At 45.7% G+C, this 576,716-nt stretch overlaps 1 protein-coding gene across 4 annotated transcripts; it reads left to right on the plus strand.

Annotated features, from left to right (window-relative positions):
- The first annotated feature begins 14,440 nt into the window (after window positions 1–14,440).
- Window positions 14,441–463,613, plus strand: LOC138287725 (potassium voltage-gated channel subfamily A member 2-like). Of its 4 annotated transcripts, XM_069228434.1 has the most exons (5): window positions 14,441–16,939; window positions 17,590–18,223; window positions 292,420–292,541; window positions 328,624–328,764; window positions 461,514–463,573. In XM_069228434.1, the coding sequence occupies exon 1, from the start codon at window positions 14,798–14,800 to the stop codon at window positions 16,616–16,618; it is 1,821 nt and encodes a 606-aa protein (XP_069084535.1). In that variant the 5' UTR covers window positions 14,441–14,797; the 3' UTR covers window positions 16,619–16,939; window positions 17,590–18,223; window positions 292,420–292,541; window positions 328,624–328,764; window positions 461,514–463,573. The 4 variants fall into 4 exon arrangements, with proteins under 4 accessions (XP_069084535.1, XP_069084534.1, XP_069084533.1 ...); XM_069228433.1 differs by lacking the exon at window positions 328,624–328,764 and adding an exon at window positions 67,044–67,100 and having other exon boundaries at window positions 14,441–18,223; XM_069228432.1 differs by lacking the exon at window positions 328,624–328,764.
- The last annotated feature ends 113,103 nt before the right edge of the window (window positions 463,614–576,716 follow it).

Here is a 576,716-nt window from a genome sequence, read left to right on the forward strand (position 1 = left end):
TCAAAAACAATTTACAAAAGCAGTTGGTGAAAACTGCAAAAAAAATGTGAAAATAACACACAAAAAGCACAGAAAATAGTACCACTTTCTTACAAATGGGCTTGTGCCCGCTGGGCTGTAGTCAGGCATTGCTCCAACCTGCCTACCATGCACGGCGGAAGACTGGGCATGGCAGGGGGTTTGTCACTCGTGGGGGGTTGGGCGCAGGGCCTGGTTGGCAGCTCCTAATGCCTTAGTGAAACATTAGAGACGATAGAATGTTTGACTGAAGGCAAACATTTTGGTTTTGGGGTCTTGAATACAGTCGCTTAATATGCCATTCATGAAATGAATCACTATGGTGTAGCATTATGTGCTGCAGTAGTGATGAATATCTTAAAAATAAGTCGAAGCTCATTACATAGCTTTGATATTTCTCATTAGTAATGAAGTATATGAGGACCTGGGACGTGGAAATACTAGCTAATGACTTACCAATAATCGGCATTACTCCTAGTCCTAAGGGTCCTTGACTCATTCCCTTTGTCACACCCGCCCTCACTGGTCTGGCCTTCAGTTGGTGGCTTGGCAAAAACATAAGGAACTCTCGGTACTCAGTCCTTAGAACACCCAGTGGGTGGGGCGGGGGTAATAATGTAGCCTTATCTTGCTGGTTTTCCTGTATGAAGCAGTGAATAACCTCTGGATCTCCTCATTTGTAAAGAATGGGTCGTGGACCCTTAGAACTAGGAGTAATGCGATTGCTGTAATTGTCCGTTTATTACCATTATTAAAGGAGAGGGACAGGCATCACGACTCCTCCGCCCACTCTACAATGATGATAAATAGCACATTACACTCAGTGCATCTGCATATATGTTAAATGTAGTCAAAATAAATGTGGGCCGATAAAACATGTTATATGAAGCAACTACATTTCACACATTTATTACTGGAGTGAAAAGATCAATTTCTGGTTTATTAACACAGCACACCAACATTGGCATTACAAAGGCACTGTGTATTAACTCACAGATTGCACAAAGCCATCACTTAACACAACTATTCCCACTTCACTCAGGGGGCTCTTTAATGTGGTTTTACTTTAATGTGCACTTTTAACTCTTTGAATTCTGGTTTTGGCTAAAAAATGTGGTTTAAAAAGATACAGTTGAAAAAAGTCATATAATAAACTATGTATGTAGAGAGGAAGAGTACGATAGCTTTTTAAACTCTACATATAGCACGCAGAGTGTCTCGCTTCTGAAAAAATGTTTTGAGAATGTGTTTAAAGTTTTTAACTGTATTTATTAATTTATTTGCAGTTTTAATTGTGTGAACCAGAACCAACAGAATATCAGATTGCTTTGCATGAATGCGATGAAGGGCGATGGGCAGTTTAAATCGCAGCATGGCAGGAATCCACTCTTCTGATGACGTCTCCGAGGTGTGATATATTCTTCATGATTTTTTACTTCAGACATGTTGAGTGTTCGTATGTTGTCGGTTCGTGAGTGGAAGTATTGAGTGAAGAGAAAGTGTTTGGTGGGATGGACTTCCAGATCTTAGGCATGTTGCTTGAGAGGGTCCGGTTCTCGGGGCAGACGTTTTGAGCAGAGAGGTGTCAAGAGCTAGAGATTTCAAACTCCTGAGCGTTGAGGATCCTCCTGGGACTCTAGGTTTATGGGCTAGGCAGGTCCATGTTCCACTGTGTAGGCCGGGCCTTGTGGGTAATACTGGTTATTTGAATTGACTTCTGGCTTCACTCGGAAACTAATTGAGGCTATCAGCGTGGGTGTTATGTTATCTCGTTTAAAATCGCCTGATATCAAGTGGTGTGCTGTGGAGCTGAGTGCTGCTGTTAGAGCTACTAAGGGCCATATGTACGAACACTTTTTCCCATAGACACAGAATGGGTAAAAACCTTTGCTACATCTGGCCCTAAGTGTGTTTGTTTTGGAATGCTGGTTGGAATCCCATTCCTTATTCAAGTTTTGAGAAGACTGTTAATTGCACTATAGACTTCAATTCTTATGTAGGAATGAAGAGTTTGACTTTTTGATGGAGTCTGATTTGTTTTTATGTATTCCTTGTTATGGTATGGAAGTGGGTGTGAAGATTTAGGGCCAGATGTAGCAAAGGGTTTGCGAGTCGCAAATGGCGAAAAACGCCGTTTGCGAGGCGCAAAAGCCCCTCTGCTATGCAGAAATGCATTTTGCGAGTCGGATCCTACTTGCAAAATGCATTTCCGACTCGCAAATAGGAAGGGGTGTTCCCTACCTATTTGCGACTCACAATGCTATGCAATTTCGCGGTCGCAAACGAAATCGCAGTTACCATCCACTTGAAGTGGATGGTAACCCATTCGCAAACGGGAAGGGGTCCCCAGGGGACCCCTTCCCCTTTGTGAATGATCACAAAAACAATTTTTCAGAGCAGGTAGTGGACCACTGCCTGATCTGAAAAATACCGAAACAAAAGGTTTCGTTTTTTTTTCTAAGTGTAGCTCGTTTTCCTTTAAGGAAAACGGGCTGCAGATAGAAAAAAAAAACTGCTTTATTAAAAAGCAGTCACGGACATGGTGGTCTGCTGTCTCCAGCAAGCCACCATCCCTGTGAGTGCCCATGCTCGCAATGGGGTCGCAAACTGCAACCCACCTCATAAATATTTATGAGGTGGGTCTTTGCGACCCCATTGCGAGTTGCAGAAGGTGCCTGAGACACATTTCTGCATAGCAAATTGCGACTTGCAATTTGCGAGTCAGACAGACTCGCAAATTGCAAGTCGCAATTTGCTTTTTTCCTACATCTGGCCCTTAGATTCTTGACCAGGATGAAGCAAGGACATTTTGCTGTTTCAACAATCATGGGTTTACAGTCTAGATTGTTTGACGAGTCCACCCAAGTGTGTACAGGGGTGCTTCTGTGAATTTGGCAGGAATTACACTTTTGTGGGTTTAGTTTCAGGGGGTATTGGGTCATTCACCGGTGCTTGGATTCTGGAAATATAGAAGTGCAGGTACTCAATATTTAGAGCACCTGTTTGCTCCTGACAATTTGCTGTACTCATCCATTGTAATGTATTGCAGCAGTGCTGAGAAGAGCAGGTACTCTCCCTTTCTCATTAAAAAAAAGTGTTGGTATTCAGTGCCGGTCAGTACCTGCACATCTAAAGCACTGGTTCTATCGCCTGGGGAGGAGATCTTCAGGTGCAGTTGAGTGTTGTCAGCGTGAGGGTGGAATGGAATGTTGGATTTATTCAAGATAGAGGTAAGGGAGGTCCATGTATCAACTGAAAAGTGTGGGCGAGAAGATGAGCTTTGGAGGGCTCCTTGTTCATGGGGAGGGGGGGTGATTTGCCATTGGACACTTTACACGTTAAGAGCAGTTTCAGAAGTATGGTTCGATCCATGCTGGAACCACTCCCTCCGAATTAAACAGGCCCACAAAAGTCATTGGAGAGTAAAAGAAGTTCGTGCTACCTATAGCGCAATCAAGCGGTGCTTGAGATTTGGAAATACGGCTTAAACGACGCTATAGGTGACTGGTGTTTGAAGCATTGCCTCCCTCGCAGGGCCTGCGCGCTGAAAGTGAACGCAAATCGAGGACACGCTGCTCTAGTAATGAACTGCTTTATGGATTAGCGGTGCCCACGATAGGCTCCGATGCCGAACTGTGCTGTAATTTGTCAATGAGCGTGTATTTAATCCTTCCAAGCAGGAAATGCCAGTGTTCTGCAGGCAACCGGGGTCTCCCTCTGGGACTGACAGTTTAAGAATAAATCGCCGGGACTCATGGGGGATCAGGCTGCCTGAGATTAGAAAGTGATGGTGTACATTGGAAGTTAACCCTTGGTTTCTAGCGTCAGATCACTAACAACAACAACAAAAACACTCACACCGGTATTCGACCACCCAGGTTGTTGCGCTACATTCCACTTCTTAAATATGGGACTACGATTCGTTTTGGAATATGCACTTCGTGATAAAACACGTGCATACGAATAATCCATATTTTATCCAGTTCTAAATTGCAGACGCGTAAAGCACCACATATAGGGGCATATTTATACTCCGTTTGCGCCGAATTAGTGTCGTTTTTTTCGACGCAAATTCGGCGCAAAACTAACGCCTTATTTATACTTTGGCGCTAGACGCGTCTAGCGCCAAAGTATGAGTAAAGAGCGTAATTTTTTAGCGTGAACGCCTTCCTTGCGTTAATGAGATGCAAGGTAGGCGTTCCCGTCCAAAAAAATGACTGCGCCGCAAATGCGTCGTATTTATACTCCCAGGCAAAAATCACGCCCGGGAGTTGGCGGGGCAGAAAACCCCGAATTTGCGCCACTTTTTAACGCCTGGGTCAGGGAAGGCGTTAAGGGACCTGTGGGCTCAAAATGAGCCCACAGCTGCCCTCCCATGCCCCCAGGGACCCCCCCTGCCACCCTTGCCCACCCCAGGAGGACACCCAAGGATGGAGGGACCCACACCAGGGACATTAAGGTAAGTTCAGGTAAGTAAAAAAAAAAAAAATTTTTTTTTTTTTTGGGCATAGGGGGGCCTGATTTGTGCCCCCCTACATGCCACAATGCCCAATGACCATGCCCAGGGGACAGAAGTCCCCTGGGCATGGCCATTGGGACAGGGGGCATGACTCCTGTCTTTACTAAGACAGGAGTCATGTAAATGGCGTCTGGGCGTCGTTTAAAATGGCGCAAATTGGGTTAAGACGATTTTTTAGCGTCAACCTGACTTGCGCCATTTTTAAGATGCCCTAACGCCATTTTTCCCTACGCCGGCGCTGCCTGGTGTACGTGGTTTTTTTCCACGCACACCAGGCAGCGGCGGTCTGCTTGCGCCGGCTAACGCCATTCAATAAATACGGCGCCCGCATGGCGCTTCAGAATGGCGTTAGCCGGCGCAACATTTTTTTACTCTAAACTGCGTTAGCGCAGTTTAGCGTCAAAAAGTATAAATACGGGCCATAGTATCTACAACAATTTATATATCGCTTAATCTTACACTTCTGCAGTTTCTAGGCGTTGCAAATAACGTGTCTCGTTTGCACAATTTACACATCTTGGCAGGGTGGACCAGCAGTTAGAAAATCGCATATTTTAGCGGAGAGCAACCAACTCATCTAGTCGTCCTATCAGCTTTACTTGTGTACTTCTTTGGTTAAGTAAAATGCTGCAGCACAATTCATTTTTTTCTCTTAAAATCTGCTTCGATGGCTTAATTCTAAAATATGATTCTAGGTATCGCTGAGACCAAGATGTTCAATCCACGTGTGTATAACTATGGCACACGATACATTTCAAAGTGCATGTGCGATTGAATAAATGGGAAAACAAAAAGGTAAATATTTTGTGCAACCAATTGGCATACAAGAGGCTGGTGTATATAAAACCATGGTTGGCAGAAGGGCGCAAGAGAGGGAAGTTTAGGGACTGTGGACAAGACACTTAGTGGGGAAGTGAGCAGTGCAAAACGAAGTGAGGAAGTGCGGAGGAAGCCTGGGGTCCTTGTCAAGTGCTGGGCCAGTGAGATGGGTAAAACTGTAGAACACAGGAGGACATGTCCGGGACTCACTTGGTATCATATTGAATGGACGCCATGAGAAATCAAAGCCGAATTAGGTGAGAGGCACTGTAGCGCGCATGATCACTAAAATTATGGGCAGGTGCGGTAACTGAGTACAGCTCGGGATGGGTGGGGGGGGGGGCGGCGCCGGAGAAACACACCAGCAGCCTGTGCGCCAGAGCCTGGCGCTTCGTCTGTCACTGACACTGCACAAGAGCTGTCACTGCTGTCTGGCCTGCCAGGCTCCAGCCTGGTGCTTCTTGCACTCTTTCCAGTGTCTGAACACAACAGGTGACAGTGAACTCTGCCACCAGATCAATGCACTGCGGGCTGACTCTGCACCGAGACTATCCATAGAAGGACAACAGGCTGAGAGCTTGTAATGCAATTTAGCTTTATTTGCATTATTAGTAAAAAACAACAGAAAACATGCTGAGGATATACCCGAAGGTCTTATGGGAGAATATGTCCTCGTCCATTAATAAAGATGTGGGGCAACGACACAAATAATTTTGTGTATTCAGATGAGTAGTCCTGTAGTACTCGTACATACGCTTACATGCCTTTGTGAATTGTCTCCAAAACAGCTAAAATGGCAGTAAAGTGGGGATATTCAGGTAATAGTCATGTTTATTGAGTACAAACAGGGCTTTTCTGTCTTTGCACTTTCACTAATAGGGAATTGGATGGGTTTGGGTATATTCACAATGGCATATAAGAGCAGTCCTGCCAACTGAAAAAAAATATATATTGCAAAATATTCCAGGGGGTGTGGTTGTGTCGTCGCCAAGCTCTGAAAACCAGAGGGCCTTCCACCACAAGTACTCGTGCCAAATCGACCCTTGCAACCCTGAGGTTTAAAGCCCAGACACAGGGGCTCTTTTGACACTTGGGGGGTGCTGAAATGTGTAACCCCCCCGAGACCGCTGCATGACCTGCGCTGCTGCCATCTCCCCTCCTCTTAGGGTGGACCAAGACAATATGGCCACTAATGAAGCTCCGGTGGTTCCCACAGCCTGCAGTGAGGATCAATGGTGTGCCTTACCCTGCGTTGGCTCCTGGGGCCATTAGAGAGGTGTCCCCAGGGAGAGGTTTGAATCGTGACCACTCTTGCTCATCTGGGCTAGCCTTCAACCTGTAGTCCTGCGGCCCTGCAGCCCTTGAAGAGCTTCAGTGTACCCCACTCCACTCCTGCATAGGCCCTGTGATCAGCTCAAAAGAGAGGGGCATTTCGGCCTGCCTTGAGGCCTGGTGCTATGGAGTGGCTGGGGTTCAAACCCCATGAACTGCCCCAGCAGGGATCAAGCACTGTTGCATCTAGATCTCCATGCAGGCCTGTGGAAGGCTCCTGGAAATCGCTTGGCTGTAATTGCTGGGCCGGACATTCATTTTTATTAATGGTGATGCAGCTCAGCCGTGGATTGCCAGACCCACTTCATTGATGTAAGGTCTGAGGGTGAAGACCCATCCATTAAAGAGCTTTTGCATGCCCAAAAAATGCATCCAATGATGTCCATGACAGACACCAATGTCTACCAACTGGCTCCGGGCAGACCCCTCATGGTTGAAGGGATGATAAGAGAGCCCCAGTAATGAGAGAAAAATCTAATGATGGCTGCATTCAAGAAAGAGTTGGGCCGGGTACAACAAGATTTTATCAAGTAGCTAACTGCCCTGGATCATGTTGTTCAAAAACTTGACATGAGAATGGACCATTTAGAGGTGACAGTAGTTAAAGGGGCCCATGAAAGGGACAAACTGGGAGTGCATCTGGGAGAGCATGAAAGTGGTTTCAGTGGCTTATGTATGGACAAAGTTGGACACTGCGAAAAACGTTGCTGAAGGAAGAAAGTGTGCATCAGGGGCATCACGGACACAGTCACAGATTGGGATTTGCCCCATTGTATTCAAGACTTGTTCAAATCCCTTCTGCATGGTCCAGATGATATGAATATCGCACTAGACCGCACCAAAAGAGTACTCAGTCTGTATCAAAGTTAGATAAACTGAACATTGGTTGTACGAAATTGGGTAATTGGTTGAGGGGCTGGAAGCCCCATTCAGGCAACAACCACAATCCCTGTGACTAGGGGGGAATGTTTGACATTGTTCAGCATTCTATCCATCATCTATTCTTTTTGCATTTGTCGCCCTAAGTGGGAAGGGTATGTCCAGATGTGGGTCCTGTGCTTGCTATGCCATTGGATTCAAGCTAGCATGGCTGATGAGGGGTGATACCCGAAAACCGATCCCATGATACTTGCTTTCAGTCCAAGGAGGACCTAGGCTGGCAGTTCAGACTGGATTGTTACCATAGGGAGCAGGTTCAAGAATGATTTGTATATGGCTGGGTCTAAACTGGGGTGGCATGGTGGGCAAAAAAAACAATGGATTTAGGTCCAGATCTCTGACTGGGGGTGAATGTTTGACATTGTTCAGCATTCATCCATCATTTGTTCTTTTTACATTTGTTGCCCTAAGTGCACCAGATATGCTCATATGTGGGCCCTGGGCTCACTGTGCCACTGGAATTACGCTAGCCTGGCTGATGAGAGGTGATACTCTGAAATCAGTTCAGGATGCTTGTTTTCAGTCCAGGGAGGATCTGCCCTGGCAGTTTGGGCTGGACTGTTCCCATAGGGCGGAGGGTCAAGCCTGGTTAGCATATGGCTGGGTCCAAACTGTGGTGGCAGGACTAGCAAAAACATTGTATTTATGCCCTGATCTCTGACTGGGGGTGAATGTTTGACATTTTTAAGCATTCCATCCATCATCTGCTCTTTTTGCACTTGTCATTCTAAGTGTGCTGGGTATGCCCAGACATGGGTCCTGGGCTCACTGTGCCACCAGATTCAAGCTAGCCCAGCTGATGAAAGTTGATACCCTGAAATTGGTCCCAGGATCCTTGTTTTTGGTCCGGGGGGGTCTTAGCCTGGCAGATCAGACTGGTCTATTCCCATGGGGAGCAGGGTCAAGACTGATTTGCATATGGCTGGGTCCAAACTGGGGAGGCACGGTGGGCAAAAAAAAACAATGGATTTAAGCACAGATCTCTAATTGGGGTGAATTTTTGACATTGCTCAGTATTCCGTCCGTCAACTGTTCTTTTTCCATTTGTTGCCCTAAGCCCAGATGTGGGTCCTGGACTCACTTTGCTCCTGGATTCAAACTAGCCTGGCTGATGAAGGGTGATACTCTGAAACCGGTCCCAGGATGCTTGTTTTCAGTTCAGGGAGGACCTTGCCTTGCAGTTCGGGCTCACCTGTTCCCATTGGGGCAGGGGTATGACCGATTTGCATATGGCTGGTCCTAACTGGAGTAGCATTGTCAGAAAAAAAAAATGGATTTAGACCCATATCTCTGACTGGGGATGGATGTTTGACATTGTTCAGCAGTCTGTCCGTCATCTGTTCTTTTTGCATTAACGTAATTATGCAGCACACAAACAGTAACAAGTTAAAAACACAAGAAAACTCTAAAGCCAATTAAGCAAAATAGAGTAAAATGTAATACATAAAATTAGACCAGAATACAAATATTGAATCATTACAACTAGAGATAAATATGATTTTAATATGTTAGGTAGATATATCACCAAAAATCACAAAGTGCCACTTGCGGTCATCTGGTCATGCTTGACTGGGGAAGTCACAAGTTAAGGCTGACTGCGACGGAGCACAAGCCAGATAGTGAGACCAGGTTAACCCACCTGAAGAAGAACTCAGCCTCGAATTGATGGAGGCTGATTGGATCTTGAATTGGAGAAGTGAAGTAAAATCCTCCATATGTCCTCAACATAATCATGTTGTAATGGCAGTTGGCACCCGTATGCATGAATACAGTTAACAATAGTTCAGATGCCTGCTGGAGAGGGTGATGTTGAGAGTGACCTATATTCATACACAGACACACCAGTTTGGGCTCAAGTATTGGAGACTATCAAAAAGAGTTCACATGTAACTTTACCACTGCAACCCCTAATAACCCTACTGGGTCTAACAGAAGAGGAGGGGTTGTGCCCCATCTCCTCACCTATGACTAAATTATTGACTCACTTGTTGGTGGCTGCCTGACTAGTAGTGGCAAAGAAATGGCAGGGCCCCGTACCACTGACCCTTGGCATGTGGGGGATTAAAGTCTGGAACATTAACACATGGAGTGTCTCTCTGTTTTACTACGAGGCATCAAGCCCTGACATGACAAGATATGGACCCACTTTCATACTCATGTGATAAGAGAGATGAGGGTACCCAGAACCCCACAGTTGGTGCGACTAGCTAAGGATCAGATCTCAGACCCTGTGGAATTCTAGGCACTTATTATTGATTTGAGAAAAGTTATAACACTGCAATTTTCATATAGGGAGGTGCTTTGGGTCTTCCCAGCCCAGTCTTCTGATGTATACAACTGGAAATTATCTTACAATGGTTTCCCTGGTATGACCCGCACTTAGGACTGTAATTTTCGTTATCCTTTGACTAGCAGGAAAAAGTTTAAATAAAATGCATAAGTAAAATATGTATTGTACGTGTAAAGAAGGGGGGCCGTGCGGGGCAAGGCATTGTGCCAAGAACAACCTAAGAGGCACTTCTGCACCCTTTCCCCACCAAATCCCCTTCTGCTAAAAAAAAAAAAGCTCAAAAGTTTGCCGAGGCTGGTGCTGCAGTCCTATGGTGTTGCAGATGACTTTACATCCTCAACCCTGCCTGACAAATTTAGAGATGTCCTCCAGCCCTGCAGACATCTCTATACATTGGTATGACCAGTCGTTGTAGCAGATCCTGTCAATCTATCAAACGTTTGAAGGACGGCTCCATCAAACACAGCTGCTGGCCCTCAAGCTTTTCTAAAGTTTTATATTTTTGAAAAAACAACCACCCAAAGCTGGAGTTTGTTTTTGAAAAGTGAAAAAAGAAACGAATGGCCTCAATGCGATGGGAGTTTTGTCCCACTGTGTTGGGATCATTTTTATTTTTATTGGCTAGCTTGACAATCAACAGGCAAGAGGGGCTTTGCTCTGCCCACATGTTGGCAGCTAGTAGTACACGGTTTGATTGGGCATAAACTGAGTGCTTCACCTTAAAGAGTGCTTGTATTACACTCCGATTACCTGTTGGAGAGTTTCCCACACCTAACATGGTCACTAGAAAAGACTTGATAATGTGGAACAACAGAGCATTGCATGCTGGGGTTTGTAGTACTGACAGCAAGATTCAGCCTCTCATTTCAGCCCCAGCCAGGGAATAAGCAGACTACAATCTCCATTAAGTTTCTACATATTGAAGTCGTGAATCAGGTAATTCAACAAAGCGGGTGCGGTGAAGTGTTTTTTCAAAAACTATTAGGCTTTTTTGATGTTCGATGCTGGAATGTGACTACTCTTAAGATAAGGTCGTATGACAGGCAGCAGTAGTGCGTGGCTATCCTGCTACTTTCTCTTTTTGTGAAGTCCTCACTGCTGGCAGACTACAGGCTAAGGCCAGGAGGCATGTTGGGCACTGCTACCCAGGGTGATTGGGGGTATACACACCAAAGGCAGTAGCAAGCACTGGAGAGGAGGGTTCGGCAAATACACCAACCTCCTGCAGGGCTGGCAGAGCAGGTAAAAGAAGAACCCTCCCCTTGTGCAGCAAGCACCTAATCTATACCCCATTGGAGTAGGAACCTCAGACAACTGTCCATGTGATGCAAGAGCTACAAGCTCACCCCCAAGAACTGGGACAGTGCTGACATTTTTTTTTTACTGCCTCTCAAAAGACCAACAGTAAACAAAAGTCACCCGATCGTCCACTCTAAATAAATACGGTGGACCATTGGGTGGCTTACTTCTGAGGACACCTACTTCATTGGGCCATCGCTGTATGTTTTACACCAGTATAGTACATTTTACTCATTCAGCATAAAACTTGTGGTCGGACTGACTCAAAATCGGGCAGTGATCATGGTAGACAGGGAACTTTTTTGCCCTGTTAACATAGTACCTATCTGCCGAACTCTAAATCAGCCCCAGAAGCCCATCTAATGCAAATCCATACTGAGTCTTTTCTTCTTGGGAACAGTCCATCCAGCACTTTAGCTATCACACCCATTCACCCTGCGCACCGCCGCTTTTTAGGTGGGAAATTTGAGATTCACAACCTCAACACTGACTAAGCTATATTCCGTCCTCTGGGAGGCTATCTCTAATCACGTGGTCCTTGGACAGGGGGCCAGGAGGTACCGCCTGATCACTTGGCTCATCATCTCCACTGTAATTACTGTCTGCGCCACAAGGAGACACAGCTCACCTAGAAGCTCTGTGTTATCACTTGGTCTCTCGTCGCCCCCTGCAGTTCCCGTTCTTGCTAACAAGTATGTGCAGGTCCCAAGAAGGGATCCTGTCTGATCTCCTGAGACCAGGCTCTACTGTCACCAGCTCCCGTCCAAGGAGCTAGCGCCACCTGAACGTTCTATCTGATTCGGTTTCTCGCTGTGAAATGATATGGAGTTCAATGTACGTGGTTATAAGTAAGAGCACGCGCTGTAATCCCACGGGAATTGCTGACTTCGCGCAGAGAAATTGCCTTTCCCAGGGGTTACGACATCTGGTACAGCTTTATATTAAAAAAACGCCCCTCCCCAGACCAGCCTCTTCTGCCGCCGCGTTCTGCAGGACAATCCGTTTTTCTTCTTCTTTTTATACCATGGAAAACAGAACACGAGAGAAGGGTTTTTTCCACTCTGTTCGTGGATGGTCATAATGAGTGCTCTATTTTTAACCCCCACCCAGGTCGCACAATCTACATGACACGGGTTGTATTTCTAGTTAATGCTGTTTCCGCTGATTACGCAGCGCCATAAATAAAACACACACTTGTTCACACCTGTACTGCGTGTTGCATTACTTCAGGTAACAAGAGAATGCTGCGACGCGCTCCCTGTGCCCGTATTGTGGGAGCATGCTAATCGCACATGTGCACTCTGGTTGTGTGGAAAACAAGGGAGGCGCCGTCGCGGAGTCCTATGTGTATGGAAATTCGCGTAATCATGAAAATAGTACCTGGTGTGGAACCAAGCGCTCCGTTTATTAATAGACAGAGCCGCCTCTGTGTGCCATGGTAACCAGTACAACAAGTGGAGAACCAGACAAGCACAACTCGATGGATTGTGGGTGGTAATAATGTTCGTTTTGTTCACAATCCGAAGAGCTATGTGAGGGGCCAGTCAAAATATAACTCAAAGCGTTTCGTTTGTTCTTTGGTTCGTTTCATTTTAAGTTTACGTTTTTTTCGTTTAGTGCAATGTTTGCCCTTTGCTGAAGACATTGCGTAGATATCAACGGACGATAAACTCGTTCTGCTCAGCATGACTGGTTTTGTGAACACTGAGTAGATAAATAGGTCAGTGTCGAAAACACGTGAAATCCAATATCAGCAGATCGCAGCCTTGGTGTCCAGGCCGGGCTCGCTGCGTTCCTTCATCGCTACCCGGGGGTGAAGCCAAGAGGGGCACCTGTAGGCGTTCTCGCTGCTACGAATCGTCACCGCCCACGCACTGGCACAGCTGAGGCTTCGAAGTGCCAGGGGCGTAAAACAAACCCCTACTGCGCAAGGGGATTGAGAGGGGCAAAAGGCCCAAACCCTTCAGATGGCGCCCTATTCAGCAAAAGGACAATCAAAATCTGTAATGTTTAGGAGACTCGGGGACCCCTTAGCCCTTTCAGGGGGACGGGGTGTCATTGTGCGTTACATCACTGGGTGCAGTGCCTTCTCCCGGGGACCTACTCGTAAAGCTACCCCCCACCCACCCCCACCAGCTCCCCGAGGTTGCACAATCCAGCGCTGATATTTAGTGGTAAAAGTGTCCCTTCTAGAACCGCCTAAGCCTGGACGTAGAACTCGTCATATCACCTCGCCTGGCGAATGGTCTCCACGTCTGCATCCGACATGAAGGCGCATCACGCTCCTGTAGCTGCAGGTAAAACTGCGACCTCCTGGTGCAAGAGTATTGCACCCTGTACCTGCGCCCGCCCAGCTACTCATGCCAATATGTGGAGGTAGACTCCCCCTCCCCTTATATCCGGCTGTTACTCAAACGCTGCAACCTGTAGCACATGGCTAGAGGTACTTGAACTTATATAGCGCTTAATACTCCTGACGAGCCGTTGCAATTAAATAAAGGATTGCCCAGCCAGGGGTTGCGATTGGACGGAGGATTCCTTTCATCCTTCTGGTTGGCGTCTCTTCTCTATTATAGCTCGTGTACTCATGCACCAAGGTAGAGCTGACCCTCCTAGAAAGGATTCCTGTCTGGAGGTAGAGGTGTCCTGCCCGGGGACACGCTCATTCTTCCAAATTGGCACCTGTAGTTCAGGATTAGAGGTAGATTGATACGTCTTTAAAAGCCGGCCCCTGTATCCACAATAGTACATTCTGTTGGTGAATCGCTTTATTACTGCATCCTCTCATGTGGTGCCTGTCCTCAGTAGCCTGTCTGGCACTGCCCCTCCCAGGGCTAACTATATCTAAAAACAGAGCCGATCCCTTTCAAAGAGCCACGCTAGCCCACGGTGACACGCGATACCCTCGTCTGGGGGAAAGAGGTACCCCTCCAAGTGCATGCTCCTGGCACATGTGCCAGTGTCAGGAGAGAATCCCCCCCCCCCCCGAACCCCACCACACACCTGTTAGGACCACCCTCTGGTACAGGTGCCCCCTCCCAGAGACTGCTCCTGACACATGCCCGAGTCTGGAGGTAGGGACTGCCTCCCAAAACTACCTCTGGTACCTGTCGATCGAGCCTGGAAGAAAGGCTGTCGCCCGCCCCCTCGCCGTTCTCTGCCCGTGGAGGAGGGGGCGAGGCAGTGGGCGGAGGATGAGTCGCTGGGAGATAGAGATGAACAGATTGCTCTCGCTGGAGAGGGCTGCATCTGCTTCAGAGGGATGCTGGTAACTATGGATGGAGGGAAAGCGCCTCTTTGACGTCAGGGATGATGATTGCTTTTTCATCCGGGTTCCCTCTGCCCCCTCTCCTTGTGTGATTTATTCGCTGCTCATAAACATTAGGGGCTTGAACGAGCCGTAATTCCCACAAGAAGAGGTATTTTTGGTACCAGCCTGGCTTTGGCGGCGGTTCTCCAGGCCAGACTCGGCTCTTCCCCACCTGTGGCTGGTCCATGAAGTGCGAGTTTTGGGAGCCGGAGTAGGAGAGCCGCTGAGCCAGCAGCATGCCCAAGGCAGATGGCTCACTAGTGGCGCCGGGATGGAGATCGCCTTGGTGACTCTGGAGACCAGGGGCGCTGCCGGCCCGGCCCGGGGTGCAGGAGATCGCGATGATGCCATGGCAGGTAGGGCACCCGGTAGGATGGACCTGCTGCAGATTCCCACGGCACCATCTTGGTTGAACGTGTACAGCAAGGACGAGGAAGACGGTGGGATCTGCCAGCAGCAGCAGACCCAGGGGACTGGAGGAGGGTGCGAAGGGGGAGGTGCCGCCGCCGCTGCCTGTGGTGTGGGCGAGTGCCTGAGAGTTAGCGAGAGGACCATGAACCATCCTGGCAGCCAGAATGCCATCGAGACCGTCATCCGCCTGGAGGAGGAGGACTCTCATGTCCACCTGCACCACCACCCTGATGAGGAGGACCACCGCTTCGACATGGGCATCATGGAGCACGAGAGTAGCCAGAGAGTCATCATTAACATCGCGGGCCTGAGATTTGAGACACAGCTCTCCACCCTCAACCAATTCCCCGACACCCTGCTCGGCGACCCAGAGAAGAGGATGCGCTTCTTCGACCCCCTGCGAAACGAGTACTTCTTCGACCGGAACCGGCCCAGTTTCGACGGCATCCTTTACTTCTACCAGTCGGGGGGCAAGATCCGGCGGCCAGTCAACGTCTCCATCGACGTCTTCGCCGACGAGATCCGCTTCTATGAGCTAGGCGAGGAAGCCATGGAGCGCTTCCGGGAGGACGAGGGCTTCTTGAAAGAGGAGGAGAAGCCGTTGCCCCAGAACGAGTTCCAGCGGCAGGTCTGGCTGATCTTCGAGTACCCCGAGAGCTCCAGCTCGGCCCGGGGCATTGCCATCGTGTCAGTGCTGGTCATCCTTATTTCCATCATCACCTTCTGCCTCGAAACTCTACCCGAGTTCCGGGACGAGAGCGAACAGCCCCAGTCCCTCAAGGGCCAGAATGGCACGCAAGTGCCAGCCGGGCTGCCCAGCAGCCTGACAGACCCCTTCTTCATCATCGAGACCACGTGCGTCATCTGGTTCACCTTCGAGCTGCTGGTGCGCTTCTTTGCCTGTCCCAGCAAGTCCGAATTCTCAAAGAACATCATGAACATCATAGACATTGTGGCCATCTTCCCCTACTTTATCACCCTGGGCACCGAGCTGGCCGAGCAGCAGGGCAACAACGGGCAGCAGGCCATGTCCCTGGCCATCCTCAGGGTCATCCGGCTGGTGCGCGTCTTCCGGATCTTCAAGCTGTCCCGCCACTCCAAGGGGCTGCAGATCCTGGGGCAGACCCTGAAGGCCAGCATGCGGGAGCTGGGACTGCTCATCTTCTTCCTCTTCATCGGGGTCATCCTCTTTTCCAGCGCCGTCTACTTCGCAGAGGCCGACGACCCCCAGTCGCACTTCTCCAGCATCCCGGACGCCTTCTGGTGGGCGGTGGTGACAATGACCACAGTGGGCTACGGAGACATGCGGCCCGTGACCGTGGGGGGCAAGATCGTGGGCTCGCTGTGCGCTATCGCCGGTGTGCTGACCATCGCCCTGCCCGTGCCCGTCATCGTGTCCAACTTCAACTACTTCTACCATCGGGAAACCGACCACGAGGAGCAGGTGATCCTGAAGGAGGAGGGCAGCAGCGGACAGGGCAGCGGCGGAGGCGAGGAGCTGAAGAAGAGCCCGAGCAGGGCCTCTCTCAACAAGTCCGGCCTGCACATGGACCCCATGGAGGGCATCAACAACGGTACGGGCTCCCTGGAGAAGACCAACCTCAAGGCCAAGAGCAACGTAGACCTCCGGAAGTCCCTGTATGCCCTTTGCCTGGACACCAGCAGGGAGACCGACCTGTAGGAGCTTTAGAACAAACAGAACGTCAGGGAGGAACAAGGCCGACCAAACAAACTACAAACTATAGGGACAGGGCCCTCTATAGGTAGCAGCTGCACAGTATTTTATGTTGAAAACTTTTTTGTACCACTTCTGCCAGTATTGGGGTCATGCATATATTTTCTAAGCCCAGAAGTCCAGGAGTGATCCGATTTTATTCCATGACATAAAGATCATTTATTTATTTTTTAAAATAAACGGGTGAACAACTTTGCTTCAGGTCTAGATGAACTATTTTACGAAAGTACTGACCTGCATATAGAAGCATTTTGAGCTGGCGTGCAGGTAATCAGTTGTATTTGATCTCAGACAAGTTTAGTGTGAAGAGAATATTTTCGTGAAGGCTGAATGGATTTTTTGTACTGTAGCTCGAACGTATTTTTTTCAAACGTTACACACGCACGCACACACAGAGACACGTATGTATATGTATGCATACACGTGTAAATATGCAGATAGTATGTATATATGCACACTGTTGTCCACATACAAACACCCACAAACCGTACACGTGAATAACGAAAGGGACTTTTTTTGTAAAAAAACTTCTTCAGTAAAGCACTTAAAAGACTAGAAAACATTGAATAAATTATTTTCAGACTTTACACTTTATTGTGAACTTACATACATGGTCTATCTAGTACTTGTAGTGAATTTGGTGCTTTTGAATCTAGCAGGAAAGTTTTTTTTCTTCTGAAAAATACACGTTATTGTACGTTTATATATGTGAGCCTTAATTTATTAAATATTGTAGATATATTTCCTTACGAAGATATTTTATTAAAGCGCTGAATAGTCCACCTTTTCTAACAGTTCAACGCTCTTCTTTCTTTAAAAAACATACACTCCCTGAAACAATGGGGTCTTATTTTCTAGTGAAGGATTGCTTTTTTAAATGACCTTTTTACGTAGCCCACTCTTGGTTTCTGTTGCAGACTAGGACATTGCTACACAATCCAGTCTACATTTGTAAATTACATTGAAAGAAAAGAGCGGTTAGAGGCCATTAGATGGAATGAGCTTACTTAACATGCTGCAATGAGGACTGCGCTGCTCCTTGGTGCCCACGGTTACCCCACCGACCTTCTGTTTTGGGCCTGGATTGGTTTCTATTGTGTCAGAATGAAGGCACCGTTTCGGTTCAAACAGGGATCTGAGGGAACGGAGGAGGTCTTGGAATTCAGACCCAATGCACCCCATAAGAGTACTAACACCAAGTAAGAAGCAGTCTTGAAATGGACGCGCCCTGCCTCCCTTTTCTTTCTGGTTTCTGTCATCACTCCATGGCACTGAGGATGTAAACAACGCCTGCCCCACTAGAAAATGCAAAGTCGGATCTCTTCAAAGTTTGGAAATGCAGAAATGTCTCTCGAATGGTGGGTGGCACCAGAAGTGTTTGGTGGTCTACGCGGCTCACTGTTGGAATCAGATCTTCGGAACAACACCTGTTGAGATGCTGGAGGACATTCGAGCCTTTTCCACTTTGAGCTTCAGCACCGCCTGGCTGCCCTTCTTCCGGTGGAGGATACTTCACGTACACCCAGAGGAATCTTCCTGGCAGCATCTAAGGTTTGTGGTTTTCATGTTGTCACACTTTTAGACTGATAGTCACGCACACAAGCTTAAAGATAACGCTGCAACAGATGACTGTTTTAGAGCTTTGTACTGTTTTAGAAAACTGTTTTCTAGGCACGGTAAAAGTGAGTGGCTGTTTTCGAGTGTGAGTTTTTGAAGGTTGTGGGAAACTCTGTTGTGGATGACTGGAACACTGCACTGCAGAGCACTAGCGGACACTTGTCCACATTTTAAACACTGGTCTTTACACTTAACTGATAGGAAGGCCAAGGGTTATATGCACATTATGTTTTTATATAGCATCAATCACATCCGTCGAATTGTTTTTGTTGAAGCACTAGGACCTGTAACGGATTCTGAAGCTGGACAGAATCTGCTATTTCCTAGCCCACAGGGACTCCTGAGGCAAACTATCTCCAGTCCGTCAGCTCGGAGTGCATTACCGGATGTGCTGCCTATTGTCCTCTGGGTACTATTCCAGAGTAATGGGTCTTTGCTTGCATTATTATAATACTTATGCAATTTCAAAATTTAGTCTGAAGTTTCAGAAACGCACCACTGTTCTGAAATCAGGTGGAAGGGATGTCTCTATTTTTCAAGGATTGTGGTACATTGGCTTAATTGAGAGACCTTTCACTCTGAATACTTCCGGAGAGAAATGCCCCTAGCTCCATAGTTTGGTACATGCTTTTTAAAGATGCATCATTTTGGTGTGCTTAGGTAGAATACTAGTGTTTTCGAACAGGCATCACACTGTACCACCGAGTTAATCCAAATTTAACATGTGTAAACATGCAATCAAATAAAAGTCATGAACCCTCACATTTTTACTAAATGTCAATCAAAAGACCTAACAATGCTCATTAAATGGCATTAATGTGCTAACGTGTAAACAAAGCATTCACAAATGATGGTTATCCCATTAAAATCTGCCCTATTGGCTATGCCACAGCTGAGAAAAAAAGTAAAGAAAGTGTTAGTGATGCCAATAGGTCTGACTTAAAAATGAACATTCCTCTTGATTCATTTATGGTTTTTGGCATTCAGTCACCCATTACACATACTCTCTGTCACTCATTTTTGCACTCATGCATCTATTCATCTCTGCACTGACTTATTATTGCATTCACCAACTTGCAAAATCTCAGTAAAAAACGTCAGTTCAATGATTTATGCAAAATAAAAGAATAAGGAAAACATCCTGCTGCATAAATATGGCAGGTAAATGCTTACAATCTCCAGGACGGCTGCCACGTTTCTACAATGTTCTGGCAGTCTTGAAATGGTAAATAATGACACACTTTGGACAATACCAATTCACCATGGTAGCCGGTTTAGAGGCAGATACAGCCTGGGTTATGGGGCAATGCAGAAGGAAAAAAGTGGGAGCTGTAGTATACTCTAAACAATGAACACAGTGAAAGGAAAGGGCATATTCAAGGAGAAAATATGAAACTAATCAACAGTCTTACCTTCCCTGGCACTGAAATGCAGTCATTTTCAGACGCATGTGCAAACATGATCAGACAAATGCTGTCACTCACAGAGCAGAAAAGCCAATGGCTGAAGAGGCTGAACGCACTGCATCATGCAATATGCTCTCATGGATGGAAGCAGAGTGTACATTGCAGTCATACAGACCAATGGCAGGATGTGTTTGTGAGAGAGAGGGAGAGAGAGGAAATTATTTCATTGGTTTGAATTTTTTATCCAAGATTTGGCAGTGAACTAAGCCTTTCATAGAGATTTTAGCACGAATTATTATAGTGCAAATAGCAAATATTGTACCCCTAGAGTTTATCAAACAGGGCAATCAACATCAACATCCGTGCCTACAAATGTATCTGTGAGGTTTCATATAAACACATGCCTACCTGCAAGCTTTAACATGTAGCAGAAACTATCTACTCTTAACGAGCTAGTAGCTTTAACATATTTGTTTCATAATATATAATCCAGCCTACAGCCTTTTATGTGTTCCATAATAAATCAAGTCAACTACCTTATTGTAGATTTTCATAATAAACAGGCCAGACTTATGGAATCTGAAAAAATTAAAACAATGAACCAAATTAACCCAGTAAGCAAATACCCCATATCATTGACTTCTCACCACAACCAACTAAGACTTACAGAGTTGAGCATAAGCTTTCCCACAATGCAACCATCAGGTACAACATTGTAACATTAAAAACATAGACACAATCAATGCAACAGAACATCTCTCCTAAGTGGGGCTAACAGGGATTATCATAATGCTTCTTTTTTCCCCATGTTCTGTTCGAGTGTGCCACTAACAGAACCACCCTTACATACTGCGGAAATCTATGAGAGTCCATGTTAACAAAATACCTGCCTACAGGCTTTAGCGTAGTGGAATTGCAATATACACTTAAGACCCTATGAGTCTAACACATGTTTTTCACAATCATTTTTCATAAGCAGATCAAACCTAAACGTATGGATTCTGCTAAAACCTTTCTCAATGAGCCAGTAAGGCCTAGTGCCTTTAGCAGTGCTTACAAGTTGGCTACCATCATGTGTACAGTCATAAAATTAACAAACATATTTGGCAACACATATTAAATCCTCCTCGAAAGGTTAAAAAAAGAATCATCAGAATGAAAACCTTCTCCCTCTATCGCATTGGAGGACCATCACCATAGCCCTTGCCTACTACAGCAATCTGTGAGATTGCATGTAATATTATACCTGTATACAGCCTGCAACACAATGCGATATGGAGCCTCTGTTAAAGTTCAGTTTGCTTTAGAAAAGTTTATGACAATAAATAAACTAGGCATACTTCTTCTTGCATAAATTTTCATAGTCAGCAGCTCAGGCCAATGGTATCGGACATAGCTTTACTCAGGTTACCAATCAGGCCTGGAGATTTTATCATCGGTTTATCACCATACCAACTCAGAGCTAGTGTACTGAGCATAAGCTTTCCCATGAGTCAACCATTTTACAGTTATACAATTACCGATTTATGCAATATTACAGTTGGGAAACTAAAATACTATCTATTCTCAGAGGACCTAACAAAGATTTACACCGTGCAAATTTTTAACCCCATCGTTTTTCAGAGAGAGTAACGAACACCAAAACACTTGCATACAACAGTAATCTGTGAGGTTCCATGTAACAAAAACCTCTCTATGGGTTTTAATAAACAATAATAACCCTACAATTTTTATTAACATTAACAACTGCTTTTCACATGAAATATATCAGGAGCTCGCCTTTATCGTAACTCTTCAAATAAACAGATTAGGCCTACGGCCTTGATTATTAGCTACTCATCATAACCAACAGAGACTTGCTGCATTAAGCATAAGCTTTACAACAAGCCAAAACGTGCAATGCAAGAACTGTTTTTCAGTGGAAGCATAACATTTTGGCTTATTTGAATCCATACAATTTTGGCTTAGTTGAATGTTGTACCAAAGAGAATTAACATGTGGACAGATCGTAAGCCCTTTCTCAGTAGCACTTTTGAAAGACCATTTTCTGTTGATCACATAGTTCTGGTGGCGGCTCTGCTGTCAAGCTAGCCCTAAAAATCAGGATTGCTTTTTGTATAGCATGCATATAGGTCATATGTCATAAACACTGTGATAACTAAGTGCACCTTTCAGATGTAAATTAGTCCCTCGTGCATTCCAGGGAAGATAGAATGATACACCAACTAGCCAATTGCATGTGGTAAGAAAGCGATACAGTTCTGGTGAAGGCAAAGCCCACTTTTCATATATTTTAAATAAGTGAGCACAATATGTTTAAAAGAGGGCTGATTAGTGAAACGAGACATAACAAAACTTCGATTTAGTTGAGAGATTGAATCTAAATAAATTGTCCTCCGCTCACACTAGTTGTTGCCTTCTCTGTCATGGGAGGCCTGGCACTTCCTTACGTCACTCATGTGAAGAGGAGCGTTTAACAGTCAGCACAGAGGTCACATTCACAGGTTCACCAGTACCTAGTCTATCTTCTAGGCATTCATTGAGTCAGTTATAGTATTTTTACCGCAAATGTGCCTTCATATGCACCCCTCATATATATCCAGAGGTCACAACTTTAGTCCATGGAGCCCAGACAATGTGTGTACTTTAAGTCCAGGCATGATATCTTGTATAAACAGAGGCTTTAAGGGTGAAGATTTAAATAACTGTGTATGCACATGCAGACCCTCAAAGTACTTACTTCCATGAAGTAGGCACATGTTGTGCTGATCACTGTCAATGCATGCGCACAGTCTTCAAAACAGCAGAACCCTCCTTTCTGGATATTGTGTTTATTTTATTTATCTCTTTGGGAGCGTTGTAAAGTGCCACAAACTGCCTGACAGTGACCTCTGGGCGCGTATTTCGAAGTACGAGACGTGCCAGCAGGCACAGATAGAAGCAGCAATGCGCACCCACTTTACTCATCTGACACCTCGGGTGTACTCTCCGGCTGTAAAGTTTAGACATGTGAAATGGGATCTTCGTCTTCCGAACACAGGCTTTGTCGCACATAACTTTCATTTTGTTCTGACTGCCGCTCAATGAACGCCAAAGCCTTTGGCAGATCCCAGCTCAGCATCTCTGCAAACAAATCTCCTAATCCCCTCCCTCCGCATTACAGTCCTGTGGGAGGAATGCGAGGGATGGGAGGGCTTGGCTGCTGCCATCTCATCAGCATGCCTGCCAGAAAGATGGCGGGTGCAGAGAGGGGCGGTGGAATGCTGAGGAGGTTTCTGCCACCCACTCCCCCTCTCGCTCTGACTCTCCAAAGGAGACAGCACCTGCTGCGCATTCTCTTACATGATGCTGTGTATGGCTGGGTTTGCTTGAATGTGCCCCCCCTTGGCACAAGACTGCTAGCCTAACTTGAACATTGCATGCGTGTGGGACTGCGTCTGACTTATCCATGGAGACCGCTCATCATGTCTCTCCTCATTCACAAGAGCCTTCTGTATTTTTAAAGTCTGTCCATGTGCAATGTTGGTTAGCTTGATGCAAAATAAGGACCTGAAGTATCATAGCTTTTTACCCATTCTGTCTCTATCGGGAATGCGTTAATATACAAGGGCCTTTGTTCACAATGTGGATTGGCGAAGCACTCTTTTACCATTTGAAATACATTTAAGATTTGCAGTTTTGGTTTTAGGGTATATTAAGTCCAAAAAGTGTGACTTGCAAACCTAAACCGAAAGGAAATCAATCTCCAAGTGATTCCATTGTCTTGTGCACAGTAAAACGTCTCTCTGACCGTGGATCTTCGGAATGAGATGCATTTTTTTAAATCAGAAGAGCACTGTGGTTGGTCTGAAACATTACCAATGCATTGGCACTAAAAATGGAATGCCAAAGTTAGGACGCCAATATGCTTTTAGTATGACTATAGCCCACTGCATATAGGTGTAAATAAATGTATTTTCGATCCGACAGAGGCCCAGGTTCCAAATACATTATATTATATTGTTTTTAATGAAATATCAAGAGTAGCCATAGATAAAGTCTCAAGGGGAAATCACAGCTGGAAATCTCAAAACAACTGCCTTTCTTGAAGTGGGCTGGAGGGTGGCAGCACAACAAACTGTCCTGTATGCATCTGTGCTTCAATGCATCCTCAGAGGTGCACTGACCTTTAAGGAATCTGAGACATCACTGCAAAGTATGGCATTTTTTGAAGGCTGGCAGTGGCAGGTCTGGAGTCTGTTACACACAAGAGAGAGCTCTGCCTGACATGCCACTGACTGTCCCAAGCATCACATGTCTCTCAGAGGAGTCAGTCTTTCATGTAGTCACCAGCGCCTCCCAGGTGGACTGAATGCATCATTTCCTCATTTTCCATTCTCTGAGACTCCAGAAGAAATCATCTTACAGAGCCAAGAATTGGCGCAGTTGGGGAAGATTATTAATGTGATGTAGCTCATCGCAATCACGCAACAGAATCGTCAGTTTAGCAAATAATCAGTGAGTAGTGTTTAGAGTGAATCTATGTCATGCCTCACAATATCCCCATGCAGAAGAGGAATACAATAAAGGCTAAGATGAAAAATGTGTGTTGCACACATCTCTGCTAATTGTATGGAAAATAGAAGATCACTCTCTTTCAAATAAGTTTATTTGAAATAAAAAACAAACAGTCACACATTCTATTTATGATCCCAGCTAAAGTCCAGCAAATTGCAGATTGAAACTTAGTTATATCTTGTTCGTAATTACATTTATTAAACATTACATTCGAAAAAAAAGTTATCATCAACAAGGAATCTCGATGGGGTGCAGGTGTTTCATTGAGATCAGACGTGCTTCGTGTTTCTATCGTTTTACTACAAATCCCGCACTTTGCATCAGAGCTTTTCCAACACCACATACCCATGCATCATCGGGGGAAAACATGAGCAATACAGAATAGTGTATGACTGCTCAAAATGTCTATCAGTTACCCTAGAAGCTCTCTCTTATTTGCACTACCTGAACTTTCATTAATGGCACAACACCCATTACTCCCTAAACCATCCACACTGATCTGTGTGCAACTTAGCCTGTGTCATTCTTCTAAAAACAGACTTTGATCACAATTCCTAGCAGCAAACATTTTTTATCCTCAGCAACAATAAGACGTTACTACACAAAACACTGTAATTACACTATTTTAACTTACTCTCAGATGTGAGTTATTATTACAGGTTAAGAATATCTCACAACTGGAAGAACGTCCGAGGTCTGGCTCAACCCAGCATCCGCACCCGACATAACCTCAGAGACGCCAGACGGCTACATAATAGTACACTGAAACTGCATCAACAAAAACGGAGGTGGAATAATCCTAATCCACAAAGAAGCCATCCACTACACACTCTCAGAGGGTGAGCCCATCCCAGTCATGGAACGTACCAGCTTCCAACTCCACACTAATGGCAAAACCACTGTCAGAGGCACCCTTGCCCATAGACAACCAGGTCCTCACCCCAGCTTCTGTAACACCATTCCCAAATTAATCACCCACTCGCCATTGACTCCAAACACTACATTTCCCTCTGCAACCTCAATTTTCACCTCAACAACCCCGATGACACTAGCACCACCAGACACCTTGAAAGCATGTGCAACATCAGCCTCACCCAGCTACTTACCAACTCCATGCACACTAGAGAACACACGCTCAGCCCTATCTTCACGGCCAGTGACAAAGTCAAGTACACCCACATCACTGAGCTTACCTAGAAAGACCAGATTATTGCACACTTCACCGTCGCAGGACCCTCAGCACTGCCGCCAAGCCACCCCACTCCACCACAGGAACTGAAGCAAAGTATCTGAGAGCCAATGGTCCGACGCTCTCAACACTGCCCGCCCCAGCACCACAACCAACCTATAACAGGCAGTGAAGAACTTCTCTGCATAGATCACCAATTGTGCCGACAGAACTACCCCATTCAAATCACTAAACACAAGAGTTCTTCCAAACAGGCTAGTTGGTACACAACAGAGCTGAGAACCACTAAATAAAAAAGAAAGTGACTCAAGAGGAAATGGTGTATCAGCAAATAGCCCACAGACTGTGTCTCTTTCAAGGCCTCCCTCAACCTATACCACCAACTCCTGGAACAAACAAAAAGAAGAGCCCTTGCCAACTGCATCAAAGCCAGTTCCAGCCACAACAAAGAACTGGTGAGAGACTTCTCCAACCCTTGAGCCAGCAAAAACATCATCACTCCTTCTGAGGAACTGTGTAATACTTTGGAGGCCTTCTTTCACAATAAGATCCACACCCTCTACAAACACTCCACACCCCAACCCTCTACCGACGTCACCATCAGCCTCCTTGCGCCAACAGACACAAACTCCTACCACATGCTCACCACCTGGAATCAGCTCACCACTGAGAACACCACAGCCATCATGAACTCTGTCCACTGAGGAGTACCCACTGACCCCTGTCCTCACCACATATACAACCTTGTGAGGAAGATAATCAGCATCGAACTCCCCATGATCCTCAACATATCAATCACCACTGCCATCTATCCTGAGAGTGAAAGTTTGCAGAAGTCAAACCCCTTCTCAAGAAACCCTCCACCAACCCCAGAAAATTCAAGAAATTTCGTCCCATCTAAGTGCTCTCTTTTCCCACCTAAGTCTTTTAAAAGGCCATCAACTCATGAAGCACCTGGAGAGAATCAACCTGCTGGATGCCTCCCAATCCACATTATGCTCCAGCCACAGCACCAAAACAGCCCTCATTGTGGCCACAAATTACATCAGAACCATTCTTGACCACCAGGAAGACTCATTCACCCTGATCCTCCTTGACCCTTAAGCTGTGTTCAACACCGTATTCCATCACACCCTCATCAAGAGACTTCACCACATCGGAATCCAAGAAGATCTCCTTCCTCACCCAAAGATCCCAGAAATTCCACCTACCGCCCTTCACCTCGTAACCTAAGAACATCATCTGCAGTGTCCCTCAAGGCTCGTCCCTCAGCACCACTTTGTTCAAGACCTTTATGACCCCCTGGCCAGCATCATCAGAACCCATGGAGTAAACATCTTATCCTACACTGACAACACCCCGCTCATCCTCTCATTCTCAGAAGCCCTTCCACCACCATGACCAACTTCTGTGGTTGCATGCAGACATAGGCAACTAGATGAAGGAAACTGCCTCAAACTCAACACAGACAAGACTGAAGTACTGATCTTCTGGAACAATGCCTCCCGTGGCATCACTCCTGGTGACCTTATGGAGTAGGACCCTCACCCACACTGATAGACCATGCCCACAACCTTGGCATCACCCTGAACAGCAAATTAGCCATGAAAAACCAGATGACCATAGTCTCCTCTGCCTGCTTCTTCACCGTTCACGTGGTCTGCAAGATCTTTAGGTAACTCCCCATCAACACCAGACAAACAGTCATTTAGGCCCCCTGTCAACAGCTGGCTAGACTATGGCAGCATACTCTATGTAGGAATCACATCCCACCTCCTGGAAAGACCCCACAGCCCATACAGAAAGCAGCAGCCAGTCTCATCCTCGACCTCCCCAAGTTGACCCACATAACACCCCACCTCTGGAAGCTCCACTGCCTCCCCAGCTGCGAAAGATGTTAATTCAAGATGCTGATCCACACATGCGAGGCCCTCCACAACCAGTGACCAGCATACGGCAACTACCGCCTGAACTGCCACCAGCCTGCCAGCCACCTATGCTCCACTTCCCCCTCCCTCGCCAGCACCACTGCATCTGCTGAATAAACAGTGATGGGCGCTCCGTCTCCTACCTCATCTCGAAATCCTGGACCTAACTCCCCCTTCACCTGCGGACATCAGCCTTCCTGCTCAGATTCAGGAAAGGACTCAAGACCTAGCCATTCAACTGATCTCCCCACACAACAGAGTCTTCAGCACCTGGATAAACTCACAGGTGACAAGTTGCATTCTACAAATATGTTTGATTGATTTACTGATTTGCAGAAATCTAAACGGAGCAAGTAAACATTTCTAAGCATGATCTAAAAAGGGTCTATCTTAAGTGCAACTGGAACTAGACCCAAGCAAATTTACCTAATGGAAGTTATTCTCCTAAAGCATAATTTCTCCATAGGTCTCATGCAGCCTGGTCAAGTTGTCTGTTCATATTTGTAACCCAAGCTGGATTCCTAAGGCTATCCTAGGAACCATGTTAAAGCCCAGAGTTATTAAGCAGTTTCAGTTCCTCAATGGGGGTGAACAGGAGCATCATTCACAAAAAGTGCTTTAGCATTGAAAGTTGATGTAAGCACAGCACCAAACATGCTTAGCATTGTAGAGTGCCAATTCCTTGTTGTTTTTATGCAAAGGAGGTTTAAACTGGGAAGCAAAAATTTAAAACTACTAGGGTTTGACAGAAAGCAATATATAATAAGCTGGTGTGACCTGGCTCTACAGCAAATCCTACAGTCAAATGCTATCAGACACAAAGTACAAACAGAATGTTACATAATACACCCATATGTAATGTATAATTGCAGCGAAGTTACTTATTTAAGACTGTTACCCCTTAACAGTTCTTAACTGTATACTAGTAACTGCACTTTGAGTACAAATCTCGCTGCTGGCTCACTTAACTGTCTTTTTTGTGCACACATGACTAATGACATAATCAGAATGTGACTATTAGTACATCTGGAAATGTGCATTTTTTAAAATTTGCAAAATGCAGTACTGCAGAATTTCATGCAGCATTTCGATAGCATGATATTTGTTAAATCTGAGTCTTAGTTGGTAGCGTTATATGAAAGAAGCCAATGTCAGGACAAGACTCCTATCTATAAAGCTAACAAAGCTATTGACCTGGTGACTATTGTTCTAGTTTTAAATACTGGCAAAGGGGGGATGGACAAAAGTTTACCCATAAGAAACCCTGATTAGATGTATACATTAAATCCCATTCTGATTTTGCCATCTAATTTCCAACTGGCTCTAGTTTTTACTGTACCCTCTATTTTTGCATAACCAATCCCAATTCTGTTTTTACTAAATCAACTCATAAAAGGCTATGTGGATTTTAATAGGTTTACTATTCTTAACTCCACATCTACGCACCTTGAAAAAAATATATATATTTATTACACTGTGGCACTTATGACAAAATAGTTACCATAGAAAATTATTTTTTGTTGCTTTGGAAATATCTTTTGTGCCATTTGATGAATCTTCATGATGCTTTCTAAACAAGCAAGTTTATTCACCTCACTTCCTTCTAGGAAAGTTTCACGGTGATCCGTCAAGTGGGGGTCAGGACAAAAAGGTACTGTCCCACAATGCAGTTTTCACATGAAATTTCCATAGGGAAATTAAAACAGTGCCAGAGCCCAAACGTCTGAACAGATTCACAATGACTTTGGCAGTAATCCAGATCTCTACCTAGAAAATGTGGTTATTGTGATTTGGTGTAATTCGGTTGCATAGTTTGTGAGAGATTAAGGCTCAAAATCTATAGATGTCTGGACGGTTGGCTACGTGGGACAACTTTAAATGATAGGGTGATCTGATGTGCTGAGGGTTGTTTTTATCCCATCAGCTGCCTCAGTCCCAAGAGAGCAGGTGGGTTCCACAAGTTCTGCAGAATCTTGTGCTCTGATTGGCTGGCTGCAACATGAAGAGAAATGTTGGATTTGCCATTACAGGATTCAAGGATCCAGTCCTTCTGTCCTGAAAAACAAAACTTCTGATGACATAAGGGGGGCATGGAAGGGATACCCTGACAGCCTATCCTTGCCGGGGAATCCCAGAGGACTCCCCCAGGTCAAAGGTTAAAAAAATAAAAATTGTGGGGAGGTTGTTCAATCCTGCAGGACTCTCACAGGAGCCAAAGCAAGTCCCTTTACTCCCTTGTGAGGCAATGCATCTCCCCATGCACTCCCACAAGAGTCCAGCTGGATCGGGAGACCATTAAAAAAAATTATGAGTGTGTCTCCGTGAGCTTAGACATCCATGTTGGCGTTGGATGCCGGCCTGGCCTCGGGCCAGTCCCTGCAGCCAAACCCACGCCACACATGACCAAGGGCCTTGTGTGGTGGGAGGTCAGCCCAAAGGCCGTGCTTGGTGGGGGTTGGATGTAGGGCCTGATCTCAGGCCTGGCCCTGCTGCCACCCACACACCCCACATGAGATAAGGCCATGTGTGCTGTGGGGTTAGATGCTTGGGGTGGGGAGGTTCAGCCATGAGTGGCAGGTGCTGGCTGTCCACGGGGGGTTGGGAATTGTAGCAACATACTACTGTACGCTAAAAAAAATCCCCTAGAAATTCACTGAAGAAAACAAAGGTTAAAGTGACGTTACTGTTAGGTATGGTAATAATATTTTATTTTAGATTTAAAAAGTCAGAAAATCATTAAAAAGAACAAATGTTAAAGCGACATTATAGTTCGGTGAAAAGTTTAGTTACAATGTAGCTCTTAAGCAAAAAACAGAAAAATTCACCAGTTACAGTTAACTCAAGAAACATTAACTTGTCTCCTCATCAGGCACTACTTATGACCTCACGTATTACATCACTCATGACTTGTTCTATGACATGATTGATAACATACTCTGATGAAATGATATCATTGATGACAACACTGTTCATGGTCACATATTATAGTTTCTTAAGTTAACTATGACTGGTGATGTTTGTTTCACCTTCACTGCCCACCCCAGCTGCAATTGATAACTACTGTTTTGTTTTGCATTGCTTAGCATGGCTGGTTTGAATCAGTGTTTGCAAAATCACCCATGCCGTGGGCTATAAAGGAAGCACAGTGGCAAGTATGGCTTCTTGACAGATTCTTCCTGTGTTTCACCTTTTTGTGTTTCTTTGTTCACTGTTATTGCCTGACTCATTCTGTAGCGTAGCTGGTCTAATACACAGCTTAAAACATCGTCAAGCTACTTAAAGAACCTGTTTACATGAGATTCAAACACACTTGCCTTTTTGGACCTATTCCAGCTCTATTTTTGTATGGGGTGTGTTACTTCGTCAAACAACAATAGCATCTTTTGGATCCACTGTCTCATGACTGAAGTCATGTTCTAACTATTGCTGAAGCAAAAAAGCAGGGAGAACTGAGATGCCGATTATGACGATAAGTTGCTTACAACTAGTTATCAATAAATATGTAATTTTCCCAAATAATGAGTTGTTGATGAAGTCCGATTGAGGGGAAACAATATATATGTACCCCAGATTGGAATTGTGGCAACAGGTTCCATTGTTGGTACTTTTGACTTCCGGGAGGAGACGTATATCAGACTAGTGATAACTCAGACCAATTTGAGAGTGATAATTGCACATTGATGTCTTGGGACGACAAAGAGTCCAACATTATTTGCTCCTTTGGAGACTATTGAAATGGGAAGATGTTGTGCCAATGTGCTGAATTAATGGATAGCCTATTGGGATTTAATAGGTTACAGTGTACTAACAGAGAGGTACTATTCGTTGTCTCTGCTCTCAGGGGGGAAGACCTTAAATCCATTTAGTTGGAGCACACAATTATGCTGCAGAAGAAACTGGCTAGTCATGGCACTCTAATATATATATTGATACCATGCTAAAAGACAGTGTCTCAATCGTAATGCAAAATAAGGTGGAGTGCCCTATTAGCTAAGATGAGTGTTTGTGCCTGCATATTGCTTCTAGTAAATTACTCATCTCATGAGCCTACAAAGTAAAATATCTAAATAAACAGCAAAATTTATTAATTTATAATCTGTGCTCTGGGGTAAAGCAATTAACAGGTGGCCTCACTCATATTAAAAGTCATACACTGGAATTGAGCATTGATCTTTAAGATCCTGGTCCCTCTGAAAATCGCGATCCAACCCCTTGTATGGAGAGATAATGTTCTATTGGGGTAAGAGTGGCACAGCTATAGACACTATAACTGAAAAAATAAAATATGGATGTGAGACAATAAGACGTTGAACAAGTGAGACCATGAGGGTGTCCCCCTTCTTATAAAGTTTTCAATATGTTTTTTCGTTCCAGGCTCCAAAATGTATTTATTTGTACAGTTTGACCACTAATAGGATGTGTGAATAGTTACCCAGATCTTGGACCGTGGGAAAAAAGTGCCATATTTAAAGAGGTGTAGTCCAGAGTGAAAATTAGACAAGACAAAATTGCAACCAAGTGCTACAACCAAAAGATGGTCAAATTCAAAACCCCTGTAGGAAGGGGAACAGTGAGCCTTTTGGGAAATAACTATAAGGTATAGGATGTAATCTGTGTATTTTAATACTCTATCTCAGAAAGTAAGTAACCCATCCTGTTCAACATTAAAGATTCTTAGAGAAGTGAACATGTTTAGATCAGCAAACAGATTTTCTGCTCCCTCTGAGGCAGCTCTGCCAGAGTAAATCAGGACTTTTTTGTAAAAAGAGTCCCAGACATTCATAAATCAACAAGGGTCTTTAAGCAAAAAAGATGAGGCATAAGCTTTAGGACTTAGGTCCTCATTATGGTCATGGCGGTGTGGGCCGCCATGTCGGCGGTGGCGGGAAATCACGCCATTCCGGCATGGCGGCCCAGACCACCACATAATGATGACAGGGAGGGCCGCCATAGGCGCCCCTCCTCCACCGTCAGGCTGCCTCCGCCAGGCAGCCTGGCAGTGGACAACATCATTATCCGACAGGGCAGCGCTGCTGCCCCTCAGATAATGATCCCATTTCCACCAGCCTTTCCCTGGCGGGTTTCCCCGCCAGTGAAAGGCTGGCGGAAGGGGTGCTCTGGTTCCCCCCTGTGGGCCCCTGCACTGCCCATGCATGGGCAGTGCAGGGGCCCATGTGCAGTGACCCATCACGCAGGTCACTGCATGATTTACGGGCAGTGATCTGCGTGATGGGTGCAGCTGCACCCGTCGCACAAAGGCATTGAGGGTGGCTCCACATGGAGCCGCCGGCAATGTCCCGGCCAGGCATTCTGCTAGGCTGGCGGGCGGAAACAATGTTTCCGCCCACCGGCCCAGCAGAATGTTTATAATACGGCCGGCGGGGTTCCAGGGGGGATGGCGGTCACTAGAAAGACCGCCAGCATGAACACGGTGGTGAAAACCGCCGTGTTTATAATGAGGCCTTAGTCGCCAGAGTAAGAGTGGACCTGTGTACGTCCAACTGGAATGCCTTCAGTTTCCTCTCATTCAAACGTCACCTCATTAGAAATGGAGGAGATTTCTTAGAGCAAATATAACACCAGAACCTAGGACTGAACAATCAGCAAAGGGTCTTAGAAAAGTTGTAGAATCACTGAACATATGAACTGTGTCACTGTAGAATATCAGGTACACATTAGAATGAAACAAGCACAGTGCACGTCTCAACTGAAAAATAATAATCTTGAGCCCAGCAACGGACCTCCAAGTCTACCATTTAGAAAACTCCTGGTTCTTGATGACTGAGTTGCTGAAAGACTGGCCCTACTTAACTTGATCCCTTGCTAATGCAAAATAACTCCAGTGATTAGTTGTCTGTCTTCTGTGTGAGCTACAGGGACATAACACGCTCCCTGCAGCTACCCAGCTAACCTGCTTCAGTTGAACTTGCCTGGTCCCATAACTGGACCTGCCTGATGCCTCCTGCTGCCTCTTCCTGGAGTGAGTCTGGATCCCCAAGAGCTGACCCCCAGGTCCTGGACCCTTTGCTGGTGTCATTGTGTGCTCCTCCTTAACTAATGTGTGGTCCATCAAATCTGATGCAGTGTGACTCATCCTGACACTGGACCACAAATCACAGATCCTGATCGATGGCTTTATATGAACTGAAGCAGCGCCACACAACTCAATGCAAGACCTCATACCGGAGTCCTCACAGCTCCTGATGGGAACTGATGCATCACAATGCAACTCGACACATGACTCTGCATTGCAGCACTGCACAGTTCCTGATTGAAACTGACACAAAGCTGCACATCAAGGACATGACGTACAACTCTCAGTCAGACTAACCTTGTCCCTGTATCCGGCCCGTGCTGCATCGCAGTCAGAGTGAACTTGTGACTTTATCCCAGCCCGGCGCCACCAGAAAACCACAGTTGCCACTTTGTGATTCTTTATGTTATTTCTACTTAAAACTTTAAAACTGAATGTCTCCACTACCACTGTTTGGCTGTTTCTATTCTTCTAAATTGTTTGGGATATTTCTTGTGTTTTCACTTTATTATTGTGTATTACATAAATACTTTTCACATTGCCTCTAAGTTAAGCCTGACTGCTTTTGTGCCAAGCTACCAGAGGATTGAGCACAGGTTAATTTTATGACTTTTGTGGTTCACCCTGACAAGAACTGGGCTTGTTGCCTCAGTGGAGCTTCCAATTTCGTACAGGTTGCAGTCATGCGGTAGACCTGAAGCTAGACATCTATTGTTACTGACTGAGAATGAAGTGTGCTTGGGTAGAAATTGGTGGGTCACCCTAGTCAAAAGCTGTGAAGTTCCAAGACACTTCTTTTGGCTGATTGAGGTACAGAAGATGTGATCATTTGTTCTGGTCAACAGCTTTACAGTAGAATTTTAACAAATTTGAAAGGAGAAAATTTCATGGAGCCAAGGCTGGAAGTTGTAACTTGATGGAGCTCCACAAAGTTGTTTAGTTCCTTTTTGCCTTCCTGCAGTAGCCTTAAACTTCATATCTAAAAGTTCAGTCTTGGACAAGCCAGTACATTGTAATTGGAGAGATTGTGTATTTTTCAACTAGACTTTGCTGTTAACATTGGGCCTTCTAAGGTGAAGCAATTCTAAGTACAACCTTTTTAAAATTTATTTATTGGCATTTTTTATTACTGCAACTTCTTACAGTATCAGAATAGAAGAAGACATTGCAATTTGTCTTTTCCATTTGTACAGCCACATCAACCAGAGCTGACATGGTCATCCGTTATATATGCAACATCACCTTAGGTGCAAACATCTGCATCTTATAGCTAGTTTCAAACTGAAGCATACCACACACTAAACCATTCTGAAGTAAAAAGAAAACCCTCCTCTACCCCTTCCCCCTTCTTACTTATTCAATATGGTGCTTTTCACTGTGTAACATGAATTTTGTAATCTGAGCTTTTCAGTGCGAACTTTAAGAGCACAGAAATTGGCCCATTTACAGTATACACAGCATGCCTGTGATCACAGAGCCTCTAATCCCCTCGAGTTTTCACATCTTTATAACAAAGCTGTCAAACCCAGCACCCTATGGCGTTTATATTTCTATTAAGGATCATCCCTCCCAAAGCGCTGCCAGCTTCTGCGTCATCATGCCCCAAGAGGGAAGGTCTTTTGCTGCCTTTTCATTACTTCCTGTCCTTCTCATGTATGCCCCTTCTGGTCCTGCGAATTCAAATAAGTATGCACTCCAGGTTATTACCTCAGGGGGTAAAACACTTCGCCAGTGGATTATAATGCATTGTTTTGCTACTATAAGACCTTACCGTGCAAACCTCCTGATTAACTTCTTTTTGGTCACACCTTGCAGCAAGGCCAATAAGCATTGTTTTGTTGTATATGTAACCTCCCAGCCCATAACTGTTTTGATGTGAGCCAGAATTTCTGTCTAGTATATTTTAATTGCTAAACAATTCCATACTAAGTGAAGAAAGTCCATTCTGCAGTCTGGTAGGGTATATGTTGTGTAACTGTTTCGGAGAAAGATATGTCATGTGAACATAACTATATTTGGCCAATTTAAACCTTGTGTTGAGTGTGACTTTTTGTACTGTCTCATGTATTGTACCCCATCCCTTGTTGGTAGTGGACTCCTCACTGGCTTGCTGACATGACTCTCCCGATCAATGTAGCGGTAGTCTGTCCAGCGTAGGGCCCGATATATACCTGTGACTAATTTGCCACCTCCCACCATAGGTATCCGTGCTTTTGCCATCTGCAAGTGTTCAGGAGCATCTGGAAATGAAGGCTGCAGTTCTTTTGCGGTGGCAGCAATCTTTGCCTATTGCAAAAACTGTCCATTGCCCAGTCCGAAGGTGTCAATGGCGTCTTGGATAGTTATAAAACGTCCCCCAGGGTATAGTTTGGACAGCATTAAACATCTTCTCTCCTTCCATTTGTTGATAGTCATTGTTTGGGCAATCTGCGCAAATGGGCGTATGATCTAGATATCTAATTCTGGGGCTTATGGCGCTTGCTGAAGTATCCATCGTACAACTGGCTCCTATATTCTACATAATAGTCAGATGAGATAGGGGAGGGTATCAGGAACACATGCGCCCCGCATCAACAGTTCTCCTAATTGTTGTCCCTTATATGTGACAGTGAGCAGCACCCTCTCCCAACTGTTTTCAGTGTTGCACCAGTGGACTGCATGTTGGAGATGAGCAGGCAGTAATTTAGGTCGAGATCTGGGAGTTCCATACCTGGCTTGTACCCATGCTCTCTGCAGGGTTGCAAGCCTTATGTTACATCATTTACACACCCACAGTGATTGCACTAGGAGTGTATCTATATCCTTAAATTCCTGATGAGGTATTTCATACATAGAGCGTTGGAGGATATACAAATATCTGGGCAAGACGTCCATTTTTATTAAAGCAATCTTTCCCATGAGTTACAATTGCAAGGAGTTCTAAAATTCAATAGATGGTTGTAGATTGCGAATTACACAGCCAATATTCAACTCAAAGACCTGCAGTTTATTGCAAGTGACATGGATACCCAAATATTTAATGCTGTATGCTTTCCATTGCATACCTACCCAAGGCAGTTTTTTTATAGAAACAGTTTCCCTGTGGGGAACTAAGCCAATTTCGTATTGTTTACTCATAATCTGGAGTGCTCACCAAATTCTGCCATGACATTTAAGAGGATAATGTTGGAAAGTGGATTATTGGCAAGGGCAGGTAAGTACCTACATTTAGCAATGGACCACTAACCCCCACTAGGTCCAGTTAGGTCTCAATAAATTAATCCAAGCTCTCCCCTTGGTAGCTTGGCAATGAGCAGTTAGGCTTAATTTAGAAGACAGGAGTGTAAAGCATTTAAAAATCACAAAACAGTAAATAAGTAAAACACAAACTCCAATTTATAAAAAGAGATTATGGGGGTCATTACAACCTCAGCGGTCTTGCAAGAAGACCGCCGAGGCTGCGGGAGACAGTATACCGCCATTGCCGGCGGTATTCCTGGCTCCCTATTATGACATTTCCGCTGGGCCAGCAGACGGTAACAGTGTTACCGTCCGCTGGCCCAGCGGAAATGTCACATCGCAATTGCTGCCGGCTCGTTATAGAGCCGGTGGCAATGCTGATGTGCAGCGGGTGCAGTAGCACCCGTAGTGCATTTCACTGCCCAAAATTCGGGCAGTGAAATGAGCGAAGGGGCTATGCCTGGGGGCCCCTGCACTGCCCATGCCAAGGGCATGGGCAGTGCAGGGGCCCCCAGGGGCACCCCAAGTCCCTTACCGCCAGCCTTTCCATGGCGGTGTTTACCGCCACGGACAGGCGGGCGGTCGCGGATTATGACCACCAGGTGGAAACCTGGCGGTAAATTGGAGGGGCCGGCGGTATGGCCGTGGCTTTTGTGCCACGGTCATAATTGCTGGCGGAACACCGCCAGCCTGTTGGCGGTGTTACCGCCACCTTACCACCGGCCGCCAGGGTCGTAATGACCCCCTATATTTTTAACTACCCTACTACTGCAGTAATGGACAGGCGACCATCCTCCTCCTCCTGGAGGTTGGAAAGGACATCTTCAGCCTCCCTTCCTATCGCTGAAGCTTTCTCTTCCTCTATCTGCACTACATAGCTTTAAGGGACATGATCATCACAGCCTTCCTAAGATTGTTAGCAGCATGCAGTCCCATCTCTCTGCACAACACCCTAAGCTCAGCTGCACTGAGTGTGGGTAGACTAGCCAGATCAAACTCCATGGTCTCCCTTAGCTTTTGTGTCACTTAAAAAACTTTGGAAGCAATTGATCACAACAGTTTAGAAAAATCTAAAATAAAGTAATTAAAAAAATAGTCCAAATTTGAAAAATCAAAAATACTTTTGCTCTAGGTCAATTTAGAGGATTTGTAACTTATTTCACTTAAAACCCTAGAGTGATATTAAGCACAAGTACTGGACCTCACCACTGCGCACCAAAAATGTTGGAAAGAGGATTATTGGTAAGGGCAGGTAAGTACCTTCACTTAGCAATAGACCACTAGCATCCCACTAGGTCCAGTTAGGTCTCAATAAATCAACCCCAGCTCAACCCTTGGTAGCTTGGAAATGAGCGTCAAGGCTTAATTTAGGAGACACGCGTGTGAAGTGTTTAAAAATCATAAAACAGTAAATAAGTAAAACACAACAAATAATAAAAATCCATCACCAATTTATAGAAAAAGATCTTATTTGTTGCTTTACAATGACATTAAAACAACAAAAATCCAATAAAGGGAACCGGAGATGTGATTTTTAAAAGGTTAAAAGTAATTCTAGCGCTTAGAAGCAAATACCGCTCAAAGGGTTGAAAAAAGTCACACTGGACAGGGACAAAGTCCAGAGTTCAGGTCACCCATGATGTAACACTGTTACACTTACTTTCAGAAGAGTTTCTTGATACAGGAAAGTGGTACACAGCACCAGCCAAGGGTTCAGAGGCTCTGGTTTGCCTCTTGGGGTCCCACAATACACCTCTTCAACTTATGGAGTTGTTTACAACAGTTGCTCCAAATGTCTCCAAACATCTGAATCTTCTTCCAGAGGTCCTTTTTGGGTCCTTGAAGTGTCCACAACTTGATCAATGGTTCCAGAAGCTCGAGGGGGTCCTCAGAGCTTCCGGAATGCACCTGGTCAGAATCTTCAAATAGCCACTGGATGCTGGTCAGCTGGGCTCTTCTTGCAGAACTTGATGCAAGGGACTCTGGGCAGCTCATTTGTACCTGTAGTTGACAGGGAGTCCCTTCTTGAAGCAGTTGGAGGCAAGCAAAGTCCTTTTAGTTGAGAAGCCTAAATATGCAGCAGGTGCAGTCCTTCAGAGTGCAGTGTCCAGGTACAGGTCAGGGGTCCAGCAGGGCAGTCCTTCATCTTTGTCTTGTTCCTTGTAGGGATCAGAGCTGTGGGTGCAGCTCTGCCACATTTATCCTTGTTCCTGGGGTGGAAAGCAGGTGTGGGGGCTCCAATCACAGGCAGGCCCTTATTCTCTTGGATGACCACTTCCTGGGAAGTGTGGCAAAAATCAATCCCAAGGAGCAACATTCTTTAAAAATCCAAAATGGCAGAATCTGAATTTTGGAGGTTAGTTCTGGCTGAGTCTACACACTTGTGTGGCTAAGTTCCCTTAACACACCTCTCTCCAGCCCTCCCCTAATCTAATCAGGGGGCACCTGGTTGTCTGGGGTTGCAGGAAACAGGGGAGGTCCTGAGCTGCTCGAAATGTCCTTCCCTCCTTTGAATACCAGTTTGGCTGCCCTCCCCCATCCTGTTTCACCATCTGCTGAGGCAGATCTCCTCTCCCATGCACTTCCTTTGTGTTTAGTCCAGGCCACCTCACACCTCATCAATGCAGTCTGGCCAGGCTGCCAGAGGCTGGCCAATCAGAGAAGGGCATGACAGAGCTGAAGTTGGCAACCTTCAGGATTCTAAAACTCTTTCCCTGAACTAGTTATATTACATTCAACAATGGCAAGGTGTTGGATTTATTAGAACAATAAGTTTGATACCAAACTTTAAATGTAATAAAGTGTTCCTATTTTAGCCTATAGAGCTTATTCACTACAATGAGGGAAAAACAAATGTGGCTATTTTTCCTCACCAGGGCTTTTAAAACATATTTTATATGGTTACTTCTTATTGTTACACCAAACCCAACCCTGGGGGCACCTAGGGAACACCTTAGGGGTGACTTATAAGTACTTTTAATTCCAAAGTCGAATTTGCATATAACTTTAGTTTAAAAGCAGCCAGCAAGGCAGGCATGCCTTTAAAATGACACTGGGCACGTCAGCAGTGCACCTATGGGTGTGTTACCTATGCTGGGGTCCGTAAACCTAAATGCCCTACCATACACTAGGGATTTATAAGTAGGTTGATACTGTCAAATATAATTAGCATAATTTTCAGAATCATTTTAGTCAGAGCACAGGCCCTGGGACTGCTTAGCAGTGCCCAGGGCACCAACTGAGTCGGGAAACAGCAGCAAAAAGTGAAAAATGGGGCAAAAAGTTAGGAGGCTTCTGCATCAGCCCTTTTTTCTCACAGATAGGAACTGAGTATTCCAGCTGACAGAAATAGACCATAGTGTTGACTGCATAAATCAAGATGATGTGGTTGGTATGGCCCAAATGGAAGCCCCACCCTCGTATCACCCATCTTATATGTCAGGCCAAGGGCTCCATTACAAGAGCAAGTATCAAAAGTGATAGAGGGCATCCCTGATGCATTTCATGTTGTAAGAGTATGGCTGACAACACATACTATCCCGTCCTGAACTGCGTGACCGTATAATAATTCCACCCACTGGATAAATTCAGCACATAGCCCCATGACTTCTAGTAGCTTCCAGGTGTATTCCCATCCCACTGAATCAAACGCTTGCCCTATATCGAGAAAGGCCAGCGTGTAAAGATGGGTCACCACTTCCAGGGCATGAAGAACATGTGTCAAATGGCAAATATTGCATAAAGTGTTCCTATGGGGAATAAATCCCGAATGATTCGTGTGTATCAGTTGTGGCAAAATAGCAGTAGTCTTGCTGAAAATGCATGGCTGAGAGTTTTTTGAGCCACTTTCAACATAGACAGCAGTCGATAAGATCCCACCCCTTGTGGATCTTTCCCTGGTTTTGGTATCAGCACTATGAGCACCTGTCTCATAGAGTCAAGGAACACTTCATATACACTGTTACCAATTTATCAACCAATGGTCCTGCGAAAGTCTTAGAAAATTCTGCTGGTATACCATCTCCTTGGTGCCATGGCCATCCTCAGTGCTTTAATAGCACTCATCAGTTCCTGCTGAGACAATGGAGCTTCAAATTTGTGCCTCTCCTCGGACTCCAGCCAGGGGAGCTGGAACTCAGCCAAATAGTAGGAAAGGGCGGGAAAGTCTGTTTTGTATAGTGACTCATATATGCGTTGTAGGTGGACTGTAAGGACCTCATTAATGGCCTTTTGTCTGGTGACTATCCGGCCCATTACATCACACAGCAATAAAAGTGGGTTTGGGCTAGATTCCGATTGTATTAATCGTGCCAATAATCTCCCCACCCTATCTCCTTCCATGTATAAATGTCTACGACTAGTTTGTCGAACATGTTTACTCAATTGGTCCCATGTCTCACAAATACAATGGCCCTGTCTGTCCCATGTCGCCATTGCCTTCGGGAATCAATCCATGCCTGTTCAAGTATTGTCAGTGCTTTTTTACCCTGAGCTAATTACTTTTCTAACATTTGTCGTATGTCCACTGTCATAGCCAGGCAGCCCCCCTGAACCACTAGCTTGAAGGCATCCCACTCTATTGCCGGACCGTTCCCAGTTTCCCATTTATTAGCAAAAGAGTAGGTCACTACCTGAGACAGTGTGTTGTGGAAAACCGGGTCCGTCAAAGATTCTGTACTAAGTCGCCATAGGGGTACTAGTGGGGTGTACATGCCAGTGAATAGGTGAACAGGAGGGGTGCATGATCAGATATATACCGCCCCAGGTATCATGTGTTTAGCACTCTGTATAGTTCCGTATATTGAATAAGAATATAATCTAGCCTGCTATGAGTGGCAGTTGCCGGTGTATTGCATGAGCATGTCTGCAGATGAGGATGATGTATGTTCCAAGCGCCTACCAGACCTGTGCTTGCCTGCAGTTAATTGAGGGCTGAACTCATATTTGACTTGACGTCTTGTCGTGGGTGAGATCTATCTAACTCACCATCCATTATACAATTATAATCAACTGCCACTATCACTTCTTCATCCATGTGGTCATGTGCTGCCACCATCATCCTACCAAAGAATACCCCATTATCAACATTCAGGCTACAGACATTTATTAAGCAGAGTTCATGGCCATCCAGTGTACCCACCAGTATAACATATCTCCCATCTTCGTCTACATGGACTTTTGTTTTCAAGAATGGGACTCCCGGAGCTATCCATATTAGGGTACCTCAGGTATATCCTGAGTGGGACGCGGCGTGTATCTATCCACTCTATCTCCTCTTTAAGTATTTGAAACAGTCGTCCCAAACATGGGTCTCCTGGAGAAATGCTATAAACACCTCATATCTTTTAAGGTAGGCGTATACTAGGGCCTTCTTCCCAGGTTTGTTGAGTCCCCTCACATTCCATGTGAGGAATTTGTAGTGTGTTCCTCTACAATGCATAAAGACCTGGGTCCTGTAATGGAACTAATTTGAGAAAGGTTTGCAACTGTCCCATTTTCTGACATCACCAATAACTGTTGGGGGATAACTTAAACAACAACCTTCCAGTGCCCCGTATAGGCTGTCATATCTGACTCGACAAGGCTCTTCTCTGATGTCTCTTAGCATTTGTCAGTGGGTGTGTAAGCTGCTGTATAGTATCAACTCTGAGATTACCAGAAGACAGGGGTTTCTATTACACCTGTCACCAATTCAGTCACTGTCAATAATCTGCATGCTCATCTCACATTCAGTTCCTGATGCCACCTCAAACACAATCAGCAGTATTGTGGTATTTGGCATAAAAAATAGCTTTCTCTTTACAGCGCCTCTCCCATGCAGTGGGAGAGTTATATTGCTTTGTGGTTCTCGATACAACCCAGGCCTCCACATCACTCCCTCCTGCATTGCCTAGGCCTCACTCAGCAAGCATTGCGTACCCGAGGCAGCCATCAAAGCTGGACCCCGGCACAGCAGAAGTCCATGTCTCCCATGTCTATGGCAACACCACAATGGCTCTCAGCCTTGGCCGGAGGTTTAGAGGCAAGTCACTTTCACTTTCCTCCCCTCCCATTTAATTACCACCGCTGCTGGTTGCCATGTTGGGTGAAGTCGGCAATCGCTTCGTCTCCTCCATCAGCTCTCCCTGTTGTTATGTTCTTGTTGCTGGGATGAAGGGATTATTATCAGGGAGGGGGGAAGCAGTGGGCACCTCCAGTCAGTCTACCTGGGAACCCCACCGATGTAGGGTGGCCTGCATCCTCGGATGCACTCCAACAATTCTTAGAGGCGCAGCACTGTCAGTGTTTTCAGACCGGCCGGCCTCAGGCCCAGTACCATCAATAAGGCAGTTTATCACTTCCACGTTCTTTTTAGGGGTCCCAAAGTTGTGTAAGACCCGGGATGTGGCCGGATTTTGTGCTTCCGTGTGGGAACAGTATCAAGACACGTCTAGATTGCCATCTTGTCAGGCCAAACCCCTAAGTACCACCTTTACAGAAACGTTTTGTAATTTCATTCCTGGTGCTCCCAAAATCTCTAAAAATTCAGGAAACATTTCATGGATGCCAAGTGATAGATTTAAGATATAAGACGTTTCCCCACAAATCCAGATGAGGTCGACAGCAAAGTATCCAGTTACACTTTGGGGCATATTTAAGAGCCCCTAGCACCACCTTAGTGCCGCCCTCCCAGCGCCATATTTACAAAGTGGTGCGATGCATGCATTGGGCCACTTTGTAAACCCTTTCACCACATTATGCCTGCACCAGGCATTATATATGCAAGGGGGGCTGTTCTGGCACAAGGCGACCTGAAAAACTGGTGCAGTGAAATTTAACAGATTTCACTGCACCATTTTGGCATCATATTTAATGCCTGCTCAGAGAAGGCATTAAAATGATGCTCCCATAGAAACCTATGGGCCACCTTGCATTTTGCTACCCTATTGTCAACATATTTGACGCTAGTGTAGCAAAGCCCCACAATAGCTAAAAATATTTTGATGCTATTGTGCTAACGACCGCCATGGTACATCGTATTCTAAATACGGTGCAACCATCGTGTCGCTAGGTGAGACTATTTACATGGGTAGGCTGCAGAAATATTCATTTACTACTGGTTCAGTAGTTCATTTCAAGGTTTTTGCCGATTCCTTTTTCTGCAGCGCCTTCTACCCTCTCCAACTTTAGGAAAGAAGTTCCATTAGCAAAAATTCTCTCTAGTGCCTGCACTCTCATTGGGTCAGCAAAATGTTATTTAACGTATCCACTGGAGCAGCTTTTCAGTCTCAAAGATTGGACCTAGAGCTCAAGACGAAATGCTCTTCACAGTCTTCTGCATGAGAATTCTCCCAGCAGACTGAAAGCGGCAGGCTTTCCTCTTCTGTTACAGGCAGCTCTCTTTTTGAGAGTATAGGTGCAGAGTTGTTTAATGACAAACTCGATCAGTGGATGGTGACACTCTTTAGGCAAAGTTTTACTGCCTAATATGTGAACAGACTAACTCAGTTCTAGTTTCAGGAGTGTATTTTACTGCAACATCTACCCCAGAATCGTTTGCACTGCACTTAACCAAAATGGCAGCTGTCTTATTTCGTCTCTCTCCCCCTCGGTCACTGCACAAACTTCCCCCAGGAATAAAGGAAAATACCCACCTTCCAGGTCCCAGCAACAACGTGTTGTGACGCAACTTCTTTGGCTGATGATGCCCACCCGCACAAAGAGACCAAGCGATATGGCTTCCTTTGAGAGGGAGATGTCACTTGGGTTTTGGGAAAGCATGATTTCCCCTCTTCCAGCAGATCACTTGCCTGCATGTCCCTGCAGATATGCTTTTGGCAGTTATAACTAAGGAATAAGTATGAGTTAGTGAACTTGGAAATTTGCATGTCTTCAAATTACTTTTTCCAGTCCTCCTACCCCATCACCTGGGCACGTCATCATTAGTTGTCTGAAATCAGGCTGACTACCCAAGACGTGTGCAATGGATGTTACTGCCATTGTAGACTTAGGGACACAAATGAACAAGCGTATGCCACAAAATCAAAAAGACTCCTGTGATATGCTATTGCAGACATTAGGATGAAAATAGAAAAGCGTTTGTCTCACAATCACAAGACTCCTCACCAAGAACAGAGAGCTATTGAGAAAAACATAACTATTATCTTTAACTTTAAGTAGAAAGGGCAACGCATCTCTAATTGTAAATTAGTTTTTTGTTCACAAAAAAAACAGAAGAACATTTACAACTACAACTGTATTTTTCATCTTTAATTGTATTTTTCATCTTTAACATGTTGCATGCATAGTAATGAGACTGAAAGGAGAGATGTCGTCGGTTCATTGAACTACTACCACTTGTCTTCCTTTACAATCAGTCTAACAGATCTTTTCAGTTAATTTCCATGGTCCTAGTGCTTTCATTTAGAATAATTTTCAGTTAATGCAACATGAAGCTTTTTCTTCTAGGGCAAGAGTAACGTTAAGACGGGAAGCTCTTATGCCTAGCATTCAAAGCGCCATTGACTCAATACTGTCTTACTGCTCCTGGAATTACGGGACCTCTGGAAACTTGCCCATAATGGGGACATTAACATATTAACCCCGAGGGTGGCAGTGTTTACCCTTCTATTAATACATCTTGAATTTATTGGTTTTCAATCCTTATTCAAACCCTTCTGGACTGCACCAAACTACCCTTTTTTGGGGACGCCTACCAGACAGCCCAGCTGTCTGGCTGCTTAAGACATCATGGAGCCATTCTGAAAGCTTACAATTGCTTGCTTTCTACTTGCTAGCTTTATTTATTTTACGCTACATTCAAAAATAGAGGACAAATATCAGGCTCTGTCTTCCGAGTGAGCTTGGTGTTTATTTTTATTTTTCTGACTTCAAAGTGAGAGGATTTGTCTGACAATCTAGGGGTATGAAAGGAAAAGCTTTTTTCTAGCACACAGCAAAATCTAAACGTCTGTGTTTACCCTTCTATTAAGACATCTTGAATTTATTGGTTTTCAATCCTTATTCAAACCCTTCTGGACTGCACTAAACTCCCCTTTTTAGGGGAAGCCTACCAGACAGCCCAGCTGTATGGCTGCTTAAGACATCATGGAGCCATTCTGAAGGCTTACAATTGCTTGCTTTCTACTTGCTAGCTTTATTTATTTTACGCTACATTCAAAAATAGAGGACAAATATCAGGCTCTGTCTTCCGAGTGAGCTTGGTGTTTATTTTTATCTTTCTGACTTCAAATTGGGAGGATTTGTCTGACTATCTAGGGGTATGAAAGGAAAAGCTTTTTTCTAGCACACAGCAAAATCTAAATGTCTGTAAGGAGCTGTGCAAGTATTTCAGAAAATATCAGAAATAGGAGAGCACAAATGAAGCACCTTTTTTGTAATTCTGAAGTGTGGTGGAAAAAGTATTGTAATACTATCAAAACAACTCAATACACTATTTCATGCAATTTCCACACATTATTGTTTGTGCGCTTTATAGTTTTATCACTAAGACTGTATGTTTGTGAATTTCAATTTAAAATGATTTTTCTGTAATGGTAGTACACAACCATTCCATGCATATAGTCTGTTCCACTCTACTCTATGCAACTTTATGCTCCTCCACTCTACAACACTCTACATGCCATCACTCTAGGACACTCTGGGGGTCATTCCGACCTCGGCCACCCGCCTTGCGGGAACCGCCAGAAGACCGTACCGCGGTCAAATGACCGCGGCGGTCATTCTGACTTTCCCGCTGGGCCGGCGGGCGACCGCCATAAGGCCGCCCGCCGGCCCAGCGGGAAAGCCCCTTCAACAATGAAGCCGGCTCCGAATGGAGCCGGCGGAGTTGAAGGGGTGCGACGGGTGCAGTGGCACCCGTCGCGATTTTCAGTGTCTGCTAGGCAGACACTAAAAATCATTATGGGGCCCTGTTAGGGGGCCCCTGCACTGCCCACTCCACTCTATAATACTCCACTCCACTGTATGCCACTCGACTCTGTGACAATTCCAGTCCACTCTATGACATCAATGTCCCTCCACTCTACACCCCTCCATTCCATGACACTCTACTTCACTTAATGCAACTCCCTCTACACCACTCCACTTTACTCCACACCACTACACTCAAATCCATCCCACTCGACAACACTCTGGGCCTGATCTAGAACACAGCAGGCGGGTTACTCCGCCATACTGGTGACACTTATCACATCTGCCAAAATCTAAATCCCAGTATATTATATGGGATTAAGATTTCAGCAGATGGGATCTCCGTCACTGTTGTGATGGATAAACCTGTGCACCGAGTTCTAAATCAGGCCCTCTCGTCACTTGATTATACTCCGATCTATGCCCCTCCGCCTCTAAACCACTCCACACCACTATATACCATGCTTTCTACTCCACTGTATTCCATTACACTCCACAACACTCTAATCTACTCCATGACGCTCCACTCTACTCCACAACACTCCACTTTACTCCATGACAGTCCACTGTACTCCATGACATGACACTCCACTCCACTGTACTCCATGACACTCTACTCCACAGCACTCTACTCTAAAACACTCCATGACACTCCACTCCACTCTACAATACTCCAGTCCACACCACTCTCATCTATGCCATCACATTTTAGCCATGCTGAACAGCAGCCACACTGGTGTACTACATGGCTAAAACACATTGGCAAAGCCAACATATTTTTCATAGGTAAGATCTATTTGCTTTGCCAGTGTTGTTCCATCGGATATTTTCTCGATCAGCTGGTAACCCTTGGGTTGGTTTTTGAGGCAAAGTGCCACTGATGTCACCTCTTCTACTTTATCCCGCTCCCCAGGTAATTACAGCAGGCTGAGGGGGGGTGTTTTATAGAAGTGAAAGAGGAGAGAGCGAGAGAAAAGAAAGACAAAGTAAGAGCAAGTGATGAGAAAAGGAGGGAGGCTGATTTGAACATTTGAACATTTTTGCCAGTGTAGTCCTGCATGCAAAATCATCTAAAAAAGGTGCATTTGATTTAAAAACTGAAGTTGCCGTTGATGAAGAGCACATGTATGATTGATACTTGAAAACAAAACAAAGAGAAATATATTTCTACTGATTATGTCAGCCTCAGATAGGCACAACATTTTTGCAAACAAAACATGTTTAATGATGTTTGTAAATATGGGTTTGTATCAAAATACATGGGTGGATGCATGTGAACACCCATGCACCACCCATGTAATGCCTACCTGATGCAAGGTAACACAAAGTAGCTGTATGGTTTGCATTCTGGTATTTTATTTACAAAGCCACACAAATCGTGATCTTCGTGGCTTTGTAAATCCTAAAATAGATTTCGCATCCAGGCCACTCCATATAAATGACACATCCCTGATAATTTTTTTTTTTTAGTAGATCAGGGCCATGGATTCTGTTTGCCAGTGCACAGAGAAAATGTGCACAAGGAACCTGTAAAATGGAATGTTGTGCTACGTCAATTGTGCAGTATATTACTTAAAGTTGGTGAATAAAAACATGTCGGCACAGAGAGGTGTGTCCAACCTCCCCATGCCTTTGACATAGCGCATAGTAAAATCTAAGCCCACTTTTTTGTTTTTTGTTTCACCAGTAGGCTGCTGCATCTATCAGACTACCCCCAAGAGCCTGGGCTGGTCTTGCCACTTTATTTCATTTCAAAAGAGATGCGAAAGCATCCATCTGATGTGCACCATAAGGCATTGCCCTCTTGGTCTATTGTCCTAACGTTTCACTAGGCACTTCTTAAGCATCTACACATTCAATATTCTTACTGTAACCCATGTGCTGAGTAGTTCCCCATATTGAGGTTGCGTAACATAGACACCCTCAGCCTTGCGGTTCCGGGGGATGAGTGGGGTGGGGGGCTCTAGCTCCATGGGCCCCCTCAACACAGTACACTGGCCTGTTAGCTCCCGAGGGGGGTGCTCTCCGTGTACCTTGCACGGTGTCTCCCTGAAGTATCATTACACCACTGCGATATCTCTCGAATGGGCAACGTAGTTCACCAAGACTTTTGAAATCTAAAATCTGTTCAAGAAACAAAACCGAAAAAACTTGGGATCATGCCTGAACGTATCTGGTTTCTCTGTCACTCACTTAGAGCCACATTCAATATGTGCCAACTGCCTCTGGTCTGGGACATTGCCTACTTGCCTGTGTAATTTATTAGCTGGTTACTGCTAGCTTCTTGGCCTCTCGCTCCCACCTGTTGAGAATTCCTTCAGTGTAGTTCAGTTGCAGCTGTTGCTGACTAGAGCCTTAGGCGTGTTTTGCCCCATCAACATAATGAGGAAGACTACCTTCTTGTTTCAAACAGGGGACCCCTCTTCTCAAGGGTAGGACATTTCAGAAGGACAAATTACAGTGACGCGTCGGTCACGTTACCTTTCCATGCCTATTAAGCGCTGTCCTTTTTTCAGTTTAACAGGAACCAAATGCATCTAATTCGTTGACCAATATGCAGTTTTATACCATATGTTGAAGGCATATTTAAAATGATGTTGTTTTTAAAAGTGTTCAATAATTTAAAATATACATATTTCAAATTGTATTTTTTAAAATATTCTTTTTAGTATACATATACGAGTTACAAACATGAAGAAAAATCTCCTCCGGGTTTAATGTTATATATAATAATAATGCAGGTATTTGCTTCCGTTATCGTAAAAAAAGTGGCAAATAGATTAATTAAATAAAACGTTTATAAAGATTGATCCTCAGTCATTATACGCCCCGCGCATGGAAATTTCTAGTTGCCTTGTTGGCGAGTGAATAACCTAGCCTCATAGTTCTGAGCATATTTTTGAAGTTTTAATTTATTTGATTACTTGTAACTTTAGTTCCCTAGTTACCATACATAACCCCACTATTTATGGCCACAACTCGTCTCATTGTCTGTTTCTGTGTACCTTTCATGCATAAATCTCAACCACTAATATAGGTCTTTTCTTTCACCATACTTCATTTACAGTCCAGCTCCTAAATTTTGTGCAACTGCACTTTTTAGGCAGCCCTGAAGCAACTTGTGTCCAAGATCTCCTCTTCCCTATTTTCTCAAGAGGCATGTACTTGCCTCACGGACAAAATGTAGGCCTCTATCAATAGTTAGTGACCATAGAAACTATTATGTTTCTTCAGCTTGTGGAGAGGGTACCTTGTTGAGTACAGATAAAAGGGCATAAAAAGAAAACTGCCAATGTCAGTAGACCTTGTTTTTTCATATGTTGCACCCCGCACTCTCACAGGCACATGGCTCACCCTGCATTCACACAGGCAGAGATTTTAATCTCTGGTGCACTGGGAATAGGAGCAAGAAGGAGCGTCTGCCTGCTCTGGTGCAATGAAACATCACTCAACCAAGAGTACATGAGAAGAGGAGCAAAGAATGTGAGAGAGGACATAAGGCTAAAGCTGGGATACTCAGGGCAAGAGCCAACATGTGCCTTGTGCACCAAACAACATGTCTTAAACAAAATATGTTTATTTACTATTAAGCTGTAGAGGAAAGCCAACTGGGATTTAATGAATTGGTACTGGAGTAAATTAACTAAAAGGATGGCCGAATGGAATTTAACAGATTGTTGCAGACGTAAATTAGGCAAAAACATGGAAGCTGCATTTTGTGCCATTTGAAGTTGTCAGATAAGAAACATTTAGGTAAGCCAAGCAAGAGTACATTCCTGTAATCTCTTCAAGATGAGACAGCTGCCTGGATCACCAACTTTCTCCCTTTAACTAGGAGGCAAAGAAGAAGGTTTCTTCAACTTTTCAAAAGGGAGTAGTATGTACCAGTGATCTTCTTGACAAGTGGACAGAAGGTAAGATTGACACTGATAGTGGCATCAACATTTTTGGTAATAGTAGCAGGGTCAATGGTTGAGTGAAAAAACAGTCCCTAGAAAATGGAAATCCAGAACTAAGGATAGCACCTTATAACCAACAATCACATTTTATCTGCTTTCATCTCAGAAAGATTATTGGTCATTCAAATATGAATGAAGTAAGCCTTTATGGACGTTTAGGGGAAGGTCAGAGTTACTGCCACTTTGTTAAATCAGGAATTCAGCATTACAGAATAGTAAAAAATGTTAAGCCAAAAGAACGAATTAAAGCATCTAAAGAGTTTAAATAAATGCCAAAGAACTCCACAAAATGCACAACACTTTTTAATAAATCAATGAAATCAATGAACAGAATGTCGAGTAACTTTATTTTTAAAAATGAAAAATACTTTAATTTACACACAAATTAAGAGTAATTATAACATTACAAAGGTACACAGTTCAAACAAGATCTCTGTAACACCACCTTAATTGGAGATGTGTGTGAGAATGTATTTTAGTGTTAACAATGTATAGCCTCCCCTGTGGAGTATGTCATGGAAATCACAACACACAGTTCTTCCTGTTGCAGTTACCATGGAATTTCAAATGTAAATCCCTTTTCTCCTGCATTTGTCAGAGAGTACATAATCTAAATCCCCTTCCTTCTTTTTTTTAACACAAACTTTATTAGCATTTTGGTAAAAATTCCATTGTGATTATATAGACAAATATGTTGGTGTACATAATAGTAGGTAGATAATACAGTCTGAATGGTTTGTACAGTGAAAACATTCAGATAAACAACAGTACAATCCAATAATGCCAGGATGTGCAAACCCAACCCATTCCCCCCGCCCTCCCAAACTAATTTCTGTCAATCTGATTGGCAACTAAACCAAATGTGGGTTGCAAGTCCAGTTAAGCCCACAGGTATGTAGGCAAAGTTGGGGCCTTTGCATGTACTCGAGTCAAGGACTATAGAAGGCTATCTACATAGTAACAGCTTACTGGTGTTGAGGAGGGAGGGGTAAGGGTGGGAGGCTCCTGAATCCAGAAATATAAAGGGCTAGGGGTCTAGACCATCTCATAGGTACAGGGTGTATCATGAAAGGCATAGCTGAGTTCAGTGTTCTGACCCCTCAGACTCATTCTGCGCCCAAAATGACTTGAGCAAAGCATCCCATTCCAGTGACATCAGTGTCTGTCATAGCCTTCTGTATTCTTCGCGGTAGATTGCAAGGCTATCAGCCTGGCCCCAGCACAGCACCTCAGGAGATTATGAGTGGAACCCAGGGTGACTTCCCAAGCCTAGTTAACTGCTGCTTCGCTAAAAGCATAGTCAGATCCACAAAGCATGAAGTCACTTTTGAGCCTCGAGGTCTAGGGTATAAACCTAATAGAAAATGATCTGATGTTTGTTCTAGTGACTCCTGTGAGGTCTGTTAATGATGCCCCTATGTCAGACCAATACTGTGAGAGGGAAGGGCATGACCAAATCATATGGAGGAGGTTGGCATCGGGAGTATGACATTGAGGGCATTGTGCCAAAGCCGAGGGGTATACTGTATTAAGTCTATGTGTGTAAGATATGCATGATGAAAGAGGAAGAATTGTATCAACTTAAATCTAGAATTGCAGGATACCTTTTTGGAGCATTGCAGTAGAAAAGTCCATTCCTTAGGTGTGATGTCCCGCCCAATGTCAGCAGCCCATTTTGTTTTAAGCAAATCTAATGGTATGTTGAGATGCGCATGGAGTCCCCGTTACAGCCATTGGGTAAGGTGCCTACCGTGTCCCATTGTATGAAGGGCCTGAAGAAGTTCAAGTGTTACCGGTTCTGAGTCGTCCAGAGCTCAGTATCTGTGCACATAGGCTAGTAGTTTAGCATGGGTAAAAATGAGAGTCTCAGGCCGCCCATTAGCCTGCAGAAAGTCTGAATGTGGCATTAACATGTCATCTTTAAACAAGTCTTCCAAAGATTGGACTCCTTGCTGTTCCCACATACGGAGCATATCAGCTGTTATAGCACCTAGGGGGATGGGAAGCCCCAAAGTGACACATTCGGTGCATATGGGACCGATGAGGCCATATTTCTCATCGCTGGTTTCCAATATGCTAGGGCAGCGGTTCCCAATCTGTGCGCCGCGGCACCCTGGTGCGCCAACAAAGCTATCCAGGGGCGCCGTGAACAGATTACACCAAGCATACAGTTTCAGAACCACTTGGGCTGTAAAGTAGCTCGCTTAATGCCAGCAGAAAGGATTCTGTGCAAGACACATAGAACCCGAATGGGACGTGCTTGACACATGCATTTAGCGTTTAAATAAGGTTAATTCCTCTACGTTTACAGGAATCGGAATCATGTTGGCTTGACAAACAGATTATACCATTAGGTTTCTTTAACAACTTGGTGACATTAAATGCAGTGATTTATCCACCAGGTGGCACTGTGAACAAGATCACAAACAACAGATGCATCAGTGGGTGCCAGAAACACAAATTATATGGTTCAAAACAGAAACAACCTGGTTCCCTTCAGTGCAAGGTAAATAATTCAGTTTGTAAATGGAAATTATAAAGTTTCCACATCCCGGGGTGTGCCCGCCTCTGATGCCCTGTATCTGAGGAAGAGTTTGCAAGAGTTCTAATGACTGCTGATAGTTTTAATTGTTTCAGTGGAGCTTGGGTTGCACGTGAATAAGTACAGAGAATTGAGATCACTGGTCGACACATTACTCGTATTTGTGATGATCGTGAACTAACCATCCTTCCACTAATACTGTTTTTAGCTTTAGCCTCCGTCACTGGGCAGTAATTAAGATTAGCAGTTTAACCAAGAATTGATTTAATGGTGGGTATGAACGCTGTTCGGTCAGTGATGGTACTGTTTAGCAAATGTAATAAAAAACCCAGCACTTGGGCCCAAAGTGCCATGTCTGAAACCCTCAGCCAGTCAGCACATCTCATTTGACGGCAGCTTGTTGCCAGGGGTTTTCAGCGCACAACTGTAATGAAAAAAAAATACATGTCCCATAATACAACATTCTGCTGGGATACATTACCAGAACTGGCTGATGGTTAGAAGCACGACAGCCGAACACTTGGCAATCTGAGGATTACATTTACCCAAAATGTTGGCCAGTGAGAGCCTCTGGGTTGGAGAGCACACTTGAGTGTGCACAGCTTTGAGCGCAGGAGTTTGGGGAAATTACAACTCTAAGTTCTGTTTATCTGGTACCGTCAGGGCCTGTCTTATTTTTAAGTAATATCTCCAGTTTAAGTAACCAGATCTACTCGTTCCTATCTGGTGGAAGTTGTCATGCACAGGAGGTGCTCTCTTGAACCTGCAATTGCGCCACTAAGCTTATCCACACTTACTTAGGCTGTCGCCAGTCACTGCTAATAAGCGTCCACCTTCAGTTGCCTACTTCTCTCTGCTGTATGTGTAAACGTGTGCTGCTCTGTGAAACAACGATAGTGGCACCAGCGTGTTGCCAGTGTAGCATAATGGCCTGAGTCAGCAGGAAAGAGTCTTTGGTTTCAGGCAAGTTTTTATTTTATTAGCTGGGAAATGTGTAGGATGAAAGAGAGTTTAGTTTACATTTGGTGACGGTAAACTGCTTGCATGATGATTTGGAGTTGTCTGGGGTGTACATTAATTTTGAAACATTTTTAACCCAGTAACTGTGTCCACTGGAGAAGTTTAGCTTAAAAATCTGGTCTAATTTCAGTATTGTTTGGTCGAGAGGCCGATACAGATTTAAATAGTAAGCTTCACACATTACTTAATTGGATAAACACCTTTATTACCCCGTCTTTGCTCTTTCTAACAATAATAGGTAACAGTGTGGTTGAATGGCACCGCTTGACCAGCCTCTTGCCATCCACTTAATATACACACATTTTTAATACTCTTCATTTAACAATAGATGCAGCCTCTTTGAATTCATCCAGTGTTTTTGTGGTGTTCTGCTGGGTTAGGCCTTTGGTGATTCATCCACTATCTGGATATGTTTTACTTTCTTATGTTAGAAAATCACAGACCAGTCCTTTAAATGGCGCTATCCAGTACAGAGTACCTTCACTTCTTCAAATTGAAATATCTAGTACTTGGACTTCTCTGAAGTGGTCAATACTTTTAATGGGAGAGAAATTGCACTTTTCAGTACCAAACAGGTACTTTAGGTTACTGAGTGCATTCACATTTATATTTCCATTTCAAGTGGCCAGTATGTTTTTCTTGAAATATAAAAAGATAGTTTATTATAGTGATATCTGAGCCCTGTGTTCTGTATCTTGACATTCATTCGCAAGACACCAAATGTCAGGACACTGAAAACAACTGACTGCAGTGATATTATGTAAGGTACCAATGAGAATTATTTATGTCGTTCCCTACTCATCTCCCTGTCCACTTGGCTCCCAGGAGTGAGCCCCAAGCCTAGAGGCAATTGCTTTAAAGCAAAAAGTGGTTAAACAATTTTTTCATGTGGAAACCCCACTGTTGAAGAGTATTTTCTCTGACTTAACAAAATTATAACAGTTGTTTAATAAAACAACTTCAGATAGTTATGTTACATCTGCGATTATAATACCTTCAACAGCTTTATCCCAATCATTTTGGGAATAAAAATGGAAGTATTCCTGAGGCCAGGATTATATCCCCCCACCTGCCAAGAAAAAGTAGCATAATGGGGAGCCGTGGCCAACGGCCAATAGATAAAGGGAGCCGGGGGCCAAAAAAGTTTGGGAACCACTGTGCTAGGGTAATACCCAACTGCAATGAAGCACCTGTAGGTGTCTTAGGGGGTTCGGGCACAGCAATCGGTGTAGAAAGCCCCTCCTCAGAATTGCAGCTGTGCAGTTGATTTTTCCAATATCATGACTGGCCAGCCAGTAAGATAACCTTTACAATTGTCCCGCTATGCAATTGGCCTTAAAATCTAGAGCCCCTAGACCACCCTCATCGGGCTCCAACTGCATCTTTACCAGGCTGATTCAGAGGTGGCCTTTCCCCCATATAAGATCAATCAGCAAGGAATTTAACAGTTGGAATACCAGAAGTGACAGATTAACAATGTAATATAAAAAACGAGGTAATACCACCAATTTTGCTAATGCCGCCCTACCTGACACAGAAAGGGGTACAAATTTACTTGAGACCAGAGTGCTGTAATCCTCCACAGTAGGTTGCCCTCTAACAAGTCTGTGTGATCGTGGTATATAAGGATTTCGGGATACCAGAAAAACACGGGTCCTGTTGTAACGGTCATGGATAATGGTCATGGATCCAAACCGAATCAATAATTCTGGATAAGTGTTGCCAAAGGAACATACGCAGGATTTATCAGCATTAATTTGGAGCCCGGAAATATCTGAATTGAGATAATATTTGTGCCACTTGCCCCATAACTTCCCAAAAATCCCTATAATATAGGATCTTATCATCTGCATATAGTGAAATCGAGTAAGTAGTGCAACTGGTACAATCCCCCATTCCCTTGTTGCTGTGGTGAAGGTGGTGCATGAGTCGCTCCTCTGTTAATACCAATAAAAGAGGAGATGGGGGCAGTCCTGTCTAGTTCCATGGTATATTTGGTAGGAGGTGGAGATATGTGCGCCAGTCTTATCTCTAGCCATGAGATCCCAATAGAGGAGCTCCATCCCATTGGATATTTTGTGAGGGTGTTCCGTAGGCCTCCAGAGTTGCTAAAATAAAATCCCAGCTAAGGGTATCAAATGCTTGCCGCATGTCTAGGAACATGCAGCCGTCATGGGGATAGTGGTGTTTCATATCATCCATCAGCTGAAACAGCTGGTGAACGTTCAACAATGTACTATGATGTGGAACAAAGCCACTTTGATCCTTGTGCAGGAGCCGCAAAAGGAGTGGATGGAGGTGGCACACCAGTATCTTAATAAGGGGCTTATACTCAGTATTTAAAATAGACAGGGGTCTATAGGAGGACATCTCTGAAGGGGGCCTGTTAGGTTTAAGCAGCAAGGTCACTACTGCTTCCTGGGTGGAAGCAATCCTTCCTCCAGTGACCTGTTATACAGTCTCTCAAGATGGGAGAACAGACATGTCGCATGTGTGAAGTAAAACTCCACTGGCAGTCCATTGGATCCTGGGGTTTTGTTGCAATCCAACTCCCTAAGTGCCTCCAGAATCTTGGCTGACGCATTTGGGGCCCTCAGAGCCTCTCTCTCAGCAGCTGCCACTTTGGCGAGTGTTTAATGATGCAGAACCAAGCATACGGTGGCTAGTTCTATAGGTGGTAGTGTGGCATATAGGTCAGCATAATAGTGACGGAAGGCCTCATTAATGCCTTTTTGTGTATTCACCATGCCCAGATGCGGGAAGTGTATAGATATTATAGGTGTAGGTGATTGCTGCCGCTTATTTAATCTAGCAGGAGGGTGCCAGGCTTCTCTGCTTCCGTGTGTACCACTTGAGTTTAGGACCTATAGTCAATGACCCTGAGGCATTCAAGGAATTCCATGTGACGGATTTGGGCTGATTGTAATTGAGTGTCATCTGTGTCACTACATGCTGCCGCTTGCTCCATAGCACCGAGATTATGTTCTAGTTGTGTGAAATCTTTCAGTACTTCCCCCCCGTATGCCCGCTAGTGCGGAGAAAGAGGCCCCTCATAATACCACCTTGAAGGCCTCCCACTCAACCAGTGGGAAGGAAGCTATGTCAGTGTTCTTTGAGAAGAATGCATCAATAGTGGTTGCCAGAGTCTCCTGATATACTGTGTCTTCTAGTAACATGGGTTTGAGGTGCCGAGTTGGTATCGGCGTGGGCACACAACCTCATAAGAGCGTAGTTTCAAGTGGATTACGGTCTGACAGTTTTTTACCTAAGTATGTGGTATGAGTTATATGTGGTTGTAAGTGGCAAGTGCACAGAAACTGATCCAGGTGGGAGTGGAGCATGTGTGGGGCGGGAGTAAAATGAATATTCTTTGGAGTCAACTTTGCAGCTGTACCACACATCCAAAAGGTCCCAACCCTCAGTTCACTGTTGCAATGCCCTGGCCTCTTGAATCAAAGCAGTGTTTGGGAGGGGTGGACGTGAGCAGTCCATAAGGACATCAAGAACTGCATTGGAATCCCCACACAACCCTCTAGGGAGATGGGCCCATTCTTATAAAACTGTAGAGAGATGGGAAGGGAATATGTCTTGTTCTTGGTTCGGTGCATAAAAACATCCCAGGACTACCTGCTTACCATCAAGCAGCATATAACAACCTTGTGAATTTTAGTGTCTTGGGCCAAGAACGGGATTCCAGCCCATATTCATATGGCTGCTCCACCCTCCCCCATGCAGAGGCAGAGAAGGAGGTATGGAAGAGCTGCCTCCTCCATTTCCACTGTAACCTAAGGGCTTCTGGTGCAGTAAGATGTGTTTCCTGTAGGAAGGCCATGTGTGTATGACGCTGATGCAACTGTGCCAGAACCCTATGACGTTTATAGATTGAGCACAACCCCCTATCATTCCAGGTGACTTTACTGTAATATTTAGGGATTGTAGCCCAAGTGTTTAATAAGTCAGTGCCCCCAATAATGGACCTTGTGTGCTCCACCAGTAATTCATCAATGACAGAAGCATAGCAACAACTAATGTTTCCCAATCCGTGCTCCAGCATAAAAACGTCGCTCAACCAGTTAACCAAATATAACAGAATGTAACTGGCATGGAGATACCAATGCTTACGCTGATGGGTTGCGATGGTCCCTGCACTATGCTACGCCATGTCAAGGTGATAATGTTACTGCCTCACTACTGGAGGATTGGACCCGGACTCTGTCTATGACGAAATGGTCACATAGCAATCCCTAAAACCAAGGTGGAATACGTAAGGATATCACATGTAAATATTAGGTAACAGTTATTGAACTGATGGGAAATTCAGAACATTACACAGCATTCCTTGTAACAGTATAGGTTATGGTGTGCGGGGAGCTCCCCTCCCCATCTAAATCTGCAGGTATCAAATTTGTGTAGGGAGCATGTAGTTTGGCACCTCCGCGACTCAGGCCTTTACAAGTCATTGGCCGTCTGTGGCATTATAACTGGGAATAAGGTCGTGTTACCCACAGTGTCAGTGTCTGAGTCCTTATCCAGGGATGATTCAGTGCTGGGGCCTCGGCCGGGACCATGCAGGACTGCTGCTAGTTGAATAGCCTTGAATTGGCTCACACAGGCCTGTTGTGGGGATAGCACTGCCTTAGCGCCAGACTTATGGCACCTACCCCGGGCCCGTCGGCCAGACATCCGAGGTGCAGTCCCATGTGGGCGTCCATCTTGCGACCCCTGGAAATTCTGCTCCAGCCACTCTCTGGCTGCCTCTGGTGAAAAAAAAAGTAAGAGCGCTGCTCGTGAACGATTTTTAGTTTGCTGGGAATATCAGTGCATACGTAAGACCACAGGTTCTGAGCTGACGCTTCACTTCCTGAAAGGAAGCACTCTGTTGCTGCATTGCCACCGTCTAATCCGGGTATATAAACACTCCTGGTCCTCCAACAGTAAGCAGTGCATGTTTGCAGGCTGCACAGAGTAGCATGTCTCTGTCTCTAAAGTTCACAATTTTTGCCACTATTAGACTCAGAGGGGTACCCGGAATGGGTTTCCTGGCGGGCAGTCAATGTGCCTGTTCCACTGTGAAGATGCTACCTGTGACTACAGCCATGTTTCAATGATTTGATTGGGTGGGCTGAGTGCCTGCAATACCTTCTGGTAAACCCACTATGTGGGTATTATTTTTGCATGCTCTGCCTTCTGCATCTTCGGCACGATCCTGAAGTTGTTCCACTTGTTTATGCAACCGGGCAATCAATGATCCGTGTTCCTCATGTCCCTGCATTAAGGTGGATAATGTTTGTTTTGTTGATTTGACCCTGTCTGCAAGTTTATGGCGATTGTCTTTTAGCAGAGTGATATCCGTGGTAAGGGTGACAAGTTTCAGTTCCATTGCTACTCTGGAGTCATATACTTCCTGCAATTCAATGTCCAGTTTGTTCACTGGGGGTGCAACAACATGGGGGGAATACAGTTCACAGAAGTCGAGGTAACTGATTCCTCCGATGGCAGGGAATGTGCTTGCAGCCAGATGCTCACCATGAGGAGAACATCCCACTTCTATTGCCCCCGCTGTGTTATCCTTATGTAGGTCCTGGAGAGGTGTTACACTACGGCCGACCTCCAGGCGTCTGGCAGGAGCCACGCAAGTACACAGACCAGCACTGTAGGAGCATACCCCTATAGCGATCCCCAGTGGTCACTTTCCACAGGTCTCAATTACAGTGCAGCGGGGGGATCCTGTTGCTAGCGCACGACACATGCAAGGCTTGAACTGCTATGAACTAGTTCAAGTTAGGTAGCCCATTTTGGCACCACTACTCCTTCAGTCTGCCCATACCTCCAGGTAGTTTGTACCTTGTTGCAGAGATGCCCTACTCTAGCCCCCTGCCAGTCCTCACTAGTGTCCAGATGTGGCAGTCAACAGCCTCACACAAGGCAGCCCACTGGGGCCCCAAACTCCACATAGCCCACCAGTCCGCTGTGCATCGCTGGGCCAGACCTGTCCTCCCCTCCAGGGTGGCTCCGGCAACTCTTCAACCCCAGAGGTGCGTGCAGGTCAGGTGGCCTCCAGGGGTGCATGTCCGCCTCACACCGTGGCCTCCGAGGTGCGCAACCCGGTCCGTCATTGTTGCAGCCAGGCCACCACTATCCCCGCTACACTGGATCTTCGCCCACTCCTCACCGCACTGCATGATTGGCCGCTCCAGCAGTAGTCACTACGTTGCAGGGAACCAATCAGTTCAGGAAGAGGGATGGCAGGAGTAGATTGTGGGTCCAGCATGAGGCTGCAACCCATCGTGGCACGGCCCAACTTCATTGCGGCCCTGCCTCCATCACCAAAGCACGGTTACCCAGCCACAGCACAGACTTCAGTGTGGCACACGTTCTTCATAATGCGGACTACATTGGAGTGATGAATTGGGGCAGATTGTGGCCGGTTGTGAGTATAATTAATGGGCCCCGGTCCGGAGCAGCAGAGTTAGACGTCCGCCATCTTAGGCGCCTACCCACGCCCCATCAAAATCCCCTTCCTAATGTATTATTCAGCTCATCCTTCGTATAGTGTCTGTCATGGAGTTCATATTGTAAAACCCCTTCCCATTTTATGTACCAGAGTGTTCACCATAAAAAAACATGTTTGTTGCATTTGTCAGAGTTCACAATGCAATACAGGTTTCTAATATATTTGACAAAGAACTCACACTTTAACACCCATACATATGGTGTTTGTCATATACTTCAAAATGTACAAGCTCTTCCTGTTAAATTTGTCAGTGGATTCACAATGTAAAGCCATTTTTTATGATTGTTAGCTAACAGTTCAATATAAAATTCCTTCCCATAACATTTGTCAGAGAGTTCATAATGTGATGCCCCTTTCTGCCGTACTGTTTATGGAGATAAATCATGGAAAGTGCCTTCCTAGTGTATTTAACCTGGGGTCTGTGTTAATCATTTCTATATCAATCATGAGCAATGGAACTACTTAGGAAAGCTTAAGGCAACAGTTTTTCAACTAAATCTATGTAGTGAAGATAAACATGTTTGAGGAGCTACAGCCGCTCTCTTACTACTCCTTTTTATAGCTCTTTTTCTGGTGATCATATAGGCCCTGGCAGATTATTATGCTGTCAAGCCAGACCAAAACACCAATTCAATTACAAAACAATGTTTTTCACAGTAAGCAACTAAAACATGCATGTTACAGTGATCTATGAAAATTCTTATATAAAAAATAATACTTGTACACAGGCTTTAACAAAGTTTAACCACAATTCACTCCTAAAAGCGTTTTGGCTTTAGCAAATGCTTTTCACAATAAAATTTAGGCATGTTGCATTTGTCATAACTTGTCACAATGCTATGTGACCTAACGTTTCCAGGTAAACCAATCAGCATTCAGTTTTGTTCATTGATTTGTCACCATAGCCAACTCAAGCGTACCCTACTGAGAAAAAGTGTTCAAGCAAGCTGGTAAAAAAATAGGTTATTAGATGGGGAGGATGTGCGTACTTCACAAGTAATAGATCCACAATCCTGCCAGGTACAATATATGAGTTCATTAAATCAATCTGGGTTCAACCCCTGGTAGTTATGGGACAGAGCAGAAAGGCTTAACTTATGGAAAATGTGTATTAACAGTACTAAAACATTTAAAAAGTCCAATCATAACACAATTAAAATCCCACAGTCAATTCAAACAAATTAAAAAAATGATAAGAAAAATGACACCAAAATGACTAAAGTTCTATAAGAGGAACACAAAATATATATTTGTTTTAGGGCAAAAAGCACCAAGAAAATGTGAAGTGCAAATCAGAAGTAACTGTTTGCAGTTGAATGGAATCTTGGTTCAATTTCTGGCCCACTTGTTTAGTCTCTGAAATGGAATTCAGAATCCTCCAGTGAGGACGGCTGCAGGCTGTGTCTGGTGAAAAACTTTTGATGTCAGATAGCATTGGGACAAAGGCCCTGATGATGTCTTTGGTTTTGGATGGAAAAGCTCCATGAGGATAAATTCAAACTTTCTGGCACCTAAAGTCCTTTTGTTAGCTGGAGACTTTTAGCGCACTTGCCTGGTCAATATTTCTACTTTCAGACTTGGGCTTTTTTATGGAGCTTTTAATCATCGAGTGGTCCAAGTATGAAGCTGTATATGACAACATTGTCGTCATGAAGTCCTCCTGACAATCCAGCGGCCTCGTTAGTCCAAAAATGTTATAAGCCCTGAATTTTCAGGCTTTCTAGAGCAGCTTCTCTTAGTCTTTTCTAAAGCTCCTAGGATTCCAGGAACAGCACATTGGGGACATGACTGACTCCAACCAAGGCCACTAGCTGGGTCCAGTCCTGATCCAGAGCTACTGGCCATCTGGGTACTCCAGCAAAAATGTCTCTTGCAGCTTGTTCTGGAACTGTAGCTATATAGGAGGTGAGTAAACTGACCCTTTCAGTGCACTTCTCAGTGTCATGTACAAGTGGGAGCAGGTCCACCCCGTCAGGTCTCCACACAGGTCAGAAGCAGCAGATCAAGTCCTCTTTTGTGTTTTAATAAGCTGTAGGCAAGGATCCACTTTTGCATGATTCACTTGAGGCCATATCCTGGACACTTCCTAACCAATGAGTGTTAGAACTGAAAGTTTTAGCGTGGTTTTCCTCCAAACATTTTACCTACTCACCTCCTGTTTGCTGAACTTTGTTTTGTTGGCTTTATGACTGAGTGCACATTACCAGTGATAAAGTGCTTGTGCTCACTACTTAAAACATTGTAAAATTGGCCTACACCTGTTTGGTACATTAACTATAGTTAAAGGTCCCTAGTAAATCAGAGCAACATGTACACGGAGCCTGTAAATTAAATGCTACTCATGGGCCAACCGGACATATTGTGTCATCCACTGAAGTAGCCTTTTAAAACATATGTCAGGTCTGCCATTATAGCCTGCATGCAGTTGTAAATTGTGAATTTGACCTGGCAAAATAAGCATTTTGACAAAGCCTAATTCCCCCTTTTTAATATACATTTCTCCTCAAGGGAAGGCCCTAAACCCCAAAGGACAGGGTGTAGTGTATTAAAAAAAGTTAGGCATGTACTTTTAAGTTTTATGTGTCCTTATAGTGAAAAACTTCTAAATGTGTTTTTCACTTCTGTAAGGCTTACCTTTCCAACAGTAAACATTGGGTAACCTATTACATTTAATATGTGATAACATTTGATTAGGAGCGTGTAGTAATGTCATATTTACATAAAAAAATAATTGTCATTTGAAATCCCCTTTAATGGTAAAGTTGGATATTGTTCCAATTCTGAAAATTGCACTTTTATAAAGTTGACTTTTTTTATTGTAATAATTGGGGCTAGATGTATCAAACAATTTTGCATTCGCAAACAGCACGAATCGCAAAATTCGGCCGTTGCAAATGCAAAAATGCCTTTCAAGATGTATGAAAGGCATTCGCAATGCAATTTCAAGGAATCGCTAAAATAGCGATTCCCTGAAATTGCGACTCCATATAGAGAATCGGAAATTACGATTCTCTGAATAGTAAATCGCAAATAGGGAATTACTATTTGCGATTTCCATAGCACATGTATAAAGCATTTCCTAAATGTGAATTGGGCATTTAGGAAATGCAATTACTCCCAAATCCAAGTTTGTGGTAAGCATGTGCAATTTTTAAAAATGCATGTGTGCGCTTCACATTGTGGGGTGCATCAATGGTGACCTTAGGCCCCCAGCACCCTGGGGTTTACATTACCTAATTTGCGAATTCCGAACAGGAATTCGCAAATTAGGTATTGTAAAACCATTCGCATCTATGTGCCTACAGGACCATAGGGTTGAATGGAGTCCCATACCATAATTGAGATTCGGTAATAGCAATTGCGACTTTTGAGAAATCGCTATTACCTAATCACAATTTTCATACATCCCATTTTGCATTTCTTAAATAGCGATTTCTTAAAAATCGCTATTTAGGAAATGCAAACCGGGATGATGATACATCTGGTCCTTGGTGCCTGCAGCATATATGTCCTGAGTTGGGTAAGGGCCTGATTTAGAGTTTGATGCAGGGGTTTACTCCATCACAAATGCGATGGGTATCCTGTCCGCGGTATTACAATTCCATTATGACCTGTGGAAATTGTAATACAGCGGTAGGATTTCTGTCACATTTGTGACAACGTAACCCCACTGCCAAACTCTACCTCAGGCCGTAAGTGTTGCTGGCAGTCATCCTATGTGTATTGATCCCAGACAGTAAGACAAAGGGTATTGGCAGGATGAGAGGGGCACAGCTGTTTCCTGCCCCAATTATATTTTAAAGGGGCTCCCTCCAGCACACTAATAAAGAACTTGATGCCAACGTACTGTCAATCAAGACCCCTTGGAGCCTGGGAAGGGGAGGGAAGTAAACTCCAGGTCCAGATGTGAGGAGATGTCTAGACGTTTCTCCCACTTCAAACCGGGCACCAGGTTTAAATATTGGACCCTCAGAACAACTCTCATCACACTCCTTGACCTGTGGATACTACAGAAGATGGTCTGCCATGCTGCTAGAGAAATGCCCTGCTGCCTAAGGCCTGTCCTGCTCTCTGAGAAGGAAGACTGGACCTGCTGCCTTTATCGCAGGCAGAGTGACTTCAGGGGTCAGGTTGCTGACCTCTTGTTCTGAGCTACAGGACACAACATGCTCCAAAATCCTCCCTGCAACTGCCCAGCTGACCTGCTGCAATGGACCTGCCTTGACCTGCAACTAGACCTGCAAGAGACCTGCTGGCCTCTGTTGGAGTGAGTTTCTGATTCCCAAGAAGTGCCTTACCAGGTCTTGGATCCTTGGCTGGCATCAGCTGAGCTTGTCCCGTGAAGAAAAGGAGACATCTTGAAGTTTTGGGTTCTTCACAAGTGTGAACAGGCCCGTTCGCGATGTGAGCTTGACGCCTATGATGACTGCTAATGCAAAGCTCTGGTGGACCTGACCCTTCAAGCTACAACGACGACCGCCAACGCGAGAGCTGCACTTCGTGCTACCGCATCAACAACCTGTAGTGACAACCAATGTGAAGATCCAGCAATAACCATCCACGATTACCAACAGGATCTTCACTCTACAGTGATGACCATCTGCAACACTCAGCCCACTCTTAGTGCTACAGCAGCAACCATCTGCAATGCTCTTCTTGCTCCTCACAGGCTGTTCCACCTTGAACTTCATGCTGGACTTTGAGAAGTTAACTTTTTTTAGCAGGCTAGGGGTTGTTGCTTGAGAAGGATATTAACCCCCTTTAACCAAAACCCAATTTGCTGCAATAAGAAAATAGTTTCTATGGACAACACTTCCTATTTTTGCAGTACATTCAGTTTGCCTCACTGCAATTAGTCCCCACAGTGCACGTTTCTAAGTGAAATCCATCATGGCAGCAACCTTCTGCCCCTGGAGGTTTCTGATTCCCTGTCAGGAGTATGTTTAGAGAATGTGCAGTTCCCATCTCAGCCCCATCAAACTGGTTCTAGGACTAGCCCTGTCTTCCACCTGGCTGGTGCCACCCTGGCTTTAGTTGGCCCAGAGACCAAAGGCTTCTTTCTACAAGTTTTCCTTTACACAGTATTATGACTTGCCAGGCCTCACCCTGTTTTCTTTCAAGTTAATGACATTCTTAAATGCCCTGCAGCTGCCCTTGCTGAGCTTAAAGGAGATATATATCTCACACCTAGATCTTCCTGCCAAAAGGCCTACAAAATTGTTTCTGCTCCAGGAGCAGTTTTCACACCTCATTAAGGAGAAGCACTGACAGGAGCTAGCTGCTGGCAGGCTAATGCTAATTATCCTACTGATAGGCAGAGTCTAACTTTCTAAAAGTTAATTTTTCAAAATGTTTATTAAAGATATTTCTTCACCAATGAATTTGATTTTTAATAAATATTAAAAATTATGTTTGAATGATTTCTGTAGCTTATCTCAAGCCCGACTTAGAAGAAATAGTATTTTATTCTGAACTTTAGTTTCTCTCATATGATAGCTACAGTCACTTACAGTGAAAATAGCTTGTGGGGCAGAGTTACAGTAGGTACATGCCAAAGCCAAGTTTTTGTATGTACAATTTTTAAATTAAAGGCATTCTGGCTTGTGGCCTGCCTACAAGGCCTAGTTAGTAGTGAGGTATGTAACATTAAACAGTAGGGTTCTTTCCTGTCAAAACTGGTTATTTCAACAAGTTCACCTGGAGGTTTAAATGTTGCAGCGATCAGGCTATACAGGTATGCCTGAAGTCATGTTTTGTTTGTCAGCTCAGAGAATGGTGAAACATGTGCTGAACTCCACATGGGAAATGTAACTTCCAAAGTCATTGGTCTATCTTACTATAAGGTTAAATACATCAATTTGGAGCTGGCCAACTCTGTCATGTTTTAAGGGTCAGAACACATACACTAACTCCCAGACAGTATTACCACAGTGTGCAGAGCAGGGCTGTGCAAAATGTGCTAATTTGTTGTAACGTAATTATACAAAATTACTGCAAAATTTCACATAAATATGCGAAATGCATCTTGCACTCTAAATATTACTTGGGTAAATTTAAACTTGAAAATGTAGTTTCAAGTTGGTTTCTGGTCGCTCATGAGCAAAACACTGTAGCTCACATTAGGAATTGTAGTTTTGCACTAAAAAAATATCTGAACAGTCCCCTCAGGTAAAAAATCTTCCTGAAATGTTTGTTGTCTGTCTACATTAAAGGAACGGCTACTCATGTTCAAGACACTGCTGCTCAGGTACAAATTTGTACTCTCTCTCTGCTCTGAAATTATTTGAATGGCTTTTACCTGAAATGCTGCTCGCATTAAACAATTACCCGAGTGATACAGCACACTCCCCAAAATTGTGCATGCTGACATAATGGCATAATGTCTGTAATTTCACACACATTTTGTTATGCACAATTACCATGATTATGTCAATTAAACTGCCATGAATAACATTTTACCCTGGTCTATTTCAGAGTTCAAACACCAGCAGGATCAGTCCACAGAAAATAAGAGTGACAACACAAAAAGAGGTAGTTTCTCACATATCCCTATTTTACAGTGAAAGCACACAACGCGGGCTTAATCAAATCATGTAGAGTGGGAGATCAACATGTATGAGTTTTTATTAAAACTCCTTTTCTGATGATCACATAAGGTCCATTGATGGCTGGTCTGTCAAGTCAGACCTAATACAAGAAGTGAAGCTATTACTCTTCTTACGCTATTTTATGCTCAGACAGATATTTTTATTTCTGTCACTGTGATCTCACCAAATCGATGTGTTGTTTTAGTTGTAATGACTGCTTCAAAAACAATTTTTATATGTTGTCCAGGAAGCTTTGACAGCTTAGGTAAAATATATATTTTTTCATTTATACAAGGCATGATTGCATTTGCCTTAAGTTCCTCCTTCACTTTCTCTTTCCATTCTTTCATCACACTGTTAAAGTTCACTTTGTCTATCCCCTAGAAAAGAAAACAAACATTTTACCTATGCAACTGCCTCAAGCAACCAAATGTACATCCTTCATTACCTCACACTGGAACAATATTTTAATATATTTTTCTTTGAAGCCCACATCACATAATTCGAAAGATGGGTTAATCAAACTGGGGCATTGTACTTCCACTCGGAATTGATAACTCCGGACGAAATACCTCTAGTCACAATTATGAATCTCTGGGCCCTAATTTATGGTAAAACTCCAGATTCGAGTATTCCAGGTTTGAATCCATCAGGACAGCAATATTTGCTGCAGGGCCAAAGTCTGCGATCAGCAGTATTGCTCAGCCTCCACCCACCTCCTGCCCCCAGAAGGGGATGGCATACAATGCTCCCCAGACACAGACACAAGAATGCCCTACAACCCTCCATCCCCACAACACCCAAACCCTCAATGGCCCCAGCACTGACACTTTCCGTCTGCTTAGAGAAGGCAGAAAATGTCTGTATTAACTGCAAACAAATTGGAAGACTGCTCTTAACAGATCCCAGTAGCTCCTGGTCCTTACTTCGGTAAAAAAAAACACTTTGTAATGGCAAGAATTTTGTGTCAAAATACCAGCTGACAATGAAAACTCAGCCCTCGGTATCTGCGCAAAATTATAAGCAATTCATGATGAATTCCCTTGAATTTAAGGATCTATCATTAATGTTTATGCGAAAGAAAATCTAGGTTCTTAAAAGACATGGTGGGGTTAAAGATTATCGCCTGAAGTGTATTCTGTTTCATAGCCTGCATGTGTCTGTTACATACAGTACTCTGAGTTAGTTCCCGGAATTATTTGTATTCAATAAAACACATTATCAGGATACATGGTCTGGTCCTTCTCTTTTTAATTGGTACATTTAGTTCTTAGAGGATGAATACAATTCAAGTGCAGTTAGCAGTGGTAAAGTGCACAAAGCCCTAAGGCCAGCAAAAATGAAATCAGCAAAAATGGAGGAGGAAGGAAAAATGTTCGGGGGAAGACCAACGTAAGGATGACAGGTCTAACATGAGTCTAATTAACAACTAACAAAACTGCAACTTTAACTCAGCCAGTTATTTGTGTTTCTTTGGCCAGCAAGTTGTCTGCTATATTCAATTTGTTCTTTGATAATGCTTGGTTTTCCAAATTTCTTTGCTACCCCAGGAAAGATGGTGAAGTCCGATAAGCTGTGGATCTCAGATTCATTACTGATCATAGTATCCCTATAAAACGACAGCCTAAATAAGGAACTCATCTGTATTTATCTATAACCTCTTACTGGGTCTTGAAATACATTTCTTGATGGTTGGTATTGGTACTTATTTGTTGATCTGCTTTTGGGTCAATACACATCCCTTTGTGCCCAGGACAAAGCAATCATCACATCTGTAGATTGAAGGGAGACAAAAAAGATGGTCAATGCATTGAGGGCAATCTGTAAGAGTTGTGAGGCAACCGTTGTGAAGGATGCTTTTTAGAGGCTCTGAGCAAGGTGTTAACACTTCCAATGTGCAAGAGGATTTAAGCTTACACTATAGAAAAGAAAATAGGCATAGGAAGGTATATTAAGAGTGAGTGAGTGCCAAGGTGTTTAGGCTTTCTTTTTCACATGGCTTTACATGAAAAGCAGAGGTTGATGTTGAGATCCAGAAACTTCACATTTATTCAGGGGAAGATGGCAAAGAGAGATGACTGCATATTTTAATTTAATCTTCCACTTGACTCTAGGGAAGATTTTAGATAAATTGCTGATATCCTGGATTGAATACGGTACAGGTAGCATCTCAGGTGGTGTATGCCAATGTGGGGAAGAATGCTTCAAGCAGTGTTTGGCCATTAACCATATTGAAGGTCACTGATAAAAGAAGGAGTTTTCAATGCCTATAATTTTTATGGCATCAATGACAACCATGATTGAGGCTGTTGATGTGGTGAGGTGGAGAAGGAACACTGGCTAGTATGCTTGAAGGAGACTGTGGTCTGGAAGATTCATTTTAACGTGCTTTCCAATAACTTGCTTAGCAAAGGGAAGTTGATGGTGGGGAGTGCTTGGTGAGGTCATTAGCGTCCAGGTAAAGGGTTGTAGTAGGAGAAATATTTGAAATGTGTTAAGGAAAGTTATGAAGGGCTCAATGTGGACGGCTGTACTGATAGTGACTGGTACTAAAGATGCCAAATACAACCACATTTTCCAAGAAGGATTTAGTGATGAAGTACCACCATTCTCAACTTGCCTCTTTTACAGCAAGGTGTGGAAAACAATTAATTCATTTGTTTGTTAATGCTGGATAAATCATTTGATATCTGTATACTTATACATGCTTATTGACTTGTTCCCACTGTAGAAACAATTACCATGTTACCTCTGTGGTAAACTATTTGCAAAAATGTTGTCCTTTTACACCTCATGGTGCAAACTATAGGAGAAAATTTGCTGTACTCTGGGATCAGTAAAAGACTCTGAAGGACACACAGATGGAATCAACTGTGGTGATAAGTAATGCTCAACTCTTTGATAGCTGCAGCAGAGAACAGACAAGCTTACCTTAAGGCAAAGTGTAAAATATGTATGCAGTATCAATACAGTGATAAAGTCAAAACACCAAATAATAAAAATATCAAACCTAATTACAATACCTTGAAATCTAATTAACAAAATAATAATGACAAAAAGGTGAACTGGATCTTGATGTTGGATATACCAGCAGGATGGCACAGTCAATGATTTTACCTTCTGACTTCTGACTTGGTCTGCACAATGCAGGGCAAAACCTGTTCTAGGGGAAAGGTAGCAAGCTGTGTATGAAAGGTCTCATAGAAGTCACATAGGCATTGAGTGAGGTCCTGCTGAAGCTTTTGGTTTTGATGGAAAAAGCTCAGAGTGGGAAAAGTTCAAATTTTGTGCCCACAGAGGTCACCGGATTGGCAGATTTTTTGACACCTTCATCTGAAGCTGATTTCTAATAACATGACTTAGGGTATCCCATCTGCCAAAGTATAAATCCCAGTATTTCATTTGGGATTTATATTTCAGCGGACAGGATACCTGTCACCGTTGTGATGGAGCAACACATCTACCAAAATCTAAATCTCTTAGTCTAGTTTTTGTAGCTTGGATTCCTCCAGCAGGGCAAGGCAGCAGGGCTGTATCGGAGCAGGGATCCATGAGGCTGGGTATGTTCTTGCTGTGGTCCTGGTCAATCAATCAATCAATCAGGTATTTATGAAGCGTGGCGTACTCCCAGAGGATCTCAAGGCACTGTGGGGAAGGATGGAGATAAGTCGAAGAGCCAGGTCTTGAGGTCCTTCCTGAACAGGACAAGGGGGATTGCCTGAGTGTTAGAAATGGGGTTTCTGGTTGGCTAGGGTATGCACCTCAGCCAGGCAGAACTTACCCACTCTAGTCAGGGCAAGGGAGTTACACGTCCCAGATAACCCCTGCTCACCCCCTTGGTAGCTTGGCACGAGCAGTCAGGCTTAACCCAGAGGCAATGTGTAAAGCGTTTGCACAACACACACAACACACATGACGCAATATCCCCACCACAAAGGAAACACAACACCAGATTATATGAAAATATACTGTATTGTACACAAGGCAATTATCAGACCAAACATCACATTTCAGTACTATCCTGCTACCTTAGCAGTTGTCAGAACGTTACACATTAGTTACTCTGCAACCTAGCAGTAGTCACACATAACACACAGGTTACTCAGTATTCTGCAACATAAGCAGTAGTCAGGAAAACACGTTATTACATCACAGCACTTGTCATAAGAATATCATGAAATGCCCATAGTAGAAACATTAGAAAACATATGGCAAGTTAGAAAAACATATTAGCAAGCATGTCCATAAAAGGAACATTTGCATACACATATGTAAAAACATCAAACGCAGGTAGGTAATATATGAATCAAACAAAAGTCTGTAGAAAGAACTTTGGATTCCAACTATATTGGTCCTTTAAACAGTACCTGGTTGGATGAAGGCACCTCCAGTGCCTAGAAGGTGAACAATGGGGCCCCCAGTGCTTCTATGTGCAAAACGGGGGCCTCCATTATACTCTGGGGTCAGAGGAGGGCGACATGCACCTCCTCTTTTTTATAGACAGGCCCCTCCGGGAACCGTGATTACTGGGGGCCCCCCAGGGCCTCAACCGGCCCTCACGAGGGGGGCCAAAGCCAGCACAAACAACTTAGGGCAGGAGGGGGGCACCACGCACCCCCTCCGGTTTAACGACAGGCCCACCCCGGGACCTGCGATCTCTGGGGGCCTCCACTGGCCCTTCCACCAAGGGGGGGCCCCACAATAATGCCCATTTTACCTAACAGCAGAAAAGGAGCGTCCTGCTCCTTACGCAGTGGCCAGGGGGAAAGGGGCACTCCCCGCGCCTTCCCCTAGTCCTGCCGTGAAGCCACAAGAAGATCAGACCCCTCCTGGGGCCCGAGCAGACACTCGCCTGTACCCGATGCGGTGCACGAGTGTTCTTCCAGCTTCCCGGGCTGCTGCGGTGATCTTATTTAAAAGGGCACAATGCAGCCAGGAGCCTACAAGCTCCCAAGGCTCCATAAGCGCGCTGAAAACCACGGAGAAGCACCCCTCGTGAAGAAATGGATGCAGGGGTCAGGGGCCACAGCACCCTGCCCCTGGGGAGCAGAATCTTAAGACAAGGTCCTCAGGTGGAGGGCCCAGCTACAGGCCAGCACAAGGGGAAGGCAGCAAATGGCAAGTCCTTCACAGTGACCAGGCAGGTCACAGGTCAGCACAGCAGCAGCAGTAAATGGCGGTTCCTTGTGAGTCCTTTCAGCCTTTGGTGTCCAGTTCCAAGATGATTCCAAGAGTCTCCAAATTGTGGGGAAAATTCCCCTGTACTTATAGTCAGTTCTTACAGTGTTTTACAATGGTAGGGCGAGGAGGTTCCAGCCAGTTACAACTGGTTCTGGGAGTGCCCCCTCTCTCCTTTCAGCACAGGCTCCAAACATCAGTGGGGGGATAACAACCCTATTGTGTGAGGCCAGGGCACAGTCTTTACAAATGCAGGTGTGCCCCGCCTCTCCCTTCTCTCAGCCCAGGAAGACTATTCAGTATGCAGATGCACCTCTGTGACACCCCCACCCTCCCTGTGTACAGGCTGTCTGAAAAGTATGCACAAAGCCCCAACTGTCACTCTGCCCAGACGTGGATTGGAGTCAAGCTGCAAAACACCAGAGTCATAAGCACAGATAAATGCGCACTTTCTAGAAGTGCCATTTCTGTGATAGTAATAAAAAATACACCCACACCAGTAAGCAGAATTTATTATCACCATCACAACCATACCAAACACGCCTACGCTACCCCTCATAAATCAGACAATACCCCTTACACATAAGGCAGGGCATTTCTAATGCAATCCTATGAGAAGGCAGCACTCACAGCAGTGAGACACCAAGTTAGACTGTTTGTCACTACTAGGACAGGCCATGCAATATGGCACATGTCCTGCCTTTCTACATACATGGCACCCTGCCCATAGGGCTAGCTACGGTGTACCTTAGGGGTGACTTACATGTAGTAAAAGGGGAGTTCTGGGCCTGGCAAGTAAATTTAGATGCCAGGTCCCTGTGGCAGAAAACTGCGCACACAGGCCCTGCGCTAGCAGGCCTGAGACAGGTTTGAAAGTCTACTTCAGTGGGTGGCGCAAGCAGCGCTACAGGCCCACTAGTAGTATTTAATTTACAGGCCCTGGGTATAGAGATACCACTGTACAAGGGACTTATAGGTAAATTAAATATGCCAATTAGGTATAAGCCAATCATACCAACTTTAGATGGGAGAGCACCTGCACTTTAGCACTGGTCAGCAGTGATAAAGTGCTCAGAGTCCTAGAGCCAACAGCGAGAGGTCAGAAAAACCAGGAGGAAGGAGGCAAAAAGACTAGGGATGACCCTGCGTAAGGCAAAAAGTCTAACACTGAGGAAGTGAGACAGCATCTTCCAGGTCTGCACAGTGAGTTGGGGAAGGATCTTTCTCCAGCTGAGTTCTTACAGATCTTTGGGGTGCTGGCGAGGGCGGAGATGTCTGGTTGGAGTGTAGATGGAGAAGCGTGGTTGAAGTAGGCTGGTCCGATGTTATGTAGGGTCTTGTATGCGCGTGTGAGGAGCTTGAAGGTGATTCTTTTGTTGACTAGTAGCCAGTGGAGGTTTCTGAGTGATGCAGTGATGTAGTTGTGGTGTTCTGGATTCTCTGGAGTCTTGTTTGTAGTTTCTTGGTGAAGCCGGCATAGAGTGCATTGCCATTGTCAAGCTTGCTGCTGATGAGTGCCTGGGTGTCTGTCCTTCTTGCCTCAATGGGGATCCATTTGAATATCTTTCGGAGCATGTGAAGTGTGTGGAAGCACGATGATGAGACAGCATTGACTTGGCGGGCCATTGAGAGCGAGGAGTTGATGATGATGCCAAGGTTGTGTGCATGGTCGGTGTGTGAGGGGGGTGGGAGCCAAGAACTGCGGACCACCAAAAGCAGTCCTAGGTGGAGGGGGTAGGGCCCACGATGAGGACCTCAGTCTTGTCAGAGTTGAGCTTGAGGCAGTTGTCTTTCATCCAAGTGGCGACTGCCTCCAGTCTGTTGTGGAAGTTGTTGATGGTTGGTGATGGTTTGTCGGTGAGGGAGAGAATCAGCTGGGTGTCGTAGGAGACAATGTTGAGACCATGGTGTCTGACGATGTTAGCGAGCGGGGTCATGTAGATACTGAAGAGAGTGGGGCTCAGGGAGGAGCCCTGGGGGGCACCGCAGCTGGTCTCCATCGGTTTCAAGGTGAATGGTGGGAGACCAACTCTCTGGGTTTGGCCTGTGAAGGAGGAATGATTCACTCAAGGGCTTTGCCATGGATGCTGGTGTCATGTAGTCACATGCAGAGGGTGTTGTGGGAGACGGTGTCGAAGGTGGCAGAGAGGTCTAGGAGGATGAGGGCTGCTGTTTCACTATGGTCAAAGAGGGTGCAGGTGTCATCCGTGCTGCAAGGAGTTGCAGTTGCACCTGTTCCTGAATTAGGATATGGTTGCTGAATTTGGTGAGCTTGGCATTGATGGCCTTCTCAATGACTATGGCTGGGTAGGGAAGCAGTGAGATGGGTCTGTAGTTTTTCAGGTCCATCGTGTTGGCAGAGCACTTCTTCAATATTGGATTGATCTAGGAGGTGGGGTCTTTTGGTGTGGTGGCAGTGGGCAGGGTGGGTGGGTCTTGGGTGGTAAATCCATCAAAGATGTTCTGGATATTGCAGTGAAAGAAAGTGGTGAGGTTGTCACAGAGGTCTTGGGAGGGTGGGATATCTGTGGTTTCCATGCTGGGTTTGTTGAATTCTTTGACCACGGTGAAGAGTTCCTTGCTGTTGTGAGTGATGGCGTTGATGCATTCCCGAATGGCCGATTTTCTTGCTGTTCTGATGAGGAAGTAGTGCGTGGTGAAGGCTTTGTGGCCTGCCGTGCTCTTGCTGTTTCACCACTTTCCCTTGAGTCATCTGCAGGTGTGCTTGGATTCTTGGAGGTTGGGGGAGAATCAGCTGATTTTCTTGTGGTGTAGATTGTTGGAGGGTTTCCTGAGGGGGTCCAGAGTGTTGGAGCAGTCGGAGACCCATTGATGGAGGGTGTGGGCTGAGGCATTGCCGTCCGTGGTGTCCAGTGGTGGGGCAAGGCGGAGGGCTTCTGTGAGTTGGACTCTGGAGACCTTGATCCAGTTTATGCAGGGGTGGTAGTGGCATGGTGGAATTCTGTGTTCCTGGTGAAGGAGAAGTTGACACAGTGGTGGTCAGTCCAGTGTAGTTCGGAGGTGTATGAGACGGAGATGTTGTTGCCGGCGGAGAAGACGGGCTCAAGGGTGTGTCCTGCTGAGAGGGCTGGGGAGTTGACCAGTTGTTTAAGTCCAAGAGTAGCGAGGTTCTCTAGTAGGGATGAGGTGTTCTGGTCTCTGATGTTGTCTAGGTGGAAATTGAGGTCATGGAGGAGGATGTATTCCCTTGAGGTGAGGGTGTGGGAAGCGATTAAGTTGGCTACGAATTAGCTGAATGTGGGGTGTGGTCCGGGGGGGTCTGTAGATGAGGGTTCCATGGAGGGTGGTGTTTGGGTTGGTCTAATCTGGAAGTGGAGGTGCTCCATGCCAGGAGAGTGGTTGTTGGAGCTGGTTGTGAGGTGGAGGATGTTTCTGTGGACGATATCAAAGACTCCTGCTGGTAGGTTGATGCAGTCTTTGTGGATGATCTTGTAGCTGTTGGGGATGGTAGTGGCAATGGCCAGGGCTGAGGTGGGGGTTAGCCTTTGGTGCGGCAGCAGCACATCCGATGCCTGGTTGCAGAGGTCAGTTTAGTCTCCCTGACACAATGGAGGTGGGAGGAGCGGATCAGCTGGGAGGTGGGTTCAAGATGCTGAGAGGGGGTAGGGCCACAGGGACAAAGCAGCAGCAAGGGCGGGAGGGGAGAGGAGCGGCATAAGGGCTGATGAGAGGAACAAAGGCAAAGCAGAATAAAGAGCTTAAAGGAGGCAGAGACAGACAGAGGCTCACCACTGAGTCACCTGGGATAAGGTGCAGGTGGGAGCCTATGGGTGGAGGAGGGCCTTGAGCTCACAGCAGTAGAGCTCACAGAGCAGCACGAGGGGTGGCAGCACACTGGTGGAGCTGCGTGGTAGGGAGCGGCAGATGCTAGAATGGTTTTACTGCTGAAAAGAGGCTCCAAGTATGGCAAACCTGTTCCACAGAGGTTGCACCTTTAGTGGTTTGGCTTTGGTGGTTGGTCCTGGTTCCCCAGAGGTCTGGCAGATCAAACATTTTATAAGTACCAAGTTTGCAGGGTCAGTCTCTTTTTCCCCTTAACTCTTCACCTAAGACTTCCATACTTCAGGGGAATTTCTTAGGACTTTTAGGGTTTGATCCTGTCAAAGCTCTGCCGGGTCCAGGGTAGGTCCAGTTGGAACTGGCAACTGGTCTTCCAGGACAGAGTGATTTGTCAGCTGTCTCTGTCCTTCTACCACACAGAAAGTTAGCCCATCTTGGAGACCATATTATTAACTTAGGTACAAGAGAGAGCAGATCCAGTCCTTCGCAGCTCCTCTCAGATCACAGCAAGCAGAGTCCAGTTCTCTTCTATTCCTCTGAAGGTCCAGAAAGTGACCTGAGGAGAGTGCTTTATGATGCTGGTGAGTAGGGTTGACTTCTGCCTCCTCCATAAAAAATATTTCCATGGGAAATAATGCCCACTTTTTTACCAGTTCTTGTTTGCGCTATTAGAAACAATCCTACACTGTCCCTCATTCCTAAAATCACAGATGACAAAAATCAGTCGTCCCTAGAGCAGAACTCTTGTGTCCTCCCTGAAATGTGGCCAAGGAAATGTGCAGTCCCCTCCCTGTCCACTCCAAACCAGTTCTATGTGTAGCTTATTTTCCATTGAGTTTGGAGCTACATTGACTTGTGTGGGCTTTGAGGGACAAAGGATTTCACTTTCTCAGGTCTTTCCTTACACTAAAATATCAATGGGCAGGCATCATGTCTGTCCCTTTCAAATTAATGAAGTTCTTGAATCAACCTCAGCTGGACTGATAAATGCCTCACCCAGCTCATCCTGTCTCCAGACCCAAATCATTCTTCTGCTGTCGGAACAGTTTTTACATGTCATTAAGGTCAAACATTTTCTGGACAGCTGCTGGCAGGCTAATGCAAATTAGCCTCCTGGAGCTTCAGTCAGGGAAAAGGTAACTTTTTAAAAGTTAATTTTCCTAAATACTTCTTTTTAAAAAATCTAACTACACCAATGAATTAGACTTCTAATTAGTATATAAAATAGCCTTTGAGGGACTAATGTGGCCATTTTCTCTTGAAAGGTACAGATTGCCTTTTATAGTCAGTAGTTTGACATATTCCAGGATCCAGATACCACCCTAATAGTGTAAATAGCTTTTGGTGTCTAGTCACTGAAAGAACATGTCAATTCTACATGTTCCAATTTAAAAAATGAGGCAAGCTGCCCTGAGGGTGACAAGGTGACAAGGTGTACTAAAGGGTGACTTACTGATATTTAAAAGCAGTGGGTTCTCACCTGTTAAAAAGGGGTTATTTTTGCAGGTTTTCTGCTGCAGCATTCAGGCTACACATGGCAGGCCTGAAGCCATAATTTACTGGCCAAGATTGTGGATAACACCATGAGTGCTGCAGTCCACTGGTGGCATTTTACATCAAGGGCCTGGGTATATTCCCATTTAACCATCTTTAAAGGGGAAGCATATGCATGTTATTCCTATTTATGAGGAGTAAAGTGCCGAGAGTTAAAAAAACAGCAAAAACGAGGTTCAGAAAAATATGAAAAATCAAGGGTGATCATGCAGAAAAGGCAGATTTCCCACACTTGCAAAGGTTGGACAACCTTATGTATGTAGTGCATGTGCTATTTTAAATGGTGTTTGTCATTTATCTGCAGAGCCAGAGGGCTAAAGTGCACTACCCTTTTCAAATTTCTTAAATTAACAACAATATCTATGTTTCTAAACTGAAAAATTGTCCGTGGGAGGGACTACATCTTTTGCCTCCCCCCTTTATTTCTCTTTGTGCTGATTACATTATGGGGGTCATTGCAACCCCAGCGGTCGGCGATAATGTTGCGGTAAGTATCAGCAACAGGCTGGCAGTACTTACCGCCACATTATGACATTGTACAATGTACCACTCCAACCGCCCGGTGGCCGCCATTGTGCTGCCTGCGGAATTATGACCCCACCTACCACCGTGGTTTTCTTGGAGTTCGTAATGCCACAAAAACCATTGCAGTAGGCCTTGTCAGTGACAGGGAATTCCTTCCCTGTCACTTATAGGGGTCTCCCCCCACCTCTCCAGTTACCCCCACCTCTCCATACCCCCCAACATCCACGCCTCCCCTTCACACACACACACACATGCACACACACACACACATTCACACATACATATACGCATGCCTACATCCTGTCACAGACACATCCACACACACTTCCAAACGTACACACAGACACACATTCACATTTCACAACATACATGCTCTCACACGTCTGTACATGCACACACTCATTCAACACTTAACACATACCCGCATTCACTCACACACATACATTCACATACCCCCCCCACACACACAACACCACCTGCCCCCTCCCCTGTCGGAGACCCGACTTACCTGGATCCAGGGGTTCCTCTTGCAGGAAATGGGATGGCACGGGACATCTGCCAGCAGCGCCCACCAGCAGAACACCGCCAGGCTGTATTATTTGTCATAATGAGGTTGGCGGCGGTCTACTGGTGTGGCGCTGCTGGTGGTAGCAGCATCACCTTACCGCCATCTGCCAGTATGGCCACAGACGGATTTCTGTCATTCTTGTGGCGGAAATCCAGCTGTGGTCATAATATGGCGGATGGCTGGTAGCCGCATCGACGGTCTTTTGACGGCCATCGCCGCAGCGGTAGGCAATTTTTACCACCAATGTTGAAATGAGGGCCTATGTGTTTAACATCTGGGGAAGTCGAGCCTAGTGATCAAATTTCAGCTACGTATCCCAAGTCCTAACTATGAAAAGCATTATTTCTTTGATGTTACCGTGGTTGTCATTTTAATAAACAAGTGTAATAGCACGTAAAGTTTTCATGAAATTGTGGAAGACACAGGTATGAGCTGGAAGAGTGTATTGACTATACCCTCCACTTGCATCCAAAAGGCATAATATGGGCTCAATAGCCCAGGTCTCTGCAGCAAAAAACCCTTTGCTATAGGTGGCACATGGATAAAAAGGAATGCATATTCCTAACTTCTTTGCTACAAATGTCAGATTTCAGTACATGGTTAATTAAACAAAATCAATGGAACCAGTGGGTTTTCTACTATCTATGTTTCAAAGCTTGCAATATTGCCACCCTGAAGCATACCAGAAAAGTGTTTAGTAACAGTGTTTGCTTTTTTATCAGATCTTTCGTGCTTCTTACATCTTTGACACTTTTCATTCCTAATGTCACCTAGAGCAGAGGTGGCAAACTGTCTGGTATCAAAGGTTCACCACATAAAAGGAGCAGCAAGGGATGAAACTTTGCTCCTGATACCCAAAGTGACATTCACAGTGAAAGGAAAACTACAACACACGTTTCTGTTGAATAGGAAGTCATATAACAGAATACTGGAGCAGCTCACTGTAAGGAAGAGCAAATGTGGCCTGGGATGTGTAGCTTTGCATTGATTTTTGGTGGGAGTAACTGGGTCAGATTTTGAGGAAGCTTGGAGAAAGGGAATCAAGTTTCTGCCATATTTATTTTCTGTAGTGAAAAGAGCTGTGGAACAGCTTTTGTCAGAAGCATGTCCCAAAACACAAAATGGCTTGCTTTTTAAACAATGTTGGGTCAACAAAGTGTGAGATCTTTACTAGAATTCATACTGTGGTCTTCTCAAGTCACTATCTGGCGCTGCTCTTTAAGTTCTCTTGATTGATTTATCCTGGGGATATAGCTTACTCTTCCCTAAACGTAAAGAAGGTTTGAATGCATCCTGGATTAATTGTTTTATGCCTGGCAGAGGATTGGGAATAATGTCAGTGCCCACTCAGCCTTTGATCTTTAGTACTGCACCAAGGGCGAAGGAATATGGTTTCTTGTGGACTCCCTAAGGTTTAGTTGTCTAGTTCCTGACAGTGGAACCAGCTTGTAATGTTAAAAATTGATTAGAGAGAAAAGAAAGTTATAGGGAAACAAGAAGGCAAACCCATTTCAATGAGACTTAGTAGACCAGTCATAATTGGAAATGTATTCTTCTCCTCCCTATTGCTGCTTCAACCAAATGTTACTTAAAACATCAGATCATTGTAAGGCTATAGAATACATTATGTGTGTAATTATTTCTGACTTGTTCACATGATAAGACTTTGAAAGCAAGATTACAATGGCTATATTTTGGTCTGCTGGATAAATGACCTTAGAGGGAAGGAGTGAAATGAAAGCATTCAAGTAAAAACTTTAATTTTAGTACTGCAAAACTGTGTGCGATTGCAGGTAATACAATGGCAATGCTATTTTATTGAATGTATATGCATTTGGATGAAATTTGTTAAAATAAATACTTATATTCAAGTATTAATAAACAAGACACTAACAGCTTGCATCATGGTTTTGGTTAAACACCTTTTACTAGGGCAAGTACACATGAAAAAAGGCCATGGCATAAACTTTATATGCAAATGTGCAGGGTGCAATATTCTATTTATTACCGTTGGTGGGGCTGCATCATGACTTACTCGATGCTTAGCTCCTCATGAGTCACTGCACATTCACACGGAATGAGTGGCATATTAATGTTGCCTGAACTCCTAAATAACCATCTAGGACCATACTATAGATACTATTCTTTATGCATGTTTATTACATGATTTATTAATTAATTTTAGTACTGTTGAGCAATATCGGTTTAGTATTCATTGTTTGCCTGAGACTGCAGATATATATTTCTACTAAGAGCTATTTGTTTTCTTATTGGTGATAATGTACGAATATTTAAAGTACGTTTTATGCAGTAGTGCTTATTACAGGTCAAATTTTAAATGCAAAGCACATTTTAAGGAAATTAAAAATGTACATTCTAAAATATGCTTTGTATGTACTTTAGAGTAGGTATAACACAACCTACATAAACAAAGAAAATAAGTTTAGTGTAGGACAGTGTATCTTTTTGCTGTCCAGGTTCTGTGTTTATAATGTTTATTTTTACACGGGTAGATCTTGCATCAAGAACGGGCCTGCAAGGGTGAGCTTGTCAAGTGTGTTGATTAATGCTCACTGTCACTGCCATTGATTGATTGATTACGTCATTCATCGATAATAGGGTGCTGAAGATTCAGTCACAAGGGGGTCTAATGTAGGAAAACATTAATAATATCCCCAATGCCTTTGTTTTTTTCAACTGCGCATGTGACACTTTTGAACTTAATCTCTCATTAACAGAGGAAAGTTTTCTGTGCTTCAGTGCGTATATTTATAGTGAATGATCCAGGTCTCATTTTTCAGAGTTCCAGAAAGCGATGACATACCTCTCATATTCCATATACCTCTCAATTCCAGCTCTGGATTCATTTACACTGCAGTTGTGGGAACAAAAAATACCACTGCACAAAAAAACATGTCTGCAAGGTATTGATTGTGTATTTTAGCCCAATGTATACTTATGTGTGCTCTACGTGTTGCTGCATCATGGTATATCTTGACTAGTTGGCACATATAATTAATTAAATGTTTCATAAAACAATTTATTTGTGTGTCTCTTATTGCTTTAGCTTACTTCTACCACAAGTTATCAAATATCGGTAGCATAACATATCAAGAACATCAACAACAATAATAAAGATATCACGATAAAAACAACAGTAATAATAACAACAATAATAATAATAATAATTCTGCAATCTGTGTATAAAAAATGAATCTTTAATAGTTTTACTCCAGTCCTGTAGATGACATTTGTACTCCCTTGAAACCAGACAATAACGTATCCTCTCTACTATAAGGTTGTTGTAGTTAGTTTCCGAAATCACAATACCTTATACCAGAGCCAAAGCCTCTGCACTGAGCAGAATTATAAGTGTACACTAATACATTGCTTTTCACCTCTTACCTATTTTCCACTGACTAGTTAGCTGATACGGTGACATTCGCCACAATATATTCTTTATTGCACTGCATAATTTCATTACAGTAAATGATGAGCTGGTCTACAAGAAGTCGTACATTATAAAATGTAGCTGTTTAAACACATTAAAATGTTTGCAACCAAATACAAGATGCTTTTTCACGATACAGTTCTTAGATTTATTCCATGTAACTATAACTATTGTTTATCTTTTTTAAGAAGTAGCAATAGAACATACACTTAAAATAAGATTAGGGAAAGTTAAATAGAGTTACCACACATTATGTGCAATGAAATGCCGTTTAGCATACCTCATAACTATATGTTGTGACTTCCGATAGGCATTCACTGTGCATATGTAGGTATTCTCTGTACATCTGGAATTTTGCAGCTGTCTTTTGAATTGGTCCTCAGCACTCAATATTACATTCTTTAGCTTCAATAAAATGACATGGTTTCATCTCTTATTGCAGTGCCCAATATAATCAGATGGAAAATGTGACCTATCAAAGCAAAGTTAATATTCACCAGCGTTTGTGAATGCAACCGGGGCTATCAGGTTCCAAAGGGGATGGCGCAAGAGAAAAAAGTCGTTTGCAAAGTGCCTGGGGCCTAATTCACAAAGGCAAACACACTTTTGTGTAAGCTTACCATTGTTTGCTATTCACAAAGTGGTTTAACATCTTTTTTGGAGCGGAGACTCCTCGCTTATAAAGATGTTACACGTAAATTTCTTTGTGAATAGCAAACAATTGTAAAGTTACACAAAAGTGTAAGTTGTCCTCAGTGAATCAGGCCCTAAGTTTTTATATTATAAATCGTTTTTCTTTGAGCATTCCTAATATTTTAATTTACTGTATTTGAATCTCAGGGTTCAAATATTTCTCTTCAGCAGAGTAAGTTGTCTGGCTTGTCAGTGCGGCTGTAACCAGTCCTTAAGTGATCAAAAAAAACTAAGAGTACTAATGCGAGAGGAGCTCAAGCTACACCTATATGTTGGTTCCTATGAGAACAGGATTTCATTGGGCCGAGGTTGTGTGCATCCAATAAAAAGTCTGCTTGTATTGCATTTTTTGCCTGTGAAAACACTTATTCTCAACACAGTGAGACTTAGATAGTTATGGTGGCAAACCAGTGAGAATGACTGTACACCTGATTGGTTTATTCTGAAATGTTAGGATAAAATAATTATTACTATGTATGAAAGCCCGCAGAGAACTATTTTGTTAAATGGATTCTCACAGAGTACTGTAGGAGACAAGGGTCTTGGCCTTGGTTCTATCCATGGCAGACAATGTATTTGGAGGATTTGCTTTTGGAGAATCCTTTTTAGACCACCTCGGAGGGATAAGAGTTTGCTTAGCCAGCTGTAATTTTCTGTAGCTTTGTAATTTTATGTCTGTGTGCCTCATGGTTGATTTGTAGGAAAGCTTATGCACAAAACACTAGGTCTGAATTGGCTATGATGACAATAGAAAAGGCTAATTGGTGCACAGGGAACAATTCTGTCAAGTGCCACAGTCTGATCTAGTTATTGTGAAAAATTATGATAAAGGCAATAAGCCTAACTTTGTTATTGTGAAATGCATTTGTTAAAGCCAGTATGCCTTTAACAATGAGTTACCACGTTGTGTCACAGGCTATAGGCAGGTATTTTGTTATATGTCATCTCACAGGTTACTGTAGTAGGCAAGGTTTTTTCGTATTGTGCAGTCACTCTGAAAAATCGTGAGGGGTTGTATATTGCTTTGCAAATTGTATTTCTAAGCATATTTGTATCTGAAAACGGTATGAACGGTGGGTGCCAGTTTATATGACTGACATATGGATTGTGAATATTATATGATAAAGTCAATAGGAACTTATGAATAGATTGTTATTACTGCGTATTGAAGCCTACAAATCGGTATTTCGTACATGGAATCTGACATGTTACTGTGGTAGGTAAGGATTTTGATGTCGGTTACCACCTCTGAAAAACTGCAGGTATAGTACATTTGCACTGTACTATATGCAGATATAGTACAGTACACTGTACAGATTACTTGTTAGGCTTATCTTAGAAGAGACAGTATTTTACACTGCAGTGGATGGCATAATAAGTGCTGCAGTCGCTTGTGACATTTAACTTCCAAGCTCTGGGTATATTTTGTACCATAAACAAGGGGCTCATTGGAAAGTTAAATATACCATTTAGGAGTATGTCAATTCGACCATGATTAAAGAGGTGCACAGGCACTTTCCTACTGGTTAGCAGGGGTAAAGTGCACAGAGCTCTAAAGCAAGCAAAAATATAGGGTCTAGTAAAACATGAATGAAAAATACGATTGACTATGCAGAAAAGGTGGATTTCCTACACCTACATTTGCAAGCAGTCAAATATATATTCATAATGTTCATAATACTCAAGCAGTTAAGAAGTAAGATCACTGTTGTTTGTATACATATGTTTAAATATATATATATATATATATATAGATATATATATATATATATACATATGACTACAAAAATACTCGAAGTATGATCTCAATCAGCCCAAAGGGGTGGTGCGAGAACCGGCACGAGCAAGCCGGTAATTAGTTAAGCAAAGAAAAGATAAATATAACACTCGCACACTCGGATTTCAGGAACAAAAAAAGATCAGTTTAATCTACACAACGCGTTTCGACTGATACAGCAGCCTTGGTCACGTGATAAACATCACCACTAAAATACCATTTAAATACCCTGTTAGCATAGACATAGAAATAGGACATCTAAAATGTGCAACCAATAACAACACACACTACTTTGCAGATGTTATCATAATAATACTTTTAGTACTTAGATCAGTTCATGCCCCTATATAATACCAGATATAATTCAGATATAATTATTAAATTACAAATCATTTCCCCCATTATTATTAATAAAATTAATAAATTAGTATTATCAGTTTTTAATGAAAATTCATTGTTGAATTTAAAAGGGGAAATAACAAGTTAAATAACAGTGTTCTATCTATTAAAATTCATATTTCTTTGTTCTAGACTGTTAGAAATGGGGTTTCTGGTTGGCTAGGGTATGTACCTCAGCCAGGCAGAACTTACCCACTCTAGTCAGGGCAAGGGAGTTACACGTCCAAGATAACCCCTGCTCACCCCCTTGGTAGCTTGGCACGAGCAGTCAGGCTTAACCCGGAGGCAATGCGTAAAGCGTTTGCACAACACACACATACATGTGACGCAATATCCCCACCACAAAGGAAACACAACACCAGATTATATGAAAATACACTGTATTGTACACAACGTAATTATTAGACCAACATCACATAACAGTACTATCCTGCTACCTTAGCAGTTGTCAGAACGTTACACATTAGTTACTCTGCAAACTAGCAGTAGTCACACATAACACACAGGTTACTCAGTATTCTGCAACATAAGCAGTAGTCAGGAAACACGTAATTACATTAGAACACTTGTCATAAGGATATCATAAAACGCCCATAGTAGGAACATTAGAAAACCTATGGCAAGTGAGGGAAACATATTAGCAAGTCATGCCCATAAAAGGAACATGTGCACACATATGTAAAATCATCATAGTACAGGCAGGTAATATAACACAATGAATAAAGTCTGTAAAAAGAACTTTAGATTATCAGCATATTGGTCTATGTTAGACAGTACCTGTTTTGATGAAGCAGGCACCCTCCGTGCCTGCAGACAAAGAAGAAAGGGACCCCCAGCGCTCCTCTGTGCAAAATGGGGGCCCCTGACAATGTGGGGAGCGAGGAGGGTAGCACACACCTCCCCTTAACGAAAAACGGGCCCCTCGGGGGACCATAAACGCTGGGGGCCCCCCCAGGCCTCCACCGGCCCTCTCGAGGGGGGCGCCCGGTCAGGGAAACCTTTGAGGTGGGGAGGGGGGCGCCACGCACCCCCTCCGGTTGAGAAACGGGCCCCTCTGGGGACCTGCAAACTCCTGGGGTCTCCCGGGGCCTCCGTCGGCCCCTTCGCCAAGGGAGACCCCTTTATTGAAAAGCTGGCCCTCGCAGGGGCCCCGAGGGACCTGGGGGTGCAGCGAGCCTCCGATGAGGCTGCTGCCCGTTCCCCCTGGCCACCGAAGCCTTCCGAGGCTTCTCCCGGCGGGAGAGAGGCGTCCTCCTCTCCTCCCGCCGCCTCTATGGCTCTCCGGCCCAAGGCAGGGCCTTCCGGTGCCCCGGGGGGACTACACTGAGCGGTCCTCTCCCCGGGGGCCCCACCAGGAGCACGCTTGCTCCTTAAGACGAAAACAGGGTTTCCTTCGTGCCCTGGGGGCACAGTGCTGAGCGCGGACCTCGCGCTCAGGGATATTTTCCGAACCCGGCTGCGGCGGTGATTTCCAATCGCAGAGACGCGCTCCAGGAAGCGCGAGGGCACACTTTAAAGCCCGGGTTGCGGCGGTGATCCGGGGCTCAAAATACAGCGCTTTTCACAGCGCTAAAGTAAAATCTGCAGCCTGGGCTGCGGCGGTGATTCTTCCTTTGGCAAAAGAAAAGCGCTTTTCAAAGCGCTAGGACCTCAGCAGCTTCCACCATTCAAAGAATGCATTTATTTTCTCTTCAGGCATCCTGGGCAAAGATGTCAAAGATCGTTGCAGGGGTCAGGGGCCACAGCACCCTGCCCCTGGGAACAACTAAACAAGAAGGAGCACAGGGCTGGTGGGCCCAGCTACAGGCCAGCACAAGGGGTGCAGATGGTGGCAGTTCCTCCTAGTGACCAGACAGGTCACAGGTCAGCACAGCAGCAGCAGTCCATGGCGGTTTCCTGGTGAGTCCATTCATCAGCGTTCTGTGTCCAGTTTCAAGTTCCAAGAATGTTCAAATTGTGGGGAAAATTCCCCTGTACTTATAGTCAGTTCTTACAGTGTTTTACAGTGGTAGGGAGAGGAGGTTCCAGCCAGTTACAACTGGTTCTGGGAGTGCCCCCTCTCTCCTTTCAGCACAGGCTCCAAACATCAGTGGGGGGTTAACGACCCTATTGTGTGAGGCCAGGGCACAGCCTTTACAAATGTAGGTGTGCCCCGCCTCTCCCTTCTCTCAGCCCAGGAAGACTATTCAGTATGTAGATGCACCTCAGTGACACCTCCACCCTCCCTGTGTACAGGCTGTCTGAAAAGTATGCACAAAGCCCCAACTGTCACTCTGCCCAGACGTGGATTGGAGTCAAGCTGCAAAACACCAGAATCATAAGCACAGATAAATGCGCACTTTCTAGAAGTGGCATTTCTGTGATAGTAATAAAAAATACACCCACACCAGTAAGCAGTATTTATTATCACCATCACAACCATACCAAACACGCCTACGCTAGCCCTCATAAATCAGACAATACCCCTACACATAAGGCAGGGCATTTCTAATGCAATCCTATGAGAAGGCAGCACTCACAGCAGTGAGACACCAAGTTAGGCTGTTTGTCACTACCAGGACAGGCCATGCAATATGGCACATGTCCTGCCTTTCTACATACATGGCACCCTGCCCACAGGGCGTACTTTAGGGGTGACTTACATGTAGTAAAAGGGGAGTTCTGGGCCTGGCAAGTAAATTTAGATGCCAGGTCCCTGTGGCAGAAAACTGCGCACACAGGCCCTGCGCTAGCAGGCCTGAGACAGGTTTGAAAGTCTACTTCAGTGGGTGGCGCAAGCAGCGCTGCAGGCCCACTAGTAGTATTTAATTTACAGGCCCTGGGTATAGAGATACCACTGTACAAGGGACTTATAGGTAAATTAAATATGCCAATCAGGTATAAGCCAATCATACCAACTTTAGATGGGAGAGCACCTGCACTTTAACACTGGTCAGCAGTGATAAAGTGCTCAGAGTCCTAGAGCCAACAGCGAAAGGTCAGAAAAACCAGGAGGAAGGAGGCAAAAAGACTAGGGATGACCATGCGTATGGCCAAAAGTCCAACATAGACCATAATGTCTGTAAAAATATTTATCATTTTAAAAAAATAGAGAGATGGTAAAATATGTAGACTGCAAATATATCATCATAAGCTTATTAGAGGCTAAAAGTCATCAACAGTACTAATTTTAACAATCAAATCTGAAAATCTGCAAAGTTAACCACCCATTAATAACGTGAAAAACATTGGAGAATGAATATAAACAAGCGGGTAAAGTTTGATACTTCTTCCTCCGACCATATTATCTAAAAGAGATATCTGAAAATTAGAGTCAAAATTAGAACAGTAACTGAAAATTTAAACATCAAATTAATATTTGAATATAAACTTGACACTCATAATACATATCACATAGTTGACCAAGGTACTTGATCTAAAACCCATAAATGAATTCTATATATAATAAAATTAAATCTCTGTACAGTCAACTCATTATATATATTATGGTAAAAAGAATTTTCCAATCAGTAAAAAGTCTCATCAAGATAAATTAATAGTTATCATATAGGTGAGTATTTAATTCCTCCCCCATATTCAAACCAATCGGAGTCTTAGTCTCTAATTCTAAGATATATACTGACTATTTTTTCCTCCACGCTAATTCTCTGTTCCCTCCCCTATGATGTGGAGGAACATGTTCAATACCAAAATAGGATAATTTGGTACAATCAGAGTTGTGTTTTTCTTTGAAATGCCTTGCTACCGGATAATGTTCGACATTAGATGTAATTGCACGCATGTGTTCTAAAATCCTTTTCTTAACACCATGTTTGGTGCTGCCAATATACCATTGTAAGCAAGGACATTCCAATACATAGATTACAAAGGGGGTACTGCATGTTATAAATTGATTAATCTGTCTGACTTTTCCAGGTTTGCATGTGGCATATTGCTACCGCATAGTGCTGTAGCGACATGCTTTACAATGGCCACATGGGAAAAAGCCTTGCAAATTGTGTTGTCTCAGTTGTGGAGTAGAAGTGATATCATTAGACCTCAAAATGTCATGTAAACTACGTCCTCTTCTATAGGTAATCTGAGGTCTCTTTTGTATATTACTTCCAATAACGGGATCACTTTTCAAAATATTCCAATTCTTTGAAATGATGTTCTTGATCTGTCTTGTATCCTCATTATATGTCATGATGAGTCTAGTCCCATCATTATCATCTGCCTGTTGTTTGGTTATATTATCAAAAAGGGTATCCGATCTTTTTATCTCCTTAGTCTTATCGATTGCTCTCTTAATTACCCATTCTGGATATCCTCGCTGTTTAAATCTCATAGTTATCTCCCTTTGTTCAACCTGAAAAGCTTCGTCAGTACTACTTATTCTTTTAGCTCTTAGTAGTTCGCCAAAGGGGATACTCCATTTTAAACTATCCGGATGACCACTAGAGGCATGTAATAAGCTGTTGCCCGCCGAGTGTTTCCGGAACAGTTCAGTAGTAATATTCTGTTCCCTAATCTTTACCATAGTATCTAAAAATTAAATGGAGGAGCTGCTCACATTACAGGTCAAACCAATATTCAGATCATTCCTGTTCAACTTATCTACAAACTGTATAGCCTCTTTTCTGGTTCCTTTCCAAATAATGAAAATGTCATCGATATATCTTAACCAGAGAATTGCCTGATTCGCTTCTGGATATAGTTCATCATCTTTGAAAACAGTCTCTTCCCACCAACCAAGAAAAAGACAGGCAAAACTTGGAGCAAAACATGTGCCCATAGCAGTCCCGAGGGTCTGTTGGTAAAGTACCCCATTGAACAAGAAAAAGGTATTGGTTAAACAATACCTTATCATATCAATTACCATCTCAGTATGGGCCAAATACTTCAATGACCTTGTGTGTAGAAAATGTTTACATGCATTAATGCCCTTATCGTGATCTATAATGGTATAGAGGGAGTTAACATCCATAGTCAACAACAATAAATCATCTTCCCATATGATACCCTCCAATTTACCTAGAAAATCCTTTGTATCACAAACGTATGAGGGTAAATTCACAACAAATTCTCTCAGAAAATGATCCACATATTTGGAAACATTTTCAAGTACGCTACCACAAGACGATACAATAGGGCGTCCCGGGGGATTGATTTCATTTTTGTGGATTTTGGGTAAGATATACAAAACAGGCAATTTGGGAAAATCTCTCTTCAGAAAGCAATACTCCTCCCATACCAATAGACCTTTGTCTTTCCATTCCATCAATAACTGCCAAGTTCCGGTAACACTGTTGACATATGCCTCTTTGGTAGTAACCTTATAGAACTGTGTATTGTTGAGTTGACGCATAGCCTCCTCAATATACTTGTGTTTATCCATGAGTACTATATTACCACCTTTATCAGCGGGACAAACAACTGTGTCCTTATCATCAACCAATTTTGTAATAAACAATCTCTGTGTTGATGTAAGATTCTGATTATATCTAGGTTTAAACCATGTTTTGTGACAAAATTTGATTAGATCCTTCACCACCATATCATATAATGTATCAATGTTGTCATGATTCATGGTCGGACAGAATGTAGACTTAGGTTTAAAGCCGGTTGGAACCGATAAATCATAGGTAATATTCAGTTCATCAAGAATTTGATAAACATTACTGATTACATCAGGATTTACATCATTTCTTTCTAGTTCATAAAATGTTATTATGGAATCTACATCACTGATACTCAATATATCCTGATGTTCAGAAGTCTGGGAATTAATATCCCCTCCCTCAAATGGATTCTTAGATTTAAACCATTTTTTCAATTTCAGTTTTCTAATGAATTTGTAAAAATCAATCCTTGTCTCAGCATAGTTGAAGCGTTCAGTAGGGCAAAATGAAAGGCCTAAACATAATGTCAGTTTATCACTTTCGGACAAAGCAAAATTAGACAAATTCACAATTGTCTTATTTACCATATTGCTATCCATTATATCTGTACATTGGAACTTCTTGTTAGTTTTCCCACTTGTCCCATTGAATAGTCTGTTCTTGTTATGGTTTCTAAGTCTCTCTCTCCTCTTCTTGGTCCGCCCCGTCTTCCTCTTCGGCCCGGTGTCCTTCCTTTGTGGTTCAGGTTCTGTCCTTGTTGGTTCTTGGAAATTTGCCTGCCATGACGCAGCAGGCGATACTCGTCTAAAAAAGTAGCTGGTTTGTTTGTAATTTCCTCAATAGATTTCTCACTTTCCGTGGAACTAGGAGTATCAGATTCCCTTGTATTTTCCACATCACTCTCAGAAACAGACTGTCTTTCCTGTAATGGATAATTCATTGGGGATGACTTATATAAATGATCAAATTTCCTACTGAAAGTTAGGATTCTTCCACTCTCATAGTCACCTATATCTCTATGTAGCTTTTGTTGTTTCTTAGACTTGATATCATCCTCATATTTCTTTAATCTCAGATTCATAGCTTCCATAAACTTGGATATAAAATCCTTTTCAGGTCTCAACTCAAGTTCATCCCTCATTCTTCTGATATCCTCTAATACAACTCTCCGATCATGCCAGGCATATTTAATTAGAATTTCAAGCATGTGTCTGGAACTGAGGGCAGAGTTAGCTGCCCATTCCTTCAGCATTTCCGGATTGGGAGTCTCATAAGAGGGGGTAATGAAAATTCGTAAGCGCCTGGGAACCATTTGTTGATCCACATAGTTCTGTAATGATGTGGCTTCCCACCATTTGGCTAATTCAGCTTTACACATTTTCTCTAATTTATAGAGTAAAGATTTCAGATCATTGGTACTGTCCTAGCCAGGACAATAAGGAGTCTTCTTAATGACATCTGTAGAAAACAGTGCCTGCGCCGCCAGTCGTCTCTCGTTTTCAATCTCATCATTCATTCTCCAAAAAAATATATATAAATACTATGCAAAAAAATATATTATATAAAAAAACAAACGTAATTATTCACATGTAACCTGAAACCCCTAGGAAAAATTCCTAGTTCCCCTTGCCAAATATATAATACAATACCCGCTTGTTTATATTCATTCTCCAGTGTTTTTCACGTTATTAATGGGTGGTTAACTTTGCAGATTTTCAGATTTGATTGTTAAAATTAGTACTGTTGATGACTTTTAGCCTTTAATAAGCTTATGATGATATATTTGCAGTGTATATATTTTACCATCTCTCTATTTTTTTAAAATGATAAATATTTTTACAGACATTATGGTCTAGAACAAAGAAATATTAATTTTAATAGATAGAACACTGTTATTTAACTTGGTTATTTCCACTTTTAAATTCAACAATGAATTTTCATTAAAAACTGATAATACTCATTTATTAATTTTATTAATAATATTGGGGGAAATGATTTGTAATTTAATAATTATATCTGAATTATATCTGGTATTATATAGGGGCATGAACTGATCTAAGTACTAAAAGTATTATTATGATAACATCTGCAAAGTAGTGTGTGTTGTTATTGGTTGCACATTTTAGATGTCCTATTTCTATGTCTATGCTAACAGGGTATTTAAATGGTATTTTAGTGGTGATGTTTATCACGTGACCAAGGCTGCTGTGTCAGTCGAAACGCGTTGTGTAGATTAAACTGATTTTTTTTGTTCCTGAAATCCGAGTGTGCGAGTATTATATTTATCTTTTCTTTGCATATATATATATATATATATATATATATATATATATATATATATATATATTCTAACAAGCCGATAAACACGAACACCACAGATATACAGAACACTTTGACCTCTTATAAAAAGAAAATGGCTTCACACTTCATTGGTGCACAGAATCAACATAAAAAGGAAATAGCATGCAGTGACAGAACATATCACTATGGTGAGGTAGAATGCAAAATACAATACAAACAAATATACAATGTAAGTATCTTGTACAGAATATCAGTTTAAAGCTCCACAAAATGCTCTCCAGGCACCCCAGTTTTATCAAATTTGTGAGCTAGTCCCCACTCAAACAGATAATCCCTACTCAAACATATAAAACTCTTTGTCAGTATGCACAAAACCATAGTTTAGCACCTTGCCTCGAACATCGGTGGGAAATACACCCGAGCACTGAACAACATCTCGCCTAACAAGTGCAAAGCCACAGTCGATTCCTTTTATTGATTACACTAGATGACTATGTAACAAGAGAATGTTGTTTTGCTGAATATACCTCCATCATGACAACTTTGAAGATTTTCAATGGAAAACAAGCTAGGCATCAGTGACACACTGTTAAAATCAATGACACATTGATGGACCGTTTTTGCATGATTCACCTATAAAAATATATAAGGAATAACAAATAAAGAAATCTGGCACTGGAGAACTATGCAATATATGCTTTTAGTAGCAACTGAACATGGCATGCTCCTATAAATCGGTTCCTGTAGTTTAGCTTTGGAAATGCAAAAGATATTTGAAACACAAGAATAAAAGAGGGTGGAATTAAGGGATGAATGAACAATTTAAAAAATCATATCACATCGGTGGGATATAATGCATTTCAATTGGCAACATGAATGGCATAGTATGCAAAGTGTATGTGATCAGCAAGGGTTTGACGATAACATGAGTCTATTATGAGCATTAGTCACACCTCCGTTGGAAGGTACATTGCAAAGGTATTTACGACCCCTTGCTTACGCTGAAGATTCCAGATGTCAATCATAGAATGTATAGTAAGGGGCCAGGGCTGTGAGTCACTTGCAGAGCATTTACATAATCAGTGGGAAAAGCAACAAATACTCAAACAACCAAAGCCTCTGTTGACCCTTTATCGAAGTCTCTGAAATGTATATAACATTTGAGCATGACCCGTAAATCCCAGAGCATCCATATTACTTAAAACTTCTGCAAATATTGATCTCTGTGTCAAATAAATAAGATGTGGGTTTGAAATTAGAGGTTACTTTGTTCTGTTGCATAGCTAATATTCTGAAAATATAGTGAAAAATTAAAGCAAATTACCAATATAACATTCCCCGTAAGGAAACATGAATGCTCCATTCCTTATTATCCAGGGAGCAAAAAGTATGCAAAAGGCAGTCTTGTAAAATGTTGCAGTCTCATTTACATATCGAATCATGAAGGAAGTTATTTGTCAGTATCTATGAGTTGCTGTCCGCTTGGCATTGTTCCCTTCATACAATATTATATTTTGGGAGGTGCAGCTTGTTTTCAGGTTCTTACAAACATTTGGATTGTTTTTAATGATTCATACATTTGTGAGATGATTACTGATCATGAAGCCCACTCAAAAAGATATATTCACACATTTTATAGTTTATTAATTATTTATTTTGACAAGTTAAGTTAATCAAAGTGAGAACCATGCAATACCAATGTAATCAGAATTGATACAACATATACAAGGGATAAAAGAGCTCCATAAATAACACTGTTTGTAGATAATTTTTAAACTAAAAAATGCCAACGATATATGCAAGCAAATATAAAAGATGTCCAGCTGTTCTCACAGCGCACATGAAAAGACCTTTAAAGTCTTCAAGCTGGTGCAGATGATTCATAAAATTAATACGAGCTGTGATTAGAATGAGACCTATAGGCACAATAGCATATAGCACGATAGTACAGGTAAAAGACTAAAACGTGCGGCTATGATGACAATACAAATGAAACGTTATGCAGGGGCCAGGTGTGGTTGTACACACAGGGCCATACACACAAGTCTACTGGCCTAACACACGTCAAAGTACATAAAAGCTTATTGCTGTATTTCTCATGATGTAAATATTGCACACTCCAGCTCCTAGGTCACATTCCTTCTTCTGGCATTCTTAACACTGCGCCTTACAGTTCTAAAGTGATTAAAGGTGAATTTAGATTTCTTATCATTTTATGTCCTTTGTTCAAAACTTTTCTTTCTCCTGCAATTGCTTGAGGAGGTGCTTCATTCAGAAAAATGTTCACAGCTGTCTGAACTGTTCAAATCCCTTGTTTAGCAAAGAGATGGCAGAGGAGCCTTTTGCGGTAACCCACTTTTAAAATTATTATTTATTCATTGAACCTGAAAGTACTAATTGATTGCAGATTAAAATTCAGGTAAGGTGTAGAATAATTATATTGTCAATTTCATACCCATGCACTAGCATTCTATTTTCCCCTGAATAAAAATCGTAAAACTGCTTATGCCTTAGGGAGTAAAGTAGGAAAAACAGAAGAGCTGAGATCTAAGGAAAAGGATTTGGCTGAAGTCCTTGTTTGTTATCAGCTAGGGCTGTGCTAAGTTACAAAGTTTTTTTTTGCAACCCTCACATATTCCTTACAGAAATTGCAAAAAAATATTTAAATGTCTCAAATGTGTGGGCAATTTTTTGCAAGAAGCTTTTAGCATGCAGTTCTTCAATACCACATACTCCACATGTTCGCCATTTTCTATGTGAGTGAAATTTTACCAGTTAAGTATTGAGGCATCTGTGAGGAAGCCACGCAAGATATGCGCTCAGGTACACAACTCAGATATTCAAACTACCAATGTTAGAAATGGGCTCTTTGGTTGGCAGTCAGGTTACCCCATGTCCCAGTAAGGACCCTCACTCTAGTCAAGGTAAAGGAGAATCACACTCAGTTAACCTCTGCTCGCCCCACTGTCAGTAGCTTGGCCCGAGCAGGCAGCTTTGACTTCAGAGATAATGTGTTAAGTATTTGTACAAACACACACAGTAATATAGTGTACCACTACAAAATGACACAACATAGGTTTAGAAAGAAAATTATTATTTTATCTAAATAAACAAGGCCAAATACGATAAAAATCCACACTACTCAGTTAGAAATATGAATTTAGCACTTAAAAGCACAAAAATAGTGCACAAATGCTGCAAGTTGGTATAAGCGGCATCATGACGGAGTTGTTTCCTACATTGGCCTGCCACTGGCGCCGTTTACTGAGTCGTTCGACCCCCAGGGTCAATACCTTAGAAAACAAGTACAAAACATGCCGGTGCACGGAGTCGTGGAGGAGCAAGGCGTCACTGGATCCGATGTGGCATCGGTTCCGTTGCTATGAGACAGAAGAGCAGAGGCATCGAGCAGCGGTGTCTGGCCCTTACTGCAGAGCGGTGGAGGTAAAGTGGCATTGGTTGCAAAGTCGGTCCCTTGGGTCTGGCAGGCATGAAGTCAGGCCAAGTCATGATGCTGTGGGGCGACTTCACGAGGTTGCGATAACATCATCGCATTACAGGGTGCTGGTGGGGCGATGGCGTCAGATGTCATAGACTTCAGACTTACAACACTCTGAAGTCAGCGAAGTTGGGTAGGATCAGCAGCTGGAGGGACGCAAAGCCTACAGGGTAGTTGGGGTCAACAAACATATGTCAGGGCACTCATGAATAAAAGTTCAGTCCTCCAATTGTGTCAAGACTTGGTAAGTCATCGAATATGAGTCGGACCAGGATAGTAGGCAAAGTTCAATTTAATCTTGAAATGCAAGATCCATTAAAGTCACAATAACCATCCTTGGAAACCAATGTCCACAATGCAATAACAGCCAACACGTGTTTCGTCCTATGAGATAAATAATCTCAAAGACTTCATCAGGGCTGTAAAAAATATAAATGGTAACCATGATTATAGTAGAGCTCGTCCCACTGAGCAACTAATAACATTGCCCCCGTGACTTTTGTGAGAAAACCTATCAAAATTTGTGACTTTGTGTGACATAAACAATAATAAAAGCATTAGGTTGCACAGAAGGTCACCATAATACAAGCTAATAGTCCATAACAAAGCAAATTAACATGAAAGAATACCATGTAATGAGATTAGCAAGGATTAATATTTAGTAAAAAAAGAAGAAAGAAAAGAGACCAAGGGGAAAAAAACTAATTAGAGAACCAGTAGCATTAAGATCGTCATGACACCCGCGTGCACATCCTCACAAAATAAAGAGAGTGTGTCCCAAACAGTCAACAGGAGTCCAAAAAGAATTGAAGAGAAACCATATTGTTAACAGCTCCTCCTAATGCCAAAAGTAGTGTTATGAAAAATAATCCAGTATTCATAAGGCATACATTCTATAATAATTAAGGGGACTTCCGAGCCGGTAAGCTTAGAAAGCGATTCTGGAATCACCATCAAGCAAACTATACTCAGGTATCTACAATAAAGCGATATCTCAAAGTGAGCCCTACTTGATTACAAAACTGACATGCAAATACCTGCACAATTAATGATAAACTCTAATGACTGCATCAAGGTTTCTACGTACACCGTATGCTAACGTCCAAAATTTGTGCCATGCTGCTCAGTATGTTGACTAAAATGTCCACTGTAAATAAGCAATTGAAGTACTGAAGTTAATTTCGACCCAAGTTAAAAATTTCTGCTAAATAGTGCTCGAAAAGCCACCATAATCAGCCTGCTCGCTCACCTTTAATTTAAACAAGTGGAAGACCGCGTTATTGTCCTCCCGCGGCGTTCCTAAATATCGTGTCACGAAAAGCACCGGCACTCTGGGAGGACCCATGATTTATAGCGTACTCCCAGACATTCGTATACAAAGAGTAAAAGAGGACTAGCGTCCCCGCCGCGGGCACCATCTTGGAAATGGAAATAACTCCATACCGCAGTTAACGATTATTCATTACTGTGCCCAAGCATGGGCTACAGCAAACCCCAAACCCAACACAACGACTTGAGGAGATTATGAATAACACCTCTTGCAGATTTAAGAGACGAGGTGTATCTGTCTACATTATCCTATGTCTGACATAATCTCTAAGGAAATAAGTAAAACGTATATAAAATGCCATAATCGCATTATGTCAGTGCCTACCTAGAAAAACGAGTGCCATATTGAATGTAGAAACTACAGAAATATATGGTCAAAATAAATACCTAAACCATAACACAGGCATTGCCAAACTTAATATTTGGGTCACATTAAGAAAGGAGGACAGGGGAAAGAAAAGGATAATAAGCTATGATGTAACTAGATGAGGACATTTCACACGTGTGTCATGACCATCTCACATTTTACATAGCAAAAGAATTCCCATTTATGTGTACTAATCATAACTGAAATTAACAGTCGACAGACACACAAAACATACATATAGAATAAACGAAAAACTACACAGTCTATCTAATTATAATCAATAACTGCAAGCAGCTCCCATATATATATATTTGTTAACCCTATTCTTAAACTCTGATCTACCATTAAGTCAATGATCCTTTGATAGACATTATTAATCCATTCATAAATCTATCATTGATCATGTTAGCCGGATAGACTAAGAGTTACCTTAATCCCCTAGGTAGTATTCCATTTCGAAGTTTGTGTTAAGACCCTCTTCTACGGGTCTGAGTCGGGGTCATCACACTTCTACGAAATCTACAGCCTTGGGGCAGGCGGTGTCACTGTTCCGGGCAGTGGCATCCTTTACAAAGTCGCACGGTGGCACCCACAGTTGTTAGACAGTTTTTCTCCAGAAATTCACTTCCTGGGGCCCAGGAACTGGAATGGCACCCTCTGGCAAGCTAGAGTCCACAGCGGGCAGACTCAGAATTGGGTGGTGAAGCCTTTGCTGTCCCTGAGGCTTCAAATTAGGAGGCAGGCTCTACTCCAAGCCTTTGGAGATACATCTCAAGCAGGAATGCAAAACAAAGTCCAGTATCTGTACTGGCAGAAGCAACAACTGCAGGATAGCCCAACACAGCACAGTCACAGGCCAGAGCAGCACTTCTCCTCAGCTCTTCAGCTCTTCTCCAGGCAGAGGTTCCTCTTGAATCCTTGAAGTAATCTAATTTTTAGGGGTTTTGGGTCCAATACTTACACCCCTTTCTGCCTTTCTGCCTTTGAAGTAGGCCTACTTCAAAGGAAAGTTTGATGTTCACAAGATCCTGCCTTGTCCAGGCCAGGCCCCAGACACACACCAGGGTGTTGGAGACTGTATTGTGAGAGGGCAGGCACAGCCCATTCAGGTGTAAGTGACCACTCCTCCCTCCACTGTAGCACAGATGGCTCATCAGGATATGCAGGCTACACCCCAGCACCCTTTGTCTCACTGTCTAGAGGGGATTCACAAACAGCTCAACTGTCAGTCTGTCCCAGATATGGCATACACAAACAGGCAGAGGCACAGAATGGTTAAAGCATGAAAATACCCACTTTATTTTCAAACAATCCAAAAAACAACTTTACAAAAAGAGTATGTATTTTTAAATTGTGAGTTCAGAGATCAGAAACTCCAAATCTCTATCTGCTCTCAAAGGGAAACTGAACTTAAAAGATATTTATAGGCAGCCCCCATGTTAATCTATGAGACAGATGGGCCTTGTAACAATGAAAACCAAATTTGGTAGTATTTCACTGTTAGGACATGTAAAACACATCAGTACATGCCCTACCTTTAACATACACTTCACCCTTCCCATTGGGGTTCCTTATGGGTGTCTTACATGTATAAAAAGGGAAGGTTTGGTCCTGGAAAGTGGGTACACTTTCCAGGTCGAATTGGCAGTTTAACCCTGCACACACAGACACTGCAGTGGCAGGTCTGAGCCATGAGTACAGGGCTTCTTATGTGGGTGGCACAATCAGTGCTGCAGGTCCACTAGAAGCATTTGATTTACAGGCCCTGGCCACCTTTAGTGAACATTACTATGGACTTACTAGTAAATCAAATATGCCAATCATGGATATACCAATCACTAATACAATTTAGACAGAGAACATATGCACTTTAGCACTGGTTAGCAATGGTAAAGCGCCCAGAGTCCTAAAGCCAACAAAACAGATCAGAAAAAAATAGGAGAAAGGAGGCAAAAAGTTTGGGGATGACCCTGCAAAAAGGGCAAGTCCAACAGGCCTCAAAACATCTAAAATGGAAACAAAAGAGGGCTATACAGGAATTATTAATTTACTACTATTGCACCTGAAAGGACTATGTCATCTTTGCACTTTTTACAATAGGGCGTTTGATGTTTTGTAGCCGATCCAAAAAAACATGTAAGAGTAAGTAAAAGAGTGCTCCTGTAGTTCCTGTACTTTAACATTTTCTGGATACTGCTTTACATAGGATTGTTTTGCTTGATGCAGAACCAATTATATTGCCCTTTGCCAAACATTATAAGGATATTGCAAGTCACTGAGCAGTCTCGTAAGCACAAATAGGAACAAGGCTGAAGGTTTAGTTCCTTTATAAGGTTATGGCACCCTGAGGTGACTTACTTAAAATATAGGAAATGTCTAAAAATGCACAGCTTTACATAATAACGTTTGGCTGAGCCTTTCTGAATTTGTTTTTAAATTTCCCTTGGAAATAAGGGGTGTGTAAAAATCAGTGCTAATCTGTGTGCATTACCAAAAGGGGAAACTGGAGTCTACTATTGCATCCAAAACAAAAAGCAGTTGCCAGCATTGTTTTGCTTCAAAGAGGCCGGAAGGGCAGGGTCTGTTACCTTTCTGGCAGGTGTATTCACATTATTCATATATTCCCAGCACATATTTAGTAGGGCAGCTACAGATCAAAGGGGATACAGATGTCTCTGTCTCTGTGTTCTACTACAACCAAATGTCTCTTTTTCTCCACATGTTGAATAATGACCTCTTGGTCACAACTAAAACTCTGAGACAACCAGGAATCCTACTAGGGTACCAGACCACAGTCAGCTGTAGGAGGCAGGTTCATCCTCTTTCTCCAACAAGAAGTATCAGTCCAGGTATCAGTCTCAATCTGTCTGCTGTTTGTTCTTCCAAAATACGTTTCTTTTGCCTTTTATCTCCCTGTGGCTCCAGAAGGTCAGTTGGCTTGAAACTTGAAAAGCACTTTCAAAGCTTGTGTACATGGGACAGAAGGATCTTAGGCCTTGTTCCTTCTCTAGCTAGGTACAGGCACCAGATTCGCCCTTTTACATTCTCCAAAAGAAATTAAGGTGTAGATTTAAGAAAAGTGGCGCTGCACTGGGTGCGCCCTTAGCGCACCCTTACCGCCACCATGGCACAGTGTAGGGGGCAATAGGGTCATTATTTTTTAAGCTATTGAAGTACTGTTCAGGGTTAGTGCCAAAATGTTGGCGCTAACCCTGAACAGTACATAGGGGCCCATTGCAACCAATGGTGTGCCCCCTTTTAACGCCTGCTTTGAGCAGGCGTTACAAATGCCAGAAAAAATGTTGCAAAGAAATCTTTTAGATTTCGTTGCAACATTTTTTCGGCACCCCTAAAGGGGGAATGCCCCCTTGAAAACATTATGCCTGGCGGAGGCATAATGTGGAGCAAGGGGTTACAAAGTGGCATGCATTGCATCACCTTGTAAACCTGGTGCAGTGATTTTGGTCTCATTGAGCCACATTAGCATAAAAAAATGACGCTAATGTGGTGCAAGGAGGAGCTAGGACCTTTTAAATCTGGGCCTATGTTCTAAGTAGCAAGTGGTTGGGAGATTTTCTTTTTCTTTCTGCAATATGTATTTATTTTAATTTTCATGTAAAGTGGAGGATAAAGAGCAACAGATCATATACATTTTCAATGGTCAACGTGCATGCAGGATGATCATAAAGGATCCTGCAATGTATTATATACTAGAACAGTCAATTACACAGAAGACTACAGAAATGTAAGGGGATAAAGTACAGCCCAACATTGCAACTTTAAATGATTCAAAGATGATTTGATCCAATTGTAACAGTCTGGAATCAGGCCCAGATAAAATGAAATCCAACTTATCATTTAGATTCCCCATTTAATCCCATTATTTCAGGAACAGAAAAGGTAAATAGGTGGAAGTAGACAGTTGGAGAGCATGCTGCATTCTTGCCACTACAATACAGTAATAGAGTGTCCTAACCAGTCCATCCATACCCTTTACATCGTCCAGGTGTGAAGCATCCTAATTGTGGTAGTACACATTTCAGTGGAAATCGACCAGAAGAACATATGGCATATGCAAAGGTCTGAACAGGATGGGCGTTAGGCCAGTAGGCAATCACTCACTCAGTATATCAGACAATATCCTGGTCTAATGGTGCACCACCTACTGGGGCCAAAGAAACAGATCCTACACCTGCACAAAAATGTCTGTCTGATTATTAGGCTTATACACAATTTGTTCTCATGCAGAAATTCTCGTCATTTCGGCTAACCACTCTTTATGTGTCAGCACTGTAGACTTTCTCCAGAGCCCTAGGATTCAGGTCTTAGCTACATTCAGTAATGCTGCCATCAAAAGTCACCTATTCTTTTGGACGGGAATTGCATCCTACAACATATCATGCCCTGACACCAGATAGGTGCGAGGTAGGCACCAAAAGCAACAACACCATCAGCATCAAACTCACGGACATCCTCAAGATCTCCATCACAATAGTTACCCAAAGAGGGGAAACATGCTGTAGTCAAGCCCCTCCTCATCAAACCCTGTGTAAACCCAAACGAGCTCAAAAACAACCGCTGTATCTCACCAAAGTGCCCTGATCTCCACCACAGATACACCAGAATCCTGCTTGACCAAGGAGACTCAGCCGCACTCATCCTCCTCGATCTCTCAGTGGCATTCAATGAGGTCTCCCACCACACACTGATCAAAAGACTCCACCACATCGGCATAAGAGGAAACACCCTACTGTGGATTGCCTCTTTCCTCTCCGGCAGATTGCAAAGAGTCTTCTTCCCTCCCTTTACCTCTCAATCCAAGGACATCATTTGCAGAGTACCACAGCGCTCCTCCCTCAGCCCCACCCACTTCATCATCTACATGACCCAACTGGCAGCATCGTCAAGAACCACAGATTGAAAATGATCTCTTACACAGACAACACTCACCTTGTCCTCTTGCTTTCCAAAGACATCCCCACTACAAAAGCCAGCTTCCACCTCTACATGACATTCATTGCCACATGGATGAAGCACAACTGCACAAGCTTAACACAGACAAAATAGAAGTCCTCGTATTTGGAAACTCCACCTCACCCTGGGATGTCTCCAGTGGCCTGATAAGCCTGGACTGCCCCACTCCCCCTCCAATGCCACCAGGATCCTGAGGGTCATCCTAGAAAATAAGCTCAGCATGGAGAAACAGATCAACACAGTCTCTGCCACCTGCTTTCTCACCCTATGTATGCTACGGAAAATCTTCAAGTGGCTCGCAGTCACCATGAGAAGAACTGTCACCCAGGCATTCATCAGCAGCCACCTTGATTATGGTAATGCTCTCTACTCAGGAGTCTCAGCCCACCTCACAAAAAGACTCCATGTAATCTAAAACTCAGCTGCCAGCCTCATCCTGGACCTACCTAGAAGAACCTACATCTCCCTCCACCTAAGGTACCTCCACAATCTGCCTATGCACAAACACTGTCAATTCAAGATTCTGACCATACATGGCCCTCCACAACCTCGGACCCACCTGCCTCAAACACCAACTGGACTTCTACTAACCCTCTAGACACCTTCACTCAGCTTCCCTCTCTCTCCCAGTCACCCTCGCATCCATTGCAGCACCCGCAGAGGCTGCGCTTTTTCCTTCATCGCAGCCAAAGCATTGGCACAGCTTCCCATCCCACCTGAGAATGACCCCATCCCTCCAGAAGTTTAGTAAAGGCCTCTGAATCTTGCTTTTTGACTAGAGCTCTGCAGCTCACAGCGCCAGAATACCCTCATGGATGACAGGTGCATTATACAAATCCGTGGATAGATAGAGAGGTTGAGAGTGTCAGAGTGATGTTACCCACAGTAGCTAGAGTTGATCATAATGTTGTCAAATACGAAGTGAACCTCACACTGGACTGACTTGAGAATATGGACCTGATGAGAGATGCCAAATGTTGGAGGATCATGAAGGAGGTGACTTGTGCCTGGGAAGATCTGCTGGACAAATTTAAGCAAGATGAAGCTCTTTACCGTGAAGGTTTCACCATACCCTAGATGGACCTGGTGACTGTTCCTGTATGTACCATACACTTTCCCGGACATACTCGATGCTCAACCTGCCACATTCTCTGTAGCAACGCTAGGCATCTGCATAGATGCCCCAACATACCTACAGACTGTTTTATAACAGATTTTGGCAATGTGAGTACCTATCCATGCTCTTCCCCTTGGGTGACACATGGGCTGGTCAAGTGGACAGGGGTTATAGAATTGTGTTTTGTTTTTCATAAAAATGCTGTTGATGATGCTGTTGCAGTGCACTACTGGAGTACCTAGTATAGCACAGGAACTGAAGTGGGCCTGCAGTGCCTCAAACAAAATGTATGCAGTGTTATATACATGCTCTGACTTACTGAATACACTTACTGTAGCTGTCCATCTTGTTGTAGGACTCTTGTTGTTCAAATTAGACTGCTGGATTCGGGGTGGAAGCACCACTGCTTGTGGATGACTGAGTCATTCCCACACCAGTTGGCGGCTGCTGGCCCAACCTTACTGGCTTGCTAGCAGCACCTCACCCATTCCAAGAAGAAAAGGTGACTTGTGGAAGCCTATCGCAAGACACTCTAGTAACCTCTCTGGGATGTCTTGGTGAACAGATTTCACCCGTTTATCTTGTTGGCAAAAGGTCTCATACACACACACACACACACACAGGCAATAAAGAGATGCAGGGTGGTTTTCAATATATTTATTTAAAATACTGTAATCTACGATAAAATATGTGAGCTGCAATTATTAGGATAATGAGGCCTTCCAAAGTTAGGATTGAGAAGGTTACTGAAAAAAAGAGCACCAACCCCAACATATTGCAATTAACATGTATTGAGAATTCCTACCTACCGCCTAGCGTCTAGCTTCTAGCAAGAGCACAGCGGTGATAGCCCAATCTGTCTATACTCAGTCCATGAGAGGAGCACCCATCCCCATTACCTCAGGATGATGATCTTCCCTTTGTCTCCTTAGCTGGCTTGCAGAGACAAGGCTGAGTTCTGGCTGAAAAATGGCATGCTGCATAGATGTAAATCCTGGTCAGAAGGAACCCTCTGAACCCCCTTTTTGGCTTATATGGTGTTTTATAGAAAAGCATGTTTTCGTTCTGAGAAATAGGCCTGAATTGGGCATGTGCCAAGTGTTAGATCATGTGCGTGCTGCTGTGACGCCAATGCCAAACATAATCTTGTGCTGGTCTCGTACTGTTTCTTGTCAACCTTGGGTCAGTAACATGATGAGAAATGTTATGCCTAATAATAATAACAACTCTCTCTCAAATTAGCAGCTGATTAGGAAAAATAAAACATCCCCACTGAAAAGCAAGTTATTCTACAATGAATAGATGAGAATGGACCATATTTTCTAGGTAAAAGGGCACAGGCCACAGGCCTAAGCTAAGCTAAAAATATGTGCCCGACCATTTTACTAAAATTAGCCCACTACAATCCTATATGCGATGGCACTTGATATGTTCTCATCCTTGTTTCTCACTGTAAAATGCTAATAAACTGTGACAAAAAATATGGGGTGAGCCTGGGGCAATCCAAGAGTATATGTACAAGGAGAATCACATGTGCAAAAGGCAGAATGGTGCTGAAGCCCCACCTTTTGCAGTCAGGGCAGTGATCAGTACCAATTATGAAACCCTTTAAACTACAAGAGTTTCAAACCTGCATCTCTGAGAAGGCGGTCCTGTTACGAACAAGGCTGATCAGTCTTGTGGTGTGTAGTCATGATGAAGTGGAGCTTGACAGATGTCCCTAGCTGCCAACTGCAGATAACTACACACAATCTATAAGTAACCCACAAAACTCCAAACTCAACCCATTGAAACCTCCCATGTCCATATCAAAGAGGAGTGGATAAACATTGGGACCCCATATACATTGGCCACAGAGATAATGGGGGATCTGGAGAAAACTCCAGTGCTGTGTCGGACTGAGTCCAGATTCAGATCCCAGCTCCTGGAAGGGTTTTAAGACATCACCCAAAAAAGGTGTTCTATTCTGGCTGTTCTGTCTGAGTTCTATGCTTCCCACGTGAGGAGAAGCTAACAACTGTCAGGCCCTGGTTACACCACAAATGCAATGATGTAATTATCCATGGATTCACTACCAAGTGTCTATGCATAGGCCGACAGGTGAGGAGAATAGCCTCACTAATCAGACTATCAATCATTGAAGACAGAAATCTGTACATATACAACACTTGAAGCCCCTGAGAATGCATCTGGCCCATTTTCTAGTTTCTCTGGTACGGTATCAATGAATGTTTCTAGGAATTCTGAGAGGTAATGAGAAATAAACCAAGACATTCTCAATCAATTTACAAAGTATCCCGTTAGGTCACACATTAAATATCAGAGACAGAAGCTCAAATTCAAAGGTTATTTTTACAAATTTAAGTCCAAGCTTATGTAAATGAGTCTAAGAAACATACTATATAATTAATGAATCACCAAAGGAGAATTAAATCATCTAATCTGATTAACTCATACAAGCATAAAGCATACCAATATTTCAGTCTCAGCAACATAAGAAGCAACACTTGGTGTTCAGAGTCTAAATTGCGATCTCCCTGTCTAACAATCTGAAGCCTAATTAAATCTAATTATTCTAATTAAGCTAAGGGAAAACCTAAAGATTCTCTCAGCATTGTAAGAAATAGGAAAATAGTTAAAAGTGTCAGCAAAAAAGAACCTCAGTAGAAGCTCTGCAAGCCACTTTAGCCAAGATAAAGTAGAGAGATCTGTACCCCTCTACGTCTGTAGGGGTCCGCTCTAGTCAAAGGGTAAAAAGACACTACCCCTCCTAACGAACTGAAAGCCACATTAGATCTTGCAGAACCTTTGACAGTCCACATCATCTCCAACAACTTTCCATTATCTATGCAGCTAGGAATTTCTAAGTCCCATCAAGCTTTTATACCATGAACCAAACATCAGGCCTACCATGGGTACCACCCATATCCAGGAGCTTGGAGGGGATTTCTTCTCTCTCATCTTCAGTTAGCACTCCTCATCCTTGCCAACACACCCACCCATACCACTTTATCTCAAAAACTCACAACAGGCCTTTCATTAACTGTAGACTTGTGCAGACACACCTGCAAATAAAGAAAATGCAAAACGAGCAAAACTCTGCGTTGAAGGTTAAACACAAAAAACATTTCAGGCCTTTACTTGGGTCAACCTAACACAGATTACTACACACATTTGAATATGTGACTGTAAGTGCATTTCTTCTCACCAGTACTATAAATGATGAATAACTGTAATGATATGTTTGACAATAATGCATTAATCCCCAAAACATTGAATATGAATGAGTACATGTATTAATTTTTTGGTCAGTAAATGGCAGTACAGAAACATGCATACAGCTTTTCTATGTTTCTTCTCATGGGTGTACCTTCATTAATGTGATTTTCAATGCACTATGTTGACATTAATACATTAGAATACACGTTATATATGTCATTGATTACAATTTAATGTTGCATCCATAGTGTATAATGGCTTAGCCAAGTGATGCTCTCTCACCTCCAATCACAGGATTGTAAATTATGTTTAGTAGCAACCCATGGCATGGTTTAGGTATTGTTGTCACCATGTATAGCAGCTGCAAAAGCTGAGGAGCAAGACAATAGGATCCCATATGAGGAGAATAAAGAAGTGGGGTGTTGTCTGTCCTGTCGTCTGACGTTAGATATGCTATAGCTGGTTCTAGTCCGAGTAGTTCAGCAGAGGCCTTCTTCTTGGTTACAGTGTATTCTTGCATCAGAATACCCCTAGAGGCTTGCTTGCTGAGCCCACTGCCCATGTCATTTGAGTTGTGGAGACAGAATGTTCATTTTCCTCCATGCAGAGGTGAATGTGCAAGTTAGGAAGAGGTTTCTTTTTGGGCCACCGATATAGAGATACCTGCATTCTTAAGTATTGCTTAGGAGGGGAAATATGTTCTAAGTTGATGTTCACCTGAAATGGGGAGTGGTCTAACAGCAGGCCCTCTGGTAATATATTGGTACTCGGTGCCAGGTAGACAAGTGAACTCTGTATAAGAAAGTAATTGATTCGGGAAGAAGTACCATGTACTGGTGATGGAAAGGTATAAACCTTGTCATTTTGGTTTGTTGTGCACCATACATTCAAGCCCTGTATCCTACTTGCACTTAACTAGGGCCACTGTCCAGCCACAACCAACTACTTCTCGCATCTTCCTAACTTCAGTGGGTAGTGATGATAACTGTGAGAAAATCCTGGCCTTACCAGAGGTGGGACATAAAGGGAGCCTAGTACTTACGTCTGATTGGTTTCCTTGAATTTCACAAAGGTAAACCTATATTTCAGGGTCATTGTAAGGAAGATGTGTGCACTGTAATAGGGCCACAACAGTCTTTTTAATATTTAGGTAGTTAAGTTTTTCTTTCTCTTCACATACCAAGCTATGCCATTAATATTCATGGTGAAGGAAAGATGAAGGGCTCACCATGACCAAAAGTATCATTGACCAGAGAAACTAACTAATCAAGGTTAACACCAGCCAAAGCTAGGATGATACTATCTTGACTAAAGATCACTCTACTGTCTCAGTGAGAGGAACTGGAGAATTGGGGGAGGGGAGAGGTTCAAGCTTTCCCAGGTCTAACAGCAGCAATAAAGGAAAACAATATGTAATACAGGCTGATGTACTATGAGCTGAGCACCAACTGGTAACAGGAGTGAGGTATGGCTGTCAATGTGCAGTCCTCAGTGATGGTTGCCAACCCTGGGAACTTAATCAACTAACTATGATAACTTTAAATTGGTCTGTGAAATACAAGTAGATAGCTGACAGTGAATCCTGTCGGGTGTCTTGTTCAGTTCTCTTTGATGCACGCTCCTTCAAAGGGTACTGTGACTCTGTCTTGTGTTTGGGATTTCACCACCTTACTGTAGCTTCTCCAGTCTGAGCAACTGTGGTGTGGTCTATGATAGGAGTGCAATAAATGAAAATGACCAGGTGGTTGAAGTTCAGTACCTGTCTAACGTCTCAGTTCCACAGTCTTCTTAGGCGGTCACAGACTCAATAGGGACCACAACCTCAAAATCCAGAAAATCATCCAGGTACTCTGGTTCAATGAACTCTGATGTTTTACCATTGAAAGTAAGGATCAATTAAGCAGAGTGTGAGAGGCCAAATGTAATGTTCTACTAGCAGAGCCTAGGTCTCAGTGCCAGAAATATTTTCCTTTTGATTGCTGTGAATTGCAAATACTCTGCTGTAACATCGATAAGATCCCTGTAATACAATAATGAGACCTTGTGTCTCTTAGCTGCTCGTAGAATAGCGTAAACATATTGGTGGTGCAGGCTGTGATAGACATCAGGATATTAAGAGGCTCCAGAAATTTTAGGCCAACAAGAAAGAACCAAAGTCTCCACCAAAGTGCAGTAATAGCTTGTATCTCCCACTTCAGCCTCCTCGGGAAGCACAGAGTTGGGCATTATCTCTCCTGGAATGGGCTTGCAAGTTTGTGAACTTGTGCTCGATTTTGTTGTTCCTATCTTGTTCGGAGAACAGTGGCTTCTCCGGATCGTCCAACCATGTTTCCGTGGAATTCACTCGCTTGCGCAGGAACACAAAATCCCCCATCATGGACTTGATTTTGGAAAAGATTTCAGCCACAATGGAGTCAAAGTGCCCATCTTGGTAACAATAGCTGAGATCTCTTTCCTAATGGCTTTGTGGGAGACCCCAGACATTATGTCCGGATGTGACTGGGGGATTGATACCTGCTGCCAGATAATGTCTTTGAAAATTGTAGCTGCCTGGACAGCTTAGAAATCCGGGCAACAGGGGGCCACGGGAAGTTTAACATCTATTTGAGCTGCCATCTAGAATAATAGGGTGCCCAGGTACAATGCATAAATGACACCAACAATGTATTGAGCCAAAGACAGCAGAAGCAGTGGGCATCAGGGCACCTGCAAGTGCTCCCAATTAATCAAATCAAATAAGCAGCAAAGTGAGCCTTAGGGAAGGAGCTCATGGCAAGGCACTCACAACAGCATCATAGGGAGTGCCCATATAGAGCCAACTGGGGACGCTACACATTGACATCAGAGGGTGTCACCATTTGTTACTATGAAAAATTCAAAGATTTTCACCTCCACAACATCTGCCTAAATGAGAAGCAGATCAGGCCAATGAGAAACAGGAGTGAGAAGGAACTTAACCTTCAAGATAAGCATCGCTCCAGTGGCATTCCTTTTTCTGGCCACAGGATCAGTTCACTAAGCCAGCAGAATTTTGCTGTTGGACCGTTTGGCTCTTACAATCCTGTGGACCGCCATAGCCCACTTCAAAAGATTAGTGCCCTCACACAGCAGTGTCACAGAATCTCCAGACCACAGTGGAGGGCAGCCCTTCTCAGCACTGGCCACAGCATATTATTTTAGAATCCATACTACTCTTATGGAAATGTGGATGAGGATGGATGAGGATGGCGTAGTGAGCAGGACATAGTTGGCTGCTTCAAAGGCAGTCTCTGTTCATCCGAATTGCATCTGAGTCATACATAAGTTGCATTACCAAGATTTGGATCATTTCTCCTCTTTTGGGGGCCATTACACCACCCCTGAAATTCCCAGAGCTCTTTAGAAAGTCCCAAGAGCGATTTTGGAAGGTAGGAAGCTCACCTTGTTTTTGGCTCTAAATGAGGCCACTAGTTAGTGACTGATAATAGGTTCTAACTCTGAAGAAAAATCCCACAGCCCACCTAGCCGTCTTTTTCAGTAGTCACTGTCTACTTTCTGCTAACAATTCCAAGAAACACTGCACTGGGGTCTCTGAAAGGGACAGAATAACTTTGTTGCATGCGACTATCTCTATGTCTCCCCAATGTGTTGTCCAAAGGAAATAGGTAACATCTGAACTGGGATCGACTTCTGCAGTAAGCTGAAACGTTCTGGCTTGGAACAGAGTATCTTTGAAGACACAGTATGGCACTGGTTACCATTAACTGCCACTTCTTTGTATGGGCGATCGGCTGTTCCTGTCCATTTGCTTCTCCCTCATTCCAAGACACCAGCGAAAGAAATTAATTCGTTCTTGACTTACTACCAGCAGGGCATGCCTATTGTTCTCTCTCAGACAAGTATTTCATACCTCATCGAGAGTTACTGTCACTATAGAAGGGAAAGCCTGGTCAGAGCTCAATTAATTACAGTACAGGCTTCCAGACAGACCTCGTTGCATATGTAACAAAACTCTATGTAAATATGACCTATATTCCCAAGTAGGCTTTTACTTTTGGAAAGGGCTACCACAGCATAATGCAGTGTAAGAGAACATTTGTTGCCTGACACTGAAGAGGCATATCAGTCATAATATGTATTACATGTCCTACCTTTGCACGTTATTTTGTGCAATATGCATCCAGGAGTTGGGGATTTAAGATACTAATTATAGGTGACAACTAATGAAAGAAGTAGACTTTTAAAGCTTTTATGTTTCTAGTGCTGTGTGTATGCTGGAGTGTTTTGGCTGAAGCCATTGAGAGCTGGTTCAGCAGACCTGACTGTATGTTTTTAGAGTTACCCACTTGGGTGGTGTAAACCTGCACTACAGTCCACATGTAACATCTAACTTTTATGCCACTGATGCTATTTCTGCATGAAGTTACCTTAATTTTAGATAAGACATGTGGGGTTATCTAATGTCTCATCATGTTTAGTTTAGTGGTCACTACATTTGTGCCAGTGACAAGAGTGAAAACGGACATGTACATCCAGTCCTATAAAAAAAAATTTTTAAAAATCCAGGGAGAACACATGAAAGACTTGTTTTCTCTAAGGAGAGAAAATGTGCAAAAGTATATGCCATAAAACTGAACAGTTTGTTTCGATTCTGTCTCACCTCTGCTGTAAATGATCTAGAACAGCAAACTTTTATCTTCTCTGTGGAAGACGTCATGAGCTTTGTTGTTGCATAATTTTATTGTTATAATTAATGTGTGGTTTTGCAATGCTTATTATCAGTGAAATTATTGCCATTCAATGATAACCCCCCTTTTGTAACGAATAATAGTAAATCAAAGTGTCTTTTATGTTAAAAAATATTTTAATACTCTACCTTTGAAAAGCAGAGTGCAAATAAAGGTCTTTATGCTGACCTATTTAAATTACTGCTTGACTTTTCTTCAATTTTCTTCACTTTTTGTTGCGAGCAGACAAACATTGAGAATGTGTGGGCGTTTGTTCTTTACTCACACACATAAAGAACACAAGGGCGTCATTTACTGTTCTATTTTTGATTCTTCCATTAGGTTTGAAATGTTTGAAGTGAGACCAGAACAAAGTAAAAGATAATTATTATTAACACAGTGCTTCAAAACCCGCCCATTCCTGATAACATGGCTTCGTAGCATTTCATTTTTTCCTATGACAAGTATGATTTCCCAGTCTGGACTCTGTGCTTTTGCTTAGTGGTTTGAGTTCCAAGAAGGCTCACTGCTTGGCACCCTTAGCTTCCTTCATAAAGGTGCCAAGCCGCGAGGTGGAAGCGGTGAAAGTCACCATGATGCGTCTGTTTATGGACCGTGAGCTGGATTACGTAAACTGCAGAGGGTGTAATATTTTGGTTAATTCACACCGTGGTGCTGGTTACCACCATTATACTCATAGAGATATGCAGTTTTTCGCCATTTTAGTTTGTGATGTCTGTAGTGTCCTGCTGGACACGTTCTAGTGTTTGGCCAGCCTCTCTGCTGAGGGCTGGCCTCCCACATACACCCCACACCCACCCAACATAGGAGTCACCGGTCAGGTGACCCTGCCAAGAAAAAGGGCCGGGCGCACGTGCCCAGGGGAGTTCCACCCACACAGAAACGGTGTCCGTGTCGTCTTCTTTTAGTAGCATGGGGGCCTAAGGCCCCAACACTACAATGTCCAGTACCATTTTGTGACCTAGACAAAATATGGATATTGGACCAAATTAATGAAACTTTCCCTTAAATCTCTGCTTCTGTCTGGTGTAGATTCCAGACTTTTAGGAGCTTTATGAGATTTACAAATAATCTCAGGAGTACTGGCACAGTCATAGATTTCCGGCAAAACTCCATATTTGCAAAACACACTACATATATCTAAATTATATGAAAATGTGCATTTGCAAAAGTCTTTTTTATGATATTTTTGTTGCTGGGAACCCACTTCACCTACATTACCATGAAAAAGAGGTATTGCTTTCACTTCCTAGAAGTACAAAACTATTTGCAAAATCATTGTCAAAAATCACAAAACTCCGGGGTTGTTAGTGTTCAATGCATTTTGCATTGACAGTCTCCCCCATGGAAATGCTCTGTGTTATGCTTAGCCATATTGTGTTTTTTAAGTGCAGTACAGTTGTCTGCTGCGGAATTTCAGGTAAGTGCTTTGTAAAAAAAGAGAACACAGGCAAAAACAGTCTCTTGAAGATTACAAAAAAACTGCGAGGATTTACCCATAAATATGTGTAATTTAAGTTTGTCAAGTTTTGGTCACCGAGAACTGCAGTCCATGTATTGTAGATACCATCTTCTAACTAAAATCAGATCTGGAGAGGAGGGCCCATGTATAAAATCTGAAGACCTATCAGATACCTTCTTTTGGACCAGTACTCTTGTGCTGTGGTCAAGATGTTATTAATAGCAGTGGTGGCATCCCATACAGGTAAAATTGCTCGCTGTCAGAGAGAAATGCTTTCAAAAACTAGTTGGTCTATTTTAATTGCCAACCCTGAGGCACACATCTTTGCATTTGCAGTTAGCAGGAATTTTGAATCTTATGATCCACTTTCCAATGCAAACTAAACCTCACATCCCCGAAGAAAATCATCCAACGAGCATATCTCTATTTTGGCATCTTTTTGTTCCTTAATCAAACAGGTGTGGTCCAGTATCCTCTAATATATGCATAATATTCATCTCCTCCTTAAAGCTTCCCCTAAAACTAGAATGAGTGAGGAGAAATTAATAAAATGGATAACATTGTCCTTTTCAAATACTCTCTTCTAAGATCATTACAACAGTAACTGGAGCATGATCAGAGGTGACCAGGCTTTGAAATACCACACTAGCTCTCCCAATTACGTCAAATATGGAAAAACATATTTCTTCTGGCGTACTGCTTTGCACTAATAATTTCAAGGGGCCGATATGCAGGCTAGGGCCATCTGAGTCCTAAAGGAGAGGAGCCCTAATACAAATACAGAAATCCTTTGCAGGGCAATATTCAAGGAAACACCATAAACTTCATTCAAATTTAAGAATCAGTACAGAAGGCAAAAAATAGATTCAAATCAGCATCAATAATACATACATATAAACACTGTTGTGAGAGATCATAACATATACGAATGCTCTAAAATTAAAATATAGTTCAGTAATGAACTAGCAGAAATCTGCTCAATGCCTAAGTCAAGGGAGAATCTAATACAAATGAAAGTACACGCCGACACAAACAGATTTTGGTAAGGAAAACAGGGAAAATCTATTTAAAGTCAGATAATTGTTCAAGGAAAAGATCTGGCACAGATCCTAGAAAATGCACATTTTACAGTTTCAGAGAAGTGAAAAACAATGCACTCAAGAAAAAACACACGCAGGTTGGAAACTTGTTTGTGCAGCTTGAAAGCCACGTTTTCTTCAGTTACTTTGCAGCAGATGTCAGAGTGAACAAAGCAAAGGCCCAGTAAATTATATTTGTAGCCTTAATGCTAACCTAAACAAATGCAAATAAACATTATTTTCTAATTAATTAAACACGTTGTCACTGCCTTGGTGAGTCTGAAGATAACCTGTATCCAGGTGGTTTGCACATTTCGGCAGTTCTGAAGGCCTGATACTTGCAGCAGATGTAAAGCCATCGCTAAGGGTTTAGTCATCTGGACATGAGCCTTTCAACTTGATTTTTGTGTGGCATCACAGTGACAGAGAACAGATTGAACGTCCAGCAGATGATTGTTTGCATTCTATGCCTTCTATTGAAAAGTATCACAGGGTTACTGTTGATGAGCATCTCTTGATCAATTCTGGATGGTGTGTGTTGCATTTTTATAATGTTGCTGTGTGTGTGCCTCCTACAATCCTTCCCCCTGAACCTGTACGTATTTGATGGAGCTGCACACAGTGCTGTAGTGTCCCATTCAGCCTGATCCTGACTGCATATCACCTCACTTCCATACAGAACAAGAACAGCCACTGTAAAAATAGGTATCCTATTGTGTGGGTCTGGAAAATCAAGTCTGGAATATCGTCATACCTTAATGTTGTAGCCAATATATCGAGGACAACAATATTAACAGGTAAGTATGTATAGATTGTCTCTTTCTACCTCCACATACATACCTTGATGATAAATATATCTTCAAGTTATGCAGATGTAGAGTTAAGAAGAGTAGTTCTATGCTTTAATATATAAGCACTTACCTTTCAATATTTTGCCTCAATATTTTGGCTACGAAATTATGAAATCACAATATTTTCTAGTCGGTATTCCACTTACAGCCATTTCTATATTGCAAGGATATGGTTTAAACTTCATCATAATATGAAACATTTGCACATTGTAATTATTCATTAGGACTGTTTCTTTAAATATTAAAGCTACATAAAAAAGTAAAGAAATTTTTAATATAGAAGAGATCAAAAAACGAGCGAATGGTCACGCATTTGTTGAAAATCTATTAGCGACGTCACTTATTGACTAAAAAAATGGTTCAAGTACTTCTGTTTAAAATTTCAGAGAAAAACGAGATTTTTTATTGAGAATATGTATCCCATCTTAGAAGAACAATTGGCAAAAAAACTGAGAGACAAGTAATACGATACGTTTGTCACTATGGGAAAAATGAAGTAATAATCCCCAAAATGTCCACATTTCCAATATATGCACCTTTTCTTTTTGTCAACATAGTTGAGAGCGGTCCAAGGCAAATATTTGAAGATGTTGGCACCCATGTTTCCTGGGACACCACAGGAATCAGCAGAAGACAGCGCAAATAAATGAAAAGGTTTTTTTCAAAACACGGCCTATTTTGCGTGCAGACATTTGACCACAGAGCACACGCTATATTTGATGAGCTCAGGCTTGATGGACAAATGCATTACCCATCTCGTCATAACAGTGGACTGATACCTGCCTCTAGTTCAAATATTGCTGAGCCACTGTGCAACCAGTATGGCTCATATAATCTTGCTGCATGCCAGTACTCTCGGAGCACAAGAGGTTACATTTGTGCAGTTATAAAATATCTGAATGCACATGTGTGCATGTAATCAAATAAGATAGGCCCTGGACCCATGGTCCTTTCATTCCTATTACATTGGACAAAGCAGTACGAAGTTAATTAGCTATGGCGAGTACATGCTAAGTTTTGTAATGCTCCAGTTCTATGCACATTCGCACTTTGGATCATCTTTAGCAGTAGGGAAATTATGACTGTGCCTGGATAGGACATTCCAGAAGTATTTTCTATTACTTTACTTATAGGTCCCTGTCACTTTACAAAACCAGTCATGAGGAATGAACAATCAAGTAACACAATTTTGCAAAGCCAGTAGGTATGGTGCTCACCTCTAGCCTTTTGGCTTTATCAACGCTTGTTTTGTTGTGCCACGGTTTTTGCAAAACCTTGTTGTTGGGGAACCTGCCGACTCCGGGACAATGTAAAGAGCAACAAGGGCAAAAGAATAGCACTTTTGTCTACTGTAGTCCCACCTAAAGAAACTAATTTGCACGTGGATGGGTTCCATGCAGAAGGGCAGAATGCTTTCACCCACTGTGAAGGGCTGAAGCAGGCTCACCAGTTCCGCATGAGATATGCTGTAATGGGTGGACACAGTATGAAAGACACAACAGACACATTGATGGAAGCCTCTGTAACTTAGTATATTATAAATAAAATGTTAGTAAAATCAAAAGGTATTCACCAACATCAGTGATAAAAAAGAAAACCATGTTATTAACAGAGGTGTACATATAAAACAGCCTAAAGGAGACAATAGCAAGCATGTCTTTTAAATCAATAAAATCCAATGAACCAATGAAAGATGTATAAATCATATTAATAATTTGTTAGTTCCCTCGTGCTTTGGCATGTAGCAAAGGCATGTTGGCGCTATTGTATTCCATGTTTTGGCTAGCAGTGTTACAGACGTGTTTTTTGTTTTTTTTTGTTTATTGATTCATAATACAATGTCAATATTACACCTCATAAGTAATCTTTTTCTTGATAGAAGGGAACACCTCTATAAAAACCATGATGTACTATTTTGTTCTTTATTTAAATTCATACAGAATTAAACTTCCCACTTCATATTTAGTGTTATCACCCACGAAAGATGCCTAATGTAAAAGAAAACAACATATGAAACCAGTCCGTCCTGTTATGTCAGTCCCTGCTAGACAACTTAAGTAATCAGATCAGATGGTTGTTATTTTAAGAACTCATACGGATAACTTGGGGGACAACTTGACCTCCAAATCAAAAGCGATTAAAGAAAGATCCACTATCATAGAAAAGATCCGCTTTCTAGGGCTGGACCAGGTATAATAGGATTTAATCCATGTAGCACAGCTGGTGTATAACATGCTAAAAACTGCATGTTATTACCTGATGCACTTCGAAGCGCCAAAAACCTGATCCATGACCATCTTGAAGTGATTAATACAACACCCATTGAATTCTGCTGCTATTAGCCTATTTGACGAGTTAGTCTCTGGTCCCTTACTCCCCAGGCTGGCATGCAGTACACTCAATTTGTTTCCACTCATACTAGCTGAGAACACTGCCATAACCAGATTTATGGCCTATATATGTCAGTGTGTATCAGCAAATCAAAGATACTGGAATACGGCTAATAAGCAAACCGGAGCCTCCTTTGGTCTTCTCTGTCTTCTATGAAAAACGCAACCAATTTTTTTTAAGACCCCACCAAGTTGTATCACTTTACCCACCATATTCAGATAAACTAACATACATTTTGGAGTCGAAAGTAGTGGAAGAATGCAGTAACTTACTTAATAAGACTCTAATGCTTAATTTGTAAATAAATAAGTGCCAGTGCCCAACGTTTTGCTCAGAAGCCTGTAGTCGGCATTAAAAATATCAGGGGTACCAAATACCAATGCTGCATAGTCTTGATTCCACCTTGTGCCTCTTTAATCCACCTTCAGACACTCCCTGCCACTTTAACTCACTCTTCCAGGCTCGTTTTCAACACTGCTTTTTCCCTTTCTAACAGGTGTTCCTTCTTTCTCTGTCTTACGTGTGTGTTTTATTTTTGTATGTTACTCTGGGTTGTTGTCTGATAAGTAAAAATAACTGTCAGTCCCCCAAAACGAGTGCTGATGGCCCCCACCTGCCACCACCAGCTCAAATTAAACACTTTAAGGTTCACCAATATTCTATATATGACTGACTTTGAGGTTCGTGGTTCTGAAGAAAACAAGGAAGATCAGGGAACCTGAAGTACAAATATCAGAAAAGTGTTATCAGAATGAGTGCTGTCTTGGGGTGTGACCAAGCCGGACATCAATTTAGCAACGGTTGCATAGCTTTGTGAAGGGAAGTGAAGACCTCCTTTCCTTCAAATTAGAAACAATCAGTGCAGGCAGATATGGTAGGTTTTACCCACTCACATACCATTAGATAGCTAAACTTCCACTTTGGAAAAATCCGTAAGTAACTGTAGAGCTGTAAAAACAGAAGCTATCCAATCCTGGGGAACAGGAAACAGTGCAACGCGTCCTCAAATCATTTTAGAACTGATGTTTTCCTCACCGCTGAATGTTTACCACTGGAATGCCTTATATGTGTGGCTAATGACTCGACAAAGGAGGCATATTGCATAAGCAAGTGGTTCCTAACCTGGGGTCCCCAGAACCATGGGTGTCATCTAATCAGAGGGTCAATGACTGTTTAGAAAATTAAAACATTCTTTCCCATCCCTACTTGCTGTAGCCATTTGACCATGCATAAAGGAGAGACAGGATCAAATGCTGCCAATACGTCCAGTAGGACTAGAAAAGCAGCCCCGCCCTGGTCCACCTGTATTCTCATTGAGTTGATCTCAAGATGTAATTGAACTTTTTTTTCAAGAACTAAGCTACCGGATCAGGGACCAACTGTAGAATTTTTGGAGGGCACCTGTCAGGGGGAGACCCTGATTTAATACTCATCAGGATCTCTTTTACCTGGTGTGCTGATATTGGCAGGAAAGACAGCAGGCATGGGGCACCTTGAATAAAATTTTCCTCCTCACATGACTCAACAAAATAAAACTCAGTAAATTTTGAGAATTTTGTTTATGAAAAACATTGCCAAGTTATTGCAGAATGCTTGAAAGGTATTGGTTTGTTGCTTACCAGGGGAAATTAGATAAGTTCTTGACCATTTTAAAAAGCTCCTTGGTGGAGTTCTTGGCTAGTGTAATTTTTGATGTGTAGTAGGATGGATTTGGCCTTTAGGATTGTCACCTTATATGTGGCAAGTAGGGATTTGTACTTGTCTTTCTCATTAGTATCTAAGTTAACGTGCCACTTCTTCTCCTGTCTACAGCAACCACTGGAAGATTTGTGATGTCTAAATGACATTCACATTTTTTCAAGAGTATTAATCTCCCAGCCCTTTTTATGGCAAAAGGCTTGCAATCTACTCAGCAAATTCTGCAATCCCATTGGGGTTCTTGAGATAAGCAGAGTGCCATCTGTAAAAAGAAGACCTGGAATAATGTTACTGTTGGACCTGGCCGTTTTACAGGGTCATTCCCCAGACTTTTTGCTTTTTGCCTCCTTATTTTTCTGACCTTTGTTGGCTGACGTTTTGACTCTGAGCACTTTTTCACTGCTAACCAGTGCTAAAGTGCATGTGCTCTCTCTTACAAATTTGGTATTGTTAGACCTGACAGCCTTAGGGTAGTCACCCCTAACTTTTTGCCTGCCTCCCTCCTCGTTTTGGATACTGTTTTTGCTGGTTTTTAGACTCTGCGCACTTTACCACTGCTAACCAGTGATAAAGTGTATATGCTCTCTCTCTGTAAACATGGTAACTTTGGATCATACCTGATTGAACTATTTAATCTACTTATAAGTCCCCAGTCATGTGCACTCCAGGTGCCTAGGGCATATAGATTAAATGCTACTAGTGGACCTGCAGCACGGATTGTGCCACCCACTTAAGTAGCCCCTTTTCCTTGTCTCAGGCCTACCATTGTGAGGCCTGTGTGTGCAGTTTCACTGCCACCTCGACTTGGCATTTAAAAGTACTTGCCAAGCCTAGAACTCCCCTTTTTCTGCATATAAGTCACCCTTAATGTGTGCCCTGGGTATCCCCTAGAGCAGGGTGCTGTGTAGGTAAAAGACAGGACATGTACCTGTGTAGTTATATGTCCTGGTAGTGTAAAACTCCTAAATTCGTTTTTGCACTACTGGGAGACCTGCTCCCTTCATAGGCTAACATTGGGGCTGCCCTCATACACTGTTGAAGTGGCAGCTGCTGATCTGAAAGGAGCAGGGAGGTCACATTTAGTATGGCCAGAATGGTAATACAAAATCCTACTGACTGGTGAAGTCGGATTTAATATTACTATTCTAGAAATGCCACTTTTAGAAAGTGAGCATTTCTTTGCACTTAAATCCTTCTGTGCCTTACAATCCACGTCTGGCTAGGTTTAGTTGACAGCTCCTTGTGCATTCACTCAGACACACCCCAAACACAGGGTACTCAGCCTCACTTGCATACATCTGCATTTTGAATGGGTCTTCCTGGGCTGGGAGGGTGGAGGGCCTGCCCTCACACAAAGGACTGCCACACCCCCTACTGGGACCCTGGCAGACAGGATTGAACTGAAAGGGGACCTGGTGCACTTCTTAGCCACTCTTTGAAGTCTCCCCCACTTCAAAGGCACATTTGGGTATAAAACAGGGCCTCTGCTCTACCTCCTCAGACACTTGCTGGAGAAGAAACCGGAACCAGAAACTACATCCTGCCAAGAAGAACTGCCTGGCTGCTCAAAGGACTCACCTGTCTGCTTTCTACAAAGGACTGCTGTCTTGCTGTTGCCCTGCTGCCTTGCTGAACTCTTGTCTGGCTGTGAAAGTGCTCTCCAAGGGCTTGGATAGAGCTTGCCTCCTGTTCCTTGAAGTCTCAGGACCAAAAAGACTTCTTCCTTTCACTTGGACGCTCCGTGCGCCGAAAATTTCGACGCACAGCTTGTCTCGCGGCGAGAAAAACGCTGCACACCGACGCTGATCGACGCGACGCCCTCGGGGCGATCGAGACTTCGACGCACAACCTCGCAAGGACAAAGCCGCTCGACTTTCCAGGAGAAATCGACGCGACGCCCACCGTGAGTGCGAAACTTTGACGCACGGCCTCGCAAGGACAACGCCGCCCGACTTCCAAGGAGAAATCGACGCGACGCCTGCCGTGAGACCAAACTTTCGACGCACGGCCTCGCAAGGACAACGCCGCCCGACTTCCAAGGAGAAATCGACGCGACGCCTACCGTGAGATCGAAACTTCGACGCGCAGCCCCGCAGAACGACGCGCAGCCGGAAAACAAGCAGGAGAATCCACGCACAGACCCGGGACATCTGGTAATCCCCGCGATCCACAAAAAGAGACTGTCTGCGCGCCGGAAAACGACGCCCGACTTCCCCGCGTGGAAAAGACCGACGCAAGTCTGTGTGTGCTGAGGAGAAATCGACACACACACTCCTTTTTCCACGCATCTCTTCTCCTGTGGCCCTCTGAGGAGATTTTCCACCAGAAACCAGGTACTTTGTGCTTGAAAGACACTGTATTGCATTCTAAAGACTTAAGACACTTTATATCACTTCCCTGTGATATTTCTACAATTTTCCATTGCAACTTTATTCTTTTTGACCTACAATTATCCTGATAAATATTATATATTTTTCTAAACACTGTGTGGTGTATTTTTGTGGTGCTATATGGTGGTATTGTATGATTTATTGCACAAATACTTTACACATTGCCTTCTAAGTTAAGCCTGACTGCTCGTGCCAAGCTACCAGAGGGTGGGCACAGGATAATCTTGGATAGTGTGTGACTTACCCTGACTAGAGTGAGGGCTTTTGCTTGGACAGGAGGTAACCTGACTGCCAACCAAAAAACCCATTTCTAACATTGGTGGCAGCGGTGAGGATAGGACTTGTATTTGTGCAGTGACATACAGTAGCTAAGTATTTCACTACATACCCACAGTTGAAGGTCAACTTGGTTTTTATCTCTTTTTGAAAATCCGTTTTTTCCTGACAATTTTCAAAAACTAAATCCTCACTCAACATGTCTCTGACTGGGTCTCAGACAGGGGACTTTGACCTAGTCCAGTTGGATACATACACGGTCAAACAACTAAGAGGATTCTGCAGGGCATTAAGGGTACCCACCCAAGGGGCCTCCAGAAAGGAGGACTTTCAAGTGGCGCTGAGGGCCTGGGCAGAAGCCCATTTAGAGGATGATGAGGAAGAGGAGCCAGAAAATGGCCCCTCAGAAGGATTTTCACTATCTATGGATGGTGTTACCACTGCAATTGTGCACCCTTCCAGACCAGGGAGCAGTGTCTCCATGCAAAGCCTGACCGCAGAGGAAAGGAGAGAGGAAAGGGAGTTCCAATTGCAAATGGCAAAACTGAAAATTGAGGCACAACAGGAGGAGAGGAGGGCAGAAAGAGAAGCCAAACAAGCTGAGGCTGAAAGAGCAGCCAAACAGATTGAAGCTGAAAGAACAGCCAAACAAGCAGAAGCTGAAAGAGCAGCCAAACAAGTGGAAGCTGAAAGAGCGTTGGCTGAAAAGAAACTATTGTTGGCTCATGAACTGAGTCTCAAGGAGCTGGAGATCAAGGCAAGACAGTCTGAATCCAGCAATAATGGTGGCAGCATACAGACAGGACCTGCTGGAGAAAAGAAGGTTCGTATACCCAAAAATGTGGTGCCCAGTTTTGTGGTGGGAGATGACATAGATAAATGGTTAGCTGCTTATGAAGTTGCACTAAGGGCTCATGAGGTTCCTGAAGGGCAATGGGGGGTAGCTATGTGGGGTTATGTGCCGCCATTGGGGAGGGACACACTTCTCACATTGGATCCACCGGATCAAAACACATACCCACTCCAGAAAGCCACTTTACTTGCCAAGTTTGGGCTGACCCCTGAGGGATACCGTCAGAGGTTCAGGGACAGCACCAAACAAACCACACAAACATGGGTAGATTTCTTTGATTTCTCTAGTAAGGCACTGAATGGATGGGTGCGGGGCAACAAAGTAGCAGATTATAAAGGTTTATATGACTTGATCCTGAGAGAGCATATGCTTAATGTTACTTATACCGATTTGCGCCAGCACCTAGTGGATAGTAAGCTGACTGATCCCAGGAAGCTTGCTGAGGAGGCGGACCTCTGGGTTAGCACCAGAGTGTCCAAAAAGGTACCTGGGGGGGACTCCCACAAAGGTGGTCAGGGTTCCCAACAGAAGAAAGAGGGGGGAGATAAACTTACAGATAAGGAACTCTCTAAAGGCCCCCAAAAGAATTCCCAGGGAGGGGGTGGCAACCCTTCCTTTTCCAAATTTGGGAAGAAACCAGGGACATTTGACAGGTCAGGAAAATCTAGCCCCAAATGCATGGAGTGTTACCAATATGGTCACTACAAAGGCGATCCACAGTGCCCCAAGAGGGCACCGTCCACTACCGGACAGGCACCTGGGTTGACTAGTGTAGCACTCGGGGGGGAGATGGACCCCACTAGCTTTGGGGAGCAGGTAGAGATTTCCCTAGTGTCCCTGGGAGAAGGAGAAATGATGTCCAAGGTCCACATGCCTAAAAATACTTCCAAGTACCGGCAGTGGGTCCTCATTGATGGGCAGAAGGTGGAGGCTCTGCGTGACACAGGAGCCAGTATGACTACTATCAAGAGTCAGCTGGTGTCCACAGAGCAGATAATCACTAATACATTCCACCAGGTCATAGTCGCTGACAATCGCGAGAGTCACCTACCGGTGGCTCGGGTTCCCTTTGAGTGGGGGGGGGTCTCTGGTACTCTGAAAGTAGCTGTGAGTCCTGCCATGCCTGTAGATTGTCTGTTAGGCAATGATCTAGAGCATACTGCTTGGAAAGAAGTAGAGCTCAGATCTCACCTGGAGATGTTAGGGTTACCTGAGTGGGTCTGCATGACCACCCGGTCCATGGCTGACCGAGAGGGAAGTCAAGGGCATCTGGAGCCTGGAACGATGGCCCAGGGAGCTGCCAAGAGGAGGGACGAGGGGCGCGGGAAACCGGCCCCAGAAATTCCCACAGTGGCTGACGGGGCTCCTGAGGAGGAGACTCCCGAGCCAACTGGGGAAGACATTGCCACCCTGGGTGACTTACCGGAGCTTGCTGGCTGGCAAGTTGAGGGTGGACCCACCAGGGAGGAATTCTGCAAGGCGCAGAAAGAGTGTCCCACTCTAGAAGGGTTGAGGAAACAAGCCTTAAACCAGGCAGCAGGTGACGCCTCTGGCCATCACCACCTATATTGGGAGAATGATCTCCTCTACAGTGAGCCTAGGGTTCCGGTCTTTGGGGCAGCATGTGTGCTGGTGGTCCCCCAATGTTACCGAGCCTTCCTACTGGGTCTGGCTCACGACATTCCCCTGGCAGGACATTTGGGACAAGACAAGACCTTCAACAGGCTTGTCACCCACTTTCACTGGCCCAAAATGAGGACACACTCAGACAAATTCTGCAGGGCTTGTCCTACCTGCCAGGCTAGTGGTAAAGCAGGAAAGAGGGTTAAAACCCCCCTGATTCCACTTCCTGTCGTTGGCACCCCCTTTGAAAGGGTGGGCGTCGACATTGTTGGCCCCTTGGACCCCAAAACTGCCTTAGGCAACAGGTTTATCCTGGTTTTGGTGGACCATGCCACCCGGTACCCAGAGGCAATCCCTCTGAGGACCGTAACTGCATCGGTGGTAGCCAGAACCCTGATGGGGATATTTACCCGTGTGGGATTCCCCAAGGAGATAGTGTCTGACAGAGGCACTAACTTCATGTCCGCGTACATGAAGCATCTGTGGGATGCGTGTGGTGTAACCTACAAGTTCACCACACCCTATCACCCCCAGTCTAATGGGCTTGTGGAGAGATTCAACAAGACCCTGAAAGGCATGATTGGTGGCCTCCCTGAGGCCATGAGGCGTAAATGGGACGTCCTCTTACCATGCCTTCTCTTTGCTTACAGAGAGGTCCCCCAGAGGGGGGTAGGGTTCAGTCCCTTTGAGCTTCTCTATGGGTACCCCGTCAGGGGACCCTTAAGCATTGTCAAGGAGGGATTGGAGAACGCTCCAAAGACACCCCCTCAGGACGTGGTCAGCTACATGTTGGCCCTCCGCAATCAGATGACCCGCTTCTGGAAAGAGGCCCAAAGTAACCTGGAGGCCAGTCAAGAGGTGATGAAACAATGGTATGACCAGAAGGCCACTCTGGTAGAGTTTCAACCTGGAGACAAAGTGTGGGTAATGGAGCCAGTAGAGCCCAGAGCTCTCCAGGACCGCTGGTCTGGCCCATTTGAAATAAAGGAGCGGAAAGGGGAGGCCACTTACCTAGTGGACCTCCAAACCCCTAGGAACCCCCTAAGGGTGCTCCACGTGAACCGACTAAAAGCTCATTTTGAGAGGTCAGAGATCAACATGCTTCTGGTCACAGATGAAGGAATGGAAGAGGAGAGTGAACCTCTCCCGGACCTCCTCTCTGCCCAAGAAGGTGATGGGTCCGTAAGCGGGGTCATTCTGTCTGACTCCCTGACTCTAAACCAGAAAGGAGACTGCTATGAGCTGTTGGAGCAGTTCTCCCCCCTCTTCTCCCTTACTCCGGGACTGACCCACCTCTGTGTTCATGATATTGACACCGGTGACAGTCTCCCTGTGAAGAACAAAATTTACAGGTTGTCAGATAAGGTGAAGGCCAGCATCAAGGAGGAGGTCTCCAAGATGTTGACGCTAGGGGTTATTGAGAAGTCTAGTAGTCCCTGGGCCAGCCCAGTGGTGTTGGTCCCCAAGGCTACTGCCCCAGGCGCGAAGCCAGAACTCCGGTTCTGCGTGGACTACCGGGGTCTCAACTCAGTCACACGGACTGATGCTCACCCCATCCCCCGAGCTGATGAGCTCGTGGACAGGCTAGGCGCTGCCAAGTTCCTGAGTACGTTTGATCTTACTTCAGGGTACTGGCAGATCGCCCTGACTGAGGGGGCTAAGGAAAGGTCCGCCTTTTCCACCCCTGACGGCCATTACCAGTTCCGTGTGATGCCGTTTGGATTGAAAAATGCCCCCGCTACCTTCCAACGGTTGGTTAACGGGGTCCTGGCTGGCAAGGATGCCTTCTGTGCAGCCTACCTGGATGACATAGCTGTCTACAGTTCCAGCTGGGAGGAACACCTGCTCCACCTCAAGGAGGTGCTTCAGGCCCTGCAACAGGCAGGCCTGACCATCAAGGCTAGTAAGTGCCAGATTGGGCAGGGTTCCGTGGTGTACTTGGGACACCTAGTAGGTGGTGGCAAGGTGCAGCCACTCCAGGCCAAGATCGAAACTATCAAGGCCTGGCAACCACCTCGAACCCAGACTGAGGTGAGAGCCTTTTTAGGCCTCACCGGATACTACCGAAGGTTTGTCAAGGGCTATGGTACCATTGTGTCCCCCTTGACAGAACTCACGTCCAAGAAGCAACCTAGGTTGGTGAATTGGACAGAGGCTTGTCAGAAAGCCTTTGACGCCCTAAAGGAAGCCATGTGCACGGCCCCCGTGCTCAAGGCCCCTGACTACTCCCAGGAATTTATCGTGCAGACAGACGCTTCAGAGCATGGCATAGGGGCAGTCCTAGCACAGCTAAATGAGGAGGGCCAAGATCAACCGGTAGTCTTTATTAGCAGAAGGCTATTACCACGGGAACAGAGGTGGAGTGCTATTGAAAGAGAAGCTTTTGCTGTGGTCTGGGCACTGAAGAAGCTGAGGCCCTACCTGTTTGGGACTCACTTCCTAGTTCAGACAGACCACAGGCCCCTCAGATGGCTCATGCAGATGAGGGGTGAGAATCCAAAACTTCTGAGGTGGTCCATTTCCCTACAGGGGATGGACTTTACGGTGGAACATCGCCCAGGGGTTGACCACGCCAATGCTGATGGTCTCTCCAGGTACTTCCGCCTTAGCGATGAGAGCTCCCAGGAGGTCGGGTAGCTCTCCCCACTTTCAGCTGGGGGGGACACATGTTTTGCCTCCTTATTTTTCTGACCTTTGTTGGCTGACGTTTTGACTCTGAGCACTTTTTCACTGCTAACCAGTGCTAAAGTGCATGTGCTCTCTCTTACAAATTTGGTATTGTTAGACCTGACAGCCTTAGGGTAGTCACCCCTAACTTTTTGCCTGCCTCCCTCCTCGTTTTGGATACTGTTTTTGCTGGTTTTTAGACTCTGCGCACTTTACCACTGCTAACCAGTGATAAAGTGTATATGCTCTCTCTCTGTAAACATGGTAACTTTGGATCATACCTGATTGAACTATTTAATCTACTTATAAGTCCCCAGTCATGTGCACTCCAGGTGCCTAGGGCATATAGATTAAATGCTACTAGTGGACCTGCAGCACGGATTGTGCCACCCACTTAAGTAGCCCCTTTTCCTTGTCTCAGGCCTACCATTGCGAGGCCTGTGTGTGCAGTTTCACTGCCACCTCGACTTTGCATTTAAAAGTACTTGCCAAGCCTAGAACTCCCCTTTTTCTGCATATAAGTCACCCTTAATGTGTGCCCTGGGTATCCCCTAGAGCAGGGTGCTGTGTAGGTAAAAGACAGGACATGTACCTGTGTAGTTATATGTCCTGGTAGTGTAAAACTCCTAAATTCGTTTTTGCACTACTGGGAGACCTGCTCCCTTCATAGGCTAACATTGGGGCTGCCCTCATACACTGTTGAAGTGGCAGCTGCTGATCTGAAAGGAGCAGGGAGGTCACATTTAGTATGGCCAGAATGGTAATACAAAATCCTACTGACTGGTGAAGTCGGATTTAATATTACTATTCTAGAAATGCCACTTTTAGAAAGTGAGCATTTCTTTGCACTTAAATCCTTCTGTGCCTTACAATCCACGTCTGGCTAGGTTTAGTTGACAGCTCCTTGTGCATTCACTCAGACACACCCCAAACACAGGGTACTCAGCCTCACTTGCATACATCTGCATTTTGAATGGGTCTTCCTGGGCTGGGAGGGTGGAGGGCCTGCCCTCACACAAAGGACTGCCACACCCCCTACTGGGACCCTGGCAGACAGGATTGAACTGAAAGGGGACCTGGTGCACTTCTTAGCCACTCTTTGAAGTCTCCCCCACTTCAAAGGCACATTTGGGTATAAAACAGGGCCTCTGCCCTACCTCCTCAGACACTTGCTGGAGAAGAAACCGGCACCAGAAACTACATCCTGCCAAGAAGAACTGCCTGGCTGCTCAAAGGACTCACCTGTCTGCTTTCTACAAAGGACTGCTGTCTTGCTGTTGCCCTGCTGCCTTGCTGAACTCTTGTCTGGCTGTGAAAGTGCTCTCCAAGGGCTTGGATAGAGCTTGCCTCCTGTTCCTTGAAGTCTCAGGACCAAAAAGACTTCTTCCTTTCACTTGGACGCTCCGTGCGCCGAAAATTTCGACGCACAGCTTGTCTCGCGGCGAGAAAAACGCCGCACACCGACGCTGATCGACGCGACGCCCTCGGGGCGATCGAGACTTCGACGCACAACCTCGCAAGGACAAAGCCGCTCGACTTTCCAGGAGAAATCGACGCGACGCCCACCGTGAGTGCGAAACTTTGACGCACGGCCTCGCAAGGACAACGCCGCCCGACTTCCAAGGAGAAATCGACGCGACGCCTGCCGTGAGACCAAACTTTCGACGCACGGCCTCGCAAGGACAACGCCGCCCGACTTCCAAGGAGAAATCGACGCGACGCCTACCGTGAGATCGAAACTTCGACGCGCAGCCCCGCAGAACGACGCGCAGCCGGAAAACAAGCAGGAGAATCCACGCACAGACCCGGGACATCTGGTAATCCCCGCGATCCACAAAAAGAGACTGTCTGCGCGCCGGAAAACGACGCCCGACTTCCCCGCGTGGAAAAGACCGACGCAAGTCTGTGTGTGCTGAGGAGAAATCGACGCACACACCCCTTTTTCCACGCATCTCTTCTCCTGTGGCCCTCTGAGGAGATTTTCCACCAGAAACCAGGTACTTTGTGCTTGAAAGACACTGTATTGCATTCTAAAGACTTAAGACACTTTATATCACTTCCCTGTGATATTTCTACAATTTTCCATTGCAACTTTATTCTTTTTGACCTACAATTATCCTGATAAATATTATATATTTTTCTAAACACTGTGTGGTGTATTTTTGTGATGCTATATGGTGGTATTGTATGATTTATTGCACAAATACTTTACACATTGCCTTCTAAGTTAAGCCTGACTGCTCGTGCCAAGCTACCAGAGGGTGGGCACAGGATAATCTTGGATAGTGTGTGACTTACCCTGACTAGAGTGAGGGCTTTTGCTTGGACAGGAGGTAACCTGACTGCCAACCAAAAACCCCATTTCTAACAGGTATGATTAGATTATACCTGATTGGCATATTTAATTTACCTATAAGTCCCTTATAAAGTGGTATCCCTATACCCAGGGCCTGTAAATGAAATGCTACTAGTGGGCCTGCAGCGCTGCTTGCGCCACCCACTGAAGTAGCCTGTCAAACCTATCTAAGGCCTGCTAGCGCAGAGCCTATGTGTGCAGTTTTCTGCCACAGGGACCTGGCATCTAAATTTACTTGCCAGTCCCAGAACTCCCCTTGTACTACATGTAAGTCACCCCTAAGGTACACCCTAGCTAGCCCTTTGGGCAGGGTGCTATGTATGTAGAAGGAAGGACATGTACCATGTAGCGTGGCCTGTCCTGGTAGTGACAAACAGCCTAACTTGGTGTCTCACTGCTGTGAGTGCTGCCTCCTCATAGGATTGCATTGGAAATGCCCTGCCTTATGTGTAAGGGGTATTGTCTGATTTATGAGGGGTAGCGTAGGCATGTTTGGTATGGTTGGGACAGTGGTAAGAAATGCTGCTTACTGGTGTAGGTGTATTTTGCATTACTATCACAGAAATACCACTTCTAGAAAGTGCGCATTTATCTGTGCTTATAACTTGGGTGTTTTGCAGCTGTCTCCACTCAACGTCTAGGCAGACTGACAGTTGGGGCTTTGTGCATACTTCTCAGACAGCCTGAACACAGGGAGGGTGGAGGTGTCACAGAGGTGCATCTACATATTGTAAAGCCTTCCTGGGCTGCGAGAAGGGAGAGGTGGGGCACACCTGCATTTGTAAAGACTGTGCCCTGGCCTCACACAATAGGGTCGTTAACCCCCCACTGATGTTTGGAGCCTGTGCTGAAAGGAGAGAGGGGGCACTCCCAGAACCAGTTGTAACTGGCTGGAACCTCCTCTCCCTACCATTGTAAAACACTGTAAGAACTGACTATAAGTACAGGGGAGTTTTCCCCACAATTTGAACATTCTTGGAACTGAAACTGCACACAGAACGCTGATGAATGGACTCACCAGGAAACCACCTTGGACTGCAGCTGCTGTGCTGATCTGTGACCCACCTGATCACTAGAGGAAACTGCCACCATCTGCAACCCTTGTGCTGGCCTGTAGCTGGGCCCACCAGCCCTGTGCTCCTTTGTCTCCTGGTTGCTCCCAGGGGCAGAGTGCTGTGCCCCTGACCCCTGCACCGATCTCTGTAGGCTCTCACTAAGCGCTGCAAAGAGCGCTCTCTTGAAACTGCTGAAAAAGATCACAGCCACAGCCCAGGCTGCAGGCTTGGCTTTAGCGCTGTAAAAAGCACTTTGTTTTGCTTTCCGAAATCAGCGCCGCAACCCGGGCTTTTGATTTTCATTTAGCGCCGGGTCTGTGCTGTTTCTAGTGCCCCCGGGGCACGTAAAGAAGTAAACGGAGCAAGCGTGCTCCTCTCGGTGCCCCCGGGGCACTGTCCGTTCTCAGGAGCTCCCCCGGGGCACAAGCTGCCTTCGATCCTGCAGGAAGCCTCCCGGCGGGTCGGGAGCAGCTTCCCTGACTGGCGCACCACATCGGGTGCGGGCGAGTATTTCCCTCGGGCCCCCGGAGGGGAACGAGCTCCCTTTCACCGTGAGGCAGAACTCGGGGAAGGCGTGGGGAGCTCCCCCCTTCCCCGGTCGCTGCGCAAGGACGCTCCTGTTTTTGGTCAATTTGTTCTCTCGAGGCAATCGGGAAGGGAGACCTCGGCGAAGGTCCCTTCCCGCCTTTTTTGCCCACTTACTTGTCGCTGGGTCACGCCCAGCCCCCACCTCACGGACAGGGTGTGAGGTGGCCGAGGCAGGCCCCCCACCAGGATCACGGGTTCCCAGAGGGGCCCGTTCTAACCACAAGAGAGCAAGGGTGCTGAACGCCCCTCCCCCCCAAAGAGCACCGTGTGGCCCCCGTTTTTGCGCATAGGAGTGCCGGAGGCCCCCATGCTCAAGTCCTAGGCACTGGGAGTGCCTCTCTACCAGAAAACAGGTACTCTTTAGGAAATCTAGGCTCTAGGAGCTTAATACAGACTTGTGGGTGTTTTCTTTTTCCTACCTGTTTACTGTTCCTACGTATATGTGCTAATGTTCCTTTTTATGGGCATGTCTAGCTGATATGTATTTATATGACTTGGGAGATATTCTCTAATGTTGCTTTTATGGGTATTTAGGAATTGTTCATGACAAGTGCATATATCCTTTGCTATAATTCTTGACTACTGCTTATGTTGCAGAATCGTGAGTACTTACGTGTTCTAATGTGACAACTGCATATTCTTGCAGAGTATTAGTAACTTGTGTAACATTCTGACAACTGCTAAGGTAGCAGGGTATTACTTACGTGTAATGTTGGTCTAATTATGTTTTGTGCAATATAGATTATTTTTACAAAGCTCAGTGTTGTGTTTACTTTGTGGTGTACATTTTGCGTCACATGTGTTGTGTGTTGTGCAAACGCTTTACACATTGCCTCCACGTTAAGCCTGACTTCTCATGTCAAGCTGCCAAGGGGGTGAGCAGGGGTTATCTTGGACGTGTAACTCCCTAGCCCTGACTAGAGTGGGTAAGTTCTGCCTGGCTGAGGTGCATATCCTAGCCTACCAGAAACCCCATTTCCAACAGTTACCATCAAGCTTGAGGGTATCATGGGTGAAATCAGATAAACACCTGAATGCATTATTGATAAATAACGAAAAGAGTGTGGGTACCAGGGCACATCCTTGATGTACTCCTCTCTTTATGGGTATTCCACTAGTGAGTTTTCCCTGTTTCCCCATCTCACTTGAGCATATTGTTATAATTGTTTTGTCTCATCCACGAACATCCCATGAAGTAGCTATCACTAGAATGGAGTAAACAGACATATAAAGTATGCTTAGCATCATGGGTGTCTGAATCTGTTGAGTCTTGAATTCAAGTAATCAAATGACAGTCTGTTTTTGGCTACTGGACCATGAAAGGAACATGCTAAATGGTACCCCTCCTCATAGAAATTCTGATCCGATTGTTAACTCTTTTGCACTGGAAATAAGTCTGATAGAGTGTGCTTGGCAACTTCCCATTTTTTCTGTGACTTCTAACTTCTTTGAACCCAAACACTGTCTCTTCAATATACAAATCTGTTTAAAGCTTGAGAGTATTCTGGCACTCCAGTGTACACTTCTGAAATGAAACGTTTGTGAGCCATGGTTTTAAATATTTTCTAGTGTAGTTAAATCAGATGAGCCTGTGCTATCTTGAAAGAACATTACAATATTAGCTTGCACTTGATGTATTAAGTCCGCTGAGAACAATACTGATTTGGGGGTTATTAAGGGAATTCACCATTACCGCCAATATAACAGCATGTACCAAAAAAACAGACTGGGAAGTAAGGACCAGATGTATCAAACAATTTTGCATTCGCAAACGGTGCGAATTGTAAAATTCTACAGTTTGCGAATGCAATATAGCGTTTTAGGATTTATGAAAGGCATTCACAGTGCCATTTAAGGAATCACTAAAATAGTGATTCCCTAAATAGGTAATCACAAATAGGGTATACCTATTTGCGGTTACCTATACACATGCATCATGCATTTCCTAATTGCAAACTGGGCATTTAGGAAATGCAATTACCACAAATTCAAATTTGGTGGTAACCATGTGCAATGTTTAAAAATGCATTAATAATGCATTTTTAAAAGTGCCTGTAGTGCACACATGCCCCTATGGCATGTGTGCACTTTACATGTGCACAAATTCTTTGGGGGGTTAATCAAAGTGGCCCTGAGGCCCCCAGCACCCTTAGATTTGCATTAACTAAGTTGCAAATTCCTAACAGAAATTTGCAAATTTGGAAATGCAAAACCATACGCACCTATGGGCTTTCAAGCCCATGGGGAAAAATGGAGTTCCATTCCCTAATAGCGATTCCCTAATAGCGATTGCAAATTTTAAGAAATGGCTAGTAGGGATTCGCTATTTTCTTGCATCCCATTTTGCATTTCTCAATTAGCGATTTCTTAAAATTTGCTGTTTAAGAAATGCAAAACGGGTCTTTGATACATCTGTCCCCAAGTGACACAGGATTCTGTTAGTTTGAACATAGCTTCATAGTACTCTAATCTGGATGAGCATGAGTATTGTCCTAACAAGTGTGAGTAACATATGAGTCTATGATGATCTCTGCACCTATAACTGTAAGCCCCATCTCAACACACAAGCTATTATACTTTTCTGCATATGGTAGGTCTTGGATGCATGTCGGGATGCCAAAGGTATTAATGTCAAATATCATTGAATGTAATCTAATCTGCAAGTTCTGAAAGCTGCCATGCTAGCTCATATACTGGAGTGGGATCGTCCCTGATTGGGCCCTTGTGGCTCATTATGTTAAAATTATGCCATTTCATTTTTCATTTATTTTGTCCCTTAAGCCACTTTTGAGAAACAACCACAAACTCACCCAATATTTTAGCCTTGTCACCTCGCTACTTTTTGTAGAATGCTATTCTCACGTTCACCCACTCTTACACCACCCTCTACTACTCCAACGCTGCCATTTATAAGCAACTATGTCTTCATGTGATAGCCATCAAAGGACCGTCCTCACTGCCTGCTCCTTCAACCACCAAAATATTCAGAAGACAATTACATGACAGAGTCAAAATTCTCTCATAGGCAGTAAAAATACATTATTTGCATAAACTAAAGATTTGGTTTAAATTATATAAAGTAGAAATTGCAAATGTCTTCACCACTTGAGCTTCGACCACTGATCAGATTCACCTATTCATGAAGTCACCTCACCACCCAGAATTCAAGATTAATGGATTCATTGAATTGAGATTCTGGAATTTTCTAGAGCTTGTCGATTGCATTACAGTAATATAAGGTGTCCACACTGAACACAGTTTCATTGTACCTCATTCATTGATTTCAACTTTCCCGAGTTTCTCTGCAAATATAGGTCTTGACTATTGTGCACTTATCACAGACATTGAAAACATTGTGGACTGTATATTTGTCTTCAGGTCAATGATTGGAACATATGCTTTCTTTTATTAGTTATACTGATATATTTTACTATGCCTAACAGTGTAAATGCACCTTTCCTAAAAGACTTAAGTTATTGCTTTCCTTCTGGTCTGATGTGGTATTATAAGAACGTTCTTTGTAGGCTTGAAATAGTAATATTCTTTCAGCAGCTAATGCTTTATCATCTGCTGTCCCAGTAATATCATATACTTCAATGATAGAGAGTCCATTGTAACAAATACAAGAGTTATCACCTTAACTGACATGACCTAAATCATCTTCGGTCAACCTCTCCAACCACAAGGGTAGAACTGAATACCATACACATTCATATATCCCCACTGGCGCTTGCCCCGTGTGCAGCACTGTAGAAATATCAAAACATACAGACATGCATACAGACATATATAGTTCAAGCTGGGAGTATGCCAAGTTTTCTCTTGCGATCTTTTGTAATTCTTGAGAGTACTCAAATTATTCCACATAGGTCACAGATGGATTCAAGTGTGGAAGCCAGAACCTTTGAACTTCTTATGAGTAGTTGCAAGAAGACAGAAGATCACCAACATCCATTCAGATTCATTGTTGCAGAGAAAATTATTTTAAATTTAAGTTGCAACAAAATGGCACAACGATTTTCACAGCCATCTAGAGGTAACAAAGAGATATTGCCAATGTGTGTGGAACATTGACACCAGGCCCTAAATATCCGAAAAATGGGAAACTGCAACAGTTGGGCAGCCCAAAAATCATCTTACCATTGTGCTGATTTCTAATGCCTAGCAACACAGCATACCTGTGAATGCGACTCAAACGGCTCGTGCCTCTCTTTGCTGCAACTTTCTTGGATTTCATTATAGGCAGAACAAGACAGTAGGTTTTCTGCAACACACCCAAATAATGTGCTGGTGCATTGAAGCTAACCTAAATGTGCCGAAATAATGAAGTGACTTTATCCCTCAGTCTGGAGTCTCAACAGTGGCCTTCCGGAGCTGAGTTTCACTTAGTTTACTGAGTTTCTTCAGCAAGACCTGCGAGATGAAGTTTTGTTTTTCAGGAGGGCATTCCAAGTCCTTGGACATCCCACGCCAAGCGTAGCCATACTATTTTCATTGGACCAAGCTGAAGCATCTTCTTTCTTTGGTAAATTATTCCGAAGCCCAAATAGACAGTGCATTTTGCAATACAAAGACATGTTTTTTTGTTTTTTTATCTTCATCGCAAGCCATCCGTGGGCATAGTTTCTATTAAAAGAAGGATCGAATATTATGATTTAAGATTTACTACTTTACATTTATATGTTGCATTGCAATTAATTGCCAAATAAAAGTACACCCAAATATACACGTATACAAGCTTATGGCCCATCCTTAACCATTCAAAATCTGTGAATTTTGAATAAACTGAATTTTGGATAGGAACCATTCTGCAAGGTGCGCTCGTCCATACTTGAAAATTCCACAAAACATTCTCAGTCTTTCTCATTCGCCTTTTATTTACAAATAAACACTATGCCATTATTAAACTGTTTTAGTCCACCCTGCCGCTATACCCGATAGTACTTCATTGAACAACATATCTGCTTCCTGGAGTCAGATCCTTTATGTCGGATATCTAAGAAGTGCTCCTTTTTTACCCGGAACTCTTTATAGCTGGTATGTCGATATGTTTTACAGTCCGCGTTCTTCATTCTCGTTTCTGTAGTAGTTCCAACCCAACTGGCTCCGGAGAATGGAAGCAAGAGATCAATGTTTCTTCCAGTGCTACGACCTTGGGTGTATATATACTGTAACATGATGCTCGTGTACTGCACTTTAATGCTTTTGTGAAGTTCGGGCTGTAGAAAACTGAAAAAGCGTGTAAAATCGTTCTTAAATTACTTTCAAATGCCCTGTATGCATCTATTACGAGGTTTTGCATTAAGAGGTTTTGAACTGTGCATTGCGTGTTGGTTACTTCGGTCAGGTAGATCTGGCCAGTGCAGACCCCTGCGTGTGTGTTTATTGTTTTAAATACTTCTGATTTTATTTCAGAGTGCCATGCAGTTATTAGGGAACCTGGAGTCAGGGAACTATTTTACATTCTCTACCTCAGACTTTTTACATGCTACTGAAAGAAAGTCTGGGTTTGTGCCAAGATAAATGTGGCTTACAGTCTCTCATGTATAGGTCAGCGAACATAGTACACATCATTTCTTGGAAGCAGGGATCGGATTTAGAAGAGGATTTTTCTAAATGGCAAATGTCTTGGAGTAAATGCGAGGCCTTCCATTTAGTGGAATGTACGTGTATATTTACTTTCCTACAGAGAAGTGCCAACTTGCTACTGTTCTGCCGATAAGTGGTTAATTTAAAAATGGTATCATGTAGGGTTAAAGTGAGGTATTCAAATACTGAACTGCTAAAACCGCACTCATTAGGCATGGAAACGGGTTTCTCCTCATAAAATCAGGCATGCTGCCATTTTCTTTTGCTTTTCGAGGATTTATGCAACCATTTATTGTGCTGCTAAAGATCTAGAAAAATGGTTACCACAGAAACCATTTCAATATACCAAAAGGCTTTGGTGCGAAACAGACAATAAACACATGGTATTAACATCAGTGTTCGTGCAGTGTTGCTGGTATTTTTTTAATGAAGCAACGACTATTCCTTTTACTTTAAATAGGTTAGTGAGGTCGAGGGCTAGCTGCGGAATGGAAGGTGACATTGATTTATTTTTGAGGGCTTCCCGTGTTCCTCATGTGCTAGCCGCGTAGCTCTGTTTATTATTCACCCTTCACACGTATCACGTCTCCTTCAGTCTGCTGGTCCCTGTCTCAGAAAACACTATCCCTCAGTCTGCCGCATCTTACTGTGTCGATTGCACTTGTCAGTAGCCTGTAAACTGCTTCTGGCTTCAGTAATGGGCAATGCGCTATGACGCTACCCAGGGGCAACTCATTACACTCAGGCAGTAATTACCTTCTTCTGAAAGACAAGCAGGTCAGACGGAACCAGTCACAGAGAGCAATGGGCACAAAATACATTTCTTCATTCGGCACGAGGGAGTTTCATTGTTCTTGCTTACCGCCGACTCCCAACCCCTGCATTTGAAAATACATTTTCGTCACCCACACCAGGTCGAATCATGAAGCATTTTGCTTAAGTACACTGGGTTGGGCATCTTAATGGAAGGGTTTCCCTATTTAAAGATTTCACAGAACATAACCTCGCTGTCGTAAATCCTGTTACTATTGTGTATTATTACCTCCACATCAATGTATTGTTACAGAGGAGTAAATCCTACATAAGGAGTGGTGAGTGACTGTTTAAAGGCACGTCCAGACATAAAAGTTTGTGGTCTTACAAGTTTGTGAACGCCAATAGACATGTACATTGTAGCCTTTAACAAATTTACCCCTGGCCCTTTCCCACCCTTGGGAATAAATTAGTTTCCAGGTTAGTAGAGGAATGGAAAACTCCAGACTTTGGGCCTCATTACACAGGACTGCCACATTAAGAGTTTGGTGGCCGGACCCATCAACAGACTGCCATCCATGATTCTGATGGGGTGACTGTGATCCTGGGTGTAATCAGCCAGGGTGGTGTTGAACTATGCACAGCCCTGCTGATTGCAACCTTGTTCTCCACCAGCCTTTTCATGGCAGTTTCCCCACCATGAAAAGGCTGAACAAGTGCTGGGGTCCACAGAGAGGCCCCTACACTGCCCATGAACATGCCATGGGCAGTGCAGGGGGCCCCTGCCCAGCACCCTAGGAAGGCGCACTGTTTGCTTTACAGACAGTGCGCATTCTGAGGGTGCTGGTCTCCCCCCTCTGTGCTATGCGATAGCACTTGGCTCCTTTAAGGGAGCCAAGTACTATCTCGTAGCACTGTTCCCATCGGTCAGACTGGTGGGAATGCTCTATTTCAAGTTTTCTGTCGGTCAGCCAGGTCAGGCCAGCGGAAACCTTGTAATATGGCTAGGGTGCCACCGCCATGGCAGTGGCCCCCTCCCCGCAAGTTTGGCAGTCCCGCATTGGGACCGCCAAACTCGGAATAAGCCCCTTTGTGTGCTTAGTAAAAAAGAGCCTCTTCAGAAGGAAAACATTTTTTTCTCTGCAATAATAAAAGAGAAAAAATGTGCACTTGCACAAAGACATTGCCATTTGACATTTCATGTTTGTGCCCTGCATTTTTCAAATTTGAATACCTATGAAAAAAGTGAATTTACAAAACATTTTCCCGGTGTTGGAAATTGGGTTACTGGTTGAAGAGAGGGAAATCCTTCTCCAACAGCAACCACAGTCTCCATAAAAGTGAAACATAGCAAACTCATATTAACCTGTGCTGAACCCTCTGGTTGCTTGACCCTAAGCAGTCAGACTTAACTTAGAGGCAATGTGTAAAATATTTATGCAGCACTTCAAAGGGTAATAAAGTGAAATGACAATGCAAGAATAATCCCACACCAACTTAAAAATAAGTACAGTAAAAGTTGATAAATTATTTGAGACCAAAATGACACAAGTTCAATGAGTCGAACAAGAAATCTGCAGTTTTAAAGATAAAAGTGAAAATAGTGCCTAAAAGCACAAAATGCTAACTAATTATCTGGTGATGCTGGAGAGGGACAAAGTCACAAGTTCAGGCCGATTGCTATTTAATGTGGGCCGGATACAGGGACAAGGTTAGGGCTGCTAAAAAAAAAAACTAAATCCTAGTTGCAGTGCATTGTGAGGTCCTATGTCAAAGAAACATTGTGCTGCTTTGTCGATGAGGATGCTGTCAATGAGGGGTTTGCGATGCAAAGTCCTGAGTTGAAGATGCGCTGTACACTGGCAGTTCCGGAAAAGCTGCGAGGCTGCACTGTGTCATCATTGAGGATGCTGCCAACGAGTGGCTTACAATTCTTAGTCCTGCTTTGTGGATGCATCGCACAGCGATGGATCCGATGATACTGCAATGCGAAGTCCTGCATCTGGGATGCATAATGCTGAGACGGTGCAGATGAGGCTGCGAGGAGATGCCTCACGCTGTGTCGTTGCTGTTCACAGGACCAGAGCTACGCTGGCAGGGTACCTTCAGGCCCACTTCTGAGGTTCCAGGACTGAGATGGCACCAGAGGGAAAGACTCACAGCAAGTAAAATCCAGGTGCTGGGTTCAGCATGGTTGAACATTTCCTGTTCCTGAGACTCTGATCGGGAGGCCAACTACCTAGCCCATGGAGTCCCTCTGTTGGCCTTGGGTTCAAGATACAGGTCCAGTCCTTTCACTCAGGCATCAGGGCAGCAAGGTAGCAATGTAGCATTCCTTCTTGCAGAGCAGTGCAGCAATCCTTCAGAGTCTTCCATAGGTCAAGAGGTGTACTGAAGAGTTGGGTCTGAGGATCTATTATTTTTACCTGGTGCCAGCTTTGAAGTAGAAGACGTTTCTGGAGGTTTTTACCCTCAGAGGTGTTTGGAACTTCCTGCCTCTCTGTCTTAGCGCCAGCTTGTCTGTGGTCATAAATGACTAGTGCCAAATCCTTTGTGAGTGTTCCCATGCAGGACCTTTGTAAGTGACAGCTCCACCTCCTCCATCCAGTCAGAGATGGCCCATCTTTCCAACACCTATTGCCTTTTGTCTCACTGTCTGGGAGCAATACATAAAGAGCAACTGTCAGCTGCCCCTAGACATTACCCAGGTTAAGGCAGCAGGCACCAAATGGTTAGGACAAGAAAATGACAACTTTCTAAGTCATTTTCAGAATTGTGACCTAAAAACAGACTTTATCATTAAAAAGGGGTTTTAAATCACAGTTCCATGGACACCAAACTCGATATCCTCTTGCTCTCAATTGCAAGTTATAACTTGTTACATGTAATAAGTTAACCTAATATTATCCTATGGGAGAAACAGACCTTGCAGTAGTGAAAAATGAATTTAAGAGTGTTTCAGTACCAGGGCATGCAAAAGGTTAAAGTATATCCAACTTTTGAAATACACTGCCCCCTGCCCTAAGTGCTGTTTAGGGCCTACTGCTACTCAGATGAATTGAAAAGGAAGGTGTAGGCCTGGCAAAAAGCTTACTTTGCCAAGTTGAAATGTTTTTTTAGACTGTACACACAGTTTGCAGTGGCATGCCTGAGGCATGTTTAATGGGCTTCTTAAGTTGGTAGCACAATAAATGCTGCAGGCCCACTAGCAGAATTTAACTTACAGGCCCTAGGTACATCTAGTACCAACTTACTGGGGACTTATAGATAAATTAAATGTAAAATTGGGTGTAAGCCAATTTTACCATGTTTACCGGAGTGAGCACACACACTTTAACACTGATTAACAGTGGTAAAGTGCACAGAATCAGAATCCAACAAAAACGAGATCAGCAAAAGGTGGAGGAGAAAGGTAAAATGTTTGGGGGAAGACCACATGAGGCTAACAAAACTAACACCCAGTATTACACCATGACTGCTTCAAAGGAAAAAGCGGTGATAGTTTCATAAGTACTGAGAAGCAAGAAACTATGAATATGCTGAGGTGTAAGTCTACCAAGTAGTTTAAGCCTTTTTTGCAAATTGTTTTCTCATTAGAAACTCTTTCCCAACACAGTCCATCCTAAATGAGTGTAGTTCCTCTCTCCCCCAAGGTATATAATCCCTCTACATCTTCATAATGTATGAAACTAGACCTGTCTCCTGTGAAGATTGAATATTTGTGCTTGACGGGATCAGCTCTTCTTGCTAGCTAAGTCTGTTTGTTGTTTACTTCCAGCTTCTGGAATGGCCTTTTCACCAGTGGGAATGTAATACTCATTCTGGACAGAGAGGCTGTTGCAGTGGGGAGAGGTGCACAGTTGGGAACATAATGGGGGTATTTCTTATGGAGGTGGAGTGGAGGTAAATGTGCATTGTACTTAGTCTTCATGCATTCTTCCCAATGTGAGACAGACAGCTGCTTGATGCTTTGATAGAGGTCCTCTGGTCCTGGCAAGCAGGTCACCCAGGATTCCTATGAGGAAGCGGAAATATTTGTAATGAAACATGATCGGAGAAAGTAGGAAAAGGAGATCAGTTGTGTTGGGAGTCAGTTGGGTCCCTGCATGTCCCTGTCTTTAAAATAGACTGGCCAAGTTCATCCAGGCGCATACTTTTCAAATACATTTTCAGCAGCAGATTTAAACTGCATTATTATGGAAAATGATCTCTTGATCATAAAGAGATCTTTTGAGAAATGGAGGAATTATTTGTTAGAAACAAAATACACTGTAGAGCTATACAGAAAGCACAGGTATATATAGTTTTAAAATCAGGAGCTTTTAACTCATTTCAACACCTAACTATAATGTTATTTTAACCTTTGTTTCTTTTAGTAAATTTCTAGGTGTTTTTTTAAACATACACTAAAATCTTACAACCATACATAAATAAAATGTAATGTTTTGGTTGACAAAAACAATGGTTTAAAGTGATTCTATAGTTAGGTGTTAAACTGAGTTAAAAACTAACATTTATAAACCAAACAAACACTGAAATGTGCCAGTTTTCGTGTCAGTGAACTAACTATAATATGCTCCCCTGCTATACACTGCTTATGACCTTACATAATGCATCAGACATGACAGATGGCATGATTGATGACATCTCAAAACATTATTGATGACATCACTACTAAAAGCACTGATAAAATCATCCAGTGCCTGAGACATTTAGCTATATGCTATTCATACTGGAAGACAGTTAACAAGGTACATCTAGATCCAATCTTCTACAACCTCTGTAATGCTAAAGAGTGTGACCTTTTGTAACATGCAGAGCATGAAGCATTTCGTTGAAATCACCCACATTTTGTACATAGTTGTATTGATAGTCAGGTGTGTAAGAAACACAATCTCTCTCTGTAGACATTAACACAATCATGTAAGAGTAAACTCACATGTGTAAATTACTCATAAATGTAAATTGCCTTTGTGAATTGCCCTGGTAATGCTTCTGTAGACATGAATGTGACCAGCAATTTGTTAAACCTTGAATAGTGTTCAAAGTGTGTTTGATGATTATTTACCTTAGTTAGATGCACCTGTTAAATACCTTATCTGACATAGAAATTTAAGCTGCTTCGCATTGATGCATTAGCCATTGATAGGGCATGCACAACTAAGTCTTATGCACAACCCTCAGTATTTTTTTTTAAATTCCTCACACATATTCCAGAAATTGACAAGTAGGGACCCTCACTCTAGTCAGGGTAAGGGAGGGACACAGCTAGGATAACCCCTGCTAACCCCTTTGGTAGCTTGGCTCAAGCAGTCAGACGTATTTCAGAGGCAATGTGTAAAGTATTTGTACACATGCAAAGTAACACAGTGAAAACACTACAAAAGTATTCCACACAAGTTTAAAAAAATAGCCAATATTTATCTGAGTAAGACAAGCCAAAATGACAAATATCCAACATACACAAGCAAATATATCACTTTAAAAAGATTATATGCAATTGTAGTTCCTTGAAATCACTGAAGCACTTGACTGAGGCCAAGTACCTGAGATGCATCAAAAACTAAAATGATGCGGACCGCAGGGGATCGAAAGAGCCAGAGATCTGTTGGTTCCTTATTGTCACAGTGGAGGTGATGCGTCGGATCCTTACAGCTAGGCAGGGGAGGTGATGCTTCAGTTCCTTACTGCCACACGTGAGGTGATGCGTTGTTTGTGGTACCAAGCGTTGCTTCCTTACTGCAGTGCAGTGTCGATGAAGAAAATGGCCTAGGATGATGCGTCAGTGATCATCTGAAGTCAAGCCCCGATGCTTCGATCTAACAGCAATGAGGCACACATTGCGTCGGAGTCAGAGCCCTGCATCACAGTCTCCAGTGATGCGGTGCTTGAAGCTCAAACAGCGGTGGTTCTTCTAATGTGCTGTGATGCAAAGCTGGGGCCTGAGTGGAAAACCGTGGTCATCGCATTAAGCTGTGACCCACTCTAGTGCAGGCAGAGGTGATGGGTTGAATTCTTGCAGCGATCTGTCGGTTCAGAAAAATGCAGTGAGTCAATGTATGGAATTTCTTCTTGCAGCACCAAAACCTCCTTTAAGGTCCTACAGTGGATTTGACACCACTTGTCAGGACAGGGCTCTCAACAGAGGAGCCCAGGTGCTGGAAGATGAAGTCTTTGATGTACCTGAGACTTCTTAACAAGAGGCAAGCTCAACTCAAATCCTTGAAAAACATGGAAAGCATGATGTAGTCCAGTCCTTTCACTCCCAGGAGAGAAGTAGCAAGCAGGAGGCCAGCACAACAAAGCACATAGAGTTGCAGTCCCCTCTACAGCATCCGGCTTTTCTTCCTGGCAGAATATCCTCAGTCCAGTAGTGTTCTAACTATGTGGTGTCAGAGGTCCAGTTCTTATACCCATTTCTGCTTTTGAAGTAGGAAAACTTCAAAAAGAAGTCTTTGTAGTGCACAAGACCCTGCCTTTCCCTGCCCTTCCCCCAGACACACTCCAGGGTGTTAGAGACTGTGTTGTGTGAGGACAGGCACAGCCCTATTCAAGTGACAGTGTTGGCTCCTCCCACCACTCTAGCTCAGGAAGACCCATCAGCCTCTTGATGGGCCATCAGGATATGCAGGGCACACCTCAACTCTCATTGTGTCACTGTCTAGAGTGAATACACAGACCCAACGGTCATCCTGACCTTGACTTGTATTCAGCAGACCAACAGAGGCACAGAATGGTTAAGCAAGGAAATGCCCACGTTCTAAGAGTGCCATTTTCAAACTCACAATTCAAAAACCAACTTCATCAAAAGCTGTATTTTTAAATTTAGAGTTCAGAGATCCCAAACTCCTTCTTTCTATCTGCTCCCAATGGGAAATTACACTTAAAAGATATTTCAAGGCAATCACCACGTTACCCTATGGGAGAGATAGCCTTTGCAGTAGTGAAAAACACATTTAGCAGTATTTCACTATCACAAGATGTAAAACACACCAGTACATGCCCTACCTTTTGAATACACTGGAACCTGCCCATGGGGTGACTTACAGGTAATAATGGAGAAGGTTTTGGGCCCGGTAAGTGGGTGCACTTTCCAGATTGACATGGCAGTGTAAAACAGCACACAGAGGCAATGCAATGGCAGGCTTAATGCATGTTTACAGTTCTACTGATGTGAGTGGCACAATCAGTGCTGCAGTCCCACTGGCAACATTTGATTTACAGGCCCTGGGCATACATGGTGCACTATACTAGGGACTTACTAGCAAATCATATATGCCAATCATGGATAAACCAATCAGCAATACAATTTAGACAGGTACCATATGCACTTCAGCACTGATTAGCAGTGGTAAAGTGCCCAGAGTCCTAAAGCCAACAAAAACAGACGTTTGGGGATAACCCTGCAAAAAGGGCCAGGTCCAACATACACCTTTAGAACAATTCTTACAGTCATAAATATTACTTAAAGTAATGTTGTAGTTAAGTGTTAAAATGGGTTAAAAACTAATGTTTATTAACCAAAACCCCACAGAAATGTGCCAGTTATAGTTTCAGTGAAAAACTATAACTTGCACCGCCAACATGCCTTGCTTATGTCCTCACAGATTACATCACTAATGACATGATAAATGACACCATCGATTAATGACATGATAAATGACACCATCGATGACATTACTGGTGACATCGCCTAAGCTACAAAACAGTTCCTCAAATTACTTTATAGACGCATAAATCATTTTAGAACACAATGAAGGTAGTAAAGGGCTCACAAGCATATACAGCATATATTAACTCTATATGCTTGTGTGTATGTCTGAAATAGAAACAGTGTAGCACCAGAGACAAGTATGATTCACTACGGTAAATGTTACATGATGCTCTGTTAGACCTGTCATCCATGTTGCGGTCTTCCCTTAAAGTTTTTTCCTTCACCCCTCCTGTGTTCTCAATTTGAGGTTTGTTGGCATTAGGACTCTGTGCACTTTACCACTGCTAACCAGTGATAGAATGCTTGTGATCTATCCTCTGAACACAGTACAATAGGCTTGTAGCTGATTGGCATATTTAATTTACTTATATATTTCTAGCGTATGATACTACATGTACGCAGGGCAAATTTATTAAATGCTACTTGTGGGCCTGTAGCACTCACAGTGCCACCCACGTAAGCAGCCCTTTAAGACATGTTCAGGTCTGCAATTGCAGCCTGTAGAGCAGTTTTAAAACTGCCAATTTGACCTGTCAAAACAAACATTTTACCTGTCCTAAACCTTCCTTTTAAAAATATATTTCACTTCTATGGTAGGCCCTAAACAGCCCACAGGGCAGTGTGCACTGTATATAAAATGTATGACATGTGTATTAAGTTTACATGTCCTGGTAGTGAAAAACTTCAAAGTTAATTTTCACTGCTGTGGGGCCTATCTCTTCCATTAGATAACACTGGGCTACACTATTACATTTAATAAGTGGGAATATTTGATTGCGAGGAAATAGGAATATCATGTCTGGATCTGAATGAATTGTAATTTAAAATCCTCTTTAAAGATAAAGTCATATTTTAGGTCACAATTCTGAAAATGTTACTTTCAGAAAGCTGGCATTTTCTTGTCCTAACTGTAGTGTCCTCCCCAACCGCAAACTCAATATTCTAAACCTGCATTCACGTCACCATATTTTAAAACATATGTCATAATTCTCCTAGGAGTCTTTCAGGATCCAAAAAGGTTCCATCATACATACTCACAAGACATGACACTAACCACGTGATACCTGCTGCCTGTGTCCTCGGTCACATGATTGTGAATAGCTTTGCAGTTGGCCTTTATGTATTTCTCCCAGAAAGTGAGACACAGAGGAGCTAGATGCTGACAGTATGGACCATCTTGCCAGAAAGGGGGTTTGGAGCTGTTCCCTTCCCTACTTACATTTCAAACGGGGTGCCTTTAGCACACACACAAAGGAACATGACACCAGCGGAAAGGAAAAGTCTTCCAGTGGTAAATGTGGGGGTAGCAATGATGTCATCCACTTCAAAGACTGGCACCAGGTATTAATATTGGACCTCCTGACCACCCCTTCAGTACACTCCTGTACCTGCTGAAGACTTCCAAGGGGCTGCCATATACTCTAGGGAACTTCTCTGCTGCTAGAGGATGGCCTTTTACTTCAGAGGACTACCATGCTGCTACCAGAGGACTGTCCTGCTGCTTGAGGCCTACCTTGTTTTGTCAGAGGACTGCCCTTCTGTTTGAGGCCTGTCTGGCTGCTTGAAGGAGAAAGGACCATCTCCTTGAACCCAGGCTACCAGAGTTATTTCAAGGGATAGTTTGCTGGCCTCCTGTGTGAGCTACATGGACAGAAAAAACTCAAGGGACCTTGAACTTTGCACTTGGCCTCGGCTAGAGTGAATACCAACCCCCCAGGTCCTGGACCCTTGGAAGTGATGTTAGAGGTGCTGCTCCTGTATAGCCTTGAAGACGGGACTTCAAAGCAATTTCACCAAAAAGTGTCAGAAGAGCCCACAGAAGCCCGGGTCCTACCTGCTAGCTGATCCACCCAAGTTGCAAGGCCAGCAGTCCTGATTCCATATTAGCTCCTGCCACGTTGTTTTCTGTCGCAACAAATCATGTTCTGAGACTATGGTATCCAACCTCCCAGAGCCTCTTTGACTATGGCTTGCAATTTTGTTCTGGCACCAGTTAATAATGTTGGACCCCCTAAAGAACCTCTTCAGCACACTCCTGGACCTGTAGAAGACTTCAGAAGGATTGCCCTGTGATGTAGGGGACTGCCCGCTGCCCGAGGCCTGCCTTGTACTTCTGGGGACTGCCCTGCTGGCACTAGATGACTGCCCTGCTGCTTAAAACTTGCCTTGTTCTTCAGAGGTCTGCCTTGCTGCTTGAGGCCTGCCTTGCTGTTTGAAGGAGAAAGGACCATCTCCTTGACATGAGGACTACCAGAGTGACTCCAGAGGCTAGCTGGCTGACCTTCAGTGAGAGCTACAGTGGCATAGCAAGCTTCAGATATCTAAACCTTGTACTTGGCCTCTTTTGGAGTGAGTCCCAACCCCCGAAGTGGTGGCCCCAGGTCCTGGACCTTGGAAGTGGTGTTAGAGATGCTGCTTCTGCCTAACCCTAAAGGTTGGAACTTGGAAAAATATTCACCAAAAAGTGCCAGAATAACCAACAGAAGACTAGAATCTACCTGTTAGTCAATCCACCCAAGGTGCATCACCTTTCTGCCTGACTTTGGTGTGGCTCTCGCTACGCTGTTCTCCACAGCAGCAAATACTGTTCAGTAGGACTTCTGATTGATGGTATCCAGCCTCATGGAGCCCTCTTTGGCTACGGCTTGCAGCTGTGTGACGCTAAAGTTTTTGACTTCCAAAATGCTGTCAAAGTCCAAAGTTGAGAATCTTCTTTGGGCTGGGCGGTGATAGGCTCCCCACTGGCGGCAATGACTTCCTTGACCTAGAAATTTGGCTTTTTCCATGCTGGACTTTTTCCCACCATTGTTGATGGCTTCACCAAGACCTCGTCCAGAGCTTGCCTGTGTCAACTACTCCTCCTCAGACACAGCCTGCTGCCTTGCCTTGCTGAACTCCACCATCTCCTGGACTTTTTCTCAGAATTTCTTCTAAGTCTGAAGGTACGTTAAGACCAGGAAGAATCCTCCTGGTGAATTCAAACCACGCTCCATTGTGGTAGGCCTCAACTTTTGATTTTGCCCCACTCTCACATGACCAAATTCCCACAGTTGGCGCTTTGATCTTTTTGCAGCCATTTTTCACTGAAAACGTTTAAATTTCATAATCCAGTTCTGTTGCTTGGATTCATAAAATTTCTTCTATAAATTTATTTTTTAAACTTTGCTCTATTTGTCTAAATTGATGTGGGATTTTTCTCCTGTTGTGTTTTGCTTTATTACTGTTTGTCTGCTCCATAAATACTTAAAACAGTTCCTCTAAGTTAAGCCTGACTGTTTTTGTGCCAAATAACCAAATGATTAAGCACAGGTAAATTTAGTGGCTTTTGTGGTTCACCCTGACAAGGACTGTGGCTGTTGCTTGAGTAGGGTTTAAATTTCACTCTATCAAATGCCCAATTTCTTACATGCACATTTTAACTACCGGTAAACTTTTAAGTGTGAACAGCACTTCACTTAAACAAAATAGAGACTGTGTCAACTAGTGTGAATTGCAGACATATGTTACAAATAGGTTGTGGCTTAAGTCAAAGTCCTTTTGCCAAAATATTTGAAAAAATGAAAGCCTATCCTCACAATACATTATTCACCTGTGGATTTCTATGCACATGCTGATGTTAAAGAGCCATCATGAAGTGCTCTCAAACATGTTTAATTAAACTGTAGATTTATACATTGCAGGTGAAGTGCTCTTCGTACTTTTAACACTTGTTATTGAAAACATTTCGAATCTCAAACTGCATTTTATGACACAGGTTAGGTCTCAACATGTCATAATAGCAAAATCGAGGAATCACAGTCAATAATTTTTAAAGTGTAGTAGAAGTAGATAGAGATAATCATTTTATAATCTACGATATGTATTTTAGATCTTTTCAAACATCAAAACATACCTCTATTAAGGAAATGATATCACAGCATAATAATGTGTAAATACCCACCTTCTGTTCCTTGTACATTGTTTCAGGGCTGCCCTCCGTGACCTCATTTTTGGGAATGAGAGACCATCAGTGACCATTAATGTCTATAATTCTTGCCTTATTGATTGTGGCTTGTTGGGACCTAATCTGTGGCATAAAATACAGCTAGAGATTACAAAGTTACAAGTGCTGAAAATGCCAAGACACCTGCTGTCATTCTGTCAGTGAATGTAATTACACAAGCACTGTTGTTGAATTGAATCATTTGTAAACTTTCTTTTATGAAATGTGAAACTATATTATTCACTGCTGACATAACTCCATATTTGTTTTTACAAACCAGGTAAACATTGTTATTGGACTGAAATATTGACCAGTACAGTATATAAATAACCCTTTTTTCTCCATATGGCTGATTTCAGATTGCCGTATTGTTGTATGGAGGATACAGTAAACCTGGACCTAGCAATGTCTGTTTTTGCAGCTATCAGAGACTGAATTATTAGGTGAGGGGTGAGAACCCACATGAAATCATTATCACAATCCATGTCAGAGTGAACTATAAAAGTCACTAAATAAACCTGTGCTTAATCCTTTGGTAGGTTTGCACAAAGCAGTCAGGCTTAACTTAGAGGCAATGTGTAAAGTATTTATACAGTACAGATAGTAATTAAGTGAAAGTATAACACAAGAAAAACCCCAAACAAAATTATAAAAGAAAGTCACTTCTAATAAATAAAAGAAAATTACAAAATTCCAATAAATAGGATCAGATTTATGAATTTTTAAAATGTAAGGTTCAAAATATTACTAAAAAGGATTAAGCACCATGTAGTTGCACCATGTAGTTGCACTTGGTCAGACCAAGCATATGGTTTAAGGGTGACCGCGATGGAGCATGGGTCAGATGCAGAGACCATGATTGTCCAGCTGAAAAAATTTACCTTCAGACTTAGGGCCTCATTATGAGTACGGCGGTTCATGGACTGCCGTACCCATGATGGTGGTCGGACCACCGCAACCGTGGCGGTCCAGCCTTCACATTATGATGCTAGCGGTCGGACCACCAGTATACACTGCCACCATCAGGATCAGAGATCCTGAAGGACTGGTGGCGTTGCAAGTCATGGTCAGCCACGTCAGTGTTGAGTTCGGCACAACCATGCTGATTACGACCTGTCTTTCTGGCGGCCTTTCCATGGCAGAAAGGCAGGGATGGAAGCACCTGTACTGCCCATGCTTATGGCATGGACAGTGCAGGGACCCCCCTGTCAGCACCCTTAGAATGGATACTGTCTGCTATGGCAAACAGTGTGCATCCCTAGGGTGTTGGGGGCACTGCCTGTGCAACAGCAGTGGCCTCGGCTCCCTGAGAGCCAAGTCCAATGCCACTGCACTCTTTCAGCCGACCAGCTTGGCAGAAACATCATAATATGGCGGTGTGAAGGCCGCCAGCTTGGCGGGCACCTCCCCAACCTTGTATTGGCGGTCTGGCTGTCGGACCACCAAAATTGTAACAGGGCCCTAAGTCTTTGAAATGAAAGTAAAAAATCCTCAGCGGGCAAGGCAGCAGACTGTGACCAGAGAGGGCTCCACATTGTCGAATAGCTACTGCACAATGTCTCAGAAAAGCCATTAACTTTTAACGGGAAAGCTCTGGACAGGAGAAATTTGACCTGAGAGGGCCCAGCGCTGCTCACATACTTTTCACACCTTTATCTGGTGCAGATTTCTACCTTCGGACTTAGTCACTTTTAGGAGGCTTGGCTTATCAATTTGGTCTCCAGCGTCCATCGGTTCTCGGAGAAAAAATGTGGCAAAATGTCATAAGTCCCAGGTTTTGGGAAACTTTTGGAGGAGTAAACTTTGACAGCAGCCAAGAGTCCAGGATCGTGAAGACTGGACTTGGGGATCAAGACCCACTACAGCAGAGGCCAGCAAAAGCGTCATGGGCAGCTCCAATTGGAACTGGTCAGCTGAGAATGCAGGAGAAGGCTTATTAGAGCTTATTGTGTCCATGTAGCCCAGACAGGAGGTCAGTCATATAACCCTTGGAGTCCACTTCTTTGTCCTGGGTACAAGAGGAAGAGCACATCCAGTCTTAAGGGTTCTTTTCAGGTCACAAACAGCAGGTCTAAACCTCTTCTGTTCTTTCATATGTCCAGAAGGGATCTAAGGAGGGTATTTAGAATGTCACATTTATGCCCAATGCCAGCCTGTGGGTGGGAGAAACTACTGGGCAGTTTCCAGGGGTGACTCAACCCACTGCTGCAGCATGTCCTGTGAGTTTTACTGTAAACTATCCCACAGTGTGCCTATCGACCTAAATCCAACATGGCAGAACCTTTCTTCCCCTGATCAAAACTCCCTGTGCCCTCCCAGAGGTATGGCTATGATGATGGGCAAACACTGCTTGTGGTCACTCAAAATGAGTTCTGTGGCAGCTCACGGCTTGGAGCGAAGCTGACTAGGAAGTCAAAGAAAGGCAGGCTTAGGTGTGAGCTATATCAGCCAGTGATAGTTTAGGCATCCTTTGAAGCTCAGGAAAGACGAAACACATTACAACACCTTTTCCACTGTCTGGGAGCAATCCATATCTCACCACTGGGGATCCCTCAACAGTTGAGTGACACTGGGCACTGTCAGAAAGACACTTTTCTCTTGGGCAGGAAAATGATAACTTTCTGAAAGTGTAATTTCTAAAGTATTCAATTAAAATCTGACTAGCTCATTAAGTTGGATTTTAAATTATTAATTTAAAATCAGTCCTTGAACCGTTTTTCTACCTACTCACCAACTAGATTTAGCACTTATTATTAATTGCAATAGTGTAAACTAGTGTTAGCTTCTTTGAGGGCATACCAATTCTAACAGGTTTAGGGAGATCACAAGCACTTTACCATTGGTTAGCAGGGTTAAAGTCCTATGCCTAGCACAAAACACGCACATCGAAAGAAGGCAAAAAACTTGGGAAATACCACGTACAAATTTTAATTTCCAACAACAATATTAATTCTGTAAATTGGACCCCAGTTCTATTGCTATGGTAATGACTTCATGGAAATCATTGCACAGGGTGATGATGGCAGCAAGTAGAGAGGTGAATCATCAGAAAAAGCAGCGGCTGGTGTCAGGGCTGAGTGGCGTTGCAGGGGGATGGGTGGACAACACGAACACAAAACAAGCAGAGGAAATAAAACAAACATAAAATTACTTACTTGTCGCCTGCCACATCAACGCTTTTCTGCTCCTCTCCACTGCAGGCACAGACTCCTAGACTGCCCTTCGCCCAATCATAAAGCTGCTCTCTTGCTTCTGGCAGCATGAGAGTAGCATCAGGATTGCCCTGAAGGCCTTCGATTTGCACTCCCAGGCAGACTGGAAGTCTGTGCCTGTTCTCTCCAACCCGGCAACCAGCTTGGGCTGGAGACAGCTCAGTGCTCATGTAGGTTTGGCCATCCTGAGACGGCTGGCTAAACCCACATGCACACTGATAGCAGTGCCACCACTCCCCCTTTTGCTCCCTCACTGTGATAATCCCACCCCCAAGACTCGACCCATCCCAACTTGAGAAATAAAACAATAATAAAGATTTTTAATTATTGTTTTATTTTTCAACTTTTGTGTCTGCCTGCAAGGGGGGAGACGCTGATCCGCCACAGTGGAGGAGCCGCCGCTGATGAAGATTGCATGAAAAATTGTTACCCTACATTGAATTTCATAGAACGTTCATTTTTTAAAAGTGCTATGTGTCTGAAGAAGCGATGCCGCTTTATGATTCTATTTGGTGTCATGGCACCAATAATAACAAAAATTTACTATTTCTCTTCCATAGTTTAGTGATTTTTTCAAGCCTGCAATAAAGTGTGTTTTGATTTGGTAGGTTTGCTCGCTAAATACTGCATCCTTTTGAAATATTTCCAAACATGAAACATGTTATAAATTCTTTGCCAGTTAGATCGGTGACAACAGTATCGGTCATAAAAAGATCTGTGATGTATAGCTTTGTACATATTGTTTTGTTATCCTTGCGCTCTATATTGTTTACTGTTGCTAAAAATAAAGTTTAAAATATTTTCTTTTTGCATTTTTTACTTAAAGATAACTAACCTGCTGCACTTTTCTGTATTCTTAATATGCACAATGATTGTAATAAATCATTTTAGTTTTTCCTCTTATGGATTAAATAAAGCCCCTAAACGTAAAAAAATGAAGATATTTTTATGATGGAAAACAAGGTGAAATAATACACATGTATCTCATATCGTTTTTGTTTCCATTCCGAAACAGACATTTTGGTTGCTTAGCAACTGGCAGTAGCACAGTTCTAGCATCCTAACTCGATGACAGTGTGGCGCGTGATTGTGACCCGTTGGGCTTGGTGGTTTTTTGTTTATCGTTATTTCACGGACTCTTTGCGATTGCTCTTCACACAGACAACTTGCCCTAGTTGCCTCTTGTCTTGAGCACTAGGGCCCTAGTACACGAAGCCATTGTTAGCTATTAGTATAAAGTCGTCTTCAATCCTTCCTTAATTTTCCTCCTCTGTTCTTTTGCAAGTACACGGGAAAATGTGCTCTGAAAAGAATCCGCATTTTTCTAATATTGTTTTAATTTACTAATCTTTTTTGCACTACGCTTTTACATTAGTAAAACATAGCTCTGTTATGTTTAGAATCTACTTTTGCAGTTTTAACTATTTATTCTTATTTAGGGACGTGGAAAACATAATGGGGAATCCTAAAATATGTACCATTCACACGCTCTAGAGAAAAGAAAACCCCTTCCTCCAAGACTTTTTTTTTTAACTTTCAAACTTTGAGTTGCTCGGCACCAGCCTGCTGCAAGCTGAACATTACAGCATTAATGAGACATTGTCATTATCTGTCTCACAGCAACAGCCGACTAAGGGGGCATCCTCGGGACTACGAGGCCTGGTTTGGGGTGCATCACACCCTGCAAATACCATAAACTGATTGCTTTGTGCAGCCCCCATCTCTCTTCGCCGGCTCAGCCATAACCAAGGCATATGAGTATTACTAACAAAAAGATGAAACATTTTAAAGGCTAAATAAGTTACTCAGTTGTAGCCAGATGTAGGCATTAAAAAACGTATTAGACAAAAGGTCTGAGAAATAACAAGCTCCAAAAAAGGCTCGGAGATTATCTATATTTATTTTCAACTAAATAGAAAACAAGTCGTCTGTGAAATGGCTGCCCCATGCTGGCTGTCAGTCATGAACATCAAAACAACATCTGTTCATATTGTCACTATGGGAACTTAAAAACAGGAAGGAGATTTACTTGCGATCCTTAAATAGCTAGAAATCTTCTTGAACTGTAATATTAATCTTTCCAAACGAGTATTATGTTGTATTGAATGTCAATACTTGAAACACTAAAACACACAGAGTTACATACTAATTTAAAAGCATGTGGAAAACTAATGGCTTCAAATTCATTTTTTCAGATTAATATAAACGCAGCTAAATGCTAAAAAAGTTGATCTTATGATAAACATGGCCAAATGCAGATAGACATGGCAAAAAGTAAATTCCATAAAACCAGAGAGCCCTACTAAAATCAAAGCAGCAACCTAATGATCAGGCTACTGGGAAAAAACATGATTCCACGGCCGCATCTGCCATGTAAACATGAATTTGCTACACTTGCCAGGTAATTCTCCAACTGTCTAAAAGTTCTTTAATTTGTTGCACATGGGAGTGCAACATTGTTCCTGATGTTTGTTGGAGGTGAACTGGGCAACTGTAAATTATTATTGCTGTATTCAGTCATTTTAAATGGTGATGCTTTTGCCCACATTTAAAAAGATGACACATTTGCAAAGATTGTGTTAACACTTTCATCTGATGGACTGAGAGGATTTTTTCGTGTGAAATAGGAAACAAAAGCCTTAAATATTTAAAGAACGAGTCGTTCTTTAGGATAATGTTTTTGTTTCTCTTGACGTGAATTCATGTTTACATCATAGTTCAAGATAGAACTCAGATTTTAGAAAAGTTCAAGCATGTTCAGTAGTGCTGGAACAATTTTCAGAGTGGAGGTGTTCCCATTAATGTTATAACACTAAAGTCAAAGGGATTGTGAAAAAATCAAGCATCACACAAAAATAAACAAGTGTAACAAATGTGCCACGCCCATTAGAGAATGGTAAATGTGTGATATGTAGCTGGTCGTGTATATTTTCCATTGAAATGACCACTAAATTTGCACAGATGTGCAGTTTTATTGGTAAAAGTATATGCACAAATACGTTAATGTGCCAAAATCAGGTTTCAGCGAATATTTATCATGGGTACATCACCAATTAAAGTGCCTTGATTTGTTTTTATTCTATCTTTGTTTCCATCACACTTCCGAATTACAAAAAACGGGCTTCATTTGTGTTTTGCTAATTTCTGAAATATATTTTCTATATGTGTATAGTTCATTTACTGGTATTTAAATGCTGTGGGATGCAAGAAAAAAAAACCTGACATCATACAGCCTTTCACATCACGTCGTGTACCCCAACAAGATTGTCACCAAGATCAATTTTGCAAAATTCTCTCACTTTGGAGTCAGAGAACAAAAAGGAAATACCAGTTTCTGAATAAGCAGCAATTTGTCAAAGGCCTGACATTTGACCTGTGTTTTTGATCTGGTGGCCAGTGTGACAAGATAAACATAAAATTTGAAGGCAGCATTCACCGATTGAACTCCAGCATGAGTATTTCTGGGGGTGCTATCGTAGCCCCACCCGCGCACATCTATTTTCAACTCAATGCACATGTTGCATCATTTTGTAAGGTCCACTTTATTGAATGCTGAAGTGGCTGTTGAAATGGCACCTACAAACCTGTTTGTTAACCCCTTAGCTTCTGGGCTCCCACCCCTAATGCTGAGCCCTTTTTTGGCTCTTAGGGTTACTTCATGCTTATGCCTCCATAACTTTTTGTCCACATAATCAATCCATCCCAAATTTACAACCTTTTTTTCCAACATCCTGGGAATTCTGAAGGTACCCAGTGTTTGGTGGTTCCCCTGAAGGAGACAGAGAAATTAGTCAAAATACTGCTAAAATTTGGGGTTTTGGGGAAAAATGGGGAAAAGTGCTGCAGAAGAAAGCATCTGCTTTTTTTACCTGCAAATGGGATCAATAAAGGGTTTGTGGTGCTAAAATTACCATCTTCTCAGCTTTTAGGAACAGGCAGACTTGAATGAGAAAACCAATTTTCTCAACACAGTTTTGGCATTTTACTGGGACATACCCCATTTGTACTATTTTTTGTGCTTTCAGCCTCCTTCCAGTTAGTGACAGAAATGAGTGTGAATCAATGGTGGATCCCGGACATCTAAAAATGTCTCTTTTAAAAAAAAAAAAACAATTCTTTATTGAATATACAGGACATCTGTAGACAACCGCATGTCGCTACAGAAAATATCCATGGAAGGAGAACAGTAACTCTGAACAAATCAGTAACCGTTATCAGTAATAAGGAGGGGAGGAACAGGAAGGGTAGGAGGAGAGAGGGATGTAGTGAGGGAAGAGAAGAGGGAAAGTCAGTAAATAACATGCATGGTAATGGTATCACAAATGCCCACAGGTAGAGAAATGAAATCCCAATGGAGCCCTTGCTATTCAAAGGGAAGGACCCGGAGGAAGCAGAAATCCCTAATGATACTTATTGCGGGGATGGGGTAGGGGCTCAGTCATGACCGGTGAAAATGCTAGCAGCAGAGAAAAGGAAGGGAGGAGCATACAAGGAGGAGAAGTTTGAGGCATCCAGGCGGTCAGGAAGAGCCAATGGTGTTGTGTTATTGGGCAAGTGGAACAGGGGCAATGCAGGGGGTGCAGGGTGGCACGTGGAGAAACAGTAGAAAATAGGCTAGGTAGGAAAGGAGGGCATAACTGTCATTGGACTGGCAGGTCTGTGGGAGGGATAAAGATGAGACTATGGACTGGACTAGGGCAATGCCGTCTACGCAGGAACCACGGCCAAACTCCCAAAAAGCTGCTGAGGATGGTGGCCGAATTCCTCCTGCACATGCTCAAAGAACTTGAGTCCATTGCCAGCTGGGAGTTGTTCGAGGCTGTGGAGTCCAGCCGTGCACCACTGAGGCCAAGTGGGGGCCGCTGCTCCAATATATAGGCTATCATTACCACATATGGGACCCGCTTATGGAGTTAGTATGGACTCCCAAGAGACTGTGTGCTTTGTGCCAGGCTTTGTGCATGGCTCGGAGTATTGGGTTGGCGGGCGGGATCTGGATAGGATGTCATTGTACAGAAGGCTCAGACTGCTGTTGTTCCACATGGCAAATAGCTGTCATTCTACGGCGACCCACTGTCGGGGATCCGGCGTCTCAGGGAGCAAAAACATTAATTGGGACAACTGCAGGGCTAGGGCATAATGTTCCACCGAAGGGAGCCCCAGTCTGCCTCTGGAAACATAAGCTTAGCTGGAGCCAACTGGGTACCCCACACAAAGGTATGAATGTTCACATCTACGAGACATAGAACCGATAGGGGTACCATTAGTGGGAGCATGCTAAGCACATATGTGTAACTTGGGATTGGACCATCCTCACTGCTGCACTCTTCACCACAGGGAGAGATTCAGGTGTAACTATTTCGTGAACTCGAACTGTGTGCGGGCTATCAGTGCGTCAAGGTTATCCACTACCATGCAGTCAAGCCCCCTATTGACAAGGATCCCCAAATATTTCAGATGTGATGATTTCCACTGGAAGGATAGCCATGTACTACCGCCCTCATGGTGATGATGGAGAGGAGTAATGCCTCGCTTTTTCCCCAGTTCACCTGGTAGCCTAAAATAAGTGTGAAGTCGTCTATGATTTCCGAAAGAGTTGGAACAGAGCGCTGAAGGTCTGTTAGCATTAGTAACATGTCATCTGCATACAGGTAGACTTTGTATTCCTCTCCAGGGAGCTGTACTCCAGTAAGTTGAGAAGAGCACCGAATAGTGGCCGCACAGAGTTCTAAGGCCAGTAGGAAGAGTAAGGGAGAGAGTGGGCAGCCTTGTCTCGTCCCCCACCATATAGAGAAAGAGTCTGATAGGAAGCCACCACAGTTTACTTGGGCCAGCGGATTCTCATAGAGCAGATGAACCTTGGCTATGAATTGGTCACCTAGGCCAAACTTCTGCAGACTTCTGCAGAGTGGCAAATAGATAGTCCCATTCTATGCAATCAAACGCCTCTTCCCGGCAAGAGAGAGGGCAATGGCTTTTCTCAGCTTTTCTCTGCAAGATAATTTCTGGAGATGCGCCCTGGAGCAAAGCCCACCTGTGTATGGTTTATTAGAGATGGTAGGACTTTACGGGGATGGGCGGCTAGGACTCCTGCTAAGATTTTCACATCCCCATCCAGTAGTGAGATAGGTTTTTACTGCCCCAGTGGAGGGGGTATTTTCCAGGTATAGGGATCACTGCTATCACAGCTCTGTTGGAAAGAGAGCTCAAGGATCCTTCACGACTAGCCTCTAGGAAGGCCTCATGAAGGGAGTCGACTGGAGATGGCCTATGCTATCTCGTCTTCATTAATGTACCCATCCAGCAGAGCCCGCCCGTCGTTGGTCAACCCTGGCAATCTCACACCATCTAAGAAGGCCATTATTTGTTGGGTACTATCCACCGACTCCTGTGTATACAGCTGCTGATAAAACGCAGCAAGAAAATTCATTGTCAATCTCCTGCGGTTTCCTAAGTACCACTCTGCCCAGGGAGCAGTTGTCAGAGATAGCCTGTGCTGCTTCCAGTTGTCGTAATTGTGCTGCCAAGAGGCAGCCAGCCTTCTCGCCCTGCCCATATTGGTGGCTTTTGAGTCATTGGAGTGCATGCTCCGCCTTGGATGTATAAAGTTTGTTAGGAGCTATCCAGGCTTGTTTCAGATGTCGGCGCATGAGTAGCAATTGGTGTGGTGTGTAAAGGTGGGGAAGGGAAAAAATAAGGTGTGTTGGTGAGCCACTGCTTGTGTGTCAGCTGTAGCCGTGCCTTGCATCATACGCCCCTGTATTGTGGCTTTAGTTGCCACCCACAGTACCCTCTGGGAGGAAACGGAGCCATTGTTGTCTTTCACATAATCGGTGACATGTGACCAGAGTTGACACATTCCCTGCAGTGTGTGGTAGCAATGTATAGCCAGTCACCAGGGTTTACGGCCCACAGAAGTAAGGCCCGTGTCCATCGTCAGGAGGACCGGAGCATGGTTGGAAAGTGCGGCCAGCTGGATAGTTGAGTCACAGGTGGAGGCTACCGCGTTTTGCTAGACTAGGAAGTAGTCCAGATAGAATGGGTATCATGCACGGAGGATCAAAAGGTGTATCCCCTTTCCGTCAGATGGGTAAGCCTCCAGAAGTCAACCAGGCCATGATCAGAAGTTGTATCCCTAATGAGGGGCCTGTCTGCATTACTACATAAATCGATGGTGCCAGTCCTGTGAAGGACAGCACCCCATATGAGGTTCCAGTCGCCTCCTATGATGTAGTGAGAGGCTCCAATCTCAGTGAGAATACGGTTGAGGTGGAGCAAAAATGCATGTTTAGATCCCATAGGTCTAGACAAAGGGATCTATCCCCCACTCTCAATTTCTCAAAGGCATACCTACCATCGGGGTTAGACCATGTCTTAACAATAGTGATGGACAGGGTCTTATGGAACAGAAGTGCCACACAACATTTCCTGCTGGTCTCGCTCTTCAATGCCGATTGGGCAGGGCAACTACTGTGGATAAACCTCCCCACCCAATTGCTATGCAGTTTACAGGACTCATGGTCGTTTAGGGGAGTTTCTTGTAAGAGAGCCACATCAGCGCGTTGTGATTGTATGTAGAATAAAACTTTCTAATGCTTCACATAATGGGTTAGGCCATGGACATTCCATGAGAGAACATGGAGCTGGCAGGGGCCCGGTGAGCTGGGGCAGCAGTCGTCGCCCGACGTGGGGAGAGGGATGCAGGTAAACGTGCAGCCATAGAATCTTGGGGGAATGGGGGCACCGGTCAGGGAAGGAAGGGTTGGCGGGAAAATAGAAGGGCGGGGCAGGTATAGACTGCAAAGTAAGGAGGAGAGAGGTGGGGCCCCAAAGACCGAGGCCAGTGAGATGACGACAAGGCCACCAACAGCACCTCCAGATAGGACCAGAGTAGTTAATAGAGACTGAGAGGGTTAAAATACATAAAAAAATAGGGAAGAGAAACAAACAGGGGAGTAATATACAAGTGAGAAGTGACAAATGATGAGTAAAAAAGGATGAGTGGGGAGGGGTGCGGCTCAAGTCTAAAAGGGGAAAAGGAAGAAGAAAAAGATAGGAAAAAGGTTGGGAGAGAAGTAAAGGAGTAGGAACAGAAAGAGCTGAAAGAGCTGGAAAGAAACGAGGGAGAGGGTTCAACACTAGTCAAAGTGACACCTTAAGGGAGCGATTTATGAACCGTGGGTCCAAGCTTGTGGAGACCGTACACCGGCTAGGCCCATCCAGTGGGAAGAGCACTCAAAGGGGTAAGTAGGATGGTGAGAGCACAACAGGGGTGTTTGGGGCAGAGAGGAGGAGGGAGGATATTGAGCCCGTCATGGCCAGCTGGGCATTGTGATATCGACAGTCGTCAACAGGAAGCGCGAGGGAGGGATCAGTGGTGGTCCCAGATCCAACCAGAGACAGCGTGTCGGTAGGCAGGTGCCCGAGCGGTTAGGATTGATGCTCCCTAGTAGAGGGTCTGGGGGGGTGGGTGGCGGTCCCCTAAGGGTAGGGTGGGTAAAGCACAGGAGAGCCTAGAAGGAAGAGGTTTGACTGGCCATGGGTAGTAGGAATGAATGTCATAGCTGGCAATGAGTGGGTCGGTCCACAGGGTAATAATGCACAGTACATCAGTCTGGCACCACAAACATTGTCAAATAGCATAAGAGTAATCACATCAAAACAAGAAAAACAGTGAACAAGCTTAGTATGAGCACATTTGTGGCTGGCAGTCGGCCACTGGTACCGTGAAGAGTAACAGCATCATAGGAAGCATTTCCAGACTTTTTAAGGTAGAATTATAAAGGCTAAGGCTGTAGGAGAGGGAGCCGCAGGACTGCTAATGGGTCCCTATCTTAGGCAATGCACTATCCTCAGCAAGCAATGCAGCCACCTAGCACAGTAATAACCTAGACAATGCGACAGTGCACCATACTGAAGGCCTGTAGTGCTTAAAGCATACAGCAAAGTACTTATCTATGTGTTAGGATGAGGTCTCAGGATGTGTGTCTGCTCCTTGATGGGTAGGCAAGGTGGAAAGGACCAAGGGTGACAGAGAGTTCATTTAGGTGGTGGTGCAGGTTTCAGGGATGAGTGGGATTTATCCCCTGTCTTGGGGCTGGGTGAGATTGGACACCGCTAGCAGGGCTTGGGTTCTGTCATCCAGAGGTTTCTCAGGGTCTCTACCCCTGTGGTGTGTGCCCCCAGCTCTGTGCCAGCAGTCATCCGGGGTGTCATGATGGAGTACAGACATTGTTGAAGTGTTTGTGGATGACGAAAGTCAGACCGGGTCAGCTATGTCCATGTTCTGGGTCGTGAGGTTATTCAGGAAATGCCGGAAGTCCCCAGGGTCATTAAAGTCCAGTGATTTGCCATTTTTGGAGCCAGGGTTTCAAGGACAAGAACTCCCTGTGGCGGTTGCTGGTCTCCTTAGAGAAATCCGCCATGATGTGGATCGCCTACCCTTTATGCTGGTAAGTACCATGAGAGCAGGCCATGGCAAGAAGTTGGCAGGCCTGTTTGTGGCACAAGAAGCAGGCTAAGATGGGGTGAGGCCCTGTAGCCCCGTTGGCGCATTTCTGACCCCTGTGGCGTGCTCATTGAAGTTCCAATGGGGAGTCAAAAAATTAGGCCCAGGAGCACCGGGAGTGTAGTATGGAGAAAGGCCGCAACACTCGCCCCCCTCAATTTGTTCCAGGAACCAGAAAAAAAGGGATTATCCATTCAACTCCTTTCTTTGAGTTTAGTTACCTTTCGGCATAGAAAGAAGAGTTCCTGATCTCTGTCTGGCACTGCACTGAGACGGCTCTCCACTGTGACACATTGTCCAGGTCTGCCATGCGATTTTGAAAGCCTGCAATGTCCAGGCATATAGATTTGGTCTCGGCCATCAGGGCAGAGATGCCAGTCTATCCCCTCCAGCAGACAGCCCACGGCTGTAATTTCCTGAAGGATATGCTCCATGGTGGAGCCCTTCACAGAACCAGGGAGGGTGGGGAAGCGGTCAGGCAGCAGTCCATCCCCTGCTGTAGCCATGGAGCGGTGCTGCTGCAGAGCCTCTGAGAAGAGGAGTTGTCATGTAGATTTATTCACTGACTTGCCGTGCTATTTACCATTGGGTATCTATTAGTTGGGTTCCAGAGGCATAGTCGTACAAAGAGCCATAGGGGTATCCACTGCAAATGACCTCAATGAGAAGTGGTAATGGGGTTGCTTGCTGGGCAGGAGGGAGGAGGAGAATGAGGGTAAACAAGTTCAAACCTCTGTAGTACCTGCAGTGATCGTCAGCCCCACAGACACATGTTCTGGAGTACCCAGTGTACCCCTTGGTGCATTTAAGGGAGGCCAGAGTGTCCTTTGATCTGAAGCATGGCGAAGAGCCAGGGCTAAGCGACATCCGATGATGAGGGAAGGCAATCCTTGAAGTGGGCAGCCACGTCCCTGTGTTCTCCAGAAGGCAGGTGGTTGAGGTCACACACTGACCACGCAGGGAGTCAGTGACCAGTCAGTCTCTAGCAGTGGCAGGAGGGTGTAAAATACCTTGGCAGGAAGTACCAGCGTCAGCATCTGGGCAGGGAAGCAATGAGTCCCAATCACTCTGCCCCTCCTGATGGGATTGGTAGGTGGTGGACCCCTACTGGCTACCACCAGCCCTCAGGACCCTTGAATAGAGGGCTCCCCTGCCCTGGATGAAGTTGGGCCAGCCCAGCCCAAACAGCACTGGCGGGCATCATCCAGATGAACAAGGGGAGAGGTCTGGCCATTCGCGGGCCGGTGCAGCCTCCTCCCCCACTTTGGAGATGCATCTACTCATGGCCCCTCTGGTAATCACCATGGGCAGGCCTTGAGGGGTGGGCATCCAGGGGGCGAAGGGCAGAGATGTGAGTTAGAAATGGGAGCAAGAGGGCGGGGGCATCTGCCACCCCAGTGTGGACCAGTCTGCCCGAGCGGAAAACGGATCTGCCCTCCAGGCTCAGAGCCGTAGTCTGCGGCCTTGTCACGGTGCCGCCTCTCCAAGGGTGGCTGGATGGATCAATCCACTGTGTGGGGGCTGCCCTCTATCTGATAGCCCTCAGCTCCCCATCAGAGGCAGTCTCCGTTTCAGCTGGTGTAGGCCCCATTGCACTTTAAACGCCACTTCCTGCGATCGGGATCCTTCAGCATACTGAGCTCCTCGTTCAAGCGGCCATCTCATTCAGTGGTCAGTCCACACCGCCAGCTAAACATTTCTGAAAAGTTGATACAATTCTGAATTCAGCAAGGGGTCATTTGTGTAAATCGTTCAAGGTTTTCTAACAGTTGAAATAAACAATATTGAAATTGAGGTGTAAAAAACAGCCATTTCTGTCTATGTTTTCTTCTGTAACTTTTTTCCAACTATGGCAATTTTTTTTAAGCAATATACCATTACAACTGTTGAACCGTTCTAGTTGCAGTGATATATAGAGCTTGTAGGTTCATCAAGAATCCAAGGTACCCAGGCCCACAAAATGAGCAGCACCTGCAGCACCTTGCAATGGGTTCTCATTGTATACCAGGTGTACAACGATTCATTTGGTAAAATATAAAGAGTGAAAAGTAGGTATCAAGGAAACCTAGGTATTTCTGAAATGGGCAAAAGATATGGAGTTTAGAAGCAATGGTTATTTGCACATCTCTGAATTTTGGGGTCCCCATACTAGCATGTGAATTAAAGCACATTTCTCAAAATGACTTCTTTCTTAAACACTGTCTTACATTTGGAAGGGACCAATGTAGAGAAAGGCAATTGCCCAAAACACTTGTTCCTCCATTCTGTGTCCCTTCAAGTCTCCCAATAAAAATGGTAACTCACTTGTGTGGGTAGGCCTCGTGCCCGTGACAGGAAACACCCCAAAATGCAATGTGGACACTGCACATTTTTATACTGAAAACTCAAGCGTTAGTTCAAAATGCCTAGCTGTCGATTTTGGGCTCTAGCTCAGCTGGCACCTAAGGAAACCTATCAAACCTATATGTATTGGAAAACTAGATACCTCATGGAATCTAGAATGGGGTGAGCTGTGGGGCTCTCACCAGTGTCTGTCACCCAAAATCCTTTGCAAACCTCAAATTTGATTAACAAAACACATTTCCCTCACATTTCAGTGATACAAAGTTCTGGAATCCAAGGGGAGCCACAAACTTCCTTCCAACCAGTATTTGCCCCAGCCTTCCAATAAAAACGGTACCACACTTGTGCGGGTAGGCCTTGTGCCCCCGAAAGGAAACGCCACAAAATCCAACATGGACACGTCACATTTTTCCAAAGAAAATGGAAGTGTTTTTTGCAAAGTGCCTAGCTGTGGATTTCGGGCTATAGCTCAGTCGGCACCTAGGGAAACCTAGCAAATCCATATAACATTGAAAATTAGACACTGAGGGGAATCCAGAATGGGGTGACCTGTGAGGCTCTCACCAAGTTCTGTCACCATGAATCCTTTGCAAACCTCAAAATCTGTTTAAAAACACATTTTCCTTAAATTTCAGCAGTGTAAAGTTCTGGAATCTGAAGGGAGCCACAAACTTCCTTCTATCCAGCTTTCCCTTAAGTCTCCTGATAAAAATGGTACCTCACTAGTGTGGATGGGCCTAGAGTCCATGACAAGAAATGCCCCAAAACCCAACATAGACACATCATATTTTTTCAAAGAAAAGGGACACGTTTTTTGCAAATTGCCTAGCTGTGGATTTTGGGCACTAGCTCAGCCAGCACATTGGGAGACCTAGCAGGCCTGTACATCTTTGAAAACCAGACACCTAGGGGAATCTAAAATAGGGTGGTTTACCAGTCTCTCACCAGGTCCTGTCATCCAGAATCCTTTGCAAACCTCAAAGCTTGTCTAAGAAACACATTTTCCTCATATTTCAACAAAGCAAACTTCTGGGATCTGAGGGGAGCCACAAACTTCCTTCTACCCAGGATTCCCCCAAGTCTTCCAGTTAAAATGGTACCTCACTTGTGTGGGTAGGTCTAGTGCCTGTAACAGGAAACGCCCCAAAACACAACATGGACATATCACATTTTTCCAAAGCAAAGGGACACGTTTTTTGCAAAGTGCCTAGCTGTGGATTTTGGGCTCTAGCTCAGCCGGCACCTCAGGAAACCCAGCAAACCTATATGTCTTTGAAAACTAGACACTGGGGAATCCAGAATAAGCAAAGGTTTTGATTTCAAAGGAATTCTGGGCGGAGGAAAACTGGTGAGAGCCACATAAGTCCAGCACCCTTGGACTCCCCTGGTACTAGTATGTTAAAGCTAATCCACCACTCACACTGGTTGGTTTTAAAACCTCCAGAAAGTATGGTTTCAAAACATAAATACTTATCAAAGTATCTGAATATTGAAACCAAACCTTCTGAAGGTGAACCATAAAGCCACTTCAAGGCACCAACCATTTTATCACATCACTGCCTTTAGTGCTAGTAGCGCCCAGTAAAACAACCATTTGTTGTGCTCCCATCCCATAACCTCCTCCTTGCATTCCCTCACTACCACCCAGCAAAAGTGTCCTTCATCTCTCCATAGCCCCCTTCCTGTGCTTGCATATTATTCAAATTTAAGAATATGCTGGTGAACATTGCATTGAAAAGGATCGACTGAATGTACATTTTATAAAAATGGGATACCTTTTGCATCAAGTGAATGTAGACAGGTTCCATGATCAAGCAAGGTCAAGTTTTTAACCCAGCAAAACCCTATGATCAACAAGCCCAGCAGTGTTCCTTTGCTCACTGGGTGTAAGGGTTCACCTTGTTGGCAGGTTGACTCCTGACAGGAACCTGTCTAACAGAACACATCGTACCTCTGCACTGAGTCAAATGTATTTTTGTACCCAAGAGAATACGATGTAAAACCTGTTGTCTGGACCATCTGGTCAATTATAACAAACAGCTGCATTCCTTGATTAACACAAATGCCACCCAATTGCTGGAGTGCTCCCTACAAACGACACATTATTGTCTTTTACTCATCCTTCAAAAAGACGGACTGTACAGTGATCAATTTTCAGATTTTGTTTCCTTTTGAGACGCTTTCCTACTTTTAAAATGTGTCTCATAATGAGGCTGTTTGCCTTACCTTCTTGATTGTCTTGCATTTGTTCCTATTTAATAGAGTAGTACCAAAATGCCGTTAGGGTACAGCTGCCAAAAACATGTTTTAATAATTACATTTATACATACGTACGTACATATATTGACACAAAGTCCATGGGAACACTTGAAGTGAAAATAGACAAGATCCTTATATAGCCACTCCCTCAATGTGTTGAAAGCAGTAATATTTTCTCTATTCAACATTGAAAAACAGTACTACAAAGTTGGGACACAATGTATGAACTATGTGGGCGGACAATTAGTGCAAACTGGCAATTTGTTGGTTCTGAGAACATTTCTGTTCTGCTTTTTAGGTCTTGCATTAGCCAGGACCTTTTGTTTTTTTCTAAAAAGTATAAGTATAGTATATTCATGTTAAAGGGTGTTCAATCACCTTGATCCATTGGTCTGTTGTTGTGTCTTTCACATTTTGCTTCCACCCACTACAACATACAGTATGCAGCAATGGGTCAGCCTGCTTCAGTCAATGGTCAGTTCTACTTTGAGTGACTGCATTTTGCACTTTCACAATGAGCATGTCTGCACACAAGATTGTTCCCTTCAATGCCAGTGTTTTAGTTTTTTACTTTATAATAACTTCTTTATTTATTTCTATGTTTCTATGTTTCTTTCTTTCTCTCTTCATTCATTTCTTTCTTTCTTTCTTTCTTTCTTTCTTTCTTTCTTTCTAACCTTCCTTCCCTTTTTCCTTTGTTTCTTTTCATAGTGCTGTCTTGCCTTCTTTTCCCCTTTCCTTCCTTGCTTTTTCTTTCTATCCTTCAATATCTCTTTTCTTTCTTCTTTTTTCCATCCTGTTTTAATCTTTCTAAACATCTTCCTTTCATTCCACTTATCTTTTCTTTCTTTGTTTCTTTATTTCTTTCTTTTCCTTTATTTTTTGTTTTGTTCCTTATTTCTTTCTTGATAATTTTTTCTTCCTTCCCTTCCTTTTTAATTCCCTTTCTTTCTTTCTTTCTTTCTTTCTTTCTTTCTTTCTTTCTTTCTTTCTTTCTTTCTTTCTCTTTTCTTCCCTCCCTTCTGTATTTCTTTGCATCTTTCATTCCTTCTTTCCCTCCTTCCCTTTTTCCTTCCTTCTTTCTTTCTTATTTTCATGCCTTCTTTTCCTTTGTTCTTTCTTTCTGTTCTATTTTCTTTCATTTTTTCTTTCTTTCTTTTTCAATACTTCTTTCCTTATTCCTTCTTTCTTTCTTTCTTTCTTTCTTTCTTTCTTTCTTTCTTTCTTTCTTTCTTTCTTTCTTCCTTCCTTTCTTGCTTTATTTCTTTGCATCTTTCTTTCTTCCCTGCTTTATTTCTTTGCATCTTTCATTCCTTCTTTCACTCCTTCACCTTTTCCTCCTTTGTTTCTTTCTTTATTATTTTCATGCTTTCTTTTCCTTTTTTCTTTCTTTTCTATTTTTTTCATTTTTTCTTTCTTTCTTTTTCACTACATCTTTCCTTCTTCCTTGTTTCTTTCTTTTTCTTTTTTGCCTTTCTTTTTTCCCTTCTTCTTTCCTTCTTCCTTGATTCTCTTTCTTTCTTTTTCAATACGTCTTTCCTTCTTCCTTCATTCATCCTTTCATTCTTTGTTTCTTTGTTTCTTTTGTTTCCGTTTTTCTTTCTTTTTTGTTTTGTTTCTTATTTCTTTTTTCTTTATTTAATTCCTTCATTCTTTTTATCTTATTTCTTTCTTTCCTACCTTCTTTTCTCTTCCATTCTTTCTTTCTTTCTTTCTTACAAGTGGCTGGTAGCCGAACGATTTAGGTGTGCGTGTGTTAGCCAAGCCACACTTCATCCATTTGCCTTTGGTTGTGTCATATATATTTTTCTCCAACCCAATCAAGCTTTCGTGAAGGGGCAGCACATCAGTCGATTTCAGTCAGTGGCTGACTTCACTATGAATTACGACATGCTGCACTTTAACAATTAGCATATCCACACACAAAAGCAGTTCCTTTCTCTGTCAGGGAGTACTATGGTAACGTGTGCTTAAAATATTTTTGCCCTTAGTCGACATTTTTTTTTTTTTATAGATTAACAAACACCTGGCAGTTTCCTGAACAGTAATATTTTGCAGAAACTATGGCAAAATAAACAAGATCTGTCAAAAGGGTGGTGGACAACACCAGACCTATTGGCTTTGCCCATGCCTATTTCAGTGAGACATTACAAAAGATGTCTTGTGAATTCTCATTTGTATGGCATCCTTTACTGTGAAATGAGACAATTCCATCTTACCCAACACATGTTACATTGCTAAAAGCATGTAATAGCAACCATTCCACTCAGGAGGAGCACAACATGCTTGTCATTAAAGGGAAGGTATAGTCCTCCCAAAAGTCCAGAAGGCTTTTACATGACATATGCTTTTGCTATTTTTACACAAACATCTGCCATTAGTCCTTTGTTGCTAAAGATTGTGCACTTCTCCTTCTAGGTTCATCACTATATTGAAGGTTAAAGGGACACGATCTGGACTAATTCTGCATGAATATTGTCCTGCTGATTATTTTAGTAATTATGTTAGTATTTTATATGTGCTGATTCTCATGATAACCTAGTTTATTCAGACAACGATATGAACATCAGGACAATGCAGGAGAGCCTTTGCATGTGGTTGACTCACCTGATAGCTCAGCTACTGAGGAGGCTTTATGCAGTCACATCAAATTATTTTCAGTTCCGTGGCAGTCTTACAGAGCAACTGCTGTCTCAGCCAAACACATGACAGGAAGGAGTATCCACAAAGCAACGTTACAAAGTTCTTTCACTGAGTACCACAGAAGTTTAGGAACTGCTGCAAATGCTAATTCTATGTCTCCCTAACTCTGTTAAAACAGCTGTCAGCTATCTCCAGTTCACCAACCCAGGTGATGTCCGTCAGGAGTGGTTTTGGTACACTCATATTTTCACTAAAGTGCCACGTATTGGTGGCAGGTGATACCTAGGTTATTGGTCCAGAGAAGCACTAGGGCTACCCTAGACAGTCCATTTGTTCTATTCTAGAGAAGGTTGACCTTGCACCTGCAACTCTCCAGTTGTAGAGCCACATCATCTATATTTTCAGATTTTATTCAGTGATAGCTCCCCCAAAAGATTAAGATGCAAGACTCCATTTGTTTTCCCCATCACCCAGTATTTTGCAGTTATTTTTGGATTGGGACATTCCATAAATCTCTTTAGATACATGTCAAAAGATCCACCTTACCCCTTAGTTAAAGAATGGTCACAAAAAGAGGGATGGGAAACTCATGGGTGGTTTTACCATTTTTTCACTGTGACATTACCCTGACAGACTCGGAGGAAAAGTAACTGAGAAGCATCTCAGAAGAAATACACTGACTAGAAACCAAATACCTTCTTTTCTATCATCCGAACGATTTTCTTCGAATAAGTGAGAGCAATACAAGAAATGACCAAACATGCCTTTAGGGGAAGAATGCAAAATACATTCCAGCGGTGTTTGAGTGCCTTTTAATGTCTTTAGGATCCTTCAGTGATCTCATTAGATTGTTAGCTGATTCTCAGTAGCCGTTTTACCAACTTACTGCACCCATAACCATGTGATGGGAAATGGCTTTCTGTGCTAATGTTCACTGTCCAGTTGTACATGACAACTTATAACATTTTCCAAATTCTCAGGCCAGGAAAGATAAAGCTCTACGCAGTGTTCCGTTGTTCCAAACGTGAAAACACATTGATCTTTACGGGCAAATGTGCAACCAGTAAGTGAAGATCCTTAATGATTTAAACTTTTCTCTTTTGGTCACTAGTAGCCATTACAAGGAAATTCGAAGATGAAATAGAGAATAAGGTTCACACCTATCTCACATCCAAATCAATATCTGGCTTCCGAAAGTTACAGATACAGGATGTTCCCAACTTCAAAGTAGCATGATTTGATCATAACAGCCAAAAATGCTAATACTGCAGTGGACCCTTAGATAATAAACTCAGTAGACATGTTCATACTTTGATCTTTGATGTCAGTCAAAGTCGTGATCCAACAACAGAATGCCTCTGTATTTTAATGTTCAGGGTTGCATTAAAAGAAGTTATCAATTTCAGAACTGTGTCTTGGCCTTATGCCATAGCTTGGTTAGAAATGATTGTTACTAACTGATTACCAGTTTATATGGAAGATGGCAAAATGTGTGCTCATGATGTTGTTAACCAAGGAGCGATTGCAGCCTCTTTTAGCTCCCCCAGTCGATGAACACGTTTTTTGCGTGGGAGGTGCAGCTGGGCACTCACAGGACCCCTTCACCCTCACTTATGTCTGATCTCTGGGAGACCAGCTTGTGCCTCTCTCTGGTAGTCTATAAATTGCTGAGCTTCTGAGCCTTTCTGCCTCTGTCTCAGTGGTGTGCTTAGCAAACCACTACACCTAACTCCACCCACCACTGCCTAATGGGTGTTTCTGTGCTGCTAAATATTAATAGAAGTGACCGATGACTGAACAGCACTATCTGGTAGGGAATGAAGTATTACACAAATAAATGTCAATTATTGCAGATAAGTGAAGCAGAACATAAATTCTGAAACCCATTAACATCAAATACAAAATGAAAATTGGAAACAAAGCAGAGTCTGTTTTCTAAGCTGGCCAGAACCCAACTTGAAAGACGTCCAACAGATTTTGAGGCAATTGCTAACAGTTTAATTCCTAAGTGTGTTGAGATGTAATTTATTTCTCCTTCTGTGTTGATGCCAACACGGTCTCTTTTTAGGGGTGATACTAAACTGCTGCTTGTGGTCAATTCACATGCTCGACCCTAATAGACCAACAGATGTGTCACTTATATGCGTTTACATGTGTGTTTGTGCAAGTACGTAATTTATTGTATAATGTATGGGAGACAGTACTCCCTGCTGTAATTTACTCGGTACATTCCTCTTTCTTATTTTCCTTCACTCTTGCTCCCCCCTCTCCTTGCTAATCACGCGTATAGTTCCACGCTCCATTTTAGAATGCTCATATGGAGTTTAATTCAGAATGTTGGTGAGAAGAGGGAGAGAGGAATGAGCAGTTGTTGGAGGACTCTTGTTCAACAAATACGATTTAACTCACAGTTCCTGCGTGTATTAATCATAATATTTGGTGACAAGAGTCTGTGCTGCGCAGGGAGCAGATTGTGCTGCTGTGCTCGACGGGAAGGAAACAATTATCGCTTTTGCATCCAGAACCTTAAAGGATGCTGAAATGAACTACTCCACAATAGAAAAGGAAGCATTGGTATGTTATTGGGCCATAACTCATTTTAAAATGTATTTGTGGGGCATACAATTCTTCCTGAGAACATGTGATAAACCCCTAATTTCCATGTTTTCTTCTAAATGCATTAAAATAGTCTCTACACACATTTCTAATCCCACAGAAGAAGCTCTGTTATCTATTGAATTTCCAGCTATTGATGAGGTAAAATGGGAATAATGTGATAAAAATGATACAGATTATCTGCTGTCAAAGAAAAAATATTCAAGATCTGGCCAACAAAGTGTAATGAATTACCGTATAGCCTCAAATCATATTGGAATGTATAAGACAAGTTATCTATAGTAGGTAACAGAGTACTTAGATCAAATAAAAGAGTACTTTCTAAGGATATGAGAGATCATATTATTGAGATTGCCCACAGAAAAGGAGTATGACTAAAAGTAAAATCAAAAATGATTATTGGTTTTCTTACATGGATTCCATGACAGAAGAAAAGGGGAAGGATTGCTCTGCGTGTAGTTCTAGGGACAAGACCAAAGTTACACATAAAGCAACTCTTCTCGCAGTTTAAGTACCCTCTAAATCCTGGGATAAGCTAGGGCTAGCCATGATAGGACCCATTAATATATACAATGTTCACAATAAATTCATGTTTATATTGGTGGACTACCATTCTCACTGGATCTCTACCAAGGCTTTGCACAACATCAACACCTCGTCATTGATTGGGTTTTTATCAGATACTTTCTCTAAAGAAGGCATTCCCACTAAAATAGTGTCTGACAACGGCGTGCAATTTATTCCTGAAGAAATGGCACAATGTTTGAAGAAGTTATCCATTAAACATGTTAGAATGCCTCTATATTGTCCTAAAGCTAATGGTCTAGTTGAAAGGCTAAATAGGATGATTGAAGATACCAAAAAATTATCCCTAACATCAGACGAACAAGTTGAGAAACCCATGTGAAAAATGTTGTGGTTATATCATACCACTCTAAAGGTCGTTTCAGGTGTATCTCCTTTTGTTTTCTTCAAAGGTAGAAATCCTGGATCGAAGAGTACTCCTAATTGGCTTAATGGTAGAAGTCCTGATAGCGACTCAGTCAAAGAAAAGATAGGAACACACCAAATCAATTACAAAACTAAGTATTACACCACATGGGGAACTATAGATCATGAGTGGTAGAAAGGACAATGGGTTGTTATTAAGATACATTTTACCACACACCCCAAACTAAAATCGTTCTTCAAACCAGTAAGGATTAAATGTGTTGAAAGGAACTCTGTAGTGATAGAGGATGGTCACACTTGGAGTATGGACAATGTAGCTTGGTGCCTTGAGGCCCTCATTCCCAGATCTGAGGAACAACGGGAAGAAGAAAAACCTTTGCCAGAAAATGAAAGATCTGAAGTGACCAGGAATTGTCATCCTCCTTCTTGGCAATCAGATTACAAAATGAGGAAACTCTCTCCTTGTCTATATGGATTATGTGATTCTCAGAACTGTAATCTTCATATATGGCTCACCTATATGAGTGATGTATTTTGAACTGTATTTTTCCATTTAGATTTTTGATATAAAGAGAAGTGTAGTAATTTACTTGGTACAGTCCTATTTCTTAATTTCCTTCTCTCCCCACCCTTTGGTATTCCTTTTTTATTGTTCGATGCTCTGTTTTAGAATGCTCATGGGCAGTTTACTTTAGAATGTTGGTGACAAGACAGAGCGAGGAACAAGCAGTTGCTAGAGGAATCTTGTTCAATAAATAAGATTTAACTCACAGCTCCTGCGTGTATTAATCATAATACCTGTATAGAAGCCTGTCTCTGATTTCTTTACTACAGACAAATTGTAACTTCTGTAGTTTCCTTTAATAAAAATAATGATTTGGCTGCTCAAGTATAACAACATATTATAGGCGAGTTCTGAGATCACAATGCCTGTTGCCAGAGACAGCAGCTGAGGGCAAAGTCAAGTAACAGAGCATAAGTAAAGATGAACTTTAAAAAAACTAAAATAAAAGGTGGCTTTTCCTTTCTTTACTCCATTTTTCTAGATGAATAGGAATAAGGAGATATGCCTTTTTGTGTGTTTAATTTTCCACTGGAGATTCTAATTGTATTCTCTGAGTTTACAAATATCCTGTCTCTTTCATATGAAATAGCACCACATCAAGAATTTAAGAGGTTTGTTGGAAGGGTGGTGGTGTGACCATTTATATAGGGACAAAGGTACTACCTGCTGTACATTATAAAGATATTGCGAGTGACCTCAGTGTTTCATAATCTTCCAAAGGACCGGACCTCTAATATTCTTATAATGTATGCAAGGGGGTACTTTATTACATATATAACCATAACAACTCATCCTTAAAGGATGACACTCATTTCCATTCAACATGTTTTTGTGTTCTTTTTCTAAAATATTATTTTGTAAATAAGTGTTATTCATGCTAACAGTATAGCACGATTGCAATGCTATTGGAATTTTGAATTGTATTTGAGTCCTAATTTCTTCTCTCTCTGTTTTGATCCCCCTTCATACTCAGTTTTTCTCTTTTACTGATTCTCTATGTCTGTTTCATCCATTATTTGTCTCTTTCTCTGTCACCCTCTCTGCCTCTACTGCACTTGCATAGTGTGTTTCACTCATTGGCACTGTAGCTCTCTCTGCAACCCTCTCTTGTCTTTCTCTCGATCTCACTAGCTAACCCTTCTCTTAGGCCTTCTCTCTTTGATCTCATCTCTTGCACAGAGTTCCCCTGTCACTATTTCAGTCTCACTCGGGCTCTCACTCTCACTTTCTCAGTCTCATCTCCTGTTGTGTTTATTTCCCGGTTCGACCCCGCCACCCCATATCTATATGTTCAACGTACTTTCTCTATGCATTATTCTCTTTACCACATTTAGACTGCTTATATATGTCATTAACCAGCCTCATAGGCCAAGGTCTTGAATACTCACAGCACCAGAGAAAGAAGAGAATACGAATAACTAAATGTACACTGTTGGACCCGGACCTTTTCTGCAGGGTAATCCCCAAACTTTTTGCTTCCTTCCTCCTATTTTTTCTGACCTCTTGTTGTTGACTGTAGAACTCTGAGCACTTTATCACTTCTGATCAGTGTTAAAGTGCTGGTCCTCTCCCTTCTAAAGTTGGTATGATTGGCTTACACCTAATTGGCACATTTAGTTTACCTGTAAGTCCCTTGTACAGTGGTGTCCCTATGCCCAGAGCCTGTAAATTAAATGCTACTAGTGGGCCTGCAGCACTGCTTGTGCCACCCACTGAAGTAGCCTTTCAAACCTGCGGAAGGCCTGCTAGTGCCTGCGTGCACATTTTACTGTCATAGGGACCTGGGATCTAAATGTACTTGCCAGGCCCAGAACTCCCCTTTTACTACATGTAAGTCACCCCAAGGTACACTAGCTAGCCCTATGTACAGGGTTCTAAGTATCTAGAAGGCAGGACATGTGCCTGGCTGCGTGGCATGTCCTGGTAGTGACAAAATGCCTATTTGGTTTCTCACTGCTGTGAGTGCTGCCTGCTCATAGGATTGCATTGGAAATGTGCTGCCTTATGACTAGGGGATATTGTCTGATTTATGAAGTGTAGCGTAGGCATGTTTTGTATGGCTGTAGTGGTAGTGAGAAATGCTGCTTACTGGTGTAGGTGGATTTTTTATTACCATTATAGAAATGCCACTTCTAGAAAGTAAGCATTTCTCTGTGCCTATGACTCTGGTGTTTTGCAGCTTGACTCCAATCCACATCTGAGGCAGAGTGACAGTTGGGCTTTGTGCATACTTTTGAAACAGCCTGCACACAGGGAGGGTGGCGGTGTCACAGAGGTGCATCTACATTTTGAATTGTCTTCCTGGGATGAGAGAAGGGGAGACAGGATACACTTGCATTTGTAAAGGATGTGCCCTGGCCTCACACAAAGGGCTCATTTCCCACCAACTGATGTCTGGAGCTTGTGCTGGAGGAGAGAGGGGACACTCCTGGAACCAGTTGTAACTGGTTGGAATCACCTCTTACCCTCTTTGTTAACCTTGTGCAAAACTGAGTATAAGTACAGGGGGTTTCCCCCATGAAACTGAGACACATACACACAAGAAACATACTTGGAACTGGACACAGAATGCTTCTGGAGGCACTCACCAGGAACCGCCTTAGACTGCTGCTTCTGTTCTGACCTGTGACCTACTGGCTCTCTAGGAGGAACTGCTACTAACTGGATCCCCCCCTTGTTCTGGCCAGATTGTTGGGCCTTGCCGCTCTGTGTTCCATTTGTGTCCCCATAGGCTGGGTGCTGTGGCCCCTGCCCTCTGCAACCCTTAGCTTCCTAGAGTAAGGACAGCGCTGTGTGGGAAGCCCCATGTGTTGGCTTAAAGCATCTGAGAGTGTTTTTTCTTTATGTGCTGCAGTGCCTTGAGAGCATTTATTTCTTTATCTACTAGCACCCGGTAAGCGATGTTCTAACTTATGCCAAGTGAAGAAATCACTGCCATGACCTGGGCTCTGGCACATTGACAAGTGCGTCGAACGTGTGCTGTACAACGTGCCCCCAGGGCACAAGAAAGAGGAAGGTGGGAGCAGGAGTACTCCTGGTGGTGCCGCTGGGATGCAGAAGGCCATCAAGAACCGCCCCTGGAGCTCAGACAGGCACCTGCTTCAGTTCATTCACTGCCACGACCCGGGCATCGCAGGCCTGTCGACAAAAGAAGACTGCTGGTCAAGGGTCAGAGTCACTACGCTGCTGAAGGCAGCAGCCCTGGAGGACAGAGCAGAGTAACCTGGGAGGACATGGAGGGCCCCGGTGTGCCCCCCTAATTGTGCCTGAAGGAAGCCCACCAGCCGGTAGGGAGGTGAGGATTCCTACCAGCCAGGTGGAAGATTATTTGGGGGCCTGGTCCCCATGACCTGGAGGTCGCTTTTGAGAGGTGGCCCCTGTGCAAGGAGTGGGGCCGCCTCCATTTCTGGGTGCGGGCTAGCTTTGCCTCTCTCCTGCACCCAAGGTATATTTTGGGGGACGGCAGGGCCTTTAATTGTGGGGGCATTGTTCTGAGGGATGAACGGAGGCCTCAATGGAGGCCCCGTCCCACCGAGAGCCAGTCTGTGCCCCCTCATCATCCTGTGGATTGGAGCGCAGGAGCACCTAGGTGACACCGGGTGTGGGAGATACCATCTCCCCCGCATTAGCAGTGCAATTGCGTTCTGCCTGCGTATGAACAGCATGTTTCAAAGATTTGGGCATCTAGGGTGATATCTGTTCTGTATGACTTGCCCTGTGTTTGTTGATGTTCCCGCTATGTGCATGCTTAGTGGAATGTTTACTATGAGCAAGGAATGTATGCTAATATGTTTTCATGATTTGCCATGTGCTTGCTAATGTTCCTGTTATGGGCATTTTATGCTAATATGTTTTTATGACTTGCCATGTGTTACCTGATGTTCCTTGTATGGGCATTTATGAGGATCTAATGATATGTGCATTATTGTAGTAATGTTTTTTCTGACTACTGCTTATGTTGCAGAATAATAAGTAACCTGTGTGCTATACGTGACTACTGCTGGTTATCACAGAGTAATAGTAATGTGTAATGTTCTGACAACTGCTAGGGTAGCAGGGTATTACTGACATGTTGTGTTTGATCTAATGATGTTGTGTACAGTACAGTTTATTTGTATATAAAGGTGTTGTGTTTCCTTTGTGGCGAGGAAAGTGCGTCACGTGTGTTGTGGGTGTTGTGCAAACGCTTTACACATTACCTCTGGGATAGCCCTGACTGCTCGTACCAAGCTACCAAGGGGGTGAGCAAGGGTAATCTTGGGTGTGTAACTCCCTCTCCCTGACTATAGTGGGTGGGTTCTGCCTGTCTTACGTACATACCCTAGCCAACCAGAAACCCCATTTCAAACATGCACACAATGACTTCTTGGTTTCATGGCTAGTATTGAAAAGAGTGTCGTTTGTGATATACCAATAGATACAAGCATGTTTCAAAGCAAGCCCAGCTGCGATCTGTGTGTCAAACTGGCCTCCACCCTTTTTATAGAACTCCTCTTCAAACCTCCCAGGCCAATCATTAGTTCAGCACCAGTAATTCAGTCTTTCGGGCACTGACATTGATTTTCCTTTTCTTGGCATAGGGTGCCTGGAGTGAAATCATTGTGTAGTCAGCTCTGTTAGTTTATTGTCATACTGTAGCTGTCAAGTGTTTGAATTTAATGAGTGTGGCTGCAGGACAGCGTCTGCTTTAACACATTGACAACCAAAAGCCTATGCATGTGGAGGTGAATAAACACGCAAACTACATTTCTCACTTCGTTAAAATGAGGAAAATGTGTTGTAACATGTATTTGAGAGAATTGTATTGGTTCTAAAAATATTCTAGTGACACAGATTTTCACTTCAGGTTATTTTGGAATTTCTATATAAATGTATGCTAAATTCAGATATGTTAAGATATTAAGGGCCAGATGTATGATTCTGGCCCATTGCGATTCGGTAATTGCGATTTTTAAGAAATCACTATTACCGACTCGCAAAGGGCCATGTATCACATTTGCGAATCGGTAATAGCGGTTTCTTAAAAATCGCAAATGCAATTACCGAATCGCAAATTGCAATACTGGCCCCATTCGCAGCTATGGGCCTGTTGGCCCATAGCTGCAAATTTTTTGCATTTCCAAAATAGCTATTTCTGAACCAGAAATCGCAATTTTGGAAATGCAAAAGGGCAGGGTGCTGGGGGCCTAAGGCCCCCTCTCCTGCACCCCATTTTTTTTTTTTTTAACATGTAATGTACACACATGCCAAAAGGGCATGTGTGCTTTACATGTTACATTTAAAAATGCAGTTTTACTGCATTTTTAATTTTTGCACCAGGTTACCACCTGGTTGCAGACCATGGTATTTTTCATGTGCAAAATACCATTCGGCGAAAAATCGCAATTTGCGATTTTTTGCAGAATTGCTTTGCGACCTGGATTTTGCGAATCGCAAATTGCGATTCGTAAAATCCAGGTCGCAACGCAAAAAATCGCAATTTTTGCGATTTCTATTTTGTGGTCTGCGAATGCCTTTGATGCATTGAAGACCACTATTTTGCACTCGCAAACGGCCGATTTTGCCGTTTGCGAGTGCAAATTTTTTTGATACATCTGGCCATAAGTGAATAAAGGAAATTAGGATAACAAACTTGCTTTATAAAACTCACGTTTCATTGTAAACATCTTTGTGTCCTTGACAAGTTTCTATCAAACTGAGGAAAATCAAAAGCATAATTTAGGCTGTCAGCCAAACTTAGGCCCAGATTTATCAAGGACCTGCATTGGCAGTGTCTTTGCATCAGGCAAGGCGGTGCAAGGCAAAGCAAGCCCTTAAGTTAGATTTACTATTCCACGCAGAGCCACCTTACATGGCTCTGTGTGTTTAAGCAAACCTGGAGTAACACAAGGGTGCTCAAGTCGGCGCCTTCTGTTTATTCTGGGGAAGTCATTCCATGGGTAGAGCATGTGTGTTGCCACATATTCACCCATGCCCCAGATTTATGAAAAGTGGTGCTGCACCTAGTGCAGTGGTAATTTTCTTGCGCCCCCTCCCCCCCTTAGTATCTCTCTAATGCCACCATGTGTGTGCCGTATTTAAAGTTCCGTGTACCTTGGCAGTAGTCAAGGGGACTAGCGTCATAATTTTTTATGCTAGTCTGGCGCTTTGCAGGACTAGTGTAAAAAATGTTGACGCTATTTCTGCAAAGCACCCAGAGGCCCATTGAACAGAACAGGGACTTGTTTTTATTGCCTGCATTTAGCAGGCATTAAAAGATGCTGGTACAAACGGTGCAAATTAATCTCATTGATTGCTTTGTGCCATTTTTACACCCCCTTTAGTGCCGGAACGCCCCCCTCACATACATTATGCCTGGCGCATGCATAATGTGGCGCAAGGGGTGACAAAGTGGCACAATGCAAGCATTGCACCACTTTTTAAATATGGCACAGTGATTTTGCCCTTCCACCGCCACATTAGCGTAAACAAATTGATGCTAATGTGGCTTTGGAATGGCGCTAGGCCATTGTAAATCTGAGCCATGCATTTTGACACATTCCCCAATTTATTAAGACCAGTAAACCTGGGAATTGGTCAAAATGCTATTCCTTCCCAGGTGAGGCGTCTCAAGGAGAAATAAGTGCTTGGGACATTTTGTAGCACAGATCGAACAAGGAAAGTGCTTCTGGGGATTGTTTTTCTGCATGAAAATACAATACTTGCTGTAAGGCAGACATCCTCGCATCATGGCGCAAGAGTGCCTGAGCTGACGCTTGAACGCCACAAGTGTGTGCACAGAGAGAGAGAGAGAGAGAGAGCAGGAATACACCATATGTTAGCAATTATGACTCGTTTCTGCTCTCTCCATTTGATGCAGTGTTGCGCTGCATCAAATTTTAGTAAATCTGGGCACAGTATTCATCAAATTTATAGGAACGTTCACTAAACGAAGGGTTAACACAGAAATGCCAATGTCAAATTTTAACAGCTGAATGAAAATGCACCGATTTTGGCGCATTATGTGGCTTTTAATTGGTTGTGTGTATTTTCATTCAACCACTCAGCTTTAAGCAAGAAGGCCTGGCTAAATTACATAGCAAAGGAAAATCAAATTTTGGCATACTATTTATGGGGCACCTTCAGTGACTGTATTTTCCAGCAACTTTTGCATTTTGACATGGGGTGCCGTAAAAGGGAGCACAATAGTTTTCTCTCTGCTTTATAATTTGTGGAGTTTAAAAAAAAAGTGTTTTCAGCCAAATGTGATCGTATATGCAGAAGTGCTACAAATGGAGCAGAACAATGACAAAATCTTTCTAAAGGTTAGCAGGTCACTTTTCAGTTGGTTGGTTTATTCAAATACTAAGCTGTTACTAATGAGGTGAAGCTTTTGACCACACATTATTAATGTTCACAGTTAATGGACTTAAAAAGAGATTTTGTCCACAGCATGGATTAAATAAATATAAATATAACTCAAATATGATGGAAATAATGATTCCATCTTTGTTGTGAAAATGTTTGCTTCGTTATTCGTATAAACTTGTAATACCTCACATATTGTTCTCGAAATAACAGTAATTTAAAGAGACTACTCAGAAAACAGAAACAGCTCTAACATTTTATTCTTCTTTTTAAGGTTCGATGTCTTGCATTTTGTGGCATGTGGCACTTGCATCATAAATATGTATGACAAGGGTGCAAGGCCATTTCTTCATGAAAGTAGGAAAATCAAGTAGCACAGAAGTCTTTGCTCTTTGGGCTTGGATGTGGTATAATTAATTTGCAGGACTATACTTGAATGCCACACAAGACTTCTCAGCTGAGAGAGGGCTGCTAGGCCTCCCTGGATTTTCCAAATGCATACAATTTTGCTTAATATAGACTTTCGCTATTAATGGGCCATTCAAGAGATTTACCATTAACCCCTTTGCTGCCAGGCCTTTTCCCCCTCAGGTGCCAGGCCTTTTTGTCGGCTATTTGGGGCAGTTCGCACTTAGGTCCTCATACATTTTTGTCCACATAAGCTACCCATGCCAAATTTGCATCTTTTTTTCCAACATCCTAGGGAATCTAGAGGTACCCAGAGTTTGTGGGTTCCCCTGAAGGAGACCAAAAAATGTGCTAAAATATAGCAATTTTTTTTTTTTTTTAATGGGAAAAAAGGGCTGCAGAAGCAGGCTTGTGTTTATTTCCCTGAAAATGACATCAACAAAAGGTTTGTAGTGCTAGAATCACCATATTTACAGCTTTCAGAAACAGGCAGACCTGAATCAGAAAACCACATTTTTAAACACAATTTTGGCATTTTACTGGGACATACCCCATTTTTACTATTTTTGTGCTTTTAGCCTCCTTCAAGTTAGTGACAGGAATGGGTAAGAAACCAATGTTGGATCCCGGAAAGCTAAACATTTCTGAAAAGTAGACAAAAATCTGAATTCAGCAAGGGGTCATTTGTATAGATCCTACAAGGGTTTCCTACAGAAAATAACAGCTAAAATAAAAAGATATTGAAATAAGCCATCTCTCTCCACGTTTTACTCTGTAACTTTTTCCTGCCATGTCAGATTTTCAAAAGCAATATACTTTTATGTCTGCTGAACTCTTCTGGTTGCAGGGATATATAGGGCTTATAGTTTCATCAAGATCCCTTGGTACCCATAGCCAAGAAAGGAGCTGCACCTTGCAATGGGGTTTCATTCTATAACGGGAATATAGTAATTCATTTGGTGAAATATAAAGAGTGAAAAATAGGTATCAAGGAAACCTTTGAATTTCCAAAATAGGCACAAGATAAGGTGTTGAGAAGCAGTGGTTATTTGCACATCTCTGAATTCTGGGGGGCCCATACTAGCATGTGAATTACAGGGTCCCGGGTTCAGCCTTCTTCTAGGGAAACCTACCAAACCCAGAAATTATTTAAAACTAGACACCCCAATGAGTCTAGGGAGGTGTGGCTTGCATGGATCCCCCAACATTTTCTTACCCAGACTCCTCTGCAAACCTCAAAATGTGCTTAAAAAAGCATATTTTCCTCACTTTTCTTTGTAGGATCACCACTCCGGCATGAATTTCCTACAACCTAGTGTTCCTCTCAGCCTCCCAAATAAAATGATACCCCACTTGTGTGGGTCCCCAAAGCAGAGTCAGCCTAAAGATATGTATACAAGAAAAATATGTGCTTATCAACTCGCTGTGCTATCCCCTCAATCTCTACAGGTTTTTGGTCTTTTCCTGTTGCAGGCACTCCCCTTATGCGCAAGTATATAACAAAAAAAATCCTTGGTGTCTAGTGGTTTCTGCTCCTCTTGGGGGCTGATAGGACTAATAAAAATACAATTTGCCGCCCAGAGAGGCGACCCTTGCCTAAGGGGTCACTCCCCAACTCTAAAAAAAAAAAAAAAAAAAAAAAATGATCCCTGGTGCCGAGGTTTCTGCCCCCAGAGGGGGCCTAAGGGGTGGCTCCCCTTACGGGAATTCACCTTAAAAAAAACAACTCCTAGGTGTCTAGTTGTTTCTGCCTCCCTTGGGGGCAGATTGGCCTCTCAAAAATAGGCCGATCTGCTCCCAAGGGGGGCAGAAATGGCCTAAATATAATCTTCCCCCTGGAGGAGCAACCCTTGCCTTAGGGGTCGCTCCCCACCTCTAACACCCACCCCCCAAAAAAATTATCCCTGGCGCCTAGAGGTTTCGGCCTAATAAGAATAGGCCGCTCTGCCCCCAGGGGAGGGGGGGCAAAAAAGGCCTTGAAAAAAAGTCCTACCCTGGGGAGCGACCCTTGACCAAGGGGTCACTCCCCTTCTGCCAGTTTCCTTATTTGAAAAAAACCCTGGTGTCTAGTGGGCATTTCAACAGCCAGATCGCTTCGCAATCTGGCTGCCAAAATGCTCTGAGAGACTTCAATTGGAAGGAAATTCCTTTGAAGCCTCTCAGGCCCCCATCAAATGCTTTGCATTTCTCTTTCGATCATGCTGGAAGCTAAGCTTCCATCGAAATGGGGCGGCGGCCTCTGATGAGGTCAGCGCGCGATTGCATGTTGACATCATCAGACGTCACGGGGGTCGGGGTGGCAGCTAAGGGCTTCCCCTTCCATCCCTGCCTTGGGGAGGTGGGAGGGAAGCCCACAGAGGCCTCCAAGCTCATGTCGAGGGCGTAATGGTTACGTGTTCGGCACAGGAGCACTGTGCCGGTTGATGTAACCATTACGTCCCCGGCACAGAAGCGGTTAAACATCCTGCCACAAAGCCCAGGCTTTGAAGAACAGTCCGAGCAGTACTTCCGGCTTTTCTTCCGGATATCTCTTCGGGCACAGACTCTACATTTCTTAGCGGGAAAGTCTTTTTTGGGAGTGGGAGGAATCTGATCAGGAAAGTGGCGATCTTTCAATCTAGCCACATCCTCCACAACTGCAACTCTAGAAACTCTTGCATGATCCACCATAACAAGGCTCTCTATCACTGACTCCTGAAATGAAACAAATTTCATCCTTGACTCAGGGGAACAATACTTAAACACAATAAAAGCATTAAAAGTTGTTAGATTAAACAAATGAATAGCTAACTTTTTATACCACACGTAAGACTTACAAACAGTAGTGTAGGGTTCCAAACTCTGATCTACTCTATCAACACCACCCATGTGTTTATTGTAATCTAAAATGCACACAGGTTTGTGCACTTCAGCAAATTGACCCCAAACAGCCACAGGAGAAGTACTCTCATCATGGATGGTAGTTAGCATGTACACATCCCTCCTGTCTATAAATTTCCAAGCTAGCAGCTCATCATTCCGCAAGGCACTGCACTGTCCCCTCTCAGGTTTTTTACAGACAAGCTCCCTTGGATAACCTTTCTGGTTAGAATGGATTGTGCCACAAGCAACAGTGTCCACTCTGAACAACTCCTTGAACAAACGAACTCCAGTGTAGAAGTTATCTACATACAAATGGTGACCATTGTTAGACAGTCGTCTACCAAGTTCCCATACATTTTTCTCACTAACTCCAAAAGTGGGTGGACATTCAGGGGGGTCAATACTGGAATCCCTACTAGTGTAGACCCAGAAATTATACACGTATCCTGTACTACTTTCTGACAACATATACAATTCAATTCCATACCGTGCCCTCTTGCTAGTAATGTACTGCCTGAAAACCAAACAACCCTTGAACAGGACCAAATACTAATCCACACTTATTTCTTTGCCTGGAACACACAGACCTACAAAAACCGATCTACAAAATGATCAAGGACAGTTCTAATCTTCAAAAGACGGTCACAATCAGGGTGATCTCGTGGCAAGGCTAAAGCATTGTCAACAAAATGCAGCATCTGAAGAAGAAGCAAATACCGATTACCAGTCATGGTTGCAGGAAATATAGCCATTGCCATCAAGGAACTAGTAGACCAATAAGAAGACAGTGACGGCTTCCTTATCAACCCCATCAAAAAAGTCAAACCTAAGAACTTTTTCATCTCTTCAAAATTTGTGGGAATCCAATGGGTAGCTCTAGACTGAAGTCAAGCCTGGGAGCGTTGTCCCTCAAATACTGCTCTGCATACAAATTAGTCTACTCAACAATCTCTTCCAAAAATAGATCGTCCATGAACAACTCAAAGAAATTGACAGGCAACAAGCTTTCTATATTCACTCCACACCCTGGGAGACTAGTAAAGGCAGGCAACTGTGGCTGCTCCATGTTTGGGGCAACCCGGGTGTCAGGTATTACAATGGGAAGCCTTTCAGCTACTGGCTGATGAACAATTGGCACATTGGTGTCCTTCTCTAAAACAGACCGTTCATCTGCACTGAGAATGGCTTCCTCATCAGATGACTCCTCTCGGACAGAAAACTCACTACCAGAATATCTCTCTTCCTCCTCTGCCTCAGATACAGAGTCCGTCTCATAATCAAGGTCAGAAGATGACTCAAAAAGCATGCCAACAACCTCCTGAGTAGTCACTCTGCGGCTAGCCATGATCCTTCCTAAGAAGTGTAATGTGACAAACACGCCAACAACAACCAGCACTGTCTAAAATACGTAATAAACAAACTGTGACTTTATCACAAAGAGTTATGTACTCACAAACTATACCACTCACTTGCCTGAAAAAGTTAGACTCATCAGCAACTACTCTGCACAGACACAGCAATCACCAATTGTTGGACTTTTTTCCTTATGCAGGGTCATCCCCGATCTTTTTGCCTCCTGCTCCCTATTTTTTCTGACCTGTTGCTGTTGGCTTTTGAACTCTGAGCACTTTACCACTGCTAACCAGTGCTAAAGTGCATATGATCTCTGTGCAAATTGTAATGTTGATTGGTTTATCCATGATTGGCATATTTGATTTACTACTTAGTCCCTAGTAAAGTGCACTAGAGGTGCCCAGGGCCTGTAAAACAAATGCTAGTAGTGGGCCTGCAGCACTGGTTGTGCCACCCACATGAGTAGCCCTGTAATCATGTCTCAGACCTGCCACTGCAGTGTCTGTGTGTGCAGTTTAAACTGTAAATTCGACTTGGCAGGTGTACCCACTTGCCAGGTCTAAACCTTCCCTTTTCCTACATGTAAGGCACCCCTAAGGTAGGCCCTCAGTAGCTCCAAGGGCAGGGTGCAGTATATGGGACATATAGTAATGTGTTTTATATGTCCTGACAGTGAAATATTGCTAAATTCGTTTTTCACTGTTGCAAGGCCAGTCCCTCTCATAGGTTAACATGGGACTACCTTTAAATATGAATAAAGTGTAGATTCCCTTTGGGAGCGGATAGACACGTGGAGTTTGGGGTCGCTGAGCTCACAATTTAAAAATATGTCTTTTAGCAAAGTTGATTTTAAGATTGTGTGTTTGAAAATTCCACTTTAGAAAGTGGGCATTTTCTTGCTTAAACAATTTCTGTGACTCTGCCTGTTTGTGGATTCCCTGTCTGGGTCAGTTTGACAGGTGGGCTGGTTGCACCTCTTACTAGACAGTGACACTAAGGGAGCTAGGGTGTAGTCTGCATATCCTCATGAGCCATCTGTGTTAGGAGGGAGGGAAGGAGTGGTCACTCACCCCTAAAAGGGCTGTGCCTGCCCTCACACAATGCAGTCTCCAACCCCATGGGGTGTGTCTGGGGCCTGGCCTGGGCAAGGCAGGATTTCACAATCAAGAGAGACTTTCCTTTGAAGGAAGCCTACTTCAAAGGGCAAAATGGGTATAAGAAGGGCACCCAAAACCACAGACTTTAGAACACTTCAGGAAACCAAGGGGAACCTGTGCCTGGAAAAGAGCTGAAGAGCTGAGGAAGAAGAGCTGCCCTGCCTGTGACTGTGCTTTGAGGAAGCTATCCTGCAGTTGCTGCTCCTGCCTGTGCTAGAGGACAAAGACTGGGCTTTGTGTTGCCTTCCTTCTTGTTAAGATCTGGAAGGGCTTGATTTAGACCTTGCCTCCTGTTGTTTGAAGTCTCAAGGACAGCAAAGACTTCTCTCTGCCAGCACCTGGAGCCTCTGGAGAGACTCCTACTCTGCCAAGTGGTGCCCATCCAGGTCCTGGGGCCCTGAGAAGGGAAGCTGGCAGCCCAAGAGTGAGAAATCCACGCATAGACCGCCGTGCGGGGGAAAGATCGATGCAACTCTGATCTGCGGCTGAACAATCAACACGCCGCCGGCTTCGCGGCTGAAAATTGATGCTTGCCTGCAATGCGACCGGAAGATTGATGCCCGTGGCTGGAGAAATGGCGAGCAGCATCGCTGTCGGAGGCTGGTGTGATCGCAACCGGCGCTGCGTGGTTTTCGGATCATCGTGCGGCTGGATTTCTGACGCAAACACAGCTGGGCGTTGAAAAACGACGCAAGGCCTTCCCGGACCTGAGAGTGCTGACTGGATCGACACATCACTCTCCTGTGGAGAGAAGAAAAGATGCACGCCGACCCGACTAAAGGAGAAACAACGCAAGGTCTCGCTTGTGAGTGATATCGACGCATCGCAAGCCCTTTTTGATGCACACTCGCCCGTGCGGGGTTATTTTTGACGCACCCAAGGTACATTTTCACACTAACATTACTGTGTGTTTTGAAATTACATGAAGACTCCTTTTACATTTTTAGTGATGACTTGTGTATTGTGGATTTTTGTTGTTTTGGTCTTGTTTTGTTTCGATAAATATTTTCTATTTTTCTAAACCTGCGTTGTGTCATTTTGTAGTGCTTTCATTAAGTTACCGTGTGTGTTGGTACAAAGACTTTACACCTAGCACTTTGAAGTTAAGCCTACTGCTCATGCCAAGCTACCAAGGGGGTAAGCAGGGGTTAGCTGAGGGTAATTCTCTTTTACCCTGACTAGAGTGAGGGTCCTTGCTTGGACAGGTGGTAACCTAACTGCCAACCAAAGACCCCATTTCTAACATTGGTGATCAGCGGTTGGGATTGGACGTGTATTTGTACTTGACATACAGTGATTAAGTGTACACTACTGTTTTTAGTTCAGACCACTAAGTGACCACATACTACTTATCTTGTGATTCTGTTTTTTGTTCTCTGATGTCCTCCTGGATATAGTGTTGATTTCTTAGGACTCTGGTTTTGGGTTGTGAAGCCTTTGCAGAATGGAAGTCAACTTCTGGCACCTATTTATCTATAAAAAGTGGAAGCTTAAAGCATTCTGCATGGAAATGGAACTGGCTGTGACTAAGAAATCCAGAAGGGATGATCTTAAGACAGCCCTGTTTCAGTATGAGTTGAAACATTGCTAGGCAACACCACCAGATGAGCCTGAGGAGGAGGTCTACTCTGAGGAGGAGGGCAGTGGCCCTGAGGAGGGAACAGAAACAGAAAGAGATGATTGGCTCCTAGCTCGAATCCAGAGCCTGGAAGAGCTAGATGCAGAGCTTGAGAGGGCTGGGGATAAAAGAGCTTTAGCCCTGGAAAAAGAAAGGTTGGCAGCTCAAGAGCTGAGCTGTGTAGAGCTGAAGCTGGAAACCACGAGGGCTGAGTCCAGTTCAAATGGTGGCAGCAACAATTCTATATCCAGTGCTGCTGAAGAAGTGCACATGCCCAGAGATGTGGTGCCCGACTTGAAGGAGGCAGTTAACACACACCAGGAGGTTCAGGGGTATGAGGTAGCTCCAGTAATGCACAAGTCCCTGTGGTGGATTGGGGAACTGGCATAGGGAGTCATATTCCTACTGGTAGGAGGGACACTCTACTGATTATAGGTGAGAGTGACAGGGAGAGGGGTTCCCCCCAGGTAGAAGTCTTGGTTATGGAGTGTGAAGACATCCCAGAAGAGTGTGGGTTGAGCGTCAGGGACCAGTCTCAGGAGGGTGATGTGGGGTGCTTTTTCAAGGCTGAGTCACTGGATGGTTGGGTGAAGAGTAGTTTGGTTCATTCATGTAAGGGGCTGTGTGATGTAATTGCTGGAGAGAAAATGTCAAGTCCATATTTTCCAGAGCTACTCCAACACCAGGTGGAGTGTAAGTTCTCTGACCCCAGGGAACTTACACTGGAGGCAGGCCTCTTGGTAAGTACCAGAGAGTCTGAAGAGGCATTTGGGGGTGCTCCTGAGGGGAGTGGTCTAGGTATTTCCCAACCAGGTGTGATAGGGAAGGATTGCAGTGTCCCAGGTAGGTCCCCGTGTAGTGGGATGGGTGAGGGACCCCATGTCCAGTCTCAGAGGAGAGGGAATGGGGATGGGCTGAGGCCCAGGGTGCCCGAGATCCAGTCCCAGGTCCTGGAGGGTTCCATGAAGGAACACCAGGAGGGGATCCTAGACTGTACCATAGGGCCATCTGCTGAGGGAGACCCCACAGTGTCAGGGGAAATTGGAGGGGGGCGGCTGCAGCCAGTGTCCCACCAGTTCTGGTGTCTGGCAATACCACTCCTAGTGAGGGGGTGCAGAAGTCCAGACAGAGGGTTGAGAGGGGGTTGCGGACCCCAGTGGAAAACCTGGAGGGTCAGGGGTCAGCTCTGAGAGCAGAGCCCCCAGGAATGACCTTGGTGAGGCCATTTCTGGGTTGGGGGGAATCCAGACTCTGCCAGATGGGTAGGGGTCAGGAGACCTGCACCAGCCAGACTCTTGTGTGTCCCTTGTGGGGGATACGTGTGCCCCCCAGGAAATCCTGGTGTATCAGGCAATGGTTCAACTGAAGGGTGGTGACTCTGGGTTGAATGATCAGGGGTAAACTCTGACCTGATGGGGAGTAGGTGGGTTCCCAAGGAAGTCCTGGTGCGCCAGGCAGTGGTCCAACTGCAGGGTGGTGACTCTGGGTTGGATGACTAGGTTCAGAGGGTAAACTCTGACCTGGTGGAGTGTAGGTGTTCTCCCCAGGAAGTCCTGGGTTGCCAGGCAGTGGTGCAGTCTGAGGGTACAGACCCTGGACTGGAGGATCAGGTGCAGGGGGTAAACCCTGACCTGAAGGTGGGGGGTGGTTTGCCCAATCACACCCCCTGGTGTGATTTCTCAGGGTACTCTCTCTGAGTAGGGGGAGGGATGCAGAACACTGAGAGTAGGGGCAGGGGAGGGAGAGATCCACCCCTGACCCCAGAGAAATCTAAGAGTACAGATCCTGGATTGGAAGGCCAGGTTCAGGGTTTCCCACCTGACCTGGAGGGAGGGGCTACTGCTAACAGTGCCCCTACCATGTTGTCTTCTGGGGGTCCACTCCTAGTTGGGGGGTGCAGGACCCAAGAAGGGAAGGCCGGGGGAGGGAAGCTTCGCCCCTGGCCCTGGTCCAACCTGAAGGTACAGACCCCAGGTTGGAAGACCAGCTGCAGGTTCACATCCCAGCACTGGTGGAAGAATTGTGCAGGACTGCTTCTACAAACACCCTGACAATATTGGACTCTGGGGGTGCCGCTCCTAGAGGGAGGGTACAGAACCCCAGAGGGGAGGACGAGATTCAGGCCGTCATCCCTGACCTGGTGGAAGGGAGAGTGGTCAAAGGGTGCCAGGCGCCTGGGGCAATCCCCCCCAACTCTCCACAGTCATAGTGGTTCGTGAGGCCTGAGGTCTGGCTCTCATTCCTGACAGCAAGGGCCACTGTGGCTTGCTGTTCTGGTGGACAGAGTTGCCCCTGAGGGAGAGACAAGGGTCACACCCCAGGGGTGGAGTGGGTAACACTACTGTGTTTGCCCTGGTGGTGCTATCTGCCCCTGGGATACATCTGTGAGCACAGTAAAGGTAGGTGCTAAACAGATGGTATCTGCAGGTGAGGAAAAGGGTTCTCCATGGGTTTGCTTAGTGGGCCCTGAGAGTATGGCCAAAGGATCCAACTGGAGTCAGGAAGGCGTAGAATTGGAACATGCCCCTGCTATTGTGGGCCTGGGTCCCTGTTCTATCTTACCAATCAGGGAAGAACATCAAAGTATTGATTGTTCTCCCCTGGCTTTAGGCCGGTAGGGGGTCGTGCTGGACTTTTTCCTTATGCAGGGTCATCGCCGATCTTTTTGCCTCCTGCCTCCTATTTTTTCTGACCTGTTGCTGTTGGCTTTTGAACTCTGAGCACTTTACCACTGCTAACCAGTGCTAAAGTACATATGCTCACTATGTAAATTGTATTGTTGATTGGTTTATTCATGATTGGCATATTCGATTTACTATTAAGTCCCTAGTAAAGTGCACTAGAGGTGACCAGGGCCTGTAAACGAAATGCTACTAGTGGGCCTGCAGCACTGGTTGTGCCGCCCACATGAGTAGCTCTGTAATCATGTCCTAGACCTGCCACTGCAGTGTCTATGTGTGCAGTTTTAAACTGTAAATTCGACTTGGCAAGTGTATCCACTTGCCAGGCCTAAACCTTCCCTTTTCTTACATGTAAGGCACCCCTAAGGTAGACCCTAGGTAGCCCCAGGGGCAGGGTGCAGTGTATGGATAAGGTAGTACATATAGTAATGTGCTCTATGTGTCCTGACAGTGAAATACTGCTAAATTTGTTTTTCACTGTTGCAAGGCATGTCCTTCTCATAGGTTAATATGGAGGCTACCTTTAAATATGATTAAATTGTAGATTCCTTTTGGGAACGGATAGACATGTGGAGTTTGGGGTCTCTGAGCTCACAATTTAAAAATACGTCTTCTAGTAAAGTTGATTGAAGATTGTGTGTTTGAAAATGCCACTTTTAGAAAGTGGGCATTTTCTTTCTTAACACATTTCTGTGGCTCTGCCTGTTTGTGGATTTACTGTCTGGGTCGGTTTGACAGTTGGACTGGTTGCACCTCTCACTAGACAGTGACACAAACGGAGCTAGGGTGTAGTCTGCATATCCTGATGAGCCATCAGTGCTATGAGGGAGGGGAGGAGTGGTCACTCACACCTAAAAGGGTTGTGCCTGCCCTCACACAATGCAGTCTCTAACCCCCTGGTGTGTGTCTGGGGCCTGGCCTCAGCAAGGCAGGATTTCACAATCAAGAGAGACTTTCCTTTGAAGTAAGCCTGCTTCAAAGGGCAAAATGGGAACAAGAAGGGCACTCAAAACCACAGACTTTAGAACACTTCTGGAAACAAAGAGGCACCTCTGCCTGGAGAAGAGCTGAAGAGCTGAGAAAGAAGAGCTGCCCTGCCTGTGACTGTGCTTTGTGGAAGCTATCCTGCAGTTGCTGCTTTTGTCTGTGCTAGAGAACAAAGACTGGACTTTGTGTTGCCTTCCTTCTTGTGAAGATCTCCAAGGGCTTGATTTAGGGCTTGCCTCCTGTTGTTTGAAGTCTCATGGACAGCAAAGACTTCTCTCTGCCAGCACCTGGAGCCTCTGGAGAGACTCCTACTCTGCCAAGTGGTGCCCATCCAGTTCCTGGGGCCTTGAGAAGAAAAGCTGGCCGCCCAAGAGTGAGAAATCCACGCACAGACTGCCGTGCAGGGAAAAGATTGATGCGACTCCGATCTGTGGCTGAAAAATCGACACGCTGCCGGCTTTGTGGATAAAAATCGATGCTCGCCTGCAATGCGACTGGAAGATCGACACCTGTGGCTGGAGAAACGACGTGCAGCATCGCTGACGGAGGCTGGTGAGATCATAACCCACGCTGCATGGTTTTCAGATCATCGTGCTGCTAGATTTCTAACGCAAAAACTGCTGGGCGTGCAAAAACGATGCAAGGCCTGCCTGGACCCGAGAGTGCTGACCGGATTCGGTCTCCTGTAGAGAGAAGAAATGACGCACGCGACCAGACCAAAGGAGAAATGACGCAAGGTCTCAATCGTAAATGATATCGACGCATAGGAAGCCCTTTTTGACGCACACTCACCTGTGCGGGGTTATTTCTGACGTACCAAGGTACATTTTCACGCTAACAGCGTTAGTGTGTGTTTAAAATTACATGTGGACTCTTTTTACATTTTTATTGATAACTTGACTTGTGTATTGTGGATTTTTGTTGTTTTGGTCTTGTTTTGTTTAGATATATATTTTCTATTTTTCTAAACCTGTGTTGTGTCATTTTGTAGTGTTTTCGTTAAGTTACCGTGTGTGTTGGTACAAACACTTTACACCTAGCACTCTGAATTTAAGCCTACTGCTCGTGCCAAGCAACCAAGGGGGTAAGCATGGGTTAGCTGAGGGTGATTCTCTTTTACCCTGACTAGAGTGAGGGTCCTTGCTTGGACAGGATGTAACCTGACTGCCAACCAAAGACCCCATTTCTAACACCAATGATATCTCACTAAAAAGAAAAAAGAAAATCAAATTAGACACAAGACAACACAAATATCATTGTGCACAAATCTAAGGACAATTTCACACTCAATCCTACATTTAGTACACCACCTTCAAACATGTCATTCATGCATGGCAACAATACTCCTTTGGAGTAAATTTACTTACTTAAAACATGCAACTACGCAAACTGCAGGTCAACCACTGCCAAAACCGCAACGAGCCACAGCAAAGGAAGCAAAAGCTTTGAACTAGAACAAAAAAGAGGAATAAACTGATGTAATCACAAATGTACATAACTCGCCAGTTGAGAAACACCCAGCCACCAAACATTAAAAAATTTCCCTGGTGTCTAGTGGTCTCTGGGGGCAGATGTGCCTAAAAAAACTAGGTTGATCTGCGCTCAAGGGGGCAGAAATGGCCACCAATACTGTGCTCAATCCTTTGCCCGAGGGGCCACCCCCCCCACACAAAGCACACACACTGGTGTAAAGTGGATGGGCCTAAAAAAAAAAAAAATAAGGCTGATCTGCCCAAAGGGGGCAGAAGTGCCAACAGTGTTTTTCTCCCTTTGGGGGATGCCCCCCTGCCCCCCATGCCCAAAGGGCCACCCCACCACAAAAAAAAGTGCAAAATATCCCTGCTGTCACTGTGGATTCTGCCGCCCCCGAATGGGGGCAGATCGACTTAAAAATAATGAGCTGATCTGCCCCCAAAGGAGGGCAAAAACAGCATAAAACATTATGCCCCCTTAGGGAGGTGACCCTTGCTCAAAGTGCCACCCCCCTACACAAAAAACACACATACACACACAAAGAAAATCCCTGGTGCCTAGGGCAGATGGGCCTAAAAAAATAGGCTGATCTACCCCCAAGGGGGGCAGAACTGCCCAACTGTGTTTGTCCCCCTTTGGGGGGGTGACCCTTGCCCAAGGGCCCCCACAAAAAATAAAAAAAAATAAAAGAGGCATTGAGGGAAAGGAAAACCCTTTCCTTTCCCCCGATGCCTCTTCTGAAGAAATCCACCCCCGGCCGGAAGATAAACTCACCTCTTCCTCCTGAGACATGCTGGAAGCGTTGGGCGGCTCCTAATGATGCCAGCACGTGATCGCGTGCTGATGTCATTAGATGGGGGTGGGGGAGCAGGAGTGGAAGGGGAAGTGATTCCCCTTCCAGCCCTGCCCTAGGGGGTGGGAGGGAGGCCCTTGTGGCAGCGCTAGCCCTTACCGTGAGGGCCATGTGCAAGGACGTAACGGTTATGTCCTGGCACCCGAGCAGTGATGCCCAGGACGTAACCGTTATGTCCGAGGCACCCGAGGGGTTAAAGGGAAAGGGGAGCTCTCGAAAAATTTGGGAAAAAGTCAGCAATGTTTGTATTCTACGTATATCACTTTCAATGCAAATAAAATATTATAAAACGAGCCAAGTACAATTTACACTGTTGATGATCTTTTAGATTCTCAACCCCAACTGTGGATTTTTTGTTAGGTGTAACTACAGTTGTATTCCATAAAATTTATTATCTCTAATTTTTTTGTAAGGTTGCTTATTCTAACACATATTTAATTATTTAAAAAAAAAAAATCAGCAATGTTTTCATTGTACAAGATGTCTAGTGCATTACTCTTACATTTTTTCACTTTGCTCCCCCTCATTCTGTAAAATAATTTGATCGAGGCCATGAAAATGACATAATATTTTCCTATAATTTTTATGTCAACTGTTAAATATTATAAACAAGCTAAAATATCATGGAGTGACATGGGGGAAACGTGAAAATGCATTTTCACTAGTGCTTCCAATTCACCGGAATAAACATGTTTGGTTTAAAGGCTAAAAAGTAAGCTCACCTTCGGAATGGAAGTCAATCAATCAATCAATCCTGATTTATAAAGCATGGCAAATCACCTGTGAGAGTCTCAAGCCACTGGGGTTACTAGCTGCTTCGTGGTGCTCTGTTCATTCGAACATTCATGTCTTGAGTCCTTTTTTTAATTCCTGGAGCAATGCCACATTTCTGAGGTGCCGGGGAAGGTTGTTCCAGGCTTTGGCCGACAAGGTGAGGAAAGGAGCATCCTCTGCAGTTGGATTGACTGATCCTGGGCATGTTTGTGAGGAACAGTAAGGCAGATCTCAGGTGTCTGGTTGGTTGGTGGCAGATCATTTGTTTGTTGATGTATGCTGGTCCTTGGTTTTGCAGGGCTTTGTATGTATGGGTCAACTTCTTGAATTGGCATCTCTTCTGGATTGGGAGACAGTGTAGCTTTTTGAGGTGCAGGGTGACATGAGACCGTCTTTGATGAGGTTAAGGATGAGTCTCACAGCTCAGTTTTGTATTGTGTGTAGTCTTTTCAGGAGGCATGTATTGATTTCTACGTAAAGAGTGTTACTGTAGTCCAGCCTGCTAGTGACGAGGGCTTGAGTGATGGTCCTTTTGGTGTTGATTGGGAGCCACCTGAAGATCTTTCAGAGCATGAGCAGAGTGTGAAAGCAGGCAAATGAGACTGTGATTACCTGTTTTTGCATAGATAACCTGCTGTCCATGATGATGCCAAGGTTGTGGGTGTAGTCTATTGGGGCAAGGGAGAGACAGAGTTCAGCAGGCCACCAAGTGTTGCTCCATGGCAAGGTGTTGTTCCCAAAGCTGAGGACTTCTGTCTTGTCTGTGTTGAGCTTGAGACAGTTGTCCATCCAATCGGTGATGTTCATCATACATCTGTGGAAGTTGGCTCTGGTGGTGGAGGGGTCTTCTGACAGTGAATGAATGAGCTGGGTGTCATCTGCAAAGGAGATCATGTTGAGTCTGTGCGATTTGACAATGTTGCCCATTGGGGTCATGTACGTGTTAAGGAAAATTAAGCTGAGGGATGATCATAGTGGGATGCCGCTGATGATCTTCTTGGGTTCTTAGATGAATAGTGGGAGACTTATTTCTCAGTTTTTTCTGCTGAGGTATGAGGCTATCCATTTGAGGGCGTCTCCCTGTATTCTGATTTGGTGGAGTTGTTGATCAGGATGTGGTGAAAGATGGTGTTGAAGGTGACTGACAGGACCAGGAAAATGAGGGCTGCTGTTTCACCACAGTCTAAGAGCGCCCTGATGTTGTCAGTGGCTGTGATGAGGACTGCCTTGGTGTAATGGCTGGCTGAGAATCCAGATTGAAAGGGGTCGAGGAGGTTGTAGTGTTCACCGTGTTTGGTGAGTATCTGGTTGATTGTCTTTTTAAGAACCTTCACCAGAAAAGGGAACAGGAAGATGGGCCAGTAGTTCTTTGGATCTGCTGGGGCAGCGGATGTTTTATTCAGGAGGGGTCTCACTTTAGTGTGTTTCCAGCCCTCAGGGAAGGAGGCCACGGTGATGGAGGCATTCAGGACTTTCTTAAGCTCAGTGCCAATCAGCTTGCTACCGAAGTTTATCTTGAATTTTCACAGCCATTGCTTTTAAGTGCATTTCATATTAAATGTAATCAAAATCTCTTCTTTCTAGAAGCAGTGATTAATAATCGGATGGGGGAAATGTATTTATCATTGAATGCGCTTGATGAGCCAGTTTCTGTTTCCCCCTGTGACTGATATGCATGAGACATTTGTGTGAAAAATTGGGTCATTGGTTGACTGGAGTGTTAGCCCTGGTCAATCACTGTCAGGGCGAACCACAAAAGTCACTACATTAACCTGTGCTTAACCCTGGGCAGCTGGGCACAAAAAAACAGTCACACTCAACTAAAAGGCAATGTGTAAAGTATTTTTGCAGCACACAAACAGTAATAAAGCCACAACAAAAATCCCACACCAGTTTAGAAAAATGGAGTACATTTTAATAAATGACACTTAAATGACAAAAACCAACAAGAAGAACTGTAGTTATGAATTTTTAACGTTTTCAGTAAAAACAAGTGCCTGAAAGATAAAAGCACCAACCACGGACATCTAATTGCGTTAGACCTGTTCAAGGTTGAAAAATATGGCCAATCACAATAGAGCGCATATCAGAAACAAAATGTGTATTTGGCTCAGTCAGCGCTTACCCCGAGATTTAGAAGAAATTCTGAACAAAATGTTCTGAGAAGGTAAAGTTCAGTAGGGCAAGGCTATAAGTGGTATCCGAAGAGGAAGCGTCTCCATCCAGGAGCCGCTGGACGAAGCCACGGGGAAGATTTCTATGATCGTTTTTGGAAGTCAAAAATCTCCAGTGGGATGAGGTAAGAGGCTCTAGCCAACAAGAGTTCCATGAGGCCGGATTCCCCTTTGGCAAACGAAGACTGAATAGTATTACCTGCTGCAGAGAAAAACATAGCAGGAGCAGCCACAAAGTCAGCCCAATGCACCTTGGGTGGATCTTAGAGCAGGTTGGTCCTGGTCTTCTCTCAGCTCACAGACCAGTTTTTAATCAAAACTTTTCAGCATCCCAAGTTTTGGATTTTGGTGATCTGGGCATCTTTAACACCACAACCAATGGTCCAGTGCTGTAAGGGCACAACTTAGGCATTCAGAACTCACTCAGGCTGGGTCCAGGTGCGGGGTTAGGATGGTGAGAGACTGCTATGTCCCTGTGGCTCTGAACAGCAGGCCACAAACTAGCCCTTGGAGTAACTCTGGTAATCCTAGGATTCAGGTGAAGAAGTAGGACTCCAACACCAGGGCAGGCCTTGAATGTTCAAGGCAGGGTCCAGGCAGCAAAGCAGTCATTCCAGGAGCTACAAAGCAGTCTTGAGCAGTAGATAGCAGGCCACAGCAACAGGCGTCCTTTGAGAGTTTTTCCCAAGATCCAGAAAGTAAATTGAAGAGCTGGTCTAAGGGAGCTATTATACTTGGTACCTTAGGAGACGGAGAAGTGTCTAGAGGATTCTCTCCTGGCTCCAGGATAGCTGTAAGGACAATGCATTGGTGACAAGTTCTTTGTGTGAAGGCAGAGTACAGCCTATTGAGTTGAAATTGGGACTGTGCCCAGCTCTGCCCCCTTCAATGCTGCCAGCAGTTTGGCCCATTCAGGCATGCCTAATCCCTCTACTGTGAGACTGTCTGGGCGGAACCAACAAAGTCCAGCTGCCAACTACACCCAGTCCTGTTACCCACAGGAGGCTGGAGGGACCAAATGGAAAGGGCAGGAAAATGCCAACTTTCTAAAAGTGTATTTTTCAAAATTGCAATTTAAAATCTGACTTTACCATTCAAGAAGATTTTAATTACAAGATACCAAACATGAAAGGCTCATGTTGTCCCAATTAAAAGTTAGAAATTTGTAAATGTAATAAGGCAAGTCAATGCTATTTAATGGGACATTTAGGCCCCATACTAGTGAAAAATTAGCTTAGACGTTTTTCACTACCAGGACATGTAAAACTAAAATGTACATGTTCAATATTCTAATTACAAATCACCCTGCCCTATGGGCTACCTGGGTGCTACCTTACGGGTGACTTATAGTCAATAAAGAGGGAGTTTAAGGCTTGGCAAAGGAATTATATTGCCAAGTCAAATTGGCAGTTTAAAACTGTATTCAGGCTGCAATGTAAAATCTGTGACATCTTTAAAGGGGCTACTTATGTGGGTTGCACAATAAGGGCTGCAGACCCACTAGTAGCACATGATTTACAGGCCCTGGGTATATGGTATACCACTCTAGAAGGGACATATAAGTAAATGAAATATGCTAATTACATGTAAGCCAATTTTACCATGTTTAAAGGAGAGAGTACAAGCACTTTAGCACTGGTTAGCAGTGGTAAAATGCACAGAGTTCTAAGGCCAACAAAAACAAAGTCTGCAAAAAATAGGAGGGGTGAAGGCAAAATATCTGGGAGTGACCCTGCAGAGAGGGCCAAGTCCAACAGTGTGGTTAAGGAAAACAATAAAACATGCACATTTTCTTTGTGGATGATCTTGTTTCTAAGTTGAACATTTTGAAGTAGCCAAGTGTATATGGCTAACTTCTGAATATGATTGATGCTGCTAGTTCACACTGATTTGTCATAGTCACTTTGCATAATTTAAACTCCCTAGACTACTGACTCAATCCAAAACAATTTGCCACTGACGTCTCAGAAAAGCAATGATCAATTTTCAACTTGGGTGGTGTAACTGATATTTGGAAAGGTGTTTGATATTTTGATGGTGCAGCGCTATCTAGAGCCGTGACTAATGCGTTTACTTCTAGCACAATTAACATATGTGACTTAAACGTTTGCGACTTTAGAAACCCAAGGAGCATACTGAAAAATATAGGATGGGCAGGGTCATGTAAACCTTCATGAATGGCATGAATTATTTTTTGGGGAATGTTACAATCTTTATCGATTTATAGCACTACATACATTCATTGCATCATGTACACTGTGTCTTATGGACTCTGGAATTGTATTTTGAACCAGGTGTTTCATAGATTACAACCACCCATTGGTTTGGCATGAAGAACCCAAAAGTAGCTCTACAGCAGCTCCCCTCTATCCGATCTGAGGCTCTCCTTCCGAAAAATCCATTATTTTCGGATCTCATTGCAAATATGTTTGCAAAGGGATCAGAATTACACACAAGTCTAGCAGCAATTAATGCACCCCCCACGTGTTTTTTTCCCATGATCGTTTCAGCATTTCATACCCGTCGAAAATTAGCCGTTGAAAAAGTGAGGTGATTTGTGGTAGGATTTTAGCGTAGAGCGAATCAAACGCCACATACAATTCCTCATTTTAAGAATGGAAACTTGTATACGGTTATATTTCATGTCCCTTATAAATTCCAAACCCCAGGGTCATAATCAGCCATAGTGTAGCCGAGGAATGATTAAATGCAAAACCATCGTAAATGAAACTTTGTACATCTAATAATATATTCATCCTACTGTTCAAATGTAAGGTATTAATTGGAAAATATTTTTTTTTAGCTGCCGTTAAAAAAATAATTTGTGTTTTGTGCAATATTGTAAGCCTGTCACTTTACATTGGGCATGTAATAGTACAAATATGATTTGTGGATGGGGGATAAGTATGCAGATTACTTTACGGAAAATGTTAATCAAATATAAATGGAACAGAAAGGGGGAAGAACATATTTTTGTTCTAATCCATTTCTCTGGGAGAGCGGATAGAACATTGACCCCCACCTCTCAGCATACTTCAACCACTCTCTTAGTGATTTTAGCGCAACTAACAATCTCACAGTGCTGCGACTGACACCAGCATGTACTGGTCTTCTCCATAGGAGTCCCTTATCAAACAGATCAAAGGTGGCATGAAAAATCAAAGAAGCAGGTAAAAACCTGTGCCACATATGCCAAAGTAAATCCCTTATCCACGTCACCTTTCCTTACCTGGAAAAAAGTTTGACTATTGGAACCAATACACCAGAGAAGTTCACTCTTGCAGGTCTGTCCTTGAAGCAAACAACTATCAATGAATCTTCCACACTGTCTGAAAATAAACATTGCAAAGGCAGAACTCTGTCAACAAAAATGTAGTGTCACATATTACACTTTATTTTCCTACTTTAAATATGTCTTGCTGAGCCTAGTCTATAGTGCCAATGTACCACAAAAGTAGAGCACTGGGGTCTTTGGTTGGCAGTCAGGTTACCCCCTGTCCAAGCAAGGACCCTCACTATAGTCAGGATAAGTCGCACACAATCCAAATGATCTTGTGCCCACCCTCTGGTAGCTTGGCACTGAGCAATCACTCTTAACTTAGAAGGCAATGTGTAAAGTATGTGTGCAATAAATCATGCAATAACACAGAAGAACACCACAAAAATACACCACACACTGTTTAGAAAAATATTTAGGTGGTCATTACAACCCTGGCGGTCGGTGACCGCCAGGGTTAAAGTGGCGTTCATACCGCCAACAGGCTGGCGGTACGAAGACCCATATTTTGACCGCGGCGGTACCGCCGCGGTCGCACCGCTGGGGCTGGCGGTATTCTGCCATTTTAGCCCCGGCGGTGATAATCAGCGCTGCCCTGGGGATTATGACTCCCCTACCGCCAGCTTGTTTCTGGCGGTTTGCACTGCCAGGAAGAGGCTGGCGGTAAGGGGACTCAGGGGACCCCTGGGGCCCCTGCACTGCCCATGCACTTGGCATGGGCAGTGCAGGGGCCCTAAGGGAGAGCCCCGTCGCGCATTTCACTGCCCGAATTTCGGGCAGTGAAATGCGCGACGGGTGCTACTGCACCCGCTGCACATCAGCATTGTCGCCGGCTCAATTACGAGCTGGCGGCAATGTTGATGTGACTTTTCCGCTGGCCCAGTGGAAAAGTCAAAATACGGAGCCAGCCATACCGCCACCACTGGCGGTATTCTGGCTCCCGCAATCTCGGCGGTCTGCAAGGCAGACCGCCGTGGTTGTAATGACCCCCTTAATATTTAATATTTATCTGATAAGATGCAGGTCAAAACGATCAAGATGCAATAAGTATACTTTGAAATATCACTGTAAAAATGATATGAAGTGCCTTTAGTCTTTTAAAAGCAACAAATGTCTCTTGCAAGCACAAAGTACCTGGTTTGCGTTCAAATTCTCCACAAGGGACCGCATAGGAGGAGACGCGTGGCAAACGGGGAGGTGTGCGTTGATTATTCCGGCGCACACAGACGATGTGTCGTTGAGTTTTCATGCAGGGCAGGCTTTGAATCAATTTCCAGCACGTAGACTGGGATCCTCTTCGGGTTGCAGAGTTTTCGGACGCCTGGTGGCCGATGCGTTGAAATCCGGTGCTTGCAAGATGAAGTCACAGAGGTTGTGTCAATCCGGTGGGCAATATGTGGAAATTTCTACCGCACAGGAGGTGCTGCGTCGATTCCTCTCAGGAAGTCGGGCTGTGTCATTCCGGCTCTGCTTCGAGTCGATCGAGTGGGCGTGCGTCGAATTTCCAGTCGCAACGCTGGTGCTGCATCAATCTTCTCTTTGCGAAGTCTGGCTGCGTCGTTCGCATTTGGCGCGCAGTGATTTTCTCACCGCAATACAGGCTGTGCATCATTTCTTGCAGGATGTGCATTGATTTCTGCCACACAGGGAGTTATTTTGCAAGAATTAAGTCTTTTTGGTTCTGAGACTTCAGGGAACAGGAGGCAAGCTCTATCCAAGCCCTTGGAGAGCACTTCTCAGCACAGCCAGAGAGCAGCAAGGACGGCAGTCCTTTGCAGAAAAGCAGTCAGGTGAATCCTTTCGGCAGCCAGGCAGTTCTTCTTGGCAGGTTGCAGGTTCTGGTTTTCTTTTCCAGGAACTGTTTGTGAGGTAGAAGTGTCTACCTCAGAAATGTCTAAGTTGGTAGGGTCAGAGACCCTGCTTAAATACCCAAATGTGCCTTTGAAGTAGGGGAGACTTCAAAGAGTGGCTTAGGAGTGCACAAGGTCCCCTTTCAGTTCCATCCTGTCTTCCAGGGTCCCGGTAGGGAGTGTGGCAGTCATTTGTGTAAGGGAAGGCTACTGTCCTTTGACATGTACGTGTCAGGCCCTCCGCCCTCCCAGCCCAGGAAGACCCCTTCAATATGCAGATGTATGCAAGTGTGACTGAGCATCCTGTGTTTGGGGTTGTCAGAGTGAATGCACAAGGGAACTGTCAACTACACTTGGCCAGATGTGGATTGTAAGGTACAGAAGGATTTCAGTGTAGAGAAATGCTCACTTTCTAAAAGTATCATTTCTAAAATAGTAATATAAAATCCAACGCATGCAAAACGGTTTGTACATCTGGCCCATAGTTCTCAATTTCCATGTCCATGCATGGCCACCAAAATGATGCTTTAACATCTTGCTTGGTTCTGATTATTCAAAAATGTGCCTCATGGCATAATTCCATTACAGATTTTCTCATACCCTCTTGTATACTAAATTCATCTCTGATCTCCGAAAAAGGTCTGACCATATTTCCCTTTCCCACTTTTTTTCCATCCTATCTCTAAACTTTGTTTAACTCCCAAAAGTTGTTCATCCTTAGCATACTCTGATTCCCATAAATCTTTAGTGAGACATTCTTTTCTTGATCGTGTAAATATGCCACTTTTTCTGAATCCCACATTTCATCCTCACACTCTTCCAATTGCTTTGGCGTTCCCCACACAAATACTATAAAATGATTATTTGCCCAACCATAGGCTAGAGTTTCTTTTTCTATTACCAAATATTTTTCCCCTCTAGGTGATAGTGACCGTGAAGAATATACAATAACATTGTCTTTACCATCCTTCTGTACTTGTGTTAGTACTGCTCCCAAACCCTTGTTGCTGGCATCAGTCGTAATGACACTGTGTGCCTAAGAATCAAAACATTTCAAAGATGCTACCTTGGTAAGACATTCTTTGATGTCCTGAAAATTCATTTCACTTTCAGCTGACCGTTCAATTTTCTTTTTTTACTTTTGAGTAATTTTCTTTTATTATATGTTCTGTTTGCAAAATGTGGAATATACTTCGAACAAAACTCTGCCAGACCAATAAACGACCTAACTTCATCTTTGCACGTTGGTGCAGGTGCTATCTTAATAGCATCAATAAGTGATTTTTTAGGTTTAATCCCATCACAGTTGATTACATGACCCAAATATACAACCAAACTTTTCGCAAACGTGCTTTTAGTGTGTTCTAAGGTCAATCCATGTGTACCTAAAATTATTTACACTTCCTCTAAGGTTTCGTCACGATGTTCCCTATCTTCTCCAAAAATAAGTATATCATCTTGAAAAAACTTTGTGCCCTTGACCTTTCCAAATAGTTGATACATTAGTCGCTGAAATACTGCAGTAGCTGATGCCAAACCAAAAGGCATTCTTCTGAACTGATAACAGCCTTGTAGTATGATAAAAGCAGTGTACTTCTTAATGCACCTCGTCAACGATATCTGGTGGTATGCTGCAGATAAATCCATTGTTGAAAAATATTTAGCCCCCTTTAACATGGACATTATTTCATTTATCTTGGTAAAGGGAATTGGTCCACTATAACGTTATTGTTCATATGGCGTAAATCAATGCAGAACCTAATCTTTCCATTGCTCTTGCGTACCACTACCATGGGAGAAACCCATTCAGAATCCTCTACTGGCTCAATTATACCTGCCTCTAACAGTTTTTCCAATTGTGCTGTGACTTCATTTCTGAAAGAAATAGGTAAATTTCTAGCTTTTTGTATTTTTGACATAGCCCCTACCTTGAGTCTAATTTTATGTTCAAAACGTTTCAATTTTCCAACTTCCCTTTTGAATACATCTGGACATGTTCTGAACATCACATCACTTAACTTTACTCCTTCATCCCTAACTAACACTTGTTCCTCACTATTTGGATAAAGTATAATATGTAGTTCCTTCTGGTCCTTCCATCCCAGCACTGATGGACCTTTTTAAACTCAAACTTTAACCAACAACATCCAACCATATCAATTATTTCACCGCCAAATCCTTCTGGATCGATGTCAGAACTGAACAATTTACACCCCACTTGTTTCACGAAGTATGTATTCTATATTTCTTCATTGATAATGGTGTAAGGTGATCCAGAATCGGCCTACACTTTAATCTTGACACCTCCAATTTTTACCCAACATTTAGACTTGTTCTGCTCAACCAAACACATATCTTTGACATTCAAAACTATCCTTATTCTTCCATCAGAACAAAATTCCAAACAACTATCTCACTACTACAACCCTCTTTATCTGTACCTCCTCCTTCATTGTCTCTCACACACTTAATTGACTTCAATCTTTTCCTACATACCTTCGCAAAGTGTCCTGCCACTCCGCACATGCTACACTTCGCATTCTTAACAGGATAAGATTTCGCAAATGCCAAATGTTCTGTTCTTCCACATCTACGATACTTGTTAGGTTTTTCATACTTTTTTTTACTTCTCTCCTTATTTTCAAAATGCATCTATTTTTAGTCAGATTGTATTTTTCCTACTATCTCCTTTGATTCAATTAGATCCATTCTTATTGCACTCGCACATCTGCTGGATGTTTCTGCCTTACGCACATCGCAAGTACATCATTCAAACATGCATCTCCATTCATCCATAGCCTCTCTTGTATTGCAGGATTAAATGCATGCATCACTACTTGATCACTTATCAGATCCTGCAACAAGATACAAAATGCGCAATCTGAGCCCAATTTCCGTAGTTCACTAACATACTCATCAATCGACTCCGACTTCTGTTGTTTCCTTTGAAAGAATTTGAACCTGTTTATAGCTATGCAAACCTTTGGAGCAAAAGGCCTATCTAAAATGATTAGTGCCATAATAAAGGTATTATCATCATCACCACCTATATTTTGTTTTTCTATCTGATTAAACGTTTTTAGCCCCTGAGGACCTAACAAGTGCAGAAGAATGCAAGTTTTATGCTCAGGCGTCATTTTTCCATCAGAGTCCACTGTTTCAATGTAAGTAAAAAAATACTCTTTCCATTCATTCCATTTCATAAGAGGATCTGATCCTGACAGCCAGAGAGATAAGCTGAAAGTTTGTTGACTCATGTTTATAGAAATGTAAAATATGTGGAATTGTTCAGTGATCTCTTTACTGGTGAAAATGTCACACCATCCAATCTGTACAACATATGATCCAACTGATGTTACCAAACAAATGTGCTCATCACCGTTTAAAAAAATAAAAAAATAAAGAACTCCTCGAAGTGTTCTTCAATTCTGTATAAGCACTTTCAAGGTGTGCCCATCACTGTTCACCAGCTATCCGTACTGCAATTCCCAATAGCAATAAACCCACTTTAAAATGGCTACACCACCAAACAAGAAATTGCTGTCAGAAATCAGCTTTGAACTCCTAAAGTGATGCCTAGCATGAAGCGTCCTCTGCATGTTGGACCTGTAGCCATGATCCCTGATCACACGCTTCCGCACTCTTGTTCCCCTCTGCATGAGCGTGTACACAATAGCTGGGCTCGTGCAAACCACAGCACCCGCTCGAACAAATGCCAGAATAAACTGTTAGTTCACACAGCCTTGAATTATAGTTTTATGGTGTTAATCAACTTGCTTGCCGTAAACGTTCTCCGTCAGCTTCCTAGGGTGCTTGCCACGACTTTTCTTCCTGTGTCGAAATCACCACTTCTCATTCTGCTCTTCGTGTCTTCCCCTCGTTGCCAATTTTGTTACAATGAGAGCAGACCGGTACAGTGTGAACATTGTCTTCTCCCCGTTCCTTCACAACTGTCACTCCTTGCAACAACCACCTCACTTACATTCCAACATGCGCACTCACCCATAGCATTCTAAATTCTACCTTAAACTTATAATAACAAAACAACATGCATTACCTCCCGTCCCTCCCTCGCCTTCCTTTTAACCAATGAGGCCTCCCGCCTCCCCCTAGACCCTCCCTTCCCTTTTCAAAACCCCCCCCCCACCCTTATCCCCTCCTGTTCTTTTGTCTAGCCCACGCTAGACGTATTTCTTTTCCCTTTCTCACCTGCACGGCGGGGCCTGGAGGTCATCGAAGGAGGCACTCCTCGGGACGCGGAGCTCCGCAAGGAGTGCTACGGCTGGGGCGCGGCTTGTACGAGCAGCATGGCTGCTCGAGAGGCGTGTTCTGGGGGCCGGCTGCCGGCCCTCTGTGGCTGGGGCGTTGGTTTCCGGTTTTCCGCGCCGCGGAGCCGCGAGGAACCGAGGACCTTCATGTTTGTGATGCAGGTAGGACGGGCGTTCGGCCCGTGGTTTTTTATGGATTTTAGAAGGATGTTGCCGTTTTAGGGATTGGTGGAGCCCTGTTGGGGGGAGGACCATGGTCCCATATATAGGCAGTTTTTTGGGAATGAAGTCAGTGTGATTTTGTGGTTTACCATGCCGAAAGCTGCAGCAAAGAGACGTAGGATTGTCTCTTCTTCCTCCTCGGAGGAGGGAGGTGAGGATAGCATGGCTCTTCCTGAGAACCCTCAGGTTCCTGACAGAGGTACTCCCCTCATGTCTAGAGAGGAAGTGCAGGATATGATTGAGGTAGCTGTTACCAGGGCACTGCAAACAGGCGTGGCCAGGTCTGGTCAGGCTAAGCGTGCGCTCTCATCGGTAGCGGCAAGGAAATCCTCATCAGAGAGTGAGGATGAGGCCCCATCGACGTCATCTGGGGGAAAATATGTTTCCAGAGAAGAATGGTGGGATGTGATGGCACATGTTCGGGACAATTTGGGTTTCCCAGTGTTTCAACCTACAAACTCGGATTCTCGTTTATTTCCTCAATATCAGACACCTTCGAAGTTTGCCATGCCTTTCCAGGGACCTGTGAAGGATATGGGCCCTCATTCTGACCTTGGCGGGCGGCGGAGGCCGCCCGCCAAAGTCCCGCCGTCAGGTTACCGTTCCGCGGTCGAAAGACCGCGGCGGTAATTCTGACTTTCCCGCTGGGCTGGCGGGCGGTCTCGTTCAGACCGCCAGCCAGCCCAGCGGGAAAGACGCTTCCACGATGAAGCCGGCTCGGAATCGAGCCGGCGGAGTGGAAGCTGTGCGACGGGTGCAGTTGCACCCGTCGCGTATTTCACTGTCTGCGCAGCAGACAGTGAAATACATGTAGGGGCCCTCTTACGGGGGCCCCTGCAATGCCCATGCCAGTGGCATGGGCACTGCAGGGGCCCCCAGGGGCCCCGCGACCCCCCCTACCGCCATCCGGATCTCGGCGGTCCGACCGCCGGGATCTGGATGGCGGTAGGGGGGGTCAGAATCCCCGCGGCGGTGCAGCAAGCTGCGCCGCCGCGGAGGATTCAATGGGGCCGCGGTACACTGGCGGGACCCCGCCAGTGGTGCCGGTCCGACCGCGGCTTTACCGCCGCGGTCGGAATCCCCATTGAAGCACCGCCGGCTTGTCGGCGGTGCTCCCGCGGTCCTCCGCCCTGGCGGTCAAAGACCGCCAGGGTCAGAATGAGGGCCATGGTGTTTCGTGAGTGGAAGGATGTGGAGAAGGCTCAGGTTCCTCGATTCCTTCAGAAACTTTACTTACTTGAGGGTGAGGAGGTTTTGCCTCCTTCTATTCGCCTGGACTCTATTTTGGCTACTCTGATTGGCAAGACGGTAGTCAATCCGGAGGATTGTGTGCCTACGGATGCCACAGACCGTAAAGTGGATTCGGATCTTAAGAGGGCTTTTGCTGCGGAGAATCTAGCGCTGAAGGCAGGGATTTATTCTGCTTATGCGTCACAGTCATTGGTTCAAGACTTTGATAAACTGGCGGTAGCTGTACAGGAAGGGGCGGAGTGTTCAGAGCTCCTGGCTGGCATGGAGCAGCAGGCCAGATTGTTGGCTGATGTGTCTTCAGATGTGGTCCGTACTTCGGCTCTGGTATCCGGGTCTTTGATTGGGGCTCGTAGATCCCTCTGGTTGCGTTCCTGGAAGGCTGATCCAGGGGAAAAGGCGGCCTTGTTGAGACTGCCGTTTGAGGGCCGTAACCTGTTTGGAGATCAATTACCATCCATGCTTTCCAAGGCATTTAAGGAGAGGAAGCATGCCTTACCTTATAAAGGAGGCTCTTCTTCGAGTAAAGGGTGGAAGAAGCGTTCCAGATCTTCTCCTTCTAGGGATGCTAAATCCTTTTCATTTAGGAAACTGCGTTTTCAGCCGCGTTTTTCGCCTAAGAAGTCTGCTCCTGCGACCCGGGGTGGTTTCAAGAAGGGGTCCTGACAATCACTGTGGGACTGGCAGAGGGCCGGTTGGGGGAAGATTGAGTCACTTTCTTTCAGCTTGGGAGGACAGTGTAACCGATCATTGGGTACTAGACATTGTGTCCAATGGTTATGTCATAGATTTTGTTGTGGTTCCTCCAGATTCAGGGGTTCGTCCCACTCCTCTGCCTTCAGAGGGGTCACGGAGAAGGGCATTATTGGACGGAGTGCAAGACTTACTGGTCAAGGGGGCCATTTCCCACGTTCCGCTAGATGAACGGGGTCAGGGCACTTATTCGGTCTTGTTTCTTGTGCAGAAGGTTTCAGGGGGATTTCGACCAGTGCTCAATCTAAAGGAGGTGAATACCTGGATCAGGACAGTGCATTTCCGCATGCTGTCCATTCAGAATATTTTTCCATTGGTCAGGCAAGGGGACTTTCTGGTGTCAATGGATCTGCAGGATGCTTACCTACACGTGCCTGTGGCAAGAGCCTCTCAAAAGTTCCTGAGGTTTGCTGTGGGTCGGGACCATTATCAGTTTTGCGTTCTGCCTTTCGGTCTAAAATCTTCTCCTCGATTTTTCACAAAGGTGCTGGCTCCTCTAGTGGCTTTGCTTCATTCAGAAGGGGTGTTTCTGCATCCTTATCTAGACGACATTTTGATTCATGCCCCATCACGAGACCTTTTGCAGAGGCAGGTGGTCCAAGTTCTGGTGGTCCTGCAAAACCACCGGTTTTTAATCAATTGGGAGAAGTCAAACTTAGTGCCGTCCCAGGATCTGTTTTTTCTGGGGGCTCAGTTTCAGACTCTTCTAGGGTTGGTGACTGTGTCAGAAAAAAGGTTGGGTGTACTCCAGGCTTTGGTAAAGAAGGTATTGTTACTGTCTGCTCCCCGAGCTCTTCTATGGTTGCGTCTGAAGGGTCATTTGGCGTCGGTGATCTTTCTGGTGCCTTGGGCACGTTTCCATCTCCTGTGCTTGATGACTTGGTTCTTGAGAAGGTGGGCACCAGGGTCCAGTTCTCTGAAGGACAGGGTTCCAGGGTCCGGATTGATTCGCAGGGAGTTGCAATGGTGGTTGGAGGCAGCCCACCTGAGGGTAGGGGTTTCTTTATCACCTCTGAGACCCGTGGTGGTAACGACGGATGCCAGCCTCTCAGGATGGGGGGCATGGATGGAGTCGGCTCAGATTCAGGGGTTTTGGTCCCCTCGGGAGGCGAGTCAGTCTTCGAATTGGCGCGAATTGCGGGCAGTATTCCTGGCTCTGGTCCATTTCCAGGATTCCCTGAGGGGGTCGGCGGTTCTGGTTCGCACGGACAACTTAGTGGCCAAGGCTTATGTCAATCGGCAAGGGGGGACCAGGTCGAGGGCTCTGTTCAATCTAGTCAGGGAGATTTTTGTGTGGGCTCAGGAGTGGGTTCCTTCTCTCAGGGCTACGTACATTCGGGGGGTGGTAAATGTTCGAGCGGATCTGCTGAGCAGAGTGATTCCTTCCTCCCAACTTTTCTCTCTCCGGAAGTCTCTATTTCAGCATCTGGTTCGGCTTTGGGGTCTTCCAGTGCTGGATGTGTTTGCGTCAGTAGGGAATGCGAAAGTGGAGCGCTTCTGCTCCCGGTTTTGGTGTCCCCAAGCATGGGAGGTGGACGGGATGTCATGTCCTTGGCCGCAGGGCCTTTTGTATGCGTTCCCTCCTTTTCAACTACTCAGGGCATTTCTGTTACGAGTAAGGGATCTGGGGTCCAGGGTTATCCTAATTGCGCCTCTTTGGCCGAGAGCGAATTGGTTCCCATTGTTGATGCTGATGGCAGAGGGGAGGATGTGGCCTCTGCCTCTTTGTCCGTCTCCCCTGGAGTTTCCCTGCCTCCCAGTGGGGTCATTGAGGAGGTTACACTTGACGGCCTGGAAGTTGAACGGAGGGGGTTGACAGGTCTAGGGGTGCCGGTGGCTTTGAGTTCTACCTTGCTGGCTTCAAGGAGACGTTCCACTTTGCTTTCTTATGGTAGGCAGTGGAAGGTGTTTTCGTCTTGGTGCTTAAGTCGTAAGTTGGATCCTACCTGCGCTTCTATCTTTGAGGTGATGCAGTTCCTGCAGGATGGTGCTCAATTAGGGTTGTCAGTGGCATCTCTTCGGGTACAGTGGGCGGCTATTCAGGCATTCAGAGGACCATGACGTAATCTTCAGGATGAAGGGCGATTGATGCCTAGATTTTTTCAAGGGCTTGTTAATTTATTTCCTCGCCCGGTACGTTCTTTTCCTTCATGGGATCTGTCCTTGGTTTTGGATGTGTTGACGGAGGCCCCTTTTGAACTGTTGGGGGACTGTGATTTGCGACATCTATCTTTGAAGGCGTTCTTTTTGGTAGCCATTACTTCGGCTCGTCGGTTGGGGGAATTGGGGGCATTGGCGTGTTCCTTTCCTTTTTGTAAGATTTTTCCCGATAGGGTGGTTCTGGTTCTGGTTCCGTCTTTTATTCCTAAAGTCAATTCTTCGTTCCATTCCCGGCAGGAGGTCATTCTTCCTTCATTTTGTCCGAATCCCTCATCAAGGGAGGAGGTCCGTTTGCATTCGTTGGATGTACGTAGAGTTTTGTTGGAGTATCTGCGGGTGGTGGCTCCTTTTCGTAAAGGGGATTCACTGTTTGTTAATTTTGGTCCGGCTCGCAAAGGTGAGAAGCCTTCCACAGCTTCCTTGAGTCGGTGGGTTCGATCTTTAATTCTGTTGGCCTATTCCTTGAGAGAGGTGGTTCCTCCTCTAGGGATTCAGGGGAGATCTACCAGAGGAATGGCGGCTACGGTGGTAGAGCTTCAGGGGACTTCGGTGGTGGAAATTTGCAGGGCCGCCACTTGGGCTTCTCCTTCGACGTTTGTGCGTCATTATAGGCTTTCTGACTTGGGTAGTTTGGAGTCGGTGCTAGGTCACCGGGTCTTATCCTCTATGAGATAATGTTGGGGGATGTTCTTGGTGCAGGATGTTAAATAAAGGTCTTGCAACTCGGTGTCCGTCTCCTGTGTGTTTTCTTGCTATGTCTCATTGGTTAAAAGGAAGGCGAGGGAGGGACGGGAGGTAATGCTTCCATTTTCTTACGATAATGGCATTACTCCTAGTCCTACTCCCTTGCCTTCCTTTTCCGTTGCCTCCCACCCTCCCAGTACGGACTGTCCGAGTTGCGGCTTGGGCTTGGTTTTTGTACAGGAGGGGATAAGGGTGGGGGGGGGTTTTGAAAGTGGAAGGGAGGGTCTAGGGGGAGGCAGGAGGCCTCATTGGTTAAAAGGAAGGCGAGGGAGTAGGACTAGGAGTAATGCCATTATCGTAAGAAAATGGAAGCATGTGTTCTACATAACACTTTGTTTTCAATCTCTTGTTTCTGCTTTTAATTTAAAGGCTTTCTTCTCTATTCTTGTGTTTGTCGTGCCTAGCAGTATTTCACTTTCAGAGTGATGTAATTGGATGAGTTGTACCCTTCCACCAACAACATGAGGGGAATTTGTTTTAGTTGACATTTAGACCTTCATGAGAGTGTATGTGTTTTCAGGGCTCCCCCTCTGCTTTTTTCTCTGTCACCCACCCCCTTTTTTCACCTCACCCCTTCCTCTACTCCCGGATGCTCCCAGGCCCATTGCCCATACCCCTTGATCTTTTAATACATTTTTTCTGTTTTAACATGAGCCTGGCTGCTACAAATTACCACTTGACCACTTGCTTCCTTTTTTGCATTTGTGGGCACCTTGTTTCCTTTTTTCTTTTATTTACAATGTATTCCTCTAACATGGCAGTCAGCCTTTTAAGAATTGTAAATTAAAAGTATCCACCTTGTCTCATGGCACATGCATTTGTTACAACACATGTACACGTGCCATGACCCAACACCATGCATCACAACATCTTGGAAAATTGCTGACCATGCATCCACCTGCATATGCATATGTCTTGACACATGTGTTTATATGTGCCTAATAAAGACCAACAACTGGTAAAGCAAATAGCTCTGTTGTGTAGAGCTAAGACCGTTTGGCGCTGCCAGTGCCTGTTATTCTGATACATAAAGACAGAAGATGCTGTGTTAGTTCACAGAACCAAACCTTTAGTTCCAAAATGCTTTAGTTTTGTTTAGCCTAATACAATGTGGGCCCTAATTTATTTGAAATGCTCTTTGCCATGGCCAAGCAGACTAAACCAAACCAGTCATTTCGTTCAGTCAGATAACATTTGCATTTTCCTCCCTGAAAACAAACAGCTGGGGCTAGAGAATTTCGTAAATTTTGTAGGCATAATTACAATTTCGTGCAAGCCTATCTATGGCAACAGCTTAACCTTAGCCTATGGAGCTTCTTTAGGAAACACTTAAAGTAAACTTTCGACCAACTAGTTAAAGTAAACTTTCGACCAAATACAACCTGCTTTATGCATATAATTGATAAATGGGCTCCTTAAGAATTTAACTTCTGCTCTTACATAAGAATTTCTTCTATCAGCTTGTTGAATATTAGCAGTCGCATGACCAAACCCATGAAAAGCAATAAAAACACAGCTCCCCCACGAAAGACGTGTCACAGCCATCAATTCAGCCAGAACAGCCCTTGGCTTTGCCTATTGCTAATGGCCTGTCGCATCCCTATAGTTGCAATCAATCCCGCCATCAGAGTATCTTTAAAATGAAGAGCCGGGCTTGATCTTTGCTGAGACACTTGATTAGCTGAAATAATGTTCCTTAACATCTGGATCAGTCTGTTATAGGTCTGTGCAAAAATGAAATTCAGCGCCTTTGTTTCCACAGTTGCAGCTGCGTTCCTGTGATTTATGCGCCTAATCAATGATGGTCAGTTTGCACTCAGTCTTTTGTGAATAGCGAAGGTGTTTATATTTGTCATCCTATGTGCACTTTTAAAGAAGTTATTCATAGCTGAAATAATGGCAAATATTGTCTTGTAATTTTGCTGACATTTTCTGCGCTAGGAACAACCTACAAAAATGAGCATTAACTGATAAAAAATACAATCTGCACTAATCACAACAAAGGGATGTTGAGAACGCTGGTAAATCATTGACATGTGGGTGCACGTGTGCAGCTCAAGGTGCACAAAACTGATTTTTGAATAGGCACAGGTCTTTCATGACAAGGCCCACAACGATAATTTTTGGAAACTCAGTCGGTGAGACGCATGTCACAGGGAGTACAAGAAGAAATTAGTTTCTTTGTAATGAAAACCTTACAAGATTAATGGTGGGGTACATGGTGGAATGTGAGTTATGTAGGGCTGGAATACGCGGAATCATATAGGCAGGGCCACTGGAATTATGCAATTCAGCGAGTGCGGCTTTTTTTCGCATAAATTACTGTATTTACCACATAACCCATAATCATCAATACTTACTAAAACTCAGGGACGTGTGTTGCTGTGCAATGGAATGCCCGCTGCAAAGGTTGGCTAGTAAACCTTCTGATGCTTAATGCTATATGTGGGTGTTAAACTAGTACTAATGACGTACAAACAATCAACGGTGTTAACAAGTGTAACAATGAAAAAATGAAGTAATACTATAAGACATGGATACTCACAAACATTTTCCCAGGGGCCGCACTCTTTGGTCTGTGTTGTGACCGAGGGCCGCATTGATGCTCGCAGGGCAGCAGTCAGAGGGGTAGTGGTAAAGTGGTTGTAGGGTAAGTGAAGCGTATATATCTAGTGTCTGAATTGCGCCATGTGAAACCAGAAACTTGGGTATAAATCCCGGCTTCTCCACTTAACCAAATTGTGTGATCCTAGGCAAATGGTTGACTTCACTTTTCCTCCTTTTTCTTCATCAACACATATAAGAACCTTGAAATACGTCTTCAGGATGTATGCTGCATGATACCTTCTGTGTCTGATTTAATCAAATATAATGTTGTTCGTGTACAATAGAAACCCAGCCCTCCCAAAGAGTTCACATAACAGCTGGCTTGCCTCTTAGTTCACAGTTCACATTGTTGCCAAGCTGTGGGGGGAAAGGGGGAGGAAAGTTTTTTAATTTATGTTTGAAAATTATCACTCTAGAAATACTTCTCAGTGCAGTGATATAATTGTGTGTGCTAAGGTGAAACTGTTCTGCAGGTTAATGAAATGCACCTTTTGAATTTCAAACAGATCATACTTTTATATTTTTGCTGCACAATGTCTCTAATTATGAAAGTGTTTCTAAAGTTAAGTTCCAGGACACCCTAGTTACTCCCTTTTCAATTAGCCTCCAACTAAATACTTGCCCATTTAGTTAACAGTGTTTAGTGCTGGTTCCACGTCGAATAAACAGCAGCACAGTGCTGCTGTTGACCTGGGGGCCGCATGTAAATGTTTGGAGGGCTGCATGCAGCCCCGGGCCGTACTTTGAGTATCACTGCTATAAGAAAAGTTTTTTTCTTACTGCATAGTTTACATAACCCTGCCACATAATTTTGCCCTCTTCTGTTGAAAATATTCCTGTAGCCCTACATGTATGTGCGTGGGCACTGTGCCAATCATAAAACATGCCTGGTCACAGAAAATAAGCAATAAAATGGTTAGATATAAATTGTAGTGAATTACAGTAACCCTAGTCTGCTTCTACTGAAGCGGACGGAGAAGGCAACATTGCTGCCTGATCTGGTATGCAGAGCTCCTGTCTGCTTTACACGCCCAAAATATAATTTAGAATTGATCGAGTGACAATTGTGATGTCAAATTGTTATTTTGAGGGACATTAAATCACTAGAACAAGGATTCATTTATTGTCTCTCCCTGAATGATCTAATAGTTTTTGAAATATTGAATTTGATGGACAGAAGTTAATTTGTTAAAGTATTAATGGAATCTGGCTTCGCAATTTCTTTGCACAATTTGTTAGGTTTTTGAAAGTAAAATCTACAAATGTGTACATTTTATGTTTATATGTTGTATCATAAATTGGTACTAAACAAATATACAACTAAAAACATTTTCTGTCAAGGTGTGACATAAGGTTTATGAGCCAACATTAAATGAAAGTGACCAGCCAGATTAAATGGGTTGGGTCAGAGGTGACCTCAGACTTTGAGCTTTATCACATAATGCGATCACTGACAGTGGTAATTTAAGACTGGTTTATGCTAAGTTTTGAGCTAACTGTTGTTGTAAACAATTGAAGAACTGTAGCAGCTGTTAATATTATAGAGAATAGTTAATGGTTGTTTGTAACTGGAACCTTAAAAGAATGTTCTGTTTTTGGTTGATAAAGTATCAATATGTGTTGGCATATCTGAAGTAATTACAGAGCACAATATAATGCAGCACAAAACATATTACAAAGTAAAATAACAACACAACAACATCGTAAAAGGGACAAGGCAACTTAAAACCTGGATGCAAAACAGCACAATGAAATACTGCAAAACAAAAACACAAAAGCACTGAAACAATCCAACACATTACCACCACAACAAAAGGTGACACAGCAAATATATATGGGATAAAATAACCCCTGTCATACATTATAAGGGCACTGCAAGTCAGAGGTGTTATGTGATCAAAAGTAATGGCATAGGACACGTACATAACTTATAATGTCCTTTTAAAGTATGGTATTTTATTTCTTATTATACATGGTCAGACCATCACAGTTCCTTAAAACACTTAAATCTTGATGATCATTGCAGATAAGTAGAATAAAGCAGAATTTTACTGAGGAATAAAGCTCACCAAAAAGCAATTGGCATTTTTAATAAAAAGAAAAAAGAGACAGTTTCATTGAAGTCAGGCAAAACATGTTGTATAGAAAAGGTCTACAATGACCTGTAGCCTGGAAAACCTGTTGCCAATTATCTCTTTAGGAATTCCAGAAATGTAGAAAAGGTGAGACCTAAAATTTCTTGAAGAAAGAGGGCTAGAAAGGCCATTATGTTTGTGCTTTCTTGCTTCTCAAGTACTCCAAAAACAACAATATTACTGTGTCTGTTGAAACCTTCAAGGCCTGAGACTGTTTCATGGAGAATACAGATATCTTCACTCTAGTCTGTGATATTTGACAATTGCTCTTCCATTGTTTCCAGTTTCTCATCAGTGGTTGTCAGATAGATGTTAACAATTGCGGAATCTGAATATAGTGATTTAATTTCCCTTGAGAGATCAGTGATTGACTTTTCAACTGCAGTTATCAATGTCTGTAATGCCCTTTACTTCTGACACTATGATGCCTCTTGAAATTCGTGTCTGTCATCAGTGTTTGATAGTATGTTTTTGCTTACTCCCAGGACCTCTGAAAAGAGAGCAGCTGTCTGAAGGCCTTCAAAATAGATGTATGCTGGCCCTTCATACCCCTGAAGTAGACCATTATAGTTCATTTGTGATGAAACACACAGATATAAGGATTATTGATAGAGTTTCATCAGTACACAGATTACCAAACCAGGACTTAGCCTCGATATCCAATATAAGATTTGTTGGATGGCAGGAAAACTGCTTAAGTGAATTGATCCAGAATACTGGCCTCATAGTAGTCTAGTTCTGGGCAAGCATAGCACCAAGAGTGAATCACGTATAGTCAATTCTGCTCATGATTATTCCATTGTAAATTGAAATGCAGCAACTTTATGAAAGATGTTCTCAGTATCAACAAATAACTAAGGAAGAGACATCCATGTTAAGGCAGTCATTGCAAAGGCACAATGAAGAGTGAAGTGCAAAGTCATGACTCAGAGCACACTTCATGTTTGATAATGTAGGCTGGAAGTTCGAATGGTAAATACAGAAAGAAAGAGTTCTCACTTCAGTGTTTGTGTCCCAATAGAAGGGTGCCATTTTTGAGACAGTAGTTGCCCCACAAGGTCAAGGTGGTCTGCGCCCACTGACCTCTCTGCAGTGATGATTGGGTGCCAGGTATTTAGTTGCCTTTTGTTGCACCGTGGCTGATTATGACCCTCCTCCTTACCCTCATTAATACTTTCCTACTCGAAAGGACCAAAATTAGGGGTCCAGATCAATGCATAATATCTAGTTGAAGAAATGGATAGGGAGAAGTTTTCGAAATTACATTTCTGAAGATAATATGAAGTATTGGGTAAACTGCATTTCTTCATAGTAGAGTAGATTAATGTAGAAAACATATACCAAAATAACTTAAAGTTATAACATCCACATATAAGTGGCAAATAAGTTCAGGTTCAGTATTTTCCAGGATAGTTGCGGTAATACAAACCTAAGAAGTGAAATTGCAAAGGTACTGTCACTTGCATTAAAAGTGTTTTAGACATATACCAACAAACCCATGAAAATATGCAAAGCTAAATTTCTAACTAGACAACCATAGTATGAGTTTTTTGCTCACCCCATATGCCCATGCCAACTTTCAGGTGAGTCACAACACTGAGGCGCATCAGATTTCAGCTGAAGACACATAGGATCCAATTCGAAATCTAGCTACTCTAGATTGGGGAAATTGCCCCAAAAATGCCAAATATTAGACATCAGTGTAAATTGGCTAGAACGCATGCCTTTTTAAAACTGTGAAAAATGTGCACTGGAGGAATACTATCAGATGTAGTAAGTGCGGATCCTGCTGCTTCCTTCATTTCCAGACCGAGACACTGGCATGGAATATACTCCAGCACACCCCCTGTTCACTTACAGCACTTCTTAGAAAAGGGGCGACCTTTGCAGATTCTGGTCTCCACCAACAAGGGAACACATGAGCAGTGAAAAACAAATTCACATTTCCAACCTAAATCTAGAGTGTAAATGTATATCTATGCATTGAAAAGCACGCCCTTTTCAAGATCCCTGCATGGAAATGTTTTTATCGATATGTAAGTGGAAATCTACTCACATCAACAGGTCCCTGCCAGCATGCCCACATGGTACATGGGAGCTAGCATAGCAAAGCCCTCTTTATATCCCTATGTGTGCTCACTGGACAACTCTGCCACCATGCAAGGTCACAATGTTTGCATTCACATGACAGGGACCTCGGATGGTAGAAGAATTTGGCAGTGAGCACTCATGGACACACTTTGTATTTTACACCCCACAAATGTGAAAGTCAGGTTGTGTTAATCTGGACCGTAAGTCTCTTATCAGGGCCAATGTACTAAGAGTCAAGTAATTCAAAGTGGTTGCAAATGGCGCACCCACGTTTTGCAAACTGTCTGAGTTTGCCATCTACTCATTGGGTGCATTACATTATCTTCAGTTGCGTATGACATGACTAATGAATATTAATTTGGCAGGTCAGTATTTACTACCTTTTGTGATTAGCTACAAACACAACAATGGTGACCTGCAAACAACAGCTGACCACTAGTCCAGTGTTTGCATTCCCAAAATGGAAAGTTTGTTTGTTAAAACCACCCGCGCACATTACAGGACCCAGTATGACTTTTTTAAAGTTTGCTTTTTGGAATACATCGTGGGGGCAGATGACTCCTGTAGCCCTGATTACCTCCCCTTCACCAAGGCTGGCAACACAATTCAAAGAGGGGAAGGTGTCCCTGCTTCCTGGGATACCTTCCATTTTGAAAATCAGTTACCACCCCCTTTGATACACAGAAACAAACCAACGCAGTTTTCAAATAGGAAGGGGCTCCACTTTCATACCTGCTCTTATTTATAATCCAGAATGAATCGTAAAACCCATTTGCTTGCCAGAAAGGGCTTAATACCGATAGAAATGCTCTGTTGCAAACATTATGCTGTTGGTTTACCTCCCACCTGGTACACATACCAGACTTTCAGTACCTCAAATCTCTGTGCATAATGTCCTGCTGAAGTATTTTCTTTCATGAAACAAGGAATCAATAGGCATTTAAGATACATAAACATAAAGAGGATCTGAGCGGACTCCACCACCATTCTTATTTCTGAATATGTTTCTGCAAATGTAAAATTAGCAAAAATCCAGTAATTTGTACCACAACAGCTAACTGAAATGGCAATAGCCATCTGACACATGGAAGTGAACCAAGAGGCTGGGACACTCTCACAGCTGTTCAAGTTTGATTCCATACAAACATCAAATAACACATTCATCACACTACACCTCACAATCCCCATCATAGCCAAAAAAAAGATTTCATGAAGCCATACAATCAAATATAAGTAAACAAGCTATCATCATAAAAAAACACGTGTATCTTCTATGGAAAACAAACTTGGTCATGAAGAGTTGTCACACCTGCTGTTTCCCAAAGATGTGAATTGAAAGGCTACTAATGAAAAATTATCGCAGACCTGTAGAAGGAAAACAAACACAAGTTAAAAACAAAGCAAAGCTTTAAAAAAAAATAGAAAATTTGTAATCCAGTTCTTCACAATATTCTCAAATTTTGTTTTTTAATTGCTAAAATGCTCAGGATTAGTACATATTAAAAATTAAAATACCTGATTACATCAGAAGTCCTACTTGAGGCAGTAACGAGGCAAGGGATTACAAATGGTAACTAGGTCACAGATTACCATAGCCCTGTTCTGAATATAGTTGCGTCTAATGAGCACAGTGAGAAGACCACGTTCAGAAGTCAATATTTGGCTATGACATCATTCCAGTACCGCCTGACACTGGAGTCTTCATGAATTCCTTTTTCCATTAATAGCTAGCCTGTGAAACCCGTTATATGATATATTTATTTGTTACATAATGATATGTTGACAGCTGTCCGCAGCACTCGTTCAGATTCCAGAGAACTCCACTGTAAATGTCATTCATAACTCGCTGGAGCACTTCACAACACCCTTCAAGTGTTCTCTTTCTGCAAGGGTACCCTGAAACACAGTGAAACAATTGTGAAGAATCATCCCTCCAGTGCACTTTATTTAATTAACTGAGATCCCTTTTTATCACTGAACATACCTCTCTATATTTAGCGCAGACACTGGCATATGCAATGATGACCACTGTTGCAATTCTGCCTGACTTTCTGACTTCGAGAAGGTACCTTCAGTCCATACTTCTGTAAAGAAGTAGGTAAAAAGGTCTTTTTTTATATTAACAATCGAAATACTACTCATGCGCACAGTGATTCATATTCAATAAAGAGCTAAGGATGGAGAGAGCATTTTACTAATGGAGAAGAAAATATGGTGTTCCTTAAGCATTACTGCTGTCAAGTCTGTTTAATTTTGAGGTTTTTTTTAGATTTTGGCAGCGCGGAGGTCATGCCACAATTGGTGGTGCTCCTGCTGTCCCAACTTGGTGGTGAGAACTGCTAGGTTTTTGACAATAAGGGCCAGATGTAGCAAACCTTTGCGAGTCGCAAATGGCCCGAATTGCAATTTGCGACCCCGCAAAATCGGAGATGGGATGCAAAAAACCCATTTCCGAATCGCAAATTGCGACGCGAGCCATTACCGACTCGCAAAAATTGCGACCCCATTTTGCGACCCGCAAATAGGAAGTCGCAATTTGCGAGTCGCAAACCATATGAAATAGCCACTCGCAAATTGCGACTAGTCGCAAAAAGCCCATTTTGCACTTCCAATTTACCACTAACTCAGAGCAGGTGGTAACCATAACCAAAGTATAAAAGGGGACCCAGAAGGCACCTGGGTCACTCAGGATGGCAGAGATATATGTGATAGCAAGGAGGAGGAGAGCCCACGCCGCCCAGCAGAGGAGGAGGAGGAGCCAGAGACAGGAGAAGATATACAGAACCAGACAGACACTTTTCCTACAAACAGAGGAGGAGATATATGATAAATACAGACTCAGCAGTGCAGCAATATTAGAATTAATAGATCTACTCAACCCGCAGCTTCAACGCCAGACTGTGCGCGGCAGCGCCATCCCCACACATGTGCAAGTGCTATGCTCACTGCACCTCTTGGCCTCGGGTAGCTATCAGGGGGTCATTGCTGTGGCAGGTGGGGTATCTCAAAGTGCACGCTCACGGTTCTTCAGAGCATTCCTAGATGCCATACTCACACACATGTCCAGATACATATATCTACCCAGGAATGAGGCAGAAATCCACAGCACCAAGTTGGAATTCTACAGGATTGCCAACTTCCTGCATATAATAGGGTGTGTAGACGGGACACATATACAAATATGCCCTCCTGCAAATCTGGAATATCTGTTCCGCAACCGGAAGTGTACCCACTCACTGAACATCCAGTTGGTATGTGACGCCCATTATGTTATAACTGACATGGTTGCCAAATTTCCAGGGAGTACACATGACTCCTACATTTTCAGGCACAGTGGGATACACCAACGCCTAGAACGTGGGGAGTTTGGAGACGGATACCTCCTAGGTATAGCTGAATACACCTTGCAGACATACACACAGGTCAATGTGGAACCCATCTATGCCCAGCTAACATTGTTCATTTTGTGCCAAACAGGTGACAGTGCATATGCACTACGACCATGGATACGTACCCCGTACTTAACACCCAGCAATGAGACAGAGAGGCGATACAACAGTGCACATAGGAGGACCGGAAATATTATAGAGAGGACCTTTGGACTGTTGAAGGCAAGATTCAGATGCCTCCACAGAAGTGGAGGTGCTCTCCAGTTTGCCCCAATAACAGCTTTCAAAATCGTTGGCGCATGCGCTATTCTGCACAACATTGCCACCAGACGTGGGCTACATCTCACCCCTGCAGACCCAGATTCGGAGGATGACGAGCAAGAGCTACCACATCGCCATCATGGGGATAGAAGCATTGCAAATCAAGGCAGACAGAGACGGGACCACATTGCAAACCAATACTTTGGAAGGTACGTGGTAACTGTCACCACACACACAAATGTCACACACAAAGAGCCCAGGTGTGAAGTGGAACAAACAAGAACTTTAATGATGTGAACCAATAAACTATTTAAATGAACTATTGATCAGGGGCTGTAAAAGTCCACCTGCTATGAGGACACATTAACCTCATGTGCCTCCATTGTATGTCAGTGCGTAGCTCACACCCTACTCCTGGGACGCCCAGCATGGCTGGTTCCTGGAGCATCTGCAGTTCCCTGCCGTGCACTTCCACTACGCAACACCCTGGTGTCTGTGGCAGATGCAACACTTATAGTAGAGCCCTCCTCACTGTCTTGCGGCGTGTCTGCCGAGCCCCTAGCCACCTATCGTGCCTCCATCATGTCCACTGCGTGGCTTATGCGTCCCAGCCCCCGAGCCACATCACTGGCAAAGTGGCCCATGTCCACCTGTAGGCTGACTGTGCGGCGTGACAGCCCTGTGGTATTTACAGCCAGGCGGACGATGGAGGCAGCCATGCGGTCTAGGTGGTGGATTAGTTGCCGGTCACGGCGCCTTGCACCCTCTCTCTCCGTGACAAGTTCAGCCACTAGTTGTCTGATTGAGAGCGCAAGGTCACCTACATTGCTGTTCAGGTGTTGTAGCTCTGTGTGGACCTGTTGCAGCCCTGTTGTTTGATTCCTTTCCATTCGCTGCATGGCCCCTGAAATCAGTCTCATTTGCCTGGTCTGCAGGCGCTGACCATGGATGAGTGCAGCCTTCTGCGGCGGAAATGGAGGCTTCCCCTATTTCTTTCTGTGACACTATAGGGACAAGGGCACGTCGCCGGCGACGCAGTGGTGGATCTGTGTCCTGTACGCTGGCACTGTGGCTGGGACCGGGTGCTGCCTCTATCTCCACTATGGCCACTGGTGCATCTGGAGAGGACTGTGGTTGGGTGGTGCAGGTCCCTGTGGTGGCTGCTCCTGGGTCCTGTGCTGCCTGGTGGCTGACCTCTGGCCCCTGGACGGTGTGGCTGGAGGTGGTGTCTTGTGGGAGACCTGTGGGACATAGGGAACACACTGTCAGTATCTACCATCTGTTGTATGCTTCCTAATAAACTGTTGCCTATCAGCTGCCTACTTGACTACATTGCCTATAATGCACCATTCTAGTGGTTGTGCATGCTGCTGTGTACTAGGTGGGTGGGGGTATGGCAGATATGGGTGTACATCCATGTTTCATGGTACTCACTGGTTGATGGTCCTGGCGCTGACGTGTCCAGCTCTCCTATTCCAGACACTGCCTCTGGCTCCAGGGTCTCTTACACTCTTTCCTCCAAGGGTGTGGGTGGTGGTATGGTAGATGGTCCTCCTCCAGTGCCCCTCATCTCCCGGAGGCGCTCTGCCACCCTCTCCTTGGTCCGGGAGCACAGGTCATACCACCTTTTTTTAAGTTCATCAAAGCTCCTGTGGCTCACACCCATTTGTAGGAGGCTGGACTGGCTTGTAGTGAGTACCAAGGGGTACTTGCACCTTGCACCAGGCCCAGTTATCCCTTATTAGTGTATAGGGTGTCTAGCAGCTTAGGCTGATAGATAATGGTAGCTTAGCAAAGCAGCTCAGGCTGAACTAGGAGACGTGTGAAGCTACTACAGTACCACTTAGTGTCATATGCACAATATCATAAGAAAACACAATACACAGTTATACTAAAAATAAAGGTACTTTATTTTTATGACAATATGCCAAAGTATCTTAGAGTGTACCCTCAGTGAGAGGATAGGAAATATACACAAGATATATATACACAATAGCAAAAATATGCAGTATAGTCTTAGAAAACAGTGCAAACAATGTATAGTTACAATAGGATGCAATGGGGAAACATAGGGATAGGGGCAACACAAACCATATACTCCAGAAGTGGAATGCGAACCACGAATGGACCCCAAACCTATGTGACTTTGTAGAGGGTCGCTGGGACTATTAGAAAATAGTGAGAGTTAGAAAAATAACCCTCCCCAAGACCCTGAAAAGTGAGTGCAAAGTGCACTAAAGTTCCCCTAAGGACAAAATAGTCGTGTTAGAGGGAAAATGCAAGGAAAACACAAATCAGCAATGCAACAACGATGGATTCCTGACTGAGGGTACCTGTGGAACAAGGGGACCAAGTCCAAAAGTCACAAGCAGCACGGAGATGGGCAGATGCCCAAGAAATGCCAGCGGTTGGTGCAAAGAAGCTCTTACTAGGCTGAAGAACTGTGAATACTGCAGGAACGACAAGGGCTAGAGACTTCCCCTTTGGAGGATGGATCCCCCACGCCTTGGAGAGTCGTGCAGAAGTGTTTTCCCGCCGGATGGACGCCAACAAGCCTTGCTACACGCAAATCGTGCGTTTGGCATTTTTGGACGCTGCTGGGGCCCAGGAGGGACCAGGAGGTCGCAAATTGGACCTGCAGCGAGAAGGGACGTCGAGCAAGACAAAGAGCCCTCACTAAAGCAGGTAGCACCCGGAGAAGTGCCAGAAACAGGCACTACGAGGATGCGTGAAACGGTGCTCGCCGAAGTTGCACAAAGGAGTCCCACGTCGCCGGAGACCAACTTAGAAAGTCGTGCAATGCAGGTTAGAGTGCCGTGGACCCAGGCTTGGATGTGCATGAAGGATTTCCGCCGGAAGTGCACAGGGGCCGGAGAAGCTTGCAAAGTCGCGGTTCCCAGCAATGCAGCCCAGCGAGGTGAGGCAAGGACTTACCTCCACCAAACTTGGGCTGAAGAGTCACTGGACTGTGGGAGTCACTTGGACGGTGTCGCTGGATTCGAGGGACCTCGCTCGTCGTGCTGAGAGGAGACCCAAGGGACCGGTAATGCAGCTTTTTGGTGCCTGCGGTTGCAGGGGGAAGATTCCGTCGACCCACGGGAGATTTCTTCGGAGCTTCTGGTGCAGAGAGGAGGCAGACTACCCCCACAGCATGCACAAGCAGGAAAACAGTCGAGAAGGCGGCAGGATCAGCGTTACAGAGTTGCAGTAGTCGTCTTTGCTACTATGTTGCAGGTTTGCAGGCTTCCAGCGCGGTCAGCGGTCGATTCCTTATCAGAAGGTGAAGAGGGAGATGCAGAGGAACTCGGCTGAGCTCGTGCATTCGTTATCTAAAGTTTCCCCAGAGACAGAGAACCTAAATAGCCAGAAAAGAGGGTTTGGCTACCTAGGAGAGAGGATAGGCTACTAACACCTGAAGGAGCCTATCAGCAGGAGTCTCTGACGTCACCTGGTGGCACTGGCCACTCAGAGCAGTCCAGTGTGCCAGCAGCACCTCTGTTTCCAAGATGGCAGAGGTCTGGAGGAGCTCTGGACACCTCCCAGGGGAGGTGCAGGTCAGGGGAGTGGTCACTCCCCTTTCCTTTGTCCAGTTTCGCGCCAGAGCAGGGGCTAAGGGGTCCCTGAACCGGTGTAGACTGGCTTATGCAGAATTGGGCACCTCTGTGCCCAACAAAGCATTTCCAGAGGCTGGGGGAGGCTACTCCTCCCCTGCCTTCACACCATTTTCCAAAGGGAGAGGGTGTCACACCCTCTCTCAGAGGAAGTTCTTTGTTCTGCCATCCTGGGCCAGGCCTGGCTGGACCCCAGGAGGGCAGATGCCTGTCTGAGGGGTTGGCAGCAGCAGCAGCTGCAGTGAAACCCCAGGAAGGGCAGTTTGGCAGTACCAGGGTCTGTGCTACAGACCACTGGGATCATGGGATTGTGCCAACTATGCCAGGATGGCATAGAGGGGGCAATTCCATGATCATAGACATGTTACATGGCCATTTTCGGAGTTACCATTGTGAAGCTACATATAGGTAGTGACCTATATGTAGTGCACGCGTGTAATGGTGTCCCCGCACTCACAAAGTTCAGTGAATTGGCTCTGAACAATGTGGGGGCACCTTGGCTAGTGCCAGGGTGCCCACACACTAAGTAACTTTGCACCTAACCTTTACCAGGTAAAGGTTAGACATATAGGTGACTTATAAGTTACTTAAGTGCAGTGTAAAATGGCTGTGAAATAACGTGGACGTTATTTCACTCAGGCTGCAGTGGCAGGCCTGTGTAAGAATTGTCAGAGCTCCCTATGGGTGGCAAAAGAAATGCTGCAGCCCATAGGGATCTCCTGGAACCCCAATACCCTGGGTACCTTAGTACCATATACTAGGGAATTATAAGGGTGTTCCAGTAAGCCAATGTGAATTGGTAAAATTGGTCACTAGCCTGTTAGTGACAATTTAAAAGTGATGAGAGAGCATAACCACTGAGGTTCTGGTTAGCAGAGCCTCAGTGAGACAGTTAGGCACCACACAGGGAACACATACATGCACACCTATGAGCACTGGGGCCCTGTGTGACAGGGTCCCAGTGACACATACATATAGGCCACAACCTTATGAGCACTGGGGTCCTGACTAGCAGGGTCCCAGTGACACATAACAAACATACTGAAAACATAGTGTTTTCACTATGAGCACTGGGGCCTAGCCATCAGGATCCCAGTGAGACAGTGAAAACAGTGACAAACATCCTGACATACACTCACAAACAGGCCAAAAGTGGGGGTAACAAGGCTAGAAAGAGGCTACTTTCTCACACAACCCCCCCCCCAAACGAAGGACAATAAGGCTAACCTTGGCCAGTTGAGACTTTATTGTCTAAGTGGTGATAAGTAGAGAGTAGCTCTGCAATAGACTGGTTACTCCCTTTATCATCCACTATATGGCTACTTCCCTGTGGGGATGTAAACCACCCTGTTTGAAGTTTTTTAGCTAAGCAACAATGTGAAGATGTATTTTCAGAGTTTCTATCAGTAAGTTTTAGTTTAGAGCAGTGGGAATTGTCCACTGAACCTATTTGTAATGATGGAAATGCCAGACAGGGATGCTGTCTCAATAAAGCCATAGCTGGGCAAAAACTTTGTCCATATGGCTGGAAGAGAGAACAGGGATGCTGTTTCTCTTTAGTTGGAGCAGGGCAGGGATGCTGTCCTATGAGCTCCACACTAGGGCAGGGATGCTGTCCTAAGTGTTGTGAGGTAGTGCAGGGTTTCTGCAGTAAAGTTTCTCTGGGAGGGTTGGAGGGATGCTCCATGTTAACTAAAATGGTGCTGTTTTCCTCACCAATGTTAGTTATCCCACAGAGAGGTACTTCCACCTCAGGGAGTCCAGCTTTGCCAGCTGATGATTCCCTTGGAACAGGTGCCACCCCAGGAGAGGTTTCTCCCACCACAGGAATAGTATCCTGAATGGTAGGGTGGTTAGGGGATACTGTGATACCCTTTTTACCTGTTGATGGAGAGGGATCCTGAGTTTTCAGGCCTTCTCTCCTTTGCTTTTTCATTTCAGTAGAAATGAGAGGGAACAATTCCTCAGGGATGCCCAGCATGGCTGCATGGGCATAAAACTCTACATCAGCCCAACCTGAGGCCTCTAGGTCATTACCTAAGAGACAGTCTACAGGTAAGCTAGGTGATACCACCACCTGCTTAGGGCCAGTAACTCCACCCCAACTAAACTGAATTATAGCTAAGGGAAGAAACTTAGTGGAGTTATGGACATCAATAATTTTATACTGTTGTCCAATGATGTGTTGATCAGGGTGCACTAGGTTTTCAGTCACCAAAGTGAAACTGGCACCTGTGTCCCTGTAGGCCAAGGCCTCAACACCATTTATTGAAACTGTCTGCCTGTACTTATCCATTGTAAGGGGACAAGCAGCCAGTGTGGCAAGGCCAATGCCACTAGGTGTGACAGAAACTGTCTTGGGACTGATTACTTCAGTTTCCACTATGGACCCATAAGTGAACCCAACTACACCCTTTGCTTGACTGTTGCCAGCAGTCCCACCACTAGTACCACTACTGCTAGGGGCACTAGAGCTTGATGTATTAGTGGTGGTAGGCTCAGGGGGTTTACCTGGACAGGACTTATCCCCTGGCCTATGGCCTCTATTTTTACACACAAAGCACCAAGGCTTTTTAATGTGTGCAGGTTGGGAAGAAGAGGAAGAATTTGTTTTATCCCCACCCTCTGAAGAGTGTTTAAGATTTGAAGTGGGATCTTTGGTTTTACCCTTATCCCCATGCTTATCTTGAGATTTTTCACCATCTTTCTTCTTATTGCCATCTCTGTCACCCCCTGTATGAACTTTTCTGTTCACCCTTGTTCTGACCCATTTGTCTGCCTTCTTTCCCAATTCTTGGGGAGAGGTCAGATCAGAGTCTACCAGGTACTGGTGCAACAAATCAGACACACAATTATTAAGTATATGCTCTCTCAGGATTGTGTTATACAGGCTTTCATAATCAGTAACTTTACTGCCATGTAACCACCCCTCCAAGGCCTTCACTGCCTGGTCAATGAAATCAACCCAGTCTTGTGAAGACTCCTTTTTGGTCTCTCTGAACTTTATCCTGTACTGTTCAGTGGTTAAGCCATAACCATCCAGGAGTGCATTCTTAAGAACTGTAAAATTATTGGCATCATTTTCTTTCACAGTAAGGAGCCTATCCCTACCTTTTCCACTAAATGATAGCCATAGGATAGCAGCCCACTGCCTTTGTGGGACATCCTGTACAGCACAGGCCCTCTCAAGTGCAGCAAACCACTTGTTAATGTCATCCCCCTCCTTATAAGGGGGAACTATCTTGTGCAGATTCCTGGAATCATGCTCTTTTGCAGGATGACTATGGGGAATACTGCTGCTGCCACCATGGGTTTCTAAACCCAACTTCTGTCTTTCCCTCTCTATTTCTAAAGACTGTCTATCCAAATCCAGCTGTTGCTTCTTGAGCTTCAGTCTGGTTTGTTCCACTCTCAATCTATTGAGCTCCCTTTCTAACAATCTGTCATCAGGGTGGGTGGGAGGGACATTTCTAGATACAGAGGTATGATGGGAATGAACAGAAGGAGACCTGTCCCTTACAGAGGGCACCCTAACAGCTTGGCTACCAGCATAATGTGAGATCACATCATCAGTATGGTGTGATTCAACCTCTGTACCAACTATGCTAGACTGTCTAGTAATGGGCAGGCTGAGAAGTTTCTTTCCTGAACCTTTTCCTGGGGGAGTCCCTGGATCAGATTGAGAACCATTAGCTACTTTTTCTACAGATTGGGCACTTATGGCCTTATCCTGTACTCTAAGCATATTAATTAACAGTTCTAAAGAAGGATTCTTCCCTACACTCAAACCTCTCTCTATGCAGAGACTCCTTGCTCCTTTCCAGCTAAGGTGATCATATGCAAGTTTGGACAGTTCAACTTTTTGGCCTGTGCCAGACATTTTTAGAGAGAGTTAAAGTGATAGACAAAGAGAAAAAAGTTTTCAGAACTTTTTGGAAAGACAGAAAAAAAACTTTTTAAACTTTTAAGAACTTTTTGAAAGTTTAGAAGTACTTTTCAGCACTTAGAAAAGAGTGAAAAGAGGAAATGCAAAACTTTTTGGCTATGTGTATATACACTGACCTTGTTTTGTATATTTTTCTCTTATGAAAAGTACAATGACAAGAGTGGTAAGTAGTCTCAAAGCACTTATCCCACCGCTGCACAACCAATGTAGGAGGCTGGACTGGCTTGTAGTGAGTACCAAGGGGTACTTGCACCTTGCACCAGGCCCAGTTATCCCTTATTAGTGTATAGGGTGTCTAGCAGCTTAGGCTGATAGATAATGGTAGCTTAGCAAAGCAGCTCAGGCTGAACTAGGAGACGTGTGAAGCTACTACAGTACCACTTAGTGTCATATGCACAATATCATAAGAAAACACAATACACAGTTATACTAAAAATAAAGGTACTTTATTTTTATGACAATATGCCAAAGTATCTTAGAGTGTACCCTCAGTGAGAGGATAGGAAATATACACAAGATATATATACACAATAGCAAAAATATGCAGTATAGTCTTAGAAAACAGTGCAAACAATGTATAGTTACAATAGGATGCAATGGGGAAACATAGGGATAGGGGCAACACAAACCATATACTCCAGAAGTGGAATGCGAACCACGAATGGACCCCAAACCTATGTGACCTTGTAGAGGGTCGCTGGGACTATTAGAAAATAGTGAGAGTTAGAAAAATAACCCTCCCCAAGACCCTGAAAAGTGAGTGCAAAGTGCACTAAAGTTCCCCTAAGGACAAAATAGTCGTGTTAGAGGGAAAATGCAAGGAAAACACAAATCAGCAATGCAACAACGATGGATTCCTGACTGAGGGTACATGTGGAACAAGGGGACCAAGTCCAAAAGTCACAAGCAGCTCGGAGATGGGCAGATGCCCAAGAAATGCCAGCGGTTGGTGCAAAGAAGCTCTTACTAGGCTGAAGAACTGTGAATACTGCAGGAACGACAAGGGCTAGAGACTTCCCCTTTGGAAGATGGATCCCCCACGCCTTGGAGAGTCGTGCAGAAGTGTTTTCCCGCCGGATGGACGCCAACAAGCCTTGCTACACGCAAATCGTGCGTTTGGCGTTTTTGGACGCTGCTGGGGCCCAGGAGGGACCAGGAGGTCGCAAATTGGACCTGCAGCGAGAGGGGACGTCGAGCAAGACAAAGAGCCCTCACTGAAGCAGGTAGCTCCCGGAGAAGTGCCAGAAACAGGCACTACGAGGATGCGTGAAACGGTGCTCGCCGAAGTTGCACAAAGGAGTCCCACGTCGCCGGAGACCAACTTAGAAAGTCGTGCAATGCAGGTTAGAGTGCAGTGGACCCAGGCTTGGCTGTGCACGAAGGATTTCCGCCGGAAGTGCACAGGGGCCGGAGAAGCTTGCAAAGTCGCGGTTCCCAGCAATGCAGCCCAGCGAGGTGAGGCAAGGACTTACCTCCACCAAACTTGGGCTGAAGAGTCACTGGACTGTGGGAGTCACTTGGACGGTGTCGCTGGATTCGAGGGACCTCGCTCGTCGTGCTGAGAGGAGACCCAAGGGACCGGTAATGCAGCTTTTTGGTGCCTGCGGTTGCAGGGGGAAGATTCCGTCGACCCACGGGAGATTTCTTCGGAGCTTCTGGTGCAGAGAGGAGGCAGACTACCCCCACAGCATGCACAAGCAGGAAAACAGTCGAGAAGGCGGCAGGATCAGCGTTACAGAGTTGCAGTAGTCGTCTTTGCTACTATGTTGCAGGTTTGCAGGCTTCCAGCGCGGTCAGCGGTCGATTCCTTATCAGAAGGTGAAGAGGGAGATGCAGAGGAACTCGGCTGAGCTCGTGCATTCGTTATCTAAAGTTTCCCCAGAGACAGAGAACCTAAATAGCCAGAAAAGAGGGTTTGGCTACCTAGGAGAGAGGATAGGCTACTAACACCTGAAGGAGCCTATCAGCAGGAGTCTCTGACGTCACCTGGTGGCACTGGCCACTCAGAGCAGTCCAGTGTGCCAGCAGCACCTCTGTTTCCAAGATGGCAGAGGTCTGGAGCACACTGGAGGAGCTCTGGACACCTCCCAGGGGAGGTGCAGGTCAGGGGAGTGGTCACTCCCCTTTCCTTTGTCCAGTTTCGCGCCAGAGCAGGGGCTAAGGGGTCCCTGAACCGGTGTAGACTGGCTTATGCAGAATTGGGCACCTCTGTGCCCAACAAAGCATTTCCAGAGGCTGGGGGAGGCTACTCCTCCCCTGCCTTCACACCATTTTCCAAAGGGAGAGGGTGTCACACCCTCTCTCAGAGGAAGTTCTTTGTTCTGCCATCCTGGGCCAGGCCTGGCTGGACCCCAGGAGGGCAGATGCCTGTCTGAGGGGTTGGCAGCAGCAGCAGCTGCAGTGAAACCCCAGGAAGGGCAGTTTGGCAGTACCAGGGTCTGTGCTACAGACCACTGGGATCATGGGATTGTGCCAACTATGCCAGGATGGCATAGAGGGGGCAATTCCATGATCATAGACATGTTACATGGCCATTTTCGGAGTTACCATTGTGAAGCTACATATAGGTAGTGACCTATATGTAGTGCACGCGTGTAATGGTGTCCCCGCACTCACAAAGTTCAGTGAATTGGCTCTGAACAATGTGGGGGCACCTTGGCTAGTGCCAGGGTGCCCACACACTAAGTAACTTTGCACCTAACCTTTACCAGGTAAAGGTTAGACATATAGGTGACTTATAAGTTACTTAAGTGCAGTGTAAAATGGCTGTGAAATAACGTGGACGTTATTTCACTCAGGCTGCAGTGGCAGGCCTGTGTAAGAATTGTCAGAGCTCCCTATGGGTGGCAAAAGAAATGCTGCAGCCCATAGGGATCTCCTGGAACCCCAATACCCTGGGTACCTTAGTACCATATACTAGGGAATTATAAGGGTGTTCCAGTAAGCCAATGTGAATTGGTAAAATTGGTCACTAGCCTGTTAGTGACAATTTAAAAGTGATGAGAGAGCATAACCACTGAGGTTCTGGTTAGCAGAGCCTCAGTGAGACAGTTAGGCACCACACAGGGAACACATACATGCACACCTATGAGCACTGGGGCCCTGTGTGACAGGGTCCCAGTGACACATACATATAGGCCACAACCTTATGAGCACTGGGGTCCTGACTAGCAGGGTCCCAGTGACACATAACAAACATACTGAAAACATAGTGTTTTCACTATGAGCACTGGGGCCTAGCCATCAGGATCCCAGTGAGACAGTGAAAACAGTGACAAACATCCTGACATACACTCACAAACAGGCCAAAAGTGGGGGTAACAAGGCTAGAAAGAGGCTACTTTCTCACACCATTGAATTCACTTTGTCTTGGATTTCAGTCCAAATCCTCCTTTTCTCCAGCTCTGGCACACTGAGGGCTGCTCTCCCAAAGAGTTGATCATGGTTCTGGCAGCATTCATCCGTCAGCACCTCCAGTTCTTTTTCAGAAAATTTGATCTTTCTCTTTCTGGCTGATTCCTCCATTTTTGCTTCTGTTCCTCCTGTTGGCTGTTCAGCAGTTGGAAATGGGTGTGGTCCTCCCTCCTCCCAGGTGTATTAGTAAACTTCCTGGCTGTGATGTCATCATCAAGAGCCAGGAAGTGTTTTCCAGAGTGTTCTGCTGCACCTGCATGCAATTTGCGGCACAGTCGCAATTTGCGACACCCACTCGCAATTTGCGTGTTCATTTTTAGCGAGGTCGCAAAAAGCGACCTCGCAAACAGTGGACTCGCAAACTGCGGTGCGACTTCATTTGCGAGTCGCAAAATGAAGTCGCTTTTTCTTGTTGGATACCATTTTGCGAGTTGGAAAATGCAAGTCGCAACGACTCGCAATTTCCGACTCGCAATATTTTAGCTACCTACATCTGGCCCTAAATTCTCTGCTGGCTCCTCTGTTGGAAGCACTTAAACTGGTGGTCTGCCTGCCACAGGACTACCATGTCACTGTAGCGGTAACTCTTCCAGGTTTCACCATGCAGAGCATGACAGACCCTAGGACGGAAAACTAAAATTTTTTGCAAGATCAAAGGGGAGTAGCCCTATGCACCAGGGCTACTGATGTTTTTGTTTTTCTCTACTAGACTCCCACTTCCAATGACCTTTTTGTTCTTGTGTTAACAGTAGTAAGAACTGTTGTAATACTTCCTGTTTAATTATTATTAGGATGATGATGAGAGCAATGATTATTATTATTCATCTACTGTTTAGTAGAGAAAACAGACTCCATTATCTCTTGTTTATTTAATATTAAGTATTGCATTTACTCTCTAGGTTGGTACTCCTCTTTTAAAGGTTATAGGAAAGTCTTTTTATTTTGCCCTGGTCACCCCCAAACATTTTGGACAGATACTGGTGAATACTGACTCTTGGCTGTGCCTTGGATATTGCTAACCAGTACCAGAGTCAGTGCTCTGTGTAAAATGGACTATGCAATTTAGGGTAATTATAATTGGCTATATCAACCTACCTATGAGTCCCTCAAATATAGTAGGGCATGTAGGTTTATGGACCTCAGCATAGGCATTGCACCCATAGGTGCACTGCTGAGGTGCCCAGTGTCCTTTTGATGGTAGGCCTGTCTTGCTGACTGCTTTTCAATTAAAGTTACCTTCAAATTCGACATTGGAGTATTTCCAAAGTCGTAAAATACCTAATTGTGTAAATATTGGCCACCCCTAAGGTATTCCCTACGTGCACCCAGGGTCAGGTGCAGTTTAACTAGAAGCAGGGACCTTGTAAAAATTGATTTTCCTGCACTGTTGTGACTGGGCTCCATAGGCTAAAATGGGAAGAATGTATTTTTAATTAACAAATGCCACAGAATGAGCTTACTATTTCAGATCTCGTATCAAACTGATTGTTATAATAAATCCAATAACTTGTCATTGCTGATTTTAAAATAACTAACTGAATAACTAACTGAAGTGGCCTGGGCTGAGGACAAAGGAAGTGCCTGGGGGAGGAGATCTGCCTCACCAGATGGTGAAACAGGATCAGGGGAGAACTGCCAAAATGGACTTCAAAGGAGGGAAGGACATTAGGGGCAGGTCTAGACCTCCTCCATTTCCTGCAATCCCAGACAGCCAGGTGCCCTTTTAATTAGAAGAGGGCTGAATAGGGGTGTTTTAATGGAACTTAGCCACACCAGTGGGTGGGCTCAACTAGACCTAACCAACATTGAATTGCTGCCATTTTGAATGTTTGAGGAACGTTGCTCCCTGGGATTGATTTTTGCCACACTTTCCACACTTCCCAGGAAGTGGTCATCCAAGAGGGTGGTAGCCTGCATGTGATTGGTCAAAAGAGCCCCTCCCCTCCACTTTTCACCCCAGGAGCACGGATACATATGTCAGAGCTGCACCCACACCTCAGATCCCTATCAGGAACAGGACTTCCCTGCTGGACCCCTGACATGCACTTGGACACCGCACTCTGAAGGACTGCACCAGCTGCACACTTGGGCTTCATCACAAAAAGGACTTTGCCTGGCTTCAACTGGTTCAAGAAGGGACTCCTTGTTTGCTGCAGGTAGAAATTAGCTAACCAGAGTCCCCTGCATCACTACCTGAAGAAACTGACCAACTGACCACAGCCCAGTGGCCGTGTTTGGATTTGAGCCAAGTACATTCTGGGAGTTGGAGTCCTAACCCTCAAGGAGCAACTCAGAGCTTCTGGAACTTTGGGGTTAGCTGTGGACTCCTAAAGGACCTTCAAAGACCTTCTAGAAGAAGATCTAGAAGTTTGGAGAAGACTGGAGAACTTTTGGAAGAAAGCTCCATAAAGGGACTAATCCAATGTTGTGAGCCAAGCCATCTTACGTTGAACGCGACCTAACCTGACTTGTAGGTTTGTCCTGCTGGAAAGCTCCGGAGCCCTAGACTTCCAGGATTTCACTGGGGAATCCTGGGAAGACAATCCGACAACGTCAACTTTAAATCAGCTTGCTGTGGGGTGTTGTCCTACATGGAAAAGAAAACGCTCCAAAAAAGTCCAAACGTAAAAAGTTTACCAGGACTTCCCGCAGAGGATGGCTCCAGGGACGTTGGATCCAATTTCAAGTTCGGCCAGGGTGAAGATTTCCATCCTGAAATATTGACTAATTTCAGAGGTAGAATTCTTCACCGAGGTCTCCTGCAATGCATATCTGAAGAGGGCTCCAGGGAAGTCGGATACATTCTGAGACTTCATCCAGGTGAGAAACTTATCCTGAAAAAAAGACTATGGGCCAAATTTACTAGTGATGCACCATTTTTCTTGCACCCCACTTCTGTCTCCTAACGCTACCATGGTATTGCCGTATTTACAATACAGCGCACCATGGTGCATGTTAGGGGCAATAGCGTCATATAAACATATAATGGATTAGCATTGAAAAAATGATGCTAATCCATTATAGTGTCAAGAGGCCCATTGAATTCAATGAGAGTCTCATTTTAACTCCTGCTTGAAGCAGGTGTTAACAAGCATTTGCCATGCTATGGGTCTCGCATTTGCTCGAGTTAGAGCTATTAGCGCTGCAAACTCCTAACCGGACTTTTCTTGCAACATAAATTGAAAATGGAAAGCAATACAGTTTCACATAAGCAAGCCGATTCAAAGCGCCATGGCATCAGCGTGAAGCAGCACACAAAAGGAAAAAGAAGTTCGCTTTCAGTCAAACATATTGGCAAAAGTACAATTAGCCATGTAACAAGGGGATATCCAAGGCGGTAGGCAACTATATTGCCACAAAGAGGGACAAACGTAAAGCACTTACTTTTACTTACAAACATAATTCCTTTCCTTTGCTTCACCCTGGAAAGCCGGTCCAAGGGCTAAACACGATCATAAATTAATTTCAAATATCTTTTACTGCAGATTATATTTCTTGCACATAGTTCTTGACATTAGAATAATCTGTGAAGGGCAACACCTTTTTTAATCTGATTAAATTTTTGGTCCGCTAATTTAACAGTTTTGTTGAATTTAATTATGGTCCGTGTCAGAGTGGGAACATTTTTTGCATAAATCAGCCTGAGAACACTGCGTTTTGTATTATAATTAAAACTGGATTGCAACATCGCCACGTATAACTAGAAGGGCAATCTGCAAACAGCACAACGACCAGAATGGCGAACCATCACAAATGTAAAGCTAAATGCTGTGCAGCTGTTTTACATCGCACCCTTGGGAAGGAAGTGACAGACTGTAGGTGAAAGGTAGGAGAGGTTGTCAAAGGTCAGGCTTTTTCCCAAACCTTGGAGTTTGGAAACGGCATTTGAAGGTTACTATTGCATTAAAAGCGACATGCCGAGGCGCTAATAAGCACAACAGGATCCGCCAACCGTGACCGAACTCCTTCTTTCAAACGCTGCAGATGGGTACTGGAGGCTCTCTAATGCTTTAAGGTTTACAAAACCACTCTGCCTCTAAAACTCGGCCAGCGCGGGAAATGGTACACAAGGAGAATACTAAATAAAAGAAAAATGCCCACAAACTAATGAGCTTACCGAATGTAATGTAGCTCTTTAAACCATAGCAAGGTAACTGATAGCGTTGTAAACTCCTAACCCAACTATTCACCTATCGGCAAAGGTGCATTTATGTAGGTAACCCGAAAAAGTGCAATTAACTGTGTAAAGCGCTCGACTTCTGCCAAGCGAAATCGGGCTAGGAAAATAGAGTAAAAGTAGTCCACGAGCCGGACAGAAAGCAGCAAGCCTCGCATGTTTTCTATACTTGGTCGATGCGCTCGAGAAGGGCTAGGCACTGGAAAAGGCATGCCGTATGCATGCCTTCGACTAATGAAAGCAAGCAGATTTTAATAGACAAGCCCAGGAACCAATGAAAAACACTGACGTGACGTGGACAGGGCTCCGAGCTCTTTTCTAATACCTAAAGCGTCTCGCTGCGATACGCATGCACGAGCGCATGCAACGCAGGCTCGACCCTAAAAATGATGCTAGAAATGATGCAGTGGAATGTTGTAGATTTCATTGCGCCATTTGTAGCGATCCTCTAATGAGGGAACGCCCCCTTTGCATATGCCATGCATATTTTATGCATGATGTGGCGCAAAGGGTTTACAAGTTTGCAAATATGGCGCTATGGTAGTGGCCTGTTAGCGTCACATTTGCGGCAAATATTTTGCCTCAAATGTGGCAATAAGGAGCAATATGTGGCAATATGTGGCAATAAGGAGCAAAAGGGCCTTGTAAATCTGGCCTTAAGTCCGAAGGTAAACGTTTGACCGAGGTCTTCCGCTTGATGTAGCTGAGCAGGGCTCCATCGTGGTCAGCCTCAAATTTTTACTTTACCCCTGTTGAAGTGAGACCAGATATCCGAAGTGGCACTTTCGGCTTCTGGACGCTAAAAACATTTACTCTTTACAAATTCCTATATCTGTTTCCCCTTATCTGATTTTATTCGTTTTTGTGTCAAATTAAAGATAAAAATATTCTATATTCTTATAAATTTGTTTTGGATTTTAAATCTGTTTCCTGTGTTTTATTTTTCTACTCTTTTATGATAGTTGGATGCTTTACACCCTTTGGCCCTCATTACGAGCCTGGCGGTCATAGACCGCCAGGCTCGCGGTTGGCGGGAGCACCGCCGACAGCCCGGCGGTGCCCCGCAGGGCATTCTGACCGCAGCGCTTTGGCCGCAGTCAGAAGAGGGAAACTGGCGGTCTCCCGCCAGTTTCCCGCTGCCCCATAGAATCCTCCAAGGCGGCGCAGCTTGCTGCGCCGCCGAGGGGATTCTGACACCCCCTACCGCCATCCTGTTCCTGGCGGTTCGCCCGCCAGGAACAGGATGGCGGTAGGGGGTGTCGCGGGGCCCCTGGGGGCCCCTGCAGTGCCCATGCCATTGGCATGGGCACTGCAGGGGCCCCCGTAAGAGGGCCCCGCTTGTATTTCACTGTCTGTATAGCAGACAGTGAAATACGCGACGGGTGCAGTAGCACCCGTCGCACCTTCCCACTCCGCCGGCTCGATTACGAGCCGGCTTCATGGTGGAAAGGTCGTTTTCCCCTGGGCTGGCGGGTGGCCTTTCGGCGGCCGCCCGCCAGCCCAGGGGAAAACTTAGAATACCCTCCGCGGTCTCTGGACCGCGGAGCGGTATTCCTGACGCGCAACATTGACGGGCGGCCTCCGCCGCCCGTCAATGTTGGAATGAGGGCCTTTGTCTCCTAAATTAAGCCTTGTTGCACCAAGCTACCAAGAGTTGAGCTAGGGTTAATTTATTGAGACCTTACTGGCCCTAGTGGGAGTTAGTGGCCTAATGCTAATTGTAGGTACTTACCTGCCCTTACCAATAATCCACTTTCCAAGAAAGGTTCAAAGCTGTCCCACATTCTGCAAGAAAGTTTACATAAGGCATACAAGTAGTGTTACTTAAATTAATAAAGATATTGCTACTGATCCACCATTTGGGCGAGGTGCAAAAAATCACGTAGTGATGAATGGGATTTAAATGGTCTGATTTCTTCTTTACTGCTGTTATTAAGAATACTGTTCTAGATTATCTCCTGACCTAAATATTGTGTTTTAAAATATTTGTTTACAAAAGTATTGCCTACTTTAAGTTAACATTTGAAAATCTACATTCTGTGGGACAATAGGAGGACATCTTATTTATCTTAAAATATATTTTTGCAGACAATATTCTGATATGCAACCAGTTTTGGAACTAGCATAATTTTACCAAAATGCTAGGGGTGCAAAATATCCAAATGTTATAGAGTGAGTGAAAACAATATGCCTTGGTGGTCCATACTCCTGTGTGCTACTTAGATATGCCTAACACTGTGGGTCTTATTTGCTAAGCATATTTCCTGATCTGCTCTGGCGCAGCTCAAAGGATGGCAGGTTTTGTGGATTATTCATTCTCAAAGAAATTTTGCACATGTACAAAATAAAAAGTATACAAATTGACTGGCACACATGCTTTTGCCTCTATTTAAGCTTTGCCCTTGGGGCATGTGAGAAGGTGTGTCAGGCACAGGTTCGAAGACATCTTAATTCACAGACAAATGCATTAAAAGCTGAAACTGCCTTACTCTTTCTTTGGCTACAGCAGTGCACAGGTGAAGCTACAGTGCAGGCAATGGAGGGAGATGTCACCTTTCTACCACACTGACCATATACTCTACTGCTCTGTAGTGCTGTTACCTGATGTAACAACTATGCTTTAAATAGAGTTTTTTCTCAATTTTAAATGACATTCGTTAAAACATATATCCACATTCCTTTTGTAGTTTTTAAGGTTTATTACATTTATGTTTCTTTTGTTTTTCTTAAGGTTTCTTACAATGGCTCATACTGATATACCATTCAGATCTTGATTATGAAATAAAACATGAAGTTATAGTAAGGAATGTATGTATTTATTGTTATTTTTTCAATACTTAGTATGATACTGATTACAGTGTAAGATAGAGTGAAAAAGAAAAATCAGCATCCATAGATTCAGCAGACGTTCACAGAACCAGGACTAAATGATTTTACTGTTTATGTTTACACTTGCGCATGGATGCCCCAGGGGGCTGAATAAAGATTTTACCTGGGAGATAAAGTGTGCAAATTCTGATTAACAAAGCAACGCTGGATTCTATTATCTGTCTGCCTGCTTTCTCAACTTATAACCTATTTTACTTCTTTGCATTTGTTCACAGAATTGTACAATCACAGTGATATGAGACAAAACATTGAACATTGAAAAATAACACACTTACTTAAACCTAGAATTTTCCTTCAGGCTATTGCAATTGGATGACCGTGATTGTGAATTTTGTTACATGCTGTTACACATCACCTCTAAATGTTTTTTGCAAGGTAGACAAAAACAGTCAGACATTTATTCACATACTTTATTGTTAAACAATAACAACTGTATTTATGTTAATGCTGAGGAAATAGGTGTACTTTGAAAATTATTAATTCTACGAATTCTGACGGGCAGTCTGTGGGATATGGAGCTCAATGTCTTGATGGGAGTTGGCACAGAGCTCCCATGGTGCCAAATAGTAGGGCTCACAATGGAAAACCTTTTTTCTGTAAATATCTCGTTGTGTCCCTGGCTGCCTCGTGGATAACATAATCAACCAAAAATAATGCAGTTCCAAACAAAAAGAAAGAGGTACAGGCCCAAAACAAGATATATTAAAAGAATAACTGTAAGAATCAACATATCAAATGAAAGAAATTGATAAAATCCATCTGTAAATATTACAGTTCTTAAGGGTTAGGAGCAATAGCAAACTAACCATTTTCCCTTTTTCAAAGAAAAAGCACTGACTAGACAATCATTTATTGAGTGTTGTTATTGCAGGACAGTGGAGAGAGATTACTATTGCACACCACCTCCCCAGAGTAGGCCTTGTACTGCTCTGCTTCATTACCCTGAGTGAGTCAATTGCTTCAATTGGGAACTTGGTTTCCAGTAAGCAGACAATTGTGGACCTCCCGTTTGGCACCACTAATATCCCTTACAACTGGAAACTGCTTTTATACATCAGCAGTTTGCCAACAGATTTACTTTGGGAATTATTGGGATTGGTTCTAACAAAGACAGTCCACATTTTTTGGTGAGGTGGAAGTGGGTCCCCACAAGCTAGACAACAAGCAGGAAATCCTCTTTTTGTTTTTGTCTCACATAGAATCGATACTGGATAACAAAATGAGAATTCCTTTTAGCATTTGACTCCTTCAGGGTTGCCAGAGAGAGCAAACAAGGCTTACTTGAGAGAGTTGAGGCCATAGATATTCAGAATATGCAGCTCATTATATTAGACTTAATAACATTGGTGTCCGTTTGTAAGGATTTAAACAATCAAATAATTGTCAAAGTAATAAGGGAATCACCACTTCTGCCTCTGTAAGCCCATGAAGTCCGAATGACCTCAGTGCAATTAGAGGCACTAATGTAGGATACCTACTTTTCGGGTCCTCGCGGACCCCCTTTTGTTCCACAGGAGGCTGCCGTCTTGGGGAAGTTAGCGGTCTAGAGTTGCACCCTTTAGCATGCCGAAATGCAAGGGCTGCTGCACATTTAAACTCGGCTCCCATGTGAGCATTCAAGATTCAGAACCTGGGGAGGTGAGCATTGGGTACAGAGCGGGAGTGTCGCTTTGAGGAAGTAAGTGCCTTTTGAACATTGTTTACATCGCGCTACAGATACAGTAAGATGAATTGATTCTAAAACCTTGCCAAATCTTTAGAGTGTAACTACAAGCACATCCTCTCCCAGAGGAGTTATGATATGAGAGTCCAAATACAACTGAGTAGGTTACGCATGCACCACATGTGTGCTGTGTGGTGGGTTTATATGTTTAAAAGTTTTAAATGTAGTATGTCTTGTATTGTTGATTGTGAGAGCACTTTGGTCTCTCATTCCTGATATTCATGAGTGTTGTTTCCCATGAGTAGGGTGCAGTTTGCAAATAAGTGGCACTACACCCACAAACAACATATATAGCAACACATTACAAATGGGGGCTATGATAACTATGCCTCTCTTGTATTTCCACAGGTTTCAATGATGAACACCATAAACGATAGGTATCATCTTATGACACCATATTAGTTATGTGAATTGCACCTTATCGCTGAGCATGTATTATTTATGCCTTCATTAGAGGTAGTCAAACAGGGAGTGGCACCAGGGAGTCCACCTTGGTCCTGAAGAGAAACATGTAGACTAGGAAGTCACGTACATTACATCCCCCACTTCCGTAGCCCCTTTTTAATCTTAACACCTCCAAGAGATCTAATAAATCATTGGAATTAGTAGGAGACGGGTATTTTTAACGCTCATATGCCTCCTGTGATTCACATTGACAAGACTATATCAGTGCTCCCACGTATACCCTGGGTTGTAGCACACCCCGCTCCATAGTGGAATGGGAAGAAACCCAATGATGAAGCACGCCACCAAGAAGTAAGCCTGCTTTTTCTAACTAGAAAATCCTTTTTCCTATCCATCTTGTGGTAGTTCTTGTAGCTGGGCCTCTGTTGTAATGTTATATAGGCTATGAGTGCAGTCCCAGCCCCACAACCTCCTTCTCTCTCTTTGTTTTTGTATACCCTTGCTGAGAATGACATAAAGACAGCATGCAGTTGTACCCTGACTCTTTGCCTGCTGCTTTCTGAGGTCACCCACAAACATTAACACTAGGGTAACTTCATTTTGTGAGCCGGATACCTTTGTAAAATGGAGGTTGCTACCGGTTCAATAGTTTATGACTGTAACTGAGGTCACAAAACGTGTGATTCCAAGTTGCGAGTGGGGATCGCTCTTTCAAGGTCTCTCCTTTTGTCTTGTGCAAGTGACGCTTTGCTCACAAAGTGCCTTTACTGCATTGAGGCTCCTACTTTTGTTCTTGCAATACCTGCGATTTTAATAATCATAGAATTGTCACTACAAAATCAGTTCATACAAGTCCATAGAAATGTAAATATCTAATTGGAAGTGAAAGTAGAAATAGTGAGGCTAAGTAGGGAATTTGCCACATCATAAATAAATCCCCCACTGGTAATTGGCTGCTAGGAGAAATGCTTGCAGTGAACACCCACGGACATCACGCAGTTTAGGAAAAGGATTTAATTTGCCTGATTTAATCATACGGATTTTGCACCTAATGGAAAATTCATATGATACATTTTTGGGCACTAGGAGTGCCACTCTCATTATATGACTGTGATCGTTATCCACTAGGGAGAAAAACTAAACATTTGATTTTCCTATCTGCTTGCAAATTCGGTTTACCAATATATAACGCAATGTTCGTTGTGAGACAACCACTTCACATTGTATGCTCCCCTAATGGACAACCACAGACTTTATTGGCACCGCTAAGACATGCATTTGTATCTTTACGTCTATAACAGACTTCAGTCAGTAGAGAAGCCTTTGCCTTTGGCCTTCAATATACACTGGAAGGAAGCAACTAAAAACACTACATGAGATGCATTACAGGCTCAGGAAAATTAAATATAGTTTAACAAGGGTCCAGACATACACCTGCTACTGCAAATACCATATTTAAACTCTACATATGAATGTCCAAATAATTTTCTCCGACGGTATTTTGATGATTCTAAGTGTTATGTGCCATGCAAATTTTCGTCGTGCAGCTTTGGTACAATTGCTAGTTAAGATGCTATGCCAGATGTTAGTTCAAGGATAGGCTGGGAGCAGCTCTTCCTCAATGCTCTACCTCATGACTTATGTTGCCTAGCAACTCCGAGGCTTGAAAATGTAGCTCTGTCTATTGCAGCGTGAAGATATGCAGAATCCTCCGATTGTGTTTTTTATGAGTCTGATGCTCGGGGTCATCTTTGAAATTCCTTTTCAGGCTTCATGCTAGGGGATCTCAACTCCATATCACACTAGGGGATGCTGGCGACAGGAACACTGGAAGTTACTCTGGCGCCAGCCAGGTAACCGTTTTGTTATCTTTTCTTCACTACCCGGTTCTAGACAAAACGTCACTGATCTATTATATAATCGTATTTATTTTATTGATAGACTGTTTAATTCTGAGCACAGAGTGATTGGTGTAAGTATGACCAATATACGCGAACATATACAAACAGAGCATGATGGTTGATCCTTCATGTTCCCAAAGTGCAAGGGTTGTGCAGGGCACGGTTTTGATTGGCAGGTTCCTAATGGTTTCTCGCAGTGGCAACTCCTCCGTTTGGGCGGAGGAACGTCGCTCCCCCTGCCAGCAGCAGAGGCTGCAAAACTTTCACAAGCAATAAACTTCTTTTATTGTCCCTGCCTTGTGAAAGGGGCAGGGCCATAGGGTGATGAGCAGTGAGGGGAGTGCAATGTGCACTCCCCTCACTGCGCATGTATGTTTGGCTGGTCGTCGCGGGCCGGCCAAACATACATGTGCAGAAGGCTATCTCAACACAGTTGCCCAGCTGGAGAGAGCCTGCACAGGCTCCCAGTCTGCCTGGGAGCACCCTGGCTGGGCGCTCCCAGCCAATCCTGCTGAGCAGCGTCAGGATTGAAGCAGGGCAGCTTGGGTGCCTGTGCCTGCCTGCAGGATGGAAGAGAGGAGCGGTGCGGCGAGAAGCAGCGCAGAGGTAAGTTTTTTTATTTTTTTTTAAATAAAATTTCTTTAGCCCTTCACCCTCCCCACCATGCCACCCTACTGCACTCCCTTTAACCCCGGCAAGCCGCTGCTGGTTTCTCGCAGTACTTGACATTGCATACAGTTCTACTGGTGGGAGGACATCAAATCACCTTGCACTAGTGTTAAAAATAGTGCACTTCGAAATATCCAAGCCTCTCGTTACAAGTTGGGCGGTGATCGAGACGGAAATCTCACACTTGGTAAATATCAATATTGTGGGGTGTGGTTGGCACCTGGTGCGGGATTCCCCCTTGAGCAAGAGTTTCAGTTGGCAGAATAAGGTAGAACAGATGGTGCATCACTTTAATCATTTCTTTCTTAATTTGGTATTTTTACCCATTTACATTTCAATAGGTGACACGTCCCTGATGCCACATTTATGCTCATAATTTTATTGATACAACAATACATTCTGAGCATAGAATGACTGATGTAAATATGACCAATATGCCTACAGCAAAACTTCAAACATTACCACCTCTATAATACTGTTTTCATTATAGGCAGTAAAAGGTGTTTGGAACAAGCACTGTCTTTTTTTATTCGGCCCTAGGTGGTTAATGCTACCCAGAAAGGAGAGTTTTTTTAACTATTATTGGAAGGCACGCAGGGTACGAATTACAAAATAATGCCATTTATTTCTGTTACTTTAATGGATTTGTTGAAAGTGAGCTTACATTTAAACAGTGGTGTTTTCTTTTTTCATATTATTGAGGATTCACTGGTATTTTGTGCTGTTCCTATCTCTATGGCGTACTTGATATCGATGATATCGTAGTACAAAAAATTGAAATGTCTTTTTGAAGAGTCCCTTTCAGACAAAAACTTCCATGTCTGACTTCAAGCAATACTCTTGTATAAATGCACAACAAACTGTGCTCCTCGTTTTCACGCAAAGGCTGGGTACAATACAGTACATACGAATGAGCGCACATGGGCCGAATTTAAGAAAAGTGGCACTGCATCCAATGCAGCGCCACTTTTCTTGTGCCAAAAATGTTGACAGTAATCCTGCAAAGCCCTTTGAGGCCCATTAAAAACAATGGGCTGCCTCCTTTTAAAGCCTGCTCTGTGCTGGTGTTATAACTGCAGCTAAAAATGGCGCAAAGAAAGCTTTTAGATTTAATTGGCCATTTTTTCGCCCCCCTCCCTTAATGGCGGCATGCCCCCCTTGCATACATTATGCCTGGCACAGTCATAATGTGGCCCAAGGGGTTACAAAGTGGTGCAATGCATGCACTGCGTCACTTTGGACACATGGCGCTGTGTTTTTTCCATTATATCGCCACATTATTGTAAAAAAATGATGCTAATGTGGCGATATATGGTGCTAGGCCCTCTTAAATCAGGGCCAATATTTACTAAAACAACGAGGTATCCCCCTCTGGAAAGGATAGAGCAGCGCAGGTGCAGCCGAGGAACCCTGCCTGTGGAAGACGTGGTCATGTTTGCATCGCTCACGGTTTATTGAGCATGTGTAAGTAGTATCTCTCATACACCCAGTGGAACAGCCCAGTGAGTCACCCTCTCATTGTACAAACATCAACACTCATTATGCAATTATGCGCTGTCGTGCTGCGCTTCAGCTTAGGCAGGCCAATACCCTCGTGTCTGCAACAAACCAACCGGTGCTTTGTGAAACAAACAGGAATTCATGAGAAAAAAACAACAGAATTTTACACTGTCAACAAATATGATGAACGAAATCAACGTGTGAAACTCTACTTCTTTGAATGGAGTCATGTACTAAAATGACATGTATTTGTTATATTTGTATAGCACGAGCACATACCAATAAGTTTAGGATTTTTTTAAAGTAACTGGATGACAACAAAAGAGATAATTCACAAAGAAAATTGTAATCCTGCTCCCATAAATGTGTGCCACTGTACAAGTGCAGGTTTACTACTTTTTGCAATTCGCATAGATTCCCAGTAAAAGGCATGAAGAGCTGCCAGGCACTAGTGGTCAGGATTACTACTGGGAATATCACATGACATCTCCCCTGTGTGCCCAACCAGTCGTGTAGAAATTTACATGAGGAAGAATTACACTAACTGAGAATGGGGAAGTGAGACTGGAGCCTGCAATGCTAGTGCCCACTTTTTTGCACGGGGAACATTATTTTCCCCTGTTTTACCATAAGGAAAACAATTCCCAAACTTACAAGACTGACTACACCTGTCTATGTTGATGATATGATTCTCATGACTGTCTCGTGCGTTCTCTAATGGTCCTTGTATGGACATTTAGGATGGCATGTGTACTAGGGCATGTGCATTTTTGGTAACATGTTTTCTGTGAACTGGCGCATTCATGATGATGTATGTTATTATGACATGTGCATTCTTTTAGTAATATTTACCTGTCTACTGCTTATGTTGCAGGCCAAGCTATCCTGAAGGTGTTTTTTGTGACTACTGCTGGCTTTCACAGAGTAATAGTACTTTATAATGTTCTGAAAACTGCTTGGGTTGCAGGATATTACTGACATGTTGTGTTTGGTCTAATGATGCTGTGTACAATACAGTTTTTTTTATATAACTTGGTGTTGTGTTTCCTTTGTTGTGGGGATAGTGGGTCACGTGTGTTGTGTGTGTGTGTTCTGCTAACACTTCACATTGCCTTTGGGATAGGCCTGACTGCTCGTTCCAAGCTGATTCCAAGCTACCAAGGGTGTAACCCAAGCCCTCTGTGTAACCCTTGCCTTTACTAGGGTGGGTGGGTTCTGCCACGCTGAGGTGTATACCCTAGCCAACCAGAGACCACATTTCTAGCAGAGGCCATATCAAATGCTGCACTCAGATCAAGCAAAATCACCACAGCGGGCCCCCCCCCCCTTTGTCGAACACCCATTTTTGCTCTTCTGTGACTGCTAGAAGAGCTGTTCCATGCTTCATTCAGGGAGAAAGCCAGTTTGAGCAGGGTGCATTAAATTGTGGGCTTCCAAAAAGTCAGAGAGATTATTTATTAACTGATAAGCCTGGATAGCTCAGAAGATGTGAACAAAGAATAAAGAACTAGAATAAAAAATCATGTATTCCATAATTGGCTATGACACTGTTGTAGGAGTGTTGTTAAACAGCCTCTCTACAATCAGCACACTTATCCACTTTTAGGAACTGAAAAGTGCCTCTCAATCGTCCTTATCAATCCACTCTGCACAGCTGGTACAAGTTTCAGTAGTATGTTTAAATAAACAAGAACATTCCAAACTGAATTCAATGCAGGATGTACAGGAAATGTTAGGTTAGGGTATGATAAATTCTGTTTGTAGAACACACTGGCACTTGAGGTTTCTTGGTGCTAAAGAGACAGAATCCACTCAGGTTAGAACATCATGCTCCGAATTACGGAGTCTGGCGCCATCTTTAAATTTCCAGATCTTGATGAAATTTTAAGAGGGAGAGAGTTGTTCCCAAAGTGACAAGGGGGGAAAGTTCAACAGACAGGATGTGTCTACGAAGAAATCTCTGCTCTACAGCAAGCCATGTGTGTCACTGGAATGCAGAATGGGAAATCACAGTTGGCAGATCTAAGAAAAGATCAGATTGTATACGCAATAAGCACACTGTCAGGATGACGTGGAGGCCTCTCAAGTGAAGAAAGCAAGAGCTGGTGCCCACACCCATGTGGTACTGCAGAGAAGAATAGTGTTGAAATATGAAATTCAAGTTGAGATCTGCTTTTGCTGGGACCTGATGGGTGCCCATCAGTGTCAGACTGTTGCAAAATTAGGCCCTGGACCAAAATAAAAGTGGCCTTCATTAATGAGTCAGATAGCCAAAAAAGTGTCTTATGTTTGAAAATTGAGGCAGTTTTGAACTTGTAGAGGCACGCTATATGAGTATTTTTCATGGTATCATAGAGTGCATTGTTTGAGCTTGCAGTGGGCAATGCTTATTTTAATATAAGGGAAATCAACAGTCAAACCCAGCCTAGCAGACCATAAAACAGGCTCACAAACAGCCAACAAACCGATCCAGACATGGGTATCTGATTGCCCAATACACCAGTTCGACACTACTTGCGATGTAAGCAGGTCTAGCGATTCGGTAGAAGCCCATAGAGGGTATGTGGTGTTAGTGAAAAGAACGTCAGTATTCAAGGGTTTGAGGTTTTTTTAAGCTGAGTAAAATCTATCATCTCACAGCTACAAGGCAAGTGCTCAAATTGACTTATGAATCTGGTAAAGAAAAAGACTAAGGGCCTCATTATGACCCTGGCTGCCGGCGGTAAGCTAGCGCTAAAACTGCCAACAGGCTGGCGGTGTTCCGCCAGCTATTATGACCGTGGTGCAATAGCCACGGCCATACCGCCGGCCCCTCCACTATACCGCCAGGTTTTCGCCTGCACCGCTGCCCTGGGGATTATGAGTCCACGACTGCCAGCCTGGCCACGGCGGTAAACACCACCATGGAAAGGCTGGCAGTAAGGGGGACTTGGGGTGCCCCTGGGGGCCCCTGCAATGCCCATGCAGTTAGCATGGGCAGTCCAGGGCCCCCCAGGCATAGCCCCGTCGCGCATTTCACTGCCTGAATTTCGGGCAGTGAAATGCGTGATGGATGCTATTACGAGCCGGCAGCAATGTTGATGTGACTTTTCCGCTGGGCCAGTGGACTGTAACACTATGACTATCCACTGGCCCAGCGGAAAAGTCATAATAGGGAGCCAGAAAAGGCGCTGGTGGTATTTTGGCTCCCGCAGCCTCGGCGGTCTTTTCAAAAGACCGCAGAGGTTGTAATGAGGGCCTAAATTTGATACTTGGAGTCCCAAAACTCTCAAGTCGTTACTCAATAAGGTTTAACAATAGTCAGTGTGGGATCCAATGGCAGGCAACAAATTACATTAATTTGCATTTGGATTTATAGAATAAAACATCTTTTGGTACGGCTGGCAGGTGAGAGACCAAAACATTCCATGTTATTCGGAGGAATATATACTGCTATTGCTAGAATGAGATCTGCATATATAGTGTCACTGCAGAATTGATGCTCCAACTAAAAGACCCTGTAGCTAATGCTCCCAAGGAACACATTTTTGCATAGTTCTTTGCATTTTTTGCTAATTTACATTTACATTTAAAGGAGTACTATGTGCTTCTACACTGAATGAATGGTGCAAAATAACATGTACACTGATCTATCAGTGCAAAACATTATTTATACACTTGTCTGTCAAGGTAAATGGTTTGGAACTGCCTAAGCCATCTGAAAATGACATTTGTTAAAGACCTTTTTCATCCTTTATCTCATATAAAATACTCCTCAGAGAAAACTATGAAGATATCTTAAGGTATTCACATCTAGAATGATTCACAAAGCTTCTTAGATGAGAATATGTAATGATATCCTGGAAATTTAAGAATAAGTCAAGAGTGAGTCACAAATATTCACGAAAAAATCGTTGCGAATCAACCCTGATTGGTTATGAAGTATTGACCGGTCACATTTTGAATAGGGGCATTTTTGTCTACGAATGAGCTCTTTCCTGTGTCACGAGAATTCAAACCGTTCTAGCAGGACAACGTTTCTTTGTCCATTACCACCAACTAGCCTCACAAAATTATGAAGAGTACTCTCAAAATGAGGTATTTATTGCGGGAAAGCGACATGATTGCTTTTCCTCAGAGATCCTCAGCTAAGTCAAGCTGAACAGTTCTCTTTTGTTGAGCATTTTGTGCCAGTCCTGCTGAAAGTGATAGATGACAATTGTCTAATTGTGTCTTTAATAAACAGGGTGCCAGACATATTCATGACACTAAGACAATCCTTCCCATGGTACTAACAATACCCTTACAATAAATAACCTGGCAGAACAGATGAAACACTATATAGCTACTGTACTTAGTAAAAAGGACATGTGCCTTTGTAATAAACTTACATTTATCCAAGTCACATTCTGCACTTGCATTTTTATCTTGTGTGATCATCTGTTAAAATGTATTTTTATGTGAAAATATTGCATTTAGCTATTCTCAATAAACACAAGTAATGCATGTTAGGTATTAAGTTTCTCCCATCTGCTACCTTTGCTGTTGTTTCTAGATTTCATCAAATTCATCATAAAACCAAATTAATTCTTCCAGCTGTGCAGAGAGGTTGATTGAAGAGCGCTCTTCGCAAATGATGATTAAGCGGGAGAAGTTCATTAAGAAAATAATATTGTCTCTAATGATAGCTAATCACATTTAATATAGTGCATGCAATCTGCGGCTTCAGGGATGTTTTGAGTCTCGCCATTTCACTATTATTGAGACTTCATTTTGCAAACACATTTATCGCAGAATATTTGCTAGTAAGCCTTTATTTTTCAATTCTTATAGGCACTGTATGAAATCGTCTGACCAGTAATGAATCACAAGATTACTGGCTTTCCTACATCTCCTTTTTAGGTCTCTCTCCAGAGAGATTTGTCTGTCTGGTCCTCAACTCATCCATGCTGAAAGAAAAAGCACATTAAGAAGTACAACAAGAGGCTTAATATTGGCTCTCTTCAGACACTGCCATTCCTATGTGTTTCATCATGTGACACTGCTTAAATTGAAGGTCCATCAAGGCCAGGGCCTTTTGCGGATGTTGTTAGACTCCATATGTGACAATTCTTTGGAGGTTACAAACTTCAAGTTGCCTGCATCAGGGATTGATTCTCAATGTGTAAATAAGGATGTATGTGACGTTTTCTTAGTAGAAATGTTCATTATTTTAATTTGCTTTTCCTAAGCCCAATGCCATCTTCCCCATGGTGATTGTTGGATTTGCCTTATTCTGCAGGGCCATTCCCAAATCTTTTTCCTTCACTCCTCTTATGTTTGCTGAATTTGTTTTGTTCGCTTTAGAGCTCTGTGCCCTTTACCACTGCTAACTACTGCTAAAGTGTTTGTGCTCTCTCCATTAAACATGTTAGGTTTGATTATACCCAATTGGCATATTTAGATTACATCTAAGACCCTAGTAAAGCGGCACTACTGGCACCCAGGGCCTGTAAATTATTTCATACTAGTTGGTCTGCAGCACTGATTGTGCCACCCACTTAACTAGCACTTCCAACAGGTCTCAAGCCTGCCATTGCAGCCTGCATATGTGCAATTTCAAACAGACATTTCGACCTGGCAAGTAAACCTTTTACCAGGCTAAAGAGTTCCTTTTCTATAATGCATATAACTCACCCTTAAGGTGGGCCATGGAAAGCCCTAACGGCAGGGTGCAGTATATTTAAAATGTTAGACATGTAGTTTTGTGGTTTACATATCCTGGTAGTGAAAAACTCTTAAATAGGATAGCACTGGAGTTGCCCTATTACATTCTATAAGTATAATTTCTAAATAGGACCAGGTAACTATTTCATGTTTGGTGTCTCTAGAATTTGTAACTATTTAAAATCTGAACTTATGGGGAAGTCGGATTTTAAATTACAATTTTGAAAATGTCCCTTTTAGAAAGTTGCCATTTTCTTGCCTTAGTCATTTGGTGCATGCAGCCTGTCCCTGGGTCACATGACTGAGTGTAGTTGGTATTTGGGCTTTGTGTATTCCTCCTAGACAGTCACACACAAAACATAGCTTAGGTGTGACTGGATGAGCCATCACTGGCAGGATGGGATGGTTCAGATTTTAAATTACAATTTTGGAAATGCTACTTTTAGAAAGTTGGAATTTTCTTGCCTCAGATATTTGATGCATTCAGCCTTTCTCTGGGTGACATGACTGGGTGTAGTTGACAGTTAGGCTTTGTTAATTCCTCCTAGACAGCCACATGGAGTGGGGAGCTTAGGTGTGACTAAATGGACCATCCCTGGCAGGATGGAGTGAAGGAGCTGGGCCCAGCCCCACTTACATTTTGAATAGGCCGTGCCCTGTCTCCACACAGAGGGCTGCATACCCTCTGTAGTTAGTCTGGAGCCAGGAAGGGAGAGTGCCTGAGCACCAAAGGCATGCCTCTAGAAGCTTCTCTCCACTTCAAAGACACAACTAGGTAAAAATACTGGACCTCAGACACCAACTCTTCAGTATACTTCTGGACTTGTGGATAGTCTGCCAGGAAGAAGGAGTGTTGTGCTGCTGAAAGCACTGTCACTGTACTGGACTGCTGACCTGCTGACCTGCTGCTGCATTGCTGTGTTGCTGCCTTTTTACCCTGCTGCTCTCTTTCTTGGGGAGGGAGAAAGAGACCTGCAACTTTATCTTGAACACAGAGCTGTCAGAGTGACTCCAAGGGCTAGTCTCCTTGGTCTTCTGATCTGAACCCTAAAGGACATAAAAAGCTCCCCAACATCCTGCACCAGCTCCTAGAACCGGCTGGAGTGAGTTTCTCACCCTCAAGTGGTGTCCCTCAGGTCCTGGAACCTGGCTCAGAGAGCTGAAATCAAGCTTTTGGGCTCTTCGCAACTGAGAACAGGCCCAGTAACACTGAGACCTCAACGCTCGCACCACACTTCAGCACAAATCTCTGTTAGACCCACTCTTTACACTGCACCATCGACCACTTACGGGGACCACCAGCGTGAAGCTCCAGCACCTTTTCATGATGCCTGGCCTGCTGTATGCCAGCAGCCTCCCATGACTCTCTCCAGTCCTTCTTACACACCCCTCCAACATGAATGGGACTCTTGAAATGGACTTTGAGAAAGTAAACTTCAGCAAGCCTAACCTGGTGACCACATTCGACCCGCGCTCCATCACGGTCAACCTGAAAGTGTGTCTTTGACCCAGTCAACTGCAACAAGATATGTCAAGTTTGCACTTTGTGATTTTGGGTACTACTTTTAATATTCTTTAAAAATTAATATCGCTGGTTCCACTGAGTGGAGTTTTGTCCTTTTAGTTGTGTTTTATTTACTAAATTTTGCACAGTTTTTATAACTTACTTTGTGATCATTTTTCTGTGGTGTTCCCACTGTAGTACTGTTCGAAATGTTGCACAAATACTTTACACATTACCTATCAGTTAAGCCAGACTGCTCTATGCCAAGCTACCAGAGGTTTGAGCACAGACCAATTTAGGTTTGACTTTTGCCTCACCCAGACAAAGATTGTGGTTTGCTGCTTGGCCAGGGCTCACAACCTAGTCAACCATCAAACCAATTCCTCACTTTAGTCTGCTCTGGCTTTGACCTCTGTGAGCTTTTGGGAGCAACAAAGGAGGCATTATAGATGGGAAAACCGTATATAACCTTAACCATGCGGTGGGAGGACCTATATCTCACGGACAATCTCTGATTTATTTTTATAGATAGCTGAGTGCCTGCCTCAGTGCTTAGAATGGGCTAAGAGGAGGATGTAAAAACCAGAAAAATTAACAATTCCAGATGTCATACAAGTGGTAGAGAGAAGGAATACATACCAAGCTAATGTTTGCGTTGAGACCGTTAAGGTTGGCTGCAAGAAAACATTAGAAAGAGGACAAATTATGTTGTCTATCAGAGAGGTTAGTTTGCTTAAAAATACAGGGGGTCATTACGACCTCGGCGGTCTTTTCAAAAGACCGCCGAGGCCGCGGGAGACAGACGGCGGTATTTCTGTCTCCCTATTATGACATTTCCGCTGGGCCAGAGGACGGTAACAGTGTTGGAAATGTCACATCAACATTGCAGCCGGCTCGTAATAGAGCCGGCGGCAATGCTGATGTGCAGTGGGTGCAGTAGCACCCGTCGCGCATTTCACTGCCCAAAATTCGGGCAGTGAAATGCGCGACGGGCCTATGCATGGGGCCCCCTGCACTGCCCATGCCAAGTGCATGGGCAGTGCAGTGGCCCCCAGGGGCACCCGAAGTCCCCTTACCGCCGGCCTTTCCATGGCAGTGTGTACAGCCATGGACAGGCCGGCGGTCGGGGACTTATAATCCCCAGGGCACAAACATAGAGAGGGGCCGTTCCACCCAGGTGACATGGTGCACTTGAACAGGTGCAGGAGAGAACTACACGCCCGAAATCCTCTATTTCCTGCAATGCGTGTGGTGCCAAAACTGAAGCTGGAGACAATAGCCTACAACCATCTTGTTTTATCCCCTCTCCTCGTTCCTGTTGTCAGACTCAGGGTCTTATTGCGACCTTGATGGAGGGCTTTCCACAAATGTGACGGATATCCACCCCAACGTATTACGATCTCTATAGAATGTAATGGGATCATAATACAGCAGACGAGATATCCGTCACATTTGTGATGGAGGAAATCCCTCCGTCAAGGTCCTAATAAGGTCCTCAGTGTCATCACTATAGCTGTACGGATCCTTGGGACTGCTTGTTTCTTCAGGTTTTGTGTCTCATTGCAGTTTACAAAGCGGTCCTGGTGTTCGTTTTGCTGCCCCTTTGCATCTTGACATGTTTTGGTAATTACTCTTTTTCTATTATTTGTACTATAAAGTGCATAATCTATCTTCTTTCACCAATTACATAGTCACGGTATTGTGTCCTTTCTCGTTTTTGAAAGCTTTTCCTCACATGCCTCATTGATCTCTATGACCGATTGTCTTTTTACAAATATGAACTTTTTTCCCCTGATTCTTACCCTCCCCCTTTTTTGTCTGCAATACTCATTATGAATTGTTTGGAGCATTACAGATCACGAATTTTAGATTTGTGTAATTCTAGCCATTTTTAGGTTATTCGGTTAATAAAATCCGTTTTGGGCATGTTTGTAGGTATCTGAATGACAGAAGCACTAATTTAAAGAGAAAAGTTAAATCAGCCTAATGCCAATGGCATTAACGTCAAATTATTGCTGGCTCACACATGTAACAGTATGGGAGATTTAGTCATTTGTTTGCCGGTGGCCTTTAACATCATTATTAACGCTGGCATAAGCAATAGCTCCGGCACCATGAAACTGCTCTTTAAAAGCCGCCATGTTTTATACTTGCGGTCCCAACTGCAATGTGACGAATTGCAAGCAGAGGTCTGGATGCCTTCTAGAATCTTCGCATATAGGTCACGGAATTACAAATGAAATCCCTGAGATTGTGACATAACTATGTAGAACGAGAATTACTGACCAGAATGACAAACGCTATTCCATTTTCCATGTAACATGCATATTTCCGATCTCATCTGAACCTGTACAGCAGGAGTGCACTGAGGTGGTGGAAAGGATGGTGGAAGGATGGGAAGAATATTTACTGCTGGGAGCACTCCATTCCCACCCACATGATATCTGAGGGTCAGGCAGGGGGCAGGGAATGGGTGCAGGCTGGACTGGAGACCTACCCTAAACACAATTATAGCACCCATTTTTATCCAGTCAGTCACATTGGAACCTTTGTATCCAAACCCGGTAGACCTAGATGAGGAACAACAGAGTAGTCATGATTGAATGATGCTGAGTTTCACACAAGAATTACACAAATCATAATCTGTTTGCATTGCTTTGCAATATATTGTGGACAAGGTTTGTACTACTTTGGCAACAGTACAGCAGTGCACAGATCAAATGCCACAGAAACCTTTCCCTTTGCCGAACGTAGTTAAGGACAATGTAGTCAGAGGCAGCTCCTCCTCAGTGGCATAGGGGTGTCGCACCCCCTGGCTGAGCCAGCAGATGAAAAATAACATGATAACATGCTATTGTTGTATTGTTCATAACCTCTGATCTGCTGGTTCAGTCAGCAGAGTGTAAAGGGAGGGGTGGGGCTGTGCCACGGGAGATGGGAGCGGGGAGGAGGGGAGAGTGCACTAAGTGCGCATGTGTGCTTGGTTGGCCATCTGAGGTATGTGCACTTAGGGTCTCCACCAAGCTGAATACAGAGCTGGGCTGGAGAAACAGCACAGTGCCCGGGCTTGTGTCTGAGTGGCAGGGACTGCCGCTCAGACCAATCCTGATGCTGCTTACATGCTATGTTTAGCACGTAAGCAGCACCTGGATTGCTGGGGATCCTGTGCTGGTCTGGCAAGCAAATGCTGGGACACCACAAGAGGAGCGAGGCGGCAGGAGATGGCAGCAGGAGATGGGCAGAGAGAAATGTTTTCTTTTTTTTAAAATGATGTTTCCTCTGCCGTCCCCTTCCACCTGACCCCTTAACATATGCGGTGGCTGCCATTAAATGTAGTATCCTGTGAGTTCGCAATGACGGGTGCCCTTTTGGTTCCTGATGGACTTAGTAGAACTGTGACATAAGTGATAAGGTGTGGTGAATTGATTGTGTTCATTTATGAGTACCCCAGCTGGAGATGATGCTAGAACTGGTGACAAGATAGAGGATAGTATCCCGAAGAACTTGCTCTCAGAGAAAGTTTAACATGGTCTAGTAAACTACTCGTCTGTGCCACACATGCCTCAGTCGAAGTGAAAATCAACATTTGGCGTATGTGGAGTCAAAGTGCCACTCTAGCCAGTCACAACCTTTCAAAGAAGATGAAGGCCCTACATAGAAATTTGTGTATCATGCACCACGAACCGTGAAAGAGATACTGCGCCATAACGCAACACAGAGCTTTAAGATAGAAGACACTATAACAATAAAGGTAGTGATTACCAGGTACAGAGAAGTGCTAGAGTTAGTGATAGTTGAGTACAAAGAAACTCAAAAGGCAGTGAAAACCAGGTACATTACATACAATACCTCAAGAACCTTGCCGGCGAAGGAGTAAAAGAAGTAATAAAGAAAATACCATATGCTGATTGTTAGAGCTGACAGCCTTAGGGTGGTCACCCTCAGCTTTTTGCCTGCCTCCCTCCACTTTCTGACACTGTTTTTGCTGGTTTTAGGACACTGCACACTTTACCACTGCTAACCAGTGCTAAGGTGCACATGATCTTTCTCTTAAAACATGGTGACATTGGCTCATACCCAATTGCTTATTTAATTTACTTATAAGTTCCTAAAAAAAGTGCACTACATGTGCCCGGGGCCTGCAAATTAAATGCTACTAGTGGGCCTGCAGCACTGATTGTGCCACCCACATAAGTAGCCCTCTAACCATGTCTCAGGCCTGTCATTGCAAGGCCTGTGTGTGCAGTTTTACTGCCAAATCGACTTGGCATTCAAAAGTACTGGCAAAGCTTTAAACCTACCTTTTTCTACATATAAGTCATCCATAAGATAGGCCCTACGTAATCTATAGGGCAGGGTACTATGTAGGGAAAAGGCGGGACAGGTACCTTTGTAGTTTATATGTCCTGGTAGTGTAAAACTCCTACATTTGTTTTACACTGCTGTGAGGCCTGCTCCTTTCATAAGCTAAAATTAGGGCTACCCTCATATACTATTTGAGTGGTAGATTCTGATCTGAAAGGAGAAACAAGGTCATATTTCGTATGTCCAGAATGGTAATACAAAATCCTGCTGACTGGTGAAGTTGGATTTAATATTACTGTTTTAGAAATGCCACTTTTAGAAAGTGAGCATTTCTCTGCACTTAAATCCTTCTGTGCCTTACAATCCACCTCTGGCTGGGTTAGTTGACAGGCCCCTTGTGCATTTCACCCAGACAACCCCAAGCACAGGATGCACAGTCACACCTGCACTCATCTGCATACTGAATGGGTCTTCCTGGGCTGGGAGGGTGGAGGACCTGACACTTACATGTCAAAGGACAGTGGTCTTCCCTCACACAATGGACTGCCATACCCCGTACTGGGACCTTGGCAGACAGGGTCCCAGTAGGGGACATCTAAGCCACTCTTTGAAGTCTCCCCCACTTCAAAGGCACATTTGGGTATTTAAACAGGGCATCTGACCCTACCAACTCAGACACTTCTGGACCTGAACCTCCAACCTGTCAAGAGGAACTGCATTGCTGCCCAAAGGACTCACCTGACTGCTTTTCAGCAAAGGACTGCTGCCCTGCTGTTGCCCTGCTGCCTTGCTGCCCTCTGGCTCTGCTGAGAAGTGCTCTCCAAGGGCTTGGATTGAGCTTGCCTCCTGTTTTCTGAAGTCTCAGGACCAAAAAGACTGAGGCCCATATTTATACTTTTTTAGCGCCGCATTTGCGTCGCTTTTTGATGCAAAATCAGCGCAAACTTACAAAACACTATTGTATTTTTTGTTTGCACTGCTTTTACATAAAAAAATGACGCAAATATGGCGCTAAAAAAGTATAAATATGGGCCTTAATCTCTGCAAAGAGCTCCTTGTGCGTTGAAATTGTGATGCACAACTTGTCAGAAACGACGCACAGCCTGCATCGTGGTGAGAAAATCACTGCAAGCCGAACCGGAACACACAGCCCGGCTCCGCGAGTGGAGATCGATGCAGCGCCAGCATTGCGACCAGAACTTCGACACACGGCCCACTGGATCGACGCATAGCCAAGCCGGAATGATGAAGCCTGACTTCCTGTGAGAAAATTCGATGCAGCGCCTGCTGCACAACAGAAATTTCCCCACATCATCCACCAAATCGATGCAGCTCCTGTGACTTAGTCCTGCATGCCCAGGATTTCTCCACATCGTCCCCGGGGCATCTAAATACCCGGCAACCCAAAGAGGATCCAAGTCAGTGCACCGGAAATCGACGCAAGGTCCTGGATGCTTGAAAAATATTGACGCATCGTTTGTGTGCGCCCAGAGAAACTGACACACACCTCCCAGTTTTCCACACATCTCCTCCTCTGCGATCCCTTGCGGATAATTTAGATGCAAACCAGTACTTTGTGCTTGCAAGAGACACTTATTGCTTTAAAGAACTTAAGACTCTTTTTTTTTCATTCTCTAAAGTGATATTTCTATGTGTACTTATCAAATCTTGATCGTTTTGACCTTATTTCACCCAGATAAATATTTTATATTTTTCTAAACCTGTGTGGTGTATTTTTGTGGTGTGTATACTGTGTTATTGCATGATTTATTGCACAAATACTTTACACATTGCCTTCTAAGTTAAGCCTGACTGCTCAGTGCCAAGCTACCAGAGGGTGGGCACTGGATAATTTGGAATGGTAATGAATATCCTGTCCACCAAATTCTAAATCCCATAGGATATGATGAGATTTAGATTTCAGCGGACAGATATCCGTCACTGTTGAAACCGAGTAACCAGTCCGCCGACTTCTAACTCTGGCAGTGAGTCATGATAGGTTAGGTATGGTAGATAATGTGTAATAGGTAGAGATGAAAGGTATGGCAAGTAGGTATTGTATGTAGGGTTAGGCAAAGTGGGTTACAAATGGCAAGTATATTAGGTAGGTATAATAGATATGGTAGGTTTTAGATTGTAGGTAAATGTGGTAGGAAAGTAGGTATGGTAGATAAGCAGTTATGAAAGGTAGATTTAGTAGGTATCTAAGTAGCTATAACAGACAGAGTTGGATTAATCCATCCCACACCCCCACCATACACAGTGTTGTCGTCACAAATGATGTAACTTCAGATTTTACAGTGATGTTATCATTGATGCAATAGATCATGTCATTAGTGACACAAAATGGGAGGTAAATTGCAGTTGACGACAACAGTGTGAGTTATAATTTCTTTAGGGTACAATTTATCGTTACGTGAGATAACTGTAACTGCTGAGGTACTTTTTTATTTAAAACAGTATGTTTTAACTGACATTTTCATCTACCTATAATGTCCCTTTAACCTTTGTTTTTTTCAGTGAATTCTAAGGTATTTTTTAAATGTAGAGTAACCTATTATTACAATTCTTAAACACAATGTCACTTTAATCTTAGTTTTTTTCAGTGAATGTAGGAAGCTGACTCTTTATATAGTGGACCAAAAAGAGGTACACTGTGCAAAGAGTCCAAGCAAATCCTAAAGGAATTACAGAGGCACAATTGACACCCTAACTGCTCTCTTTTGTGGTAGAGTGGGCGAGCAGTTAGGCATATCAGAGGTTAGTGCTAAGCATGCAAGGCACACACATAGACAATGAGACACGCACTCAATAAAGAAATCTAACACTAATTTATAAAAATAACACATACTCTTATATAAATTTAGATGCCAAGATCACCAGAACCAGATGAGTACCTTTCAAGATAGGAAGAGTTTTCAAAAGTCAGCATTTTTGTGCAGCTGCAATGTTACTCAATGGGAGAGAAAACATACACAATGAACAAGTACTTCAAAGCAACTTACAGGATCAATCTTCTGGACTTAAGGTGAGTACAGGACAGGGTCCTAGGCTAATCCAATAGGTCACCTCAGGCGGCACTGCTGTGGTCAGGTGCAGTGGTGCAGATCAGCATCAGTTGCCCTGTGTATGTCAATGGGGATTGGTCCAGTCACAAAGATACTGCAGGGGTGGACTGGGTGTCCAGTCCAGATGAATCACAAGGGAGTTCCATTCTTGTAATGCTTGGGGACGTAGGGACACCAGTGGTGCTCTTCTCCTCTGTCCGAGGCAATCGGGTGCAGAGGTACCTTGGACCGTCACCGGAGGCGGTCGTGGTAGAGGGGTCCCACAATCTGGTTCAACCAACAAGTGGGCTTGGGTCCCACAGGCCTAGGGGATGTTGGAACACTAGTGGTCCTTTTTTCCTTGGTCTGGGGTGTCCGGGAGCAGAGGTAAGTGGCCCGTCAAGTTTCCGTCACCAGAAAGAGGCTGCAGACGCCGTTGGGAAGTCCTGAGTGGGAAAACTCAAGGTGGGCTTTGTATCTGGAGGGGCTGGGAACCACATTGACACTGTTGTATCACTTCAGCTTAGGGTAGGCGGATCAGGTGCAGTGGTGATGTCTGGCGTCGGAGTTTGTCAGTCTTGGGTCCTTGCAGTTTTTCTTTGGTTGCCTGCAGATGCAGGGAAGCAGCTCCTCTACTCTAAGGGAGTTCTTCTTGGTGGCTTGTGAAGCACTCACAACTTTCCTGGTTTCTCGGAGGCTGCAGTGGGAGGACAGGTTAGTTGCTCAACAAGAATTAGGTGCAGCAAGCAGGCTGGAGAAGTTTGGCACAAAGTCAGTCATGCTCACGGTTCTTAGATCAGCAGTCTTCTTGCCACTTCTTCTTTGTGTCCAACAAAGATCTGAGGCCCTGGTATCAGTGGTTCCCCTAAATATTCAATTCAGGGGGCATTAAGGGGAGTGAAGGGTAGTAGCCAATGGACTCTGTTGTAAGGACTCTCGTATCTTTACAAGACTGCTGGATTAGGGGCGGCATTACCTCTGCTTGTAGGTGACTGAGTCACTTCTACACGAGTTTGCAGCTGTCAGCCCAATCCTTCCAGCTCTGTAGCAGCTCCTCAACAAAACACAAATAGTAAAGGTGACTTCTGCCAGACTAGCGCCTGGACTCTGAAAAACCTCTCAGGGAAAATTGTGGTGCAACAAGTCTTACCCTTTTCTCTTGTTAGCAATAAGTCTCTTACACATACACAGTCGAGAAAGAAGCTGCAGAATAGTTTTCAATACATTTATGGAAAAGACTGCAATCTGTTATAAAATGCATGAGCTGCAATGATTAGGATACTGACAATTAACAAAATCAGAATTGTGAGAATAAGTGATGTAAATATGAACAACCCCAACATACTGCAATAAACCTGAATATGCAAATTCCTCCATTAAATGTATTTTCAACCCTAAACAGAGCAAAGTATGATAAACTTAATCTGCCCATGCCCATGAGAAGTGCCCCAACCCCTGTTACCTTAGGGCAAGGTAAGCCTCCAGTCTCCAAATCAGGCTTCGTAGAGAGGCTGAGGAGGAGGTCTGCTGCAAAGTGGCAAGCAGTATAGATGGAATATCCTGGGTGGAACCCCCTCTCATGGCCTTGGTCTCACAAGGTGTTTTTATAAGGCACATGTTATTGTTCGTGCAGACATCCTGACATGGGTATTTACCTAAATGTTAGATTGTGGACGCAAACATGTATCTGCAATATCATAAGAAATGCCTGACATGGTCACATTCTGTTCTTGTCCAAAATAAAGCAAAGAACACAATGACAAATCAATACGTACATTACTGATAATAACGCTGTCATGGAATGGCAATGGATTATGGAATAAAAACATTTCTCCTAAAATGAAAGCAATGCATGCTAAAATGAATAAAAGTGAATAATAAAACAGATCATGTTATCTAGGTAAAAGGGCACAAGCCTGCAAGCCTAAGCTACGCTAACTCCTTTGGGGAGTGGGTATCTCCCCATCCCAGAATCCCTAAATCCACCACACCCAAGATGGTGGAATTCTTAAGGCTGTGTTCACTTCTCGCTAGTCACCCTAGAGGTGTGTCCCGCTTCGCAGTGTAACACAACTCCTGCATAGCTAATTTTCCCGAGTGTCCAGGTGCCAAATGGGCCTTGGGGCAGGGGGGTGGGGGGCTCAGCATCTGCTTCTGAGGAGAGCCATATCTGCAAACCAAAGGCAATGGACTCCTTTGAAGCTTCCTGCCTTGAAATGCATATGTGAAGGTCATCCTGTTGAGAGGGGTGTGTAACACCCATGCCAGAGCAGGCTTTGTTTCTGACCTATTTGGCCATGCAGATATTCCCTTGCCTATTATATTCTTCACCCTGCCATAGGGCTGTAAGGGTAACTTACAAATACTACAGGCAGTTTTAGGAGGCATGGCACAAAAGAGTGTTACATGTTGTGTTTTCACTTTTTGAAGCACCTTGTCACACAGCATGTAGTGGCAGTCTGAATGGGTTTGGTGCTGGATCCCTTAGAGTGATGTCATGCTGCAGCTCTTAGGGACCCTCTTCAGAACCTAGGCCTTAGGTACGAGAGGTATGGGCACCACCCACAAGAAAATAGTTAGTATAAAAAATACACCCTATGGCATTCCTTACTGGAGCCATGATAAGAAATGAGTGCAGGAAAATGGCTCCCTGTTGCAGTTACCCCCCACTTTCTGCCTGATATTGATGCTGACTTGACTGAGAAGTGTGCTGGGACCCTGCTAACCAGGCCCCAGCACCAGTGTTCTTTCACTTAAAATGTACCATTGTTTCCACAAATTGGCACACCCCTGGCACACAGATAAGTCCCTTGTAAAAGGTACCAGTGGTACCAAGGGCCCTGTGACCAGGGAAGGTCCCTAAGGGCTGCAACATATGTTGTGCCACCCTAAGGGACCCCTCACCTAACACATGCACACTACCATTGTAGATTGTGTGTGTTGGTGGGGAGAAAATGGCAAAGTCGACATGGCATCCCCCTCAGGATGCCATGCCCACAAAATACTGCCTGTGGCACAGGTAAGTCACCCCTCTAGCAGGCCTTACAGCCCTAAGGCAGGGTGCACTATACCACAGGTAAGGGCATAGCTGCATGAGCAATATGCCCTACAGTGTCTAAGTCAATTCTTAGACATTGTACGTACAGTGTGGCCATATTAAGTATATGGTCTGGGAGTTTGTCAAAAACGAACTCCACAGCTCCATAATGACTACACTGAATACTGGGAAGTTTGGTATCAAACTTCTCAGAATAATAAACCCACACTGATGCCAGTGTTGGATTTATTACAAAACGCACACAGAGGGCATCTTAGAGATGCCCCCTGTATCTTACCGAATCCTTCAGTGCAGGACTGACTGGCCTGTGCCAGCCTGCTCCTGAGAGATGAGTTTCTGACCCCCTGGGGTGAGAGCCTTTGTGCTCTCTGAGGAAAGAAACAAAGCATGCACTGGGTGGAGGTGCTTAACACCTCCCCCCTGCAGAAACGGTAACACCTAGCAGTGAGCCTCAAAGGCTCAGGCTTCATGTTACAATGCCTCAGGGCACTCCAGCTGGTGGAGATGCCTGCCCCCTGGACACAGCCCCCACTTTTGGCAGCAAGTCCAGAGGAAATAATGAGAAAAACAAGGAGTCACCCACCAGTCAGGACAGCCCCTAAGGTGCCCTGAGCTGAGGTGTCCCCTGCCTTTAGAAATCCTCCATCTTGGTTTTGGAGGATTCCCCCAATAGGAATAGGGATGTGCCCACCTCCCCTCAGGGAGGAGGCACAAAGAGGGTGTAGCCACCCTCCAGGACAGTAGCCATTGGCTAATGCCCTCCCAGACCTAAACACTCCAGAACCAAGGAAATCAGATTCCTGCAACCTGAAGAAACAAGGAGGACTGCTGACCTACAAGCCTGCAGAGAAGGAGGAAGATGACAACTGCTTTGGCCCCAGCCCTACTGGCCTGTCTCCAACTTCGAAAACCTGCAACCAGCGACGCATCTGACAGGGACCAGCGACCTCTGAAGCCTCAGAGGACTACCCTGGACTAAAGGACCAAGAAACACCTGTGACCAGCGTCCCTGCTCAAAACCAGCTACTTCTTTGCAACAAAAAAGCTACTTCCATAGACTGCACGTTTCCCGCCGGAAGCGTGAAACTTCTCACTCTGCACCCAACGCCCCGGCTCGAGATTCAGAGAACCAACACCTCAGGGAGGACTCCCTGATGACTGTGAGCCCGTGAGTAACCAGAGACGACCCCCCTGAGACCCTACAGCGAAGCCTGAAGAGAGAATCCAGAGGCTCCCCCTGACCGCGACTGCCTGTATCAAGGGACCCGACGCCTGGAACCAACACTGCACCTCAGCCCCGAGGACCTGAAGGAACCGAAACTCAGCGCAGGAGTGACCCCCAGGTGACCCTCTGCCTTGCCCAGGTGGTGTCCCGGGAAGCCCCCCGGTGACTGCCTGCACTGCTAGAGTGACCCCCGGGTCCCTCCATTGTTTCCTACTTGAAACCCGACACCTGCTTTGCACACTGCACCCGGCTGCCCCTGTGCCGCTGAGGGTGTATTTTGTGTGCCTACTTATGTCCCCCCCAGTGCTCTACAAAACCCCCTTGGTCTGCCCACCGAGGACGCAGGTACTTACCTGCTGGCAGACTGGAACCGGAGCACTGCTGTTCTCCATAGGTGCCTCAGTGTTTTGGGTACCTCTTTGACCTCTGCACCTGACCGGCCCTGAGCTGCTTGTGTTGTAACTTTGGGGTTGCCTTGAACCCCCAACGGTGGGCTGCCTATGCCCCAGGACTGAGACTTGTAAGTGTTTTACATACCTCCTAATCTTACCTTTACTTACCACCCCCAGAAACTGTTGATTTTTGCACTGTGTCCACTTTGAAAATAGCTTATTGCCATTTTTACAAAGACTGTATATGATATTGCTTTTATTCAAAGTTCCTAAAGTATCTAAGTGAAGTACCGTACATTTAAAGTGTTTGTTGGAAAATGGGTTATTGGTAAGGGCAGGTAGGTACCTACACCTAGCAACAAGCCACCAACCTCCACTTAGGTACAGTTAGGTCTCAGTAAATTAATCCCAGCTCAACCCTTGGTAGCTTGGCAATGAGCGTCAAGGCTTAACTTAGGAGCATTCAAATATCACAAAACAGTAAATAAATAAAACACAGGAAACAGTTTAAAAATCCAAACCCAATTAATAAAAATAGTTTATATTTTTATCTTTAAAATGACACAAAAACGAATAAAATCGGATAAAGGGAACCGGAGATATGAATTTTTAAAGAATTATTATTTTTCTAGCGCTTAGAAACAAAAAGCGCCAATCGGGTCATCTGGTTGCACCACGACCGGGGCAAAGTCAACGTTTCAGGCCGACCGCGATGGAGCCCTGCTCGGCTACAAGTCGCGGGAGGCCTCGGTTAAAAAGTTACCTTCTGACTTAGGGGGTTATTCCAACTTTGGAGGAAGTGGTAATCCGTCCCAAAAGTGACGGTAAAGTGACGGATATACCACCAGCCGTATTACAAGTCCATTATATCCTATGGAACTCGTAATACGGCTGGTGGTAAATCCGTCACATTTGGGACGGATTACCACCTCCTCCAAAGTTGGAATAACCCCCTTAGTCTTTATTTTGAAGATTTTCTTCAGCGGGACGAACCTGCCAGTCGAATCCGACCTCCTGGAGCCCTTGTCCGGATACGCGATGCTGGATTCCTCGGTGGAGATTTTTACCTTCGGACTTAGTTGTTTTTTCGAGGTGAAAATCCTTCGACCGGGGTAAACCTGGATCTTGATCCGACGTCCGTGGAGCCCTTCTCAGATACGATGGCTGGGAGGTCCCGGTCAACTTTTTACCTTCGGACTTAGGGCCTGATTCAGACCCTGGCGGCCGGTGACCGCCAGGGTCACCGGCCACGGGAGCACCGCCGACAGACCGGCGGTGCTCCAAAGGGCATTCTGACCGCGGCGGTTCTGCCGCGGCCAGAAAGGGTAAACCGGCGGTCTCCCGCCGGTTTACCGCTGCCCTTGGAATCCCCCATGGCGGCGCAGCTTGCTGAGCCGCCATGGGGGATTCTGACACCCCCTACCGCCATCCTGTTCCTGGCGGTTCGCCCGCCAGGAACAGGATGGCGGTAGGGGGTGCCGCGGGGCCCCTGGGGGCCCCTGCCATGCCCATGCCAATGGCATGGGCACGGCAGGGGCCCCCGTAAGAGGGCCCCACTGTGTATTTCAGTGTCTGCCTAGCCGACACTGAAATACGCGACGGGTGCAAACTGCACCTGTCGCACATGCCCACTCCGCCGGCTCCATTCGGAGCCGGCTTCCTCGTGGGGAGGGGTTTCCCGCTGGGCTGGCGGGCGGCCTTCTGGCGGTCGCCCGCCAGCCCAGCGGGAAAGCCAGAATGGCCTCCGCGGTCTTTCGACCGCAGAGCGGCCATATGGCGGTTCCCTCCAGGCGGGCGGTGACCGCCGCCCGCCGGGGTCAAAATGACCCCCTTAGTCTCTTTTTTGGAGATTTTTCTTTACCGGGACGAACAACCAAGTCAGGCCGGGTCGCGGTTGAGGCAAGCCGGCTAGAATTTCCGCGGCGGGTCGGTCCCTCTCTGGAGCTTTTTTACAAAAATTCTCAAATCTTCTCCAAACTTCTGGGGCTTCACCCAGATGTTCTTTTAAGGTTCTTTTGGGTTCCACAGCTCACCCCAAGGGTCCAGAAGTTCTGAGATGGTCCTTGGGGGGTGCGGACTTCAACTCCCAGAATGCACCTGGCGCAAACTCCTTTTTGGCCACTGGACAGTGGTCAGCTAGTCACTTTTCAGGAGTTGGTGCAGGGGGACTCTGGATAGCATTTTTTCACCTGTAGCAAACAGAGAGTCCCTCCTTGAACCAGTTGAAGCCAGGCAAAGTCCTTCTTGTGGTGAAGCCCAAGTGTGCAGCTGGTGCAGTCCTTCTGAGTGCAGGTTCCAGGTGCAGGCCAGGGGTCCAGCAGGGCAGTCCTTCTTCTCCTTTAGTTCTTTTCTTCTTGAAATCTGGCGGGGATCTGAGGTGTGGGTGCAGGTCTGCCAGTTTTATCCTTTCTCCTGGGTGAAAAGCAGGTGGGTCCTGGTTCTCCAATCAGGTACAGGGTCGTCCCCCTGTGATGACCACTTCCTGGGAAGTGTGGCAAAAATCCATCCCAGTGGGCAACATTCTCTAAAAATCCAACATGGCTGAATCTGATTTTTGGAGGTTACATCTGGCTGAGCCCACCCACTGGTGTGGCTAAAAATCATAAACACACCCCTCTCCTGCCCTCTCCTAATCTAATCAAGGGGGCACCTAGGTGTCTGGGGTTGCAGGATGTGGGGGTGTTGCTGGTTGCTCCAAATGTCCTTCTCTGCCTTTGAAGACCAGTTTGGCAGCCCTCCCCCTTCCTGCCTCACCATCTGCTGAGGGGAGATTCTCTCCCACAAGCACATTCCTTTGTGTGAAGCCAGGCCACTTCACACCTCATCAAGGCAGCTTGCCTAAGCTGCTGCAGGCTGGCCAATCAGAGCACAGCAGCAAAAACAATGCAGGGCTGAAATTGGCAACTTTTTAGGTAAAGTCTAAAACTCTTTAGCTGAACAAGTTATATTAAATCCAACAACTGGAAGTTGTGGGATTTATTACAACAATTAATTTGATACCAAATTCTTGGTATGCAACATTTAAGGAGACTTTAAAATTTAAAATAAAGTCTCCCCATTCTAGCCTATGAAGGCCATTTACTTCAATGAGGGAAAAACGAATTTGACTGTTTTTACCTCACCAGGGTTTATAAATCTATTTTTATAAAGTCCCTGCTTATAGTTACATGGCACACAGCCCTAGGGGCACATAGGGCACACCTTAGGGGTGACTTATATGTAAAAATAAGGTAGTTTAAGACTTTGGAACTACTTTTAATTCCAAAGTCGAATTTGCATATAACTTTAATTTAAAAGCAGCCAGCAAGGCAGGCCTGCCTTTAAAATGACACTGGGCACCTCAGCAGTGCACCTAGGTGTGCACCACCTATGCTGTGGTCCCTAAACCTACATGCCCTACCATATACTAGGGACTTATAGGTAGGTTAACTTAGCCAATTATAATTAGCCTAATTTGCATATTGATTTTACACAGAGCACAGGCCCTGGGACTGGTTAGCAGTACCCAGGGCACCATCAGAGTCAGGAAAACACCAGCATAAAGTGGAAAATGGGGGCAAAAAGTTAGGGGGCCTCTGCAATCAGCCCTGTTTTCTCACAGTGTTTAATGTAAATCTTGAACCTGTGGTTCTTAAAATAAACTAAGAAAATATATTTTACAATGTAAAAATCTATTGGCCTGGAGCAAGTCTTTGAGTGTGTGTTCCTCATTTATTGCCTGTGTGTGTGTGTACAACAAATGCTTAACACTACCCTCTGATAAGCTTACTGCTGGACCACACTACCACAAAATAGAGCATTAGAATTATCTACTTTTGCCACTATCTTACCTCTAAGGGGAGCCCTTGGACTCTGTGGACACTATTTCTTACTTTGAAATAGTATATACAGAGCCAACTTCCTACAATGAGTTTTTTAAATATCTCTTTATTGGTTGTATAGTTTTATAGTCAACAACCACATTGTACAAGTAATCATAGTGACACATTACACGGGGAGCAGCATCATAAAAAGACAGCATTCCCCTCCCACCATAGTGAAAATGCACATAATTCCTCCTTATTCTTGAACCACTGCATGGGGTTAGGATGGCTCATGCAGCATTACTAACTCATCTACGGATGTGAGAAGAGCCTTTAACAGAAAGTGTTTATTACAACCATAACAACGTTTAACCCCAACCCGCCCTCCCATGTCATTGAGTTTGAATGGTAAAACCCAGTGAGTGTCAGCACCCCCTATTGGACTCGTCTCACCTTGGTCACCGAGTATAGGGGTCCTCACTAGCCTGCAGCCTCATCCTGTGGATATGCTCCACCTGACATCCACTTCACCAGCCGATCATTGCATTTTCCTCTTTAGCTCAGCTATTAAATTGTTCTTGTGCCAGCGAAATTAAGACGTTAAAGAATACAAATACATTCTCTGTTGCAAGCTACCCCCCTTATTGTGTCCGCAATTTAACAAGAGAACAATTTGATTTCATCACCAAAATGTAATTGGAGCACACATCGGACGCTGTAACCGTTCTCAAAATGTAATGGCCTTGGGAGCGAATGGCAAGCAACGAATAACACATGAAAGCCTATGGCTCAAGAGTGCTGACCAAAATCCCACTCTCTCTAAATACTTATTTCTATCTGTTTGGATTTTTGATACATTGATAAAGGTGCTCTCACAAAATACTGATGAAGCTGTCAGTAGCAAAACCTAAAAACTTAAGGCAGAATAAAGGATCAAAAGTTAAAAGAAAACAAAAATCATTTCCCTAGAAAAACATTGGATATTGTGCTCAATGAGATCCCATGGGAAATACAAAACAATGTGAAAAAATCAAAATGTCTTTATGCATTTGACCATAGATTAGGCACCCTCTGTGGTTGGCTAGCCGTTACCTGCAGCTATATAAACTTTGTTGGTTGGTCCCAATAGGTTTTTCAAAAATAGACATTGTTTTGCTGTACCTCTTACTTTTTCTGCATGAGAAGGCTGGTAGCCTCAGCTGAGAAATACTTTACAAGATGTGGCTATCTTTTTGTAGTCTTAAAATATCCCACATGTTGGACCTGGCCCTTTTTGCAGGGTCATCCCCAAACTTTTTGCCTCCTTCCTCCTATTTTTCCTTACCTGTTTTTGTTGGCTTTTGAACTCTGAGCACTTTACCACTGCTAACCAGTGCTAAAGTGCATATGCTCTCTGTGTAAATTGTACTGTTAATTGGTTTATCCATGATTGGCATAATTAATTTACTAGTAAGTACCTAGTAAAGTGGACTAGAGGTGCAATGTGCCTGTAAATCAAATGCTACTAGTGGGCCTGTAGCACTGATTGTGCCACCCACATAAGTAGCCCTGTAATCATGTATCAGACCTGCCACTGCAGTGTCTGTGTTTGTAGTTTTAAACTGTAAAATTCGACTTCGCAAGCGTCCCCACTTGCCAGGCCTAACCCTTCCCTTTTCCTACATATAAGACACCCCTAAGGTAGGCCCTAGGTAGCCCAATGGGCAGGGTGCAGTGTATGGTTAAGGTAGGACATACACTAATGTGTTTTAAATGTCCTGGCAGTGAAATACTGCCAAATTCGTTTTTCACTGTTGTAAGGCCTATCTCTCTCATAGGTTAACCTGGGGCCTGCCTTTAAACAGGATTAAAGCGTAGCTTCCCTTTGGGAGCAGATAGACATGTGGAGTTTGAGACCTCTGAACTCACAATTTGAAAATACATCTTTTAGTTAACCTGGCTTTGAGATTGTGTGTTTGAAAATTCCACTTTTAGAAAGTGGGCATTTTATTACTTGAACCATTTTGTGTTTGTGGATTCCCTGTCTGGGTTAGTTTGACAGTTGGGTTGTTTGCACCTGTCTCCAGACAGTGACACTAAGGGGGCTGGGGTGTGACCTACATATTCTGATGAGCCATCTGTGCTAGGAGGGAGAGGAGGAGTGGTCACTTGCACCTGAAAGGGCTGTGCCTGCCCTCACACAATGCAGACTCCAACCCCCTGTTGTGTGTCTGACGCCTTGCCTGGGCAAGGCAGGATTTCACAATCAAGTGAGACTTTCCTTTGAAGTAAGCCTACTTCAAAGGCCAAAATGGGTATAAGAAGAGGACCCAAAACCACAGACTTTAGACTCTTCTTGGGGTACATACTCTACCTTACAGACACTTCTGGACAAGAAACCTGCTGGTGAAGAATCCCTGAACCAGACCTGCCAAGAGGAACTGCCTGGCTTCACAAAGGACACACTGGGACTGCTTTTCTGATAAGGACTGCTGCCTTGCTGTTGCCCTGCTGTCTTGCTGTTCCCTGGCTCTGCTGAGAAGTGCTCTCCAAGGGCTTGGATAGAGCTTGCCTCCTGTTCCCTAAGGTCTCAGGACCAAAAATACTTCACTCCTGCAACTGCACTCCATGTGTGGTGAACATTTGATGCACAGCCTGCTAAAAACGACACACAGCCTGCCCCGCAGTGAGAAATTCATTGCATGCCGAACCGGGATGACGCGGTGTGACTTCGCAGGGAGAAGATCAACCCGGAGCCTGCATTGCGACCAGAACTTCGACGCATGGCCCACCGGATCGACTCACAGCCGACCCGGGATGACGCAGCCTGACTTCCAGAGAGAAGATCGATGCATCGCCTGCCGTGCGGGAGAAATTTCCATGCAACACCCACTGGATCAACGCAGCACTTGCGACTTCGCTTCGCAAGCCCAGGATTCCACGCACAGTGCCGGGGGCGCCAGAAACCCCCTCAACCTGAAGATGAACCAAGTCCACGCGCCACAAATCGACGCACAGCCTTCCCTGCGTTGAAAATAATGACGCAAGTCCATGTGCGAAGGGGTGAAACTGACGCACACCTCTCCGTCTTCCACGCATCACCTCCTCTGTGGCCCCTTGTGGAGATTTTTAACGCAAACCAGGTACTTTGTGCTTGCAATTAACTTTTATGGTTTTTAAAAGACATTTACTTGTTTTGCAAAGACTTAAGACACTTTATATCACTTTTCAATGATATCTCCACATTTGATCGTTTTGACCTGCATCTTATCAGATAAATATCATAGATTTTTTTAAACACTGTGTGGTGTATTTTTGTGGTGCTAAATGGTGGTATTGTATGATTTATTGCACAAATACTTTACACATTGCCTTCTACGTTAAGCCTGACTGCTCAGTGCCAAGCTACCAGAGGGTGGGCACAGGATAATTTGGATTGAGTGTGACTTACCCTGACTCGAGTGAGGGTCTTTGCTTGGACAGGGGGTAACCTGACTGCCAACCAAAGACCCCATTTCTAACACCTCTTCAAAGCTTAGAGCACACAGACACGTTAGGTAGAAGTTGTCAAGAAGGCATCTTTTGAGCTGGGATTGACATCCAACCCTAATCTTTCCAAAATTAAGTTTCTAAACAAGAATTTTATGTAATGATCACGTATCACTGATACACATGCAAAAAAGTATCTGCGGCTTCATAACTTTTTCCCGGAATCTCAATCTAGTTTCCAGATGTAGAGTGATTCCCACTTCTCTAGTCTCTGTTTGTCAGCAAAATTTCCATTCAAACAGGTCCTATGAAAACATCACACTATGCAACAGAGTGCTTCCTCCTCAAGACCGTCGGTAAACTGCAGCCACACTAAAGAGGATCTAAGGGGTAATCAGGCTTCAGTGACAGGACCTTTACAATTTGTGGCCTCGTGAGCCAGCCAAAAGCTGGTGGAATTAGTCCTGAAGATAATTCAGGAGCAGACATTGAAAAAAGAGCTGGACATAATTTTCCCCACTCAACGGGCAGGCTGGTATTATCCATTTCAGGATCAGGCATGTCAATCTTCTCTCCTCTTCAGTATCAGGTAAATTGTCTTCTTACAGAAAATGTTAAAGGGTAACCCAGTAAACTTTCAAACTTTTAGTGGCAAAGCATGGCCAATTGTAAAAGTCCATTCCCTTCTCTCACTAAACTCCACATCTGAGACACTGAGAGTACACACTCATCTTACAAAGTAAAAGCCAGGACAATTTGAAATTAAAATATCTTGTCCATGTAAATAGGCTATGTTGAAACCACAGGTATTCAGAGCATAAAATAGTAAGTGGAACACAGCAAAATGATAGGTTTAGTAAACAAACAATGCAAAGTTCAACTATTGGATTCTGGAAACATATGCTTAGTCTTTTTCACTGAAAGTGTCCAATTGAATATGATGTTTAGAATTAGCTTTAGTGTTGTCTTTATAGTCAGGGATTTGTTGAAGGTTGAGTTTTAAAACATGCATTAGGCACATAGTGAGGGCTAGAGATAGATCTAGGTTTGCCATAAGGTGTAGGCCTGAGGCTCACATTAGATAGAGGTTGAAACATTAGCATTATTCTTTGTTGCAGGCCTCTGAAAATGTGTTTTTCCAAGGATCACAGCACAACATCAGAGTTAGTATTAGGGCTAGACATAGTTTTCTGTTAGGGTGAGGGACATGGTAATAGTTAGGCTCCATAGTAGGCTCTATAATAGGCTCAGATTAAATTTAAGACAAACGTAAAGGAGAGGCTTCCTGATGGTTCATTAATTTAGTTTTAAATTCAGCCCAGTGCTTATAGTCATAAGATTTGGAAACATGATTTTAAATATTTAAAGTTTGGTATGCCATCATGAACAGCAACCCATATGGGTACTAGTCAAGACATGCAGGTACAAAATTTAGAAGAAATGAAATGTGGAAAAGTAGCAATGTCAGGCTGTAATAATATTGGGATGAGATGGACATGTATGGTACATCATGTACTAGCATGTGTAAGTGCAGAACGTGTCCAACAATCAAAAATGTAGTATTTGATTAATGTAGGATGACGATGTTTGGCTTTATTCACTAATTTTGAAGCAAATCAAAAAACTAAGAATCTTCAACATACGTGTATGATTTCCAACTATTCTGGGATTCACAAAAATTGACAGGCCCACACTGGGACAGAAACAAAAAACTTCTTGAGAAACACCCTCCCATTGTTGAAAAACACTGATTGTTACTTAATTTTAAATGCTTTATCCATAAAGTCAACTGAGACAAAGGGCCGGCATACTTAACAGAAACGAATACCTCAGTACACTTCTAAGAAAGTGGATTAGTTTTTGAAGTGGGTGACTGCCTATCTCAAGGAATAATCACAACACTTACCAGAGTGATCCTTTAAAGTTACTAAATTAATCTGAGCTCAACTCCCCGGTATCTCTAGCACAGAGCAGACAGATATAGCTTAGGGCAATGTGTAAATTATTTAGCCGTACTAAAGCAGTAATACAATCAAAACACTAAACATAATTGGAAAATAGAGTCAAATTTAATAAATGAAATGACACCAAAATGACAAAAAAAAAAAAAGGCGATACACATTTGTGACGTTTTAAGTAAATAAAGCAGCAAAAAGCACAAAGCACCAATGATAGTAAAAGGTAGAAGTAGGAAGAGATCCTGGCACAATTTGAGATTGAATGCGATGAAGTGCACATCAGACAACCCACCAGGTTCATCCCAGTCTAATATTTTACCTTCTGACTTAGGTTCCTATTTAAGTTTTGGCAGATGGAGTAATCACCATTGGCCTGGGGAGGAATTAAGGTCAGCTCTGCCGAGACTATTCGAACAGCCAAAATTAGAATTGATCGCTAAACAGTTCCTGTCAATGCTTTTTAAAGTTTTGCGCAGGACTCCATCAAGATGATGGAGCCATCCGTAAAACATATATTTTTAAAATATTTTCAAAAAGAAAATCCATGAGCAGGCATTTGGCATTGGGCACACATGGACTTAAACTTTCAACTGCTTTTATCCACAGCCTGAGATCTAAACTAACTACATGTAGTTCAGGAAACGTTTGCCTTAAACTGAATTCAACAGATAACAGGGGTTGTGAGGTAAGAATATCAGACAAAATAAATTACCTTCTCTTGTGAACTCTAACTCCCTGTCACATTTTATTGTTCCTTGTGGTACTGTGAAGCACTGTGAACAAAACCAAATGTATGTAGCTGCCAATAAACGTTTTTGTTTTTGGGAGTTCCACGCGCTGTACACAGTTCCATATCAATTATAACACCTTTTCCTCTTTAACCCTGAGTGAGTACTGAGAAGGATCCACCCTATTTTCAGATTTCCACGGTATTTAATTTGACATACATCAGTAATTTATAAAGATCCTGATTCTGTGAGTGAGCGAGCAAGCGAGTAATTGAGTGAGTGAGTGAGTAAGTGAGTGAGTGAGTCAGAATCTCAGAAACTGGGAACTCAGGTGGCTTTTTTCTGCACACCTAATCTCGATTTAGGATTGCAAACATTAAGGAATGAGTTTATTAGAGATGTTTTCAGCCTGATATATTATTTCCATTCACAAATCAGGGGTGTGCAATTTGCACACTGACTAGTTTGTAAAAGCAAAATCCAATTTGCAATGCAACTTATGTTCTACTAGGTTATATCACATATTGTGCATTCACAGTAGGTCCCCAAATGACCTGCCTAATTAGGAAGGCTACAGTTTGGATCACTGTCAGCTCATACCCAGGACTGCTGGCAAGATTCCCAAACACAAGAATACCCCAGGGGGACAACTCCCCCTTTGAGGATCAGATATTAATACACCATTTGAGGTGTATTTCTATTGGTTTTTCCACATCTACAATTACAAACCATGTATACATCCCTTTCTTATTCATAGGTAGGAAAATGACACCCCCTTTAAAACCCTCTCCTATTTGAAATTAGGAAAGGTTTGCAAAAGCCCTTTTATGAGTCACAAAGACTTTTGTGCAAGGTAAAAAGAAAAAGGTAGTTTGCAGTCGCACACATTGTATTTTTGCAAATCACAGGCTCTGCAACTACAAATTACCACCCACCTCTAAATTGTGCCTGTATCTTAATATTAGGCAAAGGGGTCTGTGGTACGTGCTGTGACACACGACAGCTGGAGCAAACAGCAGCAATTCTTGTTAATGTAATCATGCATTTATAGTTTGATATCGCTGTAAACCCTTTATCTTAACATTGTTTCCAACAACATGCACGCGTTCTACGTATTATTTTCTCACATCGTGCAGTATTTTCTAACCTCTGCCTTAGATGACGAATGTGTTACTTTCACACCTTATCGTGAAGACTGTGGATTTTCGGGTCCAAAGGCTCATGTATTCTGGCTATTCAGTAGATGACGGCACCATTGTTCGTGTATAAATTGTTTTACTTTGCAATTGTCCACCTACGTACTAAGTGATTGTGGACACTTTCTGACTGCTTTGACTATACTAAGAAACTGAACTCAGCTGAGATAGAAAATAGATATTTTACTTTAGGACTATTGCAATGTGAACATCTTGCATGCCCTCTAAATAATCATCTTTTTTATACCGAGCACGGTATTTTCTATGTATCCTATATTCTATTTGCAAGTGTGGCTGTTTTTTTAACATTTCACATTTCAGTATTAGAAAGCAATCACTTTATTTGAAAGATACTTGTAACTTTTTAAATTTGTGAAACGACGTCATTAGGACTTGAGTTTTTTCACTATTTAGGGCTTAAAAATTCAGGGGAAGAAATTGTGAATTGATAGAAAGCCTAAAAATGCAAAATGTGTTCGTTGCTCACTAAATGTTTAAAAGAAAATCAGAGGGAACAGTGAACACTATAAGGAAAGAAACGTTTGCAGTTGAAAACGTCCCAAAACGCCAATAAGCGGTAGGTCCCATGGAACGTGTAAATGTTGTTTTACAGTATTGCAGACACCTGGATAAAATGTCACATCAATTTCAAACCCCAGAGGCTGCCCTTGGAGCAGTAAATGTGATGAGGCACTCTGGTATTGTAGAAGTCGCCCACACAGCCTTCTCAAGATTTACTTATCAGAATAAGATTGCTCTGCGGATGTTCTGAGGAGCTGAATTGCAGCAGGAGACATGGCCTATGACTCACAAGACAAAATGTGCATATAATAATTTCCAGTATGTAAAAGAGCTTAGGTCTGTGTTGTTCATTTTTGGCAACGTGCCCGGTGGGGTGTGTTATTATTTGCGATTCTGCGGGTCAGAAAAATCAGGTGGTTTATTTATCCTGACGCCTTTGTGATTTTCATTTTCGACAAAGCCTAAATATGTATAGAACCAAGGTGCACAACTATTCTCTATATTCGTAGTTTATGTCTTTATTTTAACAATTACCGCTTACTAGAGATGGTTGGGCCCCTCTAAGGTCGACCCACGCTCGAGCAAGACGACTGGCTCTGGCTCAGCTCGTGGTCCTCCTGGACCCTCAAGCCACAAAAAGAGCCTTGGTTTAATGTGGCTTTGGCTTGCCACTCACACTTTAACCTATTATGCCAAGAATTAAAAAAAAAAAATCTTTGATGTAAAACAGGACATAGGTAGATAGATACCCATCTGGTGGCTGAATGGCACAATATGAAATCAGAAAACTCAGGATTATTCGAGGCTTCACCAAATCGTGCCATTCTAGGCAAATATTTTATTTCATCTTGCTTCCGTCATACTTATTGTATTTGAATGAGCTTAGAAATAGTACGTTTAGGGTGTGTGCTGCACAAGCACCTCCCTTGTGTCCGATTGAATAGATTATATTGTTGCTCCATGTAAAAATCTAGGCCTCACACAGAGTTCACATGACAAGAGACTTGCCTATAAATTAACTAGTGAAATTGGTGTCATGGCATCTTCCCCCTCTCCTTCCCAGCATGCTCATTGTCAGCCCCAGGAGGGTGTGCCTGACACTATTAGACATGCCCACTCCTGAGAGTTACCAGAAAGGCCCCCACCACCGTTTTACTCTATTTCAAGCTCATGGACACAGACACACCCAATCCTGAGGATTAGAGGACAGATCCTTGTTATCCTCCATTCGAAGTGTGTGAACACGTTTCCTCGTGGATTAAAGGAAAAGTTCCCATGTTCAAAGTGATTAGGTGTTGGAAAACTGCTCTCTTATTGAACTCTACTGTCAAATTATGTAAGTAAACTCCATTACACCACCCCCACTCTTTTTGGCACAACCAGGAGTGCCACCCATTGAGTGGGATGAATGGGTGTATATGTTTGATGATTACTTTGAAGCAGTTGATGAAAAGGAATTCTGGCCCAGTCCAGAAAAAGCTTTGGGGAAGGAAGGGCAGCATATTTTTAAATATTTACTGCCAGCAGTGAACTACGAGTGTCAACCAATAGAGGATGTGTACAGCAAAGCAAAAAAAAGATTAGAGTTGAGATTTGCCATAGGTGACAATGTGGTCATGAGGAGATACAAATTCTATACAAAGAGACCTGGTGAATCTGTAGATGATATTGTAACAAGGTTGTGGGAATGGTCAGTCAAATGTAAATTTGGAACAGTGACAGACAAAGTAATAAGAGAACAACTTATAGTGCAATGCACGAACAGGAAGATGCATGAGAGTTTGTGGGCTGCCAAAGATCCATCTTTGAAAGACGCTATTGAGATAGCCTAGGTAGTGGAAGAGTTGGAGTATTGTGTGGGGCAGATGGAACGGAGGGATGTCAAAGGGGTATTTGAGGTGTCTGCTATTGATCGAGTGAAGAAGGAGGTGGCAACAGTGCAAAAGTGGAAAAGGGGGTTTATAGCAATATATCCCCTAGCAAGGTATATAGCAAGTGTGGAAGTAGCTATCATACGTCAGATGCAAAAAACTGTTTTGCCATTCAAAAGCAATGCAGAAAGTGCGCATGTAAAGGGCACTTTGCTAGAATGTGTAGGGACAATGGGAAAGGAAAGGTGGCAGTGTGACTGGAGGAAGTACCTTTTTTGGCTGGGTGTTTAAGTTCAGATAGAGTTTTGTGTGTTGGGGTGAGCAGAAGGTAGTATGAGGAGAATGAACAGACCAAACGCAGAGTTTACCATTTGGAACAAGAAGGTGGAATTGATGGTGGACTCTGACTCATTTTATACCATTCTACAAAATAGTATGTTTTTATCTGAACGGCCCCAAGTATGATTATTGCTGAAGGACATCAATCTGGGTGGGTGTCAAGGAGAACAAATAGATATCATAGGATACATGTACACTATTATTGCGTTTAGAAATAGACACATAAAAAATAATAATACGTGTGAGGACCACCATTTTTTGGTTGGTTTCATTAGTACGACCTCCACATTATCATCAATCGGTGTGCCCCAACTCAGGTGATGGTGGTAGAGGACAAAACCCTTGATGACATCCTGGAGGGAGCACAAATGTATTCAGAAAAGAGATGGGGGGACTTGAAAGGGTATGTACATGAGATAAAATTAAAACAGAGAGCCATAACTGTGCAGCATAAGGTTAGAAGTGTGCGCCTTTTGCTGAGAGAAGTGAAAAAAATGTTGGGTGATATGTTGAAGAATTGGGTGATGAGCCTATTGAAACTTCGGCTTGAATTTCTCCAGTAGTCATAATGGAGGAAAATGATGTGGAATTAAGGTTCTTTGGGGGTCATTCTAAGTCTGGCGGGCGGCAGTGGCACCCGTCGCGTATTTCAGTGTCTGCATGGCAGACACTGAAATACAAAGTGGGGCCCTCTTACGGGGGCCCCTGCAGTGCCCATGCCATTGGCAAAGCCGACCTGGGACGACGCAGCCCTACTTCCAGAGGGGAAATCGATGCAGCGCCTGTCGTGAGGAAGAAACTTCCATGCAATGCCCACCGGAATGACGCAAAACTTGTGACTTCGCTCCGCAAGCCAAGGATTCCACGCACAGCCATCCCCGAGTGGAAACTAAACAATGAATCGACGTGTGCGGCCCGGGAAATCGACATACACGCCCTTTGTTTTCACGCCTCTCCTCCTTTGCGGCCCTTTGCGGAGATTTTTCACGTGAACCAGGTACCTTCTGCTTGAAAGAGACTTTGTTTGCTTTAAAAAGACTTAAGACATTTTATATCACTTTTCAGTGATATCTCTACATTTACTTATTACATCTCTGATCGTTTTGACCTGCAAATATCCAGATAAATATTATATATTTTTCTAAACACTGTGTGCTGTATTTTTGTGGTGCTCTGTTGTGTTATTGTATGATTTATTGCACAAATACTTTACACATTGCCTTCTAAGTTAAGCCTGACTGCTCAGTGCCAAGCTACCAGAGGGTGGGCACAGGATAATTTGGCTTGTGTGTGACTTACCATGACTAGAATGAGGGTCCTTGCTTGGACAGGAGGTAACCTGACTGCCAACTAAAGACCCCATTTCTAACAATTAGTATTATGCAACTTTTTCTCACCTTTTTCCAAGATGATGTACTGCTTAAAAAAAAGTCCCCCCCGGGTGCCTATCCCACAGATTTTGGAGAGTTGTAGTTAATGGAGAGGAATATGAGCACATTTCCACCTAACAAAGAAGCACATACTACATGTAATTAAGAGGAAGTACCCTTGTTTTTAGTCTCATCTTCTTCTCTACACCAGGATTCATGTTATGCAGGTATCTGTATGAAGATGCTTGAGGAACAATCACATTGCCACAATTACAGACACACAAGGTTACTGGAGACATTACCTCGGGTCATTTACACAGCTGTGGTGTGAAATATGTTCTATACATTTACCCAACAAGGTAGCACAAGGTATCACTTACTAATTAGCCAGTAAAAAGTGTTCGAGTTGGGTAGACATTTTGTGCAGAACTGTGTCTTCTTCTTTGATAAATAAGCAGGTTTGGCACCAATGCTTATTTCACATCAATTGAATCTGACTGGGAAGCAATTACAAATATAAACAAAGCAAGTGCCCCAGTTGAAGCTCTGCTTCCAGGGCCTGCAGCCAACCCGCACCACGCATGGCTGAAGGCTGCGCATGGCACAGGGTTGGATGACTATGGGAGTTGGCCCCAGTGCCTGCCTGTAGCCAGGCCCTGCAGCCAACCCCTGCTGCATACAGCAAAAGGCTGTGCGTGGCACAGGGTTGGATGCCTACAGGGGGATGGCCACCCAAGGGGTTGTTTCCCTTTCGACACAATTGGATTTAATGCATTTCAAGTTTTTTTCTGTGAGTGGAAGCATATTGTGCATCTTTATTTGAATAGATAATATACTTATGTTAGACCTGTCCGGCTTAGGGTGGTCTTCCCTTCAATGTTCTTTCTTACACCTCCATTTTTTGTTACCTCTGTTTTGATGGCCTTAGGACTCTGAGCAATTTACCACTGCTGACCAGTGCTAAAGTGCATGTGCTCCCTCCTCTAATCATGCTAATATTGGCTTACACCCAATTAGCATAGTTAAGCACGTATAAGTCTATATAAAATAGTACTATACATACAAACACCCTGTAAATGAAATGCTGCTACTGGGCCTGCAGGGCTGTTTGTGCCACACACATATGTAGCCCTTTAAACATGTCTGAGGCCTGCTATTGCAGAACCTGTCTGTTCAGTTAAACTGCCATTTCAACCTGGCAAAAAAAAAAGTTTCCACCAGGGCCAAACCTTCCTTTTTTACACATTTGGGTTACCTCTAGTTTAGAACCTGGACAGCCCAGAGGGCAGTATATGTATATCCTGACAGTGAAAAACTCTAACTCGTTGTTTCCTGACAGTGAAAAACTCTACTCATTTTTTCACTGCTGCATGGCCTATCTCTCCCATAGAATAACATTGAGATTACGATATTACATTTTAGAAGTGTAATTTCCAAATAAGAAAAGATAACTAACTCGTGTTTGGTGTCTCTAGAAGTGGAATCTAAACACCCTAGCTTAGGTTTAAGTCAGATTTTAAATTACAATTTTGAAAATGCCATTTTTAGAGTGTTGACATTTTGGAACCTTAGTCATTTAGTGCATGTAGTCTCTCTGGTCACAGGACTGGGTAAAGCTGACAGTTGAGCATTGTGTATTCCTACTAGGCAGCCACACACAATAGGGAGCTTAGTTGTGCCTGGATGTGCCATCACTGGCAGGATGGGAGGGAGGGCCTGGGCACAGCTCCGCTTACACCAAAACAGTCTGTGCCCTGCTTCCACTCAAAGGGCTGCATAACCCCTGTAGTTAGTCTGGAGCCAGTGCAGGGATGGCAGGGTGCCTGAGAACGATGAAGGGAAACCTCTAGAAGCTCCTCTCCCAGTAAAAGGCACTACTGGGTTTAATACTGGACCCTAGACACTACCACTTTAGTACACTTTTGAACCTGTTGATACTTTGCGAGAAAGGACTGCTGTGCTGCTGAAGGACTGCCACTATGCTGGACTGGACAGTGCACGGTTCCTGCTTTGCAGTGCTGCAGTGCTGCCTGCTGCCCTCCTGCCTGGGTGAGAAGGACTGAACCTGCATCTCTTGAATGCAGAACCCAGAGTGACTCCAAGAGCTATTTGGCTTTTCTTGTTATTTGAAGTCTATGGGACATAACAGGCTTCAGCATCTGGACTCTTGCATCTGTGAATCTACATTGTGAAGTGCCACTCCAGTCCTGGACCCTTGGAAATGGGCTTTAGGTGCTCTGCCAGCTTTTATGGATCCAGCAGAACTGATGTAGCTCCTCTGCTGCATGGATTGGACCCATCGCAAAGATTTGCATTGCACCCACAGCCTGTATCACCTTCAAAACCTTCACTGTGTGACGCATCCTCGGCACAGGCAATCACATTCCTTGTTGATGGCTGCCTTGATGAAGGGCTCCATATTCCAGCTTTGCAGATCTTCAGAACTAAGTGTGCAACACATCTCTGACTCTGGACATCGCATTGCAAGCCCAGTCAATGGGATATTTGACATTGATGGAACAGGACCTCTCACAGCAGCCTAGCCACATCTCAGGACCGATGCATTGCTTTGGCTGCGTGTTCATGTTCCACGTGGGTCAATGCAACGCTTTGCAATCCAGTATTTAAGGAACTCTGTTCAGATGGCTTAACTGGGTCTCTGTAGCTGGCCCATGATCCTTCACAGTCAGTCTGTACGTGTGGCTTTGTCCTGGTTGGGTGTAACCAGATATTCAAAATTGGCACTTTATGCCTTTTGGTGCTAATTTCTGTAAAAAATGTAAACTTTAGTTTCTCTGCTTCTAATAATTGGATATTTGTATTTTTGCTCTTGTTTTAATTATTAGACTAAGTTCTATTTTTCTATCATGGTGTTGGATTTTTTTGTGTGGTGTTTTCACTGCCTTACTGTTTGAATTGCTGCACAAATACTTAATGCATTGCATTTAAGTTAAGTCTGACTTCTCTGTGCCAAGCTACCAGGGGTTGAGCACAGGTTAATTTGGCGTTTGCTTGTGCCTGTCCCTGAAAATGATTTTGGTTGCTTCTTGACAATGGCTCACACCCCAATCTACCAACAACCCAATTTCTTACAACTTTGAATAAAATATTCTGTACATCTAGACTGCTTGGAGGCAATTTTCTAAAGGAACTTCTTAGAGTAATAAAATACCATATATTTAAAAAAAAAAAGTACAAGTTTCCCTGGGTGGAACTTTCTCTTCTTTCACTTCAGGTTGTAACTAAAGGCATCAAATATGGTGCTTTTTCTGAGGCATTGTGAGTATCAAAACAGAAAAATGTTATTATGCCTTGAGCTCCAAATATCCTTGCAAAGGAGCTGCATAGCCTCTTGAAGAACATAGTTTTTTTTTCTGTTCTCATGCTTTCCTTTAGAAACGTGTAGAACACTACATGCAGCATAAGGATGTAAGTATGCAGTGCACTTGTGATAGTGCGCACGTACAAAATGGAAATGCCCATATGATCACACTCATTAATCCAAAATATGATGGCATTGCGTGCTGTGCAATTGTGACCAGCTCATTTGCACAAGTTTACTATATTTAAGCTGCTAAAGTCGTAGACCTCATTTTTAAGATATCGTTTTTCCAAGAATTCAAACACAATATACATACACATAGTAGCTGTTGGTCAGCATGCTTCACCCTTTGCTTTGTCAAATCGTCATTCACATTTTGCTTCTACCCACGACAGCATACATCATTGAACAACGGGCCAAGACTCTTTGTCCATTGGCTCCCTTTACTTTGAGTGACTGCATAAAGCCTGTAAAAATTGTTGACATACTCTGAAAACAGTTGATGCATGTAGAGTAACACACAGCAGATTTATTTTAGTTATTTCTAATATTAAGTTCAAATTCTAGTTATTTCACTGCTCTTCCGGTGACAAGATAAATTATGATTTATTTTTTATTTCCTTTTTAAGATGGTATAATACAGTGCTTATGTGAGATTGTAATGTTGTAGCAGCCTGCATTAGGTGTGCTTGTAAGGATTTGATTTATTGTTGTCTATTTCACAAACAATACTAATAACAGTAAAATCCAAGGGACAACTGCAATTCTTGTCATTTAAAAATATCCCTGGTAAAACAGACATCATTGAATGTTTTTAACTTCAAAAATGATTATAAGCATCTGAGATCCTGCATGCTTTTTTCTACTTGTTTTTGTGCTATATGCTTGCAATAACAAATATTTTTAAAAAATTCACCACAATTGCCTTTCAAGTCAAGACCTATTGTATTTGTCTGTGTGTTTGCACTGAACATTGCTGTTGGGCTTGTAGCGCTCATATTTTGGATTATAATGATCGTCACACGCCTCCTGCAGACACGATTCTTGTGTGCCTTTATTTCAGTCAATTGATTTTTAAATCAGTCTTTTTTTAAATTAACGTTAATACAAATACACGAAGATTCGGCTCAATCTCGGTGGTTGGAAGTCTTATAGATTACTTTCCAGAACTCCAGCTCATAGGAAATGGTGTTCCTCGGTATTTTTCCCTCTCTGATCCATTTGTCCACAGTCCTTTTCCTGAGCTGTTTTACTTATTTTACCGAGAAAACGAATTAAACCACCGATAGTTCTGAATCTAAAACAACATCATGAAAAAGGAAAAAAATAGGTTCGTGTTTTCTCTATTTTAAGTTTTTACTCCTACATTTAAACAGTCTTGATTTTAATAAAATATATATTTGCAAGTCTCTTTTTAGCTACACCGAGTTTACCTACAACTTGTATTAAGACTAATATTGTGGGATTCTATGATTTATCTGACCAATTTTCAACTATCATTCGACCTGGCTTTCAAAAATGTAGGGCCTGAGCAGATATCTATATATTTTTCCTGAAAAAATACAAAGGCAAGTTGCGTAATTGGCATTTCTTGTCAAGTGTGTGTTTCCCTTGGTAATAAAAAAAAAAACAAAAAAAACGTCGCTCTGAAAGCGGATAGCTTCTCAGAGCCACAGGTGCCTTGTTGCTAAGAGGGAGTCTCCGGACGAAGAATACATGTTTACAATATAGCCTGCAGCAGTTGTTGACGAGCCGAATACATCAACTGAGTCTGTCTACACTTAACCAAACTGATTTGCATTTCACACAAGCGCTGCTATTATCCTTATGTGGATTACTTTTGTATGCGCCCGATATCTTGATGTCCATAATCTGCAGTTTAAATCGTTTAAATTCGGCAGGCAAAAAAACATAAAAACCTGCAATTTCAAGTTTATGCTCGATTCTTTATAATTTGGCCGGAAAAGTATAGATTTTGCTCTGCTCAACGATAGCTGCCTGTAACCTACCAATAGATAGCAACTTTGTAACTTGATTTTCCTCTACACCTTTACAGCTCTCATTCAAAAAGTACTGCAGGTTAGTTCACAATTAAATGCTCAAGAGATGATGTTGTCCGCCACCTCCAACATATAATTTCGAAACTGGCACTATGGAGCCTATTCTCAAAGGGAAATTTAATTGGTGAACATATGTTTACTACTCTGTTACCTGATTTATACCTACCTACAAATTACAAAGGGATTCGTGGCATAAGTAAATCTATGTACAAATGTGGAGATCTCCACCACATGTGGGGAGTTCTTAACATGCTGGTAAATCCTTCTGTTGTTCCCTTTTCCACCCTGCATAAAGCGATTTTTACTCCAGCACAGTCCTGGAGGAGATTCTATTCCAGGTTTGGAAAAGAATAAAACACCGTCACATTTGAAGGGCGTATCCAGCAAGAGGTTTCTCTATGAGGAAAAACATTTTCTATGTGGAGAAAAAAAATGTATTTGCATAAGGGATCCAAATTCACCTATGAGCAGTTTTCCTCTACGGATAACTCTCAGCAGTGGAAATCAGAGCCCGAATAGCAAGTTGCATGACTTTCCAGGAACTTGCTTGACAACTGTTTACAATTCTTTGTTAAAACTGAAACATAGTAAATCTACTCTCTAACCCTCTAACGTAGATGTAAATTCCTCAGTGTAGACTTACTACTTTTTTATGAATTGGCCGCACATATCTTTAAGTGTGGTTTAAGGCCAGCCTGCACCACTGTGCCTAAAGTACTGGACCTGTTCATCCTCACTTACCTTCTCAGAAGGGATTATTAGAAAACATTCATGATCCAAGAGAGCACTGTGAGGCACTTAGGAATTCCACAATTACCTCTACAGTCCTCTTCCTCGACTCAGTCTTATCCAAAAGAGTTATTGCCCAATCAGAGACAGGAAACAAAACAGGAAATACTGGCTAACCCCACCCATCCTCCAGCTAAGGCATATAACAACATACCTTACCTAAGCACTTCTTATTTTTTTTCCTATTTTTGATGGGCTGAACAGGAGACTCAGAGGTGGCTGCCAGGCTTCTCATCTCCACTTTGTTGCAGGGTATGCTTCTGGACCGGGCTCAGAGGGATCCTGGGACCCTTGAGGGAGTGCCAGTGGATGCGGGTACGCGTCAATGGCCTCCTGTGACATCTCTCTGCAGGTAGGAGGGTGACCCGTGTTGCTGGGCAGACATCTTGATGCCTTCCTTTTTTCCCTGTACGTGGTGGGACACTGCAGGATGAAGGAATCGCAGCCCATTGTCTCGGCATCCCTGCTACTTTGGCAAAAGTGTGAGTGAGCTGTTTAGCATCACCACTGCAGTTGGTGGGCTTTGTGTTACGTGGGCCGCATGCATGTTTCTTGCAGCTGGTTGCAGCCTTAAGGGAGCATGGTAGTGCTCTCCTTGCATTCGGGAAATGGAGGTGGCATTTGTCCTGCACTTGAATGAGTCTTTGTTGTAGATGCTGCCTCCGCAATCTTATTAACACATCAGCAGTGACAGAGGTCTTTCTTGATTACTGTCACTGCGGCTCACGTGCGCTCACACTCTTTATGTTTAAAGGGGAGAGCTGTCTGGCTTCTTTGTGGTTTTGTCAGTGGGAGCAGACTCACTTTTGGAGGAGTGTTGGTGGATTAAACTGTGATGGGGAAGCATGCTGACAAGCAAAGGCATTGTACTTCTTCTTCGTCCATCTCTTCTTCATAATCCTTATCTGCTTTCCCTCCTCCTCTAAAATAGATGCGGATGGGGAAAGAGGATACATTGAGACAACTCATTCTAGAGACTTTGTCCTCATTGAAAAATAAAAAAAGGGGACTAATCAGGGAACAGTAGGGAGTGATATTTATTCTGATATTTCAAGTTCCAATTCCTCTGATGAATGTTCCCAAAGGGTCACTGGAACATAAGGGCAAATATCTCTCAAAGGATATGTTACCGGAGCTGCTTGCCCATGTTAGGGAAAACATGGAAATCTGGCAGAAGATAGTTTTGCCTCAATTTAAGAAACAGACTAGTACGGTGTTGCCCATTCATCAATTTGTCATGGATGTACTTTTGAATGAGTGGAAGGATCCTGAACAATTTTCTATGCCCTGTTTCATGGCGCAACTCTATCCTTTGGAAGGAATGGAAGATAAGCTGCCAGAACCTGTTTATGTGGATTCCATTGTTGCTAGTCTTGTGGGTTTGCCCTCAATAGCTGAGCAGAACATTCCTAAAGATGTAGCAGATAAAAAAGTTAATTTTTCAGTGAAGAAGGCCTATGCTGGGGCCCATCCCACCTTTCACTTTGGAATATATGGTGCTTATGTGGCACAGTCTTTATTGACAGACTTTTAGACTCTTTTCAAGGCGATGCAAGAAGGTGGGCAGTGTCCTGATCTTTTGGATTCTATGGAGAGATAGACAGAATTCCTGTTGGGTTTTGCCTTTGACTCGGTGAGAGCTTCCTCTTTATCCTGTGGGGCATCCATTGCAGCCAGATTGAATTTATTTCTGAAAGATTGGAATACAGTGCTGCACAACCATCCATGGCATTGAGACTGCCCTTTAGAGTTTCTCACCTGTTTGGCAGAGGCTTGGGCGAGAAGTTGCATAAAGGTTTTAAAGCAAGGGGAACATTCTTCGTACTTCTGGAAACATCAACATAATAAACAGTTTTTTTTTTAATGTCAACTCCTTTTATCAAAGGGAAAGGTTTCCAGGGGAAGTTCAAGAAGAAGCATCATAAAGAGACTGGAGATGTTCAGAGGTCCTGACTATACCACCAGCGCCTCAACTGGAGAGACACTTGTGGTTGGTGGGAGACTTCGTCAGTTTCTCAACATCCGGCAAGTGGGTGATGTGCTTCTTCACCAAGGGTTACCAAATCAAGTTCCTGTCATCCCCACCACATTTTGGGAGTATGGTTACACCTCTCCCAAATAATTCAGTTAAATGGCAAGCATTGGAGGCAAGGATACAGTCTCTTATTGAGAAGAAGGTGATTGTTCCGATGCCCATAGCTCAGTAGGGCAAAGGGGGTCTACTCAATTAATAATCCTGGTCCCAAAGGTGACAGGGGGTGTTTTGGATTGTTATCAATCTCAGGTCCCTGAACAAATATATCCAGAAGATTCCTTTCAAGATGGAAACCCAGCAATGCATCATTTCATTAATTTGTTTAAGCTTTGTCATGATGTCCTTGGGTCTCCAGGTTGCATATCTTCACACCCCCATGGCTCAGGAGCTTCAGAAATACCTCTGGTTTGCAAGGATGGGTCACCAATGGCAGTATTGTGTCCTACTCTTTGGTCTTCGATCCTCACTCAGAGTGCTCACGAAGGTGGTGGCTATGTTGGTAGCTCATCTGCATCTCCAGGGAATATCAGTATTCCCCATATGGACAACTGGCTCCTCTAGGCTCCTTCTGTTCCTATATTTCAGCAACATCAGGCTCAGACCATTCATACACTAGAAATGGCTTTCTTCTGAATTTCCCGAAGTGCAATCTCCAGCCTACGACTTGGAGGTTGTTTACAGGGGCAGAATTCAATACTTTTCTGGATAGAGTGTTTTCCCTTAATCCAGGATCAAGCATCTACAGTCACTTTTGGCAGCACTGTTGGCCAAGAAGTCTGCCACACTGGATCAGTGGATGAAGGTGCAGAGTCATATGGCAGCCTCTGTCTTCATGGTGCAGTGGGCCAGACTGCAAATGCAACTTTTGCTGTGGCATCTCCACAAATTTGTGAGATTTCCCTTAAAACATGTCTCTGAAAATCCCAGTGTCTCCGGAGATTGTCTGGAGTCTGCAATGGTAGTTGAACTCAGCCAGTCTCAACAGAGGTATAATGATGCATCCCAAATCTTCATTCATGCTGACAACAGATGCAAGCGCCCTGGAATGGGCGCTACTTAGAATCATCTGTCAGTTCATGCATTATGGCAGTGGATGCATTGTCAATCCAGTGGCCTCTGGTTTTGCTCAATGTGTTTCCTCCCTTTCCTCTCATTCAATGCCTATTAATGAAGGTTCAGAGGGACAAAGCACGGGTGGCAGCCGTTCTCCCCTTTTGGTCATAGAGGTCTTGGCACCTATTGTTGCAGAACCTGGCTGTTCATCCTCCTTGGTTCCTTTCGAGATTCTCCTCTCCCTTGAGGACTCTCATTCCACACCTTCCTGTACCCCTAATGCTTGCGGTTTGGAGGTTGAACTGTGGACTTTGCTGAGGCAAAATTTGCCAGCTCATATTATTTCAGTGGTGCAGGTCTCACAAAGGACGTCTACCCTGTCGTCTTATTCTAAATATTGGGATAATTTTGACTCCTGGTGTTCCCTTCATGATCTTTCTTCTATTTCTTGTTACATTTCTGCTATCCTGCAATATTTTGTGGATGGTTTTGAGAAAGGTTACTCCATGTCTAGTTTGAAAGGCCAGCAGGCTATCTAGGCATTTCAGGATTCTGTCTCTTTTTCTGAAAATTCGGACCCTTTGGTGTCCAGATTGTTTCACAGTTTCTTTCTATCCTCTCCTTTGGTGATGTCCTCTGTCCCTTCTTGGGATCTTTTCTTGGTTCTTCATGCCTTTTCAGTCTCCAGCTTTTGAACCTTTCTACTTGGTGGATCTAAAGTTTCTTTCTTTTAGGGTTTCTTTTCTGGTGGCCATTACTTCTGCAAGGTGATTGAGTGGATTAACTGCTCTGCAGTGTTCTCTGTTTTTGCATTTTATGGATAATGCTGTGGTTCTCAACCTGGATGCTGGATTCCTTCCTAAAATTGCTTCTAAGTTCCATTCTTCGTAAGAACTTATCTTACTTTGTTGCTGTTATTCACTTTCTTCTCCTGAGGAACAGTTGTTGCACATACTGGATGTTAAGCATGCTGTATCTGTGTATGATGACAAGTCAGCAGCTTCTAGGACCTCTGACAGTCTTTTTGTGACTTTAGGTCTTACAGGACGTAGGAAAGCAGCCTCTAAATTGACTCTCAGGAGTTGGATTAAGGGCACAATTTTCTTGGCATATCAGGGTCCTGGTTTGCTTTGTCCAGAGAATAACCAGGAATGTTCATCTAGGGAGCTCTCTGCCTCTTTGGATGCTTTTAAAGGGATTTCCGTGAATGAAATTTGCTGTGTCAGGACCTGGGCATCTGAATCCACAATTATCAGACATAATCGCTTGCACAACCTGGTCACTTGAATTTTGGAAGTGGGGTTTGCAGGCTTGTGACACGTCTGCCCCTGTCTGACCTGGTTATTTGTAATTTATGGCATTAAATCACTGCAATCTCCTTATGTCTGGTTGATGTTGTCTTCTCAGTCTTTGACCCTCGGCATTCAAAAAGGCCGCATGGTGGGGTTGCTTTGGTACACCTCATTTGGTTAGGACTGGCTCGAGTAGGAGGGACATAGAGGTAATGACCTGATTACTTACTGGTAATCCTCATTACTCGTAGTCCTACTTGTCCCCGACCCAGTCGTACCCCTCACCAAGCCTCCAGACATCAGGCCTTTGTGAAGCTTGGCACTTCAGGAAGTGCTAAGGTAAGGTATGTTGTTATATGCCTTATCTGGAGAGTGGGTGGAGTTAGCAAGCGTTTCTTGTTTTCCTTCCTGTCTCTGATTGGGCAATAACTCATTTGGTTTGAAGCTGGGTCAAGGATGAATAGGACTAATAGTAATGAGGATTACCCGGTAAGTAATCAGAGCTTTAATGCTTATAGGTTAAATGGGTTTAAAATGATGTTGGTTTCTTTCCATAGTCATTCAAAATCAGCACTGTATAATTTGTAAAATAAAAAAGATTACATTCAGGTGTCGAAACTTCTTTTGGAAGTCGGAAATGGAGCTGCTCTTCGCGTTGTCTCTCCCTCCTCTGTTTTTTATCTATGCTTTCTCCTTTTGTGACAGTTTTCCTCTCTTTCTCTTCCCTTTTCATTCTCCCTCTTCTGCATTTTTCTCTCTTTAGATCTGGATCAAATTCTCATGATACAAAAATACGCCCGTCCCCGAAATATGCCTTCTCCTGCCAGTACCCGCAACCATCTGCGTAAATTGAGCAGGGGCGACTGTCGGTCTATTCTAGTGTAGCATGTGAAATACCAGCATTACCAATCAGATTTGGTAGCTTAAACAAAAGATGTAAAGTGAAAATATGTCTATTGTAAAATAATTTAACTCCTGCTTGTCTTTTAATGTAATGTTGACTGTTAATGTTGAATATATATCTTTGCAGTGGTGTCATGGAGAATGACGAAGCAGTATGCAGTCACAACATCACTGATAAAATGTCCCAGGAAGGAAGTGGGCCTCGCCAGCTCCACTGCCGGAAACAGTACATAGGGGAGGATGAAAAAGGTAAACTGGACCACTTGCAACACTTTATTTTGAGTTCAGCATGACCACTCAGCTTTGGTTCCTTAAACTGTGTAAAATCCCAAGTGTAATTTTAATCTGACCAGTTACTCATTGTTTTTATTATATCGCACAACAAACGAGGCTTTGGATGTCAAACCTGTGCAACTGTATTTTTTTTGTATTTTTTATTGAATGCATATGCAAGAAAAATAACTAGAAGAAAAGAAATCAGACTGCCACCCAAACGTGACACATATGTTTGCATTAACATTTTAAATTAAAAAATAAGTGTATAAGTGCATGTGTACCAAGAAAAAGTACAGAAACCATGTACAGTTTACAACAGGCCAAACGAAAATATGAATCTTGTTTGTGCAAAGAAAATGCCTTGATGACTTAAAATTATTATAACCCACAGAAATAGTTTTCACAGGAGATGAAAAGAAATATAAATGCTATAGAATGGAAATAATACATTAGAAAAGTGAAGTGCTGGCCCACCAAGCCTAGCACAGAAGCACACTTCTTTTTTAGGCACCTGTGCAAGTGATAAGGCATCACTCATGGCGAAAGAGAGTCAATAGGTTAAGTGGGGGCATTCCATTAACTCTTGTTTTATGCTGTGGTGGGCAAAAGCGACATGTGATTGACAGTCGTACAAACCAATGAAGGAAGAATGCTGAACCAAAAGCCCTCTGTGTATGTATATGAATGAAGGGTTGAATGAATGCGTGAACGGGATGGAATTCAACAGTTTGGCGGCTAGGTAGGAAAAGGTGCGGCTCTCCATTCAGCTTGGTTTAGAACTAGCACCCAAAGTCAAATTGCGCCCTATATGTAGTATGCAATAATATTATATTTTTCGTGTGGTGTGCATTTTGTACATTGTTTGCTCTTGCCTTCATTTGGTACTAGGACTTGACACAACGATATTTCACATTAATTTGCATGGTTTTAGTGGGTTTGAACTGCTTCATAATCCTATAGATGTTTGCTAGGACGTCTGCTCCCTGTCTAAGGATTATGAAGGTCTTCGTGCAAGGTGATGCCTGTTCAGATGGATGTGCTCGTGTGTTTCCATCGCTTTGCATTTCACAATGTTGCTTCGAGTCGTACGCGTGGAAAAGTTTAGAATATCAGCAGGTGGATTTCCTGGGTCCTAAGTCTACAGCGTGGACCCTGGGCTATAGTTCAAGTTGTCTTTATTTTTACATTTATGCGCTATGTTCATTTTCGGTTTGCTTAAAATTAATGAGGAGTAAGCGTGAGAAATCAATGCGAAGCTCGCATATGTGTTTAAAGGATTGTTAGAGTGAAGTTTGATACGTTCAGTATATAAAATACTCCTTGTGGAAAAACAAGCGTTTGGTAATTAAACTTTGAGCAATACGTTTTCATTTTAGTAATGGAAATGTGTTTTTTTTTTTTGTAAATGGGGCAATGTCTATTTGAACGACTAACACTACATTTGCCCCCAAAGTACACAAACGCATATAAATGACTCTAATGCACTGTTAGTCTGCGGCAACAAGGATAGGGAGATCAGGCGAGAGGTAACAATATAAATGCCAATATGCTCCCAGAATAATCAGAGTTACAGCATGTGAAGGGAGCTAATTGGAAGAAGAACTGATGTACAGGGCAACAGCCCTCCCGAGGAAATATTAGCAGGAGCAAGGGGCTCCCTCACTGATGCCTTGATGGTATGGCAAGTTAGTCAGGGCACCCAGCTTGTGGCACCATACTTAGGGGGTCATTCTGACCCTGGCGGCCGGTGGCCGCCAGGGCCACCGACCACGGGAGCACCGCCAACAGGCTGGCGGTGCTCCCACGAGCATTCTGACCTCGGCGGTTCAGCCGCGGTCAGAAGCGGCAAGTCGACGGGCTCCCGCCGACTTACCGCTGCTCGGGGGAATCCTTCATGGCGGCGGAGCGCGCTCCGCCGCCATGAGGATTCTGACAGCCCCTACCGCCATCCTGTTCATGGCGGGAAACCCGCCATGAACAGGATGGCGGTAGGGGGTGCCGCGGGGCCCCTGGGGGCCCCTGCCGTGCCCATGCCAATGGCATGGGCACGGCAGGGGCCCCCGTAAGAGGGCCCCGCAAAGTATTTCAGTGTCTGCCTTGCAGACACTGAAATACGCGACGGGTGCAACTGCACCCGTCGCACCCCTGCAACTACGCCGGCTCAATTCTGAGCCGGCGTCCTCGTTGCAGGGGCATTTCCTCTGGGCCGGCGGGCGCTCTTTTGGAGAGCGCCCACCGGCCCAGAGGAAATGTCTGAATGGCCGCCGCGGTCTTTTGACCTCAGTGCGGTCATTTGGCGGCGGTACTATGGCGGACGGCCTCCGCCGTCCGCCATAGTCAGAATCACCCCCTTAATGCCCTAAGTGGCCTAAGCCTAGCGACCGCACTAACAAAGCTTTTAGTATCAAAGCATTTTGACAATCATAGGCCTGCCATCTAACAGTGGGCAGCAGTTTATACAGGCTGTCATTTGTTTAAAAAAAAAACAAGAATGGGTGACCCTTGAATCTAAAGACCTGATGCAATTGACAAAGGCTGTCTAGGAGTGCTGAAAAAGTCCAATTTCAGCCAATAACAGCAGTTGACAGCTGAAACTGAATGACAGGAAACAGTAAATTAGCACCCTTGGGAATTTCTGCAGACATGTTTCATCAAGTATATTATGGCAGCAAAAAGCCCCTAATGTGGGAAAGCATACAGAAACTAGTGTGAAAACACAGATTTCCTTTGTGATTCCATTTGCTAAAGGTCTGTCTCAAAATAGTATGGTCATATTGCCATGTACCCCACAGACATATAGCAGGCCCAGGAAAGGAATTTACAGATGGTCTAGAGGGGGAGTGAAAATGGAAATGAGCCACACCAGTAGGTTGGTTTAGACAGGTCTTGTTTCTCTGGAGAAAATCATCCATCTTGGAATTTAAAGTGCAGTGCTTTGTGGGAGAAGAAAATGCCACACTTTGGAGGAAGCTGCTATGGGTAGCACTCTGCATCTCTTTGGGCAGGGGTGTCCACTTGCTTGTCTCCCAAGACGATTGAATAAATATCTAGGAGGTGCATTGCAAATTAGATCTGCTGTCTGAAAGTACAAGAAGACAAAGAAGAACTGCCCTGCTCTTCAACCGAAGGAACTGCACTCTGAAGGGCTGCGCCTATTGCACATAGGAACAAAAGTCCTAAGGACTGTGCCTTGCTTCAAAAAGGACTGAGTGGACTCCCTGAAAGCTACAGGTTAACAGAGCTTGCCTGCACCAACTGTCACAAAAGTCCCCAGCTTGCAATGCATCCAGTGGACTTTTAAGAATTTGGCCAGGTACATTGTGGAAATTGTGGTCCTAAACTGCCAAGGACCATCTCAAAGCTGTTATGGACACTTTGAATCATCAAGAGGAAGTTTAGGAATAAGTTCCAGAAGTTTGGAGAAGCTTGGAGCAGCTCTGAGGAAAAAGCTCCCCAAGTTGACCGACCCGATGTTTGTGATCCAAGCCAATTACCTTCAACTGTGACCCAGCCTGATTTCCAGGTTCATCCTGCTGATAACTCCAGAGCTCCAGAGTTCCAGAATTTGTCTGGGGCCTTGTGGAAAGGCAATTTGACGACACTGCATCAAAATTGGCTTGCTGGAGAGGACCGCATGATGCAAAGAGAGAAAAGCTCAAGAAAAGTTTCTAAGTGGGAAGGTAAAAGTTTGACAGAGGCTTCCCGCTCAGTGTATCCGAGCACGGCCCCATCGCGATCAGCCTCAAATTGTGACTTGGTCCCGGTCTAGCATGACCAGTTGTCCCGAGTTGGCGTTAATCATTTCTAAGCATTAGAAAGCACATTTTTTGTTTAGTCTTTAAAAATGTATATCTCCGGTGCCCTATATTTGATCTTTGTCATTTCAATGTCATGTTAAAGATCGGTGTGGGAATATTATTATGTGTTGTGTCTGACTTATGTACTGTATTGGTATATTTAAATGCTTTACATAGCTGTCTTCTAAGTTATACCTGCCTGAACGTTGCCGAGCTACCAAGGGTTGAGCCATGTCTGATGTTTTGAGACCTTGACTGAGCCTAACATTGGATTAGTGGCCTTATTGCTATTTATAGGTGTGTACTTAACCTACTAATAGCCCACTTTCCAACATTTGGTGTTCAGCGGTGTGGATGTGGACTTGTGTGTGAATTATACCATGCAGTAAAGTGAGTTAAGATCAGTATAAATCCACTAAATTGACTTAGAACAAAACTTTTGATTTTAGATTTTTGAGATTTGGACTAAAACTGATTTTTAATCCATTCTTTAGATTTTTCCAAATTTGTTCTATTTCTGATTGTGAAGTTTGTGTGACCAAGAACTAGGGATACCATGAAGCTGGATCTGGCTAAACTGAACAATTTCAAAGTGGCTGAGCTTAGCATTCAGTGTGTGTTCAGGGGGCCTACCTTATAGCAATGAAATCACGAAGGCAGAGTTGAGTGGGTCCCTTAAGGCCTAGGCACAGACAGCTCCAGAGAATGAAGTGGGGTAACCCCTCCAAAAACCTCCACCAGAAGGAGGAGGATGACACCCTGTCCACTACTTCCAGTACTAGAGTCACACTCCCAGCTAGGAGAGAGAGAAAAGGCTCCCCACAGGGGAACCAAAACTGTCCCTTGAAGAGAGAACGCTTCAAACTAATTTGGAAGCCCTAACTATAGAGAAGAAACTAGTGCCATAGAAGAAGAAGTGGTCAAGGGAAGAAGAGAAATCAAATGGTGGCACCGAAAGTGAAGAATGTGCTGAGGTACCCCAGGGAGGTAGATTTAATTCCAGGCTTCCCAAAGGAATAATTCCCATGTACAATAATGGGGATGACATTGACAAATGGCCGACTGCATTTGAGAGGGCTCTTAAGATGAGGGAAGTCCAGTCTAAGTATTGGGAATCCAATAGCTGGGAGAGATAGGTTCCTGACTCTATAGGGGGAGGAGGCAAAATCTTCCTCCCACATGAAGCAATGTTTAGTCAAGAAATTTGATCTGATCCTAGAACAGTACAGGGTGAGGTTCAGGGACACCCAGAAGTTGAACACACAGTCCTGGGTGGACTTTGTAGATGTCTCAGTGAAGCCACTAGAGGGCTGGATTAGGGGTAACCAAGTGAGTACTTATGAGGGGATGTATAATTTATTTGTAAGGAGCACATGCTGACTCATTGTGTACAAGAGAAGTTATACCAGTATCTAGTGGATTCAAAGTTGTCTGGTCTGAGGCAAATGGGGGGAGACAGCTGAGGAGTGAGTGAGAACCCTGGGTTTCTAATCAACACCAGGGAGGTGACCAAAAAAAAAAGGAGGACAGGTCCCCTCCCAGGGGAAAGCCCAGAGGAAAGAAAGTCAAAAACAGAAAGAGTCCTCACAAGGCACACAAAAACCTGCACAGGAGGGAGGGGCCTCAAGCCATGCCATTTTCAAGAAAAAGAGGTATTTGGGGAGGAACTTTGATCCTACAAAAGCAGGAAAGTTTAATGACCTATCGAAGCGGGTAAGTGTTTTGACTGTTATCTGCCAGGACTCAAGAGAGGAGATGCTGTCTTCACAAAAAAACCACTAGTGGGCTGTTCACAGGGATTGCTAGTGTAGGTTTGGGGTTGGAGAATGTCCTAGAGATGGAGAAGGGGTTAACAAAGGCAAACTAAGGGGGTCATTCCGACCCCGGCGGTCAAGGACCGCCGGGGCAGGGGTCGGCGGGAGCACCGCCAACAGGCTGGCGGTGCCCCGCAGGGCATTCTGACCGCGGCGGTTTGGCCACGGTCAGAATAGGAAAACCGGCGGTCTCCCGCCGGTTTTCCGCTGCCCTCAGGAATCTGCCATGGCGGCGCAGCTTGCTGCGCCGCCATGGGGATTCCGACACCCCATACCGCCATCCTGTTCCTGGCGGTTAGCCCGCCAGGAACAGGATGGCGGTATGGGGTGTCGTGGGGCCCCTGGGGGCCCCTGCAGTGCCCATGCCAATGGCATGGGCACTGCAGGGGCCCCCGTAAGAGGGCCCCACCCTGAATTTCAGTGTCTGCTTAGCAGACACTGAAATTCGCGACGGGTGCTACTGCACCCGTCGCACATCCTCCACTCCGCCGGCTCCATTCGGAGCCGGCATCCTCATGGAGGGGTGTTTCCCACTGGGCTGGCGGGCGGCCTTTTGGCGGTCGCCCGCCAGCCCAGTGGGAAACCCAGAATACCCGCGGCGGTCTTTTGACCGCGCAGCGGTATTCTGACGGTTCCCTCCAGGCGGGCGGCTCCCGCCGCCCGCCGGGGTCAGAATGACCCCCTAAGTGTCCCTGGGTGGTGTGGAAATTGCAACCCTGGCTCCCTTGCCTTCCAGTATGGAGAGGTACAGGCAGAAGCCTAAAATCAAGGTAACTGAGGTTGATGCTCTGTGATGTACTTGAAGCTATCTGGACATGAAACTGACAGATGGTGCCATGGACAGCAGCTTACCCAGCATGATGATGAGACACAAGCATGGAGGAGTGCTTAGAAAGGAAGTGGTGCTGATAAAACATTGGGGATTACAGTTTTCATCTATCTTATTCGTCTAAACCACAATGGTATAATACAACAGGTGGGAGACTGTACCAAGTCCACTTAGAATCTACCCATCCCAAAGCTTCCACCTGCCCCCCATGTGGGGTTGAAAGCTTCCTCCTAGAGTGTCAGAGACTATCTAACAACATTCTTGAGTTAGAGAATATAGCAAATACCCAGGCCATTTTAATTACAATTCATAAATACGACATTAAACATTTTTCAGCATTCTTGCATATTATTTATAATATGTATATCATTTCATTTTGGGAATAACTAATACACAGAATTTCCTACAACAGCTCTTAAAGAAATCATGGTTGACCACCACCCATGCACCTATGTCATCAACTTTTCCAACTGACTTGAGGTACATGCTCCCCCTCAACAAGTTGCACATCACAAGGCAAGCTAACCTGCCCCTTCAAAATAGAAGAAGTGTGACCCAGTAAGAACTCTGGACCCCCAAAACAACCATACCTGAGCCAACCTAAAGAACACATCACCCCAGGCACCAAATGGGGGATGGACCTGGGCAAACAGGCCATACTTTGGTCCTTTGGGGCAGTCACCATTCCCCCGAAATCCACAGGGCCTTGTATTGGAGTACCTGAGGGAGGCTATGGACAATTGCTGTAGCAAGCGTCCCAAGCCCTTCTCTTTATACCACAGTACCTCAACCATGTTTTGAGCCAAAGTCTTCCAAGTCCATCTTGAATTTGTCTGCACTTCTATACCTGAGGCCAAGGTTGTCCACCTGAAATGTGTCCAAACATTACTCCTTCCTTGCCAGAACCCACTCACCCCAAAAAAGGATATTTACAGGAATGAACATTTGGGAAAAGAGTGAAATATATGGTTGATCCCAAGAGAAGAGTATCCAAGATGCAGGCCCATTGGTGGCCATCTGAAAGCCAGACAAAAACCAGGTGGAGGTCAGAAGGCCTATGACTACTTGTATAATCTGCCCAGCTGCCCCTGCTGCCCACCCAGGTGACCCCATCGACCCTCTGCCAGCCAGTCACTGGTGTGCTGGATACATTGGAAAATTCAAAATCTTAACAGCCACCATTGCCTGCCGCCTTCAGCAGGTGCTATCCAGCCCACACCTGTCTTTGGGGATGGCCATCACCTGGCATTGCCCCTGGTCCAGAGGCAGCCAGGTCTTACAGTTCCCTTGATGCACTAATGATTTTTCAGTCTGCAGTGAAGTGTAGCTGCTTGAGCCCAGCGCACTTTGGATATCCCTTGTTCTGGCAGCTTTTTCATGACATGATTGATTTTAAAATTGTGATAATCCTGGGAAGACAATAAGGTTTTGAAGTAAGGAATGACACACATTGCATTGGCTCTATGACATGCTGAAGAAGTTGCGTAGGTGTGCTGCTTTGTCACTTTATCCTGTACATTGTGTGCATGTTTGTGTGTGTATGTTCACGGGTATGAGTGTGCGTGCCTGCACACGTGCATGGCTGTGTGTGTGCCTCTGTGGTGATATGTATAACACCCTCTATGGGCCAAGACTGGTTTTCATGATGCTGATGAAATCTAATTGAGGTGGACATATGGGGACAAATGTCAAATGTGTGAGAATTCTGGTGATACAAGGAGTAGTCCCTATATCGTGTTTCAGTTTTTGGAAGAATGTTTCAAAATATAAAAATGTACACATATTTACTTTAGTCCTCCGAACAACTTACCCCAGTTTGATGTCACATGTGAATGGTCAAAGAGTAAAAAGACACTCCATTTAAGTCAGTGGTGCAAGTGACTATCTACCAGAAAATGCACCACAGCTCTTATATAACAGTTTACAGAGCACAGCAATGCAGAAGACAGTACCTGTTCGCCCGGTACACAGGGCTGAACCTGTTCTGCATTTTTCCCATGTCATTTTGATGAGACCGTCTAACCATCACAGAGCATACAAAAGACCTGAAAAGGCCACAGTTCTGATCATGAAGGACTAATTTAGAGTATAATGAAATATCGAATCAGGAAATTCGTCAGAGATGACACCGTCATATCCCACAGAACCTCTTCTAAGTAATGACAACCTGCAAGTCTGAAAACAGAAGTTTTTAGTTGTTGAGCTTTTATAGCCATGATGACGTTTTTTTTCTATCACAATTGCATTAACACTTAAATGCTATGGTATACCTGCAGCTTTCAGATTTAGAAGTTAACGTTTTTGATTTTTGAATACTGCACAATCCCCATGCCTCAACTAGGGTGCCAGTTGAGCTACTAGCTGGCAACCCTCAAGACCCACTAAGGTTTTCCAATTCAATAGGGATGAGGGCATGAAGGTGTTTTCCAGTGCCTCATGTGTAGGAGAGGAATTAATCAACCTCATGTGCTCAAGAGCTGGAGAAATACGTCACGCCACATGAACAATACTTGAGGAAAAGGAATAATTCACTTTCAATGTCAACTGACTTATTTCAATGCAATATGTAGATTTCAGTCTAGACAATATAGTATTTTTTTCCTAAGGGGTATCTCCTAGTTGCTTGGCCTTGTACACCGTGCAGAGGATCTGGAACAGTCTATTACTAGTAGTGAAAGGTCATGATCTATGTGCATATCTGAAGCACATGTGCCAGGTTAGTTTTCTAAAGCTCTCTAATGGGCTATTCAGTACTCATTCAGAAATAGGTTTACCTGTTTACATTGGAGAAAATAAATGGGATATAGATTTTCAAGGAAGTCTTAACTGGTTTAATCCAGCTCAGGTCCATGTCTTGGTCTGATAAAAAGGGGTTTGATAAACGGGCTTGAAAGGGAGGGATTCTTGTTACAGTGTCCCAGTAAGGAAACATGAAATATGACAGGAATATTGCCTTCAGACCTCCATTTTTTTTGTCCGACTTGGTTTTTGCCGAACGTAGGACTTGGCACACTTTACCACTGCTGTTAGACCTGACAGCCTTAGGGTAGTCACCCCTAACTTTTTGCCTGCCTCCCTCCACTTTTTGGACACTGTTTTTGCTGGTTTTTAGACTCTGCGCACTTTACCACTGCTAACCAGTGCTAAAGTGCATATGCTCTCTCCCTTAAAACATGGTAACCTTGAATCATACCTGATTGGACTATTAATTTACTTGTAAGTCCCTAGTAAGGTGCACTTCATGTGCATAGGGCTGGTAAATTAAATGCTACTAGTGGGCCTGCAGCACTGGTTGTGCCACCCACTTAAGTAGCCCCTTTTCCTTGTCTCGGGCCTGCCATTGCAAGGCCTGTGTGTGCAGCTTCACTGCCACCTCGACTTGGCATTTAAAAGTACTTGCCAAGCCTAGAACTCCCCTTTTTCTACATATAAGTCACCCTTAATGTGTGCCCTAGGTAACCCCTAGAGCAGGGTGCTGTGTAGGTAAAAGACAGGACATGTACCTGTGTAGTTATATGTCCTAGTAGTGTAAAACTCCTAAATTCGTTTTTACACTACTGTGAGGCCTGCTCCCTTCATAGGCTAACATTGGGGCTGCCCTCATACACTGTTGAAGTGGCAGCTGCTGATCTGAAAGGAGCAGGAAGGTCATATTTAGTATGGCCAGAATGGTAATACAAAATCCTGCTGACTGGTGAAGTCGGATTTAATATTACTATTCTAGAAATGCCACTTTTAGAAAGTGAGCATTTCTTTGCACTTAAATCTTTCTGTGCCTTACAATCCACGTCTGGCTGGGCTTGGTTGACAGCTCCTTGTGCATTCACTCAGACACACCCCAAACACAGGGTACTCAGCCTCACTTGCATACATCTGCATTTTGAATGGGTCTTCCTGGGCTGGGAGGGTGGAGGGCCTGCTCTCACACAAAGGACTGCCACACCCCCTACTGGGACCCTGGCAGACAGGATTGAACTGAAAGGGGACCTGGTGCACTTCTTAGCCACTCTTTGAAGTCTCCCCCACTTCAAAGGCACATTTGGGTATAAAACAGGGCCTCTGCCCTACCTCATCAGACATTTGCTGGAGAAGAAACCTGAACCAGAAACTACATCCTGCCAAGAAGAACTGCCTGGCTGCTCAAAGGACTCACCTGTCTGCTTTCTACAAAGGACGGCTGCCTTGCTGTCGGCCTGTTGCCTTGCTGAACTCTTGTCTGGCTGTGAAAGTGCTCTCCAAGGGCTTGGATAGAGCTTGCCTCCTGTTCCCTGAAGTCTCAGGACCAAAAAGACTTCTCTTTTTCACTTGGACGCTCCGTGCGCTGAAAATTTCGATGCACAGCTTGTTCCGCGGGGAGAAAAACGCCGCACACCGACGCTGATCGACGCGACGCCTTCGGGACGACCGGAAATCCGACGCACGGCTTCGCAAGGACAACGCCGCCCGACCTCTAGAGGAGAAATCGACGCGACGCCTGCCGTGAGATCGTAATTTCGACGCGCAGCCCCGCAGAACGACGCGCCGCCGGAAAACAAGCTGGAAAATCCACGCACAGACCCGGGACATCTGGTAATCCCCGCGATCCACAGAAAGAGACTGTCCGCGCGCCGGAAAACGACGCCCGACTCCCCGCGTGAAAAATAACGACGCAAGTCCGTATGTGCTGGGGAGAAATCGACGCACACACCCTTTTTCCACGCATCTCTTCTTTTGTGGCCCTCTGAGGAGATTTTCCACTCTAAACCAGGTACTTGTGCTTGAAAAAGACTTTGGCCCTCATTCGGACCTTGGCGGGCGGCGGAGGCCGCCCGCCAAAGTCCCGCCGTCAAAATACCGTACCGCGGTCGCAAGACCGCAGCGGGTATTTTGACTTTTCCCCTGGGCTGACGGGCGGCCGCCGAAAGGCCGCCCGCCAGCCCAGGGGAAAACGACCTTCCCACCATGAAGCCGGCTCGTAATCGAGCCGGCGGAGTGGGAAGGTGCGACGGGTGCTACGGCACCCGCCGCGTATTTCACTGTCTGCTATGCAGACAGTGAAATACTAGCGGGGCCCTCTTACGGGGGCCCCTGCAGTGCCCATGCCATTGGCATGGGCACTGCAGGGGCCCCCAGGAGCCCGCGACCCCCCCTACCGCCATCCGGTTCCCGGCGGGAGAACCGCCGGGAACTGGATGGCGGTAGGGGGGGTCGGAATCCCCTCGGCGGCGCAGCTAGCTGCGCCGCCTTGGAGGATTCCAATGGGCGGCGGTACACTGGCGGGAGACCGCCAGTGTTGCCGGTCCGACCGCGGCTTTACCGCCGCGGTCGGAATGCCCATTGGAGCACCGCCGGCTTGTCGGCGGTGCTCCCGCGGTCCACCAACCCGGCGGTCATTGACCGCCGCGGTTGGAATGAGGGCCTTTGTTTGCATTTTAAAGACTTAAGACACTTTATATCACTTTTCAGTGATATCTCTACAATTTCACATTGCAACTTTATTCTTTTTGACCTACAATTATCCTGATAAATATTATATATTTTTCTAAACACTGTGTGGTGTATTTTTGTGGTGCTATATGGTGGTATTGTATGATTTATTGCACAAATACTTTACACATTGCCTTCTAAGTTAAGCCTGACTGCTCGTGCCAAGCTACCAGAGGGTGGGCACAGGATAATCTTGGATTGTGTGTGACTTACCCTGTCTAGAGTGAGGGCATTTGCTTGGACAGGGGGTAACCTGACTGCCAACCAAAAACCCCATTTCTAACAACTGCTAACCAGTGTTAAGGTCCTTGTGCCCTCTCCTTAAAAATGATAGTTTGGCCTATACCCAATTGGCATATTTAATCTACTTTTAAGTCCCAAGTAAAGTGACGCTGCCTATGGCCTGTAAATTAAATGCTACTAATGGGCTTGTAGCGCTGATTGGGCCACCCACTCATTAGCACTTTAAACATGTGTCAAGCCTGCAATTGCAGTCTATGTGCGTGCAGTTTTAAACTACCATGTTGATCTGAGAAAGTAAACTCTTTGCCCCTAGAACAGGCCCTGGGAAGTCCAAAGGACACGGTGCAATGTATTTAAAAAGTAGGACACGTCCTTGTAAGTTTAACATGCCTACTAGTGAAAACATTGGAGTTTCCTCATTACGGGCCAGATGTAGCAAAACTTGGTTTTGCGACTCGGAAATTGCGACTCCGAGCGACTCGCAATTTCCGAGTCGCAAAACCATATGCAGAACGGTGTCTCAGACACCGTCTGCGAGTCGCTATGGGGTCGCAAAGACCCACCTCATTAATATTAATGAGGTGGGTCGCAAATTGCGGCCCCATAGCGACTATGGGCACTCGCTAACATGGAGGCCTGCTGTAGTCAACAGACCTCCATGTCCGTGACTGCTTGTCAATAAAGCAGTTTTTTTTTTTTTAAGTGTAGCCCGTTTTCCTTAAAGGAAAACGAGCTGCACTTAAAAAAAAATCCGAAACCTTTTGTTTCGGAATTGTTTCAGGGCAGGTAGTGGTCCCTCGGACCACTACCTGCCCTGAAAAAATATTTTGGGGTCCATTCACAAAGGGGAAGGGGTCCCATGGGGACCCCTTCCAATTTGCGAGTGGGTTACCATCCACTTCAAGTGGATGGTAACTGAGACTCCATTTGCGACCATGGAATTACATCCCACTGCGAGTCGCAAATAGGAAGGGAACACCCCTTCCTATTTGCGAGTCGGAAATGCATTTTGCGAGTCGGTTCCGACTCGCAAAATGCATTTCTGCATAGGATACTCCGGTTTGCGACTCGCAAACGGCAATTTTTGCCGTTTGCGAGTCGCAAACTGTTTCCTACATCTGGCCCTACATTTTATAAGTGTAATTTCTTAATAAAATGGGAACAGGTAAGAAGTTCATGTTTGGTGCCTCTGGAATCGTAATGAAAAATCCTCACTTATGGTGAAGTCTATTTTTATTTTCAATTCTAAAAATGCCACCTGTCTCCGGGTCACATGATAGGGTGTAGTTGACATTTGAGCTTTGAATATTCCTTCTAAACACCACACACAATGAGGAGCTTAGGTGTGACTCAATGGGCCATCACTAGCTGGATGGGAGGCAAGAGCTGGGTCAAGCCCCACCCACTTACACATTGAAAAGGTTGTTTCCTGACTCCACACAAAAGACTGCATACCCCCTGTAGTTAATGTAAAGCCAGGGTTAGCAATGCGGGGTACCTGTGCACTTCAAATGCATGCCACTAGAAGCTTCTCCCCACTTCAAAGGCACAACTGGGTATAAATACTGGACCTCAGACACCACTTTTTTAGCACTCTTCTGAACCTGTGGAAAGGACTACTGAGCTACTGAAAGGACTACCCCTATGCTGGACTGCTGCTGTGAAGGACTGCTGCCCTGCTGCTCTCTTGCCTACCTGAGATGAAATGGACCGCTATCTCTTGAACGCTGAACCCAGAACCCACAGTGACTCCAAGGGATAGTTGGCAGTTCCTAATTTGAAGCTTCCGGGACATAACAGGCTCCCATCAACCCTGTACATGGACTCTGCCATCTGGGAGTCTACCCTGCCAATTGGTATCACCCCACTCTTGGACCTTTGGAACTGGGCTTATGGTGCTCTACCAGCCTCTGTGGATCCAAAGGAACCAGAGCATCTCCTCTGCTGCATGGCGAAACCCCAAGCAAAACCGACGCATCTCCACTACTGTGTGGATTCTATCCATCACAAAGACCCGCATCACTGCATCAACCTGCAACACCTTTGGAAATGCTACTGCATGACACATCCCCGGTGCAGGCTCTCGCCTCCCTCATCGATGGGAGCCTCAATGATGATGGACTCCACATTGTAGCCTCACTGCTCCTCAGATCCACAGATTACATGAGGCATCCTCAATGCTAGACTTTGCATTGCAAGTCCAGTCAATGGGATCCTCATCGATGATGCAGGCTATCTATTTGCATTCTCATTACATCTCAGAACCGACACATTGCTTCAGTTGTAAGACGCATCTTTGGCATGGATCCTCACAACTCTTTACAAACCTAGATTTAAGGTATTCTGTTCAGCGGGCCTAAATAGTTCCCTGCAGCCGCCCTGCACTCCATTGCGGCCATCCTGAACTTGTGACTTTGTCCCGGTCTGGTGCGACCAGATATCACAGTTGGCACTTTGTGATTTTTGGTTCTATTTTCACTAAAACCTTTAAACTTACATATCTCCAATTCCACTGCATGGATTTGTCTTCGCCTTGTATTATTAATTAAAGAAAGTTCTATTTTTCTAACTTGGTGTTGATCATTTTTATGTAGTACTTTACACATTAAGTTAAGCCTGACTGCTTTGTGCGAAGCTACCAGAGGATTGAGCATAGGTTAATTTAGGTTTGGCCTGTGTCTAGTCAACCAACAACCCAATGTCTCACACCTACTTTACGTTTCTCGGCTGCCTTTTGAATGTCAGTTATGATAGTGTTTTGGTAATTGTACTATCCCCTTCGATATATCTTCTGCAGTATCCAGTAACACACAAAGGCTGACACTTGATCGCAGATCGTTATAAACTCTTACATACAGGTGTCCCGTGTCATGGTATAGAAGACAATATCATACAATCAACTCTTTGGTATCATAATTTAAATAAAAGTCCCTCGATCTATATGGCACTGGCACTCTTCACGGAAATTATAGTTTTGCTAATTGTTAATAGTACACTTCCAAGATGCCTGAAGTGTGATGCCAAAGGTGTTCTCTCAGGCACCTTGAATATGCATATGTGAATCATATATGTTTCACCTTGTTGATTCTGTATTTACCTTACACAAGAGTGTACACATCTGCAATATCCCTCAGTCCTTATGTCACAACATCTGTCAGTACTTATTTGTGTAATTAAGAGTACTTAACTGAATAAGTAATTAAGGGTACTTTAGCTAACAGAATGCACTTACTTAGTCCTCTATCCTGGGCGAAAAAACATGAGTGGTGCTACAGGAACTGCTTCCCAAACGTCATTTCAAAGGTAAGTTCAGCATCAGTAGGGCTTCCATTGATTGTACGATCTACCACACCAATCTTCTACAGCTGTTGCAAAAACGGCTGTGGGAGACAGTGTTAGAAGCCACAGAGAGATTCAATAGCTCTAGGGCAGAAGTATTGCCCTGGTCGGCCAGCGCCAGAAATCCATGCATCGCCCGGGGCATCCGAAAACCCCTCAACACAAAGAGGATCCACGACCGAGCACCATAATTCAACGCACAGCCATCCCTGCGTGAAAACTAAGCGATGCATCGCCGTGTGCGGCCCGAGAAATTAACGCACAGCCCCTTTGCTTCCACACATCTCCTCCTCTGCGGTTCTTTGCGGAGATTTGTAATGCGAACAAGGTACTTTGTGCTTGAAAGAGACATTTATTGCTTTTAAAAGACTAAATACACTTTATATCACTTTTACAGTGATATCTCAAGATATACATATTGCATTTTAATAGTTCTGACCTGCATCTTATCAGATAAATAGTGTATATTTTTTTAAACACTGTGTGGTGTATTTCTGTGGTGCTATACTGTGTTATTGCATGATTTATTGCACAAATAATTTACACATTGCCTTCTAAGATAAGCCTGACTGCTCAGTGCCAAGCTACCAGAGGGTGGGCACAGGATAATTTGGATTGTGTGTAACTTACCCTGACTAGAGTGAGGGTCCTTGCTTGGACAGGGGGTAATCTGAATGCCAACCAAATACCCCATTTCTAACAACTACCTTTTCATTTCCAGATCATAATTAACTCACCAGACCCACAGTGCCTTTTTGCAAACTAGTGTTTCCATCAGTTGCTCTCCCGAGTATGTTATTCTCTTTCAATGAGTGAGAATGTAGGGGGTGGAAGTGTGACCTGACATGCTGATTTAATTATTGACTATATTTTTCAACCTCTTCCTTCAGGGAAGAAAGTTTCAGTGTTAGACCTGGAATCCATAGGGTGGTCTTACCCCAGACGTTTAGCTTTTTACCTCCTGTTTTGTTGCTGTATCTTTTTGTTGGCCTTAGCACTCTGAGCACTTTACCACTGCTAACCAGTGCTAAAGTACATGTGCTTCTTCCATAAACATGGTAACGTTGGTGTATCCACAATTGGCATATTTAATGTACCTGTAAGTCCCATGTAAAGTGGTATACAATATACCAAGGGCCTGTGAATTAAATGCTACTTGTGGGTCTGCAGCACTGCTTGTGCTATCCACGTAAGTAGCTCTGTAAACATCTCTCAGCCTTGCCAGTGAGGAGCCTATGTGTGCAGTCCCACTGCCTCCTTGACTTGGCATCTAAAACCTCTTTCCAAGCCCAGAACTCCCATTTTTCATACATGTACATCACCCCTAAGGTAGGCCCTAAGTAGCCCATAGGGAAGGGTGCCATGTAAACAAAAGGCAGGACATGTACCTTTAAGCTTTTCATGTCCTAGTAATGAAAAACTCATAAAGTCATTTTTCATTACTGTGAAGCCCACCCCTCTTTTAGGCCAGCATTGGGAATTCATTATAATATCTTTAAACTGCCATTATTGATCTGAGATGAGTAGCTGCATCATGTTTAGTACCATTGGAAGGGTAATAGTAAATGCCTTTTACTGGTAAAGTCAGATTTACTATTACTATTTCAGAAATGCCACTTTTAGAAAATCTACATTTCTCTGCCCTCTCTGTCCTGTGTGCCTACAGTCTATCTCCAGTACATTCTGGCTAAGGCTAGGTGACAGTTACACTTGTGCATTCCCTTCAGAAACCTTCAACACAGGGTACTGAACTACATCTGCATTCATCTGCATACTGATGGGTCTTCCTGGGGAAGAGGTTGAGAAGATCTCACATTTACATTTCAAAGGGTAGTGACCAGAGCCCACACAAAGGGTCTGATTACCCCCCATTGACAGTCTGGAGCGGAGGCTGAGCTAAAAGGGGACCTGTGCACCTCACAGAAATCCTATGCAGTCCTCCCCCGCATTCAAGGAGCTTTCTAGTATGAGTAATAGGTCTCTTGACCTACTAAGACAGTACACTATTGGACTAAGAAGAAACTCTGCTGGAGTAAATGCTGCTGCACCAGAAGGATTGACATTTTGTTGTGGCTGACTGCTCCCAGTAACTGCTGCCTTGCGTTACTGAGTTGCCCTGCTGCCTGCTGACCTCTGCTGTGTAACGCAAACCTCCAACCAACTCCAGAGTGACTCCAGGGGCTGGTTAGCTAGCCCCTGTTCCATCAGAGGCCCCAGGAGCATCGAGTACCTCACCACAAGAAGACCTGTCTCCCTGCCAGCGTTCACAGTGCTGCTCGAGTGTCTAGGACGGAGCGCCTTTGGAGTGTGGTATCAGAGACCCACGGGGTTTCAACATGTGCCCTGGCCAAGTAACAGAGGTGTTTTGGGACTCAGGCATCATCTTAAGGGGAGGAACAAGGTCAAGCCTTCCCTGCAAGGAACACTTAGACACAGCCACATCATCAAGTGAGCTGAGCACGTCACATGAGGTTCTATGCATTGCTCACTCCCCCAGCCCTGCCTGCAGCTGTGAAGCGTAACTGCCTCACTGCAATGCTGACTCCATGTGGAAGGGAGACCCGCCAACTCTGCTTTCCTCTGCCTGCACCCAAGTATTGTCACAGCCCCAGCCCATCTTGCTTCTAAACTGCAGGAGCAGTGGACCTAAGCGGTCGCAGATTGATTACCCAGTGCTCTTTGCCAATGGGGTGAACGGTTACCACATTTCACCTAGTACGCCCACACAGCGAAGCTCTACATAAATCCTCTACAACATGCCAACTTGGATGAACATGAATTCGCTGTGCAGCTCCTGTCATGACTGTAAAAAGATGCTAACATGAGTCCCACGCAATCGGAGATACGGGTTTGTTCCTTTCTTTTGTGCATCAATAACCTCATCACTGTGGGAACATATTACAAACTTGTATTTCTTGCCTTCACCTAATATTATTTTGACCAAATCTATCCCACAGTATAACTCCTAAGTTATTTATTGAATCTTTTAGTCATTTTTGTCTTATGCACACTGCCTAAAAAAGATCACTATTTTCTTAACCTTGTGTGGAGCCTGTTTATGGTGTTCTATTGCGTTGCTGTGAGTGTGTTGAACAAATACTTTACACATCGCCTCTGAGATAGGCCTGACTGCTTGAGCCGCGCTGGCAAAAGGGTGAACAGGAGTTATCTTTACTGTGTGACTCTCTTACTCTGACTAGAGTGAGGTTCCGTACTTGGACAGGTGTCTCCTTTGCCAAGGCAGAGGAGAGTCACCCCACTGCTTTGTGTGGTGCAGAAAAAGGAAAATTAAAATGAGAATAACACAATGTTATTATTGTTTTGTTTTTCCTCTGGAACCAGGTTAGGGTGGGGCAGGGCTGGACTGAGCTGGGCTGGAGGAGGGCTGGAAAAGGAGTGGAGTGCACCATAAATGTGCATGACCATTTGGCTGGCTGTGTTGTGCCGGCCAGACAGTCAGGCACACTTAGCATTTCTCCACCTGGCTGTATGGAAAAGCCGGCAGGAGAACATGCACAGGCTCCCACTCCCTGTCTGAGAGCTGAACCAGGCTACTTGGGCCAATCACAATGCTGCTGTCATGCTGGTGACAGCAGTGTTGTGATTGGCTTAGGGGATTTTGGAAGCCTGTGTGCTTCTGCGCTGCTGGGAGTCAGGGAAGAGAAGAGGGTAAAGGAGAGACGGAACCGTCTCACCTGGTGGGAAAAGTAAGAGTTTTTTTTTTCAAATCTATTTATCTTTTTATGCCCTCGCCACTCCCATTGAATAGCAGCCACCACTGGTGCAAACTACTGCCAACTAGAGACCTCCATATCTAACATTTAGCAAACTCTTTACCACTAGCGGGTGTTTCTTTGGATTGAGGGTCAGGAACATGAACTTCAAAAAGAACAAAATAGTCATGTCAGGGGACCCAAAAATTACATCTAGCAGGTTTCCCCGATTTTTGGGCAATACCAGAGACTAGTTGTGGTAGACCGAGATCAGTCAACTGATTCTCCCGTTAAGGATGTGGCCATGTTTTGTGACTCAATTGCCAAAACATTAAAATCCCCAAGAACTAGAAAAAGCAGAGTAACTTACTACTAGAGGGCTTAAAACTCAGCAAAAGACTGTCCAGATATGGACCAGGAAGGAGGAGTTATAAGTAACGTACCCCACAGAGGGCAGGTGGGGAAAAACTGAATCCAAAAACGTATTAATTCTGCCTGTGGGAAAAGGTCAGCTTTTGTCCAACGAACCATCAAATTATATCTATTTCAAGTAGGAACATAGATCAGCATCTTCTTTCCTTCTACCTGAAATTACTGTCATTAGAATAAAAGCTATTTTTACATAGACCAACGTACCTTTATTATTGCTCAAAATCATGCTACAGAAATATTAACAGCGAGTCAAGGTTTTTGCAAGCAAAATGCGGAGAAGTGTGGCACAATGGTCAGAGCGGCAGGCTCCGATGCAGAGATCTGGCCCGGGACCTGGGTTCAATTCCAACCTTGGTGGGTCTTGGGCAAATTCCCTTGGACCAGGTAGTTCTCGCCTCAGTGCCTAATCTAATTGTTGGGTCCCACTTTGGGCAATAGCTTGCTTAATCTCCACAGCAGTCCTCACAGCGCTTCGATGCCTGACTTCACCCTGGGGCTGTCCAGGAGTGGGTGCCTCATAGGGAAAAGCTAGGTGGGGTTCCACAGTGGTATGTGTACAGTACCTTGGACCCTAACGGGTGAGTAGTGCGCTATACAAGTGAAAACATTTTTACAGTTTAAAATGCACTTGTAATTAGCCCCTCACTGTTAATTATAGAAAGAAAACAGTTTGATGAATTTCTTTAAAATAAATAAGGTCATATTAACAAGCAGGGCACTGCTAACTGGATACATGTTATTAGAGGATGTGATGTCCCATTTTGCAGCATTAACTACGGAATACCATACCTGCTAAGTATAGAAGGTGCAGAGGGATACAGCTAAACTCCTCTGCAAAGCCTTCTCACCCCCCCCCCCCACCAATGCTATGCATTTGTTTTGGCTACTTTGGGTGGTTCAAACTTAGGCCCCTGTAACTTTTTGTCCACATAAGCTATCCATGCCAAATCTGCATCCTTTTTACCAACATCCCTGGGATTCTAAAGGTACCCAGGTTTTGTGGGTTTCCCTTGGGAGAACCGAGAAATTAGCCAAAATACAGCTAAATTATGTTTTTGGGGAAAAATGGGAAAAAGTGCTACAGAAGATAGTGTCTTGGTTTTTTCCCTGCAAATGGCATAAATGAAGGGGTTGCAGTGCTGAAATTACCAGCTTCCCAGCTTTCAGGAACAGGTAGACTTGAACAAGAGAACCACGTTTTTAACACAGTTTTGGTATTTTAATAGAACATACTCATTATTCATATTTTTTGTGCTTTCAACCTCTTACCTGTTAGTGACAGAAATGGGTATGAAACCAATGCTGGATCCCAGAAAGTTATACATTTCTGAAGAATAGACAAAATTACGAATTTATCAAGGAGTAATTTGTGTAGATCCTTAAAGGTTTTCCTATAGAAGGTAACATTTGAAATTTAAAAGAAATATAGAAATCAAGTTAAAAAAAGCAGATATTTGTGTTTAAGTTTTCATCTGTACCTTTTTCTAATATGGCAGATTTTCTAAGCAATATAGGGGGTTATTCTAACTTTGGAGGAGTGTTAATCCGTCCCAAAAGTGACGGTAAAGTGACGGATATACCACCAGCCGTATTACGAGTTCCATAGGATATAATGGACTCGTAATACGGCTGGTGGTAAATCCGTCACTTTTCCGTCACTTTTGAGACGGATTAACACCTCCTCCAAAGTTAGAATAACCCCCATAGTGTTACAAACGCTAGATGCTTCTGTTTGTAGGGATACATAAGGCTTGTAGGTTCACCAAGAACCCAAGCTGCCCAGAGCCAATAACTGAGCTGCACCTTGCAATGGTTTTTCCTTGTGTACTGGGTATACAGCAATTCATTTGGTGAAATATAAAGATTGAAAAATAGGTATCAAGGAAGCCTATGTATTTCCGAAATGTGCACTAGAAATGTGGTTTAGGAGCAGTGGATATTTGCACATCGCTGAATTTGGGGATACCCATAGAAGCCTGTGAATTAAAAGGCATTTCTCAAAATGACTTCTTTTTTCCACACTGTCTTACATCTGGAAGGCACAAATACAGAGAAAGACAATTGGTAATAACATCTGTTCTGCTACTCTGTGTTCCCCAAGTCTCCCACTAAAAATGATACTTCACTTGTGTGCTCAGGCCTAGTGTCCATGACAGAAATTTGCATGTACTGTTTTAAACAGAACACTAGCCCTGTGACTGGTTAGCTGAGCCCAGGGCACAATCAGAGGTGGTAAACACCAGTATCAGTTAGAAATGGGGGCAAAAAGTGAGGGGGCTTATACAATCAGCCCAGTTTTTTCACACCTTGGAACACAGATCTCTGAATACCAATCTACAAAGTGATCATGGACAGGCCGAATCTTAAAAAGATGGTCAAAATCAGGGTGATCTTGTGGCAATGCTAAAGCACTATCAGCAAAATGCAGCATTCACAGCAGAAGCAAATACCATCAAGGGACTAGTAGGCTAATATGAAGACAGCAATGGCTTCCTTATCAATCACATCAGAAAAGTTAATCCCAAGAACTTCATCAACTCTAGAGTGGGACTTAAGTCTGCCACTGTTGTCCCTCAAAAACTGTTCAGCATACAAATTCGTCTGCTCATAAATCTCATCCAAAAATAAATTGTCCATAAACAACTGAAAGAAATTTATAGCCAAATCATTATTCACTCCACACACAGCAACACCAGCAAAGACAGGCAATGCCAGCTGCACCATGTTTGGGACAACCCAGAGCTCAGCTCTTCCAATGGGAAGCCTTGGAGCCCCATGCTGCAGTCCAGAAGCCTCTTTCGACACATCAGTGTTCTCCTCTAAAAGAGGCACTTCCTCTACACTGTGAGTGGCTTCAACATTAGATGATTCCTCTCGGACAGAAAATTCACTGCCAGAATCCTGCACTTCCCCCTCTGTCTCAGAGTCAGTCTCATAATCATGGTTAGAGGAAGATTCAAAAAGAATTAAAACAACCTGCTGATCAGCCATCTTGCGGCTAGCCATCATCTTTACTAATAAAAGTGACTTGAAAAATAAGTCAACAACAACCAACAATGTTTAAAATAAGTAGTAAACAAAGTGTGACTTTTGTCACAAACAGGAATATACTCAAAAAACCATATCACTTACTTACCAGAGATGGCTAGACTCACCAGCACCTACTCTTCTCAGACACAGCAAGCATCAATGATATCCAACTATAAAGAAAACAGACTTACTCACAAGACAACACAACACACATCATGCACAAATGCAAGGAGAATTTCACTTGCAATAAAAAAACATGCTGCTATTATTACTCCATTTACAAAAAACACATTCATGCAGGGAAATGATACCCATTTAGAGTAATTAGTACAAGAAATGTGTTCTTGTCTAACATATGCAACTACACGATCTACTAGTGACGAAGCCACATGCAGGAATCACAGCAAAGGAAATCAAAAGCTTTGCACTAGAATAAAAAAGAAGAAATGAAACATTACAATCATAAACTCAAATTATAATAAAAAATACAGTTAACATTATAAAACACTTAGGGCCTTATTACGAGTTTGGCAGAGGGCATTACTCCATCACAAACGTGACCGATATCCAGCCCACCATATTACAATTTCCATTATATCCTATGGAACTTGTAATATTCGTAATGAGGTCCTATGTCACTACCCAAATGCCAGGCCACATAAACTCCCATTCAAGAGCTTGTCCACAGACACCGCCAGCCGCACCCAAGATATACACAAAAACTTTCCCCAATATACAGTGGTTTTCTGCCCCCCTTGGGGGCATATGAGCTGAAAAGTATGGCCATTCTGCCAACAAGGGTGTTAGAAATGGGGTCTTTGGTTGGCAGTCAGGTTACCCTCTTTCCAAGCAAGGAACCTCACTCTAGTCAGGGTAAATCACACACAATCCAAATTATCCTGTGCCCATCCTCTGGTGGCTTGGCACTGAGCAGTCAGGCTTAACTTAGAAGGCAATGTGTGAAGTATTTGTGCAATAAATCATACAATACCACCATATAGCACCACAAAAATACACCACACGTTGTTTAGAAACATACATAATATTTATCTGGTTAAATGCAGGTCAAAAACGATCAAAGATGCAATAAGTAAATGTAGAGATATCACTGAAAAGTGATATAAAGTGTCTTAAGTCCTTTAAAAGTAAACAAAGTCTCTTCAAAGCACTAAGTACCTGGTTTGCGTGAAAAATCTCTGCAAAAAGCCACAGAGGGGGAGAAGCGTGGAAACAAAGGGGTGTGCGACGATTTTTCACGCTGCACATGGCGATGCGTCATTTAGTTTCCATGCAGGGACAGATGTGCGTCGATTTCCGGTGCTTGGTCATGGATCCTCTTCAGGTTGAGGGGTTTTCAGACGCCCCAGGGACGGTGTGTGGATTTCTTGTTCTGGCAGGACGAAGTCACAGGAGCTGCGTCGATCCGGTGGGTGTTGCGTTGAATTTTCTACCACACAGAAGGTGCTGCATTGATTCCTCTCTGAAAGTCGGGCTGCGTCATTCCGGCTTGGATATGCATTGATCCAGTGGGCCGTGCGTCAAATTTCCAGTCTCTACACTGGCGCTGCGCCGATCTTCTCATTGCAAAGTCGGGCTGCGTCATTCTGGTTCTGTGTGCGGTGAAATGTTCACCACGTTGCAGGCTGCGCATCGTTTCTGGCACGCTGTGCGTCGAATTTCACCTCACAAGGAGTCCTTCTTGAAGAGATTATGTTTTTTGGTCCTGAGACTTCAGGGAACAGGAGGCAAGCTCTATCCAAGCCCTTGGAGAGCACTTCTTCACCTCAGCCAGAGAGCAGCAAGGCAGCAGGGCAACAGCAAGGCAGCAGTCCTGCACAGAAAGCAGTCAGGTTAGTCCTTTGGGCAGCCAGGCATTTCTTCTTGGAAGGATGCAGGTTCTGGTTACAAGTTTCTTCTCCAGGAAGTGTCTGAGTTGGTAGGGGCAGAGACCCTGTTTATATACCCAAATGTGCCTTTGAAGCGGGGGAGACTTCAAAGAGTGGCTAAGAAATGCACCAGGTCCCCTTTCAGTTCAATCCTGTCTGCCAGGGTTCCAATAGGGGGTGTGGCAGTCCTTTTTTGTGAGAGGAGGCCCTCCACCCTCCCAGCCCAGGAAGACCCATTCAAAATGCAGATGTATGCAAGTGAGGCTGAGTATCCTGTGTTTGGAGTGTGTCTAAGTGAATGCACAAGGAGCTGTCAACTAAATCCAACCAGACGTGGATTGTAAGGCACAGACAGATTTAAGTGCAGAGAAATGCTCACTGTCTGAAAGTGGCATTTCTAAAACAGTAATATTAAATCCAACTTCACCAGTCAGCAGGATTTTATATCACGATTCTGGCCATACTAAATATGACCTCCCTACTCCTTTCAGATCAGCAGCTACTACTCAAACAATGTATGAGGGCAGCCCCAATGTTAGCCTATGAAGGCAGCAGGCCTCACAGCAGTGTAAAAATGAATTTAGGAGTTTTACACAACCAGGACGTGTAAACTACATAGGTACATGTCCTACCTTTTGTCTACACAGCACCCTGGCCTATGGGTTACCTAGGGCATACCTTAGGGGTGTCTTATATGTAGAAAAAGGGGAGTTTTAGGCTTGCCAAGTACTTTTAAATGCCAATTCAAATTGGCAGTGAAACTGCACACACAGGCCTTGCAATGGCTGGCCTGAGACAAGCTTAAGGGGATACTTAAGTGGGTGGCACAATCAGTGCTGCAAGCCCGCTAGAAGCATTTAATCTACAGGCCCTGGGCACACATAGTGCCCTCTACTAGGGGTTTATAAGGTAAATAATCCAATTGGGTATGATCCAATGTTACCATGTTTAAAGGGAGAGAGCATATGCACTTTAGCACTGGCTAGTGGTGGTAAAGTGCGCAGAGTCTTAAAACCAGCAAAAGGGAGGCAGGCAAAAAGTTAGGGGTGACCACCCTAAGGCTGTCAGGTCTAACAAAGGAGGACAGACAAAATGGCCAAAAGCAAAGAAAAACGTGTATCCCTCCCAATTGCGACAACCCTTAATATAATGAAAATCCTTGGTACTAGTGATTTTTCTGCCCCCTCCCCTCCGGTCAGATGGTCCTCCAAATAGTGCGATCTGCATCTAATTTCAAACAATAGTATCCCCCATAGGGGCGACCCTTGCCCAAGGGGCCACCCCCAAACATAATATAAACACATTGCTAGTGGGTTTTCTGCCACCCTGGGGGCAGATGGGCCTCCAAGTAGGGCTGATCGCCCCCTGGGGGCCAGAAAATGGCCAAATGTGTTTTAAAACAATATCATTCCCCATAAGGGAGGACCTTTGCCCAAGGGACCATCTCTATACATATTCAAAAGCAACTCTGGTGCTAGGGATTTTCTGCCCTCTTGGAGGCAGATGGACCTAAAACAAAAGTCAGAAAACCACCAAAAGTAATTAAGAAAAATGTATGCTCCATACGGATGACCCTTGCCCCAGGGGCCACTCCCAAACATAATCTAAAATAATTCCTCACACTAGTGGGTTTTCTGCCCCCCTAGGGGAAGATGGGCATCTAGATAGGGCTGATCTGCCCCCCGTTGGGGAAGAAAATGTCCAAACCAATGCCCTTTTGTTTTAGAGCGGCTCTTGCCTAAGGTACCACTTGAATAATAATACAAAAAAATCTCTGGAGCCAGTAGTGGCATTCCTTCTGCACAATTACAACTCCATGCGAGATCACGCAGCAGAAATGCCCTGCAGAGAGACATCCAGGGAGAGGTAAACCACTTTCCTCTCTCTGATGCCTCTTTGCATGGTGGAATCCCACAGGGGGAGCACCAGGAATTCACCTGTGGGTGGTAGCAAGGATGGAATAGTCCCAGCCCACGGCGGCATACGCCGAAACCGTTCTGTCATCAGCATGCAAGGGGTTAAAGAGAAAGAGAGAGGGTGAACAAGTATAATATGTGGTAACCTGAGTAAGACATTTTTCAACTGATCTACCAATTTAATTCAACGTAGTGGTGCCACATTACATCAAGGAAATAGTATGATCAATGGCATTACTCATATATCTATAAATATATATATATATATATATATATATATATATATATATATATATATATATATATATATATATACATATATATATATATATATATATATGCATATATATACATATATATATATATGTGTGTGTTCTAAAACACATGAGATAAAGTTAATACTGTAAGTTACATTCATAGGTCTACAACCTAGAAAGAACTAAAAGGACGGCAAAATACATGAATTATTCTCGGACACTGGTATTTACTCAGGGTTCATTATGTCCATCTGTTTTGCACTCTGTTTGGGCCTATACAGAGCCAACAATATGCAGATCAGGCTATCATGTGCCAATAAGAACAGTCCACCCCCCCACTTCCAGGCGAGGGACCTTCCATACTGGAAACACAAGCAACTCATGTCCTGCTTTGGCCTGCTTGAGCCTCATCAGTGATGTGCAGCTCAGACCCACTTTTCGTTATATCTATTGCACTTCGCAATGATGCATCTTTACTGCTGCAGTTCCAACTGTAGATGTACAAGGTAATATTATGTCGCCAAACAAAGCAGAGTAAGCCATTGCATCGCCAAAGTCCTGTCCAATAGTTTTTGGGCATTGCTTGATATGCTGCTCCACTGTTCTTGATATAGTTATATTTGCCTGTACCAAACAGCGGTTCATATTTACATCTGTTTTTCAATCCATGAGGCATAATTTCCAGCTAAGAATTTGGTTTATGTGACAAACCTGTAACTGTTTATCCAAAATCTTAAAGAGCACACATTCCAGAAAAGATGTAGACATAAAAATGAAAAAAATAGATAAATACTAAAGTAAATAAATACCACTAAATGTCAGAGGACATAAGAGCAGAACAATAATTAAGTTAATTGTGGGTGGGGGTTTAGCATCGGATCTTCTGATAAATGTTTATTACAAGGGACAATTACCATCTTTGGCATTTAAAGATGGCCTGTAAATTTTGTCTTAGAGACAGCTTTCTTGTTGAACTAGGCTCATTCCAGACAGAAGAAATACATTGCCACTTCCCACGAGAGAAGTAGAAAATATGACAGATGGCACAGTGACATGTTATTTACAGTCCATCTTCTTGCAACCAGATTTCATTAACACATTTCCTTAAAGTGAGAGTGAATTGCAGGCAGCAATCTGTGCGTCTAATGGACCCTTAGACCTCATCCTGGCAGATAGTCAACGCCAAGAATTTGAAGAGGAAGAAAAGACTCCAAATGTAAATTCGGGTTGTGATGTACTCCTATCAATGCAACGGTGCCTCTCTGCAGTTACACTCATTGTCATAGGCCCATTTATAGGCTTAAGGGCGTGATTTAGAACTTGTCGGACAGGTTGTTGATGGATATCCCGTCTGGCAAAATCTTAATCCATTGGATGTTATGAGATTTAGATCTTGGCGGACGGGATATCCATCACCGTTATGAAGGAGTAATCTGTTTGCCAAGTTCTAAATTAGGCCCTTAGATTTTTATAGGATGATGCAGCACAATGACAAATAAACATGGTATTTCTACCTTTAGAGCTGACTCTTTTCCCCATTCCAGGTGAGATGTAGCCACAGTGCCTTGAGGCAATAACTTATAACTTCTCTTGTAGCTCTCTGTTAGGGCCCTCTCTGAACCCTCATGAGCTACTTGCCCTATATCCCATGGGGCTGGGATGTTACATTTGCCCGGAAATGCTTTTTGTAGCTTTTATTTAACTTGACTGTAGAAGTCAACAAATGTAGACTAGTGGCTACAGCAGAATATTGATCAATAGACTTAGGATCTGATTTAGAGTTTATCGGATTGGGTTACTTTTTCAGACACGTGATAGATATCCCGTCCACCGTATTACAATTTCCATGGGATATAATAGAATTGTAATACAGCGGATGGGATTTCGGTGATATTTGTAAGAGAGTAACCCTATTCACAAACTCTAAATCAGGCCCATAGTAATATTTATCCCTGTAGAACTTCTTGCCAATAAAGAAAACTTTTAAGGTGGCAAGTGGCAGGCTGGATCTAAAGAATATTTGGCGACGCAGGTGAAGTTTGGCATTATGAAAAGGAATTAAAAACCTGACTGGTGAAATTCAAATCCTATATTTTCCACAGAAATGACTAATCATACAAGGCTTTGAATGTACTGACAATAGCTTAATCAGAGGTCAGATGCAGAACCTGAAAGTACAAAATCATGATAGACTTCAGCCCATATTTATGCTTTTTGCTGTAAAACTGCGCTAACGCAGTTTTGCGGCAAAACGTTTAGCGCAGGCTCACATATTAGAAGCAGACGCTAGCCGTGTTGGGGTGGCGGAAGGGAAGGAGGTGGTTGTGCATCAGAAAATGACTCTAGCCTGGTTAGAAGCAAACAAAATGCTTTTAACCAGACTAGCACCATGTCCTGGTGCACAACCAACAAAAACATGACTCCTGTCTTTGGAAAGACAGGAGTCATGCCCACCACCCCAATGGCCAGTACAGGGGACAAGTGTCCTCTAGGCATGGCCATTGCACCCTGTGCTATGCAGGGGGCCCCAAGTTAGGGCCCCTGATGGCAAAAAAAAATACTTACCCAGACTTACCTGGGATGGGGTCCCCTATCTTCTGGTGTCCCTCCTGGGGGTGTTTTGGGGGCTTGGGGAGGGCACCTGTGGACCCATTCCATGGGTTTAACCATAGAAATGGGTCTACTGCTCCCCTAACACCTAGTCTGACCCAGGCATTAAATAATGGTGCAAAGCAAGCCCCTCCTCCCACCCATGCGTCATTTTAGCACGGGAGGATTAATATGGGGCTATGGGGATAGCACCATTTTTTAGATGGGAATACCTACCTTGCATCTCATCGACGCAAGATGTGTGCACGCATCCAAAAAATGGTGCAAACTCCTATATTTTGATGTTAGATGTGTCTAACGTCAAAATATAAATATGGAGTTAGTTTTGCGCAAATTCGGCGCAAATCAATCAATCAATCAATCATAGTATTTATAAAGCGCGCTATGTACCCGTCAGGGTTTCGAGGCGCTGAGGGGGGGGTGGGGGGGGAGCGCTGCTGGTTTAGCGGTCGAAGAGCCAGGTCTTGAGGAGCCTTCTGAATGCGAGGAGGTCCTGGGTCTGGCGAAGGGATGTGGGGAGAGAGTTCCAGGTCTTGGCGGCGAGGAAGGAGAAGGATCTGCCGCCGGATGTCTTGCGCTGGATTCGGGGTACGATGGCGAGGGCGAGGTTGGCGGATCGGAGTTGACGTGTTGGGGTGTAGAAGTGGAGTCTGGTGTTGAGGTAGGAGGGTCCGGCGTTGTGAAGTGCCATGTGAGCGTGGGTCAGGAGTTTGAAGGTGATCCTCTTGTCTACCGGGAGCCAGTGGAGTTCCTTTAGGTGAGGGGAGATGTGACTTCGGCGGGGTATGTTGAGGATCAGTCGGGCGGAGGCATTTTGGATACGTTGGAGGCGTTTGATGTCTTTGGTTGGGATGCCTGTGTAGAGTGCGTTGCCGTAGTCAAGTCTGCTGCTGACGAGGGCCTGGGTCACCGTCTTTCTGGTTTCTGTTGGAATCCACTTGAAGATTCTGCGGAGCATTCGGAGGGTGTTGAAACAGGAGGAGGAGACGGCGCTGACCTGTTTGGACATGGTGAGGGCGGAGTCCAGGATGAAGCCGAGGTTTCTTGCGTGGCTGGCAGGGGTGGGTGGGGGTCCGAGGACTGAGGGCCACCATGAGTCGTTCCAGGCCGAGGGAGTGCGTCCGAGGATGAGGACTTCCGTCTTGTCGGAGTTGAGTTTCAGGCGACTGTTGTTCATCCCATCGGCGATGGATTTTAGTCCCTCGTGGAGGTTTGTTTTGGCGGTGAGCGGGTCTTTGGTCAGGGAGAGGACGAGCTGGGTATCGTCGGCGTAGGAGATGATGCTGAGATGATGTTGGCGGGCCAGTTGAGCGAGGGGGGCCATGTAGACGTTGAACAACGTGGGGCTGAGGGAGGATCCTTGGGGGACGCCGCAGATGAGGTTGGTGGCTTTGGAGCGGAAAGGGGAGAGACGGACTCTCTGCGTTCTGTCGGAGAGGAAGGATGAGATCCAGTGGAGGGCTTTATCTTGGATGCCGGCTTCCTGGAGGCGGGTCAGTAGGGTGCGGTGGCAGACGGTGTCAAAAGCGGCTGATAGGTCGAGGAGGATGAGGGCTGAGGTTTCGCCGTTGTCCATTTGATGTCTGATGTCATCTGTGGCGGCGAGGAGGGCGGTCTCAGTGCTGTGGTTTCGTCTGAATCCGGATTGTGAGGGGTCCAGGATGGAATTGTCTTCGAGGAAGTGGGTGAGCTGAGTGTTGACGATCTTCTCGATGACTTTCGCTGGAAAAGGGAGGAGAGAGATCGGACGGAAGTTTTTGAGGTCGTTGGGGTCAGCCTTGGGTTTTTTGAGGAGGGGTTGGATTTCTGTGTGTTTCCACCTGTCCGGGAAGGTGGCAGAAGTGAAGGAGAGGTTGATGATCTTGCGGAGTTCGGGGGCGATGGTGGCGTTGGCTGAGTTGAAAACATGATGGGGGCAGGGGTCCGTGGGGGAGCCTGAGTGGATGGTGTTCATGGTTGCTATGGTTTCTGCCTCGTCCACGTGGGTCCAGGCGGTGAGGCGGCAGTCGCGTGAGGAGACGTCGGGGGTGGGGTCTGGCGGTGGACCGGTGATGAAGCTGTCGTGGATGGTGGTGATTTTCTGGTGGAAGAAGGTGGAGAGGTCGTCGCAGAGTTTCTGGGAGGGCGGGATGTCGTTGGAGTTGGCTTTCGGATTGGAGAGTTCCTTCACGATGCCGAAGAGTTCTTTGCAGTCGTGGGCGTTGTTGTTGATGCGTTCGGTGAAGTGGGCGCGCTTGGCGGTGGGGATCCGTTGGTGGTGTTCGCGGTTGGCGTTTTTGAGGGCGGCGAGGTTGTCGGGTGTGCGTTCTTGGATCCATTTCTTTTTGAGTTTCTGGCAGTTGCTTTTGGAGGTGGTGAGATCGTCTGTGAACCAGGCTGGTTTTCTCTTTCCTTGGGTGGTGGTGGGTTTCTTGAGAGGGGCAAGGGTGTTGGCGCAGTCGAGGATCCATTGATGGAGGTTGATGGCGGCTGTGCTCGGGTCGATTGCGTCGGGTGGAAGGTTGTTGACGAGGGTGCTGGTCAGTTGTTCTTGGGTGATTTTGCCCCAGCGGCGGTGGGGAGGTAGCTGGATGCGGTGTTGCTCTGTGGTTTTCTTATAGGTGAAATGGACACAGTGATGGTCAGTCCAGTGGAGTTCGGAGGTGTGGCTGAAGGAAATGTGGTTGCTAGAGGTGAAGAGGGGGTCAAGGGTGTGTCCGGCGATGTGGGTAGGTGTGTTGACTAGCTGGCGGAGACCGAGGTTGAGGAGGTTGGAGGTCAGTGACGCGGTGTTGACGTCGTTGGCATTTTCCAGATGGTAGTTCAGATCTCCCAGGAGGATGTAATCCGGGGAAGCGAGGGCGTGGGTGCTTGCAAGGTCGGCGATGGTGTCGTTGAAGGGGGGTCTTGGTCCTGGAGGGCGGTAAATGAGGGTTCCTCTGAGGGTCGTGTTGGGGTCCGTGTGGATCTGGAAGTGGAGGTGTTCGGCTATCCTGAGGGTGTCGTCCGAGTGGGTGTGGATTTTGAGGGTAGCTTTGTGAGCGATGGCTATTCCGCCGCCGATTCCGTTGGTTCGATCTCTTCTGGTGATTTTGTAGCCGTCCGGTATGGCGATGGCGATGTCCGGAGACGAGGAGTCGTTCCACCAGGTTTCGGTCAGGAAAGCCACGTCAGGAGCAGTGGTGTCGAGCAAATCCCAGAGCTCGATGGCGTGTTTTCGTGCGGAGCGGGTGTTGATGAGGATGCAGTTCAGGTGGTTGGGGTTGGATGTTTTTGTAGTTGGATTGGTCGTTCTGATGCAGGAGAAGTTGCAGGTACGGCAGGAAAAAGGTCCTTTAGTGTGCTTCGGGGATGCCCGGTAGCATTCAGTGGAGGGGGCGGGGTTGAAGGCGCGGAGTTCGTTGATCGAGTAGCGGATGCGGGGGGCGCAAGGGCCAGGGGGTGTGGCGCTGGGCGCGGTCCAGGCGCGGACGGGCGCAGACGGGCTTGCCTCTGGCGCGCCTCCGGCGCGCCAGCGGCGCGGACGCGCAGCGCCAGCCATTAAGAAGGGAGGGGGGAGGGAGGAGCAGCTGGGAGGCGGGAGGGAGCGCCAAATGGGGGCGCGAGGGGGGCGGGGCCGCAGGGAGGCAGCGGCAGGGAACGGGGAGCGCACAAGGGGCAAAACACTGAAAACGAGCAAAATACAAGCAGTTACAATAAGAAAAGCACACAATCAGAAAAACAAAATGGCACAATATACGATCGGGGAGACAGCAATCAGGGGGGCACAAAGGGGGCAGAAGCGCCGGCGGCGAGGCGCTGAAAAAAGCGAAAAAAACGAAAAACACTTACGGGACGGCGGAAAGCGGCACACGGGTCAAGTGAAGCTAGTCAGAGCCCACTAGACCCCAGGGATGAGGCGCAGGAGGATGCCTGCGGGTGGAGGAGGGCCTCGAACACGCAAACAGCAGCGTGGTCAGGGGACAGAGGCAGGAGGCAGCAGGTTGGTGCTGCGGTCGTGGGGGGCGAGCTCAGGACCTGAAACAGGTCAGAGGTCGCTCACTCGCGACGCGCAGCGCCAGCCATTAAGAAGGGAGGGGGGAGGGAGGAGCAGCTGGGAGGCGGGAGGGAGCGGCAAATGGGGGCGCGAGGGGGGCGGGGCCGCAGGGAGGCAGCGGCAGGGAACGGGGAGCGCACAAGGGGCAAAACACTGAAAACGAGCAAAATACAAGCAGTTACAATAAGAAAAGCACACAATCAGAAAAACAAAATGGCACAATATACGATCGGGGAGACAGCAATCAGGGGGGCACAAAGGGGGCAGAAGCGCCGGCGGCGAGGCGCTGAAAAAAGCGAAAAAAAAGAAAAACACTTACGGGACGGCGGAAAGCGGCACACGGGTCAAGTGAAGCTAGTCAGAGCCCACTAGACCCCAGGGATGAGGCGCAGGAGGATGCCTGCGGGTGGAGGAGGGCCTCGAACACGCAAACAGCAGCGTGGTCAGGGGACAGAGGCAGGAGGCAGCAGGTTGGTGCTGCGGTCGTGGGGGGCGAGCTCAGGACCTGAAACAGGTCAGAGGTCGCTCACTCGCGACGCGCAGCGCCAGCCATTAAGAAGGGAGGGGGGAGGGAGGAGCACCTGGGAGGCGGGAGGGAGCGGCAAATGGGGGCGCGAGGGGGGCGGGGCCGCAGGGAGGCAGCGGCAGGGAACGGGGAGCGCACAAGGGGCAAAACACTGAAAACGAGCAAAATACAAGCAGTTACAATAAGAAAAGCACACAATCAGAAAAACAAAATGGCACAATATACGATCGGGGAGACAGCAATCAGGGGGGCACAAAGGGGGCAGAAGCGACGGCGGCGAGGCGCTGAAAAAAGCGAAAAAAACGAAAAACACTTACGGGACGGCGGAAAGCGGCACACGGGTCAAGTGAAGCTAGTCAGAGCCCACTAGACCCCAGGGATGAGGCGCAGGAGGATGCCTGCGGGTGGAGGAGGGCCTCGAACACGCAAACAGCAGCGTGGTCAGGGGACAGAGGCAGGAGGCAGCAGGTTGGTGCTGCGGTCGTGGGGGGCGAGCTCAGGACCCGCAAACAGTATAAATATGCCCTTTGCTTGCCTATCCCAAGTGAAAACTAACAAGAAACGGTTCTATCAAATTAGGAGACTCTACATAACTTTAAACGGTTAGTGCATCTAGATCTTTTATTCAATATGCACTTTTTGTCTGGTTGTTGTTAGGTAATGAATTCCAACGATTGGCGAAACATTTATTGCAGCCATGTGTCTAAGGATTATAGTTAATCAGTTGAGCTGACACCCATGTACTACATGCCACAGAATAACTTAAACATTTCACCTGTACTAATGGTAAATTAGACTGTGATGCAACAATGACGCTTTCGCAAGAATTCAACATAAGCAAGGATATTTGAAGCTCAGATCTGCTGCTTGGTAACCACATATTTTTTTTAAAACACCCTTATCTGCCTTAAAGCTTCACCCCCTAGCTGCTATAAAGCATCACTGGTCTTAACTACCCTACAGCTTCACCGTCTCTACTCCTCTTAAAGTTTCACCACCCCTAACTGTCTCAAAACTTTACTGCCTCTAGCTTCCCTAAAGCTTCAGCGCCCCAGCTCTCCCTAGGCTGCATCGCCCCTAGCGACGCTAAAGCTTCAGCGCCAGGAGGTCGAAACCTGAATGTACATCAAAGGTGATTTTGACAGTTAAATATTTGCTCAGCAGACGAAAGGCATTCTTTCTTATAGTCAGTGTACATGTGTGCACGAAGAGTGCATGTGTGTGTTAATGTTACAAAAATATTGGAAAACAAAAGGCGGGAATACCGTCTATGAATAACATGTGAAAACAAACATTTCTATCTTAGTCGGCTCAGCTGGTTAAAGTCATATATTTCCTAAAAGCAATTACTCATTCCAAACCAAGGGCTTTCTAAAAATACCATAATTTCTTTTCAGATGAAAATCATGTGTCCTCATGCCACCGCCTGATGAGTAATAATAGCAATATTCAGGGCGAAGATTTATTAGCTTATAAATTATAATTTAAAAACTGTACAGCGCACTCTCACAGTATTTAGCTTGGAATGGGACTTGGCAAGGAGAATATATCCCAATGAACACCACCAGATTATAAATACCTTCTTATGAGTTTAGGGAGGTTTACATTTTATTTTAAGCGCATTCCAGGCAGAGGCATTTGTGTGAACAATATTTACAGGACCCAATCTACTGAGATTTAAACTTTAGAGAGGTTAATACTGGCTCCCTGAGCAGGTAGGAATTATAGCTGTGCATCATACATCGAAAGGTACGGAAAGGATGGTAAACAGGTAGCAACATTGTCGGTCTTTGAAAACTAAGCTTTCCTCCTAATGTACTAAAATACTTTTTATTTTTTTATTTTAGTAATTAGATTTTTCTATATAGAGTTGTCATTGTTCAAGAGCATGATTGTAGTATGGTAGTTTCACACTCACATTACTATTGCTTTGACATTGTTTGCTTTACTTTGTCTCCAAGTTTTTCATTTGTATTGATAAGATGATACCATTGATTTTACTGTATTTAGAATGTGTTCTGCATTCAACAATCATGTAGAATCTTTATTAGTTGCTAGGCGAAAAATCAGTTGGCTTTGATCCTCCAATCAAATTGCTGTTCACTGCAGTGGGTCTTTTGCTTCAGAATTATGGACAAACTTATTTGCTTACTGTTTCCTGCCGGCTGCATTGGTCTTTCAGCCTCCTTCCTGATACTACATCTTTGGTACCTGTAGTGGGGTGAGGCTGTTCCCTGACCTTCGCTTGTGTGCCGTCATCTGTTTAACCCACTGGCTGAATTCTGCCTTCACAGAGGAACTTCTACAAGTATATTCACTGCAGGTCTGTTGCGCCTTCCCCATTTAACTATATTTGGCTATTTCCCATCCTCCGGCTGTGGGAGCTCAAGTCTGCATTCTGTAGTATCTCGCTCCAACTGTGTGTGCATTGAAAGTAACGCCTGAACATGTGGGTGGTGCCATAAAGGTTCCTGGGAGACAGCATGTTTCCATTACACGCACAGCACCATCCTTGAATGGTCATTTCACTCCAGTATTTTACTTTACTTTTGTGCTTTCTGAAGTTGTGTTTTTCTTCAAAATCAAGAACTGACAAACTGCTCTTTGCTTCTGCTATTTTATCTCACCAATTTTCTCAAGATTTGCATATTTTTGGTTGACTTACAAATATATGTATATTTATTCCTGCTGTTTCTTACTCCTCCTCCTTTTCCACAGAAATCAGGAAAAAACTAAATTACATGTAAACAGTGGAGAAGAATGTTTGAAAAGTATTTATCTGCTAATTATGATCTTGACTATACTCCTCCTAGGAAATTTGCTTTACATTTTAATCTATTGGATGTTGCTGGCCAGAATATTTTTGATAATATTCCCATTGAACCTCCTCCTTCTGGCTATACTGTATGGAATGTTTACATAGAGGCTAAAGAGAGGCTTAAGAGTACAATTTCCTTAAAAAGCATGTGTGCTTTTGGAAAGACAAAGGCCCTCATTCTAACTGTGGCGGCTGGCGGTAGCCGCCCACCAGGCGGGAACCGGCATTTAGCCGCCATGCGGCCAAAAGACCGCTGCCGGCATTCCGACATTCCCGCTGGGCCTGCGGGCGCTAAGCAAGTTAGCGCCGGCCGGCCCAGCGGGAATGGGGGCCGCAACACAGGAGCCGGCTCCGAATGGAGCCGGCGGTGTTATGGCGGTGCGACGGGTGCAGTTGCACCCGTCGCGCTTTTCACTGTCTGCTAGGCAGACAGGGAAAAGCTTCATGGGGCCCAGTTAGGGGGCCCCTGCACTGCCCATGCCAGTGGCATGGGCAGTGCAGGGGCCCCCTAACTGGGCCCCAGGACACCCCTTACCGCCAGCCTCTTCCTGGCGGTGAAAACCGCCAGAAACAGGCTGGCGGTAAGGGGGTCAGAATCCCCAGGGCAGCGCTGCTTGCAACGCTGCCCTGGCGGATTCGCCCAGCCGGGGCAAAAACAGCGGGAAACCGCCGGCCCCGGTTTTCTGACCGCGGCTTTACCGCCGTGGTCAGAATGGGCTTGGAAGCACCGCCAGCCTGTTGGCGGTGCTTCCGTCATTCGTGGCCCTGGCGGTCTTGGACCGCCAGGGTCAGAATGACCCCCAAAGTCTCTTTAAGCGTAGACAAACTAGTGATGAATCAGAGGAGGGGTTAATTGCAGCCTTACAAGTGCTAGCTTTGTCTTGTGAGTTCGAGGGTTCTTGTTGATGTCTATATTAGAGACCAATTTGTGTTTGATTGTTTCTCAACAATAATGCAAGAAAGACTCCTCATCTGTAGGAATCCATCTCTTTTTGAAGTTATGACATTGCAAAAAGTATAGAGCATACAATAGTCTCTGCCCGTATAGCTGAAGAGAATATCATTGTGGCCATCAAATCTCAAAAGGAGAAAACAGTCTTTCTGTTATCACTGTGGTTCTGAAAATCCTATAGGCAATAACCCCTTGTGCCCTGCACTTGGAAAACAAAGTGTTAAATGTAGAAGAATTTGACATTTTTAAGACATTTGTAGATTTCAGGGAGGTGGGACCAACATAAGAATACACAATGTAGATATCCAAGAGGCCTCCAATGCTATCAATACTGATGTTCAAGAATGCTCTAGCAGATTCTCTAATGTGGTGCTTACTATTGACAATGAACAGGACAATGTGGGGATAGTGGGTCCTAAATGCCAAGCTGTATTTAATGACAAACCTCTTCAGCTTATGACAGACTCTGGTTCCCCTATTGCAATATTGCCAGATAGAACTTTCTATTATCTGTAGCCATCTACGTTTAAATTGCAAATCCTAGATATTTGCCCCAAAGCTTTTGGTGATAAAGACATCAAATGACTAGGTTTCTTCCATGCTAGTTTTCACATTTTAGGAGGAACTACTTGCACAACAGCTTATGTAGCTGTAAAGGGAAAGGATTTCCCTGATGTGGGTCTCTTCCTTTAGACTTGTGGAATAAACATATTTGTCTACTAGTTCCTGTCATCTGGGTTGGTCTTTCAGCCTACTTCCAAGTACTACAATGATGGAGCATTTAAAATAAACTTAAATATGTGATACAATAACAATGTTGAAATGTACAAGGTTCTAAACTAAGAAAAAGAAGGTGTGAGCAGTGTGGTTATTTGTTGAGAGGGGTGAGAACTCAACTCAAGTAATAATCACAATCCTTGTCTGTGTAAACCACAAATCTCACTAAATAACCCTGTGCTCAACCCTCTGGGAGTTTGGCAAGAAGGCAGTCAATCTCAAATTAGAGTTAAAATGTACAATTTTGAGACAGTATTCAGACAGTCATAAAGTGAAAACATCATAGAAGAAAAATTGCAAACCAATCTACAAGGAAGAGAAAATGGTATTAAGTAAAATGACACCAAAATAACAAAACTCCAATCAGTAGAAATAGAGCTACATGCAGTGGAGTAACATTAGCCCCTGCAGCCCCTGTGGTGTGGGTGGCTCCTGAGCACCAGGGGGCCCCCTCAGCCAGTACCCTCAGCCAGTCACCTGACAGCACCTGGTGGAGTCGGGAGGGAGCCCCTTGATGTACTTTGCAGAGGGTGCCCCTCAAATTTTGTTACATCACCAGTTACACGGTTTAAATTTTGAGGTGAAAAAGGTGCCAAAAGACACAAAGCACCAACAGCAGGTATCTGGTCATGCCCAACCAGGACAAAGTCACAAGTTCAGGTCTATTGTGAAGGAACACCGGCCAGACACAGGGTCCGTTTCGGACCACTGGAATTTTTACCTTCTGACTTCAGTGTAAGGTCTGCACAATTTTACTTTGTGGAGCTCGGCGTTGCTCAGTGTCATATCCAGTGAAGTTTCAAGCTCTACAGCAAGGTTTTGTGGGGCTCTGCGTCACTGGTTGTTAGATCCAGCGAAGCGTTCAGTTGAAATTTTCAAGGCGTGAGTCCACAGGGCTCTGGATCTCCTGATGTCAGATCTGGTGAAGACTTCTATTAGAAGCTGTGTGATTCTGAGATGCTCTTTGTCACTCTGCATAGGATATGGTGGAATCTTCAGTTAGGCAGGGAGTAGTGTACCCTGATACCCTTCAAGGATCCAGGACCTTGAGGACAACACTTTCAGGACACACTCCTACAGAGGCTAGCAGAAGGGACCAGGTCAGCTGGAAAACAATAAAGGCTTCTAGAAGCTTGTTGTTCCCCTCTAACTCAAACAGTAGGTCAGCCAACTAACTCTTGGAATCACTTCTGGGGTCCTGGGTTCAAGACAAGTAGGCCCAGTCTTCCTTTTTGAGACAGCATGACATCTGTCCAAATCTTCTCAGGTCCAGGAGTGTCCTGATTTGAGGTTCTGGGGAGTCACTTTTAAACCTAGCTCTAGCCGCTGGGTAGGGGACACCCCTTTGACTAACCCTAAGACCGGTTCCAACCAATTCTTCTCTTTCCACTGGGGTTCGCTGCAGCCCATATACTGACACAAAGGGCAGACAGTCCTGGGTCTGAGCTGAATCTTCCAGTGACAGGACAGACATCTTCTGTAGTCAGGAAGGGGCTGAGTAGAGCCCTCAGGCTAACATTTGAAGCTCAGGACGGTGCTGGGTACAAACCACTCAGGACATCCTGCTCAGGAGAGAAACAGCCTTCTCCACACCTAAGGCCATTTGTCTACTATCTAGGAGGAATATACATCACATCACAGGAGAGACATTAAAAGTCAGGTGACCCTGGAGACTGACTGAAAGGCACATGTAGTTTCAACAGAAGTATCACAAAAAAGGATCTTCAGAGAGATAATAGGACAAAGAGGCACCATCCACTCGAAATCAATTACAAGAAAGCCTAATATCAATCACACCAGTACTCTTTTAGATGATCACTCTGAGTAGAAACCCTACAGATTTGTTGTTGTAATAGTATTTGGCAGGAAAATGCCAACCTTTTCAATGTAGCATTTCATAATAGTAATTTAAAATATGATTTGACAATTTGATTGGATGTTGAATTACTATTAATTTGAATCTGAGCTATGGTTCTAGCTATTCCCAAACTGCTGATAGAAATGGCAGTTTTAAAACTCCACACACAGGTTACAATGCTAGGCTAGAGACATGTTTTAGAGTGCTACTTTAGAGGGTGACAAAAAGAGTGCTACAGCCCACTAGTAGTATTTCATTAACAAGCCAATGAACCAATCGGGCGTATACCATTTTAATTATGTTTAGAAGGCAGAGCACAAGCACTTTGGTTAGTAGGAGCAAAATGCACATAGTCCTAATGCCAATAAAAATGAATTCAGCTACAGAAGGCAAAAATATAGTGAAATACCACACAAAAGATGGTCATGTCCAACAGAAGGTATGTACATTTTACAACCAAGAGCAGGTTACAGCAGAGCACGACAGGTGAAGTTCCAAGCACTGATTTGTAAGTGCAGTGTTCCATGCAGTTAGCCAATGGTAGAGACTTCTATGACACTATCAGCAGTACAAAGCCATTGCGGGTATCAGTAGCTTGTGCTTAGAGAATTTCCTAGAGTCTTTCAAGATGCAACCAGTTTCAGACATAAGTGATGTTTCAAGCAATTGTTTTGCACTTAAAAAAATGTTTCATGCTTGATAACATATCTACTTTGCATCCAATTAATAATTGTTGGAGCTGCAGAAGTGTCTCCATCTGCCTTAAAGTGTTACTTTGATTTTTAGATAGAGAGAGGGGTGTTAGCTTCAGAGCTTTCAATACAACACAAGAAGATCTGTAAGTACTACAGCCTTGGAATGAAATCCATTGGAGGATAAGGATTGGAGGATTGATGTGATGTGGCCAAGGCTGTAATCTGCTTTGTGGCTGCATGTAGGACAGCTTTCAAAGGATCCTGTTTGGATAGCGGGGAGGCCTGAAAGGATGAGAGCCTGTACTCCAGTCTCAAGATTAACAATGCCTCTGTGATAGTTTTAAACTTTTCTTTAGAAATAAGAGGGATATTTAAAGTTTAACATATGTGGGACATCTGTCACAAATCGCTGGATGTCCCGTGAACCTTGTTAGGATATAATATCTGTCAATTTGTAGCAGAAGTGCAGCAGCTGCAAAACCATATAATTCTCTTAACTAAGTGGGTAAGTGTTAGCTAGTGCTGCACACTCTTCATTAATAACTAAGGGGCAGAGTTAAAGTTCAGAATAAACCCACTTCAAATTTAAAGCTGTCCACTGCCCCAGAGCAGTATGTCAGCAGTAGAGATGGGGTAGTTTCTGTCGCTGACATACTTAACTTCTCTCTGACTCTAAATTAGGCAGGCAGAACTTCACTTTGGCAGTGAGGGTACAGCGTTACCGTTGTGACGGAGCACCCTCACTGAAAAACTCTAAATCAGAACCTCAATATTTTAATCCAGGTTATGTTTGTTGTATGTTATGAAGCTAAGAGACCTGATATTTTTCATAAGCTTGAGCAAAGACTTGTTTTGTTGAGGTGAATATGACATCTTTTGTAGTATTGCTCATGAGGTCGGAGCTAATATGGTTCAGTTTTAGTTTACACCTGATCATCCAGACCAGATTTTGATTCTGAAGAATCATTAATTAAAGTTAATGAAGCTGCTGTCGTTGATCCATAAAAAAATCTGCATATCCTAGCCAAATGTAGTGAGTAAGTTGATTTAAAGTTAAATAGGATTGGGACCAGAAAAAGGTACTAGTAGGAGTTGTTTGCTAACACTATTAGGTGGCAATAAAGTAGACATCATTTGAACAATGTCCACCAGGACTTTTTAGGAGAAAGCAGTTACGGAGGTCGAGTTATCCATTGGTAACTTTTGGCTGATATATATGTCAACTGGGCAGAGACCTGCTGTGCTCTGTGCAATCTCATTATGGATCTTGTCATAAAAGATAATTAATAATGTGCAGCAATTGATCTACCGGAGAGTTGTTTTGGATGAGTCAGGCATTTTGGCATTTCTACTAATTCAAACATTGTTCTTGTCCACTTTTAATAGCTTACATTTGAAAAAATGGGTATTGTATGGATACTGTTAAAGATGTCTCCATGGTGATAGTGTTGTACAGTGTAGGTAATGAACCAAACCATGTCTACTGGACCAAGTGTGTGCTGTTCATACAGCTTATTGCCATGCAGACTACGTAGTCAGGGACCTTTCTTTAATACAGTGTGTTCCCTGTTGGTGAGCATTCTTCAGACCTGGTCCTAACATACAGTGAGAAGTTCATTCTTGTCCACTCCCCTATCATTGTGCAACAGAATGGCTCCATTGAGCTCTCATCTGTGGAAATGCCACAGTGTACTGCACCCTATCCCTTCTCCTGCTGACGGTCTTATAGAACCAAGAAAGCCATGAGAGGTGAGAACAAATGAGTGTGTTAACCTCAGCTCCCCCAACCACTGCCATACGTGCCCCAACCAGAACACTACCAGTCTAAACTCATGGGGACTAAGGTCAACAAGAGCCATAGACCATAATGGCTTCTTGACAATGCACCCCACACTTTGTGTCAAGGGCAACAGACATTACCACTATGAAAGTCGATTTATCAAGGTGCCGGGGAAGCAGACATGACATCACATACCCTTGGGGAGCCAATGTTATCCTAGAGTTGTCTACTTGTCTCACCCTTAAAAATTAAACAACCTTCTATCTGCTCACGAGGGGTTAATGTAAGGGTAAAAAGTAACATTATAGAAAGTAAATAGGACTCTCTGCCTTCTTGTGGCATAACAGTAGTAGTAAGTCCCATGGTAGGGGTAACAATGAGCAGGCCCAGGGTAGCGACCTCTACTCCAGGTTACCCTTGATTGATGTCCATATTTCTTCATTTGCCTAAAGAGCAACCTCAAAGACGTGCTGGAAAGTCCTCCTCTATGCACTACAATCCTAAGTGAAAGAGCACCCTCAAATGGCCACAAAAATTGAGTCATTTGACTGATAATGTACTCAATTACTTTTGTCTACCCTGAAAACCTTATCTCTTCTCATTAATAACTCCGAATGTAATATTAATAAGTAACCCTCACAGGTAAACGTGCCCATTTTTAAGCTAATGTGAGGACCTGATTTAGAGTTTGGTGGAGGGGTTACTCCGTAACAACAGTGATGGACATCCCGTCTGTCAAAATATACATCCCGTAGGATATGATAGGATTTACATTTGGGCAGACGGGACGTGAATCACCGTTGTGATGGAGTAATCCCTCCGCCAAAGTCTAAATCAGGCCCTTAGGCCCTCATTCTGACCTTGGCGGGCGGCGGAGGCCGCCCGCCAAAGTCCCGCCGTCAGCTTACCGTTCCGCGGTCGAAAGACCGCGGCGGTAATTCTGACTTTCCCGCTGGGCTGGCGGGCGGTCGGCTTCAGGCCGCCCGCCAGCCCAGCGGGAAAGAGGCTTCCACGATGAAGCCGGCTCGGAATCGAGCCGGCGGAGTGGAAGCTGTGCGACGGGTGCAGTTGCACCCGTCGCGTATTTCACTGTCTGCGCAGCAGACAGTGAAATACATTTAGGGGCCCTCTTACGGGGGCCCCTGCAATGCCCATGCCAGTGGCATGGGCACTGCAGGGGCCCCCAGGGGCCCCGCGACCCCCCCTACCGCCATCCGGATCCCGGCGGTCGGACCGCCGGGATCTGGATGGCGGTAGGGGGGGTCGGAATCCCCTCGGCGGCGCAGCAAGCTGCGCCGCCGTGGAGGATTCAATGGGGCGGCGGTACACTGGCGGGAGCCCGCCAGTGGTGCCGGTCCGACCGCGGCTTTACCGCCGCGGTCGGAATCCCCATTGGAGCACCGCCGGCCTGTCGGCGGTGCTCCCGCGGTCCTCCGCCCTGGCGGTCTTTGACCGCCAGGGTCAGAATGACCGCCTTAGTGTTTTAAATGAAAACAGAAGGAAAGAGGCCAAGTTTCAGCAGTTTGAAGGCTAGACATATTCTAGAGTGATACCATTGAACCTATTGCTATAAAAGTAGAAGTGAGAAAAAATCTGCTGTCAGTGGCTGTCTTTATTTCCTGCATGTCTTCAAACGTCGCAACACGATTTATCCTTCTGTTGACTATGACTCTAAACATAGACTCAGTTTACAGTATCATTAAAGCCATCTGGCTGCAAAAGTGAATGTTAAAGAGATACAAGTATCGCACACAACACTTTCGGCAATGGCACCGAGCTCTCCTGTAACAGTGATAAATAGTCACTTCTATACCCACAGGCAGGGTTCAGACATGAGCTGTCTGCATAGAATAGCACCAGGTGCATATTGTACGCAGGCTGAACAGTGACCAGCGAGGTATTTTGAGATCGCCTGTCTGCGCATGAGAGGCCGCCTTTTGAAACAGTAGCTGTTGTTTGTACAGCACAGTCCCAACGTAGTCTCATTAAACGAAACAAATGCACAACCACTTCGAATTTCATCAATACGTCCTACATCTATGGAGACTATTAATCAGAAGAATACAAACAAATTGAGTCAAATCCAAATCGCGATCCTTTCTTGACTTTGCCAAGTGTTACTTGGTTTTGCAGTCACCAATCTTCCCTGTAGAGATTAAACAACACACTTTCCACTGATTTTTTTTTGTCAATGCTATTTTGCACCTTATTGGTTTTAAGCGCTCAAAACGTACATTAGGCATGATTTGTATGTTATAATATTAGCAAAAACATTGTCTGACAGAAATATTATGCCCTACATATTGTTAACATATATTCCCTTTGGTTGTATGCTGTGCGAAATTAGGCTGTTGGTTGAGGAGGGTGTGAGACAACCTTAAGCAACAGCCACAACCCGGCCATGGTGAAACACTAAAGTCACTAAATTAAGCTCTGCTTAACCTTCTAGTAGCTTGGCACAGAAGCAGTCAGGCTTAATTTAGAGGCAATTTGTAGTGTTTAAGTAGCACACAAACAGTAATGAGGTGTAGACACAGCGCAAGGGAAATCCCAAACTAATTTAGAAAAGCAGAGTACATTTTATTAAATAATTTGACACCTAAAGTGTCAAAAATGCAATCAGTAGAACCAGAGAAATGCAATCTTAAAGACTTATGACAAGTATAGCTCCTAAAAGCACAAACTGACACTTGCGGTTGTCTGGTCATGCGCGCCTGTGTGAAAGTCACAAGTTCAGGCTAACACTGATGATGCGTGGACCTGACACAGGGACCAGGTTAGCCCAGTTGGAATAGTTACCTTCCAAAGACTGGTGTGAAGAGTTCCATTTGCAAAGAAGGAGGCCGCAAGGAGCAGGGAGAACATCGCAGGTGAGCGTTCCTGTAGTGCAAAGAGCAAGCTGGGCGTCACTTTGTAATGGGAAGATCCTGCGGAGCGTTGCACTTGGTTCTTGCTGTAGCTTTGCATTGGCAGTCACCGTGGGCTGTTGATGCTGTACCACGGAGTGCATATCTGACGTTGGCAGTCACCGTTTGGTGGTTGCTTTAGCACAAAGAGTTGGGTTCACCAGGGCTTTGTGCTGATGTTCAGTGTAGCAGGCAAGATCTTGGTACAGACAAACCCACTTGCGATCACAAGTAGCCCAAAATTTCAGCATTTCTCCTTTTTTTCCAGGGGGAGTACAACTGATGCCACACCGAGGCTCCAGGATCTGGGAGGCACCTCTTAGGGATGAGGGACTCACTCCAGCAGAAGCCAGTAGGGCTCAGGCAGGTGCAGTTACAGTTCCAGGCAGCAGCTCAAGTGGGCAGATGCAGGGAGGTCTCTGCAACATGTTATGTCCCTATAGCTCTAACAGGAGGTCAGTCAGCTAACTCTTGTAGTCACTTCAGCAGGGGTTGAAGGGTGCAGGTCTAGTGTTCCTTCTCAGAAACCAGGACAAGATTCAAACCGAAGAACAGCAGGGTGTCATTCCTCTGTAGTATCCACAGGTTCAGGAGTGTACCGAAGAGTTGGCCTGAAAGTCCTTTTTCATACCAGGTGACTTGCTTAGTGGAAGAAACTTATAGAAGCTATCCCTCACAGAAGTGTCTGGAATATCCTGCGTCCCTCCCCTGGCACCAGACTGGCTACAGGCACAAAAGGCTAGGGTGAAGTTATTTGTGTGTGAGCAGGGCCCTGCCTATTGATGTGCAATTGGGGCTGGGCACAGATCCACCGTCCCATCCTGCCAGCGATGGTACCATTCAGGCACACGTAGTTCCTCTATTGTATAGCTGTCTGGGAGGACCATACAAAGGCCAACTGACACTCACACGTAGTCATGTGACCCAGGAAGAGAGTGCAGGAACCAAATGGTTGGGACAAACAAATGCAAAATTTCCAAAAGTTCGATTTTCATAATTTCTGCTTAAAATACAACTTTACCATTAAGGAGGATTTTAACTTACAATTTCTCAGATAACATACATGACTTTCTTCCTGCTCCAATCAAACCTTAGTGCTTATTAAATGTAATAAGGTAAACCAATGTTATCCTAAGGGCGAGGTAGGCCCCCACAGTAGTGAAAAATGACTTTAGAAGTTTTCACTATCAAGACAGGTAAAACACAAACAAACATGCACCACTTTTTAATTACAATGCACCTTGCTCTATAGGCTCTGTAGGGTGTCCCTTAGGGGTGACCTAGATATAATATTAAGGGAGTTTTAGGCTTGGCAATGGGGTTATCTTGCCAAGTGGAATTGGCAGTTTAAAACTGGGAGACAAGGTTTTAGGGGAAACCTAAGTGGGTGGCTCCATAAGTGCTGCAGTCCCACTAGTAGCATTACATTTACCATACCTGGTGTAAGAAAAGAGGGCTTTTTCCAGATGTCCCCCCACTTTCTGCCCCCATTAGGACTACTAGATGATGGTTTTCGGACTCTGTTGTGCCCTGGGCTCTGAGAACCAGGCCCAGAGCTAGTGCTCTGTTCAAAAGGTATAGGTAATTAGGTGTAATTACAATTGGCTCTGGCAACCTACCTGTAAGTCCCTAGTATATGGTAAGGCATGTATGGTTAGAGATCCCAATGGATTTAATGCACTTAAGTGTGCACTGCTGTGGTGTCTGCTGTCATTTTAAAGATAGCCCTGGTTTTAATTACAAATTTGACTTTGGAATTAAAAGTAGTTCCATAGTTACAAACTTCCTTTTTATTACATGTACGTCACACCCGAGGTCTGCCATAGGAGTCCCAAGGGTAGGGTGCCTTGTTATAAAAATCAGGGGCATTAAGGGCTTTATTACATTTTAATATTTTCTACCCTTTGATAGGAATGAGCTAGAACAGCCATTCAAAGTATCAAAATATTAGTTACAATAAATCTAACAACTTTTCAAGGTTGGATTTATTATAAATATTGCAGGAAAGTAGATGTAGAGCTTGCTTTCCTGAAGTTACATAAAATAGTCCTGTAGCAGCCTCTTCTGATTAACTAGCCTTTGATAGGTTGAGCCAAGTTGTTCTGATGAGGTATGAAGTAGCCTGGGCTGCAACAAAGAGGCCATCTGGTGGGAGGAGATCTGCTGCTGCAGATGCCAGGACAGGAAGTGGGTTGGGTAGCTAAAAGGTCTAATAGGGAAGTAAAACAGATAAGACAGGAACCAGGCCCTCCCCCACTTTTGCACTTGGGCATAGTATTTTTGCAGTACTCAAATGGTAATAAAGGGAAAACACAACACAACGAAAATCCTAACCTGTGAGAAATTAGATTGCTGCTTGCTGGGGTGTAAGCCCTGGTCAAGCAGCAACCACAATCATTGTCAGTGTGAGGCATAAGCCAACCCTATATTAACCTGTGTTCAATCCTCTCGTAGTTTGGAGCAGCCAGACTTAACTTAAAGGCAATATGTAAAGTATTTGTGCAACACTTCAAACAGTAATAAAGGGAAAACACCACACAAAAAGGATCCCACACTAAGTTAGAATAATAGAACTGATTTTAATAAATAAAACAAGACCAAAATGTCAAAAATCAGATTAGTAGAACTGGAAACAATCAATTTTAAATATTTTAGTGAAAATAGCAGTAAAAACACAAAACAGCAACTGTGGATAGCTGGTCGTGACAAAATCACAAGTTCAGGCCAACTAAGGTGGTGCGTGAGCCAGCTACAGGGACACAGATAGGCCTGCTGAACCAAGTACCTTAAATTCTGTTTTTTTAGAATCCATGTCAAAGATGCATGTCAAAGATGCATTGTGCAGCCAAAGCAATGTCATTTCTGAGATGCAACAAGGGTGCGATGCAGGTCCTGCATCCTCATCAACGATCCCATGGGCTGGGCTGGCGATGCAAAGTCCAGCATCGAGGATGCAGCTCGAAGTCAGGGCAAAGCTCCGGTTCTGAAGAGCTGCGATGCTGTAATGCAGAGTCTGGCATGATCATTGAGGCTGCCGTCAATGTGGGATGCAAGGGCCTGCCTGAGGATGCGTTGCACAGTAATGACGATGTGGCAGTTCCAAAGAGTTGCAATGTGATGTGGGTCTTTCCATGCAGCAACATGCAGCAACAGCGATGTGTCAGTTCTGCTCCGGTTTGTCCCGTGCAGCAGAGGAGATGCTTGGGTTCTGTTAGATCCACAGAGGAAGGCAGAGCACCTTAAGCCCACTTCTAAGGGTCCAGAACTGGGGTGGCACCACATGACAGTGTAGGCGGACAGATGACAGAATCCCGGAGTAAATGCAAGGTTTTTGGAAGCCTGTTATGTCCATTAGACTTCAGACTTCAGACATCAAAAGGCCAGCCAACTAGCCCATAGGCTCACTCTGGGTTCTGGGTTCAAGAGATGAAGTTCCAATCCTTTTCACCCAGGTACGAGGGCAGTAGGTCAGCACAGCCGGGCAGCAGTTCCTTCAGAACAGCAGCCTTTTTTCTTGTCAGACTATCTACAGGTGCAGAAATCAGCTGAAAGGTTGGTGTCTGAGGTCCGGTATTTATACTTAGTTGTGCCTTTGAAGTGAGTAGAAGCTTGTAGAGGTATGCCTTTGAAGTCCACAGGTGCTCTCTCTTCCTGTCCCTGGTTCTAAACTAAATACAGGCAGTGTGCAGCCCTTTGTCTGGAGACATGACACAACCTACTCATGTGAAAGTGGAGCTGGGCCCAGCTCCTCCCTCTCATCCTGCCAGTGAATGCCCATCCAGTCACACCTAAGCTCCTCATTTCTGTAGCTGTCTAGGAGGAATACACAAAGCCCAGCTGTCACCAACACCCAGTCATGTTACCCAGAGAGGCTGCAGGCACCAGAAGGCTATGGCACAGAAATGCATCTTTCTAAAAGTGGCATTTTCAAAATTGTGACTTAAAATCTGACTTAATCATAACTTTTTCAAATTCAATTACAGAGACACCAAAGATGAAGGGATTACATATTCCTATTCAGAAATTATATTTATAAAATGTAATGCAGTAATTCCAATGCTAATACATGGGAGAGGGAGATCTTGCAGGAGTGAAAACACAAAGTTGAGAGTTTTTCACGACCAGGACATGTCAAACTTAAAGGCACATATCCAACTTTTTCAATACACTGCACCCAGCCATTGGAACTACCTTAAGAGTGTCATACATGTATTGAAAAAGAAGGTTTAAGATGGCACAAAGTCATTTTGGGCCTACCTTAGGAGTGACTTATATGTATTGAAAAAGAAGGTTTGAGCTGGCAAAAGGTTCATTTTGTCAGGCCAAAATGGCAGTTTAAAGCTGCAAATACACAGACTGCCATGGCAGGCCTGGGGATGTTTAAAGTGCCACTTAAATAGGCAGCCCAATCAGTGATGCGGGCCGACTAGTAGGATTTAATTTATAAACCCTGGGCACAGGTAGTGCCACATTAGTAGGGATATATAAATAAATTACATATGCCGATTGGGTATAACTTAATCTAACATGTTTTAGGGAGACAGGAGATGCACTTCAACACTGGTTAGCAACAGTAAAATGCCCAGTTTCCCAAAGCCAGCAAAAATAGGTTCAGCAAAATGGAGGAGGAGAGGCAAAAAGTTTGGAAAAAGTGGGGAGAACCACCCAAACCCTTGGGAGTTCTCTCCAGGAAGGTTTGAAAAACCTGGAGAGACCATCACCTTTGTTGTGGTCTGACCCAGAGCGGTGTTACACAGTAAAGTCCAGTCACTGTAGGGAAATGGACCACCTCATCAATTTTGGATTTTCACCCCTCATTTGAATTAGCTACCTGAGGGGCCTGTGTTCTGTCTGAACCAGGAAGTGAGCCCCAAGCAAGTATGGTCTCAGCTTCTTCAGTTCCCAGACCAAAGCAAAGGCTTCTCAGGTCCTGGACCCTTGGTGTGGCTTGAGGGCTCTTGAAAACAAGCATTCAGGCTCTTTGCGAATGAGCACGTTCACACTGGAAACACATTGAAAATCAGCCATAGCCACCACCAACCCATTTCTTTGCAGAGCAGGCATTGATTGCCCACAGAGGATCGCCCACAGAGCCCTGCTCTCCCATTAATGACACCTGTGCTGCTCTTTGTGCCACGTGGACCACCACCCACGATGCTCTACTTTCTCCCTGTGACCTTCTCCAAAGCAAATGGGACTCTTGGCACAAAACTTGAGAATGCTTAAAATAAACTTTAACAGGACCAATCTGAGACTGTATTCCACACACGCTCGATCCTGGTTGGCCTGAACTTTTGACTTTGACCCAGTCCAGTGTGAGTAGATAGGTGCTGTTAGCGCTTTATGCTTTTCAGTACTACAGTTCATTCTTTAAAAATTCATAACTCCTGTGCCAATAATTGGATATTTGTAGTTTTAGTCCTATTTATTTATGAAAATTTGATCTATGTTTCTAACCTAGTGTGGGGTCTTTTTGTTCGGTGTTTTCACTGTTTCACTGTATGACATGTTGCACAAATACTTTAGAGATTGCCTCTAAATTAAGCCTTACTCCTTAATGCCAAGCTACTAGGGGGCTAGGCAGAAATTAATTTGGGGGTTACTTGCACCTTACCATGACTAGGATTGTGGTTGCTGCTTAACCAGGGCTTACACCCCAGTCAACCAGAAACCCAATTTCTAACATGTCATTCCTAAAGTGGTCCCCAGAGCTCAGAGAGCAGGGTGTATGGTATTTAAAAAGTAGAACATGGGAGTTTGGGTTTTATATTTCTTGGCAGTGAAAAACACCCAAAGTCATTTTTCACTGTTATAAGACTATCCCCCATAGCCTAACACCTGCTTATCTTAATACATTTAATAAGTGCTATTCAGTTTGGGACCGGATAGAGAAATGCTTTTTCCACTGAAATGAATTGTAATTTAAAATCCTCTTTATTCATAAAGTTGGAGTTTAAGTTATAATTTTGAAAATGCCACTTTTGGAAAGTTGGTATTTTTCTGCCTCATCCAACTGAGTTTTTCTTTCGATGTCCTAGGCCACATGACTGTGAATGGTTCTCCTGTTATAGCTTGTGTATTGCTTCCAGACACTGAGACAAAGGATACAAAAGAGGGCTAGGTGTGAGGAGAGATGGTCTTTATGACAGGATTACTGAGGAGGTGTTGTGCCCTGCCATGATTATAATTCAAATGACCCTGCTTGCAGCACACATAAAGGAACCTATCATCAGGACTGCTCATATCATTGTCACCCTAGACAGTTTGGAGCCAGGACCAGGGGAAGTAAAAAAACTGACCAGAACTATTTTTGGGAGTAGATCAGGGAATTCGCTTACACAAAGGCTGGCACCAGATATTTAAGTGGGACCTCCAAATCACCTCTGGACCTCTGGAAGATTCAGAAGGACTGTCTTGCTGACTGGTGAAGAGGAACTGCCATGCTGACTAAAGAAGGAAGATTGGATCTGTTTGCATTGAAACCCAGGCGCCCAAGTATGACTTCAAGCATTATTTGGCTGACCTCCTGTGTGAGCTACAGGGAAAAATAACATGCTTTCAGAGGCCTCCCTGCAACTGCCAAGCTGACCAGCACCAACTGGACCTGCTTGGACCTGAACCCTGCAGCTGTTCTTATCGGGATTGAGTACTGATCCCCAAGGTCCGGGACACTTGGCTGTCATCAAAGTGAACACCTCCAGAAGAAAAGGTGAAGATACAGACATTTTGGGCTCCTTGTGACTGGAAAGTGATCTCTTTGCACTGCAAATCCATCCCCAACAATAACCGCTGGTATGAAGCTGCAGTGGGACCTACTTTTTGCACAGACAGTGACCATTTGCAATGACCAGCAACGCGTGACCTGCATTCCCTGCTGACAGTGACAGCCTGAAACGATTGCCACCTTGAAGCTCCAGTGATGACCAGCTCTTCATTCTACAGTAAAGACTGTCCTCACGCTGAGAAAGGCCTCATCAAAGCCCCCGTCACAGAGAACCACACCTTCATGCAGTCTTAAGAAGGTAGCTCTTCAGCAGAAGTACCCTGGTCTATGCATGCAATCTGCGCTCCATCACGGTCGGCCTGAACTCGTGACTTTCCCTGCTCCAGCAGAACCAGATGACGGCGAGTGGAAGTAAGTGCTTTTGGCACTATTTTTATCATAAACTGTAAAAAAATCTTGTATCTCTGATTCTGCTGACCGGAGTTGTATTGTTTTGGAATCATTTTATTTAATAAATGTTAGTATATTTTTCAAATTGGATTGGGATTTTTCTTATAATGTGTTTTTACTTTATAACTGTTTGATTGCTGTAAAAATACTTACAAATGATCTCCCAGTTAAGCCTGACCGCTTTTGTGCCAAGCTAGGAGAGGTCTGGTCGCAGGTTTATCTAGTGACTTGTGGTCCACGGATTGTGTTTATTGTTTGAGTGGGGCACTCACCCCTCTCAACTAATAAACCGATTTCCTACAGTCTTCCTTTTGAAAACTGTGACCTTTTCTGGAACTTGGATTTGCATATATTAGAATTTACCAAAAAAATACCTAATTTTGCTCTGCAGTGCAACTGGGAGTAACAACTAACTTTGCACAATGAAGATTTGCAGAGAATGGGTCTGGAGAAATGTTTAGTGGGAGCTCCAGGTGCTGGATTAAGACACATTTTTCCAGAGCGGGCATCTCTTCCTCTACACCCTCACTTTTGGTCATTGCTAGCTCACTGCTCTCTTTATGTGGCTATGCCTTGCACTCACTAGTGTGACTTTACAAACCAATTTGTTTGGATAAAGGTGAATAAGGATGCAAAACTTTTCAAACCTTACAAAAGGCAGCAATCACCCCAAGTTCCATTCAATATTTTCTTTATCAATGGGGTATGAACGGGATGCTCTTTCTCTTGGTTGGCCATTTAGTCTTCTCCACTCCTAGCCACCATTTCACTTAATTTTCAGTGTTTTGCACAAGATAAAACAGAAAAATATTTTCAGGTTATAATGTAGTTCACTGTTGGACCAGAATGTTCCTGTTTTTGATTTACTTTCAGATATATCAAAAACTTCATTAGGTCCTGTTATGCCTATTAGTCGTTCTTCTCTTCAATAAACGGTTTGCTATGCATCCTCAGTTTGGAGGTTCAATAAGTTGCTTTAGAAATATGGGCTCTTCAGAGAATTCTCTATCTGAAATCTTGCCACCTTTTCACCATGACTATGTATGACCACTAAAAGTCTTTTTTTTTTGTGATAAGCGTTAGCCCCAGCTCATGAAATAGGGAGAAGAATAGCCCTTCCCATTCAAGAATTGTAGGGCATGTTATTTACCGATAAGTTATTTTTTGTTAACATTCTTGTGATTTCAAGCATGAAGATTAGTTTTATTTTCATGAAGATAACGACATCATGGTAACTTCTGCTGTGGTGTCAATGTTATAGTTTTATTGTTAATGTTGATAAAAACACCACTATATATCCGAACAATAAAACAGAGATCCGTACAAAAAGGAGCAACCATATTTAGAAACCAGATTAGGATCATTAATTAAAAACAAGTTCATTTACATTAGAACATTTCTTTTAATGTGGACCTCATACCTTGATTGTATGTTATCAACCCGCTGCGCTCCCCGTGTGCAAAAGCCTGAGTCAGGAACAATGAAAGAGCCTAGACCGAGTGCCTCCGATAGTGCAGGATGGGTAGTGCGCGGGAGAGTTGAGACCTTGAGGGGTGCACGGGAAACTTCAGACTGCGAGGACTGAGCTTTAGCAAATAGACGCACCTGCTAAAAGGGGAATGGCATACAAGGGTGCGCGGGAGACTGCTTAGCTGTGAAAACTACGGGTCTCATTTACAAGGAAATGTTGGTGCGTAGATCTGCGCCAAATTTGGCAGTGCAACTCTCCGACATTTCAAAAGCACAGTGATGCGCCATATTTACAACAATACGGCAACCCCTGTGTGTTCCCTAGTGCTGGCGCTAAAATGAGTTGCCTAGCGCCAATTCAGGCACACTTACACCATAGTGCAAGGGTGCCTGTGTTGCAGGGAATGATTGTTTATATGCAGGAAGGTTTTCCTTCCTGCACAGAAGGTTTTCCTACCTGCACATAAAAAATCAATAATGGCAATTTGTTAATTCTATGTGTGCTGCAGAACGCAGCATACATAAAAGTAGCAAATCATCATTATTTAATGATTGTTTATGTGCAGGAAGGGACACCTTCCTGCACACAATCATTAAGGGCGTTTTGCTCTTTCTATGTGTGCTGCAGAATACAGCACCCATAGAAAAAGCAAAAACAAGGAGAAATAAAAGTACTTCTCCTCGATGCGCCATTCTAACTTCACCCCTTGGGTGGTGTTAGTTTTTTGGGCTGCCTCAGGTTTACGATTTCTTGTAAATCTGGGGCAGTGTCCATAGCAATGAGTGTTGGATTTAAACTCCTGCAGCAACACCCATTGCATGCCCCTCAGTCTCAGAAAATTGTGTGGGGGGCATATTTAGAAAGCGGCATTAAGCCACGCAAAGTGGCTTTGCACCGCCTTGTAAATATGGAGAAGGACAGAGCGCCACTGGAGCGTCGCTGAAAGTGGCGCTCCGTGGCACTAGGGGCCTATAAATGAGCCCATAAGAGCCTTGTTATAAAAGACAATATTAAAAAAGGGGAATTAGCATGCAAGAGATGAAGAGGACAGGTTAGCGTGATGGAGTGAAGGCATTCTTATCTTATGAAACTGGCCCCACCAATGCTCGTGGTGATGGCAATTGCCCCTGACCCAACTGCGTTGCCTGTTTTTTTTACCATGGACTGCTTGACCACGCTGCTGACGTGTCCGGTAACTTCTGCTTTTCTTTATCAAAATGCGCTGTTTATGAACAGAGTTCTGGATAAAGTTCAGGTATACATCAGGTTTTAGGAATGCACTTTCTTAAGTTTGATTCATGAGGAAGGCTGCAAATACCACTGGCTGGAATCCTATATTTTTTTTTTCCAGGTGTCTCTATATTTGTAGAAGTTGTACTTTCGGGGCTCACCAAAAATAACTTTAAGAACATCTTCAATGGAGCAACATAGGGAACTCCCCGCATTTTTTCCATATTGCTATCTTTAACTTGATGGTTCATACAGCGATGTGTTTTTAATCAGTGTGTGGGACTCACATGTCCATTGAAGAATCAGTGTTCAGTAAAGAGTGGATGTCGGGGTATATATTTTCTTGTGCTGATTGGTAAAAGCATTGTTATCTATATAGTTTTTTAACGAGGCAGTCATTGATGCATGACTCCCATTAACGTCCTCGTGCTAAGGACCATATTGAGGAAAAGTATTAATTCAGTGTAATGAATATTACAATTTATGATCTGTTACATTTGTTTGAACTGTACAAGATGAAAAGGTGTAGAGCAGCATAGAAGCAAGTATTACTGGATCACTTGGAGTTCACATCTCTAAAGCAAGACTCCCTTTTACAATCCTACATGCTTCGCAGTGATGGGGACATCCTCCAAATGTTCATTCATATGATTCTATATATTGAACAGTGACAATCAGAAGAAACCAAGACAGGTCTGTAGTTGGTATCCTAATTTAAACTATTATAGATTAAAACATATTCGAAAACCTAACTTAAAATATTAGGGTAAATATTTGCAAAATCACTCCAAAAATATAAAAAAGTGAAACGATACCATCATGTATATTACTCTACAAGTCTTTTTCGGTGAATGTGACAGCAGTTTTGTACAGGTTTATATGAAGTAGGAGTTCTGGACGAAGACACTCGGCAGTATAAACAGTCACGTGGGCATCACAACACAAACTGCGTTCCAACATAATTGACCTTCAATGTCAGCGTTGCATTTGCTTGCAAGCTAAATTTAACCAGGAATTTCTGGGACTCCCTGAAGTCTATTCCTGGATCAAGTACTCAAAGCATTAAGGACATTGAGAAATATGTCAAGTTAACAGTACAGTGGTGTTCATTTGAAAATCAAAAAAACTGTCACAGAATGTCTGCAGCATAGACATTTGCCCATATTTGCATTTTACCAAAGCAAAGTACATATTCTGAAAATGTTCTCACAGGTCAAGATGGAGCACATAGATTATACAGTTTTTTAGTGTGCTCAAAAAAGAAAGGCACACGCTAAAAAATGGAAATGAACATTCTGCATTTTCCTGGGATACAATATAATGCTATTTACGTATTTTATAACTCAAGCCAAACAGGTGCACCGATTTCTAGCAGTGATAGGAAGAAAGACTGATAGAAGACAAAAGTATTCCATGTTTTAATGTTTTAATTGCCAAAATAAGGACAATTCATCCTGTTAGGCCCTTGCCAACTCTCTTTTTTTCAGAAGTTGTGCACCATTCCGTCTGGTTCAATTTGATCAACTGAGTGTGGCAGGTTGGAACTCATGGGTCATTTTGAGGATGACAAATGAAAGGCATCAAGGAACAAAAGTGAATGCTTCATCTGCGAACCTCGCCAACCTTTGAAATGGACTTCTTTGTTTCAACCAGTGTATCATCTGAAGGCTATGTTGGTGGAACACTTGACCAAGTGACACGTTGGATCACTGTCGTGGTGGCGCTGCCTTAATTAGGGCAGCTTGACCATTGCTGATTGTCCTGCTTTTTATGGCTGATCCAGACAGGTGAAACTCCCATTGGCCCCATGTGCAAGTGGAAAATTCCCTTCACATCAGGGCCATTGAGCTTTTTTCTTAGGAGGTTTATTTTTGAAAAAATATAATAAATGATAAGTGGCTAGAAAAAACATGGCAACACACTTGCCATCGGAAGTGACAACAGTGTTCAACATGCTAGTGGATGCACTTCAATCACAGAGATCTTCACTAGGCAGACAGGGCTTGCTCAGTATGGTAAGACACCATCTGCCATGTAAAGGCCTCTATTGACATGGTGGGCTGGTGAGCTGTGCGGCATGGTCTAAACCACAATGTTAGTTAATCCACATTATTTCAATTTAACCCTGTATCGCATGCAGATAAATATCAAGCTGAAATGGATAGCATAACTGCTACCTGCGCTATTGTGTTGTACCATAATTGCATTGCAGTGTACAGAATTTATATCGTACTTCATACACTTGTAAAGCCCGTTGATTTTCATTGGGTTTCTGGGTGTCTTCCAGAGTGCATGGCTCATAGAGTTTTGGTTGTAGAATGGCCAATATAGGTGGTATTGTTAGAGGTGCATTCGGTTTAGAGACATTCTCTATGCATGGTGTGGTGAACATGTAATTGTGCATATGCATGAGATGCTGAAGAGAGTGGAAACAGATATGGCCACAAATATGGGTAGCTACCAACTTTTTAGAAGTGTTCAGAATCATAAAATTTGCATCACCATTGAATGTGAATCAGTGGAGTCCCTTTATGATGGCTCACAAACAAACCCATAGAAAGGCTATAGAGATAACAATGCTGTGCAGTTTTCTTTGGCACATCTTTTGACACTATTTACTTTGAGTATGACCAGTTGGTCTCCTGCCACAATCAATGAATGGTTTGCAAAGCTTAAGGAATATCCTCAAATATTCTAAAGTCTGCTACATGCATCAATGCAACATTATGGAACGTATTTAGAAGTAAATCTACAGATAAAAGCTAAAAAAGAATCCTCTGATTTGTAAAGTAAACAGTAGGTTCTCAGTCAGATTATTTGTCTCTACATGAGAAAACGGACCCTAGAACAATCAGAGAGACTGCTGCCAGTTGTTGGGGCAATTTGCCTCTTTATTCTCCCTGACCCCAGGACTCAATATCATGGTGTACACATGATATTGACACTGGCGACTGCTCACTTGTGAAACACACAATTTACAGGTTTTGTGATAAGGTGAGAGCCAGCATTAAAAAGGAGGTATCCAAGATGCTGGAGTTAGGACTTATTGAGTCCTCAAGCAGACCTTGGTCCAGCCCAATAGTGTTGGTTCCCCAGGCTGCCCTTTCAGGTGTCACTCCAGAAATTAGGTTCGGTGTGGACTACCATAGACTCAATACAATCACCAAGATTGACGCACACCCTCTCCCCAGAGCTGATGAACTAACAGATTGGCTAGGAGCTGCCAAGTTCCTCAGCATGTTTGATTTAATGCATGAGTACTGGCAGATTGACTTGACCAAACAGGCCAAACAGAGGTCTGCGCTCTCTACCCGGAAGGGCACTCCCAGTTCTGGATGATTCCCTTTGGGATGAAGAAAGCCCCTGCCACCTTCCATAGGTTGGCCAGCCAGGACCTGGTTGGGTTGCAGAACTTCAGTGCTTCCTATCTGGATGATATTGCGGTCTTCACTTCCAGCTGGGAGGACTGCCTGTGACACCTCAGAGAAGTGCTTCAAGCTCTTCAGAGAGCAGGCCTGACTATTAAGGCTAGTAAGTGCCAAATAGGATAGGGTTCAGGGGTCAAAGTGGGTCACCAATTGGGACGAGGCAAAGTGCAGTTCCCTCCCGGCCAAGAGTGAGACCATTCAGGTTTGGGAACCCCCAAGACCCCGACAGAGGTGAGAGCCTTCTTAGGCCTCACTGGCTACTACAGGAGATTTGTCAAGGGGTATGGCACCATTGTTGACCCCTTGACAAAGCTGACTTGCAAGAAGCAGCAACTTCAGGTGATCTGGGCAGAGGCTACCCTAACACTTTTGACACGCTGAAGGAGGCTTTGTTCACAGCAACCGTGTTCAAGGCTCCTGACTTCTCCAAAGAATTAATTGTGCAGACTGATACTTAGAGCATGACACAGAGTCATGCTCTCAGAGCTAAACAAAAAGGGCTTAGATCAACCAATATCCTTCATAATTAGGAGGTTACTTCCCCGGGAATGAAGGTGGAGTGCAATAGAGAGGGAAGCCTTTGTAGAGGTCTGGACATTGAAGAATCTGACACTATACCTGTTTGGTGCTCACTTCCAGGTTCAGACAGACCACAGACCCCTCAAATAGTTAATGCAGATGAGGGTTGAGAATCCCAAATTCTTGAGGTGGTCTATCTCCCTACAAGGAATGGACTTTACGGACAAATATGGTCCTGAAACAGACTATGCCAATTCTGATTGTCTCTCCAGGTTCTTACACCTTATTGAAGAGAACTCACAAGAGGTTGAGTAGTTCTCCTACTTTCAGCTGGGGAGGGGGCATGTTTGACCTGGCATCCTTGGCATGGTTTTCTATTAACGTTTTGCTTTCAGACCTCCTGTTTGTGCTGACTTTGTTTTTGCTAGCCTTAAGGCTCTAACCAGTGCTAACCAGTGCTAAAGTGTGTGTGCTTTCTGTTGAAAACATGGCAACATTTGCCTATAACCAATTGGCATTTTTAGTTTACTTACAAGTCTCTACTAAAGTGCACTACATGTGCCCAGGGCCTGTAAAATAACTACTACTAGTGGGCCTGCAGCACTGATTGTGCCACCCACCTAAGTAACCCTTTGAACATGTCTCAGGCCTTGTATTGCAGAGCCTATATTTGCAGTGTACATTGCCATGTCGACCTGGCAAAATATAAATTTTGCCAGGCCCAAACCATCCCATTTTATACATATAAATCACCCCAAGGGTAGCCCAGCAGGCAGAGTGTAGTGCATTTAATAAGTAGAACATGTACTATTATGTTTTACACATGAAAAACTCTTAAATTAATTTTTCACTACTGCAAGGCCTATCTCTTCAATAGGATAAGTTCGGAATGACCTTATTACATTTTATAAGTATAATTTCCAAATGGGAACAAATAACCAGTTATCATTTGATGTCTCTGGTATCACAATTTAAAATCCTAACATGCTGAAGTTAGCTTATAAATTCCAATTCTGAAAATGCCACTTTTAGAAAGTTGGCATAGTCTTACCTTAGCTATTTAATGCCTGCAGCCTTATTCTGTTCACATGACTGGGTGTAGTTGGCAGTTGGACTTTGTGTATTCCTCCTTGATAGCCACACACAATGGAAGAGTAGGTGTGACTGGATGGGCCATCTTTGGCCTGATGGGAGGAAGGAGCTGGGCCAAACCTCACTTAGGCAGACATATGTTGTGTCCTGCCTCCACAAAAGGGCTGCACACCCACACTTTCAGTTAGCATGGAACCGGAACCAGGACCAAGAAGGCAGAGCATCTGTGCACTTCAAAGCCAATCCTCTAGTTGCTTCTCCCTACTTCAAAGGCACAAATGTGTATATAAGAATGACCTCAGACAACACCACTTCTGAATGCTTCTGGGCCTATGGGTACTCTGCCAGGAAGAAGGACTTTTGTGCTGCTACAAGGACTGCCACTCTGTTGGATTGCTGCTTTGAAGGAACTGCTGCCCTTCTGTGCTGACCTGCTGCCCTCTTGCTTGAGGAAGAACTTGACCTGAAACTTCACCTTGAACCCACAAACCCAGAGTGGCTCAAAGTGCTAGTCTTCTGATCTGAGCATGAGGGACATAAAAGGTTCCCCGACAGCTCCTGGGCCCATCTTCAGCAAGTTCTCGACCCCCAAGTGGTGCCTTCCAGGTCTTGGACCCTTGGTGTGCCTCCTGAGCTCTTGAATACTAGGTTTTAGGGCCTTCGCAACCCCAAACTGGCCAGTTTGCACTGAAGTCCAGTATGAGCCGCCACCACTCTGTCTCTTCTCACAGTAGCATCTTCTGCTCAAGGGGGACCACCAGAACAAAGCTCCAGCACTCCTGTCCACAATGCCCGTCCTGCTCCTTTTGCCACACCATTACCACCTGCTGCACTCTCTTTGCCCCTTGGGCCCTCTTCAACACAACTGGGACTTTTGGCACAAAACTTGAGAATATAAAACCAGGCTCCATCGTGGGTGGCCTGAACGTTTGACTTTGACCTGGTTCAGCACGACCAGATGGCCACGGTTGGTGTGCTTCTAGAGGCTATTTTACAGTTTCTTCCTTAAAAATTCATAACTCTGGTGCTATTGATTTTGTCTTTTTAGTCTTATTTTATTTATTAAGTTTAGATCTATTTTTCTAACCTGGTGTGGGAACCTTTGTGTGGTGTTTTCACTGTATGACGTGTTCCACAAATACTTTACACATTGCCTATAAGTTAAGCCTGACTGCTTTGTGCTAAGCTATCGGGGGTTGAGCACAAACAGTCAAATTAATTTGGGTTTTGCTTATGCCTTACCCTGGCTTGGATTGTGGTTGCTGCTTTACAAGGGGTCACTCACCAGTCAACCAGTAACCTAATTTCTCACACAATAGAAGAAGAATATGTGGAGATAAGTTATCATACAAATAATGCTGCCACATTTACTTTTGTTTAAACAACAAACTGTTTACCTCCATAAAGAATGAAAACAGCTGCTTGCAGTCATGTTTAAAGAAGCGCCTTTAAACTTGAATTTGTAGAGTTGTAGGGCCAGATGTAGCAAATAACCAATTTGCGACTTGCAAATTGCGAGTCCCTGCGACTCGCAATTTGCAAGTCTCAAATTGGTATGCAGTACGGTGTCTCAGACACCGTCTGCGACTCGCTATGGGGTCGCAATGACCCACCTCATGAATATTCATGAGGTGGGTCGCAAATTGCGGCCCCATAGCGAGCCTAGGCACTCGCAAACATGGAGGCCTGCTGTAGTCAGCAGACCTCCATGTTCGTGACTGCTTTAAATAAAGCATTTTTTTTTTTTTTTTAAGTGTAGCCCGTTTTCCTTAAAGGAAAACGAGCTGCACTTAAAATAAAATCCGAAACCTTTAGTTTCGGTTTTTTTTCAGGGCAGGTAGTTGTCCCTTGGACCACTACCTACCCTGAAAAAATATTTGTGGGTCCATTCACAAAGTGGAAGGGGTCCCATTGGGACCCCTTCCAATTTGCGAGTGGGTTACCATCCACTTGAAGTGGATGGTAACTGCGACACCATTTACGACCGCATATGCACTCAACAAAGCACTCAAAAAAGACAACAAAGCACTCAAAAAGTCCTTCCGACGCACTAGCAGCAGGGATTGGTAGCTACTGTGAGCTATAGTTTGCCTTTCTGCCTCAGATACTCAAAGAATTACCAGTGACTGCGAAATCAGAAAGGGGATAAACCACACTACCAATTTGCTTCTCTCCTTGGGCTCTACTAACACAAAGGAGGTGAGCAGACAGTATCTGACAGCCAAGCAGCCTTGATCTCCAATGTCAATGTCACAAAAAATGTCCGGCCAAGATGCTGACAGTCTGTTGATGCATGCTCTGGGCTGGGCGAGCAGAGAACAGAAAACCCATCACACAGCTCATTCCAATGCAACCATTCATGCTGGAAGACACAACAAAGGGGGCATTGCAAACATTGTCAGGCTAGGTAATATTGATGTATTAATACTCTTTCACAAGATTAACAAAATGTGCATGTCATGGTTGTTCTACCCATGTATTTTGCCAGTGTGTTTCTCCTTGTGTATGAGTTCTCTGGGTCTGAAGTATTCATCAGAACATCAATAATGGTTCAATGAGGGCCAACTTTAGTAAAGTAGGTAGGTCCTAATGCAACAGTATTTCAGTTATTCCAAAGTTAAGGAGGTATATTCGAACACGATCCAAAAAGACTTAATATATGAATAACAATCACTCCACCCCACCGGTTCCACTGCTGTTATAAATAAAGCCTTACACTATCTGGAGTTTGGTATGGGAATGCACATGGGGTGTTCCGCATAAATTAATATTACCTATCCTTAGTAGGTTAAAATATTAACCTGGTCTTATTATTTACCTCATATAATGTTTGCGTTTTGTGCTATGTTTGTCTGTTTAAAGGACAAGATGGTCTAGGTGGGATCACAGACGGATTTCCCTTCTCTTACCTGCTACAGAGTGGCTGAAAGGTTTTCTTACAATAACATTTGCTGCTTCTTTTAGGACACAGGTTTGAGGCATTGCCTGTTGTTTCTATAAATGTTGTGTCTCATAAAATGGATACTAGAAGACCTCAAGGAAACCTGGTTCTTGAGGACTGGCTCTGCACCAGGATCATCTCCACAGACAAGTGCATTTTTTATGGTGGATGATTTAAATTTGAGAAAACATATACTGACCTCTACATAAATATATTCTTTCCTTTTACTGTACCCCTAAATGGTAGTCTGAAATACTATTCCAACAAGAGAACCTACTTTGGCACTTAGGGACATCCTGCAAACAACCTTGGAAATTCAGCAACTTCAAAAGCTACAGCAGCTCTTGCACATGAAGAAGGTCACTTTTGAACTTCCAGAAACTTTGCAATTATTTAGGAAGAAAATGGGTCCTATTGTCTATTTCCTTACATTGCACTATGGAGACATGCCATATCTAAGACATCTTAGAGTCTGTAATGTCTTGAAGGAAGATATGCATGCCACATAGTGATGGACGTGCCTGATATGGGAGCTGGTAAAATAACCAGTCTTTGCTGTCTAATGCTGGGTGGACAGTCTGAGGAGATAGGAATGGTTTTTTAAAAGGTTAAGCATACAGTGGATGAAGGAGGAATGTATTGTCTTGGTAATATCTACCTCTATAAGGAGTGCTAATAAATGTCATTTTAAGTATTATGGCTTACCGCCTCCATCTACCGCCTTCATCACAAATAAGTTGCACTGTGCCTTCACTAACAACTGGTCTACCATCTTTCAGGCCCTCTCTCCTAGCAAGCCTAACTCCTGCCTCATTAAGTAAATGTCTCCCTCAAAACGTAAATGCCATCTTTTCTCAAATTATCACCCTAAAGTACATCATTGTTTATTCCATCATACCATCAAGCATAGTAATTAAAACAGTAACTTTCCACAAAGGTCCCATATTTATCATCAAGCATTTATTTGACTGCCCTGAGACCTACAAAGTCGACATGTCTCTCTCCTCTGGTTCCGTTCACTGTGGACCTCAGCCTCCTTCAAGGCTTGCCTGTCCTTCATCAACAACCCCCTCCATTTTTGGATCATACCTTCAAGAATGTGTTTATTTTGGTGACCTCACAATCTGGATAGTCTATGCCAGCAAAATCACTTCCAAATAACTTACAGACAGTAGCCCAGCCCACCTCCACCCCACAAATTACATGCACTACAAAGGTTACTGCTTTGACCTCATAATCTCACACAACACAGAGATTTTTTTTCTGTTCTTCCACCCATATGCCAGGAAAGGAAACTCTCTAAAAACATTTGCCATTACATACCCCTTCCTGCCTCCTTTCTTGACTAGGGCCTCCCCTTTTTACCTTAAAGCAAACTCTTTATAGAACCTTTAATAACACCCTCAATGAGGACACTGCTATTGCCCCACATCTGCAACACCACTTGCATATAACTCAACAACCTACCTCTTAGTGGTGGGAATTAAGGTGTGAGGTGCAGTTACTAGTGCTCCTTGACTTGTTGCAGACAGGAGCAGTGGCTCTCCCAGGTCAGGTGCTGTAGGCTCTGTTCATAGCCTGCCCACACATATTGAGGAAATGGAAAAGAAGCTGTGCTGTCCATGTTACTTCCCCCAGCATTCCTCTCTCCCCTGTTTATTGTGGAAGTGAATTCAGAGTCAACCAGTCTTTTTCGGTTCCAAAAGTGCGTGTAACCCACATTAGATCTGATTTTCTTAAGGTGAACGTTTTCATCATGTACCTAATGATCAGTGTCAAAAGCAATCAAAGTGCGGCAAGGTTGCAAATGCCAGGAATTAGGGTTTTATTTAAAGTTTGGTGGATGTGATACTCAGTCAAAATATAACATACCTTATTAAAAGTGCCATAGGATATAATGCATTTGTAAAATCCTTTTCAGCCAAACTCTAAACCAAGACCTAGGTTTCCTTTTGGGGGCCATAATGACATTACTATTACGTATTTTGGACATTAGAGTCCAAATTTAAGCATGTCTAATTAGGAATCATGCATATGTTTGACATCTGATCAATGTAAACATACAAATGAGTTCTGTTGGAAATGGCCCTTTTTGCAGGGTCATCCCCAGTCTTTTTGCCTCCTGCCTCCTATTTTTTCTGACCTGTTGCTGTTGGCTTTTGAACTCTGAGCACTTTACCACTGCTAACCAGTGCTAAAGTGCATATGCTCTCTGTGTAAAATTGTATGTAAATTGGTTTATCCATGAGTGGCATATTTGATTCACTAGTAAGTCCCTAGTAAAGTGCACTAGAGGTGTCGGGCCTGTAAATCAAATGCTACTAGTGGGCCTGCAGCACTAGTTTTGCCTCCCAGATAAGTAGCTCTGTAATCATGTCTCAGACCTGCCACTGCAGTGTCTGTGTGTGCAGTTTTTAACTTTAAATTCGACTTGGCAAGTGTACCCACTTGCCAGGCCTAAACCTTCCCTTTTCTTACATGTCAGGCACCCCTAAGGTAGGCCCTAGGTAGCCCCAAGGGCAGGGTGCAGTATATGGTTAAGGTAAGACATATAGGGGGTCATTCCGACCCCGGCGGGTGGCGGGCGCCGCCCGCCGGGCGGAAACCTCCAAAAGACCGCACCGCGGTCAAATGACCGCGGGGGTCATTACAACTTTCCAGCTGGGCCGGCGGGCGATCTCCAAAAGATCGCCCGCCGGCCCAGCGGGAAAGCCCCTGCAAAGAGGAAGCCGGCTCCGAATGGAGCCGGCGGATTTGCAGGGGTGCGACGGGTGCAGTGGCACCCGTCGCGGTTTTCAATGTCTGCAAAGCAGACACTGAAAATCTTTGTGGGGCCCTGTTAGGGGGGCCCTGCACTGCCCATGCCAGTGGCATGGGAAGTGCAGGGGCCCCCAGGGGCCCCACTAAACCCGTTCCCGCCAGCCTCTTCCTGGCGGTGTAAACCGCCAGGAACAGGCTGGCGGGAAGGGGGTCGGAATCCCCATGGCGGCGCTGCAAGCAGCGCCGCCATGGAGGATTCCCTGGGCCAGGGGAAAACCGGCAGGAAACCGCCAGTTCCCCTTTTCTGACCGCAGCTTTACCGCCACGGTCAGAATGGCCCGGGAAGTACCGCCAACCTGTTGGCGGTGCTTCCCCTGCCCTCCACCCTGGCGGTTTGAAACCGCCAGGGTCGGAATGAGGGCCATAGTGATGTGTTGTATATGTCCTGACAGTGAAATATTGCTAAATTCGTTTTTCACTGTTGCAAGACCTGTCCCTCTCATAGGTTAATATGGGGGCTACCTTTAAATCTGATTAAAGAGTAGATTCCCTTTGGGAGCGGATGGACATGTGGAGTTTGGGGTCTCTGAGCTCACAATTTAAAAATACATCTTTTAGTAAAGTTGATTTTGAGATTGTGTGTTTGAAAATGCCACTTTTAGAAAGTGAGCATTTTCTTGCTTATACCATTTCTGTGACTCTGCCTGTTTGTGGATTCCCTGTCTGGGTCAGTTTGACAGTTGGGCTGGTTGCACCTCACACTAGACAGTGACACAAAAGGAGCTGGGGTGTAGTCTGCATTTCCTGATGAGCCATCTGTGCAAGGAGGGAGGGGAGGAGTGGTTACTTACACCTGAAAGGGCTGTGCCTGTCCTCACACAATGTAGTCTCCAACCCCCTGGTGAGTGTCTGGGGCCTGGCATGGGCAAGGCAGGATTTCACATTCAAAAGAGACTTTACTTTGAAGTAGGCCTACTTCAAAGGGAAAATTGGGTATAAGAAGGGCACCCAAAACCACAGACTTTAGAAACACTTCTGGAACCAAGAGAACCTCTGCCTGGAGAAGAGCTGAATAGCTGAGGAAGAAGAGCTGCCCTGCCTGTGACTGTGCTTTGTGGAGCTATCCTGCAGTTGCTGCTTCTGCCAGAGTAAGAGGGAAAAGACTGGACTTTGTGTGCATTCCATCTTGAGAAGAAATCTCCAAGGGTTTGATCTAGAGCTTGCCTCCTGTTGTTTGAAGTCTCAGGGACAGCAAGGACTTCTCTCTGGCAGCATCTGGAGTCTCTGGAGAGACTCCTACTCTGCCCTGTGGTGCCCACCCAGTTCCTGGGACCCTGAAAGGAGAAGCTGGCAGCCTAAACACAAGAAAATCCACGCACAGAGTGCAGTGCAGGGAAAAGATTGATACGACTCCGATCTGCGGCTGAAAAAACGATGTGCCGCCTGCTCCGCAGCTGAGAAAACAACGCTCGCAGGAAACGTGACCGAAGAATCGACGCACGGAGCAGGAGAAACGATGCGCAGCTTCGCTGATGTAGGCTGGGGAGATCACAACCTGCGCTGCGTGGATTTCGGATCATCGTGCGGCTGGATTTCCGACTCACGTACCGCCGTGCAGAGTTATTTTTGACGCACACCCGCCTGTGCGGGGTTATTTTTGATGCGCATCAGGTACATTTTCAAGCTAGCAGTGCTAGTGTGTGTTTAAAACTACTTAAAGACTCTTTTTGCATTTTTATTGATAACTTGACTTGTGTATTGTGAAGTTTTGTCGTTTTGGTCTTGTTTTGTTTAGATAAATATTTCCTATTTTTCTAAACTGGTGTTGTGTCATTTTTTAGTGTTTTCATTAAGTTACTGTGTGTGTTGGTACAAATACTTTACACCTAGCACTCAGAAGTTAAGCCTACTGCTCTGCCAAGCTTCCAAGGGGGTAAGCAGGGGTTAGCTGAGGGTGATTGTCTTTTACCCTGACTAGAGTGAGGGTCCTTGCTTGAACAGGGGGTAACCTGACTGTCAACCAAAGACCCCATTTCTAACAAGTTCCATAAAAGATTGTAATAAAAAGTGTGTCTTAAAACGCTTTGGCGGTTTAGAAGATTCTGCAGAGATCAACAGTGGAAAGCATTGAAAATAAACTGAATTTGGGCTGGCTAGCTGTTTACCAATGGACCACACCAATAGCCACTGCAGTAGTCTGTGGGTCAGCGATGACACGGCTGTCTGCAGTTTCTAAGTGTGGAAATAGGTATCCATTTACAAATTTCTACTACTAGACGACAGGCTGCGGGAACATCATCTCGCACGATCCTCACATTTGATAAATAAATCCTGTGTCAGAAGGTGGACCTCCAAAGGATGCATGGGCGACTGCCAGCTTCCGGCCGCTGATATTTTTAAACAATGGCACTTACTGTTTGGCACTGATGCCCTTTTTTATAAATCCTGTCAACGCATGTTTTACATTGCAGAAATCCCCTGGTCCCCAGCAGGATATAGTCTCCTTTGAGAAAGAGTGGTGTGAGGGCTTTGTTTTTGTAATAGGAAACTAGACACCCGCGTGTTTTCATCGGTCACATTCATGGTAATAATGTGGTCAGTTCAAATATACACCGGCTACTGAACGGCTCTCTGTAAAAGCATTCGGGTTATCATTTTCTAGAGACTTTGTGAAACGTTAGGCAAAAAACTTTGTTAGCTTTGAAGAGCTATTGAATTTGTTGCACCTGATCTCAAGGACGCGTAATAGATTTATATTTAATTATGGAGTTATACGAAGTTTACGTTCGATTTTAAATGTGCAGAAATATTAAAGAATTAATTTAGTGCTACTTTTTTGAAAGTATCATTTTATGGCCCTCGTTGCTTGATGTAGCTCGTAAATTTCACACTAAATTGTACAAGGCCCCCTTATATTACAAATCAGGAGTGCGCTATTTAGCGATAAATAAATAAAAAAAATAGTAATTCGAAGTTATTGATTGAAAGAGTTGAATAATAAAAGCAAATCAAATACAGGGTCACATTAAAAAGGGAAAAGGACGCCACTGTAGAGCAGAAAGAAGAATTTCAGCTGTGAGTGGTTATTTGGGCCTAGCAAAAACAGACGATAAGGCATCTAGGCTTCGACCACACACAGAGCATTCATGTCACTGGCGATACTTTGTGTGATCAAATATGAGATACCAATCGGCATTCGAAGAGGTGAGGGCTAGAGCCACTTCGAACCAGGTTCGAATTTGTCCTCAGATCACCATTCTGTGATTTTGGGCAAATCTCTTAAAACGTGTAGTGTTTGGTCCTCATGTGAAGAGCTTTAATGCCCTTGGACCAATGTCGCACTGTTTCCATTACATGTTGACGTCCTTGTCATTTTAGGCACTCACAACCCTTTTAGCTAGGATAGGTCCGACGTTTATTTTTTAAGAACTTACATGTCTAATAGAGAATCTCCCCCTTGGCTCCTTCGGGTCACTTTTTTGATCAAGGCTAACAAATGGGAGGTCTACTTTGTAATTTTGGCATGGACTGTCACAATCTGATTTTCTTCAATAATCAACTCTGAGGATGGGCAGTTTAGCTCTAAGGCAACAGGACCAGTTCAGTTTCCAAGCCTTTACTGAAATTGATCTATTTTTATTCGGTCCTAAGGCTTGGTCTCATGGGGTTCCGTATCTTTAGTCCATGGGATCTGCCTCTTTGTTTATTCCAGTTAAAGGCTTGTTGGGGCATTAGGACTGCCATTACTGATTACAGGTTTTCTGTTGGGTGCAAAATAGGTGGCTAGTACCTTCATGTTCTCTGGCCTCAACAACAGCACTGACTTAGGGTGCAACGGAAAGTTTAAAGTTAAATATGATTTACAGGTTAATCATTTTCAATGTGATGAAAGGTGTAGCTCCTTGGAAACAGGGACCACTCAATTGGCAGTGAAGTGGGTTCTGCTTCTCCTGCAATCAAGATTTCTGAGTTGGCTCTTAACAGACATGTACAACTTTCTTCTAGAAAAATATATGGCTCCGGCAGGTGGATATGTTTGCCTGATTTTCTCACCTTCGATTTGTAGGGATGTCATAAGCATACATTTGGAGATTAAACTGGAACTACTCAAGGAGCTACACCAATGGGATGACAAATGTGTTGAAGATAAAGCAGGAAAGGGTTTACCTTTCAGGGAACAAATAATTGCACAGTAGCCTCCCTCTTCACTCCAACCTTTTATCCTTCATTGCCAGAGCAAGCAAAGTTCTCCTGTGTGTTCCTTACACCCCTGTTTCGGTTCCTATTTATCTATTATCCTTCAGTGAAGTCTAAGGTATTCATTATTCTCAATCAAATCTAAGTGACACAGGTTCCTGTATATCCTTTACATCCTGATGATGACCCCAATCCATTAGGGAGTCAAAACGCTGTTGACATAAACGGATATAAAGGTTTTTTGTAAAACCACTCTTGAAGCAGGGCACATACTAATTGATTTCTATGGACTCTATTAGTACTGGTGCCATTTGTATTTGCTCTTGTATAAGTTTGTTGCCGTTATTAATATTTTCGTTGATCATGCTTGTAGGCTGCAGTTTTGCTCACCAGCATCGTGTGTTCATCGTTCCAAACTAAGCACATACTACTATATTAATTTATCGATTAAACAATTGGTCTATATCTTATAACTCAAGATACAAATTCGTTTTGGCAGTCATTTTCTCATACATGGTCATGATTTGTTTTTTAAAATTTATTTTTACTGCTTGTTGTGATATATTGATTATACCACTTCGAATTTTTTGATTAACTTTCATGATACCCTGATGGACATTTCTGTCTCATATATTATTGAACCCATGCCAATCTAAGGCTCATGGGTAGCTCCTGTGATTGGTTGCAAATGTACAAAGCAGTGATGGAGAGTTGGGAGATTGCTCATGAACTAGATTGTTGGGTATTGAAACAGTCAGTCAGTTAACTCCATTTAACTGGGAGAATTACTTAATCTAAAATGGCATGTCTCAAGAAGAGGAGATTTCCTTACATTTCAATGTGGTTCAATAGTTGAACTGATTCAGTTACTGTGGTCCCAGCCTTCAATGCCTGGCGCTCAGCCAGCAGTCTTTGCTCACTGGGAGCTATATCCGCCCAGGTTGACATTCAGTGTACTATGTGTGCCTGTCAGCCGCTTCTCACTGCTATAGGTGCACTTCCCTTGCCCCTTTTTGATATGGTTTGGAAGATAGTAGTCACACAAAGGCTGACTTTTTCCTCCAGAAAGGAGAGCACCTGCTCTCCTGAGAGCACTACTAATGGCAGATCATGTCACACCCAAACCCCAGAGCCACAGTAATCTGTAAAGGGGGCAGCTTCACTCCAGGATTTCGGAATGTGCCTGCCCAAGTGAAATCTGTCCCCTATTGTGTGGTGATGTCCCCTTTCCCTATGTTCCATGGCTCATACCTAGAGACTTCTAATGTCAGCATCTCAAGATGAGCACCCATGGGTTGGGGAGGCTAAGTGAAAATGTATGCATCAGCTACGGAAATGACACGTATTAGGGTCTGAGGTGTAACTAATGCTTAACCACTTGCAGCATATGCAGAGGAAAAAAGGTGAGCTACCCCAAAAATTGTGTCCTTGGTTTACACAATACCACTTCCAGAAGACAATAGGCCTGTTCAGCCTCAACAAATTGTAGACCAATTACTCATCTTGTATGTGGAATTATAGTGATATTGTACACTGAAGGCAGTTCAGTGATGTTGTTGCATAGGTTCTCATTATCTTAATGAGACTACTGGATTTGAGCGGCAGAATCACTTGTATTGCGGGGGACTGAGTCTGAAGCCACACCAGGTGACACCTGTCAGCTTAATCCGGGTTTTCTTCCGGCTAACTAGCAGTGCCTCATCTCCACCCAAGAGCAGGGATGATTGGGCAACCGGATGCATGACAAAAAAGACTCCTCAGGGAAATCGTGGTCACTCAGATCTCATCCGTTTCTCTCAGTCACATTAGACTCACATATATAAGGACAATCAAAGGCAGAATATAGTTCAATAAGGTTTTATTGAAGTAACTGCCTCCTTCCTCCTATTCTTTCTGACCTGTTGTTGTTGGCTTTTGAACTCTGGGCACTTTACCACTGCTAACTAGTGCTAAAGTGCATATGCTCTCTGTGTAAATTGTACTATTGATTGGTTTATCCATGATTGGCTATTTAATTTACTTGTAAGTCCCTGGTAGAGTGCACTATATGTGCCTAGGGCCTGTAGATTAAATGCTACTAGTGGGCCTGCAGCACTGGTTGTGCCACCCACTTCAGTAGCCCCTTAACCTTGTCTCAGGCCTGCCATTGCCAGGCCTGTGTGTACAGTTTCACTGCCACTTCGACTTGGCATTTAAAAGTACTTGCCGAGCCTACAACTCCCCTTTTTCTACATATAAGTCACCCTTAATGTGTGCCCTAGGTAACCCCTAGAGCAGGGTGCTGTGTGGGTAAAAGGCAGGACATGTACCTGTGTAGTTTACATGTCCTGGTAGTTTAAAACTCCTAAATTCGTTTTTACACTACTGTGAGGCCTGCTCCCTTCATAGGCTAACATTGGGGCTGCCCTCATACATTGTTGAAGTGGCAGCTGCTTATCTGAAAGGAGCAGGACGGTCATATTTAGTATGGCCAGAATGGTAATACAAAATCCTGCTGACTGGTGAAGTCGGATTTAATATTACTATTCTAGAAATGCAATTTTAGAAAGTGAGCATTTCTTTGCACTTAAATCTTTCTGTGCCTTTCAATCCACGGCTGGCTAGGTTTAGTTGACAGCTCCTTGTGCATTCACTCAGACACACCCCAAACACAGGGTACTCAGCCTCACTTGCATACATCTGCATTTTGAATGGGTCTTCCTGGGCTGGGAGGGTGGAGGGCCTGCCCTCACACAAAGGACTGCCTCACCCCCTACTGGGACCCTGGCAGACAGGATTGAACTGAAAGGGGACCTGGTGCATTTCTTAGCCACTCTTTGAAGTCACCCCCACATCAAAGGAACAATTTAGTATAAAACAGGGCCTCTGCCCCACCTCATCAGACACTTGCTGGAGAAGAAACCTGAACCAGAACCTGCATCCTGCCAAGAAGAACTGCCTGGCTGCCTAAAGGACTCACCTGACTGCTTTCTACAAAGGACTGCTGCCTTGCTGTTGCCCTGCTGCCTTGCTGAACTCTTGTCTGGCTGTAAAAGTGCTCTCCAAGGGCTTGGATAGAGCTTGCCTCCTGTTCCCTGAAGTCTCAGGACCAAAAAGACTTCTCTTTTTCATTTGGACTCTTCGTGCACTGAAAATTTCAACGCACAGCTTGCTCCGCAGTGAGAAAATCGGCGCACACCGACGCTGATCGACGCGACACCTCCGGGGTGACCGGAACTTCGACACACAGCCTCGCAAGGACAACGCCGCCCGACTTCCAGAGGGGAAATCGACGCGACGCCTGCTGTGAGACTGAGAATTCCACGCACAGCCTCCCGGAATGATGCGCAGCCGGAAAACAAGCCGAAAAATCCACGCACAGACCCCGGGACATCTGGTAATCCTGTGACCCATAGAAAGAGACTGTCCGCGCGCCGGAAACGACGCACGGCTTCCCCGCGTGAAAAATAACGACGCAAGTCCGTGTGTGCAGAGGAGAAATCGACGCACACACCATTTTTCCACGTATCTCTTCTTCTGCAGCCCTTTGCAGAGATTTTCCACTTTAAACCAGGTACTTTGTGCTTGAAAGAGACTTTGTTTGCTTTTTAAAGACTTAAGACACTTTATATCACTTTTCAGTGATATCTCTACAATTTCACGTTGCATCTTTATTCGTTTTGACCTTCAATTATCCTGATAAATATTGTATATTTTTCTAAACACTGTGTGGTGTATTTTTGTGGTGCTATATTGTGTTATTGTATGATTTATTGCACAAATACTTTACACATTGCCTTCTAAGTTAAGCCTGACTGCTCGTGCCAAGCTACCAGAGGGTGGGCACAGGATAATTTTGGATTGTGTGTGACTTACCCTGACTAGAGTGAGGGTTCTTGCTTGGACAGAGGGTAACCTGACTGCCAACCAAAAACCCAATTTCTAAAAAGTATGTATTGCAATAACTAGGATGATGCAGCATGACAGGATTAAAATTGTGACAAGGAAAGTAAAACATAAAAATAACGCTACCATGTTGTCACTACAGTTTTTAAGAATAGTTCCTACCTAGGCTAAGTTAGAGCACAGCATGTTAAGCTCTAATTCTGCCCTTCAGGTTCCCCTGGGAAGACATCATCCCTCATACCTGAGCAAGAGGCCTGTAGTCTACATAAGCAGCTGCAGCAATGCACTCAGCAATCAGCATATAGTCGTGGTCATCTGGCTGGAATCTAAGTCTAATGTACATGGGTCAGAATAGTGTTTTTATAATAAGCTGATGTTCCAAGAAAGGATCCCCACGTAAGAGTGTGTAAGTTTCTTTGAACATTGGAGACAAAGCGTACTACTTTTGCTGGCAACCTATCTCACTGCAGCCTTGAGAAAGCATAGAGTGACGAAATGCCTTGTTTAAGAACATAGTGCTGGCCTAGATCAAGAAAAATAAAACAAGACCGCAAATGTGGCTGTTGTAAAAATGCACAGGGGCAGGCCTAGCCTGCTAAAAAAACATGTATAAACTATAGCTGAAATGGCTACTTAACACCCTTCCCTTCGCCGGTTCAAAGGTGGTTCAAAGACTAATTATGTATAAAAGCTACTAAAATTCAACCTAAGGCATATATGTGGGAATGTAAATAATGACAAGTTAAAGACACTTGAGTATGTATTAAAGGGACAATTTAAAATGTTAATTGTGGTGTCAGGAAAAGCTGAATTTCAAAAGTCAGAGTAATTTTTAAAGTTGGCAATTAAATCCGGGATAATTGAAGACAAGAATTCTTCCACTTCGGCAGTTGGTAAATTAGGGAGTTAATCGCCAAGGAAAACCAAGGAGCATTCGTGTTCCAAAGCCTGGCTCCAGCCAAGGCAGCACCATTCCGTGGTGTGCCCATCAGTGAGTTTAGAGCTGCATGATCCACTAAGGGCAACTCCTAAAAAGCTTCCCGTAGCAAATGCACCCTCAACTCCCATGTCTGGTAATGAGCCCTCAGCGAGAACATCAACAGATCAGCGTCCAATGAAAGCAAGCACTGTGTAGAAAGACAAACTTTCAGTGTATGTTCAAATGAGCACCAGATGCACCGAAGAACGGGCTGTACATAATGCAAAACTGGTCTGAATGACAGAGGCAGTCACACTCCAATTGCTCCAGGAGTGATGCTCCAAAGTACTGCATCATGCATTCGCGACACAGCTGCGCTGGTGGACGCGCTTTCAGTCTTCCTTGGTGCAACGGGACAGCCATTGAACATAAAAATTAGCAATAGGAAAATGCCACCTATTATAGCCAAAGTTATCGGAAATCCCCCCAAAATACTGGAGAATATTGAGTGGATGGCTGAAGGTATTAAGCCAAATATAGAGGAGAAGGTGTGAATGAAACCAGAACCAACAGCCTTAAAGAAATTTGGGATTCCAGGAGTAGTAGACGCATTAAATATTCGTCCCATGAGCTCACCAAAGTGTCTCGGAAAGTTAGTACTTAGAAGGGACTGTATCTCTGCTGATGACCTTGCAACCTGAAGCACATAGGTCTCGCGTGCAGATGTGAGCGCCTCATGTTTTTGAAACAATAAAGCCTTGAGTCTGCTCAACTTGTCAAAATTCCCATTTGAAGTAGCAATATGGGGCCAAATCTCAGCTACTTTCCTCCGTCGTATAGGGTGAAATAGTACGTTAACGCAGCATGTCATATTCTTAGAGGCCGAAACAACATAAACTATTCTGGCGCGCATCCCACAACAACTCTCAATATTGCGGAGGACATAGCTGCCATTCGAGAGCACCTGGAATGCAGGTCTAATCAAGGGGACTGGGACTCCCTTCGGATAACAAGCCAAGTTTGCTGCTAAAGTGTTACATGCCCCGTTCAAGGACAGCTGTTTACAAACCATTGAATGGCTGACAGAAGTCTTGCACTTGCTAATGCTAAGAAAGACCTCTTTCATGCCACTGAGACATTTGTATGAGAAGGGTAGCTCCTACACCTCATGGATGTAACTATCTCCTAACCTCGAATATCTGCCCACTGGAATGTGTTTTAAGCAGGAGTGAATTGAAGTTTTGAAATAGGCAGATTAATGATCCCGTGTATTAACCACTCAGCAGATGGTATTGTAGCCACAGTAAGAGGCAACTTTTCTAATTTTTCAGTATTTAACATGTCATAAGTCGCTTCTTTTTTAGACATTAGTTATTGTTGTCACGTTAAATTAAATGTGGAAAATATGTCCCTTGCGCTAACGTATTGCCAGGGAACGCGACCTGCTTTCAGTGTTTGTAGTGTCTAACCCAACTGCATAATGGATCTTAGTCGACTCTGTCCATGGTGTAAAGAGGACATGTCACTCTGTACTATGTCTATAGCAGAGGAGACAACGTTGTTTAAGGTATATATTCGGTCAGAAAGGGTATTAGTCCCATTATCTACAATAGCTAATGCATTCTGTAAATTTTCCTTATCTGTTTTCCTTAACCAGGCAGCAGCTTCTTGTTGAGAAAGCTTCCAAATTTCATTATAGACTGCACATAAGAAGCACTTTCTGAGTTGTTTTCTGGGGTCTAAAAGGAAATCCTGTAAGTCAGTGTTATTAGTCAGGAGATTGAGGTGTTTTCTAACAGCATCTAGTGAGGAACTCTTCAACCATTTCTGGCATATCCTCCCTACACTGTATGTTGTTACTATACCTGCATGTTCAGATGACACATAGTGAGGGCCAGGCCTACTTGTTAAAAAAAAAAACATGGAGTTTCTAAAACCTTTATGACACCCATTGGTAGCTATTGGCCACAATAACCACCCACCAGGACGTGAAAGTGAAGCATTAAATCTGCCTTTTTGGACCCATTCACCAAGCTGATATTCAGTTGCCATTTATATACTTTTGCCATTTGTAAAATGTTGCAGGGGCAGGAATACTGGGCGCGTTCAAGTCCTTACTTTTTGCTAAGCCTAAACAACTTGTCTGTTGTGCTGTTTCATTTAAAAATATCATTCGAACAGGTATCAGGCATGCTTTAAATAAAGCTTCCTTTCCCCTTATTTGCCAATTTTTTGTTCCCATACACTTTTTAAGTCAATCGACTTCAACCAATATTCATACCTTCTATAGCCAACCGGGAAACAAAGGAATCTGAGTAAAGGAATTTTGTATCCGTCAACAAAATATGTACATTTTCCATAAATAGCAATTTGAAGTAAAATGATTCAGCATTTTTAACACTGTGCCCAGAAAAATATGTACATTTTTCAGAATACGTTTTAGAACTCCCTTGTGGTGGAGTCGGACAATTTCCCATTGTGTGTAATTGAAAATAGTTTTGGGGATACTTTCTCTGTGAATGAAACGGTGTCCCTAATAATTATAGCAAAACATGTCGCCATAATTTTCTTTGAATTGATAAACATTCTCACTTTCAAATACAGTAAAATACTGCATCTCAGTCTTCATAGAATCAACTGTTTTCATATCCCAGTCATCAAGAACAACTCCGGGTATTATTACATCATTCATGGAAAGTTTAAACACATATGGTATTTGAATGACCTCCGTTGGGCCGTATATATCAAATGTGACTTTATCCCAAACAAACCCATCAGGAATTGGTATAGCAGAAATGTTCATGAAAGACATGTCTCTGCGGACGTTGCCCGTTGAATCCAATGTGGATGCAATGCTCTGGCGTTTGGAACGCTGGCTTTGATAACAGCCTCAAGGGCTGGAATTGGAGATATGACATTAATGCGTTTCCCCTGGGCTAGTGGTCTTTCTTTAATGACAGCCATCTGAACAGCAGCAAGAATCTTCTCAGTGGGAGCAAAACATTGTTCTGCTGTAGAGTACAAATGTGATTTTTTTGCTGGGTGTAGGGTTCTGCATATGTTATCACCGATAGACAATGCTAACGTGTTGTTCTCTTTCCCTTAAACAGGGTAGAATTGGCTTACACCCAATTGGGTAATTTCATTTACTTGTAAGTCCCTAGTAAAGCTGTACCTTATGAACACAGGGCCTGTAGATGAAGTGCCACTAAAGAGACGTCAGCACTAATGATGCCATTGCACTCTGCGTGCAGTTTTAAACGCCCATGTCGACCTGCCAAAATAACCCTTTCACCAGGCCCAAACCTTCTTTTTATAATACATAGAAGTCACCCCTGGAGTAGACACCGAACAGCCCAGAGGCCAGGGTGCAGTACTGTAAAGAAATGGCTCCCTGTTGCAGTTACCCCCCACTTTTTGCCTGATACTGATGCTGACTTGACTGAGAAGTGTGCTGGGACCCTGCTAACCAGGCCCCAGCACCAGTGTTCTTTCACCTAAAATGTACCATTGTATCCACAATTGGCCCACCCTGGCATTCAGATAAGTCCCTTGTAACTGGTACTTCTAGTACCAAGGGCCCTGATGCCAAGGAAGGTCTCTAAGGGCTGCAGCATGTCTTATGCCACCCTAGAGACCCCTCACTCAGCACAGACACACTGCTTACAAGCCTGTGTGTGCTAGTGAGAACAAAATGAGTAAGTCGACATGGCACTCCCCTCAGGGTGCCATGCCAGCCTCTCACTGCCTATGCAGTATAGGTAAGACACCCCTCTAGCAGGCCTTACAGCCCTAAGGCAGGGTGCACTATACCATAGGTGAGGGTACCAGTGCATGAGCACTGTGCCCCTACAGTGTCTAAACCAAACCTTAGACATTGTAAGTGCAGGGTAGCCATAAGAGTATATGGTCTGGGAGTCTGTTTTACACGAACTCCACAGCACCATAATGGCTACACTGAAAACTGGGAAGTTTGGTATCAAACTTCTCAGCACAATAAATGCACACTCCAGAGGGCACCTTAGAGGTGCCCCCTGAAACTTAACCAACTATCTGTGTAGGCTGACTGGTTCCAGCAGCCTGCCACACTAGAGACATGTTGCTGGCCCCATGGGGAGAGTGCCTTTGTCACTCTGAGGCCAGTAACAAAGCCTGCACTGGGTGGAGATGCTAACACCTCCCCCAGGCAGGAGCTGTAACACCTGGCGGTGAGCCTCAAAGGCTCACCCCTTTGTCACAGCCCAGCAGGGCACTCCAGCTTAGTGGAGTTGCCCGCCCCCTCCGGCCACGGCCCACTTTTGGCGGCAAGGCTGGAGGGAACAAAGAAAGCAACAAGGAGGAGTCACTGGCCAGTCAGGACAGCCCCTAAGGTGTCCTGAGCTGAGGTGACTCTAACTTTTAGAAATCCTCCATCTTGCAGATGGAGGATTCCCCCAATAGGGTTAGGATTGTGACCCCCTCCCCTTGGGAGGAGGCACAAAGAGGGTGTACCCACCCTCAGGGCTAGTAGCCATTGGCTACTAACCCCCCAGACCTAAACACGCCCTTAAATTTAGTATTTAAGGGCTACCCTGAACCCTAGAAAATTAGATTCCTGCAACTACAAGAAGAAGGACTGCCTAGCTGAAAACCCCTGCAGCGGAAGACCAGAAGACGACAACTGCCTTGGCTCCAGAAACTCACCGGCCTGTCTCCTGCCTTCCAAAGATCCTGCTCCAGCGACGCCTTCCGAAGGGACCAGCGACCTCGACATCCTCTGAGGACTGCCCCTGCTTCGAAAAGACAAGAAACTCCAGAGGACAGCGGACCTGCTCCAAGAAAAGCTGCAACTTTGTTTCCAGCAGCTTTAAAGATCCCTGCAAGCTCCCCGCAAGAAGCGTGAGACTTGCAACACTGCACCCGGCGACCCCGACTCGGCTGGTGGCGATCCAACACCTCAGGAGGGACCCCAGGACTACTCTAAGACTGTGAGTACAAAAACCTGTCCCCCCTGAGCCCCCACAGCGCCGCCTGCAGAGGGAATCCCGAGGCTTCCCCTGACCGCGACTCTTTGAATCCAAAGTCCCGACACCTGGGAGAGACCCTGCACCCGCAGCCCCCAGGGCCTGAAGGACCGGACTTTCACTGGAGGAGTGACCCCCAGGAGTCCCTCTCCCTTGATCAAGTGGAGGTTTCCCCGAGGAACCCCCCCCTTGCCTGCCTGCAGCGCTGAAGAGATCCCGAGATCTCTCATAGACTAACATTGCGAACCCGACGCTTGTTTCTACACTGCACCCGGCCGCCCCCGCGCCGCTGAGGGTGAAATTTCTGAGTGGGCTTGTGTCCCCCCCGGTGCCCTACAAAACCCCCCTGGTCTGCCCTCCGAAGACGCGGGTACTTACCTGCAAGCAGACCGGAACCGGGGCACCCCCTTCTCTCCATTCTAGCCTATGTGTTTTGGGCACCACTTTGAACTCTGCACCTGACCGGCCCTGAGCTGCTGGTGTGGTGACTTTGGGGTTGCTCTGAACCCCCAACGGTGGGCTACCTTGGACCAAGAACTAAGCCCTGTAAGTGTCTTACTTACCTGGTAAAACTAACCAAAACTTACCTCCCCTAGGAACTGTGAAAATTGCACTGTGTCCACTTTTAAAACAGCTATTTGTCAATAACTTGAAAAGTATACATGCAATTTTGATGATTTGAAGTTCCTAAAGTACTTACCTGCAATACCTTTCGAATGAGATATTACATGTAGAATTTGAACCTGTGGTTCTTAAAATAAACTAAGAAAATATATTTTTCTATATAAAAACCTATTGGCTGGATTTGTCTCTGAGTGTGTGTACCTCATTTATTGTCTATGTGTATGTACAACAAATGCTTAACACTACTCCTTGGATAAGCCTACTGCTCGACCACACTACCACAAAATAGAGCATTAGTATTATCTATTTTTACCACTATTTTACCTCTAAGGGGAACCCTTGGACTCTGTGCATGCTATTCCTTACTTTGAAATAGCACATACAGAGCCAACTTCCTACATTGGTGGATCAGCGGTGGGGTACAAGACTTTGCATTTGCTGGACTACTCAGCCAATACCTGATCACACGACAAATTCCAAAATTGTCATTAGAAATTCATTTTTGCAATTTGAAATTTTTCTAAATTCTTAAAAGTCCTGCTAGGGCCTTGTGTGTTAAGTCCCTGTTTAGCATTGTCTTTTAGAGTTTAAAAGTTTGTTAAAAGTTTGAAATTAGATTCTAGAAACAGTTTTAGATTCTTTAAAAAGTCTTCCAACTCTTAGCAAAATAATGTCTGATACAGAGATGAATGTGGTGGAACTCGACACCACACCTTACCTCCATCTTAAGATGAGGGAGCTAAGGTCTCTCTGTAATATCAAAAAAATAACCATTGGCTCCAGACCTACCAAAATTCAGCTCCAGGAGCTGTTGGCAGAGTTTGAAAAAGCCAACCCCTCTGATGATGACATCACAGAGGAAGAAATTAGTGACTTGGAGGCCAATGTCCCTCCTCCAGTCCTAAATAGGGAGAACAGGACCCCTCAAGTCCTGTCTCCAACTGTGTTAGTCAGAAATGGTGAGTCCCTCACAGGAGGGTCCCACATTTCTGAAATCACTGAGGATGCTCTCAGTGAAGATGACCCCCTGTTAGCCAGGATGGTCAAAAGATTGGCTTTGGAAAAGCAGCTCCTAGCCATAGAAAGGGAAAGAAAAGAGATGGGCCTAGGTCCCATCGATGGTGGCAGCAACTTAAATAGGGTCAGAGATTCTCCTGACATCCTAAAAATCCCCAAAGGGATTGTAACAAAATATGAAGATGGTGATGACATCACCAAATGGTTCACAGCTTTTGAGAGGGCTTGTGTAACCAGAAAAGTAAACAGATCTCACTGGGGTGCTCTCCTTTGGGAAATGTTCACTGGAAAGTGTAGGGATAGACTCCTCACACTCTCTGGAAAAGATGCAGAATCTTATGACCTCATGAAGGGTACCCTGATTGAGGGCTTTGGATTCTCCACTGAGGAGTATAGAATTAGATTCAGGGGGGCTCAAAAATCCTCGAGCCAGACCTGGGTTGATTTTGTAGACTACTCAGTAAAAACACTAGATGGTTGGTTAACTGGAAATGAAGTGTGTGACTATGTTGGGCTTTATAATTTGTTTATGAAAGAACACATTTTAAGTAACTGCTTCAATGAAAAGTTGCATCAGTATCTGGTAGACCTAGGTCCAATTTCTCCCCAAGAATTGGGAAAGAAGGCAGACCACTGGGTCAAGACTAGGGTAACCAAAACTTCCACTGGGGGTGACCAAAAGAAAGGGGTTACAAAAACTCCCCAGGAGAAAGTGGGTGACACTAGAAACAAAGAAAAAGAGTCCTCTGTAGGCCCCCAAAAACCAGAACAGGTGGATGGGCCCCAAGACACAACCCAAAACAAAGGTGGGTACCAGGGTAAGAACTGGGATGCCACTAAGGCATGGTGCCACAACTGTAAACAGTCTGGGCACCACACCAAGGACACTTCTTGTCCCAAAAACAAACCCCAGAACAAAATTCCAGGGGTAACCAGTGTAGCCATTGGAGATGACTCCTCAGATGAGGAGGTCTTCATAGCTTTCAACTGGAAAATGGGCCCAACAGGTGAGTTGGAGATTCCAGAGGGAAGTAGACACTTCCACCACCTAGAGGTGAATGGAATCCCAGCCACTGCCCTGAGAGACACTTGTGCCAGTCACACTATTGTGCATGACAGGCTGGTGCTCTCAAACCAGTACATCCCAGGTGAGATGGCCAGAGTAAGAGTTAGCCCAGACAGGGTCACTAATAGGCCTGTGGCTCTTGTGCCCATAGAAGTGGGTGGAACTTTTAGCTGGAGAAGGGTGGTAGTCAGTACAGACCTCCCCCTTGATTGTCTCCTTGGAAATGACTACCCAGAGGTTAGTCAGAGCCTAAGAGAAGAACTGGTCCAGGGCCAGTCCTCTCCCAAGGATTCTGGAGTGCCTGCCTCTGCAGTAAATGCAAGTAGGCCCCAGAGGAAAAAGAAAAGGAAACAGAGTAGGAAAGGTGGACAACCTTTAGCCAAGGTTCCAGCCAGCCAAGGAGATTCTGCTCCAGTAGGGGAGAACTTCAAAAATGGCTCTGATAAAGTCCAACCTGACCCACAAGAAGTCCTGGCTAGTCAGGCAACTGTTAAGCCTGAGTGGGTGGCTCCTCAGCTAACAGAAGAAAGAGTGGAAGAAGGGTGTTTACTACAAGATGTGGTAACCCCCCACTCTAATACAGCAGACAGGCACCCTGAACCCAAAGAAGCCTGTAACTTAGCCCCTTCCCTTGTAGGTGAAGAGCTAAAGGTGTGGTTCTGGGCACTGACAGCTGTCAGTGGCCTCTGCTGGGTGTTAGCCTTTATGGCTGCACTATCCTTGGCATGGTGGTCTGACCCCATGCCAAATAACAAGTTAGGCCCCCTGACCCTGTTGGTCATGGTGGGGTTACTCCAGCTCTGGGTAACCTCTTTGGGTAAGCTAGGGGTGACCCTGGCTAAGATAAGATTAGCAGAGGTGGATACCTCTGACCTCAAAATAGAGAGAATGGGTGAAGACATAAAAAGCACAGACAAGAGGCAGTTCAGACTAGGTCCTATCACTGTGGAAGTGGGTCAGTTCCCCAGAGGGAATGACCTGAACAGGAGGATGTAAGGCAGAGTAGGCCCTGCAACAAACCAGCCATTTCCTCTACTCTTCCTCGCCTGACAGACTAGGAAGACTCTTCCAGCGTTGGCTGAGTCTCCTGGCCTGTGGGCTGGGAGGGGCTTGTGTAAAGAAATGGCTCCCTGTTGCAGTTACCCCCCACTTTTTGCCTGATACTGATGCTGACTTGACTGAGAAGTGTGCTGGGACCCTGCTAACCAGGCCCCAGCACCAGTGTTCTTTCACCTAAAATGTACCATTGTATCCACAATTGGCCCACCCTGGCATTCAGATAAGTCCCTTGTAACTGGTACTTCTAGTACCAAGGGCCCTGATGCCAAGGAAGGTCTCTAAGGGCTGCAGCATGTCTTATGCCACCCTAGAGACCCCTCACTCAGCACAGACACACTGCTTACAAGCCTGTGTGTGCTAGTGAGAACAAAATGAGTAAGTCGACATGGCACTCCCCTCAGGGTGCCATGCCAGCCTCTCACTGCCTATGCAGTATAGGTAAGACACCCCTCTAGCAGGCCTTACAGCCCTAAGGCAGGGTGCACTATACCATAGGTGAGGGTACCAGTGCATGAGCACTGTGCCCCTACAGTGTCTAAACCAAACCTTAGACATTGTAAGTGCAGGGTAGCCATAAGAGTATATGGTCTGGGAGTCTGTTTTACACGAACTCCACAGCACCATAATGGCTACACTGAAAACTGGGAAGTTTGGTATCAAACTTCTCAGCACAATAAATGCACACTCCAGAGGGCACCTTAGAGGTGCCCCCTGAAACTTAACCAACTATCTGTGTAGGCTGACTGGTTCCAGCAGCCTGCCACACTAGAGACATGTTGCTGGCCCCATGGGGAGAGTGCCTTTGTCACTCTGAGGCCAGTAACAAAGCCTGCACTGGGTGGAGATGCTAACACCTCCCCCAGGCAGGAGCTGTAACACCTGGCGGTGAGCCTCAAAGGCTCACCCCTTTGTCACAGCCCAGCAGGGCACTCCAGCTTAGTGGAGTTGCCCGCCCCCTCCGGCCACGGCCCACTTTTGGCGGCAAGGCTGGAGGGAACAAAGAAAGCAACAAGGAGGAGTCACTGGCCAGTCAGGACAGCCCCTAAGGTGTCCTGAGCTGAGGTGACTCTAACTTTTAGAAATCCTCCATCTTGCAGATGGAGGATTCCCCCAATAGGGTTAGGATTGTGACCCCCTCCCCTTGGGAGGAGGCACAAAGAGGGTGTACCCACCCTCAGGGCTAGTAGCCATTGGCTACTAACCCCCCAGACCTAAACACGCCCTTAAATTTAGTATTTAAGGGCTACCCTGAACCCTAGAAAATTAGATTCCTGCAACTACAAGAAGAAGGACTGCCTAGCTGAAAACCCCTGCAGCGGAAGACCAGAAGACGACAACTGCCTTGGCTCCAGAAACTCACCGGCCTGTCTCCTGCCTTCCAAAGATCCTGCTCCAGCGACGCCTTCCGAAGGGACCAGCGACCTCGACATCCTCTGAGGACTGCCCCTGCTTCGAAAAGACAAGAAACTCCCGAGGACAGCGGACCTGCTCCAAGAAAAGCTGCAACTTTGTTTCCAGCAGCTTTAAAGATCCCTGCAAGCTCCCCGCAAGAAGCGTGAGACTTGCAACACTGCACCCGGCGACCCCGACTCGGCTGGTGGCGATCCAACACCTCAGGAGGGACCCCAGGACTACTCTAAGACTGTGAGTACAAAAACCTGTCCCCCCTGAGCCCCCACAGCGCCGCCTGCAGAGGGAATCCCGAGGCTTCCCCTGACCGCGACTCTTTGAATCCAAAGTCCCGACACCTGGGAGAGACCCTGCACCCGCAGCCCCCAGGGCCTGAAGGACCGGACTTTCACTGGAGGAGTGACCCCCAGGAGTCCCTCTCCCTTGATCAAGTGGAGGTTTCCCCGAGGAACCCCCCCCTTGCCTGCCTGCTGCGCTGAAGAGATCCCGAGATCTCTCATAGACTAACATTGCGAACCCGACGCTTGTTTCTACACTGCACCCGGCCGCCCCCGCGCCGCTGAGGGTGAAATTTCTGTGTGGGCTTGTGTCCCCCCCGGTGCCCTACAAAACCCCCCTGGTCTGCCCTCCGAAGACGCGGGTACTTACCTGCAAGCAGACCGGAACCGGGGCACCCCCTTCTCTCCATTCTAGCCTATGTGTTTTGGGCACCACTTTGAACTCTGCACCTGACCGGCCCTGAGCTGCTGGTGTGGTGACTTTGGGGTTGCTCTGAACCCCCAACGGTGGGCTACCTTGGACCAAGAACTAAGCCCTGTAAGTGTCTTACTTACCTGGTAAAACTAACCAAAACTTACCTCCCCTAGGAACTGTGAAAATTGCACTGTGTCCACTTTTAAAACAGCTATTTGTCAATAACTTGAAAAGTATACATGCAATTTTGATGATTTGAAGTTCCTAAAGTACTTACCTGCAATACCTTTCGAATGAGATATTACATGTAGAATTTGAACCTGTGGTTCTTAAAATAAACTAAGAAAAGATATTTTTCTATATAAAAACCTATTGGCTGGATTTGTCTCTGAGTGTGTGTACCTCATTTATTGTCTATGTGTATGTACAACAAATGCTTAACACTACTCCTTGGATAAGCCTACTGCTCGACCACACTACCACAAAATAGAGCATTAGTATTATCTATTTTTACCACTATTTTACCTCTAAGGGGAACCCTTGGACTCTGTGCATGCTATTCCTTACTTTGAAATAGCACATACAGAGCCAACTTCCTACATTGGTGGATCAGCGGTGGGGTACAAGACTTTGCATTTGCTGGACTACTCAGCCAATACCTGATCACACGACAAATTCCAAAATTGTCATTAGAAATTCATTTTTGCAATTTGAAATTTTTCTAAATTCTTAAAAGTCCTGCTAGGGCCTTGTGTGTTAAGTCCCTGTTTAGCATTGTCTTTTAGAGTTTAAAAGTTTGTTAAAAGTTTGAAATTAGATTCTAGAAACAGTTTTAGATTCTTTAAAAAGTCTTCCAACTCTTAGCAAAATAATGTCTGATACAGAGATGAATGTGGTGGAACTCGACACCACACCTTACCTCCATCTTAAGATGAGGGAGCTAAGGTCTCTCTGTAATATCAAAAAAATAACCATTGGCTCCAGACCTACCAAAATTCAGCTCCAGGAGCTGTTGGCAGAGTTTGAAAAAGCCAACCCCTCTGATGATGACATCACAGAGGAAGAAATTAGTGACTTGGAGGCCAATGTCCCTCCTCCAGTCCTAAATAGGGAGAACAGGACCCCTCAAGTCCTGTCTCCAACTGTGTTAGTCAGAAATGGTGAGTCCCTCACAGGAGGGTCCCACATTTCTGAAATCACTGAGGATGCTCTCAGTGAAGATGACCCCCTGTTAGCCAGGATGGTCAAAAGATTGGCTTTGGAAAAGCAGCTCCTAGCCATAGAAAGGGAAAGAAAAGAGATGGGCCTAGGTCCCATCGATGGTGGCAGCAACTTAAATAGGGTCAGAGATTCTCCTGACATCCTAAAAATCCCCAAAGGGATTGTAACAAAATATGAAGATGGTGATGACATCACCAAATGGTTCACAGCTTTTGAGAGGGCTTGTGTAACCAGAAAAGTAAACAGATCTCACTGGGGTGCTCTCCTTTGGGAAATGTTCACTGGAAAGTGTAGGGATAGACTCCTCACACTCTCTGGAAAAGATGCAGAATCTTATGACCTCATGAAGGGTACCCTGATTGAGGGCTTTGGATTCTCCACTGAGGAGTATAGAATTAGATTCAGGGGGGCTCAAAAATCCTCGAGCCAGACCTGGGTTGATTTTGTAGACTACTCAGTAAAAACACTAGATGGTTGGTTAACTGGAAATGAAGTGTGTGACTATGTTGGGCTTTATAATTTGTTTATGAAAGAACACATTTTAAGTAACTGCTTCAATGAAAAGTTGCATCAGTATCTGGTAGACCTAGGTCCAATTTCTCCCCAAGAATTGGGAAAGAAGGCAGACCACTGGGTCAAGACTAGGGTAACCAAAACTTCCACTGGGGGTGACCAAAAGAAAGGGGTTACAAAAACTCCCCAGGAGAAAGTGGGTGACACTAGAAACAAAGAAAAAGAGTCCTCTGTAGGCCCCCAAAAACCAGAACAGGTGGGTGGGCCCCAAGACACAACCCAAAACAAAGGTGGGTACCAGGGTAAGAACTGGGATGCCACTAAGGCATGGTGCCACAACTGTAAACAGTCTGGGCACCACACCAAGGACACTTCTTGTCCCAAAAACAAACCCCAGAACAAAATTCCAGGGGTAACCAGTGTAGCCATTGGAGATGACTCCTCAGATGAGGAGGTCTTCATAGCTTTCAACTGGAAAATGGGCCCAACAGGTGAGTTGGAGATTCCAGAGGGAAGTAGACACTTCCACCACCTAGAGGTGAATGGAATCCCAGCCACTGCCCTGAGAGACACTTGTGCCAGTCACACTATTGTGCATGACAGGCTGGTGCTCTCAAACCAGTACATCCCAGGTGAGATGGCCAGAGTAAGAGTTAGCCCAGACAGGGTCACTAATAGGCCTGTGGCTCTTGTGCCCATAGAAGTGGGTGGAACTTTTAGCTGGAGAAGGGTGGTAGTCAGTACAGACCTCCCCCTTGATTGTCTCCTTGGAAATGACTACCCAGAGGTTAGTCAGAGCCTAAGAGAAGAACTGGTCCAGGGCCAGTCCTCTCCCAAGGATTCTGGAGTGCCTGCCTCTGCAGTAAATGCAAGTAGGCCCCAGAGGAAAAAGAAAAGGAAACAGAGTAGGAAAGGTGGACAACCTTTAGCCAAGGTTCCAGCCAGCCAAGGAGATTCTGCTCCAGTAGGGGAGAACTCCAAAAATGGCTCTGATAAAGTCCAACCTGACCCACAAGAAGTCCTGGCTAGTCAGGCAACTGTTAAGCCTGAGTGGGTGGCTCCTCAGCTAACAGAAGAAAGAGTGGAAGAAGGGTGTTTACTACAAGATGTGGAAACCCCCCACTCTAATACAGCAGACAGGCACCCTGAACCCAAAGAAGCCTGTAACTTAGCCCCTTCCCTTGTAGGTGAAGAGCTAAAGGTGTGGTTCTGGGCACTGACAGCTGTCAGTGGCCTCTGCTGGGTGTTAGCCTTTATGGCTGCACTATCCTTGGCATGGTGGTCTGACCCCATGCCAAATAACAAGTTAGGCCCCCTGACCCTGTTGGTCATGGTGGGTTACTCCAGCTCTGGGTAACCTCTTTGGGTAAGCTAGGGGTGACCCTGGCTAAGATAAGATTAGCAGAGGTGGATACCTCTGACCTCAAAATAGAGAGAATGGGTGAAGACATAAAAAGCACAGACAAGAGGCAGTTCAGACTAGGTCCTATCACTGTGGAAGTGGGTCAGTTCCCCAGAGGGAATGACCTGAACAGGAGGATGTAAGGCAGAGTAGGCCCTGCAACAAACCAGCCATTTCCTCTACTCTTCCTCGCCTGACAGACTAGGAAGACTCTTCCAGCGTTGGCTGAGTCTCCTGGCCTGTGGGCTGGGAGGGGCTTGTGTAAAGAAATGGCTCCCTGTTGCAGTTACCCCCCACTTTTTGCCTGATACTGATGCTGACTTGACTGAGAAGTGTGCTGGGACCCTGCTAACCAGGCCCCAGCACCAGTGTTCTTTCACCTAAAATGTACCATTGTATCCACAATTGGCCCACCCTGGCATTCAGATAAGTCCCTTGTAACTGGTACTTCTAGTACCAAGGGCCCTGATGCCAAGGAAGGTCTCTAAGGGCTGCAGCATGTCTTATGCCACCCTAGAGACCCCTCACTCAGCACAGACACACTGCTTACAAGCCTGTGTGTGCTAGTGAGAACAAAATGAGTAAGTCGACATGGCACTCCCCTCAGGGTGCCATGCCAGCCTCTCACTGCCTATGCAGTATAGGTAAGACACCCCTCTAGCAGGCCTTACAGCCCTAAGGCAGGGTGCACTATACCATAGGTGAGGGTACCAGTGCATGAGCACTGTGCCCCTACAGTGTCTAAACCAAACCTTAGACATTGTAAGTGCAGGGTAGCCATAAGAGTATATGGTCTGGGAGTCTGTTTTACACGAACTCCACAGCACCATAATGGCTACACTGAAAACTGGGAAGTTTGGTATCAAACTTCTCAGCACAATAAATGCACACTCCAGAGGGCACCTTAGAGGTGCCCCCTGAAACTTAACCAACTATCTGTGTAGGCTGACTGGTTCCAGCAGCCTGCCACACTAGAGACATGTTGCTGGCCCCATGGGGAGAGTGCCTTTGTCACTCTGAGGCCAGTAACAAAGCCTGCACTGGGTGGAGATGCTAACACCTCCCCCAGGCAGGAGCTGTAACACCTGGCGGTGAGCCTCAAAGGCTCACCCCTTTGTCACAGCCCAGCAGGGCACTCCAGCTTAGTGGAGTTGCCCGCCCCCTCCGGCCACGGCCCACTTTTGGCGGCAAGGCTGGAGGGAACAAAGAAAGCAACAAGGAGGAGTCACTGGCCAGTCAGGACAGCCCCTAAGGTGTCCTGAGCTGAGGTGACTCTAACTTTTAGAAATCCTCCATCTTGCAGATGGAGGATTCCCCCAATAGGGTTAGGATTGTGACCCCCTCCCCTTGGGAGGAGGCACAAAGAGGGTGTACCCACCCTCAGGGCTAGTAGCCATTGGCTACTAACCCCCCAGACCTAAACACGCCCTTAAATTTAGTATTTAAGGGCTACCCTGAACCCTAGAAAATTAGATTCCTGCAACTACAAGAAGAAGGACTGCCTAGCTGAAAACCCCTGCAGCGGAAGACCAGAAGACGACAACTGCCTTGGCTCCAGAAACTCACCGGCCTGTCTCCTGCCTTCCAAAGATCCTGCTCCAGCGACGCCTTCCGAAGGGACCAGCGACCTCGACATCCTCTGAGGACTGCCCCTGCTTCGAAAAGACAAGAAACTCCCGAGGACAGCGGACCTGCTCCAAGAAAAGCTGCAACTTTGTTTCCAGCAGCTTTAAAGATCCCTGCAAGCTCCCCGCAAGAAGCGTGAGACTTGCAACACTGCACCCGGCGACCCCGACTCGGCTGGTGGCGATCCAACACCTCAGGAGGGACCCCAGGACTACTCTAAGACTGTGAGTACAAAAACCTGTCCCCCCTGAGCCCCCACAGCGCCGCCTGCAGAGGGAATCCCGAGGCTTCCCCTGACCGCGACTCTTTGAATCCAAAGTCCCGACACCTGGGAGAGACCCTGCACCCGCAGCCCCCAGGGCCTGAAGGACCGGACTTTCACTGGAGGAGTGACCCCCAGGAGTCCCTCTCCCTTGATCAAGTGGAGGTTTCCCCGAGGAACCCCCCCCTTGCCTGCCTGCAGCGCTGAAGAGATCCCGAGATCTCTCATAGACTAACATTGCGAACCCGACGCTTGTTTCTACACTGCACCCGGCCGCCCCCGCGCCGCTGAGGGTGAAATTTCTGTGTGGGCTTGTGTCCCCCCCGGTGCCCTACAAAACCCCCCTGGTCTGCCCTCCGAAGACGCGGGTACTTACCTGCAAGCAGACCGGAACCGGGGCACCCCCTTCTCTCCATTCTAGCCTATGTGTTTTGGGCACCACTTTGAACTCTGCACCTGACCGGCCCTGAGCTGCTGGTGTGGTGACTTTGGGGTTGCTCTGAACCCCCAACGGTGGGCTACCTTGGACCAAGAACTAAGCCCTGTAAGTGTCTTACTTACCTGGTAAAACTAACCAAAACTTACCTCCCCTAGGAACTGTGAAAATTGCACTGTGTCCACTTTTAAAACAGCTATTTGTCAATAACTTGAAAAGTATACATGCAATTTTGATGATTTGAAGTTCCTAAAGTACTTACCTGCAATACCTTTCGAATGAGATATTACATGTAGAATTTGAACCTGTGGTTCTTAAAATAAACTAAGAAAAGATATTTTTCTATATAAAAACCTATTGGCTGGATTTGTCTCTGAGTGTGTGTACCTCATTTATTGTCTATGTGTATGTACAACAAATGCTTAACACTACTCCTTGGATAAGCCTACTGCTCGACCACACTACCACAAAATAGAGCATTAGTATTATCTATTTTTACCACTATTTTACCTCTAAGGGGAACCCTTGGACTCTGTGCATGCTATTCCTTACTTTGAAATAGCACATACAGAGCCAACTTCCTACATTGGTGGATCAGCGGTGGGGTACAAGACTTTGCATTTGCTGGACTACTCAGCCAATACCTGATCACACGACAAATTCCAAAATTGTCATTAGAAATTCATTTTTGCAATTTGAAATTTTTCTAAATTCTTAAAAGTCCTGCTAGGGCCTTGTGTGTTAAGTCCCTGTTTAGCATTGTCTTTTAGAGTTTAAAAGTTTGTTAAAAGTTTGAAATTAGATTCTAGAAACAGTTTTAGATTCTTTAAAAAGTCTTCCAACTCTTAGCAAAATAATGTCTGATACAGAGATGAATGTGGTGGAACTCGACACCACACCTTACCTCCATCTTAAGATGAGGGAGCTAAGGTCTCTCTGTAATATCAAAAAAATAACCATTGGCTCCAGACCTACCAAAATTCAGCTCCAGGAGCTGTTGGCAGAGTTTGAAAAAGCCAACCCCTCTGATGATGACATCACAGAGGAAGAAATTAGTGACTTGGAGGCCAATGTCCCTCCTCCAGTCCTAAATAGGGAGAACAGGACCCCTCAAGTCCTGTCTCCAACTGTGTTAGTCAGAAATGGTGAGTCCCTCACAGGAGGGTCCCACATTTCTGAAATCACTGAGGATGCTCTCAGTGAAGATGACCCCCTGTTAGCCAGGATGGTCAAAAGATTGGCTTTGGAAAAGCAGCTCCTAGCCATAGAAAGGGAAAGAAAAGAGATGGGCCTAGGTCCCATCGATGGTGGCAGCAACTTAAATAGGGTCAGAGATTCTCCTGACATCCTAAAAATCCCCAAAGGGATTGTAACAAAATATGAAGATGGTGATGACATCACCAAATGGTTCACAGCTTTTGAGAGGGCTTGTGTAACCAGAAAAGTAAACAGATCTCACTGGGGTGCTCTCCTTTGGGAAATGTTCACTGGAAAGTGTAGGGATAGACTCCTCACACTCTCTGGAAAAGATGCAGAATCTTATGACCTCATGAAGGGTACCCTGATTGAGGGCTTTGGATTCTCCACTGAGGAGTATAGAATTAGATTCAGGGGGGCTCAAAAATCCTCGAGCCAGACCTGGGTTGATTTTGTAGACTACTCAGTAAAAACACTAGATGGTTGGTTAACTGGAAATGAAGTGTGTGACTATGTTGTGCTTTATAATTTGTTTATGAAAGAACACATTTTAAGTAACTGCTTCAATGAAAAGTTGCATCAGTATCTGGTAGACCTAGGTCCAATTTCTCCCCAAGAATTGGGAAAGAAGGCAGACCACTGGGTCAAGACTAGGGTAACCAAAACTTCCACTGGGGGTGACCAAAAGAAAGGGGTTACAAAAACTCCCCAGGAGAAAGTGGGTGACACTAGAAACAAAGAAAAAGAGTCCTCTGTAGGCCCCCAAAAACCAGAACAGGTGGGTGGGCCCCAAGACACAACCCAAAACAAAGGTGGGTACCAGGGTAAGAACTGGGATGCCACTAAGGCATGGTGCCACAACTGTAAACAGTCTGGGCACCACACCAAGGACACTTCTTGTCCCAAAAACAATCCCCAGAACAAAATTCCAGGGGTAACCAGTGTAGCCATTGGAGATGACTCCTCAGATGAGGAGGTCTTCATAGCTTTCAACTGGAAAATGGGCCCAACAGGTGAGTTGGAGATTCCAGAGGGAAGTAGACACTTCCACCACCTAGAGGTGAATGGAATCCCAGCCACTGCCCTGAGAGACACTTGTGCCAGTCACACTATTGTGCATGACAGGCTGGTGCTCTCAAACCAGTACATCCCAGGTGAGATGGCCAGAGTAAGAGTTAGCCCAGACAGGGTCACTAATAGGCCTGTGGCTCTTGTGCCCATAGAAGTGGGTGGAACTTTTAGCTGGAGAAGGGTGGTAGTCAGTACAGACCTCCCCCTTGATTGTCTCCTTGGAAATGACTACCCAGAGGTTAGTCAGAGCCTAAGAGAAGAACTGGTCCAGGGCCAGTCCTCTCCCAAGGATTCTGGAGTGCCTGCCTCTGCAGTAAATGCAAGTAGGCCCCAGAGGAAAAAGAAAAGGAAACAGAGTAGGAAAGGTGGACAACCTTTAGCCAAGGTTCCAGCCAGCCAAGGAGATTCTGCTCCAGTAGGGGAGAACTCCAAAAATGGCTCTGATAAAGTCCAACCTGACCCACAAGAAGTCCTGGCTAGTCAGGCAACTGTTAAGCCTGAGTGGGTGGCTCCTCAGCTAACAGAAGAAAGAGTGGAAGAAGGGTGTTTACTACAAGATGTGGTAACCCCCCACTCTAATACAGCAGACAGGCACCCTGAACCCAAAGAAGCCTGTAACTTAGCCCCTTCCCTTGTAGGTGAAGAGCTAAAGGTGTGGTTCTGGGCACTGACAGCTGTCAGTGGCCTCTGCTGGGTGTTAGCCTTTATGGCTGCACTATCCTTGGCATGGTGGTCTGACCCCATGCCAAATAACAAGTTAGGCCCCCTGACCCTGTTGGTCATGGTGGGGTTACTCCAGCTCTGGGTAACCTCTTTGGGTAAGCTAGGGGTGACCCTGGCTAAGATAAGATTAGCAGAGGTGGATACCTCTGACCTCAAAATAGAGAGAATGGGTGAAGACATAAAAAGCACAGACAAGAGGCAGTTCAGACTAGGTCCTATCACTGTGGAAGTGGGTCAGTTCCCCAGAGGGAATGACCTGAACAGGAGGATGTAAGGCAGAGTAGGCCCTGCAACAAACCAGCCATTTCCTCTACTCTTCCTCGCCTGACAGACTAGGAAGACTCTTCCAGCGTTGGCTGAGTCTCCTGGCCTGTGGGCTGGGAGGGGCTTGTGTAAAGAAATGGCTCCCTGTTGCAGTTACCCCCCACTTTTTGCCTGATACTGATGCTGACTTGACTGAGAAGTGTGCTGGGACCCTGCTAACCAGGCCCCAGCACCAGTGTTCTTTCACCTAAAATGTACCATTGTATCCACAATTGGCCCACCCTGGCATTCAGATAAGTCCCTTGTAACTGGTACTTCTAGTACCAAGGGCCCTGATGCCAAGGAAGGTCTCTAAGGGCTGCAGCATGTCTTATGCCACCCTAGAGACCCCTCACTCAGCACAGACACACTGCTTACAAGCCTGTGTGTGCTAGTGAGAACAAAATGAGTAAGTCGACATGGCACTCCCCTCAGGGTGCCATGCCAGCCTCTCACTGCCTATGCAGTATAGGTAAGACACCCCTCTAGCAGGCCTTACAGCCCTAAGGCAGGGTGCACTATACCATAGGTGAGGGTACCAGTGCATGAGCACTGTGCCCCTACAGTGTCTAAACCAAACCTTAGACATTGTAAGTGCAGGGTAGCCATAAGAGTATATGGTCTGGGAGTCTGTTTTACACGAACTCCACAGCACCATAATGGCTACACTGAAAACTGGGAAGTTTGGTATCAAACTTCTCAGCACAATAAATGCACACTCCAGAGGGCACCTTAGAGGTGCCCCCTGAAACTTAACCAACTATCTGTGTAGGCTGACTGGTTCCAGCAGCCTGCCACACTAGAGACATGTTGCTGGCCCCATGGGGAGAGTGCCTTTGTCACTCTGAGGCCAGTAACAAAGCCTGCACTGGGTGGAGATGCTAACACCTCCCCCAGGCAGGAGCTGTAACACCTGGCGGTGAGCCTCAAAGGCTCACCCCTTTGTCACAGCCCAGCAGGGCACTCCAGCTTAGTGGAGTTGCCCGCCCCCTCCGGCCACGGCCCACTTTTGGCGGCAAGGCTGGAGGGAACAAAGAAAGCAACAAGGAGGAGTCACTGGCCAGTCAGGACAGCCCCTAAGGTGTCCTGAGCTGAGGTGACTCTAACTTTTAGAAATCCTCCATCTTGCAGATGGAGGATTCCCCCAATAGGGTTAGGATTGTGACCCCCTCCCCTTGGGAGGAGGCACAAAGAGGGTGTACCCACCCTCAGGGCTAGTAGCCATTGGCTACTAACCCCCCAGACCTAAACACGCCCTTAAATTTAGTATTTAAGGGCTACCCTGAACCCTAGAAAATTAGATTCCTGCAACTACAAGAAGAAGGACTGCCTAGCTGAAAACCCCTGCAGCGGAAGACCAGAAGACGACAACTGCCTTGGCTCCAGAAACTCACCGGCCTGTCTCCTGCCTTCCAAAGATCCTGCTCCAGCGACGCCTTCCGAAGGGACCAGCGACCTCGACATCCTCTGAGGACTGCCCCTGCTTCGAAAAGACAAGAAACTCCCGAGGACAGCGGACCTGCTCCAAGAAAAGCTGCAACTTTGTTTCCAGCAGCTTTAAAGATCCCTGCAAGCTCCCCGCAAGAAGCGTGAGACTTGCAACACTGCACCCGGCGACCCCGACTCGGCTGGTGGCGATCCAACACCTCAGGAGGGACCCCAGGACTACTCTAAGACTGTGAGTACAAAAACCTGTCCCCCCTGAGCCCCCACAGCGCCGCCTGCAGAGGGAATCCGGAGGCTTCCCCTGACCGCGACTCTTTGAATCCAAAGTCCCGACACCTGGGAGAGACCCTGCACCCGCAGCCCCCAGGGCCTGAAGGACCGGACTTTCACTGGAGGAGTGACCCCCAGGAGTCCCTCTCCCTTGATCAAGTGGAGGTTTCCCCGAGGAACCCCCCCCTTGCCTGCCTGCAGCGCTGAAGAGATCCCGAGATCTCTCATAGACTAACATTGCGAACCCGACGCTTGTTTCTACACTGCACCCGGCCGCCCCCGCGCCGCTGAGGGTGAAATTTCTGTGTGGGCTTGTGTCCCCCCCGGTGCCCTACAAAACCCCCCTGGTCTGCCCTCCGAAGACGCGGGTACTTACCTGCAAGCAGACCGTAACCGGGGCACCCCCTTCTCTCCATTCTAGCCTATGTGTTTTGGGCACCACTTTGAACTCTGCACCTGACCGGCCCTGAGATGCTGGTGTGGTGACTTTGGGGTTGCTCTGAACCCCCAACGGTGGGCTACCTTGGACCAAGAACTAAGCCCTGTAAGTGTCTTACTTACCTGGTAAAACTAACCAAAACTTACCTCCCCTAGGAACTGTGAAAATTGCACTGTGTCCACTTTTAAAACAGCTATTTGTCAATAACTTGAAAAGTATACATGCAATTTTGATGATTTGAAGTTCCTAAAGTACTTACCTGCAATACCTTTCGAATGAGATATTACATGTAGAATTTGAACCTGTGGTTCTTAAAATAAACTAAGAAAAGATATTTTTCTATATAAAAACCTATTGGCTGGATTTGTCTCTGAGTGTGTGTACCTCATTTATTGTCTATGTGTATGTACAACAAATGCTTAACACTACTCCTTGGATAAGCCTACTGCTCGACCACACTACCACAAAATAGAGCATTAGTATTATCTATTTTTACCACTATTTTACCTCTAAGGGGAACCCTTGGACTCTGTGCATGCTATTCCTTACTTTGAAATAGCACATACAGAGCCAACTTCCTACATTGGTGGATCAGCGGTGGGGTACAAGACTTTGCATTTGCTGGACTACTCAGCCAATACCTGATCACACGACAAATTCCAAAATTGTCATTAGAAATTCATTTTTGCAATTTGAAATTTTTCTAAATTCTTAAAAGTCCTGCTAGGGCCTTGTGTGTTAAGTCCCTGTTTAGCATTGTCTTTTAGAGTTTAAAAGTTTGTTAAAAGTTTGAAATTAGATTCTAGAAACAGTTTTAGATTCTTTAAAAAGTCTTCCAACTCTTAGCAAAATAATGTCTGATACAGAGATGAATGTGGTGGAACTCGACACCACACCTTACCTCCATCTTAAGATGAGGGAGCTAAGGTCTCTCTGTAATATCAAAAAAATAACCATTGGCTCCAGACCTACCAAAATTCAGCTCCAGGAGCTGTTGGCAGAGTTTGAAAAAGCCAACCCCTCTGATGATGACATCACAGAGGAAGAAATTAGTGACTTGGAGGCCAATGTCCCTCCTCCAGTCCTAAATAGGGAGAACAGGACCCCTCAAGTCCTGTCTCCAACTGTGTTAGTCAGAAATGGTGAGACCCTCACAGGAGGGTCCCACATTTCTGAAATCACTGAGGATGCTCTCAGTGAAGATGACCCCCTGTTAGCCAGGATGGTCAAAAGATTGGCTTTGGAAAAGCAGCTCCTAGCCATAGAAAGGGAAAGAAAAGAGATGGGCCTAGGTCCCATCGATGGTGGCAGCAACTTAAATAGGGTCAGAGATTCTCCTGACATCCTAAAAATCCCCAAAGGGATTGTAACAAAATATGAAGATGGTGATGACATCACCAAATGGTTCACAGCTTTTGAGAGGGCTTGTGTAACCAGAAAAGTAAACAGATCTCACTGGGGTGCTCTCCTTTGGGAAATGTTCACTGGAAAGTGTAGGGATAGACTCCTCACACTCTCTGGAAAAGATGCAGAATCTTATGACCTCATGAAGGGTACCCTGATTGAGGGCTTTGGATTCTCCACTGAGGAGTATAGAATTAGATTCAGGGGGGCTCAAAAATCCTCGAGCCAGACCTGGGTTGATTTTGTAGACTACTCAGTAAAAACACTAGATGGTTGGTTAACTGGAAATGAAGTGTGTGACTATGTTGGGCTTTATAATTTGTTTATGAAAGAACACATTTTAAGTAACTGCTTCAATGAAAAGTTGCATCAGTATCTGGTAGACCTAGGTCCAATTTCTCCCCAAGAATTGGGAAAGAAGGCAGACCACTGGGTCAAGACTAGGGTAACCAAAACTTCCACTGGGGGTGACCAAAAGAAAGGGGTTACAAAAACTCCCCAGGAGAAAGTGGGTGACACTAGAAACAAAGAAAAAGAGTCCTCTGTAGGCCCCCAAAAACCAGAACAGGTGGGTGGGCCCCAAGACACAACCCAAAACAAAGGTGGGTACCAGGGTAAGAACTGGGATGCCACTAAGGCATGGTGCCACAACTGTAAACAGTCTGGGCACCACACCAAGGACACTTCTTGTCCCAAAAACAAACCCCAGAACAAAATTCCAGGGGTAACCAGTGTAGCCATTGGAGATGACTCCTCAGATGAGGAGGTCTTCATAGCTTTCAACTGGAAAATGGGCCCAACAGGTGAGTTGGAGATTCCAGAGGGAAGTAGACACTTCCACCACCTAGAGGTGAATGGAATCCCAGCCACTGCCCTGAGAGACACTTGTGCCAGTCACACTATTGTGCATGACAGGCTGGTGCTCTCAAACCAGTACATCCCAGGTGAGATGGCCAGAGTAAGAGTTAGCCCAGACAGGGTCACTAATAGGCCTGTGGCTCTTGTGCCCATAGAAGTGGGTGGAACTTTTAGCTGGAGAAGGGTGGTAGTCAGTACAGACCTCCCCCTTGATTGTCTCCTTGGAAATGACTACCCAGAGGTTAGTCAGAGCCTAAGAGAAGAACTGGTCCAGGGCCAGTCCTCTCCCAAGGATTCTGGAGTGCCTGCCTCTGCAGTAAATGCAAGTAGGCCCCAGAGGAAAAAGAAAAGGAAACAGAGTAGGAAAGGTGGACAACCTTTAGCCAAGGTTCCAGCCAGCCAAGGAGATTCTGCTCCAGTAGGGGAGAACTCCAAAAATGGCTCTGATAAAGTCCAACCTGACCCACAAGAAGTCCTGGCTAGTCAGGCAACTGTTAAGCCTGAGTGGGTGGCTCCTCAGCTAACAGAAGAAAGAGTGGAAGAAGGGTGTTTACTACAAGATGTGGTAACCCCCCACTCTAATACAGCAGACAGGCACCCTGAACCCAAAGAAGCCTGTAACTTAGCCCCTTCCCTTGTAGGTGAAGAGCTAAAGGTGTGGTTCTGGGCACTGACAGCTGTCAGTGGCCTCTGCTGGGTGTTAGCCTTTATGGCTGCACTATCCTTGGCATGGTGGTCTGACCCCATGCCAAATAACAAGTTAGGCCCCCTGACCCTGTTGGTCATGGTGGGGTTACTCCAGCTCTGGGTAACCTCTTTGGGTAAGCTAGGGGTGACCCTGGCTAAGATAAGATTAGCAGAGGTGGATACCTCTGACCTCAAAATAGAGAGAATGGGTGAAGACATAAAAAGCACAGACAAGAGGCAGTTCAGACTAGGTCCTATCACTGTGGAAGTGGGTCAGTTCCCCAGAGGGAATGACCTGAACAGGAGGATGTAAGGCAGAGTAGGCCCTGCAACAAACCAGCCATTCCTCTACTCTTCCTCGCCTGACAGACTAGGAAGACTCTTCCAGCGTTGGCTGAGTCTCCTGGCCTGTGGGCTGGGAGGGGCTTGTGTAAAGAAATGGCTCCCTGTTGCAGTTACCCCCCACTTTTTGCCTGATACTGATGCTGACTTGACTGAGAAGTGTGCTGGGACCCTGCTAACCAGGCCCCAGCACCAGTGTTCTTTCACCTAAAATGTACCATTGTATCCACAATTGGCCCACCCTGGCATTCAGATAAGTCCCTTGTAACTGGTACTTCTAGTACCAAGGGCCCTGATGCCAAGGAAGGTCTCTAAGGGCTGCAGCATGTCTTATGCCACCCTAGAGACCCCTCACTCAGCACAGACACACTGCTTACAAGCCTGTGTGTGCTAGTGAGAACAAAATGAGTAAGTCGACATGTCACTCCCCTCAGGGTGCCATGCCAGCCTCTCACTGCCTATGCAGTATAGGTAAGACACCCCTCTAGCAGGCCTTACAGCCCTAAGGCAGGGTGCACTATACCATAGGTGAGGGTACCAGTGCATGAGCACTGTGCCCCTACAGTGTCTAAACCAAACCTTAGACATTGTAAGTGCAGGGTAGCCATAAGAGTATATGGTCTGGGAGTCTGTTTTACACGAACTCCACAGCACCATAATGGCTACACTGAAAACTGGGAAGTTTGGTATCAAACTTCTCAGCACAATAAATGCACACTCCAGAGGGCACCTTAGAGGTGCCCCCTGAAACTTAACCAACTATCTGTGTAGGCTGACTGGTTCCAGCAGCCTGCCACACTAGAGACATGTTGCTGGCCCCATGGGGAGAGTGCCTTTGTCACTCTGAGGCCAGTAACAAAGCCTGCACTGGGTGGAGATGCTAACACCTCCCCCAGGCAGGAGCTGTAACACCTGGCGGTGAGCCTCAAAGGCTCACCCCTTTGTCACAGCCCAGCAGGGCACTCCAGCTTAGTGGAGTTGCCCGCCCCCTCCGGCCACGGCCCACTTTTGGCGGCAAGGCTGGAGGGAACAAAGAAAGCAACAAGGAGGAGTCACTGGCCAGTCAGGACAGCCCCTAAGGTGTCCTGAGCTGAGGTGACTCTAACTTTTAGAAATCCTCCATCTTGCAGATGGAGGATTCCCCCAATAGGGTTAGGATTGTGACCCCCTCCCCTTGGGAGGAGGCACAAAGAGGGTGTACCCACCCTCAGGGCTAGTAGCCATTGGCTACTAACCCCCCAGACCTAAACACGCCCTTAAATTTAGTATTTAAGGGCTACCCTGAACCCTAGAAAATTAGATTCCTGCAACTACAAGAAGAAGGACTGCCTAGCTGAAAACCCCTGCAGCGGAAGACCAGAAGACGACAACTGCCTTGGCTCCAGAAACTCACCGGCCTGTCTCCTGCCTTCCAAAGATCCTGCTCCAGCGACGCCTTCCGAAGGGACCAGCGACCTCGACATCCTCTGAGGACTGCCCCTGCTTCGAAAAGACAAGAAACTCCCGAGGACAGCGGACCTGCTCCAAGAAAAGCTGCAACTTTGTTTCCAGCAGCTTTAAAGATCCCTGCAAGCTCCCCGCAAGAAGCGTGAGACTTGCAACACTGCACCCGGCGACCCCGACTCGGCTGGTGGCGATCCAACACCTCAGGAGGGACCCCAGGACTACTCTAAGACTGTGAGTACAAAAACCTGTCCCCCCTGAGCCCCCACAGCGCCGCCTGCAGAGGGAATCCCGAGGCTTCCCCTGACCGCGACTCTTTGAATCCAAAGTCCCGACACCTGGGAGAGACCCTGCACCCGCAGCCCCCAGGGCCTGAAGGACCGGACTTTCACTGGAGGAGTGACCCCCAGGAGTCCCTCTCCCTTGATCAAGTGGAGGTTTCCCCGAGGAACCCCCCCCTTGCCTGCCTGCAGCGCTGAAGAGATCCCGAGATCTCTCATAGACTAACATTGCGAACCCGACGCTTGTTTCTACACTGCACCCGGCCGCCCCCGCGCCGCTGAGGGTGAAATTTCTGTGTGGGCTTGTGTCCCCCCCGGTGCCCTACAAAACCCCCCTGGTCTGCCCTCCGAAGACGCGGGTACTTACCTGCAAGCAGACCGGAACCGGGGCACCCCCTTCTCTCCATTCTAGCCTATGTGTTTTGGGCACCACTTTGAACTCTGCACCTGACCGGCCCTGAGCTGCTGGTGTGGTGACTTTGGGGTTGCTCTGAACCCCCAACGGTGGGCTACCTTGGACCAAGAACTAAGCCCTGTAAGTGTCTTACTTACCTGGTAAAACTAACCAAAACTTACCTCCCCTAGGAACTGTGAAAATTGCACTGTGTCCACTTTTAAAACAGCTATTTGTCAATAACTTGAAAAGTATACATGCAATTTTGATGATTTGAAGTTCCTAAAGTACTTACCTGCAATACCTTTCGAATGAGATATTACATGTAGAATTTGAACCTGTGGTTCTTAAAATAAACTAAGAAAAGATATTTTTCTATATAAAAACCTATTGGCTGGATTTGTCTCTGAGTGTGTGTACCTCATTTATTGTCTATGTGTATGTACAACAAATGCTTAACACTACTCCTTGGATAAGCCTACTGCTCGACCACACTACCACAAAATAGAGCATTAGTATTATCTATTTTTACCACTATTTTACCTCTAAGGGGAACCCTTGGACTCTGTGCATGCTATTCCTTACTTTGAAATAGCACATACAGAGCCAACTTCCTACATTGGTGGATCAGCGGTGGGGTACAAGACTTTGCATTTGCTGGACTACTCAGCCAATACCTGATCACACGACAAATTCCAAAATTGTCATTAGAAATTCATTTTTGCAATTTGAAATTTTTCTAAATTCTTAAAAGTCCTGCTAGGGCCTTGTGTGTTAAGTCCCTGTTTAGCATTGTCTTTTAGAGTTTAAAAGTTTGTTAAAAGTTTGAAATTAGATTCTAGAAACAGTTTTAGATTCTTTAAAAAGTCTTCCAACTCTTAGCAAAATAATGTCTGATACAGAGATGAATGTGGTGGAACTCGACACCACACCTTACCTCCATCTTAAGATGAGGGAGCTAAGGTCTCTCTGTAATATCAAAAAAATAACCATTGGCTCCAGACCTACCAAAATTCAGCTCCAGGAGCTGTTGGCAGAGTTTGAAAAAGCCAACCCCTCTGATGATGACATCACAGAGGAAGAAATTAGTGACTTGGAGGCCAATGTCCCTCCTCCAGTCCTAAATAGGGAGAACAGGACCCCTCAAGTCCTGTCTCCAACTGTGTTAGTCAGAAATGGTGAGTCCCTCACAGGAGGGTCCCACATTTCTGAAATCACTGAGGATGCTCTCAGTGAAGATGACCCCCTGTTAGCCAGGATGGTCAAAAGATTGGCTTTGGAAAAGCAGCTCCTAGCCATAGAAAGGGAAAGAAAAGAGATGGGCCTAGGTCCCATCGATGGTGGCAGCAACTTAAATAGGGTCAGAGATTCTCCTGACATCCTAAAAATCCCCAAAGGGATTGTAACAAAATATGAAGATGGTGATGACATCACCAAATGGTTCACAGCTTTTGAGAGGGCTTGTGTAACCAGAAAAGTAAACAGATCTCACTGGGGTGCTCTCCTTTGGGAAATGTTCACTGGAAAGTGTAGGGATAGACTCCTCACACTCTCTGGAAAAGATGCAGAATCTTATGACCTCATGAAGGGTACCCTGATTGAGGGCTTTGGATTCTCCACTGAGGAGTATAGAATTAGATTCAGGGGGGCTCAAAAATCCTCGAGCCAGACCTGGGTTGATTTTGTAGACTACTCAGTAAAAACACTAGATGGTTGGTTAACTGGAAATGAAGTGTGTGACTATGTTGGGCTTTATAATTTGTTTATGAAAGAACACATTTTAAGTAACTGCTTCAATGAAAAGTTGCATCAGTATCTGGTAGACCTAGGTCCAATTTCTCCCCAAGAATTGGGAAAGAAGGCAGACCACTGGGTCAAGACTAGGGTAACCAAAACTTCCACTGGGGGTGACCAAAAGAAAGGGGTTACAAAAACTCCCCAGGAGAAAGTGGGTGACACTAGAAACAAAGAAAAAGAGTCCTCTGTAGGCCCCCAAAAACCAGAACAGGTGGGTGGGCCCCAAGACACAACCCAAAACAAAGGTGGGTACCAGGGTAAGAACTGGGATGCCACTAAGGCATGGTGCCACAACTGTAAACAGTCTGGGCACCACACCAAGGACACTTCTTGTCCCAAAAACAAACCCCAGAACAAAATTCCAGGGGTAACCAGTGTAGCCATTGGAGATGACTCCTCAGATGAGGAGGTCTTCATAGCTTTCAACTGGAAAATGGGCCCAACAGGTGAGTTGGAGATTCCAGAGGGAAGTAGACACTTCCACCACCTAGAGGTGAATGGAATCCCAGCCACTGCCCTGAGAGACACTTGTGCCAGTCACACTATTGTGCATGACAGGCTGGTGCTCTCAAACCAGTACATCCCAGGTGAGATGGCCAGAGTAAGAGTTAGCCCAGACAGGGTCACTAATAGGCCTGTGGCTCTTGTGCCCATAGAAGTGGGTGGAACTTTTAGCTGGAGAAGGGTGGTAGTCAGTACAGACCTCCCCCTTGATTGTCTCCTTGGAAATGACTACCCAGAGGTTAGTCAGAGCCTAAGAGAAGAACTGGTCCAGGGCCAGTCCTCTCCCAAGGATTCTGGAGTGCCTGCCTCTGCAGTAAATGCAAGTAGGCCCCAGAGGAAAAAGAAAAGGAAACAGAGTAGGAAAGGTGGACAACCTTTAGCCAAGGTTCCAGCCAGCCAAGGAGATTCTGCTCCAGTAGGGGAGAACTCCAAAAATGGCTCTGATAAAGTCCAACCTGACCCACAAGAAGTCCTGGCTAGTCAGGCAACTGTTAAGCCTGAGTGGGTGGCTCCTCAGCTAACAGAAGAAAGAGTGGAAGAAGGGTGTTTACTACAAGATGTGGTAACCCCCCACTCTAATACAGCAGACAGGCACCCTGAACCCAAAGAAGCCTGTAACTTAGCCCCTTCCCTTGTAGGTGAAGAGCTAAAGGTGTGGTTCTGGGCACTGACAGCTGTCAGTGGCCTCTGCTGGGTGTTAGCCTTTATGGCTGCACTATCCTTGGCATGGTGGTCTGACCCCATGCCAAATAACAAGTTAGGCCCCCTGACCCTGTTGGTCATGGTGGGGTTACTCCAGCTCTGGGTAACCTCTTTGGGTAAGCTAGGGGTGACCCTGGCTAAGATAAGATTAGCAGAGGTGGATACCTCTGACCTCAAAATAGAGAGAATGGGTGAAGACATAAAAAGCACAGACAAGAGGCAGTTCAGACTAGGTCCTATCACTGTGGAAGTGGGTCAGTTCCCCAGAGGGAATGACCTGAACAGGAGGATGTAAGGCAGAGTAGGCCCTGCAACAAACCAGCCATTTCCTCTACTCTTCCTCGCCTGACAGACTAGGAAGACTCTTCCAGCGTTGGCTGAGTCTCCTGGCCTGTGGGCTGGGAGGGGCTTGTGTAAAGAAATGGCTCCCTGTTGCAGTTACCCCCCACTTTTTGCCTGATACTGATGCTGACTTGACTGAGAAGTGTGCTGGGACCCTGCTAACCAGGCCCCAGCACCAGTGTTCTTTCACCTAAAATGTACCATTGTATCCACAATTGGCCCACCCTGGCATTCAGATAAGTCCCTTGTAACTGGTACTTCTAGTACCAAGGGCCCTGATGCCAAGGAAGGTCTCTAAGGGCTGCAGCATGTCTTATGCCACCCTAGAGACCCCTCACTCAGCACAGACACACTGCTTACAAGCCTGTGTGTGCTAGTGAGAACAAAATGAGTAAGTCGACATGGCACTCCCCTCAGGGTGCCATGCCAGCCTCTCACTGCCTATGCAGTATAGGTAAGACACCCCTCTAGCAGGCCTTACAGCCCTAAGGCAGGGTGCACTATACCATAGGTGAGGGTACCAGTGCATGAGCACTGTGCCCCTACAGTGTCTAAACCAAACCTTAGACATTGTAAGTGCAGGGTAGCCATAAGAGTATATGGTCTGGGAGTCTGTTTTACACGAACTCCACAGCACCATAATGGCTACACTGAAAACTGGGAAGTTTGGTATCAAACTTCTCAGCACAATAAATGCACACTCCAGAGGGCACCTTAGAGGTGCCCCCTGAAACTTAACCAACTATCTGTGTAGGCTGACTGGTTCCAGCAGCCTGCCACACTAGAGACATGTTGCTGGCCCCATGGGGAGAGTGCCTTTGTCACTCTGAGGCCAGTAACAAAGCCTGCACTGGGTGGAGATGCTAACACCTCCCCCAGGCAGGAGCTGTAACACCTGGCGGTGAGCCTCAAAGGCTCACCCCTTTGTCACAGCCCAGCAGGGCACTCCAGCTTAGTGGAGTTGCCCGCCCCCTCCGGCCACGGCCCACTTTTGGCGGCAAGGCTGGAGGGAACAAAGAAAGCAACAAGGAGGAGTCACTGGCCAGTCAGGACAGCCCCTAAGGTGTCCTGAGCTGAGGTGACTCTAACTTTTAGAAATCCTCCATCTTGCAGATGGAGGATTCCCCCAATAGGGTTAGGATTGTGACCCCCTCCCCTTGGGAGGAGGCACAAAGAGGGTGTACCCACCCTCAGGGCTAGTAGCCATTGGCTACTAACCCCCCAGACCTAAACACGCCCTTAAATTTAGTATTTAAGGGCTACCCTGAACCCTAGAAAATTAGATTCCTGCAACTACAAGAAGAAGGACTGCCTAGCTGAAAACCCCTGCAGCGGAAGACCAGAAGACGACAACTGCCTTGGCTCCAGAAACTCACCGGCCTGTCTCCTGCCTTCCAAAGATCCTGCTCCAGCGACGCCTTCCGAAGGGACCAGCGACCTCGACATCCTCTGAGGACTGCCCCTGCTTCGAAAAGACAAGAAACTCCCGAGGACAGCGGACCTGCTCCAAGAAAAGCTGCAACTTTGTTTCCAGCAGCTTTAAAGATCCCTGCAAGCTCCCCGCAAGAAGCGTGAGACTTGCAACACTGCACCCGGCGACCCCGACTCGGCTGGTGGCGATCCAACACCTCAGGAGGGACCCCAGGACTACTCTAAGACTGTGAGTACAAAAACCTGTCCCCCCTGAGCCCCCACAGCGCCGCCTGCAGAGGGAATCCCGAGGCTTCCCCTGACCGCGACTCTTTGAATCCAAAGTCCCGACACCTGGGAGAGACCCTGCACCCGCAGCCCCCAGGGCCTGAAGGACCGGACTTTCACTGGAGGAGTGACCCCCAGGAGTCCCTCTCCCTTGATCAAGTGGAGGTTTCCCCGAGGAACCCCCCCCTTGCCTGCCTGCAGCGCTGAAGAGATCCCGAGATCTCTCATAGACTAACATTGCGAACCCGACGCTTGTTTCTACACTGCACCCGGCCGCCCCCGCGCCGCTGAGGGTGAAATTTCTGTGTGGGCTTGTGTCCCCCCCGGTGCCCTACAAAACCCCCCTGGTCTGCCCTCCGAAGACGCGGGTACTTACCTGCAAGCAGACCGGAACCGGGGCACCCCCTTCTCTCCATTCTAGCCTATGTGTTTTGGGCACCACTTTGAACTCTGCACCTGACCGGCCCTGAGCTGCTGGTGTGGTGACTTTGGGGTTGCTCTGAACCCCCAACGGTGGGCTACCTTGGACCAAGAACTAAGCCCTGTAAGTGTCTTACTTACCTGGTAAAACTAACCAAAACTTACCTCCCCTAGGAACTGTGAAAATTGCACTGTGTCCACTTTTAAAACAGCTATTTGTCAATAACTTGAAAAGTATACATGCAATTTTGATGATTTGAAGTTCCTAAAGTACTTACCTGCAATACCTTTCGAATGAGATATTACATGTAGAATTTGAACCTGTGGTTCTTAAAATAAACTAAGAAAAGATATTTTTCTATATAAAAACCTATTGGCTGGATTTGTCTCTGAGTGTGTGTACCTCATTTATTGTCTATGTGTATGTACAACAAATGCTTAACACTACTCCTTGGATAAGCCTACTGCTCGACCACACTACCACAAAATAGAGCATTAGTATTATCTATTTTTACCACTATTTTACCTCTAAGGGGAACCCTTGGACTCTGTGCATGCTATTCCTTACTTTGAAATAGCACATACAGAGCCAACTTCCTACAAGTACATTTTTAAAAAGTTGGACATGTCCTGTTAAGTTTTGCATCTTCTGTAGTGTAAAACTCTTAAATTCATTGCAAGGCCTCCCTCTCCCATAGTATAACATTGTGTTGACTTATTACATTTAATAAGTGATCATTTTCAATTGGGAACAGATTGGAATATCACATTTTGTGTCTAAAGAACTGTCATTGTAAACCCTTTCACAGTCCCTAAAACGCCACTTTTAGAAAGTTACCTTTTTCTTTTCTTAACCATTTATTGCCTAAAGCCTGTTCCTCGGTCACATGACTAGGTGCAGCTGGCAGTTGGTCTTTATGTATTGCTCTCAGGCAGTGAGACAAAGGGAAAATAGGTGTTGGCAGGATGGGCAACTCTGAGTTAACAAGGAGGAGGAGCTTTCATTTACTACACTTGCACATCATAAAGGCTCTGCCTGAGCACTCTCACAAAGAATTTGACATTGGTCTAATTCAACCCTACACAAACTGGGGACAGGATGGGGAAGAAAGGTGCCTGGCACCTCAGGGAGATAAAGCCTCTAGAAGCTTCCTCAGCTGCAAAGGTGTCACCAATTATAACTAATGGATCTCAGAAACCCAACTCTTCAGAACACTTCTGGACCTGTGGACTCTACCAGGAAGAAGGACTGCTGTGCTGCTGAAAGGACTGCCACTCTGCTGGACTGCTGCCCTGAATGCCTGTTGCCCTACTGTGCTGACTTGCTGCCCTCTTAGCTGGGTGAGAAGGGCTGGACCTGCATCTCTAAACCCAAGACTCAAGAGTGACTCCAATGGCTAGTTGACTGGCCTCCTGATTAGAAGCCTCAGGGACAGAACAGGCTCCCAACCACCTTGAACCGAGCCTTTGACTAATCCTTCTCTGAGTCCTGCCCCCAATCGGTGGCAGCCAAGTCCTTGACTCTTGGAAGTCGGCACAAAGGTGATCTTCTAGCCATCTGTGGTTTCACTAGAACTGATCAATCTCCTGCGCAGCATGGCACATCTCCTGCAGAACCAGCACATCACCTCTGCTGCTTGATGCAGTGCCTTTGGAACCAATACATCACCTCTGCTGTCCAGACTTCCTAGATGCAAAGACTTTGCATTACCATAATAGCCCATCATAACCGCCGCTGTACGATGCATCTCCAAGCAAGGACTTCACATTGGCCAACATGGGCTATTGGAACCGCTAATGCTCGATGCATCACAATGCATGGACATTGCATCACACTTTGCGGCTGCCACAAACCACCACTGCACAATGCATCGCTTTGCCCGGACCTCATGTCACCTCTGGGATGCAACACATCCTTAACACAGGACTCTACATCTCTTCACAACCAGGATTAAGGTACTGTGTTCAGCGGGCCTAACTGGTTTGCTGTACTTGGTCTCTGTTACATCACAGTCCAGTATGAACTTGTGCCTTTGTACCAGTCTGATGCGACCAGATAAACATAGTTGGCGATTTGTGCTTTTTGGCCCTATTTTCAGTAAGATCTTTAATTGTGAATATCTCTGGTTCTACTGATTGGAATGTTGTTGTTTGATTATGAGCTATTTATGAAAATGTGCTCTATTTTTCTAGTTTGGTGTGGGATTGGTGTGATGTGGGATGTGTTGTGTTTTCACTTTGTTACTGTTTGAAGTGCTGTATGAATACTTTGCACAGTGCATCTAAGATAACCTGACTGCTCTGTGCCAAGCTACCAAAGGGTTGAGGACAGGTTAATGTTAATATGGAGTTTGCTTATGGGTTCACCCTGACAAGGATTGTGGTGGCTGCTTGAGAAGGGTTCACCCCCCTGAGTCAATAACCCAGTTTCTTATAGCGGCCAAGCAAGTCTAGTGAGGATCCGAGCTGAAGATGCATTGCACAGCTGTAGTGATTGGTCAGTTCCAAGGTACGGCATGGCTGCGATGCGAGGTTCTTTGTCACCATCGAGGGTCTTGTTGACGAGAATTTGTGATGCGAAGTCCAGTGTTAGGGATGTGTCGCGCATTCGAGGTGATGCATTGTTTCCGAGGAGCTTCAAGTCTGCGATGCAGAGTCAGACATCCTCATTGACAAGGGATGCGGGGGCTTGCATCAAGCATGCATTGCACAGTGGTGGTTCAGAGGAACCTGTGGATGTGACGCAGGTCTTTGCAATTGTTCCAACCCATGCAGCAGCATTGATGCATTGGTTCTGTTTGATGTTCTGCCAGGCACCAGGGAAGATGCATCAGGACTTCAAGAGGAGCCCTCTGGAAGCTTCTCCTCCACTTCAAAGGCACAACTGTTCCGCTGGATCCTCGGAGGCTGGCAGGGCACCATAATCCCACTTCCAAGGGGACAAGGGTGGGGTGCCACCACTTGACATGGTAGACTGACAGATAGCAATGGCAAAGTGTACGCGTAAGATTGTTGGAAGCCTGTTGTGTCCCTGAGGCTTCAGATCACGAGGCCAGTCAAGTAGGACTTGGAGTCACTCTGGTGTTCTGGGTTAAGGAAATGGGGGTCCAGTCCGTCTCACTCAGGCAAGAGGACAACAGGCAAGAGGTCAGCACATCAGGGCAGCTGTCCTTCTGAGCAGCAGTTCAGCAGAGTGGCAGGCCTTTTTAGCAGCACAGAAGTCCTTCTTCCTGCCAGTGTATCCTCAGGTCCAGAGGGATACTCAAACGTTGAAGCCCCAGGCCGAGTATGGATACCCAGTTGTGCCTTTGAAGTGGGAGAGAAGCTTGTAGAGGGTTCCTTTTGAAGTCCTGAGGCATCCTGCATTCCCTGTCCTGGATACAGACTAAGTACAGGGGGTATGTAGCCCTTTGTGTGGAGGCAGAACAGAGCCTATTCAAGTGTGAGTAGGACTGTGCTCAGCTCCACTCTCCCATCCTTCTAGTGATGAACAATCCAGGCTCACATAAGCTATCCATTGTGTGTGGCTGTCTAGGAGGAATACACAAAGCCCAACTGTCACGTACACCCTGTCATGTGACCAAGAGACAAGCTAAAGGCACTACATGGCTAAAGCAGAAAAATGCCAGCTTTCTAAAAGTGGCATTTTCTAAATGATAATTTATGATCAGGCTTTACCATAAGAAATGATTTCTCATTACAATTCCAAAGACACCAAACACAAACAGGTTACCTGTTACCACTTGGGAATTACAGCTTATTAAATGTAATAAGGTAAGTCCAATAGGAGAGGTAGGTCTTGCAGTAGTGAAAAATAATTTAAGAGTTGTTCACTACCTGGACAAGTACAACTTAAAAGTAGGTGCCTAATTTTTAAATACATTGCACCCTGCCCTCTGGGCTTTCCAGGGCATTAGCCTAGGGCTGACTTATATGAATTCAAAAATAAGTTTTGGGTCTGGAAAAAGGTTTTCTTTGCCAGGTCTAAAAGGCAGTAAAAACTGCATATACAGAGGCTGCAATGGAAAGCCTGAGACATGTTTAAAGTAGGAATGGGTGAAACATCCCATTCAGCTAGTGGAATTGGTAGAATTTTGGCGATTCTATGTTACTCTTGTTATGTGGAGTTCCAGACAAATCTCACCAATTGCCACGTGGCGGATTCTCGTGAGTACACCAAAATGGTAAATTGGCGAGCGCAAGCAAGATTTGGTGCCCCCCTAGCTTGGTTTTTGGTCGATAGGAGGAAATCCGGTCAGATTTTTCAAATGCAGGCGGTTACAGGAGAAAATCTACTCTAGTGACATCAAAATCAATTTGATTAGCTATGCCCTCTGGTGTGCCATGTGGTGCCATTCGCACCTGGCACTAAATCACAGCATGAGCAGCGCAGCATGCCTATTTTTGCCTGTTGGTGGACCTCCAAAGAATCGTGCTGAGTTTTTTTTGGTAACACTGCAGAATTCGGCAGAGAGTTAAATTCTGCATGTTCTGTCCACCCCTAGTTTAAAGTGCTACTTAAGTGGGTGACACAATAATTCTGCAGGCCCACTAGTAGCATTTAATTTACTGGTCTAGGGGCCCAGGTAGTGCACTTAACTAGGGAATTACAAGTAAATTAAGTATTCTAATTGGGTATAAGCCAATCTTACATGTTTTAAGAAGGAGAGTACAAGCACTTTACTATTGGTTATCCATGGTAAAATGTGCGGAGCACCAAGGCCAGCAAAAAATAACAGGAGTCAGCAAAAACCGCAGATATTAGGGCAAAAAGTAAGGCGGTAAACCACACCAAGGACGCCAGGTTTAATGCTCACCAACTTTAATTTGAGAATTGCAGGTCCCCAGCAAGAAGCTCTTAAGCAAAACTGTGAGAGATTAGCATGGCAGATTTGAAGGATGCAATCCGATGCTTGTCAAATTAGCCAAGCGAAATATCAGAAAGAGAGAGAGAGAGAGACGTATGGTGAAAATGGGAAAAAACATGAAACAAATTAGGTGGAAGAAAAAAGAGGGGAAAGAAAACAGGCAAAGAAAAAGACGTGGAATAAGAGGGGTACAGTAAAGGAAAGCTGTGAGATCTATGGACTTAAATGCAGGTTTAGTGACAAGGAAATTAGAAACACAAACACAGGAGCAGGGGGAGAACTAGAGGTTGAAACCCTGATTAAGGGAAGAAAGATTGAGTGCTGCAAATCATTAAAAGGAGGAGTGTGAAACTAAGAATAGGATTGATCAAAAGAGCAAGGTGGATGTGATTGTGAATGTGTAAGTTTAAGTGACTTTGACAATGGTAGAGTCTGAGGTAGGCATTGAACGCATTATAATGACCATAGTATAAGGTGCCTCCCCTTCGGAAATTGGTAATCACCTAGGCATGATAGTAACCCTGGTAAAAGGTGACCCTCCTTGATACTTTGTTTTGAGTCTACAGATTCTGATCACTTTCCATGGCATATTGTGAGTGATTTAGTAAATATGGAGATTTTGGTATATGGTAACCTGTCTTGGCTTATTGTGACCATGCAGGGCATCATGAGGGTCATTGCATAAGGAAGATGATATTTTGTGGCATATTGCTGGCATTCTAGACGTATAGTGTACCTGGCCTGAAGTGTTCTCTTTAATGTATTGAGGGCATATTAGGCATCTTTTTCACCACCCCTGGAATAAAGTCAGTCATGTCACAAGGTTGTTATTCTTGACATATTGTAAGCATTCCTGATATTATAGTGGCTATCACTGGCATAATGGTGGCCATCCCTAGACTAACTGCGGACATCACTAGCATAACTGACACCGACCACTAGTGGCTTCTGATGGGAGGCTTTCCTTAAAGAGGACATACCTAACATTTGGTGGGTACATGATTTTCTTCCACAGTATGTGATTGTGATACATGGGTTGTGAAGAAAATGTGGCTATGCTGTGTACCAATATATAGAAGGTCTTGATGAAAATGAAATGCATGCATTTTGAGACCAAACGTGGATTTACTAAAATTAAAAGCAGTTGTGGTGGTGAAAAAGTACTTAAAAAATGCACAGGCCTTTGCTGGAATTGAGTCTCTTTACTCAAATTGAAAAGCTGCGATTTGGGATCAAAATCAAAATGCTATCTTTTCCAGAAATATCAAGCTGGTGGTTGAGGACAACGTTGTTACCTTTCTATGGTGTATATACATTTGATGTTTGAGTGATATTTCATACTGAGTTGAAGACACAAACTATTTCCTCTGTAACAGACAACTTTTGCTATCATTGTTATTTTATGGCATGCAGTCAGCTTTGTTGACAAAGTTTGGTATGGCACTATGGTTAGTAATGCTATCTTAAGTCACTGCCTGGGCATCAGTGTATCCTTAATAAAACCTCCACTGTCAGAGCTGTGAGGACCCTGTAACATGAATTATAACTAAGGTGTCTGAGCCTGTGAGATCAGTTTGCAGAGCACTATTGTCTCCAGAATGAATATTTGAGGTCTGTGCAAGCTTTAATTTTATAGTCATGTTCTTCCATGTATACATTCTATACAGCTTTACTAGGCTATCCTCGTTCGGTTTTTTGAACATTGTGATATACGATGCACTTTTTCTCCCATTTTGTTCAAACTTTCCTCAAGGGGACAACGTCTTGTCCCTCAATTGGGAGGGTCAGCCTTGTTCCTTTCCGTAGCTCTTCGCAATTTGTATCGCGTTAGAAATTAGGATGTATTTTATATTTCGGACTGGTCACTCGGCACCACTTAGGGTGTACAATTGTTTTAAAAAATAAAGATCGATCCCAATAAAAATGCATGATACGAACAACAGCCAGATTTTAATCACTGAGTGATGATGTAGAGTTTCTATGCTTTGATTATGGGTTGGCCGGACTTGTTTCACAGTAGCCTGAATTATGGAGCAGGTTTGTGGGAAATGGACCATTTATTTTGCCCTCCCTCCACCCTCATGTTCGTTGGCTAAAGGTCAGAATAGTATGGTGGAGGGGAGTAACTAAAAAAAATCACTATCTGGGATTCTGGCCCTGACAACGGCACCAGTCCTCCATCGTTCTACTAATATTTAAGATTTTAGTCTTTACCTTTTTAAGGGATATATTAGTTTTGCATCTTCATATCCCTTACAAACATATCCCTTAGAAACCCTTTGCTTGATTTCTGGATACATTACATATCTGTGAAGAAAGGGACTCAATCTGGGGCCATATATACAAGAAAGTGGTGTATCACTAATGATGCATCACTTTTCTTGCGTCCCCTAACGCCACCATGGTACAGCCCTATTTACAATACGGCGCACAATGGCACACGTTAAAGGCAAAAGCATCTTTTTTTAATGCTAATGTAAGGCTATACTGGATTAACGTAAAAAAAGATTACTTTTATCCAGTATAGTGTTAAGAGGCCCATTGAAATCAATGGGAGCCTCATTTTAATGTGTGCTTTAAGGAGGCGTTAAAAATGACGCTAGAAATGCGGCATTTTTTGCGACTCCCTAACGATGGAACGCCCCCTTTGCATACATCATGCATATATCATGCATGATGTGGCACAAAGGTTTTACAATGTGGAGCAAACCTAGTTTGCGCCACCTTGTAAATATGGCGCTTTGGTAGTGGCCCATTAGCGTCACTTTTGCAGCAATAATCTTGCCAAAAATGTGGCACTCAGTGGCGCAAGGACCTTGAAAATCTGGCCCTAGGTTTTAAATCTGCCCTACTGGGGATAACTGCAGCACGTGTAAATCCTACAAAATGATCAGTTCGGAGCTAACACTTATCACTGACATTACCACTAGTCACTCTCGATCTTCTCAATGCAAATTCTTATGCAAACATATGTATTGAATTGTATTATCAAGAAAGAGGGTCACCCCCTTTAGACAAGACAGGGAACCCCGATTTTGTAATATTGTCATGTTTGCGTAGAATAGCTAACTCAGGAAACTAATTAATGTATCTGCAGTTAGAGCCTCATAATGGTCTTTCTTTAAAAGTGCGTGGGTTGACGCATCTATACAGTTGTTATCTCGCTCAGTAGAACGCACACATGGCCTAAAATAAGCAAAATAAAATGAGTCATGCATGTTAAGCAAAGATATCATGTATGCTTTGAGTGTTCCGGTCGCTGAATTCACTAAAAATAATACCAGCACCTGTATCATCACAAGGGCGTGGGAGTGCAAAGGCTGCCTGCTCCCATTTACTGTGCTGCTAGGTCCCTTTGGTAGTAGACTGCAGGCCGCAGATGCATATTCATTCCCTTCTGTAAGAAGTATTGTTACGGACCTCGAACAATGCAGAAGATGTTGCTTCAATTGCACAGGTTTGTAAGGAGGCCGAGGAGTGAACGCTATTGCCTTGTGCGTTGCCATATGCAGGGGAGGGTGAAATGGTGAAATTCTCCCTTCATTTAATACGCGCCTCTGTAAAGAGCGCGGCAGCACAATGCAAACAGCACAGTTCTGCTCCCAGCCGGCATCCAGCTACCTCGTGTAGCTCTCATTGACTGTATGCTTGCTGTGACCATCTACAGGGCTTCACTGCCTTTCGGCCAGGTCCGCTATATACATTATCATGTACATACATAAGCATAATAATATTGTGAAGTGCGTTTTTTTGTCATTACTGGAGGTAGGTTATCGACTTTAAAATCAAGAATTCACAATGCTTTCTGAGCTCCCTATATTCACCTTCTGTTTGCAAGTAACATGGACCTCACATGGCTTCTCCTTGCACCAGGTTATGAGCCTCGACTCAGTCAGCGTAGTGAATGCTGGAATCCAAACATAGACAGTTGTTCTGCTGGGAGAAAAACTTCAATAAAGATAGTATGGTGATGACATATATAACAAAATAACTTTGCCAAAATGCGAAAGATCAACTTCCAACACAAAACTGTATCGAAACAATTAAATATATGTTCAAATGTTCCTAGTGTCCTAGATGATAAGGATTTTTTGAGCAAGAAAAGTCGATGTTTTGACCCCACTTAGTTTTACTATACCTGGGTCTTCATCAGGACCATTAAAAATGTTAAGCACCAATCAAGACTTAGGGGGTCATTACAACATTGGCGGTAAAAGCCGCTTACCGCCGTGCAGAAGACCGCCAATACACCGCCGCGGCCGCGGAATTCCGCCACAGCTATTATGACACACATCTCGGAATCCGCCGAAATTCAGACACCCACACAAGTCCGCCACACCAAAGGTCAGTGTTAAACTGGCGAAAACAATTCCTCCACCGTCACGCCAAAAGAAACACGCCCATGCTATTACGACCCACGAATCCTCGCGGCGGTCTTTCAACCGTGGTATTCCATTGGCGGTACACACCGCTGCGCTCAAAATACACACACATCTCCAAAACACCGCCACATTGGACAATTCAAAATACACACACCTGATACACATACAAACACCACTCCCACACACCCAATTCAATATAAAACACATACCCACATCACCCACAAACCCCTACGACCAGAAATTTTGAGGAAGCCGAGAGACAGAGAGCACAGCAATTGAGAACCCCACCATACAGAGGCACACAACACCATCACCCATACAACATTCCACGCACAAAACACCACACACCACTACACATCACCACACACATCAACACTTACACCACCCCACACATCACCCACACCACCCCATGTCACGCCAAAGACACCCCAGGATTTCCGAGGAGGAGCTCAGGGTCATGGTGGAGGAAATCCTACGGGTAGAGCCACAGCTATTTGGCTCACAGGTGCAGCACACCTCCATAGCCAGGAAGATGGAGCTATGGCGCAGAATCGTGGACAGGGTCAACGCTGTGGGACAGCATCCAAGAAATTGGGAGGACATCAGGAAGAGGTGGAACGACCTACGGGGGAAGGTGCGTTCTGTGGTCTCCAGGCACAACATCGCGGTACAGGGGACTGGCGGCGGACCCCCACAACTAACAACATGGGAGGAGCAAGTCTTGACCATCATGCATCCTGAGGGCCTCGGAGGAGTCAGTGGAGGAATGGACACTGGTAAGTCAAATCTTAACTATCATATCCCCCACCCTACCTGCATGCTATCACAGACCCCCACACTCAGCCCCTCCCCTATCACTACAACTCCTCACTAATGTACTAATAACACAAACCACTCATCCCAACACCAAGCCCTGCATGACACAACTAAGCATGCTCACCCCTCACCAAAGCATGCTCACTGTACATACCCATAACAACCCCCTAACCATCATCACACAAACCCACACACAGGAATGCTTGCACAGGGGTACACGCACACCCACCCATTGCACACCATTACACACACACATGCAATAATCATGCTCTTATATCCCTGCAGGACCACTACGGAACGTCACCACACAGGAGGGTCCAAATATCTCCACTCCACCCACAGAAGAGGCCCACAGTGACGACAGCAGCTCTGCCCTACTGTATCCTGATGACCAGCCCGGACCATCGTGCGCCTCTGGACATTCGGTTCCCCTTGCACAGGCACAGCCCAACACTGACCTTCCACCCTCTGGTAACACCAGCACAGCACCCACCCAGCGGGCCCATACCTCCGTACCCAGGACACGTCAATCAGCGGTGTGTCCACCACTACAGGGAACCCAGGATAACCCACCACCCCAACAACAACAGGGACCTGGGGGCAGTGGCAGTGGGCACACGGTCCAGGGGACGGAGGCACAGGAACACAGGGGAACTGGGAGGGCTGCTGTGCGACAGGGGGCGGACAGGCCAAGGGAACCCACCCTCCACGAGGCCCTCTCCTCCATCATGGGAGCATACCACCACTCCCAGGAGACGATGGCTACGGTCCTGGCCAAGTTTCAGGAGACCCAGCACCTGCAGGACGAACAGTATTTGGGGTTCAGGGAGGAGCTCAGAACCATCAGCTCCGCCCTGGGCACCATCGTAGGGGTGCTGAAGGACATACAAAAGACCATGAGGGACACCGTGGCACTCCAAGGGGCCCCTGACACTAGCATGGACGATGAACTGCCCACCACCTCCGCCGGCACTAGTGGACAGGACGCCCGCCACAGGACCACCACACCAGCACCCCACCCCCTGCATATGGAGAACCACCCCGCAAGCGGTCCCTGAGATCCAGGAACAGGACAGAGCAAGATGGTAAGACCCCCGCCAGGAAATGAGACCACCCTGATTGTCCTCCCACTGTCCCACTGTCCCACTGTCCCACTTTGTTACCCTCTCCATACTTAAACTGCCCCAGCTCCACTTCCTATGCCCATATTGGCAGTGCACATGTGTGACCAATAGACTGGACTCTGCCATGGACATTCCTCCACCGTCCCCCATCACCATTTTACAACCCCCCTCCATTTTTGAGCACTTAAATAAACACCCTTGAAGCACAAAACAATCTGGAGTCAGTCTGTGATTTGGTAAATTTGTATTATCAATGACAGTGTCAAAATGCGTTTTAAATTGTGAAGCCAACATACCTATGTCTCACATCACAAGTCCATGAAGGATGCAAGCAGATGACACACGTTGGTAACCACACCTGTGAAACCGTAATGGAAAGGTACAACTCAGTTACCAAATATCGCTACTAAATTACAGACAGGATAGAGGTAGAAGTGTGAAAGTGAATGTAATAGTAAAATAAAATGTTCTCACCTGTGTGTCACTGGAAATATTGCTGTTGTCTATGTCTTCTTCCTCAGCTTCCTCCTCATCACTGTCCACAGGCTCTACAGGCTCCACAGCTGCCACAACACCGCCATCTGGACCATCCTCCCGCAGAAAAGGCACCTGGTGTCGCAAAGCAAGATTGTGAAGCATCGAGCAGGCGATGATGATCTGGCACACGTTCCTCGGTGAGTAGAATAGGGAACCACCTGTCATATGGAGGCACCTTAACCTGGCCTTCAGGAGGCCGAAGGTGCGTTCGATCACCCTCCTAGTCCGCCCATGGGCCTCATTGTAGCGTTCCTCTGCCCTGGTCCTTGGATTCCTCACTGGGGTCAATAGCCATGACAGGTTAGGGTAACCAGAGTCCCCTAATAGCCACACACAGTGCCTCTGGAGTTGACCCATCACATACGGGATACTGCTATTCCGCAGGATGTAGGCGTCATGCACAGAGCCAGGGAACATAGCATTTACCTGCGAGATGTACTGGTCCGCCAAACATACCATCTGTACATTCATGGAATGATAACTCTTCCGGTTCCTGTACACCTGTTCACTCCTGTGGGGGGGGACCAGAGCTACATGGGTCCATCAATAGCACCTATGACGTTGGGGATATGTCCAAGAGCATAGAAGTCACCTTTAACTGTAGCCAAATCCTCCACCTGAGGGAAAACAATGTAGCTCCTTACATGTTTCAGCAGGGCAGACAACACTCTGGACAACACGTTGGAAAACATAGGCTGGGACATCCCGGATGCCATGGCCACTGTTGTCTGAAAAGACCCACTTGCAAGGAAATGGAGCACTGACAGCACCTGCACGTCAGGGGGGATTCCAGTGGGATGGCGGATTGGTGACATCAGGTCTGGCTCCAAATGGGTACATAGTTCCTGGATAGTGGCACGGTCAAACCTGTAGGTGATGATCAAATGTCGCTCCTCCATTGTCAACAGGTCCACCAGTGGTCAGTACACCGGAGGATTCCGCCATCTTCTCAAATGTCCCAGCTGACGGTGCCTAGGAAGGACAACAGCGACCACAGAGTCAACAAATTCCCAGGTATGTACCCACAGATACACAGAACACGACACAAAACACAAAACTGTTCCTGTATGTGTGTTGAGTTTAGGCCTAGGTATGTGTGACACAGGAGTAAATGAAGCCATGTGGGCCCCTGAAATGGCGGCTGCCTGACCTCCAAAGTGGGACAATGGGATGTGAGGTATCTGCGCTGGTGTTGTACACCGTCGCGGTAGGCGGTCGTAGACCGCAGCGCAATGCTGCATTGGTTAACATTGGACACTATGGGTCCCAGGAGCCAATGATGAAGTGCGCCGGCGGTGATGACATGCACCACCGCGGACGTCACTGCCGCGGACGTCACCGCCATTTTCTATCTGTTCAATCACTCGATACCTGATCTTCGACAGGAAAGGACCTACACTGCAAGTGCTGCTGTGACCTCGGTCTGGAAGAGACAATGGCTGCTGTGTCTGGGGAAAGGGCCCCTGCCTTCACTGCTCATGAGTTGGAGAAGCTAGTCGACAGGGTCCTCCCCCAGTACACGCTATTCTACGGTCCTCCAGACCAAGTAAGTACACAGGGAGTATGTTGTATGGGCTATGCCTGGGTGGAGAAGGCTGGATGTGAGTTGGAATGGGGCAGAGTTCAGAGAACATGAAGGAGTGTGAATGCATGTGCCACATGGCAAGGGTAGGGATGGGGGCCACTCACATCGACGGTGCAGTTGGTAATGACTTCTCTTCTTCCCCTGTGCATGTCATGTAGGTCAGCACCCACCAGAAGAAGGACATTTGGCGTACCATCGCCAAGGACGTCTGGACCCTGGGGGTCCACCAGAGACGGGGCACCCACTGCCAGAAAAGATGGGAGGATATTCGCTGCTGGAGCAAGAAGACGGCAGAGGCTCAGCTGGGGATGGCCTCCCAACGTGGGAGGGGTGCCCGTCGCACCATGACCCCCCTGATGTTTCGGATCCTGGCGGTGGCCTACCCTGAGTTGGATGGGAGCTTGAGGGCATCACAGCAGACACAAGGGGGTGAGTACAACATCATTCAGCGGAATTTGTGCGCAGTGGAGTGGTCTGGATGGGGGAGGATGGGTGTGGGTTTCCCTAGGCCAGGGCGAGTTATGTAGGCTAGGCCCCTCCGTAATGCAGGCCATGTGTCACTCCACCCCACCTCAGGAGAGTGCCAAGTACAGGTATACATGCCCCTGTGGCATCTATGTGTGCAGATGTCCACCATAGCCATATAGGCCAGATCCCAGGAATTGCATCTGTAGAGGCCAAGAGCACGGTGTAGTGCAGGGGGCTGCTGTGTCTGTATTGTCCGCCAACGGTAGCGGTAAGCCATGCACTCAACCTGTCTTTCTTCTGTCATCCCCCCCCTTTTTCTGCTCTCCCTGTTCTTTTTTGCATCAGCATCATCAGGCGGAGGTACAGTGGCACCGGAGCACAAGGGAGCTGCATCCCACATGGCCATGGAGGGCCACACCACAGACTCTGAATACACTAGTGGGACGGAGGGCGAGGGGAGCTTCACGTCGGTCACAGGATCACCAAACAGCGACACAGACTCGTCCGCCGATGGGAGCTCCCTTGTGGTGGCAGCACCATCTGTGCCCCCCACTTCTACAGGTACAGCCACCACCTCCCCTACCAGCACCGCCCTCCCAGCAGCCCCTCAGCATTCGCCCCGTGCCCGCTCACCCAGGAGGGTGGGCATCACCTTCGCCCCAGGCACCTCAGCCCCTGCCCCTGTCACCCCTGCTGCCCTCAGTGAGGAGGCCATTGACCTCCTCAGGTCACTCACTGTTGGGCAGTCTACCATTGTGAATGCCATCCAGGGTGTAGAAAGGGAGTTGCAACACGGTAATGCATTCCTGGAGGGCATTCATTCTGTCCAGGCTGCCCTTCTTCGAACCCTGCAATCTCTGGCCTCAACACTGATGGCAGCCATTGTCCCTGTGTCTAGCCTCCCCCCTCCAACTTCCTCCACCCAGACCCAATCCCCTGTACCCCAGCCTATCCCAAGCACACCATCAGACAAGCATGCATACACCTCAACACACACAAGTAGCTCAGGCAAACATAAGCACCACACAACCCACAGGCACTCACACAAGCATCACCCACATACAGACACAGCAACATCCACTGCCTCCACTGTGTCCCCCTCCTCATCGTCTCCCTCCTCCCTCCTCCCTCCCAGTGTCGTCTACACTCTCACCTGCATGCACTACATCTACAGGCACTAGGACTTGCACCAGAACACCCAGAACCACACCCCGCTCACCTGCACTCACCACCCCCACTACCATTTACATGTCCCCTGTGTCCACTCCCAGTGTGTCTGTGACGCCCCCTCCCAAAGTACACAAACGCGGCCACTCACACACCCAAAATCCATCCACCTCACGACAGCCTCCAGTACCTGCACCCAAATCACCTAAAGTTACACCTCCTACAACCACCTCCTCTTCCTCCTCCTCCACTCCCAGACCCCTTCCAGCTACCCATCCCAGTCTTCGTCAGCAACTCTTCCTCAGCAACGTTGACCTCTTTGCCCCCACCCCTCCAATTGATAGGTCCCGTAGTAGTAGCACCTCAGCCAAAAAAAGTCTAGTACCAGTGGTGCGTGTCAAAGGTGTGTGGAGTGCACTGGCCACCAGGGCAGCCAGTGTGACACGGAGCCAAAGCAGTGCCAGTCCACCCCCTGTAAAGTACCTCTAGTTGGAAAGTGGCCGACGGGACAGGGTGAAGACTCCTGGCGGAAAACTTGCTCAGAAGGGCCCCAGGGGGAGTGCCGAGTCAGCTGTGACTCCTCCAAAGGTGGTGAAGGGCCAGAGGAAGTCTGCACAGTCTGGGAAGAGCAGCACGGCGGAGAAGGGTGCCATCCTCCCCGGCGGCCGGGACGCCACCGCCAGCACTGTCGTCACTGGTCCTGAGACCACCGCCAGAGTCATTGCCCAGGAGGGCAGCACAATCGTCACTGGTCCTGAGACCACCGCCGGAGTCAGTGCCCAGGAGGGCAGCAGTATCATCACTGGTCAGGAGACCACCGCCGGAGTCAGTGCCCAGGAGGGCAGCACAATCATCACTGGTCCTGAGACCACCGCAGGAGTCAATGCCCAGGAGGGCAGCAGTATAATCACTGGTCAGGAGACCACCGGCAGAGTCAGTGCCCAGGAGGGCAGCAGTATCGTCACTGGTCAGGAGACCACCGCCAGAGTCAGTGCCCAGGAGGGCCCCAGCAGCCACAGCCACGCTGGGCAATGAGGGACCGTCATGCAACACACCAATGCACAGGTCAGAGACCGCCATTGCAAAGCACCGCTGGACAGGGAAAACACTGCCATGGTGAAGACCGCTGAACAGGGCAAAGCACCGCTGAACAGGTCAGAGACCGCCATGGCAAAGCACCGCTGAACAGGTCAGAGACCGCCATGGCAAAGCACCGCTGGACAGGGAAAACACCGCCATGGTGAAGACCGCTGAACAGGGCAAAGCACCGCTGAACTGGGCAAAGCACCGCTCAACAGGGCAAAGACCGACATGCCAAAGCACCGCTGGACAGGGAAAAAACTGCCACATCAAGCATCGTTATCCCATGTGCAGCTGGGACAGTGACGGAACAGGAACCGTCACGGGGAACCTGATGCAGTCTGGGCACCATTCCCCCTCCAGAACCAGTGGAGACATGCATCCACTCCGTCTGTCCTTAACAGGATGAAGCACTCTGGGCACCAGTCCCCATCCAGAACCAGTGGAGACTGTTATCCACTTGAGAGCCTGTGGCTTTGCACTCCCCAGGATGGTACAGTGGGCAAGCCACCCACTGAGAGACTTGAGAGACTGTGGCTTTGCACTCCCCAGGATACATCAATGGGCATGGAGCCCCGTCATGGATCTGGCGTGGTGCTGTAATCCGGCTGAGGTGCCACCCCTTCCCTTCCCCCTGAGGTGCCTGTTGTATTTCTATCTGATGCCCCTGCAGTGTTCTCTCCGTTTGTGGACAGGTATCTAGTGTGGGCCTCACCCATGTATTTTGGGCGCAGTGGTGTACGGGCATTGATATGTGCATACCTGCACTACTTCTCGTAATGTATAAAATTTGGAATGTGCATATATATATATGTATATATTTGGTAACTGTATTTTGATACATTACAATGTTTGAACTGATTTCCTTTTGTCTTCGCATTCTTCCGGGGGGGTTGTGGGTTGTTACTGTGATGTTTGGAAATGCATTGGTGTGTGTGTTGTAATGTGCGAGGGTGGGGGTGGTGGTGTTGCGTGTGTGTGTCCCTGACCTTTGCCTCCCCCCTCCCCTATGTCGTAGGTGCAGTACTCACCGTTGTCTTCGGCACCGCCGTTGCTGGTGTTCGTAGACAAGCAGGAAGACAAAGGCAGGGAGTATTTGTAGTTCCGGCTCCATGGTGTCCTCCTTCCTCGTGGAGTGTGTTAAGGTGAGCGTTTTCCCATTGCAAAAGCTGTTTCCGACGTGTTTTTATCCACGGTGAATCCGCCCCGGAAAAGGTGGCGGATTGGCGGGTTGTGATACTGTGGGCGGTACATTGTCTTCCGCCTGTCTTTTGGCGGTGACCGCTGCGCTGCTTGTCTGTACCGCCGTGGCGGTCGGAGTGTTAAAGTGGCTGTCTATGTTGGCAGTTTCCACCACGGTCATAATTCCCTTTTTTTGTCCGCCGGCCTGTTTGCGGTATTACCGTAGCTTTAACACCATCCACCAGGGTTGTAATGACCACCTGAGTGTCTCACAATCACTTTGTGTCTGCATCCACAAAATTTGAGGTCATCACTGCACACTTTTCCAGTGGCACCCGCCTCCATCCTCATAATTAGAGTCTCACTCTAAAAAGATGTATGTTCTTATGAATACACAAGTAATCATATGTGTCCTTTTGAATTTGTTTCCCAAAGTTAATTTGTTATATATCTCATCACCATACTACCTTTAATGAAGTTTTTCTCCTGGCAGAACAATTGTTTATATTTTGATGCTATTACCCTCTTGGGCTAATAGAGTGCCCCTCTTTTGATTGCATTGTAGTGAATAAGAGAGCAGATCACACGTGACTGTGAAATGCACCTTGTTTCGCTGAGATCTTTTTTCCGTGAACCAAGGCTTGCACATGAGAACATTACACAGTTGGGCTAATCATAAGGAAAATAAGCCAAGTAATCATGGTTTACGAAAGATTACACTTGCGTAATGAAAATTAATGGTGTCTTTTTATGCAAAATCATTGTTATATGTTGGAGGACTTGACAGTTTCAGAACCAGACTAACAGCCCCTCCTCTCGATTTCCATCTACAAAGACAATCTACTTTTCCATAGAGGCAAGGCCAAGCCCTAACAGGGTCACACATTTCCATCACAGGTGGGAGTGTGCTGTACCTTTTGGAATTCCCGAGTGGATAGGAGACATACTGCCAGGGGCTAGACTGGTCTTTTGCTGATCTTTTTGCAGAATGGTGTTATGTGACTCCAAGAACTGGTATTTAAGAGGGGTGGTCCATGGGAACTCTACCCTGCAGATGAGTCAAGGACTGTGACAGAATGATTCTGAGTGGCAGGATGGAGCAACCAATTGTTTATGTCTCTCTACCCAGCATAGCCAGTTCCACTTGCAGGTTCTGTGCAGCTCCATGCACAAGTGTGAAGCTCCATGCAGAAAGGTGCTAATTTAAAACATTGGTTCTAAAATGTCACCCACCACAATAGAAGGGGGATTACATGTGTAATCCCTCTCGCCTCAGGGTTGGTTGTAGATTATGAGTATCCACCAGCCTTTGCAGACCAATGCAAACGGCCCCCGGGCTACATTTCAAAGACATAGAGAGAGTCTAAGAAATAAATATTGGAAAAGACAGGATCAACTCATTTGGGGGACAGTGTTCCAGTGCTGGGATTTCCTCTCACTAGTGATTGTTTTCAGGTGTGTTAGTGCAATTGGTGGAGGTGAATTAAACCAACAGTATGACTTCCAGAAAGCATTATATTGTTAAAGAAAATGTCAAGCCTTGAAAACGTTTTCCCTGATGACAAAATGTTGTATGGTGGCATTATGAAGATACCCTCATGACTCCCAACAGAACACAGATGATAAGAAATTGGCGATTGATGTTCTATTTTTTAAAAAGCCATATGAAAACAATTTGTTGACAAGAGAAACCAGTATATTAATAAAGACACCAAAACGATAGTTAACAGACACTTGTAATGTTGAAGGAAGAAAACACACACACTGCTAAAGACAACAAGCCAGCACTAAAGAACAGAGCGCTGTAAACCTGGGATAGTGAGACGGAAGATATGTGTAGGCCTTTGACAGGGTTTACATGTACACCAGGAAACAGTGACACTAGGACAGATAAATCAGTGTCGAATCAATGAATGCACATGGGGAATATAATGCTCCCACTGACATAAAGATTTCATTTCAGCGAGCTTGAATAAACCAATCCTACTTCTTAGCATTCTGATGTCATGGATCGATGCCGAAACTGAAGAGACTAAATAACATGTCGGCACCAGGATACACAGGTGAGTTTGTGGTAGGATTAGACATAGCACAGCCGCACAGACCGCGGGAACCTATTGAGACGTCAATCTAATGTACAACACTCAGAAAATAAATCTTTTAACAACAGCAGACACACAAATCAAATCACCTCGACACTCTTATAAATACACATAAAAATGATTCACACACAAACGACACACAACGACACTCACATGCTTGACCATATATTGAGACCATGCTAAAACAACCCACGAAATGGTAGATCATGTAAAAAGGGCTTAACGAAAGGACAGCCACTAACCAGCTCGATGGCAGAAATCCAGACACTAATTTATGAACACACACACAGACAGATTTAGGATACAAGCTCGGTGGACAAGTGCTTGTGTGCTTCCATTAAGAGAAAGAATGGAGTACCTGACTTCTATCTGAAATCCACCTGCTGGGTCAAGCAAACTCGACACAACGAGCAACACCAACGACACCAGGACACCTAGTAAACTGAATGTGGGTTGCTATGCAAAAATGCATTAACATACTCAAAAGCGCATTATTTTGCTTCATGGCTGTTTGATATTGGGCAAGTTTCAAGATGCTATTTTCTGCTTAAGAGAAAACAAAATCCACAGTTATCATTCACAATTACATAACTGCTTCCTTGCTCTCCACCATCTGGAAATGCTGCTTGGACAGTCTAACTAAGATATCAGTCATTTATATTTAAACAAATATGTACTTTACTTCAGCGCGCCTCCAGTACTGTGGTGTGGTATTTCCCAGACACTGATGTCTGTTTAAAAATGTATTTAATTTTTAATGCAAAAAGCCATGAATTATTTTATGAGGTTGCTGAACGATACTGAAAAGTGCTCTGGGGTTTTTGCGGGTCACTGTTGAAAAACATGTTTCTAGTGATGACAGAAAAGATCCTTCAGAAAGTGGCCTTGGAAATGCAGATAATAAACAGTAGTCCAAATATGATAAACACCCATAACTTCAATGGGAAATGTACGATTTACATTATTATTATTATTATTGTTGTTAAAGAGGGAAGCGGTTAAAAATCACCGTTAATGCTTGGTATTAGATGGTACTTCATTGTTGTTATATTACTTGTAATTGGTATTTTTAGAGAGCTCGGATGTGAAGGAATGGCTGCTTGGTGCTATTTCACTTGATACCACCCACGCCTGTACCTGCACTAGCACATGCAACAGCCAAAGTTTCAGAATCGTTTTCCCACTGATCTGTGAATATCACTAGCTCATAGAAATTGCCGAAAATTGTTTCACAAGGGATGCGCCTGTCCAGAGAACACTCTCTCACTCACTTCTGTCCTTCTGAAGTTAGGCATCACAAGAAAACGCAAAACTTTGCGTTGCCACAAAGTCACTTATGGTGGCACAAAGGGCCTCATTTACAAGTTCATGGTGGAAGCCAGTGCAGCAAGTGACCTGCTGTGCCACCCTGCGTCACTGGGAAATGGCAGAAACTATCCATATCTACAATATGCACCGCATTTCTGTCCTGTCCCCCTGCGCTGCTGCAGAAATTGCTGCTAGAGCCAGGGTGCCTGCATTGTGGGGATGATTGTTTTTTTGCAGGAAGGGACACCTTCCTGCACAAAAACAATTGCAAGAGGTGTTTTCCTCTTTGTGTGTGAGCTGAAGTCTTCCCTGTTGTGTCACTCTTACACCACCCCAGAGGTGGCATAGGAATCTGGCGCATTCCCAGACTTGTAAATCTGGGAATGCATCAGATTCCTCTGTGTTCCATGGGTATTGCATGGGAACACCCAAGGCAACACCCATGTAACGTCCGTTTCATGCAGTGTTATGCGTGAAAGGGGTCCATATTTTCAAGACCATGAAAAGCCATGCATGGTGGCTTGGCATGGCTTTGTAAATATGGGTTGGCACACTGTGCCACCGGAGCATCAAAAAAGAAAAAACACTCTGGTGGTGCAGTGTGCTGCTAGGGCCTCGTAAATGAGGCTCAAAGTACAGCATAGCCTTAATATGGTATTTAGGGCCTCATTTGCAAGGTCTTTGTGCCACCATTGCGTCGTTTTTTTTTTACGCTGTGGTGGTGCTAGCAGTGCTGTACACTGCTCCAGATTTATGCCCAATGCATCAAATTGCAAACACTTGAATCACATTATACCCCCTCCATGTCTAATGTATGCAATGTAGGCATTCTGACGGAAAAAGCAACGCAAAACTGACACAGTGAAATGTACATTTCACTGCGTCATTCTGCAACTTCAATGCACCAGAATTCATCCGTTTACTGAGATCAGGCGTAAAATTTATGCAGGGCTTTTCTCTATGGGGGCCTCCTCGCATTACTGGAGTAGCGTCAATAGATGCGTCAGAATTTCTAACGCATCTGTGAAAATGTGTACCATGGAACTCTGTATTGTAAATATAGGGCATCAATCGTGCCGTAAGGGGATCGTAGGTCAGCGCAAGAAATCTGACTCATCGGGGTAATTGCATCAGATTCTTGTAAATGAGCCCTTAATTTCCAGTGCAAAACTTTCATGCTGAAAAAGTGCTACTTTTGTGTTATAAATACGTTTTTTTTCACTGTTTTACACTACTTTGCACTAAGGGGGAATTCCATGTGTGGTACTTGGGCATTCCAAGGCAACTATCCATGGTTTTTGATGCAAAACCATAACTACTAACATTGTTAGACCAAGCTTTGCATAGAAAGATACCTCCTCTTTGAGGCAGGAGAAATGTTTTTAGTCATCCTTACATTTCAAATATTAGATGTGTGCCTCACTGTACAACACACATCAAATATGTGAAATGTTTAAAAAAATGTCTAGGCGGAGTATTCTGTACATATAGAAACACACACACACACTTTTGCAGTATGGTGCAAACATGTGTTTTTTTGCACTCGGTCACCTTAAAGAGCTACAGTGCAGTGGAAGACCACATCAGAAGGCAATATATTTAGTAAAGAGGTTGCTCTCTCTGCCTAGCAAAAGGAATCGAATCAACAATAGTTGCTGTGCTGAGTTGCACTATTTTACTGTAAATCTGCCTCTTCTGTCTTGCAATCATAATTCTCTCATTTCATTTAATTTTAGTTATTTTTTTATATAACGTTGATGTCTGAGCACTGTACAGAGAGTAATAAACAAGAAATAACGACAAAATAACAAGCATTGCCAAGCCTTGGTCTATTGTCTTTGAAGTGTTTTTTCCATTGCCATTACCATGAAAATGCATGTGTCATAAGGGAAATGCATGTATTCTGGCAATCTTTCAATGGATTTTCAATTAAAGAAAACCAGTTTCAAGATGGCCAACAATGTGATCACATGCAACACAATGCACCCATCCTTTACTATACATGCGCACGCTTGCATCCCGATGCATGACAGCCAATTATGTATTTTCAGTTTATCATTATAACAAAGCAGACAGTAAATTACAATTAAAAAAATTAAAAGACTAGTGCATGTTAGTGCAAAAATGGAAGCACGTGGCCCAGTAGCACTTTGCAGCTCCTGGCCATTGTTAAAAAAAATAAAATAAAATGGGGAGTGGGACAGACATAATCATGGAGAAGAGGAGCAATAAGAGAACACATGAGGAGGAAGTATTTGAACAAGCGGTAAAGAGAGTGTGAAAGAAAACACATATTCTCCCACAGACTGCTAAACGGTAAAAAAACAGAGGCCCTTATTTATACTTTTTGACACAAAAATGTGCAAACGCAGTTTTGCAGTAAAAAGTATAGCACCGGCTTGCGTCATTCCAAAATGCCAGCCAGGTGCCACATTAATGGAATCCCACAAGCCGGCGCAAAGGTTGGGCTAGCATCAGGATAAATGACGTTAGACAGGTGGGGGTGGCTGTACGTGGGAAAGGGGGGTTTGCCTTGTAAAATGACTCTAGGCTGGTTAGAGGCAAGAAAAATGCCATTAACCAGACAAGTGTCATTTTCTGACAGAAAACATCCATACTACATGACTCCTGTCTTATAAAAGACAGGAGTCATGCCCACCACCCCAATGGCCAGCACAAGAGACCAGTGTCCCCTGGGCATAGCCATTGCACCCTGTGCCGTGCAGGGGAGGCTAATTTCAGGGCCCCCAATGGCACTTACATTTTTTTAAAGAAATACTTACCTATACTTACCCTAATCACCTGGTCTGGAGTCCCTCATCCTCTAGTTTCCCTCTGGTGTGGGTGGGGGTGTTCCTGGGGCTTGGGAGGGCACCTGTGGACCCATTTCCATGGTGTTTCACCATGGAAATGGGTCCACAGGTCCCCTAATGCCAGGTCTGACCCAGGCATTAAATAATGGTTGAAAGCAAGCTTCTGACATTGCTGGGGGTTGTGCCGGCCCTGACGTATCATATAGAGACCAGAACAAGCTGAGACGATCCCGCATCGAGAGGCCATAACCCAAGAAAACATGCCCGGTACTCTCTGAGCTAGGTGGCTGCCTCTAGTTGGGTGAGACTGTTCTAGGTCATTAGACCTTCACTGGACAAGTACAAACTATGTGTGTAACACTGGTCAGAATGAACCCGAAGGCCAGAACAAGACTCTGTCATGCAGTGACGAGGATGGGTCACATCTTACTCCAAAAGGGAGTGTTATCCTGTGGGTTGGAGGTCATTTTCTATTTTTGCAGTTCGGGACTGCCAGTGTTCTCCTTTGTGGTCCTCAACTGAAATAAATCCAACCTTTCCTTTTCACTAGGAGACCAGTTTGCTATTAGTGTTAAAAGGAGGCTGAGGCAGATTCTGTTAGGAATAGGATGGGGTTTTATTCTGCCTAAAGGTCCTGCCTGGTTGCTGCAATCAGCTCTAATCATCTTATAGATGAAATGCATACAGTTTAGGTACAGCTCTCTGCAAAAGAAGAAAACGTGAAATAAATTTGTTTAGGGCAGTATCAGGGATAGCCATTAAAGTACTTCTTGAGGGGCCAGTTTTCTTTAAGATTAGTGGATCTAGTTAAGTGTGACTGAGTTGGTTGAATCATGGTTCCTCAGACATTGTGAGCAGCCTGAAAATGTCCAGCTCCACTTCCACACTCACAGGAGCACCACGAACACCAGGATGCTGATCGTAGGAAACCAGAGGATTATAGAAGGAAGCTAGCTGTCGGTGAGATCAGCGGAGTAGCGGATTACCTGAGCCAAAAAAGATCTGTAAGGAAAAGGCACAAGAAGAGGTACGGGCGCTAACTGTATTCACTATTTGCCACAGAGATATCAGCCTAGACATGAGTCGAGAGGTGTACTGTTGGGTCAGCTCCTTCTCTGAACTTTGGAGCAAGACTCCCCCGCCCATTTTCATCTTTCTCCTCTGTTCTAGCATCTGTATTGGATTGGTTTTGCTGTGTCCTTGTTTTTGCCCTTTGCCCCAGTTTTTGCTAGTGCTGTGCTTTATATGGAGGTAGCACCTATCTTGTGCCTCCTCCCACTTCTTTTCTCTCCCATCGAGGCCCCCCACTCACCAAGCATTCACCAACCGTCCACTGAGCAGCTATAAAGTTGCTAAATAGTCCCTCTCTGCCTTTCCTCTGCCCAATGCCGCTGTACATGGCTCACCTGTGGAGGCGGGTGGGGTTGGGTGTACAACATGTCGGTTGAGGAAGTGGGGACCACAGGGTGGAAACAGAAGGTAATTGAAGGTAATTGGGGGTGACTGAAGGAGATTTGAGGAGGTCTGCCCTGGTGGGAGCCCCCTAGAAAAAGGAACTGTGAGGAAACTGTGAAGGGACAATGAGCATGCTACTTCACCTTAGCAACCCTTGGATGTTAGGCTCCAATTAGCCTCCAACAGGTGCAGTGTAAGTTGGCGCTCAGTGACCTGCACTCTGGACTCTGTGAAATCTATTTATAACTGTAGAAAAGAGTCTTGGGGTTCTTTGCAATCTAGATCCTAACCTGGGCCTGGACACTTTCTTGTCTAAGGTTGGGGAAGTCCATAACAATCTATGTGAAGACCTTAAAAAAGAACTCTTTGAAGAAGTAAGGTCCTCTGGAAAGAGGAGGAGCCCGCCTTCGTGGTTTAATATTCATTGCCAAATGCCTAAACTTGCACTGATTAGCTCTATCAAGTCACAGGACAGGTGTGAGATCCACGCAAGGAGAACTGCATACAAGAACACTATCAATAAAGCTAAAAGGGAATCGGATCAAAGGAGGTGGGAGTCACTTTTAGAGGCCACAAGGGACAATGATCAGCTACTTTTTTGGAATGTAATAGCCACTGAGGAGACTGCTACAATTGAAAGCAACATTGTGGCTGAAGCCTGGAAAGCACATTTCTCTAATCTATAATTACCAGCCACAGGAGAAAGTAATTCCAATGCATTGTATAGAATTACATTCTCGTCAATCTTAGATAGGCCCCTTGACAGTTGCGGGTTCCCCATCATTACCTGAAAGGAGGTGGGGCAGGTCATCAGGAAGATTGTCCCACATAAAACCCCAAACATTGATAAAATTCCCAGGGACCTTTTCCAGTTTGTATCTTAGTAGTGTTTAATAGTATTTTAAATGGGTTACGTATGCCTCCATCGTGGGCAGGGGCACAAATCTTCCCTATTTATAAGAAGGGTTCTCCACTCGTACCAGCCAATCATAGGCCCAAGGATGGCACTCAGAAAACGTTTTAGTAGAATTCTTTTTTCGAGGCTCCAAGACTAGTTAGATGGTAATGCCGCACTTTTCCCCCTACAGGCAGCTTTTAGTACCTGTACCTTCACAATCAATCAAGTATTTAGGCTCCAGCTGATTTATTGGAAAACATTGTACTGGAAAGGGGCAGACTCTATGGAGTATTTGTAGTTCTTAGATCTGCATTTGACTTGGTCCCGAGAAATTCACTGTGGTAAGTGTTAGCTGAGATTGGTGTCTCTGCATATTTAAGCAGTATTATTGAGTGGTTGCACAAACAGAACTTTGCTTAGGTTCATTGCGAAAAGTTAGTTGAGGCAAAATAATCTTTCCCAGTGACCATGGGTGTAAGACTGGACTGCGTCCTGGCTCTAACTGTTTTTACCCTGTATAATAATGGGTTGGTTGCCTGGCTCAACACTTGCGAAAACAATGCTCCCAAGTTAAGGGTTCTGGTCCTCATGTTCGCAGATGACAGCCTCCTTTTATCTAAGTCACCGATGAGGATCCGAAAAACCATGGTTGAGTTTAGTAGCTTTTGTATCCAGAGGAGGTTGGAAATCAATGTTAGCAAATCAAAATATATGGTTTTCAACCCTTGCCCCACTGCACATCTTAATCCCACTTTGATTGGAACCCCACTAGAACAGGTTCCTTTATTTAAAAACTCTTGATGAGAGGTTGGACTGGGTCCACTATATTTTTTAACAAAGGCTTAGATTTGAGCAACATGTTGGAGGGCTGTTGAAGGTTCAGCGGGGTCCTTCTTTAAACCTGTCTCCCTGGTTGTCCAGTTGTACTCCTATTAAGCATTGGGTGCGGCCCTCTATGGTGCTGAACTATCGGGGCATAAGTTTGCAAAATTCCTTAAAACTGTTGGGAACTGTTTTTTGAGAAAATTGATGTACTCCTTTGATCCGCTAAGGTTTGACCAATTGCAGAGAGAATCCCAGTTCGGCCCCTAACTTTCTGGAGAAAACTTTGGGCCACGCCTGGATTGTTGCAGTATTATAGGGGGCTGTAGGAAATTCTCAGACAGTCTAGTGCTCGCAATCTCCCCTGGATCAAATATAAAAGAGACACTCTCCTGAGGACGGACTAGTAAACCTGTGGGAAGATACTGGGGGGTCCGGTTTACTTACAAGTAAAGTGGAGCATAAAATGCAATTTAAGATTTTTAAGCTAAATAAGCTTTTGACAACATGTGCTTTGGGTATACTAACCAGTTAATTTATTTTGGTTAAGGATACCTATTTTGTCGAACCACTTTTAGATGATGTTGAACCAACCCTGGCCAGGAAAAAGTATGCACAGTTTAGGTATGGATCCTTACTGCTCCGTATTTACACCTCAAAATGAGTGGGACCTGCAAGTCCAGCAGAGTCGGCTTGTCCTTCCTGAGGACATATCAAAGTGTCAGTGGTCTACATGCTGTTTTTCTGCCGAGCGTACAGGAGGGCAAGGGCCACATAGCTAATTCTTATCTGCAGGAACCTTGTCATCACTCAACACGAGGTGGTATGTGTTAGAAATGGGGTCCTTGGTTGGCAGTCAGGGTACCCCGTGTCCAAGCAAGGACCCTCACTTTAGTCAGGGTAAAAGAGAATCACCCTCAGCTAACCCCTGCTTACCCCCTTGGTAGCTTGGCAGAGCAGTAGGCTTAACTTCAGAGTGCTAGGTGTAAAGTATTTGTACCAACACACACAATAACTTCATGAAAAAACTACAAAATGACACAACACAGGTTTAGAAAAATAGGAAATATTTATCTAAACAAAACAAGACCAAAACGAAAAAAATCCACAATACACAAGTCAAGTTATCAATTAAGAAGCAAAAAGAGTCCTTATGTAGTTTTAAACACACACTAACACTGGTAGCATGAAAATGTACCTTGGGTGCATCAACTATAACCCCTCACACGGGTGAGTGTGAGTCAAAAAGGACTTGCGAAGCGTCGATTTCACTCACGAGTGAGACCTTGCGGCGTTTCTCCTGTCGTCGGGTCGGGTGCATTGTTTCTTCTCTCCACAGGAGAGCGATGCGTTGATCCGGTCAGCACTCTCGGGTCCGGGCAGGCCAGCGGTACTCGTGTCAGAAATCCATCCGCACGATAATTTGGAAACCACACAGCACGGGTTGCGATCTCCCCAGCCTCCACCAGCGATGCTGCGCGTCATTTCTCCAGCTCCGTGGGTCGATTCTTCAGTCACGTTACAGACAAGCATCGATTTTCAGCTGCGAAGCCGGCGGCGCGTCTATTTCCCAGTTGTCAGTTTCGGAGTTGCGTTGATCTTTTACCCGCACGGCGTTCTGTGCGTGGATTTCTTCCTCTGAGGCTGCTAGCTTCTCCTTTCAGGGTCCCAGGAAATAGATGGGCAACACAGGGCAGAGTAGGAGTCTCTCCAGAGACTCCAGGTGCTGGCAGAGAGGTCTTTGCTGTCCCTGAGACTTCAAACAACAGGAGGCAAGCTCTAAATCAAACCCTTGGAGAGTTCTTCTCAAGATGGAAGGCACACTAAGTCCAGTCTTTGCCCTCTTACTGTAGCAGAAGCGGCAACTGCAGGTTAGCTCCACAAAGCAGAGTCACAGGCAGGGCAGCTCTTCCTCTTCAGCTCTTCTACAGGCAGAAGTTCCTCTTGGTTTCCAGAAATGTTCTAAAGTCTGTGGTTTGGGTGCCCTTCTTACACCCATTTTCTCCTTTGAAGTAGGCCTACTTCAAACCAAAGTCTGTCTTGATTGTGAAATCCTGCCCTGCCCAGGCCAGGCCCCAGGCACTCACCAGGGGGTTGGAGACTGCATTGTGTGAGGGCAGGCACAGCCCTTTCAGCTGTAAGTGACCACTCTTCCCCTACCTCTTAGCACAGGTGGCTCATCAGGAAATGCAGACTAAATCCCAGCTCCCCTTGTGTCACTGTCTAGTGTGAAGTGCAACCAGCCCAGACCCAGACAGGGAATCCACAGACAGGCAGTCACAGAAATGGTATAAGCAAGAAAATGCTCACTTTCTAAAAGTGGCATTTTCAAACACACAACCTTTAAAATCAACTTTACTAAAAGATGTATTTTTAAATTTTGAGCTCAGAGACCCCAAACTCCACACGTCCATCCGCTCCCAAAGGGAAATTACACTTGAATCAAATTTAAAGGTAGCCCCTGTGTTAACCTATGAGAGGGACAGGCCTTGCAACAGTGAAAAACGAGTTTAGCAATGTTTCACTGTAAGGACATATAAAACACCTTACTATATGTCCAACCTTAACCATACACTGCACCCTGCCCTTGGGGCTACCTAAGGCCTACCTTAGGGGTGTCTTACATGTAAGAAAAGGGAACGTTTAGGTCTGGCAAGTGGGTACACTTGCCAAGTCGAATTTACAGTTAGAACCGCACACACAGACACTGCAGTGGCAGGTCTGAGACATGATTACAGAGTTACTTATGTGGGTGGCACAAACAGTGCTGCAGGCCCACTAGTAGCATTTGATTTACAGGCCCTGGCACCTTTAGTGCACCTTACTAGGGACTTACTAGTAAATCAAATGGATAACCCAATTGTTAGTCCTGACATGCCTTAGGGTGGTCACCCCTAACTTTTTGCCTGCCTCCCTCCACTTTTTGGACTCTGTTTTTGCTGGCTTTTAGACTCTGCGCACTTTACCACTGCTAACCAGTGCTAACATGCATATGCTCTCTCCCTTTAAACATGGTAACTTTGGAACATACCAAATTGGACTATTTAATATACTTATAAGTCCCTAGTAATGTGCACTGTATGTGCCTAGGGCCTGCAGATTAAATTCTACTAGGGGGCCTGCAGCACTGGTTGTGCTACCCACTCAAGTAGCCCCTTTACCTTGTCCCAGGCCTGCCATTGCAAGGCCTGTGGGTGCAGTTTCACTGCCACTTCGACTTGGCATTTAAAAGTACTTGCCAAGCCTAAAGCTCCCCTTTTTCTACACATAAGTCACCTCTAATGTGTGCTTTAGGTAAACCCTAGAGCAGGGTGCTGTGTGGGTAAAAGGCAGGACATGTACCTGTGTAGTTTACATGTCCTGGTAGTGTAAAACTCCTAAATTCGTTTTTACACTACTGTGAGGCCCGCTCCCCTCATAGGCTAACATTGTGGCTGCCCTCACACATTGTTGAAGTGGCAGCTGCTGATCTGAATGGAGTAGGAAGGTCATATTTAGTATGGCCAGAATGGTAATACAAAATCCTGCTGACTGGGGAAGTTGGATTTAATATTACTATTTTAGAAATGCCACTTTTAGAAGGTGAGCATTTCTCTGCACTTAAATCTTTCTGTGCCTTACAATCCACGTCTGGCTAGGTTTAGTTGACAGCTCCTTGTGCATTCACTCAGACACACCCCAAACACAGGGTACTCAGCCTCACTTGCATACATCTGCATTTTGAATGGGTCTTCCTGGGCTGGGAGGGTGGAGGGCCTGCTCTGACACAAAGGACTGCCACACCCCCTACTGGGACCCTGGCAGACAGGATTTAGCTGAAAGGGGACCTGGTGCACTTCTAAACCACTCTTTGAAGTCTCCCCCACTTCAAAGGCACAGTTGGGTATAAAGCAGGGCCTCTGCCCTACCACCTCAGACACTTGCTGGAGAAGAAACCTGAACCAGAACCTGCATCCTGCCAAGGAGAACTGTCTGGCTGCTCAAAGGACTCACCTAACTGCTTTCTACAAAGGACTGCTGTCTTGCTGTTGGCCTGCTGCCTTGCTGAACTCTTGTTTGGCTGCAAAAGTGCTCTCCAAGGGCTTGGATAGAGCTTGCCTCCTGTTCCCTGAAGTCTCAGGACCAAAAATACTTCTCTTTTTTATTTGGACTCCTCGTGCGCCGAACAATTTGATGCGCAGCTTGCTCCGCTGTGAGAAAATCACTGCGCGCCGACGCTGCTCGACGCAACGCCTACTGGGCGACCGGAACTTCGACGCACAGCCTCGCATGGACAATGCCGCCTGACTTCCAGAGAGGAAATCGACGCAACGCCTGCCGTGAGAAAGAAAATTTGATGCACAGCCTCCCGGAAAGATGCTCAGCCGGATAACAAGCTGAGGAATCCACGCACAGACCCTGGGACATCTGGTAATCCTGCGAACCATAGAAGGAGTCGGCCCGCGTGCCGGAAAACGACGCACGTCTTCCCCGAGTGAAAAATAACAACACAAGTCTGTGTGTGAAGGGGCGAAACCGACGCACAAACCATTTTTCTTCCCGCAGAACAACGCACGTCTCCCCGCGTGAAAAATAACGGCGCAAGTCCGTGTGTGAAGGGGCGAAACCGACGCACACACCATTTTTCCACGCATCTCCTCCTCTGCGGCCCTCTGCAGAGATTTTCACTCCAAACCAGGTACTTTGTGCTTGAAAGAGACTTTGTTTGCTTTTTAAAGACTTAAGACACTTTGGGGGTTATTCTAACTTTGGAGGAGTGTTAATCCGTCCCAAAAGTGACGGTAAAGTGACGGATATACCACCAGCCGTATTACGAGTTCCATAGGATATAATGGACTCGTAATACGGCTGGTGGTAAATCTGTCACTTTTCCGTCACTTTTGGGACGGATTAACACCTCCTCCAAAGTTAGAATAACCCCCTTTATATCACTTTTCAGTGATATTTCTACAAATTCTTATTGCATCTTTTATTGTGTTGATCTACAAATATCCAGATAAATATTCTATATTTTTCTAAACACTGTGTGGTGTATTTTTGTGGTGCTATATGGTGTTATTGTATGATTTATTGCACAAATACTTTACACATTGCCTTCTAAGTTAAGCCTGACTGCTCGTGCCAAGCTACCAGAGGGTGGGCACAGGATAATTTGGATTGTGTGTGACTTACCCTGACTAGAGTGAGGGTTCTTGCTTGGACAGAGGGTGAACTGACTGCCAACCAAAAACCCCATTTCTAACACCAATTACCTACAATTTACACAGAGAGCATTTGCACTTTAGCTCTGGTTAGTAGTGGTAAAGTGCACAGAGTTCAAAATCCAACAGCACCAGGTCAGGCAAAAAAGATTAGGGATGACCCTGCATAAGCAAACAAGTCCAACAGTATGCATAATATTACAATCAGATCCCAGCAAACCCATTGTCTTTGCTATCACCAGGTAGCCACTTGCTTTGTGGCAAATTAGGATGAAACATGTTTCAACTCCTCAGGACACTGTCCTTGAGTTTTCCCGATTTTAACCTGACAATGCATGCCTGGCTGCTGGGACTTTGGGTTAAGGCACTTTTTATTGGTACATGTGTGCATGATACTATTTTATCATTTCTTGCCAAAGTGGCTTCAGAGCTTATGCTTTCCTTTTTTAATTGCGATTTATTTTGGGGTATTTATTTAGTCTTGAATTATGTTTTATATTTTATTAACCATGTGCTTCTATTGTTTTTCATTGATGCCGAAATAGAGTATTGAACTGAAAAAAATATATTAGGGTCACACATGCTTGAAAATACACTTGGATCACTGTATGTCAAACATTAATTCCTTATCCAAAGGGAACGCACATCACAGTAATACTCAGCGATAAGACTTTATTTTACTTTCTAACAGTATAAAACACACTCATGACAAGGATCAAACTTTAGGATTTTGTGATATATTTATGTATATATGCATTTGTATATGGCGCAGGCATAGTCAAAAGATGATAGGGTGCATTACACGTTCCCAGTGAGGCAAACATACAGCTCAACATGTGGAAATAACAAATCAACATCAAATGTACAATCTAAACGACAGGATGTTAATCCAAAATTTAGTTTACGTAAATGATAACAGGAATGAAGGGAGAGTTACCTGGCAGAGTAAGGTTAAGAATTATTATATAGGAGGAAGAACCTGTGCATTTGCAGAATAGAGGGGATGTGATCAAATACATTACTAATAACAACGCGAGGTGCAGCATACAGAGCTACCTTTGGAGGTGTGGTTCGTACTACAGGTATGCCAGTCAAGACTAAATTGCCACAGTCAAGTTGAGACAGAAGAAGGAACTGTTCTAAGGGCATAACAGCCTGTTCTGAGATGAACTGTCCAATTCAGCTTGGTAATTTAAACTGGAAGCACACACTGTCGGCCATTTTGTTGTATGAAAACTGGACGTTAAGAGTTTTGTGAAGAATAATGGAAAGGGATCTTGATCTCTGATCATCAAATTATTTAATCTGATTTAATTAAGGGATTGCCAGCTACTGTTTTTTTATCCAATCTAGAACCATTTGGAGGGTAATAGAAATGGCTCAGAAGTTATTAGGTGAAGAGGTTGTGAGGTAAAGTTTATGAGTACGATCGTGAAGTTCTTGATGAACAATATGTTCTGGATGGAGTTTAAAAGGTCTGGCGTCAGGATAGAATTGTGTGGTTCCCTTTTAGCAGTGGACGTAACTTGAAAAGTAGTTCCCCACTGTGATATGCTGAGCTCAATTAGTCAAGTATGACACATATTGGTTTGAGACAACACTATGAATTGCCATATAGGGGGTCATTCCGACTCCCGCCGGCGGCGGTAAGAGCATGCCCGGCGGGAGCCGGCGAATGACCGCACCGCAGACAAATGACCGCGACGGCCATTCTGGCTTTCCCGCTGGGCTGGCAGGCGACCGCCAGAAGGCCGCCCACCGGCCCAGCGGAAAAGCGCCTTCAACGAGGAAGCCGGCTCCGAATGGAGCCGGCGGAGTTGAAGGCGTGCGACGGGTGCAGTGGCACCCGTCGCGATTTTCAGTGTCTGCTTGGCAGACACTGAAAATCAATGTGGGACCCTGTTAGGGGGCCCCTGCAGTGCCCATGCCATTGGCATGGGCACTGTAGGGGCCCCCAGGGGCCCCACGACACCTGTTACCGCCATCCTGTTCCTGGCGGTGAAGACCGCCAGGAACAGGATGGCGGTAAGGGGGTCGGAATCCCCATGGCGGCGCTGCAAGCAGCGCCGCCGTGGAGGATTCCCTGGGGCAGCGGGAAACCGGCGGGACACCGCCGGTTTCCCGTTTCTGACCGCGGCTGTACCGCCGCGGTCAGAATGCCCATGGAAGCACCGCCAGCCTGTTGGCGGTGCTTCCGCGGTCATTGGCCCTGGCAGTCGGTGACCGCCAGGGTCAGAATGACCCCCATAGTTTTAATATTTAATATTCTTACAAGAGTGGAATGCGTCAAGGAGTTAAAAACAACATACAAATTAAAGTGAACAAATAACCTCAAGTTTCCTGTTGCAAATTTGTATAAAGTATCATTGATGACGTGGAGCAGGACGGTCTCCATCCTACAGCCTGGTCTGAATCCTGAGTAAAATTCATCTAGAAGCTCATTGTCAATGATATGCCATTTGTGTTGTGATTCAGACTTTTTCGGTTCCTTTTGTGTGAAAAGGAAGCCATCAGCCAGACTAGACGTCAGCATTGACTAAGGAGTTTCATCAGTCAATAGATTGGACTCTGTTTTAGGCACTGTGGACAGACATGAGTGAGAGATAAAATGACTAAATTGATCAATTGAGTAATAGCTACACACTAAGGGGGTCATTCTGACCCTGGCGGTCGGTGATAAAGCGGCGGCCAACCCGCCAACAGGCTGGCGGTTCAAAAAATGGAATTCTGACCCTGGCGGGAACCGCCAACACAGCCCGCCACTTTACCACTCCGACCGCCACGGCGGGACAGACAAACAGCGCGGCGGTCACCGCCAACAGGCAGGCGGCAGACAAAGTACTGCCCACCCTATCACAACTCACCAATCCGCCACCTCATCCGGGGCGGGAGCCCCGCCGATAAAAACACGGCGGAAACAGACTACGAACGGGAAAACGCTCACCTCTATACACTCCACGAGGACGGAGGACAGCATGGAGCCCGAATTACACATCCTACCCGCTCTCGTCTACCTGCTCATCTACCACGAGTACGAACTCCGGTGCAGACGACAACGGTGAGTACCGCACCTACGACACAGGGGAGGGGGGGAGGAGGAAGGGTTACGGGCACACACATACGCATCACACCCACCCCCCAACTATCTACACACCAATGCAGAGCACCAAGTCAAAGTTACCCCACCCAAACCCCCCGGAATAACGAAAAGATATGATTCAAGTGAGAAACAACATTTATGTACAAAATAGGTTCATTGAAGACATGGCAAAATAGGAAAATGATGGAAATATTATCTAATGTAAACATTGCGTGACCGAGAAATAGAGGCAGAAAGTCCCGCACAGTCACAGAAATTGCAAATGTCCGTGGGCCGAAGTGTATCAACACATGGGCAAAGCCCACAAAGGAGACCTGAGTCCGTTGGAGAGAACACTGCAGGGGCATCACATGACAAAACTACAGGCACCTCAGGGGGAAGGGAAGGGGGGGCACCACAGCCACATGAGTCCACGATGCCAGATCCAAGAAGGGGCCACCATGCCCACCGTCCAATCCTGGGTAGTGCAAAGCCACAGTCTCTCAAGTCTCTACAGTGGGTGGCTTGCCCACTGTCATATCCTGGGGAGTGCAAAGCCACAGTCTCTCAAGTCTCTACAGTGGGTGGCTAGCCCACTGTCATATCCTGGGGAGTGCAAAGTCACAGTCCATCAAGTGGATAACAGTCTCCACAGGCAATGGAGGAGGCAGGGTGGGCCGAGTGCAGCGTGAACATTAGCACGACACAGAACCGGCACAGTCATTGGCCCAGCGGTGCATGAGACGGCGGGGCCCAGCGGAGCGGTGCCTGAGATGAAGGGCCCAGCGGAGCGGTGCTTGACAGGAAGGGCCCAGCGGAGCGGTGCTTGAGACGGCGGGGCCCAGCGGAGTGGTGCTTGACAGGAAGGGCCCAGCGGAGCGGTTCTTGAGACGGCGGGGCCCAGCGGAGCGGTGCCTGAGATGAAGGGCCCAGCGGAGCGGTGCCTGAGATGAAGGGCCCAGCGGAGCGGTGCTTGACAAGAAGGGCCCAGCGGAGCGGTGCTTGAGACGGGGGGCCCAGCGGAGCGGTGCTTGACAGGAAGGGCCCAGCGGAGCGGTGCTTGACAGGAAGGGCCCAGCGGAGCGGTGCTTGAGACGGCGGGGCCCAGCGGAGCAGGGCCTGTCTTGGCGAGGCCCTCTTCAGCGGTGCCTTTCAGGACGGCGGGGCCCTCTTCAGCGGTGCCTCCCTGCACGGCGGGGCCCTCTTCAGCGGTGCCTTCCTGCACGGCGGGGCCCTCTTCAGCGGTGCCTTTCAGGACGGCGGGGCCCTCTTCAGCGGTGCCTTTCAGGACGGCGGGGCCCTCTTCAGCGGTGCCTCCCTGCACGGCGGGGCCCTCTTCAGCGGTGCCTTTCAGGACGGCGGGCCCTCTTCAGCGGTGCCTCCCTGTGAGAAAACAGGGCTGATTGCAGAGGCCCCATAACTTTTTGCCCCCATTTTCCACTTTTTGCTGGTGTTTTCCTGACTTTAAAGGTGCCCTGGGTACTGCTAACCAGTCCCAGGGCCTGTGCTCTGTGTAAAATGGATATGCAAATTAGGCTAATTATAAGTGGCTAAGTTAACCTACCTATAAGTCCCTAGTATATGGTAGGGCATGTAGGTTTAGGGACCACAGCATAGGTGGTGCACACCTAGGTGCATTGCTGAGGTGCCCAGTGTCATTTTAAAAGCAAGCCTGCTTTGCTGGCTGCTTTTAAATTAAAGTTATATGCAAATTCGACTTTGGAATTAAAGGTACTTCCAAAGTCTTAAACTACCTTATTTTTACATATAAGTCACCCCTAAGGTGTGCCCTATGTGCCCCTAGGGCTGGGTGCCATGTAACTATAAGCAGGGACTTTATAAAAATAGATTTATAAGCCCTGGTGAGGTAAAAACAGCCAAATTCGTTTTTCCCTCATTGAAGTAAATGGCATTCATAGGCTAGAATGGGCAGACTTTATTTTAAATTTTAAAGTCTCCTTAAATGTTACATACCAAGAATTTGGTATCAAATTGATTGTTGTAATAAATCCCACAACTTCCAGTTGTGGGATTTAATATAACTTGTTCAGGTAAAAAGTTTAGACTTTACCTAAAAAGTTGCCAATTTCAGCTCTGCATTGTTTTTGCTGCTTTGCTCTGATTGGCCAGCCTGCAGCAGCTTCTGCCAGGCTGCCTTGATGAGGTGTGAAGTGGCCAGGCTTCACACAAAGGAATGTGCTTGGGGGAAAGAATCTCCCCTCAGCAGATGGTGAGGCAGGAAGGGGGAGGGCTGCCAAACTGGTCTTCAAAGACAGAGAAGGACATTTGCAGCACCCAGCAACACCCCCACATCCTGCAACCCCAGACAATTAGGTGCCCCCTTGATTAGATTAGGAGAGGGCAGGAGAGGGGTGTGTTTATGATTTTTAGCCACACCAGTGGGTGGGCTCAGCCAGATGTAACCTCCAAAAATCAGATTCATCCATGTTGGATTTTTAGAGACTGTTGCCTTCTGGGATGGATTTTTGCCACACTTCCCAGGAAGTGGTCATCACAGGGGGACGACCCTGTCCCTGATTGGAGAACCAGGGCCCCCCTGCTTTTCACCCAGGAGCAAGGATAAAACTGGCAGACCTGCACCCACGCCTCAGATCCCCTCCAGAATTCAACAAGAAAGGAACTAAAGAAGAAGAAGGACTGCCCTGCTGGACCCCTGGCCTGCACCTGGACCCTGCACTCAGAAGGACTGCACCAGCTGCACACTTGGGCTTCACCACAAGAAGGACTTTGCCTGGCTTCAACTGGTTCAAGGAGGGACTCCCTGTTTGCTACAGGTGAAAAATTGCTAAACCAGAGTCCCCTGCACCAACTCCTGAAGAAAGCGACCAGCTGACCACTGTCCAGTGGCCAAAAAGGAGTTTGCGCCAGGTGCATTCTGGGAGTTGAAGTCCGCACCCCCCAAGGACCATCACAGAACTTCTGGACCCTTGGGGTGAGCTGTGGACCCCAAAAGAACCTTAAAAGAACATCTGGGTGAAGCCCCAGAAGTTTGGAAAAGATTTGAGAATTTTGGGAAAAAAGCTCCAGAGAGGGACCGACCCGCCGCGGAAATTCTAGCCGGCTTGCCTCAACCGCGACCCGGCCTGACTTCGTGGTTCGTCCCGGTAAAGAAAAACATCCAAAAAAGAGACTAAGTCCGAACGTAAAAAGTTGACCGGGACCTCCCAGCCATCGTATCCGAGAAGGGCTCCATGGACGTCGGATCAAGATCCAGGTTTACCCCGGTCGAAGGATTTTCATCTCGAAAAAACGACTAAGTCCGAAGGTAAAAGTCTCCACCGAGGAAACCCACATCGCGTATCCGGACAAGGGCTCCAGGAGGTCGGATTCAACTGGCAGGTTCGTCCCGGTGAAGAAAAACTTCAAAATAAAGACTAAGTCAGAAGGTAACTTTTTAACCGAGGCCTCCCGCGACCTGTAGCCGAGCAGGGCTCCATCGCGGTCGGCCTGAAAGTTTGACTTTGCCCGGGTCGAGGTGCAACCAGATGACCCGATTGGCGCTTTTTGTTTCTAAGCGCTAGAAAAGTCATAATTCTTTAAAAATTCATATCTCCGGTTCCCCTGAACCGATTTTAATCGTTTTTGTGTCATTTTAAAGATAAAAATATAAACTATTTTTATAAATTGGTTTTGGATTTTTAAACTGTTTCCTGTGTTTTATTTAATTACTGTTTTGTGATATTTGAATACTTTACACTTTGTCTCCTAAATTAAGCCTTGACGCTCGTTGCCAAGCTACCAAGGGTTGAGCTGGGATTAATTTACTGAGACCTAACTGTACCTATGTGGAGGTTAGTGGCTTGTTGCTAGGTGTAGGTACCTACCTGCCCTACCAATAACCCATTTTCCAACATAATTGGAAGCAGCGACGGGATCCTGTACTTGTGTTCAATATCACGTTACAGTTTTAGGTAAAACAAATTAAAAATCCTTTAAATTGTCCTAGTGCAAAAATTGTTTTTAATTTTTAATTTGGATTAATTTCAATTATTTAATTTTTGTAATTTTTCTAAATTCTTGTTTCCAATTTTTGCAAAAAGTTTTTGTTGACACAAAACTAGGGAACCATGGAGCTTGATCTGGCTAGCCTACCCACACTGACAGTAGTCCAGCTTAGGGGGTTGTGTATTGAAAAAGGGTTGCCTGCAACCACTGATCTCAGGAAGCAAATCCTGATCACATCCCTGACAGCATGGGCTGAGGCCCAAGAGGTAGAGTCAGAAGAAGCTCCAGAGGAGGGAGAAAGAAGGGAGGATGCACGCTCTAACCACTCAGGGGAGGGAAGGCATCTGACCCTAAGTGAGGAGGAGGAAGAACGGTCCTCAGTAAATACAGTCACTAGGGGCAGATCCAAAGCTAGTGGTGGGAAGGGGGTCCTTTCAGGAGGAGAGAACCCATCCATCAGAGAAAGAGAGCTGGAGGCCCAGCTAGCATACATAGCTTTGGAAGCAGAGAAGCTGGCCCTAGAAAAGAAAAAGTGGGCATACAAAGAGAAAAGAGATGGAAGCAGCGATAAAGAAGCTGAGGTGTCCATGGGTGGGGGAGTTTGCCCCAGATTACCCAAGGGGGTAGTTCCTGCTTATGTAGAGGGGGATGACATAGATAAGTGGCTGGGGGCCTTTGAGAGGGCACTCCAAATGAGAATGGTTAGGCCTCAATACTGGGGTTCCCTTTTGTGGGAGTTGGTCCCCAACTCAGGGAGGGATAGGCTTCTGACCTTAAGGGGGAAGGAGGCAGATTCATACCCTAGTATGAAGAGGTGCTTAGCCAAGAAGTTTGGTCTGACCCCAGAGCAATATAGAATGAAGTTCAGGGACACCCAGAAGGTCAGTACCCAGTCTTGGGTTGACTTTGTGGACATTTCACTAAAGGCACTAGAGGGCTGGATTATTGGTAACAAAGTAGATACTTATGAGGGGTTATACAATCTGATCATGAGAGAGCACATCTTGACCAATTGTACCCAAGAAAGGTTACGCCAGCATCTAGTGGACTCTAAGCAGACCAACCCTAGAGAGCTAGGGGAGGCAGCTGATGAGTGGTTGAGAACCAGGGTGGTTGTCAAGTCCCAGGGGGGAGACTCCAAGAAGGGGGGGACAGGTCCCCAAAAACCTAAGGAGGGAGGTGGTAAGCCCACCACAGAGACTCCCTCTGTACCCCAGAACCCTAAGAAGGAGGAGTGTAAATCCCACTCCCACTCTGACAAGCAGAGACAGGGAGACCCAGGGTTAAAAAAACTCTTGGACAGTAGGGCTTGCTTTGACTGTCAGCAGACAGGTCACTTCAGAGGAGATGCAGCCTGTCCAAGGAAGGTGGTTAGCACTGGGCTATCCAGTGTAGCCATAGAGGAGGATTCCTCAGATGATGAAGTCCTCCTAGCATTGTGCTGGGAGACAGGACCAGATGTAAGCTGGTGATCCCTGAGGGTGGGAGTAGGCACTTCCACCCATTCAGGTGAATGGGATCCCTACCACTGGCCTGAGAGACACCTGTGCCAGTCACACTATAGTGAGTGACCGGTTAGCGACCCCAGACATGTATGTCCCAGGAGAGACAAGGAAAGTCAGGATAGCCACAAGGGAGGTCACCACCAAACCTGTAGCCATAGTGCCCCTAGAGAGGGAGGGTATCCTTGACTGGTTTAGGGTGGTAGTCAGTGCTGACCTCCCCCTAGATTGTATCCTGGGCAATGACCTCCCAGAGGTGAGTCTGGTCCCACATGGGGTGGTCGCCCAGGGCGCCCCCCCAACCCAAAGTCCTGGGGAGTCAGTCCCTACAGTTAGGAGACAGGGGTCCCCAAGAAAAGGAAAGAAGAAAAGGAAGGGTAGGCCACTCTTAAAGAGAGTTCCAGGGAGCCAAAGGCCTTCTGCCCCAGTAGGGGGGGAGCCCAGAGTTGGCACTGGTGAGGCCTCCCCTGACCCCAAGGAAGTCCTGAGTAGTCAGGCAGCTGTCCAGATGCAGGGTGTTGCCCCTGCACTGACAGAAGGGAGAGTGGAAGGAGGGTGTCTGCCACAGGAGGTGGTAGCCCCCCACTCTAGACAGCAAGAGGGGTGCCAGGACCCCAAAGTTGCCCCTAAAGCAGCTCAGCCACCTGTCAGTGGAGATCTTAGGGTGTGGTTCTGGGTACTGACAGCTGTCAGTAGCCTCTGCTGGGTGCTAGCCTTCCTGGCAGCAATGTACTTGGCCTGGGAGGCAGACCCCAGGGCCAATAGCAAAGTAGGCCCCCTGACCCTATTGGTCATGGTGGGGTTGCTCAAGTGTTGGGTGACCTCTTTGGGTAAGCTAGGTGTTGCCCTAGCAAAGTTTGGAGTAGGGGAGGTGGGCACCTCACTACCCAAGTTGGCAGAGAGAAAGGAGGAAGACCCCCCTAGAGGAAAGTTTCAGTTTGTGTTGGGTCCTTTTACTGTTGGGATGGCTTCACTACCCATAGGGAGTGACCCTGACAGGAGGATATAAGGCAGAGTAGGCCCTGCAAAGGGACAGCCAGTTTTCTTCACTGTCTTCCTTGCCTAACAAGCCAGGAAGACTCTCCCAGGGTTGGGCTGAGTCTCCTGGGTGTGTGGGCTGGGGGGGGGGGGGTTGTGTGAGAAAACAGGGCTGATTGCAGAGGCCCCATAACTTTTTGCCCCCATTTTCCACTTTTTGCTGGTGTTTTCCTGACTTTAAAGGTGCCCTGGGTACTGCTAACCAGTCCCAGGGCCTGTGCTCTGTGTAAAATGGATATGCAAATTAGGCTAATTATAAGTGCCTAAGTTAACCTACCTATAAGTCCCTAGTATATGGTAGGGCATGTAGGTTTAGGGACCACAGCATAGGTGGTGCATACCTAGGTGCATTGCTGAGGTGCCCAGTGTCATTTTAAAAGCAAGCCTGCTTTGCTGGCTGCTTTTAAATTAAAGTTATATGCAAATTCGACTTTGGAATTAAAGGTACTTCCAAAGTCTTAAACTACCTTATTTTTACATATAAGTCACCCCTAAGGTGTGCCCTATGTGCCCCTAGGGCTGGGTGCCATGTAACTATAAGCAGGGACTTTATAAAAATAGATTTATAAGCCCTGGTGAGGTAAAAACAGCCAAATTCGTTTTTCCCTCATTGAAGTAAATGGCCTTCATAGGCTAGAATGGGCAGACTTTATTTTAAATTTTAAAGTCTCCTTAAATGTTACATACCGAGAATTTGGTATCAAATTGATTGTTGTAATAAATCCCACAACTTCCAGTTGTTGGATTTAATATAACTTGTTCAGGTAAAAAGTTTAGACTTTACCTAAAAAGTTGCCAATTTCAGCTCTGCATTGTTTTTGCTGCTGTGCTCTGATTGGCCAGCCTGCAGCAGCTTCTGCCAGGCTGCCTTGATGAGGTGTGAAGTGGCCAGGCTTCACACAAAGGAATGTGCTTGGGGGAGAGAATCTCCCCTCAGCAGATGGTGAGGCAGGAAGGGGGAGGGCTGCCAAACTGGTCTTCAAAGGCAGAGAAGGACATTTGCAGCACCCAGCAACACCCCCACATCCTGCAACCCCAGACAATTAGGTGCCCCCTTGATTAGATTAGGAGAGGGCAGGAGAGGGGTGTGTTTATGATTTTTAGCCACACCAGTGGGTGGGCTCAGCCAGATGTAACCTCCAAAAATCAGATTCATCCATGTTGGATTTTTAGAGACTGTTGCCTTCTGGGATGGATTTTTGCCACACTTCCCAGGAAGTGGTCATCACAGGGGGACGACCCTGTCCCTGATTGGAGAACCAGGGCCCCCCTGCTTTTCACCCAGGAGCAAGGATAAAACTGGCAGACCTGCACCCACGCCTCAGATCCCCTCCAGAATTCAACAAAAAAGGAACTAAAGAAGAAGAAGGACTGCCCTGCTGGACCCCTGGCCTGCACCTGGACCCTGCACTCAGAAGGACTGCACCAGCTGCACACTTGGGCTTCACCACAAGAAGGACTTTGCCTGGCTTCAACTGGTTCAAGGAGGGACTCCCTGTTTGGTACAGGTGAAAAATTGCTAAACCAGAGTCCCCTGCACCAACTCCTGAAGAAAACGACCAGCTGACCACTGTCCAGTGGCCAAAAAGGAGTTTGCGCCAGGTGCATTCTGGGAGTTGAAGTCCGCACCCCCCAAGGACCATCACAGAACTTCTGGACCCTTGGGGTGAGCTGTGGACCCCAAAAGAACCTTAAAAGAACATCTGGGTGAAGCCCCAGAAGTTTGGAAAAGATTTGAGAATTTTTGGAAAAAAGCTCCAGAGAGGGACCGACCCGCCGCGAAAATTCTAGCCGGCTTGCCTCAACCGCGACCCGGCCTGACTTCGTGGTTCGTCCCGGTAAAGAAAAACATCCAAAAAAGAGACTAAGTCCGAACGTAAAAAGTTGACTGGGACCTCCCAGCCATCGTATCCGAGAAGGGCTCCATGGACGTCGGATCAAGATCCAGGTTTACCCCAGTCGAAGGATTTTCATCTAGAAAAAAACGACTAAGTCCGAAGGTAAAAGTCTCCACCGAGGAAACCCACATCGCGTATCCGGACAAGGGCTCCAGGAGGTCGGATTCAACTGGCAGGTTCGTCCAGGTGAAGAAAAACTTCAAAATAAAGACTAAGTCAGAAGGTAACTTTTTAACCGAGGCCTCCCGCGACCTGTAGCCGAGCAGGGCTCCATCGCGGTCGGCCTGAAAGTTTGACTTTGCCCCGGTCGAGGTGCAACCAGATGACCCGATTGGCGCTTTTTGTTTCTAAGCGCTAGAAAAGTCATAATTCTTTAAAAATTCATATCTCCGGTTCCCCTGAACCGATTTTAATCGTTTTTGTGTCATTTTAAAGATAGAAATATAAACTATTTTTATAAATTGGTTTTGGATTTTTAAACTGTTTCCTGTGTTATATTTAATTACTGTTTTGTGATATTTGAATACTTTACACTTTGTCTCCTAAGTTAAGCCTTGACACTCGTTGCCAAGCTACCAAGGGTTGAGCTGGGATTAATTTACTGAGACCTAACTGTACCTATGTGGAGGTTAGTGGCTTGTTGCTAGGTGTAGGTACCTACCTGCCCTACCAATAACCCATTTTCCAACACTCCCTGCACGGCGGGGCCCTCTTCAGCGGTGCCTTCCTGCACGGCGGGGCCCTCTTCAGCGGTGCCTTTCAGGACGGCGGGCCCTCTTCAGCGGTGCCTTCCTGCACGGCGGGGCCCTCTTCAGCGGTGCCTTTCAGGACGGCGGGGCCCTCTTCAGCGGTGCCTTCCTGCACGGCGGGGCCCTCTTCAGCGGTGCCTTTCAGGACGGCGGGGCCCTCTTCAGCGGTGCCTTCCTGCACGGCGGGGCACTCTTCAGCGGTGTTTGTCCTGTAATTCCAGGGAGTCTGACCTGGGCAGGACTCCCTGCTCAGTCGCCCTCCGACCGTGCAGTTGCTGGACCCTTCGGTGACGGTGTCCTGAGCCCTTGGGTGTCCTCCCTCACACCCGGGATGGGGCTTGTGGGGCCCTCCTGGTCCGCGCTCCTGCTGCCTGACTTCTCCGCCCTGCTGCCCTTGCCCTCCTTCACTGTGGCTCTCTGGGCCTTGCCTCCCCTGGATGTTGTGGCAGGTGAAGTGTCCGAACTTTGGTCCTTGGGGGCAGCCGTGGCACTCCTCCCGCGGCGGCCCCTCACTTTCCGGGTCCTCTTTCCAGGGGGGGGGCTGGCTGTCCCCTTGCTGCTGACCGATGTCTCACTGCTGGCAAAGGGGGGACTCCAAAATCCATGGACTACGCTGACACGTGAACCCGGGCTGGTGGTGGCTGAGGTGCTCTTGGGACTCTTAGCAGATGGAGGGGGTGGGTCAGGTGAGGGAAAGAGGTCAAGATTGGAGAGGTAACACTTTTTAGGACCAAGGTAAAAGGTAGGTGCAGTGGTTATGGGAGTGGAGGAAGAGGAGGTGGTTGTAGGAGAGTCAGGTGTGCTGTCCTTGGGTGAAGGTGCATGGACTGGAGGCTGTCGTGAGGTGGTTGGCTGTTGGGTGGGTGGCTGCCTGCGTTTGTGTGTCTTGGAAGAGGGGGTGACAGACACAGTGGGAGAGGACACAGGGGACGTGTAAACGGCAGTGGGAGTGGTGACTGCACGTGTGCGAACTGTAATGGAGGGTGTGCTGGTGATGGGTGTACTGGCTGTTGGTGGTGTGCATGCAGGTGTGAGTGGCAACGTCACAGGGAGGGAGGAGGGAGACGAGGAGGTGGGGGACACAGAGGTGGTAGTGGCTGTTGGCATGTCTGCATCTGGGTGTTGCTTGGGTGAATGTTTGTGTGATCTGTGGTGCTTATGTCTGGAAGAGCTGCCCTTGGGTGTTGAGGTGTGTGCAGGCTGGTCTGATGGTGTGGATGGGATAGGCAGATGAACAGGAGACAGAGACAGGGTGGAGGCAGTTAGAAGAGGGAGGCTGGAAACAGGGACAATGGCTGCCATCAGTGCTGAGGGCAGAGAATTGAGCGATCGTTGATGGGCAGACTGACCCGAATGAATGCCCTCCAGGTATGCATTGCTACGATGCACCTCCCTCTCTACCCCCTGGATGGCATTCAAAAGGGTAGTCTGCCCAACAATGATGGTCCTCAGGAGGTCAATGACCTCCTCACTGAGGGCAGCAGGGGTAACAGTGGCAGGGCCTGAGGTGCCTGGGGCGAAGGAGACGCCCGCCTCCTTGGGCAAGCGGGCACGGAGCGTAGGCTGAGGCGCTGGGTGGCGGCTGTACCTGTTGCGGCGGGGGGCACGGATGTTGCCACCACCGCTAGGGAGCTCCCTTCCGAGGACGTGTCGGTGTCGCTGGTTTCACCACAGCTCCCCGTTGTGAAGCTCCCCTCGCCCTCCGTATCACTAGTGGCCTCGGTGTCTGTGCCATGGCCCACCGGGGCCTTGTGAGTCGCAGCTCCCTCGTGCTCCGGTGCCAAGTCTCCTCCGTCTGATGATGCTGAAGCACACATGCACAAGAAGAAAAAGAAAAAGGGTGGGGGGAGACATAATAAAAGGTTGAGTACATGCATTGTCAACACCGTTGGCGGAGAGGACAGACACAGGAGCCTCATGCACTAAGCCGCGCAATCGGGGTACACTACTGAGTACTTGTGACTGGGCCAACAGGTCTAGGGACAACAAACGCGCACATGGGTGATGCAGGACCATGGCTAGCTGTACCTGGCACCGTACAGAGGTTGGGGGCGGGGGCACAGGGCCATGCCTAAAGGAGGGGACTACACTACAGAAGGCGCCCTGGCCTAATGTCACCCACAGCCCTCCTCCCCCACCCAGACGCCTCCACTGCGTGTAAAGATAGCTGAATGTGCTGGTACTCACCCCCTTGTGTCTGCTGTGATGTCGTCACGCGCCCATCCAAATCGGGGTAGACCACCGCCAGGATCCGGGACATCAGGGGGGTCAGGGTACGACTGGCACCCCTCCTAGGTTGGGAGGCCATCCCCAGCAGTGACTCAGCGGTCTTCCTGGTCCCGCGGCGGATGTCCTCCCACCTCTTGCGGCAGTGGGTGCCCCGTCTGTTGTGGACCCCCAGGGTCCGGACTTCCTTGGCGATGGCACGCCAAATGTCGATCTTCTGATGGGCGCTGACCTATTTGACATGTACAGGGTGGAAATTGAAATATCATCAATTTTCCGCATGATAGATGCGATTGTCCCCCCCTCCCCAACCTTGCCATGTGGCACATGCTCTCATCTGTCGTGCCTTGCACTCGTCATTGTCCCCCCACCCCACCATCTTACATCCACCATACACAACCCAGGCATAGCCCATTCAACGAGCACACAGTGTACTTACCTGTTGGTCTGGAGGACCGTAGAGTCACGCATACTGGGGCAGGACCCCATCCACAAGTTTCTCCAACTCTTCTGTAGTGAAGGCAGGGGCCCTTTCCCCAGTCGCAGCAGCCATTGTATCTCCCAGACCGAGGTCACAGCAGCACTTGCAGTATAGGTCCTCTCCTGTGGATGATCAGGTCTCGAGTGATTAACCAGATAGAAAATGGCGGTCACGCCCGCGGCGGCGCGTACCGCCGCGGTGCGTTCCGCGACCGCCGGCGCAGCTAGTCATTGGATCGTGAAACCCATAGGGCTCGATGTTAACCAATGCGGCTTTGCGCCGCGGTCTTCGACCGCCTACCGCCACGGTGTGTCACGCCAGCGCATTGACCTCACATCCCACTGTCACACTTCTCAGGTCAGGCAGCCGCCATTACAAGGGACCACAGGGCTTAATTACTACTGTGTCACACAGGCCTAGGCCTTGCATTGCCACTCATTCAAGCCATTCAATGCATTGACATTCGTGTACTGTGCAAGCTGTAGTTACGTACCTGTGGGTTGCTTGACTCTGTGCTCCATGTTGTCCTTCCTAGGCACCGTCCTCTGGGACTTGCGAGGAGAAGGATGAATCCTCCCGTGTACCGACCGCTGGTGGACCTGTCGACAATGGAGGAACGTCATATAATACTTCACTACCGACTTGACCGAGCCACTATACATGAACTGTGTGCCCAGCTGGAGCTAGCACTGATGTCCCCCATCCGCCAACCCACAGGAATTCCCCCTCTGGTGCAGGTTCTGTCAGTCCTCCATTTTTTGGCAAGTGGGTCTTTTCAGACAACAGTGGCCATGTCATCAGGGATGTCTCAGCCTATGTTTTCTAAGATTTTGTCCAGAGTGTTGTCTGCCCTGACGAAATACATGCGGAGCTACATTATTTTCCCTGAGGAGGGTGATTTGGCCACTGTGAAGGCTGACTTCTATGCCCTTGGACATATCCCCAACATCATTGGTGCCATTGATGGGACCCATGTGGCCTTAGTACCCCCAAAAGACGATGAGCAGGTGTACAGAAACAGGAAAAGTTACCATTCGATGAATGTCCAGGTGGTCTGTTTGGCTGACCAGTACATCTCCCATGTAAATGCCATGTTCCCTGGGTCAGTGCATGACGCGTATGTTATGCGAAATAGCAGCATCCCCTATGTGATGGAACAGCTACAGAGACACCGTGTGTGGCTAATAGGTGACTCTGGTTACCCCAACCTGCCTTGGCTACTGACCCCAGTGAGGAATCCCCGGACCAGGGCAGAGGAACGGTACAATGAGGCCTATGGGCGATCTAGGAGGATCATAGAAAGGACCTTCGGCCTCCTGAAGGCCAGGTTTAGGTGCCTGCATATGACAGGGGGATCCCTAATGTACTCACCCAAGAAGGTGTGCCAGATCATCGTGGCCTGCTGTATGCTTCACAATCTTGCATTGCGACGCCAGGTGCCTTTTCTGCAGGAGGATGGTCCAGATGGTGGTGTTGTAGCAGCTGTGGAGCCTGTGGAGAGTGAAGAGGAGGAAGACGACGGGGACGACACGGACAACAGGGACACTGTCATACAACAGTATTTTCAGTAGCATCCAGGTAAGAATCCCCCACGTCATTTTACATTTCCCTCTGGCCTCCTGCATCTCTACTTTCTGTGTTTCCCCCCAGTTCCTTTCAACTGAATTGTGACTTTCCCTTGGCTTTTCAGAGCTGTATGACCCACTGCATGACTTCTGGTTTGTTCGGCAATGGAGTAAAGCAAATTGACATTGGTATGTTGTCATCACAAAGTAACTGCACATTTTTGACCCGTTATGCATAATACATTTGTTAAGAATACAAGCAGACTCCTGAGTATTTTATGTGCAATAAGTGATTTATTTAAAGTGCTACATATAGGTCCATGATAGTAAAACGGTGATGGGTGGGGGTGGAGTGATGTCCATGGCAGAGTCCAGTTCTCGGTCGCACAGGTGCATTGTCCATATGCCTGTGGAAGGATGGAGCAGGGGCAGTTCAAGGTTGGACAGGGTGACGATGTGGGACAGTGGAATGACATCCGGGGGGATCTTAGGCTGGCGGGGGTCTTGGCATCCTACTCTGTCTTCCTTTGTGATCTCAGGCTCCTCTTGCGGGGTGGTTGATCTTCAGCAGGAGGTGGGGTTCTGGTGGCCCGTCGTTGTGTGGGGGCCTCCTGTCCACTAGCGCCGGCGGAGGTGGTAGGCTGTTCCTGGTCCGGGCTGGTGACAGGGGCCCTTTGGGGTGCTACATGGTCCCGCAATGTGGTGACTATTAGGTTCAGGGCCTGGACGATGTTCCTGAGCTCCTCTCTGTACCCCATGTACCGTTCCTCCTGCTGTGCCTGGATCTCCTGGAACCTGGCCATTACCGTCGCCATCGTCTCCTGGGAGCGGTGGTATGCTCCCATGATGGTGGTGAGGGCCTCTTGGAGAGTCGGTTCCCTGGGCCTGTCCTCCCCCCCGTCTCACTGCAGCCCTCCCAGTTGCCCTGTTTCCCCGGGCCTCTGTCCTCTGGACGGTGTGCCCGCTACCACTGCCCCCAGGTCCCTGTTGTTGTTGGGGTGTTGGGTCAGCCTGGGTGCCCTGTAGTGGCGGACACACCGCTGATTGACCTGTCCTGGAGACAGAGGCATGGGCCCGCTGGGTGGGAGTGGTGCTGATATTCCCAGAGGGGGTTAGGTCTGCTGTGGCCTGTGTCTGTGTGTGGGGAACCGACTGTCCAGAGGTCCCCGATGGTCCGGGCCGGTCATCAGGTTCCAGGTCGACAGAGCTGCTGTCCTCACTGCGGGCCTGTTCTGCGGGTGGGATGGACATATCTGGACCCTCCTGGCCGGTGTGTTGGCGTTCGGGCCCTGCAGGGGTGAAAGAGTATGGTTATTGCTTCTGTGTGTTCCATGGTGTGCGATTTTTGGGTGCCCTTGTCCCGCAGTGCTGGCATCCCCTTGTGGCAGGAGTTGTGAGGGTGGTTTGTGGGGGGGATGGGTATGTGCAGTGGTCCTTAATAGGTGATGGGTGTCCATGGTTTGTGTTGGCATTCAGGGTTTGGTTTTGGGTTGGGTGGGTTGTGCTGGTGAGACATTGGCAGGGAGGCTGTGTGCTGGGGGTTGGGGGTGGGGGTGGGGGTGTGGGTTGGCATGCTGGTGGTTGGGGGGGGGAGTAGTTGAGACTAGACTTACCAGAGTCCATTCCTCCGCCTACTCCAGCGAGGCCCGCAGGATGTTGAAGACCTCTTGCTCCCATGCTGTGAATTCGGGAGGGGTGGGTGGTGGTCCGCCGCCAGTCCTCTGCACAGCGATGTTGTGTCTGGAGACCATCAACCGTACCTTCCCCCGTAGGTCGTTCCAGCGCTTTCTGATGTCTTCCCGGTTTCTGGGATGCTGTCCCACAGCGTTGACCCTGTTGACAATCCTCTGCCATAGCTCCGCCTTCCTGGCTATTGTGGTGTGTTGCACCTGTGTGCCGAAGAGCTGGGGCTCTACCCTTATGATTTCCTCCACCATGACCCGGAGTTCTTGGTCAGAAAACCTGGGGTGTCTTTGGGGTGCCATGGGGTGGTGTGGATGAGGTGTGGGGTGGTGTTTGCGGTGATGTGAGTGGTGGTGTGTGGTGATGTGTGCGTAGATGTGGTGTGGTTGATGATGTTGGGTTCCTGTGTGTGTTGGGGTTTTCGATTGATGTTCTCTCTCTCTCTCTCTCTCTCTCTCGCCTTCTCTCCGATTTCCAACTAGTGGGGGTTTGTGGGTGATGTGGGTGTGTGTTTTATAGTTGCTTGGATGTGTGGGGGTGGTGTTTGTATGTGTATCAGGTGTGTGTATTTCAAATTGTCCAATGTGGCTGGGTTTTGGAGCCTGGGTGTGTATTTTGACCGTGGCGGTGTGTACCGCCAATGGAATACCGCGGCTGAAAGACCGCCGCGTGGATTGGTGGGTCGTAATGGCATGGGCGTGTTTGTGTTGGCGTGGCGGTGGAGGTTTGGTCATCTCCAGTTTATCGCTGCCCCCTGATGAGGCGGCCTTCCGTGGATGTCGGGTTTTTGGCGGCTTGGCAGTTGTTGGTCAGAATGACCGTGGCGGCTTTCCGCGGCTGCGGCGGTAGAATGGCGGTCTTCTGACCGGCGGTAGGAGCCTTTTACCGCCGAGGTCAGAATGACCCCCTAAGATCTTTAGTAATGTCAGGAGGACGTGTGTCTATGAAGAGCCTTGAGGGTTTCACCAAGGATATTGATTTCAATAAATGTCTATAGATGAGACTCTAAAATGTCATTGAATTGTGGCCATGTATCTCCGTATTTTGTTGGCACTGGCACTTTTCGTAAAATTCCAATATTGAGACAAAGGGAGCTTAATAGATATTACTTTATTGGCAAAAATTGAGCATATTCTTCACATTTAGAGTCCAGGTGTATTTCCTTCCCGTAGAAGATGCTGTATCATCAAGTACTTCATTGATGCACCCATTATCCTGGCTAGTGGGGATACTGAATTTGTGAGCAGAGGTGATTGGGGGTAGATTATTCGAGACCATTGAGGACAGGTTTTTAATGTTCATAGTGTTTCAATTAATTGTAAACAAGTGTCAACACACATTGAAGGCACACTCTTGAATGCCCTTTATGCATGTATCCTTATTTTCTGCAGTGCACTGTGTGCTGTATTGAATGAAGCGTCGTACCGAAGGTTTTACTCCGCCTGACTTCTGCAAAGAATCTATTAGCATATATTTAGTATAATTCCAGCTATAAAATGTTTTCTGTAACTCAGAGCTTCAGCCTCAGCCCCTTTTCTCCTTCCATGTAGTGATACATTTTTGCATAAACTGAAAGCTGCAAATGGTCCAAATGGAAATAGCTTATACATAAAACATTTCCTTCAGTTCATTTCAATAGATTTCAATAGATTCAGAGGTTTTAAACTAATCTTAAGCTATATATTGTCTCTTTTCACTTAAAATAGTACAATAGTATAACCAATCTAGTAAGAATAAATTGTTTTATTCTTGACATTAAATACACAAACATAATAGGCAAATAGCCGGCAATAATGGGTTGTTTTCCACCAAAATGTTCTAAAACAAGAACAAGGCACGAGTTGTTGACAATGTATTTGGGGTGTAGTATGGAAACTGCACAGTGTTGATATATACACTTTCAGAAATGTTGTTGTAAATAACTCCCAAATGCTGCCTCAAATATCGTATTATTGGTCAATTGGGTTAGGGCAGAGTTCACGTGGAGAAGCCGTACACAGTATGGCCTCATCTCACTCATCTCCCTGCCCTGTGCGGTACATTTAGGAAGTGTAAACATAATATCTGTGTTGGACTTTTTTGCTTATGCAGGGTCATCCCCAAACCTTTTGACTCTTGCCTCCTATTTTTTTGACCTGTTGCTGTTGGCTTTTTAACTCTGAGCACTTTACCACTGCTAACCAGTGCTAAGGTGCATATGCTCTCTGTGTAAACTGTATTTTTGATTGGTTTATCCATGATTGGCATATTTGATTTACTAGTAAGTCCCTAGTAAAGAGCACTGGAGGTGCCAGGGCCTGTAAATCAAATGTTACTAGTGGACCTGCAGCACTGGTTGTGCCACCCACATAAGTAGCTCTGTAATCATGTCTCAGACCTGCCACTGCAGTGTCTGTGTGTGCAGTTTTTAACTGTAAATTCGACTTGGTAAGTGTACCCCCTTGCCAGGCCTAAACCTTCCCTTTTCTCACATGTCAGACACCCCTCAGGTAGTCCCTAGGTAGTCCCAAGGGCAGGAAGCAGTGTATGGTTAAGGTAGGACATATAGTGATGTGTTTCATATGTCCTGACAGTGAAATATTGCCAAATTCGTTTTTCACTATTGCAAGGCCTGTCCCCCTCATAGTTTAATATGGGGAGTACCTTTAAATCTGATTAAAGTGTAGATTCCCTTTGGGAGCAGATGGACATGTGGAGTTTGGGGTCTCTGAACTCACAATTTAAAAATACATATTTTAGTAAAGTTGATTTTAAGATTGTGTGTTTGAAAGTGCCACTTTTAGAAAGTGGGCATTTTCTAGCTCATACCATTTCTGTGACTCTGCCTGTTTGTGGATTCCCCGTATGGGTCAGTTTGACAGTTGGGCTGGTTGCACCTCACACTAAACAGTGACACAAAAGGAGCTGGGGTGTAGTCTGCATTTCCGGATGAGCCATCTGTGCTAGGAGGGAAGAGAGGAGTGGTCACTTACACCTGAAAGGGCTGTGCCGGTCCTCACACAATGCTGTTTCCGACCCCCTGGTGAGTGTCTGGGGCCTGGCCTGGGAAAGGCAGGATTTCTCATTCAAAAGAGACTATACTTTGAAGTAGGCCTACTTCAAATGATTAATTGGGTATAAGAAGGGTACCCAAAACCACAGACTTTAGATCACTTCTGGACATCAAGAGAACCTCTGCCTGGAGAAGAGATGAAGAGTTGAGGAAAAGTGCTGCCCTGCCTATGACTGCTTTGCGGCACTATCCTGCAGTTGCTGCTTTTGCCAGAGTAAGAGGGCAAAGACTGGACTCTGTGTACCTTCCATCTTGTTAAGAAATCTCCAAGGGCTTGATTTAGAGCTTGCCTCCTGTTGTTTGAAGTCTCAGGGACAGAAAATACTTCTCTCTGCCGCCACCTGGAGTCTCTGGAGAGACTCCTACTCTGACAAGTGGTGCCTTATCCAGTCCCTGGGCCCTTGAAAGGAAAGCTGGTGGAAATCCAAGGAAATCAACTTCGGACGACTTCGGACCGACGCCGCTGCTGAATCCGGTGACGCCGCCTACAACAGAATCCGTGATCTTCGCTGGAACGTGACGACCTTTGCAGGCCCGACGCCGCTGCAGCCCCGCGGAAGTCCGCGACTCCGTGGAAAGTCGCTGCATCAAGTCATGACCGATGCTGCTCAAAGTGCGCAGATTCAACGTTTCGCACAGACGCCGTGATCCCCGACTTCGCACATCGAATTGTTTTCACTCTTCACCAAAGGTACTGTACTTAGGGGTCTACGCGACTCCGTGTCCGGCGCCACTGGTGTCGGCTTGTTGGGAACGACTCCGTCACAACGCCGTGTTAACACCTCATAGAAGCATTTTGTGTTTCTAAGCACTATTTTTGAGTTTAATCTTTAAAAATTCATGCCTTGACTGCATGATATTGGCAGATCAAATTGTCACAGGATGCAAAACCAAAAACGTCTTTCTCAACTTGACTTAAAAATTCATAACTTGACTTGTGTATGTCGGATTTTTGATGCTTTGGTCTTGTTTTGTTTAGATAAATATTTCCTATTTTTCTAAACTGGTGTTGTGTCATTTTGTAGTGTTTTCATTAAGTTACTGTGAGTGTTGGTACAAATACTTTACACCTAGCACTCTGAAGTTAAGCCTACTGCTCTGCCAAGCTACCAAGGGGGTAAGCAGGGGTTAGCTGAGGGTGATTTTCTTTTACCCTGACTAAAGTGAGGGTCCTTGCTTGGGTAACCTGACTGTCAACCAAAGACCCCATTTCTAACATTGGTGATCAGCGGTTGGGATTTGGACCTGTATTTGTACTTGACATACAGTGATTAAGTGTACACTACTGTTTTGATCTCAGACCACTACGTGACCACATAATACTCGTTTGGTGATGTTTAATTTTTCTCTTTGGGACTCCTTTTTGTTCTACTTCCATGATTTTGCTGATCTCTTGACTGTTTCTTTTTACTTCATTGGGTACTTGTTTTCTGCCGTTGGAACTTTGCACTTGTTGCCATCATGTCTCCATCTGGAGATGCAACAGCTGGAGCTGTGTTTGAATTAGGGAAACTGAAGAGGTACTCAGTTGCTCAATAGAAACAGTTCTGTGAAGGTCTTGCCTGTCCTTTTAAGAGCTCTGCCAGAAGGGGAAGCTGCAAGAGGCATTGAGGGCCTGGGTGACAGCCAAGGAAGCTGGGGGGCACACAGGTGATATGGATGGGACAGTGCAGAGTCTACACTCTGGTGTAGAAGAGGTACCTGTTACACTTGGGGGGAGGGTCACCAGGAGTGGTAGCAGTAGGTCCTCTAAGGGTCTTACTCCTAAAGATGTGCAGGACAGACAGTAAGAAAAGGCTCGCCGGTTGGAGGCAGAAAAGTTGAGGATGCAAAGGGAGTTTGACGAGTGGAAAAGGGACTTAGAGATAGAAACTATGAATTGGGCATATGAGCTAAAACTGGAAGAGCTGGAAGTCAGGAGGGCTGAGTCCAGCTGGAATGGTGGCAGCAACAATTTTATATCCAGTGCTGCTGTAGAAGTGAGCATGCCCAGAGATGTGGTGCCCTACTTGAAGGAGGGAGTTAACAAACGCCAGGAGGTTCAGGGGTATGAGGTAGCTCCAGTGATGCACAGGGTCCCTGAGGTGGATTGGGGAACTGGCATGGGGAGTCATATTCCTACTGGTGGGAGGGACACTCTACTGACTCTAGGTGAGAGTGACAAGGAGAGGGGTTCCCCTCAGGTAGAAGACCTGGTTATGGAGTGTGAAGCCATCCCAGAAGGGTGTTGGTTGAGTGTCACGGACAGTCAAGTACTGTATCACCAGTCTCAGGAGGGTGATGTGGGGTTCTTTTTCAAAGCAGAGTCACTGGATGGTTGGGTGAAGGGTACTTTGGTTAATTCATGTGAGGGGCTGAGTGAAGTAATTGCTGGTGAGCATATGTCTAGTCCTAATTTTCCAGAGATAAGCCAACACCAGGTGGAGTGTGAGTTCACTGACCCCAGGGAACTTACACTGGAGACAGACATTTGGGTGAGTACCACAGAGTCTGAAGAGGCATTCGGGGGTGCTCCTGAGAGGAGTGGTCCAGGTATTTCCCAACCAGGTGAGGTAGGGAAGGTTTGTAGTGTCCCAGGTAGGTCTCAGTGTAGTGGGATGGGTGAGGGACCCCATGTCCAGTCTCAGAGGAGAGGGAATGGGAATGGGCTCAGGCCCAAGGTGCCCGAAATCCAGTCCAATCTTTCATTTTTCTCTTTGGGATTCCTTTTTGTTCTACGTCCATGATTTTGCTGATCTCTTGACTGTTTCTTTTTACTTCATTGGGAACTTGTTTTCTGCCGTTGGAACTTTGCACTTGTTGCCATCATGTTTCAATCTGGAGATGCAACAGCTGGAGCTGTGTTTGAATTAGGAAAGCTGAAGAGGTACTCATTTGCTCAATTGAAACAGTTCTGTGAAAATCTTGCCTGTCACTTTAAGTGCTCCGCGAGGAAGGGGGAGCTGCAAGAGGCATTGAGGGTATGGGTGACGGCCCAGGAAGCTGGGGGGCACACAGAAGATATGGATGGGAAAGTGCAGAGGGGAAACATCCTGAACAACTAGGTCTAAACCACTACTTGCCTGAACCACTACTGCTAAACATCTAAATGGTCTCTACAACTAAGTACTGAACAACTACTGTCTAAACAGCAATTGTGCCTGAATGACAATTGCCTGAACAACTAATTTTAGGTAAGGTTTTCTTTTTGGCTTTTATGGTTTATTAGTTGTTTAGAATATATATACATATATATATATATATATTTAAGTATATATATATATATATTTATATATATATATATATATATATATATATATATATATATGTATATATATATATATATATATATATATATATATATATATATATTAGTTGTTCAGGCAATTGTTATTCAGGCACAATTGTTGTTTAGACAGTAGTTGTTCAGTACTTAGTTGTAGAGACTTTTTAGTTGTTCAGCAGTAGTGGTTTAGGCTATAGTTGTTTAGGACCTAGTTGTTCTGTCACATATTCGCTGGAGAGCATATGTCCAGTCCTTAGTTTCCAGAGCGACGCCAACACCAGGTGGAGCGTGAGGTTTCTGACCCCAGGGAACTTACACTGGAGGCAGACCTCTGGGTGAGTACCATAGAGTCTGAAGAGGCATTTGGGGGTGCTCCTGAGGGGAGTGGTCTAGGTCTTTTCCAACCAGGTGAGGTAGGGAATGATTTTAGTGTCCCAGGTAGGTCCCAGTGTAATGGGATGGGTGAGGGACCCCATGTCCAGTATCAGAGGAGATGGAATGGTGATGGGATGAGGCCCAAGGTGCCCGAAATCCAGTCCCAGGTCCTGGAGGGTTCCATGAGGGAACACCAGGAGGGGAGTCTAGCCTGTACCATAGGGCCCTCTGTTGAGGGAGACCCCACAGTGTCAGGAGAACTTGGGAGGGCGGCTGTAGCCAGCGTCCCACCAGTTCTGGTGTCTGGCAGTACCACTCCTAGTGAGGGGATGCAGAAGTCCAGACGGAGGGTTGAGAGGGGGTTGCGGACCCCAGTGGACAACCTGGAGGGTCAGGGGTCAGCTCTGAGAGCAGAGCCCCCCAGGAATGACCTTGGTGAGACCATTTCTGGATTGGAGGGAATCCAGACTCTGTCAGATGGGCAGAGGTCAGGAGACCTGCGCCAGCCAGACTCTTGTGTGGCCCTTGGGGAACGGTGTGTCCCTTGAAGGGGGTAAGTGTGGCCCCCTAGAAGTCCTGGTGTGTCAGGCAGTGGTTCAACCGCAGGGTAGTGACTCTAAGTTGGATGACCAGGCTCAGGGGGTAAACTCTGACCTGGTGGGGGGTTGGTATGCCCCCCAGGAAGTCCTGGGTTGCCAGGAAGTGGTCCAGTCTGTGGGTACAGACCCTGGACTGGAAAATCAGGTGCAGGGGTTAAACCCTGACATTAATGGGGGGGCGGTTTGCCCAATCACCCCCCTGGTGTGATTTCAAGGTTGTGTTGGACTTTTTTGCTTATGCATGGTCATCCCCAATCTTTTTTGCCTCCTGCCTCTTATTTTTTCTGACCTGCTGCTGTTGGTTTTTAAACTCTGAACACTTTACCACTGCTAACCAGTGCTAAAGTGCATTTGCTCTCTGTGTAAATTGTATGGTTGATTGGTTTATCCATGATTGGAATATTTGATTTACTAGTAAGTCCCTGGTAAGGTGCACTAGAGGTGCCAGGGCCTGTAAATCAAATACTACTTAGTGGGCCTGCAGCACTGGTTGTGCCACCCACATAAGTAGCCACTTGCCAGGCCTAAACCTTCCCTTTTCTTACATATAAGGCACCCCTAAGGTAGGCCCTAGGTAGCCCCAAGGGCAGGGTGCAGTGTATGGTTAAGGTAAGACATACAGTAATGTGTTTTATTTGTCCTGGCAGTGAAATATTGCTAAATTCATTTTTCACTGTTGCAAGGCCTGTCCCTCTCATAGGTTAAAATGGGAGCTACCTTTAAATGTGATTAAAGTGTAGATTCCTTTTGGGAGCGGATGGACATGTGGAGTTTGGGGTCTCTGAGCTCACAATTTAAATTACATCTTTTAGTAAAGTTGATTTTAAGATTGTGTGTTTGAAAATGCCACTTTTATAAAGTGAGCATGTTCTTGCTTATACAATTTTAGTGACTGTGCCTGTTTGTGGATTCCCTGTCTGGATTAGTTTGACAGTTGGGCTGGCTGAACCTCACACTAGACAGTGACACAAAGGGAGCTGGGGTGTAATCTGCATTTCCTGATGAGCCATCTGTGCTAGGATGGGGGGGAGGAGTGGACACTTACACCTGAAAGGGCTGTGCCTGTCCTCACACAATGCAGTCTCCGACCCCCTGGTGAGTGTCTGGGGCCTGGCCTGGACAAGGCAGGATTTCACATTCAAAAGAGACTTTACTTTGAAGTAGGCCTACTTCAAAGGAGAAATTAGGTATAAGAAGGGCACCCAAAACCGCAGACTTTGGAACACTTCTGGAAACAAGAGGAACCTCTGCCTGGAGAAGAGCTGAGGAGAAGAGCTTCCCTGCCTGTGCATTGTGGAGCTACCCTGCAGTTGCTGCTTCTGCCAGAGTAAGAGGGCAAAGACTGGACTTTGTGTGCCTTCCATCTTGTGAAGACATCTCTATGGGCTTGATTTAGAGCTTGCCTCCTGTTGTTTGAAGTCTCAGGGACAGCAAAGACTTCTTTCTGCCAGCACCTGGAGTCTCTGGAGTGGCTCCTGCTCTGACAAGTGGTGCCCTATCCAGTCCCTAGGCCCTTGAAAGGAAACCTGGTGGAAATCCAAGGAAATCGACTTTGGACGACTTCGGACCGACACCACTGCTAAATCCGGTGACGCCGCCTGCAACCGACTCCATGGTCTACGCTGGCACGCGACGACCTTCGCAGGCCCGACATCGCTGCAGCCCCGCCGAAGTCCGCGACTCTGTGGAAGTCGCCACACCACGTTGTAATCGACGCCGCTTGAAGGGCTCAGATTCAACATTTCGCACAGATGCCGCTATCCCCGACTTCGCACATTGACTTGTTTTCACTCTTCACCAAAGGTACTGTACTTGGGGGTCTATGCGACTCCGTGTCTGGCGCCGCTGTTGTCGGCTTGTTGGGAACGACTCCGTCAAGGCGCCGTGTTAACACCTCATCGAAGCATTTTGTGTTTCAAAGCGCTATTTTTTAATTTAATCTTTAAAAATTCATAACTTGACTTGTGTATGTTGGATTTTTGTCGTTTTGGTCTTGTTTTGTTTAGATAAATATTTCCTGTTTTTCTAAACTGTTGTCCCTTTGAAGTGTTTTCATTAAGTTACTGTGTGTGTTGGTACAAATACTTTACACCTAGCACTCTGAAGTTAAGCCTAATGCTCTGCCAAGCTACCAAGGGGTAAGCAGGGGTTAGCTGAGGGTGATTCTCTTTTACCCTGACTAGACTGAAGGTCCTTGCTTGAACAGGGGGTAACCTGACTGTCAACCAGGGGTTGCATACCCTAGCCAACCAGAAACCCCATTTCTAACATGGGTGAATTAATCATTGTTTTGTTTTCATTTGTACTAGTATTATTTTCTCTGTTAGGAAAAGATCAGGGTATAGGTCCCTCACTGTCTTCAACTCTTGCTCCATACTAGTTTAAACTATTGAACAATGTCTAAATTGCCAAATACTTTTAGATTCTTAGGCCCATATTTATGCTTTTTGCAGAAAACTGCGCTAATGCAGTTTTGCTCCAAAAAGTTTAGCACCGGCTAGCGTCATTTAACAACGCCTTCTGGGCACCATATTTATTGAATGCTGCAAGCCGGCGCTAAACTTGGGCAAGCGTCTTCAAGAAAGAATCTAGCTGGGTGGGGGTGGTGGGAGGGAAGGAGGGGGTTGTGCGTCAGAGAATGACGCTAGCTTGGTTAGAAACTAGAAAAAGGCCTCTAACCAGAATAGCGCCATTTTCTGGTGCACAACCACCAAAAACATGACTCCTGTCTTAGGAAATACAGGAGTCATGCCCACCACCCCAATGGCCAGCACAGGGGACTAATGTTTCCTGGGCATGGCTATTGCACCCTGTGCCATGCAGGGCCCCCAAAGTTAGTGCTCCCAATGGCATTTAAAAATAAAAAATACTTATCAATACTTACCCTACTTACTTTGGATGGAGTCACCCATCTTCAGGTGTCCCTCTGGTGTGGGTGGGGGTGTTGCTCGGGTTTGGGGAGTGTACCTGTGGTCCCATTCCATGGTGTTTAACCATGGAAATGGGTCCACAGGTTCCCTAACGCCTGGTCTGACCCAGTCATTAAATAATGTCACAAAGCAAGCTTTGCACCGTTATTTGGCCCCTCCTCCCACCCGCGGATAAATATTGTGGATAAATATGGGGCTATGGGTATAGCACCATTTTTCGATGGGAACGCCTTCTTCATTGACGCAAGGTAGGTGCACATATCCAAAAAATGGTGCAAACTCCTATATTTTGACGTTAGACATGTCTAACGTCAAAATATTTATATGAAGTTAGGTTTGTGCCAAATTTGCGTTAAAAAAAATGACGCAAATTCGGCACAAACATACTATAACTATGCCCCTTAGTATGTCTGTATGGATTTGCCCATCCGTGTAAATGTTTATCCAAATTATGAATTCTTAGGTCATAAGCTGCACTTTTGTTAATGGGATACAATTGACATATTAGTAAACAAATGCAGATCGACGTCCTAAATAAAACGAGACAGAACTTTGCACAGCGGTTTGATGCAAGAAAGGAATTATGATCTCGCTCATGGTATTGTTGATACTTGCGATAAGACCAGTCGAAGACCTATTAATAATAATGTTAAAAACCCTTTAGAGATAAACTGACAGGAAAAGCTAAATGATGAATCGTGTCATTTTCTGCCTCAGATATATGTTGCAATGACTTTCTGCGTTATTGATGATCTGTTCTGTACAAAATGAACTAATCCGGCTTCATATCCTCTGTTTCAGGTGGTGAAGATTCCTAGCTATCCCTCACGGTGTCAAGGGGCGCATCAGGGCTTTCTCTACTGTGCAACGGGTCGATTGCTTCCCCTCCTTTGCAAGATTGGCTGCTATGATATCTTCAATTGACAGTGACAGTGACATTCCTCATTTTGCACTGTTTTTTGGGCGTGATTTCATCTTTAAAAAAAAACGGCCCGCTCGTCCTTTTATTCTCTTCACTCGTTACTCGACATACCGAATTAATGGCAGATAGACTGGGATAGTAAATAACCTATTTGTGAAAAACAGGGACTGTGAGATAGATGGACGTCGATTTTATAATCAATCTGTTATATTTGTTAATGAAAACCATATTAAAAATGCTAGGTGGCTTAATTTTGAAGCATTTGAACACAGGCACGTGGAAACTTTTATTCTCGTACAGGGAAGATGCGCTAAGCACTTTGTGTGATCTACCGCTCTCTAGGGGTAGAAAAATACGGCTGATGGAGAAGGTCATGTCATTAAGAACCTACATCCGCCCTCAGATGTCTGACTGGCCTCATCAGTGATGTCCGAATTCTTAAAATATTTCTTTGCAAGGAGACATAACACTTCGTTTTTCGACATTCTTCTTTTGGTGTGAAAGTTATTCTTCTGGAAATATGTAATTTATTGTGATGGTAAAATCACAGCGTTCCTTGTATTTACTTATTTATTTATTACAAACTTTTGTTGATAATTATATAAAATGCCAATGGCATGTTTCCTTTTGGTTGGTTCAAATTGAGTTAGATCATTCCTTTACCATGTCACTTTCAAAATAAAGAAGAGTTTTCACAACAGAGTTGCAGATTTCATTTTAAACGTTTATGTGTGTTGTATTTCAATATAACATGGCCGTGCTTTAGTTTCATTGAAAGTAAGTAATTATCCTAATGATTTTAAATCAGTCAATGAAATGATTTGTTAAGTAGAAATCTATTTGGAATTAAAGGCCACATATTAACTAGGATAAAAATATTTCTGATGAAACCAAGACACCTCACATATTAAAAGGTTTATATTTCTAGTTTGGATCGACACTTCCTGTAGTTTACAGAGAAGCTAAATCTTATTTTAAATACCGATCAATTTATGTACAGATTTTTCTGCACATCATAGAATAAGTCCAGACTTAATATATTCATGCTGATCATCTGTCGAAGTTTCGAATTAAAACTCACTCTTGTAGTAGACATTACCTTGGTAGCCTGATGTGTGCTGAACAACATGGGCAGAGAACATGACTCTGGAACATGCTTCAATATTCTTGTTCAACAGCTACTGAGTAATGTCAAAGTCAACAAGAAGGTGTGGTAAATCAATTTAAGTTCCCCATAGGGCACAGGAGTCAGTTTAGCCCTGGGCTTGCAGGCATGCTGTCTTTTTACCTAGTAACCTTTTACCCACTTAGCATGCTCTGTGGTTTCATTATTTCATTATTTATTTTAGCTCTTTTTCAGCTGCTTACATTTTATGAGAAATGTTTTGCTTTTTGTTATCAGTGCCATTCTGAGAAAGCATCATTAACAGTGATGTATGTATGTATTGTCATAATGTCTCTTTCTCACTTACATTTGACAGCAACATAATGCACAATTGTTAGGTATTCATTATGTAATTGCAGACGCAATCTGCCACATTATCAGTTGTTTAGGTAAATACCTGTGTCAGGAATCCTACATGCACTGTATAAATACACCTCACAAGGAAAAGGTCATTAGAGGGGTTCCTTCCAGATGCCATCTGTGCTGCACATCACCTTGTTGCAGAACTCAGCCTTTGTGTTTCCACAGAGTGTGATCTACAGACCTCATTCCAAGGTAACGAGGGATGGGGAACACTTCTCATGGACATGGTACTGGCAAATTAGGGTTTATCACAACTACCTCTCCTTAGGGTACAAATTAGGTGTTCTTTGTTAGGAATTCCATATCCTATTTTTATTGCAATGATGGGGGTTTCATATTCACAACTCACATCTTCACGATTTTGCTTTTATTATTGCTCATTATCCTAATCATTGTAATTCATGCATTTTACCCTAGATTTCATTCTTTTCAATAAATGTGTTGAAAACTCTCCTGCATTTCCTTAATTGCGTATGTGTGTATGAGACTTATTGCTAACAACAGAAAAGGGTAACTTCTGTTCCACCACGGCTCCCCTGAGAAGTCTTATCTAGAGTCCAAGTGAAAGGCTCCCAGAAATCACCTTTTCTGTCTGAGTTTCGGTGAGGTACTGCTTGTGAGCCTGGGCTGACAGTTGCACCTTGTTGTAGGAGTGACTCAGTCACCAACAAACAAAAGTACTGCTGCTCCTAAACGAGCAGTCTCGCTACGGAGCAAGAGTCCAGCTACGACATGGCGCCACCAACAATGGTGTTTTGACACTAATTTACGGATCTCCTGAGTATCTCTGTCTCACACACAGTAGGTACGCTAAGTACCATTAAACGGAGAAGTCAGTGGTCTTAGTGATAATCCTCCTCAGCTGAACAGGGAACACCCATCTGGGCTGTAGGTTGTTCAAGCTTGAACTTTAAAAATGATTTTTCCCATCTGTTGTTCCTTCTCTGTACCCATTATTCAACATGGATAATGCCATAGACATTCCAGAAAATGCCAGACACTCAATAACACAACATCGAATAGCCCAGGGTTTAACAGATGAGGACTGGGATGTCACATTTGTAGTGTAAGCTCACAAGACTTATCCAGCAGAAACATTCTGTTCCTGGGTTACCTTTCCTGAGGAGGACAATACAACATACACATTTCACACATGTGAAAAAAAAATTGAACACACCACAACGGTACCTAGCTTACCAGTATCTTGACATACCACATGAAACTGGTTTATTGATGCGCTACCACATGTAATAAAACTCCTGAGATTAGGTCCCTTTGGTAATGACGGACCTACGTGGCCTCTGTTTGCCACATCCTGGTGTACTAAATATGCTGGCAATTGATCTGCAAACACTTATAATGAGCTAGTAGCACTATACTGATGACTGGTTCACTTCGTAATGTAAACATTGAACAGTACCCCAGCATGGGTAGCACCAGCTGGACACCAATTGTCCGTTACTGGGATACACGCACAAACAGTACATTCTATCATGGTCAAGGTGCCCTCGAAACGTGAACAAATTCTGTTGTTGATATCACAAAAAACTAACCAACTGGAAGCTCTGTTTCCCCATATGGGACCCCAAGATAAACATAGAATTCTTATAATGTGCTTGCCATTCGGAATGGTTCCCTCAGTGGACGACAGCACCACATGGGGCGCAGTCTTCACTGCATTTTACACTACCATGCATGGTACTCAGACACTTGCCAACTTACAGGAAGTGTTCAATTCAAAATGAACAGAGAGCTGCTACAGCCCTGTATTTGGAGATGAAACAGATGCACAACTTCGACACAGTCTCCTTAATAATACTCAGTAACATTAAAGGGGAAGTGGTAGCACTGGCTATACGCCAGCGGCTCTGGGAGATTCCACAGTTGACACAAGAGCGTCAACTACCAAAAATTGTTTCCAAAACCTATACTAATATAGCACGGGATAGTTTGGGAGTCAAGGACAAAACATTGAAATTTAGAGTACCACCTCTAAAGACAGTACTAAACAAGCACAAGAAAGTTCTAAAAAACACTGGGATAAACAAAAAGAAAATAAAGACAGAAGTCAGCGAGCAGACTCTCCGCATCTGGAGAGCTCCGAAAGGAGATACAATCTCAGAAGTAGAAAAACTTTCAAGACTCCTGACAGATACACTGATATACGTCCCTCTCATTCCCTGCAGGACACGATGGATAAACGGAGTGAGAGAGCGGCTCGGTCAGAGCAACACACTTACTACGTAAAGCAGAGAAAAGACTCACAGCATTCCTCAGACAAGAAACAGGACAAATATCCCCATCAGAAGCCTCAATTTAAAAAGAAAAAGTTGGCTGCAATAACAGTTAAACATATCAGCAACGTTGAGGATGTTGTTGAGGAACAAGACATGGGTAGATACTCTGTTAGACAGCGCAGCAGAGGTCATGATTTGCCAATAAGTGTCTGAAAGATCATCTGGATGTGACAGCAACTAACACATTTTGAGACAGAGGACAGGCGCGTCCTCCCACCCAACAAGGTTTATGATTTCAATATCAAAATTGAGAGAAGCACAGAGCAGACTATTAGTGTAATTTTTTGGGAAGAACTAAATTATTATATCCTATTGGCAGAAAAAAGAATGGCCACCTGAGTACGTCCGCATGCTCCCACATGGGAAAGATGTCATTTTGCCTTCTTTCTCAGCTCTTGATCCGGATGTGGTAAAGGAAGCCTATCCTATTGACTGGGTTTTGGCACAGGCTCCCGGCGCTGTACTGCAGCCACGTAGAATGGGATAAGATTTCCCCCTACCATGTAATACCTATTAAGTCCACACACCAGCCTCAACCTCAATATCCAGTCATACATGAGGCTGAAAACCAGTAACGGATATCCTCACTCAATTAGAGCACCAGGGAATAATAGAGCCCTGTGTCTCTGCAATGAATAACCTGTTATTCCCCGTTCCAAAACCAGACCAATTATATAGCATAGTCTTAGATTATAGACACTTAAACAACTATACATGCACTTACGTGATACAAAATGCACACAGCACTGCACTAATTAACAATATAGTGCATATGAGATAGAAAACAACCTTGGATTTTTCCAAAGGTTTTTTCTGCCAAAACTTAGCGCACTAAAGTAGGGACCTAAGTGCATTCTCATTTGGCTCACAAAAATGTTGTTGTCATTTACCACAGGGCTATAAAATCAGTCTAGGGTTGTTTTCTGCCTGTGTAACATAAATATTGCATGAAATTGACCCTGAGATGTTGTCCTATGTGGATGATATCTATCTCACATTCATCTTGCCAGGGTCATGTTTGGATTTGCACCTTGGGCTACAAATTAAATTTTAAGAAAACTAAAATAGCCTTTGTCAGTGGATTGTTCCTGGGATAGGAGCTATCAAATGAAGGCAAGAGCCTGGCCCGCACTTTAAAGAAAAATGCACTCAACTCCAACCACCAAATACAATTAAGGAACTACAGTCACTACTTGGTTTCTTTAAGTTTAGCAGAACATACATTCCAAATTATGCTCAACGCATAAAACCACTCTATGACTTGATACGTCCAGAATATTCACGTAAACGTAGAACAGTTAAACACATGCATATCCTTAGAGGATTGCAACAAGACATGCTACAAGCAAACACTTATACATGTGAGAACAAAACAAATTTGGTCATAAGAATAATTGCTGGTGCCATTGGGTTTACCTATGTTACCTTTAATGAGGGTGACACAGTACCCATAGCATATAAAACACTTTTGTACTCAAATACAGAGCAACATTTTGCACCAACAAAAAAGATTGTGGCTGCCATACAGATGGCTGTCATAAAGGGGAAGCTCCTTCCCCAAAGAAAACACATTATTATCATTATCCCAGTGTTGGTATTAGCAAAGGAAGCATTCCTAATGCTAGAGCATTACATCTACGTTGGATTCAATGGGCAACCTCCCTGACTGCCACTGATGTTGATTACATCTTTGACACAAAACGTCAAACACAAGAATTTCTCCAATACCAACAGGAATAACCCACACTTACTAACATCTTGCCATTTGACAGATATGAAACTGTAATTTCGACTGATGGTTTAGCACTAACAGCTGTAGGTATAAAACATCAATGCTCAGCTGCTAGCGCAGCTGTGAGTGGAGTGATGAAGGACGGTACATTCTACCCTCAAAATACCTACAAGCAGACCGTGGAGGACTGCATTACTCAATTGGCTAAGCTTAAAGCTCTTATTTTTGCATTGGAAAATACGGATCCAGAACAGCTCACATTGTGTGTGATTTGTCCTACTGTGTCCAGTCCTACAATGATCATCTCAATCAATGGCGGTTGAAGGGGTTCAGAGACTAAAAGGGGAATACCATAAAACACAGACGTCTGTGGGGGAGGGTAGCTGCTCTAAAGGATAAGCTACCAGATGCTCATGTAGTACACACACTGGGCCATCAATGTGTAGGAGTACATGCTGTAGGAAATACTTTGGCTGACATAGCTGCCAAATCCTCAGTAGCTATGGCTTCTGTTGCTACAGTGACTCGTTCTCATACAAGATTGGATAATGAGATTCAGGCTGCCATGAAACCTTCAGTTGAGGGCAAGCCTCTTCCAAAAGCACACCATGCAAAATATTCCTACCATGTCAGTGCATAGAATATTGCCTTTGCGACAATTCCTGGGGATGGGATATAATGTGAAACCTCCACCAAGACCAGAGATTATATCTCATCAAAGCAGCACATGCTGGTGTTGCATCTGCTCACCCTGGTGTGGCGGCCACAACATTACTTTTACAGAAACAGTTCTGGTAGCTGGGACTATACAAATGGACCAAGCAATATGCCCTTTGCTGTGACATTTGCCAGCAAATAAAGGACTTGAACATCAAATGCCCACCACAGACATCCCTCTTAGTGTCCAATAGGCCACTACAATGTGTGCACCTTCACCATTGTGGCCCCTGACAACCCGATGCTGCATACAGATACATCTTAGTCTCTGTTGATTATTGTTCTAGATTCCTGGGGGTTGACCACAGTGATCGGTTGATGCTCAAACTGTTATTAAAGAAATACTGGGGGTCATTACAACATTGGCAGTAAAAGCCACTTACCGCAGTGCAGAAGACCGCCAATACACCACTGCGGCCGCGGAATTCCGCCACAGCTATCATGACACACATCTCGGAATCCGCCGAAATTCAGACACCCACACAAGTCCGCCACACCAAAGGTCAGTGATAAACTGGCGAAAACAAAACCTCCACGCCAACAGAAACACGCCCATGCTATTACGACCCACGAATCCACGCGGCGGTCTTTCAACCGCGGTATTCCATTGGCGGTACACACCGCCGCGCTCAAAATACACACACATTTCCAAAACACCGCCACATTGGACAATTCCAAATCACACACCTGATACACATACAAACACCACTCCCACACACCCAACACAATATAAAACACACACCCACATCACCCACAAACCCCTACGACCAAAATGTATTCACGAAGGCCAGAGAGACAGCACAGAATAGACAATCCCACCACACAGAGGCAAACAACACCATCACCCACACAACATCCACGCACAAAACACCACACGCCACTACACATCACCACACACATCAACACTCACATCGCCCCACACATCACACACACCACCACATGTCACGCCAAAGACACCCCCGCTTTTCCGAGGAGGAGCTCAGGGTCATGGTGGAGGAAATCCTACGGGTAGAGCCACAGCTATTTGGCTCACAGGTGCAGCACACATCCATAGCCAGGAAGATGGAGCTATGGCGCAGAATAGTCGACAGGGTCAACGCTGTGGGACAGCACCCAAGAAATAGGGAGGACATCAGGAAGAGGTGGAACAACCTACGGGGGAATGTGCGTTCAACGGTCTCCAGGCACAACATCGTGGTGCAGCGGACTGGCGGTGGATCCCCACCCCCTCCCCCACAACTAACAACATGGGAGGAGCAAGTCTTGACCATCATGCATCCTGAGGGCCTCGGAGGAGTCAGTGGAGGAATGGACACTAGTAAGTCACATCTTAACTATCAGATCCCCCACCCTACCTGCATGCTATCACACCCCCCCACCTCACCCCCTCCCCTATCACTACAACTCCTCACTAATGTACTAATAATACAAACCACCCATCCCAACACCAAGCCCTGCATGACACAACTAAGCATGGACACCCATCACAAAAGCATGCCCACTGCACATACCCATAACAACCCCCTAACCATCATCACACAAGCCCCCACACAGGAATGCTTGCACTGGGGTACACGCACACCCACCCATTGCACACCATCACACACACACATGCAATAATCATGCTCTTATGCCCCTGCAGGATCACGAAGGACCGTCACCACACCGGAGGGTCCAGACATCTCCACTCCACCCACAGAAGAGGCCCACAGTGACGATAGCAGCTCTGCCCTACTGGAGCCTGATGACCAGCCCGGACCATTGTGGACCTCGGGACAGTCGGTTCCCCTTGCACAGGCACAGCCCAACACTGACCTTCCACCCTCTGGTAACACCAGTACAGCACCCACCCAGCGGGCCCAAACCTCCGTACCCAGGACAGGTCAATCAGCTGTGTGTCCACCACTACAGGGAACCCAGGATAACCCACCACCCCAACAACAACAGGGACCTGGGGGCAGTGGCAGTGGGCACACAGTCCAGGGGACGGAGGCACAGGAACACAGGGGAACTGGGAGGGCTGCTGTGTGACAGGGGGCGGACAGGCCAAGGGAACCCACTCTCCACGAGGCCCTCTCCTCCATCATGGGAGCATAACCCCACTCCCAGGAGACGATGGCGACGGTCCTGGTCAAGTTTCAGGAGACCCAGTGCTTGCAGGAGGAACAGTATTTGGGGTTCAGAGAGGAGCTCAGGACCATCAGCTCCGCCTTGGGCACCATCGTAGGGGTGCTGAAGGACATACAGCAGACCATGAGGGACACCGTGGCACTCCAAGGGACCCTGACACTAGCATGGACGATGAACTGCCCACCACCTCTGCCGGCGCTAGTGGACAGGACGCCCCGCCACAGGACCACCACACCAGCACCCCACCCCCTGCAGACGGACAACCACCCCGCAAGCGGTCCCTGAGATCCAGGAACAGGACAGAGCAAGATGGCAAGACCCCCGCCAGAAAATGAGACCACCCTGATTGTCCTCCCACTGTCCCACTTTGTTACCCTGTCCATACTTAAACTGCCCCAGCTCCACTTCCTATGCCCATATGGGCAGTGCACCTGTGAGACTAATAGACTGGACTCTGCCATGAACATTCCTCCACCATCACCCCTCACCATTTTACAACCCCCCTCCATTTTTGAGCACTTAAATAAACACCCTTGAACCACAAAACAATGTTGAGTCAGTCTATGATTTGGTAAAATGTATTATCAATGACAGTGTCAAAATGTGTTTCTAGTTGTAAAGCCAACATACCTATGTCATACATCACAAGTCCTTGAAGGATGCATGCAGATGACACACTTTGGTAACCACACCTGTGAAACCGTAAAGGAACAACTCAGTTACCAAATAATCCCATTAAATTACACACAGGATAGAGGAAGACGTGTGACAGTGAATGTAATGGTAAAAATGAAAATGTTCTCACCTGTGTGTCACTGGAAATACTGCTGTATGACTGACTCCCTGTTGTCGTTGTCTTCTTCCTCAGCTTCCTCCTCATCTCTGTCCACAGGCTACACAGCTGCCACAACACTGTCATTTGGACCATCCTCCTGCAGAAAAGGCACCTGGCGTCGCAAAGCAAGATTGTGAAGCGTCAAGCAGGTGATGATGATCTGGCACACCTTCTTCGGTGAGGGGAATAGGGAACCACCTGTCATATGGAGGCACCTGAACCTGGCCTTCAGGAGGCCGAAGGTGCGTTCGATCACCCTCCTAGTCCACCCATGGGCCTCATTGTAGCGTTCCTCTGCCCTGGTCCTGGGATTCCTCACTGGGGTCAATAGCCAGGACAGGTTGGGGTAACCAGAGTCTCCTAATAGCCACACCCGGTGCCTCTGGAGTTGACCCATCATATCAGGGATGCTGCTATTCTACAGGATGTAGGCGTCATACACTGAGCCAGGGAACATAGCATTAACCTGGGAGATGTACTGGTCTGCCAAACATACCATCTGTACATTCATCGAATTATAACTCTTCCTGTTCCTGTACACCTGTTCACTCCTGTGGAGGGGGACCAGAGCTACCTGGGTCCGATCAATAGCACCTATGATGTTGGGGATATGTCCAAGGGCATAGAAGTCACCTTTCACTGTAGCCAAATCTTCCACCTCAGGGAAAATGATGTATCTCCTTACGTGTTTCAGCAGGGCAGACAACACTCTGGACAGCACGTTGGAAAACATAGGCTGGGACATCCCTGATGCCATGGCCACTGTTGTCTGAAAAGACCCACTTGCAAGGAAATAGAGCACTGACAGTACCTGCACGTCAGGGGGGATTCCAGTGGGATGGCGGATTGGTGACTTCAGGTCTGGCTCCAACTGGGTACATAGTTCCTGGATTGTGGCACAGTCAAACCTGTAGGAGACGATTAAATGTCGCTCCTCCATTTTCAACAGGTCCTCCAGCGGTCGGTACACCGGAGGATTCCGCCATCTTCTCAAATGTCCCATCTGACGGCGCCTAGGAATGACAACAGCGACGACCGAGTCAATTTTTTTCCAGGTATGTACCCACAGTTACACAGAAGACGACACCAAACACAAAACCCTTCCTGTATGTGTGTTGAGTGTAGGCCTAGCTATGTGTGACGCAGGAGTAAATGAAGCCATGTGGGCCCCTGAAATGGCGGCTGCCTGACCTCTAAACTGGGACAATGGGATTGTGGGGTAACTGCATTGCCGTTGCACACCGTTGCGGTAGGCGGTCGTAGATCGCGGCGCAATGCTGCATTGGTTAACATTGGACCCTATGGGTCCCAGAAGCCAATGAACAAGTGCGCAGGCGGTGATGATACGCACCGCCGCAGACGTCACCGCTGCGGACGTCACCGTCATTTTCTATCTGTTCAATCACTAGATACCTGATCTTCGACAGGAGAGGACCTACACTGCAAGTGCTGCTGTGACCTCGGTCTGGAAGCGACAATGGCTGCTGCGTCTGAGGAAAGGGCCCCTGACTTCACTGCTCAGGAGTTGGGGAAACTGGTAGACTTGAGGGCATCACAGCAGACACAAGGGTGAGTACTCTCTCATTCTGTGGACTTTGCGCGCAGTGGAGGGGTCTGGGTGGGGGAGGAGGCCTGTGGGTGTACCTAGGCCAGGCAGAAATACGTAGACTAGGCCCCTCCGTAATGCAGGCCATGTGGCACTCTACCCCACCGCAGTAGAGTGCCAAGTACAGGTATAGATGCCCCTGTGGCATCCATGTGTGCAGATGTCCACCATAGCCATGTAGGCCAGATCCCAGAAATTACATCTGCAGAGGCCAGGAGCACGGCGTAGTGCAGGGGGCTGCTGTGTCTCTATTTTAGCCTGCCAACGGTAGCGGTATGCCATGCACTCAACCTGTCTTTCTTCTGTCTCCCCCCCCCTTTTTGTGCTCTCCCTGTTCTTTTGTGCATCGGCATCATCAGGCGGAGGTACAGTGGCACCGGAGCACGAGGGAGCAGCATCCCACATGGCCATGGAGGGCCACACCACGGACTCAGAATGCACCAGTGGGACGGAGGGCAAGGGGAGCTTCACGTCGGCCACCGGATCACCAACCAGCGACACGGACTCGTCCGCCGATGGGAGCTCCCTTGTGGTGGCGCCACCATCTGTGCGCCCCACTTCTACAGGTAGAGCCGCCACCTCCCCTACCAGCACCGCCCTCCCAGCAGCCCCTCAGCGTTCGCCCCGTGCCCGCTCACCCAGGAGGGTGGGCATCACCTTCGCCCCAGGCACCTCAGGCCCTGCCCCTGTCACCCCTGCTGCCCTCAGTGAGGAGGCCATTGACCTCCTCAGGTCACTCACTGTTGGGCAGTCTACCATTGTGAATGCCATCCAGGGTGTAGGAAGAGAGTTGCAACACAGTAATGCATTCCTGGAGGGCATTCATTCTGGTCAGGCTGTCCTTCAGCGAACCCTGCAATCTCTGGCCTCAGCACTGATGGCAGCCATTGTCCCTGTGTCTAGCCTCCCCCCTCCAACCTCCTCCACCCAGACCCAATCCCCTGTACCCCAGCCCATCCCAAGCACACCTACAGACCAGCATGCACACACGTCAACACACAAGGGAAGCTCAGGCAAACATAGGCACCACATAACCCACAGGCACAGACACAAGCATCACCCACATGCAGACACACCAACATCCACTGCCTCCACTTTGTCCCCCTCCTCGTCGTCTCCCTCCTCCCTCCCAGTCTCGTCTACACTCTCACCTGCAGGCACTACATCTACAGGCACCAGGAGTCGCACCAGAACACCCAGCACCACATCCCGCTCACCTGCACTCAGCACCTCCACTCCCATTTACACATCCCCTGTGTCCTCTCCCAGTGTGTCTGTGACGCCCCATCCCAAAGTACACAAATGCGGGCACCCACACACCCAACATCCATCCACCTCACGACAGCCTCCAGTACCTGCACCTGCACCCAAAACACCTAAAGTGACACCTCCTACAACCACCTCCTCCTCCTCCACTCCCAGACCCCCTCCAACTACCCATCCCAGTGTTCGTCAGAAACTGTCCCTCTGCAAAGTTGACCTTTTTGCCCCCCCCCTCCAATTCATCAGTCACGTCGTAGCGCTTCAGCCAAAAAGCCTCCAGTACCAGTGGTGCGTGTTCAAGGTGTGTGGAGTGCACCGACCACCAGGGCAGGCAGTGTGACCCGGAGCCAAGGCACTGGCAGCCCACCCCCTGTAAAGGCTCTGAAATTGGAAAGTGGCCGACGGGACCCTGTGAAGACTCCTGGAGGCAAAACAACTCACAGGGGTCCCAGGGGGATTGTAGAGTCAGCTGTGACTCCTCCAAAGGTGGTGAAGGGCCAGAGGAAGTCTGCACAGCCTGGTGTGAGCATCACGGCGGAGAAGGGCGGCATCCTTCCCGCCGGTCGGGACGCCACCGCCAGCACCGTCATCACTGGTCCGGAGACCACCGCCAGAGTCATTGCCCAGGAGTGCCCAAGTATCGTCACTGGTCAGGAGACCACCGCCAGAGTCAGTGCCCAGGAGGGCCCAAGTATCGTCACTGGTCAGGAGACCACTGCCAGAGTCATTGCCCAGGAGGGCCCAAGTATCGTCACTGGTCCGGAGACCACCGCCAGAGTCAGTGCCCAGGAGGGCCCAAGTATCGTCACTGGTCAGGAGACCACCGCCAGAGTCATTGCCCAGGAGGGCCCAAGTATCGTCACTGGTCCGGAGACCACTGCCACTGCCAGAGTCATTGCCCAGGAGGGTCCAAGTATCGTCACTGGTCAATAGACCACCACCAGAGTCAGTGCCCAGGAGGGCCCAAGTATCGTCACTGGTCAGGAGACCACTGCCAGAGTCAGTGCCCAGGAGGGCCCAAGTATCGTCACTGGTCAGGAGACCACCGCCAGAGTAATTGCCCAGGAGGTCCCAAGTATCATCACTGGTCCGGAGACCACCGCCACCGCCAGAGTCATTGCCCAAGAGGGTCCAAGTATCATCACTGGTCAGGAGACCACCGCCAGAGTCAGTGCCCAGGAGGACCCAAGTATCGTCACTGGTCCGGAGACCACCGCCACCGCCAGAGTCATTGCCCAGGAGGGCCCCTGCTGCCACAGCCCCGCTGGGCAATGAGGGAACGTCATGCCACACACCAATGTCCAGTCCAGAGAACGTCATGCCACACACCAATGCCCAGTCCAGAGAAAGTCATGCCACACACCAATGCCCAGTCCAGAACCGCCATGGCAAAGCACAGCTGAACAGTCCAGAACCGCCATGGCAAAGCACCGCTGAACAGTCCAGAGACCGCCATGGCAAAGCACCTCTGAACAGTCCAGAGACCGCCATGGCAAAGCACCGCTGAACAGTCCAGAGACCGCCATGGCAAAGCACCGCTGAACAGTCCAGAGACCGTCATGGCAAAGCACCGCTGAACAAGGCATGCACCAGGGAAGAATGAAAAGGCCGCCACATCAAGCATCGTTATCCCATGTGCAGCTGGGACAGTGATGGGACAGGAACTGTCACGGGGAGACTAATCCAGTCTGGGCACCAGTCCCCCTCCAGAAGCAGTGGAGCCTGTTATCTACTTGCGAAACTGTAGCTTTGCAATCCCCAGGATGGTCCAGTGGGCAAACCACCCACTGGAGAGACTTGAGAGACTGTGGCTTTGCACTCCCCAGGATGGTCCAGTGGGCAAACCACCCACTGGAGAGACTTGAGAGACTGTGGCTTTGCACTCCCCAGGATGGTCCAGTGGGCAAACCACCCACTTTAGAGACTTGAGAGACTGTGGCTTTGCACTCCCCAGGATGGTCCAGTGGGCAAACCACCCACTTTAGAGACTTGAGAGACTGTGGCTTTGCACTCCCCAGGGTGGTCCAGTGGGCAAACCACCCACTGTAGAGACTTGAGAGACTGTGGCTTTGCACTCCCCAGGGTGGTCCAGTGGGCAAACCACCCACTTTAGAGACTTGAGAGACTGTGGCTTTGCACTCCCCAGGGTGGTCCAGTGGGCAAACCACCCACTGTAGAGACTTGAGAGACTGTGGCTTTGCACTCCCCAGGATGGTCCAGTGGGCAACTCACCCACTGTAGAGACTTGAGAGACTGTGGCTTTGCACTCCACAGGATGGTACAGTGGGCAACCCACCCACTGTAGAGACTTGAGAGACTGTGGCTTTGCACTCCCCAGGATACATCAATGGGCATGGAGCCCCGTCGTGGATCTGGCTTTGCACTCATCTGGCTGAGGTGCCCCCCCTTCCCGTCCCCCTGAGGTGCCTGTAGTATTTCTATCTGATGCCCCAGCAGTGTTCTCTCCGTTTGTGGACAGGTATCTTTTGTGGGCCTCGTCCATGCATTTTTGGACTAGTGGTGCACGGACATTGATATGTGCATATCTGCACTAATTCTCGTAATGTATATACTTTTGAATGATTTTATATTATATCTGTATATTTTTGAAACATGTATATTGATACATTACAATGTTTGAACTGATTTCGTTTTGTCTTTGCATTCTTCCGGGGGGGTTGTGGGTTGTTGTGATTTTTGTGAATGCATTGGTGTGTGTGTTGTAATATGCGAGGGTGGGGGTGTTTCGTGTGTGTCCCCCTAACTTTAGCCTCCCCCCTTCCCTATGTCGTAGGTGCAGTACTCACCGTTGTCTTCGCCGGCGCCGGCGTTGCTCTTCGTAGATGAGTAGGAATACAAGGGCCGGTAGGATTTGTAATTCCGGCTCCATGGAGTCCTCCTTCCTCATGGGAAGTGTTCAGGTGAGCGTTTTCCAATTGCAGTAACCGTTTTTATCCACGGTGAATCCGCCCCGGAAAAGGTGGCGGATTGGCGGGTTGTTATACTATGGGCGGTACATTGTCTTCCGCCTGTCTGTTGGCAGTGACTGCCGCGCTGCTTGTCTGTACCGCCGTGGCGGGCGGTGTGTTAAAGTGGCTGTCTTTGTTGGCTGTTTCCACCAGGGTCATGATTCCCTTTTTTTCGCCGCCGGCCTGTTTGCGGTCTTACCGCCGCTTAAACACCGTCCGCCAGGGTTGTAATGACCCCCACTGATATTTATCAGTACATATGCGGTTGCAGCATTCCACTCAGACAGGTGCCCTTCATTTGCTTTTAGGGCATTCAGGGACACCATGAAGATGATGGGTGTTAAACATCATTACTCTTGCCTACATCATCCCAAGGATAATTATTTTGTGGAGAGGAGGAATTGTGACCTAAAGCAGTCCCTAACAGCAAGAGTATTAGGTTCAGGCTGCAGTTGAAGCACTGAATAATCTGCCAAAACGGTCGTTGGGGGACACACTACTTATGAGGTCCTCTTTGGGATACCTATGTATGTCCCAGATGTAGATGACCCTAGTATGGTGGCAGCAGATACACAGTTTGACATAAATGACAGTCTCACTATCTTACCGGAGCTTCAACAATTTTGTGATGACAATTCATCTGTCAGTGCCACCACCTTAAGAATAAGGGATTTACCAACAACATCTTCACGCTGGATTCTGAAAGTTGGGGATCTGGTTTATGAGAAGATTGCTGTGAAGAAGGAATTCAGCCCATCCTACAGAGTACCGGTCCTGGAAATTCAAGGCACAAGAACTGTCATTCCAGCATGGCTGTCATGCTCCAAAAGGAACAGCTTTGTCTCCATTGACAACATCAAATTATATCATGTGGCCAATCCTGCACAGTAGGCCCTGAGGTCTCTTGTGTAGTTCCCGGTCCCCTCCTACTACCCAACAGGATATACCTCTTTGAAGAATAAAGAACGCTTCTGGATATACCAGCACGTACAGCAATGCTACAAATGTCTCATCGACCATGGGGACGGTAGATAATGAGCCTCTGCTAATTCCTGTTACCACTTCACCAACAAGAACTGTCCAAGATGTGGATGTTTATTACTCCAATGCAACACAAACTGACAACATTGTCTACTAACCTCCACATGAAGTGAATCCATTCACCAGCAGTGCACCTCCTGTGTTTTCATAGGGTGCTTCTGGTCACTTTATCGACCATGACTTTTCTGCAACTTCATCTACATCCACAATTGAAACTTTTTCAAAGACATGTAAGCTCTACATATGTCTTAAAAATAACTATTGGTCTATTTATGGTAATACCTGTGGATATTACCATGGATATTGCCATGGCTTGCCTTTCTGTTATGGATTGGTTTTGTGACTGTTATCTTTCTCTTGATAAATGGTCATTATCTTCTTGAACGTTCTGATGTTAAGCCAGTGGATGAAGTTCTATTACCATATCTCTCCCCAAATACGGTCCGAAGAGACTTGTCCCTTGTGAACATTTCAGCAGTACCAATTCCTGATGGGACTGTTTGGGATAAAGTACCATTTGATATATAAAGGCCTACTGAGGTTATCCAAATTCCTCATGTATTTAAGAGTCCAATGACTGATGTAACTACACCTGGTGTTGATTCCGATGACTGGGATGTTAAAACAGTTGATTCTGTGCTGTCTGAATTGCAGGATTATAATGCATTTGAAAGTGAAGATGTGCATATGAACACAGCGAATCATGGGGAAATGTTCTGTTATCATCAATGGGGACATTACTTTCTGTGCCGAACTAACAGACCTAGAGCAGTATTTAATTACACACAATTGGAACATTGTTCAACTACACCTGTAGGAAGCCCCAAAATGTATGTAGATAAATTTGCATATTTTTCTGGGCATGACACTACAAATGCAGAGCCATATAATTTTAAATTACCACCTTCTAAAATACAGAACTTTTTGCTAACTGACACCGACTTTATCAATTCATACTTCTTTGTTTCCCAGCTTGTTATTGAAGGTTATGAATACTGGATGAACATTATTGGTGTGAAAAGTGTTTGGGCAAATTTAGGGTAGGATGGCTTTGTTTAGAGCATGCCTTATTCCTGTACAAATTATATTTTTAAATGACACAGTTCAACAAACATATTGCTTAAGGTTAGCAAAAATAAAAAAAGAAATGAATGTACCCAGTATCCTCACACCAGCCAAATTCACCAATTGGCAAAAATACTTATGTCACAGAAGAAGAACTGAATGCTTGGGTCCAGATTGGTATCTTTAATTCCTCACTTTCAATTCCCGGTGGGTGGTTATTGTGGCTGTTGGACTCAAATGGATATCAGGCATGCTTTGTTAATTCCTCAGGAGGTTTCATGATTAGTCGGCCAGACCCTCGCTTGTCTCAGTACATACATTGTGGAAAAACTGCCCCAATAGTTGCACACTAACACCTTAGCGGCAGTTAAAAAACATCTTAGTCTCCTATCAGAGGAAGTAGAATTGCAGGATTCCTTGCTAGGCCCAAGAAAGCCTCCCTCTAGACGTTTCCTGTATGTCATGTACAATGACATCTAGAAGCGTTCTCCAATGGAAGCAGCTGCACATTAAAAGCAGATAGATAAGGAAAATATGGAAAAGGCTTTAGCTGTTGCCGATAATGGCACGACCACTGTGCCCAACAGAATATATACACTTAATAATATTATGCCATCTGCGATTGACATTATTCAGACTGACATGTCCCTTTCACAATATGGGCAAAGTCAGCTGCGTTCCATCATGCAGTTGGGTTGGACATTGCAGATTCAGAAAAATGGCCACATCACTTAGAAATACATTAACAGTAGTGAATTTGATGCTGCTTTTAATTTGTTCAGGGGGCAACAGATAATGGCTAAAAAGGAAGCAAGTTACACCATGCTTAACATTGAAAAGTTAGAAAAGCTGCCTTTCACTATAAAAGAGACACCATCAACAGTATGTTTAGTGCATGGGGTTTTAAATCTGCAGATTTACACCTTTCGTTCCACAACATGTTTGAAACGTTTTGCTGTGGGCAGATATGAGGGGCCAGGAGATAGCTATATTAAGGAAGAGTGGGAGTTGCCTTTCGAGTTCAAATGTATGAACAGTGAAACAGAGGTATTTCTGAGTTGAAGCAAATGTGAGACTACTGTTAGTCATTCAATGATCTGCAAGCAGGTGTCCCTTTGCGGCTTATGCAATGCAGAGGTCGCAAACTTGGCATGCTTTCTGAAGGGCACTCGTGTCTATTTGATTCATTCAGCATTTCATACACTTTTGAATGGAAGCTGTGGTTCTGAACGGTAAGGGTTGCTTCAAAATGAGGCCAGGAATTGCCTACGCAATTTCAGCTTCTCAAATTGTAACTTGTTGCAGCCATGTTTTATCTCCCCCCACAAGAGGTAAGGGTAGCAGGCATGTGGTGTCACATTGCTACTGCTAATGTAAATTTTGACAAACTGAGCAGACTGAAAGCGCTTTTGTTTAAAAAACAAGTGGCGTTGACATTGGCGAAGGAGAAGTACAATCTCCAGATAGCGAGATCACCAGCCGAGATGCATTCCTTATTTAATACCAACTTCCCCAAGCGCTTTTGACAGCTGGTCTGCAGGATTTTTAATTGCAGAGATTATACACTTTTTAAAGGCTGTTGGTTCTGGGCTTGTTTCCACCTTCCAGGCTGTCTTCCGAGTCATTCCTTCGGCTATCCCTTCACTCTTTTACAGTGTGTTTGGCGGATTTCCTATAACTTTGGCACTGATTGAAGGAACACTGCTACTGCTATTCCTGAAATGCAGTGGTTGTGCTTTCTCAGCTCAGTGGAGTGATGGAGCTACCACAAGCACAGCAGTGTTGTGACCGCATGATGCAGTCCTTTGGTGCTCTGTTGCCGGAAGAACTGGAGCATGATTGGTCATTGTCATTCCAGACAGTCCTATGGTGAGTGCAACCTGTCTTTTATTAGATCTGGTGCTTCTTTAAATGCACACCGATAGTATGCCTTGCTCTCCAGCCAGTGCCTCCTACGGACAAGGAACTGTTAATGTTCCTGATGAGGGTTTATTCACAGTCATGCTCCATGAGACTGAGGTTGATTCGCGAGGCCACTCATGAGCCACCGATTGTGAACTACTTGGCTCCATTGATGTATGGCACAAAGGATGGTGTCACCTACGTGGGTGATCCTCTGTCTGAGGCTTCTATGCACTTTTGCTCCATGGATCCTTCTGGCAATCCTGTGATCGATTTGACATTTGCCGCGCTTGGCCTGACTTGTTTGTCATGGTTGACATTATATCTCTTTTGCATGTTTTTAGCTTGGATTCTATCTAGATTTTAGGCTTATAGATCAGAAAATCTTTAGCCTTGGACTCATGCAGTGAGTTAGCATCCTTGTTCTGACAGTGCGGAAGGTGTGGTGAATCCATTTTAGTTCCCCATGGGGCACAGGAGTCAGTTTAGCCACCGGCTTGCAGGCCTGTTGCCCTTTGTACATAGTAACCTTTTCTCCACTTAGCTTGGTCTGATTTATCCCATTTATTTCATTATTTCTTTTAGCACTTCTGCAGATGCTTACAATTGATAAGAAATATTTTGCTTTTTGTTATCAGTGCCATTCTGAGAAGGTGTCATTATCAGTGATGTACGTAGGTATTGTCATCATGTCTCTTTCTCACTTACGTTTGACAGGAACATAATGCACACTTGTTAGAGATTTTTTATGTAATTGCTGACACAATCTGCCACATTATCAGTTGTTTAGGTACATACCCACGTCAGGAATCCTACATGAGGTGTATAAATACACCTCACACGGACAAGGTCATTAGAGGGGTTCCTTCCAGATGCCATCCATGCTGCACCTCACCTTGATGGCGAACTCAGCCTTTGTGTTTCCACTGGGTCTGATCTGGAGACTTCATTCCATGGTAATGAGGGATAGGGGTGCTTCTGATGGACATGGTAGTGGCAGATTAGGGTTTATCACACATAGCTCTCATTAGGGTAGAGATTGGGCATTCTTTGTTACGAATTTCATATCTTATGTTTATTGCAATATGATTGGGCATTCTTTGTTAGGAATTTCATATCTTATGTTTATTGCAATATGGTGGGGGTTTTCAAATTCACAACTCTCATCTTCACAATGTTGCTTTTATTATTGCTCATTATCCTAATCATTGTAATTAATGGATTTTGCTGTAGATTGCAATAGTGCTTAATCTGTAAATAAAAACGTGCTGGTGCCTAAAGCTCTACTCTTAAACATGCGGCTGTTGCAATTAAATATGTGAACACAGAATTCCAAGGCAGTGTAATCCTGAAGCCATCACGGGCCTCTTCAATCCATTTACAGCCACTCCCTGCCCATTCAGTTCACTCTTGCAGCTTTCTGCTTTCTCCCATTGTGACGCTGATTCGTTTTTCCCTTCCTCTGTCTTTCCAATAGGTGTCTTTTGCTCTCAGTAAATGCTTGAGTCAGACAAATAAGTGCTGGTCCTCATAAATAAGTGTTGGTGCTCCGCACGAGGAACAACAAGCACAACTTAAGCAATGGATTGCAGTCTTTTCAATAAATGTATTGAAAACTGTTAGAAATGGGGTCTTTGGTTGACAGTCAGGTTACCCCCTGTTCAAGCAAGGACCCTCACTCTAGTCAGGGTAAAAGAGAATCACCCTCAGCTAATCCTTGCTTACCCCCTTGGTAGCTTGGCAGAGCAGTAGGCTTAACTTCAGAGTTCTAGGTGTAAAGTATTTGTACCAACACACACAGTAACTTAATGAAAACACTATAAAATGACACAACACCAGTTTCGAAAAATAGGAAATATTTATCTAAACAAAACAAGACAAAAACAACAAAAATCCTACATACACAAGTCAAGTTATGAATTTTTAAAGATTAAACTCAAACCTAGCGCTTAGAAACACAAAATGCTTTGATGAGGTGTTAACAAGGTGTTGTGACGGAGTCGTTCCCAACAAGCAGACACCAGCGGCGCCGGACATGGAGTCGCGTAGACCCCCAAGTACAGTACCTTCGGAGAAGAGTGAAAACAAGTCGATGCGCGAAGTCGGGGATTGCGGCGTCTGTGCGAAATGTTGAATCCGCGCACTTCGAGCGGCGTCGGTCACGACGTGGTGCGCGACTTCCACGGAGTCGCAGACTTCAGCAGGGCTGCAGCGGAGTCGGGCCAGCGAAGGTCGTCGCGTTCCATCGAAGATCACGGAGTCTGTTACAAGCGGTGTCTACGGATTCAGCAGTGGCGTCGGTCCGAAGTCGTCCGAAGTCGATTTCCTTGGATTTCCACCAGCTTTCTTTTCAAGGGCCCAGGGACTGGATAGGGCACCACTTGTCAGAGCAGGAGTCTCTCCAGAGACTCCAGGTGCTGGCAGAGAGAAGTCTTTGTTGTCCCTGAGACTTCAAACAACAGGAGGCACGCTCTAAATCAAGCCCTTGGAGATTTCTTCACAAGATGGAAGGCCCACAAAGTCCAATCTGTGCCCTCTTACTCTAGCAGAAGCAGCATCTTTAGGACAGCAACACAAAGCACAGTCACATACAGGGAAGCACTTCTCCTCTGCTCTTCAGCTCTTCTCCAGGCAGAGGTTCCTCTTGATGTCCAGAAGTGATCTAAAGTCTCTTTTGAATGTGAAATCCTGCCTTGCTCAGGCCAGGCCCCAGACACTCACCAGGGGGTCGGAGACAGCATTGTGTGAGGACGGGCACAGCCCTTTCAGGTGTATGGGACCACTCCTCCCCTCCCTCCTAGCACAGATGGCTCATCAGGAAATGCAGACTACACCCCAGCTCCTTTTGTGTCACTGTCTAGTGTGAGGTGCTACTAGCCCAACTGTCAAACTGACCCAGACAGGGAATCCACAAACAGGCAGAGTCACAGAAATGGTATAAGCAAGAAAATGCTCACTTTCTAAAAGTGGCATTTTCAAACACACAATCTTAAAATCAACTTTACTAAAAGATGTATTTTTAAATTGTGAGTTCAGAGACCCCAAACTCCACATGTCCAGCTGCTCCCAGGGGCAACTCTGTCCACCAGGACAGCAAGCCACAGTGGCCCCCGACAACTGTCAGGGATGAGACCCCGACCTCAGGCCTCTCCAACCACTGTGATTGCGGAGAGTGGAGGGCGGTAGCCCCAGGTGCCTGGCACCCTTTGACCACTCTCTCTTCCACCAGGTCAGGGATGACAACCTGACCCTGGTCCTCCCATCTGGGGCTCTCTACCCTCCCTGCAGGAACGGCACCCCCAGAGTCCACAATTGTCAGGGTGCTTGAAGAAGCAGTGCTGCACAATTCTTCCACCAGTACAGGGATGTAAATCGGCAACTGGTCCTCCAACCTGGGGCCTGTACCTTCAGGTTGGACCAGGGCCAGAGGTGAGGCTTCCCTCTCCCTGCCCTCCCTTCTGTGGTCCTGCACCCCCCAACAAGGAGTGGCCCCCCAGATGACAACATAGTAGGGGCGCTGTTAGCAGTAGCCCCTTCCTCCAGGTGAGGCGGGACACCCTGAACCTGGCCTTCCAGTCCAGGGTCTGTACCCACAGACTGGACCACCACCTGGCAATCCAGGACTTCCTGGGGGGCACACCTACCCCCCACCAGGTCAGAGTTTACCCCCTGAACCTGATCATCCAACCCAGAGTCACCACCCTGCGATTAAACCATTGCTTGGCACACCAGGACTTCTAGGAGGGCACACTTACCCCCCTCAAAGGACACACCGTCCCCAAGGGCCACACAAGAGTCTGGCTGGTGCAGGTCTCCTGACCTCTGCCCATCTGACCGAGTCTGGATTCCCCCAACCCAGAAATGGCCTCACCAAGGTCATTCCTGGGGGGCTCTGCTCCCAGACCTGACCCCTGACCCTCTAGGTTCTCCACTGGGGTCTGCAACCCCCTCCCAACCCTCTGTCTGGACTTCTGCACCCGCTCACTAGGAGTGGTACTGCCAGACACCAGAACTGGTGGGATGCTGGCTACAGCCATCGCCCCAAGTTCTCCTGACACTGAGGGGTCTCCCTCAACAGATGGCCCTACAGTACAGGCTAGGTTCCCCTCCTGGTCTTCCCTCACGGAACCCTCCAGGACCTGGGACCGGATCTCGGGCACCTTGGGCCTCAGCTCATCCCCATTCCCTCTCCTCTCAGACTGGACATGGGGTCCCTCACCCATCCCACTACACTGGGACCTACCTGGGACACTACAATCCTTCTCTACCTCACCTGGTTGGGAAATACCTAGACCACTCCTCTCAGGAGCACCCCCAAATGCCTCTTCAGACTCTCTGGTACTCACCCAGAGGTCTGCCTCCAGTGTAAGTTCCCTGGGGTTAGAGAACTCACACTCCACCTGGTGTTTGCGTAGCTCTGGAAAATAAGGACTAGACATATGCTCTCCAGCAATTACATCACTCAGCCCCTCGCATGAATTAACCAAAGTACCCTTCACCCAACCATCTAGTGACTCTGCTTTGAAAAAGCACCCCACATCACCCTCCTGAAACTGGTGAGACAGTACCTGACTGTCCCTGACACTCAACCCACACTCTTCTGGGATGTCTTCACACTCCATAACCAGGACTTCTACCTGGGGGGAACCCCTCTCCCTGTCACTCTCACCTAGAGTCAGTAGAGTGTCCCTCCCACCAGTAGGAATATGACTCTCCATGCCAGTTCCCCAATCCACCTCAGGGACCCTGTGCATCACTGGAGCTACCTTAAACCCCTGAACCTCCTGGCGTGTGTTAACTCCCTCCTTCAAGTAGGGCACCACATCTCTGCACATGTGCATTTCTTCAGCAGCACTGGATATGAAATTGTTGCTGCCCCCTTTCCAGCTGGACTCAGCCCTCCTGACTGCCAGCTATTCCAGTTTTAGCTCATAAGCCAAAATCATCCTTTTTATCTCTAAGTCTCTTTTCCATTCGTCGAACTCCCTTTGCATCCTCAACTTTTCTGAATTTAAACCGTCGAGCCCTTTCTGCCTGTCTCTCTGTCCTGCAACTCTTCAGGAGTCAGACCCTTAGGGGACCTACTGCTACCACTCCTGGAGACCCTCCCCCAGGTGTAACAGGTACCTCTAATACACCACAGTGTAGACTCTGCACTTTCCCATCCATATCTTCTGTGTGCCCCCCAGCTTCCCGTGCTGTCACCCAGGCCCTCAATGCCTCTTGCAGCTCCCCCTTCCTGGCAGAGCTCTTAACGGGACAGGCATGATCCTCACAGAACTGTTTCAATTGAGCAGCTGAGTACCTCTTTAGTTTCCCTAATTAAAACACAGCTCCAGCTGTTGCATCTCCAGATGGAGACATGATGGCAACAAGTGCAAAGTTCCAACGGCAGAAAACAAGTTCCCAATGAAGTAAAAAGAATCAGTCAAGGGATCAGCAAAATCATGGAAGCAGAACAAAAAGGAGTCCCAAAGAGAAAATGAAAGATCACCAAACAAGTAGTATGTGGTCACGTAGTGGTCTGAGATCAAAACAGTAGTGTACACTTAATCACTGTCTGTCAAGTACAAATACAGATCCAAATCCCAACCGCTGATCACCAATGTTAGAAATGGGGTCTTTGGTTGACAGTCAGGTTACCCCCTGTTCAAGCAAGGACCCTCACTCTAGTCAGGGTAAAAGAGAATCACCCTCAGTTAACCCCTGCTTACCCCCTTGGTAGCTTGGCAGAGCAGTAGGCTTAACTTCAGAGTGCTAGGTGTAAAGTATTTGTACCAACACACACAGTAACTTAATGAAAACACTACAAAATGACACAATACCAGTTCAGAAAAATACGAAATATTTATCTAAACGAAACAAGACCAAAACGACAAAAATCTGGCACACACAAGTCAAGTTATGATTTTTTTAATATTAAACTCAAAAATAGCGCTTAGAAACACAAAATGCTTCGATGAGGTGTTAACACGACGTTGTGACGGAGTTGTTCCCAACAAGCCGACACCAGCGGCGCCGGACATGGAGTCGCGTAGACCCCCAAGTACAGTACCTTTGGTGAAGAGTGAAAACAAGTCGATGCGCGAAGTCGGGAATCACGGCGTCTGTGCGAAATGTTTAATCCGCTCTTTTTGACTGGCGTTGGTCACGACGTGGTGCGGCGACTTCTACAGAGTCGCGGACTTCAGCGGGGCTGCAGCTGCATCGGGCCTGCGAAGGTCGGCGCGTTCCAGCGAAGACCACGGAGCCGGTTGCAGCAGCGCCACCGGATTTAGCAGCGATGTCGGTCCGAAGTCGTCCAAAGTCTATTTCCTTGGATTTCCACCAGCTTTCCTTTCAAGGGTCCAGGGACTGGATAGGGCACCACTTGTCAGAGCAGGAGTCTCTCCAAAGATTCCAGGTGCTGGCAGAGAGAAGTCTTTGCTGTCCCTGAGACTTCAAACAATAGGAGGCAAGCTCTAAATCAAGCCCTTGGAGATTTCTTCACAAGATGGAAGGCCCACAAAGTCCAGTCTGTGCTCTCTTACTCTGGCAGAAGCAGCATCTTTAGGATAGCAACACAAAGCACAGTCACGGGCAGGGCAGCACTTCTCAGCTCTTCAGCTCTTCTCAAGGCAAAGATTCCTCTTGATGTCCAGAAGTGATCTAAAGTCTGTGGTTTTGGGTGCCCTTCTTATACTGAATTTCCCCTTTGAAGTAGGCCTACTTCAAAGTAAAGTCTCTTTTGAGTGTGAAATCCTGCCTTTCCCAGGCCAGGCCCCAGATACTCACCAGGGGGTCGGAGACGGCCTTGTGTGAGGACAGGCACGGCCCTTTCAGGTGTAAGTAACCACTCCTCCCCTCCCTCCTAGCACAGATGGCTCATCAGGAAATGCAGACTACACCCCAGCTCCTTTTGTGGCACTGTCTAGTGTGAGGTGCAACCAGTCCAAATGTCAAACTGACCCAGACAGGGAATCCATAAACAGGCAGAGTAACAGAAATGGTATAAGCAAGAAAATGCTCACTTTCTAAAAGTGGCATTTTCAAATGCACAATCTCAAAATCAACTTTACTAAAGGATGTATTTTTAAATTGTGAGCTCGGAGACCCCAAACTCCACATGTCCATCCATCCCCAAAGGGAATCTACACTTTAATCAGATTTAAAGGTAGCCCCCATGTTAACCTATGAGAGGGAAGAGCCTTGCAACAGTGAAAAACGAATTTAGCAATATTTCACTGTTAGGACATATAAAACACATTACTATATGTCCTACCTTAAACATACACTGCCCCCTGCCCTTGGGGCTACCTAGGGCATACCTTAGGGGTGCCTGACATGTAAGAAAAGTGAGGGTTTAGGGCTGGCAAGTGGATACACTTGCCAAGTCCAATTTACAGTTAAAACTGCACACACGGACACTGCAGTGGCAGGTCTTAGACATGACTACAGAGCTACCTATGTGGGTGGCACAACCATTGCTGCAGGCCCACTAGTAGCATAGGATTTACAGGCCCTGGCACCAGTAGTCCACTTTACTAGGGACTTACTAACAAATCAAATATGCCAATCATGGCTAAACCAATTACATACAATTTACACAGAGAGCATATGCACTTTAGCACTGGTTAGCAGTGATAAACTTCTCAGAGTTCAAAATCCAACAGCAGCAGGTCAGAAAAAATATGAGGCAGGAGGCACAAAGACTGGGGATGACCCTGCAAAAAGGGCCATTTCCAACAAAAGCTCTCCTTCATCTCCTTCATTGCCTATGTGTGAATGAGACTTATTGCTAATGAGAGAAATGGGTAACTTCTTTTTCACCATGACTCCCCTGAGAAGTCATATCTAGAGTACATGTGTAAGGCTGACTGAAATCACCATTGCTGTCTAGGTTTAGGTAAGGTACTGTGTGTGAGCCAGGAGTGTTGGGTCAACAGTTGTAACTGGTGGTAGGAGTGACCAAGTCGCCTAGAAACAAAAGTGCTGCTGCCCCTAAACCATCAGTCCCCTAAGGGGCAAAAGTCCAACTAGTCCTAAAAGCATTCCTCCTAATAAGAAAGTGTGTTGAGGGCTACACAATTATCCTCTCCACGAAAACAAGTCGTGATAACAGCATTTAGCTTCGGATCAAACTCTTCTCACCCCTCTGCGTGCTCGGTTTTTATTACCTTACCATTCTTAATGGCACCACTCCCTAATACTTGACACCATTATTTCTATGAAGTTAACCGTGTAGTCTTTGGGTCATGGCCTCTCAATATGAGATTATCATTACTATAATCACAACCTCTTTCATTGCAGGCTTCTCCTCCGATAATTTCCCGAAGCACTGTTGCTTTTCTATCAGGTATCGACACTGGTGATTTTCTTCCTGTGCGCTTCCACACCTCACATATATTTATGCTGCATATTTAGCTTGGCTTTCCCGAATCTGTAGTGGAAGAAAGAAACGATATTTTCAAGCACCACAAAAGTTATTATTCCCCAGTCCCACAGAAACAAGAGCTGTATGTCCTGCATAGAGCGCTCACCCAAGGCTTGGTGTTGGAGTGACAATCCAAATAGACCATTTGTGTGAAACAGTGGGCTGGTATATCCATTGGCCCATAACTTATTTTACATGTCATAGCCATGAGCGTTAATTCAGCAAAAGAAAAGGGTTAGCAGAAGTGACACCATAAGCCATTCGACCCTTACATTCACCCACATATGCTTGCACATGAACAAACATACACACATGCTCTCACATAAACATTTGCTCACTTGCACACAACATACTTTTAAAAGCATGTTTAGGTACCTCAACTGGAAGGTCACATTCCAGCTAATTGTACTCCAGTTTTATTACACTAATAGTGAACATGTGAGTATTCACTACGAGTGTAACAAAAATTGACAAAGAACAAGGAGACTGCAGCCCCAACCGATGTCTGTAAGGCTGAGCTGCTTCTGTGTTGCTTGCACTGATTTTGACACTTCTGAGACCAGGGGCTGTAAATGCAGTATCAAGGATCACAAGAGGCAAGGCAGGTGTCGCATTAGCGACCCTTGGTTGCCCATAAATGACGTTCATGGTCACAGCTATCATGAGGAATACGACTGGTAAACATGTTGTATTTGTTCATGGTATCATGTATTTGCAAAATGTAATCTCATAGCAAAGCCATCCAAAAGTTTAATAAATCCACCCCACTTGGAGGCATGCTGAGACCACGACTAAGACTTAGGTGTTACTGAAAACAGTGACATAACACACTGAACACAACATATTGTGCGCACATTACATGCATATTTACAAAGACTGCACTCAAGTACATTTATCACTGCTCCAACCCTATTTCTACCACCTGTGACCCAGGCGTCACACCCCTCAGAGCACATCTAACACAGGGCAACCGAGGTGTAGGGCTAGAAAGACGACCACTAGTAGGGTATTCCTCCCTCCCCCCTTCCCCAGCCAGTTCCGTACTCACATCAGTCTCTCTTGAACAGAGTTGTGATGCAGAAAAATACAGGGAGTCATCTTGAAGATGCAAAAGAGTTGTTGTTTTTTAAAATTTATATCTGCCCTTACCCATCAGAGTTACTATTTTATTACGAGGAATGGATGCTTGGGACCTTGAGGCAGCTATCCAAGATGACCCTGGGGCAAGACGGAACAAGAGAGGATTCTACAGTGTAGATAAGGTTTATAGTTACCATTAATCACCCCTCACAAACACATCGGGTTGTTGATCCATTCACACTGGCCACACCAGAAGCCGCACCCTCACCTGGGGATGGTGGAAAAGCAGCAAAGGCTATGTGGAGGGGCTTTGCGGGCAGAGAAAACCTCTCTCCCACAAGTAGCCTAAACCCACGTGCCTTCATTGTTTGAGCAACTAACGTAATCACTACGTTCAGCGCTGGTGCTCAGCTCAGGTTTTAAAGTTTTAAAGGTTTTGAATTAGACCCAAATGACGTCCAAAAAAACCACACATACATGCCTTTTCGATAGATCCTGCTCATCAAGTTGAAACAGAAGCACTGATCATTTGCTGACCTATTTAACTCCGTATTTTTCTTTCTAGTGCTCAACAGCAACTTAGGTTGATCTCCCTTTACCTGAAAAGAGAATTAATGTCCACAAACATAAGCCGGTAAGGCAATGCTCTGACGTGTCGAAAGGCTACCATCAGACACATAACTGTGAGGATTTAATGTAAAACAATTTCATGGTGCCAAAGTACATTGTGTCACTTTAACACTATAAAATGGTAACTAAACTAATAAATATTTAAAAACAGTCATAAACCATCATAAGTCCTAAACATTTTCTCAAATACAAAACATTTACAACTATCTGAAAAGAAGCCACCTGAGATTTGAGAAATACTACATAATGAAGTTACACATAGGATAAGAGAGAGGCATGAAGATTAAAAAATAAATAAGCGGACGCCCTTCAAATGTGCTTGTTAAAGGATGAAAGATAAATTCAGACGTTAGTGTACTTGTGAAGAATATGTATTTCTTAACAGGTAACAATGAGCAGCAGAAATACAAGCAAAAATGATGTAACCCAACACTACCAGCTCCACCTATCCCCAGCCCCTTCCTTCAACTGTCCTGCATGGAATCTCCCCACTCAAAACACACACACACAAACACTCTACATCTCATCCATTCCACAAGACCCTGCTCCACACAAAGCATTATAGCATTGCATCATACGATACTGTGACTCGCTCATTTTAGACCTTCCCCTTTAGCCACTATGTAAACTAAGTTTCTGAATAATGACAGCAAAGTACATCCTAAAATACTTTGAAAAAAGTACCCAGAATACACAATGGAATATTTGAGAACAGAGCATAATGCCATCCTTGGGTAAAATAAAATAATCATACTTCCTGGAAATCCTCCTGTCCTTTTTTCTTTGCGTGATAACCACCAAATTTGCACAAGACATACACCCTGAGGAAGAAAATGTACTAGACCTAACACACATCCTATTCAAATGCTTGACCCAACCTACCTCTTAACTCACATTTCTTACTTTCATGTACAGGTCCAGGATAACGATAGTCCCTTCATATTTGCCAATATAAATCTCTCGACCTACATGTCATGACACCATTCCAAGGTTCCACAATGACCTCCTTTCACTCTCACCACACCTTTAAACATTTCTACCATTTTTACAGTCAGACCATTTAGATACTCCCATTTTCTTAGCCACAGGCAATTTTAATAGGACATACATCTCAACACATAGAACCCTTTGTGCGGGTCCTCCACTCTCACAGTCAATAATGTCCTTCATTTCACCTTAGCGCATTTCTACCCGCTGTCACATGGTTGTGTGAGAAATTGGGTTGTTGGTTGGCTGGGGTGTGAGCCCTGGTCAAGCAACAACGACAACCCTTGCAGAGTGAACCACAAAAAGCCACTAATTTAACCCGTGCTTAGCCCTGGGTAGCTTGGCACAAAAAGCAGTAAGGCTAAACTTAGAGGCAATGTGTTAAGTATTTATGCAGCACACAAACAGAAATACTGTGAAAATAAAACAGAATAAAATTCCCAAACCAATTTAGAAAAATAGAGAACATTTTAATTAATTAAAGTGATCAAAATCCAATTAGTAGAAATGGAGTTATGATGTTTTTTAAAGTTTAAGTTTCAAAATATCAGTTCCTTAGTTTTGGAAAATGGCCACTTGGAAACTGTTAGCACCACAACCGAGGGTCCAGGAGTGGATGGAGACCTCCTGGAGGGCTCAAGGCTCACTCAGACTAGGTCCAGGTGTCAGTTCAAGATGGTGGGAGCCTGTTATGTCCCTGTGGCTCTGAACAGGAATCCAGCTGAACAAGCCCTTGGAATCACTTCTGAAGTCCTATGTGCAGGTGAAGATGCAGGGCTTCACAGCAGGGCTGACCTCTGAAGTTTCAAGGCAGGCTCCAGGCACCAATGAAGGCCTTCCAGATACAGTAGCAGTCTGGTAGAATGCACAGCAAGTCACAGCAGCAAGCAATCCTCTGATAGCCCTACTGCAGGTTCAGTAGTGAACTGAAGAGTGGGTCTGAGAGCCTGGGTGCCCTGCTCTTAGAAGTTGGGAAAAGTTTCCAGAAGGGTTCTTTGAAGGTCTAGGATTTTCCTGCCTTCTAGCTGGCTGCACTGACAATACAGGGTTGTTAATCCTATTGTATGGTGGCAGAGCGGATTCTATTTTGGTGCAAGTGGGACTGTGCTTACCTCCACCCCCTCTTCAGGTTTGTTAATGGCCCATTCAGACTCAGCTAATACCACTATTGTGTGACTGCCTGGGGTGAATTCAAAAAGCCTCAACTATCAGTTACATCCAGTCATGTGACCTAAAACAAGCTGCAGCCACAGAGGGCTAAGGGAAGGAAAATGACACCCTTCTAAAAGTGACATTTTCAAACTTGTAATGAAAATCCAACTTTACCATTAAAGAGGGTTTATTATCATAAGTTCATAGACACCAAACATGATATACCCACCACCTCTGGTTTAGGAATTACAGCTTTTTAAACATTATAAGGAATCCATGAAGTTAGCATATGGGTGGGGTATGCCTTACAGTAGTAAAACTGGACGCTTTTCACTACTAGGATATGTAAAACTAAAATGTACATGCCCTACCTTTTAATTACTCAGCACCCTGCCATATGGGCTATTATAAATTGTTTTATAATTTTTTTAGTGTTGTGTTGTCACTTTACTAATGTTTGTGTGTTGCATAAATAGTTTACACATCGCCTCTAAGTTAAACCTTGCTACTTTGTGCCAAGCTACCAGAGGGTTAAGCATAGGTTAATTTAGTGACTTTGGTGGTTCACCCTGATCAGTATTGTTGTTGATGCCTGAGACCGGCTTCCACCCCCTCTCAGCCAATTATCTGAATTCTTACACTGATAGTTATGTAATCTGTCCTCCAACCTCGCCAAAATTACAGTCATGATTCTTTCTCCATCAGGTGCAAGTATACCGACTAAAGGTTTCTGGTCAGTCTTCAACACAAAACATGCCCACCATGGAATCATTTGAAAATGCTCAACAGCCTATGTGCTGGCCAACAACTCCTTTTCTATAAGAAAGTAAGTCACACACCCGTCAAGTCTTTCTGTTCATTTCCCCCTCAAAAAGTCTTGGTTTTCTTAGATGTACTTTCAATAGTTCTATTTTGGAGGCATAGTCCTCCACACATTTTGCATAGAATTCAGTGAGTTTCAAGAATAACATTAGTTGTTCATTGGTAATCTGTCCTAGAGCTTCCAAAATTGCATTTACCTGGCGAATATTTGGTTTACACCATCTCTGGAAATTATGTGCCCTAGATGTTTTCATATCTAAATTGACAGTTCTATGTTTCATGTTTCATTGTTAATGTTTTTTTTGGTTATTTCATAGAGGACTTCTTCTAGATGAAAGTCATGCTATTCTTCATTTTTCCCAAATACCAGAATGTCATCTTAAAACGATATGGCACATTTTATCCCTTCAAAAGTATTTTATATTTTTTTGGAAGACAGAAGATGCGCTTGCAAGAATGAAAGGCATGCATTTGAACTTGAACATGCTTTTCAAAGTCACAACCACAGTAGGATATGTTACATTCTTCTCCAAAATCACCTGGTGGTAAATGTTTGCTAGTGCTAAGTTCCAGAAAGCTGCCACCCGGCTCAAGGTTGACACAGTCCTGTGCATATCCAGGAGTAGATGCCAATCTACCCATCTAGCATCCTTTAAACTGCAGAGATCAACACATAAGTGCAGCTCACATGAATGTTTGAAAGAGATTATTATGAGAAGAAGCCATGGAGAAGATTCAATCAGGTCTGTAGCATCTTTTCTACACAGACCCTCCAAACTGTTCACAATATGACAAAGGCACATTTCACATCCAGCGCTGGGTAGGAACAGCTCCCTCTTTCAATGTGACATGATGCTCAGAACATTTATATATTCCCAATGCCCCTGAAACACATTAGGAAAGTTTCTCTACTTGTCTTACATGAAAATGCTATGGCTTTATTCATAGATTGCTTGCACTTCTTCCCCTCTTATCACTTTATATACTATTTATCTTGGAGGATCTGCTTTAGGTTTTAGCTTGATACCCATTTCCACTTGGGTAGCTTAACCCAAATTTGAGTCCACTGCATAAATCTTTCCTTTGGACCTATGTCACTTGAACTCCGTATCACTCCAAAATAATTTTTATTTTGGGTGCGATAAAGCCTTCTGAGTAAATTTCCATTGACAATCTTTTATCTTTCCACAGCTCGTTGGTGCACTTGAGAAGAATATTTATTTCTGAACGGGTACGAAAGAGCAACAGAAACACAAGAAGAAACTGTTAAGCCTAACACTACTCCTCCACAGAGCTCCAGCCCCTTTCTTCAACTGTCCCTCATGGAAACCATACATTCTCTACATTCCATATTTCATCCATTCCACATACCATGGGTTTTCAAAATTCTGCGAAATAGCATGGAACACTAATATGAAGGTGAGATTGCCTGTGATCAGGACCAGAGATACTCATTGTTGGCCCTGAAACATCCTGACTCTCATCTGTATCTTGGACAAGCAGGCCTAATTCAAGGGAGGAACATCGAAACAATACAACATTCCATGGGTCTGTTTTCACACACAACTATGCAGTTATTCTAAATTAAATTCTCTCAACATTATAACTGATTTTGAGTGCTTATTCTCTAAACCTTTAATTTGAAGTGGTGCAGATGGTGCAGTGCTCATAGGTGCAGTGACACGAAATATTCAAAATGATACATATGTACACTTGGTATGTGGCAAAATGTATACAGGTCCACAATTCAGTATCAATTCTGATTACGTCTTAAGTTTATTAAGCAATGGACAATCCCTATTTACAGTGTCAAAGTTTGAACCCACCTCCATGATTACTTGGGTCTCCTCAGGACATAGACATGCTATCTGGCACAATGCCTATTGGGGTAGAAAGTAGAGAGAGGCTATTTACTTCATGAGTCTGACACATGTGTCCAGTTTAACTATTACTCAATACATTGCAACATATCTCCAAGCTGTATATATCTCTGTAATTGGCCAATCAATCCCCAAAAAATGGATATGAATATATCAATAGAGGTGAAGTGTAAATGTTACTGCTTCTACATGACAAAATGAAAATCACTATTCATTACTGAGGGGATTGAGACCTTATACAGCTTGAAACTATCCATTGGTAAGATACCAAAAACAATAGTGAGCCCAACCAGAGACCGGGCTATTAATGGGCCTCTATGTCATCACCCATGTCTCATTTCCAACAGTGGCACTGATTAAATGCCAAAAAAGTGGGGAACATGTAATGCTATCACACAAAAGAATACAATACAGCTATATTGGGAATATTTCACCTTAACTATCACATCCCAATAGTGATTGCCATAATTATAACCACACTATAGATACAGTTTCAAACTACACCATACTGGCAATTGTTAGTTGCTTCATTCCCTGCACACATATAGGGGGTCATTCTGACCCCGGAAGCCGCCGGCCTGGCTGGAACCGCCAGAATACCGCTGCGCGGTCAAAAGACCGCCGCGGGTATTCTGGGTTTCCCGCTGGGCTGGCGGGCGACCGCCAGAAGGCCGCCCGCCAGCCCAGCGGGAAACACCCTTCCATGAGGATGCCGGCTCCGAATGGAGCCGGCGGAGTGGAAGGGGTGCGATGGGTGCAATTGCACCCGTCGCGATTTTCAGTGTCTGCATGGCAGACACTGAAAATCTTTGTGGGGCCCTGTTACGGGGGCCCCTGCAGTGCCCATGCCATTGGCATGGGCACTGCAGGGGCCCCCAGGGGCCCCACGACACCCCATACCGCCATTCTGTTCCTGGCGGCCAAAACCGCAAGGAACAGGATGGCGGTATGGGAGTCGGAATCCCCATGGCGGCGCAGCAAGCTGCGCCGCCATGGAGGATTCCCCAGGGCAGCGGGAAACCGGCGGTACACCGCCGGTTTTCCGTTTCTGACCGCGGCTGTACCGCCGTGGTCAGAATGCCCATGGGAGCACAGCCAGCCTGTTGGCGGTGCTCCTGCTGTAGTTGGCCCTGGCGGATTTTACCGCCAGGGTCAGAATGACCCCCATAGTGTCCTGTAAACCTATACTGCCTGAATATCAACAGCAGTACAAGGCACCAAATACCTGTGTCACAAAACATATGGTCACCAGAATCCGGCCAATCAATAAAATGTTCCTAAGTAACTCATTAGCCGATTCATTGAAAAGATTCTCAGTAAACAGCCGCTCCAAGTCTCACCTTGAAATACAAATAGTGTTGCAACAGGAACCCCCATGCAGCGTGGCTCCCTGACACGTCTACACCTATGCTCCTTTCTCTTATGTTCCAAGCTACCCATTAGATCATTAACCACGATGGCCATCTTGGGTATGCTAATATTCCCAAGGGGCCTGTTAATGGCAACCCAGGCCAACGGGCCATGATCCCTTCCATAGAAAATGGAAAGGAAAGAAAGGGGGGTGGGTTGAGAACTGGAAAAGGGGAGGAGAAAAGAGGGGGTATTTAAGGAAAGAAGATGGCGAGTAAGAGGAAAAGAAACTGTATTGTGGAAGGGACTCCTGTGCTTTGTATGGTTTGACATTGTGAGGCATTCTTCTACTTATATGGACTCATCTAGGTGCTGTTTTATGTTAAGAGTTTACACACAAATTCTGAAAAGGTGCCCTGGCACTGAGAGAGAAAACAACTACTACATCAACCTAAACCTAAAAAAGAACAAACTAACAAAAACATGAATCGGCTTTACCCTAACATTCCCATTTGGAAGAAGGATTAGCAACAGTGCAACCAAGCTTTCAAAGCCTTTCTAAAATGCAAATGAATAATGGTTTTCCAAAAGGTAATGGGCAAAGTGTTCCATTACCTAGCTGCTACCACCAAAAAAGCCCTAAATGGGCTTACACAAATTTGAAGATAGTGAGGAGAAAGGCATCCACAGAGCGAAGGGACCTTTCTGGAATGTACATCCTAATAGCGCACCTGGTCCTTAATAAGTAAAATTACAAGGGGACACGAATAGGTCGATGAACCTTTTGATTCGCATGGAGTATCCTAGCTAAGGTATGGTTTGGTTCTATAATGATCAATACACAACTTATTAAGCATTAGTCATCATCAGCAATGAATCAAAAGAAATCAACACCCCATGAAATTTCAGTCATGAATAACCACAACTTCTTATACGTTTTAGTGATTTTATTTCCCTATTTGTTACAATACTAAGTTGTTAGAAATGGGGTTTCTGGTTGGCTAAGGTATGCACCTCAGCCAGGCAGAACCTACCCACTCTAGTCAGGGCTTGGGAGTTACACGTCCAAGATAACCCCTGCTCACCCCCTTGGTAGCTTGGCACGAGCAGTCAGGCTTAACCTGGAGGAAATGTGTAAAGCGTTTGCACAACACACAACACACGTGATGCAAAATGTACACCACAAAGCAAATACAACACTGAGCTATGTAAAAATAATCTGTATTGCACAAAACATAATTAGACCAACATTACACGTAAGTAATACCCTGCTACCTTAACAGTTGTCAGACTGTTACACAAGTTACTAATACTCTGCAGGAATATGCAGTTGTCACATTAGAATACGTAAGTACTCAGGATTCTGCGACATAAGCAGTAGTCAGGAATTATAGTAAAAGGTATATGCAATTGTCATGAACAATTCCTAAACACCCATGAAAGGAACATTAGAGAATATTCCACAAGTCATATACATACATATCAGCTAGAGATGCCTAAAAAAGGAATATTAGCACATATATGTATCACCAGTAAACAGGTAGGAAATCGCAAACATCTGTAAGTTTGTATTAGGCTCCTAGAGCCTAGATTTTCTAAAGAGTACCTGATTTATGGTGGAAGAGGCACTTTCAGTGCCTAGAAGGCGAACAATGGGGCCCCCAGCGCTCCTATGCGCAAAACGGGGGCCTCAGATTTCCTTTGGAGGAGAAGAGGGCGGCACGCACCTCCTCTATCCCGTTAATGGGCCCCTCTGGGGACTGAGATTGCTGGGGGCCTCCCTAGGCCTCCACCGGCCCACACAAGGGGGGCCCCAAATCAGGGAAATCCTTTGAGGAAGGAGTGGGGCGCCACGCACCCCCTCGGGTTTGAAAACGGGCCCCTCCAGGGACCCACGAATTCCTGGGGTCTCCCCAGGCCTTCGCCGGCCCTCACAGGGGGGGAAGACCTCCGGAAAAAGTCCACTGGCCCACGAGGGGGCCACAAAAGAAGTCGGCGGTACAGCCGAGCATCCGGTGAGGCTACCCCCTGGCCGCCAAACACAGGAGAGTCCTCCCACAAGCGAGGGAGAGGCGTCCTCCTCTCCCTCGGACTCCCGATGATGTCCTGGCCCAAGGCAGGGCCTGCCGGTGCCCCGGAGGTGCTCCACGGAGCGGTCCTCATCCCGGGGGCACCAATAGGAGCACGCTTGCTCCAGATAGAAACAAGAAGGTTTTCTTCGTGCCCTGGGGGCACCAGTAAGCGTGCTGCTCACGCTTTAACAAATTAACTTCCCCGGGCTGTGGCGGTGATCCAGGCAAAAGAGAGCGCTTAAAAAGCGAAAGGGCACTTCCTCAAGCCCGGGCTGCGGCGGTGATTCCTGCAGACAAAGAAGGTGCCTGGAACTGCACCTGGGCATCAAAAGGGCGCTCTCAGCACTAAGAATTATGCTGAAGGGATCGTTGCAGGGGTCAGGGGCCACAGCACCCTGACCCTGGGAACAGCAAGGCAAGAAGAAGCACAGGGCTGGTGGGCCCAGCTACAGGCCAGCTCAAGGGATGCAGATGGTGGCAGTTCCTCCTAGTGACCAAGCAAGTCACAGGTCAGCACAGCAGCAGCAGTCCAATGTGGTTTCCTGGTGAGTCCATTCATCAGCGTTCTGTGTCCATTTTCAAGTTCCAAGAATGTTCAAATTGTGGGGAAAATTCCCCTGTACTTATAGTCAGTTCTTACAGTGTTTTTCAATGGTAGGGAGAGGAGGTTCCAGACAGTTACAACTGGTTCTGGGAGTGCCCCCTCTCTCCTTTCAGCACAGGCTCCAAACATCAGTGGGGGGTTAACGACCCTATTGTGTGAGGCCAGGGCACAGTCTTTACAAATGCAGGTGTGCCCCACCTCTCCCTTCTCTCAGCCCAGGAAGGCTTTACAATATGTAGATACACCTCTGTGTCACCTCCACCCTCCCTGTGTTCAGGCTGTCTGAGAAGTATGCACAAAGCCCCAACTGTCAGTCTGCCCAGACGTGGATTGGAGACAAGCTGCAAAACACCAAAGTTATAAGCACAGATAAATGCGAACTTTCTAGAAGTGGCATTTCTGTGATAGTAATAAAAAATACACCTACACCAGTAAGCAGCCTTTCTCACCACTATCACAACCATACCAAACATGCCTAAGCTACCCCTCATAAATCAGACAATACCCCTTCCACATACGGCAGGGCATCTCCAATGCAATCCTCTGAGGAGGCAGCACTCACAGCAGTGAGAAACCAAGTTAGGCTGTTTGTCACTACCAGGACAGGGCACGCAACATGGCACATGTCCTGCCTTCTACATATATGGCACCCTGCCCAAAGGGCTTGCTAGGGTGTACCTTATGGGTGACTTACATCTAGTAGAAGGGGAGTTCTGGGCTTGGCAATTAAATTTAGATGCCAGGTCCCTGTGGCAGGAAACTGCGCACACAGGCTCTGTGCTAGCAGGCCTTGGATAGGTTTGACAGGCTACTTTAGTGGGTGGCGCAAGCCACCCTGCAGGTCCACTAGTAGCATTTAATATACAGGCCCTGGGTATAGGGATACCACTTTACAAGGGACTTATAGGTAAATTAAATATGCCAATCAGGTGTAATCCAAATGTTACTAAGCCAATTTCCCACTGAAGCAAATCCTTTCCCTACCTTTTCCCACACACCTGGTTCTTTCAATTCCTTCAAATCACTACTTGAATTAGTCAGGTTAGTAAGTATGTCTCTTATCTCCTTACTACTGTTAGGAATGTATGAGCAGCAATGCCTGAAGTTAATCATTTTACAGACTCTGCAGTCCTTCGCTAGAAGGATGTCTAAAGCAAGACAATTTTGAAATGTCATAGCTCTATTCGCAGCCAATTCAGTATCTATCAGTAGTATTGCCCCTGAAAAATTTGTCAGCATGTTATACACAATACTAGACAACTTTCGAATCTTGATTGAATTCAGGATGGCTCCCAATGAAGGAATCACTGCACCAAATATATCTCCCACTATCACAGAAGAGAATTCTCCCCTCTGTTTCTTATGATGTAATTCAGTCAATTTCGGAAACCTTTTCAAGTCCTCCATCTGGTAAATCTTTGGGAAAACTATTCCCAAATAACATACCCCATACCATCCTCTTGGAAGATGGAAATAAGCATTAACTCCACAAATATAGTAGATACCTGGAATTGCAGTGTCCTGTCCATTCAGCATAAAAGTCCATTCACTCTGAAACAGAAACACATGCCTACATTCACTTGTTCCCACAAACAAAGTGTCAGTACGCAATTTTGGCATATATATACAAAGCTTATCTACATGTAATACATCTAAAGCTAGTTTTCCTTGAGTTTGAATTGCCGTGTAAGCATACTCATTCTTGTAGGTTCTTTTCTCTAAGCCTTTTTCTAATTTCTCTTTGAATGCTTGTTAGACCTGACAGCCTTAGGGTGGTCACCCCTAACTTTTGGCCTCCCTCCCTTCACTTTTAAGATACTGTTTTTGCTGGTTTTAAGACTCAGCCTCACTTGCATACATCTGCATTTTGAATGTGTCTTCCTGGGCTGGGAGGGTGGAGGGCCTGACACTTGCATGTAAAAGGACAGTGAACTGCCCTCACACAAAGGACTGCCACACCCCCTACTGGGACCCTGGCTGACAGGATTGAACTGAAAGGGGGACTTGTGCACTTCTAAGCCACTCTTTAAACTCTCCCCCACTTCAAAGGCATATTTGGGTATTGAATCAGGGCCTCTGCCCCTACCAACTCAGACACTTCATTCATGGAGAAGAGAATCTGAACCAGAACCTGCCAAAAAGACCTGCCTGGCTGCTCAAAGGACTCACCTGTCTGCTTTCTGTGAAGGACTGCTGCCTTGCTGTTGTCCTGCTGCCTTGCTGCTCCCTGGCTGTGGTGAAGAAGAGCTCCCCAAGGGCTGGGATAGAGCTTGCCTCCTGTTCCCTGAAGTCTCAGGACCAAAATGACTTCATCTCTACAAGAAGGACTCCTTGTGTGGCGAAATTTGAGACACAGTCTGCCAGAAACAATGCACAGCATGCAGCTCAGTGAAAATGTAACCGCATGCCGAACCGGAACCACGCAGCCTGACTTCACATTGAGAAGATCGACGCAGCGCCTGCTGTGCGGTAGAAAATTTGATGCAATGCCCACCGAATCAACGCAGCTCCTATGACCAGGTACTTTGTTCTTGAAAGAGACTTTGTTTGCGTTTAAAAGACTTAAGACACTTTGGCCCTCATTACAACCCTGGCGGTAAATCCCGCTTACCGCCGTGCAGAAGACCGCCAACATACCGCTGCGGCTGCGGAAGTTTGCTACAGGTATTATGACCCACATCCCGGAATCCGCCACAATACAGACACCCACACAAGTCCGCCACACCAAAGGTCAGTGATTAACTGGCGATAACAAAACCAACACCGTCACGCCAACAAGAATACGCCACCACTATCTTGACCCATGAATCAACGTGGCGGTCTTTCAACCGCGGTAATCCATTGGCGGTACACACTGCTGCGCTCAAAATACACACACACTTACAAAACACAACCACATTGGACAATTTGAATTACACACACCTGATACACATACACACACCACACCCACACCCACACACCCAATCCAATATTAAGCACACTCCTACATTACCCACAAACCCTTACTACCAGAAATTTGAAAGCAGGCCAGAGAGAGACACTACCTAAAACAACACCAGCATCCACAGACACACAACACCATCACTTACACAACATCCACGCACCTCAAACAACACACACCAACACACCCCCTCACAAATCACAACAGACAACACCTCACACATCACCCACACCACATCATGGCACCTCAACGACACCCCAGGTTCTCTGAGGAGGAGCTCAGGGTCATGCTGGAGGAAATCGTCCGGGTAGAGCCACAGCTATTCGGATCACAGGTGCAGCAGACATCCATTGCTAGGAAGATGGAGCTATGGCACAGAATTGTGGACAGGGTCAACGCAGTGGTACAGCATCTAAGAACACGGGATGACATCAGAAAGAGGTAGAATGACCTATGGGGGAAGGTGCGTTCCATGGTCTCCAGACACCAGATTGCTGTACAGATGGTGGACCCCCTCCTCCTTCCCCACAACTAACAACATGGGAGGAGCAAGTCTTGGCAATACTGCATCCTGCAATACTGCATCCTGAGGGCCATGCAGGAGTAGCAGGAGGACTGGACTCTGGTAAGGCAAATCTTTACTACCTTATCCTCCCCACCCCACCTGCATGCCATCAAATACTCCCACCCTTACCCTCACGCCCATCACCCCAAAAACCCACAGATACCCCACCAATACAACCCACACATCCCAAAACCAAGCCCTGCATGTAACACCAATGCATGGACACCCATCACCCAAGCATGTCCACTACAGAGACTCACTCATGCCCCCAAAATCACCAATCACACAAGGACCAAGCCAATAATGCAAGCACTGGAGTAGAGGGTCAACCACCCATTGCACAAGATGGCACACACAGATACAATAAATATGCATTTACACCCCAACAGGAGCCCTACCCAATGTAACCGGACAGGAGGTGCCAGACATATCCAGTCCCTCCACAGAAGAGGCCTACAGTGATGACAGCAGCTCTGCACAACTGGATCAAGATGACCAGCCCAGCCCATCAGGGACCTCAGGACAGTCGGTTCCCCTGACACTGTCACAAGCAACCACAGAGCCTCCCCCCTCTTGAAACATCAGCACAGCACCCACCCAGAGGGCCCATCCCTCTGTCCCCAGGACATGTCAATCAGCAGTGTGTCCACCACTGCAGGGAACCCAGGCAAACCCACCAACCCAAGAAAATCAGGGACCTGGGGGCAGTGGCAGTGGGCACACGGTTTAGGGGACAGAGGCACAGGATAACAGGGAAACTGGGAGGACTGCTGTGCGACAGGGGGAGGACAGGCCCAGGGAACCCACTCTCCAGAAGGCACTCTCCTACATCATGGGAGCTTACCATCATTCCTAGGAGACGATGGCAACAGTACTGGCCAAGTTTCAGGAGACGAAGCAGATGCAGGAGGAACACTACCTTGGGATCAGGGAGGACTTGAAGTCCATTAACACCACCCTGGTCACCATTGCAGGGGTGCTGGCAGACCTTGTCAACAGCAGGAGGGACACAGTGGAACAACAAGGGGCCCCTGACACTAGCCTGGAAGATGAACAGCCCTCAACCTCCGCTGGCGCTACTGGACAGGAGGCACCGCCACAGGAACAACAGGACATCAGCATCCCACCCCCTGCAGATGGAGAAGCACCCCGCAAATGGTCCCTGGGATCCAGGAACAAGACAGAGAACATTGCCAAGACCCCCGCCAGGAAATGAGACCCCCCTGAATGTCACCCTTCTGTCCCACTATGTCACCCATGTCCATCCTTAAACTGCCATTGCCCCACTTCCTATGCACCTTTGGACAATGCACCTGTGAAACAAATAGACTGGACTCTGCAATGGACATTCCTCCACCATCCCTCCATTCCATTTTACAACCCCGTCCACTTATTAGCACAGGAATAAACATACTTCAATCACAAACTAATCTCGAGCCAGTCTGTTCTTTCACAAATGTGTAAGTGCAATAACTATGGAATATAACAAAGTAAATTTACTTATTCACATACCAATGTAACACTGCTGTAGGCTAGCAGTAAACATAGCAGAGGGCACAAAGTGGGACCCAGATCTGTGAAATGGAAAGTCAAAGTCACAAGTCAGGTTCCGTACACTAAATGAAAATGACAGACTTATGCTAGTGCCAACAATAGAATGCGATGTGGGAAGCAGTGACATCTTCTTACCTGTGTGTCACTGGAAGTATTGCATGATGATGTTGTTTCGGTTGTAGATATCCTCTTCTTCTGCCTCCTCTTCTTTACTGTCCACAGGCTCCACAGCTGCCACAAGACCACCATCTGGCCCATCCTCCAGCAGAAAAGGCACCTGGCTTCGCAAAGCCAGGTTGTGCAGCATACAGCAGGCCACGATTATCTGGCACACCTTCTTCGGTGAGTAGTATAGGGAGCCACCTGTCAGATGGAGGCACAGGAAGGCCGAGGGTGCGTTCGATCACCCTCCTAGTTCGCCCATGTGCCTCACTGTAGCGTTCCTCTGCCGTTGTCCTGGGATTCCTCACTGGGGTCAGTAGCCATGACAGGTTGGGGTACCCAGAGTCACCTGCAAATGTCGAGGGACAACTGTTAGACTAGCCCTTAGGGACAGCCCCGTACCCAGACAGCAAATGAAACTGTGTGGGGACTTTAGGCTCACCTATTAGCCACACACGGTGCCTCTGGAGTTGCCCCTCACATAAGGGATGCTGCTATTCCTCAAAATGTAAGCGTCATGGACTGAGCCAGGATACTTGGCATTGACATGGGAGCTGTACTGGTCTGCCAAACACACCATCTGCACATTCATAGAATGGTAGCTCTTCCGGTTTCTGTACACCTGTTCAATCCTGCGGGGGGAGGACAAATGCCACATGTGTACCATCAATGGCACCAATGATGTTGGGGATATGTCCCAGGGCATAAAAGTCACCTTTCACTGTGGGCAAATCCTACACCTGAGGGAACACGATGTAGCTGCACATGTGTTTCAGCAGGGAAGACAACACTCTGGACAACATGTTAGAGAACATTGGCTGGGACATCCCTGATGCCATGGCCACTGTTGTTTGAAAAGAGCCACTCCAGAACCAGTGGAGTATCACATCCACTAGAGAGACTGTGGCTTTGCAATCCCCAGGATAAAGCAGTGGCACACCACCCACTGGAGAGACTTGAGAGACTGTGGCTTGGCACTCCCCAGGATACAGCAGTGGGCAAACCACCCACTGGAGAGACTTGAGAGACTGTGGCTTTGCACTCCCCAGGATAAAGGAGTGGGCAAACCACCCGCTTGAGAGACTTGAGAGACTGTGGCTTTGCACTCCCCAGGACACATCAATGGGCATGGAGCCCCCTCGTGCAGCAGTGGCGTCGTGTGTTCATCAGGCTGAGGTGCCCCCCCTCCCACTCCCCCTGAGGTGCCTGTTTATTTTCGATCTGATGCCCCAGCAGTGTTCTCTCCGTTTCCAGTCAGGTATCTTGTGTGGGCCTCGCCCATGCATTTTGGGCCCAGTGGTCCACAGACAATGATTAGTACACTATCCGGACTTGTGTAATTGGTGTACATATTTGTATATACTGAATTTTGACTTTTGACTAATGGATTTTTCTTGATTACAATCGTTACAATAATTTCCTTTTGTCCTTGCGTTCTTCAGGGGGTGGGGGGTGTATATGTAATGTTGCTGCATGTATTTGTGTGTATGTTGTTGTGTGTGAGGGTGGGGGTGTTGCGTGTTGTGTGTGTGTGTGTTACTCTCTTTCCCCCCCTCCCTTGTGTTGTAGGTGCAGTACTCACTGTGTTCACCGCCGCTGCTGTTCGTACTCCTGGTAGAAGAGGAGGTAAACCAACATGGGTAACACATGAAGTTCGAGCTCCATGGCGTCCTGGTTCCTCGTTGGGTGTCGAGAGGTAAGTGTTTTCCCTTCTGTGTACTGTTTCCGAAATGCTCTTGATGTTGTTGGTTCCACCCCGGAAAAGGTGGCGGATAGGCCGCTTGTAATACAGTGGGCAGTACTTTGTCTTCCAATTGTCTGTTGGCGGTGTCTGCCGCGCCGTTTGTTTCTACCACCATGGCGGTCGGAGTGTTAAAGTGGCTGTCTATGTTGGGGGTTTCCGCCACGGTCAAAATCCCAGGGTTGTAATGAGGGCCTTTATATCACTTTTACAGTAATATCTCAACACACACTGATTGCGTTTTTATTGTTTTGATCTGCATTTATTAGATAAATAATATATATTTTACTAAACACTGTGTGGTGTATTTTTGTAGTGCTATATGGTGTTATTGTATGAATTATTGCACAAATACTTGACACATTGCCTTCTAAGTTAAGCCTGACTGTTCAGTCATAAGCTACCAGAGGGTGGGTACAGGATGATTTGGATTGTGTGTGACTTACCCTGACTAGAGTCAGGGTCCTTGCTTGGACAGGGGGTAAACTACTGCCCCCAAAGACCCCTAACAATGCTTTTCTCCTATCATCAGAATGCTCTAAGAAGCTCTTCTCCAAAGGGATAAATCAAGCATTTTAGATTGTTTTTATGAGCATAAGCTGTTCCAAAAGTTAGTGTAGGTTCAAGGAATCCTCTTACCAATACTATTTTATGGTCCTTAGCTACTCTACTCCTATGACAGGAACAAACAAAAACACTATATCATAATTGGAATAAAAATAGTGAATATACTCCTGATCGTAGAACCTTGTTAGTAGAAGACTACAACTTATCCCGTAGGTTAATGGAAGAATATGGTACATAACTCCTTCCTCTACTGACGAAGGAATTTGTGTACACCAGGACTATCCCTTGCATCCATCGTATCAACATACTCACTCAACAAACGATAGAAGACGTAAGAAGAAAGTTCTCCTTGAGCGTTAGTACAATCATGTAAATATTTCTCATCTGACTTAAATGTCTCCAAAGCCCTTAGTGTAGTAGTTTCAAAAGCAGTAGTATGGATGGCTCCTTTCATATCAAGAACAGACATTCCCACAATCACTACGATAAATAAAATCCCACACATAATTGCCAATCCAATGCTCATATATTTACAGCGCTTAGCATCCCTAATCTGATTATAGAAGTCAGCCATGATCTGTAAAGAATCCGAAAGCACATAACTCAGAAAAGTGCAGCAAAAATAAACTTTTTTCAGTAGCTCAGTTTCACATCCAGGATCCCTTATCCTTGTCAATATAAATCAGCAGCTTGTCACATCCGGTTTTCAAATGTTAAATCAGGTTACCAATGGCTTTTCCTGTTGACTTTTCAACAGTCACTTTTTCTCAAAAAAATTCTTAGATAATTTTTAACAGCTCATTTCCTTTGCTTATCTTCAGGTTACATCAAAATATTGACTTGGAACTTCCCTATCAAAACAAAAAGACATAAACTCATTCTGGCATTCATTTGTAGCTGCATATGCCCATTCAGGACTTGCGTATCTCCGACTTGCTATCTCTTTCTTTTCAACTTTTGATCATCACTCAACTCTCCTTCACTTAATTCTTCTTTTCTCGTAGTATCTACTTCTTCCTCTATTGTTTGATCAATACCCACTTCCTTTCTTTTATCTACTTGTGACTCAGGCCAATGATCTCCTTTCCTCGAACCTTCTGTCAATATTTTTCTCAGGATTGGTCTCTTCTCCTTTTCTTTTTCTATGGTGTTTTCTCTTGATGGACCTGCAACAGGCTCAGGAGGAGTCAAATCACCTTGACTTTGATCCAACTGTACTCCCTCCCCTTCTTGGTCTGGCACTTGCTCTGTTTGTTTCTCAGAACCGTCTACTTCTGGGAGAACCACTGCTGTGCTAGGCTCCCCTGCTGCATCCATCGGGATTGATTCTCCAGCACCCTCCTGTAATTCTTCACTTTCATTACTTACAAGGGTAATAGAACCATCTTCCACAAGTTCTCATTCGATTTCAGGCTCTCCTTGCTCCTTTTCTGGTTGAGGTGCTGCAACTTGTTTCACAATTGTTGGTAAGAGAGCGTAGCTTATATAATCAATATTAACATGAATTGATTATGAACTATTGTGTAATAATGCTGCATAGAAAATGTATTAATGATTTGTTAAATGTGTGAAAAATTTGTCGGCATGTTATCCACAATACTAGACAACTTTCGAATCTTGATTTAATTCAGGATGGCTCCCAATGAAGGAATCACTGCACCAAATATATCTCCCACTATCACAAAAGAGAATTCTCCCCTCTGTTTCTTATGATGTAATTCAGTCAATTTCGGAAACCTTTTCAAGTCCTCCATCTGGTAAATCTTTGGGAAAACTATTCCCAAATAACATACCCCATACCATCCTCTTGGAAGATGGAAATAAGCATTAAGTCCACAAATATAGTAGATACCTGGAATTGCAGAGTCCTGTCCATTCAGCATAAAAGTCCATTCACTCTGAAACAGAAACACATGCCTACATTCACTTGTTCCCACAAACAAAGTGTCAGTACGCAATTTTGGCATATATATACAAAGCTTATCTACATGTTATACATCTAAAGCTAGTTTTCCTTGAGTTTGAATTGCAGTGTAAGCATACTCATTCTTGTAGGTTCTTTTCTCTAAGCCTTTTTCTAATTTCTCTTTGAATGCTTGTTAGACCTGACAGCCTTAGGGTGGTCACCCCTAACGTTTGGCCTCCCTCCCTTCACTTTTAAGATACTGTTTTTGCTGGTTTTAAGACTCAGCCTCACTTGCATGCATCTGCATTTTGAATATGTCTTCCTGGGCTGGGAGGGTGGAGGGCCTGACACTTGCATATAAAAGGACAGTAGCCTGCCCTCACACAAAGGACTGCCACACCCCCTACTGGGACCCTGGCTGACAGGATTGAACTGAAAGGGGGCCTTGTGCACTTCTAAGCCACTCTTTAAACTCTCCCCCACTTCAAAGGCATATTTGGGTATTGAATCAGGGCCTCTGCCCCTACCAACTCAGACACTTCATTCATGGAGAAGAGAATCTGAACTAGAACCTGCCAAAAAGACCTGCCTGGCTGCTCAAAGGACTCACCTGTCTGCTTTCTGTGAAGGACTGCTGCCTTGCTGTTGCCCTGCTGCCTTGCTGCTCCCTGGCTGTGGTGAAGAAGAGCTCCCCAAGGGCTGGGATAGAGCTTGCCTCCTGTTCCCTGAAGTCTCAGGACCAAAATGACTTCATCTCTACAAGAAGGACTCCTTGTGTGGCGAAATTTGAGACACAGCCTGCCAGAAACAATGCACAGCATGCAGCTCAGTGAAAATGTAACTGCATGCCGAACCGGAACCACGCAGCCTGACTTCACATTGAGAAGATCGACGCAGCACCAGCGTACTGACCAGAAATATTACGCATGGCCCACTGGATCGAAGCACAGCTGAGCCGGAACAACGCAGCCGTACTTCCAGAGAGGAATCAACGTAGCGCCTGCTGTGCGGTAGAAAATTCGATGCAATGCCCACCGAATCAACGCAGCTCCTATGACCAGGTACTTTGTTCTTGAAAGAGACTTTGTTTGCGTTTAAAAGACTTAAGACACTTTGGCCCTCATTACAACCCTGGCGGTAAATCCCGCTTACCGCCGTGCAGAAGACCGCCAACATACCGCTGGGGCCGCGGAATTTCGCTACAGGTATTATGACCCACATCCCGGAATCCGCCACAATACAGACACCCACACAAGTCCGCCACACCAAAGGTCAGTGATAAACTGGCGATAACAAAACCAACACCGTCACGCCAACAAGAATACGCCACCACTATCATGACTCATGAATCAACGTGGCGGTCTTTCAACCGCGGTAATCCATTGGCGGTACACACTGCTGCACTCAAAATACACACACTCTTACAAAACACAACCACATTGGACAATTTGAATTACACACACCTGATACACATACACACGCCACACCCACACACCCAATCCAATATAAAGCACACTCCTACATTACCCACAAACCCTTACTACCAGAAATTTGAAAGCAGGCCAGAGAGAGACACTACCTAAAACAACACCAGCATCCACAGACACACAACACCATCACTTACACAACATCCACGCACCTCAAACAGCACACACCCCCTCACAAATGACAACAGACAACACCTCACACATCACCCACACCACATCATGGCACTTCAACGACACCCCAGGTTCTCTGAGGAGGAGCTCAGGGTCATGGTGGAGGAAATCGTCTGGGTAGAGCCACAGCTATTCGGATCACAGGTGCAGCAGACATCCATTGCTAGGAAGATGGAGCTATGGCACAGAATTGTCGACAGGGTCAACGCAGTGGTACAGCTTCCAAGAACACGGGATGACATCAGAAATAGGTAGAATGACCTAAGGGGGAAGGCGCGTTCCATGGTCTCCAGACACCAGATTGCTGTACAGATGGTGGACCCCCTCCTCCTCCCCCACAACTAACAACATGGGAGGAGCACGTCTTGGCAATACTGCATCCTGCAATACTGCATCCTGAGGGCCATGCAGGAGTAGCAGGAGGACTGGACTCTGGTAAGGCAAATCTTTTCTACCTTATCCTCCCCACCCCACCTGCATGCCATCAAATACTCCCACCCTTACCCTCACACCCATCACCCCAACAACCCACAGATACCCCACCAATACAACCCACACATCCCAAAACCAAGCCCTGCATGTAACACCAATGCATGGACACCCATCACCCAAGCATTTCCACTACAGAGATTCACTCATGCCCCCAAAATCACCAATCACACTAGGACCAAGCCAATAATGCAAGCACTGGAGTAGAGGGTCAACCACCCATTGCACAAGATGGCAAACACAGATACAATAAATATGCATTTACACCCGAACAGGAGCCCTACCCAATGTAACCGGACAGGAGGTGCCAGACATATCCAGTCCCTCCACAGAAGAGGCCTACAGTGATGACAGCAGCTCTGCACAACTGGATCAAGATGACCAGCCCGGCCCATCAGGGACCTCGGGACAGTCGGTTCCCCTGACACTGTCACAAGCCACCACAGAGCCTCCCCCCTCAGTAAACATCAGCACAGCACCCACCCAGAGGGCCCATCCCTCTGTCCCAAGGACATGTCAATCAGCAGTGTGTTCACCACTACAGGGAACCCAGGCAAACCCACCAACCCAAGAAAATCAGGGACCTGGGGGCAGTGGCAGTGGGCACACGTTTTAGGGGACAGAGGCACAGGATAACAGGGAAACTGGGAGGACTGCTGTGCGGCAGGGGGAGGACAAGCCCAGGGAACCCACTCTCCAGAAGGCACTCTCCAACATCATGGGAGCTTACCATCATTCCTAGGAGACGATGGCAACAGTACTGGCCAAGTTTCAGGAGACCAAGCAGATGCAGGAGGAACACTACCTTGGGATCAGGGAGGACTTGAAGTCCATTAACACCACCCTGGTCACCATTGCAGGGGTGCTGGCAGACCTTGTCAACAGCAGGAGGGACACAGTGGTACAACAAGGGGCCCCTGACACTAGCCTGGAAGATGAACAGCCCTCCACCTCCGCTGGCGCTACTGGACAGGAGGCACCACCACAGGAACAACAGGACATCAGCATCCCACCCCCTGCAGATGGAGAAGCACCCTGCAAATGGTCCCTGAGATCCAGGAACAAGACAGAAAACATTGCCAAGACCGCCGCCAGGAAATGAGACCCCCCTGAATGTCACCCTTCTGTCCCACTATGTCACCCATGTCCATCCTTAAACTGCCATTGCCCCACTTCCTATGCACCTTTGGACAATGCACCTGTGAAACAAATAGACTGGACTCTGCAATGGACATTCCTCCACCATCCCTCCATTCCATTTTACAACCCCATCCACTTATTAGCAAAGGAATAAACATACTTCAATCACAATCTAAGCTGGAGTCAGTCTGTTCTTTCACAATTGTGTAAGTGCAATAACTATGTAATATATCAATGTCAATTTACTTATTCAAATACCAATGTAACACTACTGTAGGCTAGCAGTAAACATAGCAGAGGGCACAAAGTGGGACCCAGATCTGTGAAATGGAAAGTCAAAGTCACAAGTCAGGTTCCATACACTAAATGAAAATGACAGACTTATGCTAGTGCCAACAATAGAATGCGATGTGGGAAGCAGTGACATCTTCTTACCTGTGTCTCACTGGAAGTATTGCATGATGATGTTGTTTCGGTTGTAGATATCCTCTTCTTCTGCCTCCTCTTCTTTACTGTCCACAGGCTCCACAGCTGCCACAAGACCACCATCTGGCCCATCCTCCAGCAGAAAAGGCACCTGGCGTCGCAAAGCCAGGTTGTGCAGCATACAGCAGCCCACGATTATCTGGCACACCTTCTTCGGTGAGTAGTATAGGGAGCCACATGTCAGATGGAGGCACAGGAAGGCCGAGGGTGCATTCGATCAATCTCCTAGTTCGGCCATGTGCCTCACTGTAGCGTTCCTCTGCCGTTGTCCTGGGATTCCTCACTTGGGTCAGTAGCCATGAAAGGTTGGGGTACCCAGAGTCACCTGCAAATGTCGAGGGACAACTGTTAGACTAGCCCTTAGGGACAGCCCCGTACCCAGACAGCAAATGAAACTGTGTGGGGACTTTAGGCTCACCTATTAGCCACACACGGTGCCTCTGGAGTTGCCCCTCACATAAGGGATGCTGCTATTCCTCAAAATGTAAGCGTCATGGACTGAGCCAGGATACTTGGCATTGACATGGGAGCTGTACTGGTCTGCCAAACACACCATCTGCACATTCATAGAATGGTAGCTCTTCCGGTTTCTGTACACCTGTTCATTCCTGCCGGGGAGGACAAATGCCACATGTGTACCATCAATGGCACCAATGATGTTGGGGATATGTCCCAGGGCATAAAAGTCACCTTTCACTGTGGGTAAATCCTACACCTGAGGGAACACGATGTAGCTGCACATGTGTTTCAGCAGGGGAGACAACACTCTGGACAACATGTTAGAGAACATTGGCTGGGACATCCCTGATGCCATGGCCACTGTTGTTTGAAAAGAGCCACTCCAGAACCAGTGGAGTATCACATCCACTAGAGAGACTGTGGCTTTGCACTCCCCAGGATAAAGCAGTGGGCAAACCACCCACTGGAGAGACTTGAGAGACTGTGGCTTGGCACTCCCCAGGATACAGCAGTGGGCAAACCACCCACTGGAGAGACTTGAGAGACTGTGGCTTTGCACTCCCCAGGATAAAGGAGTGGGCAAACCACCCGCTTGAGAGACTTGAGAGACTGTGGCTTTGCACTCCCCAGGACACATCAATGGGCATGGAGCCCCCTCGTGCAGCAGTGGCGTTGTGTGTTCATCAGGCTGAGGTGCCCCCCCTCCCACTTCCCCTGAGGTGCCTGTTTATTTTTGATCTGATGCCCCAGCAGTGTTCTCTCCGTTTCCAGTCAGGTATCTTGTGTGGGCCTCGCCCATGCATTTTGGGCCCAGTGGTCCACAGACAATGATTAGTACACTATCCGGACTTGTGTAATTGGTGTACATATTTGTATATACTGAATTTTGACTTTTGACTAATGGATTATTCTTGATTACAATCGTTACAATCATTTCCTTTTGTCCTTGCGTTCTTCAGGGGGTGGGGGTGTATATGTAATGTTGCTGAATGTATTTGTGTGTATGTTGTTGAGTGTGAGGGTGGGGGTGTTGCGTGTTGTGTGTGTCACTCTCTTTCCCCCCCTCCCCTGTGTTGTAGGTGCAGTACTCACTGTGTTCACCGCCGCTGCTGTTCGTACTCCTGGTAGAAGAGGAGGTAAACCAACATGGGTAACACATGAAGTTCGGGCTCCATGGCGTCCTGGTTCCTCATTGAGTGTCGAGAGGTAAGTGTTTTCCCTTCTGTGTACTGTTTCCACCGTGCTCTTGATGTTGTTGGTTCCGCCCCGGAAAAGGTGGCGGATAGGCCTCTTGTAATACAGTGGGCAGTACTTTGTCTTCCGCTTGTCTGTTGGCGGTGTCCGCCGCGCTGTTTGTTTCTACCACCGTGGCGGTCGGAGTGTTAAACTGGCTATGTTGGGGATTTCCGCCACGGTCAAAATCCCAGGGTTGTAATGAGGGCCTTTATATCACTTTTACAGTAATATCTCAACACACACTGATTGCGTTTTTATTGTTTTGATCTGCATTTATTAGATAAATAATATATATTTTACTAAACACTGTGTGGTGTATTTTTGTGGTGCTATATGGTGTTATTGTATGAATTATTGCACAAATACTTGACACATTGCCGTCTAAGTTAAGCCTGACTGTTCAGTCACAAGCTACCAGAGGGTGGGAACAGGATGATTTGGATTGTGTGTGACTTACCCTGACTAGAGTCAGGGTCCTTGCTTGGACAGGGGGTAACCTTCTGCCCCCAAAGACCCCTAACAATGCTTTTCTCCTATCATCAGAATGCTCTAAGAAGCTCTTCTCCAAAGGGATAAGCAAGCATTTTAGATTGTTTTTATGAGCATAAGCTGTTCCAAAAGTTAGTGTAGGTTCAAGGAATCCTCTAACCAATACTATTTTATGGTCCTTAGCTACTCTACTCCTATGACAGGAACAAACAAAAACACTATATCATAATTGGAATAAAAATAGTGAATATACTCCTGATCGTAGAACCTTGTTAGTAGCAGACTACAACTTATCCCGTAGGTTAATGGAAGAATATGGTACATAACTCCTTCCTCTACTGACGAAGGAATTTGTGTACACCAGGACTATCCCTTGCATCCATCGTATCAACATACTCACTCAACAAACGATAGAAGACGTGAGAAGAAAGTTCTCCTTGAGCGTTAGTACAATCATGTAAATATTTCTCATCTGACTTAAATGTCTCCAAAGCCGTTAGTGTAGTAGTTTCAAAAGCAGTAGTATGGATGGCTCCTTTCATATCAAGAACAGACATTCCCACAATCACTACGATAAATAAAATCCCACACATAATTGCCAATCCAATGCTCATATATTTACAGCGCTTAGCATCTCTAATCTGATTATAGAAGTCAGCCATGATCTGTAAAGAATCCGAAAGCACATAACTCAGAAAAGTGCAGCAAAAATAAAATTCTTTCAGTAGCTCAGTTTCACATCCAGGATCCCTTATCCTTGTCAATATAAATCAGCAGCTTGTCACATCCGGTTTTCAAATGTTAAATCAGGTTACCAATGTCTTTTCCTGTTGGCTTTTCAACAGTCACTTTTTCTCAAAAAAATTCTTAGATAATTTTCAACAGCTCATTTCCTTTGCTTATCTTCAGGTTACATCAAAATATTGACTTGGAACTTCCCTATCAAAACAAAAAGACATAAACTCATTCTGGCATTCATTTGTAGCTGCATATGCCCATTCAGGACTTGCGTATCTCCGACTTGCTATCTCTTTCTTTTCAACTTTTGATCATCACTCAACTCTCCTTCAGTTAATTCTTCTTTTCTCGTAGTATCTACTTCTTCCTCTATTGTTTGATCAATACCCACTTCCTTTCTTTTATCTTCTTGTGACTCAGGCCAATGATCTCCTTTCCTCGAACCTTCTGTCAATATTTTTCTCAAGATTGGTCTCTTCTCCTTTTCTTTTTCTAATGTGTTTTCTCTTGATGGACCTGCAACAGGCTCAGGAGGAGTCAAATCACCTTGACTTTGATCCAACTGTACTCCCTCCCCTTCTTGGTCTGGCACTTGCTCTGTTTGTTTCTCAGAACTGTCTACTTCTGGGAGAACCACTACTGTGCTAGGCTCCCCTGCTGCATCCATCGGGATTGATTCTCCAGCACCCTCCTGTAATTCTTCACTTTCATTACTTACAAGGGTAATAGAACCATCTTCCACAAGTTCTCATTCGATTTCAGGCTCTCCTTGCTCCTTTTCTGGTTGAGGTGCTGCAACTTGTTTCACAATTGTTGGTAAGAGAGCGTAGCTTATATAATCAATATTAACATGAATTGATTATGAACTATTGTGTAATAATGCTGCATAGAACATGTATTAATGATTTGTTAAATGTGTGAAAAATTTGTCAGCATGTTATCCACAATACTAGACAACTTTCGAATCTTGATTGAATTCAGGATGGCTCCCAATGAAGGAATCACTGCACCAAATATATCTCCCACTATCACAGAAGAGAATTCTCCCCTCTGTTTCTTATGATGTAATTCAGTCAATTTCGGAAACCTTTTCAAGTCCTCCATCTGGTAAATCTTTGGGAAAACTATTCCCAAATAACATACCCCATACCATCCTCTTGGAAGATGGAAATAAGCATTAAGTCCACAAATATAGTAGATACTTGGAATTGCAGAGTCCTGTCCATTCAGCATAAAAGTCCATTCACTCTGAAACAGAAACACATGCCTACATTCACTTGTTCCCACAAACAAAGTGTCAGTACGCAATTTTGGCATATATATACAAAGCTTATCTATATGTAATACATCTAAAGCTAGTTTTCCTTGAGTTTGAATTGCAGTGTAAGCATACTCATTCTTGTAGGTTCTTTTCTCTAAGCCTTTTTCTAATTTCTCTTTGAATGCTTGTTAGACCTGACAGCCTTAGGGTGGTCACCCCTAACTTTTGGCCTTCCTCCCTTCACTTTTAAGATACTGTTTTTGCTGGTTTTAAGACTCAGCCTCACTTGCATACATCTGCATTTTGAATGTGTCTTCCTGGGCTGGGAGGGTGGAGGGCCTGACACTTGCATATAAAAGGACAGTAGCCTGCCCTCACACAAAGGACTGCCACACCCCCTACTGGGACCCTGGCTGACAGGATTGAACTGAAAGGGGGCCTTGTGCACTTCTAAGCCACTCTTTAAACTCTTCCCCACTTCAAAGGCATATTTGGGTATTGAATCAGGGCCTCTGCCCCTACCAACTCAGACACTTCATTCATGGAGAACAGAATCTGAACCAGAACCTACCAAAAAGACCTGCCTGGCTGCTCAAAGGACTAACCTGTCTGCTTTCTGTGAAGGACTGCTGCCTTGCTGTTGCCCTGCTGCCTTGCTGCTCCCTGGCTGTGGTGAAGAAGAGCTCCCCAAGGGCTGGGATAGAGCTTGCTTCCTGTTCCCTGAAGTCTCAGGACCAAAATGACACCATCTCTACAAGAAGGACTCCTTGTGTGGCGAAATTTGAGACACAGCCTGCCAGAAACAATGCACAGCATGCAGCTCAGTGAAAATGTAATCGCATGCCGAACCGGAACCACGCAGCCTGACTTCACATTGAGAAGATCGACGCAGCACCAGCGTAGTGACCAGAAATTTGACGCATGGCCCACTGGATCGACGCACAGCTGAGCCGGAACAACGCAGCAGGACTTCCAGAGAGGAATCGACGTAGCTCCTGCTGTGCGGTAGAAAATTCGATGCAATGCCCACCGAATCAACGCAGCTCCTATGACCAGGTACTTTGTTCTTGAAAGAGACTTTGTTTGCGTTAAAAAGACTTAAGACACTTTGGCCCTCATTACAACCCTGGCGGTAAATCCCGCTTACCGCCGTGCAGAAGACCGCCAACATTCCGCTGCGGCTGCGGAATTTCGCTACAGGTATTATGACCCACATCCCGGAATCCGCCACAATACAGACACCCACACAAGTCCGCCACACCAAAGGTCAGTGATAAACTGGCGATAACAAAACCAACACCGTCACGCCAACAAGAATACGCCACCACTATCATGACCCATGAATCAACATGGCGGTCTTTCAACCGCGGTAATCCATTGGCGGTACACACTGCTGCGCTCAAAATACACACACACTTACAAAACACAACCACATTGGACAATTTGAATTACACACACCTGATACACATACACACGCCACACCCACACACCCAATCCAATATAAAGCACACTCCTACATTACCCACAAACCCTTACTACCAGAAATTTGAAAGCAGGCCAGAGAGAGACACTACCTAAAACAACACAAGCATCCACAGACACACAACACCATCACTTACACAACATCCACGCACCTCAAACAACACACACCAACACACCCCCTCACAAATCACAACAGACAACACCTCACACATCACCCACACCACATCATGGCACCTCAACGACACCCCAGGTTCTCTGAGGAGGAGCTCAGGGTCATGGTGGAGGAAATCGTCCGGGTAGAGCCACAGCTATTCGGATCACAGGTGCAGCAGACATCCATTGCTAGGAAGATGGAGCTATGGCACAGAATTGTCGACAGGGTCAACGCAGTGGTACAGCATCCAAGAACACGGGATGACATCAGAAAGAGGTAGAATGACCTATGGGGGAAGGTGCGTTCCATGGTCTCCAGACACCAGATTGCTGTACAGATGGTGGACCCCCTCCTCCTCCCCCACAACTAACAACATGGGAGGAACAAGTCTTGGCAATACTGCATCCTGCAATACTGCATCCTGAGGGCCATGCAGGAGTAGCAGGAGGACAGGACTCTGGTAAGGCAAATCTTTACTACCTTATCCTCCCCACCCCACCTGCATGCCATCAAATACTCCCACCCTTACCCTCACACCCATCACCCCAACAAACCCACAGATACCCCACCAATACAACCCACACATCCCAAAACCAAGCCCTGCATGTAACACCAATGCATGGACACCCATCACCCAAGCATGTCCACTACAGAGACTCACTCATGCCCCCAACATCACCAATCACACTAGGACCAAGCCAATAATGCAAGCACTGGAGTAGAGGGTCAACCACCCATTGCACAAGATGGCACACACAGATACAATAAATATGCATTTACACCCCAACAGGAGCCCTACCCAATGTAACCAGACCGGAGGTGCCAGACATATCCAGTCCCTCCACAGAAGAGGCCGACAGTGATGACAGCAGCTCTGCACAACTGGATCAAGATGACCAGCCCGGCCCATCAGGGACCTCGGGACAGTCGGTTCCCCTGACACTGTCACAAGCCACCACAGAGCCTCCCCCCTCAGTAAACATCAGCACAGCACCCACCCAGAGGGCCCATCCCTCTGTCCCCAGGACATGTCAATCAGCAGTGTGTCCACCACTACAGGGAACCCAGGCAAACCCACCAACCCAAGAAAATCAGGGACCTGGGGGCAGTGGCAGTGGGCACACGGTTTAGGGAACAGAGGCACAGGATAACAGGGAAACTGGGAGGACTGCTGTGCGACAGGGGGAGGACAGGCCCAGGGAACCCACTCTCCAGAAGGCACTCTCCAACATCATGGGAGCTTACCATCATTCCTAGGAGACGATGGCAACAGTACTGGCCAAGTTTCAGGAGACCAAGCAGATGCAGGAGGAACACTACCTTGGGATCAGGGAGGACTTGAAGTCCATTAACACCACCCTGGTCACCATTGCAGGGGTGCTGGCAGACCTTGTCAACAGCAGGAGGGACACAGTGGTACAACAAGGGGCCCCTGACACTAGCCTGGAAGATGAACAGCCCTCCACCTCCGCTGGCGCTACTGGACAGGAGGCACCAACACAGGAACAACAGGACATCAGCATCCCACCCCCTGCAGATGGAGAAGCACCCCGCAAACGGTCCCTGAGATTCAGGAACAAGACAGAGAACATTGCCAAGACCCCTGCCAGGAAATGAGGCCCCCCTGAATGTCACCCTTCTGTCCCACTATGTCACCCATGTCCATCCTTAAACTGCCATTGCCCCACTTCCTATGCACCTTTGGATAATGCACCTGTGAAACAAATAGACTGGACTCTGCAATGGACATTCCTCCACCATCCCTCCATTCCATTTTACAACCCCATCCACTTATTAGCACAGGAATAAACATACTTCAATCACAAACTAATCTGGAGTCAGTCTGTTCTTTCACAAATGTGTAAGTGCAATAACTATGGAATATATCAATGTCAATTTACTTATTCACATACCAATGTAACACTGCTGTAGGCTAGCAGTAAACATAGCAGAGGGCACAAAGTGGGACCCAGATCTGTGAAATGGAAAGTCAAAGTCACAAGTCAGGTTCCATACACTAAATGAAAATGACAGACTTATGCTAGTGCCAACAATAGAATGCGATGTGGGAAGCAGTGACATCTTCTTACCTGTGTCTCACTGGAAGTATTGCATGATGATGTTGTTTCGGTTGTAGATATCCTCTTCTTCTGCCTCCTCTTCTTTACTGTCCACAGGCTCCACAGCTGCCACAAGACCACCATCTGGCCCATCCTCCAGCAGAAAAGGCACCTGGCGTCGCAAAGCCAGGTTGTGAAGCATACAGCAGGCCACGATTATCTGGCACACCTTCTTCGGTGAGTAGTATAGGGAGCGACCTGTCAGATGGAGGCACGGGAAGGCCGAGGGTGCGTTCGATCACCCTCCTAGTTCGCCCATGTGCCTCACTGTAGCGTTCCTCTGCCGTTGTCCTGGGATTCCTCACTGGGGTCAGTAGCCATGACAGGTTGGGGTACCCAGAGTCACCTGCAAATGTCGAGGGACAACTGTTAGACTAGCCCTTAGGGACAGCCCCGTACCCAGACAGCAAATGAAACTGTATGGGCACTTTAGGCTCAACTATTAGCCACACACAGTGCCTCTGGAGTTGCCCCTCACATAAGGGATGCTGCTGTTCTTCAAAATGTAAGCGTCATGGACTGAGCCAGGATACTTGGCATTGACATGGGAGCTGTACTGGTCTGCCAAACACACCATCTGCACATTCATAGAATGGTAGCTCTTCCGGTTTCTGTACACCTGTTCATTCCTGCGGGGGGAGGACAAATGCCACATGTGTACCATCAATGCACCAATGATGTTGGGGATATGTCCCAGGGCATAAAAGTCACCTTTCACTGTGGGCAAATCCTACACCTGAGGGAACACGATGTAGCTGCACATGTGTTTCAGCAGGGGAGACAACACTCTGGACAACATGTTAGAGAACATTGGCTGGGACATCCCGGATGCCATGGCCACTGTTGTTTGAAAAGAGCGACTCCAGAACCAATGGAGTATTACATCCACTAGAGAGACTGTGGCTTTGCACTCCCGAGGATAAAGCAGTGGTCAAACCACCCACTAGAGAGACTTGAGAGACTGTGGCTTGGCACTCCCCAGGATACAGCAGTGGGCAAACCACCCACTGGAGAGACTTGAGAGACTGTGGCTTTGCACTCCCCAGGATAAAGGAGTGGGCAAACCACCCGCTTGAGAGACTTGAGAGGCTGTGGCTTTGCACTCCCCAGGACACATCAATGGGCATGGAGCCCCCTCGTGCAGCATTGGCGTCATGTGTTCATCAGGCTGAGGTGCCCCCCCCCCACTCCCCCTGAGGTGCCTGTTTATTTTCGATCTGATGCCCCAGCAGTGTTCTCTCCGTTTCCAGTCAGGTGTCTTGTGTGGGCCTCGCCCATGCATTTTGGGCCCAGTGGTCCACAGACAATGATTAGTACACTATCCGGACTTGTGTAATTGGTGTACCTATTTTTATATACTGAATTTTGACTTTTGACTAATGGATTTTTCTTGATTACAATCATTACAATCATTTCCTTTCGTCCTTGCGTTCTTCCAGGGTGTGGGGGGTGTATATGTAATGTTGCTGCATGTATTTGTGTGTATGTTGTTGTGTGTGAGGGTGGGGGTGTTGCGTGTTGTGTGTGTGTGTGTCACTCTCTTTCCCCTCCTCCCCTGTGTTGTAGGTGCAGTACTCACTGTGTTCACCGCCGCTGCTGTTCGCACTCCTGGTAGAAGAGGAGGTAAACCAACATGGGTAACACATGAAGTTCGGGCTCCATGGCGTCCTGGTTCCTAGTTGGGTGTCGAGAGGTAAGTGTTTTCCCTTCTGTGTACTGTTTCCGCCGTGCTCTTGATGTTGTTGGTTCCGCCCCGGAAAAGGTGGCAGATAGGCCTCTTGTTATACAGTGGGCAGTACTTTGTCTTCCGCTTGTCTGTTGGCGGTGTCCGCCACGCTGTTTGTTTCTACCACCGTGGCGGTCGGAGTGTTAAAGTGGCTGTCTATGTTTGGGGTTTCCGCCACGGTCAAAATCCCAGGGTTGTAATGAGGGCCTTTATATCACTTTTACAGTAATATCTCAACACACACTGATTGCGTTTTTATTGTTTTGATCTGCATTTATTAGATAAATAATATATATTTTACTAAACACTGTGTGGTGTATTTTTGTGGTGCTATATGGTGTTATTGTATGAATTATTGCACAAATACTTGACACATTGCCTTCTAAGTTAAGCCTGACTGTTCAGTCACAAGCTACCAGAGGGTGGGAACAGGATGATTTGGATTGTGTGTGACTTACCCTGAATAGAGTCAGGGTCCTTGCTTGGGCAGGGGGTAACCTACTGCCCCCAAAGACCCCTAACAATGCTTTTCTCCTATCATCAGAATGCTCTAAGAAGCTCTTCTCCAAAGGGATAAGCAAGCATTTTAGATTGTTTTTATGAGCATAAGCTGTTCCAAAAGTTAGTGTAGGTTCAAGGAATCCTCTAACCAATACTATTTTATGGTCCTTAGCTACTCTACTCCTATGACAGGAACAAACAAAAACACTATATCATAATTGGAATTAAAATAGGGAATATACTCCTGATCATAGAACCTTGTTAGTAGAAGACTACAACTTATCCCGTAGGTTAATGGAAGAATATGGTACATAACTCCTTCCTCTACTGACGAAGGAATTTGTGTACACCAGGACTATCCCTTGCATCCATCGTATCAACATACTCCCTCAACAAATGATAGAAGACGTGAAAAGAAAGTTCTCCTTGAGCGTTAGTACAATCATGTAAATATTTCTCATCTGACTTAAATGTCTCCAAAGCCGTTAGTGTAGTAGTTTCAAAAGCAGTAGTATGGATGGCTCCTTTCATATCAAGAACAGACATTCCCACAATCACTACGATAAATAAAATCCCACACATAATTGCTAATCCAATGCTCATATATTTACAGCGCTTAGCATCCCTAATCTGATTATAGAAGTCAGCCATGATCTGTAAAGAATCCGAAAGCACATAACTCAGAAAAGGGCAGCAAAAATAAACGTCTTTCAGTAGCTCAGTTTCACATCCAGGATCCCTTATCCTTGTCAATATAAATCAGCAGCTTGTCACATCCGGTTTTCAAATGTTAAATCAGGTTATCAATGTCTTTTCCTGTTGGCTTTTCAACAGTCACTTTTTCTCAAAAAAATTCTTAGATAATTTTCAACAGCTCATTTCCTTTGCTTATCTTCAGGTTACATCAAAATATTGACTTGGAACTTCCCTATCAAAACAAAAAGACATAAACTCATTCTGGCATTCATTTGTAGCTGCATATGCCCATTCAGGACTTGCGTATCTCCGACTTGCTATCTCTTTCTTTTCAACTTTTGATCATCACTCAACTCTCCTTCACTTAATTCTTCTTTTCTCGTATTATCTACTTCTTCCTCTATTGTTTGATCAATACCCACTTCCTTTCTTTTATCTACTTGTGACTCAGGCCAATGATCTCCTTTCCTCGAACCTTCTGTCAATATTTTTCTCAAGATTGGTCTCTTCTCCTTTTCTTTTTCTATGGTGTTTTCTCTTGATGGACCTGCAACAGGCTCAGGAGGAGTCAAATCACCTTGACTTTGATCCAACTGTACTCCCTCCCCTTCTTGGTCTGGCACTTGCTCTGTTTGTTTCTCAGAACCGTCTACTTCTGGGAGAACCACTGCTGTGCTAGGCTCCCCTGCTGCATCCATCGGGATTGATTCTCCAGCACCCTCCTGTAATTCTTCACTTTCATTACTTACAGGGGTAATAGAACCATCTTCCACAAGTTCTCATTCGATTTCAGGCTCTCCTTGCTCCTTTTCTGGTTGAGGTGCTGCAACTTGTTTCACAATTGTTGGTAAGAGAGCGTAGCTTATATAATCAATATTAACATGAATTGATTATGAACTATTGTGTAATAATGCTGCATAGAAAATGTATTAATGATTTGTTAAATGTGTGCTTGATAATATGCCCACGGGGAGTGGCCGTCAGTATACACGGGGACTAATGAAATTGACAAATAATTATGAAATGTTTTATTAAAAATGTGATTTTGCATTAATATTAAAAACCTATATGCTAAAGTTTTGCTAATAATCATCAGGCCTTAGTTAGCATGAGCCGAGGCCTAGCTGCCTGACTTTCATATTAAATGTGTTTTTCTAATGTGCAGTGTGCTGACTTGCTGAAGGACATGAACTCTTGTTTTTCTCCAAACTAGAAGCTGAATGTAACTGTAGTAGATCCGTTCTCATGAAATTCAACTTGCTTGTAGAAAATGTTTTAGCTGAATGCAACACTTTTGACCACTAGCAGGTACAAGGTCGCCTGAACCAGTACAAACAATGGAGCCACTGACTGAAGATGTGCAAAGGACCACAAGACTATGAAATCATACCTGACATTCCACCCCCTAAAGACATCAATCATAAGGACCAATAAAATACGTGAGAACTGTTATGGGGTGACAAATTTGATGAGCTAATTTAAAGTTAATTGGAGGGCGATAATGGGGTGCAACCCCTCATCCAACCAAAATTTAGGGGAATGTACACTGAAAATGGGATATAAACCCTTGACACCAGGAAGTAAGTTAGAACAGGAGGGAATAGGAGACTAGGAGAGAGTTAGGGAGATGCTGATGCGATTTGCTATGACCCAGAGACTTTGTCACTCTTCATAGAGACTTTGCTGTCTGCCTTATATTTGCCCGTTTACACTTTTCCTCCTTATTAGGGAAGTGCTCCCTTTTACCCGATTGCTGAATTCCTGATGGCCAATCAACTGATGTTCTGAGAACGAAGACCGAACCTGAGTGCTGACCCAATACGGAGGGTAACTATATGACAATGAAATTGTAATTGTCTGTTTGCTTTTCCTTTCTAGGTACCAACTGCTTCTTTTGACAGAGACCATAGCTAGATGTTTTCTAAGTTGGTGTTACTAAATTGTTTTGCATGAAGTCCAACATGCCAATGCTAATTCGATGTTAGGAGAGGGATTCACTATACTGACGCAAATAGAAAAATGACTGAATCTATGCTTTGTTGAATAACGTGATAATGATACTCTGCTAAAAATAACCTATGCGGACGCCGTGTTATATTATAATGTTCGTGATTGTTGCTTTGATGAAATCTTATCAGAGTTGCCATATTGTGACTATGCTAATGTGTTTCTTGGTTTTGAGACTAATAAACTTGCTAGTAGAATTGTAATCAATAGGGAATAAACTTCACAAAATAGTACTAAACTGGTGTGGTTATTCATGACTGAAAGGTCATGGTGGTTTTCGAGTTTTATTAAATGTCTTTGATCAATTTGAATTGTCGTATTACTGTGAACTTTGATGACGTTATTGACATATTGATTGACATGCTGATTAGCTATCTCGTCCTAAGGTGTCTTCAATCAGGGTCAAAAGATTAATTGGCCTAAAACGAGTCCCAATTTGAGTAAATTGGTCATAAAGGGATGCGTTACCATTGGTGCTCTCAACAATGCTTCTTCACGATCCAGTGGACATGCCACTTTCTTCATGTGACTCGTGTGAATCCAGTTCGGAAGTCCTACACACTTTACAGCTGTCGTAGTCGTCAAGATTAAAAAGGCGCCATCCCGGTCTTCTTTTTCCAAAGCTTTATTTCAGTCAAGAAAATACTACCAACCCTGGCAGACACAAAGGACAACTGCCAGGATTCAAGCCCTCAACATTCCTTCCCCACTTTGTTGCCCAGCAACATTACATACCCAACATTCCAACATATACCCAACATATCTCCCTCCCGAACTAACAAAATGTTTCTAGCAAACATTGTACAAAGAAAAACAGAATAAAAAACAGTTTACAAAAATCTAGCTACATCTAAACTACTACCACATTATAATTTAAACTACGTAATCTTTAAGATACTCTGGGCTCCTCACAACTCTCTTTCCCCTTCCCCTAAAATCTGCATGACCTTCACCACAACCACCTTCGCCCATTTCATTTCTCCACCTCCTCAACTCCAATTCATTGCATTTCACTACACTTTCCACATTCCACCTCTTACCATCCTCCAGCTCCACACTGAATCTCCTCATCTTCACAATTCGTTTAGGAATAGACCATTTAGATCCTCCCTTCTTAGATTTGTCCCAAACTTTTGTTCGCACCCAATCGCCAACAGCCAACTCACGTTCCACAACACTCCCCATACCCTTACTCTCATATTTTCCTTGCTGAACCGTCACGCGATTCATTAGATTTGCCTCGTCCACACTCTCCCTACCTGCCTTGCCCATCCACACCGGCACTGCTCTGGTACAAGGATTCCTACCCTTCAACAACATGAATGGGGTCTCCATCGTAAGAGAATGTGGGGTGGTGCGTTAGCTCCATAACATATCCTTGACCTCCTTTTTCCAATTCAACCCACTTTGCAACCCTAACTGGATGTTTTCTCCCAACACTCTGTTGAATCTTTCTACCAATCCATTCTCCCTAAGATGCGCTATAGCCAACTTGATATGTTTAATCCTACTACACTCCTAATAATTTTCAAACTCTCCAGATGTGAATTGTGGCCCATTATCAGTTACCAGAACCTCAGGATACCCCTCTCGCCTCCAAATTTCCTCACACACCTCAATCATCACACTGGATCTGACGTCACAGACTAGGCTGACCTCAGGCCATTTGGAGTGATAATCCATCATCACGATGGCAAAAGTTTTTCCTTCCCCTTCCAAATTGAATGGACCACACACATCCATTCCTTCCCTTTCCCATGGTTTATGTGGAAATGGTATGGGAACCACAGAAGTACCCTTGCTAATATGCGTCTTGTCACTGCACGCACAACTCAAACAATTCCTGACTAATTTTTCCACATCTCGATCCATGCCCGGCCACCAAAAATCCTCCCTCGCCTTCCTCTTCATTCCTGACATACCCCTGTGACCCTCATGCAGGATTCCCTAAATGTCTTCTCTCAACCTGAGCGGCACAACCATCTTGTCGCCCCTTCTTAACACTCCCCCCTGCTCAGACAACTCCGACCACACAAACTTGAAATTAGATAACTTCTCCACAACATTCTCATCAAATTCCCCCCAATGTTTGTCCAAGTTAGCTAATATCATTTGCATCACTTCATCCTCCAACACTGCTGTCTTCCAAACTGCCTCGTTTATGGCTTTTGTCACAATAGGATGTATACCCGCCACAACCCAGTCTACAGCCTCATCGTATTTTACACCCTCCATTGGTAGTCGAGATAAACAATCGGCATTGATGTTTGCCACGCCCGGAACATACTCAACAGCAAAATTATATTCCTGAAGTCTATATAACCACTTTGCTATCCAAGGTGATGCACGGCTGGCACCTTTGGTCGTAAAAATATCCACTAATGGTTTGTGGTCTGTCCGTAAGTAAAAAAAAATTCCCCATACATAGTTCCTGAAATGTTGCACCCGCCACCAACAAGCAAGAGCTTCTTTCTCGATCGCCGAGTAAGTCGATTCCGCCCCCCTAAGTGTTCTCGAGGCAAACACGATTACATTTTCTTTGCCCCTTTTCACCTGTACCAAACCCCCCCCAAACCATACATGCTGGCGTCAGTATAAATGATAGTACGATCACTTGTTACAAAAGGTTTTAGTTCCACAGCGTTCATAATGTTCTTCTTAAGCTCAATAAATGCCTGTTGACATACTTCCCAACCACTCAAACTTCTGTTTTTTCTTCATTAATGCACGTAGTGGATGAGCCATGTCCGCAAAATTCTTCACAAATTTTGCATAATACTCCGCTAAACCCAAGAACGATCTTAGTTGATCCTTATCCTTCGGATTCAGCGCTTTCTCAATGGCATCCAACAATCCTATCCTGGGTTTTATTCCTTCTCCAGACACTGTATGACCCAAATACTCCACACTTTGGCATTCAAACTTACATTTTCTCATCTCCACACTCAAACCCACTTTTTCCAAAATTGAACACACCTTAATCAACACCTCATCATGTTCCACACCATCACCTGCCCATACTAACACGTCATCTTGAAAAAACGTTACATTCTTAACCTCGCCCAATAAATGCTGCATCACTCTTTGAAAAACTGCAGAAGCAGATGCTAAGCCAAATGGCATCTACACAAATCTAAATGCTCCCTCGGGTGTGATAAACGATGTGAGATGTTTCGAATCAGGATGTAATAATATCTGGTGATATGCATTTGATAAATCAAGAGTGGCAAACACCTTTCCCCCATGAATACTGGCTAGCAATTCATTTATATTCGGTATAGGATGTCTGTCTATCCATATGTTCTCGTTTAAATCTCTCAGGTCTATGCACAACCTGATTTTGCCATTCGATTTCCAAGCTAAAACCACTGGGCTCAACCACTCCGAAGACTCCACTTCTTCAATTACGCCCAACCGCAACAACCTTGCTAGCTCATCCTTTAAAGCATCCTTTAATGCCAGCGGTACAGCTCTCACTTTGTGCACTCTGGGTACCGCACCGTCCCTTAAGACAATCCTATGTTGGAATTTCTTAAGGCAACCCAACTTATCCCCGAACAACAATGGAAACTTCGATCTCCATTTCTCCACCTTAGGATCATCAGGCAACACAGCTAATACCTGTTCTTCTGAGTTAGGGTTCAACACTATGCCTAATGCCCTTTGCTCACTCCATCCCAATAAGCATCTCCCCTTTTCCACAACATACACACGATCCATGATCTCCCTTTGTTTAAAAATAATTTTCCCTTGAAAAAATCCAACAACCGGTATTCTAGTACCACCATATCCCACTAGTTCAAACATAGGTTTGGATAACTCCAACTTTCCTAACTTGAGCCACGTGTCCCTATCAATAAGTGTATGTGGGGAACACAAATCTGCCCACATGTCAACTACCACACCATTTAAGCTTACACTGCATTTTGGAGGTCTATAACATTCATTCTTTAAGTGCATTACACTGTCCCGAAATATGACTTCTTCCGTAGGGGCATCGTTTAATATTAAAATTTGTATGTGATCTTCATCATCATCCGATTATGTTCTTCCTATCTCTTTGCTGTCCCCCTGCAGACAATTCACACTTTTCTTTTTAACTCCCATTCCCCCTTTCTTCTGGTTACACACTTTAGCAAAATGACCCACTTTGTTACAATTAAAACATTTTACATATGTGGCTCGACAATTCCCAGAAAATGCTAGATGTTTCATGCTACCACGTCTATAACATTTCTTTTTTTCATCCAATTTACCATTGTTACTAGTTTTTTTTAATTCTTTCTACTTCTTGGACAGTCACACTCTCTGTTGTGTTTTTGTTCAATTCTTTTATGTAACGTGATGTGTCTTCGATACGCTGTGCAATAAGTATAGCTTCATCCAACGATGGGTCCTTTAGACTCAAAAGTTTTTATTGGATTTTCAAATTCCTCGTGCAATTAATTAATTGGTCTCTAATAATTTCCTCATGTAAGTCCCTAAATTTGCAAGTATTAGCCAATGTTCTTAATGCACTCACAAATTGGTCTATTGATTCACTCTGCGCTTGTACCCTAGAAAAGAATTTGTGGCGTTTGACTACAATGCTCACTTTTCTGCTAAAATGACTTTCTAACGCATGCATGGTTCTCACATACACATCATCACCCTCGCCCTCTTCATCAGAACCGTCATCATTCTCAACAACAGCATTACATGGCAAGGTTTTCAATACTTTCCTGCCTTCAACACCTAGATTGTGCTTCAATAAGGCCAATTTCCTTTTTGCAGTGAATATAGCTCCTCCTAATGCTTCCAGATACGTTTCGAAAGTTTCTTGCCAATCTTCCCATGGCATAATAGGATCACCTGGAAGCGGTAAAAATGCAGGTGGCGGCGCTATGGACTGCATGGTATCCCCCCCTTTTTTTTTTTTATAGTTGTCTAAATATATACTCTGTCTTCACTTGTTTGAAAAGTACCTTTTCAATTCCTTGTTACTCGTATGAATGCTTCTTTTCTTTACTTGTTTACATGTGCCTTTACAAATCCAACTCTTCAACAGTGGCAGAATCAACCTTACAAAAAGATTTGTACCGTTTTCGCCAGTCAGTTGCCCTTGTTAGCGAGAAACAGCATGACACCTACGTGGTTGCCACAGACAGCGCACGCGCGAAGACTCTAGATAGCGACTGTCCAATTAAATTCAATGCGCGCCTGCAGGTTCCTGCGTCAATAACAGCGCGTGAAGTCACCAGCGCATGACTGTCCAAACGAATCCAGTGCGCATGTGCACGTCCCAGCCGGCTTCCGATAATCACCAGCCTCGGCGCGCGGTTGCAGTACGCCAGTAGGACAGGCACGAGCAAATCGCTGCACGCGCGCCAGTACTCAACAGTTGGGTTTCAAAGGGAAACAATCCGCCCGATTCGTTCCTGCACGGGGCCCAGTGCTTCATAAGTAAGTAAATATCGCAATTGAATGTTTGAGAGTCATGCAGCACTCAATAGTCAAACAAAAAGAAAAATAACCACTGCGGCGAAAGACGCCTTACAGCCCTTCAGTACCTTAATATCACAGCATACTTTGACTCCGACACGCATATCCTGGTTTTAAGTAGCTATCCTTCCTCAGGCCGAATATCCACAAAAAGTCACGCCGATTAACGCAAGGTGCAGCTTCTCAATGGCCAGGAAACTTTGACCGACGCAGGAACTCATATGCTGGAGTCATGAAACTCGTACACACCCTCCTCCTCATAACTTAGGGGTGTCGCTCCACCAGGGTTGGTCATCTGTGGTATCCCATCCTCATCGCCACTAAAAAGACGCCATCCAGGTCTTCTTTTTCCAAAGCTTTATTTCAGTCAAGAAAATACTACCAACCCTGGCAGACACAAAGGACAACTGCCAGGATTCAAGCCCTCAACATTCCTTCCCCACTTTGTTGCCCAGCAACATTACATACCCAACATTCCAACATATACCCAACAAAGATCACTTGGTAAGGTCCCCGCCAATGAGGCTCCAAACATGTCTAGCGCATGTGCTTCCAGACAACAACCCAATCGCCAGTTCTCAGGTTGTGCCCAGGATCGTGAATTGGTGGCAGTGTGGCGGCCTCCACCTGCTGAGAGAAAGAGCGAACCACATCAGCCAGACCCTTGCACTAGTCCAACAACATATCATCTTTAATATTGACAAGTGCGTTGGCAGGAACTGCTGGTAATCTCATTGCCCTGCCCATAAGAATCTAGTGGGGCGACAGTCCTGTCTTCCTGTCGGGTGTATTTCTCATTGACATTAACAGCAAAGGCAATGCATCTGGCCATTTCAAATTCGTAGCTGCACACATCTTGGCAATTCTTGATTTCAAAGTACCGTTCATCTGCTCCACTAGTCCTGATGCTTCAGGGCAATAGCTACAATGCAAATTCTGCTCATTGTTTAGTACTGCCCACAAAAGTTTATTCACCTCGTTATTGAAGTGTGTTCCCCTATCTGATTCTAAAGTGATCGGAAATCCGAAATGTGGTATCAACTCACTAAGCAACAGCTTCGCTACAGTGAGGCTATTATTTCTTCTTGTAGAGTGCGCTTCAATCTAATGACTAAAAATGCACACAATCACCAACATGTATTTCAAACCTCCACATGCAGGCATCACAATGAAATTTAATTTCATTCTGCTGAATGGACCTTCTGCTCTTCCAATGTGGCTCAAGCTTACCAGGGTCCCTTTCCCCACATTTAACTACTGACAAATAACACAGCGATGACATACTGCTACTGCGGCTTGTCTAAACTTGAGGTTAAACCAATCAATTTTGAACAGACAGACTATGGCATCCCTCCCAATGTGTGCCTGACCATGATAGTATCTTGCCATAACAAACTATTTGGCAGAACCATTTGACCCTCTTCTGATACCCATAGCTCATCCTGTCACTGTCGCATTTCACTTTTAGCCACAATCTTTTCTCCTCCATGTCAACATTACTTTGCAAACTTTTCAACTCTTCCATTGTGTCAATCAACTTTAATGCATAACATGTATATGAGGTGTTTTCTTCAGACATCAATTCCCACTTGTCTTTGAACAATATACAGTTCAATGCGCAAAACCTTGCGACTTGTTCCGCATATCCATTTCCCAGTGAAACGTAGTCCTGTGATTTCAGATGTGTACTGCATTTTACCACAGCAATTTCTTCAGTCAATTGTATTGCATTCAGCAATTCTTTTATTCTTTTGCCGTTTCTCACTGGTGAACCAGTAGAGGTCAGGAAACCTCTTTGCAACCACAATTGACCAAAATCATGAACAATTCCAAATCCATATTGGCTATCTGTGTAGATAGCGACTCTTAGTCTGGCAAACACATGGCATGCTCTAGTAAGAGCAACCAGTCCTGCTACTTGTGCAGAATATATCCCTCGAAACCAAGACGCTTCTAAAGTACCTGTAATTGTGCACATGGCATAGCCTGCTCTCAATGTTCCTGTACCATCTCTGAGACATGAACCATCAACAAAGACAATGTGATCATTTTCCTCCATTTGAGTATATCTGATGTCAGGTCTTGGTTTTGTGCATAACTCAGTTACCTCAAGACAATCATGATCAATGTATTCCTCTTTTTCAATTTCAACAGTATCACTTGGAAGTAAAGTTGCCGGATTCAGCACTGTACATCTTTTCAATGTTACATTTGGAGCACCTAAAATGCTCATCTCATACCTTGTCAGTCTGGCACCAGTCAAATACTGTGTTTTCGTCTTTGTCAGTAAAACCTCAACTGAGTGAGGGACCATTACTGTCAGGGTATATTCCATCACTTCTTCCTCACATTGTGAAAGGCTTTGACCAACTGCGGCAACTGCATGCAAACAACCTGGTAAGGCTGCTGCAACTGGGTCCAAGGTAGCTGAAAAATAAGCTATTGGGCGATTAGCACCTCCCTGGACCTGTGTCAAGACAGGCAAAGAACAGGCATCACGTTCATGACAAAACAATGTGAATGGCTTTGTGCAGCGACATCCTTATGCATCAGTTTCTGCAATGGCTTTGAAATCTCATCAAAATTTGGGATCCATTGACGACAATAACCCACCATTCCCAGAAACATCCTGACATATCTCTGTGAAGTCGGGGGACTTCTCTTCAATATCATTGCAATCCTTTCTCTGGAAATTCTCCTTGAACCTTTCTTAATTTGGTAACCCAGATATTTCACCAACTTCTGACAGTACTGTAGTTTCAATGGCGACACTTTGGGGGTCATTACAAAATTGGCGGTAAAAGCCGCTTACCACCGTGCAGAAGACCACCAACACACCGCCGCGGCTGCGGAATACCCACAGCTCGGAATCCGCCAAAATCTAGACACCCACAAAAATCCGCCACACCAAAGGTCAGTGATAAACTGGCGATAACAAAACCAACACTGTCACGCCAACAGGAATATGCCCACACTATCACGACCCGCGAATCCACGCGGCGGTCTTACAACCGCAATATTCCATTGCTGGTACACACTGCAGCGCTCAAAATACACTCACCTACAAAACACAATCACATTGGACAATTCCGAATACACACGCCTGATACACATACACACACCACTCCCACACATCCAATATAATATAAAACACACACCCATATCACCCACATCACCCACAAACCCTTACGACAACAATTGCGACAGAAGGCCAGAGAGAGACACCACCAGAAAGAACAATAGCATCCACAGGCACTCAACACCATCACTCACACAACATCCATGCACCTCACACAACACACCTCTAAATATCACCCCACACATCACAACACACCCCACCCCACACATCACCCACACCACCCCATGGCACAGCAAAGACACCCCAGGTTTTCTGAGGAGGAGCTCAGGGTCATGGTGGAGGAAATCATCTTGGTAGAGCCACAGCTATTCGGATCACAGGTGCAGCACACCACCATAGCTAGGAAGATGGAGCTATGCCGAAGAATAGTGGACAGGGTCAACGCAGTGGGACAGCACCCAAGAACTAGGAATGACATCAGGAAGAGGTGGAACGACCTACGGGGGAAGGTGCGTTCGGTGGTCTCAAGACACCAGATTGCCATTCAGAGGACTGGCGGCGGACCCCCACCTCCTCCCCCAGAACTCACAACATGGGAGGAGCAGGTCTGGGCTATACTGCATCCTGAGGGCCTTGCAGGAGTAGCTGGAGGAATGGACTCTGGTAAGTCAATTCTTAACTATTACATCCCCCAACCACCTGCATGCTATCACACACCCCCACCCTCGCCCTCACCCCCATCACTCGAACTCCTCACATATGTCCCAATATCACAAACCACACATCCCAAACCCAAGCCCTGCATGTAACACCAAAGCATGGACACCCATCACCAAAGAATGTCCACTGCACATACCCATACAACCACCTAAACCATTATCACACAAGGTCCCACACAAGAATGGAAGCACTGGGGTACAGGGTCACCCACCCATTGCACACCATGGCACACACAGATGCAATAATCATGCTTTTACACCCCTGCAGGACCCCTACCCAACGTCACTGGACAGGAGGGTCTAGACATGTCCACTCCACCCACAGAAGAGGCCCACAGTGATGACAGCAGCTCTGTCCAACTGGATCTAGATGACCAGCCCAGCCCATCTGGGACCTTGGGACAGTCGGTTCCCCTCACACTGGCACAGGCCACTACAGAGCTTCCCCCTTCTGGAAACACCAACACAGCACCCCCCCAGCGGGCCCATACCTCTGTTCCCAGGACACGTCAAGCAGCAGTGTGTCCACCACTACAGGGAACCTAGGCTAACCCACCACCCCAACAACACCAGGGCCCTGGAGACAGAGGTAGTGGGCATACGGCTCAGGGGACAGAGGCCAAGGGAAACAGGGGAACTGGGAGGGCTGTTATGTGACAGGGGAAGGACAGGCCCAGGGAACCTACTCTCCACGAGGCCCTCTCCAACATCATGGGAGCATACCACCATTCCCAGGAGACGATGGCAACGGTACTGGCCAAGTTTCAGGAGATCCAGCGGCTGCAGGAGGAACAGTATTTGGGGTTCAGGGAGGAACTCAAATCCATCAATTCCACCCTGGGCACCATTGTAGGGGTGCTGAAGGAACTCGTCAACACCAGGAGGGACACTGTGGCACAACAAGGGGCCCCTGACACTAGCTTGGATGATGAACTGCCCACCACCTCCGCTGGCGCTAGTGGACAGGAGGCACCGCCACAGGACCACGACACCAGCACCCCACCCCCTGCAGATGGAGAACCACCCCGCAAGCGGTCCCTGAGACCCAAGACAAAGACAGAGAACAATGCCAAGACCACCGCCAAGAAATGAGACCACCCTGATTGTCATCTTTCTGTCCCACTTTGTCACCCTGTCCATCCATCAACTGCCCCAGCTCCACTTCCTATGCCACTATGGACAAAGCACCTGTGAGATAATAGACTGGACTCTGCCATGGACATTCCTCCACCATCACCCCTGACCATTTTACAGCCCCCTCCACTATTTAGCACTTAAATAAACACCCTTAAATCACAAAACAATCTGGAGTTTGTCTGTGCTTTCGAAAATGTGTATTAGCAATAACAGTGGCAAAATGCTATATCCAATGTAATGTCAACATACCTTTGTCACACAGCTCTAGTCCATGCGGAAACAAAGCAGAGGTCAAACAGTGGGACCCACATCTGTGAATTCGAAAGGGAAAGTGACAACTGAGTGTCCATACACTGGGCGAAAATGACAGACAGATGAGAGGTCGAAAATTTAAATCAGATGCAGCAGGCAGTGTTGTCTTCTTACCTGTGTCTCACTGGAAGTATTTCTGGATCACCGTGTTCCTGTTGTCTATGTCCTCTTCTTCTGCTTCCTTGTCTTCACTGTCCACAGGCTCCACAGCTGCCACAAGACCTCCATCTGGACCATCCTCCTGCAGAAAAGGCACCTGTCGTCACAAAGCCAAGTTGTTAAGCATACAGCAGGCCACGATGATCTGGCACACCTTCTTTGGTGAGTAGAATAGGGAACCACCTGTCATATGAAGGCACCTGAACCTGGCCTTCAGGAGGCCGAAGGTCCTCTCTATAATCCTCCTAGTCCGGCCATGGGCCTCATTGTAGCATTCCTCTGCCTTTGTCCTGGGATTCCTCACTGGGGTCAGTAGTCATGACAGGTTGGGGTATCCAGAGTCACCTGCAAATGTTGAGGGACAACTGTTAGACACACACTAACTCTTAGGGACATCCCCAGACCCAGACACCTAGTCACACTGTTTTGGGTCCATGTCCTCACCTAATAGCCACACACGGTGCCTCTGGAGTTGCCCCATCACATAAGGGATGCTGCTATTCCCCAGAATGTAAGCATCATGCACTGAGCCAGAAAATTTGCCATTCACTTGGGAGATGTAGTTGTCTGCCAAACACACCATCTGCACATTCATAGAATGGTAACTCTTTCGGTTTCTGTACACCTGTTCACTCCTGCGTGGGGGGACCAAGGCCACATGTGTCCCATCAATGGCACCTATGATGTTGGGGATATGTCCCAGTGCATAGAAATCACCTTTCACTGTAAGAAAATCCTCCACCTGAGGGAAAACGATGTAGCTGCGCATGTGTTTCAGAAGGGCAGACAACACTCTGGACAACACGTTGGAGAACATAGGATGGGACATCCCTGATGCTATGGCCACTGTTGTTTGAAAAGACCCACTTGCTAGGAAATGGAGTACTGACAGCAGCTGCACTAGATGGGATTACTGTGGGATGGTGGATAGCTGACATCAGGTCTGGCTCCAACTGGGCACACAGTTCCAGGATTGTGGTACGATCAAGTCTGTAGGTGATAATTACATGTGGTTCCTCCATTGTCGACAGGACCATCAGCGGTCTGTACACCGGAGGATGCCGCCATCTCCTCACCTGCCTCAGCGGACGTGCGCTATGGAGGAGAACAGCGAGCAGAGAGTCAACCAACACTGAGGTACGTAAACACAACTTGATCAGAAAATGTTTTAAAATCGACATATGGCTGTATTAGTGTTTAAGCAAGGCCTAGATATGTGTGATGCAGTCAAAAATAATGCCATGTGGTCGAAGACCGCGGCGCAATCCTGCATTGCTTAACAGTGGACCCTATGGGTTCCAGGAGCCAATGACGATGTACGCCGGCGGTGACGGTACGCACCACCGCGGACGTCACCGCCATTTTTTCTCTGTTCAATCACTTGATACCTGATCTGCGACAGGAGAGGACCTACACCGCAAGTGCTGCTGTGACCTCAGTCTGGAAGAGACAATGGCTCGTGTGTCTGGGGAAAGGGCCCCTGCCTTCAGCACGGAGGAGCTGGAGAAACTAGTGGATAGGTTCCCCCCCCAGTACACGCTACGCTACGGTCCTCCAGACAAACAGGTGAGTACACTGTGAGCATGCTGTGTGGGCAATGGCTGTTTGGAGTGGTGTGGATGAAAGATGGGGGTGAGAATGAGGCGTGCATGAAATGACGGTGAGTGCATGTGCATCGTGGCAATGGTAGGGATGCGGGCCAATGACTGTGACGGTGCGGACAGTTATATCTTCTCCTTTTCCCCTGTACTATTCCTGTAGGTCAGCGCCCACCAGGAGAAGGATATTTGGCGTGCCATGGCCAAGGAAGTCTGGACCCTGGGAGTCTACCACAGACGGAGCACCCACTGCCGGAAAAGATGGGAGGACATTCGCCGCTGGAGCAAGAATATGGCGGAGGCCCAGCTGGGGATGGCCTCCCAACGTGGGAGGGGTGCCTGTCGCACCATGACCCCCTTGATGTTCCGGATCCTGGAGGAGGCATACCCGGAGTTGGATGGGTGCTTGAGGGCATCACAGCAGCCACAAGGGGGTGAGCACACGCTCATTCAGCTGATTCAGCGCACATTGTAGGTGTCTGGGTGGGGGAAGTGGGCTGTGGGTTTCCCTAGGCCAGGGCAAGTTTAGTAGGCAAGGTAACTTCTAAAGACAGGCCCTGTGGCACCCCACCCCACCTGTGTACAGAGCCAACTACACCTAGTCAGGCTCCTGTGACTTCCATGTGTGCAGCAATCGGGCATTGCCTTGTAACCCATGTCCCTGTGATTGATTAGGGCACTCCAAGTGCACAGCGTAGTGCAGGGGGCTTCTGTGTCTGTAGTGTCCGCCAACTATAGCGGTATTGGATGCACTCAACATGTCTTTCTTCTGTTTTCCCCCCCTTTATGTGGTCTCCCTGTGCTTGTGTGCATTAGCATCATCAGGCGGAGGAGCAGTAGCACCGGAGCAGGAGGGAGCTGCATCCCACAAGGCCCTGGAGGGCGACACAACAGAGTCAGAAGCCACTAGTGGGACGGAGGGTGAGGGGAGCTCCACGGCAGGGACAGGAGCTGAGACCAGCGACACGGACTCCTCCTCTGATGGGAGCTCCCTTGCAGTGGCGGGCCTCTCTGTGCCCCCTGCATCTACAGGTACAGCCGCCACCCCCCCTACCAGCACCGCCCTCCCAGCAGCCCCTCAGCGTTTGCCCCGTGGCCGCTAACCCAGGAGGGTGGGCATCTCCTTCGCCCCAGGCACCTCAGGCCCTGCCCCAGTCAGTCTTGCTGCCCTCAGTGAGGAGGCCATTGACCTCCTCAGGACCCTCACTGTTGAGCAGTCTACCATTTTTAATGCCATCCAGTGTGTAGAGAGGCAGTTGCAACAGACCAATGCATACCTGGAGGGCATTCACTCTGGTCAGGCAGCCCATCAGTGAGCTTTTCAGACTCTGGCCTCAGCACTGATGGCAGCCATTGTCCCTGTCTCTAGCCTCCCCCCTCCAACTTCCTCCACCCAGACCCAAACCCCTGTTCCTCAGCCTATCCCAAGCACACCATCAGACCAGCATGCACACACGTCAACACACAAGGGAAGCTCAGGCAAACATAAGCACCACACATACCACAGGCACTCACGCAAGCATCATGCACATGCAGACATACCAACAGACACTGCCTCCACTGTGTCCCCTGCCTCCTCGTCTCCCTCCTCCCTCCCAGTCTCATTTCCACTCACACCTGCATGCACTACATCCTCATCCACTACCTCCATCACCAGCACACCCACCACCACCCCGCTCATGTGCAGTCACCACCCCACTACCATTCACACATCCCCTGTGTCCTCTCCCAGTGTGACTGTGAGCCCACCTCCCAAGGTACACAAACGCAGCCACACACCCACCCAACAGCCATCCACCTCATGACAGCCTCCAGCCCATGCACCTTCACCCAAAGTCACCAAATGTACACCTCCTACAACCACTACCTCTTCCTCCACTCCCAAACTCCCTCAATCGACCCATCCAAGTGTGTCCAAAAAACCTTTCCTGTCCAACCTTGACCTCTTCCCCTCACCTCCCCCACCCCTTCACTCTGCTAGGGCCCTCCTCTCCAGGTCCCAACCCAGCGCCTCAGTCACAACATCTGCGGGAACAGTGGTGCCAGTAGTAACCGGCTTCTGGAGTGCGCCAGGGAGCCAGAGCACGGACAGTCCCCCACCTCAAAAGCACAAAAAGGTGGCCAGTGCCCGGCGGGAGAGAGGAAAAAAATCTTCCACCAAAGCCTCTCCCATGGGTACAGTTGGGAGTGTGGAGACAGCTGCGTCACCATCCAAGGTGGGGAAGGTGCACAGTAAAACAGGCAAGTCTGGGAAAACCTGCACGGCGGACAAGACCACCACCAGCACCGCTGCAAAGGACACCACCGCCACAAGCACCGCTGCCAAGGACCCCGCCGCCACAAGCACCGCTGCCAAGGACACCGCCGTCACAAGCACCGCTGAACAGGACACCGCCGCCACCAGCACCGCTGAACAGGACACCGCTGCCACCAGCACCGCTGAACAGGACACCGCCGCAACAAGCACCGCAGGCCAGTGAGCGCCAAAGATTCCAATGCTACTGAGGCTGCCACAAGAAGGTTGAAGCACTCTGGGCACAAAGCCCCCTCCAGAACCAGTGGAGATTCATATCCACTACCTCAGTCCTTGGCAGGATGAAGCACTCTGGGCACAAAGCCCCCACCAGAACCCGTGGAGAAAGGCATCCACTACCTCTGTCCTTGGCAGGATGAAGCACTCTGGGCACAAAGCCCCCTCCAGAACCAGTGGAGATTCACATCCACTACCTCAGTCCTTGTCAGGATAAAGCACTCTGGGCTCAAAGCCCCCTCCAGAACCAGTGGAGAAAGGCATCCATTACCTCTGTCCTTGGCAGGGTGAAGAACTCTGGGCACAAAGCCCCCTCCAGATCCAGTGGAGATTCACATCCACTACCTCTGTTCTTGGCAGGATTAAGCACTCTGGGCACAGAACCCCCTCCAGAACCAGTGGAGAAAGACATCCACTTGAGAGACTGTGGCTTTGCACTCCCCAGGATGCAGCAGTGGGCAAACCACCCACTGGAGAGACTTGAGAGACTGTGGCTTTGCACTCCCCAGGATAAAGCAGTGGGCAAACCACCCTCTGGAGAGACTTGAGAGACTGTGGCTTTGCACTCCCCAGGATGCAGCAGTGGGCAAACCACCCACTGGAGAGACTTGAAAGACTGTGGCTTTGCACTCCCCAGGATGCAGCAGTGGCCAAACCACCCACTGGAGAGACTTGAAAGACTGTGGCTTTGCACTCCCCAGGATGCAGCAGTCGGCAAACCACCTACTAGAGAGACTTGAGAGACTGTGGCTTTGCACTCCCCAGGTTAAAGCAGTGGGCAAACCACCCACTGGAGAGACGTGAGAGACTGTGGCTTTGCACTCCCCAGGATACATCAATGGACATGGAGCCCCCTTGTGGATCTGGCGTCGTGCACTCATCCGGCTGAGGTGCCCCCTCTTCCCTTCCCTCTGAGGTGCCTGTTGTATTTCTATCTGATGCCCTAGCAGTGTTCTCTCCGTTTTGATCAGGTATTGAGTGTGGGCCTCACCCATGCATTTTGGGACCAGTGGTCCATGGACTATGATGGTGGAATACCTTGGACTTGTATTCTTGGTGTATATATTTGTTTCTAGTGTAAATATATGTATATGAATGTATATATTTTTGATTACTGTTTTTGAATAGATTACAAACGTTCAACTTATTTCCTTTTGTCCTTTCATTCTTCCAGGGGGAGTTGGGGGTTGTTAATGTAATGTATCAACATGTACTTGTGTGTGTGTTGTAGTGGGTGAGGGTGGGGGTGGGAGTGTTGCGTGTTGCATGTGTGTGCCACTCTTTTTTCCCTCCCCTCCCCTGTGTCGTAGGTGCAGTACTCACCGTGGTCTTCGCCGCCGTATTTGTTGTTCCTGGTAGAGAAGCAGGAAGATAAAGGCTGGCAGTATCTGGAGCTCGGGTTCCATGGCTTCCTGATTCCTCGTGGGGTGTTTAGAGGTGAGGGTTTTCCCTTCCAAGTCCTGTTTCTGCCGTGTTTTTGTTCGCAGTGAATCCGCCCCGGAAAAGGTGGCGGATTGGACTGTTGTAATACAGTGGGCGGAACCTTGTCTTCCGCCTGTCTGTTGGCGGTGACCGCCACAGTGTTTGTTTGTACCGCCGTGGCGGTCGGAGTGTTAAAGTGGCTGTCTATGTTGGCGGTTTCCACCACGGTTGTGATTCCATTTTTTTTTACCGCCGGCCTGTTGTCGGTTTTACCGCCGCTTTAACACTGACCGCCGGGGTTGTAATGAGGGCCTTTATGACCAATTTTTCCCAAATGATTCAATAGGGCAATTGAGTCGTACTAACACTCGTCCCTTGTTTTGGAGGCATTGAGCAAGTTATCAATGTATTGTACCAGAGTCGATTGAAATGGCAATTCCAATGACTCCAGGTTCTTTTTCAGGATCTGGTTGAACAAGGATGGTGACTCTGTGTACCCTTGAGGAAGTCTGCACCAACTATAGACTCTAAACTGAAACTAAAGAGAAATTGACTATCCTCATGAAGAGGCACAGAAAAGAAGGCCTGCGATAAGTCAACCACTGTGAACCATTCTGCATCGCATGAAATCTGGAACATTATTACTGCTGGATTTGGCACCAGAGGACAACATTTGAGCACTTTGGCCCTCATAACGACCTCGGCGGTCTTTTTCAAAGAACGCCGAGGAACCGCAGTGCTGAAGACCGCCAGTGCAGGTGGTTTTCCGCACAGCGTATTATGACTGCTGGCAGCCCTCCGTCCTTTTTCGGATAAAGAGCCGCCAGCAGCCATACTGGCTCCACCTCCACCGCCCTGTCATCAGAACACCGAATCACATCCCATGATTCAGTGTGGCGGTGTTCTGGTGACAGGGAGCTGGCGGTGGAGCAGCCCCCATGGATCCCGTCCCCTCCCGGAGGATCAACAGACAAGATAAGTTGATTGTCCGTTAGGGGAGGGGGAGTGGGGGCGTGTTGTGTGTTGTGTGCGTGCATGGGGTTGTGCGTGTGAGTATGTAGAGGGGGTGTGTATGTGCATTTATGCATGCAGGGGGGTATGTTGTGTGTATGGGAAATGTGTGCGGGTCGGTCTTTGTGCATGTCTGTTTGTCTGTGTGCGGGTATGTGTTGTTGCAGTGTATGTGTGCGTGTAGGGGTGTGTGTCTGTGCATATTGGGGGTAGGTGTGGGGGGGTGTGTCTGTGCATGTTGAAGGTAGCGGTGGGGAGGGGGTCCTGCCACCTTTGGAGGCTGGCAGGGGGTGGGGGCTGTGAGAGGTCTCGGGGTGGGGGAGACCCCTATCAGTGCCAGGGAAGGTATTCCCTGGCACTGATAGTGCCTACCGCCATGGATTTCATGGCGGTTCCAAACCACCCGAAATCCATGGCGGTATGCAGTGTTGTGATACCGCCAGCGGTCCGGTGACAGCCGCTGGGCTGGAGACCAAAGTCTCCAGCCCAGCGGTCATCACGGCCCTGACTGTTGGAGTGGAGAAGTGGCGTATGACCATGGTCAAAATTCAATTTTTTTTCCACCGGTCTGTTGGCGGTATTACCGCCACTTCTCCCCCATCCGCCAGGGCTGTAATGAGGGCCTATGTCATTTACCTTTCTCACATACTGTACAATTCGCAGCTTTCCACACAGCTTTTTCAAACCCATTATCGGTGAATTACATGGGCTGCTTAGCACTTCTTTCAAGACTCCCTGCTTCACAAGGTCTCAAATTATTGGTGCTACTTTCATCAAGACATCCTATGGCATATTGTACTGTGGAAGCTGCAGAAACACTACATTTGGCTTCAAAGTAACCTTAATCGGATCCACTCCCTTGATCAAACCCACTTCATTGCCTGTTAGATCCCACACATTTTCCTGTACTGTTCCCTGCAAATCTGAATGAAGCTCTTTTACTGTAAACATTGGGAAAAGCTCAATCAATGGTTACTCTTCAGTGGTATTGTCATTTTCATTTTCTGGAGTTAGTTCTTCTTCATCATCACTATTTGTCTCAATCTCTATTCCAGCAATTGAGCAAGAGATCGAACATTTAGGGGGTCATTGCGACCCCGGCTTTCGGTGCTATAGTGGATGTATTACCGCCAACAGGCTGGCAGTACCTACCTCCACTATTATGACATTGCCAAACCGGCAAGTCAAAACACCAACTGCCATGGAGGTAATGACTGCCAGGCTGTCTCCAGCCCGGCATCCGTCACTAGGCTGCCTATGGCATTTTGACCCCTCCCACCACCATGGTTTCTGTGGTTTCTGTACCTCCTCGGAAACCATGGCGGTAGGCACTATCAGTGCCAGAGAATTCCTTCACTGGCACTGATAGGGGTCTCCCCCACCTCCCCATTCCAATCCCAACCCCCCCACATATACACACATACACGCACATACATACACACCGATACACACACGCATACACATATTCACCCACGCATGCATACATTCATACACACTCACAGCAACACTCACGAACATACATTCAGGCACACATGAAAACACACGACACAACGTGCACCTACACACACACACACACCCACTCATGCACACACGCATTATGCACACATGCACGCATTCACTCACAGTCACAGACCCCCCCACACACACGCACACAACACACCTCCCCTGTCTGAGAACCTGACCTACCTGCTTGCATGGGGTCCTCCGGCAGGAGTCGGGACACGGCGCTGCTGCCAGCAGCAGCGTCCTCCAGCAAAACACCGCCAGGCCGTATCATGGAACATAATGTCATAATGAGGGCCTTAGTCTTGCACAATAAGCCCCTTCCCAGTATGGATACTGGACTGGAATCGCAGACTACAAACCTATGCAGTCCCTGGAAGTAGTCTATCTCAACTTGATCTGTGATCGGATTTGTCAAATGCTTATTCGCCACCCCCACAACCTGAACTGATCTTCCTGAAAGAGGTAAATTTGGGACTTCTACACTCCTCACTGTGGAGTATGTAGCTCCTGTGTCCACCAGAAATGATACTTTGTGACCCATCACTCTTCCCTTCACAAAAGGTAACCTCTGATCTACCTCTATGGACGCTGCAAGCAAGCATGGCTCCTCATCCGAACTATCACTCATCCAATCACTGCTTATTTCATTCTCACTGTGTAATGGGATTTGGTGCTCGGTGTTATTACTTCTGTCTTGTCTATGACCCGGGACCTGTTGAGTAAGCATCACCTGCAGCCGCTCCATCGGGGCTTGAGGTATTTGCATTTGCGGTCTAGGTTTCATAGGGACCTGCTGCTGCACTGGTTGTAACTGTGTCAACTGTGAATGAGGCATTTGCACCTGCTGCATGGGTTGAAAATTCTGCATCTGATTCTCACTATTCTGAAAATTTGGATTAGGAACCCTAATTTTTGGTATTCGTAAATTTTGAAATGTATTGACGTCACCACTTTGCTGGACAACACCTTCCTGCACCATCGTCAGACACTCCAGCTTCTACTGTCCCACGGCTCCGCGAATGTGACATGGTAATATCTTCTTCATGCCTTGCACATCATTTTGAACCACTATAGTACTCAGATCCGGACAACAATTTATATTGACTCCATGACCCCTACCTCTCATCTAAGGCTGGAACATGACAGTTCCCTGCTGCTGTGGTATCTGCTGGACAAAAGTCCCATGCACTCCTGTTTGAGCTGCCTTAATCTGCATTACCATTGCTTTCTCCTTCAGTGTTTTCTTCTTCAACTCAATCTCATCACTACAGTATTTTGCATACTGCAACACCTCATCAATTGGCTTCGCTAGCCAACAAATCAAATGACTCTTAATCATTTGACCTATTTCAGGTCTCAATCCCTCCACAAACCTGAACACGAAATGCAACATGTCTTTTGGTGTGATCGCTTCCTTGCCACTGTACTCCTTGAATGCCTTTAAAAATCTCTCATAGTATCGACTCCTTTACCTCTTGCACTGTCCTGTCAATCCTTTGCCCATCAATATTTTTAGGCAAAATTCCCATCTCTGGGAATTCAATCACCTTATAATAATACTGCATTACTTCAGGAGATGGTGCACCTGTGGTCCTATCTTTTTCTGGTTCACTTGTCGGCCAATCTACAGATCTTTTTGCATTCCACCCACAAATCAGCTGGAACCACTATTTCCAATAAAGTATTCAGGTCTTCCCACAAACATTTTGATAGCTTCACAAATCTATCTGTTTGCTTGTACCATTCAACCGGTTTCTCCCTTAATTTTGGATAATCATTTGTGAATGACAGAATATCACTCCTGTGCTAAGGAACATGAACAAACTGTCCTGGAATCTCCCTCATTGGTAAACTTTTCACTGGTTCCTTATCTTTCTGTACACTTTCAGACCCTTCTTGTGAATCTCATTTCCATTTATCCTTCTTCTTCGTCCATCTGCCTTTCCACTTTTTTATTGCTCCCCATATCTGAGCACTTTTTACTAATTCCTTAAGGTGCGCTTTTATTCCGGCTGACTTCATGTGTTCAAAATCCTTTGCTTCAAAATCTAACCTGTAACTCCTTTTCAAATGTTTTGTCTTTCCAATTTCAATATTGTGTTTTTCTGCTAAGTCTGCCAATCTCTGATGTATCTTGCCCACCTCTCTTGTGATCCAAAAACATAAGTATCTGAGCTCTTCTTCTGTATAGGATTCCAACCTATTCACCCCCATTGTCCCTTCGACTAGCTTGGTTATTTCTGTACTCAACCTAACACGATCAATCTGCTCTTCACTCTTGGGCATATTCTGTGGAGTGTTCAAACTATCTAACCACTCATTCAACTGCTGTGCTGTCAATCCTTGTAATGTAATGTTGCTCGCATTTGGTGATGGCACCTGCTGCATCACTGTGCCTGGAGGTTGCAGTGTCAGGGGCTTGAAGCTCCGACTTACACTCAACCATTTACAGCATCGGGAAGTGCGACTAGTGGACTTAGATCCATCAGTGGCTTAGATCCATCAGAAGCCTGACCCATGGAAGAAACTACCTGCACATGTTCTCTCAACCCTCTCCTCACGAGGCTCTGTGACATTTCACCCTGTTCTCCAGTGATTCATTTCTTCTGCGCAAACCATGGTACTGCTGGACCAACAGTAATCAGCAACGATATTGCGTCTGGAGCTGCTCTAGCTCCTGCATTCTGTGGAAGAGTTACTCCCATATTTTGATTCATTACCAGAGTCAAATCCGACTGTGTCTCTGTTAATGGTGTAAACCTTGGTGTTAGACTTTTTTATCCTTGGTGTGGTCTCCCTTAACTTTTTGCCTCTGTTTCCCAGGTTGTTTATGTGTGCTGGACTCTGTTTTTGCTGTTTGTGTTACTCTGGGCACTTTACCACTGCTAACCAGTGCTAAAGTGCAAGTGTTCCTATACAAAATGTGTATGTGATTGGTTTATCCATGAATGGCATATTTGATTTACTAGTAAGTCCCTAGTGAAGTGCATTAGAGGTGCCTAGGGCCTGTAAACCAAATGCTACTAGCAGGCCTGCAGCACTGGTTGTGCCACCCGCCTAAGTAGCTCTGTAATCATGTCTCAGACCTCCCACTGCAGTGTCTGTGTGTGCAGTTTTTAACTGTAAATTTGACTTGGCAAGTGTACCCACTTACCAGGCCTAAACCTTCCCTTTTCTTACATCTAAGCACCCCTAAGGTAGGCCCTAGGTAGCACCAAGGGCAGGGTCCAGTGTATGGTTAAGGTAGGACATATAGTAATGTGTTTTATATGTCCTGACAGTAAAATCATGCTAAATTTGTTTTTCACTGTTGCAAGACCTGTCCCTCTCATAGGTTAACATTGGAGCAACCTTTAAATATGATTAAGGTGTGGATTCCCTTTGGGAGCGGATAGACATGTGGAGTTTGGGGTCTCTGAATTCACAATTTAAAAGTAATTTTTTTAGTAAAGTTGATTTTAAGACTGTGGCCCTCATTCTGACCTTGGCGGTCTTTTCGCAAGACCGCCGAGTTACCGCCGCGGTAAAGACCGCCGACCGCGGCGGTATGCCGCTGCGCGTATTCCGACCGCTGGGAGCGTTCTGCCGGAAAACCGCCAGCAGCCACACTGGCGGTCGGCGGGAAAGTGGAGACTGGTCAACCTCCACCGCCACGCCAGCAGAACACCGCCCCCAGAATTACGACCCACATTTCTGTGTGGCGGTCTTCTGTTGGCGGTCTTCTGTTGGCGGTCACGTCCCTATGGCTCCCGTCGCCTCCCGGAGGACCAACGCACAAGGTAAGTTGATCGTCTGTGAGGGGAGGGGGTGGGGGGGTGTTGTGTGATGTGTGCGTGCATGGGGGTGTGTAGAGGGGGTGTGTGAGTGCGTGCATGCGGCGGGGGGTGCTGCTGTGCCTATGGGCAATGTGTGTAGTTCGACGGGTGCGCATGTTGGCATGTATGTGTGCGGGTATGTGCCCCCGTTGTGTATGTGTGTGTGTAGGGGGTGTGCATATGTGCATGTTGGGGGTGCGTGCATGTCGGGGTGCGTGTATGTGCATGTCGGGGTGGGGGGGCAGGGGGTTCGTACCACCTCTGGGGGGGTGGAGGGTGTGGGGGGAGGACTCGTGGGGGGTAGTGGGGGGTGGGGGAGACCCCTATCAGTGCCAGGGAAGGAATTCCCTGGCCCCGATAGTGCCTAACGCCATGGTTCGCATGGCGGTTCCCGACCGCCAAAAACCGCGGCGGTAAGCAGTGTCATTATACGGTTGGCGGTCTTGGGTCGACCGCCGGGCCGGAGTGCGCAAACTCCAGCCCGTCAGTCATGACCGCCGTGGCGGTCGGAGTGGGAAAGTGGCGGTCGATCGCGGCGGTGACCGCCGCGGTCAGAATGCCATTTTTTGGACCGCCGGTCTGTTCGCGGTCCGACCGCCGCCTCTCCGCCGACCGCCAAGGTCAGAATGAGGGCCTGTGTGTTTGAAAATGCCACTTTTAGAAAGTGAGCATTTTCTTGCTTATACCATTTCTGTTACTCTGCCTGTTTGTGGATTCCCTGTCTGGGTCAGTTTGACAGTTGGGCTGGTTGCACCTCTCACTAGACAGTGACACAAAGGGAGCTGGGGTGTAGTCTGCATTTCCTGATGAGCCATCTGTGCTAGAAGGGAGGGGAGGAGTGGTCACCCACGCCTGAAAGGGCTGTACCTGCCCTCACACTATGTGGTCTTCAACCCCATGGTGTGTGTCTGGGTCCTGGCCTGGGCAAGGCAGGATTTCACAAACAAGAGCGACTTTGCTTTGAAGTAGGCCTACTTCAAAGGGCAAAATGGGTATAAGAAGGGCACCCAAAACCACAGACCTTAGAACACTACTGGAAACCAAGAGGAACCTCTGCCTGGAGAAGAGCTGAAGAGCTGAAGAAGAAGAGCTGCCCTGCCTGTGACTGTGCTTTGTGGAGCCCTCCTGCAGTTGCTGCTTCTGCCTGTGCTAGAGGACAAAGGCTGGACTTTGTGTTGCCTTCCTTCTTGTGAAGAATTCTCTGAGGGCTTGAGTTAAAGCTTGCCTCCTGTTGTTTGAAGTCTCAGGGACAGCAAAGACTTCTTTCTGCCAGCACCTGGAGTCTCTGGAGAGACTCCTACTCTGCCCAGTGGTGCCCATCCCATTCCTGGGACCCTGAAAGGAGAAACTGGCAGCCCAAGAGGGAGAAATCCATGCACTGAACGCAGTGCGGGGAAAAGATCGATACAAATTCGATCTGCGGCTGAAAAAACGACACGCTGCTGGCTTCGCGGCTGAAAATTGATTTTCACCTGCAACGCAACCAGAAGATCGACGCCTGGAGCTGGGAAACGACACGCAGCAGCTGGTGAGATCACAAACCACGCTGCATGGTATTCGCACCATCCTGCAGCTGAATTTCTGACACAAACACTGCTGGGTGTGTAAAAACAATGCAGGGCCTGCCCGGACCCAATATTTCTGATCTGATCCACTCATCGCTCTCCTACAGAGAGAAGAAACAACGCACGCCGACCCGACTCAAGGAGAAACAACGCACGGTCTCGCTTGTGAGTGAAATCGACGCATCACAAGCCCTTTTTGACACACACTTGCCCGTGCAGATTTATTTTTGATGCACCCAAGGCAATTGTGCATTGTTAGCATTGTGTTTAAAACTACATGAAGACTGTTTTTTCATTTTTAGTGATAACTTGACTTGTGTATTGTGGATTTATGTTGTTTTGGTCTTGTTTAGTTTAGATAAATTTTCTCTATTTATCTAAACCCGTCTTGTTTCATTTTGTAGTGTTTTCATTAAGTTACTGTGTGTGTTGGTACTTTATACTTTACACCTAGCACTCTGAGGTTAAGCCTACTTCTCATGCCAAGCTACCAATGGGGTAAGCAGTAGTTAGCTGAGGGTGATTCTCTGTTACCCTGACTAGAGTGAGGCTCCTTGCTTGGGCAGGGGGTAACCTGACTGCCAACCACAGACCCCATTTCTAACATTGGCAGCAGCAATGGGATTGGACTTGTATTTGTACTTGATATACAGTAATTAAGTGTACACTACTGTTTTGAGTTCAGACCACTACGTGACCACATACTACTTGTCTTGTGATTTTTTTCTTTTTTCTTTGGGATTTCTTTTTGTTCTATTTCTCGCTGATCCCTTGACTGAATTTTTTGAAACTTCGTTAGAAACTTGTTTTTCTGCCTTTGGAACTTTACAATTGTGTTTGACTCTTCATCATGTCTCAATCTGGAGATGCATCAGCTAGAACTGCTTTTGACATAGAGAAATTGGAGGCTACACAGTGGCTCAGGTGAAGCAGCTCTGTAAGGATTTGGCCTGCCCCATTAAGAGCTCATCCAAGAAGGAGGCGCTGCAAAAGGCGCTGAGGGCCTGGGTGGCAGCCAAAGAAGCTGAGGGGCACACAGAGGAGGAAGAGGAGGAGGAGGAGGAGGTGCAATCTATCCATAATTTTATAGTGGGTGGGCCTGTTATGTCCAAGGAGAGAGTCTCCAGGGCAGGAAGCAGTGTGTCCTCCAAGGGTCTGACTCCTGAGGAGTTACAGGACAGACAGGCAGAGAGAGAGTACCAATTGGAGCTGGAGAAGCTCAAGATGGAGAGGGAAAGGGAGGACAGGAGGATAGCCATTGAGGAAAGAAAGATACTACTGGCTCATGTACTTAGCTTAAAGGAATTAGAGCCAGTCTAGTAGAGATGGTGGCAGGAATAGTACAGTACAGCCTGAAAGAAGGGTACACATCCCAAAAGATCTAGTAAAGAATTACAAGAGGGGGATGACATATACTTGTGATTCAAGGGGTATGAGTCTGCTCTCCACATGCATCTGGTCCCTGAAGCTCATTGGTGGGCGGGTCTGTGGAACCACTTTGAGGCAGAGGGGAGGGATACACTGACAGCCTTCGGGGATGCTCAGAATCTCACCTACACTATCATGAATGATGCCCTACTCACAAGATATGGTCTCACCCCTGAGCAGTATAAGGACAAGTTTAGGTTCTATAAGAAGAAGGAATCCCAACCATGGTTGGAATGTGCTGATTCTTATGGCAGGTCACTGGATGGTTGGGTGAAGGGCAGTAAGGTAACTATGTATGAGGGGCTTTAGAATCTGATTGTTTGGGAGCACTTGTACAGTTTATGTTTTCCAGAGCTGCGCCAGCAACTGATTGACAGCAAGCTGACTGATCCCAGAAAGCTTCTGCCAGAAGCCGACCGCTTGGAGAGCACCAGGGTCCAAAAGAGGTATGATTCCCAGGGTAAGGATTCCCAACCCCCCATTGAGAAGAAGCCATGGTTGTCCAAAGGGAAGCCAGTGGCAGGGGGACCCCCACGTAAGTGTTATGCATGTGACCATGTGGGTCATGTGAGGCAGGACCCCAAATCCCCCAAGAGTACACCAGCACCCACTGGTGCGCTGTCCCAGGGTTTGGATAGTATAGCGCTTGGGGAGGAGTTGGTTCCAGGTGGGTGGGAGCCAGCTGAGATGACCCTTGTCTCAGTAGGGGACAGTGAGATGGTCCAGAGAACCCTCGTGCCTGAGAACACTTAGACGTAAAGCAGTGGGTGACAATCAATGGACAGTGGGTGTAGACTCTGAGAGACACAGGAGCCAGCGTGATTACAGTAAGGAGTCAGCTGGTGTCTGAAGAGACCCAGGTACTTCACCAAGTAGTTGCAGTGGGCAACTCAGAGCGCCTGTGCAGAGAGGCGCGGGTTCCCTTCAAATGGGGGGGGTCTCAGTTTCCTTGACGGTAGCTGTGAGTCCAACCATGCCTGTTGATTGTTTGCTAGGCAATGACCTGGAAGATTCCCCTTGGAAGGAGGTGGAACACAGGTCTCACTTGGAGATGTTGGGTCTGCCTGGGTGGGTATGCGTATCCACCCGGTCAATGGCAGCCCGTCAGGTTGGTCAAGAGCCACTGGAGCCGGAAACAGTGGCCCAGGGGACCGCCAAGAAGAGTAAGGGCAGGGGGCATGGGAAACCAGCCCCAGAAGTTCCCACAGTCCGGGAGGAGGCAGAGCCTGAGGGTGACGCCCTGGAGCCTACAGGGGAACAGGTGGCTGAACTGGGTGAGGTCCCTGAGCTGTCGCAGTGGCAGCCGGAAAGGGGGCCCACCAGGGAAGCATTCTGTGCAGCACAGAGGACATGCCCTACTCTGGAGGGTTTGCAGCAGCAGGCTGCAGACCAGGAGGCTGGCAAGGAGCCAGGGTCACACCTGATCTATTGGGAGGATGACCTCCTGTATAGTGAGCCTAAGGTTCCTGAGGCTGGGTCAGCCCGTGTGCTGGTGGTACCCCAGTGCTTCAGGGCCTTCCTACTGGGGTTGACTTATGATGTGTCTTTAGCTGGACATTTGGGGCAGCATGAGACATTTGAGAGGCTTCTCACACACTTTTACTGACCCCTAATGTACAGGCACTCGGATGCACATTGCAGGTCTTGCCAAACTTGTCAGTCAAGTGGCAAGAGTGGGGGGAAATGTAAGGCTCCCCTCCAACCCTTACTGTTGTCAGTACACCCTTTGAGAGGGTAGGGATTGACATTGTGGGGCCTCTGGATCCCAAGACAGCCATGGGAAACAGGTTCATCCTGGCCTTGGTGGACCATGCCACATGGTACCCAGAAGCCATTCCTTTGAGATCAATCACTTCCCCTGTGGTGGGTTGTGCTTTGATGGGGGTTTTTACCCACATGGGGTTCCCCAAGGAAATGGCATCTGATAGGGGTACCAACTTCATCTCCACATATATGAAGTCTCTGTGGAAGGAGTGTGGGGAAACCTACAAGTTCACCACCCCTTATCACCCCAAAAGTAATGGTCTGTATGAGAGATTCAACCGCACCTTAAAAAAGCCTTGATCATGGGCCTGTCAGAGACCTTGAGGCAGAAGTGGGACGTCCTCTTGCCATTCCTTCTGTTCGCCTACAGGGAGGTGCCTCAAAAGGGACTTGGGTTTAGTCCCTTTGAGCTCATCTATGGCCACCCTGTGAAAGGACCTTTAAGTCTGGTGAAGGAAGCTTTGGAAAAGCTTGAAGTAAACCCCCCAGGATGTATTCAGTTACATGCTGGCTTTGAGAAACCAGACTGCCCGCTTCAGGAGTCTCGCACAGGAGAACCTGGAAGCAAGCCAGGAGGACATGAAACACTGGTATGACCAGAATGCCACTCTGGCTGAGTTTCAACCTGGACAAAATGTGTGGGTGATGGCACCAGTGGAGCCTAGGGCACTCCAGGACAAGTGGACTGGGCCATTTAAGGTGGTGGAGCGCAAGAGTGAAGTCACCTACCTGGTGGACTTGCAGTCTCCAAGGAACACTATAGGGGTCCCGCATGTCTACCGCCTCAAGCCGCACTTTGAGAGGACTGAACTGTCCATGCTCCTTGTGACAGATGTTGGGGTGGTGGAAGAGAGTGAGCCTATTCCTGACCTCCTATCTGCAGGAGTGAAGCATGGGTCTGTGGCGGGAGTGATCATCTCAGCCTGCCTGACTGAAGAGCGCAGGATGACTGTCGCCACATGTTAGGACAGTTCGACTCACTGTTTTCCCTTATCCCAGCGGTCATACACTTGTGCACACATGATGTGGACACTGAGACAGTCCACCCATTAAACAGAAGGTTTACAGGGTGAATGACAGGGTCATGGCTTGCATTAAGGATGAGGTATCCAAAATGTTAACCCTGGGGGTTATTGAGAACTCCAGCAGTCCTTGGGCCAGCCAAGTGGTATTGGTCCCAAAGGCTGGCGCACCTGGTGCCACTCCAGAACTCAGGTTCTGTGTGGACTACCGGGTACTCAATGCGGTCAGCAAGACTGACGCACACCCCATCCCCCGAGCTGATGAGCTCATTGACTGGTTGGGAGCTGCCCAGTACCTCAGTAATTTTCACTTTACATCTGGGTACTGGCAGATTGCCTTAACTGAGGGGGCCAAGGAGAGGTCAGCATTTTCTACCCCATATGGACACTTTCAATTTAAAGTGATGTTATTTGGGATGAAGAATGCCCCTGCCACCTTTCAGAGGTTGGTCAACCAGGTGTTGGCTGGACTGGATGAGTTCAGTGCCGCCTACCTTGATGACATTGCTGTGTTTAGTTCCACATGAGAGGAACACCTGCACCACCTCTGGAGAGTGTTAGAGGCCCTGCAGAAGACAGGCCTCAATACTAAGGCAAGCAAGTGCCAAATAAGGCAGGGTTTGGTGGTGTACTTGGGACACCAGCTAGGGAGAGGCCAGGTGGCACCCCTACAGCCAAGGACTGATACCATTCTGGCTTGGGAGCCTCCCAAGACCCAGACTGAAGTGAGAGCCTTCTTAGGTCTCACAGGATACTACAGGAGGTTTGCGAAGGGGTATGGTAACATTGTTACCCCCTTGACTGAGTTGACTTCTAAGAAGCAACTCAGTAAAGTGATTTGGACAAAGGCTTGCCAGAACGCTTTTGATGGCCTGAAGGCTGCCATGTGCACAGCACCTGTACTGAAGGCACCTGACTACTCCAAGGAGTTTGTTATGTAAACAGACACCTCAGAGCATGGTATTGTAGCAGTACTCTCACAGCTTAATAAAGAGGGCCTAGATCAACCCGTAGCCTTCATTAGCAGGAGGTTACTTCCCAGGGAACGTAGGTGGAGTGCTATAGAACGTGAAGCGTTTGCTGTGGTCTGGGCGCTGAAGAAGCTAAGACCCTACTTGTTTAGGACTCACTTCCGGGTTCAGACCGACCACAGGCCCCTCAGATGGTTAATGTAGATGAGGGGTGACAATCCAAACCTGTTAAGATGGTCCATTTCCCTACAGGGGATGGACTTTACGGTGGAACACCGTCCTTGTACAGAACACGCCAATGCTGATAGTCTGTCCAGGTTCTTCTGTCTTAGTGATGAGAACCCCCATGAGGTGGGGTTGTTGCTCCCCACTTTGAGCTTGGGGGGACATGTGTTAGACTTTTTCATCCTTGGGGTGGTCTCCCTTAACTTTTTGCCTCTGTTTCCCAGGTTGTTGATGTGTGACAACCAGTGCTAAAGTGCACGTGCTCTTATACAAATTGTGTATGCAGTTGGTTTATCCATGATTGGCATATTTGATTTACTTGTCTGTCCCTAATAAAGTGCACTAGAAGTGCCCAGGGCCTGTAAACCAAATGCTACTAGTGGGCCTTCAGCACTGGTTGTGCCACCCACCTAAGTAGCTTTGTAATCATGTCTCAGGCTTGCGACTGCAGTATCTGTGTATGCAGTTTTTAACTGTAAATTTGACTTGGCAAGTGTACCCACTTGCCAGGCCTAAACCTTCCCTTTTCTTACATGCAAGGTACCCCTAAGGTAGGCACTAGGTAGCCCCAAGGGCAGGGTGCAGTGTATGGTTAAGGTAGGACATATAGGGGGTCATTCTGACCCCGGCGGTCATGGACCGCCGGTGCCAGGGTTGGTGGGAGCACCGCCAACAGGCTGGCAGTGCCCCGCAGGGCATTCTGACCGCGGTGCTTTGGCCGCGGTCAGAAGAGGAAAACCGGCGGTCTCCCGCCGGTTTTTCGCTGCCCATAAGAATCCTCCATGGCGGCGCAGCTCTCTGCGCTGCCATGGGGATTCTGACACCCCATACCGCCATCCTGTTCCTGGCGGCTCTGCCGCCAGGAACAGGATGGCGGTATGGGGTGTCGTGGGGCCCCTGGGGGCCCCTGCAGTGCCCATGCCAATGGCATGGGCACTGCAGGGGCCCCCGTAAGAGGGCCCCACTTTGTATTTCAGTGTCTGCTTTGCAGACACTGAAATACGCGACGGGTGCAACAGCACCCGTCGCACCTTCCCACTCCGCCGGCTCCATTCAGAGCCGGCGTCCTCGTGGGAAGGTTGATTTCCACTGGGCTGGCGGGCGGCCTTTTGTCGGTCGCCCGCCAGCCCAGTAGAAATCCCAGAATCACCGCAGCGGTCTGACGACCGCGGTGCGGTGTTCTGGCGGGGGTACTTTGGCGGGCGGCCTCCGCCGCCCGCCAAGGTAAGAATCAGGGCCATAGTAATGTGTTTTATATGTCCTGACAGGGAAATATTGCCAAATTCGTTTTTCACTGTCGCAAGGCCTGTCCCTCTCATAGGTTAACACAGGGGCTACCTTTAAATATGATTAAGGAGTAGATTCCCTTTGGGAGCAGATAGACATGTGGAGTTTGGGGTCTCTGAGCTGACAAATTAAAAATACATCTTTTAGTAAAGTTGATTTTAAGATTGTGTGTTTGAAAATGCCACTTTTAGAAAGTGGGCATTTTCTTGCTTAAAGCATTTCTGTGACTCTGCCTGTTTGTGGATTCCCTTTCTGGGTCAGTTTGACAGTTGGGCTGGTTGCACCTCTCACTAGACCTTGACACAAAGGGAGCTGGGATGTAGTCTGCATTTCCTGATGAGCCAACTGTGTTAGAAGGGAGGGTAGAAGTGGTCACTCACATCTGAAAGGGCTGTGCCTGCCCTCACACAATGCAGTCTCCAACCCCCTGGTTTGTGTCTGGGGCCTGGCCTGGGCAAGGCAGGATTTCACAAACGAGAGACTTTGCTTTGAAGTAGGCCTACTTCAAAGGGCAAGATGGGTATAAGAAGGGCACCCAAAACCACAGACTTTAGAACACTTCTGGAAACCAAGAGGAACCTCTGTCTGGAGAAGAACTGAAGAGCTGAGGAAGAAAAGCTGCCCTACCGTTGCTGCTTCTTCATGTGCTAGAGGATAAAGACTTGACTTTGTGTTGCCTTCCTTCTTGTGAAGAACTCTCCATGGACTTGGTTTAGAGCTTGACTCCTGTTGTTTGAAGTCAGGGACTGCAAAGACTTCTCTCTGCCAGCACCTGGAGTCTCTGAAGAGACTCCTACTCTGTCAAGTGGTGCCCATCCAGTTCCTGGGACCCTGAAAGGAGAAGCTAGCAGCCCAAGAGTGACAAATCCACGTACCGACAGACGAGCGGGGAAAAGATCAAAGCAACTCCGATCTACCGCTGAAAAATCGAAGCGCCGCAGCTTTGCGGCTGAAAATCAACGCTCGCCTGCAAAGCAACCGGAAGATCGACTGGAGCTGGGGAAACGAGGTGCAGCATCGCTGATGGAGGCTGGTGAGATCGCATCCAGTGCTGCATGTTTTTCAGACCATTGTGCTGCGGAATTTCTGACGCAAACACCGCTGGGCGTGTAAAAACAATGCAAGGCCTGCCCGGACCTCAGAGTGCTGACCGGATTGGCACATCGCTCTCCTGCAGAGAGAAGAAACAACCCAACTAAAGGAGAAACAACGCAAGGTCTCGCTCATGAGTGAAACCAACACATGGCAAGCCCTTTTTGACGCACACTCGCCTGTGCGGGGTTATTTTTGACACACCCAAGGTACATTTTCACACTAACAGCATTAGTGTTGTGTTTAAAATTACATGAAGACTTGGGGGTCTACGCGACTCCGTGTCCGGCGTCCCTGGTGTCGGCTTGTTGGGAACGACTTCGTCACGACGCTGTGTTAACACCTCATCGAAGCATTTTGTGTTTCTAAGTGCTATTTTTGAGTTTAATCTTTAAAAATTAATAACTTGACTTGTGTATTGTGGATGTTTGTTGTTTTAGTCTTGTTTAGTTTAGATAAATATTCTCTATTTTTCCCAAACCTGTGTTGTGTCATTTTGTAGTGTTTTCATTAAGTTACTGTGTGTGTTGGAACAAATACTTTTCACCTAGCACTCTGACGTTAAGCCTACTGCTATGCCAAGCTATCAAGGGGGTAAGCAGGGGTTAGCTGAGGGTGATTCTCCTTTATCCTGACTAGAGTGAGGGTCCGTGCTTGGACAGGGGGTAACCTGACTGCCAACCGAAGACCCCATTTCTAACACTCGGTATACACTGTGGCTGTGCCTGGGGCATCCATATCAGAGTTGGCTAAGTCTGGACTCGTAATGGTCTTGGTAACACTTGTTCCGTAGGCACCACTAAGTTTGAAGTTGTCGCAAGAATTGGTACTTCAGGATACATTTTCTGTATCAGTGGTGGATAAATCTGTGCCTGGACTACCGAAGCAGTCAATGCATTAGAAGCACTCTGCACCACACTTTGTACTTGTCTATTATCAACCTGCACTGGACTCACAGTCCCTGTTGCCTGTGCTGGGGCAGTTGCAGCTGAGCTAGTACTCGTACCCGCCTCATGCACCGCGTATGGTGGAGGTCGATCCCTTAGCATCTGAGTAATAAGATCTTCAACATCTGAGTCTTCCTCTATGATGGGAGCCTTTTTCACCTTTTCACTCCCAGATGAACTCTTATCACTTTTGCTAACCTAATTTTCCCGTCCATCTCATCTTCCTCTATGATAGCAGGAAACAACTTAACATCCTGCAAGGTCACTGTCCTCCACTTCTTTTGTTCCCAATCCGCTAGAGACCTCTCTACTTTTCTGATTCTCCTCTGAAACTTTATTTTCTGCTGTTGCCTCACCATCAGCTCCCAAACTGCTAATGCCTCAAACTGTGCTGGTCCCGGAAGGGGCCTTGTTTCATACTACGCCATCCATAACTGATCTAATATTCTCAAATGAAACGTTCCATGCTCAGGAAACGCGAATGCTCCTTGTTTCTCGGTCAATTTACACCATTGCTTCAACCAAAGACACAGCACGACACCTCGCTCCTCCATCACAATATAAGCCAGATAATTTTTCGGTGGGGTAGGCTCCCCCACAGTTGCCTTAATGTATGTATCTCCCTCCAGTGCACTCTTGCACGCTTTGAAAAACTTCGGGTTTTTTTACTCAATTTCGACGCAAAACTAACTCCATATTTATACTTTGGCGTTAGACGCGTCTAGCGCCAAAGTCCATGGAGTTAGCGTCATTTTTTAGCGTGGACACCTACTTTGCGTTAATTATATGCAAGGTAGGCGTTCCCGTCTAAAAAATCGACTCCGAGGCATGTGCGTCGGATTTATACTCCCAGGCAAAAATCACACCCGGGAGTGGGCGGGTAAAAAAAAATGACGTACGGCCGCTTTTGCGCTGTTTTTTAGTGCCTGCAAAAGGCAGGCGTTAAGGGACCTGTGGGCTCTGAAGGAGCCCAGAGGTGCCCTCCCATGCCCCCAGGGACACCCCCTGTCACCCTTGCCCACCCCAGGAGGACACCCAAGGCTGGAGGGACCCATCCCAGGGAAATTAAGGTAAGTTCAGGTAAGTATTTTATTTTTATTTTTTTGTGGCATAGGGGGGCCTGATTTGTGCCCCCCTACATGCCACTATGCCCAATGACCATGCCCAGGGGACATAAGTCCCCTGGGCATGGCCATTGGGCAAGGGGGCATGACTCCTGTCTTTGCTAAGGAGTGAAAAAAAATGGCGCAAATCGGGTTGAGGCGAAAAAATTGCCTCAACCTGACTTGCCCCATTTCTTTACGCCCAAGCCCCATATCCCCCTACGCCGGCGCTGCCTGGTGTACGTCGTTTTTTTTTAACGCACACCAGACGGCGCCGGCTAATGTCATTCAATAAATACGGCGCCCGTATGGTGCTTCAGAATGGCGTTAGCCGGCGCTAATTTTTTTGACGCAAAACTGCGTTAGCGCAGTTTTGAGTCAAAAAGTATAAATATGGGCCTTCATCTTCTCTATTTTTTGGATATTCGAATCGAATCAGGAAATGACTTTTAGTCCCAAGATTCCGCCAAAAGGCCGCCCACCCGCCCAGCGGGAAAGCCAGAATGACCGGCGCGGTCTTTTGACCGCGGTGCGGTCTTCTGGCAGTGGAACTTTGGAATGACCCCCTATGTGAAATGCCGCAGATATGTGCAGAGGAACTAAAGTTACGGGGTTTGCCCTATCAAGTGACAGATTCAAGTTATATAAAACTGCTACCAAGGCAGTTTCAGTGCTGTGGGTTGGATGGAAGCGAGATTGTACCTGTTCGAGGGTATGGTGTTCTGGTCAGGATTACCATCTATCTTTGTAATTGAGCTTCCAAAACAGCATAAAGTCCTATTCCCCCTTCCATTTCAGACAGGGCACTTGTTTAGTCCAAACCATACCCAGTAGCCTAGGGCAAAGTGACTGCAATGCTTCTTTGTTCACATACATCATTCAGTCCTCTCTCAATACTTCTCAGGGAATCCTCCCATCTACATCTTGAAGCACCAATGGTTCACTTAAATTCTACCTCTTAAGTTAGGTTTCACGGTTTCCAAGAAGTATCATCGTGTCATGCCCGCTGTGTGGTGTGCATTTGTGTAGTGCTTACCCAGTGCTGCTCCTTCTGTTCTGCACCGTATAAGGCACCAATGTTGGCAATCCTCTGTTTAACTATCTGCCTGTTATGTCCAACGTAATAAATTCACATGGACATATGATCAGATATATGACATTCCTATTATTGCCATGGGAGCAACCCTCCAATGGTATTCTGGTGTCAGCTACTTCAATCACTTTGGTGTCATTAGTGAATTTGAAAGCCTGGCATTTCCCACACTTAAAATGGCCCATAATTGGCAGCATTCTCTGCTCTCTGTGGTTCCCTATACACTTTCACTACATGGTCCCTTATGCTCTTGTTCTTTTTATAGACAAACTAGGAGCTATTCTTGTTTACATCCTCTAACATGTGCTAGTGTCTATTAATAATTTTGCTAATAGATATACTTGTTGGACTGTATGCCGAGACAATAACTATACATTCTTTGTTACTGTTATTTCTGTCTCTGGGATTAAAGAGCACCTCTCTAGGTCAGTACTAGGTCCGCATAAGGGCTCTCCATGCTATTTTACTTGGGGATCCTCTCCCAATCAGTTTTGTGGTGAGGAGTTCTGTTTCCTTGAAACAGTACCCTCTCTGAGTACAGCTCTGCCTAATGTGGCTAATGTGGAGAAATTGCCCAAATGGGAAGCTGTCATGTAGCGATCTGCGGTGGAAACTTTCAAATGCAGGCAAGGAGTTCTTATGTGTGGGTTTACAATGTAAAGTTGTGTACATCCTACCCTCATTTTGCTTGACCAAAATATCCAAATAACTAATCTGTTCTTGGCTGTGGTTGTGGGTTAATCTTTCGTCAGGACCTTGTACATTGAGCCACTGGACAAAGTCATTGAGGCTCACACTGTTGCCTTCCCATATCATAAAAATGTAATCTATGTATCTTTTCCATACTGAAATATTATTTATATAGAGATTGAAAGGTGACAAGATTTTGTTATTTTCAAATTCTGCTTCTATCATAGTCACTGTGTCTGGGATGAAACAGGCTTCTTTTGCAGCTAGCAGTCATTCTTGAAGATAAAGTAATTCTTAATCAGAGAGTTTCAACAAAACCGTGAAATGTGGGTTGTGACGTTAACAGCCTCCGTCAGCGGGTGTGAGCGTTGTTCTTCCAGCTCCGTGTGTCAATTTTCCTGCCGTGAAGCAGGCAGCAAATCATTTTTTAGCCCCCTCTTTTGAAGTTGTGTCAAATATTTCCCTCCACGCGGTCTGTGCGTGTTGGGCTGCCAGCTTCACCTTCCAAGGCCCCAGGAACTGGATAGGGCACCACTTGGCATGGCAGGAGTCTCAGCAGACTTCAACAACAGGAGGCAAGCTCAGGACAAGCCCTTGGAGATTTCTTCACAAGCAGGAAGGCACACAAAGTCCAGTTTTTGTCCCCTGGCACAGGCAGAAGCAGCAACTACAGGATAGCTCCACAAAGCACAGTCTCAGGCAGGGCAGCACTTCTCCTCAGCTCTTCAGCTCTTCTCCAGGCAGAGGTTCCTCTGGATGTCCAGAAGTGATCTAACGTCTGTGGTTTTGGGTGCCCTTCTTATACCCATTTTGCCCTTTGAAGCAGGCCTACTTCAAAGGAAAGTCTCTCTTGTTTGTGAAATCCTGCCTTGCCCAGGCCAGGCCCCAGACACACACCAGGGGGTTGGAGACAGCATTGTGTGAGGGCAGGCACAACCCTTTCAGGTGTGAGTGACCACTCCTCCCCTCCCTTCTAGCACAGTTGGCTCATCAGGAAATGCAGACTACACCCCAGCTCCCTTTGTGTCACTGTCTAGTGAGAGGTGCAACCAGCACAACTGCCAAACTGACCCAGACAGGGAATCCACAAACAAGCAGAGTCACAGAATGGTTTAAGCAAGAAATTTCCCACTTTCTAAAAGTGGCATTTTCAAAAACACAATCTTAAAACCAACTTTACTAAAAGTTGTATTTTTAAAATGTGAGCTCAGAGACCCCAAACTCCATATGTCTATCTGCTCCCAAAGGGAATCTACACTTTAATTATTTTTAAAGGTAGCCCCCATGTTAACCTATGAGAGAGACAGGACTTGCAAAAGTGAAAACCGAATCTGGCAGTATTTCACTGTCAGGACATATAAAACACATTAGTATATGTCCGACCTTAAACATACAGCTGCACCTAGGCCTGTATGTACCTAGGGCCTACCTTAGGGGTTTCTTACATGTAATTAAAGGTAAGGTTTAGGCCTGGCAAGCGGGTACACTTGCCAAGTTGAATTAGCAGTTTAAAACTACATACACAAACACTGCAGTGGGAGGTCTGAGCCATGTTTACAGATCTACTATTGTGGCCCTGGGCAGCTCTAGTGCACTGTACTTGGGACTTACCAGTAAATCAAATATGCCAATCATGGACATCAAATTACATACACATTTTATACAGGAGCACTTGCACTTTAGCACTGGATAGCAGTGGTAATGTGGCCAGAGTAACAAAAACAGCAAAGACAGAGTCCAGCACAGATCAACACATCTTCATCCAGAACGTTTTTGAAGGTTCTTTAGAAGTCCACAGCTCGCCCCAAGGTTCCAGAGGCTTCTGAGTTGCTCCTTGATGGTTAGGACTCCAACTCCCCAAATACTCCTGGTTCAAATCCAAAAAATGACCACTAGCCATTGATCAGCTGGTCAGTTCCTTCAGGTTTTGATGCAGGGGACTCTGGTTAGCTAATTTTCACCTGTATCATGTAGGGAGACCGTTCCTGAACCAGTTGAAAACAGGCAAAGTCCTTTTAGTGGTGAAGCTCAAGTGTGCAGCTAGTGCAGTTCTTCAGAGTGCAGTGTCCAGGTGCTGGTCAGGGGTCCAGCAGGGCAGTCCTTCTTCTTCTGATGTTGTTCCTTGTAAGGATCTGAGGTGTGGGTGCAGTTCTACCATATCTATTCTTGCTCTTGAAGTAGATAGCAAGGGGGGCAACTATCCAATCACAGGCAGGCCACTGCCCTCTTGGATGACTACTTCCTGGGAAGTGTGGCAAAAATCTATCATAGGGAGCAACATTCCTTAAAAATCCAAAATGGTAGAAACTGAATTTTGGAAGTTAGGTATGGCTGAGCCCACCCAAGGGTGAGGCTGAAAATCCTTATCACACCCCTCTCCTGCCCTCACCTAATCTAATCAAGAGGGCTCCTGGTTGTCTGGGTTTGCAGGAAATGGGGGAGGACATGAGCTGCTCCAAATGTCCTTCCCTCTTTTGAAGACCTGTCCTGTTTCACCATATGCAGAGACAGATTTCCTCCCAAGGTACTTCCTCTGTGTTCAGCCCAGGCCACTTCACGCCTTATCAAGGCAGGTTGGTCAGGCTGCCAGAGGCTGATCAATCAGAGAAGGGCACTACAGAGCTGAAACTTTTAAGAAGAGTTCTAAAACTCTTTCTAGGTGAAAATTATATTATATTCAACAGTGGCAAGTTGTTGTATTTGTTATAACAGTAAGTTTGATACCATACTTGACAGGTCTAGCTTCTTTAGAGACTTTGGGGGTCATTCCGACCCTGGCGGACCGCGGAAGCACCGCCAACATGCTGGCGGTGCTTCCAGGGCCATTCTGACCGCGGCGGTAAAGCCGCGGTCAGAAAAGGGCAACCGGCGGTTTCCAGCCGGTTTACCCCTGGCCCAAGGAATCCGCCATGGCGGCGCTGCTTGCAGCACCGCCATGGGGATTCCAACCCCCTTCCCGCCATCCTGGTCCTGGTGGTAAATACCGCCAGGAAACAGGATGGCGGGAACGGGTGTCGTGGGGCCCCTGGGGGCCCCTGCACTGCCCATGCCACTGGCATGGGCAGTGCAGGGGCCCCCTCACAGGGCCCCATAATGATTTTCAGTGTCTGCAAAGCAGACACTGAAAATCGCAACGGGTGCCACTGCACCGGTCGCACACCAGCAACTCCGCCGGCTCCATTCGGAGCCGGCTTCATCGTTGCTGGGGCTTTCCCGCTGGGCCGGCGGGCGGCCTTTTGGCGGTCGCCTGCCGGCCCAGCGGGAAAGCCAGAATGGCCGCCGCGTTCTTTTGACCGCGGTGCGGTCATTCGGCGGTAACCGCATGGCGGGCGGTTGGAATGACCGCCTTTATTAATTAAAATAAAGTCTCCCCATTTTAGCCTATGTAGCCTATTCACTACATTGAGGGGCTATTTTTCCGCACCAGGGCTTATAAAACATGTTGTATAAGGTTCCTGCTTAAAGTTTCTCTGCACCCAACCCTGGGTGCACGTAGGGCAGTCCTTAGGGGTGAAATATGAAAAAATAAGGTAGTTTAAGTTTTGAAAGTACTTTTAATTCCAAAGTCAAATTTGCATATAACTTTAATTTAAAAGCAGCTAGCAAGGCAGGCCTGTCTTTAAAATGACCTCTGAGCACCTCAGCAGTGCATCTATGGGAACACTACCAATGCTGGTGTCCCTAAACCTACATGCCCTACCATATAGTAGGGCCTTGTAGGTAGGTTGATATTGCCAATTATAATTAGCCTAATTTGCATACTTATTTTAATCACAGCACAGGCCCTGGGACTGGTTAGCAGTACCCAGGGCACCTTCAGAGTCAGGAAAACACCAGTAGAAAGTGCAAAATGGGGGTTTCTGCAATCATCCGAGTTTTCTCACACCCATTAATTTTCATTAGCTGAGTAAGGGCTCTCAACACCTGGGGTTTTCTCTCTAGGTACCTCTTTGTAGCTCCACCAGGCATTCCTCCCTTCAGATTAATGTAAAATTTTCCACATAATTGTGGTCATCACAACCCTGGCGGTCGGTGTTAAAGCGGCGGTAAGACCGCCAACAGCCCGGCGGTAAAAAATTTGCAATTACGACCGTGGCGGAAACCGCCAACAAAGACAGCCACTTTAACACTCCGACCACCACGGCGGTACAAACAAACAGCGCGGCGGTCACCGCCAACAGATAGGCGGGAGACAATGTACTGCCCACACTATTATGACAGGCCAATCCGCCACCTTTTCCGGGGCGGATTCACCGCGGATAAAAACACGGCGGAAACAGGAATCCTGAAGGAAAAACGATCACCTCTACACACCCCACGAGGAATAAGGACGCCATGGATCCGGAACTCCAAATTCTACCTGCAATAGTCTTCCTGCTCCTCTACCAGGAGCACGAACTCCGGTGGCGAAGACCACGGTGAGTACTGCACCTACGACACAGGGGAGGGGTAGGGAAAAAACAGGGACATGCTACACGCAACACCCCCACCCTCACCCACCACAACACACACACTAATGCATATCAATACATCACAGTTAGACCCCCCATACCCCCTGGAAGAATGCAAAGACAATAGAAAATGAGTGTAACCATTGCAATATATTAAAAGCAAGTAGGCAGAAACATATATATATACCATGAACAAAATATATACCAAGCATAGTAGTCCAGGTAGTGCTCTAATAAAGTCTGTGGAATACTGGGACCACACGGTATGGGCGAGGCCCACACGAGATCCCTGACCATGACGGAGAGAACACTGCAGGGGCATCAGACAGTAACTAAACAGGCACCTCAGGGGGAGGGAAAGGGGGGGCACCTCAGCCGCTTGAGTGCACAACGCCAAATCCACGAGGGGGCGACATGCCCACTGTTCAATCCTGGGGAGTGCAAAGCCACAGTCTCACAAGTCTATACAGTGGGTGGGTTGCCCACTGTTCAATCCTGGGAAGTGCAAAGCCACAGTCTCACAAGTCTCTACAGTGGGTGGTTTGCCCACTGTTCAATCCTGGGGAGTGCAAAGCCACAGTCTCACAAGTCTCTACAGTGGGTGGGTTGCCCACTGTTCAATCCTGGGGAGTGCAAAGCCACAGTCTCTCAAGTGGATGACAGTCTCCACTGGTTCTGGAGGGGGCCTTGTGCCCAGAGTGCTTCTTCCTGCCAAGGACTGAGGTAGTGGATGTGATACTCCACTGGTTCTGGAGGAGGCCTTGTTCCCAGAGTGCTTCATCCTGCTAAGGACAGAGGTAGTGGATGACAGTCTCCACTGGTTCTGGAGGGGGCATGGTGCCCAGAGTACTTCATCCTGCTAGGGACAGAGGTAGAGGATGACAGTCTCCACTGGTTCTGGAGGGGGCCTTGTGCCCAGAGTGCTTTATCCTGCTAAGGACAGAGGTAGTGGATGACAGTCTCCACTGGTTCTGGAGGGGGCCTTGTGCCCAGAGTGCTTCATCCTGCTAAGGACAGAGGTAGTGGATGACAGTCTCCACTGGTTCTGGAGGGGGCATGGTGCCTAGAGTGCATCATCCACCCCGTGACGGATTCAGTTGCGTCAGTGCCCTTGCCGCTCATGGGCCAGCGGTGCTTGAGACGGCGGTGACCTGTTCAGCGGTGCTTAAGACGGCGGTGCCCTGTTCAGCGGTGCTTGAGACGGCGGTGCCCTGTTCAGTGCTGCTTGAGACGGCGGAGCTCTGTTCAGCGGTGCTTGAGATGGCGGTGCTCTGTGCAGCGGTGCTTGAGGTGGCGGTCTCCATTGCAGGGACTCAGCTACTGGTGGTCCTTCATGGCCCAGCGGGGCTTTTGCTGGCGGTGGCCTCCTGGGCAGCTGAGCTTGTGCTGGCGTTGGCCTCCTGGGCAGCTCGGCTGGTGCTGGCAGTGGCCTCCTGGGCAGCTGGGCTTGTGCTGCCGGTCCTGTCCTGGGCAGCTGGGCTTGTGCTGGTGGTCCTGTCCTGGGCAGCTGGGCTTCTGCTGGTGGTCCTGTCTTGGGCAGCTGGGCTTGTGCTGGCGGTCCTGTCCTGGGAAGCTAGGCTTGTGCAGCAGTCCTGTTCTGGGCAGGTGGGCTTGTGCTGGCGGTCCTGTGCTGGGCAGCTGGGCTTGTGCTGGCGGTCCTGTCCTGGGCAGGTGGGCTTGTGCTGGTGGTACTATCCTGGGCAGCTGGGCTGGTGCTGGAGGTGGCCCCTGGGCAGCGGGGATGATGGCGGTCTTCTCCGCCGTGCTGCTCTTCCCAGACTTTCCTGGTTTCTTGTGGCCCTTCCCCACCTTGGAGGGTGTCACAGCTGAGTCCACACTCCCACTGGGACCCCTGGCAGCGGCTTTGGTGGCTGGAGTCTTCCCCCTCTCCCGCCGGGCACTGGCCAACCTCTGATGCTTCACAGGTGGGGGACTGTCTGTGCTGTGGCTCCGTGCCACACTGGCTGCCCTGGTGGCCGGTGCGCTCCAGATTCGGGTGACTACAGGCACCACTGGTCCCGGAGATGTTGTGGCTGAGGTGCTAGTTTGGGACCTAGGAGACGGACGGGGTGGGGGAGGTGTGGGAAAGAGGTCAAGGTTGGACAGGAAAAGTTTCTTGGACACACTGGGACGGGTAGCTGGAGGGGGTTTGGGAGTGTAGGAAGAGGTGATGGTTGTAGGTGGTGCTCGTTTGCTGACTTTGGGTGAAGGTGCAATGCGCTGGAGGCTGTCGTGAGGTACATGGCTGTTGGGTGGGTGTGTGCCTGTGTTTGTGTATCTTGGGAGGGGGCGTCACAGACACACTGGGAGAAGACACAGGGGACGTGAGAATGGTAGTGGGGTGGTGACTGCACGTGAGCGGGGTGTGTTTGTGGGTGTGCTGGAGAGGGACGCAGTGGCTGTAGAGGTAGTGCATGCAGGTGTGAGTGTAGACGAGACTGGGAGGGAGGAGGGAGACGAGGAGGAGGGGGACACAGTGGAGGCAGTGGATGTTGATGTGTCTGCATGTGTGTGATGCTTGCGTGAGTGCTTGTGGGATGTGTGGTGCTTATGTTTGCCTGAGCTTCCCTTGTGTGTTGAGGTGTGTGTATGCTGGTCTGTAGGTGTGCTTGGGCTAGGCTGAGGTACAGGGGATTGGGTCGGGGTGGAGGATGTTGGAGGGGGGAGGCTAGACACAGGGACAATGGCTGCCATCAGTGCTGAGGCCAGAGTCTGAAAAGCTTGCTGAAGGGCCGCCTGACCAGAATGAATGCCCTCCAGGAATGCATTTGTTTGTTGCAACTGCCTTTCTACACCCTGGATGACATTAAAAATGGTAGACTGCCCAACAGTGAGGGACCTGAGGAGGTCAATGGCCTCCTCACTGAGGGCAGCAGGGGTGACTGGGGCCGGGCCTGAGGGGCCTGGGGCGAAGGTGATGCCCACCCTCCTGGGTGAGCGGGCACGGGGCGAAGGCTGAGGGGCTGCTGGGAGGGTGGTGCTGGAAGGGGGGTGGTGGCTGTACCTGTAGATGAGGGGGGCACAGATGTTGCCACCCCCACAAGGGGGCTCTCATCAGAGGACGAGTCTGTGTCACTGGTCTCAGCTCCTGTCCCCGCTGTGGAGCTCCCCTCGCCCTCCGTCCCACTGGTGAAGTCCGAGTCCGTAGTGTGGCCCTCCATGGCCATGTTGGATTCAGCCCCCTGGTGCTCCGGGCCACTGCTCCTCCGCCTGATGATGCTAATGCACACAAGAACAGGGAGAGCACAAAAAGGGGGGGACGACAGAAGAAAGACATGTTGAGTGCATGCATTACTGCTACCATTGGCGGACACGACAGACACAGAAGCCCCCTGCACTACGCCGCGCTCTTGGGCTCCACTGTACAGTTCCTGGGAAATGCCCTACAAGGCTATGGACGACATCTGCACACATAGATGACACAGGGGCATGACTAGTTGTACTTGTCACTCTACAGAGGTGGGGTGGGCTGCCACATGGCCTGCCTTACGGAGGGACGCCCTGGCCTAGGGAAACCCATAGCCCACCTCCCCAACCCAGACCCCTCCACTGCGCGCAAAGTCAGCAGAATGAGAGTGTACTCACCCTCTTGTGTCTGCTGTGATGCCCTCAAGCACCCATCCAACTCCGGGAAGGCCACCACCAGGATCCTGAACATCAGGGGGGTCATGGTGCGACGGGCACCCCTCCCATGAGCCCCAGCTGAGACTCCGCCATCTCCTTGCTCCAGCGGCAAATGTCCTCCCATCTTTTCCGGCAGTGGGTGCTCCGTCTGTGGTAGACCCCCAGGGTCCGGACGTCCTTGGCGATGGCACGCCAAATATATTTTTTCTGTTGGGCGCTGACCTACATGAAATGTACAGGGGGAAGAGTAAGTTCTTACCAACTGCACCGTCAAAGTGATTGGCCCCCATCCCTACCCTTTCCATGTGGCACATGCAATCACCGTTGTTTCATGCACGCCGCACTCTCCCCCCTTCCTTCTTACATCCAGCCCTCTCCACACAGGCATAGCCCATACAGCATGCTCCCAGTGTACTTACCTGCTTGTCTGGAGGACCGTAGAGTAGGGGGTACTGGGGAGGACCCCATCCACGAGTTTCTCCAACTCCTCCGATGTGAAGGCAGGGGCCCTTTCCCCAGACACTCGAGCCATTGTCTCTTCCAGACCGAGGTCACAGCAGCACTTGCAGTGTAGGTCCTCTCCTGTCGAAGATCAGGTATCAGCGTACATCGTCATTGGCTCCTGGGACCCATAGGGTCCAATGCTAGCCAATGCAGCATTGCACCGTGGTCTTCCACCGCCTACCGCGACGGTGTACAGCGCCAGCGCAGTTACCTCACATCATATTGTCCCACTTTAGAGGTCAGGCAGCTGCCATTTCAGGGGCCCACATGGATTAATTTTCAACTGCATCAGACATACCTAGGCCTAGACTCAACACACATACAGGCCACCTTTTGTGTATGAATGGTGTTCTGTGTAAACTGTGGGTATGTATCTCTGAGTTGTTTGACTCTGTGCTCGCTGTTGTCCTTCATAGGCACCGTCCGCTGGGACATGTGAGGAGATGGCGGCATCCTCCTGTGTACCGACCGTTGGTGGACCTGTCGACAATGCAGGAGCGACATGCGATTATCACATACAGGCTTGACCGTGCCACAGTCGAGGAACTGTGTACCCAGTTGGAGCCAGACCTGATGTCAGCAATCCGCCATCCCACAGGAATCCCCCCTCAAGTGCAGGTGCTGTCAGTTCTCCATTTCCTTGCAAGTGGGTCATTTCAAACAACAGTGGCCATAGCATCAGGGATGTCCCAGCGTATGTTTTCCAACGTGTTGTCCAGAGTGTTGCCTGCCCTTCTGAAACACATGCAGAGCTACATCGTTTTCCCTCAGGTGGAGGATTTGCATACAGTGAAATGTGATTTCTATGCCCTGGGACATATCCCCAACATCATAGGACCCATGTAGCTTTTGTCCCCCCCCCACAGGAGTGAACAGGTGTACAGAAACAGGAAGAGTTATCATTCAATGAATGTACAGATGGTATGTTTGGCCGACCAGTACATCTCCCATGTGAATGCCATGTTCACTTGCTCAGTGCATGACGCCTACATCCTGCGGAATAGCAGCATCCCTTATGTGATGGGGCAACTCCAGAGGCACCGTGTGTGGCTATTAGGTTAGCACCTGGGAGCAAGACAGTGGGAATGGTTGTCTGGGTCTGGGGATATCCTTACAGGTTAGTGCGTGTCTAACAGTTGTCCCTCGCCATTTGCAGGTGACTCTGGTTACCCCAACCTGTCATGGCTACTGACCCAAGTGAGGAATCCCAGGACAAGGGCAGAGGAAGGCTACAATGAGGCCCATGGGCGAACTAGGAGGGTGATCAAGCGGACCTTCGGCCTCCTGAAGGCCAGGTTCCAGTGCCTCCATATGACAGGTGGGTCCCTATTCTACTCACCAAAGAAGGTGCACCAGATCATCGTGGCCTGCTGTATGCTTCACAACTTGGCTTTGCGACGACAGGTGCCTTTTCTGAAGGAGGATGGTCCAGATGGTGGTGTTGTGGCAGCTGTGGAGCCTGTGGACAGCGAAGACGAGGAAGCAGAGGAAGAAGACATGAACAACAGGGACTCAGTGATCCAGCAATATTTCCAGTGAGACACAGGTAACAGTACAGACCTGCCTACTACATGTACTTTAACACTACTACCTCTCTACTGTCTGTCCTTTTCACCCAGTGTGTTGGCACTGAGTTGTCACTTTCCCTTACAATTTCACAGATGTTGGTCCCACTGGTGACATCTGCTTAGATTCCTCATGGACTAGAGCTGTGTGACATAGGTATGTTGACATTACAATTGTAAGAGCATTTTGTCACTGTAATTGCTAATACACTATTCCGAAATCACAGACAGACTCCAGATTGTTTTGTGCTTTAAGGGTGTTTATATAAGTGCTCAATATTGGAGGGGGTAGTAAAATGGTGAGGGGTGATGGCGGAGGAATGTCCATGGCAGAGTCCAGTCTATTAGTCTGACAGGAGCTTTGCCCATATGGGCATAGGAAGTGGAGCTTGGGCAGTTTAAGTATAAACAGGGTGACAAAGTGGGACAGTAGGATGACAATCAGGGTGGTCTCATTTCTTGGCGGGGGTCTTGGCATTGTGCTCTGTCTTTGTCCTGGATCTCAGGGACCATTTGCGGGGTGGTTTTCCCTCTGCAGGGGGTGGGGTGCTGGTGTGGTGGTCCTGTGGCGGGACGTCCTGTCCACTAGCGCCAGCGGAGGTGGTGGGCAGTTTATCGTCCATGCTAATGTCAGGGGCCCCTTGTAGTGCCACAGTGTCCCTCCTGGTGTTCACGAGTTCCTTCAGCACCCCTACGATGGTGCCCAGGGTGGAGCTGATGGTTCTGAGTTCCTCCCTGAAGCCCATATACTGTTCCTCCTGCAGACGCTGGGTCTCCTGAAACTTGGCCAGTATCATTGCCATCGTCTCCTGGGAGTGGTGGTAAGCTCCCATGATCGAGGAGAGGGACTCGTGGACTGTGGGTTCCCTTGGCCTGTCGGCCCCCTGTCGCACAGCAGCCCTCCCAGTTCCCCTGTGTTCCTGGGCCTCTGTCCCCTGGACCGTGTGCCCAATGCCACTGCCCCCAGGTCCCTGTTGTTGTTGGGGTAGTGGGTTAGCCTGGGTTCCCTGTAGTGGTGGACACACTGCTGATTGACGTGTCCTGGGGACAGAGGTATGGGCCCGCTGGGTGGGTGCTGTGCTGGTGTTTCCAGAGGGGTGAAGGTCTGTAGTGGCCTGTGACTGTGTCAGGGGAACCGACTGTCCAGAGGTCCCCGATGGGCCGGGCTGGTCATCTAGATCCATTTGGACAGAGCTGCTGTCACCACTGTGAGCCTCTTCTGTTGGTGGTGTGGACATGTGTGGACCCTCCTGTCCGGTGATGTTGGGTAGGGGTCCTACAGGGGTATAAAAGGATGGTTATTACATCTGTGTGTGCCATGGTGTGCAATGGGTGGGTGACGTGTACCCCAGTGCTTGCATTCCTGTGTGGGACCTTGTGTGATGATGGTTTAGTGGGTTGTATGGGTATGTGCAGTGGGCATGCTTTGGTGATGGGTATCCATGCTTTGTTGTTGCATGCAGGGCTTGGTGTTAGGATGTGTGGTTTGTGATGTAGGGACATTTGTGAGGAGTTAGAGTGATGGGGGTGAGGGTGGGGGTATGTGCTGGCATGCAGGTGGGGTGGGGGATGTAATCGTTAAGATTTGACTTACCAGAGTCCATTCCTCCACCTACTCCTGCAAGGCCCTCAGGATGCAGAATCGCCAAGACCTGCTCCTCCCATGTTGTTGGTTGTGGGGAAGGAGGTGAGGGTCCGCCGCCAGTCCGCTGAACCACCAGGTGGTGTCTTGAGACCACGGAACGCACCTTCCCGCGTAGGTCGTTCCACCTCTTCCTGATGTCCTCCCGATTTCTTGGGTGCTCTCCAACTGCGTTTACCCTGTCCACGATTCTGCGCCATAGCTCCATCTTCCTAGCTATGGAGGTGTGCTGCACCTGTGATCCGAATAGCTGTGGCTCTACCCGGATGATTTCCTCCACCATGACCCTGAGCTCCTCCTCCGAGAACCTGGGGTGTCTTTGCCGTGCCATGGGGTGGTGTAGGTGATGTGTGGGGTGGAGTGTGTGGTGATAAGTGTGCTGATATGTAGTGGTGTGTTGTGTGAGGCGCGTGGAAGTTCTATGGGTGATGGTGATGGTGTTGTGTGCCTGTGGATGCTGTTGTACTTGCTGGTGGTGTCTCTCTCTGGCCTTCTTTCGGAATTTTTGTTCGTAGGTGTTTGTGGGTGATGTGGGTGTGTGTTTTATATTGTATTGGGTGTGTGGGAGTGGTGTGTGTATGTGTATCAGGTGTGTGGTGTGTATGTGTATCAGGTGTGTGTATTTGGAATTGTCCAATGTGGCTGTGTTTTGTAAATGTGTGTGTATTTTGACCGTGTGTACCGCCAATGGCATACCGCGGTTGAAAGACCGTTGCGTGGAATCATGGGTCGTGATAGTGTGGGTGTATTTCTGTTGGCGTGACAGTGGAGGTTTTGTTTTCGCCAGTTTATTACTGACCTTTGGTGTGTCGGACTTGTGTGGGTGTCTGAATTTTGGTGGATTCCGAACTGTGGGTCATAATAGCTGTGGCGGAATTCCATGGCCCCGGCGGTGTGTTGGAGGTCTTCTGCACGGCGGTAAGCAGCTTTTACCGCCAATGTTGTAATGACCCCCTTAGTCTTTATTTTTAAGATTTTCTTCAGCGGGACAAAGCAAGCAATCCCATCCGACCTCCCTGGAGTCCCCTTTGGATATGCCTCGCAGGACACCTTGGTGAAGAATTCTACTTTCGGACTTAGATGATTTTTCAAGGCAGAAAACTTCATCCGGGCCAAAGCTGAGTCTTGATCTGACATCCCTAGAGCCCTCCTCAAATACACTGCGCAGGAAGTCCCAGTCAACTTTTTACATTTGGAAATTGTCACATTTTTGGAGCTTTTTCCTTCCGATGGGGGTCGACCCTCCACAGTAAGCCAATTTTGATCAAGGTCATCAGATCACCTTTCCAGGAGACCCTGATGAAATCCTGGAAGTCTGAGGCTCCGGAGCTTTTCAGAACAACAAACCTGCAAGTCAGACCAGGTCGCGGTTGAGGTAAGCCGGCTTGACTCATCACAGCGGGTCGGTACCTTTATGGAGCTTTTTTCTAAAAGTTCTCCTAACTTCTTCATCCAGAACGTTTTTGAAGGTTCTTTAGAAGTCCACAGCTCACCCCAGGGTTCCAGAGGCTTCTGAGTTGCTCCTTGATGGTTAGGACTCCAACTCCCCAAATACTCCTGGTTCAAATCCAAAAAATTACCTCTAGCCATTGATCAGCTGATCAGTTCCTTCAGGTTTTGATGCAGGGGACTCTGGTTAGCTATTTTTCACCTGTATCATGTAGAGAGACCATTCCTTAACCAGTTGAAGACAGGCAAAGTCCCTTTAGTGGTGAAGCTCAAGTGTGCAGCTGGTGCAGTCCTTCAGAGTGCAGTGTCCAGGTGCTGGTCAGGGGTCCAGCAGGGCAGTCCTTCTTCTTCTGATGTTGTTCCTTGTAAGGATCTGAGGTGTGGGTGCAGTTCTACCATATCTATTCTTGCTCCTGCAGTAGATAGCAAGGGGGGCAACTATCCAATCACAAGCAGGCCAGTGCCCTCTTGGATGACCACTTCCTGGGAAGTGTGGCAAAAATCAATCCTAGGGATCAACATTCCTTAAAGATCCAAAATGGTAGAAACTGAATTTTGGAAGTTAGGTATGGCTGAGCCCACCCAAAGGTGAGGCTGAAAATACTTATCACACTCCTCTCCTGCCCTCACCTAATCTAATCAAGAGGACTCCTGGTTGTCTGGGTTTGCAGGGAATGGGGGAGGACATGAGCTGCTGCAAATGTCCTTCCCTCTTTTGAAGACCTGTCCTGTTTCACCATCTGCAGAGACAGATTTCCTCCCCAGGTACTTCCTCTGTGTTCAGCCCAGGCCACTTCACACCTTATCAAGGCAAGTTGGTCAGGCTGCCAGAGGCTGATCAATCAGAGAAGGGCACTACAGAGCTGAAACTTTTAGGAAAAGTTCTAAAACTCTTTCTAGGTGAAAATTGTATTAAATTCAACAGTGGCAAGTTGTTGTTGATACCAAACTTGACAGGTCTAGCTTCTTTAGAGACTTTATTAATTAAAATAAAGTCTCCCCATTTTAGCCTATGTAGCCTATTCACTACATTGAGGGGCTATTTTTCCTCACCAGGGCTTATAAAACATGTTGTATAAGGTTCCTGCTTAAAGTTTCTCTGCACCCAACCCTGGGTGCACGTAGGGCAGTCCTTAGGGGTGAAATATGCAAAAGTAAGGTAGTTTAAGTTTTGAAAGTACTTTTAATTCCAAAGTCAAATTTGCATATAACTTTAATTTAAAAGCAGCTAGCAAGGCAGGCCTGTCTTTAAAATGACCTCTGAGCACCTCAGCAATGCATCCATGGGAACACTACCAATGCTGGTGTCCCTAAACCTACATGCCCTACCATATAGTAGGGCCTTGTAGGTAGGTTGATATTGCCAATTATAATTAGCCTAATTTGCATACTTATTTTAATCACAGCACAGACCCTGGGACTGGTTAGCAGTACCCAGGGCACCTTCAGAGTCAGGAAAACACCAGTAGAAAGTGCAAAATGGGGGTTTCTGCAATCATCCCAGTTTTCTCACACCCATTAATTTTCATTAGCTGAGTAAGGGCTCTAAACACCTGGGGTTTTCTCTCTAGGTACCTCTTTGTAGCTACACCAGGCATGCCTCCTTCCAGATTAATGTTAAAGTCACCACATAATATCCGCTATCTCCAAAGTCAGTTCCTCCCATACTTTGATTTCATCAAAATAGGAGCCAAATATTGAACATACTGTAAATCTCACATCCCCTATCCCGACAGTC

This window comes from Pleurodeles waltl, chromosome 4_1 (assembly GCF_031143425.1).
Source record: "Pleurodeles waltl isolate 20211129_DDA chromosome 4_1, aPleWal1.hap1.20221129, whole genome shotgun sequence".
NCBI lineage: Eukaryota > Metazoa > Chordata > Amphibia > Caudata > Salamandridae > Pleurodeles > Pleurodeles waltl.

Bases quoted from the DNA above. Each gene is read 5' to 3' on its own strand.
- LOC138287725 (XM_069228431.1), top strand. From the start codon at position 14,798: ATGGAGATCGCCTTGGTGACTCTGGAGACCAGGGGCGCTGCCGGCCCG.